General features: G+C 38.2%; 1 protein-coding gene, 1 long non-coding RNA gene and 1 other non-coding gene across 4 annotated transcripts; 2 read left to right on the forward strand and 1 right to left on the reverse strand.

Moving 5' to 3' along the window:
• On the reverse strand, nucleotides 97348-444109 carry PRKD1 (protein kinase D1). Of its 2 annotated transcripts, XM_018066224.1 has the most exons (19): nucleotides 443657-444109; nucleotides 251625-251763; nucleotides 183393-183524; nucleotides 179755-179915; nucleotides 169168-169191; nucleotides 154989-155199; nucleotides 153431-153508; nucleotides 151442-151646; nucleotides 147199-147322; nucleotides 145668-145745; nucleotides 144117-144396; nucleotides 142412-142464; nucleotides 140228-140300; nucleotides 137683-137789; nucleotides 122999-123160; nucleotides 122351-122449; nucleotides 120777-121044; nucleotides 99127-99212; nucleotides 97348-98339 (listed from the first exon to the last, which is right to left on the reverse strand). In XM_018066224.1, exons 1-19 carry the CDS (start codon nucleotides 443918-443920, stop codon nucleotides 98121-98123), a joined length of 2763 nt encoding a protein of 920 aa, XP_017921713.1. In that variant the 5' UTR covers nucleotides 443921-444109; the 3' UTR covers nucleotides 97348-98120. The 2 variants fall into 2 exon arrangements, with proteins under 2 accessions (XP_017921713.1, XP_017921714.1); XM_018066225.1 differs by lacking the exon at nucleotides 169168-169191 and having other exon boundaries at nucleotides 97355-98339; nucleotides 443657-444087.
• LOC108638487 lies at nucleotides 444318-447555 on the forward strand. The gene is made up of 3 exons (XR_001919835.1): nucleotides 444318-444748; nucleotides 445790-445901; nucleotides 447516-447555. It is a non-coding gene; the product is annotated as an uncharacterized LOC108638487 (long non-coding RNA).
• On the forward strand, nucleotides 479068-479139 carry TRNAS-GGA. Its single transcript has one exon. It is a non-coding gene; the product is annotated as a tRNA-Ser (tRNA).

Consider the following 576716-nt stretch of genomic DNA (forward strand, 5'->3'; position numbering starts at 1 on the left):
AATATCTTATTTTCAGCACCTGACAAGGTTTGAAATGTTTCTATTATTTCATTTGCGTTTTAGAGTAATGTGATCCCCATTTAAGGTATTGAGAAACTCAGATTCAGAGACTGTATCCCCTATGTAATAATAAAACTGCTTCCTAAGATTTCCTTAACCATTCTGAGCAAAAACCCCCAATGCGGCACAATACGTGGCAGAAAGGCTACAAAGCATGAGTGGGTATGAGGGTGTTACATCAACTTACCTCTGCCCTTTAAAGGCCGCTGGGAATACTTGGGCAAGGCTATCTTTGCACTAGCTGCTTCTTACATATGGCCCAAAGCATGCTTCCGGCACCAGTGTCTTTGGAAGAGGTGTGAAAAAACTTCTCTCTGAGTCCAGGAGAGTGGGCTGTTCAAATCCTCCTGGAGACAAAAGAAAGAATTGGTTCCAGTGCCTTTTTCAATCCTAACAGCTTTCAGATGACACATTGGGAGTCATTTATACAGACTTGAATATACCCAAAAGCATTCCTCGCCAAGCCTTCCCACAGTCTACATGAGCCAATGCAGATCACTTTATTTAAAAAGGTTATATGTTATGTAAAACCCACACAACTAGCTGTCTTAGATTTTTCTCTACCCCTACTTGGACTTCTGCGGGGTTTCCTCCATATTTTTCATCTTTAACTATAGACTGACTGATTTATAGTCACCTATAAAACAATGTTCATTTTAATAGCCCACTTTACAAAGGTCCTAACCATTGGAAGTTCAGCTCAGTTCATCAATAAACCTACTACTCAGCAGTCATTTCCCCGGCCAGTCAATCAGCAAATTGTAATTTAAAAGTGACACTCCTGGGGACCTTTTTTTATAGCCTAGTAAATCAAACCAATACACAGTGCAGTTTATTCCTTAAAAATGTTGCTTTTTTTTTTTTTTTTTTTCTGATAGGAAACCCTCAGGGTCATCTGTGAATCTCTGCCTTGACCTGTGAGTCAACTGTATTTAACCTCCTGCTACAGGTGGATGCTTCAGTAAGATGTTTTTTCCTACTAGTTCTTCTCAGCAACTAGAAATTCTGTCTTATATCTTTTTTAAAGGTAACGACTCTAAGGAGTATATTCTAGCACCAAAAGGTACTATTTGAAGTGACGTATTGGACTGGGGAGACATTGCTGGCCATGTCTAGAGCAAACAGCCTACCTCCGCTTAAAGTCCTTGGAGGGCACTCTTTCTTCCAACATATAAGTTGGAAAATAAAGTTTTATTCCTAATTATCTGTTATTATAGCTACTGTTTTAAGAGTGATACCTTTCATTCTGTTGTGGTAACAAATGGCTACTTTGTTTTTTGTTCATATATACAACAAGCAATTAGATAGGTAGCTTTAAAAGAGATTTGCATGGTTAAAATTTTAGAGATGATAGGTATTATAATTCCCTACCATGCTACAGATCTGACCAATCTCATAAACAAATTTCACTGAAATAGCAACAAGGGGAAACATGGACAAAATATTTGCCAGTGGGCATTGGTCACCCATGATGTTTAGCTTCGTTTATTTTATCTGCCTTATAACATCATTTTTATTCTGCCTTAATTAAGCCTATATGATTTTCATTAACATAAATTCTGGTTCAAATAATTCCAGGTTCAATTACTGTTATGTAATTTCTGGCTCTGCTTCTTGGTTGACCAGCAATTGAATGTTTCATATGCAAATACAGTTAAAATGCAATTCCCCTATTTTGAGAACATATAGCAAAACTAGGTCTTTATAAATATAAATATTTTAAACCATTAAAGAGAAATATATATTCATAATTTTATTCATAGCTTGAGTATAAATTTATATTTTAAGGAGTATAATTTAAATTTTATGAATATAAACCAAATTTTATTTATAAATTAAGAGATCAAGTTCATATATATGTGTGTGCATATTTTTTCTTAGATTTTTTAAATGCACACTTATGAAAATATGTATACGTACTCAATTTCTAGATTTCATGTTGGAGTCTGCTGGTAAGTGCAATAAGCAATTTTTTCAAATCAGTTTTTTATTATTTATTTGCTAGAAATGAAAACAACATGAAATTATACTTTAATAGTGGATTGCCAATGCAATTATAAGTTATTTTCCCCAACCATCTCTATTTTTGGTAGATGATTAGTGCCCCGTGGGATCCAGAGACTTCTCTGATCGAGAGCTGTTTGTTTTCTGCATGCTGCAATTATATGCTACACATACACCAATGATGAGTAGCCTCATGTGTTGGGATAAATATGTTATTATAAGTTCAAATGCTTAGATACTTTTTCGATGTTTATTTGAGCTGAGCAAAACATAGTGGTTTGAGTTCACAGGGGGCTTACATAAACCTTTTGGGGGAGAATTTCAGCTCACTGGGGTTTGTAAGCAGATGGCATATGCAAGCAATCACACTTCTCCTTGGTGGGAGGAATGGCATTCTCAGGGTAACAAAATAAGGGAGGGAGGTGCCATGACAAGTCTGTTCTCAGAGGCTCCACCTGGGCTTCCCCACAAGGCAAAAGCACTGTGCATAAGTTCGAGGGATAACATCAAATGGGAGCATAGTGAAGTGCTCCTCTCTCCACCTCCAGGCTGGCCCACCCCCACTCTCCCTCTGGGAGCCTTGGTAGCAAGCTGAACCATCCCACTGTTCAGAACTGAAGTGAAATTTTGCAGGCATTGATGAGATTATGTTTAGAAAGTTTAGACCCCAGAACTACCTGTTACTTGCTCTCACAGTGTGCCACGTGTGGTGCTACAAGCAAGAAAGTTGCAAAATGGGAATCAAAGGACATTTAAAATAGTTGGACCAGCACTCAGTTCTCCAGTGAACAGAACTCTGGAAAACTTGAGTGAGAATACATGTAAGAAAAGCTCCCCCACCACTTCCAACCAGCTCTATCCACTCTCCATCTAAATCTTGGAAAGATCATGTTGTCCTTGGTTTCTACATCTATAAACTCAAAGCAGTGACTAATAAACTAAGGTAAAGAATGAGACAGGAAAAAAATCTGGCCCCAAGTAAAGCCCTAAACCAGTTTATTGAATGCATAAAATTGGGGTGAATGGGGAGCAGAACAGGGGAAAGGGAAAGGGAAAAAGAGAAATAAGGGCAATAAAGGCAAGGGGGAATATTTCTTAACCCCCAGTACCCATACTCACTGGCAAATGCATCTCACTCAAAATCCTGCAACCTGGAAGAAACCATAGAGATGCTCCCCCTTAGGGGGGAACTGAAGAAAGAAATGGACACAGAAGACTTTTTTGTCCGCTCTTTCTCACCAGGACATTGTGCTTCAAAATAACCAGGGATGTCTGACCAGACCTCATCTCATTGTGGGACAGAACCTGGGAACTGGGTGCACTCTAGACAGGTCTACAACTTGACCACTGAATGCGCACAAACACACCAAAGCTGACTCCCTTAAATTTTGGTTAAACTGGAAATAAACTGTTTATTAAAGGCTAGGAGAGCAGAGAGATGACTGACAAGACTTCACGCTCTTACTAGCATGTCTACTTATAATAAATGTACATTTCAAAGGAATTCTTTTCCATCTAGATTAATATGGAGAGTCCCTTGGACTGCAAGGAGATCCAACCAGTGCATTCGGAAGGAGATCAGCCCTGGGATTTCTCTGGAAGGAATGATGCTAAAGCTGAAACTCCAGCACTTTGGCCACCTCATGAGAAGAGTTGACTCATTGGAAAAGACTGTGATGCTGGGAGGGATTGGGGGCAGGAGAAGGGGACGACAGAGGATGAGATGGCTGGATGACATCACTGACTCTATGGACGTGAGTCTGAGTGAACTCCAGGAGTTGGTGATGGACAGGGAGGCCTGGCGTGCTGCAATTTATGGGGTTGCAAAGAGTCGGACACGACTGAGCGACTGAACTGAACTGAACTGAACTCAGAATGACACAGAAGCCATATTGCTCCAAAGCAAAAACAAAAAGCACTACTATGTTCAAAGAATTTTACTCCAAGCTCACTTTATATATACTGAAACAATCCTGAAATACAACACCTAAATAGAAAGATCATTTCTCTGTGTCATACCATTTTCCTAGTGGCTGTTACTCTTGAATTATGACCTTAAACTTGTTCTAGTCTTTTGAATCTATTTCCTTCAAATCCACAAGTGTAACAACTGGCAATGCTGCTCATAGTTGAAGTTCCATCATTTCACTAGTATCTAGCTTATCTCACAATAATAAACACTGTAAATGTGTACAAGTTATTCTATAAATGAAGAAAATTCTATGCCAAATCCTGAAAATCTGGGAGGGGTCTTCAGTAAGTCAGTAGATTATATCTTGGAAGCTGCTAAAACAAACAAACAAAAAAGAAATACCAGTCCCAGTCATTTATGCCTACTGCTTATAACATGCCTAAATGATAATGCTGCTTAATAGTGAGCGTTGTTGCTGTTCAGTCACTAAGACATGTCTGACCCTGTGACCCCATGGACTGCAGCACACCAGACTCCTGTGTCCTTCTCTAGCTCCTGGAGTTGGCTCAAACTCATGTCCACTGACTCAGCGACACCATCCAACCATCTCATTCTCTGTCACCCCCTTCTCCTCCTGCCTTCAGTCTGTCCCAACATTAGGGTCTTTTCCAGAGTCAATTCATCGCATCAGGTAGCCAAAGTATTGGAGCTTCAGCATCAGTCCTTCCTATAAGTAGTTGGGGTTGATTTCCTTTAGGACTGCCTGCTTTGATCTTCAAACAAGTCAATCCTAAAAAAAATCAATCCTGAATAGTAAGCATGAAGTGAAGTGAAGTTAAGTGAAGTCACTCAGTCGTGTCCAACTCTTTGCAACCCCCCGGACTGTAGCACACCTCTAAATGTGAAAGTTGTATCTGATTAGAACACAAAACAGTATTCAGAAATATACAGACTCATAGTGAGTTCTTCACACAGCAGAAACACACTAAGCTTCAAAAGAAAGAAGATTGGTCTATTGTTACAATAGGATGGGGAAGAAAAAAAGGATAGGTAATTCCAAAGATGTTGCAAATGAAGAGTGAAAAAGATCTGGTGATCTGGAAAGTGGGCAGGTAAAAATATGAAGATCTTGAAAGTGTATTGAAGATCTGAAAATCATTTAATTTTTAAGTTTTATTATATTAATTTAACAGTTGTTTAACTCTTCATGGATACTAGGAAAAACAAGACATTTACAAGGAGAAGTTTTTAGGATTCTTTTATTACAAAGTAGGGCAGATGAGCTGGCTTCTACAATGAAAGATAAATCAGAACCTATAAGGCTACTGTGGAAGTCTTGGTCTGTGCTTTCAGAAGATAATGGGTCAGCTACAAAAGGGCTCATGATGAAGTGGTTTAGTGTGACAAGATGATAAATGTGTAGTATTTAAATTCCACTGGGATAACAAAAATATTAGGTGGGGAAATTGAATTTTAAAAATTGGGTTTCTAACAGTACATGTGTAGTTTATTGGACATTAGAGGAAAATATATTTTCCACATTTATTTTTTTCCATATGGAATATCTAGAACTGAAAAGGGGGTTTTAGAGAAAAACTAATGAATCCCAGTGGAGTTTATTTAATAGCAGTAATAATAACAATAAAATATGAAATTTAGATTGTAATAATGTATCAAAGTTGGTTCATTAGTTGTGACAAAGCTATCACAGTAAGGTAAGGTGTTAGCAATAGAGTAATAAACTGGAACTCTCTGTACTCCCTTTGAAAACTTTCTGTAAATCTAAAACTATTCTAAAATAAAATGTTTCCTTAAAGTAAAAAAAAAAGTAAAAACCAATTGCTAGTACATGCAAGTTTAATCTAAACACATGCAACTTTGGCCCATGTGTTTAGACTAGTTCTTACATGTAGTAAATCCTCAATAAATTATAATTATTTTATGAGTAAATATAAGTAAATGTACAGTGTACAAAAATTTAAGAGTTTAAGTAAGAGTTTTACATGATTAAAAATAAAGTTCTAGAAAACACTGATTTAGTGCCTTTTTGGTAGTTGGCTTGGATAAGGCAGGGAAAGTTATAGATATTGGGAGATTAATAAGAAAATTTTTACCTCTCTGTACCTTGGTTTCTACATCTGGAAAATGCTGAACTCAAGTTTGCCTTCCTCATAGGCTTTTTGTTAGGAGTGGGTTATTAAATGTAAAGTTCTTAGAACAGTGCTTGACATTTAGAAAGAATCCAATAAGTATTATTTATCACTACCATCATTTTTCTTATCATTGTGTTATTATATTGAGAGTTGCTGAAGAAAAGAATAATGATGGTACTGACAAAATAGTGGGGGGGGGGGACAGTAATTTTTAAGACCAAAAATATCAGCAAAGAAAGAAATATCTAGCAGAAATTGGGCAACATGAGATTAGAAAACTTTTTGTAGATACAATGATTTAAATATGAAAATAAATAAAATCTCTGGGACTGTGGAGAAAGGAGTGGGTCAAGATCTCAGATTTAGAAGAGTAATCACAGCTAAAGGGTAGGAAAATGTAGAGAACCTCATGAAGGAAAAGAAGAAGAAATAGAAATGAAGAATTGATCAGGCTATTGTAGTCTCAGAATGGAAGAGAAAAAAAAAAAGCGGAGGTCAGCCATATGGAAGACCTCAGAAGACATCAAAGATTTAAGAAAAGAAGGAAGATTCACTCAGAACCTGAAGCAAATGGTTCAAGCCAATGAATGGTCTTATTCATTATGCATACTGTTTTTGTCTTTCACCCCATGAATATTTTGTCAAAGTTATTCATTGATGTTTGCCACACAGGAGGTGTGTCAATACTATGTGGTGGATTAAGAAATAAATAATTCTCAAATCAGGTCAATAAATTTTAAAATAGTCTGTATTGTAATACAATTGGTGCATCAGTGAGAAGGTATCTACTGTCAAAACTTACTTGACAATACTATCTTTTACTGGATTCCCCAGGTGGTGCTGGTAGCAAAGAACCCACAGACATAAGAGATGCACGTTTGATCCCTGGGTCAGGAAGATCCCCCAGAGGAGGGCATGGCAACCCACTCCAGTATTCTTGCCTGGAGAATCCCATGGACAGAGGAGCCTGGCAGTCTACAGGCAACAATACTGGTGTGGGTTGCCATGCCCTCCTCCATAGGGTGGCACAGAGTCAGACACAATTGAAGCAACTTAGCATCACGTACGCACTGACTTTTACTAACAAAAAAATGGAACTTGGACTGTAGAATTTCAAATTGGCAATAACAGTGCAATTATTTCCAGGAAAAAATTCCAATAATAAATAACAGCAAGTAAGTCTAGCATTAATTACATTTAGCTTTTTATATAGAGAAATGAATATCTTTTCCAACACCTCCAAGACTATAATTATCCTGGACAGTCTTCTCACCTTTGGTGCTCATTGCAAAATAAACTTTAATGGCAATTTGGAAGTAAAATTTCTGATTTTTAGATAAATTTTGAGTCTGGAGTGGTAGACAATAAAAGAATGCCAAAGTCAGATCTTGTTTGAAGATTAGATTATCGATATTCCTTATGATAATAATTAAATATGAGGTCAAATATCTTACAGAAATAGAGGGGAAAAAGAAATAGGATGCAAAATTTTCCAAACCACTAGAGAAAGTCTAGTTTAAGCCTGTTTTAAGGCAAAGTCTACATGATCATATAAGTCAAAAATTAAATGGATGCAAATAACATTAAGAGAAAGCAAAATATAAGATGTTAGGAATAAGATATACAAGAGGTCATAATAAATATGAATGGACTATAAAAAGTCCCTTTTAAAAGACCAAACATTCAGTTTGAATAAACAAAAAGGAAAATCTATAAATGTTATTTTTAGAGACACACTTAAAATAACACAGGAAGATTAAAACAAGAAAAGTAAAAAGAGATCAGAAATGAAAATACAGCAAGTTTGAAAATTAATAATATATCAGTAAGTGTCCTGGCAAAAATTATTAATACAGTCAGTTTGGAGTTAAAATATAATAAAATTTGAAAAGAGAGTTTAATAAAAAGTAAGGATGGGCAGAGTTTAGGAAGACCAGTGCTATTTATAGCAAGAAATTCTTACAACCTCTAAGTCTGCATGGGTAAAGGGAAGGAGCTATTATGGGAACACACAGGCTATAAGGAGAGGGCAATCTGGCAGGTATGGTGACCTTTGGTCAAGACATAGAGTCACATGGCAACTCCACGAGGAAGGAGTCTGTGGAAGAGGTATCCCGGCTTCCCTCACCTCCCTCCCTGAGATGTCTTGCCAGCAGTCCCTGTCAGCCTAACACAATGGGAAACCAGGGGGCAGGATCGCTTCTTGATGTGAGTGGTCCATACAAGAAGCAGAGAAGAGAAAAGGGTAGCACATGGATCTAAGAGGAAGGTATATGATTTCCAGGAGAGAGAGTCATAAAAAATGAGTAGAAATCAACTTAAAATCATTAAATGAAGAGAAGTGGAGGTAGATATTTTATAAGTTTAAAATTTTCAAAAATACGTGGCCAGGAGCTTTTATGCACCAGTAAATATATCACTGAAATATATAAGGCAAAAAAAAACATCAACAGTGTAAGAATAATCTGATGAAACTTTGATTGTGGAGAGACATAGCTTAAAATTTAACATGACCAGAACTGAATCAATGATTGACGAATGTGCTTGATACGCATACACAAAGAGCTTTGTACCTAACTGCGAAACATTTTCTTTTTCTCAAGACACATAAAAAAATTAAACATTCACTAGGAAACAAAATAAGCCTCAGTAATTTCCAGAATGCATTTATAGAACACACTCTTACCACAATTCAATAATGACTGGAATTCACTAAGCACTAATTTTGCATTCTAATTTAATTCACATACTACTATAAGAGAGATGTTATTATCTTCATTTCAAAAATGAAGAAATTCTAAAACTGAAGGAAAAACCGTACTAAATTTCAGAGTGCTGTGGAGATAGTAAATGCATTTAAATATCAGCTATATATATTCTTACAGCAGAATGAAGTGACAAAGATAATGAGAAGAAGACAGCACCAGAAACCAGAAGATAATATATATAATATACACAGATTATATATGTATATGTGTGAAGATATATATATATATACACATATATATATCTTTCAAGAAAAATGAAATGGAACAGAAGGAAGCATCAAATAAAGAAAATTCTCTAAAGACTCGATTGTTCAAGATCAAAGAGCCCACTTAGTACCAAGCAAAATGAAAGAAGAAACATGACTAAACACATCTTGAGAACTTTTTTTCTATTTCAAAGGCTGCTAACCTTACTAATCATAAGCCTGAAACTTTGAAAACCTAGTAATCATAAATATGTTGAATATTTAAACATATGAGAAAGATCTCACCTGAAAAGAACACTTAAAAAGTTCCCTTCTACTTATTCTCTGGGTACTTTCTCTTCTAGGCAAACTCATCCATGAACTGAGATCATAGTTTTTTTGAGGTCCCCTTTCAAACAGTGCAGCTATTCACTTGAGGTCTATTACAACCCTCCTCTGCATTTTTATTAGATACCTTTCAAAACGCATTGAAATATGCAATTCATGACTTGAATATTATTTTGAAATTTTTTGTTTGGAAGCAAGTTACAGAACAATGACTCTGTTTATGTTGAAAAGAAACTTATGCTTGTGTGTTCATGTGTGTGTGTGTATGTAAGAAAACAGAATGAAACTGGAAGGACACAAACATAAAGAGTGGTTACATGAAGGATATTCAAAATTTTGTGAAATCTAAACTATTGAGCTAAAGAATAGTCCCAGTCTCATCCAGGATAGCAGGTATGGATCCCCCATCCTCAGCAATTAGCCAACATAATTAGGCTAAGTGAAAAAAATTCAAATATACAAGAACCTGTATTCAAGTCAGGGTAACTTTGTCTGAAGCTATTTCAACGCACAGACCAATTAAGTGGAAAATATTATTTAGAAAATCGCCATGATCTCTAGCCAAATTTCCCAGCTAAAGTTCACTGTAGTAGCTTTGGCGATACATAAATGCCTCTTTAAAAATTGAAGACTTTTGCTGCGACATTTTTGTCATGTCCATACATTTGTGGTTCAGTCAGCAGTAGCAATTGTGATTTCCTGTGGTTTCCTAAGATAGCCCACTGAGTTGAGAGAGTTGTTATTTCTGAGTTCCTGCAGGTCACATAGCTACCTAGAAAGTGATACATGTAAACACTCACAAACACTCACGTCTTATTCACTTCCAACCCATTCATTAAAACAAACAGCCTTTGCCTGCTACATAGCCTACTTCTACAATCTTGTTTTTCAGTTTTGCTATCAATGAATTTACTGTTTTTGAATGTCTCAGTCACTGTTCAATAAATTCCTTGAGGATAAAGATCAAAAGTTTTTCATTGTTCTGTCCTTAGTATATAACATTTATCTACCTATGACTGGCATAGAAAATAGAAATAGAAAATAAATATTCTATGGGTGGATTAAATGATGGGTGGATGAAATGGAGTATTGATGAATAGATGGATGGATGGATGGATGGCTATATTCACTTACAACTTTCAGTTCTATTTCATCAGAGAGAATTTAATATAAAGGATTTCTAGTCCTCTGGAGAAGAGCATGGCAACCCACTCCAGTATTCTTGCCTGGAGAATCCCACGGATAGAGGTGCCTAGCAGGCTACAGTCCATAGAGTCACAAAGAGTCGGACACGACTGAAGTGAATTAGCACAAAAAAATGAATGAATTAGTTAGTAAACAGCCCTTGCTAACATTTAGGCATTGTCCTGACTTTACTGTGTTGATATGTTATAATAAGAATACAGTTTTTAAATCTTACCCTCCAAAAAGGTTAATCCAAGTGATAAACAAGTAACCTCATTTATGAGAAACTGAATATTTTCCATCTTCTGGTCAACTATTTTCATTGGTTCTTTTAATTTCCCTTTTCTCATTTCTCTAAAAAATTATTTCTCAATTTCTAACAAGGGTCATCAAATAATGCTAAGATTTTATTTCCAAAGGTGTCCTAAAATATGTTTTTGAACTCCTCTAACCAACATTTCCATTAAGCCTGCCATAATTTGTCTGAATTCAAGATTGACAGTCTCCATAAAGTGACAAAGAAAATCCTCCTCTTGAGCCTGTCACTCTCAAGAAGGCTTTGCCAAAAACTGAAAATCATTTTTACTTTATTTCTGTATTATCAGCCCAGCTGTAGGTTAATCATCCTATGACAGCTGTTGCTCACTGAATTAAACCAAAATGACACTAGTGAACAAAATTGAACAAGCTAACCATATATAGAATGGGAGAATCAGAACCAGAATGGGAGAGAATATTTTCATTGTGTTCTCAGTCTTAGCAAAAGAGGCGAGAGAAGAGCAGTTAGATTAATACTTTTACATTAAAAAAAGATCCACCTCTGGCTGTTTTCCTGTTTTGTTTTAAATTACCATTGAAAATCAGCAAAGGAACAATAAGAAAGAAAATCAGAGTCTAAACTCAGATCTGTGAAATTAGGCTCACTGTCTATTGAATAAACCCTACACCTGTTACATTTTGCCACTGGAACAGGATAAGAATTGTAACTAAATGGATTATGCTGCATTTTACTAGAAACAAATTACCCAATACTACCATTTATGAGTTAAGATTTCCTGTAAGAAAATAGTGCAGGAAAAAAAGAGGGATTATTTCATATCTTTGAAGGGTGTTTTATCACACTGTGCAATTGCATGCAATTTAACACCTAAACTGCTTAAAGTGCAAATGATATCAACTAGTCCACCCTAAGGGCCTGGTAATAGTCCTGCGTTTGTGCAGCTAGAGCTGGTTTTTGTCAGCACTTCCATTATAAGTCTGGTCTTTCAGGATTTTTTTCCACTCAACCATGAAAATTTGCTGTAGTTTACAACTTGGCATAGCAGTTTCAGCTTAACAGCTCCTATTTTTCTTCCAGCTATTTTGTCCCAAAAGAAGTCAGCTGGCCATCTCTTTGGTTTGTAAAAGAAAGAAGCCAAGGAAGGATTTGTGCTATAAATTATAGGAAATAAATTCAAACTAGTAGTTAATTCATCAAAAATTTATCTAATCTCATTGGTGCTAAGAGAGTTTTACCCCTACAGTCCCATATCTTTGACAGCCTCCTAAAATATTCAAGGGAAAATAATTACTCCTTTCCAAAGTAACCACTTGGCTGGCAAGTTTTCCTCAGTTCATATATTGGGCCAGAAAGTTCATTTGGATGTTTTCATAGGATGTTACAGAAAACCCCAAAACTTTTTAGCCAACCCAATACACTGGTGCTACAATAGAAAAATAAGGAATGTTTCATAAATGGTCAGAGAAATCTCAGAAGGATGATTCCAGAGAAATAGAAGCAGAAAATGTTATAACTGCACTGGTTAATTGCTTCCTAACACCACACACCCCCACAGAAGAAACAGCTTAGAGCATTAGGTCATCGAAACCAGAGTGTCCAGATATAGATGTTCACACTTTTCTGACGTCTTTCTCTTCTCTTCTGGATAAAGACCATTCTCTTAAGTGCTTTTCTGGAAGAGTCTTCCTGTTTTTCAAAAGAAATAATTTTTCAGCCCTATCTTTAGTTTTCATGGTGGAAAATACACATTTAGCTCCTCTTTGTTTTATAGACAACAGAAAACACAACTTTACGTATGGTAGTCCAACACTGGCTGCAAATGAAGAATCATCCTTTCTCACATGCACATCAATGGTGTGATCAGTGTCACCATCCTTCATGCCTTCTCAGGGACTTTATTCCTTTCATCATTCTCTTACACGCCCATGGTCCAAACCTCTTTTTTCTGACTTCTTCCTATAAATTTATTAAATAAACCCACCTTGAAAAAATTTAAAATTTCCCCTTATGCCTCTATAATCTTAACGAAAAAGTTAATTATTTCAAATACTATAAGCAAACATATTTACACGTTTAATCGATCCAGAATTTTTATTCACCTATGCAGTGAGGCAGGGATCTATTTTAACTTTCTTCTCAATGGTTGTTAATTTTTCCCAAACCATTCACTGAAAAGCCTTATTTTCCCTATATAACTGAAGTCCTACTTACCTATTTAAGTAGACAGATTTATACATCTTTTAGTAAAGTTTTTGAGGTACACACATACACATGAATGTATTATGTGTATGCACACATATAAATCACTTTTACAAAACTAATTCCTATGTATTTTATAGTTATTAATGCAAATGTGATTGAAATCTTTCCTGACAACGTATTTTCTAGCTAGTTTTCATTGGTATAAATAAAAAATGTATTGAGTTTTGCATATTTATTTTGTATCCTTCAACTTTACAAAATTGTTTTTGTAAAGTCTGTCACATTCTCTAAGTAAATTTTGTAACTATAAACTGAAAAAATTAGTGTATTTTATTTTCTATTGTTAATTATTTCTGTTGGTAACTTTTTCCATTTTACTCACATTACATTAGTTGGAACTCCCAGTAATGTTAAATAATAGTGAATATCCTATGCAAGGAGATCCAACCAGTCTATTCTGAAGGGGATCAGCCCTGGGGTTTCTTTGGAAGGAATGATGCTAAAGCTGAAACTCCAGTACTTTGGCCACCTCATGCGAAGAGTTGACTCATTGGAAAAGACTCTGATGCTGGGAGGGATTGGGGGCAGGAGGAGAAGGGACAACAGAGGATGAGGTGGCTGGATGGCATCACTGACTTGATGAACGTGAATCTGAGTGAACTTCGGGAGCTGGTGATGGACAGGGAGGCCAGGTGTGCTGCAATTGATGGGTTCGCAAAGAGTCGCACACGACTGAGCGACTGAACTGAACTGAACTGAACTGAACTATCTTGATATAGATTTAAGATGGAGAGTATTGAATATTCCAGCATTTAATATGATTCCATATGTTTGATGTTTTGATTTTTTTTGTTTACTTATGTATTAAGTTGCTTCAATCATGTCTGACTCTTTGCGACCCTATGGACTGTAGGCCGCCAGGCTCCTCTGTCCATTGGGATTCTCCAGGCAAGAATACTGGAGTGGGTTGCTATTTCCTCTTCCAGGGGATCGTCCCAGGGATCAAACCCACATCTCGTTGTCTCCTGTGTTAGCAAGTGGGTTGGAGAAGGCAATGGCACCCCACTCCAGTACTCCTGCCTGGAAACTCTCATGGGCAGAGGAGCCTGGTAGGCTGCAGTCCATGGGGTCGTTGAGAGTTGGATGTGACTGAGTGACTTCACTTTCATGCATTGGAGAACGAAATGGCAACCCACTCCAGTGTTCTTGCCTGGAGAAACCCAGGGATGGGGGAGCCTAGTGGGCTGTCGTCTCTGGGGTCACACAGAGTTGGACACGGCTGACGTGACTTAGCAGCAGCAGCAGCAAATGGGTTCTTAATGTTTTTTATAATTTTTTTAAAACAATTAGTGTGTATCTATTATTCCTACTTTACCTATATGGAATTTATCAGAAATGATTGAATTTTGTCATGTACTCTTCAGAACCTTTATATATAATCATGTTTTTTGGGGCCATCATTTTATTAATAGCTACTGCTTTTGTAGTTTCACTACATGCCAGACATGAACATTTTGTTTGTATGAACTCACTGAGGTATGCAGGTCAGGAAGCAACAGTTAGAACTGGACATGGAACAACAGACTGGTTCCAAATAGGAAATAGGAGTATGTCAAGGCTGAATATTGTCTCCCTGCTTATTTAACGTATATGCAGAGTACATCATGAGAAACGCTGGGCTGGAAGAAACACAAGCTGGAATCAAGGGTGCCAGGAGAAATATCAATAACCTCAGATATGCTGATGATACCACCCTTATGGCAGAAAGTGAAGAGGAGCTAAAAAGCCTCTTGATGAAAGTGAAAGTGGAGAGTGAAAAAGTTGGCTTAAAGCTCAACATTCAGAAAACGAAGATCATGGCATCTGGTCCCATCACTTCATGGCAAATAGATAGGGAAACAGTGGAAACAGTGTCAGACTTTATTTTGGGGGGCTCCAAAATCACTGCAGATGGTGACTGCAGCCATGAAATTAAAAGACACTTACTCCTTCGAAGAAAAGTTATGATCAACCTAGATAGCATATTCAAAAGCAGAGACACTACTTTGCCAACTAAGGTCTGTCTAGTCAAGGCTATAGTTTTTCCTGTGGTCATGTATGGATGTGAGAGTTGGACTGTGAAGAAGGCTGAGCACCGAAGAATTGATGCTTTTGAACTGTGGTGTTGGAGAAGACTCTTGAGAGTCCCTTGGACTGCAAGGAGATATAACCAGTCCATTCTGAAGGAGATCAGCCCTGGGATTTCTTTGGAAGGACTGATGCTGAAGCTGAAACTCCAATACTTTGGCCACCTCATGCGAAGAGTTGACTCAATGGGAAAGACTCTGATGCTGGGAGGGATTGGGGGCAGGAGGAGAAGGGGACGACAGAGGATGAGATGGCTGGATGGCATCACTGACTCAATGGTCGTGAATCTGAGTGAACTCTGGGAGTTGGTGATGGACAGGGAGGCCTGGCGTGCTGCGATTCATGGGGTCACAAAGAGTCAGACACGACTGAGCAACTGAATTGAACTGAGGTATATCACCCCAACTTTAAAATGAAGAAGCTGATACATACAGCGGTCACACAGCTTCAAGCGGAACAATCAGGATTCATACTCAGAGTCTAGATTCATACCCAGAATGCACGCTCATAACCTCTATAAATTATTCTTTTCTCATGTTGATCTATTTCCCAGAATTTTGCAGTCTTTGCATTCCTGGGATAAATGATATTTTATCACTATGTATTGTTAACAAAAAAGAAAACAGTTAATGTAGCATAGACTATAACTGTGTAATTTATATTGTTAATTGTACATGAAAAAATGAGATTCATCTGTAGAGTTTTGTATGGAAAGTACATGTATGAGATTTTATTATTACTAATATCTTACTTTTTCTAAAATAAATTGGGAAGCTCTCTTTTTCTGTGCACAGAAATAGTTAAAACACCATGGGATCACTGCTTCTTAGGGATTAAATATAGTTACACACAAAATTATTTTGAACTGCAACTTTACCTAGTGTTACATCTTTGACCATATTTTTTATATCTTCCACAGTTACTGTTATAATTTATTGACATGTGCTTATATTTTCATATAATACTGGTAATATCCTATTTACATAATTATCTTTTTTCATTTATAATATAAATTTAAAATTATAAAATTATACATTTTTAGGTATGTCAGGCATTGTATACTTTATTCAACAGTTTGAGGTGAAAACTTGGGTTGATGTTTTTTTCCTATTTTACTGTTTAATTGTTTTCTATATAGAGGTGAGAACACTTAACATGAGATTAACCCTTCTGATATATTTTTAACTAAAAAATACAGTATTGCTAGACTATAGGTACAATACTGTACAGCAGATCTCTCAAACTTATTCATCTTTATTATACTCGTGCCTTGCTTTTTGTTGCTTTTCATCTTTTACTTTTTGTACAATGCTCATTTAACAAGAAACCATAAAAAGCCATAGAGGCTAACTGCAGCCTGCATTGTGTCATATGTTTTACTATATTCTTTTTATTTTACTCAACTTCGCATCATTTGCTTCACTTTCGATTGGTTTTTAAGTCCATATGTTATTTAGAATAACTCTTTTCTCTAAATTTTCTAATTCTTTGGTATATTTTTGTTTTTAATTTCTTAATCATGTAGAGCAAATATTTCATAAAATGAACATTTTAAGAATGATGATTCAGGCTTTATTTGTAACCTTTTTTCTTAAGGAAAGTTTCTTTTACTTTCACAAATATTTTGTGAAAATTAACCCTCTGTATCCTCCACAGGATACATACTCTCCCTTTTCCTCAGCCTGTGCGCATGGGCACGCATGTGTGTATTTAGGGGTACAATTAATATGTTTATGTTTGTTACTCAAACCTTTTATATTATTAGCATATTTTATCTAGTTCATCTGTTAAATTGTTCTAATGTAATATGTTAAAATCTTAGACTGTGATTACATTACTCTATGCTCTTTAATTTTAAGAAATTATAGATATTCTATTGTTAGATTCTTTGGAAGAGGAAGGTTAATGTTATTCTATTCTTCATTTAGTTTAATTTGTCCTTATGCATGTAAATTAGGTAAGTAATAAGCAAGGTATCTAAATGCATTTGTTAAAAATATATGAAGGTAACCACTAGAAAAATAGATGGCATAGCAGAACTTCCAAATATCCATTAAAAAGAAAGAATTCCAAACACATCCTTATCAATTTAGCAAAAGCAAGAAACTGGATGAGAGGAAAGTAGAAAGTGATACTAAGAGAGTAGCAGAGAATATCATAAAATAGCAACAAAATAGAAAAGAAAAAGATGGTAGGACTAAAGGAAATTTAATTACCCAGAATAATATGAACAGATTCAATTCCTATATTCAAAACCAAATATTGCTGAATTAACTCAACATTCAGAAAACTAAGATCAAGGTATCCAGGCCCATCACTTCATGGCAAAGAAACAGGGAAAAGATGGAAACAGTGATAGATTTTATTTTCTTGGGCTCTCAAATCACTGCAGACAGTGACTGCAGCCATGAAATTAAAAGACGCTTGCTCCTTAGAAGAAAAGCTATGACCAACCTAGACAGCATATTTAAAAGCAGAGATATCTCTTTGCGCACAAAGGTCTGTCTAGTCAAAGCTGTGGTTTTTCCAGTAGTCATGTATGGATGTGACAGTTGGACCATAAAGAAGACTGAGAGCTGAGAACTGATGCTTTTGAAGTATAGTGCAGACTCTTGAAAGTCCCTTGAACAGCAAGAAGATCAAACCAATCAATCCTAAAGGAAATCAACCCTGAATGCTGAAGCTAAAACTCCAATACTTTGGCCACCCATGCTAAAAGACAACTCATTGAAAAAGACCCTGACGCTGGGAAAGATTGAGGGCAAGAGAAGACGGCAACAGAGGATCACAGGGTTAGATAACATCACTGACTCAATGGACATGAGTTTGAGCAAACTCTGGGAGATAATGAAGGACAGGGAAGCCTGACATGCTGCAGTTCATGAGGCTACAAAGAGTCAGCCAAGACTTAGGGACCAAACAACAACTTACACAACGTGGAGCGTTTTCTGTACAAGAGCCACATCTGGAACAAAATGGCAAAAGGGGGTCTAGTTAGGCTGGTTATCAACCTTTACATTTGCAGTGTCCATCCTGTTCAGTCTTCCCCACGGAAATAGTCCACAATAGTCTTCCTCCATTCTGACTCTGACAACTATAATAGCTCCTTAAGTGGGCTCCATACCTCCAAATTTACCTCTCTAATCGATCTCTCCACATTATAGCTTGAATAATCTTTTTAAAGTTAGCTCTGAGTTTCTCCTATTTTTCCCAAGTTTCTCCTTAACTCTCCACCTTCATCCCCCAGTGCTGCCCTATGAATCTCTTCCCTTAGTCACACCAAACCATGCTCCCCAAAGTTCCCTAAATGAGCTGTACTTTATCAAGCCTCTGAGTTTCAGTACTCAGTAAAAGCTCATGAGAGCAGAGTCTGTGTCTGTGTAGACTCTCAATGGATAGCAAGATCAAACCAATCAATCTTAAAGGAAATCAACCCTGAATGCTCATTGGAAGGACTGAAGCTGAAGCTCCAGTGTTTTGGTCACTGATGCAAACAGCTGACTTATTGGAAAAGTCCCTGATTCTGGGAAAGATTGAGGGTAGAAGAAGAAGAGGGCATGAGAGGAGGAGATGGCTGGATGGCATCACCGATGCAATGGACATGAACTTGGGCAAACTCCAGGAGATGGTGAGGGACAGGGAGGCCAGGCATGCTGCAGTCCATGGGGTTGCAAAGAGTCAGACAGGACTGGGCAACTGGACAACAAAGGCTCTCGATAAATTTTTGTTCAGTGAGTGAATGAGTGTGTGGGTAAGTGAATGAATAAAAAATAAAGGAACTGGTAAATGGATGAATAAATTCCATTCCCTGTTTTTGGAGCTCCATCTTTATCAGATGGTCCAACTTCTACACTCGTTTATCAAGGCTTCTCTGAGAAGTTTATGACAATGTGATATAATGACCTATTTTGTGTGATTATTCAGATATAATAACTTCTTTTACAAAGAATTTCACATAAACTGGAAGTAACACTTGACATATTACCTAAAAATAGTGTCCTTCTATTAAATGACCTGGAATTCATGTTCATTTTTTTCCCTTGCCTTTATTCCCTTCCTATTATTCATCTAATGATCCCAGTCCTTTTCTTATTTTTCCATTCAATTTAGGAGTTTTCTTTTTCTCAGTGACAAGTATTCTTCCCATCTTCTAATAAAGAAGTCATGAGTTCATCTTTCCAAGGCCCTGGATAATGAGTTAGGATCCCAGAAGATGTGTCAAAAGAAAAAAGAGACCATCCTACTCATCTTCACCTACGTTTTCTCTGAACTGACTCATAACTAAGAGAGAATGGCACACAGAAAAAGATGGGCAGGGACAAACTCTCGTGGTCTATTTCTTCCAATGTAAAACGAGGGTCTCTGATACAATAATCCTGACAACGCTGATACATGACCCAGCCACTGCTTTGTACCAGTTCATCCCAGCTCTGTGCTAGATAAAGAAAAATGAACAGTTCTTCTCCCTGCATAACTCTTAAATCTCAAGAAAGGAGGAGCCTAGTTTTAAAGGAAACTGACCATGGCAATTAGGGTAATAAAGGAAGCTTTCAGTCTCATTCTAAATCCATTGACACCAAGACCTAATCCCTCTGTATGCACTTTCCTGGACAAACTAATTTTATGTTTCTCAGGCTGAAGGATTCTAATCTGGAGTCTAAAATCTGATCAGTTTCCATACATGTTAATTTGTTGTTCTCAGTCTTGAAATAGCTCAGTAACGTGGCATGCCTTGATGAATTGTGATGGACCTCAAGTAATTTGTTGCTAATAATAAACCACCACATTTTCCAAATAATTACTTTTTAAGCAAATTAGAGCAGACTCAAAGTTACTTCTATCTACATCATCACTCTTAGTCACAAAGGATCGGGCATGACTGGGCAACTGCCGCTCTGTGAACTACTGTTTTGAGAAGTACTCTTCACTATGCGACAAAAAGTACCAGATGATCACAACGCATTAGAAACCTATTAATAACACAGTTTTGAAGACTCATCTCCTGAAGATTTTGATTGAGGATATTTGGCATGGGATTGGAGAATTTTTATTTTAACAGTTATCCTCGGTGACTTCTCACCAGGCAAGCTTGAGGATCCCTACCAAGAAGAGAATCTCTGGCAGAAAGCAGAAAAGGACAATGATGGTGACGCCTCAGGTTTTTGCACAGGACTGCTTGCTGATCAGAGCCAGGTGGCAAGATACCATGCGGCATCAGGCTGTTTCCACACGGCAGGTGTCAGGACAGATCTTGTTCCACCATAATCTGCTCTTCCTGGACTCTCTCTCCATGACTTTCTAACTGTATTGGCCTCCCTTCTCTGTCTTGGCCCATCCTGCTTAGCTCAGCTGATTTCTCTACCATTTATTCTACTTTTCTTATTCCTTTTCCCATCACATCTCTCTAATGGATGTATTATATTATCATAACTACTGTTTTCTTACTATAGGCTCTCCATAGATGAAAGGAATCTGGCTTTCACCTACATTACTGTATGAAGCAAACTTTTGTACAGTTTTTCTTATATTTGAGATATGTACCTCATATAATAGAACCCTCTTCTAACATACTGGTGCTATTATTTGTATTTTTGTGCCACCTAAATGTGCACAAATGCGAATTCTATTTAAGCCTTAACTGTCATCAGTTATGATAATATAACCATAAAAATGTACATTAGATACAAACTGAAAAATCAATAAATTATAAATGTAAAACATAAATATAGTATATAGATGAAATATTTCATTTAGAACTTAAAAGTATTTTAAAGTCATATTTAATTTTTTTCAAAGTCAGTCAATGATTAGTCAGAGAAAAACATCTGGGTGAAGAACTTCTGGTTCCAAATATGTCTTAATGAATAGGATTTGAAACCTGGACCATAGCATAAAACACAAAATAATGATGATATTTGGAAAGAGATGAAGACCAAAACGAACAGAAAGTTTTTTCCCCAGAAGACTATTTGACTTGATCAGAAGGACTTTATATTGAATATGGGTGGAAACAAACAAACAAAAGATTAAAAAATCTTGAGATGTCAGTTTCAGTGGAGGAATTTATATCAAGTATATTTATATCAAGTATACAGAGGAACTTATTAAGGTGCTTTGTGATTCATAAGATATAACTTAAGAAAGGACACATGACAGCTATGTATTCACTTGCAGTCTAATCTTCTTGGCTGTTAAACAAACTGACTTCATTGGACTTTAATATCCTTGTTAATAAAATGAAGTGTTTGGATTAAATCAGATTATTAATTACACTGCAATTGATAATTTAACCCTAAATATCAGTGGTCAACACACAAATGTAAAATCTTTCTCAATGTCCAACATTGGTCTGCAAAGATTCTGCTACATTTAGTCACTCAGCAACCCAGCTGGCAGAGGTCTTTTTATGTTGAGACACCACCTGAATTGCAGGACAAGACTTCACAGGGCACCATGGTAAGGGAGGATGTTGATGGAGGGGGCACATAGCTTTGAATTATCTCAGCCAGAAAGTGATACATACAATTCCATCACAGCCAATTGCTCAGAACTATTCTTATGGTCTAAAGATGTTGGAGAAATACAAAGGATATTTTGTAGTCATTTCTATATCTGCCATCTCAAATTTTTCAACAGGGGTTCTAAAATCTTTGACCATGAAGGCTGGCATTTACTGACTACCTTCTATTTATTAGGCAATTTGTATACATTAAAACTTACTACCTGCAGTACTAAAATTTACAACTATATGCCTTAGGCAATATTATCCAGTATTGTAGGAAATATTATCTAATCTTATAGGTGAAAAAGTAGGCAATATTATCCAATCTTACAGATAAAAAGTAGACTCAAGGTAAATACTTTTTCTGATAACTACTGGAGTTGAGCTCTAAATCCAGGACTATTAACTCAAATAAACAGTGAGACTGTTTCTCTGTACCTCACTAGTCTCCCTGAGTATGGTATAATAAAAATGGCTTTTGAAATCTTGTGCTTTGGCATAAGTAGGAAAACAAATCTGAAATTTGTTTTAATTATGTCAAAATGCCTAAAGGAAATTGTATGTTTATCTTAATATGACTGCAGGTTATCTAAAATGTCACATTTCTTTACTTTTGATTGAAACTGTATAAAATCATATGATAACAAGGATTATATAATGCTTATTAAACATTCTTATAGCCCATTACAGGTCTTTGATGAATAAAAAGAAAACATTACAAAATATTTGATCAATGGGTAAAAATTATAGTGACTCTTCAGGATACAAACTGGGTAATATTGAGATATGTTAGATGATCATGAAGATATTTATAGCTCTAGGATTCCCAGAGCTTATTATATACATTGTTGCTCCTGTATTTGCAACTTCTTTGTTCTTCCCAATTGAATATACACCAATCATCACATTAGCTCTCCTGATGTTTTGTTTATATGGCACCAACTCTGCAGTTATTTGGAAACCCCAGGTGATTGGATGAAGTTTTCCCTTTGTATTTGAAGGTTTGACATCAATTAATGCAACAAGAAAGTCATTAATTTAATTAATAATCACTGAAAATTCTCCCTAGCCCTGCCACTTCTAAATTTATCCTCAATTAAAGACATTCTTTTATTTATGCATTTAGCTCTATTCATTGAGTACCTACTGTATGCTCAGCACGATGCTGGGCTGGGGTTACAAAGATGAAGATGTCAAAGAACTTGCTTTTAAAGAGGTTAAAATATCATGAGCAAAAATATTCTAACATTTGTTTCAGATTTTTTTTCCTTAACTGGGGCCCCAAACACTCTCTTTCCAGCAATTCAGTTTACGTATTTCCTAATGAAACCAAGCTTTTCATTATTTTATTAAGGCATTTGTGCTTGTACTGTCTAAATGGCACCTGTTTTCAAAATACTTGGGAATATTAATTAGCTTGTTTTTCAGCACAAAAGATAAAATCATGTTTTAAAAACATAATTATCTTTTATCAGTTGCAGTAATAGGATTTATTTTACATATTTGTTTTGTAATAGTATACAAACAAATGCTAGAAACAAAACATGCGTGGATTTTTTTTCCTTTTAGCTAATACAATGTTTTTAGGATCTCAATACTTTGGAGAAATGAATAACTAGCATCTAACACTTTGAAAGTATATATTGCATTTCATTTGATAGACACCTGAAAAAGAACAGCCAATTTCCTAGAGCGGAATTAATATAAAATAAAAATTTTAGAGCCTTTATTTTGCTTTATTAATTAATTATTCTTAGTTTGCTTTTGGGATTTAGAAATGCATCTCAGTGTTTTCAAATATAGAAAAATTTACTGAGTTAATCCATAAATGCCCTCTTGTGACAGTCTCCAAAAATGCAACTGCCTTTTTCCCTATTTACTTTACTTTGTTTTTTCCTACAGTAATTTAATATACCCAAGCTATAACTGTTATGACAAAAAGTAGTTTTATATTTTATTTGATCAGATTAACATATCTCTTTTTCAATAAGCTATGATTATGTGATGTTTTGAAATTGAGGCAGAAAACTTGTGACTATACTATTCCCTGTGTAAGATAATTATTGGAAAGACAGGAAAAATCTAATTCTACCATCATTATATTCTGCTTTGATGTGCATAGAAGAGAGCTCTAGATATTATGAAAAGATACTTTTTCAACCTTTTCTTGAGAACTTTTAGGGTCATAGTGCCATTCCCAATGTGATAGCTAAAAGATAATTAATACAGCAAATTAGTTAGAACCATTCTTTCATAAATTATTTTTCATTTTTAACCAATTGTCTTTTATATTCATTGGTCATCCTGAATATCCTAAAAGAAAATTTTACTATTCATATTTGGAAATGAAACAATTCACGATTAAAGCAGTTAAATGACTTGCTCAGAGACAAAAGTGAGTGCATCGCTCTACGCCCAGTGGGTCAACACGTGACTTCCATTGGCTTTACTTATACCTGTATTTGAAAGTCACATGTCAGCAAAAGCTTTTCAAATAGCAAGTGATGAGTACTTCTTAAAATTTATTTCTAAAACTTTGTTTTGGACCAAGAATACGTAACATGATTTCAAAACACAAAAAGAATGAAAAGTGTTTTCTTTCTCAGATTCATTCTACAAAGCTTTTCAATAAAGTTATAAACATGAAATTCCTTAAGAATATGACCTGACATAAAACCTTGAAATAAGACAGTCCTATGTCTGGGAAAATTACTTGATTTAAAAAAAAATTCAGTTTCTTATTCTGAAATAATGGACTAAGAATAGCCTACTTCATAGGGTTTTAGTAAGATTTACACGGGGTTAATTTCCTTGCCCTTTAGCTGAAGCTTAAAAATTATAGAGACTCTTGAGAATCCCTTGGACAGCAAGGAGATCAAATCAGTCAATCCTAAAGGAAATCAGCCCTGAATATTCATTGGAAGGACTGAAGCTGAAACGCCAATACTTTGGCCACCTGATGTGAAGAACCGACTCATTGGAAAAGATCCTGATGCTAGGAAAGTTGAGGGTGGGGGAGAAGGGGACAAGAGAAGATAAGATGGTTGGTTGGCATCACTGACTCGATGGACATGAGTTGGAACAACCTCCAGGAAATAGTGAAGGACAGGGAATACTGGCTTGCTGCAGTCCATAGGGTCACAAAGAGTCAGACTTGACTTAGTGAGTGAACAATAATTATTAGATAAAAAGCTTAAATGTGTGTTGTGGACTCAAAAGAAAACACATTTACCATTATTAAGTGGCTTTATTTAGATGGCCACATTTCAATACCTGCTAATCCCTTATCCTTTAAATTTAAAAACTGTATAATTTTATACGGCATGCTTAATGTTCATAACAAATGAGAATAAGAAAATTCAATAATGTGAATTCTGTTTATACTTTTGTCAGCTTAAATGCTTTAAATTATATTATCTTGATAGTAAAATTGGATAATAAGTAGCCAAGAGCCATTTTTTTTTCTTGAAGCTGATACAACCCTGAAATTACATAGAGTCTTACCATAACCAAATGGGGACCACTTGTAAAGAATAAAAGTCAATGATCTATGATGGAGTTTAGGGGCATCCTGAACAACAGAATGTAAGAGGACAAAGCAGGGAACAGGGATGCTTGTAATTCTCACCTTTAGGAAAGGAGCCTTAGGAGCAATAAAACACCTAGTCACTCAGAGTTCGGAGAAGGACACGACTGCAGAGCTACCAGCACAGTGTGATTTTCTATTCAGGGATCTCTTGCAAATAATCACATTTTTAAATTTTACAATCATGTATGAATTCCATACCAGAGTGTAAGATAATGTGAGAAAATAATTGTTAGTTATGGTATCTGAAAAGGTCCTTCATCCTCAAAGTAGCTTTTGACATTCCTTTTCTCCTCACTTCCCATACCCAATGTAATGTCATTCTTGTAAATTTTACTTAAGTGTATCTTGAATTTTGCCTTTCTTCTCCACCTTTACCATTATCACCCTACTTGAAGACACCATCGTCTTTCTTCTCAGTTACTGCAAGAGCCTCCAAAGTACTTTTCCTAATTACACTCTGTTCCCCCATTACCACCCCTTGTACCTCTCACCAAATGCAGGCTCCAAATTCTTTCTCCAGATCACATGGTGATTTTTTGAAACCACAAATATGATAAAAACAATGTATTAGTTTGGAACTTTCAACCATTTTTCCATGATACATAAAACCCTAAAATTGCATAAAACCTCTACTGATCCTCCTTGTCCACTTCTCCAATCTCATGTTTAACCACTCCTCTCAGCAAATTCTGGATCACACTGGCCTCTGTCTAGTACCCTAAACACACTAATTTCTTTCCTGTTTTAGGGTTCTCCTGAAATTTTTTCTTCTACCATCTTTTGCCTAATTTTGTTCATACCTCTTCTGCTTCCAGTTCAGCTCAAACATTCTTTCCATTGAGAAGTAACACCACCGCCAGGACAAGTATAGTATTTATATTATAAACACACTCCTAAGTCACTTCCTGCAAACAACTTACCACTCATTATTCTTAAATGCTTATTTGGTGATGTGTTGATAAGTACTGGTTATTGGGCTCATCAGACTATAAACTCCCATGAGGCCGTGTCTATCTGCTTACCAGTAAATTCCAAAGCCTGTAGCAATAGTTGTCATCTAGTTGGTGGTTCAATGATTATTTGTTAAATAAATTAAATTGCCTGCTTTTCTTTCAACTGGAGAAACCATTTTGTGTTTAATCGGTCTTCAGGACAAATATGTGTTCCTGCAATACTGTCAGTCTTCTGCTCTTCTTTCCAATTCCAACCTGATCAGCTACACTTGCCAAAACACACAACTGTCTAATCCATTGGTGCCACCTGTTGGCCCTAATCTGCCTCATGCATTTCTCTCCATCTCCTTCCTCCTTTAAAGGGAATGAAACCCTTAGGGTGTTCTTCTTGCCTCTCATCTTTCTCTCTGATTTTAAACTCATAACCTAACTTACCTTTAGTTAATCTCTTTCTCACACACACACACATCTTTTTAAATTTTCTTTTTTCTATTCCAACTTTTGTTTAGTAATTTAGAAAAATTTCCTGTAAGACTGTTTTCCCACATCTACTCTTTTTTCTCATTCTCCCTTTTCCTTCCTCCTCTATCAGCTTCTACCTCTTCCTTTTTAGTTATTATAATACTATACATGTAGAAAAAGATATTGAAATTCCAGAAATCTGCTTTCCAAATTTTAGCTTGTAATTATTTGTAAGATAGGACTCCCTAAAATACCTTTGACTTATAAAACCAAGATGGTAAGTATTTGCCCCATTAGCATCCTGATAAAGCCTAAAATTCTAAAAATTTTTATAGTAATACTGTACTTTAAGGGCAAACATATAAATACCTTTAGAAAATATATAATCTCAATGAATTACTGTGCTAGTAAGTCATGATTGACTTGTAACTATGTAGTGCTATATTCAGTGAAAATTTATTGTAGTCTTAATAACTGGAAGGGGCTTCCCTGATAGCTCAGTTCTTAAAGAATCTGCCTGCAACACAGGAGACCCTGGTTCGAGTTCTGGCTTGGAAAGATCAGTTTGAGAAGGGAACAGCAACCCACCTAGTATTCTGGCCTTAAGCATTAAGCAGACTGAGAGGGAAATCAGTCTGTTTTAAAATTTTCAGTGTAGATTTATTTACTTCTTAAAACGCCAACCCATATTGTACTTAATGTTACCAGTTTACAATTATAAATTTTTAATTCGCTGTATCTAGAAACAATCTAAACTGGCAAAAGTTTTGTGTTTCCAGTAGTATTTAAATTCTAATCATGAATAAATAATGCAATCTTTCTGGAATTACATATGAAACTCAAAAACTAGATGTTAAATTGAGTGGAAACTTCCCTATGTAATTGGATAGGTTATAAGTATAGTAAGCAACATTGATAACAAATATATATATATATAAGAATTCTTGAATGGCAAAGTTAATTGCATGAAAAATATTTGGTATGAGCATTGATTGCTTACCTACTCTAGCATGAGGTATTATGACATCTGTATTTCTTGAAAGTTTTCATATACAATCAACTGGATATTATTTACACTTTTACAGAGGCTGACAATTCACTAAAACAATTATGGCCAAAGTTACTCCTATATTTAGGACATGACAACCAAGAAGGGGAATTACATTTTGTCTAGGTCTAGGTTATGAAGTAGCTAGACTTCAAAATTCTCCAAGCCAGGCTTCAGCAATACATGAACCGTGAATTTCCAGATGTTCAAGCTGGTTTTAGAAAAGGCAGAGGAACCAGAGATCAAATTGCCAACATCTGCTGGATCATGGAAAAAGCAAGAGAGTTCCAGAAAAACATCTATTTCTACTTTATTGACTATGCCAAAGCCTTTGACTGTGTGGATCACAATAAACTGTGGAAAATTCTGAAAGATATGGGAATACCAGACCACCTGACCTGCCTCTTGAGAAACCTATATGCAGGTCAGGAAGCAACAATTAGAACTGGACATGGAACAACAGACTGGTTCCAAATAGGAAATAGGAGTACGTCAAGGCTGTATATTGTCACCCTGCTTATTTAACTTATATGCAGAATACATCATGAGAAACACTGGGCTGGAAAAAGCACAAGCTGGAATCAAGATTGCTGGGAGAAATATCAATAACCTCAGATATGTAGATGACACCACCCTTATGGCAGAAAGTGAAGAGGAACTAAAAGCCTCTTGATGAAAGTGAAAGAGGAGAGTGGAAAAGTTGGCTTAAAGCTCAACATTCAGAAAACGAAGATCATGGCATCTGGTCCCATCACTTCATGGGAAATAGATGGGGAAACAGGGGAAACTGTCAGACTTTATTTTTGGGGGCTCCAAAGTCACTGCAGATGGTGACTGCAGCCATGAAATTAAAAGACGCTTACTCCTTGGAAGGAAAGTTATGACCAACCTAGATAGCATATTCAAAAGCAGAGACATTATTTTGCCAACAAAGGTCTGTCTAGTCAAGGCTATGGTTTTTCCAGTGGTCATTTATGAATGTGAGAGTTGGACTGTGAAGAAAGCTGAGTGCCCAAGATTGATGCTTTTGAACTGTGGTGTTGGAGAAGACTCTTGAGAGTGCCCTGAACTGCAAGGAGATCCAACCAGTCCATCCTAAAGATCAGTCCTGCGTGTTCATTGGAAGGACTGATGCTGAAGCTGAAACTCCAATACTTTGACCACTTCATGCGAAGAGTTGATTCATTGGAAAAGACCCTGACGCTGAGAGGGATTGGGGGCAGAAGAAGAAGGGGACGACAGAGGATGAGATGGCTGGATGGCATCACTGACTCGATGGACACGAGTCTGAGTGAACTCCGGGAAGTGGTGATGGACAGGGAGGCCTGGCGTGCTGCGATTCATGGGGTCGCAAAGAGTCGGACACGACTGAGCGACTGAAGTGAACTGAGCTTATGAAGTTAATTATTTCTCTAAATTTAGTAAATATTTTACTACAAGGTGCAACATCATCTCTTTTAAGTAAAGACAAACTCACCTGTCACAGGGTTTCAGTTCATGTTGTCAAATGTTTAGTGAGCAGTGACTTAGTGCTATGAAGAATACAGAGATGAAGACAAAATTCCCACCCTCTTGGAGCATGAGTGAACTGAGCAAAAGAACTGGAAATCTGTTTTTCAAGCAAAAAGGAAATGAAGAAGAAGTTATTTACTTTATGACTATTAATCTTTCACAAATCAGAGAACCCGCCTTTCAAGTCTTTATGATTAACTCTTTAGTGAGGCCATGGGTCTAGCATTCTTCATACACCAAATCTAAAATAACTACATATTGCTTTGGGTGGCGTCATATTTGCAAAAAAGAAAAAAATCAGCATGAATGTTATAACCAAAGGTTTGTAAGTATGACCAATAAAGTAGCCTTCAGAGGACTTAGACTGGGATTTATAAAAAAAATTTATATTGCCCTTTGTTAACATAAGAATGGAAGGACTGATGCTGAAGCTGAAACTCCAATACACTGGCCACCTCGTGTGAAAAACTGACTCATTTGAAAAGATCCTGATACTGGGAAAGATTAGGGGCAGGAGGAGAAGGGGACAACAGAGGATGAGATGGTTGGATGGTATCACTGACTCAATGGACATGAGTTTGAGTAAGCTCCGGGAGTTGGTGATGGACAGGGAGGCCTGGTGTGCTGCAGTCCATGGGGTCGCAAACAGTCAGACATGACTGAGTGACTGAACTGAATATAAGAGAAAAATTTATCATGGTAAAAGTTCTGAAGTAGCATTTGTCTAATAAAGATGAAAATTCCAGTTCTGACATGAGTGTTTCAGTATACACTCTTTGTTTATGAAAATATTTTTAAATTTTATCAAAATAAGGTATACTTTATGGGCACATAGTTTTGATAAGTGGTTTTATATATAATTTCCTAAATTTTATTTTCTAGAGAATAGTTCAAATTTGATATTGTGTATTTTTCTTTGCTACAATTTTTCCTATAAGAATCTTCTTTAGACCTATGATTGTTTTATCTATATAAAAGAGGAAAAAACAAAACAATCAAGCAAAAGAAAAAATTTTGCTGGACTGGCTAGAACTTAAGATTCCAAGAGTCAAAAATCCTGTCTTCAGAGATGATTATGCTTCCATATTACACTGCTATGAAGCTGGGCGGCTTTATCAATTTGACCAAGAGTTAAATAGGAGACAAACTCAAAAAAATGTCAATGTTTAAACTGTCTTTACATCAACTTGGAAAAATTTCTATCTACAACATGTTCTTTTAAAGTCAACTTAACTAAATATATGAGATAACTATCTAGTATGCCAATAATTCTAAATAAAGCCTTTGGAAAGCCTTTCTATATGTTATATCAAAAAAGTGTGGGTCACACGTGCTATAATATATCCTCCTATACCATATACCTTAGAAAACAATATCTCAGGACTAGATTCTTTAAAACAGCCTAATCACTGGAATAGCTATAAGTTAATAGCCAGTAATTATTAGCACATTAATTAATGGAACAATACTACATATATCTACTAAAATATTACAGTGTATATATTAATTTTAATTCTCACTTTATTAGGAAATATTATTTATATAAGTAGATAATAAACCAGCCAAAACAGGGGTCTTGATTTTCCCAGCAAACAGCACAACCCAAATCTTGTCATTATCATTATGTTGACATATTTCTGTCACTATTCCCACAATGCATCAGACTAATTTTTTCCTATATTCAACTATTTAAAGTCTAATATTTATATCATATTACATATTTTGTGTTATGACAATAACAAATTATATCTCAGATTAAAATTCTTTATCTATTAAAATTTATATTCTTATTATTCCATTTTAATTTTATAATAGATTTGTAATGTGTACATTTCCACACTTTGTGTAAAATATCATATAAATGTGCTAATCTACTTAAATCAGGAATAATACATATTCTGACATTTATTTTAAATGATTTGTCTCTTGGGCAAATTGAGTTTTTACTACATTGTTAATCTGAGTTCATCTAAAACTACTGACCAACTAGTTTGTTGAACTATATGTCAAACAAAAGTGAAGATATTGTAAAGGAATAAATGTGCAGCTGATATTATTTAATCCTTTTCCAAATCCTGGCAAGGTTATCTGTTCAAACCTTAAAATTCTTAAGAATTTGAGAGGTCATTAATTATTTCCCCTTCTTCACTACATAGCAAAGTCACATTGAATGAAACTAGACTGAAATGTTATTCTGTAAAAGATTAAATCCAAAGGCTAGGCCTGATTAGTTACTGCTAAATTTTAAATACTTCAGTACTCTTATAATCAAAATGCTCCACCAATTAAGTTATATGATAAATTTATCATATATGTGACTAAGAGGGTTTATATAAATGCAAGTATATTTATATATTTTATGTTCATTCATTTATTGAACAAATATTAATGAAGCATTTATTACTTGACATGATTTTTTAAATATTTTAATGTTGGGATTTTTATATATATTTACTATTTAGTCTCCTGCTGCAGTCCATGGGGTCGCAAAGAGTCAGACACGACCAAGCGACTAAACTGAACAGTTTTTAAAGTACTCCAAAAAGCTGAAAAAAATCTACTTTTATTTGATATGTATTGATTGTATTTCATGTATATTTTAAAGTAGTGATTATAATACATATTATTTATAGATCAAATATTATATCATTTCATAATATTGTGAATAAGCAGTTATGAAGCAACATAATAATTTAATATTACCCAAATTGAACTCCTTAGAGTCAGATATATTAACAAAAGTATATATAAAACTGACCTTGAGCAAAATTGACTTAACAATTGTCATTCTGTATTATTCATATTTCTGTGTGGAAACAAAGTGAACAAAACTGATAGTTCCAGTGAGGAAAGGATAGTCAACATGATTACAGGTTATAATGTATGTAAACATAATAATTTTTTGGTGCATTTTTATCTTTGTTATGATCAGGCAGATACAGCAATAGCTTTACTTGCTCTTAATATTGTATGTGGATGTTGGAAATAATCATGAGAAAAATGATAAGAGAATTCACTAGGGTCATACAGATATAAAATATGTGATTTATCAAAAGAACATTATATAAGGAATAGTATAAAAATATGTGTGTATATATATATATACACTTGTATATTTTCTAGTTCATAACCTTAATCTCTATCTTTACATTAATTATCAAATTAATTAAAGAGGGGGATAAACAACAAACTGTTAAAAAATCAAAGGAATTTAAAACTTGAGGTGTTATCAACCACAAGATAATTTTTTTATTTAACCAAAATCATAGTAATATCTATCACATTATTTATAGTAAGTCTAATCAGTGAATCTTATTATAAAGCTACCCATAATTTAGTATACTTAGAGCATAAATGTGGTGGCATTTAACTGCTGACAATCCAGTTTTATTGACAGAAATAGCTTGAGTTGAAAGAAGGATCTTGAAAAGTTTTCAGCTTTATTTTTTCAAGCACCACAAACTAATAAGTAAAAACATATGAATTAGATAAAATACTTCATTAAGTTACTTTTATTGGGTGAGTCAATGTGATATGATTACATTTCAGAGATATTTAATTCCCCATCATATAAAATCACATTGATGTTTGGTTATATTTTCTCTTCTCATGATGTAGCCATTCAAAGTATTTTACTCATATCAAAGCAGAGATTATTATGAAGTTAAAGCTAAAGTCATTTTCATCAAAGCTAATCATAAATTTTATTTTCTAAAGTGTTTCCCAGAGTAATCACATTGCAGGTCTGTAAGGGAGACTCTCAAAAGTCCTCTTGGGTCTTGGGTTCTAGTTAGAAAGAATCCCATCAAGCTTGGAGAATTGCTGTGAATATAGTTGAGAGAACAAAATCAGAAACACCCACGTATGGTTCATGAAGCTTTGGATGAACCCCAACTGAACACCGATATTTTAGGAAGGTATTTCTTAACGTTGAAAGTATAATTGGCCATTCATTATGTAGATGGCCAGCTCTGCAGTGTTTTGCACCCATTTGTATGAGTTATGTAAATGTATAAATGCCTCCTTTGAAATGAGATAAAACTTGATCATTACATAAACTAGTAAATGATAGTTGCTCGCTATATTGGACCCAGGTTCCTTTTTATTGGTTAAAGAAGGTAGGTGAACATCACAGATGCAAACTGTTTGTTGTTAAGGATGTGTGTTTACAGGTGTGGAATACCCAAAGGATGGATAGAACTGATACCCTGCTGCAGGTGCAGACTTTAATAAACAGGAACTTGTCTTTCCTCTAATCACTTCTCTCCTTTATCATGCTTTTGGATGATCTCAATTCACATTAAGTATCACTTGTGCATAAAGCATATACAGTGTACTATATTTATTTAGATATACATGTGACTAGATTTTCTGTGAATAAAACCCAAAATGCATTCACATGAGAAAATGGAGTGGCTTAATTTAAATATTTTAGGAGTGCTAGAATACTAATAAACATCTGGAAGAACAGATAAAACTAGATAAATGTTTAGCCTTGTTATGAGTAACACACTAGCATACGATTAGGTTTATAATGGTTGTAATTTAACAAAACTGTTGTATGAAATATTTTGTTTAGCATTCATTAAAAACTGTTAATGCACTTGTGTTTTTCATGGACTAAATTTTTTTGCAGCAGACGCACATTATTAGTATAATACAAATATGCTAAAAAGCAAACAGTTTGGTGTTAAAATGCTTTAAGTAGAATTGTGAACGGAAATTTTACCCCAATCTTTTTTTTTTTTTCATTTTTACAGGGAAAATTTTACCACAAATTCCGTATTTTAATGATATTATACCAACTCTATTTTTTAAACTCATTTTGTCACTGTTTTGTAACAGAAACACTGTAAATATTATAGATGTGGTAAACTATTATACTTGTTTTCTTATAAATGAAATGATCTGTGCCAACACTGACAAAATGAATTAATGTGTTACTAAGGCAACAGCCACATTACATGCTTTCTCTTTCACAGTAGGCAGCAGAGCATATGGTTTTCTCTTAATGGAACGCTAGCTTCTCATTAACATACCAGTAGCAGTGTCAGAACTTACAAACCAGCATAACAGGGAGATGGAAAAACTTATAAATTAGACCCTTTCAGTACTATTGAGAAGGAAATGACTGATGTTCTAAGGTACAATATTTAGCTAATACTGTGCCCTTTTCTGCACCTTCTTTCCACCAAAAAAAAAAAAAAACCTTTTTTCTTATCATAAATAAAAATATAAATATTGAAGTGTAAGTAATTTTTACCCTGCTTCTAAGAGTGATTGGCACCCTGAGTATGATAACTCTTCTTAAAAATAATATTTCCTTTTTGCACACAGTATGTTTTAAACAGCTGTATTTTCACCACCTGTTTCAATACAGCAAAGCAGTTGAAATGTAAAGCAAATGTTCATGTCTCCCTAAAAGACTAAATCCGTCAGATAAAAAATGAGGATGAGAAGGAAACCCTTAATTTTTCTGGAGGCTAAAGATGACCATTCCCGTAATAGAAGTGGAGCCACCAAGAGGTTGTAATTGGTAGTGAAGGAAAAGAATTATTTTACAAGTCCCCACATCATAGTTTCATACTATGTATGTAGTATAAACCATATGTAGCAGGCTCACAGTAATTATGGTGATTCAAATTTTTCATCCAAATTTTTTTAATTTCAAAATCCTTCTCACAGAGAATTCAGCTATATTTGTAGATGAAATTTATCAATGCTGTGTCTTAAGAGACATTTCAAAATTTAAACCTATAAATATGGCATGGCAATTATACTTATATATGGATAACTATAATATGACCTCATATTGCAGGAATCCCATAAACTGAAGTTATTTTTGTCATTTATGCTTCAAAAATTTTCATAGCATTTACCTATAATTAAAAGATTGAGAATAATTAAAAAGTAAAATATTAATATAAAGCCCTGTGTAAATAGCCTACATGTTCTGAGCTGCTGTCGAGTAAAGTCCAGAAAGAAAGCAGATGTACTAATCCTCTGATAACTAAAACTCTAGAGAGAGAACAAAGTGGACTGATGGTTCTTTTCAAGACTTTAATGTCTACACTAGTTCAATTCGCTGAAAGGAAAATTTTGCTCCTCAGAGTCTACCCATTTACTAGGCTCTTTCTGCATGTTTGTATTAATAGCTGCATCCCTCAAATCTGCAGATCACCATAAATGACAAGAACCTCTTTTAAGGGATTTCCCTGATAGACCAATGGTTAAGAATCTGCCTGCCAATGTAGGGGACACAGGTTTTATCCCTGGTCCGGGAACTAAGATTCCACCTTCTGCAAGGCAACTAAGTCTGGGAACTACAACTACTGAGCCCACACACTCTGGAGGCCCTGCCACAAGGAAAAGCCCACCCACTCACACCTGCTGCGGGCACCCGGTGGTGGCTGGGACGACCCCCGCCCTGTGGGCCCCTGCTCACAGTGACAAGAGGCAGTCCAGGTGCAGCAGCAAACACCCGACGTAGCCAAAAACAATAAACAAATAAAATTATAAAAAAGAACTTTGCTTAAAAGAATGTCAAGAATATATCGATAATACCAAAATTATTTGAATCTTAACTATAAAAATCACAAGCTTTCTAAACATCATTATTCTGAATAAATAATCCATTGATATTCGTAGCTGTTTAAACTAATTGTTTTCTCTTTGGAGAAGTTCAAATTTTTACTGAATTTTGAGAACTACCTAAAGTTAGAATATATGTGACTTAAGTCATTTTCTACCAATATCTGAAGAATTGTCCAAAGGGCTAGGAATCAATAATATAGTTATCTGTATGAGAAAGTAGCCAAGTAACTTTGTTCCCAGATATATTAAAAGCCTGGTCATACAGAGAGTTAACTTCAGTATTTAAAACTTTAGAACTTATGTCTTTTCCTATTGCAAAATGAAACATACTAATTCTATTCACAGAAAGACCTTTCTGTCTCCCATCTATACTATAGGACTTCTTCCCCCTTGCCTCAAAGTTTGCCATTATCCCCAAACAAGATCGCAAATACTTTGAAAACTAAATTAATAAGTATTAATGATTCAAACTCAGTGTTATTAATGAAAACTATTCATTGAAGGGTGTTTGCATACTTTCTGAATAGGAAGCAACCAGATAACCATGGCCCATGTTGCAAATTAAATTTGTGAGTCAATGCATCTAGATTTTTCCATTTGGTAAGCAGACTTTTTTCATTTTACCAGTATCCAAGAGAGCCACAGGGAATAACTGGCTGCTTGGCGTAAACCCTCTCCTATCCTATAGACAATTTCCTTGTAATTCTAGAAAAAGTATGTGAAAAGTTGCTCCCTCTCAGTGTGTTTTTCAACACCACGGAATCAGGAACATCTCTGCATACAGGTGTTAAAAGAAGCTTCCACCTCATGTCTAGCATTAAAACTTAACCTGACGGTTGTTATTCAGCTGAAGACAGTATCAGTGTAAAGTGTCACTGATCTGGTCACTATCTCTGGGAGGCTGCCAGAGCTTCTGCACTGGCTTCACGGTGTCGTCTGTGAAGGAAGCCAATTAAGATCACAAGATAGTGGCTGGTAATAATAAACTTCTAATGATGTTCCTAACTAAAAAGAGGTAATTAAAATGTGTATATGGATGACCCCCGCTTCTGTCAGCTCAGTGTAGTTGTTACGCCGACAATGTCCATGTTTTGTTTAGGAAGAGGAATTTGTGTTTAACAAGAAGAGAAGCAATTTAATAATATGGAAAGGATTGCCTTGGAAATGCATACCGGTTTCAACGTTGTTGCATTCCTGATAGAATTCAATTGACTGCTATCTCCTGACTGGTCAATAGTTTTGTTGTTCTGGTTACTGACTCAGTTTAAGTCTCTCTCCTTCCCTCTTCATCCTCCCATCACCTGCCTCAAATTTCAATAAGAGTTTTGGGGTTGCTTGTTGTATTTCACTAGGACTAGGTCTTATCTCTTTCAGATGCTTCTCAAAATCAAAGACTGTGTTTTGAAAAAGAAAGACAGTTAATTAGATAGCAAAGGAAGCCTGTCCTCATCACTCGATCTGGTCATGGACATAAGTGTTTCACACTTTTCCAATCCCCTAACCCTGCAGCCCAAAGCTTTCTTGTACACCTGCTCAGCTCAGCTCATCAATTTTCTGTGAGCCAGTTAAGTTCCTTTAAGCCTGTCCACTGAGAGGTGGTGATAGCTCTCTGAGAAAAAGAAGAAAGGAGAAACAGAATGCTGCTGCAGGCCCTTATCTTGATCACACTGTTTGTTTTCGCATTGATGTCTGTAATGAAACAAAGAGGATTTAATCGTGTTAAACAAAAGCCTGTTGGTACCCAGAGGAAACTCATTTAACTCTACTCTGGAGTCTCAGAGTTTCAGGTTTCCCATCTTCCTTTTTGCCCATCCACCAGGCTGAGTTTCTTACCTGGGGCTTAAAATTGTGAGGTGTGAAACTCTTCTTTTGTTTTGACAGGTGCTCTTTGCTAAACATCAGCCTAGCCTTGATGGTGATAATACACAGAAGGAGGAAAAAAACTTCAGAGACGCTAATGACTGTAGTTACCCAACTTCTGTCTTTCACGGTTTTTATTTGCTTCCCTCATTGGAGTACTTGAGGATAAAGTGGGAAACAAGTTGGGCTGATGGGAGGTGAGTTGTGAAAGATAGTCGCTAAGAAGAAGACCCAGAAACCATCCCCATCTTGGCATCCCACGAAGGAAAGAAAAGTGAAGAAAATAGGCCTAAGATTGCTCTTTATTGATCAAGGAGTTACCTGGCAGGACTGGAAGCATTAAGTGTTATTTGGTGGAGGAATTGACTCACAAGTGACGCCGGTAACTTGATATTTGGCCAAGGAGTCCCCAGACATGATTCTCACTTTAGAATACTGGAAGAGTTGTCAAGAGATTTGACTGATAGCCCTTCTCTCTTATACCGAGGAAACAGCCTCTCTGTGTGGAGGGTGAAGCCCTCACTTCACTGACTTGTGTCCATCCTGGTGTGTTTCCTGACTGACCCTTCCTTTCCAGTGACTCCAAAATGGCATTCCTGCATTTGTTTTAAGCACCAGTTTCCTTAACTCAGTTTCCCACCTGCTGTCACATTCCTCTCTGTGCCTCCCACCGTCTCTCAGAGCACACTTACCTTGACATCACTCTTGAGGAGCAGAAACTTTCCCCTTCGGCAGATGCTGATGGCGGATCTGCTCTGCTGACCCTGACTCTGGGGCAGGGCCAGCTGAACCACACTTCCCAGTAGTGAAAACATCTAGACGTGTTGAGCTTTGTTATCAAACCAGAATGTTCCACCACCCCCCAAATTAAGAAGAAGCACCTTCTCTTTTGGTTTTATAAAACCCCCATCTTGGGGAGGGAGGTGGGAGGGGGGTTCATGTTTGGGAATGCAAGTACACCCGTGGTGGATTCATGTCAATGTATGGCAAAACCAATACAGTATTGTAAAGTAAAATAAAGTAAAAATAAAAATTTTTTTTAAAAAAACCAAATTTTCCATCTTTATTTAGACAGTGGTGATAGGAGTAGGTGATAGACTTCTTCCAGAATAAATTCAGTACTCACAAAAGATTCAGACAGTTATTGGACAGGTGGTAGGTATTAGTAATTAAAAGTAGACTCAGATGACCTGGGTGATTTTGGGTAAAGCTGTGCTGCAGATTCATTGACTTTAAAATATAAGTACAATGGCACCAAGAACATAGATTATCATAAGCATTTAATTAATCCATCAGTTAATCTAAAATATTTACTGAAAAGAATCCTGAAGTCATGGTTTGCATTCAATAAATGTCAACCATTATTATCTGCAGCTGAATGATCTTCTCAAGTAAGGTCGTTAATTCACTGAGCTTCCTTTTCTTCAAAGTGTATTTTATCTTCCAAGTGCTGGCTTCAAGTGTTTGCCAAGGTTTTGGTAGAAGTGAGCTTCTTCTTTCACTTAGAAGGGTTTTGCCTCCGGTAACCATTCCTTCTTGCAACAAGCAAATCCTGATTTCTTCCCACCCGCTCCTATCCCGAAAATAATTAATTGGGCTATCTAGCCTGTCTTCTCATTCAAGGTCTTGAAGAGGATGGAATTAAGTATTTAGTTTCAGTCCTTCTCTTGAGCAAGACCTTGAGGCAGAGAAGCAGCGAAGAATCTTCAGTTCTTCTTTCAGATCCTTGTTGATCTTCAGAAACGGATCGCATCTTCTTGTGTCAGCTCGGAAGTCAGCCCTACACAACCCTCCATGTCCTTCCTTCTTTGCAGCAGTGCACATGGAAGGTGGATGGTTCCTGTTTGTAGAATGCTGCCGCCTCAGACCTGGTGTTTTCGTCTTAGAGAGGGAGCTGCTGTTAGATCCAGTGAATTTTTTTATGCCAAAGTTTGCTTCCTTTGTTATCTTGCAAAGTTAATTATAAACTGATATCTTTATAGAGGAAAGAATTATTTGAGGGGAAACTTAGGCATGTGAGAAGGCTTAGTAAAAATGCTAGTAGCATATGTCATTACTCTTTTCAGAGACAAGTAAATGATAGGCAAGTTATAATAAATGTGGTTGATTTTTTAGCTCAAATACCTGGAATTAAGCAAAAGGATAAGTAGAGGAAGAAGGGAAGAGTAGTAAGCCTGACACCTTTCAAAACAAGAAGATACTCATTCCTGATACATGCTTTTATTGTGATCTTTACATAATATCACAATAAAGGCATCTTTACATAATATCCCTCCATTTGCTTTCAAAATAACAATTAACACATGAACAGCAAAGAGGGCTTTCAGACACCAGTTACCTAACTGGAACAATTCAAACTAAATAGGCCTGATGTTGAAATGGATATTGTGGTGAAATGTTTCTGTGTAGACTTCTGTTTAAATTCTTCTCATTTAAACTTCAAAGCCAAACAAAATTCTAGTGTCACCTTTGACAGTTGAAACAATCAAAAACAACATTTGGTTCTTCAAATTTGGGGGGGATGGGGCTGGAAAATAAATATATCAGTCCATTTTACTCCTTTCAGTGGAATCACAGTACCCAAGATAGTAGGTTTTTAATGCAAACTCATAGAGGCTTTCCTACAATAATGATTCAAACTAGCTAGGTAGTCACAAAATAAAGAATGATTAGAAAAATGTTCTTTCTGCTGTTTTCCTCTAACTAAACACAAAATAAGAGTTGTCTGACTTTAAAAGATCAAGTTTCGTCTTTGGTTTTCCTCTTTCTTACCCTCATGTCCAGATCCAGTGAACCTAGCATTTCTGTATAAGACTAAAAATTTCACCTATGGCACACAAATGATTTTGTTAGGGTGCCATCTGCTGGTGTCAAACAATCAAAGACTTTTTTTTTTTTTAAGATAAATGGTATGCATGAATTAAAACTAAAGGCTTAGAAGTTATTCAATTCAAATTATATACATATAATATAGACTATTTTCAAATGGCTGTCTGGTGCATAATTTTTAAACACTTTAATATGGCAAGATAAAAAGTGACTTTATTCTAAACTGAAGAAAGTGGAGGCATCAGACATTGCCTTGACTTCCTGGTTCCTGATCTGTTTGGATTCAAGCTTCATTTTTCAGTTTCCATGGCTCCCCTGACTTTAAAAAATTCTGTTAAATTTTCCCTTAGAAAAGCAATTTAATTGCTGTGTTTGTGATTACATCGGTTTCAACAGATAAAATCTTAATTTACCCATTCACTGGGCTTGTTCTCTAAGCCATGGTATAAAATGCAGGCACAATGTGTTGCCTCTCTCTAAAGCAAGCTTATCAGTGTAGCCCTTATTATGCATGTACAATATCCATGCCCAGCCTACCTTCATAAGACATAAGGAAAAGCAACTGCTTTACTCCCTCCCTTCTTAAAAATCTTTACCACTTATCTATGTGACATTGAACAAAACATTAACTTCTTCCTTATCCGTAAATTTCAGACATTATTAGTAATTATCTAGTTATTTTGATTGCGAAAAAAAATCACATATATAAGTTTCTTAAAATACTGCCTGTATCATAGTAAACACACAATAACTATTAGCACCTTTAACATAGTTGTTATTTAAATAAAGAATATGGGTTAGTATCAACTAGACAACCATTGCTTTACGTAATTTGGGGGATCCTTAATGTTCTTCCAATCGGGAGATATAAAATCTGTATTTGTATTCATACTTTGGAGAATATGGAAAGAATAATCATTTCCTTACCTTTTTTTTCTCCCTTTTCTATGAACACTTAACAGGTTTGAAGTCTCAGCTCCCTTAAATCTTATAAAGCCTTTCAACGTCTGACCTATGTACTTCTCCATCCCCACTTCTCAGTCTGTTCCAGCCATTATGAACCTCTTCCAGTTGCATGAGTGAGCCATGTTTTCACTCTCCACAGGTTTGTGCAGACTCCATGTGCCTGGAACAACTTCACTGGCTGCCCTGCACCTGTCATTTTACCTCTTAGCTCTCCTGTTAAGAAGCCTTTAAGGCAATGCAAAAGTAGGAAGTCAAGAAACACCTGGACTAACAGGCAAATTTGGCCTTGGAATGCAGAATGAAGCAGGGCAAAGACTAATAGAGTTTTGCCAAGAAAATGCACTGGTCATAGCAAACACCCTCTTCCAACAACACAAGAGAAGACTCTACACATGGACATCACCAGATGGTCAACACCAAAATCAGACTGATTATATTCTCTGCAGCAAAAGATGGAGAAGCTCTATACAGTCAACAAAAACAAGACCAGGAGCTGATTGTGGCTCAGATAATGAACTGCTTATTACCAAATTCAGACTTAAATTGAAGAAAGTAGGGAAAACCGCTAGACCATTCAGGTATGACCTAAATCAAATCCCTTATGATTATACAGTGGAAGTGAGAAATAGATTTAAGAGACTAGATCTGATAGGTAGAGTGCTTGATGAACTATGGAGTGAGGTTGGTGACATTGTACAGGAGACAGGGATCAAGACCATCCCCATGGAAAAGAAAGACAAAAAAGCAAAACGGCTGTTGGGGAGGCCTTACAAATAGCTGTGAAAAGTAGAGAAGTGAAAAGTTCCAAAGAATAGCAAGAGATAAGAAAGCCTTCTTCAGTGATCAATGCGAAGAAATAGAGGAAAAGAACAGAATGGGAAAGACTAGAGATCTCTTCAAGAAAATTAGAGATACCAAGGGAACATTTCATGCAAAGATGGGCTCGACAAAGGACAGAAATGGTCTGGACCTAACAGAAGCAGAAGATATTAAGAAGAGATGGCAAGAATACACAGAAGAACTGCAAAAAAAAGATCTTCATGACCCGGATACTCACAATGGTGTGATCACTCATCTAGAGCCAGACATCCTGGAATGTGAAGTAAAGTGGGCCTTAGAAAGCATCACTATGAACAAAGCTACTTGAGTGAGTGAGTGAGTGAGTGAGTGAGTCACTCAGTTGTGTCCAACTCTTTGTGACCGCGTGGACTGTAGCCTACCAGGCTTCTCCGTCCATGGGATTCTCCAGGCAAGAATACTGGAGTGGGTTGCCATTTCCGTATCCAGAGGACCTTCCCGACCCAGGGATTGAATCTAGGTCTCCTGCATTGAGGTGATGGAATTCCAGTTGAGCTATTTCAAATCCTGAAAGATGATGCTGTGAAAGTGCTGCACTCAGTATGCCAGCAAATTTGGAAAACTCATCAGTGGCCACAGGAAAATGTCAGTTTTCATTCCAATCCCAAAGAAAGGCAATGCCAAAGAATGCTCAAACTACCACACAATTGCACACATCTCACCTGCTAGTAAAGTAATACTCAAAATTCTCCAAGCCAGGCTTCAGCAATACATGAACCGAGAACTTCCTGATTGTCAAGTTGGTTTTAGAAAAGGCAGGGGAACCAGAGATCAAATTGCCAACATCTGCTGGATCATGGAAAAAGCAAGAGAGTTCCAGAAAAACATCTATTTCTGCTTTATTGACTATGCCAAAGCCTTTGACTGTGTGGATCACAATAAACTGTGGAAAATTCTGAAAGAGATGGAAATACCAGGCCACCTGACCTGCCTCTTGAGAAATCTATATGCAGGTCAGGAACAGTTAGAACTGGGCATGGAATAACAGACTGGTTCCAAATAGGAAAAGGAGTACATCAAGGCTGTATATTGTCACCCTGCTTATTTAACTTCTATGCAGAGTACATCATGAGAAACGCTGGACTGGAAGAAACATGAGCCAGAATCAAGATTGCCGGGAGAAATATCAATGACCTCAGATAGGCAGATGACACCACCCTTATGGCAGAAAGTCAAGAGGAACTAAAAAGTCTCTTGATGAAAGTGAAAGAGGAGAGTGGAAAAGTTGGCTTAAAGCTCAACATTCAGAAAACGAAGATCATGGCATCTGGTCCCATCACTTCATGGCAAATAGATGGGGAAACAGGGGAAACAGTGCCAGACTTTATTTTGGGGGCTCCAAAATCACTGCAGATGGTGACTGCAGCCATGAAATTAAAAGACACTTACTCCTTGGAAGAAAAGGTACGACCAACCTAGACAGCATATTCAAAATCAGAGACATTACTTTGCCAAATAAGGTCCATCTATTCAAGGCTATGGTTTTTCCAGTAGTCATGTACAGAAGTGAGAGTTGGACTGTGAAGAAGGCTGAGCGCCAAAGAATGGATGCCTTTGAACTGTGGTGCTGGAGAAGACTCTTGAGAGTCCCTTGGACTGCAAGGAGATACAACCAGTCCATTCTGAAGGAGATCAACCCTGGGATTTCTTTGGAAGGACTGATGCGAAAGCTGAAACTCCAGTACTTTGGCCACCTCAGGCGAAGAGCTGATTCATTGGAAAAGACTTTGATGCTGGGAGGCATTGGGGGCAGGAGGAGAAGGGATGAGATGGCTCAGTCCTGTCTGACTCTCTGCAACCACATGAATTGCAGCACGCCAGGCCTCCCTATCCATCACCAACTCCCAGAGTTCAGTGAAACTCACATCTATCGAGTCCATGATGCCATCCAGCCATCTCATCCTCGGTCGTCCCCTTCTCCTCTTGCCCCCAATCCCTCCCAGCATCAGAGTCTTTCCCAATGAGTCAACTCTTCACATGAGGTGGCCAATGTACTGGAGTTTCAGCTTTAGCATCATTTCTTCCAAAGAAATCCCTGGGCTGATATCCTTTAGAATGGACTGGTTGGATCTCCTTGCAGTCCCAGGGACACTTAAAAGTCTCTTCGAACACTACAGTTCAAAAGCATTAACTCTTCATAACTCAGCTTTCTTCACAGTCCAAATCTCACATCCATACATGAACACTGGAAAAACCATAGCCTTGAATAGATGGACCTTAGTCGGCAAAGTTAATGTATTAGCTTTTGAATATGCTATCTAGGTTGGTCATAACTTTCCTTCCAAGGAGTAAGCATGTTTTAATTTCATGGCTGCAGTCACCATCTGCAGTGATTTTGGTGCCCCCAAAATAAAGTCTGACACTGTTTCCCCTGTTTCCCTATCTATTTGCCATGAAGTGATGGGACCAGATGCCATGATCTTCGTTTTCTGAATGTTGAGCTTTAAGCCAACTTTTCCACTCTCCTCTTTCACTTTCATCAAGAGACTTTTTAGTTCCTCTTGACTTTCTGCCATAAGGGTGGTGTCATCTGCCTATCTGAGGTCATTGATATTTCTCCCGGCAATCTTGATTCTGGCTCATGTTTCTTCCAGTCCAGCGTTTCTCATGATGTACTCTGCATAGAAGTTAAATAAGCAGGGTGACAATATACAGCCTTGATGTACTCCTTTTCCTATTTGGAACCAGTCTGTTATTCCATGCCCAGTTCTAACTGTTCCTGACCTGCATATAGATTTCTCAAGAGGCAGGTCAGGTGGCCTGGTATTTCCATCTCTTTCAGAATTTTCCACAGTTTATTGTGATCCACACAGTCAAAGGCTTTGGCATAGTCAATAAAGCAGAAATAGATGTTTTTCTGGAACTCTCTTGCTTTTTCCATGATCCAGCAGATGTTGGCAATTTGATCTCTGGTTCCCCTGCCTTTTCTAAAACCAACTTGACAATCAGGAAGTTCTCGGTTCATGTATTGCTGAAGCCTGGCTTGGAGAATTTTGAGTATTACTTTACTAGCAGGTGAGATGTGTGCAATTGTGTGGTAGTTTGAGCATTCTTTGGCATTGCCTTTCTTTGGGATTGGAATGAAAACTGACATTTTCCTGTGGCCACTGATGAGTTTTCCAAATTTGCTGGCATACTGAGTGCAGCACTTTCACAGCATCATCTTTCAGGATTTGAAATAGCTCAACTGGAATTTCATCACTTCCACTAGCTTTGTTTGTAGTGATGCTTTCTAAGGCCCACTTGACCTCACATTCCAGGATGTCTGCCCTAGGTGAGTGATCACACCATTGTGATTATCTTGGTCTTGAAGATCTTTTTTGTACAGTTCTTCTGTATATTCTTGCCACCTCTTCTTAATATCTTCTGCTTCTGTTAGGTCCATACCATCTCTGTCCTTTATCTAGCCCATCTTTGTATGAAATGTTCCCTTGGTATCTCTAATTTTCTTGAAGAGATCTCTAGTCTTTCCTATTCTATTCTTTTCCTCTATTTCTTTGCATTGATCGCTGAGGAAGGCTTTCTTATCTCTCCTTGCTATTCTTTGGAACTCTGCATTCAGAGGCTTATATCTTTCCTTTTCTCCTTGGCTTTTCGCTTCTCTTCTTTTCACAGCTATTTGTAAGGCCTCCCCAACAGCCATTTTGCTTTTTTGCCTTTCTTTTCCATGGGGATGGTCTTGATCCCTGTCTCCTGTACAATGTCACCAACCTCACTCCATAGTTCATCAGGCACTCTATCTATCAGATCTAGTCTCTTAAATCTATTTCTCACTTCCACTGTATAATCATAAGGGATTTGATTTAGGTCATACCTGAATGGTCTAGCGGTTTTCCCTACTTTCTTCAATTTAAGTCTGAATTTCGTAATAAGGAGTTCATGATCTGAGCCACAGTCAGCTCCCGGTCTTGTTTTTGCTGACTGTATAGAACTTCGCCATCTTTTGCTGCAAAGAATATAATCAATCTGATTTCGATGTTCACCATCTGGTGATGTCCATGTGTAGAGTCTTCTCTTGTGTTGTTGGAAGAGGGTGTTTGCTATGACCAGTGCATTTTCTTGGCAAAACTCTATTAGTCTTTGCCCCTCCAAGGCCAAATTTGCCTGTTACTCCAGGTGTTTCTTGACTTCCTACTTTTGCATCCCAGTCCCCTATAATGAAAAGGACATCTTTTTCAGGTGTTAGTTCTAAACGGTCTTGTAGGTCTTCATAGAACCATTCAACTTCAGCTTCTTCAGCATTACTGGTTGGGGCATAGACTTGAATTACCATGATATTGAATGATTTGCCTTGGAAACGAACAGAGATCATTCCTTCGTTTTTGAGATTGTATCCAAGTACTGCATTTCGGACTCTTTTGTTGACCTTGATGGCTACTCCATTTCTTCTAAGGGATTCCTGCCCGCAGTAGTAGATGTAATGGTCATCTGAGTTAAATTCACCCATTCCAGTCCATTTTAGTTCACTGATTCTTAGAATGTTGACGTTCACTCTTGCTATCTCCTGTTTGACTACTTCCAGTTTGCCTTGATTCATGGACTTAACATTCCAGGTTCCTATGCAATAATGCTCTTACAGCATCAAACCTTGCTTCTATCACCAGTCACATCCACAGCTGGGTATTGTTTTTGCTTTGGCTCCATCCCTTCATCCTTTCTGGAGTTATTTCTCCACTGATCTCCAGTAGAATATTGGGCATCTACTGACCTGGGGAGTTCTTTCAGTATCCTATCATTTTGCCTTTTCATACTGTTCATGTGGTTCTCAAGGCAAGAATACTGAAGTGGTTTGCCATTCCCTTCTCCAGTGGACTGCATTCTGTCAGACCTCTCCACCATGACCCACCAGTCTTGGGTGGCCCCACAGGGCATGGCTTAGTTTCATTGAGTTAGACAAGGCTGTGGTCCTGGTGTGATTAGATTGAGTAGTTTTCTGTGAGTATGGTTTCAGTGTGTCTGCCCTCTGATGCCCTCTTGTAACACCTACCATCTTACTTGGGTTTCTTTTATCATGGACATGGGGTATCTCTTCACAGCTGCTCCAGCAAAGCACAGCCGCTGCTCCTTACCTTGGACAAGGCGTATCTCCTCACCACTGCCCCTCCTGATCTTGAACGTGGAATAGCTCCTCTAGGCCCTCCTGTGCCCATGTAGCCACTGCTCCTTGGATGTGGGGTACTCATCTATCCCACCATTATGCCATCAGATTTCCATAGGGTGAAGAGAGGTAGGGTCTACTTTATTCACCATTATACTCCCAGCCTCTATAGCGGTGCAGACACCCAGCTGGAACTAGATAAACATTTATTACATAAGAGGCTGTATGAGTGTGCAGTTTATTTTGGGCAGGAGAAATATCAACAACCTCAGATATGCAGATGACACCACCCTTATGGCAGAAAGTGAAGAAGAACTAAAGAGTCTCTTGATAAAAGTGATAGAAGAGAGTAAAAATGTTGGCTTAAAGTTCATTCAGAAAACTAAGATCATGGCACCTGGTCCCATCACTTAACGGCAAATAGATGGAGAAACAGTGGAAACAGTGAGAGACTTTATTTTCCTGGACTCGAAAATCACTGCGGATGGTGATTGCAGCCATGAAATTAAAAGACACTTGCTCCTTAGAAGTAAAGTTATGACCAACCTGCTGCTGCTGCTGCTAAGTCGCTTCAGTCATGTCTGACTCTGTGCAACCCCATAAATGGCAGCTCACCAGGCTCCTCCGTCCCTGGGATTCTCCCGACAAGAACACTGGAGTGGGTTGCCATGTCCTTCTCCTAGATAGCATATTAAAAAGCAGAGACATTACTTTGCCAACAAAGTCCGTCTAGTCAAGGCTACGGTTTTCCTGGTAGTCATGTATGGATGTGAGAGCTGGACTATAAAGAAAGCAGAGCGTAGAAGAATTGATGCTTTTGAACTGTGGTGTTGGAGAAGACTTAAGAGTCCTTTGGACTGCAAGGAGATCCAACCAGTCCATCCTAAAGGAGATTAGTCCTGGGTGTTCATTGGAGGGACGGATGCTGAAGCTGAAATTCCAATACTTTGGCCACCTGATGTGGAGAGCTGACTCATTTTAAAAGACCCTGATGCTGGGAAAGATTGAGGGCAGGAGGAGAAGGGGATGACAGAGGATGAGATGGTTGGATGGCATCACCGACACAATGGACATGGGTTTGGGTGGACTCTGGGAGTTGGTAATGGACAAGGAAGCCTGGTGTGCTGCGGTTCATGGGGTCGCAAAAAGTCGGACAAGACTGAGCAACTGAACTGAACTAAAAGAGGAAGCATAAACTCTCTCTTGCCCACAAGGTTAAAATCTGCCTTGAGCAGTGACCATCTTTCTCCAGTTATTTTCATTAGGGCATTGCCAGTGTCACTCTTATTGATGAATACCTTTTATTTATATATTTGTAGCAAAAACTCAAGAACATATGATAAAAATGGATGTGATTGGATTTTTTTCATATGCATGTAGGAATTTATTTTTAATTTCTATGTTGCCAAATCATAAATACTATCCTTATTTACTTAGCAATTGTAATTTTCATTAAAAAAATGTATGTATGTAACAATTTATTCAACAAGCATGTGCTGAATCACTACTATTTGCCTGGTACTTTTCTAGGCACTGAGCAAAGTGGACAGAAATTCCTAACCTCATTGAGCTGAATTAGCTCTGTGTCTTTGCTTAAGTTTTTCTATATCTGGCAAGAGAGGAAAGGAAACCCAAAAGATAATGCAGCTCCCTGGGACTCACAACACGGGGCACTGTTACCATCCCTGCCTCTTCAGGAAAAGGAAAGAAGCAGGTAGTTTACTGGAATTCTAGTTCCCTCTTTCATTCTTCTGCTGTTTCTTGCCACAGTATGAAGCCAACCAAAGCCCCAGAAAAGGAAGCTGAGGAGAAGCAGAGTGTCCCAGAGCATGGAGCAGAGGCCAGGAGCAGTAGAGTGGATCTGGAAGGACAGAGGGAAAATATCCAGCACTAACTCTGATCAAGAACTTTTAAATTATTATTATTATTGCCTGCAGTGCAGGAGATCTGGATTATATTCCTGAGTCAGAAAGACCCCTTGGAGAAGGAAATGGCAACCCACTCCAGTATTCTTGCCTGGAGAATCCCATGACAGAGGAGCCTGGCAGGAGTCCATGGTGGTCCATGGGGTCTGGAGTCCATGGGGAGTCCATGGAGCCTGGTAGGAATCCATGGGGTCAAAAAGAGTTGGACATGACTGAGAGACTTTCACTTTTCTATTATTATGTAGCCTCTAAATGTTTCCTAAACACAGAGTGTTCTTTCAAATAATTGGCAGTTTGTGTGTTACTCAGTCAATGACACCTGTTGGAAATCAGGGTCTTTTTTTAATAAGTCCATGTGCTGTTTAAACAAATATTAATGTGCTGTGTATTAGAGAGGTTTTTTTTTGGGGGGGTGTCAAAAAGTAATCTAGTATAAATGAATAATCTCATTCTAGATTGCATCTCTGGAACTCATGTCCGAAACTTTAAAAGAAAAAAAAAAAAAAAGAGGATTTGTAGTTCTGTGGACTAGCTCGTGATGTCACCAATTCTCTGCAGCCTTCCAGAGCTCCCCCTGGACCTGCTGTGGAAGTAGGCATGACTTTGTACCTCAATTCATGGCCTGAGGAAGAGGCTGGGGAGACTGACACACAAACAGAATAAGGGTTACTGAGGTCCCACAGTATCTTTGAGGAGACTAAGATTTCTCTGTTAATGCCTGGAGGTTAAATCTGAGTACTCCTGCAATCTGAAGGCAGAAAAAAATCAAGAACATTGTATTGATATTCACCTGTATCTCATACTACTCGTTTTCCTGTCCTTATTATACCATTTTTTCTTGCAAATCTACTATTAAAAAAAAAAAAAGAAATGAAATGTTAGCTGGTATCCTACTCTTTGAGACCCTGTGGACTGTCGCCTGCCAGGCTCCTGTGTCCATGGGATTATCTAGTCAAGAATACTGAAGTGGGTTGCCATGCCCTCCTCGAAATGTTCTTCCTACCAGGGAATCAAAATTGTGTCTCATATCTCCTGCATCAGCAGGCAGGTTCTTTACCATTAGTGCCACATGGGAAGCCCATACATAAGATTTAGGGTTTCATGCTGCTGCTGCTGCTGCTGCTGCTAAGTCGCTTCAGTCGTGTCTGACTCTGTGCGACCCCATAGATGGCAGCCCACCAGGCTCCCCCATCCCTAGGATTCTCCAGGCGAGAACACTGGAGTGGGTTGCCATTGCCATAGAAGGTGCTATTTTAGTTATTTATTACTTAGGTGGATACACTTGCCATGAGATAACCTTTCTTAGAACTTACTCAGTTACTTCTTTCTGAAACACCAGCTTTTCAGTGCCCTCTCCCCAGTTTAAGTATTAATTAATCTAACACCTTGGTGCTTAATACCAACCCTTTGTTCCATATTTTGAGGTTATTAGCTTGTGTGACATCCTCCCTTCTAGGAGTTAGAAATCAAACAATATGGGCCCCATTTAAGAATAACTTACAAATTGGTGCTGGAAGCATCACTATGAACAAAGCTAGTGGAGGTGATGGAATTCCATTTGAGCTATTTCAAATCCTAAAAGATGACACTGTGAAAGTGCTGCACTCAATATGCCAACAATTTGGAAAATTCAGCAGTGGCCACAGGACTGGAAAAGGTCAGTTGTCATTCCAATCCCAAAGAAAGGCAATGCCAAAGAATGCTCAAACTACTGCACAATTGCACTTATCTCACACACTAGTAAAGTAATGCTCAAAATTCTCCAAGGCAGGCTTCAACAGTACATGAACTATGATATTCCAGATTTCAGCTTGGTTTTAGAAAAGACAGAGGAACCGGAGATCAAATTGCCAGCATCTGCTGGATCATTGAAAAAGCAAGAGAATTTCAGAGAAACATCGATTTCTGCTTTACTGACTATGTCAAAGCCTTTGGCTGTGTGGATCACAACAAACTGTGGAAGATTATTCAAGGGATGGGAATACCAGACCACCTGACCTGCCTCTTGAGAAATCTGTATGCAGGTCAGGAAGCAACAGCTAGAACTGGACATGGAACAACAGACTGGTTCCAAATAGGGAAAAGAGCACATCAACGCTGTATATAGTCACCCTGCTTATTTAACTTATATGCAGAGTACATCATGAGAAACGTCAGACTGGATGAATCACAAGCTGGAATCAAGATTGCTGGGAGAAATATCAATAACCTCAGATATGCAGATGACACCATCCTTATGGCAGAAAGCGAAGAACTAAAGAGCCTCTTGATAAAAGTGAAAGAGGAGAGTCAAAAAGTTGGCTTAAAACTCAACATTCAGAAAACTAAGATCATGGCACCTGGTCCCATCACCTCATGACAAATAGATGGGGAAACAGTGGAAACAGTGAGAGACTTTATTTTGGGGGGCTCAGGACTCAAAATTACTACAGATGGTGACCGCAGCCATGAAATTAAAAGACGTTTACTCCTTGGAAGAAAAGTTATGACCAACCTAGACAGCATATTAAAAAGCAGAGACATTACTTTGCCAACAAAAGTCCATCTAGTTAAGGCTAAAGTTTTTCCAGTGGTCATGTATGGATGTGAGAGTTGGACTATAAAGAAAGCAGAGCACCGAAGAATTAATGCTTTTGAACTGTGGTGTTGGAGAAGACTCTTGAGAGTCCCTTGGACAGCAAGGCGATCCAACCAGTCCATCATAAATTAAATCAGTCCTGAATATTCATTGGAATGACTGATGTTGAAGCTGAAGCTCTAATACTTTGGCCACCTGATGGGAAGAACTGACTCATTTGAAAAGACCCTGATGCCAGGAACGATTGAAGGTGAGAAGAGAAGGGGACAACAGAGGATGAGATGGTTGGATGGCATCAGCAACTCAATGGATGTGAGTTTGAGTAAACTCTGGGAGTTGGTGATGGCCAGGGAGGTCTGGCCTGCTGCAGTCTATGGGGTTGCAAAGAGTTGGACATGACTGAACAAATGAACTGAACTGAACTGAACTGAAATTTTTCACATCAGTGGTTTGTGCATTTTTGAATCTGGATGATTATAATATCTTTTGTAGTTAGACGTTTACTCCTATAAAAATAAGAAAAACAAAAAATTTAAATGAGTTCCCCAAACAAATCAATATGCGTATTTATAATCTGTGTCATATATCCACTCTCTGACAAATCAACAATGCTCATGGGAAAATCAGAAGCCTTGGGTTTTAGACCCAGAGTGTCCCAAATGAGTGACTTTCTCTGAACTTCATCTTCATCTTCTGCAGAGTGGAGGGCTGGGCCAGATGCTTTGGCTCCTTTCCAGAATGATACGTCTATGGAATGCTACATACCATTGTTCTCTGAGACATCTGACTCTTTGGTGTTTTGATTTTCTGGAATAGATTCTATTTGAGGGCTGAGTCCTCACTATTTAGCTCTGGGCCTGTAAAATGCATAGAAAAAACATCAATAAATATGTGTAGGACTTAATATTTTGCTGAGCTATTTAAGCATAGCCAGGTCTCTAGAACATTTCAAAACATTTTGTAAATCTAGTGTTAGCACACTGTGATGTTACATTTTCGGTTGCTAACAATGTACAATGATGTAGGTCAACGGAGTGTTTTGAATGTTTTAGAAAACTTGGCCAGGGTGAGAACTCTCCATCTGATTAGATTTCTGGAAAGAGGATTCAAGTATATTTATCTCAATTGGGCAAAAGAACATGCTTACTTCTCATATTTTAGCTAAAATTTTACCTAGAAATCAGATATGTGGTTCATCTTTAACTAATACCCTTTTTAAAGGTGACCCGGCGCAAGTATTAATACTATGGGCTAAATGTTTGTGTTCTCCTACCCCCCGCCACATTCATATATTAAAACTCTAATCCCCAACGTGACAATATTTGGGAGTAATTAGGAAGTACCAGCAGTGGAGCCCTCATGGTGGGATCAGGTGTCCTTATAAAGGGATAGAGAGACCAGAGCTATCTCTCTCCACCATGGGAGGCTACAGCAAGAAGGTGACGGTCTGCAAACAAGAATAGGACTGTTGCTAGGAACCAAACCTACTGGTACAATCCCCAGCTTCTGGGACTGTGAGAAATAAAGTTATGTAGTTTAAGCCACCCAGTTTCTGGTATGTTTGTTATAGCAGCCTAAGTTGACTTAGACAGCAGGTAAATCAGGTCTGTTCACAAACAAAACAGAATTTCATGGTAAAGAACTTAGGCTGGAAACGGATCCTTTTACAAGCACAATTAAGGAGCAAGAAAGCTAACGATATCAAAATAAGGAGGGACCAGGATACTGACATCAATAGTAGAAATTACCAACTCTGACACCCCGCAGCCTTGACAGAGTGACTCAATGGCAGAGCTATTTCTAATCCAAAATGTTACACTTCAGGTTTTGCCAGACTGGGAACTTCCACTGCTGGACTCAAACTGCTCCAGGTTGGAGATTTCATCTTTTTATTGCTTTTCTATGAATTCCAAGGGAACGTTACCTCTCTATAAATGCTATTTTTTTATATTATGGAGAAATGCTATTTCTCTATAAATATATTTTCAAAGAATACATTAAAAAATAAATAGATTCTTTAGTATTATTTTGGTTGTATTACATCACATTGACTGATGCTGAAGCTGAAACTCCAATATTTTGGCCAACTGATGTGAAGAACTGATTCCTTGGAAAAGACCCTGATGCTGGGAAAGATTGAAGGCAGGAAGAGAAGGGAACAAGGCATCACCAACTCAATGGACATGAATTTGAACAAGCAGGGACTGTGAGAAACAAAGTTATGTAGTTTAAGCCACCCAGTTTCTGGGTTGAATGGCATCACCAACTCGATGGACATGAATTTGAACAAGCTCCAGGAGTTGGTGATGGATAGGGAAGCCTAGTATGCTGCAGTCCGTGGGGTCGCAAAGAATCGGATACAACTGAGCAACTGAACTGAACTCTTGTTTCATCTCACACTGATTACAGAGAATACACTAATTTGTTAAACACACAGTAGGTTTTCTTGAAACGCTATGAAATTTAATGTATGTATTAAGTTGTGTGTATGGGGGGAGCTGCAAAATGAGAAATCTAATTAAATTAGTTCAAGAAAAAATATTCTTCTTTTAATGATATAGTGAGCTCATCAAAATGAAGTACAGCCAAGTTATATGATATATAACAGCCAAGTTATATGAAGTACAACTAAGTTACATGTGACCTAGTATTGTAAATAGAGCTGCCATGAACTCTGAGGTACATGTGTCTTTTTCAGTTTTGGTGTGGGACTGGAAATTCTTAACCTTCAAATGTGGTATCTTGTCCTGTTCTTATAGAACCAAAAAAATTGAAATATTTTCATTAACAAAACAATCAAAACCATAACAGATCAAATAGGCACTGTTCTTCCAGCTACTCTCACATAGGTAGTTACAATCTAGGGGTTGTGGAGTGAGATAACACCTTACCTATTCCAGATAAACAACACTAAGTGTCTTTTTAGACGGGTACATGGTTGTCAGCATTCAAAAATTTCAAACATCTATCAGATTCCTAAGCGAAGGGTCCTCCCTCATGGAGTTATCAGAGATCCATCATCATGAATATTTTCAGATTAGATGCTGAGAGAGCCAATCAAGGTTACTAAAAAGGAAAAAACAAAAGTTGGGTATCAGTTCAGTTCAGTCACTCAGTCGTGCCCAACTCTTTGCGACCCCATGAATCACAGCACACCAAGCCTCCCTGTCCATCACCAACTCCGGAGTTCACTCAAACTCATGTCCATCGAGTCGGTGATGCCATCCAGCCATCTCATCCTCTGTCGTCCCCTTCTCCTCCTTCCCCCAATCCCTCCCAGCATCAAGCTATTTTCCAATGAGTCAACTCTTCACATGAGGTGGCCAAAGTATTGGAGTTTCAGCTTCAGCATCAGTCCTGCCAATGAACACCCAGGGCTGATCTCCTTTAGGATGGACTGGTTGGATCTCCTTGCAGTGCAAGGGACTCTCAAGAGTCTTCTCCAACACCACAGTTCAAAAGCATCAATTCTTCAGCACTCAGCTTTCTTCACAGTCCAACTCTTACATCCATACATGACCACTGGAAAAACCATAGCCTTGACTAGATGGACCTTAGTCAGCAAAGTAATGTCTCTGCTTTTTAATATGCTATCTAGGTTGGTCATAACTTTCCTTCCAAGAAGTAAGCATCTTTTAATTTCATGGCTGCAGTCACCATCTGCAGTGATTTTGGAGCCCCAAAAAATAAACTCTGACACTGTTTCCAGTGTTTCCCCATCTATTTCCCATGAAGTGATGGGACCAGATGCCATGACCTTCATTTTCTGAATGTTGAGCTTTAAGCCAACTTTTCCACTCTTTCACTAAAGTTGGTTACAGTAGAGTGTTAAAAAAGAAAAAGAAAAAAAAAAGAACTAGATAAGAGCATTCAAGAAACTAGATTGAGAATTGTTACACAGAGGAGTCTCATGGGAGGAACTGATCTGAAGCTACTCTCTTGTCTTTGAATGCGCACTGTCTCTCTCTAATAAGGAACATTCTATCTTTCCTGTTCTGTTTCCTTCTGAGACTGAGCATCTATTGCTATCACTACCCTAAATTAAATTCAATAAAGAATATTTAAATTAATTCTGATGAGTGTATTCATGAGACTTCCAACAATGTATTTTACCAGCTCTAAGAATATCACTCAGTTCAGTTCAGGTCAGTCGCTCAGTCGTGTCTGACTCTTTGCGACTCCATGAATCGCAGCACGCTAGGTCTCCCTGTCCATCACCAACTCCTGGAGTTCACTCAGACTCACGTCCATCGAGTCAGTGATGCCATCCAGCCATCTCACCCTGTCATCCCCTTCTCCTCCTGCCCTCAATCTCTCCCAGCATCAGAGTCTTTTCCAATGGTTCAACTCTTCGCATGAGGTGGCCAAAGTACTGGAGTTTTGGTACTCCAAAATCAGTGCAGATGGTGACTGCAGCCATGAAATTAAAGGACGCTTACTCCTTTGAAGAAAAGTTATGACCAACCTAGATAGCATATTCAAAAGCAGAGACATTACTTTGCCAACAAAGGTCCGTCTAGTCAAGGCTATGGTTTTTCCTGTGGTCATGTATGGATGCGAGAGTTGGACTGTGAAGAAAGCTGAGCATCGAAGAATTGATGCTTTTGAACTGTGGTGTTGGAGAAGACTCTTGAGAGTCCCTTGGACTGCAAGGAGATCCAACCAGTCCATTCTGAAGGAGATCAGCCCTGAGAATTCTTTGGAGGGAATGATGCTGAAGAATATCACTCAGGACTTAATTATTTTTTAATATAATAAAAATAATTAAGTTTAATATGATAAGGAACTTTTCAAAGTTCACTCATGTGTTGTTTCATTTTTTTATTAATTTTTTATTGAAGGATATTTGCTTTACAGGATTCTGTTGTTTTCTGTCAAACAACATGAATTGCCATAGGTATACATATATCTCCTCCCTTTTGAGCCTCCCTCCCATCTCCTGCCCCATCTCACCCCTGTAGATTGATACAGAGCCCCTGTATGAGTTTCCTGAGCCATACAACAAATTCCCATTGGCTATCTATTTTACATATGGTAGTGTAAGTTTCCATGTTACTCTTTCCCTCCCCTCTCCCCATGTCCATAAGTCTATTCTCTATGACTGTTTCTCCATTGATTCCCTGTAAATAAATTCTGCAGTACCATTTTTCTAGATTCCATTTATATGCATTAGAATATGGTATTTATCCTTCTTTTTCTGACTCATTCCACTCTGTATAATAGGTTCTAGGTTCATCCACCTCATCAGAACTGACTCAAATGCATTCCATTTTATGGCTGAGTAATATTCCATTGTGTATATGTATCACAACTTCTTTATCCTTTCATCTGTCGATGGACATCTAGGTTGCTTCTGTGTTCTAGCTATTGTAAATAGTGCTGCAATGGGATACATGTGTCTTTTTCAATTTGGTTTCCTCAGGATATACGCCTAAGAGGATTGCTGGATCATATGGTGGTTTTAATCCTAGTTTTTAAAGGAATCTCCATACCGTCTTCCATAGTGGTTGTATCAATTTACATTCCCACCAACAGTGCAAGAGTGTTCCCTTTTCTCGACACCCTCTCCAGCATTTATTGTTTGTCGACATTTTTAATGATGGCCTTTCTGACTGGTGTGAAGTGATATCTCACTATAGTTTTGATTTGCCTTTCTCTAATAATTAGCAATGTTGAGCATCATTTCATGTGTTTGTTAGCCATCTGTAATGTTTTCTTTGGAGAAATGTCTGTTTAGGTCTTTTCCCACCTTTTCGATTGGGTTGTTTGATTTTCTGGCATTGAGTTGCATGAGCTGCTTGTATATTTTGGATAGTCCTTTGTCAGTTGTTTCATTTGCTATTATTTTCTCCCATTCTGAGGGTTGTCTTTTCACCTTGTTTATAGTTTCCTTTGCTATGCAAAAGCTTTTAAGTTTAGTCAGGTCCCATTTGTTTACTTTTGTTTTTATTTCTGTTACTCTAGGAGGTGAGTCATAGAGGATCTTTCTTTGATTTATGCCGAGTGTTCTGCCTATGTTTTCCTCTAAGAGTTTTATAGTTTCTGGTCTTATATTTAGGTCTTTAATTCATTTTGAGTTTATCTTTGTGTATGGTGTTAGGAAGTGTTCTAATTTCATTCTTTAACATGGAGTTGTCCAGTTCCAGCACCATTTATTGAAGAGGCTTTCTTTGCCCCATTGCATATTCTTGCCTTCTTTGTCAAAAATAAGGTACCCATACGTGCATGGGTTTATTTCTGGTCTTTCTATCCTGTTCCATTGGTCTATATTTCTGTTTTTGTGCCAGTACCATACTGTCTTGATGACGGTAGCTTTGTAGTATAATCTGAAGTCAGGAAGGAAGGAACTTCAGTGTAATCTGAAGTTGATTCCTCCAGCTCCATTCTTCTTTCTCAAGACTGCTTTGGGTATTCAGGATCATATGAATTGTGAAAATTTTGGTTCTAGTTCTGTGAAAAATGCCATTGGTAATTTGATAGGGATTGCATTTAATCTGTAGATTGCATTTGGCAATATAGTAATTTTCACAATATTTCACAATCTTCCTACCCAGGAACATGGAATATCTCTCCATCTGTTTATGCCATCTTTGATTTCTTTCATTCAGTTCAGTTCAGTTCAGTTCAGTCACTCAGTCATGTCTGATTCTTTGCTACCCCATGAATCGCAGCATGCCAGGCCTCCCTGTCCATCACCAACTCCCGGAGTTCACTCAGACTCACGTCCATGGAGTTGGTGATCCCATCCAGCCATCTCATCCTCTGTCATCCCCTTTTCCTCCTGCCCCCAGTCCCTCCCAGCATCAGAGTCTTTTCCAATGAGTCAACTCTTTGCATGAGGTGGCCAAAGTACTGGAGTTTCAGCTTCAGCATCATTCCCTCCAAAGAAATTCCAGGGCTGATCTCCTTCAGAATGGACTGGTTGGATCTTCTTGCAGTCCAAGGGACTCTCAAGAGTCTTCTTCAACACCACAGTTCAAAAGCATCAATCCTTCAGCACTCAGCTTTCTTCACAGTCCAACTCTCACATCCATACATGACCACTGGAAAAACCATAGCCTTGACTAGATGGACCTTTGTTGGCAAAGTAATGTCTCTGCTTTTGAATATGCTATCTAGGTTGGTCATAAATTTTCTTCTAAAGAGTAAGCATCTTTTAATTTCATGGCTGCAATCACCAACTGCAGTGATTTTGGAGCCCCAAAATATGAAGTCTGACACTGTTTCCACTGTTTCCCATCTATTTCCCATGAAGTGATGGGACCAGATGCCATGATCTTTGTTTTCTGAATGTTGAACTTTAAGCCAACTTTTTTGCTCAATTTTCTGTGTATAGTGCTTTTGTCCCCTTAGGTAAGTTTATTCCTAGATATTTAATTCTTTTTGTTGCAATGGTGAATGGGATTGATTCTTTAATTTCTCTTTCTGATTTTTCATTATTAGTATATAGAAATGCACGAAGCCTGAACTTTTCTAAGAATGTCCATTTCTTCCAGGTTATCCACTTTTTGTCATATAGTCATTCATAATAGTCTCTTAATGATCATTTGTATTTCTGCATTGTCTGTTGTAACCTCTCCTTTTTCATTTCTAATTTTGTTGCTTTGATTCTTATTCTTGGTGAGTCTGGCTAAAGGTTTGTCAATTTTGTTTATCTTCTCAAAGAACCAGCTTTATTTTTATTAATCTTTGCTATTGTTTCTTTCATATCTTTTTCACTTATTTCTGCTTGGATCTTCAGGACTTGCTTCTTTCTACTAATTTTGGGATTTTTTGTTTTTCTTTTTCCAGTTGTTTTAGGTTTAAAGTTAGGTTGTCTATTCAATGTTTTTCTTATTTCTTGATGTAGGACTATATTTGGAGAAGGCAATGGCACCCTACTCCAGTACTCTTGCCTGGAAAATCCCGTGGACGGAGGAACCTGGTAGGCTGCAGTCTATGGGGTTGCTAAGAGTCGGACACGACTGAGCGACTTCATTTTCACTTTTCACTTTCATGCACTGGAGAAGGAAATGGCAACCCACTCCAGTGTTCTTGCCTGGAGAATCCCAGGGATGGGGGAGCCTGGTGAGCTGCTGTCTATGGGGTCGCACAGAGTCGGACACGACTGAAGTGACTTAGCAGCAGCAGCAGGACTGTATTGCTATAAACGTCCCTCTTAGAACTGTTTTTACTGCATCCCATAGGTTTTGAGTTGTCATGTTTTCACTGTCATTTGTTTCTAGAAATTTTTTGATTTCTCTTTTGATTTCTTCAGTAACCTGTTGGTTATTTAGAAACATGTTGTTTAATCTCAATGTGTTTGTATTTCTAACAGTTTTTTGTGTGTTTTTGTGTGTTTTTGTTTTTTTGTGTGTTTTTTTTTTGTAATTGATATCTAGTCTCATAGTGTTGTGGTCAGAGAAGATGCTTGATATGGTTTCAGTTTTCTTAAATTTACTGAGGTTTGATTTGTGACCCAGGATATGGTCTATCCAGGAGAATGTTCTATGTGCATTTGAGAAGAAGACTCTTTGTGACCCCATGGATTGCAGCACACCAGGCCTCCCTGGCCATCACCAACTCCCAGAGTTTACTCAAACTCATGTCCACTGATTTGGTGATGCCATCCAACCATTTCAGCCTCTGTTGTCCCCTTTTCCTCAAGTATTCAATCTTCCCCAGTATCAGGGTCTTATCAAATGAGTCACTCCTTTGCAACAGGTGGCCAAAGTATTGGAGCTTCAGCTTCAACATCAGTCCTTCCAATGAATATTCAGGACTGATTTCCTTTAGGATGGACTGGTTGGATCTCCTTGCAGTCCAAGGGACTCGCAAGAGTCTTCTCCAACACCACAGTTCAAAAGTATCGATTCTTCGGTGCTCAGCTTTCTTTATAGTCCAACTCTCACATCCATACATGACCACAGGGAAAACCATAGCTTTGACTAGACAGACCTTTGTTGGCAAAGTAATGTCTCTGCTTTTTAATATGCTGTCTAGGTTGGTCATAACTTTTCTTCCAAGGAGCAAGCGTCTTTTAGTTCCATGGCTGCATTAGCCATCTGCAGTGATTTTGGAGCCCAAGAAAATAAAGTCTGTCACAGTTTCCACTGTTTCCCTATATATTTGCCAAGAAGTGATGGGACCAGATGCCATGATCTTCATTTTCTGAATGCTGAGTTTTAAACCAACTTTTTCACTCTCCTCTTTCACTTTCATCAAGAGGCTTTTTAGTTCCTCTTCTCTTTCTGCCATAAGGGTGGTGTCATCTGCATATCTGAGGTTATTGATATTTCTCCCGGCAATCTTGATTCCAGCTTGTGCTTCATCCAGTCTGGCATTTCTCATGATACACTCTATATACAAGTTAAATAAGCAGGGTGACAATATACAGCCTTGACATACTCCTTTTCCGATTTGGAACCAGTCTGTTGTTCCATGTCCAGTTCTAACTTTTGCTTCTTGACCTGCATATAGATTTCTCAGGAGGCAGGTCAAGTGGTCTGGTATTCCCATCTTTCATAATTTTCCACAGTTTATTGTGATCCACACAGTCAAAGGCTTTGGCATAGTCAACAAAGCAGAAATAGATATTTTTGGGGACTCTTGCTTTTTTGATGATCCAACGAATGTAGGCAACTTGATCTCTGGTTCCTCTTCCTTTTCTAAAGTTCATGGTTCACATACTGGCTTGGAGAATTGAAGCCTGGCTTGGAGAATTCAGAGCATTACTTTGCTAGTGTGTGAGATGACTGTAACTTTGTGGTAGTTTGAGCATTCTTTGGCATTGCCTTTGGTGCATAGATATTTACAATTTTTATGTCTTCCTCTTGGATTGATCCCTTGATCATTCTGTAGTATCCTTCCTTATCTCTTGTAATATTCTTTATTTTAAGGTATATTTTGTTTGGTATGAGGATTGCTACTACAGCTTTCTTTTGCTTCCCATTTGCATTAAAAATATTTTTCCATCCTCTCACTGTGTCTTTGGGTCTGTAGTGGGTTTCTTGTAGACAGCATATATATGGCTCTTGTTTTTATATTCATTCAGCCAGTCTGTGCCTTTTGGTTGGAGCATTTAATCCAATTATATGTAAACTAATTATTGATATATATGTTCCTGTTTTCATTTTGCTAATTGTTTGGAGTTGATTTTGTAGATCTTTTTTCTTCTCTTGTATTTCTTGACTATATAAGTCCCATTAACATTTGTTGTAAAGCTGGTTTGGTGGTACTGAATTCTCTGAACTTTTGCTTATCTGAAAAGCTTTTTATTTCTCCATCAATTCTGAATGAGATCCTTGCCAGGTACAGTAAACTTGGTTGTAGATTTTTCCCTTTCAGTATCCTGCCATTCCCTTCTGGCCTGCAGAGTTTCTGCTGAAAGATCACTGTTAAGTAACATACAAGGGAAACCCCATACAAGCATTTTGTTATATGCTTCACCCTTGCTGCTTTTAATATTCTTTCTTTGTTTTTAGTCTTTTTTAGTTTGATTAGTATGTAGCTTGGTGGGTTTCTCCTTGGGTTTATCCTGTATGGGACTCTTTGTGCCTCTTAGACTTGACTGACCATTTCCTTTCCCATGTTGGGGAAATTTCCAACTGTAATCTCTTCAAAAATTTGATACTCAAGGTCCCATCCTGTCAAGGCTATGGTTTTTCCTGTGGTCATGTATGGATGTGAGAGTTGGACTGTGAAGAGAGCTGAACGCTGAAGAATTGATGCTTTTGAACTGTGGTGCTGAAGAAGACTCTTGAGAGTCCCTTGGACTGCATGGAGATCCAACCAGCCCATTCTAAAGGAGATCAGTCCTGAGTGTTCTTTGGAAGGACTGATGCTAAAGCTGAAACTCCAGTACTTTGGCCACCTCATGCAAAGAGTTGACTCACTGGGAAAGACTCTGATGCTGGGAGGGATTGGGGGAAGGAGGAGAAGGGGACAACAGAGGATGAGATGGCTGGATGGCATCACTGACTCAATGGACATGAGTTTGAGTGAACTCTGGGAATTGGTGATGGTCAGGGAGGCCTGGTGTGCTGCAATTCATGGGGTCACAAAGAGTCGGACACGACTGAGCAATTGAACTGAACTGAACTGAGGGTTAGCTCTCTGGTAGTCTAGGGTCTTGGAGTCATTGCTCCCACTGCAAAGGCTCAGGGCTTGATCTCTGGTTAGGAACAAAGATTCCACTAGTGGTTTGTTACGGCATTAAATGAGATTAAAACAAATATCTGAAAACAAGAAAACAAAGATGAACCCCAGACAAATGGCAGTTACAAAATCAGGCAAATAATTAAAATAATGTACTATACACACACACATATACACCCATGAGCAAATTCAAAACAGCCCAACAAAAACAAAGTATAGTAGATTGACCTGGCAAACCAAGGAAATCAAAAATTATAGTTACCAGTTAAAAACAAAACTAACTAAAGCACAAACTGGAAAACAAACCTAAAGCAAGGTGTTAAGTGGGGAATAAAGCAATGAAAATAAAACTAACAAAATGCTGAGAGGAAAGGAAAGGAAAAAAAGAAAAGAAAGAATAGATATGCAAAGTTAAATAGAGATAGATGAAGAAGATTTATATACATTAAAGATTAACTGAGAGGGGATTTATATATGTATAAATACATTATATGTAAATGTAGATTATATACATTATATGTATATAAATCCCCTTTCAGTTAATCTTTAATGTATATAAATATATACACACATATTTTATATATACACACATATATGTGTATATATATGCACACATATAGGAAACTAAAGCACAAACTGGAAAACCAAATTAAAGCAAGGTGCCAAGTGGGGAAGAAAGCAATGACAATAAAACTAACAAATATGTTGAGAGGAAAGGAAAGAAAATAAAGAAAGATAGAATAGATATGCAGAGTTAAATAGAGATAGATAAAGAAGATTTTGGATGGCATCACGACTCAGTGGACATGAGTTTGAGGAAACTCTGGAAATTGGTGATGGACAGGGAGGCCTAGCATCCTGCAGTCCATAGGGTCACAGAGTCAGACATGACTGAGTGACTGAACTGAACAGAAAGAAGATTTATATATATTTAAGATTAACCACAAGGTGAAAAGAACAATAGGAAAAGCAAACAAAGGAATAAATGTAGAAAAAGTAATAATACATTTAAAAAATTAAAATTAGAAGGAAAAAAAAAAGAGGAAAATTCCACAGAACTGCAAAAGCCCAACGTGGAGACAGAGGTTTATAACAACAATTTAAAAATGTGACTGAGGGGGAAAAAAGCTCAAAAGCTTAATTAGAATTTCAGAGTGCCAACAGAGGAGGGGCAGGGGGGAAGGAAAAAGAAAAAAAAATCCCAAAGAATCTACAGAACAAGTCAAAAGATAAGAATAATATATGTTTTTCTTCAGTCACTGCTGTCAGCGTCCTTTCCCTCACTGGGGGTCACAGTCCACCTCACCTCCCTAGGATGCCCTCCAACACTGTGCTGATCTTTGGAGCTGTTGTGGGGGCATCTCAGATTCTACTCTGGTCCTACTCTTATGTTTTCTTGCCTCCAGTGCCCACAGTTATCGGAACTAGTGAGGTTATTGTGTGGACGCTCTCAATGACCTTTTATATATTCCATTCACACAGAGTCTGCCTAGTTGATCATGTGGATTTAATCTGCAGCTTATACAGCTGGTGGGAAGGTTTGGGGTCTTCTTCCTTAGCCACACTGCCCCTGGGTTTCGATTGTGGGTTTATTTCCACCTCTGCATGTGGGTTGCCCACTGGGATTTCCTCCTGAGGCTGCCCTGGAGGACTTGGGTTTGCCCCTGAGGGCCACACATGGAGGTGATGCAGCTGCTTGGGTCGCAGGGGCAGCACCAGGTACTCAGGGGAGTTGGCGGCTAGGGCAACAGGAAATACAGTGCTCTAGAAGAGTATGGCAACCAGTATTGACCAATGCACTCCAGTACTCTTGCCTGGAGAAACCCCCTCCCTGACAGAGAAGCCTGGCAGGCCACAGTCTACAGGTTGCAAAGTGTCGGACACTACCGAAGCGACCCTGCATGCATAGACTCAAGACATTTTTTACCTGAGGCAGCTCTGCCCCAGTGGGAGCTGAGCATGAAGGTGGTGCAGCTGCTTGGCTTGTGGGGACCATGACGGTGCCAAGTGTGCAGGGACATGGACTGGTTCTGCCACAGGAGGTATGGCCCCATCAGTCTTTCTTTGAGCCTCTTGTAGCTAGCGATCAGAAGGCTTCTTTGGCCAGTCTTTCTCTGTAGCTCCACCCATTCAGGCACTTAGAGGGTTCCCTTGCCTGGGGTCCTTCTCTGTTGTTTGGGTTCGGCGCTTCAGGCATATAGAGGGGCCCCCCTGGCTGGGGTCCTACTCTATAGATTGGCACATCAGGCACTTAAAGGGGCATCCTGGGTGGGGTCCTGCTCTGCAGTTCAGTGTGTCAGGCGTTTGATGGGCCAGCCTCTCTATTGTTCAGCTGCCAATGCTGGTGTGTTGGGGGTGGGGGGGGGGGTGTGCTGGCTCCACCGACTACAGGTGACTCAGCAGTATCGCCTTGCCTCCATGGCTGCCTGGCTTTCCTCCACAGGCTTTTCCCCCACAGTCTCCTTCATCTCCCCTTGATCTGTCTCTCCACAGTCAACAGCAGCCCTCGCCCTGGGATTGCCCCACAATCCCTAAACTCCAACTCCTATGCTGTGCCTTCCAGGGGACCTGTATCCGGTGTATGTATGGCTGTGGCAAGGACTGTCTGATTCTCATTCCATTTAGGCTGCCACAGATCAGCTGTTTCACTGTCAGCCTTAGATGTTTCTCCTCTGACTCAGACAATGGCCCTGATGTGGGGATCAGGCCCTTGCTTCAGTTCCCCCACCTGCTGAGGGCAGGTCCAGTCCTACTCACTCCTGTTTTCCCCACTAGTTCCTTCGTCCTATCAAGTTTTGCATGGTTCTGTATATTCTTTTCCTCTCGTCAGGTACTCCTTTCTGCTCTCAGCTGGTGTTCTGCACGCACTCCTGTGTCTGAAGGTGTATTCCTGATGTATCCGTGGAGAGAGATGTATTCCACTTCCACCTACTCCTCCACTATCTTGTTCTCAGTGCTTAATTATTTTTTACAAAAAGTAGACTGCTATGACTGTTAACCGTTATTTTTACTGACCTGGTGGCAGAAATACATGCCCTGTCTTGTTTGTCTGTACATCTCTATAGCCATGCTTAATCTACAGTGAAACATCTACCTTAGCAGTAAAAATTGGCAAAGATGATTTTTAAAAAATCAATCTTATTTCTCCTGAGTCCTTTGGGTATTTATTCATAAGAGTTTTGATTTAGGGTTTCCAAGTAGCCACAGATTTCTGTAACATAATAAGAGGTGATGCTATTTTCTGTAATTTTCTAAAATAAAGTGTTTGTTTTGTACTATTTATAATAGCTACCTGATTTGAAGTGAGATCAGAGAAAGAAAACAAACTTGTGTGCAGTGTAATTTGTTTTGAACTGGAACATAGAATTTATTGAATGCTGCAGTTTGATTTACTGATTATACAAACATCATTAGGAAACAATGATAAACTGTATACACTACTTTGTCACCAAAAATTAAGGTATAACATGGGAAGCCATGGAGATATGTTCCAGATTTAATGACTCCTTCCATCACCACCTAACTCTTCTGGCAAGTTCTACAAGCAGGGGTTTTCACCCTCTGAATTAGAACACATTGTTTCATGGTCTTGGGATAAAGTTGGATCACAAGTAATCTGTTGCCAACAATTATGCATGCATCCATGCATGCAAAATCACTTCAGTTGTGTTCAACTCTGTGCAACCCAATGCACCGTAGCCCAGCAGGCTCCTTTGTCCATGGGATTTCCCACCCAAGAATACTGGAGTGGGTTGCCATGCCCTCCTCCAGGGCATCTTCCTGACCCAGGAATCAAACCTGCATCTCTTACGTCTCCTGCATTGGCAGACAGGTTCTTTACTACTAGTGCCATGGGAAGCCCTGTCAATGATTATAGAAATGTGTAATTGTTGTGCATTTTAAGGAAATTAGAGCAGATTTAAGTATATACCTATAGTGTCATTCTTGTGCCCAATTTGCATGCTTTTCTTGCATAGAAGGGAAATGGGTGGAGTCTTCAAAGGAGAAGGAAACTGTATTTATTGAAAATCTGTGCTCATTAAAAATTATATGAAAATGCATTTGTAGAAAAGTTCAACAAGATAATGAAATATTGAAAGGACAATGGCATTATATTTAATGCATTTTTTTCTTTATGTGCATCTGTACTCTCTAATTTTACAACAATAAAAATACAATACTTATGGTAGAGCTTGTCAGTTTTTGCAGTATATCCACCTTTATATGCAATTCTTAGCTCCCACACATTTACATAAGATCATGTGACTATCTCTCAGCAATCGAATAGAAGTGGTATGTCACTTTTCATCTTGGACAACAAAAATTGGTTGAGTTTCTATTATGTGCTCTCTCCTGTTTGCGCTGCTAGAAACTGCTTGAAAAGAAATCTCACCAGATTTGCATCAGACTGTAACATGAGTAGGAAATAAACTTTTTTTTGTTAAGTTACAGAGACTGGGGGTTTATTTCTTACCACAGCATAGTCTATGCTATCCTGACTCATATATTTGTGCAATTTTCAATATTTTTCTATTTAATGATTATGAGTTCACTTGAGGCAAATATAATCATTTTTATATTACATAGGAGAAAGCTGAGACTTGGAGACATCTAAGTACTTGCCTAAAAAGGAAATGGCTGAGCTGGAATATAAATCGAGCTTTCCTTTGAACTGATTTTTTTCACTTAAACTCTTCTTTATTATATTACATATAATGTGACTTACATGTGAATTGAGCTACTATTTTTGCATTCAAGCTCCTTGGTATGCGAACAAAAGCAATTCCTTTCATCCCTTATTATCCTTATGTTTTTCAGTGTATTCCTGCTTTGACTATCCTTACAGCATAAGCCTCCTACTCTGTGAGACAAGACCCAACCTCTCTAACTGAGTTAAAGAAGGTACCACAATTTGTTTCCAATCCACAGCAGAGAATAGTCTATCAGAAATCTCCCTCCTCATTCCAGTTAAAGCTGATGAGTAACTGAGGAAAACACACGCAGCAGAAGCCTGTGTGGCCTGGCTGCTGGCTGGAGGGCCTTGTCCCTGTTGGACCCGCAAGCCAAAGTTAGTCTTGAGAGCCCATCATGGAGAAGAACCACTGTGGACCTAACTCCAAGAGCATCTGTGATTTGGGTTGGTTTTCTAGTAACAGAATGACAGTCATTTCTCTCCATAATTTCTCTTGCAGTCAAGGCTGTGCGTTTTGTACAGGGTCCATACTACACGCATAATTTTGAGAAAGTCCCTTTTGTTAAATAACATGGCTAGATATGCAGCCTTATCAACTCTTATCACAAAAGCTTAAGTGAGCCAAAAGTGTATAGATGTTTCTTAAGGAAAAAAATTTTTTTTTAAATTTAGCCAAACCATTCAGCTTACTATATTTAAACAACACCTCCAGTATTCTGAAATAAAATACAGCTTAAGAATGACTATGTCTATGAAACTTGTTTAAAAGTCAGTTTATTGCCTCAAGATACAGAGAACTAGTGACTTGAAATAGAAAAAAATGTTTGTTTATGCCAAGGAAGGAACAATAAAACTATGATGATTCTCTGAGTTGCTTCCAAAACAAATGTTTGAATACTTTGTAGATTTACACACATAGGAAAATCAAATCTCATGTTAAAAGCAATAAGAAAGTTAAACAATATAATGAAATATACAGTAATTATTATCTTGCAAGTAACCCAAACCTCTTAAAAATGTCTCTGTACCACATCAGTTATCTGGCAATAGCTATTGAACCTTTAGAAACATCTTAAAATTTCATTTACTCAGCAAATTTATTTCTTACAGATTAAACTGGAAAATATATAGAGTTTGGCCTCAGGGTTCACGGATGCTTTGGTTTGAGTTTCATAGAAGGCTGTCATTTATTCACACGCTGGCTGTACGTATATAATGTCCTGAGTTTTCTTTTCTGTTTAAAACATCAGTGAAATACAAAAGAGAGAGATTATGCCAATATTCACACTGTCAAGCGTAATAACCCTTTTCTTATTTTTATTAATATTTGTTGTTTCAAAATAAAAACTGTAGCTACATGCAGAAAAATACATTGAAGAAAGGCCCAGAAAAGTTTATCAAGCAGCCATATCAGCCCATAATAAATTCATCTCATAGGTATTCATCTTGGATATAGTCCTCTTTTTTTTATCAAGGTCATTTAAGTTCATTCTAATAAATTTTTGCTGGTATTGTTATTGAATATATAAGAACATCTAGCCATTTTAACAGGAAAATCTTCAAGCCACAGTAGAGATGGAGTCATGTAAATAACTACAATGACCACAAGGTGGCAAAGTACACAAATCTACATCACTTAGCTGGGATCTTCCTGTAGAAAAAAATGTCTTTCAGCATGGGGGAGGGGTGAGTAGGGGAAGGCTTCTCTTATGATTGTCTGCTGGCTAAAGAATAGTAAAATCATACTAATTTCTCAAAATTTGGTAATTACTCCAAATTCCTGGTTCTTGAGATGAGTGTTGGTATCACATTACTATTCTAATTCATTATAAATTTTTCCTTTTTAGAGTAAAGTTGAATTTCTTAAATCTTAAATGTGTATTTTAAAGGGAAAACGATTGGATCTCTCTCAACATTTTAAACCCATTTGATATGTATACACGAGTTAGTCAGAATGTGGGTGCTATTGCTACACAAATTCAGAACCATGATGTGATTATACGATTAGTGCTAGTTATCACAAAATTATAGTTATTTATATGGAGGCCTGGCATGCTGCGATTCATGGGGTCACAGAGAGTCAGACACGACTGAGCGACTGAACTGAGCTGAACTGATAGTTCAAAAATTTGGGGTTTAGAAAAGCTAGATTATAAGACTTCTTAATAGTGTTGTTTCCAAAACGCCATGCTCTGGCTTATCTTTTCACTGTAACATACTTTAAGTGATCAACCAATTTTCAGTGACCTAATATATAATACAGACTCTCAAATCTACAGCAGAAGCTCTGGCTTCCCTGAGTCCTAAACCAGAAAATCTCAGATAGCCATTGGATAAGCCATACACAATTTATATTTACTATATTTAAACTGATCTTATTTTTTTCCTCCCAAAATACCTACTACTTTTATCTGGTTTCACTTCTGATAATCCCATGGATAGCGACATCCAAATCAGAAACCCAGGATGGTTTAACGTCTATTATTTGGTTTCCTTGAACCCTTCATAGTCTGGATCCTGCCCACTTCTTTGGTTTCAGCCTCTGCCACTATTCCATGCCCTTATCCTAAACTTGCCATGTTTCCTCACCCTTATTTGCCTTTGCTTATGCTATTTCGTTGTCATCTAGTTAGCATTCCTGAGGTTATATAGATCCAGATAAACTTTCTGGAAGCTTCTGGCATAAGGTATTAAGTGCTTTAAAAAAACTCGCAGTCTTATATTTTGTCAAATTCACTATTTTAGAAAGTAAATCATCTAAAAGCTGGTCTGACATTTGTATCAATATTATTTACAACAGCAAAAACAATCCCCGGAACACTAAGAATATATGGAAATAGCAAAATAAGTTACAGTAAAACTCTAAGAATGTTGTATAGCTATGTAAATAACATTTTCAAATAACATTTCATTTAAGTAAATACAAAGGTTAGGGGCCTATATTGGGAGGACTCTGGAGCTAGACTACCTGGTTCCTAGCTTCATTCTGTTACTTTCTCACTACAAAGTATTTATTATCTCTGCTCCTGTTTCCTCACTACAAAATAGAAATGACAATGATAGAGCTATTACAAGGATCACATGAACTAATGCATGTAAAGTGCTGACAGCGGATGACACAAAGTTAAGTGCTAAAGTCTGTTCAGGATTGGAGTTCTGAGATTCTGCTGGTGCCTATGAAACCACTGACATCCTATTCTGATGGCTGTTTGATCCATATCCTTTGATTAACTCTGAATGCTTATGTGTCTCAGGAAGATGTTGAGGCAAATTATTAAACCAAGTTAAAATTATTTACCTTCAGTTTAAATCGGGTACTCCCTATAAAAATTGTTTATAATTCAAACGAGCAAATTTGGTACATTTCAGTAACTGAACAGTTAAACCACAATAATCTCTTCAGAGAAACATCTTGAAAAGATAACTCTCAAACTCAATGTTCCAGACAAAAGAAGGGTTTAATATTCTAGCTTTTGTTCTTGAAATAGAAACTGATAAGCTTTTCCCAAATGAATATTAATGAACATAATTAAAGTCACATTATGATAGTCTACTGATTTACTCTGAAGGTGACTGAGAATTTTTTAGAACAAAATCTAACTTAGACAAGTAGATATGAAAGGCCTCATGTTTCTCCTGCTAATTATCTTCTTATGTAAAAAGTCAGGAATTTTAGTTTGCTTAGCCAGTTGGTTCAGTGACACTCTAATATACCTGTGATATTGTAGGTCAAGATTTAAGACTTTCATACTCTCTTATCCCCTTTTCTAGGAATCAACAAGATTGATTGTTGATCAATACAATATCACAGGTATACAAAAAAAAAAGAGTCCGAAATGCAGTACTTGGATGCAATCTCAAAAATGAAGGAATGATCTCTGTTCATTTCCAAGGCAAACCATTCAATATCATGGTAATCCAAGTCTATGGCCCAACCAGTAACACTGAAGAAGCTGAAGTTGAATGGTTCTATGAAGACCTACTAGACCTTTCAGAACTAACACACACACAAAAATGTCCCTTTAATTATAGGGGACTGGAATGCAAAAGTAGGAAGTCAAGAAACACCTGGAATAACAGGCAAGGGCCTTGGAATATGGAATGAAGCAGGGCAAAGGCTAATAGAATTTTGCCAAGAGAACGCACTGGTCATAGCAAACACCCTCTTCCAAAAACACAAGAGAAGACTCTACACATGGACATCACCAGATGATCAACACCGAAATCAGATTGATTATATTCTTTGCAGCCAAAGATGGAGAAGCTCTATACAGTCAGCAAAAACAAGACCAGGAGCTGACTGTGGCTCAGATCATGAGCTCCTTATTGCCAAATTCAGACTTAAATTGAAGAAAGTAGGGAAACTACTAGACCATTCAGGTATGACCTAAATCAAATCCCTTATGATTATACAGTGGAAGTGAGAAATAGATTTAAGAGACTAGATCTGATAGATAGAGTGCCTGATGAACTATGGAATGAGGTTCATGACATTGTACAGGAAACAGGGATCAAGACCTTCCGCATGGAAAAGAAATGCAAAAAAGCAAAATGGCTGTCTGGGGAGGCCTTACAAAGAGCTGTGAAAAGAAGAGAAGCAAAAAGCAAAGGAGAAAAGGAAAGATATAAGCATCTGAAGGCAGAGTTCCAAAGAATAGCAAGGAGAGATAAGAAAGCCTTCCCCAGCGATCAATGCAAAGAAATAGAGGAAAACAACAGAATGGGAAAGACTAGGCATCTCTTCAAGAAAATTAGAGATACCAAGGGAACATTTCATGCAAAGATGGGCTTGATAAAGGACAGAGATGGTATGGACTAACAGAAGCAGAAGATATTAAGAAGACATGGCAAGAATACACAGAAGAACTGTACAAAAAAGATCTTCAAGATGTGCAAGCTGGTTTTAGAAAAGGCAGAGGAACCAGAGATCAAATTGCCAACACCTGCTGGATCATGGAAAAGCAAGAGAGTTCCAGAAAAACATCTATTTCTGCTTTATTGACTATGCCAAAGTCTTTGACTGTGTGGATCACAATAAACTGTGGAAAATTCTGAAAGAGATGGGAATACCAGACCACCTGACCTTCCTCTTGAGAAACCTATATGCAGGTCAGGAAGCAACAGTTCAAACTGGACATGGAACAACAGACTGGAGCCAAATAGGAAAAGGAGTACATCAAGGCTGTATATTGTCACCCTGCTTATTTAACTTATATGCAGAATACATCGTGAGACATGCTGGGCTGGAAGAAGCACAAGCTGGAATCAAGATTGCTGGGAGAAATATCAATAACCTCAGATATGCAGATGACAGCACCCTTCTGGCAGAAAGTGAAGAGGAACTAAAAAGCCTCTTAATGAAAGTGAAAGAGGAGAGTGAAAAAGTTGGCTTAAAGCTCAACATTCAGAAAACAAAGATCATGGCATCTGGTCCCATCACTTCATGGGAAATAGATGGGGAAACAGTGTAAACAGTGTCAGACTTTATTTTTTGGGGCTCCAAAATCACTGCAGATGGTGATGGCAGCCATGAAATTAAAAGACACTTACTCCTTGGAAGGAAAGTTATGACCAACCTAGATAGCATATTCAAAAGCAGAGACATTACTTTGCCAACAAAGGTCTGAGTAGTCAAAGCTATGGTTTTTTCCTTTGGTCATGTATGGATGCAAGTGTTGGACTGTGAAGAAAGCTGAGCGCCATCAAAGAATGATGCTTTTGAACTGTGGTGTGGGAGAAGACTCTTGAGAGTCCCTTGGACTGCAAGGAGATATAACTAGTCCATTTTGACGGAGATCAACCCTGGTTGTTCATTGGAAGGACTGATGCTAAAGCTGAAACTCCAGTACTTTGGCCACCTCATGCGAAGAGTTGACTCATTGAAAAAGACTCTGATGCTGGGAGGGATTAGGGGCAGGGGGGACAACAGAGGAAGAGATGGCTGGATGGCATTACCAACTCCATGGACGTGAGTCTGAGTGAACTCTGGGAGATGGTGATGGACAGGGAAGCCTGGCGTGCTGCAATTCATGGGGTCGCAAAGAGTCAGACACGACTGAGCTACTGAACTGAACTGAACTGAACTGAACTATCCCCTTTTAAGCTCATCAAACTTGAACTTATTCCACAACATGGAATAAGATTAACCAAGAGAAATATGTATTGACATAAGCAAAATTTCCAAGTGAATAGATAATTTTTAATTCTTCCACTATGGAATTCTTCATTCAACTTTAAAAAATTATTAGTTGTATTTTATAAGTTAAAATTTAACTTTTTTTTCATTCAATAGAGCTCAAATTCATTTACCTTTGATGACGTTATCCGATAACAATATAAAAATTATACAGAATAATACAAAGGATAATCTCAAGGGAAAAAATGAACTTGCTTTCAAATTTGCAGGATACCATTTTAATTTCACTAGTACCATAATTTATTTAATATATTAATAGCTTTGCTAAAACTGTTATATATACTAAAATATATCAGGTGTTCAAGTATTTTTTATTCTTTCATACTTACCTTAATTCTACCCAATTAATGAACCTTTGCTAGAAAAACATTTTTTTCCACTCAGCGCATTACCCATCTTCTGAGCTGTAACTGGTTGACTTACAGTCTCAAAAAGATGTGTCTATATTCTAACTCCTCATATTTGTGGATGGCAACTTATTGGAGAAATGTTCTTTGCAGATGTAATAAAGCTAGAGGTATAAAGATGAGACCATTCTGGATTAAAATGTGCTCTAAACTCAATGAAATATATCCTTATAAGAGATATATTAGACACTTATTAGAAGATTAAATGTGGAAAGGTATTTGCCATTACTTTTCTAAGAATAATTTTCCATAGTATCAAACTCTCCTTGCTTCAATGATGAATTCGTTACTGGAAACAGTTTTGGGTAAAATCAAATGATAATTTGAGAGCTAGTTTAACTAATCACATAACTAATTGGTCTGGTTTTAGCTGTTGATGCAGTGGAACTAGTCCTCCTTGAAAGGTCACTTGAGTTTGGAAGATGGAAGGGTCTATCAAAAGATTCACGGTCCCATATCTGACCCAATCCTCTCTCCTCTCCACCATACCACAGGACAAGTGAGACAAGAGAGAGCAAGGGAATGAGAGAACACTAAGTTCCTCCACCTAAGGAAAGCAGCTGGAGCTGACATATGGACAGCTAGGCTGAAACAGTAATAAGCATGTTGTGGAAGCAAGTTTGAACTAGTGAGAAATCCCTGTGGTTGAACAGGCTATGTCAAAGAGAACAGAGATGTCTAATATTTCATTTCATTCTACCTACTGTGATGTAACTCCACACCATTATCCGTCAACAAATAATAACAGCCAACATTCATGAGATGCTTACTGTAAACCAGGCAGTTAACTTTCATAACTCCACTGTTTACAGTTCTATGAAGTAAGAACTACTGTGAACCCCAGTCTTCAGGGAAGGTTAACAACATGCAGGTGCATCATGGGAGTGACAATCTGGAGAAATTAAAGGCTATGTTCCATTCACATTTGGGTAAATGCAGACTAGAGAAAACACAGGGAGATCCAAAATACTGCAAGCAGGAAGAGATGTCACAGTAAGAGAAATATCTGACTAACCCAAGAATTTCCAGGAAACGTTGTACTTTCTACCTTACAAAGAACATTAAATTTTTACAAACCAGAGAAGCTCAAGTCAATTGAAATACTTGAATATATTGAGACAACTGATACCTGAAGGCTATAAACCAACATGGATGGACTAGTTCATAGAACATGGTATGTATATATACAACTAATATATATATACAAATATACAACTAATGACATTTTTCTTTTCTGTATTTTTGGTTAATTCTGATTAGTACTTTGGTTAGAACAAATGGAGACATTTATGCATCCCAATTTTCCACTTCTGCAAGTACTTTTTTTTTTTTTTAGAATACTAAGATTTGGATCAATTACAGTGGAAAAAGAAAAGAAGTCTTGCACAAATTTAGATAGAATTTGCATGGACAGAGAAGCCTGGTGGGCCACAGTCCATGGGAATGCACAGAGTTAGACACGACTGAGCAACTAACACACACAGTTTCTGACTAAATGCTGTGGTACAGCTTTCTCACAAGGAACACAATTGCCAAACCCTAACAGTTCTTCTGAGAACATATCCAGTGTGTGTCACAATGCATTATTTTACATGTGTGCATGCTCAGTCGCTCAATCTGACTCTTTGCAAATGTATGGACTGTAGCCTATCAGGCTCCTCTGTCCATGGGGTTTCCCAGGCAAGAATACTGGAGTGGGTTGCCATTGTCTTCCCCGGGAGAATCTTCTCAACCCAGAAATTGAACCCACGTCTCCCGAGTCCTCTGCATTGCAAGCAGATTCTTTACCGCTGCACCATCAGACAAGCCCACATTATCTTACATTAAGATCTAATTCTAGATACTTAAGGGAACTTCCAGAGAAGTTGACTGATTGCCATTTTTAACTAGACATGGATGTTTATGTAGCACACTTGTCAAAAAGTATTAGTAGGCTGTTAGTTGAGCAGATTAGATTCAAGGAGTAAGAGCTGTTTGCCTCTCACTGAGCTAATAAGAAAAATGGTGAATATGTGCTGGGATGCACTTGCTTCCACTACCCTCTCTTTTGTCTTCATCCCCTTTTATCTTGCAAGGGTTGAGACTACAGGGGTCCAAAGCGTCCTCCAACCACCTGAGAAGCACCAGGCTGGTACCTTGCCTGACTTCAGTGATCTTTCCTGATGCAGCATTTTTTTTCAGCTCTTCATTATGGGACTGTAGGGGCTTACCTTTCAATTCTAAAATTTGAAGGAAAAGAAATATATATAAACACCAGCTTTCAGACAGATTCAAAGTCAACTCCTGGGGTCTTTCTCTAGGTCTTTGTCTCTTAAAAACAAACATAACTTTATTTAAAATGCCAGACATACTTTTTAGAAATGTCAAGAATCACTGAAAAAAGAAAATTATGTCAGCAACCCTGTGTTCAAATTAATGTTGCCATTGTTTCATTTAAAATTAGAAGGCAGTCACTGTGCTTTAGTGCAGCATTTCTCAAAATGGTTATGGTAAAGAGTCAGCTTTTCATTGCTTTTAATTTTCAATCCACAGATACACTTGTGAAAAATGTAAATATGAATTACTATGATGAAATAAAAACAAGGACAATAAAATTTTAGTCAACTTTTTAATTATGTTCAACATAAAGTTGCTTTATCAAATTGCCATACAAATTCCTAAACTCTTAATCTCTGTACTCATCTTGAAGTGGCCCAAGATCAGCCTTAATTCACTTTTTACAGCACTAGATTATATATATACAGTGCTTTGGTTGAGGCTTCCCAGGTAGCACAGTGGTAAAGAATCCACCTGCCAAAGCAGGAGATGCAGGTATGATCCTTGGGTTGGGAAGGTCTCCTGGAGGAAGAAATGGCAACTCACTCCAGTATTCTTGCCTGGAAAATTCCATGAACAGAGAAGCCTGGGGAGCTATAGTCCACTGGGTTACAAAAGTTGGACACAACTGAGCATATATTCATATAGTTCTTTGGTTGGAGTTTTAGTTTTACGGATGATTGAAAGCTATTGATTGTTTTAATTTTAAAAAGGTGTTTTTTTTTCCAGTAGAAGCTGATTCTTATAGAACTCATCTACCCTTCATATAGTCTTCCATTTAAGATTAGAGTTTAAAAGTGTGAAAGGGAAGGAAGGACTATGTGAATAAATCAGTTGGGACTTTAAAACTACTTTGATCCCCCAAATTTTCCCTTAGTCTCTCTGAGAAGTAGTAATACCACTTGTTTGTCCACTAATCTTCACTCTTTTCTAAACTTAGAGTAAAATAAGCTATGCTTGTAGCCATGGCAATCATGCTTAAAGTTCTCCCCAAAATGTACAATATCATATGCACTAAAGCAAAACAAAAAAGAGAAAATATAAATAGTGAACTAAGCACACATGTATATGATTAGGAACTTCCTGTCTGGAGCCAGATGACCAGGATCCAAATCCTGACTCCTATTAGTTACTGTGTAACCTTGGGTAAGTTACTCAATATCCTTGTACCTCAGTCCCCTATCTGAAAAGTAAAAACAGATAAAACACCTATCATCGAACCCTCATACAGTTATTAAATGAAATTCTTGAGGTTTTGGCACATTTGTTGCTTAAATCTTACATGCTATTATTGTTTGGACATTTGTTTCAGCCTCCAGACTAAAGCATACTTTCAAGATTCATTTGATTACTAGGATTCAAGAAATCTAAACCGTGGTTTCTGGTTCTAATCATGCGGGAGTAAACACATACCAGCCTACTTCTTCCTCCAAATGCAACTAAAAACCCTGGATATAATACATAGAGCAGCTCTCTGAAGACTCTGAAAAGCAAATGGTAGCAGACAGATTGGGGAAGGTAATCAAAACTTGAAGTACTGTCATAATCAGTGATGAACCCCCACCAGCCCCCACTTTTTCAATTCTTTTCCAGGATTCGTTGGTAATGAAAACTCAAAGGCAGCCCGAAACCTGGGACTCTGCATTGAATGTTAACAGGAATAGTACCAAGAGAAGCTATTTGCAGGCTACTAAGCAGGAAAGCCACTCCTTAGGGTCAGAGAATGTGAAGAAAACCCGATGTTGTGGTTTTCTGTTGTCTTTTACCCTACCCCTAGACAATCCCAAAGCAGCAGTGACAACAAAAGCAGAGACTGTCAGGCAGGCACCTAAAACTCAAATGAAGTGACATTGAGTTTTGACCATAGGGACACTGGTCCCGAGACTGTAGCCCCATTGGCTCTTTTTCTTTGTATATCCTCTTGCTGTTTGGCCCTGCAGACAGACATAGAAACAGCAATTAGGCAGCGATGGGGATGTCTAAAGCCCTGGCTCACTAGCCCAAGGACCATGAAAGGTGTTCCTGTGGTATAGAGGTATTGAGACCACAGAAAGAAGGTAGCTCAGGAAAATAATTCCAGAAAGTTGTATTTGTACTCTTAGGTTACAAGTTGTGCATGTTTAAATCTGACTCTTACTAGCATATGAAAGACTTTGAGAACTAAATTGTGGGGGTAGAACCACTTTCAAGATGCTAGAATGTCACTGAGTAGAGGACAGAGAAGACAGGTTCAGATAGCACATTTTGTAAAGGCTTTAAAAACTGCACTGACTTTGAAATTATAGCCCATGGACAACAAGTAGAAATTTATAGCCTGAATCTATAGGATCAATAGCTATTAAAATAAAAAAAAGAATAATACAATCAATGTTCTTAATAGTCTTAAACAAAAGAAATCATAATATTAAATATGTTCAGGATAAAATCTTAAAATAACTTAGAAGAGAAAAATAAAATCTCCATATCACACAAGAAAAATGACAATCAACAGATGCCAAACCTGAGATGGCACAGATGTAAAAATTAACAGAGAAAAACTTTAAAGTAGGTATTTTAAATGTATTCCCAAAAGAAATGCCAAATATTCTTGAAATGAAGGGAAGGATAGAAAGTTTCAGCAAGATAATAGAAGACATAAAAGCAGAACCAAAGGCAAGCTTTAGATGTGAAAAACACAACAAAAACCGAAAACTCACTGGATAGATTAAAGAAAAGAATGGAGATGACAGGGGAAAGAGTCAATAAATTTGAACATAGACTGATAGGAAAAAAAAAAAGATTAAAAAAAATGAATAGAGTATTGGGGATCTGTGATATAATACCAAAAGGTTGAGCATTCACGTGACTTGAGTCTCAGAAGGATAATAGAAACAGTGTACTTTAAGAAAAGCTGCTTTAAGAAATGACTGAGATTGCTGGGTCATAAGGTAGTTCTATTTGCAATTTTTTAAGGAATCTCCACACTGTTCTCCATAGTGGCTGTACTAGTTTGCATTCCCACCAACAGTGTAGGAGGGTTCCCTTTTCTCCACACCCTCTCCAGCATTTATTGCTTGCAGATTTTTGGATCGCAGCCATTCTGACTGGTGTGAAGTGGTACCTCATTGTGGTTTTGATTTGCATTTCTCTAATAATGAGTGATGTTGAGCATCTTTTCATGTGTTTGTTAGCCATCCGTATGTCTTCTTTGGAGAAATGTCTATTTAGTTCTTTGGCCCATTTTTTGATTGGGTTGTTTATTTTTCTGGAATTGAGCTGCAGAAGTTGCTTGTATATTTTTGAGATTAGTTGTTTGTCTGTTGCTTCATTTGCTATTATTTTCTCCCATTCAGAAGGCTGTCTTTTCACCTTGCTTATATTTTCCTTTGTTGTGCAGAAGCTTTTAATTTTAATTAGATCCCATTTGTTTATTTTTGCTTTTATTTCCAGAATTTTGGGAGGTGGATCATAGAGGATCCTGCTGTGATTTATGTCGGAGAGTGTTTTGCCTATGTTCTCCTCTAGGAGTTTTATAGTTTCTGATCTTACATTTAGATCTGTAATCCATTTTGAGTTTATTTTTGTGTGCAGTGTTAGAAAGTGATCTAGTTTCATTCTTTTACAAGTGGTTGACCACTTGGGCATACACACCGAGGAAACCAGAATTGAAAGAGACACATGTACCCCAATGTTCATCGCAGCACTGTTTATAATAGCCAGGACATGGAAACAACCTAGATGTCCATCAGCAGATGAATGGATAAGAAAGCTGTGGTACATATACACAATGGAGTATTACTCAGCCGTTAAAAAGAATTCATTTGAATCAGTTCTGATGAGATGGATGAAACTGGAGCCAATTATACAGAGTGAAGTAAGCCAGAAAGAAAAACACCAATACAGTATACTAACACATATATATGGAATTTAGGAAGATGGCAATGACGACCCTGTATGCAAGACAGGAAAAAAGACACAGATGTGTATAACGGACTTTTGGACCCAGAGGGAGAGGGAGAGGGTGGGATGATTTGGGAGAATGGCATTCTAACATGTATACTATCATGTAAGAATTGAATCGCCAGTCTATGCCTGACGCAGGGTGCAGCATGCTTGGGGCTGGTGCATGGGGATGACCCAGAGAGATGTTGTGGGGAGGGAGGTAGGAGGGGGGTTCATGTTTGGAAACGCATGTAAGAATTAAAGATTTTAAAATTTAAAAAATAAAAAACTAAAAAAAAAAAAAAAAGAAATGACTGAATACTTTACAAATTTGACCAAAGACATAAACATAGAGAATTATGAAACTCAGTGATCTCTAAAGAGGGTAAATACAAAAACATCCACACCCAGAAACACCCTAATCAAACTCCTGAAAACAAATGATGAGCAAAAAATCATGAAAGCTCCCCCCGCAAATATAAAACATTACATGCATATATGGAGACAATTTGAATGACAGCAGATTTCTTATTAGACTCTAGAAAGCAGTGGTCTACTTTCAGACTACTTTTTTTTTTTAGAACCTACGAAAAAAATTTTAAAAATTTATTTATTTTATTTGGAGGCTACTTACTTTACAATATTGTAGTGTTTTTTGACATACATTGATATGAATTCCATGGGTTTACATGTTTAAGTACTGAAACAAAAGAACTGCCAACTGAGAATTCTATATCCAGTAAAACTATCCATCGGCGAGGCAAAATAAAGGTATTCTCAGAAGAAGGAAAACTAGAGAGTCTGTATCAGCAATAGTCCTCTTAAAGAAATGCAAAAGGGAGTTCTCCAGATTAAATAAAAATGGCACTGCAGGCCAACTTGGAATGTCAGCAATGAAGGACAAGGAACAGAAAGTAAACATCAGTGGAAATATAAGAATATCCACTTTCAGCTTTTAAAAATATGTTTGATGATTAAAAGCAGCAATTAGTAGCAGTCTGATAGGGTTTTCAATATATGTAGATGTAATACATATTACAACTACAACATAACATAAAAAGTGAAAGCTAAAGGGACCTCTAAGGTAGTAAAGTTTTTATATTCCACTTGAAGTGGTAAAATATTAATTCTAAGTGCAGTGTAAAAAGTTAAGTATGTATATTTTAACCCTTAGATCAACCACTAATGAAAGTTACAAAGAGATATAGTACAATACTGGGCTTCTCTGGTGGCTCTGTGGTCAAGAATCCATATGCAATGCCAGAGACACAGGAGATGCGGGTTGGATCCCTGGGTAGGGAAGATCCTCTGGAGAAGGGCACGACAAATCATTCCAGTGTTCTTGCCTGGAAAGTCTTATGGACAGAGAAGCCTGGAGGGCTACAGTCCATAGGGTTGCAAAGAATCAGACATAACAGAACCAACCGAGCACAAACACATAATAAAATACTCAATATACAAACCAAAAACTAATACTAAAACACAAATATTCTAATAATTCAACAGAAGGCAGGAAAGGGGAAAGAATGAAAAAACAGGAGGAATGAATAGGAAAACATGATGTCATAGTAAACCTAAATGCAAAATATCAATAATTATATTTAAGTTGTCTGAACACACCAATTAAAAGCCAAAGTTTTTCACAATGAATTTTTAAAATCCAAGACCTGACTACATGGTATACATAAGAAACTCTATGTATATCCTTTCCACAGGACAGAAAAACATGTACCATTAACCAGAAGGATACAACAATACTAAATAAAATCATCAATTAATTGGATTCAGTTGTCATTTGTAGGACATTCTACCCGACAACCCACTCCAGGAAATGGCAACCCACTCCTGTGTTCTTGCCTGGAGAATCCCAGGGACGGCAGAGCCTGGTGGGCTGCCGTCTATGGGGTCGCACAGAGTCGGACACGACTAAAGTGACTCAGCAGCAGCAGCAGCTACCCGATAACAGCAGAATACATATTCTGTTCAAGTACACATGGAACACTCTCAACACTGGCTATCATGTGGTCATAAAAAAATTAACAAATTCAAGAGAATTGAAATCATACAAAGTATATTTCCTGATCATTAGGGAATTAAACTAAGGATAACAGAAAGAATTGAAAAACTCCAAACATTTGGAAATTTAAAAACATACTTTTTTATTACAGTATAGTTAATTAACAATATTATATTAGTTTCAGATGAATAGCATAATGGTTCAGTATTTTTACAGATCATCTTCTTTATCCATTCTTGTTGATAGACACTTGGGTTGGTTCCATCCCTTTAGATGTTGTAAAGAGTACTGCTGTTACTATTAGAGTGCATACATCTTCAAATTAGGGGTTTTTTTTTTTCTTTTTTTTTTTCTGGATATACTCCCAAGAGTGGAGCCACTGGATCATACCATAGTTCTATTTCTAGTTTTACTTCCATAATAGCAGCACCAATTTACATTCCTACCAATGGTGTACAGGGTTCGCTTTTCCCACATTCTTGCCAATATTTGTTATCTGTATACTTTTTTTGATGAAAGCCATTCTGACAGCTGTGAGGTAGTATCTGTTTGTTGCATTTAATATCACATTTGCATTTTTCTAATAAATTAGTGATGATGAGCATCTTTTCATGTGCCTGTTAGCCATCTGAATATTTATTCAGGTCTTCTATCCATTTTTTGATTGGATTGTTTGCATTTTGTGATGGAGTTGTATGAGCTATTTATATATTTTGTATATTAATCCTTTGTTGATCACATTATTTGCAAATATTTTCTCACATTCTATATGTAGGTTGTTTTTTGTTTATTGATGGTATCTTTTGCTGTACAAAAGCTTTTAATTAGGTCTTATTTGTTTATCTTTGCTTTTATTTTGCCTTAGGTGACATATCCACAAGATTATTGCTACAATTTGTCAAAGAGTGTTCTGATTATGTCCTCTTCTGAGAGTTCTATGGTTTCAGGTCTTCCATTTAGGTCTTTGCTCATTTTCCATTTATTTTTGTATATGGTGTGAGGAAATGTCCTGATCTCATTATTTTACACGGAGCTGTCCAGTTTTCCTAGCACCACTTCTTGAGAGATTGTCTTTTCTCCGTTGTAATTTCTTACCTTCTTGTCATTAATTGACCATAGATGTGTGGGTTTATTTCTTGGTCTCTACTTAGTTCCACTGATATGTGTCTGTTTTTGTGCAAGTCATGTACAGATGTGAGAGTTGGACCATAAAGAGGGCTGAGCACTAAAGAATTGATGATTTCAAACTGGTGCTGGAGAAGAGTCTTGAGAGGTCCTTGGACAGCTAGGAGATGAAACCAGTTGATCCTAAAGGAAATCAAACCTGAATATTCATTGGAAGGACTGATGCTGAAGCTGAAGCTCTAACATTTTGCCTGATGCTCCAAATCTTTGCCTGATGTGGCAAAGACTCACTGGCAAAGACCCTGATGCTGGGAAAGATTGAGGGCAGGAGGAGAACGGGGTAAAAGAGGATGAGATGGTTGGATGGCATCACCAACTCAATGGACATGAGTTTGAGCAAACTCCAGGAGACAGTGAAAGGCAGGAAAGCCTGGCATGCTGCAGTCCATGGGGTCTCAAAGAGTCAGACACGACTGAGCCACTGAACAACTACCACCACCACCACCAGGCTGTTTTGATTACTGAAGTTTTGAAGAATAGTCTGAGTCTGGGATGATGATATCTCCTATTTTATTCTTTTTTCTCAAGATTGCTTTGGCAATTTGAGGTCTTTGTGTTTCCATATAAATTTTACTACTATTTGTCCTAGTTCTGTGAAAAATGTCATGGATACTTGAAAGGGATTACATTAAATCTTTAGATTTCTTTGGTAGTGTGGCCGTAATAAAAATATTAACTCTTTCAATCCAATAGTACAAGAAACCTTTCCATGTTTTGGTTCAGTTGAGTTCAATTGCTCAGTGGTGTCCGACTGTTTCTGACCCCATGGACTACAGCACAACAGGTCTCCCTGTTCATTACCAATTTCTGGAGCCTGCTCAAACTCATGTTCATCAAGTCAGTGATGCCATCCAAACATCTCATCCTCTGTCATTCCCTTCTCCTGCCTTCAATCTTTCCCAGCATCAGAGTCTTTTCTAATGAGTCAGTTCTTCACATCAGCTGGCCAAAGTATTTGGAGCTTCAGCTTCAGCATCAGTACTTCCAATGAATATTCAGGACTGATTTCCTTTAGAATTGACTGGTTTGATCTCCTTGCAGTCCATGAGACTCTCAAGAGTCCTCTCCAGCACCACAGTACTCTGCAGAGAAGTTAAATAAGCAGGGTGACAATATACAGCCTTGACGTACTCTTTTCCCAATTTTGAACCAGTCCATCTTTCCATTTCTTTGTAGCATTTCCAATTTCATTCATCAATGTTTTATAGTTTTTAGAGTCTAGGTCTTTTACCTCTATGGTTAAGTTTATTCCTAGGTATTTTGTCAGTTTTATTATAAAGTTAACAGCCACTCACCAGGAATCCCATTCAAAGATGTTTAACCTTACGAAAGGAACATTTTTACAAAAAAAAAAAAAGTATTACAGATATATATAGCAGCTCAATGAAAAACTAACTCACACTAGAAATAATGTAAATATCTTGCAATAGGTGATTGGATACACAAACTAGATATATCCATGCAATGGAATACTACTCAGCAATAAAAAATGAATTATTGATTCACATAACAACACAGATGGTGAGGGAAAGGAACTCGGGCTCAAAAGTTTACATACTCTGTTACATGTATATATACATACTCCAATTATATGTAATTCTGAAAAGGCAAGTCAAGAGAGAGGGAGAATAGATTAGTGTTTACCAGAAGTAAATGTGGAAAATAGTGTGACTATAGAAAAATATTACAAAGTAATTTTTTGGAGCAATAGAACTGTTTTTATATTCTGAATATAATAGTAGCTACATTAATCTGTATGTGTTAAAACTGACAGAAACCTAGAACAAAAAACATCTATTTTATTCTATGTAAATTTTAAAGTAATAATAAATGAATCTGAACATCTTACTTTATTTGTTCGTAATTCAATGTACTACACTGGAAACAAACTGTAACTATTTTAAGGAATCAATTTCCCCAGCTTGGAGTTTTAAAAATTATTTTGTATTTCTGTATTCATAGGATTAATGAGATAATATTTGTGAAATGTTTTGAGCTCCTTAAAAGGAAGTTGCTATGCAAATATAAAGTGTTGCTATCATTACTCAGGCAGTACTTTTTTCTTCTGCTTATATGATGAAGTTTATGATCATCTTCATTTTTCACATTATTTTTAATGAATTGTAACAATAAAATGTGGTAGCCAACATATAAAATGAAACACATGTGTTAATGAGGCTAAAACTTTGCAATTAGAATTTGAAGCATTAGTCTGTCTAAAAATAATTGGATCTAATGATTATTTCTCTACATACACAAGCTACAATTTTATGATGTCCAAGTTTGGCTTATTCTGCAGTTTTGCCTACAGAGCATACTTCAAGTCACTATCTCCTCTGAGACATTCTTAGTTTATCTGGGTGCCTGAATAAAGGGAACCAAAAATGAGGAAAAAGTTCACATCAGATAGTAAGAATACTCTTTCTTTAAAATGGAGTAATTAAAGTGTAGTCAGTTTAATTTTAGACTACTATTTTTTAAAAAGACTTTTAACCTCATTATGAACATAAGCATGACTTGATATTTAAATTCTTAGACTCCAAACAAACTTTTTATTACCCCTTTCTTAAGTGTAAAATAAGGACTTTCAGTTCCTCTTGACAAAATGACCTACAGCTTCCTATATATTTTGGGACAAAGTGTGAATTCTTTTTCCTGGTTTTTGAGGCCTTTGTTAATCTAGCTCTAGTTAACCTGAACCACGTTATTTCCTGAATCTACTTCTGTAATAATCCTCTGCTTTGTCAAGAGCTTTTCCCCTGTTCATTTCAAGTTCATACTCACTTCTTCCTTTTTACTCAAATGATTCCTCCTACTCCTATGCATATAGAAGGATGAAAGTATCTGCAAAGAATCCAGTTTTTTTTTTTTTTTTTGAGATTTTGGAGGAGACCTATATATAGGTCAAACTTGTGTCTCTATGGGGGGCTTCCCTGGTGGGCTCAGACAGTAAAGAATCTGCCGGCAATGTGGGAGACCTGGGTTCAATCTCTAGTCCAGGAAGATGCCCTGGAGAAGGGAATGGCTACCCACGCCAGTATTCTTGCCTAAAGAATTCCATGTACAGAGGAGCCTGGTGGGCTTCGGCCATGGGGTTTCAAAGAGTCAGACAGGACTGTGCAACTAACACCATGTTTCCATGGAGGGAAGCAGAATCCAGTAGTCAATCAATATTAGACAGTTAACTACCTTCAAGAGTGGAGATAACATTATGAGAGAAAAGACAATAATCTATTGAGAGAAAAGAAAAACAATTTATTTGAATCTCCTTGAAAACTGACATCACTAAGTGTCCAATACTCAAGTAAAGTATAACTTCAGTTCTCAGACCAAGTCAGACTAAATACTTAAAAAGGAAAAGATCCAAGGGGTTTGGGTATATAAAAGAAATATCAATAGCATAAAACATGAAAAAAAAATAAATCTTAATTCAAAATCTTACCATATCATTCAAGGTACAGAAAGAAGTTTTGAGGCAAATGTTCACACTTCGCAGCAGAAATTAGCTGGTAGCCCAGAATCACTTAAAGAAACCATCACTGTGGAAAGTTCCTAGATACAATCTATGACACAAAAGAGGTCCAGGGAAGAATGTGACTTTTCCTTTTTCAAAACAGAATTTGCCTCAGAGAATTAGACAATGTATGCATCATTGATACCCTGCTGACATTCAACTTAAACCATACTTCCATGAAATCTAAGAATAAGAAAATAAGTTAGAAGTCAGCTTGCCCAGCTCTTTGTCTTAGTGAGAAATAAGAAATGAACTTCAAAGACATGAAAACTGTTTTTGTCTAAGTCCTGATGTTCATATGACTCAGAAATCTGTGGAATAAATGGAATTCTTATTGAATAGTGCTTTTTAACTTTTGGACCACACACACAGCTTTTGTAACACTAAATAACTTGAATCCATCTTATAGATAACTGGCAGTAGAGTCTTTGAAGATTTCTGAACATGTGAGTACAATGATGAAAGCAACTTGGGGGAATGTAAATCTGGCAGAGGTGTGTAGAGCAATGACATGGAAAGGAGGCTGAAGGAGAAGATTTCACTTAGAAAATGCCTACGATGCAGTTGATTTGAAAGTAAATTGATAACACTGATTTTAGACATGTGGAATTTAAGTCATGGTGGACCTCTAGATAGATATAGATTATTGAGCTTATCTATAGATTTATGGAGAGATATAACTGCAATGTTGAGAGTGTGAAGCAGCCAATATAAATTTGGGAATATTAGCTAAAGTAACAGTTGAATTCATCCAAATAAATCATATCAGAAGAAAATATTAGAAAAGAAAAATGAGAAAACCTTGGGAAATGCGCATACAGATAGGAGAGAGGAAGAAGCTCACATGTGTTGAGCTGCAACACATGCCAGCAATTTGGCTAAGAAATTGAAATACTTACCTTAGTTATCCCAATTGCACTCTAAAACATATATGCCACTCTACTTCTGAGTAGACTTAGAGGCAGGCTCTAGAAATAACGTGTCTAAATTTACTCAATAACGCTTGGAGTTGGGATCTGGACCCATGTTTAAGCTCAGAATTCAGGCATTTCGTGTAGTCCATCAAAACAAATGTAGGCAGGACATCAGAGAAGGAAGTTACAGGGTATATGGGCAGTACTCATACCTGTTTTTTCATTTGCTATATTCCTAGCACATAGAAAGTTGTCAAAAATAGTTGTTGAATAACTAAAGAATAATACATATTACTTACTAATGGCTTTATTGATGTCTTAGGCCAAGGATACACTAAAGAGTTTTATAGGCATTATCCTACTTAACCTCTTACAATGCCCCTGGATACAGGAGAGATTAAAATGCTTTAATGGTCACCAAGAATTCAAGACAAAGTTGGTCTGTCTCTTCATTTCTAACCTCTATGCTATCTTAAGGAAATCCATCAGTTTTGAGTAAAAAGACAATGATGACTCATTGAGAGGAGATTCGATGACGATAACAAGACAGGTAAGAGATAGTAATGCGCAAAGAAGGGGCGGCTGTGACGATGCACAGAGCGCAGCTGAGAGGAGCTATCCCACGTCCGAGGTCAGGGGCAGAAGTCGGGAGGACCCTACGCCCGAGGGACAGTGGCCAAGAGGAGCTACACTGCGACCAAAGTCAGGGGCGGCAGCCAGGAGTGCCAGGCTGTGACAGCCCAGGAGCCAAGAGGAGCTACCCCCGCTGGAGGCCAGCGGTGGCGGCCGGGAGGAGTGACCCAATGTCCAAGGAGCGGTGGCTGTGTGGGCACCAGAGGGCCTAGAGGAGCTATTCCATGTTCAAGGTCGGGAGGGGCGGCAGTGAGGATATACCCCTTGTCCAAGGTAAGGAACAGCAGCCGCGCTTTGCTGGAGCAGCTGTGAAGAGATACCGCACGTCCAAGGTAAGAGAAACCCAAGTAAGACGGTAGGTGTTACAAGAGGGCAGACACACTAAAACCATAATCACAGAAAACTAGTAAATCTAATCACACCAGCACCACAGCCTTGTCTAACTCAATGAAACTAAGCCATGCCCTGTGGGGCCACCCAAGACGGGCGGGCATGGTGGAGAGGTCTGACAGAATGCGGTCCACTGGAGAAGGGAATGGCAAACCACTTCAGTATTCTTGCCTTGAGAACCTGATGAATAGTATGAAAAGGCAAAATGATGGGATACTGAAAGAGGAACTCCCCAGGTCAGTAGGTGCCCAATATGCTACTGAAGGTCAGTGGAGAAATAACTCCAGAAAGAATGATGGGATGGAGCCAAAGAGAAAACAATACCCAGTTGTGGATGTGACTGGTGATAGAAGCAAGGTCCGATGCTGTAAAGAGCAATATTGCATAGGAACGTGGAATGTCAGGTCCATGAATCAAGGCAAATTGGAAGTGGTCAAACAAGAGATGGCAAGAGTGAACGTCGACATTCTAGGAATCAGCGAACTAAAATGGACTGGAATGGGTGAATTTAACTCAGATGACCATTACATCTACTACTGCAGGCAGGAATCCCTTAGAAGAAATGGAGTAGCCATCATGGTCAACAAAGGAGTGTGAAATGCAGTACTTGGATGCAATCTCAAAAACGAAGGAATGATCTCTGTTCGTTTCCAAGGCAAACCATTCAATATCACAGTTATCCAAGTCTATGCCCCAACCAGTAACGCTGAAGAAGCTGAAGTTGAATGGTTCTATGAAGACCTACAAGACCTTTTAGAACTAACACCCCAAAAAGATGTCTTTTCATTATAGGGGACTGGAATGCAAAAGTAGGAAGTCAAGAAACACCTGGACTAACAGGCAAATTTGGCCTTGGAATGTGGAATGAAGCAGGGTTGCCAAGAAAATGCACTGGTCATAGCAAATACCCTCTTTCAACAACGCAAGAGAAGACTCTACACATGGACATCACCAGATGGTCAACAATGAAATCAGATTGATTATATTCTTTGCAGCCAAAGATGGAGAAGCTCTATACAGTCAGCAAAAACAAGACCAGGAACTGACTGTGGCTCAGATCAAAAACTCCTTATTGCCAAATTCAGACTTAAATTGAAGGAGTAGGGAAAACCACTAGAACATTCAGGTATGACCTAAATGAATTCCCTTATGATTATACAGTGGAAGTAAGAAATAGTTTTTAGGGACTAGATCTGTTAGATAGAGTCCCTGAACTATGGACTGAGGTTCGTGACATTGTACAGGAGACAGGGATCAAGACCATCCCCATGGAAAAGAAATGCAAAAAAGCAAAATGGCTGTCTGAGGAGGCCCTACAAATAGATGTGAAAAGAAGAGAAGTGAAAAGCAAAGGAGTAAAGGAAAGATATAAACATCTGAATGTAGAGTTCTAAAGAATAGCAAGGAGACATAACCTTCCTCAGCGATCAATGCAAAAAAATAGAGGAAAAGAACAGAATGGGAAAGACTAGAGATCTCTTCAAGAAAATTAGAGATACCAAGGGAACATTTCATGCAAAGATGAGCTCGATAAAGGACAGAAATGGTATGGACCTAACAGAAGCATAAGATGTTAAGAAGAGGTGGCAAGAATACGCAGAACTGTACAAAAAAGATCTTCATGGCCAAGATAATCACGAAGGTATGATCACTCACCTAGAGCCAGACATCCTGGAATGTGAAGTCAAGTGGGCCTTAGAAAGCATCACTACCAACAAAGCCAGTGATTCCAGTTGAGCTATTTCAAATCTTGAAAGATGATGCTGTGAAAGTGCTACACTCAGTATGCCAGCAAATTTGGAAAACTCAGCAGTGGCCACAGGACAGGACAAGGTCAGTTTTCATTCCAATCCCAAAGAAAGGCAATGCCAAAGAATGCTCAAATTACCACACAATTGCACTCATCATCACTAGTAAGGTAATGCTCAAAATTCTCCAAGCCAGGCTTCAGCAAAATGTGAACTGTGAACTTCCAAATGTTCAAGCTGGTTTTAGAAAAGGCAGAGGAACCAGAGATCAAATTGCCAACATCTGCTGGATCATCAAAAAAGCAAGAGAGTTCCAGAAAAACATCTATTTCTGCTTTATTGACTATGCCAAAGCCTTTGACTGTGTGGATAATCATAAACTGTGGAAAATTCTGAAAGAGATGGGAATACCAGACCACCTGACCTGCCCCTTGAGAAACCTGTAGGCAGGTCAGGAAGCAACAGTTTGAACTGGACATGGAACACAGACTGGTTCCAAATAGGAAAAGGAGTATATCAAGGCTGTATATTGTCACCCTGCTTATTTAACTTCTATGCAGAATACATCATGAGAAACGCTGGGCTGGAAGAAGCACAAGCTGGAATCAAGATTGCCAGGAGAAATATCAATAACCTCAGATATGCAGATGACAGCACCCTTCTGGCAGAAAGTGAAGAGGAACTAAAAAGCCTCTTGATGAAAGTGAAAATGGAGAGTGAAAAAGTTGGCTCCCAACATTCAGAAAACGAAGATCATGGCATCTGGTCCCATCACTTCATGGGAAATAGATAGGGAAACAGTGGAAACAGTGTCAGACTTTATTTTTTGGGCTCCAAAATTACTGCAGATGGTGATTGCAGCCATGAAATTAAAAGATGCTTACTCCTTGGAAGGAGAGTTGTGACCAACCTAGATAGCATATTCAAAAGCAGAGACATTACTTTGCCAACAAAGGTCTGTCTACTCAAGGCTATGGTTTTTCCAGTGGTCGTGTATGGATGTGAGAGTTGGACTGTGAAGAAAGCTGAGTGCTGAGGAATTGATGCTTTTGAACTGTGGTGTTGGAGAAGACTCTTGAGAGTCTTGGAGAAGACTCTGATGCTGGGAGGGATTGGGGGCAGGAGGAGAAGGGGACGACAGAGGGCGAGATTGCTGGATGGCATCACTGACTCGATGGACGTGAGTCTGAGTGAACTCCGGGAGTTGGTGATGGACAGGGAGGCCTGGCGTGTTGTGATTCATGGGGTCTTGTAGAGTCAGACACGGCTGAGCTACTGAATTGAACTGAGCTGAACTGAATTAGATGTTGGCTAGAATGAAAACAGTGTAACTTGATTTGTTTTAGGTTTTGCTGAAGGTGGGAAGGTGAACTTTTTTAAATACAAAGATATTTTGTGGTTATCAAAGCAAGTTTAATTGAGGGCAGCATTCTATCTGAAAAAAGGCAAAAAAATCAGAAGAGTCAGATATACGGGTTACTCAGCTTTTGAGCAGATTAAAAAACAAATTCTTTCTTTGAACCCACAAGAAAAGTTCAGAGTTGGGAGAAAATGAGACAAACAAGCCAAAGGAACAAAGGAGCAAAGAAGCTCAACATACTGAAGAAAACCCACAAAACAGCTATCACGATTGCCAAGTCTTTGTCTTTGGAAAAATTACATGGAACGTTGTCCTCAAGCAGCATGCTGCTGTTAGCTGAAGTTAGTATTAAGGGTTTGAAGGTTCATACAGAGGACACCCCCACCTACTTATCCCTTATTGGGGAGATAGGGAATGTTTTTATTCACTTGAGTACAGGGAGTACATGAGTACATGTTGTTCAGACACTCAGAGCCCAAATTAGGGAGAAATGGATTAAGTGAAAAATTTAAATGAGATGCTTCAATTTCACATATAATTGAAATTTAATTATGTGATGGTTTAGTGGTTCATCATACTCATCACTGACTACTAACCTATACTGTCCTAGATGTGGCATCTAGGAGGCCAGTCTTCAAAAAACAAAAGCAAAAAACAAACACAAAAAACAAGCAGACATAAGCAGCTGTGTACTTCAGGGAAGACAGTTTCCAGAGTATTAATCCTGGAAAGTTACTGAACAAACAAAAGCAACAACTATAACTATGACTGAGGGGGAAGGGTAGATGAATCATGATACCGAGCTGCTATGTTAGTTAAAAAAAAGTAATTTTGACATGTAAAGGAACAGAAACTGTGATGCATACAGAGGATAAAAAAACACTTGATGGAAACTGTCTCCGGTAGGGTAGAAGACGGTAGAGAGGGCCCAGAAATTGGACTAAACAATGGCTTCAAAGTAGCTATGATAAACATGTTCAAAGAACTTAGGGAAACCACATTTACAGAATTGAAAGTATAACAATAACTCACCTGATGGAAAATACTTTGTAGAAATATAAGCATAATAAAAACCAAAGAGAAAATTTACATTTGGAAAAAATGAAATAAAAAATTCACTGGAGACACCCGACATCATATCTGATTTGGCAGGAAAAAAAAAAAAAAAAAGAATAAGTTAACCTGAAGATAAATCAAAACAGATTACACAATCTGAAGAACAAAAAGAAAATGAAGAAACAAAACCAAAACAGAGTTTGAGAGACCTGTGAGACTCACTACCACATACCAAATTACATGTAAAAGGATACCCAGAGAGGAGAGAGATGAAGGACAGAGAAGTATTTGAAGAAACAATGATGAAAAACTTTTTCCAACTGTAGGAAAAAAAATTATCTACAGATCTAAGCTTAAACTCAAATAGGATGAAAACAAAGAAATCTACACCTAGTGCATCATCCGAAAGTGCCGAAAGACAAAGTCAGAATAACAAAAGCAGCAAGACAAAATGCATCACATACAAGGGAGCCACAATATGATTAAAGGTGAGTCTTCACTAGAAACAATCAAGGCTAAAAAGCAGTGGGATGAAAACAAAACAAACCAAAAACACCCTGTGAAGCAAGAATTCTATATCCACCAAAACTTTCCTTCAAAAATAAAGGTGAGATAAAGGCATCCCAAGATATGCAAAGACGGAGAGCACTTGCTGCTAGCAGACATGCCTTAAAAACACTCAAGAAAGTCAGTCATTCAGGCAGAAAGGAAACGGCACTAGATAGTACTCTGAATTCATATGAAGAAATAAAGAGCAATGGAAAAGGTAGTTAAATTAAAACAAAACTTTTTTTAAAACCTTTCTTCTCTCAATTGACTTAAAGGATAATTGTATGAAATGATGATTATAAAACAGTATTATTGAGTTGTAACATATAAGTATGTAACATATAGGATAGTAATGTCACAAATAAGGGTGGAGGGAATGGAGGTGTATGGGAACAGAGTTTGTATAGTTCACCAGAATTAAGTTAGTATTGATGTTAACAGGGAGAAGGCGATGGCACCCCACTCCAGTACTCTTGCCTGGAAAATCCCATGGACGGAGGAGCCTGATAGGCTGCAGTCCATGAGGTTGTGAAGAGTCGGACACGACTGAGCGACTTCCCATTCACTTTTCACTTTCATGCATTGGAGAAGGAAATGGCAACCCACTCCAGTGTTCTTGCCTGGAGAATCCCAGGGACGGGGGAGCCTGGTGGGCTGCTGTCTATGGGGTCGCACAGAGTTGGACACGACTGAAGTGACTTAGCAGCAGCAGTAGCAGATGTTAATAGACTGTGGTAAGTACAGATGCACATTAGCTCTAGAGTAATCACTAAAAGATAACTTAAGAAAAATGCAATGAAGGAATTACAATACTATACTAATAATATCTTGCTAACAAGAAAGAAGGTAATTAAAGAGGAGAAGAGGAACACAAGAAGACATGAACTACAAGTCAAATGCATAGTGAAAGGTTAAACAGGGGTTAACAAGGCAAGGGGATGGGGTGGAGAGAATAGTATTTCAAACAGAGTCAAAGACTGAAATAAAAGAGCTTGTTCCCTCTTGGCCAAAAAAGAAGTCAACCTTTCTCCATGGGCCTCAGTGTGACTTCAGATGAACCAGTATTTGGTTCTTCAAAGTCAGTCTAAATAGACAGTAAGTAAAATGCAATCACTTTAGAGGTAGTCAAACAACATTAACTGAATAAAGCAATGAGGATACAGATAACTTTATTATTCTCATTGCTATACTTATTCTACACATGCAATACAACGGCTGACCATGTTTTGTTTTTTTAATTTAAAGTCGCCATGAAAATGAGTATTCACTAAACTCAAAGATCCCTCAGGGCTAACAGACAAATCAACAGCATCACTGATCGAAACTTTTTTCTAGGCACAGTCCTTTTGCTCAGACCAAAAGCAGAAAGAGTGCGTGGTGGGGGTTATTCTAATGGTTCAGGATATATAGAGAAGACCAATTTTTATGGCATCCTGAGTGGACTGATAATGTCACTGTTTAAGGAATATTGCCTCCGTAATGACAAAGGACACATCCTCCCTGAATCACACTTTGGTTATTTCTCTTATTTTTATCAGAATCAGAAGATATTTTTGTACTAAAAATGTTGCTCTGCCTCTTAAACACAGTCTACTGCCCATGTCATTGAACACTATGATGTACCACTGATGTGAAGTCTGGACAACCACACTGATGATATTTAGCATAAAATGTGGTTGCTACTTCAGTGAAATTGGATGTTTGCAGCATCAGCTGATGGAAGAAAGTGGTGTCTTTTAGTGGCCTGCTATTTTTCTGAGCATTAGCAATTACTTACTCTTTCCTGTGCTTGATGTCACTGAAGAATAAGTTGTCTTGATAGCATGGCCACACAGATATCCTTTTGACATGCTACTCTGAACGTAACAGGAATAGTCATGTTTGTTACAAACTGCTGGAACAGTTGCTAAGGGTGTCCCCCAAAAGGCTGAAACCATTATTCCTCCATTAAGTATTTTCTACTGTTATCTACTTCACTCCTGAACTTCTTTTCTCAAGTTGCATATTACTCCATATCATTCTATTTTAAAACATTCCTTTTATTCTGACTGAAACATTCTACTGATATTTCTCAGGTTTATGTCCCTAAGATCATTCTTTCTCATCCTATCCTGAAGGACTTGAGTCATTCCAATCAATTTGTGGCTTTTGAATTTCAGATATATACCTTCAACTCCAGAATTCTTCCCTAAACTCTACACACATATTTAAATATCTTCAGGATATCTCAAAGTTGATGCTTAACATCAAGGAACTTTATATTCAACATATTCAAATGTGATCTCACCCTTCCTAAGGGTGTAAGTCCTTCTGATTAATAGTCCCATCAATCACCCAAGCCAAAAACGAGGATTCACTCTGGATTCCCCTAGATTTTATATTTGACCAGTAACTAAGTTTCATTGATTCCATCTATCAACATCTTTATACATACCTCTCCACCTGGCTCCCTATATATTACTCCATTTCTTCATGCCCTCATCATCCCGTGTGCGTCATTACAATGGTTTACCTGGTCTTTTGGCTCATCCCTACCCTGGCTTCAATCCAGACTGTCTTGCTGGCAGAGTGAGCTTGCTGAGGTTGCTTATCCTTCTGCTTAAGAAGTTTGGTGTCCTCTGACTTACACAGAATAAATTCTAAATTCCTTAAAATAATAACAAAATATATAGTGATTAACCATTGGAAGGATGAACTATTCTCCCATTCCTCCAAGTATATATAAAGCTTGTGTCTTAACATACTTTTTAAATACATTCAGCTGGCTCACTACACATAAAATTATTCCAAACATTACCATTTTTTCTGTGATATAGTTACAGTAATACATGCTAATTCACTGTCATCCTGCTGCAAAGGAAAACAGTCCACAAGTATCGACTTTACACACTTGAAGACTGCTAAAGTCTAATACTGGTTTTATTTTCCCCAGGGTACAGAACATTACTTAAGTTGGCTTTCACGTGAGGAATTTTCCAGTGTTGATGTGTTATTGCAGTTCACCTCCAAACCTACCTGTTTAAAAAGAAATTAGGGCCATTTTTCTAATCAATCAGGAAGTTACATCGAGATTGCTGTTTGTAATACTCTTATGTCTCCAAGTATTCTGTTTGGTTTTGGTAATTTTTCACTTTTCTATAGGAAACTAGATGACATGCAAGACAGAAAGGTTTCAGTTCATTTGGAATCATACTTTTGTGGCTGCAGTGTAGATAAAGCTAAGTTCTAGGCCATAAGATAACCGTGACTCCTACTTGGCCTGAAAACACTAGAGTCGATCACACGTGAAAATAATTCAGCCAGATGGACACATATTTTCATAAGAATATTTATTTGTTATTGTTGAAAAATACACAAAGGCAAAAGGTTGCTTAGCTGCTGATTCCCTAAAATACAGCAGGGTATTGTAAGAAAGGGGGAAATACACCTGTTCTATAAATGGCAGTTACATTTCTAAGGCATTTGGGCTTAAGAGTAGTAGGCGCACTCAGGCCCATTTACTTGAGTTTAAATATACTGAGGCACAGCAGGCAGGCAAAAGATTTGAAAATATACAGTAAAATTTTTCCATGCACTTGCGTCTTAGGATTGCATATTCATCCCCTGATCCCCCCAGCCTCCATCACTCGTTTTTTCTGCATGAGTTCTGGAGTTGTTCATAGAACACTGATAACAATCTACTCTTCAAGAGTTTGCTTATAGTGACAACAATGGGACACACAGAACAGAACTATTTCATGGGCAGGTTCTGTAGACTCTTACCAAATTGAGGCTCCAGTAAGAAAAACACCAATTTGCAAAGGCACAGTGGAGACAGGTTTAATGCATTAAATATAACATGAATCCTTCACAATAACAAGTTTAGTGTTTCAGGGAACTTTTGTTAATACAACACAGTTGGTCACACAAAATACAAATGCTTCTGTTGATTTGTCTTGGCAACTCAGATACATCAACAGTGCTAACAGTTTAACAGCTTTGTTCTCATCTGACAGAAAATAATGGCAGTTCTGCAAGGCAAATGTTAAACCTGACCGTATGTATTTATTAATTCCACAGTGTTTTGACAGATGATAGGGGATGGAACTCAGAGGATGCTGACACGCTCACTGAGGGCCTTCATTTCTGTTTCTTCGGCCTCAGGACTGTCACTGTGGCCTGCGTTTGGATTGATCAGGTGTGTGGGGTACTGTAGCCCCTGTTCGCCTGCGAACTGCTCCCACCTTGAGTCATCGCTCTCATGGGTGATGTAGCGCTCCCCGATTTTGCATTCCAGCTCTCGTAAATCTAACCAGGTCTGATAATCCTGAGGAAGACATTGCAAAGTGTTACCCCAGATACGACTGTAACTCATTAAAGCATTTTTTTCTTATGTTATTAGTTCCCACAATATACATGTTACCCTTTTCTCTTCCACTCCAACTGTGCTGTGCTTTCCCTAAGGCACCCTGAAGTAACAGCATCAGCACCAAAGCCATCCTATTTGCCTAAACTTTGCAAATGCATATTGTTTATAGGATATCATGCATCAGAAGGTGTGCAGTTGATATTTGCAGTTAAGCGATGCAGAATGTTGGTGTTCCTTTGGAATTCGACGCCCACAAATAATCCTTCAGTATTTCAGAGGGTTGTTTTTCTAAACTTTAATTTCAATGTGAAAATTTTTAAAAAAATTGAAGAGAACAAACACATGCATATGCTTTATATCTACCATAAATTTGTTTTACAAGTATTAACTAGGATTTAAATATATAGCTCCCGAACGAGTACAGTGCATGACCAGATGGGCATCTACTTGGATATTTATCAGGATTACACATACAGATGCTTCTGAAATCTGGTTCTCGAAGTTATGTTATGACCCTTCCTTCTTGCATTTTGTTTTTGGGGTGTGTGTGCTGTGGTGTGTTTCTCTTTTATTCAATTTTTCCTGATACAGTTAGAAACTATTAAATCCTAAGAAGTTGCATGCATTTTGGCAAACACACTGATATAATCATACTTTGAAAATATGATACAAGATTTTTTAACACATAGTATCCAGATCTTTAAATATTCAGAAGCTTATTCAACTGAGATGATTAATTTTTTACCTGTAGCCAAGGGTGACTCAATGTCTTATCCACACTATAGCGCTTTCTCATTTTCACTTGCAGCAAATTATTGATAAGATCAATGGCTGAAAAGAAATCATTGGTAAAAATAGATGATATATCTGAAACATATATATAATTTATTTATAGTTTATTTCACATCTGCTCTTTCACACAGTTAAATGCAACACAGTGATAACAGACACTAGAACTTGAAGAAAAATCCTCTTGAGAATTCTAAAACCTTGGCCTTAACTTTATTTTGGATCCTAAAAAATGAAACTGAAAATAACTGTAGAGGAAGGCGTATGAGTCTTTGTGAGTACGATGTTAATTCTTTTGGTTTGGTTTTCAATACGCTTTTCTGAAGTTGGAGTTTTGTTTAAACGTATACCATTTAAAGGTGTTGCACTAATGTCAGGATAAAACTAATATTCAAGAGACAGCATTTACTAATTTTCATATAAAATGTGTTTAAAGTTTGAATACACATGACTGGCTTTGTAGTGTTTGAATTAAGTGACAGATTATCTGCACATCACATTCAAAAGGAAGAAAATAAAGCACAACATAGACATGACTCATGATCAACTTAAAAAGCCAACGATCCAGGAGGTGAAACACTTATCTCTTTCAATTTGCTTTTAAAATTAAGCACTGAGTTACAATTTTATCAGCCTTCACTGTTTCACAGGGAAGACAGGGAAGCAACCTAACAGCAATTCTTCCAAGAAGTCACAATCACAAACCAGCCAGCCTTGTACTCAGCCTCTGATGGGGACTTTAACACAGTGTAATTTAGGAAAAAGGTGATTCTTCTAGTTATCTAGTCTACAAAGCATTTTGCCTAGACTATCATGTGTCAATCGCCTTTCCAAAAACTATATTTTCAGCCTATACCATTAACTACAGGGAATATGCTATGCACAGGCCTGTACTATAATTAACAGAGTCTCTTTGAAAAATAAGAATAAGTTTCTCATCACTCCCAGGCAAAGGGCTGGGAGCAGTAAAAAGTACATCCTGGAAAGACATCTTGAAAACAAGATCTTGAAGTACTGATGTGATTGATGGAAAACCATTAGTGACTGTTCCCCTAACCAGAGCCTTGAGGGAGTTGCTGAGAAAGGGCGTCACTAGCCGAAAGGCTAAACAAAGTCATGAAAGGCCTGAAGGTTTGACGTTGAGGCCTGTGCATTCTATATCTTTATCCCTGATCTAAGATGGTAGAGAACAGATACCTCTAGAGCACGAATGAGGAAGTAGAAGTTAACAATAAAGGCATGCAAGGATTAGGATCTGGGCTTTTGCCTGCGAATGGCATCAGCCCCCTGATCCCCACTTTATTTCTGAGTCTTCTTTTTCTTTATTCTGCTACAGCACTGCTCCCTTGGGGAGGTTCATTGTTGGGCTGGTCCCGACATTAACAGTTCACTATTTATTAAATTCATTAGCTTATGCTTCCCATTCATTCCGATAGTAACTTCTCATTTCTTTCTTTTTACTAGCATTTTCCTCCCCAAAAGAATTTAGTGAAATCTGCCAAACTAATGGAAACATTCACATTTTGCCAAAGAATACATTTCCTCCCTTAATCTATCCTGGTCATTAAGTTTCTTAAGAGATGGATCTCCCTACCAAATACCTTAAATAGGTATCTGACAAAGATGCAAATTCACTCCCCAACTTCCTCAAGTACCAAGTCCTGAATGAGGAGGCTTTGACCCAATTCCTTGGTCTACATCACTCACTCTGAATGGATCTGAAAACACTTCATTTACAGAAGTCCCTGTAAAATAAAAATAACTTTATTCTATCAGAATGAATCAGAATTCTGTCATCTGGCAAAGAGAAATGATTCTTACAGGCTTTTGGTAATCTAGAATTGTAGCTCTTGATACTAATATTCAAAGTATCTGCTTGCATGGAAGGACTGCAGAATGAAACTGCTAAGAATTTTTTCACTGGAGAAAGTAAATGTAACAACACACATTTAAATGCTGTCTATGCCCTTAGCCTGGAGAAGGAAATGGCAACCCACTCCACTATTCTTGCCTAGAGAATCCCATGGACAGAGAAGCCTGGCAGGCTACAGTCCATGGGGTCACAAGAGTTGGACATGACTTAGCGACTAAACCTTATGCTCTTACACCCTTGCCTTAGCTAGGATTCCTTAGGAAACACAGTATTTAGTACAATTTCAAATTCCAAGCATGTGTTCTCAGAGAGCTTTTGAAAGTATAGTTCTCTCAGTGACCTGTGTATCGGGCCTGGGCTTTAAAACATCCATTCACATGATTTACTCACTGGTGAGTAAAGTGCACCTTCCATTCTGGCTGCTGTGAAGTCACATAGCAAAAAATGGAGAATAAGGGGAGAAAGGAGAGTGCGTGTGCTCCGGCAAGCATGTCGCAACATTACACTACCCCGGACGCCACAGGGGATAAGGACATGTTATTAATTCACTCCTTCTGCTTTGAATTCTATAATTAGGAAGGTAGGAGTACAGTAACTTGACAGAAAGTCTGGTTTGTGCCCAAATGGGCCCCAACAGTGAACCACACTGCCTAATGGGGAGGGAAGTACTGCCAGAGGAGAAACTCGACGTGTGTGAAGGGAATGAAATATATGAAGATGAAAAAATCGCTCTGCTGAGTGAAGCATGTAATCACAAGTGCGACTACAGCTGTAGTACCCAGCTGACCTGAATAAGCACAGCAAGCCAGTGACAAATACCTCCAAGAGAAAAGACTTTAGGACACAAGGAGGGAATTAGACAGGACACGTGTCTATATACTTGCGTGTGTGTTTGTGCATTTACAAATACATTTTGTGGCTCTTGGCAGCAGGAAACAGAAATAAATATTAAATGATGGACATTAGTTAAATATTGGGAACTTGATGCTCAGAAAACAGGCCCATCATTAGTGTTTGAGAGCTCCATTCCACTGGCCACTATTTCTGGAACTCCTAAATCCTTTCCTTTACATTAATTAAGCTTCATATAACCCAACATTAAATGCACCCTCCAAAATACTTTCACTGAGCTCATTTTACAAAAAGACTCTAAAGTGTGTGTGTTTTTTAAACGTATTCTCTTTATTGACCACATCGATCACACGTGTGTATCATTTGTTTATCTGTTTATTCACCAAATCTTCCTTAAGGGATTACTGTTGGCAATGACACTGGCAATAAAAAAGTTAATGATAAAGCTCTGAAAAGCTCCCAAGTGCAAAGGCCATTCCAAAGGCAAAATATGCATACATACAAAATGACAGAATGCACCATTCTAAATCTTTGACTTTTTTCTATTAATACCCTCCTCAAAGAAAAAGTGCTTTCTTCAGCATTTCTGAAATGTAACTAGCTAGGGTCCTAGTGACTAACTCCAGCGGTCCAAACTATTTCACATGTCAATAATATTTCATGATACCAGTGACGAGAATTATTTTCTCCTATGTTGTGCCCAAAGTGGTCATTTTTACAACTTACCGATATTAATCCTATTTATGTTTTAGATGCAGTGGAGAACTTGACTATTCCACACGACAGCTCTTCAGGTCTTGGGGACTGTGATTCACTTTACCCTTGCTCTCTGCAGCTCTTTCAGCTGCCCTTCAGCCTCCCCAGTTTCTCTGTGCACCCTAACTTTTATGTCTACCAGCTGTTCTTGTTCACAGTAGACCAGAATTTTTCTCACAATTAGCTGCCAACTTGATATGAACATATAGGTATTATTCATAAGGCTTAGGATGAAAATTTTCTTTTTTTAAAAAATTTCACATTCATATTCTTAGGCAGTCTTCATAACAAGCATATAAAAGTAGTTATTATTTTACCTCTATTTTATACAAAAGGAAAAACTGGAACTTCAAAAGGTCACAAAATTTGGTCAGACAGTTTTCAGGTAACAGCTGAAGATGAAACCCAGGGGAATGGATCCCAAACCCACGCTCTTAAATACTGTGGCATGCACATCCACGTCATACCATTAACTCGTCATTATTAACTGACGATAATGTAAAAATCTAATTAAATTAAAATATTTCCAACAATAAACATTAAATTTTTCTTAGTTACGTTTCTACCACACTCCTGTGTACATAAATGCGCAGATATAGACAGATCTTTCTATCTCTCTAATCTAATCTATCTTTCTGACTTTAGTTCAACATTCTGGCTTTCAAAGACTATTCTGAATGTGATGTGATCCTCTGCCCTTGAAAGGACTAATCCTCTACCTTTCTACCATTTCCAAACTGAATAAGCCTATCTGCTATGTATTAACCAAATTACTAAGAATCTTTTTTCAGGATAAAGCTTAAACACAGAACTTGATGACTCTATGATAGATTAAACTCACAACTGCCATGCCTATAAATTATCTGAACACACTGATAAATGAGAAATGTTTCCTCCCAAGAGTATCTCATTCAGCCCATATGCAATCGTTTTCTCTAAAGGCTATCATGGGAGATTTTTTTTCCTAATGCTTTCTTATAGTTAAGAAACATCAGTCCTTGGTATTACTCACTCTACTAATCTGTCAAACTATTTAAAAAGAATGTAATTATTCTAAGGTAAGAGATTCTAAGTAAACTAATATTGACTAGTATTGGTTTTTAGTCATTTCCTTCTTAATACCAGAGTTTTCTAAATGTTTGCATACTATTCATCACTCATTCCAGGATTTAGACAAGAACAACTATTAAGCTTCTTCCTGAATGATTACAGAATCCATTCTTTCCCTCTTTTAGAAATTCAGAAAACTTTGGTCTGTTCCAAGTATCCTGGTATCTCTCCCAATTTATTCAGGATTTACTAATTATCCACAATAGCTCTAAGAACACCTCTGTCAGCTTCTTCAACATATAGTATGTCCTGCTCTGAACATCAGTCATAGTTTACAGTTGCTATTGAGTGTTCTCTTGTGACACCACTATCCCCCACCCGACTCCCCAAGTACCAGCTCCCAGCAGAGACTGTTAAGTGTAAGCCTCAAATGTAAAGATCTAAGCTAAGAGGAGAAGGAAGCCAATATTAAACTAGTAAAACTGGAGTAGCTATGGCAGTCCCTCCAAAGAGCCAACATCAGGGAAATAATTCCAAATGGGATCTCAACTCCAGTTCCAAAACTCAAGTCAAGGCTGGGAATTCTGATCCAGAGAGAATTCGATAGGACTTGCCTCTGAAACTGAAGAGGTGGGAGAAAGGAGAGACAATAGGAAAGACAGATATAAAACTGAGCCATTCTGAGAACTTCTTTAAAAAACAAAGCCAAGGAGGAAGGGACCATGGTTTGGCAGTGGGAAATAAGAAAAGACAAAGAGGACTGCAGCAGAATGGGAAGTCAGAAGGAAAAGTGACCGGCTGGCATGTCAGAAGAGGATACTAGCGCCCAAGGTGGAAGGTGAGAAGGATGCAGAAAACTCCAGGTTTCCTGGAGCTCCAGGAAGATACAGAGCCCCATGATAAAGAGATATTTGGGAAAGCAGAGAAAGTCTCAAATTCCTGATACCTATTACTTCCTTCCATAGATATAGCAAAAAGTACCTATTCCAATGTGCTTCCCTGGTGGCTCAGTGGTAAAAAAATCTGCCTCCTAAATGGAGGAGATGTGAGTTTGAACCTCGCGAGTAGGAAATGGCAAACCACTCCAGTCTTCTTGCTGGTGAATCCCATGGACAGAGCGCCTGGCAGGCTATAGTCCATAGTGTTGCAGAGTCAGGTGCAACTGAGCGCACACGCCACTACATATTGAAGTATCTGCTTTTCATGAGATAAAGTCTATTGCTACACAAGGCTGGATTCTCCACAGTTTGGGGCAATAAGCAGATGTAATTTGGAATAGCTGTTGTTGTGTCTGGGGCCAAATACGTGCAGGAAAATCCTCCATTCTCGTGAGTTATATTTTTTTCCTTTTACATCCTCTTTCCCTTATTTTCTCAATTTGAGGCCCTCCTCCCTATCAGTGGCTGGTTACTCCTTCTCTTGCAGTAAATACGTCATCAACTTTTTCAGAGAGTAGTAGAATTATTTTCTGATTGTACCTGCCCATTTACTCTGAGAGTTAGCCTTTCTACTCTTATTGAGAGCTCTGTTCTCTGATTCACCCTTGAACTCAATCTCTTCCTTCCATATTACTAATAAATAGTCTTAAGAGCAAGCTCTCTGAGCACCTCAAATAGTGACATTGGGACAATGTAAGAAGTCTTTTCCTTTCTCACAGGAAAATTTTAAACAACTGGATGGTTCATATTTTATTGTAAAGAATCTCCTCTCAAAAGTATAGCATTTTGTGTTTTCTAAAATGTCTCTAGCCATAGATTCATATTAATGTTTCCCATAAATTAAAATAAAAGCAAAGAAAATCTGTTTTATGATGCCTAATGTTTCTTTTTTGCTACAACAAATTCTTGGCTAACACAGTTATTTTTCTCCTAATGTCCTGTAAAATAATTTGAAAAATTTATCAAACATTCCTTTTTTTTTTTTTTTAACCAGAATGGACTTTTCAGCAGATGTGGGGCTAGCTGAAGTTCTGTGCAGCCTGTTTGGCAGGTGTACAAATATATCTGAACAAGAATAAAATTAAAAGGTATACACAGGTGCTGAAGGGCTTTATGCCTTAATATGAAAAGAAATGTTCCATCAGACTCTTAATTGTATGGATTCTATTTTCTTCAGGTGTCAAAATTCAGAATCATCTCTGAAATTGCGGGATCTATATTGCAGTCATTCTCCATTCCAAAGCAAATACCACATATATGGACACAACAGGCTCTGAGTGCGTAGAAGGCACAGTGGCATGTGTTACAGCTAAACTGAAAGGGCTCCAAAACTTGGAGAACAGGCCAGACAAAGAATGGAACTGCATATTTTTGAAGGCATAATAGGTCCCTCACATCACCCCTCTCAGTCACCTTACATTTTGCAAAAAAAAATTTTTTTTGAATGTGCTGTTTGGCCTGTGGGATTTTAGTCCCTGATCTGGGATGAAACCTGGGCCTCTGAGGTCAAAGGGCCAGGTCGGAACCCATGGACTGCCGCAGAAGTCCACCATCTCCCATCTTTTATCATTTTGGTACCTGCCTGTCTCCCCATTTTCCCTACTAGATTTCAGCTTCTTTAAGCTTGCCCAGATTGTATATTCATTTTTACACAATTTCATAAATATTTAAAATAAAATGCATCATTTAATATATTAGGAAAATGCTTGCTAAATAGCATTTGGTAGACTGAATACATTAATTAGACATTTAAATATGTATTTTCTCAGCTCTAAGTTTTAATATCCACATTATGTGCATATGGTTTGTATATTTTGGCTAAAAATACTCCTGGATGGTAGGACATCACATCTCTACAAACAGATCACAGGATCAGGGGCTTCCATCAGAAAATCAGAATAATGCTGAGAGTATCTGCAGTACAGATCATGCTTATTTTACAATGTTTATTTGACACAAGAGAAATTATCTGTGAAACTCTGGGGCTGACCTGTTTTGTACAGACAAGGCAGTTTAAAGAATTGCTTTTCCGTACTGTCTTCTGTCCAGCTGCAGATTAGTGAGGTACAGATTTTCAAATTAGAAGCCAGATCAAAACTATCACTCCTGGGTTGGAGTCATCATTGGGCGCCACCAAGCGCCTTGTTTTCTTTTCCCCCTTTCCATTCTGCTTCACCGCCTGTCATCCTGTAGGCTCAGTACTTCTCCCTTTGGCTTGCTTCATGCTGATGGTAAGTTGTGTGTTTATTTTAAAAATCGTTTTGCAACCCTTCACATTCCAGCTCTCAACCCAGCAAGCTGTTGCCCAGCAACACTAACTGGGACTCTCCTCTCAGGGGCTGAAACCAGAGGCTGCCAGCAGCAAACAAGGCCGCTGGAAATCATCATCTCACTCGTTACTGAGTCAATTATTGCAATCCAATGAAGTGCAAGACCTTTAGAGACTCAAGCCGGGTCTTTCCCAGTTCTCTCCTCTGTAGAAAGTTACTCCATCCTTGGGTACTCTCTCACTTCACGTTCAATTTAATTTCCTCCTAAAGACTAGAAAAACAATACTGGAAATATGAATTGTTTAAATGCAGCATACAGCGGCCCCCAGCTGATCCCAAACTGATACAAAAATTTTAAAATCTCAATTAAAATATACTTATATTATTCTAATGAAGTTTGAGGTTTTTTTTTTTTTTCTTTCTTTCATTTTCACTTCAAAGAGATTTTTGGCTTTTGGGTGTTTTTTAAATGCTGATACTCAAGTCAAAGGCAAACTAAAAAATCTTCAGAGGAGCAACTTCCAGGTATCAATAGTTTTGTAAGAACCTCGTTGTTCAGTTGCTCAGTCGTATCCAACTCTGCGACCCTATGGACTGCAGCATGCCAGGCTTCCCTGTCCTTCACTGTCTCCTGGAGTTTGTTCAAACTCATGTCCATTGAGTTGATGATCCCATCCAAAGATCTCATCCTCTGTCACCCCCTTCTCTTGCCCTCAATCTTTCCCAGCACCAAGATTTTCACTTCACTTGTCCAAAGTATTGGAGCTTCAGCATCAGTACTTACAATGAATATTCAGGGTTGATTTCCTTTAGGACTGACTGGTTCGATCTCCTTGCTGTCCAAGGAACTCTCAAGAGTGTTCTCCAGCACAACAGTTCAAAAGCAGGGATTCTTTGGCACTCAGCCTTCTTTATGGTTCAACTCTTACATCCATACATGACCACTGGAACAACCATAGCTGTGCCTATATAAACCTTTGTTGGCAAAGCGATATCTCTGCTTTTTAATTTGTTGTCTATGTTTGTCATAGCTTTTTTTCCAAAGAGCAAGCCTCTTTTAATTTCATGGCTGCAGTCACCATCCGCAGTGATTTGGAGCCAAAGAAAATAAAGTCTCTCACTGTTTTCATTGCTCCTCCATTGATTTGACAGGAAGTGATGGGATCAAATGCCATGATCTTAGTTTTCTGAATGTTGAGGTCTTAAGCCAGCTTTTTCACTCTTTTCTTTCTCCCTCGTCAAGAGGCTCTTTAGTTCCTCTTTGCTTTCTGCCATAAGGGTAGTATCATCTGCATTTCTGAGGTTATTGATATTTCTCCCAGCAATTTTGTTCTTGCTAAAACTTCTTCAGATCAGTTTCTCTCTACAAATTATCATTTGTTAGAGAAAAACCTCATTAATTATATTTTATTTGTTATCAAATGGTTCCTTTCCTGGTAGGACACCTTTTAAGATATTTATTTGGAATTTGAAATATGTTTATAAACTATATATATATATATACACACTATGTAAAATTACATTATATAAACAAACATATATTTTAAAATGCAGTCTACTAAGCAAATATTATTTAAACTATTGTATACCTTTGGATCAAAATTTTAAAGTTTCTTATTACTGAACAAAAAGCATGCTGTTTTCAAATAAAATTAAACATGAGTAATTCTAGAATATCTAATAGAGGTTGTTTAAAGTGGTAAACCCCAGTGGAAGTCCTGACCCACATCGTTTACTTTAGTTGATCAATCATGAATCTCGTCGTAGCCAGCCAAGCATTTTTAAGTAGTTCACTGCCTTGTCCCCTCGTATCTCCTCCATGCTGTTACGTCTGACAGTGGTGCTAATATGTTGACAAATCAATCTATTCATTAATATTCAGCAGGCTTGCTGGATCTGCAAGCCTCATAAACTGTTACAAACACAGTTTAATTTTTAAATGACAATTGTCTTTCTTTTGTTTCTCATACCATTGGATTTCTCAGTCTCATCTACCCGAGGCTTATTTTCAATGGGGTTATTTTTTGTTTTGAACAATATGTAGTGAAAGAGGGACCTACAGCTGGTTCCTTTTCATGGCAAAGTGCTACTTCCAACTTAAGTGCTTAGCGTTCTGGAACGCTGTTGGATTTTGAAAACATACCATGTGGTAATGGGGCTAGGCTTTTATTTAGCTTCGCTTTGTGTTTGTACTGGCTGTATTTTTCATCTCCAATTTCTGGGGGAAAAACACACTTGTGAACAATTTTATTTGAATTTACCACACTGAATGGCAAAAAAAAAATGCTTTTAAAATAAAATCTAGATGCTTGGATAAATTTAGTGGTATATTATTATAGCCATTCTATGCCTTGGGATGCCATGTATTCTGGACTGAACATAAATGTCAGCAGAGGACTGAGACCAAATGGAAGAATAAACTACAGCTGTGCTTATCAGGCAGAAGATGCAGAAGAAATATTACCATTGAGACTGTCAGATCACACAGTGGAAAAAACCTGTGTCACGGGTGCACCATCACAGGTTGATAATTTTGAACTAAAGACAAGTTATAGGATTAATGCAAGGGCATTTCCTTTTTTTTCCTTATCACATATGTCAAGGCTTTACGTCTGATCTTAATTCTTGATTACACCAACTAACCATGTGACTCTGAAGCTAAGCAGTGACAACACAGCAGGTGAGTTGAGAATAGGTGCTTCTTCAGGTTTCACCTGCAAGCACAGAAAATGATCCCTGTCTGCAGGGGTCGTGAGCTCGTTGTGAGACAATTTCCGAGGTTGCCTCTGTGTTGATTACTGCCTGCTTGCCTCCCTAATGGCATATAAAGGAATATCAAAACTCAGAAGGAAAAAATAGTAATTTATCTGGTGATCGTCATGGTCTATTACTAACCTTCCTCAAATTTACCGTGTGTCTCTAATTGAACACATCAATTCAATTTGATGATGGAAATGAATTTTTACTCTAACAGAGGCTCTCCTATCACTGCAGGTTTGTCATCATTCTCCTGGTAAGATGACTTGCACTGAAGCAAATTATATTTCACCTCATTAGCTATATAATCCACTTCACATGGTTACCAGTATCACCTCGCTTCTTATTCTAAGAATATACTCAGGGGTAAACAAAGCTGTATAATAAAGTCATTTATAAAACAGAATAATTTAAATTGCATGTGTTAGGATCTTGACCAGCTGAAGGAATGCAGAAAAGGAGAATTCATTTGCCCTTCACACTTGCCTGATAGCCCAGGTGGTAAAGAATCATCCTGCAATGCAGGAGACCCTGGTTCGATTCCTGGGTTGGGAAGATACGCTGGAGAAGGGATAGGCTACCCTAGCTTTACTTGTGGCTCAGCTGGTAAAGAATCTGACTGCAATGTGGGAGACCTAGGTTTGATCCCTGGGTTGGGAAAATCCCTTGGAGAAGGGGAAGGCTACCCACTCCAGTACTCTGGCCTGGAGAATTCCATGGACTATATAGTCCATGGGGTCGCAAAGAGTCAGACACAGGTAACTGAGCACACATATACACATCACATAAGTATCATGAAGTTAGACATGCATGGTCTAAAGGTTTTCTAAAATTTAAAGCTAATAAACAATATGTGGAACAATTTATATATCACCATTATGAATTATATGATTACATCTCATGCCTCCTATAACCTAAAAACCTACACTCTATAGCATCAAATTTCTATACCTATGTCCACTCACGGAGAAGGCAATGGCACCCCCACTCCAGTACTCTTGCCTGGAAAATGCCATGGACGGAGGAGCCTGGTGGGCTGCAGTCCATGGGATTGTGAAGATTTGGACACGACTGAGCGACTTCACTTTCACTTTTCACTTTCATGCATTAGAGAAGGAAATGGCAACCTACTCCAGTGTTCTTGCCTGGAGAATCCCAAGGACAGAGTAGCCTGGTGGGCTTCCATCTCTGGGGTTGCACAGAGTCGGACATGACTGAAGCGACTTAGCAGCAGCAGCATGTCCACTCAAACCAGTTTCTAAAGATCAGCCCTGGGTGTTCCTTGGAAGGAATGATGCTAAAGCTGAAACTCCAGTACTTTGGCCACCTCATGTGAAGAGCTGACTCATTGGAAAAGACTCCGATGCTGGGAGGGATTGGGGGCAGGAGGAAAAGGGGACGACAGAGGATGAGATGGCTGGATGGCATCACCGACTTGATGGACGTTGAGTCTGAGTGAACTCCGGGAGTTGGTGATGGACAGGGAGGCCTGCCGTGCTGCGATTCATGGGGTCGCAAAGAGTCGGACATGACTGAGCGACTGAACTGAACTGAACTGAACTGATGTCCTCTCAAGAGAAAATTTTCAAGTGTTAAAAGGATTCTCTTTCCCTGTATTTCTTTCATTGCTCAAAATCTTGACACACGTTAGTTTCTTCTTTATTACACATAACTATTTTACACTTTTTGCATTTTCTGGGGTGTTTTTTCTCCTTTAGGCTTGTAAGTGGAAGTTTATCAAGAAGCTTTTTCTTACTAATTTTTCTTACTATTATCATGGAAGTTTATGTTGAAATACATTCAACATTTGGAGCAAATCATATATCCTGATATTAAACATCTGATAAAGAAAATGACATGAATAGAAAAAATGTTACAAATGAGAGAAACTTTTAATTTATCTCAATCTGAACATTAGAAACCTACTAAACATTTTTTAGAGCACTGTCAGCCATCATGTCTTTTGGAGATCTGAGCAGTGTTTTAGAAAGTGTGTTTCATGGACTTCTTTCATTCTCAGAGCAAGATGGCAGTTTATGGGGGTGCAGTCTGGGAATCTTCCTTATTAACCAGCTCTTCTTGACATGCCAAACTTGAAATATGTCTGCTATAGACTCAGAACTAGACAATTACAGGTAGTTTAAAATGAGCCATAATCAAGGAGGTTCTTTGGCAAAATTATTAGTAAACCTCTACCTTGCCTACTTGTGAATATTCCTATTTTCTGACTATTAGCTAGTTTTTCCATTTCTTGATTCTAAGCTCTATATCCTTGGTCCCTATTTCTTAAGTTATACATTGAGTGTCGCTTGCAATTTTCTGGGTTTCTTTTCGGCAGTATCCACCCAAGTCACTCTTATTATGCACCAGATATGACAAACAGGGAGGATAGCCTGGCCTAACTCTTGCTCCTGTGGCAATGCTAAAAATGCAATGAACGAAATGGCATATAGGTACATGATCAAGTGAGGTGCTGCTGCTGCTAAGTCGCTTCAGTCATGTCCAACTGCATGATCCCATAGTAAGGTGCAATCCTCTAATGTCATCTGATTACTGATGCTGAAGCTCAAGCTCCAAAACTTTGGTCACCTGATGTGAATAGCCAACTCACTGACAAAGACCCTGATGCTGGGAATGACTGAAGGCAAAAGAAGAGGGAGGCAAAGGATGGAAAGCATCATCAATTCAATGGACATGAACTAGGACGAACTCCAGGAGACAGTGAGGGACAGGGAGGCCTGGTGTGTTACAGTCCATGGGGTCGCAAAGGGTTGGACATGACAACGAATGGACAACAATAACAATTTTAAAAATGTGTAAGTGATAATGGGCTGCCCTTTCCATAAGACAAAGTAAATGTGCTAACCAAGCAACTACTTTAAAATAGGTGCAGAGTCCTTTCAAGGGACTGAGAAAGGTCATAGCCTCTATGTGCTGAGGACTAAGCTTAACCTAGTATAAGATAAAAGCTGGAGGTGAGAAAGAGGCCATGTCTAGTTACTGACAGTGGTATTGGATAAGCTTCCCAACTGGTGCAGTGATAAAGAATCTGCCTGCAAATACAGGAGGTGCAAGAGACACGGGTTCTGTCCCTGGGTTGGGAAAATTCCCTGAGTAGGAAATGGCAACCCAGTCCAGTATTCTTGCCTGGAAAATCCCATGGAGAGAGGAGCCTGGCGTGCTACTGTCCATGGGGCTGCAAACAGTCAGGCACAACTGAGTGACTGAGCAGAGCACACAGTAAAGGTCAAATGGTCTCAACGATGAAAGTGTAACTCTCACTGCCCTAAAATGAACACAAATGTTCTTGAACTCCCCTCTTCCCATGATTACCTGAAGCCTCCTCTTATGCAATAATGTGTAACCATATAATTCATTCTGGAGTGTTTTACTGTATACATGCATTCTTTGGTTTATAAATTAATGTATTTATTTTAATTGGAAGCTAATTACTGTACAGTATTGTAGTGGTTTTTGCCATACATTGACATGAATCAGCCATGGGTGCACATGTGTTCCCCATCCTGAACCCCCCTCCCACCTTCCTCCCCATCCCATCCCTCAGGGTCATCCCAGTGCACCGGCCCTGATCCCTGTCTCAGGCATCGAACCTGGACTGGCGATCTATTCCACATACAGTAGTATACATGTTTCAATGCTATTCTCTCAAATCATCCCACCCTCGCCTTCTCCCAAGAGTCCAAAAGTCTGTTCTTTACATCTGTGTCTCTTTTGCTGTCTCACATATAGGGTTATTGTTATCATCTTTCTAAATTCCATATATATACATGTTCTTAGTTATATTTGTATAGAAGTGAAAGTGTTAAGTCACTCAGTTGTGCCTGACTCTGCGAGCCTGTGGACTGTAACCCACCAGGCTCCTCTGTCCATGAAATTCTCCAACCAAGAATACTAGAGTGGGTTGCCATTTCCTCTTTCAGGGGATCTTCCTGACCTAGAGACGGAACCCAGGTCTCTCACCATGCAGACAGATTCTTTACTATATGAGCCACAAGTTCAGTTCGGTTCAGTCGCTCAGCCGTGTCCGACTCTTTGCAACCCCATGAATCACAGCACGCCAGGCCTCCCTGTCCATCACCATCTCCTGGAGTTCACTCAGACTCACGTCCATCGAGTCCGTGATGCCATCCAGCCATCTCATCCTCGGTCGTCCCCTTCTCCTCCTGCCCCCAATCCCTCCCAGCATCAGAGTCTTTTCCAATGAGTCAACTCTTTGCATGAGGTGGCTAAAGTACTGGAGCTTCAGCTTTAGCATCATTCCTTCCAAAGAAATCCCAGGGCTGATCTCCTTCAGAATGGACTGGTTGGATCTCCTTGCAGTCCAAGGGACTCTCAAGAGTCTTCTCCAACACCACAGTTCAAAAGCATCAATTCTTCGGCACTCAGCCTTCTTCACAGTCCAACTCTCACATCCATACATGACCACAGGTAAAACCATAGCCTTGACTAGACGGACCTTAGTCGGCAAAGTAATGTCTCTGCTTTTGAATATACTATCTAAGTTGGTCATAACTTTTCTTCCAAGGAGTAAGCGTCTTTTAATTTCATGACTGCATTCACCATCTGCAGTGATTTTGGAGCCCAAGAAAATAAAGTCTGACACTGTTTCCACTGTTTCCCCATCTATTTCCCATGAAGTGATGGGACCAGATGCCATGATCTTTGTTTTCTGAATGTTGAGCTTTAAGCCAATTTTTTCGCTCTCCTCTTTCACTTTCATCAAGAGGCTTTTTAGCTCCTCTTCACTTTCTGCCATAAGGGTGGTGTCATCTGCATGTCTGAGGTTATTGATATTTCTCCTGGCAATCTTGATTCCAGCTTGTGTTTCTTCCAACCCCGCGTTTCTCATGATGTACTCTGCATAGAAGTTAAGTCAGCAGGGTGACAATATACAGCCTTGATGTACTCCTTTTCCTATTTGGAACCAGTCTGTTGTTCCATGTCCAGTTCTAACTGTTGCTTCCTGACCTGCATACAGATTTCTCAAGAGGCAGGTTAGGTGGTCTGGTATTCCCATCTCTTTCAGAATTTTCCACAGTTTGTGATCCACACAATCAAAGACAATCTGCAGACAGATTCTTTACTATATAAGCCACAAGTAGTTGACTACATTTGTTTAGCTATAGATAATTTATATAAGCATTTGATTATATATATAACTGTAATTAAATATATGTATTTAGTTACATGTGTAATTATATATGCATGTGCATAAACAAATACATATATATGTGCATATACACAGATCGATTGATCATGTAAAGTGATTGAAATAGAAAGTGCTCGATACATTTAAGGTAATCTAGCTGTGCCAATCACTCTACTAACTACTTGCCAGCGCAATTTCATTTAATAATTAACCTAGTGAGTTAGGAACTTGTATCACCGTATTTCAAACAGGAAAACTGAGACCTGAGACAGTAAGTAACTTGGATGAGGTCACCAAGATGCTGAGTGGGAGAGTTCTCAGTTCAGGCCTTTGTCACTACAGCATCGGGTTTCCCTGTCTTTTTAGACATTAGTAAAAATTGTGTTGCTATATTAGCTCTAAGCTAGGGAGAGCATATTAAGATTTTAATGTGAAGGCATGGCTAAATTTATTAGAAGGATAATCAAGGAGCAATAAATGCAGTGGGTAAGAGAATCTAGCTTGGAGCCGGCTGATAAGATTTGCAACCTAGCCCACTAAGGGAAGCCACTTAACCCTCTATGTCCACACTGCCTCATCTTTAAAATGAAAACAATTATAGTATCTACTTAAAGGTTTGGGACAACTAAGTTCATATATGTAAAGTGTGTTAAGCAGTGCTTGGCTACAAGGCAAATGTTACAGAAGATCAGTGATTCTTCTTTTGCTTTCAAAATTTAATTAATTTTACTATCACCACTTTACCTGTAATATTTGCTGTGTTAGGTTTTCCTCAAAATTTTTTTTCTTATCTTTCAAAGCACACTTTAATTTGCACAAAAAATCTATTTTTATAGTGGACGCCTGTTAATGCTTTTGTGTTTGTTTTCAGCCTTGTATCTTTTCACTGCAGGAACTACCTCTCTCCAACCTGGAGGGGCTCTCCATCATCCACAAGGCCAATCAGAGTGTGGCTCCTGCGGTGACAATGTGATTGTTCCCAGGGTATTACGGGATTAAGCACAGCCAATCAGTGCCCCTTTCAGAGAATCTACAGCTACTGAGATAATTATGCTTCCATTCTGAGTCATATACAATGGGTAGCATGTTAGCCTGGAGCTGCTGGGAGATCACTTTGCACCACATGAAAAGTCTACCTGAGAAGGAAGACACCGTAAGGTAAAGCAGAGTGAGAGATGGAGAAATGTGTCACTTGAACCACAGGTTCCAGATGAATGGGGCTCACCTTCTGGACCTACCCCATTGTGTGAGTCAATAAATTACCTAAGTTAGTGAGAGATAAGTTTATACTATTTGCACACAAATCCTGATTAATTCACTGATATATTATTGGTAAGAATATCTCTATAATGCTGGTACTCAGCTTATTATAATAGCATAAATAATTAATGAGTTTTAAATATTCCTTGAAATTGAAAGTGTTAGATGCTCAGTTGCATCTGGCTCTTTACAACTCCATGTACTTTATCCTGCTAAGCTCTTCTATCTACGGAATTCTCCAGACAGAATGCTGGAGTGAGTTGCCATTCCCTTCTCCAGGGGATCTTCCTGACCCAGGGATCGAACCTAGGTCTCTCACACTGCAGGCAGATTCTTTACTGTCTGAGCCACAAGGGAATCCCTATAGGTTCTTAAATATCAAGACATTAGAAATAAGCACCCTTTGGTGTGCAAAACTGTGAGCTATAAAGAATGGCAACAGGGACTTCTCTTGCAGTTCAGTGGTTAAGAATCTGCCTTCCAATACAGGGAATGCAGATCAATCCCTGCAGGTAACTAAGCCCGCCAGTGTCAAAGAGACCCAGTGCAGCCAAAATAAAACAGTAAATAAATAGAAACCAACTGTCTACGAAAAAAGAAAAAAAGACAAATCAATGACTTCAAGTCCAAGCCCTACCACTCTGTGACCTCAGGCAAGTCATTTACCCTTTTTATTTCTCACTAACACAGAGACTAAAACTGCTGTGAGGATCAAATAGCACAATGAGAGCTCAAACACACCAATACACAGTACTACATCGTATTGAGTCCATGTCTATATTAACAGAGAAAAAAGCATGATAAAGGAATTTTCTCATTCTGATACATCTATGTATGCTGCAAAGACCTTACAACTTTCTTCTATCTTTTGCTTTTTCATGCCAAGAAATAAAAAGTACAACTAACAGTATGACTGAAGAACACTTGAGAAATGTGCACAGAAGTCTGCATATAATTTCTAAAATTATACAATCAATTCTTGGTTACCCGCCAGAGCAACTGCGTAGCTAGCTTACTGTTCTGCTATCCTTTTCCTAGATCCAAGTCCTTGGCTCACCCCACACCTGCATTCTATAAATGCCTTTCACATCCTTTATCTCTTTCAGTCTCTATTACAACTTCATTACATGGGCAGGAATCATTACTCTGTTTTACAGATGAGAAACTGAAGCTCAAAGAGGTAAGTGATAGCTAATTAGAATGGCAGGAAGTACAACATCTCCAACCACTTCACTGCTGATCCTTACCTCTGATTTATTAGAGTCACTGAGGTGCCTAGATTTTTACTTCCTTGCTTCTGGATTTTTGCTGGTTCTGGTGTGGTTTACAGTATATTGTAATATCAGCTGTGAACACTCTTTGCCAGATCCTAGTTTTCTTGTGTACTCATCAGATACTACGTGCTTAATATTATTTGGTACTGGCCCTGTGATAATACCCAATCTGGAAAGTATTTGTTCCCAACAAGATAATGGAATAGAATCTAAGCCAATAATTAGTTTTGTAACACCTCAGTTAATATTACGACATAATTTGGCCAGGTTTTCTTTATATTCAATATTACTTCTTGTTTGTACACCAGCAGGTAGATAAATCATTTGCTGTCAGAGCTTCTGCTAGCAAATAGTACAACTCCTGTGCCTCAAATGCTGAAATGAGCTAGAAAAAGATGCTGAGAAGAAAGGACAATAAATGTGCAAACTGATACTTGAGTCATTTACAAGAACAAGAGTCTACATGAGCTGGTTACCACATCATTTTGAGTGGCAGAAAATTTTTTTAGTGCTTAGACATTTCTATAGCCAACTAAAATGTATTCTTTCTGGTCAAATACAAATGCCTCTTGAATTAGCCCATGTAATTCTCTTTTGTGAAATGCTGTATCTCTTCATTCTTTAGTGACTGGCCTAAGTTCCATCTCCCCTGAAAACTCAATACTGACTAGTCAAGTCCATAGTGACTCTTTCTCCTCTGAACTCGGAGACCCTGATTTTATACCAAGCTAACAATTCAAGAAAATACACGATCATTTTCCCAAGTTCATATAACTCATCTCCCCTATAAACTTTCACGTTGTTTGAAAGATATTTTGTTTTGTCTTCTACTTTCACATTACTTACACATGTATATTGCAGTTTCCCAGCAAAGGTCCTTGAGCTGTTGATAACCATTCTTCTGCTTTCTAATACAAGTGATAATTAAACATTCACAGCCTATAGCTAAGAAGATTACATCCACATAGAAGGCCAGCATATTTACATGATACCAGACCACTTCTTCAAGCAACGTACTCTACTACTCCAAGGAAAAAAACCACTTTAATGTGAAGGCTATTTTCCTAATTTTCCAAATACTCCTGCAGAACAGAAAAATGTCCGACTGGCTGTAGAGATATTTCACGTTTGCACTGTGGTTAACAACATCGAGTTATTTTTACTGGATTTCTAGATTACAGGTATCAAACATAATGCTAACTGAATTTAAAGGTACTGTTCCCCAGCAAGTTCAGGTCACAAGGTTATTTGACAATTCCCTCCTTTCTGCCTCCTGGATAGGAAAAAGAATTACATTCCCCTTTTTGCCTCTGTTGACTTATCCTAAATATATTTCATTAGTCTTTCAGCCACGTAGTAGTTCTTTTGAAGGTCAAAGATTCCATTAAGACATATCCACCTAGCTATAATTTGAGCTAATTAGACAATGTTAGTCAAAGCCAAAACTACAATGAGGGACCAGTCGGAATGGTCTTCATCAAAAAGTCTATAAATAATAAATGCTGGAGAGGATATGGAGAAAGGGGAACCCTCCTACGCTGTGGTGTGAATGTAAATTGGTGTAGCCACTGTGGAGAGTATTATGGAGGTTCCTCAAAAAACTAAAAAACAGAGTTTCCATATGATCCAGCAACCTATACTCCTGTGTATATACCCATACAAAACTATTATTCAAAAAGATATATGCACCCTTATGTTAATAGCAGCACTATTTACAATAGCCAAGACATGGAAGAAACCTAAATGTCCATCAACAGATAAATAAAGAATGTAAGTATATATACAATGGGATATTACTCAGCCACCAAAGGAATACAATAATGCCTCTTATTGAAACATGGACAGACACAGAAATTATCACAGTAAGTGAAGTCAGAGAAAGACAAATACCGTATGATAATCACTTATATGTGGAATCTAAAACATGATAGAAATCAACATATCTGTGAAACAAAAACAGACTCACAGATATAGAGAACAGAACTGTGGTTGCCAAGGTGGAGGGAAAGTAGGGGAAGGAATGGCAGTTTGACATTAGGAGAAGCAAACTATTATATATACGATGGATAAACAGGGTCCTACTGTGTAGCACAGAAAGCTATATTCAATATCCTGTGACAAATTATAATGCAAAATAATATGAAAATACATATATATAAAAGCTAGTCACTTTGCTACATAGAAGAAATTAACACAACATTGTAAATCAATTATATTTCAATAAAATTTAAAGAAAGTTGCAGCCAATAGTAACTCAAAGCTTAGATAATGGATGGATTGTGCCATTTACAATGAACAGTAGTTTAAGAACTAATTGTCCAGGCAGTTTATACATGCTCTTTTCCAATTTCTATACCACCATGTGTAATAACAGGTATCAAACAGATATTTAACTATAAATGTATTTGCCTTTTCAAGTGGTTAAAAAGTCTCAACAAACTTAGAACTAGATGTTGCCCGAAAACTAAAAAGGAAGCATGACTAAGGGTTAAAGAATGGATGCTCAGACCATCTGGGTATAAATTCTGGCTCTGCCATTTACCAGCTTTGTGATTTTGGTGGGGGTTCACTCCTTTTGCCTCAATGTCCTTGCTTGAAATCTAGATATAATAGTAAAATCTATCTTAAGGATTTTGGGGGCGGTGAGAATTTTAAGGAGGAACTCCTTCGTAAAGCATGCAGTGAGCCATTCTCTCTACCCTGACTGGCCCCTCCACTTCTTTTTAAACTATCTATCATTCTCCCTTTAAGAAGTAAATATTTATTAAGGAGAACTTAATTTTAAATAATGCAACACTGCCAATGTAATCTACCCTAAAAAATCATCAGGATATATATAAGAAACTATACATGAAAGTTACCTAACAATGAATAAACAGAAATAATCTAAAGTATAACACTAGGGAAATGACTAAATAAAATACTAGATACATGCTCTAAAGTCACATACAGGAAAACGGTATACAAAGAATTTGGTATACTAATATATGTAATGTGATAACTAAAATATCAGTATCATAAGGTTCTTGTGTCCACAGTAAGTTAAAAGTGCTTATAACATAAATAGGCATATAGTAAATCAAAGATTACCGTTAGTAAAGATCAAGTATTGCCACTATATCTATGTATAAATATTCATAAGTTCTTAGGACATAACCAATGGTAAACAGTTTCTCTTTATTTCATTTACTTCTTAATTTGTGTTTCTTAATTTTCTGTATGTAAGTTTCACCAGTAGATATTTTTGTCTCCATTTCCTTTACTTCTCAACCCACCTCAATCAATTTGTGCCCCTACTCTGGTGGGCAGTTTGCCATGAGCATTTATCAATTTAAATTACATGACTAAATTAATAATGTAACACTTAATGAGGAAATCATTATCACTTCTGAATAGGAAATATTACCTTCGTGAGAGATTTCCTTCCAAGGATTCGGTGGATACATGAAAGCTGCATTCTGGATTTGGTCGTGGATGTCCTCATCTTCATTAAATGGGAACGTGCCACTTAAGCTTACATAGATGATGACCCCAACAGACCACATGTCTAGAGAGCGATTATAGCCCTTGTTCCTTAGAACCTCAGGTGCCAAGTAAGCTGGGGTACCCACCACTGACCTCCGGAAAGACTTCTCTCCAATGATCCGGGCAAAACCAAAATCACAAAGTTTCACCTGTTGATAATAATGGTTTGAAGATACAGTCAGGTTACAAATTTGTTTGTCAGTCTGTGTCTTGGTCCACAACAGCTAAAAAAACAACTATAATACTTTATATATATTGTATGGATTTCTCATGGTAGAACTAACAGCTATTTTCCATTTTATGTACTCGAGGATAGCAATTTATGAAAAGACACAAAAGTATTTTTTTATTCATAAAAATATCATCTAAACATTTTTCCTTCCTCCTCCTAGAACTGAGGGACAAATATGAAAATATGTGTACATAAAAGTAGGTTATTCAGTTTTACAAGGCAGGGAAACATCATGCACAGTGATGGATTTAACTCAAGGACTTATTATAAATAAAGGCTGAAGGATAAGCACGTGCCATCATTCACCATATCCTAAAAATTAGCTCTGCATGGACAGGTAGCCAGGATCTGAGGGCATCATGGAAGCAACACAGAACAGCCACCTTGGTCAGGTCACTTCAGACACAAGGGTATCTAGAAAGAGATACGGTTGTTTTGCATTTTCTGAGTCAAGGAAAAGAAGAAACTTCTGTCTTCATCCCTGGGAACAACACTGAACTGCAATACCCTGCCTAACATTAGAGAGCTGGTAGCATCCCTGGGTGGAGAAGGCGATGGCACCCTACTCCAGTACTCTTGCCTGGAAAATCCCATGGACAGAGGAGCCTGGTAGGCTGCAGTACATGGGGTCGCGAAGACTTGTACATGACTGAGTGACTTCCTTTCACTTTTCATGCATTGGAGAAGGAAATGGCAACCCACTCCAGTGTTCTTGCCTGGAGAATCCCAGGGATGGGGGAGCCTGGTGGGCTGCAGTCCATGGGGTTGCGAAGAGTTGGACACAACTGAGCGAATTCCCTTTCACTTTTCATGCATTGCAGAAGGAAACGGCAACCCGCTCCAGTGTTCTTGCCTGGAGAATCCTGGGGACGGGGGAGCCTGGTGGGCTGCCGTCTATGGGGTCGCACAGAGTCAGACACGACTGAAGTGACTTAGCAGCAGCAGCAGCATCCCTGGGACTCTGAAGCTGTCTCCCTCTCCTGTTCCCCAGGATGTCCACACCACGGCAGCAGAAGCAGCAGGAGAGGCCTGGTGTGCATTATATTATAAAGGCAGGCTGAACTGAGATGCAGAATGACAGAGACAGTCCCCAAAACGCAAGAAGGTAACAAATGGATGAAAACGGACAGTGAAAGTTTTGAGGAGAAAGGGTGACAGAATGCAGCAAGAGAGCCAGTGATGCTGTCGGCTGCCTTTTTGCTGAGAGAGGCTTTCATACTTGCCTGAGGGAAAGGATCAGCTGATGCTAGCAACACGTTTTCTGGTTTGAGGTCACAATGAACAATATTTTTAAAGTGTAGATGCCGCAAAGCCACAAGTATCTATAAAGGAGAAAATCATCAACATCAGCTTATTTTAATCTAAAAGGTTGGTTCAAAATGTTCTCTACTAGGACATAAATTTAGAGGGTCAACAAAAGACTCAAAATGAACAGTGACATTTCTTTATGTTTCAGACCCTGAAATAAGCTAGCATGTTTCTAAGGAAACTTTATTGGAAAAAGTATTATGGAAACCAGATGGCAACCAAAACAGGTAAAGATAAAAGAATTCAATGATATCTAACAAGCTACACATTCCCGAATATTTTCAAAGATTCAGGACTCAGCCACTGTGCATTTTAAAATTTCATGAGAAGTTTTAATACCTGGGCCTGTATACATATTATTCATTTGGTGCTATCCTAAACCCTGACTACTACAGATATAAATGAGATAATACAATAAGCCGTTCCAACTTTTTTTTTTTAGTGTAGTTTAGACTCTGGAGGTAGGGACTAAACAACAGGGCTAGGAAGCTCTAGTTAAAGAGTGATAACATCTGATATTAAATATTACCTTTTTTATTTCCTGACTGTAATTGATTTCTTACCTGAGTAATTAAAAACTTCGTTACGTGCTCTGGCAACCTGCCCTTTTCACTTGACAAGATCATCTCCAGCATGTCTCCATGGAGTTTTTCCATAACAACAAACACTCTTTCAGGCGTCTCAAACATACACTCCAAATTTACAACACCAGGGTGATGAAGGTTCTATTAAAGATAAATAAAGCACTTGAAGAAAATGAGTTTTTGATACTGTTTGGCAAGCTCACTGATTATACAAAACTGTTCTAGCTTAAAGCTATGGAGAAACCCACACTTTAGATTTTTAACACCTCTAAATTCCACATGTGCTGCCTTATATTTTTGAAATTCTAATGTCTCCAAAAAATACATCTTGACTTTCTGTGCACAGTGAGTATTTTTTTCTATGCCATAAAACAAAATTCCAGCACAGTGAATTGCTAATTAGGTTTTAATTAGAATATCATATTGAAAAATCTGTAGTTTCTTAGGATTATCTCCAGTATTAAGCATACTGTCCTAAATTAGTTTACTAGGCCATCCGTACACAGTTAGTAGAAATTTAATGTAGATAAGATGAAATACGTTCATGGAGTACATCTGACTGCACTGATGAAGCACGTTAATCAAAACCTTTTGGAACTGCTGCTGTGCTCTCGGAGGCTGCTCTAGTTTGCTACAAAAGCTCTTACACAAGAGTAAAGATCCCCATGAAAACAGCAAATATTATTGAGCCTCTGTTTTGTTCAGGACATCATGCTATGTGGTAGTGCTTCATAGTTCTCAAGCACTCAATAAATATTTCCACAATAAACTAATGGCCAATAATGATAGGCTGCATTTGGCTTGACATGTTAATTGTCACACGTCAAGTAAAATTACTCTTAACATTAGATGGGCCCTTGTAATGATGCTTAACTCTGAATGTTGGTCTGGGGTCGTCAACAAAAGCCTTTGATCAATTGATCTTTATTTTTTTTTTCCTGCACACAACAAAATAATCCCCAAATTAAAAGAACTATTATATATTCCACTAATATTTCAATGAAAAATGGGGAAAAAACAATCATCTTGAATAAAAATTACTGAAAGAAAAATACACGGACTGACTTACATGTGTTAACAGCTCAACACAGGGAAGAAAATAAATCCTCTATTCCAAGAGAAAAAATCTTAGTCAGCCATAAAATTAAACACAAAATGAAATGTTCACAAATTATTGGAAACCTGAAATGGCGTGGTCTTGCGATCTCATGGACAGATGCTGGGGGGTGAGCAGTAGAGGGGACATGCGTGAACCTGCACTGTCACTGTCCTTCACGCTACTCCTCAGCGCAGAGAGCCTGGCACTGACTCAGCACGGACATACGCTATGGTTGGCAGGCGCTCCCATGATGAGAACCTGCCTCGCTGGATGAGAACTCCATCCACTACTCTGGCAATTCTGCTCTCTGCCTTAGACATCAGATGGGACTTTAATATGTGCTTATTTAATTTGTATTTTTCCAGAATGTTCTAGACCAAAAGTATAAGAGGAATTAATGAGATTGTTTTCTGTCAATGATGTCCCCATGGACTCTGAAGCACTGTATAAATGTCCTCTAATAGCTTCTTTATGTAAGAGATAAAGGAAAATTTGGCTATTTCTTGGTAAAGGACTTTGAATATACTTAGGTATATATTTTAGGAAAGAAAGTATATTCAATGAATTCATTGAATTAAAGGTCACCCGAACGCAACCGGTAAAAGAAATATGTCTTGGAAAAGTTTCAGCTCCTACATTCATTGCTCTTGGTCCTTGATCTTTCACCAAAACCTTTACGTTTTACAAGTCTGCTAAAGAATATACTGAATGGTAGCTGAAAAATCTTTCCAATAGCAAAATGACTTTATTTTCTCTGCATAGCTGGTATGTAATAAGTTGATACTTCTTGAGTTCATTATGTATGGTTGAGACAAAGCCATCACAGATGCCTTCTCAAAAGCTGGATGCTTTTGCACTCAAATGACCTAACTTGCTTTTACATTCAACAATAACAAAAGTAAGCAGAATATACAGAATCATGTCTTCATTAACAAAAATCTCTATCCTGATGAGAAGTTAATTTACTTAGCCTAGATATCTGAAGATATCTGAAGACTAAAGAGAGGGAAAAAAATTAAAGTTACCATTTTGTATCATTCATATTGCCTTTTTAATACCTTAAGATCAACTCTAAGATGAGCTTTCACCAAAGTAGCTGATGTCACTTGTTCACAATTTTAACTTTTTACAGAAACTATAAAATAGCTTTTCAAAATTTTCCTTTTAAAGCCTAAAGTAAATTAATTAACTTAAAATGGTTTGATGATTATAACATCAACTATGGCATAGTCGTGTTCAGAAAGAACTTTTGTTAACTTCTCAGGCCTAGCTCAGAGATTTGGATAATAAATTTCATGGCAGAGTAAGCTATTACAAGACTTTGTGGCCATCTGTTTGTTGCATTTAAGTAATCTAATTTTCAGGAAATGAAACATTTGGTCAAATATAGGAAAGAATAGTGTCCATTCACACATTACAGATTGATGACATATCCATGGGGTGAATATGAGTTGTTTTGAAGTCTGGGAGGAAATGCCATTTGGAGATCAAGACAAAAATTTTCTGACTCAAACTGCCTAGAGAGTTCTTATATAATTAATGGAAGCTAGTCATTAAAAGCAAAAGATTTTATAAAAGCAGTAATACTTTATAAATAATATTTAATTAAAATTTTTAGTTTATACATGTATTTATTTTATATTACACGTTTTAGATTTACATTGAGGATTATTTTACTTTACTTATAATCTTTAATTCTAATAGTGTTGCTTTATTGTAAACCTAACACTGTGAATTCATTCCAAACATCTAGCTGTGATAAATTAATGTCATGTTTTGCCCTTCTTCTACCTTCAGGATTATTATACTCAATTAGATTCAATGTATCTATTCAACAGATTATTTAGGAGTCAGCCTTAACGTGGGAACTTCTGACTACTTTCCTATCAAACAACGAAGTGATTTAGGTCATACTGAGACCGAAAGGAAGAAAATTAGAAGTGAAGAATCCAGGATCTAAGTTCTAAATAGCACACAGGGCAGGCAGAATACACCAGCACAGTGTGTACAGTGGCAAGGATGGGCAAGTGGGGAAGTGAGGTACAGCAACATGGCAATGACTGTTGATAGTCATTCCTGAACTGAAAGAACACACCATCTTATACATTTTCTAATTACAGTCTTTTAAAATTTATGCTTCACTTACTAACCCTAGAATTTACAATCACTTAATATGAAGGGGATACCTTGATAGTTGCTAAAAAAGTCAGTGTAGAGAGGAGATGATTATAAGAAGACATGTGAAAGATAATACCCAAATTAATGTGGTAAACTCAGCTATCTCGCCTAAATTCTCTCTTTAGTTTGATAACCAGAAATTTAAAGTGGAAGAAAAGAAAATTTCCTTTTGTCTTTCACCTAAAGGAAGTTACATTAAGTATGAAGCCCACACTTACGCCTCCTACTTTGTCCTATCGTTCTAGGTGGCTCTAATGGTAAAGAACCCGCCTGCCAATGCAGCAGATTGAAGAAATGCATGTTCAATCCCTGGGTCAGGAAGATCCCCTGGAGGAGGACACGGCAATTCACTCTAGTATTCTTGCCTGGAGAATCCCACGGACACAGGAGCCTGGTGGGTTATATAGTCCACAGGGTCACAGACAGTCAGACATGACCGAAGCAACTTAGCATGCAGTATGCACGCATCTTCCCTCATGGGCTTCCCTGTTGGCTCAATGGTAAAGAATCTGCCTGCCAATTTAGGAGACATGGGTTAGATCCCCGGGTCAGGAAGCTCCCCTGGAGAAGGAATGGCAACCCACTCCAGTATTCTTGCCTGGAGAAACACAGGGACAGAGGAGCCTGGTGGGCTACAGTCCATGGAGTTGCAAAAGAGCTGGGCATGACTTAGTGACTAAACAACAACAACATCTTCCCTCATTCTGTATTTTTAAACTTCAATGATGACAGAGGTGCTTCTACTCTGATGTCAACAGGTGAGGGCTGTGTTACATCACATGAGAGCCCTCCTGACTTAACATGGGGTGGGGATCATTTGGTTGTTGCATGCAAACGTGTCCTTATTTCATGTTTGGTTGACAAAAGCCTACAATTTATAAACAGTTCCATACTCTAGAAGTTATCTTTTAGGAGGTAACATTTTGGGAATGCACACTGATAATAACTCAGAACCAATAAACCTAACATATAATGTCAGAGGAATAGATACACCAGTATTACTTCAGTAAGACCAGATGTAACAATCCACCCTACTGTGAATCACTGGCTGATATTTAGATCAATGGAGTCACAACCAAATTTAACCTATTAGACTCTGTGAACTCAGAAATGATCCGATCACTCCTGGTAAAACTGCTTTCATATACCATCCATCAGAATTTGCAATGTAATATTATATTTTTGTGTGGCATTAATTAGCTCAGATTGACCCTGGTTTAAATAGCTCAAAATTCTGTGGAAGAAATAAGTTGAAGCATCTCCACTGGCTGTTAATACAATATATATATATATTGTGTCCAGATATCAAGAAGGGGAGTCAGCTTTTAGATGGCTAGCTTACAATGCACAATTTACCATTATTTTTTCCATCTTAAATTAGCTACAAGTTCTGTGCATCCTATTAAGTACAACTGGCCCAAGAAAAAAATTTTAAAGAATCAGTTCAATATTTGCATAGAAGAAAAAAAAAAATCAGGTCAGGTCTGATATATAATTACCGTATTCACATATATCCATAAACCTATCTACAACCCTCTCAAACATTCTGCACTTAATCTTTTCTGGAACTGCTTTAATCTAGCTTTAGATTTCAAGGCCATGCAGACACATGATAAATAGAATGAGTTCTCTCCTTTCCTTATAAAAGGAGAAGAGACTGAATGCAGAGAGAGAGGAGTATGCAAAAAACATACTTACAAAACCCTCCCATCACCTCTCATGTTTCCAGCCTTTTCACCAGGTAGAATTAGTATAAAAAGTATGTGCTATTTTCTACTTATCACCAGGAATCTTTTAGGGCCTATGAATGGGAAATCTGAAAAGCGAAATCTAGATTTCTCAACCCACCATGTAAACTCATACACTGAGCTTCCACTGGCACTGTTTGCATACAACTGAAGTTGTTACTATAATTTCGGAGAGTTGAGGGAGTGACTTCTACCAAATGAAAGGCCCTTACACAGCAAGAATACTGTACACATCCAGGTATCTACTCCCAAACCCCTGACCACGGGCAGAGTTTCAAGCTGAATTTAGGCAAAAGGATGGAATATTTGAGAATAAGAACAAAGGCTTAAGAGACAAAAAAAAAAAAATCAGTAACTGGTTGTTACTTTAAAAAAAAAAAAAAATCAGTGTTAGTAAATATTCCACCCATAAAGTGTGACCCTCTTTCCTCCATGCCATTACTTTAGTTTGTGTTTAGTGAAAAGGCATGAATTGAAAGAACGGCACGTTAAAATAAGGAAGTTGGAATTTGTAGATCAAGGTGTGTTTACTGTACATGAAAGTTAAAAATTGGATCAAATAGCTGAATTTTTTTTTCTATTTGCTACAAATGCATGGCAATAGACACACATCTGGAACACTTTTTTATTTCCTGCTAACCTACCTAGCTGGAACATGAACACATGAATCCAATCTCATCCCAATGTTAGATTTAAAGTGTAACTTTTAACAAAGTGTATCACTGTAACCCAATACTATATTTAGAGGTCACCACTCCAGAAAGCATAACATTCTATTATGAGGTTAAATGATCTGTACAGACACAAAATCTATCTGAAGTCTTAAGTACTGGATACTGGGATCTGGAGTGAGCATACCAGGTGTACTGGACAGAGTTAGAGGACAGAACATCATGTGCAAAAAAGTCAGATTGTGTTACCTTACATTGAATACAGATTTTGTGGCACTTAGATGGCATATTATCAGAACTGAACAGGTTCTTAATTATGGGGCATCTCAGAATCTTTAAGTGAAAGACTATTCACTTCCAAGATGTAGATGACCTGGATGTAGTATGCAGTACTTTTTAAGCTTTTGGAGCACATCTTAATCCTCACCTTCTTCCATGAAGGAACTCAGAAGACATGATCTTCCAATAATAAGTTGGGGAACACTGATTTTAAAAAACACTTTAGGGACTTCCCTGGTGGTCCAGAAACTAACTCTGCACTCTCAATGCAGGGGAACTAGATCCCACATGCCCAACTAAGAGAATGCACGCGGCAACTAAAGATCCTGCATGCCGTGATGAAGACCTAAGATCCTGTGTGCCAAAAATAAACCAAATAAGCAATAAATAAAATAGACCTGGTGTGGCCAAATAAATAAACAAAAATAAATATGAAAACATTAAAAACACTTTATATACCATTTAATTCAACCCCTGTAAAACATTCCTGTGAAGCAAGCACATTGAGTCAGATGAATTCTAATTCATAATTAAGGAAACCAAGATTAAAAGTAACTTATGAAAAAACTGAAAAGCTCTGACTGGAACCTGGCCATCTGACACTAAGTTTTCATTATGACTAAAGTGTTATGGAATACAATATCTAGCCAGAAAACTTTTCAAGTTTGTTTTCTTTTCATTATAATAGATTTTTAAAGTTTTTTCTTCTATTTTAGACACATATATACATAATTTACAGACTTTTTTTGGAGCATGCAGAAGATAACAAGATCACTTTAGAGGTGTAAAACATGTCTTCAAAAGAAACAATTTGATGAAAATTGTTCACGTAGTAATGTAAAAAAGAAAAAAATATTTGAAGAAATATGAACACATAAGGTGAAACAACAGAAGTATAAACTTTTTATTAAACATAAAAGATAAAGTACTCACTTTTTGAATATTTTTCTCCTGAGAAAGAAAAGTTGACTCCTTCATGCTTTAAATAAAATCACCAGTTTCTGCAAATTTTCATTTTCCCACTCATACTTAGCAATATTATTCTCTGGTTTCCTGTTATGATTCTCTCTTTCCACCTACTCTTGATCCTCTTTTTAGACTAAGAGAACAAAGCCAGGTATTTACAAGATATATATTTAATCTTGTTCTGTGAAGATAAATTACCATGTTTTGTAGTCAAAAAGGAATGAAGGTATCAAGTATACTTTATTATCTTACTGGCATGCTCTGCGATTCTGTACCACTCCGTTTCCTTCAGCTGTGGCAATATAATTTGCTCAACAAATATTTACTGAGTGTTTACTAGGGGCCAGGCATATGTTAATATATTTTCAGCTGTACCCCAGGTTTTGAGTCAATCGTGCTCTTTGTTAACACAAAATTATATGTCTCTATGTTCTCTATTTAAGAAATTCAATATCAAGTTATTTGAAATCATTCCTAGGAGCTAGACAAGTGGTTTCAATACGATTAATAGTAAGATAAGTATGGAATCTTTACTATATGCCAGGCACTAAGAATTTCAACAAATTATCATACTCAATTCTTATAACATCTGTACAAAGTTTTATGGATAAGGAAATTGAGACTCAGAGAACGTAAGTAACTTATCCAAGCTCCTAAGACTCTTGAGCCTGGTGTGAGAACCCTGGAAGTCTAAGCCCAGAATCTATGCTCTTAGTATTTTCCTTGGACTCAAATCCATTTAGAACCAGTGCTGCCTGTTCTAACTAATATGCATCAGGGGCTATGCTACTTAAGCCTCCTCATCTTACTCTCACCACCCATCTGAGCATGTTCTCTGGATTTCTGAATGCTACCTCATCAGTTTTCTCACCACAGTGTCCCCTATACCTGTTATGACATCCACAATGACAATTTGGATCCCTTGCCTTCCTGACTGATAAAATGTCTTCCCTATAGCTTAATCTGTTTTTAAGCTGGTGTACCACCCCCACCCCCACCCCAGTGTTGTTCTGCATTACCCATTCCACTCCTGATCTTGAAGTTTCATTGCCTTTAAAGGTATCACTCTGACAGAGTGTCTGGTTTCTTTCACACCCAATGCCCAATCTTCCTCCCCAGGGCTAAGCTTTAGAGGTAGCTGTAACATCTGGAACAATGAGCAGCCCATCTACACTCTTCCTTCTCATAAAATATCATAGTTTTCTAACTGGAGCCTAAAATTTAATTACTTATTTATACAGAATGGGGGCATTCTGACTGTTAAAACTAGCTTTGATTATTATAACTAGTAGAGCCTCCAAAACAGTTTTCTTGTATTTAAACTTTTTTCTCTATACCATCCCTCAATACTGATCTGATTGTAATAATGTTTTGAAAATATTTCAATAATTCACAATCACCCAAGCATAATAAAATCCAGTTGACTTGGCACGGTATCTACGGTTCTCCATGAACTCTCACTAAAGCCCTTTCCTAGTCTTACCTAAGTGTACTCTGCCCTTTCACAGTAGTCTCTAAACTAAGGGAGGCAAACTCTCGGGGAAATGGAAGATTAAGAGGTATGTGAGCAGAGGGATAATGTTAAGGAAAATTTGCTTTGTTTATATTTGTACCCTTACTACCTGGAACATGGGAAGTACTCAAGAATTATACTTTGAATGAATGAATCTTAACAATCCATAAATAATTTTCTAATGCAGATCTATTTAAGAAAATCTCCATACTCTTCAAATTCTCAATCCCCAAGCTGCCTTTCACAATATTTTTTCCCCACTTTTCAAAAGGAAGGTATGCTTCTTATACATTCCTAACACTACTAAGGTACCTTGCCATGGGGAAGAAAATTGTCTAGGAAAAAAATAAAGGGAAAGTTTGAAATATTGTGTTGGTATGAACGGAATAACTCTAATAACTTGGAACTCAATTCTTTGGCAACTTAGCTTCTTATGCATGCTTTCACCAAAATCAGAGAAGGATTTAATGGATCTATTAATAGAATTAAAAGAGGATGAATTTCTGAAGATAAATCACTTGGAATGTTTCAGTCTTATCTGGGGGGGTGGCACTTACAACTTGGCTTCTACAATTTAACAAAAGCAATAAAACTGCTGAACTGTTTAATGTAAACAAAAAATAATAATCACCTAAAAATTTATTAACTATATTAAAAGAATAAACCTCATTAAATGTGCTTTCAGTAACATTTCATTTTTTATGTTAACAAGCATAGATCAAACTCTACAGAATATTTATCTTGTTAGACAAAGGTTTTACTAATAACTGTAATGATAAATGAATCAGGAGAATGCTTTACACATTCAGTGTTATAATCAAGAAATTTAAAAATATACAATGATTTTTATTATAAATAAATATGAAAGGAGAACCAATAAAAGACTTTAAAGTATAAAAATGTATAACATTGGAATATATTTCTGTCGTACAAGTATAATGTAGTCAAAGAAAACAAAAATACTGCAAAACGTGCTATTGCTTAAAAAGCCTATGGATGTGTTTTTAAATGACTGTTTAAAGATATAAAATGTTTTTGATATTTAGATTGTAATGCATATATTTAAATGAGTCATACAACAGCTTTATTTTCAAAATACCAGGATTTTCACTATAGTACAAAATTAAAATTCTTTGGACTTCTGACAAAAATAGTTCTAGCTGTCAACTTAAAAATATACAGCAGATACAAAGATTTTTAGAATTCTTTCTGAGAATTCTTAAAGTGTTTAGAATTTGAAGAATTTTTAGAATTATTTTTTCAAACCACATGAAATGATTTGAAGCCACTCTTTCAAAATGATCTAGTTTTCTATTTATATTTCATAGTGCATTTATTTTACTAAGGTGGCCCCTCAGCCTACTAACCCTTTCCAACATTTCTTTGGTCACCAAGAATCATGACTCTTTTAAGATTTCACCAATGCTGTACTTCCCTTTGAAAATCTCCCTCATTCCAGTACCCTGACCTCTGCCGTAACTCATGACTTCTTTCCCTATGTTCTACGTTTCCACAGCTATCCTGACTTGCGGTTACTTGTATCTGTCTGTCCAAATATATGATAAATATTCTAAAAGGTTTCATTCACTGTTATACAACCTAATAAATTGCTTTGTATCAAAGAAGGAAGGGCTTCAAGAGTACTGTTGAATGACTTAATATTTTTATTAATTGAAGGAAATTAACTGAAGTTCCTTCGAAACTGGAGAAATAATAGCACAATGGACAAAATTAGAGAATAACGCGCAGGGAAAACATTAGGAGTAATTATTTGGTTTTTGGCTAGCTGGTTTGGGTAAGACTAGCACAGCAAAGTGGAGATGTCCTAACGTCAGAAATAGGAAACTGAAGTGTCTGTGAAAGAACAGAGTTCATGAAATAAATTAAGGAAATAACCTGAGAAATAATGACAGATGCGTCTCTTAAAGTGGATGAGCTCACTCTGGGAATGAGTCCCAGATTAGCATAAACCATTTGGATGAAGGGAAGAAGGCCAGTAAGAAGAACGGAGCTAGCAGGGCTAGCAGGGAAGGTGGAACGGGGCCTGATGAGTGCAGGGATGAAGTGAGGAGCGAGACCCAGAAAGGAGCAAATGATCAATGCTTTGAAGCACTGAGGCTAGCCAAGTAGGGTAAAGACTGAAAAACAGCCAAAGAGGGATAGCTGGGCAGAGGTAGAAGACAGGAGTATGGCAAAAGTTCCTCACACTGTAAAAAGGTGTGGAAACCCAAGACAGATATTTATGAGTAAGAATGGAAAGCAGCATGGAGCACAAATTGAAGTATGTCAATATAAAATGTGCTGCAGCCATGAGAGATGGCCTAGACAAATCAAGAACACAGTTTATTGTTGCTGTTCTTTTGTTTTAAAGTTAAGAGATACTTTAATGGAAAGAAGAGTGCCTCGCAACAGAGAGAGATAAGAATGATGGTGGAATTTAAGGAGATAAGTAAAAGGGGATATACTGAATCTACGGCCTGTAAAATTCTTACGTATCTTTTCCTACATTCTGTATTCAGCACCTTTAGTATTCCAAAATGCTCTAATATAATATATCATAAACAGAAGCTCTAGTATTCCTTAGAAAAAAATAACCTGATATTTAAGATAAAGACAAAATAGTATATCAGTTAGAATTATATACATTCATTAGCATTATCCTAAAGCTTTTGTGCATTGTGATATTATGTGAGAAAATGAAAATGAATTTAGACTAAACAAGCCTATGTTGATAACTTAAATTGTATTAAATATATCATGCCAGTATCACTTACTTTAGATTGTAAGTTTCTAAGCCTTCTGAGATTAATTGCATCTTCTTACAAAAGTCAGTTTTCTGTAATATCCCCAATAATCATAAACTATCTTCTTATCCCTATTTTGTTAACATTAATAGAAAAAAAACCAAAAATTTCAGATTTACCTTTTTTAAAAATCAAGATACAACTTACAAAATCATACTATAAATAAAATCTCTTGGGAGTTTTTGAATGAAGTTTAACATCTACATTTATTTATCATCCTTCTGAAATGTAATAATAATTACAAAGCATTTAGAGATAATGAAAACAGCTATTTGAAATGATGTAAATCAGGGATAACTAGGCCAAAACATTCACACTTGCCTTAATTTTTCAACTGTTCAAAGATATCTAAAGAGTATAGCTTTCTAATGACTAAATCAGCCTCTCGGAAGCCTTCGCCCACTAAAGAAGATGAACGAGAAAAAGAAAGGAGAAGCCTACTTTTTCACACATTCATTTTTACAACTTTGAAGTCCTCTACAAGCTAAGAAGGTTTTTTATTAAAAAAACAAACAAACAAAAAACAGAAACAGAAACAAATCAAAGTTCAACAACAACAAAACTAACAGAACTACGTGAGGAGAATGTTCTCCCATCAGCCATTTCCAGCCCACTTGGTCCTCTCCGGACAATCTCAGAAGGAAGAACAGGATGGGGCAGGACTAGTCAGACTCCAGGTATAAGCATAAACGAGGAAACTAGCTTTCATAAGCAGGAGACCACTGGCAGAGGATACCAAATGCTTCTGCGTATCACTTTTATATCCAGAGGGAGAGGATTCTGCTCCTCAAGATTAGGAAAAGAAAACCTTCTGCACCATTCAGCTGATGTCAATCACGGTACTTTTTCTGAACGTATCAGTTAGTGAGTCAGAATCTTCCCCTCGTCTCTCTACTTATTACCGTATTTTCTTTTCAGGTTTAAAAAATGAACTACTTATTTTTATAAGAAATATAAACCAGGGCAATGAGGGCTTTCAAAGAACAAACAATCTTTCTTAACTAACCAATTAACCATTAATAGCAAACAGAGTCCAGACATTTGCTTCCTGGTTGGATACTGTGACTTCTTACGTGACAGGATGTCTCTGTACAGTTTTAATTCAACAAGCATTCATCCAACAAATATTTGCTAAACATCTAATGTTTGTCAGGAACAATTATTGGTGTTTGGGATTTTGGGATATTTGGGATATTTGGGATATATATTTTGGGATATATATCAGTTATTTGATACTGTTAGCAAATAGCAGCATCTGCCCTTCTGAAACATATATTCTAGAGCAGGGATTGTGATTGGGGATGGGGAAAGAAACTCACAGCAAATATAATAAATAAAATTCTGTAATAGGCTAGAATATGGTAAGTGCTATGGAAAAAGAGAACACAGATCAGACTAATTTCTGGTGAACAAGTTTGAAACAAATGTCAACTTTTGGTAAAGTATGAACTCTCAAACCTCATACACATAAACCAAGCTTTAATAAGACTCCTTGTACAGGTTTTGTAATTAAAAATTAAACATTTAAGTATGTTGTAAACATCAGACTAAAAGTAAACCTGAAAATACAATTTACAGACAATTTAAATACAATTTAAAGACTCATGACAGGAAGGACTTGAGTGTCTTTGTCCCCACTGTATGCACTGAGCCAAGAACAGAGCTTAGCTCATGATATGTACTCAATAAATATGAGTTTGATGACAGAAATGAAGAACAATTGGGGACAATGGGGATGAATGATAACTGATGAGGATTTTTGAGATTTCAGGCCACAATATGTGAACTGTTCAAACTCTTTGTATGCTCAAGGGACAAAATCTGACTTTCAACCTAACCAAATTCTTTACCGAAAACCACATTATAGTGAAATTTTTGCCAAATGCATGTTTACTGCATCTAAGTTGCTGATTGCAGCTACTCTTTTGCAAAGGAGATGGAATCAGTTTATGGTGTATTTTATTTTTCTACCTTACTACAGAGTCAGCAGCTGATAATGTGTTGTCATGCTCAGGAAAGCCAATTAAAGGGCTATACAGAGAGAACTAGATGATCCTCTGCAGCTCCAATAAAAAGTAGAAAGGCACAACCATGTCAATTGAAACTCCTCTTATGTCCTGTAAAGAAAGAGAAATGTCTTATCCTTATGCCAACTGTGGCAAGGCTGCAAAGGAGTCGGCCTTCAGGACATCAGGTGAGAGTGGAGACCGGAAGAGGGGGGTCCAAGTATGGAAAGGTGTCACTAAGTTATCAGATGTGACAACTCAATGTTGTCAAGAATTTTTTGCAAAAGATTCTGAGTAGCAAGCACCAAGCTATGCATGAATTGTCAGCTTAAGATCTGTGGTTATCTTCTTACAAGAAGGCAGAGAACACTGTGGTAGTTCTTTGTGTTACAGAAGCACGAAAGTTGTCCAAAAGCACGAAAACACCATCTTTAGAACATATGAGTCTCAGAAAAGTCTATGTCATTTTTTAATATATAGCAACAATTATTTTGGTTGTCTGTACACATGAGATCTTTTAGGGCAGAAAATCATATCTTTTTCAACTTTTTTATTGTATAAACTCAATAAATGCCATTTATATGGAACAATAAATGAAGAAATTCAGTCTGTTTTGTTTTGCTAGCAATGCTCAGATGAAAATTATTTAATAAAACTATAAATCAGAAATTATGATCAGCTTGCATGTAGATAACTATGGAAGTTATATTAAAATGGGCATTTATCAAGGATTTAAACTGTCCAGACTGGACAGCTAGGTTGGCCACATTTAGTAAATAAACAACTGCTCTATTTCCTTTTGATCTGCATAAAAAGTTTCAATAATTTAAAAAATTATGTATATCACATAATACTTTTCATTAGCAAATTCTGGCTTTAAAAAGGGACTGCCTTAAAAAACAAGAAGAGTTAAGGAATAGTCTCAATATTCAATAAAAGGCTTACAGTGAGACACAAAGAGGACATTAATAAGATCAAGATCATCTGATTCTCAGGCATGTATTACTCTTTTACTTGATATGCTGACAGCTACATACTGACATATACTCAATTCATATAATTATCACAGCATAAAGGAGGAATGTTTATGAAGGCAAGGTCATTGATAATGTAAAACAAAATGGTCGCAGCATGTCCACTATGGGCAAATGCTGAACAGTATTCATTTAATGAGAATTAATAACACACTAAAACCTAGAATTAAGCACATTGAAAGCAAAAGCTGCTGCCTAGTCTCAGGGAGGATACCACCCAGGCAGTGGTTTGATGCTTGATCTGCCGTTTCACTTATTTAAACATATTCCTAAATATCTATGCCACAGATAATGGGTAACTTTCCTTTGTTTTGCAGAAGTTAATGGGATATATTATAGACCCCACATAAAAAAACAAAAAGTACCTGAAGAATTGCAACCTCATTACGAAGCTGGCTTTCTTGTTTTGTTGGAAACCTTAACTTGTCAATGATCTTAATAGCTACATCTCTTCCTGTTTTACGATGTTTTCCTTTAAAATAAAAAAGAAATAATAGCATAATCTTATTAAATATCATCTCTGTTAAAGAATACCAGAATTTATAAGGACATTTTAGAACTATAAAAATGGTTTACTGAAAAAATTAACATTTCTGGTGAGCACTGACTTTTGCCCATCAAGATTTCATTTCTTAGCTCATTATAGATCAAATATACACTATAAACTTAGCCAAATTCAAAACACAAAAGAATTAGGACATTAAAAGCTATTCATATGAACAATCTGATATTTTCTTACAAAACATATGTTTTAGAAACAGGATATTGAGCTACTTAATATGGAAAATATTCATACCACTGGCAAAAGTACTCTCCTTAAGAAAGGATGAAGTCCTGATAAACTAATGTATGCTGTAACAGAAAGAATAAAAATCTTGGCACTAATAGCGTCATGGTCTTGAGCAAACCACTAAAGCTTTCTGAGCTCCTCATCTTCAATGGTAGCACTGCTGTGAGAATTAGATGTCACGAGATATGTGCAGTACACAGAGTGCCCAGATAACTATACACACTCAAAAAACATGTTCTCATCATCATTATCACCATCGTCAACATCTGACAGGCCCTTTATATATATCCTATCCAATTTAATTCTCACAATAAACCTTCTAGGGTTTATAAGAATCAAAGGGTCCCCTCTAGCTGTTCACTTCTACACTACTTGATTATAGAAGATACGCATAAAGTAATGCTAATTGAATTTGAAAGTGAAACTAATTACTCACTATTTTTGGCCACATATAAACTAATTCAAAATTCTATTATTTTTGCATTTGAGGTAATTCTAGTGCCGCTTCTCCCTGAAACCACTTTCACTATTCCTTCCAACTCCTTCGAGAATGCTTCCCTTCACAACTGACAAAACTATTGTCTTGTTTTCACGTTCTTCACTTTCTCTGGCTGCAACCTCTGTTCCAACTCAGACTTTTACTGCAACTGCTGTCTGCAAGACTGTGGCGTTTTTTTGTCTCCATGTTTCTGTCTCTGTGGCACTTGACCTGTCTTCTGTGACTGTTCTCATCTGCTTCATCCGTATGTGTCCAGGTGTAACTTTCTAGTCTTCCCTGTGGAGGCCTCCTTCTAAACCCGCTCCTTCACTGTTCGATGTTACAAACTATCTGGCGCATGCTGGTTTCTCTAATCTCATTTCTTAGCCATTTCACCCCCACACTATATTCAGTTATGTATATTTATCACTCTTCTCGGGCTTCCCTGGTAGCTCAGTTGGTAAAGAATCCACCTGCAATGCAGGAGACCCTGGTTCAATTCCTGGGTCAGGAAGATGCCCTGGAGAAGGGATTGGCTACCCACTCCAGTATTCTTGTCTGGAGAATTCCCATGGACAGAGGAGCCTGCTGGGTTACAGTCCATGGGGTCTCAAGGAGATGGACATGACTGGGCAACTAAGCACAGCACCACGCTCTATGCACCACGATTGTCCTTTTTTGCATGCATGCAATTAGTACACTGCAGAACAATTCCTTGTGTTGTACTTCGTCTCCCCAATCACACTGTTAGGCTGACGGAAAATACAATGGTTGCTGACTCACTGACAGGTTTTCTGTCCAAAAAAATGATTTGTACATTTTATAAGAATCAAAATTACTTTGTAAAACAGAGTAGAATTTAATTAGTTTTTAAATAAAAAAGCATAATATTATACTATGATAAGTAATAGAATCAAACATTGTGATTATTTCAGAGCACCCCATCTCACAAAAAAGATAATCTGTTACTGTTTATAGTAAGTAATTGAAAGTTATGAGGCCATTTTACAGGGCAGGTAAAAAAAACTGGTATCTTTCCTAAGGATTTGAAAAATGTGATTGAACTGACTACAATCTAAGACAGAAGCTTTAACTAAATTCACCAAATAACCTGAGAATAAGAAAAATGTAAAAATTTAATATTTTACTTCATACATGTAAAAAATGCAAACCTTAACGAAATACATAATATTGCTAAAGATGTTAGAATAGAAGATGTTAGATTCTAACATCTAATAAAGACGTCAGAATAGACTAGTTTTTGCCTAGTTACAAGAATGGATTTCTATAGCATTCTGACAAAATATGCTAAGAGGGAAAAGAATGTTTCCAAATTACAGTTTCCTTGTTTCTCAATATTTTGCCTGTATAAACCAATATTTAACCATTATTGTGTATAGAGTTTATCAATATTTATGCAAAAGAAATTTTTTAGGAGTAGAAAAATTTCTCTTTCGAAACAGACATGTGCTAATTTTCCAGTTAGCGATAACCTCAAGAGAAATTTCTAAAAAAGGTAAGTCACAGAAAGACATAACATCTAAAACACATCTACACATAGGTTTTTATATTCTTCTTGGAGATATTAATTTTCTTAACACAAGTAGCTGAAACTATAAAAATAATTGGTGAATCAACATACCTCCATACACAATTCCAAACTGTCCAGAACCCAGTACTTCATCAGGAAAAATCTGATAAACTGTGCTGATGTCCTACAGGTACAAGTCCAGAGAAAAACAAACATGAAGTGAAACAACGTATTAGTCCTAACAAATTCTATAATTTTATTAAATATATCATTAATACTTGATGAATTTAAACATAAATTTAAATGCCAGATGAAACCTACAATATAATGATAATATTAAAAACTCACCCTTCAATTTAATGTTGTAATGTTTGAGAACTATTCTGCTCTTAACCAGCAGAAATTTTTCAGTGTTCAAGTAAATAGGTTTCATTAGGGAGAAAAAAAAGACTTAAAACTATATAATGTCATTTATATATATATATAATATCAAAAACATATGTAATGCCAGTATTAGAAACAGATTTGCTTATTGAGATGGTTATTTAGAAATTTCACATTAAATAATCATGATTCCCAATCACGTCTCTGTGAGTTCTGATTCCAACCCATTTCATTCTTTATGGCTAAAATGGTAAGGCTGCTTCTTATTCAATCATCTACATCAGATGATTTTAAACTGGAAGGAAAAGGGGCTCAATCACTGTGAATGAGCTAGAGACACAACAAACAGATAATGAAATTTTTCATTTATAAGGTGACCAGACTGTTTCACTTTTTCTACTCACAGAGGTTACAAGTTTCCAAGCGTCTATTCTTTCCTCTTTGAAGTAATAATTGCTAAGTAAAGCATTCTGTTTTAAATGACTGTGTGTACAACCTGTGATTTGATGATGACAATCATGATTGCTATGATATACCACGGAATTTTCTGCCTATCCTCCACCCTTTTACCGTTGTCCTTTTAAAACCAAAAGTCCCTTTACCTCACATCTTACCCTTTGCATATTCTATATATTCCTATCCTTTTCCTTTGTCCCTCCTCCAGAAAAAAAAAACTGTAAGTCTTTCTATCCTCTGATCCCTTCAGAGTATCTGTGGTTCAGAGTTCAAGGTTGTCTGAAGACAAGAAAAGAAATTAATACCACTCTAGTAGTCTGAGTCCAAGTACAACTTCATTTTTTTCTGATAGCTCAATGGCCATCTAGAATTTGTAGGTGGAAGAACCACAAAGGAATCTAGAATTTCACAAGAGATTCATAGGTAGATAAATATTTCTCAAAGTCTTCTCTGGCTAAGAGCAACAGAAATCTTTATCTATCTTTTGACTAATAGAAAAAGAGGTCTTTATCTATCTTGTGACTGACAGAATAAGAATACAGCTAATTTTTGTTATGAACTTTTCCTAATTCTCTCAATCATATTGGTTTTCAGTTTATTTTATGCCAATTTAGTAAAGGTTGCAAAGTTATGCTGGTGATAAATTAAGTTTCACAGAGTTTACTTTTTGAAAAGTAAACTCAGATTAGTGTAAGGCTACAAATATTTTCCTTTTGGTCACAGGCATAGCAGTCAAAATTGAGGGAAAATCTGAGTCACAGGATGAGGTAGGAAAGGCCTCGTTACTTTTGGGCTTCTAGCCACAGTCACAAAGTATAATAAAAAAAAGCAAACATATGACAGAGTGTAAATTACTTCATAATATGTATATGATCTACACAGAATTTTCAAAAACTGAGCTGATGGAATTAGGTGGTACAGTTGACTAGGGTGCTAGAATGTGGACCCATAAAATCTCATTTATGCAGTTTTATCAGGCCTCCTTGATAAGTACAAGTGATTGTAAGTGTATTTGCAACTCCTTGTCATATGATAGCACTCCTAGGCTGCAATCAAGGAAAGAGAATAAGGGCACGTTTAAGCTACTCATGAAATTCAAATAATTTATCTATTTTATCTGATATTACATAACATCAACCATTTAAAATTCCAGTATCAAGATGGGTCAAATATATAAAAAATCAGGCACTGCATTATAATTGCTTACCTGAAATGAAAAATAGTCATTTAACTCTCCACACTACAGAACAGATTATAGAAAATCACTAAAGAATTGATACAATGTAATGTTTCTAAAATTTTATAGATGAAAAACATCCAAAGGGACCCTATTTTATTTTCTAGAAAATACTAAAAAATTAAAATGTCAGATCAATAAAAATGTATTTTATGATGCTCTTATTTTCCAATAAAAGATCATAGTACCAAGTTTTATATTAGTAGGTACATACTCACCACATTTTCTTGAATCTGGCAGTTTGAAACTGAAATACTCACAGAAATATCTCCTAGAAATGCACATTAAAAAATACACAAAAGAAGTAAGAGAGGTAATCGCAAAATAGGTAAACACATGTTTATTAATCAAGCTGCAGGGATATTTTAAATCATAGCAATTATATTCTTCTAAGAAAATGCCTATTAGAATATTTGTTTGCTTTTACAGCTACAGATTTACTCTGTACTTTGCTTTGAAAAATAATAGTATTTTGTCAGTTTAGAGTTGGAAGTCATAAAGATTTGGGTTCAAATTCTGGTTTGCCATTTCTTAACTCTGGTACAAGCAGAAGCAGCTTAATGCCACTAGGGTCTGATTCCCTTACCCATAAAGCAGGCAAAATATTAACATCCACCTATTGGGGTTATTTTAAAAATAGAGATCTCACATAAAATGGTTAGCACTCCAATAGGCATATATATCCTATTAGTATGTACTGAGCTTCCCAGGTGGTGCCAGTGGTAAAGAAGCCGCCTGGTGAATCCCATGGATGGAGGAGCCTGGCAGGCTATACAGTGCATAGGGTGGCACAGAGTTGAACATGACTGAAGCTACTTGGCATGCATGCATGCAATGTGTACACTGGTTGTAGAGATCGACTAAAGAGTTGTGACAAATCAAATTTATCACAGATCATCAGATCACTGTGATGTGAAAACAGAGGGTTCTTTGCCACAGGCTTCATTATTAATAGCCATTGTGAGATTGTAAAGTTACATTTGTATACAGATACTCCTCTAACATATCTTTCAAAAATGCACCCTCCATTTTTGATCTTGATTGAATTCTGGTACAATTTATCTCATGCTACAATGAACAGAGAGATCTACCTGGGAAAAAATGATTTAAGAGTTTTCAAGTACTCTGAGCACAGAGAAGGCACTGGCACCCCACTCCAGTACTCTTGCCTGGAGAATCCCATGGCCAGAAGAGCCTGGTAGGCTGCAGTCCATGGGGTTGCTAAGAGTCAGACACGACTAAGTGACTTCACTTTCACTTTTCACTTTCATGCATTGGAGAAGGAAATGGCAACCCACTCCAGTGTTCTTGCCTGGAGAATCCCAGGGATGCCTGCCGTCTACAGGGTGGTACAGAGTTGGACACAACTGAAGTGACTTAGCAGCAGCAGCAGCAAGTACTCTGAACACTAAGTCTCCTGCAGAGAGTAGCACATTCGGTGGTTTGGGAGGACTTGTGTTAACTCAGATTTGCAGATGGCAAAACTGGCATTCCAGTCAAGCTTGAGCTGACAAGATTACTTCTTTAATCACCAATAGCCCAAGTTTCCACTATTATTGGATATATTGGGTTGACATGCATCTGCTCAAATTTTTAATATAAAACAAAACACCTTATCTGTAGAAGCTTTTATTTGGAGACCCCCCCCTTTTTTTGTTTGTTCAGTCACTAAGTCATGTCCAACTCTTTGTGTACCCATGGACTGTAGTATACCAAGCTTCCTTGTCCTTTACTATCTCCTAGAGTTTTCTCAAACACATGTCCATTGAGTTGGTGATGCTATCCAACCATATTATCCTCTGTCACCCGCTTCTCCTCCTGCCATCGATTTTTCCCGGTATCAGGGTCTTCCAACAAACTAAACATTCCTAAAGGGGTTCTCTTCACCTGTTCTAAAGACAGACAGAAAACCAGCAGACTCACTGTGCACGTTGGTTCCTGAACCCACAGAGGACCCCTTGGGTATGACGGGCATGAGGGCATGCTGGATGGCCACCTCCCACATCCTGGCCACATCAGCACCAACGCCACTGGTGAGTACGCTGCTGTTTGGTGGTGGGCTGGAGGGGTTGACCACATTTTCTCCCACATAATACACGATGTTTGCTGTAGTGATCTCAAAACAGTGAGGGTTGGCCCCACTAGGAATTAAAGCTGATGGTTTTGCTGGTTCCAGAGATAAAATTTCTGATAAAGGTATTTCCTATGGAAAAAAGTATGTACTAAATGGAGTTTATCAAAAGGATAAAACTTTCAAATAAAACTCATGTCAGGGACATGTAAGAAATGACATTACAATCAGCTATCATTTCTGTAAAACAGTTTTATAAGATACAGAATATAACTAAGAAAAACACAAAAATAAAATTATCATCTTCTTTTGCCAGAAAAGTTTAAGTGGCTTCTTAGTATATTCATGCAATAAGAATAATTATGAATAATTTTGAACCTGCATCAAAATCTAAGTCTTAGACTATAAATGATAATTTTAATAACTGTGAGGTAAAATCATAACCCTTTTGAAATGCATTTGGGTATGCACAGCTGTTTTTAAATTTCAACTATTCTTTAAAGCACTGAAAACGAATCATGTAATTTGACTTGATAGATGTTAATATAATAATATGGCCACATGAACAATTTTAGTGAGGAATACCACAGAGAGTGGTTTTAAAAGCAGCTGCCTTTAAGACAGTTTTGATATTTAAAAAATTAATCACCATATTGTCCTTTAGGATGGAGAAGAAATAATAACTTTTAAAAGAAATTTTTAATTTAAAAGTTAATGAGGTTTCCTTTTTCTGTTAGGTCTGTGTAAAGGGGCCATGGAGAACAACACCTACTATCGCTGAGCCTTCATTATTCTTGATGGAGCAAATATATACTTTTTCACTCTAAATTTCTTTTGGAACCGTGTTTCACTGGGTGATATGTTATGTGACATCTGTATTATTTCATGTAGAGAGACAGAACGAAAACAGCTGCCAAATTATTTTCCTAGCGGAAAGTGCTCCTTATGATATTGGCAATATAGGGAGGAATCATACAATGTTTCTTCACTCCTGGTGACATATTTGTAGGACTACCAGTGCAAAACAAAACAAAGAAAGTTGGCTAGAACAGACTTCAGGAATTTACTTTTCACTAATCTTCTGTGACCCTGAACTTGCTAGTTAAAACACATATCCCTGCTAAAATAGATAGTTAAGCTTCTTCTCTCCCACCTTCTCCCTCACCATCCCATGGGGCCAGAAGCATTCCACAATGAAATTTAAAATTCACAGATGACTAATCAGATCACAACCTGATTTTCCCCAAATCTAAAAACTACAGAGAAGAAAAAGGTTATCTCTCGGAGCAAGCTTCAGAAGAGTCACGTTTGTTGGGTGTAATTTTGTATTTCTGATACTCTACATTCCCATAAGCAAGCAAGAGGGGGCATGTGACCTCAGTCAAGGAAAGCGTCACCCTTACCTTGTAGTACCTGCTTCCTGTGTCATTTTGAAAGAGGGTAATACATTTGCTATCCAATCTCCAATAGTGCCGCTTCCGCTGAAACAGAAGTGTGATACAGTATACTTTAAAAACTTAAAAAAAAAATCCAAGACAGATAAAATCAAAACATTTTCCCACTGGGGCATAAGATTTGATGGGGGAAAGTGTGCGGCCTTTGGAAGAGGAAGACTAACAATTTCAAGACTCTAGAAGGTGTCTATTCAGCAAATGTGTAGTGAGTTTCTACACCTACATTTAAGAGTTATAAATATTAAAGAGATGATGTATTAGCACCCAGATCAGTGCCTGGCACTTAGTCCAAGTAGAATAAATAGAAAACACCATTTTAAAATTTATTTGATGGCTTGAAGAGCCAGAGGTGGATTAATAGCTGTAATAAAAGGGCTTAATGGGAGATATAATATTTATATTCTATTGTTTTAGAACATAAGGCATGCCATGCTGATCCAGCCAGGCCTTCTGGCTTCCATTAGAGATGGCACAGTAGAACTAAAGAATGTTGAGCAGGATGGCAAGGCTGACTCCATGGGATCAACCTAACATTAGAGGAATGCATCAATAGCTTGACTTTCTCTTAAGCTTACTGCAGAGCTAAACAACCATGATTTGGTGAGCAGGTCCTTGCGTATCTGTATGAATGCATGTATTTCTCCTTTTCAGACTAAAATGTCCTAATACTGTTCTTGGTCTCTTCTACAACCTACCTTACACCAGTCAAATACACTAAATATGCTTCAAATATTTTACCACATCTAGGAAAGACTGGATGAAATTCAGTTGAGTCCTACATTAAGCTCTCTCTGGAAGAGAAGGTTGAGATTATAGACACAGCTGTTAGGTTATAGGTGTCAATTAACCTAAAGAAATGATAGGAATTCTACGGCTAGGAGGTGATGAGTAAAACATTACCAATAGCTGAGAAAGAAGCTTATTACTAATTGAAACATACATCAATACATGCACAACCTCATGCATCAACTATCAGGAAAATAAGAAGTAGTGAGAAACTCAGAGTGTAATAAAAATTTTAAATGTGCTGTCTTTTATCTAATATAAGATTACTATGTTTCTGAATAGGTCAATTTTTAAGTGAACACTTAAGGATTTAAGAAGTATGTAACAGTTATCATTTTTTTTCTCCCTAAAATGCAGGGCTCAGAAATTTTTTTGAAGCACAGATGAGCATTCTGAAAGTTTTCCCGGCTGCTATAAAAAGCTGGTAGACACTCAAGTGGTTTGGGAATCATCTCAAGTAATACAGGGAAAGGACTCTGTTTCCCTGAGGTTGCTGTCTACTCTTTTCTAACTCAGTTGTTTGCTCAACTGCATGGAACCCTCAGAGACTGTGAACACTCTCCCCTGATCCTGGACCCTGCCTGCCCCAGGGTTTGTTCCTGCTAACCCAGATATCCCACAGTCTTGACAGAGCACCAGAAGCTCCTCTAGTTAAAGCTCATAAGGCAAGCCAAGAGCTTGGTGTGGGTCTTACCAGCGGATCCTTGCTGGTGTAGTGGACCATCCATCCCTCCTTCATCACGGTGCTGCTTTTCCTCTTCGTGTGTTTCACAGACTGTACGACTCTCATGAGTGGGATGTTGTTGCTTGTTGATGGACTGGAGAAGTCAAAATAGTTTAAGAAAGAAATGTTCTGAGATACAGATCTTCTTTTCCTGCCTAAAGCCTTATTTCAGCTCTCTCAAAGTGAAAGGCAGAAGAAAATTTCAAACCCCATTTTTAGTGAAAGGTATTCTTCCCTGGTGGCTCAGACAGTTAAGCGTCTGTCTACAATGCGGGAGACCTGGGTTCGATCCCTGGGTCGGGAAGATCCCCTGGAGAAGGAAATGGCAATCTACTCCAGTACTATTGCCTGGAAAATTCCATGGACAGAGGAGCCTGGTAGGCTACAGTCCATGGGGTCGCAAAGAGTCGGTTCACATACATACACACATTGTCAGAGTACCATGGTTCAGACTCTGGATTGCTCTGAAGGGTGAGAGGTGCTTTGTATGTACATCTTAATAATCCCTGAGCAGAACAGTAAGCACCTAGGTTTTCAGGTGAACTAAACACTTGGTGCTCAGTATTGGGGTAAACATTGGGTAGATTACTATCACAGTATATGGAGGCCACAGTTCAGAGTCACACGTGAATGATCATTTGCTTAATAAATATTATAGCCACAATATTAATCATTTAGATGTAATATGTTAACGTGAATTTCAGTTTCTCTCTACATAATTTCACAAAAATTAGAATCTGCTGTTCAAACTGTCTTTTAAATAACTATTGCTCATGGAATTATGCCCTTCCTTCATCTCCTTCTTTTCTGTCTCTGTGTCTCCACTGACCCACCACTTACATGCCACCAATATTTTGACACTAAAGAAATGTTCATCTTCAAAAGAAAGTGGGGGCATAGGCATTTTCCAGTATTTGAAAAATATTTCTCATGTTATTAAATGAAATAAAATCCAATTATTTTATTGCTCTCCTCTCATAAACAATTTTAGTTATGAATTTTAGTTATGAAGTACCAATGAATGAGGCACTTATAAAATGGACATAAAAGTTTGAATACACTTTATAAATCAGAGGTTTGGGAGCTATTTTTGTACAGTCAGGTAATACACATTTCAGGCTCTGCAGAATACTTAACTCTGCCACTGTAGTGCAAAAGTAGCCACAGCCATAGCTATGGATGGGCATGGCTATGTTCCAATAAAACTTTATACACAACAGGCAACAGACTGATTTGGCTATAGTATGCTGACCACTAGTATAAAAAATGGGGATCATCTACAAATCAAAAGTACAGACAATCAAATCACAAATATGAAACTCCACACACTTCTGAAACAAAATAAAGAACAGTAAGGTCCAGACATACTGTGATTCTTATAATAAAGTGTTAGTGGCTCAGTTGTGTCTGACTCTTACTGACCCCATGGACTGTGGCCCACCAGGTTCCACTGTCCATGGAATTCTCCAGGCAAGAATACTGGAGTGGGTTGCCATTTTCTCCTCCAGGGGATCTTCTCCATCCAAGGATCAAACCTATGTTATCTACATTGCAGGCCAACTATAAAATAGATGGTTCCTGCTAAGGTTGATCCCTGATCCATGTATTTGCACACAACAAGCTTTGAATAAATATTAACTTAGTAGTAAATTTTCTGTTTGCAAGTATGTGTAACCCTCACATGCAAACGAAAATGGGTCAAAAAATGAGGCAATACCAGGAAAGGATGCAAGCTACACTTCTCCAAGGGAATCCTGATCGCTTAGCTCCAAACTTAGGAGGTTCTTCTACAGTACATAGCTCATTTATAAACAAACTATAGGAAAAGTCTGGATATGTTTCAGCTTGGTTCCAGACCACAGAGATAAAACAAACATGGCAAAAAAGCAAGTCACATGAATTTTTTGGTTTCCCAGTGTATATATGTTACGTTTACACTATACTGTGGTCTATTAAATGTGTTATATAGCACTATGCCTAAAAAAAAAAAAAATCAATGTATATTCTTTAATTAAAGATTAGCTTATTGCTAAAAACTGCTAACCAGCATCTCAGCCTTCGGGCAAGATGTAGTCTTTTTGCTGGTGGAAAGTCTTGCCTTATTGTTGATGGCTGCTGACCCATGCGGATGGTGTTTGTTGAAAGCTGGTGTGACTGTGGCGATGTTCAAAAACAGGACAACAGCAAAGTCTGCCACATCAATTGATGCTTCCTTTCACAAATGATTTCCCTGTAGCACACAATGCTGTTTTATAGCATTTTACCCACAGAACTACTTTCAAAATGGGACTCAAACTCTGTACTGCATTATAAATTAAATGGATTTACTAGTATTACTCTAAATCCTTTGCTGTCATTTCAACAGTCTTCACAGCATCTTCATCAGGAGTAGATTCCATCTCAAGAAACCACTTCCTCTGCTCAACTCTTAAAGCTTTATCATGACACCGCAGTCAGTTTCAGGCTCCATTTCTAATTCTAGTTCTCATGTTATTTGCATCACATCAGCAGCTACTTCCTCCACTCAAACTCATCCATGAGGTTTGGAAACAACTTCTTCCAAACTCCTGTTAATGTTGATATTCTGACCTCTTCTCATTAATCATGAATATTCTTAACGGTATCTGAAGAGTAAATCTTTTTCAGGTTTTCAGTTGACTTTGTCTAGATCTATCAGAAGAATCACTATCTATATGGCAATATTACAAAATGTATCTCTAAAAATAATAAAAGTTAAAATTAGTCCTTGATCCATGGGCTGTAGAACAGATGCTGTGTCAGAAAGCATGAAAACAAGGAGAATCTTACCATCCATCTTCAGCAGAGGTCTTGGGTGACCAGGTGCATCGTAAATGAGCAGCAGCGTTTTGAAAGGCATTTTTTCTTTTCCTGAGCAATAAGTTGCAACAATGGACTTAAAACATTCAGTAAATTATGCTCTAAACAGATGCATTGTCATCCAGGCTTTGTTGTTCCACTTATAGAACATAAGCAGAGTGGATTTGGTATAATCATTAAGGGTTGTAAGATTCCTCAGAATGGTAAATGAGCACTGGCTTCAACTTAAAGTTACCAGCTTCAGAGTCAGCCTGTCCTTTGAAGCTTTCATCTTCTAGCTGTGAAAGTCTTAGATGACACTGGCTTCAAATACACAGCTGTTTTGTCTATATTGAAAATGTATGTGTAGCTATAGTCATTAACTTAGCTCGATTTTTTGGTAACTTGCTGCAGTTTGCACATCAGCACTTGACGCTTCACTCCATACTTTTATGCTATGGCAATGGCTTATCCAGTCTTTAATAGCTTCACACTCTTCTTCTGCATCTTCCACACTGCTCAGTCTTCACAGACTTGAAAAGAGTTAGGACCTTGATCTGGATTAGGTTTTGCTGTAAGGGAATGCTGCTGTTGGTTTGAACTTCTATCAGGGTTAAACTATCTCCATCAGCAAGGTGCTGTTTTGCTGTCTTATCATTCATGTGCTTACTGGAGTAGCACTTTTAATTCCATCAAGAACTTTTACTTCGCATCGACAACCTGGCTGATGGTTTACCTCAAGAGGCTGAGCTTCTGACCCATCTCGGCTTTCAACATGCCTTCCTCACTAAGTTTAATTATTTCCAGCTTTTGACTTAAAGTGAGAGACACATGAATGTTTCATTTGAACACTTAAAAGCAATTGCAGGGTTATTAACTAGCTTAATTTCAATACTGTTGTGTCTCAGGAAATAGGGGGGCCTGAGGAGATGGAGAGAGACAGGAAAATGGCTGGCTTGCAGAGATGTCATAACACATAACGTTTATTGATTAAGCTTACTGTCTTATACAGGCTTGGTTTGTCGTGCCCCCAAACAATTATAATAGTAACCTCAAAGTTTACTAAACATAGATCACCCTCACAAACATAATAATAGTGAACATGTGTGAAATATCGAGAGAATTACCAAAATGTGAAACAGAAATGCAAAGTGAGTAAAAGCTGTTGGGAAAATGGTACTGATAGTTGTGCCTTACCCAAGGTTGCCACAGAGGTTCAATTTGTTTAAAAAAAAAAATGGAATACCTGTGGAGTGTAATAAAATAATAAAACCAGGTATGCCTGTAAACACAACTTTAGGTTTTCTCTATAATAGATTAAAATATCAAAGAGCTTTAAGAAGTAAACACCACTTGGGGCTCGCCTGTCTGACCACGCCTGGGAGTGCACCCTCACCTGATGGTTCTGTTGGAGTCCTCGTGGTCCGGGTCTGGATCCTGCATTTCCCCACTGTCATTCTGGCACTCGGCCATCACCATCTCAGCATCCTGGACCATTGCCTCTTCCAATTCATCCATGAGCCCACTGTTTCTTTCACTGTCATTGTCATCGCTCCCTTCTTCCATGACTACGTCAGACTCTGCCCCAGGGCTAAGCAAATCTACAAAATTGTTTTGCACCCATGAAGATAAGGCTAGTATCCTAGAGCCAAGACTTAAGAGACAGTTAGGCAATCCTAAAACAAATCAATTGGAAGCCCTAAAAATATAGTCATGTGAATAATTCTTCTTTCACTTTCCTTTTAAACTTTAGCTCATAAGTATCTGAATTTATGAGAGGATAAATATATAATTTTACAAGTAGATGCTCATTTTTTAGGCCCCTAAGCCTAGAAGCATAAACACGTCATGGGGAGCCTTGGAAGGACGCCAAGGGTGATACAGAAACAAAGTGCTAGGAAGCAAAGTGATACCAGTGAAGAGGAAACTAATCTTATTTCAGTAGCACAGCACCCTGGTGGGAAAAAGAAATATGTGGGAGGATGTGGGAAACTTTCACATGCAAGAACACAGAATGTCACTGACTCCTGATATCCCAGTAACTGTTAAAATCATGAATTTCAATGTATTAAATTGGTCACATAAGCAGCAGTGTTTAAATAACTATCAAACAAACATTTGATATTTGAAATAATACTGAATCCTGCCATTATACAGTTGATGCTAATGTAATTACTTACTAATATAAAGTTCTTACTTTAAAATTAGAAAATAGACTGATTAGAGCCTATTTAAGGCTGATGGTTTAAACAGCCTGCCAAGTTTGGAAAATGCACACTTTCCCAGATTTTTCAGACTGTATGGAAAAATGCAATTTCAAATTCATCAATATAACAAAAGCTATACTGTTTCCCCTTGCTTCCAGTTATCTAGTACAGGTTGACATTTCCTGGGCCTGAATAAAATCAATACCACATGCCACTTAAACTGGGAAGACTGCCAAGTTTTTATCTTTGGCAGCACTGCAAAGCCAGAAACTACTATGGGAATGTTTTCTTAGAGAGCTTTCTCTTCTTATAGAGAAGAAAGTGGAGAACACAGATAATCACTTGTTCTTCAGGAACTCAGAGATACTCAACCAGTTTCTCCGATCTTTTACCACCAGTTTTCTTCTCAGAGGAATCAACAATCTGGTAACAGGCTGAAAGTCTAATGTAGTCTACTATCTATGGGAAAAGTCGGTTGGGGACTCTGCGCCAAACGTTTTGTTCAGAATCCATAAGGAATTCTACCAGGGAAGAAAATGAGAGCTGTTCCTTTAGAACACAGCATTTTTCTTAGGATTCCTTCCAACTTAATCTATGCAATTGAAGTCTTCCCAAAAGAATATTCCTCAATATAGAAAAGGATATGGAGCTTTTAATTGGCTGAATTAAATTTCCTTTAATTATTATTATTAAAGATGCATGTTAACAAGCACATACACAATGAAAACAGTAACTGGATGGATGAAGAAAGTAGGTAACTGTTTCCGGTCAGTCAATTTCTGTGATTCTTCCCTTGACCAACAGGGAATAAAAGTTAACTTCTGTCTCAATGCTTGGAATAAAAAGGATGGAGGAAAAGACCGATAGGTATAACTTGCAGACATTACAACAATTTCTAAATTTCCGAATGAACTAGGATAGGTATAGAAAATAAGAGAGTTGGGGAAGAAATCCTGGATATCCATGTTTTCAGTATGAGGTGGTTCATCATGTAAAAATCTAGAAAATCTCTGGCTCATAACACAATGATGGGTACTTTTCTACAGTAAAGTAGGACAGAGGCTGTAACTTACTGGGTCACAAGTATCTGAATGGAAACAAAAGTAAAAAAAAAAAATCCCACTAAGTCCTATACAACACATGCCCTAAGAGGGAGAGGAGGCTGACCTTTTACCTACCTCCGTTAATGGTCACTTCACCAAGGCAGTTGTTGGGCACTTTTGGTGCACAGCGTTTATGACAGTTGAATCTGCAATCTAATCACAATGATTTTATTTTTGGTGGCTTAAACAACAAATGCAGGAGACCCGGGTTGGATCCCTGGGGCCGGAATATCCCCTGGAGAAGGGAACAGCTACCCACTCCAGTATTCTTGCCTGGTGAATTCCATGGTCAAAGGAGCCTGGTGGGCTACAGTCCATGGGGTTGCAGAGAGTCAGATACAACTGAGCAACTAACACTTTCACTTTCAAAACAACAGAAATTTATTCTCACACGGGTCTGAAGACAGAAATCCAAAATCTTCCTGCAGAAGCTCCAGGGGAGAGTCCTGATGACTGGATTCTGACGGTGGCTGGCATTCCTTGGCTTGTGGGCACATCACTCTAATGTTTGCGTCTGTGGTCATGTCACCTTGTCTTCCTCTGTGTCAAATATCCCTGTCTCTGTCTGGTAAAGATGCTGTGATTGCATCGAACTCTCCCGGATAATCCAGGCTAAACTTCCCATCTCAAAACCCTTAAGTTAATCACATCCACAGAGACCCATTTTCTACATAAGGTACCATTACAGGTTCTGGGGATTAGTACTAGGACACCTTTAAAAGCCATTATCAGCCACCACAAGTATGGACACAGGGGAAAGGTTAGATGATGATCAGAAGGGAGACTAGGGTCAGAGCCAGAGGAGCAAGGCGGAGAGCTATGTGTACATGGTGAGAGGAGGAGGGAATGTTCACAGGAATCAACCTGGGATCAGCATCCAAAGGAACAAGGGTGCTCAGGAAGCCTGCCTGAGATGAGGCTAACCATGCAAGTTCCGGCTGGTCCCTCCAGGCCAGAGGAGGAAACAGAGGACAAATGACAGAACCCTGCCATTAGGGGAGTGTGGGGTTGAGCCAGGGAAGGCCACTGAGGCAGTGGGGGAAGGAAAGGTGAGCCATTCATCTATACTGACCTGTGAGTGAAGCAGAAAACACGCCCCTTTCTCTAGACGCTTCACTATCAGCCTTGGAAAAGTATTATTAGCATACTGCTATTGTAAGAGCCAGCACACTTTCAGGGAGAGTGCTGTAGTTAACACAAATCTAATGAGGCCCCTTAGGTCTACACAGCGCTTGCACCATCACAGATGTTGGAATAAGCATGTCCAGTAGGGTGCAAGAACCAGGGCAAGTGAGGTTGAGGAGCTCCCTGGTCCAAATGGGAGGCTGAAGGAGGCTTAGGTAAGATCCAGCACGGGCTTCACTGCTCCCCGGGGGTAGCTTTTTATAGCCATCCATCCGTCACATATTACCTCAGTGGGCTAGCTCCACTGAAACGGTCAGGAGGAGGTGGACAGAGGATCAGGAGGTGAAGGCCTTGAAGGCTGTTTTATTTGGTGCTGATGTTGTAATCACAATGATTTTAGAAGAAAATATTAAAACCAAGCATTCACCTAGAAAGAAAAGTGATGAGGAAAACAATGATTTCAAATGGATGAGGATCAAGTGCTGGCTGGTGGCAAAGTCATCCTTACCTTTGCACTGCAGGCCCTGCCTGAAGAGCCCCTTGAGAAGCTTCTTGCAATACTGGCACACAGTGGGCCGGGTATACGAGTGGATGACAAATGTGTGCGGCACTTTAACTTTGGACAGCAAGATCTTGTCGAGCTGGATGGGTCGCCCAATGTACGACTGGGAATTTGATCTCTTCTCTCGACCAATGAAGGACTCAGATGGTGACTTTTGCTATATGTTTGAAAGACAACAGAGGACAATAAGTTGTAAAAGACTGATTTATATGTTTATGTATTTTTATTTTCATTTTGATTTAATTTTTCGACAAAAGGGTTCACATTATTACTGAGCCAAGGTACTAGTGTAGTAAAACTGACACAAAGAGAGAAATCATTTTCCCAATAAAACACATCCAGCTGTTCAGGTAGTAGTGATGTTGCCAGAGTGATACGGTAAGATGCAAGTGACCTTGACACAGCATAATATATTTATGTATTTTTAAATTGCTTTTTGTTTTACTATTGTATTTAGTGGACTGATTGTTAAGAATGTCAGAGGAATAAACTAAAACTATGTTCCTGTTTATTAATGTAATTTATTTCCCCTTTACTATCTTACTTGAATACTTTGCTTTTACATCTGAAAACAGAACTGGAGATCCGAATATTTGAACCTGATTTCTGGGACTTTAAAATAATTTTCAGCTTTTTAGTTTCATTAGTTTTAATGGAGAAATATAAAGTTGAAAGCAAACCAAAATATGGTTCTAAATCTCACTGCATATACTACTTCACTGACATTTACTAAAGAGTTACATGTATAAAATGTAAGAAATTCAGGAGGATAATAAGTGAAAAGCAAATCCCCCCAGTCTGTCCCATACAGTCCCATCTGAAAAGGGCCGATAGTTTCCTTGGATTTTCTCCAAGAAAAAAAAAATATATATATATATAATTTAAAATTATTCTTTAACTATATAAAAGTAGAGTTAAACTTATACTATCATTATATAATTGAGAAACAGTGACTACTAGATTATGTAAGACTCACAAATATTAATGTTTTGGTTACAATTATACCTCTGTACACTCCTGTTTCTCATTTTGTAATTATGTCATCAGCTCAGTATACAGATTTAAAAAAAATAAATGAATTAAAATGAACTGTGTTTCCAGTATTTTTGAACAATTTCATGGTATCTCTTGATATCATGGAAATATACTTGGGAATCATCAGAAATAATAATCATTGGAATAAAAGAACTGAATTACTTTTTAATAGTCATTATAATTATATAATTCATTTATTGAGCTCTTAACTTAGTATTAACTCTGAATAATCACTGTTTTAGGTACCTTATAAGACAGGCCTTGTTATCTATAGTTGAGGTATCTAATTTTGGGGTCAAATGCTAGTACATAGTACAGTCAAAACATGAATCTACATTTGTCTGCTTCTAGAGCCCTTGTATTATCGCCTTACTTAGTTAATTTCTATTTTGGGTAATTACTGAAAAGATGAGAAACAAATCATATATACATATAATTTCTATCCCTTTCAATGTCTATCTGCATCAAATGGGAAAGTTTTGATTTACAGATTCACTAGCTGCAATAAAAAGAAATTTGAAATGGGATTCTACTTAGGGATATTATGTCTACAGTTACATTTATAACTTCAATTCCATAAAAAACTATGAAGCAGAATTATTCTGGAAGGGTTCAACTCTTGCAGAGACATCACGTGAGCTTTTAAAACTGAGTCTAAGGTTTGCCAAATCAGAATCATAACTATATTGAATAAATACCTTCAATGGAATTTAATTTTACTGGAAAATAAATTCATTGGGTTAGGTCCCGTTTTAACAATCCAATGGGCCAGTTTTAAGTACACTAAAATGAGAAGTGGTATTTTTCCACAGCTGGAAAGTTTCACCACTCAAAATAAAAGTTGATCTGTTGTCATACTTTCTCAGCAGACTTACAATGTTCTCCAATTTGGAAAATCATATGAAAAGTTGACCAAATTACTTTTCAGTTATTATTTTTAACTTAAGAGACTTAATTTTAAGCTGTGTAGACAAAGCCAGTTTGATGTTGGATTATTCTGTATTCCATGGAGCAAATTCACTTAGATGAGCAAGAGGCAATCAGATAAAGCTGAATGTTTTCTTCTCACCCAACATGGAAACGTTCACATAAACACTACCACAAACTACAAGAACCAAATTATTCCTGAGAAGTCATTTCATTTATTACCGTCAAGGCAGGATTACGTAAGAAATTTTAAAACCTTACATGATTTTAGGGAAAAGAAATTGGCTGTTATTTTGTGGCCGAGTCTGTACTACACATTCAGGCAAAGATGAGATTCACACAGCCACATGTGTCCTTGGCATTGAATAACAATAAACTGCAGATTTATAGTGTCAAAATGAAGACTAGCATTTAAGATACAATAGCAATGTAAGATTTTAACAACATTATCAAAGGGTCCTCTTGTCATTTATAGCATGTTAAAATCAACTGGCAACACAACCATTCTCATGATTCCCTTTTCTTACAGTTCTAAATATAATCAGTCATTTTCAATGTGGCCTCTATTTCTAAATGAAAAAGTGAAGTTTTAAAATCATGAGATGGGGTGCATGCATGCGGTAACTGATGTACTGGAGACTGAACTGTATTCTATGTTTCTGAGAGTTTATACATATACATTTATACCTGCTTTTCCCTGTTATGCAGCAAAATTAGGAGCTAAGACAAAAAAAGAAGACTGGGTTACTATCTGATGACTTTGTAAATGCTTTTTATCCATTCTTCAAATTGTGGAAAAAAAGCTTTACTGATATATAAGAGATTGTAAAACAAACATTAAAAATAAGATCCTATGAAATAAGGCCATTGACCTGTAATATAAATTTATATTTATAATATTTACCTATATATCATTGGTTACATAAATGTTTAACAACCATCATTTCTGGAATCCTGCCAATCATCCTTTCTAATAATATAAAAGCAAATAAAATGCTTCTAAGGATTTTCAGAATCAGTGATACATTTTGATTAATAATTCACATTCAGTTACCATTTTAAGAAAGTTACTAGTTGTAATTTCTATTTTTATGTGAAATTTTACTTGAAGGTATATATGCCCAAAATCCACATTACCATATTTTTTTGTTTGAAGCATCAAGCTACAGAGTAGGCAAAAATTCAGAAGTTAGTAATTTTAAAAGAAATAGAGGATGGTTTTAAAAATCTCATTGATCTGAATTAAACTAGCTTGGACTTTAAGATAATTTCAATAGGAAAGCAGACTTACAATTCAAAGGGTAATGCTGATTTAAATACCTAGTTTTTATGGAAGAATCTGCCTGCAATGCAGAAGCCCTGGGTTTGATCCCTGGGTTGGGAAGATCTCCTGGAGGAGGGCATGGCAACCCACTCCAGTATTCTTAACCTGGAGAAGCCCATGGACAGAGAAGCCTGGCGGGCTACAGTCCATGCGGTCTCAACGAGTCAGACACGACAGAGTGACTAAGCACAGTTCATGGACGTTATGCATTATTATACAAAGAAAAGAGATATGGTATCATTGCATTTCTTCATTAACTTACTCATGTTAATATTTTTTACGTACTTGTATATTTGTATTAGGTGAACTGAAAGTGTTAGTTGCTTAACAGTGTCTGACTCTTTGTAACCCCATGGACTGTAGCCCACCAGGCTCCTCCATCCATGGAATTCTACAGGCAAGAATATGGCAGTGGGTAGACATTCCCTTCTTCTGGGGATCTTCTCGACCCAGGGATCGAACCTGGGACTCCTGCATTACAGGCAGATTCTTTACTGTCTGAGCCACCCAGGAAGTATATTTGTATACTTAATCATTATAAGTACATTACATTTTTAAAGTAAGATCTTTATGGTAGAGAAAATTCTTGCTTACCTATCAACACTAGTGAAGTTTTTACTAGGTTTACTAGTTTAACTAAATGGTGTTTAAATTAATCTCCACTGTTACTTGCTGTTCCAGTGTGGCACTGTGTATTTGGTAAACCTGGGCAATCTGCAGAATGAGTGTTGTGTTTTCTTTTTTTTCTCTCTGGAAATAGAGAGGAAAGTTGAAATGTGTTGGAAAGGAAGAAGCAAACAGCAACATTTTGTTTCATTCTGCTTCATTATTATGTGTAGAGCAATGACTGGCTCAAAACTCTGAACAGATATAACATTCTCTTCTCTATAATTATGGTAAGCACATGCAAGAGGATGCGCTTCTAAAAGTTCACATTTTTACAGTAGCCATTAGTCTTATGTATTGTTCTTTTCCTGAGTGGAGGAGTTTGGATCAAATTGTAGGCGTGAAACTTTTCTGAGAGCTGACATCACTGTATGACATGGTATTTGTATGGACATGTCAATGATCTGATCTGGCAAATTACAGATGATGAAAAGTATAAAGATCTCTCTTATTCTCCTTGTTTAAGAAGGATCACAGTCATGAATGGGAGAGAATATGAGAACAGAAAAATGATGAAAGCTGAATTTTAAAGCCAAGATTAGACATTAAAGATTCTAGAGATTAAAATGTTTTTAAAGACTGTGGTTTCCTGAAGTGTCTGTAACATCCACATGTTAACAGTGCTTCACGTGAAATGACTGCTAAAGTTAAAACTGTATGCACTGAACACCTACTTATAGAGACAATGCATCTTGCTTCTCTAGACAAGGAATCTGTTTTTTAACCTGGTATATTAAATAATGACTCAGCAAGTTTGGAACCCTCCCAGGAAATGACTGCTTAGATTACATTATGGAAACTCCAACTGCCAGCACATCTTTAAACATTCAACAGGACTCTGAAACAATTTCCCAACAAGGTATATTCCACTTCACAGTTCAAAATGAATTCTCTTTATTAGTAAATCTAAAAAATAGAGGGTGAAAAACTGCCTTTACTTGTGATTTCTTGTCATTTATGTAAAAATTAAAAATAAGATTTCCTGAGAGATAAAAGTCACTTTATAAAAAGCAGCATTCAAATGAAACTTTATCCAGTATTAAAATATTTATGTTTATTAAATTAAGTCCACTTCATAGACCCATAATGGCAACTGAATTTGGAGTGACATAAATTTCTACTGAGTTAAAAAGAAACGGAAAAGTGTGTACACTTTGAAGTCTATTTCTGGATTTATCATTTTCAGGACTCCTTTTGGTCTTAATCATTAACACAATGGGGCTTCCCTGGTGGCTCAGACAGTAATAAATCCGCCTGCAATGCAGGAGACCCAGGTTCAACTACAGGGTCAGGAAGATGGAGAAGGGAATGACTACCCACTGCAGTATTCTTGCCTGGAGAATTCCATGGACAGAGGAGCCCTACAGTCCATGGGGTCGGAAAGAGTGGGACACAACTGAGTGAGTAACACTTTCACATTTGCACTTTTCACTACACAGTAAGCTCCTAAGGGAAGGACAGTGTCTTAATCACATTTGTCTTCTGTTAATAGAAAGAAGAACCTGGTACAATGTAAGTAATAAGCAATGCATGAACAATAATGAATGTTTTCAAGAAATAAATGTATGCAAATAATGGATGAGACATTTCAATAGAGATGTTCAAAATACAGGCTGTTGATACAAGCATTAAAAAAAAAAATAGTATTACATGCACTGTAACACCGACACACTTGCTCTACAGAATTTCAATTTTGAGAGAGTACAATTGACTAAGCAATGTTTTTCACTGGAACTGTTCTCTGTACTTGTCTGCCTGCTCCTCATCCCTACTTAGCATATACAACACGTATACAATGTCTATCACAACTCTTCTGCTGTAAAAAGAGGACAGGCGGAAAGCTCAGATATGCACCTGTAGGCTGTTAATATTAGTGGGTGTCAGGAATGCAACAGAGAATGTTGGAGCTTACGGAAAACTGGAGAGGACAGGTTCAGTTTAAAACGGATGGCTGTGGCTCAAACACTTCTAATGGCTGCCATGTGATTGCAAAAGCCTTATGTTTTCAGCTTTTTTAGTTTTACAAAAGAAGCAGAAAATCTAGGTGCTTTATGAAATAACTCTATTTCTAAATATCGGTGACTCTGAAAACAATTCTGAAACATTCAGTCAACTGAACTGGGGAATAAATCTGGTAATGGGGAGGAGTTTGAGACCTCCGGATTAGATAAAGACATAAATCACTTTCTATAACTTTTGTATGTGCCAGATTCTTTTCATGGCACTTCATGTAAATTCATCAACTCATTTCAATCCCATGATCACCAGGTTTTTTAAAGATAAGGAAACTGAACCATAGAAAGATTACATCATCTGCCCAAGATCATACAGCCTGTAAAATGCAGAACCATGAACTCAGGTAGTCTTGTTCTGGGCTTGCTTCCTCTTTTCTTAGTCTCTCCCAGCTCTCATATCCCCTGATTTTATACTAATATAAAAATAGAAAATATTTTCTGCCCTTCATTTAAGTCATGAAAGAAGAGTTCATAGAAATGAGAATAACAAAGCAACAGTATGTTCTAGATGTCAAGTGCATTGTGAAAATATTGTGAACCATTTACCCTTAAACCACAGAAGAGATTTTCAAGCAGTTTACCTGTGCTCAGAGGACAGCATCAGAGTCAAACACGTGTCCAGAACATTATGACTAGCAGAATATATAGCTTCTATTGTTTAAGTATCACTCAGTTGCCTGCCTATTTTCCTATCCAGCTGCTGTTATGCTTAAAAGAGACAAGTACCACTGTGTGACACAAAGCCAAGCAAACATTAACCTTTTATTACTGAAGTGTTAAGATCTAGCCTTTTTGATTATCAAAGAACTGGGCAGAATAGTGCCTTGTAACAATTTGCCCCTACAACTATCAAGATGGATCTACCTAATTTAACAAGTGATTCCTAGGACAAATTCTACCCAAAGGCTCAAGTCAGATGCTATAGGACATACAAAGATTAGTCAGTACCAGTCTCTGTGCCCAGTAAGCTTACTACCCAACAGAATTCTGGACACAACATAACTGTTTTTATTAAATTGTGCCCTTTTCTTCTTTAGGACACAACATAACTGTTGTTATTAACTTGTGCCCTTTTCTTCTTTAGGTTCTGCCTTACTCTTCAGATTCCAGGTAATATATCACCTTCTTCAAAAGGCCTCCAGACTACCTCATTTCCTGCCCATATCCCTTCCACACTCTTTTACTCTCTGGCACATGGTACTTTCTCATCCAGGGCATTTACTGCAGCCTACAACTTGTCTTACTTACCTGTTTATTAGGTAAACATAACCATCTCCCTTCAGCAGAATATAAGTTCCATGAGTATGGGAACTTGACAATTTTGTTCATCACTGTATCATCAACTTCTGGAAAACTGCCTCACACAGAATAAGTGCCCATGTGCATCCAGGTTCAAAGAAAAAATAAACCACTTCCATGGTGGAGATGAAGGGGTCATTCAGAAAAGGAGTTTCCTGAAGAAGAGGTACTGGGTATGGACCCTGAAGGGAGTCTTGCCATGCAATGGCTATGTTAACTATTATTAGCAGCCAAAATTCTGTTTGGGACAATTTAGCCCTCCTCGTCTTTGGACTGACTGGTGCTACTGCTGCTAAGTCGTTTCAGTCGTGTCTGAGTCTGTGCGACCCCATAGACAGCAGCACACCAGGCTCCTCCATCCCTGGGATTCTCCAGGCAAGAACACTGGAGTAGGTTGCCATTTCCTTCTCCAATGCATGAAAGTGAAAAGTGAAAGTGAAGTCGCTCAGTCATGTCCAACTTCGCGACCCCGTGGACTGCAGCCTACCAGGCTCCTCCATCCATGGGATTTTCCAGGCAAGAGTACTAGAGTGAGTTGCTGTTGCCTTCTCCTTGGACTGACTAGAGGCTTCTTTTATATACTCTGAAGCCTGTTTATCCCACTTGGAAATGATCATCTAACCTCACCCATCATCACTACTAGTGAAACACGACAGTGAATGCTTAGTCTCAGGCTATTTTATGAAGGGAAAAGAAACGATTGACGTCTTTCCACAACACTTAGATGAGTATTTCATCTCAAAAATGGGGAATCTGGGATTTTCCAGAGCAGTTCCTGGGCAACAGGCAAGTCTCAACACCCCTGTGAAATGGAGTTCAGATATGAACACTCTGGTGCCATGCCCTGTAATTCCCTGAGTGGAGGGTACAGTGTTTGGTGAATTTTAAATTGTTTGGTGCTATTCTGCTACAATTTTGACTCTATAGGGCTGGAACTACCTGCCAAGTATGCAGATAAATGAGTTTGGCTACTCAGTTGGATACCCTAAATATACAGCATAAATAAAATCTAATCAACACCTTTTCAAAACATTGAAAAGGACTGCTACAGGGCAGAAAAAAAGTGTACCCCCTGCTCAGAGGTGATGGATGCTGTTTCACAGTAGAGAATCCACTTTTAATGTTTGAAGCAATTTGTGAAAGCTTTCACACTAATAAAATATATAATCTCTTAAAAATACAAGGTGATCTGGATTTGCTGAGTGCTAAAGCAGTCTTGGAAGTTACATTAACTTTTATATTGCCTCACTCTTTTTAAGTCAACAGAAATGAAGGATAAAGGAATCTAACTATTTTCTTAAGCAATCCACCCTTTCCAGGGAAAGCGCTAGACCTGTTGGAGAGTTGTTACAAATTGCATGCACTCTTCTTCCAAAATGTCAGTTAGTTACAGTCTATACATCTGTGGGTTCATGGAGGAAAGGGGAAACATAAGATCACCTCTCCATAAGGATAAACTTGAGGGCAGTGTAACCTTAACGTCACATGCTATACATCCACAAAATAAAAATGGAGCATTTCCACTGAGAAAGGAAGTAACTTTGCATGTCAACAAGTGGAGGGCTTTGACTGTCAGACTTCATCTACATATAGAATGTGAACTGGAAGGTAAGCAGATCATGTGGAAAATTCAAGAATAGCAATTTTAGGGATATGTATTCTCATAGTGGGCTTCCGTAGTGGCTCAGAATGTAAAGAATCTGCCTGCAATGCAGGAGAAAGTGAAAGTGAAGTTGCTCAGTCGTGTCTAATTCTTTTCGACCCCATGAACTGTAGCCTATGAGGCTCCTCCATCCATGGGATTTTCCAGGCAAGAATACTGGAGTGGGTTGTCATTTTCTTCTCCAGGGATCGAACCTGGGTCTCCTGCACTGCGTTGCAAGCAACTGCTTTTACTTAGTCTGAGCCACCAGGGAAGTGCAGGAGACTCAGGTTCAATCCCTGGGTTGGAAAGATCCCCTAGAGAAGGATATTTGACCCTGATTGAATTGACAGTGGGCTTGGCCTCAGTTTATGAGTTCATGGGAAAGCTGAATGAAACAATCTGGAAAGATGCTTTCCTATGGATTACTGCCTTGGACACACCAAGGAGAAGCTGGAAAAAGCATGACATAAGCACAGTGCAAAGCTGCAAAGTTGCCTCTCCCTTCAAAAACGGCCCACAAGGATAACTCTACAGTATCTTAATAGAAGCTTAGCCTATAACAATCAATGATGACTATATAGCATGTGTGTATATATATGTGCATATGTGCTTTTGCAAGAATCAAAGAGTAGATTTTAATGCAACTTAAAACACAGAAAGAAAAGTATGAGACTTTTTTCTTTACTTACAAAATAAAAAAAAAAAAAAGCTGACTTTTAAAAGTATAGGAAAGAATTAACTCAGTGAAAATATGTCAGTGTACATAGCTACACAGAAACAGACACTTCCAAAAACTGGGCTATTTGGGGAAAAGTCCATTTGTTCATAACTTCTGGACTCTGTTGTACCTTGCATCCCACTATATTTATTACCAAAATTGCAATACTCTTATTACTCTTCTTGAGAAGGGAGTGATGACTTCATCTCACCAGACAGAACCAATCTAATGGTTAGAACCAGGTCTTGTGGACCAAGTAAAATGATGTATCTAAATATTTGTGAACACACTGATAAAACATTTTAGAAACTGAATTATTTCTAAAGTTTCTAGAAGTTTAATTTATAGTACCAATTTCAATCTTCCATTCTCTTCACTGCTCCTTATTATTTCTTCTATACAAACCTTTATTTTTTTCTTGAGTCAGAACATTTATGAAGATACAGAAACTCTCCAAGCAAAAACGAGCAACATTTTTTCATAGCACTCAGCTAGGAGCACTGTGGTCACAACTGACGACTATGGCAGGCTGGATGTGACACTAGACGGGCACAGACAGCCACTGAGCAAATGCTTGTCACTGGTAACAGGGTGGGTGTGGGGCGGTTTTGTATATTAAAGCAGAGAACAATGCTTTGTGTCTTAAGGCAGCGCTGTGGAGGAGTGTTAAAGAGGCCAAGGTATCTTTGCAATATGACTGCACGAGTCTTCACCTAAGATTCATCCGTTTAAAAGATCAGTCAGTAAATGTGGACAAGTGGTAATATGATGTTCCCTTCCTCAGTGGAGTTCATGAAGAACTCTCCAGCTGTGTTCACATTTAGAATTCTATATCTGGAAGTCTATGTGCAGCTGCTACTGCTGCTAAGTCACTTCAGTCGTGTCCGACTCTGTGCGACTCCATAGACGGCAGCCCACTAGGCTCGCCCGTCCCTGGGATTCTCCAGGCAAGAACACTGGAGTGGGTTGCCATTTCCTTCTCCAGTGCATGAAAGTGAAAAGTGAAAGTGAAGTCGCTCAGTCGTGTCCAACCCCTAGCGACCCCATGGACTGCAGCCTACCAGGCTCCTCCATCCATGGGATTTTCCATGCAAGAGTACTGGAGTGGGGTGGCCATTGCCTTCTCCATCTATGTGCAGAGTACGAAATAATAATGTACATATGGTAAGCTAGACACATTGGATGAAATCAGGCAACAGCTGATTAACAGCACATCAAAGTAGGCCTCACACTCTTAACTTTGCTGATGGGCTCCTTCCTGACAAACCCACCACTACACATACTCTTCTGACTCTCAGGAGAAGGGCTGTTTAAAGAATTCTTGGATGTCTTTTCCTCACTGGAAGTATACACTGGAGAACTAGTTTACACAATCATCAAAAGAAATCTCGAAATATCTGGCTAATGTACTACGTAGACGTCATGGCACATATTGAAATGGAAAAACGACTTATTCATTCAGATTAATTACCAGGATTCCTGGAACTCCAGAACACAAGTGTAACAAGTAAAGTCTCTACCTCTAGATAGACTTTTGCTTCTTTGGAAAATATCCTGGAAAATATTTGACCAGAAATTTCACCATAGTTACATTCAGGATTAGAAATAACTTTCCCCCCATTATTTGCTCATTTGAAAGGAATCTATCTTGACTATTATAAAGCATATCAGGATCATGTCCAATTACAGGTAGATAATGTAATACTGGTATGCTTTTTTTTTTTTAATTTATTAATGAACAGAAACAGTAACTGAATGAGTCATCTTGTGGGCAGAATTTCTAGGAAGTATGCAGCAAAGAGTTCTTTTTGGTACAATGCTTGTCTTAATTAAATGGGAGTCAGTAAACTTTATTAAAAATAATAGCAGTTTACAGCAAATTATTATTTAGAAAATATGTATCCTCTCATAAAAAGTTAAACTGACTATTTTCCAAATTTTATGTAAAAAAAACCCTAATGTATGTGAAGTGTAAATAGTCAAACATAGGAAAAGCTTTTTAAATAAGCAATTTATATTCTAATAATATCTGTAAGGCAGTCTGAATGTTGAGAATTACCAAAAGACCTGTCTAAAAGCATTTAATTTCACACACACATAACACTTCTAGAGCCTCTTAACTTCAAAGCTGTAACAGTAAATGTTTCCTTAAAGACACTTTAAAACATTTAAAATAACTTCAGCAAAGTTCTTAAATTTTTAAAAAATTCCATAAGGCCTACCTAACTTAAAAAAAATAAAACAAAAACAATCATGCCATGACTGTATCCTGTCATTACAAAGGGCACCGGTGCTTTAAGTTCTGTTCCATTTTCTAACTTGACTTCAGCTCACTCATGTAAAGAGAAAACTATTCTTCTGAATCATTTGAAAAGAATATAATATTTAATCTGCCTACAATGATTTATTTTCAATAGTATTCCACTTACAGTAAGATAAGGAGTGAAAATATGTTTTCTCTGTTTTAAAGTATCAGTATGTGAAAAAGCCATCAAAAACACATGTAAAATTGAAGACATACTTCCACCATTGATTAACAGACAGAATGTACATATTCTAAATAACAACCAACAAGCAAAATTAAAAGAGACGGGGAATTCACCACAGGTAAAATACAAATGGCCAATAAATATATGAAAAGCTGTTTCTCTTCTCTAGTAAAGAAATGATATTTATTAATAGAAATTATTTTACCTATCCAATTAGTGGATAATTAGATAATTTAAAAGTACTGATAAAATTGACTGTTGGGAAGAGTATGAGGAAACAGACTCTCATACACTGTAGTCAGTGAAGTTACAAATTTAAACTTTTACAACGTTTTGAAGAACTAGTTGGCCACAAAATGCACATATTGTTTAGTCTACTTGGCTTCGAAGGATATAACCTTCTGGAGTCAGTCAACAAATACCTACTGATAAACCTATAATTAAACCTATAAGTTTACAAATGTGAAAAGAATACAGACAAGGACACTTACTTCAGTATTGTTTTTTAAAGAGGAACCAATCTAACAGATAGAGATTAATTAATATGCATCATTGCAATGTAATACCAGGAGCTTCTACAAAAACTTTCTGTTTGCATTTTGTTTCCCTTGGCAGCTAATCCATGAAGGCCTGGCTGCCTGTAAGCTGCACAACTTGCATAGAAAAGCCAGCTACTCTTCAGTCTTCTTTTACACAATCTGCTCTGAGTTCAGTACAGGAGGGTGAAGTGGAAAATGCTTCCTATCCTTGTTTGGCTTTATTCCCAAAGGATAATTTGAAGGGAAAGATACTACTCCACATTTAAAATTATGTCTGGAAGGCACTGTAAATTACAAAATTTTAATTTATAAGAATATCACTGACCTAGCATTTACTCTGGACTTTTCTAAGTAGGGCACATTTTGAACTAGGTTGATTCTTCAAACATGGGAATTTACTATTATTGAAGAAGATCTCTTCATTTTACATCCTATGAATCAAGATATCTTGACTTCTCAATTTTATTTAACCCAGAACATGCTCTGGTTGTGTTTTCATTAGCGTCCTTTGTTAGAGTTACCTTAACAAGACCATTTTAGAATGGACACTGATAACGGTATTTGACATTTATAGTCTCATGAAGGAAAATAACAATATGTCAACCCTCAATTCACGAGAAGTACAGAAAAGAAAAATGAAACATTAACAAGTCAACTGGTCAAAACAAGTTATCACAATAAGAGCACTGCTGTATATCCTGCTTTAAGACTTGACTTCTCCCCAGTGTTTAGGTCGTTAATTGCCTAAGATGGATAAACAGTCAATTTTTTGAGGGAGTATTTCTCAAAACCTTTATGAAAGAAATGAGCTTCTTCTCCATATATAATTTCTTCTTGGATTGAGACCTTAATACATACAGTTGCATACCATCCTTTTTAAATAGACTGTGATTAGACTATAAATTAAATAGACTGTGATGATACATTAGGAAAAAGCTCCTTTCCTAGAAAGTTGTAGTCATTTTCAGACGGTGGCTGCTCTGTGCCTTACTGTGCCGGCCACCACTGGGGGCTATCAGGACCGTGACCTCGCTTGGCATGGAGCCGTGCACCAGCACCAGCATACAGCTCTAACGTGCGCGTTTCAGTAAACGCGCTACCAGTGTTCTGTTCCCGTCTGCGTTCTCTACTCCTCTCAGCTGGTCTGCTCAGTTTCGTAGAAAAGGCACCAGTGTTATGGAATCAAGGAATCTAAGGGCAAAATTTAATCTAATGAACCCTCTACTAGTCTAAAGCCTGCGTTGCTCTTTGTCTTACCAAAGACTGTGAAAACTTGAACAATAACATCAGGAAAAGAAAACAACCACCAACACCACCCGTGGGCTTTCTGCAGTTCAACAGGCTGGATTCTGAGCTAAAATTCTGACCCAAGTATCAAAACAGATAACTGCCTGATGTTAATTTAATATTATAATGCTGGCTTACAAAACGATAGTGAAGCACATTTCTAAGTAGAGCTAGTACCTACCTCAAAGCCAGGACTCACAGGAGACTGACACATGAAGCGGTAAAGAGCAAAAAGCAGACAACGGTGCACAGCAAAGGAAGGAAAAAGATAAGAGAACCATGTTATTAGAATAAAGCAATGCATGCTGCTCAGCAATATTATAAGCGAATAATCTGTCTTCAACAAAAAGCAAAATGGGATACTAATCAGTTTTTGTGGAACAGAAACATCTGGGTTAGAAATTACTTTTCAATATTTAAATGGGACTAGAGACTTGAAGATTGCAAAAACAGAGTCTATAGTTCTGAGCTGGTAGAGGGGAAAAAAATACCTACTTATCAGTGTCAGTGATGAGAGACAGTTCATTCACCTTGTTGAAAATAAATCAGAGACAGAACGAAGCATTTTGACCTTTAACTGAAAGATGAGATTTTCTTCACAATAATTCATCCTCTCCATGGGAAAAGAAAGGAAAAGGTCATCAAAGTAATCAAATGTGACATAGTTGTTATCTGTCTTCAGGCATGAATAAGCCAATGAATAATCAGTATCAGTCAGGGCTGTACAAACCGGGAAAGTCCAATATAGGCTTAGAGTTTTAATGAGAGAAATATGTCTGGTGTATTCTTTGCTCATTTTAGAGTCTTTGATACATAGCATTGCTTTCCTGTCTGATTTCATCCAAGTTTGAAATATAATTCAAAAGTTGAAAGGTTATTAAAAATTTTTTAAGAGGAGGAATATCAACGAAAAAACCATTTTAGTTAAGTACACAAGTATTTTAATTTATGTTGAATACGTTTTTTTTCATCTGTTTCCTCAAGCTTTGGGGGTCACCTCTATTTGATAACTAGAAATCAAATCTAAACTAAAAATAGTTGACTTTCTTAAACAAAAAAATGCATGACTGTGTTTTGAAATCAGGAATATTTCCAGTATTGAATAAATCATTACACTTTGAGAAAAATCCCAGTATTTCTTCTCTCAATCCCTAAGTATCCTACCTAAGTTGCAATCTACCACTAAACCATTTTGTCAGAGACTTTGGGAAGTGATGTACATTCACAATGAGGTTCTGCTAAGATTAACTGTTACTCAGTAATACCTGTGTTAGATGACTGGATTATCATGAAGCATGAGCAGAACTCAGGGACAACAATGGCTCATTTGGCCAGATCCAAACATGATTTTCGGAGAAGGCAATGGCACTCCATTCCAGTACCCTTGCCTGAAAAATCCCATGGACAGAGGAGCCTGGTAGGCTGCTGTCCATGGGGTCGCGAAGAGTCGGACACGGCTGAGCGACTTCACTTTCATTTTTCACTTTCATGCACTGGAGAAGGAAATGGCAACCCACTCCAGTGTTCTTGCCTGAAGAATCCCAGTGACGGGGGAGCCTGGTGGCTGCCATCTATGGGGTGGCACAGAGTCGGACACGACTGAAGCGACTTAGCAACGGCAAACATGATTTTGGAGGAGAAATTATATAACTGTTTCAATGTACTTTTACGAAAATTTTCACACAGAGGCAAAACTTTCTCTTTGGGAGAAGTCAATCAAATTTCCTCAGTTTCTAAAATAAGATATGATCCTTGTCATCAACATATCTCATATCCAAAGCACAGGATTTTCTTCCAGTGTAGCTCTGAAATGTCTTTATTCTGGGCTATCATCAGAATTCATTTCTAGCTTAGTGCTGGTTCAGTGCTCGATACTTGAAGATGGCCTAGGCAACATGCATTGACTTATTCCTTTAAGCTACCATTTTTAAAAGAATATTTTTTCCCATTGGGTATTTCTGGGTTTTGTGAGAAAAGGGGATTCCATGTTTGAGTCAGTTTAGGAGCACTGATTTCATTATTGTAAGACTTTTGTGAACCATAACTATGCTCAATGAATACTGTAATGTCCAGTACTTGGATGGACAAAGAAGCATTTCCTAATCTTATCTGACTAGGAGAATGAATCTTCGGATAATATTTTATAGCACCATTATCTTAAAGAAAAAATTTTGGGAATCACACACCTCTGTATTTTTCCCTTGCTATCAAACTAGAATCACCAGAAATGTCCATAAGTCACCAAGAAAAAGAGAACCACCTGTTCTTTTGGGAGGTGGTTGGAATATTTTACTAGAGCTTTGTTTTTATTTTTGTTTCCTCCTTGAAGGAAGATCATATGAATAACAGTTTTATATCTGTGGTGAAGACTACTATAGAAAATGTTTACTATGTAAATGAATATTATAGGATGTTGTGGCATATTACTTTCATTTAGCACTCAGAGAATTTATGTTTCCTGTGACTGAATAATGCAATTTCTATAACTTTAAATTGATTAACAGGAGTCTGAGAGTTAAATTTAATTATTAATTATTCTGATACAATATTTCATTCTTTTCTCACATGACTTGGGATGAAGAATCGTAATGACTTTGTAACTTTCTATTAGGATACGTACTTGCTATTGTCATTTAAAAATATCTTTACTGAGGTACAATTTTTATGGCATAAAGTAGAGAAAATTCTAGGTATACCTCTTGATTAACATAAAAGCATGGACCTCTCCCCAGATCAAGATACAGAATATTTCCAGCATCCATGGTTCTCTCCTGTTCCCTCTTAGTTTTTATTGATCAGAACTTCAGACACTGGATTCTTAAGCATATAAACTTTATGTCCATTTTTTCCCCTAAATATTATTTTGGAAGATTTATTTATGGTGCTGAAAGAATCAAGAGTTCCTCAATTCTATTGCTGCTGCTGCTGCTGCCGCTAAGTCGCTTCAGTTGTGTCCGACTCTGTGCAACCCCATAGACGGCAGCCCATCAGGCTCCCCCGTCCCAGGGATTCTCCAGGCAAGAATACTGGAGTGGGTTGCCATTTCCTTCTCCAATGCATGAAAGTGAAAAGTGCCAGGAGCCAGCATGAGGAAAGGGGTCAGACAGAAAAGTAAAAGTGAAGTCGCTCAGTCGCGTCCGACTCTTCGCGACCCCATGGACTGCAGCCTACCAGGCTCCTCCATCCATGGGATTTTGCTATATACTACTATTCCATTGTATGACTCTCATTATTTACGTGTTTCTAGCTTTTAGCTATGATCAATAAAATTGCTAAAAACATGCTTGTAACAGTAGGATTCACATCGACACCACTCTCCCGCCCCACAATATGAAATCATTAGGCATCCATGTAAAAAAATATGAATAAGATTTATAAGAGGAAAAATACAAAACTTTGATGAGTGACATCAAAGAGCTAAATAATAGAGATATCCCATATTCACATTTAGGAAGACTCAATACTGTCAATTTCTCAGTTATTCTCAACTTCACCAATAAATTCAATGCAACCCCAATCAAAACTGCAGCATATTATTTTATGGATATTAAAAAAGTGATTCTACATTTTATATGGAAAGACAAATGACAGAGTATATCCAACGCCATACTGAAGAGAAGAACAAAGTTAAAGGACCGATACTATTTAACTTCAAGAGTTACTATAAAGTTATAATAATCAAAACAGTGTGGTATAAGAATGACAAGTAGATCAATGAATCAGAATAGTGAGTCCCTGAAAAGGCCCCCATAAATACAGTCAATTCACCTTTGACAAAGGATCAAAGGGAATAAAATGGAGAAAAGATGGTCTCTTAATAAATGGTACTGATGACTCACATATAAACAAACGAACTTAGACACAAACATTATATGAATTAAATTAATTAAATTAAGAAGTGAATTAATTTGCCTATGCCCATACCACCCAGACTATGTCCAGCCTTGTCTGATCTCACAAGCTAAGCAGGGTTGGGCCTGGTTAGTACTTGGATGTGAGAAGTGAATTAATTTAAGTCATTTTAACTCTATATGAATCATAGACCTAAATGTAAAACACAACACTATAAAAATCACAGAAGATAGCAAGATAGCATAAAAGAAAACCTAGGTGACCTTGGATATGGTGATGCCTTTTAAAACACATAACCAGAGACAATCCATAAAAGATAAGCCCAACTTCATTAAAATGAAAAACTTCTGCTCTGCAAAAGACAATGTCAAGAGAATCAGAAGACAAGTCACAGACTAGGATAAAACATTTGCAAAATATTAGGAAAAAACACATCTAATGAAGACAGTTATCCAAAATATACAAAGGATACTTAAAATTCTACAATAAGAAAATAAACAACCCAATTTAAAAATAGGCCAAAGACCTTAATAAACACTTTACCAAAGAAGATATACAGATGGCAAGTAAGCATATGAAAAGAAGTTTCATATTATAATATGTCATCAAGAAAATGCCAGTTAAAACAATGAGAAACCACTACAACACACCTCTCAGAATGCGAAATCCAGAACAATGACACCAAATGCTGGCAAAGATGTACAGCAATAGGAATTCTCATTTTTTGCTGGTGGGAATGCAAAATGGTGCAACTACCTAGAAGATTGGCAGTTTCTGATAAAACTTACCATATGATCTGGCAAATACACTCTGTGATATTTACCTAGAAGAGCTGAGAAGTTATGTTTACACAAAAACCTATACACGATGCTTATAGTATCCTTACTCATAACTGCCAAAATGTTGAAGCAACCAAGATGTCCTTTGTTAGGTGAATGGATAAATAGAGACAACTGTGGACAGCACAACAATGGAATAATAACTTATTCCACATTAAAATTAAATGAGCTGTCAAGGCATGAAAAGACACAAAGAATACTTAAATATGTCCTACTAAGTGAAAGAAGCCAAACTGGAAAGGGTACATACTGTATGATTTCAACTATATGACGTTTTGAAAGAGCCAAAACCACAAAGCCAGTGGAAAAAAAAATCATTAATTGTAGGGGTTAGGTGGAGGGGATGAAGGAAGAATAGACAGAGCTAAGAGGACTTTTTAGGGCAGTGAAAATATTCTGTATGATACCATGATGATGAATAAATGTCATTATACATTTGTCCAGATCCACAGAATGTATAACACCATGAATGAACTAAAGCAAACTATGGACTTTGTGTGATTATGATGTATCAATGTATGTTCATCAGTATTAGCAAAAATACCACTCTGTTGAGTGATGGTGATAATGTGTGGGAGCTTTGCATGTGTGGGGGCTATGATAACATGTGGGGGTGTATGGGAACTCTCTATGTCATCCTTTTGATTTTGCCATGAACCTAAAGCTGCTTTAAAAAAGTGAAGTCTAAAAAAAATTTTAAATGCTTGCATATATCTTTCCATGTATGTCTATACACATTTCTGGTAAATATATACCTAGGAGTAAAACTGCTGAGTCACATGATATGTATACATTCAGCTTTAGAAGATAATCACCAACCAGAATGCCAAAGTTGTTAAACGAAATAATATCTCCACTAGTAGTATATGTGAGTTCCAGTTGTTCAATATCGTCAACAATACTTGTTACTATCAGTTGTTTTCTCCCAATGTTAGGTATTCTGTGCTGCGCTTAGTCAGCTGTGTCTGACTCTTTACAACCCCTTGGATTGTAGACTGCCAGGCTGCTCTGTCCACAGGGATTCTCCAGGATTCTCTGGAGAGGGCTGCTGTACCCTCCTTCAGAGGATCTTCTCAACTCAGGAACTGAGCCCAGGTCTCCCGCATTGCAGGCGGATTCTTTACAGATTCTTTACCAGCTGAGGCACCAGGGAAGCCCTTGAATACTGGAGTGGGTAGCCTATTCCTTCTCCAGGGGATCTTCCCAATTCAGGAATCAGACCAGTGTCTCCTGCATTGCAGGTAGATTCTTTATCAGCTGAGCTACCAGAGAACCCCTGGTGTAGAGATATTTCATTGTAGATTAACTTTAGACTTTGATATTGAATGATGCAAAATATAATTTCAATGCTTATCAGCTGTCTTCTTTTGTAAAGTGCTGTTCAAGTACTTTGCTTATATCTTAAATAAGGTTGTCTGTCTTTTAAAGTTTCACAGATGTTCTTCATACATTTAGATACGAGTCTTTTATAAGATATATATATATATATACACACACATATTATATATATTGAAAATGTCTTCTTTTATGATTTGCTTTTCCACATTTTTAATGGCATATTTCACTGAAAACAATTTGTTACTTTCAATGGTGCCTTTATCAGTTTTTTCCCTTTGTCTGTGTTTGAGTCCTATTTTTAAAAGTTTCTCATGACTCAAATTATTGTAGATATTCTTCTATGTTATTTCCTAGAAGCTTCTAATCTGCCTATAAGTTATTTTCGTTTGGTATAAGGTAAGGCCACGATTCATATTTTCCACATACATATACAGAAATACTTGTTGGAAAAAATCGTTTTCTCACAGCGGTGGTATAATTGTCAAAAATTCGTTGGTCTGTACATGCACATAGCTTCTGGACTCCTCCTGTTCTGTTTCATTGGTTTATTAATATTTTTCTGTTCCTGTGTAATACCACATTGTCTTTATGCTTAATCTTGTGTAACACCACATTGTTTCAACTATGACTTTATGCCGGTATGTTTGGGAATTCTCCAGCTTTGTTCTACATCAGGGGTTCTCAAACTTCACACTACTGACATTCTGAGCCAGGTACTTCTTTGCTTGGCGGGGGGGGGGCTGTCTGGTGCATTGGCCCCTCAAATCCTAACTGTCTTGGTTGTTCCTGGGTGCCTTTAAGTATTGTTTTGTTATGTTCTGTTATATTTTATTCAGCTTTTATAATTGTCCCTTATAGGAGAGTTGGTTGATACAAGCTTCTTCATAGCTAGGAACAAAACTTTTGGAGTAAATTATTAACTTTTTGCCTAAGTCTAAGCCTTGCAAAACATGATTTCAAATAAATGACTTTCTTTAACTTTTCTGTAATACCACACAAACATCTGTAACTTAAAAAAAAAATGATGTGCAAGTCACAAATACACTAATTGGATCATTTACGCTGGAATCAAGATTGCTAGGAGAAATAGCAATAACCTCAGATATGCAAATGACACCACCCTTATGGCAGAAAGCGAAGAACTAAAGAGCCTCTTGATGAATGTGAAAGAGGAGAGTGAAAAAGTTGGCTTAAAACTAAACATTCAGAAAACTAAGATCATGGCATCCAGTCTCATCGCTTCATGGCAAATAGATGGGGCAACAATAGAAACAGTGAGAGACTGTTTCGAGGGGCTCCAAAATCATTGCAGATGGTGACTGAGCCATGAAATTCAAAGACTCTCGCTCCTTGGAAGAAAAGCTATGACCAACCTACACAGCATATTAAAAAGCAGAGACATTAGTTTGTCAGCAAAGGTCCGTCTAGTCAAAGCTATGTTTTCTCCAGTGGTCATGTATGGATGTGAGAGTTGGACTATAAACAAAGCTGACTGCCGAAGAATTGATGCTTTTGAACTATGGTGTTGGCGAAGACTCTTGAGAATCCCTTGGACTGCAAGGAGATCCAACCAGTCCTTCCTAAAGGAAATCAGTCCTGAATATTCATTGGAAAGACTGATGCTCAAGCTGAAACTCCAATACTTTGGCCACCTGATGTGAACAGCTGACTCTGAAAAGACCCTGATGCTGGGAAAGACTGAAGGCAGGAGGAAAAGGGGAAAACAGAGGACAGCTGGTTGGATGGCATCACCAATGCAATGCACATGAGTTTGAGTAGGCTCCAGGAGTTGGTGATGGACAGGGAAGCGTGGCATGCTGCAGTGTATGGGGTTGCAAAGAGTCGCACATGACTGAGCAACTGAACTGACTGAATCTTGACTTCCCCTCTGCAACTGTCTAAAAGTTTATAAAACTGATTTAGTCTTAGTAAGTTTACTTATACATAATGAAAAACATATTAGTGTGCCCTCCTTAAGTACCTACTGAGTTTTTCTTGTTTCCTTCTAACACAAGTGATGATGTACAAAAAGATATACACTCTTGCAGAGATATTAAGCCATTAATTATCTAGATTTTGGATTTTCTTAAAAATGGACTACATCATAGCTGGAATAATGGATACAGTTTACTGTCAAAGTTGATGACAGATTAAGCTTGTCATAAGATCTATGTTGTTATACTTTTCTTTCTATTTTAGCAGCACTATAGAAATCCAAGTTCAACATACTTGCCAGAAATGGGTAAATTAATAGGATTAGCAATATTTTAATTTGTATGTGAAGTGATGATTTTTAAGTTAAAAACAAGGAATCTAGTGTGGAAGAGAAAGTCATTTTCTTACATTTGGGAGAAAATCTATACTGATGACAGATATACAACATGGGTGGTCTAGTGGCATGAGTTAGCAATGCCACCTTTAAATAGGCCATTATTCTTTTCAGAAGTGGAAAATATTCTTTACTGTATATGGGACTGAAATATTTTAAATCATTACCATAACATTATCTTTGTCTAGGCATTCACTGTAACTTTTAAACTATAGTTACTGGTCTTATGTGTTTTGTCCAGGGATGAAAAGAGACATATTTGCTGTACTCCAGTAAGCAAAGAGAGACACACGGGCACCCGTCAGGGACACCAAGGGCTATGATGAATGTAAAGCACACGTTTGAGAGCTGGTATGTTACAAACACTATTTCCAAAGGCATTTTTCATTTAAAGATTACCTGAAAAGCATTTTACACAAGGTTATGAAAGTTTATATAATACTTTTCAAAGTATCTTGTGGCTCCAAATTTTCCCACCTCATAAATATCTTATTAGATCAAACTTTTATAAGCATTCTTGGCAAATATAGTTGAAAATCTTATTTTTAAAATGCATTTTTCAAACATATTTTTAAGCATTTATTATGAAATTTTCATTCAGTAATAAATCACTAATGAATTTGACACCTGGTGTACAATATAGTTTATAATCAAGTAATTTGAACAATTAAATAATTAAGTAATTTGATTAAATAAAGCAATTAAAGCAATTAAATGATCTGGGTGAAAAACACAAAACCCGCTTAAAGACTTTGGTAATCTAAATTAAATTTGTATATAAATTATACATATGCAAGCATGTAATAATTTAATTCATATTTATAAACTCTAAATGATATACATATGATGTTTGGATGTATATATACACATATGTATATGTGCATATATGTATATATTATTAAAAACTGAGATAGCTTTAAAGGAAAATATTCAGCATTAATTATCTAGATTCTAGTCTATTCTAATGATGAATAACTTTAGAGTTTAACCTTATGAAATGTTAACTAATTTTTAAAAATCTTTTCCTGGTAAAACTCAAAACAATACAAACTGATTTACAATTCTGTTTCTTAAACTTGTTTAAATGTGTCTATCCTGTAAATAGTATGATTTTCATATTTAAAAGCAAGAATAACTGTTAACTTATAAAATCAATACTTACAAAACTTCAAATGAAATCAAGAAACTTCAGAGTTGGAAAGATAACATGAGAATTATTTGAAAAAGTAAATAGAATTTGACTTAAGCACCTTTCAGTTAGAGTATCACTAGTTCTAATACAACTTTCTAGAATAATATATAATCATACACATGTATTCTGAATAGTCACCAAAATATAATCTACTAGCTACTGATGGGATTTACTGCCTGCCTTACCCTAACAGGTTCACTTCATGAAAATACAAGAAACTCCACCCAAAAAAGTCACAGTAACAGAGTATGGACTTTTCCTATTTATCGAAATAAGCATCCATTTGACTTAGATCTAGTTTATGCTGTAACAAAATTTAAGTGATATAAAGATCACAATAAAATAGTTTCCAAACAATAAATTAATTAATATGACCTTTATAGAGATGGCTTCAAAATGTATTACTCCTCTCCACTCCATGGATTTATTTAACCTAAATGGTTCATAATTTTTATTTTTTCTCTTTAATTGATACTTACAATAATTAGATTATAAAATGTTTTTTTGCAATATCTACTGTCAGAGCAAGTAAATGCAGGATTTCTCAGCTCACAACATTACCTTATTTCAGAAAAAAAAGTTCTTATTTTAAACGCACATAATTTTCACAATTTTTGCTTTGCTTTGAGTGTCTGGAAAATCAAAATTTAACTTTCTTGAAGAAAATATTTAATTCATATCCACAGATATATATGGGAATATTTAAAGTACTATGTGCTGTTTTTCTCATGACATTTGTCAATCAGTGTCACTGGGACAATACATCAGCACATATGCCATTAATGGCAAACAAGTAAATACTTTCATCTTTTCATAAGAGAAAATTGCAGATTTTCTCCCATAATAAATAGTCAGCTATACCACAAAGTACTCTAATAATCTTCAGAGAAGAACATCTTTTATCTCTGGTTTCCAAATTTTGACAAACTATGTTTTGCAACATTCACACATTAGCTTGTGCTGCTCTGGCTCCACGACCATGATGAAACCTCACAGATTTTAAAACTGCTCTAAGCTCACAGATAAGAGCAAACTTAAAGCTGTTGGATATTTGCTGAGCCACTGACCAATCGACAGCACAGGCCCTGAAGAAACGTAGTCCTCAACACCCTGGCTGTGTTCTTCCTGCCAGGGCACTGTCGTGGATTGACACTGTTACCACATCGTCCTTCAGATTTCCCATGTAAACTGGGAAACAGATAAACAAAGAGGCCATACCAGAAGGGGCTCATCAGGAGCACTGGTGGAGAGCTCGGCAGATGCTGTGCGGACAGTGCTGAGCCCAGTAAGGGAGACATTCGAGAGCCTTCTCCGCCTCACGCCACTGCAGTTGTTGGGGATTTTAAATGCACATCTCTTGTGGTAATTCAGCCCACATCCTAGAAGAAGAAAGCAAAAATGACTTTTGTTCAATGATAAATTAAAAGCTACTCTAGTATATGGTATAAATTTTGAATTTTGAGAAATAGTACTGCTTCCATTTTTCTTCATGCTGTTTGAAATTTTAAATTTTCTCTTAAGCTTTTTCTGAGCTTTATCATCCCAATACGTCAATAAGCGGGGTTCTGAAATCTGATGTTATTGGATGAGCTCAGCAATCAGTCTGGTTACCAGTTTTAAAAATGTTTTCTAACATAAAGGACTTGGTCTTTGAGGGGTCCAGCAACAAAACTCCAAAGAGATGACCAATTTTTAGCTGCTATAAGTTCTATTGTGAGGGAAAACTAATCATAATGTTTCATAACTTCTGAACTATATTGATTTGAGTCAAGACTCCACAAAACTTGTTTGTCTACCAGGCCTTGGACAATTTACTTCATCTCAGTCTTTCTGTTGGTAAAATGAGGATAACGACTACCTTGTAGAATCATTAAGAAAACATGTAAAATATTTCACAAGCTAGTTTCCACAGGTAAATAATTAGGAAAGCACTGTTTTTCTCTCAACATTTCTACTGTTCATAGTTTTCACATTGTCGTCTTACCTCAAAATTCTCCCATGTGTCACATAGTAGACAAATTTTCATACAACTACCCTTTAGGGAGACTTTCTTCTACCTTTTCACAAACAAAAATTCAGAAATTACAGTTACCTTATTTATAGGATTCATCATGAAAGCTTGGGTTTTTTGGTCAACATTCAAACAGCTCTATCTCTCCCTACTCCACCTCTTAAATAGTAAGATCAGGGTATAATTTGTTTTTTTAATTTTCATTTTTACTTTATTTTACTTTACAATACTGTATTGGTTTTGCCATACATTGACACGAAACCACCATGGGTGTACATGTGTTCCCAAACATGAACCCCCCTCCCACCTCCCTCCCCACAACATCTCTCTGGGTCATCCCAGCGCACCAGCCCCAAGCATGCTGTATCCTGCATCGGACATAGACTGGCGATTCGTCTCTTACATGATAGTATACATGTTTCAATGCCTTTCTCCCAAATCATCCCACCCTCTCCCTCTCCCTCTGAGTCCAAAAGTCCGCTCTACACATCTGTGTCTCTTTTGCTGTCTTGCATACAGGGTCATCATTGCCATCTTTCTAAATTCTATATATATGTGTTAGTATACTGTATTGGTGTTGTTCTTTCTGGCTTACTTCACTCTGTATAATCGGCTCCAGTTTCATCCATCTCATCAGAACTGATTCAAATGTATTCTTTTTAACGGCTGAGTAATATTCCATTGTGTATATGTACCACAGCTTTCCTATCCATTCATCTGCTCATGGACATCTAGGTTGTTTCCATGTCCCAGCTATTATAAACAGTGCTGCGATGAACATTGGGGTACATGTGTCTCTTTCAATTCTGGTTTCCTCGGTGTGTATGCCCAGCGGTGGGATTGCTGGGTCATATGGCAGTTCTATTTGCAATTTTTTAAGGAATTGCCACACTGTTCTCCATAGTGGCTATACTAGTTTGCATTCCCACCAACAGTGTAGGAGGGTTCCCTTTTCTCCACACCCTCTCCAGCATTTATTGCTTGCAGATTTTTGGATAGCAGACATTCTGACTGGTGTGAAGTGGTACCTCATTGTGGTTTTGATTTGCATTTCTCTAATAATGAGTGATGTTGAGCATCTTTTCATGTGTTTGTTAGCCATCCGTATGTCTTCTTTGGAGAAATGTCTGTTTAGTTCTTTGGCCCACTTTTTGATTGGGTCATTTATTTTTCTGGAATTGAGCTGCATAAGTTGCTTGTATATTTTTGAGATTAGTTGTTTGTCAGTCGCTTCATTTGCTATTATTTTCTCCCATTCAGAAGACTGTCTTTTCACCTTGCTTATATTTTCCTTTGTTGTGCAGAAGCTTTTAATTTTAATTAGATCCCATTTGTTTATTTTTGCTTTTATTTCCAGTATTCTGGGGGGTGGATCATAGAGGATCCTGCTGTGATTTATGTCGGAGAGTGTTTTGCCTATGTTCTCCTCTAGGAATTTTATAGTTTCTGGTCTTACATTTAGATCTTTAATCCATTTTGAGTTTATTTTTGTGTGTGGTGTTAGTAAGTGATCTAGTTTCATTCTTTTACAAGTGGTTGACCAGTTTTCCCAGCACCACTTGTTAAAGAGATTGTCTTTACTTCATTGTATATTCTTGCCTCCTTTGTCAAAGATAAGGTGTCCACAGGTGTGTGGATTTATCTCTGGGCTTTCTATTTTGTTCCATTGATCTATATTTCTGTCTTTGTGCCAGTACCGTACTGTCTTGATGACTGTGGCTTTGTAGTAGAGCCTTAAGTCAGGCAAGTTGATTCCTCCAGTTCCATTCTTCTTTCTCAAGATTGCTTTGGCTATTTGAGGTTTTTTGTATTTCCATACAAATCTTGAAATTATTTGTTCTAGTTCTGTGAAAAATATCGCTGGCAGCTTGATAGGGATTGCACTGAACTTGTAGATTGCTTTGGGTAGTACACTCATTTTCACTATATTGATTCTTCCGATCCACGAACATGGTATATTTCTCCATCTACTAGTGTCCTCTTCGATTTCTTTCATCAGTGTTTTATAGTTTTCGATATATAGGTCTTCAGTTTCTTTAGGTAGATATATTCCTAAGTATTTTATCCTTTTCATTGCAATGGTGAATGGAATTGTTTCCTTAATTTCTTTTTCTACTTTCTCATTATTAGTATATAGGAATGCAAGGGATTTCTGTGTGTTGATTTTATATCCTGCAACTTTACTATATTCATTGATTAGCTCTAGTAATTTTCTGGTGGAGTCTTATTAAAACCAACAGATTACAAGCCCAACAGTAACTCCCCCAGTGGAAAAGCAGCACAGATGCCTGCATCTGCCACTAACAAGTGGGGGCAGGGCAGGGAGGCACGGAGGTGTGGGCTGCAGTGGTTTGTTTTTAAGAATACATTATGGTGTTCTAGAAATGGGATTGAGCAGTTCAAGGAGTTCTGTCCATAGAAGATGATACAACTATGATCTTGGTGTGGAAAGCCTGGTACGTTCCAGTTGGTCACTTGACAGCTGAGTGATCTTGGATGGTTTGATTAAACTTCTGAATCTTAGCTCATTTCAACATTTATTGAACGCTTATTATTCCACGTTCTAGCTAAAGACATAAATTGTAACGTTTAGTCTGTTAGCAAAATAATCAACACCTATGTAATGGAGAAACATATCCATACAATACAGGGGAAAAGATAGGAAAATCTGGTTTCCCAGATCACAGCTAATATTTGAAGACAGGAAATGAACAGAACAGAATCCACACACTCCCCAGATCCACGGAAGATATCTGAGGGAAAGAAGAAATTGCAGAAAAGGTCACAACACAAGCAGGTAACCCCAGCACATATTCCATTGGGCCAGGAAGGGAAATAACTTTACCTTCACATTTAAGGCCTTGACGCACCAGCCCCCACAACATTTCTCCACAGTGATCACAGAAAGCTGGAGCTCTGTATGAATGAACAAAGAGAGTGTGGGGGCGAATTTGAAAGTCTTCAAAGGTGGCAGAAGCTGTAAAAATAAAAAAACATTGAAAAATAAGTTGAATGAACACCCTGATCTGTAGATAATTTGTGTGCATGATAACTACTATGCAAGTATGTATATAACTCTCGGCAAAGTTAGGAAAGATGCAAAATGCAACATTGCTTGACTCTTAGCCATCCCACTCCATTCTTCCCAACCACAGCTTTACAAGTGGTGGCACAGGAACCTCTTTCTTGTCTTCCTGCTTCTTAAGGTCTCAGATCACTTCAAAAATAGCCAAATCGATAACTGTATATGTATGGCTGAGTCTGTTTGCTTTTCACCTGAAACTATCACAACATTGTTATTCAGCTTCCCGACCTAGGGATCGAACCCGGGTTTCCCACATCGGAGGCAGACGCTTAAACCTCTGAGCCACCAGGGAAGCCCACTAATCAGCTATACTCTAACATAAAACCAAAAGTTTAAAAAAATAGCCAAATCACTAGAAGAATGAATGAAAGGATAAGTCAACTTGGTTTACAGATAGGGAATGTTACTTGAAAATACTTTGCTTCTTCTCTTACTTGAAATGAACCCACGGTATTCAGAAATATTAAAGGAAAAGAAACTCTTGATGAATTGTTTAGACAGATCAGAAGAAAGTATACTTGAATATGACCTTGAAGAGAGGTACAGTAGAAGGGTGGGGTCCAACTGGACACAAGAAATCTAAGCAGCCTCTTTTGGAGAGATAAAGTTGTTTGAACTCTTATGCAGTATAACCAAGCATTTAAATCCTGACCTAAAAACAACAAGCAGCCTCTTCACCAATATGCCAAACAGAGGGATTTAATATACACACTGCTGAACTTCAGTTCACTTTGAAAAATATACTTTAGTAAATCACATTCATGCTAACAGTTCAGTTCAGTAGGGTATTTTTATTATAGCTTATTGTTATTTATTCTATGATATTCATACAGAGGATTGAAATTCATTATTTTTAATTATACTTTTCCAGAGGATTTTTAAAATTATGTTATAAAAATAGTTTATGTTTCTTTTGGTGTTGCTTAAATCAAGAAATAGAAAGGTACAGCGAATTCAAAGTGAAAGGCGACCCCTTTCTCCCAAATTCTAATGCTGCTGCTGCTGCTGCTAAGTCACTTTAGTTGTGTCTGACTCTGTGCGACCCCATAGACGGCAGTCCACCAGGCTCCCCCATCCCTGGAATTCTCCAGGAAGAACACTGAAGTGGGTTGCCATTTCCTTCTCCAATGCATGAAAGTAAAAAGTAAAAGTGAAGTCACTCAGTCGTGTCTGGCTCTTCGCAACCCCATTAACTGCAGCCTACCAGGCTCCTCTGTCCATGGGATTTTCCAGGCAAGAGTATTGGAGTGGAGTGCCATCGCTTTCTCCAAAATTCTAATGAGTGGGGCTGTATTTTCTAGACCTGTTTGCACACATAGTCTGATCTTGACACTGTCGAGTACAGCCCAGGAAGAGCTGGCCATAGACTGAGAAGAGCTAGGAGAGGCTTTGCCATTACCTGAGTGACACCTCACTTAATTGTCATGAGCCTCAGTTTCCCACACATAAAAAGAAAGGTCTGACTGATGATGACTTCTCTTAACCCCTGAAGTGTAAACTTTCGTTAATCTTAGAAGAGGACCAGGTGCACTTAATTTCATAAGGTTTTATGCAAAGAGAATTTTGTGGGAAACTTAGGTCTTACAAAGATGATTCTATTCTGCCTTCCCTTCTCTGCCTCCTGTTTGTCTTCTTGCCTCGCTTTTTCAATACTTATTAAATGCCTTTTCCATGTTATCTGTCAAAGGCACCAATCCAGTTTAAAAATGTAAAGATAAGTAGGACATATTTACAGAGCCTACCAGACCAGCAGGAGACAGATAAAAACAAATTTTTAAAACTCCATAATAACTTTTAAATACCTTAAAATAACTTTTTAAGGTTCAAAGAAGCTACAAAGTTTGGCCTAAGTTACTAAATAGGAATAAGACTACTATCCATAAGTGTTTTGTCTCCAATCCAGGCTCCTTTTCATCATTCCTGTGTTACATCTTATCTTTCCTAACTCTGCCCCAAGAGTTATATCCAACAGCCCCACTGTGTGAGAAATAAACATCTGTAGTTTTCCTGCTGGTGCCTTGGAGAGCAGGTATGGGCCAAGGAATCGCCTGTGGAGAATACTTATGAAGTGCTTACCTTGCTAAGTATGCAAAGTGTGGCAGAGTGAATGTTGAAGCTGTAGGCAATTCACCCCTGCTAGACAGGTGTCCCGGAGAAGGCAATGGCACCCCACTGCAGTACTCTTGCCTGGAAAATCCCATGCATGGAGGAGCCTGGTGGGCTGCAGTTCATGGGGTCGCTAAGAGTTGGACACAACTGAGCGACTTCAGTTTCACTTTTCACTTTCACGCATTGGAGAAGGAAATGGCAACCCACTCCAGTGTACTTGCCTGGAGAATCCCAGGGATGGGGGGTGCCTGGTGGGCTGCCGTCTATGGGGTCGCACAGAGCTGGACACGACTGAAGTGACTTAGCAGCAGATAGGTGTTCAAAACTAGGAGGACAACTTTGAGAGTATCATCCCTCAGGGCAAATGAAAATAGAACATGTAGGAAAGTGAAACACTTCAATCAAAAAGAATATTATTGATGGTTCACAGAACATATAATTGGACCATAAAAGGAGATGAAAAATTTTAATGGGTTGGTTTCCCCTTGAATCTTGAATAAAAGTACTTTATTCCAAATTAAGGTGCTTTATTATTGGAAATAAACTATCAACTTATTAAAGGTACAATTTTTACTCAATGGCAAGATAATGAGAATGATAATACGGTTAAGGTTTATTGTACTCTTACTGTATACTGGACAGTACACTAGAGATTAAAGTGTGGGAAGAAGGAGCTAATCAAAGAACTGTAGCCAAGTAACCTGCTCTAGAATTACCTACAAGGAGTTCTGATTAATGTTAATATTTCTTACAAAAAGAATTTCAATTGAAATAAGATTGAGAAATTGCATTATTATGTTTCTCACTTCAAGTTTCACAATATTACAGTCAATGCTTATTCTAAGTAAATCAGTAAAAGGTATGGTTTGAGTACCAATCAATTTGCTTTTATAATCTGGTCAAAATGTGTCTAATTTTGAAAATGCTAAATCCTCCTTAAAATTGGTCTCTCACCATCATGGACAAAAATCGTTTTTAAAATATCAAAGAAAATAGCTAAAGAAAATATTTTGTCCCAACCATTAACTCGTAACTTCTCCCCTGCCTCTCCCTCCACCCCCTACTCCCACTGAATGACACCCAAACAACTGTGGCAACACCATGATAGCAATTAGTTAAATAATTACGGTAGTTTTCAAAATAAGGAATCTTAGGACCTGACAATACTAATACCTAGCTGCATTCAGATTTTTTGAATTAATCAGAATGAATATAAATAATTAAAAAGATTTTCAAAGACACCCCTAACCCAATTTATGTCAGGTACATTTGTTTTTTCACTTTTTGAAGGGGATTAACATTCATAAGCAGTTAGCACCCTTGACTTATGTTTAAATGCCATTTTCTAAAGTTCAATTTTAATTTTAGAATAATTAAATACATTTTTAAAATAAAACTACTAAGTATGGTGAGGTTTCACATGCATTTGAAATCAAAGCACAACATCAATTCATTATGAATTTACCTGTTTCTGCACCCTGGGGGAAATCAGCATTAGCTGAGTGTATGCATGCCATCTTGCCTAATCACAAAATTGCACTGCAGAGATAATCACTTAGCACAGGAAAACAAAGTGCATGCTGTAATTCCATTTCACTTAAGGTTTGGAAGCAAAATGGACAGAGAAGAACAGGAATATTAAAGTGTTTAGAGATTCCAAGAGAGGACAATGTGCTATCTGTCTGGATGTCACAAGCAATCAGGTGACCTAAATTAAAACCATATGACAAGGCTACACACGAAACACAATGGGCCCCTTATACTGGTATTTGTATCTCTGATTTGCTCTATTCACAGTCTATTGTTATACTCCATGGTGCAGGAGAGGAGAAAATGACATGCTTTCCTTAGTCACTGAGCATTTTAAACAGGTAATTGAGCCAAAAACTCTAAGATAATCAGTACTTCTTTTAAGGCTCATTATAAATTGTTGTACAAAATGGAATAAACTGTTTGGTTAGCAGTACAGAAGAAATTAGGCTTCTGAAGCAAAATAAATAATCTCTGGAGGTCAAATTTATTTGTATAATAAAATAAAATAATGTCCCATCTTGCAAGATTTTCAGTTAATTTCTCTTACTGGTAATTTTGGCAACTGGGGAGAAGCATTAACTCTTTCTGGCACTGACAGGTTGGAACAAGGGATAAGAAGAAGAAAAGCTTAACACATTTCAAGTATCATCTCATTCAATTTTCACAAGGACTTTATGAAGTACATATTATTATCCCCAATTTACAGATGAGAAAATTGAGTCCCAGAAAAATTAAGGAGATGTCCTAGGTGACATAGGATCTTGATTCAGACAATCTGACACCTGAACCATACGAACTCTGAATAAAATAATCATATTCTCTGACCATTAAACTTCTGTGGTTATAAATTACCTGCATATTTAATGAATCAATAGGAAAAGATTAAAAAAAAAAAAAAGAAACACTGCAAGAAAATATAACACACCACTAAAGGCTTCCCTGGGGGCTCAGACGGTAAAGAATTTGCCTGCATTGGAAGGGACCTGGGTAGTCTCTAGTTTAGAAGATCTGCTGGAGGAAGGCATGACAACCCACTCTAGTATTCTTGCCTGGAGAATCCCCATAGACAGAGGAGCCTGGCGGGAGCTGCAGTCCATGGGGTCACACAACTTGGACACAACTGAGCAATAAGCACATTGCAAGGTGCATCCTTACCTCAGAGTTGAAAAAAAACAAAAACTGAGTAAAAATGTCCATAAAATAACACATAGACTGAAATTAATTCAGCTTATGATCAACATTCAGAAAACTAAGATCATGGCATCTGGTCCCATCACTTTATGGCAAAGAGATGGGGAAACAGTGGAAACAGTGGCTGATTTTATTTTTGGGGGCTCCAAAATCACTGTAGATGGTGACTGCAGCCATGAAATTAAAAGACACTTGCTCCTTGGAAGGAAAATTATGACCAACCTAGACAGCATATTAAGGCTTCCCTGGTGGCTCAGAGGTTAAAGTGTCTGCCTGCAATGTGGGAGACCCGGGTTCAATCCCTGGGTCAGGAAGATCCTCTGGAGAAGGAAATGGAAGCCCACTCCAGTATTCTTGCCTGGAGAATCCCATGGATGGAGGAGCCTGGTGGGCTACAGTCCATGGGGTCGCGAAGAGTCCGACACGACTGAGCGACTTCACTTTCACTTTCAGACAGCATATTAAAAAACAAAGATATTACTTTGTCAACAAAGGTCCATCTAGTCAAGGCTATGGTTTTTCCACTAGTCATGTACAGATGTGAGAGTTGGACTATAAAGAAAGCTGAGCACCGAAGAGTTGATGATTTTGAACTGTGGTGTTGGAGAAGACTCTTGAGAGTCCCTTGGACTGCAAGGAGATCCAACCAGTCCATCCTAAAGGAGATTAGTCCTGGGTCTGGACGGACTGATGGAAGAAGTGATGTTGAAGCTGAAACTCCAATACTTTGGCCACCTGATGCGAAGAGCTGACTCATTTGAAAAGACCCTGATGCTGGGAAAGACTGAGGGTAGGAGGAGCAGGGGATGACAGAGGATTAGATGGTTGTATGGCATCACCGACTCAATGGACATGAGTTTGGGTAACCTCCGGGAGTTGGTGATGACCAGGGAGGCCTGGTGTGCTGCGGTTCATGGGGTCACAAAGAGTTGGATACGATTGAGCAACTGAACTGAAATGATGATCAAAAATTATTTTAATATGCTTTCTGCATACTCTTCATTTTTTGAAACCCTCCTCCCTCTAAAGAAACTGGAGTTAGTAACAATAACTGGATTTAAAATTTTTACAAAATCAAAGGTGATGCTTAATTAACAGCCAACTAGAGTTTTGTTTCTACGTGATAACCAGTGTCATTCAATTGATAAGTCTGACCCAAAGCAAAACGTTATAAAGCTTTAAAAACTGTTAAGATTTGTTGTAGATAAATTTGTTTTTTCTTAACTTCTAGAATATTGAAAATAGCTTCAAAATACCACACCCCCAAGTTAAATATACATACTCATCAGTTTTAAGGTATCCAAAGGATAAGAAATCATATCCACTTTAACATCCTATCATTCATCCATACACACACATAATAGATATACATAAGTAATCCTCTGCCATCTGAGAGTTTTCATTCATGTGAGAACTATTGACAAATAAGTTTACTGCATTGTAAACATCTCAAATCTTAAAAAAAAATTTTTTTAATACTGAGCCCAAATACTACTTTGTAACTTCTATTTGGTGGTGACAGTTTAAAAGCAACCACTTAAAATTAAGACATTTTTGTGTCTTAAGTCATGTAGGTCAAGCAGGCCGAATACCTTTAAGCATATAACTGATTAACATTATGTTTTACTAATGCATCTAGAAACTACTATATAGTAATGTGTATATATTTATACACATATATTGTCACATAGTATATATTGGAAATAGAAAAATAACAAGAAATGGTATCTGCTGTTGAGGGTTCAAAGTCAAACTGAGGATGAGAGACCCATAAATAATCATAATACAAGATGCAGAAACACAAAGGAAAACACAAAGGAGAGGGTAGCTGAGACCACCTGGGTCTATCAGGTAAAGCTCCATCATGAGGGAATCACTGAAGAGAAATCTCAAGAGTGAGGAATATTTTGAAAAGCAGAAAAGAGGATAAAGGAAAAGAGGAAACATTTTATATAGCTTGATTTTATTTAAAATTATCTACGTATTTCTCCATAAATATAATTTTGTGGGTTCTTGACACTTCATCATCCTTGGTGTAGTATCAAGACAGTCAGCAAGGGTGACTCCAACACTGTCCATGGTATAGGTCACTGAGAGCTTGCAACAGATCATTTGCATGTTACTGTGGCCCGGATATCTGCCTACACTGGTAAAATTCAGCCTGGGCATGTGTACTTCCCCTCCCCTCCCCTACTCCACTTACCTAATACACACACATACAAACACCCTGAGACTGGTCATTTCTCTGTGCTTCTCCACTGGTCCCAGTCTCTCCAAGATCCTGCTGTACCAGATATTCTTTTCCTCCATCCACTGTTCAAGCTAATCTCATGGGTCATGTTTCTGTTATACCTGGAGACACCTAGAGTTGGGAAAGTCCCTTACCTCTCCAGAAACAAGAGCATTCAACAAATTCTTGTTGAGATACTTGCAATAGTATCTTTTAGATGACTGGAGGGGAAAAAAAAAATGAACATTTCAAATTTTCACTCACATATGACCAGAAAAACTATTAGTGAGGAGCAATGACGGGAACTTGGGAGGCTGGGAATATATCATTCCAAAGATTATAGCAGCCAAGGGAAGAAATATAAAATTTATTTTGCTATGCTGATCAGGCAGTTCAGAGAGTTCTGGGAAAATATTTTATAAGTCTGTGGCCAGAGACTCTTAAAAAAACATATATGTTTCCAAGAGGAATAAAAGGGTCTCACAAGCTAGAGTGACAACACAGTAACAAGTTACCCTCATTAGGGAGAAGAGGGGGGTAGTACCGAGAGAAACTGATGTAACTTCGCAGGGAACTCTGATGGGCTCAAACTAAGCAAGAGACGGCATTAACTACTGAAGGAGCAGCAGCCTCAGGATGACAGCAAACAGTGGCCAGGCCCGTGAGAACCCTCTAAGAACGCCAACAGGAGGAGAAAGCGGAATCTTTTAAAAAGCTGAAACAGAAAGAAAGGTCTTTCAGTTGTGTGTTGTATGTGGAAAGAATGAAGCAGAGACAGGCCCACACTATGGAAAAATAGTTTTAATGCTAATAAAGTAGGAAAAGCCAAATTATTCAACTATAGTTTTCTAGAAATGGACTGGGTATATTCAAACTAAACAAAGGGAAGAAGAAACAATCAAATATACTCAAGAAGGAAACAAAAGTCTAGGGTAGAGAACAAAGATTATCTAAAGGCTTTAGATGGACTGCTTTCAATTGACCCCAGCAAGCTATATAAATTTATAATCTTATGAAAATATCTGCCATAATATTCTTAGAGAATCTTGTTGGGCTTGTAGAATTATGCTAAGAAAAACAGAAGATGCCCTAGTAAGAATGGAGAAGTTTTAAAGGAGAGTTAATGAAGAAATTTAGCCCTAGTTTACATCAAAAAACTTTATAAAACTATGACCTTTAAAATAAGTGGTGGTTGTATAAGAAAAATAAGATAAATATGATAGAGCTGATAACACAGAAATCCAATCTTTGTGAGTGAGTGAGCGAAGTTGCTCAGTCGTATCTGATTGTTTGCAATCCCATGAACTGTAGCCTACCAGGCTCCTCTGTCCATAGGATTTTCCAGGCAAGAGTACTGCAGTGGGGTGCCATTTCCTTCTCCATTCTGTGTATGAACTTAAAATATGATAGAAGAGATATCATAAATCAACACAGCAGGGAAACATAATTTAACAAATGATTTAACAATTACTTGGGGGAAAACAATTTAGATACTTATCTTCTATGTTATACAAATAGATAAATATACATATATAATATATATATATATATATATATATATATATAAAATACCTGATGAGTAAAAAGTTAAAATAACAAACCATGGAAAAACTAGAAGGAAATAAAAGTGTTTATCAATCTCTTGAAGGAAAAAAGACTTTAGAAAGTAAGAGACATTTATAAATCTTCAAAGTAATGGAAGAAATCAAATGGAAAGGTTTATTATTAGCAGGATAATGTAGCTGGCACTACTGACTGACTTGACCTAAAAGTTATGCAATAGTCTCTTTTATTTAGCATAGGTTTATTTATAATAATTATATAATCTAGGTCAAATAATTATATTTAATACTTCTAAGTATCTAGAATATAATCATCAACATTCAAGGAAAGATCTCTACACTTCTTAGATGTCAGGCAGGGAGGTGACAAGGCCTATGTTCTAGCATGAAAATTAGGAAAATTCCCAATATTCAGTCATTCCTGCTCAGAAAGAAACAGATCCTTCTTCTTTGTCTTCTTTCATTTTTCTTTTCAACTAGAAACAATCAGCAGGAGTTTTAAGGGCTAAAATTCTGCTCAAGAAACAAGACGTATCGGTGAACTTAGAGAGTTACAGTTAACATTTGAGCAATCCATCCTTTGTTTTCCTCCCAGGCAACTGAGCTCTGTGGCTGATGGGGAGCATCTGCCACAGAACTAGCAATGTCTCCTGCCAGGAAGATGCTACCAGAACAAAAGAGATACAAAAGGGTGCTCTGTGTAACTTAAGCAAGAGAGTTATAAGAACAAGTTACTATGTTCATCCCCTTCCACATTAAGAAGGCATCAAAGACATTCACATTAACACTCCCTCCAGCACACCTTTTGATCCAGTCTTTACTGATACATGCCTCCCTGCCTTTCACACAAACCTTCCCTTCTGCTTCCCATCCCACAGCTCAGCTCACATCACCTGCTCTGGGATGCCTTCAGTGATAAGACCACCCCGTGGTAAAGAATTCGCCTGCCAAGGCCAAAGATGTGGGTTCAATCCCTGAGTTGGGAAGATCCCCTGGACATGGAAATGGCAACCCACTCTAGCACTCCTGCCTGGAGAATCCCATGGACAGAAGAGCCTGGAGGGCTACAGTCCATAGTGGTCTCAAAGACTCAAACATGACTGAGCACGCACACACACACCTGACATAAACTGCTCTCTTCTTTGTTTGGATAAGTTCCTGAGTACACTTGTATCATAAAATGTATCAGGCTATACTGAAATCTCCTATCCCTTTATCCATTCACACCTTAAGATGAGCAGATTGCTGAAGGATAGATAATTTACCTTATGAGTCTATATGCATCTATTAAATGAGCAATTAAAGCCCATGTTTGAGTAAATGGAGCAATGCTTTTAAAACTCATAGTGCTAGCCTACAGTTCTAAGGTTCTACATTTTATTAAGTTCTAATAACCTGTAGAGGGACTTCCCTGGTGGCTCAGATGGTAAAGCGTCTGTCTACGATGTGGGAGACCCAGGTTCGATCCCTGGGTTGGGAAGATCCCTTGGAGAAGGAAATGGCAATCCACTCCAGTACTCTTGCCTGGAAAATCCCACGGACAGAGGAGCCTGGTAGGCTACAGTCCATGGGGTTGTAAAGTGAAGAGTTGAACACGACTGGTTGACTTCACTTTCACTTTTCACTTTCATGCATTGGAGAAGGAAATGGCAACCCACTCCAGTATTCTTGCCTGGAGAATCCCAGGGACAGAGGAGCCTGGTAGGCTACAGTCCATGGGGTTGCTAAGAGTCGGACACGACTGAGCGACTTCACGTTCACGTTCACGTTCACGTTCACGTTCAACCTGTAGAGTATTCCAAGTCCAGAAACAAAGTCCATCAGAATCGTAGCGTGGATCATAATTTACACATTTTTTAAAGTGTCTAACAACGTCCTTGACACTTCGATGGATGTCTTTGTTGCTGCTGCTGCTGCTGCTAAGTTGCTTCAGTCGTGTCTGACTCTGTGCGACCACATAGACGGCAGCCCACTCAGCTCCTCTGTCCCTGGGATTCTCCAGGCAAGGATACTGGAGTGGGTTGCCATTTCCTTTTCCAATGCATGAAAGTGAAAAGTAAAAGTGAAGTCGCTCAGTTGTGCCCGACTCTTAGTGACTCCATGGACTGCAGCCCACCAGGCTCCTCTGCCCATGGGATTTTCCAGGCAAGAGTACTGCAGTGGGTTGCCATTGCCTTCTCCGGGATGTCTTTGTTAGTGCCTTATTATTCTACAGGCAGTGTGGCGCAGGCAGTGGTGAGAAGCATAGACTGAGTATCAGAGCGCACTGGAGCTCTGGTCCTTGTCATGGCAAAGGGGTGACCTTGAGCAAGTTACTTCCTCTCTCCGAAATCTGTGTCCCTCTCTCTTCAAATTGGCTTACTGAAGCTCACCTAGTTAGGCTCTGAGGACACAAGGTGGTCAGCACAGTTTTTGGCAGATTGATGGTAGATATCACAGTAATTTCTTAGCATAGTGATTTACAGTATGGGCTTTCTAATAAAAAAAGATCTGAATTTGAATTACAATTATTTATGCTTTTTACAATTATTGTCATCATCAACACCAATAGAGGGAAATAATGCCTTTCAACTTATCGTCCACAGCACTTAAAACATTAAAACCTTTAAAAAATATTATTATTTGTTTCCTCTACTACCATATAAAGAATATGTTTCCACTCCAGAGGAAATTGCTTTCCTTACCACTGTTCTGGCTAATGCAAATTAAATGGTGCTAAGTCCATAGAACTGTGTCTAGTTCCTTCTCTAAAATGAATCAATTAACAGTTGGGAATTGCAGTGGGGAAAGAAGGGTCACCACATCCTGATGTGAGTGAATGACAAATGCCGCAGCTGGAAAGAGATTAGAGAGCATCTCAGGTCAAGAAAGAACATAAATGGTTGCCCCATGTGTCCAACACAGAGGGAAAAGAAAATTAAGTAAAAATGTCATGGAGTCAAATTCTAGCTAATGAGTGCAGGCTCTGCAGGCATCCGGAATAGGGGAAAGAAAGGTCAAGTCTGTTTCTTAGAAAGCTCCATCACATACAGGAGACTTCATACCTTTAAAAGGATAATGACCTCATTTACATGAGGAACACCAGCATACAAACTGCCCATTAAGGCTACTTACAAAAGGCTGGTAGACAAAAGCTAGGTATGGTAATATATTGAAAACTTCTAATAGGCAGCAGAGTTTCTGGCAACAAAGAGCATCACTGTTGTCAAATATCTCTGCACATAGAGACACCAGGCCGAGATCCTATATGCTTTGCTTCAAGTTTCTTTAAGTCTTACCGAACTTTTCTTAAAAGCAGATGCTTGCTTTTGATTCATAAACAAAACAAAACTTAAAAGCTGTGAAATTTCCTGGGTATTCCCACTCCCAAAGAAGCAACAGCTGAATCCTGGCTGAAGTCAAATCAATGCCCATTGACCAGGCACTTGCTGTGAGCAGGAATAGATCTGGCTGCTGCTCAGGGGAGCCCAGAGGATTTTCATTGCTGAGTGACTTCTCATATTCTTTTAGAATAATCAGGCTGATTAACTCAGTCGGTCCATTCTGGTTTATCAGAATAAAATAGTTCTATTAATTGAAAATCTGCATTTATGCCTTTTAGTCATGTCTATTGAGTAAACTTTTTACATAAAGTAAAATCTAAACTTTATTGAGAACAGTTCCGACTCTTTGCAACCCCACAGACTGTAGCCACCAGGCTCCTCAGTCTATGGAGATTCTCCAGGCAAGAATACTGGAGTGGGTTGCCATGCCCTCCTTCAGGGGATCTTCCCAACCTAGGGACTGAACCCAGGTCTCCTGCACTGCAGGCCACCAGGGAAACCCTACAATTGTCTAGACAACACCCTAATGGAAACATGAAACAAATTTTTTTCAGCTACTCCCAAATTTCCTTGGGCTCCTTTGGAGACAATCTTTTCTGCACCTCCATTCCCTGGCAACCACTGATTTATTTTCTGTGCCTTTTCTAAGGCCTTCCCTGGTAGCTCAGCTGGTAAAGAATCTGCCTGCAATGCAGAAGACCCTGGTTTGATCTTGGGTCAGGAAGATCCCCTGGAGAAAGGGTAGGCTTCCCACTCCAGTATTTGTGGGCTTCCCTGGTGCTCAGATAGTGAAGAATTCCCCTGCAATGCGGGAGACCTGGGTTCAACCCCTGAGCTGGGAAGATCCCCTCTCCCTTTGGAGAAGGGAAAGGTTACCTACTCTAGTATTCTGGCCTGGAGAATTCCATGGACAAAGCAGCCCGGCAGGCTACAGTCCATGGGGTCGCACAGAGTTGGACACAACTGAGTGACTTTCAAAAATGTCATATAAATGTAGCCTTTTGACTGTAGCTTCTATCAGCATAATGCATTTGAAATTCATCTCTGTTGTGTGCTCAGTCAAATTCCATTTGGCTGATATGCTAGAGTTTGCTTATCCATATACCAGCTGAATCCTTTCAACAGGGCTTCAGTTTATCCATTCACCTGGGCATTAGGGCCAAGGGTCAAGCTGGGTTTGAGGGCAGTAGGGATCGAGGGTTCAGAATCCAGGATGTCCAGGCTCCAATGGGGAGGCAGAGGTGGAAAGGAATGTTTATTTGTGATCTGTACAGGTTATTCACAGCATGGGAAATTTATTGCTGAAAACAATTTTCTTTTTACAACTCTGGACAGTGTATGACTTTCAGAGTGAGGTAAGGTGGCTTCGTTGCTGTTTGCACCCATCTCTTTTAAGCTGCATGATCTCTCTGTATCTCATTTCCCTCATCTTCAAAATAGGTATAACTATTAAAGAACAGCTGCATAATTATTTCATTGAGAAAACATTGTGAAATAATAGCATTGCACTTGGCACTATACTGTGGTAGTCCCTGAAATACAGTAAAACACAGTACACATTTTCTCAAAGATGCATATGCAGATTTATGATAATCTTACTTTTTGCATTATTTGCAAAAAATAACTCAAAATAGAGTACAGACCTAAATATAAAGCCTGAAAGCCTCAGAGAAAATGTTTATAAGTTTGGTTTAAGCAAAGATTTCTTAAATACAAAGCCAAAAATATAACTCATTAAAAAAAATTTGATAGGCTATTGCTTTATTTTTTTTTCAAAGGATTAGTCTCCAAATTTTAAAAAAAGCTCTTCCAGTAATTTTCTGGAAGAGTTTGACTAACATAGGTGTTAGCTCTTCTCTAAATTTTTGGTAGAATTCAGCTGTGAAGCCGTCTGGTCCTGGGCTTTTGTTTCTTGGAAGATTTCTGATTATAGTTTCGATTTCTGTGCTTGTGATGGGTCTGTTAAGATTTTCTATTTCTTCTTGGTTCCATTTTGGAAAGTTGTACTTTTCTAAGAATTTGTCCATTTCTTCCAAGTTGTCCATTTTATTGGCATTTAGCTGCTGATAGTAGTCTCTTATGATCTTCTGTATTTCTGTGTTGTCTGCTGTGATCTATTTTCATTTCTAATTTTGTTGATTTGATTTTTCTACCTTTGTTTCTTGATGAGTCTGGCTAATGGTTTGTCAATTTTATTTATCTTCTCAAAGAACCAGCTTTTGGTTTTGCTGATTTTTGCTGTGGTCTCTTTTGTTCTTTTGCATTTATTTCTGCTCTAATTTTTAAGATTTCTTTCCTTCTACTAACCCTGGGGTTCTTCATTTCTTCCTTTTCTAGTTGCTTTAGGTGTAGAGTTAGCTAATTTATTTGGCTTTTTTTTCTTGTTCTTGAGGTAAGCCTGTATTGCTATGAACCTTCCCCTTAGCACTGCTTTTACAGTGTCCCATAGATTTTGGGTTGTTGTGTTTTCAATTTCATTTGTTTCTATGCATATTTTAATTTCTTTTTCTATCTCTTCTGTGATTTGTTGGTTATTCAGCAGTGTGTTGTTCAGCCTCCATATGTTGCAATTTTTAATATTTTTTCTCCTGTAATTGAGATCTAATCTTACTGCACTGTGGTCAGAAAAGATGCTTGGAATGATTTCAATTTTTCTGAATTTACCAAGGCTGGATTTATGGCCCAGGATGTGATCTATCACATATAAGAAGATTCTTCTTATGGCCCAGGAGAAGGTTCCATGTGTGCTTGAGAAAAAGGTGAAATTCATTGTTTTGGGGTGAAATATCCTATAGATATCAATTAGGTCTTACAGGTCTACTGTATCATTTAAAGTTTGTGTTCCTTGTTAATTTTCTTTTTAGTTGATCTATCCATCTTGGGTGCATATATATTTATAACTGTTATATCTTCTTCTTGGACTGATCTTTTGATCATTATGTATTGTCCACCTTTGTCTCTTTTCACAGCCTTTGTTTTAAAGTCTATTTTGTCTGAAATGAGTATCGCTACTCCTGCTTTCAGAGGAACATAAACTTCCTAACTCATTCTATGAGGCCACCATCACCCTAATACCAAAACCTGACAAAGATGCCACAAAAAAAAGAAAACTACGGGCCACTATCACTGATGAACATAGATGAAAAAATCCTTAACAAAATTCTAGCAAACAGAATCAAACAACATATTAAGAAAATCATACATCAAGACCAAATGGGCTTTATCCCAAGGATTTAAGGATTCTTCAATATCCGCAAATCAATCCACGTAACAAACCACATTAACAAATCGAAAGATAAAAACCGTATGATTATCTCAATAGAGGCAGAGAAAGCCTTTGACAAAACTCAACATCCATTTATGATAAAAAAAAAAAACCTCCAGAAAGCAGGAATAGAAGGAAATATGTCAACATAATAAAAGCTATATATGACAAACCCACAGCAAACATAATCCTCAATGGTGAAAAATTGAAAGCAATTCACTAAAGTCAGGAATAAGACAAGGGTGCCCACTCTCACCACTACTATTCAACATAGTTTTGGAAGTTTTGGCCACAGCAATCAGAGCAGAAAAAGAAATAAAAGGAATCCAGATTGGAAAAGAAGAAGTAAAACTCTCTTTGCAGATGACATGATCCTCTACATAGAAAACCCTAAACACTCCACCAGAAAATTACTAGAGCTAATCAATGAATATAGTAAAGTTGCAGGATATGAAATCAACACACAGAAATCCCTTGCATTCCTATACACTAACAATGAGAAAACAGAAGGAGAAATTAAGGAAACAATTTTACTCACCATTGCAACAAAAAGAATAAAATACTTAGGAATATATCTACCTAAAGAAACAAAAGACCTATATATAGAAAACTATAAAACACTGGTGAAAGAGATCAAAGAGGACACAAATAGATGGAGAATATATCATGTTCATGGATCGGAAGAATCAATATAGTGAAAATGAGTATACTATCCAAAACAATCTACAGATTCACTGCAATCCCTATCAAGCTACCAACGGTATTTTTCCCAGAAGTAGAACAAATATTTTCACAATTTGTGTGGAAATACAAAAACTTTGAATAGCCAAAGCAATCTTGAGAAAGAAGAATGGAACTGGAGGAATCAACCTGCCTGACTTCAGGCTCTACTACAAAGCCACAGTCATCAAGACAGTATAGTACAGTACTGGCACAAAGACAGAAATATAGGTCAATGGAACAAAATAGAAACCCCAGAGATAAATCCATGCACCTATGGACACCTTATCTTTGACAAAGGAGGCAAGAATATACAATGGAGTAAAGACAATCTCTTTAACAAGTGGTGCTGGGAAAACTGGTCAACCATTTGTAAAAGAATCAAACCAGACCATTTTCTAACACCACACACAAAAATAAACTCAAAATGGATTAAAGATCTAAATGTAAGACCAGAAACTATAAAACTCCTAGGGGAAAACATAGGCAAAACACTCTCTGACATAAACCACAGCAGGATCCTCTATGACCCACCTCCCAGAATATTGGAAATAAAAGCAAAAATAAACAAATGGGACCTAATTAAAATTAAAAGCTTCTGCACAACAAAGGAAAATATAAGCAAGGTGAAAAGACAGCCTTCTGAATGGGAGAAAATAGCAAACAAAGCAATGGACAAAAAATTAATCTCAAAAATATACAAGCAACTTATGCAGCTCAATTCCAGAAAAATAAATGACCCAATCAAAAAGTAGGCCAAAGAACTAAACAGACATTTCTCAAAGAAGACATACAGATGGCTAACAAACACATGAAAAGATGCTCAACGTTACTCATTGTCCGAGAAATGCAAATCAAAACCACAACAAGGTACCATTTCACACCAGTCAGAATGGCTGCGATCCAAAAGTCTATAAGCAATAAATGCTGAAGAGGGTGTGGAAAAAAGGGAACCCTTCTACACTGTTGGTGTGAATGCAAACTAGTACAGCCACTATGGAGAACAGTGTGGAGATTCCTTAAAAAACTGGAAACAGAACTGCCATATGACCCAGCAATCCCACTGCTGGGCATACACACCGAGGAAACCAGAATTGAAAGAGACACATGTACCCCAATGTTCATCGCAGCACTGTTTATAATAGCCAGGACATGGAAACAACCTAGATGTCCATCAGCAGACGAATGGATAAGAAAGCTGTGGTACATATACACAATGGAGTATTACTCAGCCATTAAACAGAATACATTTGAATCAGTTCTAATGAAGTGGATGAAACTGGAGCTGATTTACACAGAGTGAAGTAAGCCAGAAAGAAAAGCACCAATACAGTATACTAACACATATATATGGAATTTAGAAAGATGGCAACAATAACCCTGTATGCAAGACAGCGAAAGAGACACAGATGTGTAGAGCGGACTTTTGGACTCTGTGGGACAGGGTGAGGGTGGGATGATATGGGAGAATGGCATTGAAACATGTAAATTATCACATGTGAAACGAATCGCCAGTCCTGGTTTGATGCATGATACAGGGTGCTCAGGGCTGGTGTACTGGGATGACCCAGAGGGATGGGATGGGAAGGGAGGTGGGAGGGGGGTTCAGGATAGGGAACACATGTACACCCATGGTGGATTCATGTCAATGTATGGCAAAACCAATATAATATTGTAAAGTAAAAAAATAAATAAACTGAAAAAAATAAAAATAAAAACAGCTCATGTGGCTCAATATCATAAAAACAAAAAACCAATCAAAAAATGGGCCGAAGACCTAAACAGATACTCCTCCAAAGAAGAAATACAGATGGCTATGAGGCACGTGAAAGACGCTTAACATCACTAATTATTAGAGAAATGCAAAAGGAAACTAAAATTAGATATTACCTCACACAAGTCAGAATGGCCATCATCAAAAAATCTACAAACAATAAATATTGGAGAAGGGGTGGAAAAAAGAGAACCCTCTTACACTGTTTGTGGGACTGTAAACTGGTACAATCACTATGAAGAACAGTATGGAGGTTCCTCAAAAAAATAAAAATAGAGCTACCATGTTAAGTCGCTTCAGTCGTGTCCGACTCTGTGCGGCCCCAGAGACAGCAGCCCACCAGGCTCCCCCGTCCCTGGGATTCTCCAGGCAAGAACACTGGAGTGGGTTGCCATTTCCTTCTCCAATGCATGAAAGTGAAAAGTGAAAGTGAAGTCGCTCAGTCGTGTCCGACTCTTAGCGATCCCATGGCCCATGATCCAGCAATTCCACTTTTTGGCACATGTCTGGAGAAAAACGTGGTTTGAATGGATACATACACACCATTGTTGACTGCAGCCTTTTTTATAAAAGCCTCGACATGGAAGCAACCTAAATGTCTATCAACAGAGGAATGGATAAGGAAGATGTGAGATATATATATATATATACACACACACACACATACACACACAACGGAATATTGTTGTTGTTTAGCTGCTAAGTTGTGTCCAACTCTTGTGACCCCGTGGACTGTAGCCTACCAGGATTCTCTGTCCATGGGATTTCCCAGGCAAGAATGCTGGAGTGGGTTGCCATTTCCTTCTCCAGAGGATCCTCCCTACCCAAGGATCAAACCTGTATCTCCTGCTTATTAGCAAGTGAATTCTTTTATCACTGAGCCACCTGGGAAGCCCACACGTAGCCATTAAAAAGAATGAAATAACGCCATTTGCAGCAACATGGAGGGACCTAGAGATTATCATACTCAGTGAAAGTCAGATAGAGAAGGACAATTATACGATATTGCTTAGATGTGGAATCGTTAAAAAATGATACAAATGAGCTTATTTCCAATACAGAAACAGCTTCACAGACTTAGAGTAGGAATATATGATTATTGGAGAGAAGAGGGGAAAGGGTAGGTTGGGAGTTTGGGACTGATATGCATACATTGCTATATTTAAAATAGAAAATTAACAAGGACCTACTATACAGCACAGTGAATTCTCTCAATATTCTGTAATGACTTAAATTGGAAAAAAAATTGAAAAAGAACAGAAACATGTATTTGTACAACTGAATCACTCTGTTGTATACCTAAACATTGCTAATTATCATTGCTAATCAAGTATGACACACACAGAAATTTTCAAGTAAAAACAAAGCAGAAAATAAAATAAAAATTGATAAGATTTTAGCAAGGTTAAAAACTTCTTGTCCTTGAAAACCCTAATTTAAAAATATAGAGAAAAGCTACAATCTGGGAAAAAATATTTGCAAAATACATTTCTGATAAAGGACTTGTTAAAAACTGTCAGCAATGTTGAGAAAAGAACATATTCAAAAATAAGTAAAAGGTCTAAAAAGACAAGTTGACCAGAGAAGGTACCTGGATGGCCTAGTTCACTGCAGTACACTGGGGCTCGGTGGTCTTCAGTAAACTAGTTGGGGATCATTATTACCATTTATGATACTCTTCAATCACAAAATCATTCGTGTTCTAAACATTTACCTTACAAATTAATACATTTGGGGATATAACTCACAAATACACAGGCCTGTATATATCTGTCTTAGAATATTACATTACTTCTTTGTAACTGAAATCACAATCTATGATCCTACTTAAGAGAATATTTTGGAAGATTAGGGGCCTCCCAAGTAGCTCAACTGGTAAAGGATCTGCCTGCAATACTGGAGACATGGGTTCAATCCTTGTGTCAGGAAGATCCCCTGGAGAAGGGCATGGCAACCCACTCCAATACTCTTACCTGGAGAATCCCATTGACAGAGGAGCCTGGCAGGCAACAGTCCATGGGGTCGCAAAGAGTTGGACACAACTGAGCGACTAACACTTGGAAGATAAAGTCATCACCGCCAAACAATTTTTTAGAAAACATCATAAAGAATTGGAGACTATATGATTTTTAATCTAAAATTTTAACTATGTTTAGACAGCCTTTAATTAATTTCGTATGACAACATTCATTTTTGATTATCAAAACGCTCTGCATGTGTACGGTAAATGAATTATTCCACTTTGTTCATTTACTCACTTAATATACATTTTATTCTCAGGTAGTTCTATTACAATTATACCTGATTTTAGTATTTTATTTAATACCACCCCCTCTCCCTTTTAAAGTCACAAATCACAATGTCATTATTATTGTAGGTGATAATTTCACTGTCAAATTCTCTACCAGAGTTCTGAATCTAGTGGTTTCTGGACAATACAAGATAAATAGTGTATGATAAAAGTTTTAAAGGAGATAGGTATAAATTTTAATCTAAATTTGAAGTTTCCTGTTATGTTTGCTCAGGTTAAGTGATGCTAACACAGTAGTAATATTTTCCTAGTGATATTCTAGAACTGGAAGGGAAGGGAACAAAGTAATCTTCAAATTACATATGAATCCTTGACATTACGGTAATAGGTCCTTTTCTTGTCTAGAGGAACATTCTCGTGTGACTGGCTATTATGTCATGTAATGGCAGAGTTTATTTTACGCTAAGCAGGTAGACAACATAGAAGCAGAAAGGACTGGGTTGTTTGATTTTATGTCATGGGTTAAGAATGCCAATTCTGGCGCATGAATGCCTCAGTTTTGAAACCCAGCTTCATTACTTAGTGAGTGTCAGCCTGGCCATATTCCTTAACTCTGTAGGTCTTAGCTACCACATCTGTAAAATGAGAGTGATAAATACAAAAGGAATTCCCTTAGGAATGCTTTAGTATTAAATATGTATATAAGCATTTATACCAGTGCCTGGCATACAATAACCATAACATTAAGAAGTTTGCTAAGAATTTGAAAATTTTTTTGTTTTTCTAAGCTCACTGTATTGTTAACAAACTACGATATTTGCAAAGTGAGCTTGTCCTGTCTAGCTCTGTCTGTATTATTTCATAATTCATTTAAGTTATGTGAAAATTACAAAAGTGGAACAGTGTAAAAGTTTTTCATTTAGCTTTCATAAATAACTTTTAAAATGATGTTTCTACATTGAAAAGTCTATCCAAGGTAACACTCTGGTCAACACTTTCAAATCATCAATGAAAAGAATTATCCTTAGGTCAGTTCAGTTCAGTCGCTCAGTTGTGTCCGACTCTTCGCAACCCCATGAATTGCAGCACACCAGGCCTCCCTGTCCATCACCATGTCCCAGAGTTCACTCAAACTCACGTCCATCGAGTGGGCGATGCCATCCAGCCATCTCATCCTCTGTCGTCCCCTTCTCCTCCTGCCCCCAATCCCTCCCACCATCAGAGTCTTTGCCAATGAGTCAACTCTTCGCATGAGGTGGCCAAAGTACTGAAGTTTCAGCTTTAGCATCATTCCTTCCAAAGAAACCCCAGGGCTGATCTCCAATACTTAGGTACTAGATCTTAATTTCCTGTTTTTGTTTTGTTTGCCTTTGTTTTTTCTTGTTTTGGGTTTATTCTTAATATAGCATATTGCCTGGCATTTCAGCTACTCAGTACATATATGCTGAATGAATGCATCATCTCTTTCTTAAAGGAACATTCATTCATTCAATGGGCATTTACTGTTCTGACATAAACAAAAATTTATTTAGCACTTATTGTGTTTTCAGGTTAGATGTCAATCAAACATTAACATGATGATCATTATTAACATTGTTTTGTATGACTGTCCATTTATTCAATTTTTAAAGTCCTTAATGTTTTCATAATGGTGGCTCTGTACTCATCCTAGGTTGGGATTAGGTTCACTGTTTATTTCATAGGAACCTGAAATAACAGCGGCATAAACAACATGGAATGTTACATGCTCACACAAAGAGGAAGGAAGCTCCATGCTGCTATGGCTATTCGGGAACCTGTGCTCCTTTCAGCTCGCCACCTGGCTGTCTCCTCAGTCTGTTCTTTCTGTAGCTCTAACATGGCCACTAGCTCTAGACAGCAGGATACAGAAATAGGAGAGCATACCTCGCTTTACTCACATTTGCTGGAAGCCATGAACTGCAGGAAATCCTACAGAAACAGTACCCAAACATTTAAAAAAATAGGGGTTCATATGAAGGAGAGATGGATTCTCAAGAGACAACTCGTCTCTTTCACAGTGGATTTTTTTTTTTAAATATTTTAAGAGGACGAGAAGGGGACAACAGAGGATGAGATGGTTGGATGGCATCACCGACTCAGTGGACATGAGTTTGAGTAAGTCCGGGAGTTGGTGATGGAGAGGGAGGCCTGGCGTGTTGCAGTCCATGGGGTTGCATACAGTCAGACGTGACTGAGTGGCTAACTGAACTGAACCATGATAATCCTCATCGTAAGTCGGAAGATACTATTTGAAATGATAATAAGTAAGTAATAAAATAAACATTAAAAAGGGCAATTTGTACATCAACTTTCAGCTTTCGGTAAGTTAAAAGCTTCAGCTATTATTAAAAGCTGCCTGTTAGTCAGAAGACCACTTGTCAGGAGGGAATGCAATCATTTTCCTGGAGACTTTTTACTAATTTTGCTAGATTAAAATGATAAAGAAAAAATTGCAAAATTCAGAAACCAAGTCATGTGCCATGTTTATCAAAGAAGCTGATGAAAATGAACCTAAAAATGGAAATTTAAAATGGAATAAAACTGATTTGATGATAGGCAGAGAATAGATTAAACATGTACCATATGGCAATTTTAGTCCATCTTCCTAAAGTGTGCTATAAACATAACATTAGCACAAGTGATTCTGAGCAAAACGTTCCAAAAGGTGATTTTGCCTGCAGGATTATTACATTTGGTAGAGCTTTGAAGTCATTTTTCAAAGGTCACTGTTCTCAACACTCAAAGATTGTATCTGGCCTTCAACATTTCTGGCTCACTCCACATTTACTGCAACATTCTCCAAATTACTTTGACATACATGATTAAACCAAACCAAAAAAAGTAATCTCCAGCATATATAGAACAAAGTAGTATAAGATTTACAGTTAATCTTCTAGTATTTTATATCCTAACTCTAGCAAAATGATAAACTAAAAAAAAACAAACTAGGTCAAGTAGACCATAACACAGCATGAGACCAAACGTGGATTTGGAGATTTGAAGATAAACAAGAGTTCCAGGCAAGGAGAGGGAAGAGTGTGCAGAAAGATTTGCTATAAAAGATGAAGGAAGATAGAAATCTTAGAAAGAAGAAGCAATTGAATTTCTCAGATAGAAACACAGTAGGAATACAGTTCAGAAGAGGAAACAAACATGGAAAACGAGGGTTATTGAAGGAATTAATGCAACTAGGAGCTTCCCCGGTGGCTCAGTGGCAAAGAATCTGCCTGCTGGTGCAAACCCTCCACTCCAGTATTCTCACTTGGAAAATTCCATGGGCAGAGGAACCTGGCTGGCTACAGTCCATGGGGTCGCAAAGAGTCAGACACAACTTAGCCACTAAACAGCAGCAGCAGCAGCAACAATGTGACTGGGAGGTAAGGTTTCTATTGTCAAGCAGTGGGAAAGACAGGGAATAGTTTATTTGAGAGTAGCTGATGGCCAACTCTGGTATATCAAGCTTAGGCTCAAGAACATATGTAACATATGTATAGTTTAAATAATAATAATAAACAGCCATTGTACTTTCCATTGAACTGAAGAGAAAGAAAAATCATCATTACTTCTGAAGTTGCCTTATGATTCCCTTCCCAGCTAGGTAATTAAACGAGAAGTCTCCATGTTTTGGTTAAAGTAGTCGAGTATGTTCAGAAACATTTCCAGGGAGATGCAAAAAAATAAACTTCAGAGGGCAACATGAATCCTACCTTTTGTATACTGGTTATGTGGTTCTCGCAGCAAGAATATTTAGAGTTCACGGGGTCACAAAGAGTCTGACACAACTTAGCGACTGAACAACAACAATGATGACAACATGAATCCTGTGGGCCTTAGACTAAGAAAGAAGCAGTGGGATAATAGAAGAGAGGAAAAACCTTCAGTATACTGTGATGAAACAATCAGAAGCCAAGTATGACTCAAGCTGTTGTTTATTTTGCTTGTTTATTTTTGAAGCAGTTTTAATTTGACTTGTTCTGGCAAGAATGAAACAAAATATTGGTACCCCTAATAAAAACAGGAAAAGAAAGGAAGGTTTGAAGGGAAAGCCCACGTTTTAGATCCAGCATTGAGGCATTTAAATGTGAAAATTACATCAGTAGAAGAAAATGCACAACGAAGCCAAGGTGAAGGGTAAGGATTCAAGAAATAATTTTCCGAAAATGCTTGTGGAAGAATTTGAGACTACATGAGTCCTCTGAGGAGTAAGAAGCAAACAGTTAAGATTTGAGGTCAGAGAGCTAAGAAAGAGCCAGACGGAGGGATTGTCAGAAGTAGAAATATAGGGCAGAGTGGCACTAGAAGCTCCCTGTGTCACTAGCAAGGAAAGAAAAGAGTCATGGGAGAAAGGCAAGCTGTGTGGTCTGAGAACACACCTGCATACTTTTTCATGTGAGGTCAGTTAGAGACTTTCACGAGATAGAGTGAAGGGGCAGAGTCCAGCCTGATGGACACTGACAAAGAAAAGGATGAAAAAAGAGAAAGTGATTGTGCAGGGACTTCTTCCCTCACTTAGAATGCCACAGGATTCTCATATGTTTAAGCTTCTCTTATCCACAGCAATTGGCATTAAAGGGCAACAGAAGTCCACAGTGATTCCTTGGACTACAAGGAGATCAAACCAGTCCATTCGAAAGGAAATCAGTCCTGAATGTTCATTGGAAGGACTGATGCTGAGGTTGAACTCCCAATACTTTGGCCATCTGATGCTAAGAACTGACTCCTTGGAAAAGACCCTGATGCTGGGAAAGACTGAAGGCGAGAGGAGAAGGGGATGACAAGAGGATGAGATGGTTGGATGGCATCACCAACTTGATGGACATGAGTTTGAGCAAGCTCTGGGAGTTGGTGATGGACAGAGAAGCCTGGTGTACTATAGTCCATGGGGTCGCAAAGAGGTGGACACGACTGAGCGATTGAACTGAACTAAGGACAACTAAGTTTCCTCTCTGGATTCTAACAAACATATGTGAGTAATTCTTTGCTCTTGGCCAGAACAGCACTTAGAGGAATAAAGTCTGTTGTGGGTAGAAGTGTGGTCTCTTCTCTCTAGTCTTCTTTGTAGCCTACCTTGCATGTGAGAGGTGAAGACAGCCATCTATCGTATTCTCTCTAGTCTCTTGTGGCAGCCTACGGCTTAAACTACCACCCTCATCAATTTGACCTTATTTTAAGCTAGCATATTCACTGCATGGAGAAGGAAATGGCAACCCACTCCAGTGTTCTTGCCTGGAGAATCCCAGGGACAGGGGAGCCTGGTGGGCTGCCATCTATGGGGTCGCACAGAGTCGGACACGACTGAAGTGACTCAGCATATTCACTGCACTATAGCAAAGATGGGAATAGAGTAAATATGAGAGTTTAAGACACAGCCAAAGAGCGCATGCCCTGGGGTTGGAACCTTGGGCACAACCCTTCGGTCCCTCCATCACTCATCTGCTACATGACTTTAGGTGAGTTCTCTGTGCATCAGTTTCCTCATGTGACAAAGGAGTTAAGAATAAAAATAAGACCTAGTTGGTTTTGAAGTTTGAATGAGCTCTTTGAATAGTGCCTGGCAAATAGTAAACATGCAAAAAGTATAAACCATTTTTTGTTGTTGTTTATAATAGTTTTTTTCTTTACTTTTGTCTTTCCTCTCTTCCTTCCTTACTTTGAGTGTGTGTGTGTGTATTGGGGGACAACATAGCATTAATGTTTGTCAAAGACCTGCTCCATGTATTCAATCTAAAAGTCCAAATCCAAATTTCAGGAACAGTTTTCTAAGAATACCCATTAAAGATTTTGGAAAAGAAGTTTAATTCTTGTTATTTTAAAAATGGTCCATGAAGTCTATAGCATCAATATAACATCACCTGGAAGCTTATCAGAGATGCAGAACCATAGTCATCCATACCCTTCACGCCTATCCCTGCCCTGCCAGACACACTGAATCAGTACCTAAGATTTAACAAGATAAGCACAAGGTTCAAATGCATATAATTAGATTTGGGGCTTTTGAGGGAGCTGATGAGGCTTTGGAATTTGAGTTGATTCTATAATGACTTTTGTGGATTCTAGGATATGGGATGGATGTGATTGATTCATTCTGAGTCAGAGGAAAGACTGTGAAAAGGGAAACTATCACCGCTTCCCCAAAGATGTTCACATCTAAATCTCTTAAACATGTGAAGTGTGAATGGCACAGAGAAGTTAAGGTAGTAGATGGAATTAATTTTACTAATCAGCAGATCTTAGATAGCAAGATTATTTTAGATTACCTAATCAACAATGTAATTACAATTGTCCTTAAATATGGAGAAGCAAGAGTCAAAAGACAATGATGCAAGATGAGAAGGATTCAATTGTCCATTGCTGGCTTTAAAGATGGTGAGGTGGCTGTGGGACGAGTGCTGTGGGCCAGAAGCCTCTAGAAACTGGAAAAGGTAAGGAAGCATGCATGTGCATGCCAGCTAAGTTGCTTCAGTCGTGTGTGACTCTTTGTGACCCTATGGACTGTAGCCTGCCAGGCTCCTCTGTCCATGGGATTCTCCAGGCAATAGCACTGGAGTGGGTTGTCATGCTCTCCTCCAGGGGATTTTCCTGACCCAGGGATCGAACCCACATCTTTTATGCCTCCTGCATTGGAAGACAGGTTCTTTACTATTAGTGCCATGTGGGAAGCCCAAAGAAGCATATTCTCCCCTAAAGCCCCCCAAAAGAAATGCAGTCTTGCCAACACCTTGATTTTAGCCCAGTTGAGACCCACCTGGACTATCTATGATCTCCAGAACTGCAAGATAAATTTGTGCTGTTTTAAGCCAATAATTTCATGGCAATTTGTTAGGAAATCCCATGGACCTAGGAGCCTGGTGGGCAACAGGATATGGATTTGCAAAGAGTCAGACACAACTTAGCAACTAAACAACAACAGCAATTTGATCGAGCAGAGAAAGAAAATTAATACAGAGAAGCATTATTTCATGTATTTCAGTTTAGCTCTATAGGGTCCTATGCTGGTATTTTGGAACAAATTTCCTGCTGCAAATAAAGTACTACCTCTTACCTGCTTGCTCACTTTCATATTAGGTTGGTCAAAAGTTCATTCTGATAGGAAAACACAAATGAACTTCCTGCCTATTCAGTATTTTCTTGCTTTCAAAAATGGGAGACTAAAGCATTAAAAAAAAAAAAAAAGATCTTATTTAGATACTACCCTCAATTTTTTCCCAGAGTAAAAGTTAAAGAGTTTTCTGTGTCACTTGCAAGTCTCTGACCCTTCATTTTTTATGAAAATGAGTATATGTTATGAATTTTAAAAGTTCAAGAATAAAAGGTAAAAATAGAGAAGAACCTAGTATCCTGGAAAATGTATTATGTTTCTGAGTAATCATATATTATGTTTATATGCGTCCATAACAGAGATGGTAATACTGACACATTGGGGGAAAAGACAAGATGAATAAGTGTCTGTATCACTGTTATAAGTTGCACAAGGACCAACCCTACCCTATGTCTCCAGTCAATGTGCATTTGAAAAGTCATTCAGTTCAGTTCAGTCCAGTTCAGTCACTCAGTCGTGTCCGATTCTTTGCGATCCCATGAATCGCAGCACCCCAGGCCTCCCTGTCCATCACCAACTCCCGGAGTTCACTCAGACTCACGTCCATCGAGTCAGTGATGCCATCCACCATCTCATCCTCTGTCGTCCCCTTCTCCTCCTGCCCACAATCCCTCCCAGCATCAGAGTCTTTTCCATTGAGTCAACTCTTCGCATGAGGTGGCCAAAGTACTGGAGTTTCAGCTTTAGCATCAGTCCTTCCAAAGAACATCCAGGACTGATCTCCTTTAGAATGGACTGGTTGGATCTCCTTGCAGTTCAAGAGACTTTCAAGAGTCTTCTCCAACACCACAGTTCAAAAGCATCAATTCTTCCACGCTCAGTTTTCTTCACAGTCCAATTCTCACATCCATACGTGACTACTGGAAAAACCATAGCCTTGACTAGATGGACCTTTGTTGGCAAAGTAAAAGGCATTATTCTCCACCACATTGAATAAGGTGAACCAAGTATAGAAGGATCTGAACCATGCTTTCAGAGTATTTGAAACTTAAAAAGGGAAATAAACTTATTTTATGGAGACCCTGAACCAAATTTATCCTTTCAGACATAGAAAGGGTCTAAAAAAAGCCTTTGAGATAGGTGTTAAAGGAAATTTCTCTAATTTGTACCCTTTATCCTACCAATATATAATTCAGCATCCCCACTTTAACCAGTGCTAAACAAATTAAGCACATAGTATCTGTCAAACCTTGTTGATATTCTCAGATACAACATTCACATTAGATCACCTCGTATGATAGAGAAATTACTGGGAGGGCACTTAGACATGTCGAGTAATCATATACTTGACTATCTTTAACTAAACTGAGAAAAAAAAAAAAAAGTATTTCTGAGAGACACTTCCCTTTTGCCACAGTTACAGTGTCCTTTGTGTAAAACCAACCTGCCCTCATGGATCATAGTATTGATTCTGTGATTTTGATTATAAGCCTGCACTGTGGCACAAATTGTACTCACAAATTCACATACTTAATGCTGAAATGCTTTCAGAAGGATTAGAACAAGCCAATAACACTAACAGGATGCTGAGAAAATGAGCAGTTAAGCTTTCAAAATTGCTGAGTATAGATGTAATTCTCAATTACACTACCAATGACATTTTCCATGGTAAACACTACACTGAACCTAAAGATAACTAACAAATGGAAAGTGAAAACCAGCAAAATGGTCATGGATCATTGTGCGTAATTTGATATCCACTGATCATAAGGTGTGTATGTCTGTGTTTGAGTATTCATGTAATTAAGTATTTAGGAACGTAGTGTGACTTATGGTTCTCTATCATATTAGGGAATCTAAAATGTGAAAGTTACATCTGAGAGTATCAACAAGGTTTGGCAAACATTATGCACTTATTTATTTAGCACTAGCTAAAGTGACAATGCTGAATTATGTACATCGATAGGAGAAAAGTACAAATTAGAGAAATTTCCTTTAACCTCTATCTCAAAGGCTTTTTCTAGATGTTCCCTATGCCTAAAAGGATAAATTAGGTTCAGGATGCCAATAAAACAATTTTACTTCCCTTTTTAACTTTCAAATGTTCTGAAAACATACTCAGATCCGTCATGTAATTAGTATCAGATTAATCTTTCTGCAGAACCGTTTTCATCAATACTCCTCCCCTGCTTAAAATTCAATGGCTCTATGTTTCTCACTTCATTATTGACTCAAGAAACATCTGCTGAACAGCAACTATACAGAATACATAGTGCTAGGAAGTGGGCAGGGAAGGGGTGGTGGGGATATTAAGAGGGAGAAGTAAACCATGGTTCAGGTGCTTACAGTCCAGGAGAAGGTATAACATGTCCATATACTCTACCATAAATAGACTGACAAATACTGTAGAAGAGGAGGGAGAAGTTCATGCAGAGTCTGGGATCTCAGGCGGGTCTTGAAGGGTAAATATGAAACGTGAGAGGCAAAGTGAGGACAGGACAGGTATTCCAGGCAGAGAGAAATGGCCAGAATCAGAAAAGCAAAGGGCAATTCAGAGCACAGCCAGGTTGACTGGATCGTGGATTACCCAAAGGGGATCTACAGAAGTGTGCCAGGGAAAAGGTGGGAGGTTAGTTAGGGCCTGTGTGGATTGGATACTTGCTTAGGGAAGCTATATTCAGCAGGCAGTGAACAGGAAGGAACCAGAGGCCTGGGAGGAGAGGTGATGTCAGATTGTGGCCAGGCTTCAGAAGCTAAGTATGTCGATGGTCTGCAGAGGAAATGGACTGCACAGGCACCAGCTAGAAAGATTTACAAGTGTTCTAACGTGGAAACAAAAGGGAGAAAAACAAATGTCTACATATAGATATAAATGCTATAAGTGTTACATATATATATATATGATATAAATGCTATAAATGCTACAGACTTGACAACTTATGTGATGAGGAGTTACTGAGAAAACAGTCAATGGTGACACTGAGCCCTTACATCTGACTGGTATCCTGTCGGTACCATCAAGGATAGCTATGGCCAGTAGGTGTGAGCTGAGTTGGAGGAAGAATGGATTCTTCTGTTCTGGATATACTGCACCAAGAGTGCCAGTGGGATATCAAAGCAGAAATAACAGCAAGTGGTTAGAAATGTTTTTCAGGACTGGAGAAGTCACCCACCATGCAGGCGGTTCTTAAAGGCATGGGAGTGAAAAGGTCCCCAACAGAGACAGTAAAGAGGCCAACTGGAGGTCTTCTGAAGGATGGAAGAGTCACGATCAAAGAGGAGACAGCAGTTCAGTGGAAGCTAAGGAGAAAGTGGTGTCCAAATGGAGCGATTTTTAAACCACTATCAGATACTGCAAAGATGACTGTGAAGTTACATGGACTGAGAAATAATAACCAACATTTATCACACACAACTGAGGTTATCTGAGGTTATTCGTATTTCTCCTGGCAATCTTGATTCCAGCTTGTGTTTCTTCCAGTCCAGCATTTCTCATGATGTACTCTGCATAGAAGTTAAATAAGCAGGGTGACAATATACAGCCTTGACATACTCCTTTACCTATCTGGAACCAGTCTGTTGTTCCATGTCCACTTCTAACTGTTGCTTCCTGGCCTCCACACAGATATCTCAAGAGGCAGGTCAGGCGGTCTGGTATTCCCATCTCCTTCAGAATTTTCCACAGTTTATTGTGATCCACACAGTCAAAGGCTTTGTCATAGTCAATAAATCAGAAATAGATGTTTTTCTGGAACTCTCTTGCTTTTTCCATGATCCAGCAGATGTTGGCAATTTGATCTCTGGTTCCTCTGCCTTTTCTAAAACCAGCTTGAACATCAGAAGTTCACGGTTCACATTTTGCTGAAGCCTGGCTTGGAGAATTTTGAGCATTACTTTATTAGCATGTGAGATGAGTGCAATTGTGCGGTAGTTTGAGCATTCTTTGGCATTGCCTTTCTTTGGGATTGGAATGAAAACTGACCTTTTCCAGTCCTGTGGCCACTGCTGAGTTTTCCAAATTTGCTGGCATACTGAGTGCAGCACTTTCACAGCATCATCTTTCAGGATTTGAAATAGCTCAACTGGAATTCCATCACCTCCACTAGCTTTGTTCGTAGTGATGCTTTCTAAGGCCCACTTGACTTCACATTCCAGGATGTCTGGCTCTAGATGAGTGATCACACCATCATGATTATCCGGGTCGTGATATGCAGATATGCAGATGATACCACCCTTATGGCAGAAAGTGAAGAGGAACTAAAAAGCCTCTTGATGAAAGTAAAAGAGGAGACTGAAAAAGTTGGCTTAAAGCTCAACATTCAGAAAACGAAGATCATGGCATCTGGTCTCATCACTCTATGGGAAATAGATGGGAAACAGTGTCAGACTTTATTTTTTGGGGCTCCAAAATCACTGCAGATGGTGACTGCAGCCATGAAATTAAAAGACGCTTACTCCTTGGAAGAAAAGTTATGACCAACCTAGATAGCATATTCAAAAGCAGAGACATCACTTTGCTGACTAAGGTTCGTCTAGTCAAGGCTATGGTCTTTCCACTAGTCATGTATGGATGTGAGAGTTGGACTGTGAAGAAGGCTGAGCACCGAAGAATTGATGCTTTTGAACTGTGGTGTTGGAGAAGACTCATGAGAGTCCCTTGGACTGCAAGGAGATCCAACCAGTCCATTCTAAAGGAGATCAACCCAGGGATGTCTTTGGAAGGAATGATGCTAAAGCTGAAACTCCAGTACTTTGGCTACCTCATGCAAAGAGTTGGCTCATTGGAGAAGACTTTGATGCTGGGAGGGATTGGGGGCAGGAGGCGAAGGGGACGACCGAGGATGAGATGGCTAGATGGCATCACTGACTCAATGGACGCCAGTCTGAGTGAACTCCGGGAGTTGGTGATGGACAGGGAGGCCTGGCATGCTGCGATTCCTGGGGTCACAGAGTCGGACACGACTGAGCAACTGAACTGAACTGAACACACACATAGCACAATGTCTGATACTATGTCAATTTATGTGTACAATCTCTTTTATTCTCGACACCAAACCACAAGTAGATTCTACTGTCATCGTACAGATGAAAAAAACTAAGGCTTTCAGAATTTAAAGGAACTGTCCAAGGACATGGTGCCAGTTGTTACTGGCATCAGGGCGGTTGGACACCAATGATCATTTTCTCACAGTTAACCAATTCTTTGGGCTCATATGCTCGATTGCTGTGATTTCTTTGGCTAAAATGTTCTTCACATCCCTCAAAACCTGCCCTCAGAGCTCAGTTCCAGAACCATCATTCCCAGAAAGTCTTCTCTAATATTCTTTACAACATTCATAGCATCTACTCTTTAAGATGCAGAAGACCAGAAAGTTTTAGGTAACATCCCATGTTACGCACCAACAATTTAAGTCCATTGTTCTCTCCTCAACTAAGTAACTGATGCCTTCAGACAGAGATTTATCACTTTATATACTTTCACTGTATCCTACAAAGCAACTTGTGACAGATGCAGTAATTTCAGTGAGGAAATATTTGCTGTGAATTAACCCATGACTCCAGACTCTAAAAGAAATCAGAATTGGGTTGAGAGTCAAGGGAGCAGAAACATTTTCAGTTACATGGATTTACTAGTGTGGTTCTAAGAGAGCAGTAAGATATTCTCAGCCCACCAAAAAGCCAGAATGGACAGTGACTAAGAAGGAAAGACCCTGCTCATTGGGTAGGGCTGAAGGGGACTGCTCTGAGCTAGAAGTTCTAAAAATATACCTGGCTTCTCAGCTATCACACCACTGAGCCTGTTAGCAAATTAAGGCAGACAATCTTTCCAACTGATGAGACATTTAAGCTTACTTTAGAAGATTTTCTTGCCTTTTGTTCTTTGATTTCCAAAATATGAAAGAATTTTTTCCCCTTTCTATAGAGTATTCTACGAAAAAATGTCTCTCAAACAAAAGCATTATTTATTCATTTATTTTTTGTTAAAAAAAGAAAGGTGGAGTCCTTTTATAAGGAAGCTTTAGGCCAACTCCAAAATATAAACCGCTCCCATTCCTTGGCTCATATCCATCTGGCAGCACTTCTCAAGCACAGATTCAGCGTGGCTCCTTTCTCACTCCAAGTGCAAAGGAGCAGTCCACTAGGCAGAAGTCTGACTGCTACCTTGGGTCTGCCTGTGTCCGCAGTCGCTCAGTCGTGTCTGACTCTTTGTGACCTCATGGACTGTAGCCCACCAGGCTCCTCTGCCCATGGGACTTCCCAGGCAGGAATACTGGAGTGGGTTGCCATGCCCTCCTCCAGGGAATCTTCCCAAGCCAGGGACTGAATCCACGTCTCCAGTGTCTCCTGTACTGGCAGGTAATTCTTTACCACTGAGCCACCTGAAGCCCCTTGGGATGCCTTATCTGTATCCAGAATATCCAACTTGATGACTGCTAAAAGTATATCTTTTTCCTGCTTTGAGAGCTTGTTTTCAGCTTGTCTAAATATGCTCCATCTACAATGTTATTCCAAACGTACTTGAGAAAGCAAATGCCAAAGTAAATGCATTTAAAAACACTGTTCCTTTCATCATCTGCAATGGAACTTCAGCTTGATAGAATTGACAGGATACCACACAGAAATATTGAAAAGTTTTATTTGGTTAAGAAAAAAAGACTATAGCAATGAAGCTTTATACCACTGAACTTTCCTTATACACCGTTAAGTTTTATCTTAAATTTTTCTGTAAATCATCAGTATTCATCTCTCTGAAATATTAAACAGAATAATGTTCTTACAAAAAATACAGTTTATATCCTCTTCAAGGGAAAAAGTCAAGTGATCCTTTAATTGCATGGAAACGAATCTGGTATTACAAACTATTATGACAAGGGGACCACCTCACTTAGGTTTAGCTCCATTTTATTCAAATGAACAAAAATGTGGGTGGTTAAAATTTCCAATTCTGTGGTCAACATTCTGACATATTTTTCAAGAAAGGTGATAAAGCTTTGGAAGCAAACAGCATTCTTTGTGGATCTTTAATTTAATACTTTAGAAAGATGGATAGCTATAATTCAGAGAATGAACAAAGATGTATCTTTATGCTCACTCTGTGTGTGTGCTAACAGTCTTTTCTATGCAATACTGGACCAGCTAACTATAACTCAAACTTCAGATGTTTATTCTTAGGGGAAAAATGTTTCTATTTTGGACTGTATAGCTCTCATCAGCATTTAGTTTTAGAAATAGAAACTTTTTAAACTCAGAATTTCTAACAGTAAGACAGATTCTCATTTTGATGATGACAGCTGATTTGGGGAAAATTTTTATTTCCATTTTAAAGTCTTCAAAGACACACATATAATAACTTTCTACAGTAACAATATTAATGGTGGGGGGAGACATGATGCAGTTTTGGAGATGGTTTGTACGATTATTCAAGGGGCTTCCTACTTTCTTTATCAATTTTGTGAAATGGGATACAGAGCTCCTGTCCCACTGGTGGCTTGAAACTTCCTTTACTTTAATTTGAATCCTGTGGGATTCTTTCTTGAGTAGAGAGTTGCTTCCCAATTTAACTGGTGACATTTTTGCTTGATGTGCCTGACTCTGATTAAGTAGACTGGCAAACACCAGGATTCTCACAAGGTTTCTTGACGAGGCACTTAGGGGAATGACTCCAGGAAGTATGGTCAGCTGGGAGAGGGTTGGGGCACTTTAAGCTGGTACTTCACAATCCAACATGATCTCCAGCTATCTTCATTAGTCAACTGTGACAAACATGCTTTTGCAGTCTTCTTGACACTCAGGGTGCTCTAAGCATCCAGTTCTCATGGCTGGATCTTTTTCCCACCTTCTGTACTAGGACACAGACAATCCCCTCTAAATCTGTTGCCTAATGTTGTTTGTACCAGGTTTCCCTTCATTGGTTAAACCACGAACTCTAATCAGGGGCTGGGGCCCTGCTATTATCTGACAAGATGGTCTGGATTCCCAGTCAAGGGCTTTGTCAATACACTATGCAACTCTACTAGCCAATTACCAGCTGTGTGACCTTGGTTGGATTCATAAACATCTCTGTGCCTCAGTCTTTTCATCTGTAAAAATGGGAATGATCATCACTTACCTAACAGAGTATCTTGAGGATTCTCAGGTGATTAAGCCAATACTTAGTACTCAAGCAAACATTCAAGAAGCAAATCCATTATCATTAGTATTCTTTCTACCTGAGGTTCAACAGGGCTGATGCTGACCACGACACAGAACTTACCACCAGTGGATTGTTAAGAATATGCCACAGTATTGGCTTCCATGGTAGCTAACTGGTGAAGAATCTGCCTGTAATGAGGGAGACCTGGGTTCGATCCCTGGCTTGGAAAGATCCCCTGGAGAAGGGAATGGCAACCACCCTAGTATTCTTGCCTGGAGAATTCCATGGACAGAGGAGCTTGGCAGGCTAGAGTCCACGGGGTCACAAAGAGTCGGACAGGACTGAGCAACTTTCACTTTCACTCTCATTGTTCTCAGCGCCTATTCCCCAGTTCCTAAAGCTCAGACTCCTTTACTTCATTCTCCATAGCATGACCTTCGCCACTCCCTGCCTGCCCCTGCTAGCCTGAGCCCTGCTGAGGCATTCAGCCACTCATACTCTTTGGGCATTTCATCATCTACAACATATTTCTTTTCATAATAAGGGCTTAAAATTTTTTATCAGAATAGAAAACTTCTTGTGTATTCTTAGAAAATTTACCTTAGTCTCTCACGATGTATGAGAAGTAAAGTACTCAAATCTATTTTACCAGCTGTGTTAAAAGTCCAGTTAAAACTAGGTTGTCTTCATATTTTTGGTGGGAAGAAAAACTGTTTGAGATTAGTAGTGGAGAGGAGAGAAAAAGGGAATAGGTGTTAAGTATATACTTATCTCTTCACAACAGAGTCACAGGCTAATAAACACCAGAGGCTAAAAATATTTTGCTATTTCTTTAAGGTCAACAGTGTGAGGTCCAAGTCCACCTAAAACTCCAGCACAATTTGCTGCAGGAGGAAAGGGGGTCCTGAAAGTGGACACTCCTGGCTTGGGGAGGAGAAGCCGTCTTCAGTTATTACAACCACCGTGACACACTATTTGCCACTTTGTGCTGTTGTGCTTAGTTGATTCAGTTGTGTCTGACTCAGCAACCCCATGGACTGCAGCCCACCAGGCTCCTCTGTCCATGGGATTCTCCAGGCAAGAATACTATAATGGGTTGCCATGCCCTCCTCCAGGGGATCTTCCCCACCCATGGATCAAAAAGGAGTCTCTTGCATATTCTGCATTACAGATGGATTCTGTACTGCTGAGCCAGCAGGGAAGCCCACTTGCCACTTTACAGATACCTTAATACCAGAATTATCATCACTGATTGTATATTCATGTGACATTTGTCTCCTGATCATTTTCCCGGTTACTTACTAACTACTTAAGAGTCTAATGTTAAAATCAATCACATTAGCACAATTCACCCTAAGCTAGTGCTCAATATCTATTACTGAAATCAGCAGAGGAAAACATAAACATGCTCTCATAAGCACACCCACTTGTATATCCATTTGCTGTCCTTAAAACTATTTCATATCCATAATTTCATATCATCCGCCCAACATTTATATTAGTTCCCTATTGCTGTTGTGCCACAAACTTAGTGGCTTAGAAAAACACTCATTTATTATCTTATAGTTTAATGAATCAGAAATCCAAAATAAGTCTCAGTGGGCAAAATCAAGATGTCAGCAAGCAGTTTTCCTCCTTGAGTCCTCAGGGGAGAATCTGTTTTCTTGCCATTCCAGCCTCTAGTGGTGGCAGGCATTCCTCAGCTCATGGTCTCAACTTCCTCTAATTCAGGACACCCTGAATGCTACTTCACAAGCACTAACTTCTAGAATGTAATTAGATCATCTAGCTGCTATACTGTGAGCTGACTGTACAGGATCAAGGGCAGAAGCAGGTAAGAGAGACGATGTTGGCTTGCACCAGTGAAAACAGTAGAGAAAGGGGAATGTGATCAGCACCTGGATATATGCTGAAAGCAGAATAGACATGACGGACGAGCAGATGGAAGGTATGAAAGAGAAAAGGCAAGTAGGACTCCAAATTCATAGGCTGAGCACAGAGTTGCCATTCACCTAGAAGAGAAGGGTATGAGCCGCAGGTCTAGAGAAAGCTAAGAGGAGTCCAGTTGTAGACGTGTTACCTTTGCAAAGCTTATTAGACATTCCAGATGGACATGATGAGGAGGCAGCTGGATAACAAGAGTCTGGAGTTCATGGGGGACATCTTCAAACTGGAAAAAGTTTAGAGCGAATCTTTAGGAAAATATCAGAGAAGAGGGAGACTGCCAGGCCAGGAAAACTGGCACATATTATCCCAGATTTTAAAAGGGGGTGACAAAGTGGGGAAAATGGTAGACCAGTAAACTTACAATATAAATTTCTCATTGGATTATTAAATAAGCTAAGAGCACTGAGGAAAACAAAAATAGGGGTCAGTTCATAGATTTAACGGGGAAGGCAATGGCACCCCACTCCAGTACTCTTGCCTGGCAAATCCCGGACGGAGGAGCCTGGTAGGCTGCAGTCCATGGGGTCACTAGGAGTCAGACACGACTGAGCGACTTCACTTTCACTTTTCACTTTCATGCACTGGAGAAGGAAATGGCAACCCACTCCAGTGTTCTTGCCAGGGACGTAGGAGCCTGGTGGGCTGCTGTCTATGGGGTCGCACAGAGTCAGACACAACTGAAGTGACTTAGCCAGCAGCAGCAGCATGGATTTAAGCCAGATATATTCACTTTGTCTTAAAAGTAAGTCTTCTGTAAATGTTCTTTTCAGTATATACGGGAACTCGAGGGCATAAAGCATCTTGTTTTTTTGCAAAGCATAGAAAAACGTGGCTTGGGTTAGCCAAATAAATTTATAAACAAAAGAAAACCCCAAGGGTTGAACATTAAGCTTATATATACTGCTGACTAATACATAATGAATTCACATATATCAACAGTAAAGCATTCAGTCATACTCCATAAAACCATGTACTTGTCTGTATTTGCACATATGTACATGGTTTTTTGGTTTCGCTTTTTTTTCAAATCATTATTTTGGATGGAGAGATGAAATCTGAAGTATATACAAAGTTAGGAAATGCCAGGTGTTTATGAAACATGAAAATTAAGTTTCCCAAATTATGAAATAAAACTTAGATTACAGATTAAAGCTGATTCCTTTGTTTCAAACCTTCTATCAGATTCATACTTTTAGATGTCTATAAAGATTGCTAACGGTCACATGGTTTGGAGGTGATGAAAATTTCTAAAATAAGATAGTGATGGCCACAAAATTTTGTGGCTATACCACTGAATTATACATTTTAAATGACTGAAATTTATGGTATATGAATTATATGTCAATAAAGGTATTTTACATGTCTCTAAGACCTATTGGAAAGTAAAAATAAATGAGGTGAATAACTTAAATTATCCTAACAGATTCTGCTTGAAACATTCAGTTGTTTCAGTTTTTTTGTTTTCTGTCATTTGCCATAGACATAGCTGCCACTAAGTATTTCTGAATTATGAGGTATGATTTGCAGTTGCAAAGGTGAGTGTTAACTGACACTCAGCCTCAGTGTGGGGAAGACAGTAGAAAGTGGCGGTGGCCGCACAGGGGAAGATCCATCTGGAGAGTGGCCACCTGCTCTGGGTGGTGGCTGCTTGGGATGCTGGGGCCGGGCCCCAGGCCCTCTGGATTTTCAAGAACACCCTGAAATCCAGATTTTACAGGAAATCTCTACATTTTGAAACATTCGCTCTAATTTTCTGGAAAGGACATTTTGCTGGATTAATAACGCACGTCTACAGGCTGCATTCAGCCCATGCACTGCTGGTTTGTTGCCACATTTTGATATATAATCAACGAACATAAAAAATCATGTGCCCATATTTAAGGTGACTCCTACTCTGACCAGATAATTTAAAACCTCAGTGTCAGGGGCTAAATCATGGGGGGCTGCATTTTTTGAAAACTATTCTTACATTGTGCTCCTAGAGAGACAGCCACTTTTACTCAGATGACACCAACACAGCTCAGTGTTACTACCGCATAAGCGAATACATGTACACAAAACTAAACATTCAATAAAGTTAAAATGTCATCTGAATTACTATTTTCTAAAATAAGGATGGTCTGTATCATGTATGCAGAAATGCTTTTAGTAACATTTTAAATTTCATGAAGCAAAATGTTTTAGGGTAGCCCCTGATTAACAGTATTTTCTTCTACTGCAAACATCTAATCTATTAAAATCTATGTGCAAAATGACTTCAGGGAGAAAGCAATAAGGCTGTAATACAAAATTCTGTTTCATGAATTGGACTAAAGAAATTTTAGGTAATCAGACTTCAGTTCTTTTCCACTTTTTTTTTTTTTTGACATGATTGTGCTTGAATTTCTCCAGAAATTTCAGCAAATGTATTTTTAACTTTAACAAACAGTAAGCTTTAATGTATTCCTGTTTGACATAATGTAATTGTAGAACTCCTACAGCTTTCTACTTTTTTGATATTATATAAGAACCCTGTAATTTTATATGCCAGAGAAGACAGAGCACCTGAGAATAAATGCCTACCTATTCAAACCTGTACAGCAATATGTGAAGATGTACTATGCATTTCTACTTTAGAAATGTCTACTTTAACCTGAGGTCAAAATCCACAAGAAAATAAGAGATGCTCAAAAAAACTTTATTGAAATATGCCCTTCTGATTATACCTTATATTTAAAAATTTCCTAAAACCTATCATTAGTGACATGGGATCTGTCAAGCGTTGATATTTGGAGCAATAGCCTAATGTTTTCTCACATCAAAGATTTGGATATATCAAACTAAATTTTAGAAAAATTGAAAAAATGACATTCAAAACATAAATAAATGTTTCTGATTACTATTATCTGGATCATGAGATACTATATAAAACCTTTTAAATTACTAAAAGTAAGTATTGTTCCCTAGGTTGTAATTTTTTAATGAAGACAGCAAAGTAACAAGCTTAACAATTTTATTTACAAGGAAAGCTTTTTACAGTTTTGAAATTTCATAAAGCAAGCTTTATCAAGCTCTATCAAGTATGACAGGGAAGAAACGAAATAATAAAAAATGATCTATTAAAAGAAATTCTAGACCGTAGATAGTTTGGCCTTCTGAATCAATTTTTGCCTTTCTTGGGTGTCAATGAAGTTTCAACGCTAGAAAGAAACCTTGGCTTTTCCAATTCCTTTCTAGCTTTCTAACCATGAAAGACTACTGTGAAAACTGGGAGAGGGTCTGCCCTGCTTACTTGAGGAACTTCATCCTAACCCTCTGCATAAAAGTATGTAGAGCCACCTGACAATGCAAAAGACTTCCAGACACAACTCCATCCACTATCCTTAACTGCTGACTAGTTTGTGAGCTGACTGCTGGTTTGTGAGTCCTGACAGTCGACTATATCATGATCCACTTGCCCTAAAGTCAAAGACAAAATCAGCAGCAGCTAGGACTCTATAAATAAATCACAAAACACAAAGTTCAGCCTGCAACGTCCTCACGAAGTAAAAGACATTTTGTATGGGACGCGTGAGGAAGGTCTTTCCCTGTTAGATGCTCAAGTTCGACCATATATTTATGTGGTCAGGTACAGCCTTTGACAAAGTGCATAACCAAGGGTTTGCTTACTTTTTTTCACTTAATTTAATGTTAATACTTCCATGTCTCTAAAAACAGATCTCTTCCATTCTACCTTCTATTAAACAATATTTCCTGGTAATGAAGTACAAAAAATTTATTCGGTGACTGAGCATTTATTATAGTGGATTTCTAATTGGTTGTGAAAAACCTTGAAAGAGTATTTCTACATGCAAAAGTATTACTAAAGGATGTATTGCTAGATGCAGAATAGTTTGGTCAGTGAGTTTACTTTGTAAGGATGTTAAAAGGAACTACCAAGTTACCACCAAAATAAGTTTACCATTTTGTTTTCCAAACAACAATACATGAGGCTGTATATTTCTCTCAAGCATTACCTGTGCTGGACATTGGGAGCTTCTAAGTTTTGAGAATCTGCTAGGTGAAGACTATAATATATTAATCTGGATTTCTTTGATTAAAAATGCAAAAGAAATCTGTTGCATTTCTATCCACTAACAACAAAAGGTCAGAAAGAGAAATTCAAGAAGCAATTCCCTTTACCATTGCATCAAAAAGCATAAAATACCTAGGAATAAACCTACCTAGGGAGACAAAAGACCTATACTCCAAAACTGTAAGATGCTGATGAAAGAAATTGAAGAAGATATAAACAGATGAAAAGATATGCCATGTTCATGGGCTAGAGGAATTAATATTGTCAAAATGGCTATACTACCAAAGGAAATCTACAGATACAATGCAACCCCTATCAAATTATCAATAGCATTTTTCACTGAACTAGAACAAAAAAAGAAATCTCAAAATTTGTATGGAGACACAAAAGACCCTGAAAAGCCAAAGCAATATTGAAAAAGAAAAACAGAGTTGGAGGAATCAGGAATCAGAGTTGGAGGGATATTCTGACTTCAGACTACACTACAAAGCTACAGCCATCAAAACAGTATGGTACTGGCACAAAAATAGAAATACAGATCAATGGAACAGAATAGAAAACCCAGACATTAGCCCATGCACCTATGGTCAATTAATCTATGAGAAAAGAGACAAGAATACACAATGTTGGAAAGACAGCCTATTCAACAAATGGTGCTGGGAAAACTGGACAGACTCATGTAAAAAGTGAAATTAGATCATTCTTTAACTCCATACACAAAAATAAGCTCAAACTGAATTAAATACCTAAATGTGAGACTGGATACAATAAAATTCCTAGAGGAAAACGTAGACAGAACACTCTCTGACATAAATTACAGCAATATCTTTATTGATTCATCTCCCAGAAAAATGGAAATAAAAACAAAAGTAAACAAATATGACCTACTTAAATTCAAAAGCTTTGGCAGAGCAAAGAAAACAATAAACAAAATGAAAAGACAACCCACAGACTGGGAGAAAATAATTATAAATGATGTGACCAGTAAGGGATTAGTTCCCAAAATTCACAAGCAGCTTATGATGCTCAACAGTATCAAAACGCATAGCTCATTCAAAAACATGGGCAGAAGACCTGAATAGAGATTTCTCCAAAGAGAACATAACAGATGTCCAATAGGCACATGAAAAGATGTTCAACATCACTAGTTATTAGAGAAATGCAAATCAAAACTACAATATCACCTCACATCAGTCAGAATGGCTATCATCAAAAAAATCACAAATAACAAATGCTGGACAGGGTGTGGAGAGAAAAGAATCCTCCCACACTGTTTGTGGGAATGTAAATTGGTACAGCCACGATGGAGAACAGTATGGAAATTCCTTTAAAAATTAAAACTAGAGCTACCATACGACCCTGCAATCCCACTCCTGGGCATATATCGCGAGGAAAGCATGATCTGAAAGGATACATGCACCCCAGTGTTCACTACAGCACTGTTTACAATAGTCAAGACATGGAAGCAACTTTATCCAATCAACAGATGAATAGAAAGAAAATATGTGCTACATATATATGATGGAATATTACCCAACCATTAAAAAGAATGAAATAAGGCCATTTGCAGCAACAGAGATGGACCTGGAGAGTGTCACACTCTGTGAAATAAATCAGACATAGGATGAGAAATATCATATGACATCCTTTATGTATGGAATCTAAAAAGAAATGATACAAATGAACTTACTTGCAAAACAGAAAGAAACTCACAGACTTGGAAAACAAACTTATGGTTGTAGGGAGGGAGAGAGGGCGGCAAAAGGGATAGTTAGGGAATTTGGAACTTTCACGTACACTCTGTCTTATTCAAAATGGATGACCAATAAGGATCTGTTGTATAGCACATGAAACTCTACACAATGCTATGTGGCAGCCTGCATGGGAGGGGCATTTTGGGGTGAATAGATACATGATTGCGTGGCTGAGTCCCTTCACTGCTCACCTGAAATTACCATAACACTGTAAATCGGCTATACTCCAATACAAAATAAAATGTTTAAAGTCTGAAAACAAAAATGAGCGTGGTCACCATTTCAAATGTTTATTAAGTATCCCACTTGTATTCATGTATTTTAGTTCTTCTTTTCTGACTTGTCTAGGTCTTCCCATACTTTTCCCTTGATTAATTTCCCTTGTGATTTCTGAAGGAGCTCTACAAAAATATAAACTCTCAATCCTTTGTCTATTATGGCAGAACATTCGCTGATTCTTGTATTAGTGTTTTATATTTATGGCTTTTTAAATTGTTCAGAAGTTAAATATTTTAATAAGTTTGAATTTGATACCCTTATGGATTTAGAGTGCCATGTCACACTTTAGAAGGCTTTACCTACAATTTTTAGATTTGCTTCTTTGCTTTTGACTAGTTTAGAATTTATTTTCTAAGTGGATATCCAATTGTTCCAACATCACCTATTGTATAATCCACTTTTTTCCTATTTAATCAAAATTATATTAATTTTTTCTATACAAATACATTTCTTCTTGATTATAATTTTCTACTTATTTCCCTATCTACAAGTTAAAATCACAACATTTAAATTATTTAGATGTATAGAATGTTTTGATACCTGGAAAAGTAAGTGCCCTGCCCCTCTATTATAATTTCCTTTTACAAGGCATTTTATAATTTTATTATGAAAACTTTTAAGCCTGAAGAAAGAAAAATACAGGAAACTTCCATTCCCAACACCAGATTCAAAAAGTATCAGGATTTTGTAACATTTGCTTCACAATTACTCCTTTCAATTCTTTTTTTTTTAACCTCTGCTGCAGTATTTTAGCACAGAGAAGGCAATGGCACCCCACTCCAATACTCTTGCCTGGAAAATCCCATGGATGGAGGAGCATGGTAGGCTGCAGTCCATGGGGTTGTAGAGAGTTGGACACAACTGAGCGACTTGCAGATTCCACACATTTCATAATTACAGTTGAAGTATTCTTGAGAATATTTCTTAAAATAAAAAATGACATTTTCATACATAAGAGGAGAAGGAAATGGCAACCCACTCCAGTATTCTTGCCTAGACAATCCTATGGACAGAGGATCCTGGTGGGCTGCTGTCTGTGGGGTCACACAGACTCGGACACGACTGAAGAGACTTAGCAGCAGCAGCAGCATAAGTAAGAAGAAATGCTATAACAACGTCTAAATGAAACTAACAACAGCTACATTTCTTCCTTATTTTCATTCCACAAACATCTTCAATAGTTTCAAAACTGCTTTTTAAAATGGGTTAATCTAAAGAGGTCCTGACAAGTTCAATACATCACACGTGGTTGAAAAATTCTCCTGTTGAGGGCAGATCCCACTCCTCTTTCTTTCCTTCCTTCTTCTCTTTCTCCCTTTTTCCACACCACTGATAGGCTGAAGAAGCCTAAGTGCTTCTACATCTTGTTTCCTCATTTAATTTACTCTTCTTTATCGCATGTTGCTTATTAAGAAAAGTTAGCTCCGGAGGCTTGGTTGGATTCAGGTTCAACTTTGTTGGCAAGAACACTTTATGTTCATGTCATAGTTAATTTTATTAATTTATTTTTTTAATTGAAGGATAATTGCTTTACAGAATTTTGTTGTTTTCTGTCAAATCAGCAAGCCCACTCCTAGGCATACACCCTGAGGAAACCATGTCATAGTTAATTTTTATATGGCAGATTGGCTAGGCCATAGTACCCAGATAGTTGAGCAAACATTTATTTTAAATGTTTCTATAAGGGCAATTTAAAGGTGAAACTAACATTAACATCAGTAGACTTTGAGTAGAGCAGATTACTCTCCCTAACAACAGATTGGTTCCAAATAGGAAAAGGAGTATGTCAAGGCTGTATATTGTCACCCTGCTTATTTAACTTATATGCAGAGTACATCATGAGAAACGCTGGGCTGGAAGAAGCACAAGCTGGAATCAAGATTGCCAGGAGAACTATCAATAACCTCAGATATGCAGATGACACCACCCTTATGGCAGAAAGTGAAGAGGAACTAAAAAGCCTCTTGATGAAAGTAAAAGAGGAGACTGAAAAAGCTGGCTTAAAGCTCAACATTCAGAAAACGAAGATCATGGCATTTGGTCCCATCACTCCATGGGAAACAGATGCAGAAACAGTGGAAACAGTGTCAGACTTTGTTTTCTTGGGCTCCAAAATCACTGCAGATGGTGATTGCAGCCATGAAATTAAAAGATGCTTACTCCTTGGAAGAAAAGTTATGACCAACCTAGACAGCATGTTCAAAAGCAGAGACATTACTTTGCCGACTAAGGTCCATCTAGTCAAGGCCATGGTTCTTCCAGTAGTCATGTATGGATGTGAGAGTTGGACTGTGAAGAAGGCTGAGCACCGAAGAATTGATGCTTTTGAACTGTGGTGTTGGAGAAGACTCTTGAGAGTCCCTTGCACTGCAAGGAGATCCAACCAGTCCATTCTGAAGGAGATCAGCCCTGGGATTTCTTTGGAGGGAATGATGCTGAAGCTGAAACTCCAGTACTTTGGCCACCTCATGCGAAGAGCTGACTCATTGGAAAAGACTCTGATGCTGGGAGGGATTGGGGGCAGGAGGAGAAGGGGACGACCGAGGATGAGATTGCTGGATGGCATCACCAACTTGATGGACGTGAACTCCAGGAGTTGGTGATGGACAGAGAGGCCTGGCGTGCTGTGATTCCTGGGGTCGCAAAGAGTCGGACACAACTGAGTAACTGAACTGAACGGAACTGAATGTAAGTGGGCCTCATCCAATCACCTGAAGGCCTTAAAGGAAAATAAAGACCTCTGAGGAAGAGATTCTGCCCACAGACTGCCTTCAGACTTAAGCTGAAACGTCTACTCTCTGTGGGTCTCCAGCCTGCTGGCCTAGCTTGAAGATTTTAGACTTCTCAATCACATGAACCAATTCCTTAAAATAAATCAATCTCTTTCCATCTCTCTTTTTATATCTCTCTATTGGTTATGTTTCCCTAGAGAACCCGGTCTATATAGTTCAGTACAATGTATTTCAGTTTGCATAACATCTGGAGACTCACAATATCTGGTTGCCCTACTTGAGTTTTGCTAATTGATAAACAGATTCAAGCAATGACAGCCTGGTTTTTCCCGGTTTTGGTTCCCCACAAAAATTTCATTAATGCAGAGGCTCTCAACAATGTGGTCCTCAGACCAGCAGCAGTAGCATCACCTGGAAACTTGTTAGAAATGTATGTTCTTGGCCATATCTTAAACATACTAAATCAGAGATACTGGGGGTGAAGCCCAGGAATCTTTTTTAACAAGTTCCCTGGAAGATTTTGAAGCACACTAAAATTTTTAGAACCAATGCTGTTAATGGTTTCATCCATTGGTGAACATTGCCTGAATCAATTATCTCATTAGAGGCTGCAAAATATTGATTTTAATTCTATCATTCATTCTATCCTGTTAGTTGGAAAATTTATATAAAGAGTATCTTTTTCTCATAAAGTGGTGCTATTTGGCTATTTTGCAATGCAGTTTGTATAGGGAAGGCAAAATATTCTTAACTTTTTCCTTTTACTTGCTATAATTTTCAATAATTAGTACTCTATTTCCAGTAGTGTTCAATAAGTATCTGCTTTTCTTTTTCACTCTTTGTTTTAAATATCATGAGCTCACCGATTTTTATTATTCAATGTTTCCATCAATTTGACTTACTTCTTTTTGATGCTTAAATTGTGCCACCTTTACTCAATGGGAGACTCTTCATGTTGGCTCCTGTATCTTTTTGACAAGACTCACTAGGTTTTGATGACTTCTTTACTTCCTGGCACAACAAAATATCACAGGCTCATCTTGTATATTTCCTGTCTTAAACATAAATTCTCCAACCTTCCAAGAATCACATAAGAAGGCCATAATCTGAATAGGTTTATTCTTGCACATTTTCCCTTCCAATTCAGCTTTTTCAGATTAAATAAGTCTTTTAAACATTACAAATAATTAGACTGCAATGAACACATGGTTACTCTAGGAAGAATGGAAATATTTATTTTATTGATACTTCCTATCTAGGAATATGAAACTGTCTCTTTTGCTCTTCTTTTAATGTCTTCTAGCAAGGTATAATAGTTTTCTTTTAGAGGCATTAACCTAAGATGCAATTCTATGTACCTTATGGATTTTTCTCATGATTTATGATTTATTATCTCACCTTATTTTAAACACTAATCACTCAAAGAATTTTTCAGCTAAATTCCTTAGACTTAACTACTAGAGAATGAATTGTTTTAAAGATTACTAGTTTTGTTTTTTGGAGAAGGAAATGGCAACCCACTCCAGTGTTCTTGCCTGGAGAATCCCAGGGATGGGGGAACCTGGTGGGCTGCAGTCCAATGGGTCACAAAGAGTCGGACACGACTGAAGCGACTTAGCAGAAGCAGCAGCAGCAGTTTTGTTTTTAATATTTATTTACAAATTGTTTTATATATGTCATTAGCTAAGACCTCTTGTGCAATACTTAATAATGATGCATTCGATTAGCCTACTGTGTTTCATTCCAGACTTTTATGCAAATGATTCCTTTTTATTCCACTGTTACATGGGATGCTTGATACAGGTTCCTTAAAATGTGGTTTATAAAGTTAAGGAAGTTTATCTTTATTTCTAACTTGCTAGATTTATTGCGGAAAAAAGGATGCAAAGCTTTGCTAGTACCTGTTGAGCTGATCATATCATTTTTCTCTTTCAAACTATTAACATAAGAAATTACATTAATAAATCTTTAGAAAGCATATACAATCCTTCACTCCTAAAACAAAAATGATGTAGAGTATCCTCTTTAATCTTTGGCAATTCCCTTATTGTACTGTGCCTTTTACATGCTTTTGAGTGGAATTATAAACTCATTATTTCCAAACATTCTTGTATTCTAATAAATGAATTTTAAAATATATATTTTCTTCTTGAGACTGCACTGACAATATCCTGAAAGTACATGATATACAGTGCTCTCTATCATTCGTTTTCAAATAGTCTATCATTTCCTTCCTTTTTTTCTTTAACTTTTATTTCTAGTGTAATATTCTAAAATTTCCAAGTTGACAAATTTTGTTTGCCCTTTAGATTTTTATTTTCCCTTACTGCACTGAGGTTATATTGGAACATAGCCTGGCTGGTTTCTACTTGGAGAAATTTATTAAGATTTTCTTTGCTACGTGGTCAGTCCCTGATTTTTCCCCCGTAGGTTTTTGATCCTCCTTTGCCTGTGCTTTCTCTTAAGCTACTTCATCTCCATTTACTGATTCTCAGCTCATAAAGCTATCATTTAAATCCAGAAGTCTGCCATCACCTTCCATGCAAAAACGATGATAATGTTTATGACTGCATCTTCAAGACTGTGGACTATAGTTAAGGTCTCCTTTTCATTTTCTGCCTTTTCATCTGTCAAGAAATCTACTTCACCTCTGTGAAGCCCCCTACTATATCAAGTATGCTAATTAAGTTTTGTCACCACTGCTTTGGTATGCAGATGATGCAGAGTGCTACATGTGAATCATCATACTCCACTGGATTTGAGGGAGCTTCCAGTGCTCTTAACTGAAATTAGTATATAAATATCTATGAGCTCTAATGCATAAAACAAAGATAGAGTGAAAACGAAAGAATAAATACCTTTTAAACACCACTGGAAATAATTAGAGCATCAACTGATTATTGTACACACACATGTACATAAACGTGCAGGCACAGACTCACACACAATTCAGTCCATTCAATTTTTGTCCTGTCGAAGCTAAAGACGCAATATTATTCCATCAAGAATATCATATCACTGCATAAACGTGTAAGTTAAGAAGAAAAGAAGGCTTTGCATTGGCAAGAATGGCAAATCCTTGCTGCAGAAGGATCAAAGCACATTGTACTTCAGAACTACAAGGTGCTACAGCCAAATCCTCTGAATTTTATTAACACGTTATTCTCAGAAAAGAATAATTTCAATAATGCAATTTCAATACATACTTAAGTATTTCCCAGAATAAAGCTTATTTTCAACTTCTTGCCTCTTTAATCCTTATATTCTAAAGATCATAAGAAATTAAAAGTTCTTAGAGCAACTGAAATTGTTTATGAAAGACCCCCATGGTATTTCCTTATACACTAATACTTTCCTTAATCCTCTCTTCAACAAACCTTTATCCTCTAGGTGAACACAAAAGTCAACTCTCTTATCTTTATTTCTTCTTTTATATTTCACCTACTTTCTGTCTCTAAAACTGTGCCTATTTTGGACATTTCATATAAATGAAATTTCATATAAATCATGCAATATGCCACACTCACATCTAGTTTCTTTCATTTAGGATAATGCTTCGAAGTTCATTTAAGATATAGCATATATAGCAAGCACTTCATTCATTTTTATGACTATGTATAGTATCCTATGAATGGATATACCACTTTTTGTTTATCTATTCATCATTTAATGAAATTTTTGTTTTCTACTTTTTGGCTTCGGTGAATAATGCTGCTATGAATAACTGTGTATAAGGCTTTGCAGGAACTGGTTTTGTCTTGGGTTTATGCCTAGGAGCAGAATTGCTGCGAAATTCTGAGAAACTGCTAAATTATTTTCCAATGCAGCTGCACCATTTTACATTTTCATTAGCAAAACATGAAGGTTCCAATTTTTCTACATCTTTGTAGAAAATGTGTTACTGCCTGTTTGATTATGGCCATTCTAGTGGGCATGAAGTGTTACCTCACAGGGATTGGTTTGCATTTCCCTAAAGACATGATGTTGAGCATCTTTTCATGTGCTTATTGGTCATTTATGTAACCTCTCTGAAGAAACTTCTATTCAAATTTTTGCCCATTTAAAAAATTTGGTTCCCCCATGTCCTTTTAAGCCTTTTAACTTCAACTGAGGCTCATTTGAGCCTATTGACATTAATGAAAACTTATTCTACTTGTTCACTAACAAGTGCTTTTTAGGAACACTGTTGTTAGACGGTATTCAAGTTACGAATTAAAAAAACTCACACAAACACTCATTTGAAAAGTTTCATTTTGGGTTGACAAGTAATAATGCTAATGTCCTAAATTGGATATCATCTGTACCATATTTAAGTCCAAATCTGACCCAAGTGCCTATGATGATAATCAGTGCAGAAGTTTACTATATTCAACAATTATTTTGTGAACACTTATTGCCATATGGTACACAAGGTTCTGAAGATAATAAAACAAAAGAAACAAGTTAAAACATGTTAAGAAGTTGACACCAGTCTCATATAATCGTTACCAACAGTTCTATAATGTTACTACATTTAAAATTCGATAACCATGGCCCCCTTACTCACAGAGTATCATTTACTTTAAACCAATAAACACGTTCTAAACAGAGTGTTAGTGAAGGGAGCTTCTGAGAGGAAGAGTTGCTTGACCCAAATCTGGTGTTTCAGTTATGATTTCCAGGAGGAAGATGCATATACCAAGTCATAAAAGATGAACAGAAGTTGGCCAGGCAAGTCAAAAGAGAATGGAGATGCATATGAAAAGCACAGGTTGTAAGGCTATTAGATATGATGGGGCACTGGAAGTAAGACAAGATATTATAAACATGGAAAGAAATGAAAGAAGTCCCGTATGTCTATACTCTAGAGTGGGTAAGGAGTGCAATAGGGGGCTATGTGGCTGGAAAAATTAGCAGAAGGCAAATCACAGTTTTCTAAGACATGTAGGAGGATTTATCCTTGTACTACTGAACGGAATTATAGAGAAGAATGGCATGATCCAGTTCAGGCTTTAGAATTTATGAGGGTTGTGTGATGGAAGAGAATGAATGAGAGGGGACAAGATCAGAGGCAAGGAAACCAATTAGGAAACTATTCTGATGATACAGGTGGGCAACTATTGTGACCTGAACTAGAAAATAGTAAGTGATGCAGATATTTAGTAAAAGGTAATATCCACAGAACTTGCCGATTTATTGTATTCATTCATTCATTTTTTCAATTTATATGTATTGTGCTTACTAGGTGTCAGGCTCTGCTATAGGCAGTGGGGAAAAAACAAAGAAAGAAACTGTACCTGTAAAGTGAAAAAATAAAACAAACCTAGAATAGAGGAGACTTTAGGGGATCAAATATTTAAAGGATAACATTAAAAAGCGTAATTAGGATTGTTTTGCATGTCTTCAGTAGGAAAATTTAAATAATTTAGAGAGTGGAGGGAACTACTAGGGTTTGATCCAGCAAGTCTTGGTTTTGATGACTATCGCTATGTGAAAGTGAAAGTGTTAGTCACTCAGTCATGTCTGACTCTTTGAGACCTCACAGGCCTTAGCCTCTCAAGCTCTTCTGTCCATGGAGTTCTCCAGGCAATAATACTGCAGTGGGTAGCCATTCCCTTCTCCAGTGGATCTTCCAGATCCAGGGATCGAACCCAGGTCTCTTGCACTGCAGGAAGATTCTTTACCGTCTGAGCCACCAGAGAAGCCAGACTATTGTTGTAAATACATAAATATTTGAATTTTTTTAAGTATTTAAAAATTTATATGGTGGTCATGACGTCAAATATATTTTAGCTTTCTGTCTTTATTAGTTTCAATAAGATAAAGATATAAAGTATATTTATATATTATAATTTTTACTTTACAAAAACTGTAGGTCTTTAAAGTGAGGTAAAGCTACAATAACTTCTTTTACAGAAAGGTAATATACACTTACATATTTATTCCAAGATATATGTTTACACAACTTAACCTTTCCTGTAGTATTAATGTGTCAAGTTTCTTCAGTTTGCACTACAATACTTGAAAAAAAAAATGCTATTAAGCAAAGTTTCTTTTTATGGTAAATTTAGATCTAAAGATGACAGGATCCTTACCCACTGATTAGCACCTGCTACAGAAGCAGACTGTAATAGAATAAAATAACTCCATGAAAGTTATTCAGTAGACAGTGTTTGATTTATCGTTTTTACTACTAAGGAATTTAAGGAAGAGATGTATTTTATTTTCCAAAATTAAGGGGGAAAAAATCTCATAAGTGTAAAAAAATATTTTACAGTTTTCCCTGGCTAAGAACCATACCTACTTAACCATCCCAGAAGAATTCCAATTTAAAAGTTATAAAATATGACTATATAAAACAATAAATGCAAGGAGATGATTAACTTAAATTCAGGATCAAAGAAAGGGAGCCAGTCAGGGAAAAGGCATCCGAAGGTTTTCATGTTTATGGTATTTCTCTAACTCTTCGGTGAGACGGTTTGTATAGTAGATACAGTTCTCTTCAGAGAAAAAGAATCAACAGAATATAGATAATCTATATCTGTATTTATAACTGTTACCATATCCACGCGTGCATGCTCAGTCATGTCCGACTCTTTGCGATCCTGTGGACTGCAGCCTGCTGGGCTCCTCTGTCTGTGAGATTATCCCAGCAAGAATACTGGAGTGGCTTGCCATTTCCTCCTCAGGGGATCTTCTTGATTCAAGGATCGAATCCATACCTTCTGCACTGCGGGCGCATTCTTCACAACTGAGCCACCAGGGAAGCCCCATGTATATCCATCTCTATCATCTATATATACAAACAGAGTACTGGCTCACACAATTATAGGGGCTAACAAGTCCCAGGATTAGCAATAAACAAACTGGAGCACCAATGATGTAGTTCCAGTCCAGTCTAAAGGCCGGAGAAGACCAATGTCCCAGCTCAAACATAATTGGATAGACTGTCCTCTCCTGCCCTGCATTTTTGCTCAAATCAGGACTACAGGGATTAGATGAGGCCAACTCACCCCAGGGAGAGCAATAAACTTTACTCAGTCTATTGACTTAAATTTTAATCTCATCCAGAAAATCTCACCCTCATAGACACACCCACTATAATGTTTAACCAAATATATGGGCACCCATGGCCCATTCAAATTGACATATAAAATTAATCATCATGGTTCACTATACTGGTATTCAGAATTACCTTTTTAAAGTATAAATAGTTATATGTACGTGTATGCTCTTTATATGTTTAATAGGAAAAGCTGAACTCAAAGATACTATTATGACAGGTGACATTAGAACACGTGTTATCTAATGTATTAACAGTAAAACAAAAATAGATAAAAACCTAAAACTGGGTTTTGAATAAAAGGAAGAAGAAACAAATCTCACAATCACCAAGGTCATAAAAAACAAGGGACGTCTGAGACACCGGAACAGACCATATGAGACTGGAAGAAATGTAACAACTGACACAGTGTGATGCTATGGATTCGGTCCTGTAGCAGAAACAGGACATTACTGGGAAAATGCTGCTAAGTTCAAACCACTAACCAATGTTGATTTCTCAGTTTTGATAAATGTACTAGGACAATGTAAGATGATAACATTAGAGGAAAGTAAATATGGGTGAGGTGAACTTTCTGTACTGTCTTTGCAACTTTTCTGTATTTCTATTCAAAAAATAAAAAATTTAGGCAAAAACCTATCAGGCTTGACAACTGAGTCAGTTGCTAGGGTGGTATCATTTCAGGAGGTCAGTCTGATTTCCAAGCAGGAATGAGGCACTGATGCTTGTCTCACTAGTTCTGAGTGTTAAGTACTCCAGGAGACCAAAAATAGATTGCAGACATTAGCGACAGCAAACCAAGACCTCTGCTCAGCACTAAATATCTTAAAAGCATAAAATCAGCAAGAGTGGAGATTTACACATGAGATAATCCGGAGGTTGCTGTTAAGCTTGTAGGACAACAAGATGAATCTATTTGGCTGGATATGTAAACATTACACTTTCGTTCTCAGGGAAAAGGCTGTATATTAAGGATAGAGAATTAAACATTTTTCATTAAAATTGTCACAATAATTGTAATAACAACATGTCATATGGTCTAGTGTGCCTTTCAATTTTGGAATTTTCCAAGCATTTGAAGTCCTTAAAACCAAAATTAAATTTTTCCTTTCAAATTGAGATCCATTTATGAAGGCTTAAGTTGCCAAGCAAAGCGTATCAATCATGAACAAGCAGTTGCAGAGTGAACACTATACGTCTGGATCTGAGCTTACTGCTGTATGTATTTCTGAAGAACTATAACATATTGTCCCTGTGGTTTAATATCACTAATCTTGTTGGATACATAAGATAAATGATTATCAAGTACACTCATGTTAGCAAACTTGTGACTTGCTCTATCATTGCTTTTCATGCCCCAATCCACAGAAGATAATTTTTTATAGGTTAATTCTCAGAATTGTAAGTAATTTTTTTAACTGCTCAAAATTCACATGGTGAGAGGTCTCACATGAGGGCAACATAACATATAACCAAATGAATTCGACTTAGACCTTTACTGATATGAATGTCAAGTGCAAAGGCTGGGGCAAATCAATTTCAAACTATCCAACTTGAGTTTCATAATGATTACGTCTAGTCACTGTGAAGAAAGGGGCTTTCAGATGGAATGCTCCATACCAGAGTTTTTTTATTTCCTCATGTACATTATTCCTAAATAATCTGACTGTGGACAAATAGGGATACAGGAGTAGTTTTTTCTTTACATTTTTTCAGCATCACAGGATAAAAAATCTTTTTCTCATCTTTATTTTTCAAGAGGACCAACTGCTTGTTCTCATCAAGAATTCTCCACACAGCTCCATGTTATCACATTCTAAGGATTAACAAGTTATAATGATCAGAACCTCAAAAAAAATTCCTGGGGAAAATAAAATTAGAATAAGATGAGACCCAGAGTTAGCCAGAAATTCTTCATTTTCTAGGAATCAAAATGCTGAAATTGCTTCATAAAATGAAAAAACAGAAATTTAGAGTTTGACTCAAGTCCCAATTCTTGTATTAAAGTATATGTAAGAAAAGCGATACTTGGTATATTTGTGTGTTGACTTCTTTTTGAAATCAACACTGCTAAGAGGCTATAGACGTCTTTAAAATACTTAGAAAAGTGGAGGTACAAATACATTCTGGTGTAGTACTGCTCTTTTCTTTCTATTTTATTCCTCTATACTGGCATAATGAATAGTCTATTGCTGTTTAAGACTTAAAACAGCTGCATTTCTAATTCTGGCAGATTATGAGGGATTTTTATATGGGTTGCATGTTAAAAGCAAATAAATGACATGCCAACCAGCAAAATGAGAGTGCTGGGCAGATGGTAGCACGGCTGAGTTACTGAATTGAAGTGCTATGTGCTACCAATCATGGAACATCAAAAAGAGATATTTGGCAGCTTTTCAAGTGAAGCCCAATCCTTTACCTCAAGCGAAAATAATTTATGTGTCCACAAGATCTTCAGATAGTCAGTACGAACCAAAGATCTTCAGGAGCCATTCTCCAGTTGCCCTTTGTGAACACAGGCAGCCTTCAATGACTTTATTTCACAGATTTTGATGGTATATACAATTCTTCCTTCCTTCTTTCCTTTCCTCCTCTAGGTTCTCCTGTGACTCTGTGTGTGTGTGTGTGTGTGTGTGTGTGTGTGTGTGTGTGTGTTGAGAGACACAAAGAGAAGGAATACGGAAACAGTGTATATTACAATTTCTCCTACTTCTAAGGGGATTATCTTGGAAGAAGTCAAGGCTTTTCAATATATTATCATAGTGAAAAAGAAACTACCCATATCAGATCATGAGATAATACTGATCAATATTAATCTCCATAGGTCCATCTTGATCAATATATTTTAAAACTGCATTTAGAATGTTACCATGTAAATTCTTGCAAATCCAGAGATGACTTTCCAGAGAACAAACGGATGGGCACTATATCAAAGAACGGTTTAGCCTTCAAAATCAGGACTTTCTCTATTAAAGGCATCTTATAAAGTATGAGATCAAAGCTATATAACTTTTAAAATAAATATTTTAGAATTTACATTCTTAAATAAATGCTGTCCTTTTTACCTTGAATAAGATCCATTGTTAACCTCTGATATTTTACTATATTTTGTGTGTTTTTATAAACCACTATAAATAAACATTGAGAAAATGTGAAATAAAGAAATGAAGTTATTAAAATACTATACAAATAGTCTATATACTATACCATGATGCTTCCTTCCTGATGTATTTCTTTTCTACTATCTACTTTTCGCATGTCCTTCCTTACTAAGATGACTTTACAAGATCTGGATGTCTTAGATAATGTGTTAGTTACTGTACATTATTATCATTGTCAAGCCTTAGTCTGAAGGCACACAAACTCTAAATAGCTTTTCCAATGCCACAGCTATTAAATGGGCTGATGGGAACTGGATTCAGACAGTTTGGTGCCATAATCTGTGCTTTTAACCGGAGTTAATACTAGGATATTCTGTGTAGCACAAAATGAAATAAGATAAAGAGATCAAGAAGCCCTGAGGAAAGTGAATATTGTGCCAAATAAAATAATTCACACAGTGGAAGTAATGTACTACTTATCAGTACCATAAATGTGGCCCTTGAACTCAGACTTGAGAGGCCAACGCTAAAGCAAGAAGGAAAATTAGAGTCCTAAGAGCAATATTATCCACAAAATAGAGCTGCTTTCAATATTGAAGTCTGAGGAGTTTATCCAATAAAGAAGTCACAGGATGATACAGTAGAACATTTCTCTCATGACATTTTGGTAAAAATATGCTACCAGAATTTTCCGTTGTCTTATATATAACATCTCCCAATATGCCATATCAAATAACATTTCAGTTGAAAGTGTTTTGCATTGTGTGTGTGTGTGTGTGTGTGTGTGTGTGTGTCTGTGTACACAAAGTGTTTCAGAGTCTTAGTGAAATTTCATTTATCTATCTGGCTGCTCTGTCCAAGAGAACTTTTTTTGATTGTCAAAATCTTCTAAATCACTATAACAGTTATTAGCCAACATGCCTATTAAACACTTGAAATAGTCAGTGTGACCAAGGAATTAAATTTTAATTTTAGTTTAGTTGTATTCAACTGAAATTAGCCACACATAGTTAGTGGCTACAGCATTGGACAGGGCACAGTCAGACCCTGGTGGAATACATATCTCTCAGCCGATTCTCATGACTACAATTTCATGTTTTTATAACAGATGGACAAAACAAAAACTTAAATGCTTCTATTTTCTAGTTTGAGCCCAAGCACAAGAGTTTTGTGCTATTTACCTCAGCAGGAAACTAACCATTTTTTCAGCATTTCTGGCTCAAAAAGAATCCGTACCATCTCTGTTCAGAACTGATCCAAGAACATATGTGGGCTTCACTAGTAGCTCAGCTGGTAAAGAATCTGCCTGCAATGAAGGAGACGCCGGTTTGATTTCTGGCTCAGGAAGATCCCCTGAAGAAGGGATTGGCCACTCCAGTATTCCTGGGCTTCCCCAGTGGCTCAGATGGTAAAGAATCGGCCTGCAATACAGGAGACCTGAGTTTGATTCCTGGTTTGGGAAAATCCCCTGAAGGGGGGCATGGCAACCCAATCTAGTATTCTTGCCTGGAGAATCCCCATGGACAGAGGAGCCTGGCAGGCTACAGTCCATGGGGTCGCAAAGAGTCAGACACGACTGAGTGACTAAGCACACATATGCACAAGAACATACTTATTTACAAGATACTATTACCGCCTAAGTTATTTTTTGTATTATGGTCATATCCTGGAACGCATCTATTTTAGTATCTTTGATGCGTCAAAGTTTTTGTTTTTGGGTTGAAATGTGATTTTTGGAGATAAGCTCCAAATAATTCTAAGTTAAATCTGGTAAATAAGAAATTAATAAGATATTTTATATGCTTTATAAACCAATTATAAAGACAAAATTAACGTAAAAAGACAAAAAGAACAAGAACATCTCATGTCTTCTACAACAGAAGGATTCTAAATACGCAAGGTGCTAACATGGTAAGATTTATATACAACAGATCAATCTCCACCCCAAGAAGCAATTATAAGGAATTTTTGGTTACATAGAGGCCAGGAAATATAGAGTTTAAAAAACTCCTTTGTGTGGTTTTCACTATCCATGTGTTCTTTTCCTGTTTATCTGGATGACTTACAATACTGTCCTCAGTTACAGACGTGGTAGATGAGAAGAGAAGGAAAAAGCATGATTTCTGGCTGGATACTCACTTGCCAAGTGGTAAAGAACTATGCCTTATGCTAATTTTGTGTAAACAGAGGGGCTCGATATGTCCTGCTCTGAGAACCACAATATGTATAGGGATAGAGAGCTCTACAGAGATTGAGACTCCAGTCTTGGAGTGCATGAGTCAGCTTTTTTATGGATCTCACAAGCTGACCCTTAGGCACAAACAGCTGTTCTGCTGGATGGATAAAGCCATAGAGCTTCAGTGTGAGGAGAGGAAGGAGTGGGAGCAGCAGACAAGGTCAGGCAGCACCTCAGGATATCACTCTTTATTCCTTCCACACTCTGCAACAGAAAGCAGAGCCCAAGGCCAGCTCCAGGGTCACCTCTCTGAGCTCTAATGCCACGTATGGAGCACTGAGGCACCAGAGGAAGAAATGACAGTAAACTGATGAAGGAAAGTGAGATTAATATGGAGGGGGAGTGCATTAAAAAGAAGTGACTACGAAACAGGTTTTAGATAGAAAGCAAGGATATCTGTAAGAAAAGAGCAATGTGTGGGAAAGCTGATTCAAGCAAGAATGAATGGCCTTTGATAGTAAATGAGCTTACTTGGTCACAGAGGTGTGCATAATACAGGAGCTGCAAAAATTAGATAAGAAAACAATTTGTATTTTATGAATTAGGTTTCATTTTACATGAGAAATGTTGTAAAAGACACTGCAATGCTTTGAAGGAAGAACTGAATTTCTAAAATAACTTCCAAAACGTAATTAGCTTTTAAGAACATATAGAAGATAGCAAGAAATCAGAAAAAAAGGATTAGTCATATGACAATATAGATCTTACTAACAGATTAGGCCAAGAGTCAGCAGGTAAGCACTGAAATTCAATTTCAACACAATAACAATTTTGGATATCTTACATGGAGCAACTATTTAAACATTCATCTGTTTGCTGGTCTGTTCATTTTGTTATTTTAAGTTTGTATTTACTGACTGAACAAATAGACATTGATTGTACGTCATATGTTAGATCATGAGGATTCAGTATCAAAATAAACGATTCCTGTTTCAAACAATGTGTAGCCCAGTGGGATGGAGAGGGGCACAAAGAAAGAAAACTTCATATGTGCCAGGCATCTTGTGAATGTTTTCTATTTATTCTCATGAAATCTAGAACCCAACCCTATATTGGAGACACTGCTATTGCTATTTGACAGGTGATAAAACGTGGGTTTGATCCCAGGTTGGGAAGATCCCCTGGAGGAGGACATGGCAACCCATTCCAGTTCACTTGCCTGGAGAATCCCCATGGAAAGAGAAGCCTGGCAGGCGACAGTCCATGGGGTCGCAAAGAGCCAGACATGACCAAGCGACTAAGCACAGCACACAAAAGACTCAGAGGAATGAGGTGACTTGCCAAACACTAAGTAAGAAATAAATGGCAGCTCTAGGGCTTAAACTACAATCTTTGATTAGAAGTCCACTATTTACCAAAGTTATGTGGATGCTACAAAAGAAATATCCATATTTCTGAAAGAATATATATAAAGCACTTAGAACAGTGCCAAACACATCATAAACGCTGTATGTCCTGATATCACTGCTGCTGCTGCTGCTAAGTCGCTTGTCTTGTCCAACTCTGTGCGACCCCAGAGACGGCAGCCCATGAGGCTTCCCCGTCCCTGGGATTCTCCAGGCAAGAACACTGGAGTGGGCTGCCATTTCCTTCTCCAATGCATGAAAGTGAAAAGTGAAAGTGAAGTCATTCAGTGACTCTTCGTGACCCCATGACTGCAGCCTTCCAGGCTCCTCCATCCATGGGACTCTCCAGGCAAGAGTACTGGAGTGAGGTGCCATCACCTTCTCCGCCTTATATCACTATCATTAATCTATTTCTTAAAGAACAACATGGGGAAGAAACATTATTTATTCAAAATTGTGTTAACCTAAGAGTTTGGGATTAATGTATGCACATTACTATATATAAAACTGAAAACCGACAAGGACCTACTTTATAGCTATGGAACTATACTCAATATTTGTAGTAACCTATAAGGGAAAAGGGGCTTCCCTGGTGGCTCAGAGGTTAAAGCATCTGCCTGCAATGTGGGAGATCTGCGTTCAATCCCTGGGTCAGGAAGATCCCCTGGAGAAGAAAATGGCAACCCTCTCCAGTATTCTTGCCTGGAGAATCCCATGGACGGAGGAGCCTGGTGGGCTACAGTCCATGGGGTTGCAAAGAGTTGGACACGACTGAGCGATTTCATTTTCATAAGGGAAAAGAATCTGAAAAAAATGTATGTATGTATAACTGAATCGCTTTGCTGTATACTTGAAGCATAACATTGTAAATCAACAATACTTCATTAAAAAATTAGAGAGAAATATAATGTAGGAAAAATGCAACACATGTATGAAATTTTCAAATGAAGATTCTTCAAAAAATGCTTTGTCTTATGCCCCATGTGACCTGGGGCATAAGTCTTCTCTTTGACTTGAAATTAAGGACAGTTAGGTTTAAAAAGGATAGAGAAGCAATGTACTCTTATACTGTATCTCCTTGGAGAACCCACTGCAGTAAAGAGCAAATAATCGAGAAAACTACCAAAGTAAGGGAGGAGTGCTCGGAGGCCTCATCTCCCCACAAGGTCACAAGTAAGAAAGGGTGGGAAATCCAACAGCCTGCTCTTTGCATTCGCTTTTCAGTGAGAATGGTTAAGGGTGTCACAATGAGACCCAAACCAGGTTTATTTGAAAGGTAAGAATGGAAGAGAATTAATAATACTAATAATCAGAAATGCTGAAGACACAGTTAACATAAACCATACTTAGAAGGAAAGAGTAATGACCTATAATCTTATATTTCAGGGTTTCCATTGTTACAAAACCACCTGCACAGATAACTGCAACTAAACTTGGACAGGAATTGAGACCACTTAGCCAGGCAGAGCTTGATACTCCAGAACAACTACAAAGAAGTAGAAACTGAGTAGTAAAGGCCAGGACTTTTACAATCTAATTACCGAAGCAGTATTAGGGTTGAGGAGGTGCTTCCTATGATTAATTCTGCTTTATTAAAAGCAAACAAACAAGCCTATGTCTATATAACATACTCCTGGATAAATAATAATGCAGCAACCTAATACATCACTCTCAAGGTTTATTCCTTCCATCCCTATTTCAGAGGGGGAACACACTACTAAGGAATGTACTATATCTGAGAGAAATAGATATTACTTGCACAGCACCATTAAATCAATAATTTACACTTACTATAAAATAAAGAAGGACTAGCTGGAATTTTTTTTTTCTGGCTTATGGTTTAGGCAATGAATCTTACTAACAGAAAAACATAGTTATAAGGATACCATAAATATACTGATTCTAAGACACTATTCAATTTTGATCAGAACTAAGAAATTATATGAATGGATCCTATTTAAACAAGGGCACAGTTACTTTTTATTTCATATATTGTATCATAACTCTACAGAGAAGAGCCTCCAGAACTTTCTTAACCTGATCACAATTTGTACGTTTATTAAGTATCTATTTTTATGAGGAAGAGGGAAAATACTGGCCCTGTGATAAAGATCACGTCAATAGAACTTGTAGCTAGTTCGTTGCTGGTTTTGTTGTTAAAATATCAGTGTTTCCCCGAAATATAAACTGTCTTACTATAGTAGGAACTCACTGAACAGATTCTCAAGAAATCCTATTTACTGGTCCAACTTCAAAGGGCTAACTTGAAGCAGTATGAAGAGTTTAGTCACTTAGATTCAAGCTCTGGTTGATACTACCCCTACTGACCGCAGGATATGGGCAAGTTAAAATTTATATTCCATAGCTTTTAAGGTATCTGATTTCACTATGTCACAAAGTCATTGCAAAGGAAACAGCAGTACTTATGTAAACTGCTTCAAAAGCCTACGCTACTGTGTAAACACAAATGTGCTGCTTCTTAACTCCTGATTTCCCATGGTTCAAACATTGCTCTCTGTGAGAGCAGTGGCCTGTATACAGAAAATGAATATACCCTATCACATCACTGGTCCATGGGCATGCCCCAGAGGAGTACTTCCCATGTGAACTGCTGAACCCAAGACTCACCAGATAGAGTGGGGAGGGGTGGGGCGGGTACTATTCTGTGATACAATGAACTTGAGAAGTGATCTTGGAGAATTATCTTTCCTATTAGCATTCACCAAAGTTCTGAAGAGTCCTGCAGTAAATAATTCTTTAAACATTGCTTAAAACAACATTTCTCAAAGTAATGAAAGAACAGGATTTCCTTCTGTGGTATGTTTAACAACCACGAACATCATGGGAAAAGATCACTTAAGAGTCTGAGGAGAGCAATCAAAACAGCTAATATCAACTCTGCTGCTTCTAAGCACAGAAATTCTATAAAATGCTTTACACAGATTAATTTATCTTAATTTTTATAATAACCATACAATGTAGGTACTACTGTTTTCCCCATTTTATAGATGAGGAAACTGGACCACAGAATTATTTAATGTCTTAGCAAAGATGTTAAGGTGAGTACCATACATACACACTATATATAAACCCAGATAATCTGGCCCTGGAAACTGTACCCAATGCTTAGGGATACTGCTTTACTTGCAAACTGAATAAAACATGGAATCTATGTTTTATCATCACTGTATGATACTTTCCTCTAGTATAAGCTCCTTTTTAGATAAAAACAAAAACAAACAAAACAGAATTTCTGAATCCCAGAGGTTGATTTCTCTGGTGGTTCAGATGGTAAAGAATCTGCCTGCAATGCAGGAGAACCAGGTTCAATCCTTTGGTTGGGAAGACTCTTAGGAAAAAGGAATGGCTACTCACTCCAGTATTCTTGGGCTTCCCTGGTGGCTCAGACAGCAGAATCTGCAGTGTGGAAGACCCGGATTTGATTCCTAGGTCAGGAAGATCTCCTGGAGAAGGAAATGGCAACCCACTCCAGTATTCTTGCCTGTAAAATCCCATGGACTGGGAGCCTGGCAGGCCACAGTCCATGGAGTTGCAAAGAGTCAGACACGACTGAATGACTTCACCTTGCCTGCAGAATTCCATGGACAGAGGATCCTGGAGGGCCCCAGTTCACGGGGTCGCAAAGAGTCAGACAGGGCTGAGCCACTAACATACACACACATGCAACAATCACGAAGGAAGTCAATGGCACTATACGGCCACAAAATCAGTTCTTCAGCCCCTCAGGGGAATCCGCAAACCATTTGGCAGATGCGCTGAACAACGCATGAGGACAAGACTTAGGAAGATGAAAAGGAAATGAGATGGTGCTAAGGCAGCTGTAGCGCTCCTTGGTGTCCCCTTCTTTTCTCATCCCCTTCATGAACTATACCCATATGGTTACTGTATCTATTTTACTTTTAAACTATATCTTGATCTCTACCTCATTTCCAGCTCTTTGCCACTGTCCAAGAATAGGTCCAAATCCTTCTAACTGGGCTACAGCACTAGCTTTCCAAGGAAGCTCCCATCCCTAAACAGTTGGGGACAAATAACCAGATGTATAAACAACACTGTGCAAAGGTATAAATAATACAGGATACTCTACTGTGAAGGGTAATGAAACTTTCCCAGAAAAAATATGGATTTTTACTGTTAATAAAAGAAAGAAAGACAATATTTAGCTCTAAGACTTAAAACTGTGGTTTTATTTGGTAAGTTCTTATGGTCCTTGTCTATTTTCTATTTAATCACCTATAAGATAGATACATACACACAAATACACAATTATTAGAGATCAAGTCCAAACAAAACAAAGCAAAAAGAGTTGAGTCATATGAACACAGTCCTGTTATTAATATGCTTGACTATGGCTGAATTACCAGGCTTCAATAGAGATTCATCATGAAGAAGACTTCAGATAAATTCCATTAACTTTCACAGCTCAGTACCATATACTTGAACTTGACTTTGCCTTTAGTAAAAGATATTTCCATTTGCAGTGTTTTCAGACTTCATAACAATAACAATAGACAAAGTTTTGCCAGCTGTGGGAGTGTATATGGTGGGGTACTTCCATGGAGTTGTTTTTTTTTTTTTTTTTTCCCTCTATAACCTACTCCCATCCACCCATGAGCAATCTTTTCCTGGCTTACTGGGTATAAAAGCACTAGCTCAACCAAGCCATGTTTTCCAAAATTAAAAAAAAAAGAGGGGGGAGCCAGTGAATTAGCCAGGAGCAGTCCAGTTAGTACTTACAGATGAGGAAAGGTCTCAGCAGAAAATGACATAAGCACAAGAAAATTTTTGATGTCGTCTGAAGAGACAAGAGGATTTAACTTTACTGAAAATTAATACTTTCCATATTTTCTGACATTTTATTACCATACTATGTCAGTAAACGTTCCTGTTGGTGGAATGTTGATCAAACATGAAAAGAATCAGATTATGTTTATGTCACTACAGAGTAAAATTTAATTTTTCATGAGGAAAAACAGAAAGCTTGGATAAATGAATTTTAACAGTAAAATTATAGTCTCCAGGAGGGAAATTTCCACAGCAAGTTTATGTTCTGGAACTGGTCAAAAGGCCACAGAAGGGATGGCCAGTGTTTGGCTCCTCTGCTCCGCCTACCCACTGCACTTTGAATGAAGCTGATCCTTAACCACACCTCCAGGAAATGGCAGATTTCTCTGGCCAATCATAGCATCCATTCTCTTCAAGGACTGGTTCAGGAATGAGTATGTTTATGAGCTTCCTTGCACCATGACCTGAAGTGTCTTAGTAGCTATCATTTGTCTTGCCTCAAATTATAATGTAATACAATCCTGCCCACATCACAGGCACTAATTTCATGTCAGGGCTGGGTAAAGGCATAGCAAGGAGACTTGAAGTTCAATTTACTCTTGAGGATATATCTAGAAACAATATTTTTACAACAAATAAGTATTTTTACAAAATTGTGTGTATGTGATAACTTCTGATGTGATAGCCAATAGCCAATCAAGCAACCCATACATGTTTACTGAGAACCTCATGCCTATGGTAACAGAAGGACAGGGAGAGAGGCCTGCAACATGACAGTAAGGCCAGGTGAAGGACAGGTCCACCCTGAGCCATGTTGGCAAGGGATGGTGTCTGGCAGTTGTGTGTGGTTCAGGAACAGGGATGGCAAAAAAGACTGTTAAAGCAACTCAGATCACAGACAGCTATGGCAGGAACTGCTACGAAGTAAGAGAATATCAAGTAGTCAGTATTGCATCTAAGTGATTAAGACATGAGTACAGAGGGCCATGAGCTGTGGGGAAAGAAGGACAAAGGGGGACATCTAGTCCAAAAATGGTAGAGTTAATGATTAAAACCTACAGTGAAAAAGACAGGAACTGTGTATTTATTTGGTGGCAACTGACAAGTTGGAGGAGGAGTGCTGCCAAGTGGTGATCTCCGAGTTGGGGCTGCGCCTTATCGGTGAGGTCAGAGTTGAGGCTATGCTGTGGGTGACTGACAACAATGGGCAAGGTAAGCAGTGTAGGGGAAAACAGGGCTATAAAATGGAGGGGTGGGAGGTTTTAGGTAAAAACTATTCTTAATATGTACTGAGAAAAGCAAAATACTGAGCATTAGAGAGGGAGAGGAGGTAGAAGAACATAGCTGCCAAAGATGTTTACAGGTAAATGCTGGAGATCTAAACATAACTGAATGTGTAGGCACATGCCGTGTATATGCACTATATGCACACACGTGTGTAACATATGCGTATGTATGTAAATAACGTAAGGGTTAAAGGTATCAGGAAAGTGGAATTACATGAAATGTGAAAAGGGTTCAAAGGTTACGGTTCAGGAGAAGAATCAGATCAGGTTGTTATAAAATGGCTTCTTTTAAATACCAACCAGACAGCTGCTGAGAGGGTGGAAGAGGCTTTCCTGAGCCAGGTGATCGGACAGCAAGTGAGGAAAAGGGGCACCTTTAAACACCCCTCAGCACTATGGCCAGGGAGACAGGAGAGGTGCAACAGAGAACATCCAGGGTGGATGACAAAAGAGGCGATGTGTAGGCATAGCGAGGTTCTGGGTTTGCACAGACGGAGAGGAAAAGCAGAACACCGTTAGGTCAGGTCAGCATGGGGCACAGCAAGTCTGCCTCACGGAGGGCATGGGGATAAGTGCAAATGGGCAGCAGCTCTCCCCGTAAGAACACACACATAGAGCTTGCATTCAGTCTGTAGGGTGTTACTCTGAGGACTTGACAACAAAAGTAAAATGGGAAGAAAAAGAAATAATTTAGAAATCCAGTTCTGAAAATCTTCATGTATTTCTGGGCACAGCCACAGGAAAAGGGCTCAAAAACATATTCTTTGCAAGGCCGACTGGCTTTGAGTCTAATATGAATTATGGTGACAATAGATCCAGTGCATGCTGTCTCTGAATAATTTATTTCAGGCTGCCTCCAGTGTTCCAGAAACAGGAAACTCACAGGACAACATGGCGAGGCGCTCGTGCTGTGAGGCCAGGCGCAGTGAGCCAACGTCAAGAGTCAAAGAAAAGTAAAAGGGAGAGCACAGGCGAGTGATTCCCCCTCAAATTTAAAAAAGTGGAAACCTTTTCTTTTTTGGGTTGTTTAGCAACTGGCAAAAGTATAAGCCACAGGAAAACTATTATTTTCATCTAGTGAAACCAGCTGTTTTACAGGATCTATCTACCCAACGAAAGTGTGGCAATCCCAAGACCTCTCACGGTCTCCTATCAAGGAGATCAATACAGACAATGTGAACTGGACTTCATCAAACCAAAGGCCAAGTGAATTATAATCAGTGCATCCAAGTACTGGGCTCTGGAACTTGAGGAAATAAAGCCTAGAAACATTTTTAAAGTGAACAGATTTCCTTTAAGAAGGCCAGAAGGGGAAAAGGAGCAGTACAATCTGCATTTCTCAATAATGACTCAATTTTAACAAAGATAAACAATAAAAATCTAGACCTCTTTAGAATACTGGACTGATCACTGTTGTTAAGATCCCTGCTACATGTGTTCTCTGGCATTTTTTTAAAAAGTTAAATTTTTGTGACAGGCACAGTACAATCCTAAATAAGAAGTATAAATCCTAAACAAGAAATAAAAATCTGGGCAGAGGAAATGCAGCTGTTTCTCAGGGAGTGAGTTAGCAAAGTCACACAACATGGCCTGACCTGCTGTAACTCCTGAGCTCTGGTTTCCAACTTGGTCTTGGCTAGTAGCTACTGGAGTTTTGACTTGACTAAACAACGGTTTCCAGCCCTTGGCTTTCAGACACTCAGTACATTTGGGGCCCTGACATCTGTCTTAACTTCAATGTTGGTGAGTGTGTTTCCATTTGCTTTTGCTGTTTCAAGTGATTTACATAATGAATGAACGTATTCATGTGTGTTTTCGGGGATCTAGGGAGAGTGCAAAGTTGGTAAAAGTGACCGGGACAGAACTGGGTAGGGAAACAGCCAATTCAAGAGAAACCTTTTGCTCTTTTTCAAAATAATGTTGAAAGTTCATATAGACAAAGCCCTTAAATTTCCTCTTGAGGTTGGGTTTGACCCAATTTTTTTTTTTTTTTAATGCTGCCTTAAAAATTTATGGCCAAGCCTGAATGGGAGGGAAGTTTAGGGGAATAGGATACATGTATATGTATGGCTGGGTCCCTTTGCTGTTCACCTGAAACTAACCCAACATTGTTTATCGACTATACCCAATACAAAATCAAGTGTTTAATATAAATTAATGAAATCAAAACCAAAAAAAAAAAAAAAAAGTAAAACTTATGGCCAAGAATTCTCCAGATGCAAAGTAGTAATCTATGAATAAAGAAAAAGTATACTACCTGACAAGACAACTTCAATGAGATCGCCTTCCTGGATATCGCTAGCTGTTTTCACCAGCTGAAGGATGTTTTCAGAGGTAGGGTCATGGCGAAAAAGCAGGATCTTATCATACATTCCATAGAAACCACATTCAGGGAACTGTAAATACAAATACCACAACAAGTTAAGCATCAAAATCTTCCTAAATTTAAAATAAAAATCAAATGAATGAAATGAATGTCAGAGCACAAACACAAGCTAATTACCTAGAACATTAACAAATAAAAATGAATGGCCACGTAGATACTGAAATGACTCCAAAGCAGGAGGAAAGAAATCACAGTTCATAAAAGCAATAACAAAATGATCTTCTAATTACAGAGCAAAAGAACAAGAGAATCTGAGATAAGATTCAAAGAAATTTGTGGCAGTAGAGTGGTTAAGAATTATAGTAAGTTCTAAGAACTGAGTCTTTTCACATGACTTATAGCAATTCAATAACATTAAAATGGGAGTGTGTTACAATTCCATTACAAATGTTGTTGCAATTTGTCTGCAAAAAAAAAAAGAGGCCAATCCATTTTGGCATATTCAAAAATAAGAGATGACTCAATAAATCTAAATATGTTCTGTGTGTGGGCAAAGGTGTTATCTAGATCCTTTGATTCAGGGAAGCACCAGAGGAAACAATCCAGCTCTCCCTGTTGTTGCTGCTCATACAGCACAGTTAGTTACCATGCAATCTAGATGAAATAGGTAAGTATTAACACAACAGCTAAAAGTCAATTCAAGTATACATAGTTAATATTCTCCTCACAAGGATAAATCCAAGTGTATTACTGAAGATTATCTCCCAGTAGCAGGCATATAATGAAAGCTAATTGAATGACATTTTATACTGAGCAAATCTACAAAAATTCTGACATTAACAATTACTATCAGAATATTAACAATCATTATTATTCCTTACATTTCTTCTCTTCCTTCTAATGCGAGAAAGAGCATTAAATTCAAACCACCGTCCTGACTGATCAATTTTGTTTTAAAAGTAGAATTATTTGATCAAAGGATAGAAATGTCCTTAAGAATCACCCCAGCATTCACTGCAGCACTGTTTAAAACAGCCAAGACATGGAAGCAACTTAAATGTCCATAGACAGAGGAAAGGATAAAGAAGATATAGTAAATATACACCATGGAACATTCCTAAGCCACTAAAAAAGACGTAATAATGCCAATGGCAGCAACATGGATGGACCTAGAGACTGGCATACTTACTGAAGAAAGCCAGAGAGAGAAGGAAAAATACCGTACGATATCCCTTGCATGTGGAATCTAAGAAGAAATGACACAAATGAACTTACTTACAAAACAGAAAGAGGCTCACAGACTTAGGAAACGAACTTATAGTTGCTGGAGGAGGGGGAGAATGTGAGGAAGAGATAGTTAAGGAGTTGGGGTGGACATGTACACACTGCTGTATTTAAAATGGATAACCAGCAAGGATCTACTTATAGCACGTGGAATGCTGCTCAACATTATGTGCAGCCTAGAGGGGAGAGGAATCTGGGGATACATGTATGCCTGAGTCCTTTTGCTGTTCACCCGAAATGATATCACAACATTGTTAACTGGCTCTACTGAAATATGAAATAATTAAAAAAAATAAAAATCAATATAAAGATATTAAAAAGAGAAAAAGTCAATTTTAAGTTTATTGCAAAGAGCATTCTGTATTAGTATTGGAAGATTTTTATTAAAACAAACAACCTAGGCTAATGTTGCATGTGAAAATGGCTCTTTTCTTGTATGTGATATTTTCACATAATCAGCAACTGCTATTTGCTTTATAAATCTATATTTGTCTTGTGTGGAAAAAGGTCATAGGTCAAAGAGAGAAACTGTCTTGTTCCTGAAACTTGTGATGTGTCTGACGTATATGTCAATAAAGGCTGATTTTAAGGAGGTACTGTCATGAAGAAATGTCCAGAATATGGTATCTTCTAAAAATAAATATATTATGCATTCTTCTTTCTTTCTCCATGTTAATAAAATAGGGGCTAAAATCATTTTAAGACATTTTGTGTGAACTGAAAATAAGTATATACAGAACATCCTCTTGCTCTTAAGAATTTGCTGACAAGCAGGATTTATCTGTATATCTGTATACACACTTAGTATATATACAGGTATATATGTGTATACAACTTAGTAAAGTTGGCTTCCTTAAAATAAACACAAGAGCTGAAATGATGTCACTGCTTCCACTGTGCTAATTAAAACTAATACTTCCTTTTTTTGTAATCTCTCCAATATTAATACAGTGAAAAGAAAGAACTAAAACACCATTTTCTAAACTAAAACAATGAACAGGTCATGTACTATTTTAAAAATCAACTTCCTTTGATGGGCAATTTATAGTAAATGAAATGGATATAAGTGTAAAAGTCTTAAGTTCTGAGTCTTCATCAACACCAATGCAACAAAAATCATAACCAATAGGAAATATTTTCATCAACCTCCCAAGTTTTATAGTACTCCCTTCTAGTTGATGCTACACACCACTTTGACTCAACATAAATTTACCCTGTCACCAAAGATTAGCTCACCAGCTACAGAATTTCATACAAATGAAATCATACAACATGTACACTGTGCTCTTTCTTTAACTGGCTTGTTTTGTTCATTACCATCTTTTTGAGACTCGTTTATACATTCTATATTTGAGATTCATCTCTTTTTACTATTAATTATTAGCATTTCATTACATGGCTCAAGGATATTTGCTTCTCTGTGCTCCCACAGACAGACATTAGTATTTTTCCCCTCAGGTTGTGGATATTATAAATAATAATACTATGAAAACTTTTATACAAATGTTTCAGTGGGTATGTATTTTCATTTTCTATAACTAAAAATCTAGGAAGAGAATTTCTGGGTCACATAAGTGTATGTTTGACTATATAAATATCATTATGTCAATAATACATTATACTTATTATTGAAACTTTATACTAGACTGAATATAGTTAGTGTTTGTTAAGTGTTCCATGTTCTTCCTTTCTGAGACTGCTTTGAATATTATACATCTTCTGAATTTCCATACTCATTTTAGAATCACTTTGTCAATTTGTACAAAATAGATCTGTGGTGATTTTTCAATGATATTACAGCAAAACATAGCTCAACCAACTTCAGTAAATGTATATTCTAAGACTGTGGGATACTTTTGTTATGAATAATAAGGTGGTATACTGCTTAATATATTAGCTTCTTTAAAATGTCTCTCAAAATATTTTTGTAGTTTTCAGTACATATGTCTTAGAAATATTTGCTAAATTTATCTCAAAGTTTTCATATTTTACGCTATCATAAATGGCTAAATAGGAAAAGGAGTACGTCAAGGCTGTATATTGTCACCCTGCTTATTCAACTTATATGCAGAGTATTTCATAAGAAACCATGGGCTGGAAGAAACACAAGCTGGAATCAAGATTGCCAGGAGAAATATCAATAACCTCAGATATGCAGATGACACCACCCTTATGGCAGAAAGTGAAGAGGAACTAAAAAGCCTCTTGATGAAAGTGAAAGAGGAGAGTGAAAAACTTGGCTTGAAGCTCAACATTCAAAAAACTAAGATCATGGATTCCGGTCCCATCACTTCATGGCAAATAGATGAGGAAACAGTGGAAACAGTGTCAGACTTTATTTTGGGGGGCTCCAAAATCACTACAGATGGTGACTGCAGCCATGAAATTAACAGATGCTTACTCCTTGGAAGGAACGTATGACCAACCTAGATAGCATATTAAAAGGCAGAGATATTAATTTGCCAACAAAGGTCCGTCTAGTCAAGGCTATGGTTTTTCAAGTGATCATGTATGGATACGAGAGTTGGACTGTGAAGAAAGCTGAGTGCCGAAGAATTGATGCTTTTGAACTGTGGTGTTGGAGTCTGAGTCCCTTGGACTGCAAGGAGATCCAACCAGTCCATTCTGAAGGAGATTGGTCCTGGGTGTTCATTGGGAGGACTGATGCTGAGGCTGAAACTCCAATACTTTGGCCACCTCATGCGAAGAGTTGACTCATTGGAAAAGACCCTGATGCTGGGAGGGATTGGGGGCAGGAGGAGAAGGGGTCGACAGAGGATGAGATGGCTGGGTGGCATCACTGACAATGCACATGAAGTTGGGTGAACTCCGGGAGTTGGTGATGGACAGGGAGGCCTGACGTCCTGCAATTTATGGGGTTGGAAAGAGTCAGACATGACTGAGCACCTGAACTGAACTGAACATACAGTAAAATCTCTCCTTTTTTGGTGTGAATTTCTGGAAGTTTTGAAAACTGTATACCATAACCACTTGATATATATGTACTATACACATCACAACCAAAATAGAAAACAGTTCCTATTACTATAATTGAGTCTTTTCAAGAATGTCATATAAATGGTATCATACAATAAATAACTTTTAATCTGACTTTTATTTAGTACAATGAAGTTAAAATGCCTTTAATGTCTGCAGGGTCTGAAGTGATTTCTCTCTACTGTTTTCTCATATCTGTTATTTGTGTCCTCTTTCTTTTTTGATTAGTCTAGCCATTGGTTTATATATCTTTTTTATGTCATATTGTTTTGATTACTACAATATAGTTTGAGTCAGGAAGTGTCATGTCTTCAGGTTTATTCTTCTGGCTCATAATTGTTTCTCATTGGAGAAGGCAATGGCACCCCACTCCAGTACTCTTGCCTGGAAAATCCCACGGACAGAGGAGCCTGATAGGCTGCAGTCCATGGGGTCGCTAACAGTCGGACACGACTGAGCAACTTCACTTTCACTTTTCACTTTCATGCATTGGAGAAGGAAATGACAACCCACTCCATTGTTCTTGCCTGGAGAATTCCAGGGACGGGAGGAGCCTGATGGGCTGCCATTTATGGGGTCACGTAGAGTTGGACACGACTGAAGCGACTTAGCACAGCAGCAGCCTAATTGCTTGGGCTTTTCAGGGGTCTTCTGTGATTCTATATGAATTTTACGGTTGTTTTTCTACCTCTGTAAAAAAAAAAAAAAAAAAAAAAAAAAACTCCTAGGAATTTTGATAGGGATTGCGTTGAATCCATAGATTGCTTATGGTAGTTTGACATGTTAACAATGTTAATTCTCCCAATGCATGATTATGCAATGTTTTTCTATTTATTTGCCTTTGTTTTTGTTCAGAGGTATTTGTTTTCAGCATACAAGTATTTCACTTCATATTTCTCATGTAACCATGGAAGTTCTTTTCATCAAAGTCCATCACCTCTACCATTTCTGATCTGTTTCAATTAGCTCTTTTAATCCCAGTTATGGGTCACATTTTCCTGCTTTTTTGTGTTTGTACTTTTTAAATTCAAGCTAGGTTTCAGCAGTATCTGAACTGAGAAATTCCAGATGAACAAGCTGGGTTTTGCAGTGGCAGAGGAGCCAGAGATCAAATTGCCAAAATTCGTTGGATTATGGAAAAAGTAAGGGGGTTCCACAAGTACACACCTACTTCTGCTACTGACTACACTAAACTTTTAACTGTGCGGATCACAGCAAACTGTGGAAAATTCTGAAAGAGATGGGAATACCAGACCACTTTACCTGTCTCCTGAGAAACCTGTTTGCACATCAAGAACCAACAGAATCAGACATGGAACAAATGACTGGTTCAACACTGTGAAAGGAGTATAACAAAGCTGTATATTGTCACCCGGCTTATTTAACTTATATGCACAGTACATCATGCAAAATGCTGGGCTGGATGAACCACAAACCGGAATCAAGATTTCCAGGAGAAATACCAACAACCTCAGATATGTAGATGATACCACTCAAACGGCAAAAAGTGAAAAGGAACTAAAGAGTTTTTGTTGAAGGTGAAAGAGGAGAGTGAAAAAAGCTGGCTTGCAACTCAACATTAAAAAACTTAAGATCACTGCATCTGGTCCCATCACTTCATGGCAAACAGAAGAGGAAAAAGTGGAAGCAGACAGATTTTATTTTCTTGGGTTCCAAAATAACTATGGATGGTGACCGTACCCATGAAATCAAAAGATGCTTGCTCCTTGGAAGGAAAGCTATGCCAAACCTAGATAGCGTATTAAAAAGCAGAGACATCACTTTGCTGACAAAGGTCTGTCTAGTCAGAGCTATGGTTTTGCCACTAGTCAAAGCTCTAGTTTTGCCAGTAGTCATGTATGGCAAAGTTGGATCATGTAAGTGAAAGTTGGATCATAAAGAAGGCTGAGCACCAAAGAATTGATGCTTTCTGCTTGTGGTGCTGGATAAGACTTCTCAGAATCCCCTGGACTGCAAGGATATCAAACTGGTTAATCTTCAAGGAAATCAACCTTGCATATTCACTGTAAGGACTGATGCTGAAGCTGAAGCTCCAATACTTTGGCCACCTGATGAAAACAGCCAACTCACTGGAAAATACCCTGATGTTGGAAATGCATAAGGCAAAAGAAGAAGGTGGCAAGTGATGGTTAGATAGCATCATGGACTCAGTGGACTCGAGTTTGAGCAAACTCCAGGAGACAGGAGAGGACAGAGGAGCCTGGCATGCTACACTCCATGAGATTACAGAGTCGGACACAACTTAGCAACTGAACAGTAACTTTTAAAATCTGATACCAGGTTTTATGAATTAACGTGAACAGCTGGCCTTTGTTGTCTTCCTTTAAAGAACACTGATATTTGTTTTGGCAAAACGTTAAAGTACTTGCAGATTGGTTTTATCTTTTTAAGGTGTACTTTTAAGATTTGTTACAGGAGCTTTAGAACAGTACTTGGTCTAGGGATAATTTAGTCCTACTACTAATGATGAAACTCCAATAGTTTGGCCACCTGATGTGAAGAGCTGACTCACTGAAAAGACCCTGATGCTGGGAAAGATTGAAGACGAGAGGAGAAGAGGACGACAGAGGATGAGATGGTTGGGTGGCATCACCAACTCAATGGACATGAGTTTGAGTAAACTCCGGGAGTTGGTGATGGATAGGGAGGGCTGGCGTGCCGCGGTCCATGGGGTCACAAAGAGTCCGACACAACTGAGCGACTGGACTGAACTGAACGACTAATAATGCATGTCAACATCAGTTTGCCAACAAAGGTCCGTCTAGTCAAAACTATGGTTTTTCCAGTAGTCACACACAGATGTGAAAGTTGGAACATAAAGAAGGCTAAGAGCTGGAGAATTGATGCTTTCGAACTGTGATGCTGGCAAAGATGGATATCAAACCAGTCAATCTTAAAGGATATCAACCCTGAACATTCATTGGAAAGACTGATGCTGAAGCTCCAATCCATTGGGCACCAGATGCAAAGAGCCAACTCACTGGAAAAAACCCTGATGCTAAGTCTGAGGTCAGGAGAAGAAGGAGGCAACAGAGGACGAGATGGTTGGATGGCATCATCAACTTAATAGACATGAATTTGAGCAAACTCAGGGAGATAGTGAAGGACAGGGAAGCCTAGCGTGCTGCAGTCCATGGGGTCAAAAAGAGTCACACACAGCAGAGCAACTGAACAACTAATGCATGACTCTCTCTCTATGGAACACCTCAAATGTTCAGTGAAATTTCTGTCTGTCTGGAGAAACTTGCGTGTCTCTCAGTCTTATATGGGCTCTGGAGAGTTCATTTTATAGGTTCCCACTGTTGCTCTTTCTTCTGCCTTATAGACTTTTACTCTATGGACTTGTATTCATTTTACTATTCAACTGGGCCTTTAAGCAGTTTTCTGGAGCTCTTCCTTTGTATAGGTCCTACCTTGCCAGTATTCTTCCCATAAAAATTCTTTTGACTTGGTCCCCTTGAGCTCTATTACCTGTTTTCCTCCATGAAACAGGTAACTAGGCTCTTGGTTCTTTCTCCCTATACCACACTCTGGATCAGGGTTCCAGGCAGAAACCTCACGACTGTACTTGTTTCAACCACCTTGTTTGTTTCCTTTTCTCAGGGATCACCCTGCACTGCCTATTGGCCAGTGTCTATAACAGGCATTTTACATATTCTGCATTATTTTCTATTTGTTTATGGCAGGTAAGCATGCCCCATACCAGATAATCCTTGTGAATGAAAGCCAAATTCTCATGTGCTTTTTAAATACAGAATACCGATATTTTCTACCCAAACTTTTTGCTATTTAATTCTATGTAAATAGTATTTGTAAGAAAAGTAAATTAAAGAAAAATAAAATACCTACAGGTAGTAAGAATACAAATTAAATGTTACATTGAAATAAATATGCAAAGTATATTTAATGAAATAAGAATCAATAAATTTAGTAATTATCACATAACCCTCAACACACAGTTTGACCTGAGTTAAACTGTAACTGTTAAAGGATTGGCCTTGATTAGAATGTAAATGTTTCCCAAATATAATACATAAACTAATTCCCCTTACCACATTCTTTGAAAAACTATGGGTGGCTGATTCTGACTCAAGAAAGAAGAGGAAATTCAAGGGATTCAGTGCTTGAGCTGGGGTGAATAGAAAGTAACAGCTGGAAAGGAAGAAAAGAAACAGCAACTGTTTTCCTTAAGAAAATCTAAACTTTACCATCTTCTAAGCAAATGCATTGTCAATGTGCTCCTGTGATGGGAGGATAGGTAGGAATACTAAAGAGGGGCTTAGGAGACAAGGATTCTACTGGCTCATTACAATTTCGGTGCAGCCCAACCTTATCCACACGCCTCTTAGTCACCTCTATATACCATCCTTGTGGTTCAGTACTGCTGACATATGGACCTCACGCTCTGTGACATGCCTCCTCATAAAACCACGGATGTAATGTAATGTAATCAAAGATTTAGTATTCAAGTAAGGCTTGAAAGCCTCATATCTTAATTATTAGAGGTTTTCCAAGGGTGACTCAGAAAACATTTAGAAAAATCAGAATAAGTAGAAAAATACCAATATATGCCACACATTAAAACCATTATTTTAAAAGACTAAATTTCAAAAATGAAGGTAGGGTTCTAAATGTTTTTGAAGGTGGTTTCTCCAACATATAAATGACTGAGGTGGGGAGATCCACTCTCCCACTTTTCTTCTTACTGGGTCACAGACATGGCTTTTCTCTCTTCACTAACAAGACATTCAGAAACAAGTTGCCGAGCCTTGTGAAACAGGGCACAGGGGTGAACATGGAGATCTAGCCTCTCGGGACAGTTGTCATGGCAGCAGGAGCTAAGGTTTTGATTTTTTTTTTTAGATTGTACCTTCTTTTCTTATTGGCCAGAATAAAACAGATGCATATTTGCCTATTCCTATTACGAGAAAACCTTTCCTTTTTTGTAATGTAATGTTCTGCTTGAATAGAAACTATATACAATATGACTTTCAAAAATTATATTTAAAAATGATGTCTGCAAGGTGAAAAGTGTAATGGAACAATGCCTGACAACTGAGAAGAGAACATATTGGGGAAAACACTCAGGGAACAACATTCCCTAATTTGGTCATAATCATCTGTTTTTATGTGAAGGTGTATGAGCTTTGAAATCTGAAAACCCTCATTAAACTAAACAGGCTTTCAGAAAGGCTCAGAGGCTTGTAAACTCAGCTGGAGCTTATTACAAGATCAGTTCTATGTTTCTCAGGGGCTTTGTGGTTGTGAGCGCAAACATCTGAGATAAGTGATTTCAAGCTCTCTCCAAGTTCGACTCTAACAACACTGGCCACTGTGAAAATATGGCCAACAATCCCGGCATTGGTCGTAAGCTCTTTAATTCTACCCTATGCTGGAAACCTCTGTGCTGCTGTGTGTATCATTTGGCATTTTTTGACCACAGAGCACAATTTACTGTTACATTTCACTATAAATTCAAGGCTGGCCAGATAATGTGCTCCAGAGTAGAATAAATACATGTTTTAATAAGTAGCTGAAATGCGACCTGGCCAACGGGAACTCTAAGGAACAAAGGGTGCTTTTCCATAGTTGAGGCCAATCACAAAGGGCAAGGAACAAGCAATACCAGAAACAAATTAATCCATGACTCAGTCAAGGAGAAAAAAAAAAAAAAAAATTGGAGAGAAAGAGAGAGAAATGGCCTGATTAGGAAATGAAAATGCACTGCAGTTCACTTTCGCTAAAAGGTGATGAAAGTCCTGGAATTAAGGTTTTCTGCTCAATAAGAGAACACATCAGGCAGCTGAAGATGGCACTCTCCTCATCAAAGATGATTCTCAAATCATTTTCCAAGAACTCTCTTGTTTACAACAAGCAGTGCCATGACTGGTCACCCTTAATCAGCAAAGAAATTAAAAAGGTACTACCACTTCCTAGCCAAACTCCTCCCTAAGTTTTGTTCCAAGAGTACAGGGACAATGAGGACACATTGCAAGCAAATATTTTAACGAGAACTAGGACCTCCCTCAGAGGAGTTGCACCTGAATGATGCTGCTGTGGAACTATAAAAAGCAGAAAGGTCAGGCATTTAGATGGTTCTGAAAATTTTAGACACTTAGGCCAATAGGATCTTTCCAAGAGGTATCTTCAGTGAGAACGAAGACATCAGCTCATGAAAGTGAAAGTGTTAGTTGCTCAGTCATATCTGACTCTTTGCAACCCCATGGACTGTAGTCTTCCAGGCTCCTCTGTCCATGGAATTCTCCAGGCAAGAGGACTGGAGTGGGTTGCCATTCCCTTCTCCAGGGATCAAACCTGCATTGCAGGCAGATTCTTTACGATATGAGACACCAGGGAAGCCCCCATCAGTCATAAACTTGTCTTATTAACTGTGCCTAGGGAATTAAACAATCCCCCTTTTAAAAAAATCACCTAATAACAGATTGAAAAATGAAGTATAAAAAAGATTAAGTCAATAAAAAAACAACAAACACTTAGTGAATAACCACTGGGTGATTATCACATACATAGCACTATAGGTATAATGACAAAAAATTATGAGATGGCTGAAGCCTACTAAAGCATGAACACTAAATTTTCACTTAGAAACACAAGTTTAAGTAAGTCAATGAAAGCAAAAATGAAAAAGTGAATAATCTATATTATCTGCAGGCATAGTTCTGAAATGTGTTCAGATTTGGGTACAGGCTCTTTTATTTGGTGATTTCATATCCTCAAAAGGAGGCACTTGAAAAGAATTCCACACTATGACCACATAACTATGTGACTAGTTTCTGAATGTAATCTTAGGAAACAGAAACAGGAAAAAAATTTTTAACTTTTCTTTTTTCTTCGCTCCCTCCCACCTCCACCCAATGCTACTCTGATCCAAGTTAGGCAGAAAAGAATACTGTTCCATCAAAATAAGCAAGAACTACTCTTAAAGGTGGGCTTCCCAGGTGGCTTAGCAGTAAAGAATCTGTCTGCCAAGCAGGAGACATATGTTTGATCCCTGGGTCAAGAAGATCCCCTGGAGAAGGAAATGGCAATCCACTCCAGTATTCTTGCCTGGGAAATCTCATAGACAGAGGAATCTGGCAGGCTATGGTCCATGGGGTGGCAAAGGAGTCAGATACGACTCAGTGACTAAAACAAACAAACCAGGATAGTACTTTACTATCTCTCCTACTGGCAACCTATTTCCCTAGAGATTCTTGGTCCAATCAATCAACTCTTAAAGATGTGATTCGTGTAAATAAACTTGCAATGCCTATTTTCATACAATATTTTTTAAAAGTATAAGAAAATTTTCAGTTTCCAAAACAATAAAGACTAAACGATAATTACAGTGCTGATTCTAAGAAGATTCATTATACATTTCCCAGCTATGAAAAAAGCACCACTGTCCACTGCAGAGCCAGTGACATATCACTCTCCATTTGACTTTGCTATTTTTCTGGGCCACTGACATGCTATCCAAATGCAGATCACCCTGGCCAATAATCACAATCCTTGCCTTGCTCCCTTGGTAGTTTCTTCTCTCACATGAGTACCTATTCCACAAACTTAATGCTTCCTTTGAAACGGGATGCTATCAATGTCAGAAATCTTCCTGGTCCAAACTTAGAAACAAGTCACTTTAGTTAGTCCTCCTTTCTCCACTCTACTGCCAAAAATTTCCTTTTCTCATTCAAGAAAGAACTTTAATTTATCCATTCTTACTTTCCTACAGGCAGATTAGAATTTGACTCATGGACTGTCTTCTACTTAGATTATTTTTTTAAGCCTCTCTCCTTTTCATTTAAGTCAAAACCCATCGTTTAAACAATCATTTTCATTCATAATTTTAAATCTGGACTTAGCCTTACCCTCTATTATGTTGTACAGCATAAAAGAAAAAAAGATACCTGAGAAAAGAAAGAATATACTTTATCAACGAAAGGTACTTAAAATCTTCTGAAATTAAAGTTTAGATTAAAAGTGAAATGGTAGATTTTGATTATGAACTTTGAAATTCAGCCATACTACAAGACACAGAAACATGCATAAAACCTGAACTGGCAATACCTTTGGAGAATAAAGCTAAACTTTAATTCTTCTTCCCTGGGCATATAAATATACTCATGTTCTGTACATTGTCACCCTGCTTATTTAACTTATATGCAGAGTACATCATGAGAAATGCTGGACTGCAAGAAACACAAGCTGGAATCAAGATTGCTGGGAGAAATATCAATAACCTCAGATATGCAGATGACACCACCTTTATAGCAGAAAGTGAAGAGGCGCTAAAAAGCCTCTTGATGACAGTGAAAGAGGAGAGTGAAAAAGATGGCTTAAAGCTCCACATTCAGAAAACGAAGATCATGGATTCCGGTCCCATCAATTCATGGGAAATAGATGGGGAAACAGTGGAAACAGTGTCAGACTTTATTTTTGGGGGGGCTCCAAAATCACTGCAGATGGTGATTGCAGCCATGAAATTAAAAGACGCTTACTCCTTGGAAGAAAAGTTATGACCAACCTAGATAGCATATTCAAAAGCAAAGACATTACTTTGCCGACTAAGGTTCGTCTAGTCAAGGCTATGGTTCTTCCAGTAGTCATGTATGGATGTGAGAGTTGCACTGTGAAGAAGGCTAAGCGCTGAAGAATTGATGCTTTTGAACTGTGGTGTTGGAGAAGACTCTTGAGAGTCCCTTGGACTGCAAGGAGATCCAACCAGTCCATTCTGAAGGAGATCAGCCCTGGGATTCCTTTGGAAGGAATGATGCTAAAGCTGAAGCTCCAGTACTTTGGCCACCTCATGCGAAGAGTTGAGTCGTTGGAAAAGACTCTGATGCTGGGAAGGATTGGGGGCAGGAGGAGAAGGGGACGACCGAGGATGAGATGGCTGGATGGCATCACGGACTCAATGGACGTGAGTCTGAGTGAACTCCGGGAGATGGTGATGAACCAGTGAGGCCTGGCGTGCTGCGATTCATGGGGTCGCAAAGAGTCGGACACAACTGAGCGATTGAACTGAACTGAACTGTATCAGATATTGCTCAAGAAGTCTGTCTAATAAATTATATGCTTATCTTTAAGGCAGCAGGTGTGACTCAGTGTGATGCTTAATTGTTGGCAGAGACTTTTCTTCTATTTTAATTTCAATAATATGCCACCTATTAAAGAGACAAAAGCAATAAGAAATTACTTAATACATCATTAACTCTAATGCAGCAACTTCTGTGTAGACTTCCTAGAAGTATTTTAAATCATTATTTTGTTGTACATAATTTTTAAGTTTTAGAATAAATGTTCATATCAAGCAATTATAGGTGGTAATAATTAATGAGATCCTCACCATTGTTGTGTAAAAACATATTATCCTACATTATGCCCTGACAGATTACTAGTTAGTGATAGCTATTAGAAGTCTTAGTAGGTACTCTGAAATTATTCACACAACAGTAATTATGTGTGTGGATGTGCAGATTGGAAATGGGAAAAATATATATACTTCACACTCTTTGTCTCACTCTGAATAAAACTGTCATTATAGCATACTGTGGATTTTTTACATTGTATAATAAAGCTACATGTTTGCTTATTAATGAACTAATGAAAATTGATATATATATATTGGATAAAATGAAGAATGTGACAGCAACTAAAAAGGTTTAAGGATCAGAAACTTTGGGAAAGATAAACTCCCAGAGATTATTTATCTTCTCATTTAGAGATAAGCAGATCGATGTCCAGAATGTATTACCAAGGTGGCAATACTAGGTGATGGGAGAACAAGGGTGAGTAGCCAAGTCTCTTAAAATAGACTCCTTGATCTTTTCTCTCAGTTCTGTTTCTCTTAGAAAAAAATAATACAGTAAGAGTAGTCAAATGTCCAGCAAACAGTGAGTCAGAGTTGAAAACCTGAGCACTTTTCTGGGCCAGAGGGTACAAATCTAGGCCTACAGACTATAGATTTTGAACAAACTAAGGTAAAGGGCTTAATGAGCTTTATAGCAGCTGTTCCTTGGCAATCTCCAGTTCTTACTAGACAGACAAGTCATTTAAACAGTAGAGTGAAGTAGCCTGTTGAAGACTGGCTGACAGCGGAGTGGTCAGCTTACAGCAGTGAAAAAACTGGTTGGGATCATTGAGACGATGGGCTGTCAGCCTTTCCACATCCCACCCTCAAAGGAATATTGCATTACATGGAATTGCAACTAATATTTACAGAGCAATTGATCTTTTAGATAAAAAGAAACACATATATAGTACTGATTAATACATTGGAAAAGATTTATATTTTGTAAAATAAAATTGAAAAATAAAATGTACTTGGAAAATCTGTACATCTGACAACTGTCTTCATTAATGATAATAAACAAAGGTTAACTCTATTAGTATATACAATTAGTTAATTCTATTAGTATATACAAAGGTTAACTCTATTAGTATTTACTTTAGATGAAGTATAATTTTCCATTATATTAAAACTAAATTTTAACAATAAACATGCATAGACCATTCACCAGGTTTAATAGCAGGTTTAATTTAATAGCACACATTTGCACTAAGTATTTATGTAATCCTTAAAGATGATACTAACCCTCAAATAATTAAAGGATCTCATACACAGTTTGTCAATTTATGAAACTTAATTTTAAAAAAATCAGTCTTCAGTAAAATAACTAAGTAAACCATCTCCTTTTTAACTGTTTACTCTCATGTTCTAAAATGTTTAAATTTTATTAATTTTATTCTAGGTAATTTTCATTAAAAAGAATAATGGTATAGATCTAAGTATGCGTAATAATCAGGGATTATAACAACACTGGAGATAGGTGTGAGAGAGAGGACAACTGCCTGAGTTACACCCTAGATCACAAATTCAGAAAAGAAGTTTGGAGATACAATATTGGGTTGGTCAAAAAGATGTTATGGAAAAGAAAGACCCGAACGAACTTTCTGACCAACTCAACACTTTTCTTACCAACGCTATCTAAATGATATACCATAGAGGAAGGAGGAATGAGTATAGACACTGACTTTCTCAACGAAGTTGGAAAGCTTAATGCCATGAATTCAAAGATCATGATGAGTGCTCACCTAGATCACCATGCACACAGAACACCTCTCACAAAAGGCAGGTGCAGACAGGGGCGCGCCGCAAGGGCTCACGGTCCCTCAAAATATACTGAGCACGCACGCTCAGGCACTGCATCTCCAACTAGAGGCACGATGATGAGTCGCACCAGAGGTGGCCCTGCTGTCATGGGGTAAGCCAAGAGAGGTTGTTTCAGCAGGAGAGCACAGCGAGGGGAGACCGACGGGCCAACATCGCACGGATGACAGTGTAACAGCACAGTAAACTCACTGTTATGAAGAAGTGGAGCACCATCCTAAGAGAGCATTATAATCAAGGACTATGACAAAGGACTGGACAGGGAACTAGGCAAAGACCTCCCTGCAGAGACAGTGTTTTAGCTCAGAGCCAGTGCTCAAAAGCAATAACTTCAGATGGAAGGAGGCAGGAGGCTGGAGTTCCAAGCAGAGCAAGCCTTTGTGTAGAAATCTTTCACGTTCTTTATTATTCTTAAAAATAATGGTTCTAAGTCTCCTTTGATTAAGGGTGGAAGAACTATTGCTGGTTCCCACATCAACACATCTGCAGATAACACATCATACACACTGGGCCCAATGCCTGCAACTTTGTCGCTCTGATACCATGTAAGACCCAACAAAACACTCATTCATTTAAGAATCCCCTGGACTTAGACACAGACCTGAGTTCAACAACTAAATTAGTGTATCTTAAATCATATACACTTACTCTATGAGAAGCTCTATGACAATAAGGTTTGAAATCAATTTAGAAAATGTGGCATCCACTATGCCCTTCTTGAAAACCCATCATGCATATTATCATAATTAATGTTTATAAAGAAACTTGTTTCCCAATCACATTTGTATATATGTGTGTACATATGTGATATATATCATATATGTGTGTGATATATATGTGTGTACGTATGAGATATATACCGTATTTGTATATGCAAATTTTAATATATACACACACAGACATAGACTTATTTATTGATTGACTGATTGCCTCCAGGAGCCACTGTAGAGATTAAATGAATTAACACATGTAACAGAGAAGGAAATGGCAACCCACTCCAGTATTCTTGCCTAGAGAATTCCGTGGACAGAGGAGCCTGGTGGGCTGCTATCTATGGGGTCACACAGAGTCAGACACAACTGAAGCGATTTAGCATGCATGCATTGGGGAAGGAAATGGCAACCCACTCCAGTATTCTTGCCTGGAGAATCCCAGGGGCGGGGGAGCCTGGTGGGCTGCCGTCTATGGGGCAGCACAGAGTCAGACACAACTGACGTGACTTAGCAGCAGCAGCAGCACATGTAAAGTATTTCTAATAGGGCCAGACCCACGGTAAATGGCAAAAGTTTATTGTTGTTATCAGAGATGATACTTACAGCACTTAGGTAAAAGTTAGTTGTAAGTAAGTAACTAAGAAAACCAACATTTCCAAGCCACTCCAGAGGAGGGCCAATTCAGCCACATCCATTAGGCATGCTCAAAATTCTACTATTTCTGCCTGGTTTCTATAGCTCCAATGCAGCTCACGTGATTTCCAATTGACTCTGGCCAGATCCTGAAACTAACCTATTTTTGGTGAAAATAATTTAATTAAATGATTTTTAATCAACTCCCTTCCTTGTATTTATTTATACTCTAACGTTACTGCATTAATTTCAAGTACTGTACTAGAACCAAGCAAGGGCCATAGATTTGTATGTTGGCATCAATACTGTGGAATTCCATTGTTATGATTGTGCTAATGATCTTTTGGCTCCATGGATAAAATGCTCATTTCCTGAAAGCCAAATCCCCAAGGAGCTGGTGTTTTGGTTTTTTTTTTTACGTTCTTTGTACTAAGCAGGCAGTGCATCTGATTTATAGGATCAAAATGAAAACAATTTCTCTCATTTACTTTGATGTTCCCCAAGATAGGCAAGAATTTTTTTCTCCTCTTGTAAAATGCTATACAGCTTCTGGAAAGAATGCTGTAAGTTGGGGAAGAGTCAGGAGTGGCCAATGATAATAAAATCACCTGCCACTCTACCAAAAGTAACCATTTAGTAAACTGGCCTTTCAGTTTATTTCAAAGTGGCCAGATATCCTCAGCTGAGCTCTTTATCAGGAAAAGGTTTTGGCCCCACCCACTAAGCTTGTATTACGAGGATACCTGCAGAGGCTCTTACAGATACCTGCGATGCCTTGGATTCAGGTTACCGAGTCACAGAGAAATGTATTATATTTCCGGCAAAACTGACCGGTCTTCTGTTGCTGTCACTCATAAAGGCAAATATAGATAATCTGCAAAGACTAAATATCAAATATGGTGAGAGAGAACAAGCACAGTTGATCCCAAGAGAGGTGGAATTAAAGGAGGAACCATTGAGAAAAAAAATTATATATGTCTGTGTTCTTTGATTTAGAGTACAATACAGATGAATATAAAGGTGAAACACTATGAGTTGGCATTATGTTAATTTTTTATTTTTCATACATATCAAAATGTTAGTGGCTCAAATGTTAGTGGTAGTCATGTCCTGTTCTTTGCAGCCCCATGAACTGCAGCCTTCAAGGCTCCTCTGTTCATGAAATTCTCCAGACAAAAACACTGGAATGAGTTGCCATTTCCTTCTCCAGGGGATCATCCCAATCCAGGGATCGAACCCAGGTACTCTGCATTGCAGGAAGTTTCTTTACTGTCTGAGCCACCAGGGTACTCATGTATAACAAAGGTTGCCTATAAATCTTTATGTATGCTAATATAAGATAAAGTGAATGTTTTAGTAAGAAAAACAGTGATAGCTAATCTACCAATAATTACACTAAAGTTTTTCCAGTACAAGCCTCTATTTTTATTTTATTAGGTGTCTGGAGACACAGTGGTAAACAACAGATGAACAGTCCCCACCTTCATGTAAATCTAAGATACTCCATTTTCCCTGCCTAAAATTCATGAGTTTATCATAGTTACCATAGACAATCCTCCAAAAGCTAATTTCTTGACATTCTTCATCTTGTTCTCTTGGTATTTTATAATCTTATTTGCTTATAGTAATCACAGAACAGGAAACATGGCAGTCAGTGTGGGTAATGTTTTAAGTGACATATTTTGAGAGAAGTTTCTATTTACCTTTAAAAGAGGGGAGAACAAAATCTTCCTGAAAGGAGTCTGGTTTACAGTGTGACAGCAGAGAAATCCAGGCCATCTGAATACCCCAGTTACTGGGAGTTGTCGAAACTCTATTGTATTCTCAAAACAACTGGAAGTTATGAGTGCAAAAAGTGACACACCATTTGATCTAGATCCAGTCCGTGCCCTAGTTCATATTTCTTTTCACTGATAAATGCATATAAAATTAAAACATCTGAATCGAACAGGATATTTTAAAGTTCACCATAATATGTGTGCTATACTGATTATATTAGCACTGAATATTAACTGATTTGTTGAACACAGAGAACCAAGAAAATGAGGAGTAAAAGAAATTTGATATCTCAATTAATTGAAAAGAAAACTCTTTAGCTGAGACTAGAATATGTGTAAAATCAGACCACCATGTTTTATGAAACTCCAAACTCAACAATCAAATTTAGATTGCCCACAAAACACTCAAGATATATTGTACTCCAAAGTCCATCCCAGTTCCCTCATCCCATTTATAGACATTTTCCTCACAAGAAAAGACCCTGATGATGGGAAAGACCGAAGGCAGGAAGAGAAGGGGATGACAAAGGACAGATGGTTGGATGGCATCACCAACTCCATGGACATGGGTTTGAGCAAGCTCCAGGAGATGGTGAAGGGCAGAGAAGCCTGGCATGGGGCAGTCCATGCGTTCGCAAAAGTCAGACACAACTGAGCGACTGAACAGCAACAATCTCACAAGAAGTACTAGTGCTCAATACATACACTCTCACATGAATTGACTGCAGGTGAGCTGTCTGCCCAACCTCGGCTCTCAAGCCAGTCTTATAAGACTGGCAATGACCTTCACATGGCCAGATTCTATGTGTGACTTTCAGTCCCCAGAAGCACTGTCTCAGCAGCATTTGACTCAGTGGGTCATTCCCTCCTCTCAGCAAAACACCTTGCCTTGATTCTGCCAATGGCACATTCTCTTGCTTTTCCAATTACTTGCTATGCTATACATTTTTACTGAAACCTTGTCTTCTTTCCAACCGCTTAGATGCTGGAATGCTCAGGGCTCATTTTTCAGAAAGTTTACTTTCTCTGTTTATAATAATTTCCCTAGAGGACCTCATCCAGTCTTCTCGCCTTAATGACGATCGACATTGGTATCATCTCTACCAATTCGTTTATCTTTATCAATGAGCTCTTCCCTGAAACACAGATCCACCTATCTAATGATACACAACATCACTGCATTGATACGTCTATGAGGTATTCATATTAGCATGTTCAGAACAGAACTTCTGATTATTCTCCCCACTGCTCACCACCTGAAGAAACGGCACCAACATCCAGTTGTCAAGTCAAAAACTTCAGAATAATTAAATTTCCTCTCTCTCTCACTTCAGATGTACTCCATTAACAAATTCTGTTAGCTCCACAAAAAAGTACATCATATTCCAAATTAAAAATGTTTCACCGTCTCCACTGCCATCTTCCTAGTCAAAGCCACCATCTCACAGAAACCCCAATAACTGCTCAAGCCACCTGCTCCTCCTCTTGATCCCACAACCTACTCTACACACAGGACATGGAATCATCCTTTTGCAACTTACATCAGATCAAAGCCCTCCAAAGGCTTCCCTTCATACTTACATTCACCTCACAGTGGTACTCATTGCCTACAATGCTCTGACCCCAGCTATCACCTCTCTGAGCTCATCTTCTGCTGCTCTTCGCCCCATTATTATCCTTCAAATAAACCATAAACAGTTCTACCTCTGAGCTCTTGTACCTGTTCTTCTCCTCCTGCTTGAAATACTACTTTTCCTGATGTTTGTTCACGTGACCAATTCCTTTATGTTGCTCAAGTGTCTCCTCCTCAGCGAAGCTTTCCCTGACTAAGTAAAATAACAGTTCCTCTCATATATCTTTTATCCTGCCCTTCGCTGCTTCAGAGAAGTCATCACTATGCGAATTTATATAATATATCTGTCTTCATTTTTTAAAAATTATGTTTCCCAACTAGAACAAAAGTTCCATTAAATCAGGGACTTTTCCCATCCTATTGATTATTATAACTCAAGAACCTAGAATGGTGTCAATAGTATCTAATGCCCAGTTTGTGTTCAATATGTAATACTGAATGCAAAAAAAAAAAAAAAAGTCACCAAAAAGTGAGCTATTTTATCTCACAAAAGTATGACAGGAATGTGTTAACCATTCTAAAGTGATGATCTCTCTTTATATGCTAATTCCACAATTAAGACTTGTCAATGACCTGTATTTACTGGGACAGTCCGTTCCCCTTTGACTCTTAAAATAAAACGGAATTTATTTTTAGAAATCAGGATTTCCTTTCCCTGCAGAGGTTACAGCCCAGACACATCTGAATACTCAAATGTTTACAATGACTTTGGCAGACAGCTCACTCTGGAGAAGCATGCTTCCCCAATATAGAAACTCCAGACTTCCAGAGACTAATTCTTATATTTTGGGCCACTGTCAGTATTTCGTCCATTGATTTATCAGAGAATTTTGACCTTATCATCCCTATAAAACTTTAGATTAAGCAATGAGTACTGACTATGCTGCTTTACAAAATCAACAGCTAACTACATGATCTTGGCTCAGTTCACCTCTGTCTCTTATCAACTACCACACTCCCCTCACTCTTCTCAGGAAGCTTCAACCACCAGGCACGGCTGCAGTCATGGTCTTCATTCTTGCTGTTCCCTTTGCCTGGAACACTCTTCCAACTAACAGTCCACTGGCACACACCATCTGAATCCGGTAAATATCACATAAATATCTTTATATTATCTACATCACTGTGCGCCTGTATTGTATCTCTCCAATCGCTAAAATGTGACCTCATTTGAATACAAACTATGTGTTTGGTTGACTGCTCTATTCCAGCACCCAGGGCAAGGCCAGGCTAAGAGCAAACAGTCAATAAATGGTTGTTAAATGAATGCTCCGTAAACAGCATATATTCACATCAATCCCTCTCAGTATTCACTAAGAACATGTTTCATTTATTTCAAAACTATTAAGAACAGTCTATACTGAAACCTACTTGAGAATCTAATTTTCTTTCTCAGTTACAAAATGACTCACTTTACTGATCTGGAGAACATTACTGAAAAGTAAATAAATATGACTCATAGCTAACAATTATTAATATATTTCATTTTCTGTGAATTGATGTGATTTTATCTATGATTCTTTTCCATTACTTCTCTGAAATAATTTCTCCACTCTATTAAGTTCCTACAGTCAATATACTTTAAATATTTAAATGTAAGTAAGCTTTAAAGAACTGTACTTTAATAATACATTTCTTCTTAAATATACATATCAAAACCACTCCAAATACTTCAGGGAACATGTCTATGGGCACTGTGTAATCTGGTGACAGATTACTATTTGAACTATTTCCCAACAGAAAATATCAGAGAAAATATTCTGAATCTAATAACAATCAGAGCCACATCTATAACTTTAATGAATACATAAAACATGCTCTAACTTTGGATTACAAAACACTGGGGGAAAATGAAATCTATACAACCAGCCAAAACACATGCTAAAGGAATTAAATATAAAATAAATAGTGAAAAAATAAATCAGAAAGAACTATAAGAGTATATTTATCTGATTATGAAATACCTTCCTAATCATTTATGACAAGCAGATTTCTGGTTCAAGATGACAGATGAAACATAAACATTAATGTTTGTTTCCATGAATCCCACTGAAAGAACAGTAAAATAGAAAGTGAATTTAATTCATATCACTACTGCACATGGAAGTGGAAAGAGCCATCAATGAACCAAAACTTTTGACAAGTATCAAAGAGATAGAAATCTGATGGAAACAAATCTCATATAGGCCCTTGCATTTCTGGTGCATTTATTTACAGAGACTGACTACTGTTTCCCTCAGGGTAAGCTTCCAAGGAGCAAGGATCTTATCTCCATCATCCATCACTCTATCCTCAGCATCCAGCACAGGGCAGGTAGCTAATAGGTGTTCAATATATATTTATCTCTTCAATGAATTAATAGCCATTTAACAGAAAACTAAAGAAATACAATGAGTGATTTTAACATACCACTGAGGCTTCCCAGGTGGTGCTGGTGGTAAAGAAGCCACCTGCCAATGCAGGAGACTTAAGAGACGTGGGTGTGAACCCTGAGTCTGGAAGATCCCCTGGAGGAAGAAATGACAACCCACACCAGTATTCTTCCTGGAGAATCCCACGGACAGGGCTGGCGGGCTACAGTCCACAGGGTCACAAAGCGTCAGACATGACTGAAGTGACTTTGCATGTAGGTACAATGTACCACTATGCCACCTTTAAAATCAAATGCCAATCATATATGAAGTTCTCAATAAATATGTCCTGAATGAATGAATAAATAAATGGATAATGGGAAGTGAAATCTTCAGTGCTGTAAGAAATCTGTCATGAGGCTCTGGTAAGCAAAAAAAGATGATTATAAAACAGTACAGACAATGAAGCCCCTATTTTGTTAAAAAAAAATGGGTTTATATAAAAAGGATTTGAAGAGAACAAACAAACAAACAAACAAAAAAACCCATTAACCATAGATATATCTAGGAATGGGATTGTGAAAAGCTGCATTATCTTTTATGCTTTCATTTTTGCATTTTTTAAAATTTACACTATGTATATGTAATCCCTTCATAATCAAGAAGAGGAAAAAGCTATTGTACAACAGAAGGACTTAGTTCTGCTCTTCTCCAAAAAGTACTTTGCTTGCTATCTCTTCTCCCACTCTCGAGCCAGCCCACTCATACTACATTATGTGCCAGACTGCAGCCCCATTCTTCAAACACACAGGAATGGAGGAGAGAAAAACAGAGGCATGGCGAGCAGGCTGTTATTACAGAGACACACAAGGGCCAGGCAACAGACTATAGCCTGCCTTCCAGCACATAATTTTACAGCCTCTTCAGGTTGGAACATGTACCAGATATATCTGTATGTGTGTATACATGTCCATGTTGGAACAGTATATAGAGGTAACTCCTCCAGGGACTTCTTTACCACAGTACAGTCCCCAGCACCAAGCTAGAACCATAGGTCACAAATATAGCTGAGGTCAGGAAGAACAGGTCAGGCCCAATTAACTCAATTATTCAACGGTCATTACCAACCCATGCTTGGTGTCAGCTTCCTTACCTATACAAATAAATCATGTGGCTGTCTTTAAAATTCTGAAACAGGGCCTGGAATGTAGTAAAGTGTAATCAATAATTGACATTATTATAATTACTTATTAATAAATAAGATAAGAAAATCCTATAAAAAGTGACTGAAAGATGAAACCCTGTATCTCTAAACTCTTATTTAATCACAAATCCAATATTTATTTTCCTCCTGCATCTACAAGACTACTTTAGGGAAAATATAACTAGCTGGCAGAATTTGTTGGGGGCTGTATACTACACAAATATGAAAAATGACACAGCAAAAATATTAGAAAAATGTATTCCAGAAAATATTAGAAAATGTATTCCGGATCACATAAAAGAGGTATTATAAGGCACCGGTCTGAAGAACTGCCAAGAGAATTATTACCTTGTCCTTGCACTGTCTGGAACAAGGGCCACTGCATCGCAGTTCATTACAGGTCTCCCTCAGAGGTGTGATCAATATTCTAACAAATGTGAACAAAGGGATGCCCAGAAGAGAATCAGTTCATTCTAGCAAACAAAATCTGTGAACAATCATCCATGGATTTCAACATTTATTTAGCTTCATAAGTTCATATCATCTACATCTGTGCCAGGAGAGTATGTGAGCAGAGAAAATATTTGTAGTTAGTCAGTCTGAAAAGTGTATTTCCCAATCAAAAGATCTATATCCCCCATCACGGAGAATATGTGCTGGGGTGGTGGTATGATGCTTTTTGTCATTCTTTATCCATTCCTCTCTTGGAGAAACAGCAGCATTTCACTTTTTGGTAGAGGGAATTACTATTACATCTTTGGTCTACTGGATGAACAAAATAAGGAACATTTCTTTCCTCCTCTGGTAAAGGGGTGATGACATTATCCAAGTTATGCAGACTGAAGTCTGCTGTGTGTCCAATATTTAAACTAAGTGATACAAGGACATGAGAGGAGACACTGACATAGCTCTTAATTAAGACATCCTAGGATATTAGTGGATTCTGCTCAGTCACAGTTGCCTATCACGGGTATTCCCATCACTTTATGACAAAAGTCTGAAAATCAGTATTCCCCTCATCGTCAAGCTAAGGGAGATCATGTGACTTAATTCTGGCCTGTATCTACCGGCTGCTTCTGGGAACACTTTTTCCTTCCTCATGAAAGAATGAGGCATGCAAAGTAAGCTCTCTCACCGACATGATCTCTCAGATACTTTATGGCTTTATTCAGAGTTTTTTAAGTCCAGTATGTCTAGAATGCAGGCAGCTCTCTTTTTTTCTTCTTAAATTATGAAAGTATGATAACATTCACAGGACACTTGGAAAACAATATATATTATGATTATTTTAAGTAGACAAATTAAGATTTGTAGTTGCAGTTTTAATATCAAATTCTTAAAAAATAATAGAATGGACAGAAAAGGAGAAAGATATAATAGACCTGAAAAGCACTATGAACCAATTCAACATCAGTAATATTTATACAATTTTCACACAACATCAGAATACAAAATCAACTCAAGTTCCCATAGACTATAAACCAGGAGACACAGGAACATATTCAGTGACATAAAACAAGGTACAAAAATTTCATGGTCTAAAGGTATTGAAATCACAGAGTCTGTTCTCTTATCACAGTGGAATTATGTTAGATATCAATATCAAAAGATATCTGAAAATAGCCCACATATTTTTCAAGTGCAATGTGACATTTACCAAGAGAGATACTTGACTTAAGACTTTGAAAGCCTTAATAAAGTTAGAGTGAAAAAACACAGAGGGTGATTGCAGAGAAGAAAACATTTAAATGAGAAATTAATATCAAACTGAGAAATTAATAAAGGATACTTTAAAAACCCCATATTTGGAAATTCAATGTCCACTTTTAAATGATGGGTATATCTAAGAAGCCATAACAAGGAAAATTTTAAAAATATTTGTAACAATAAAAATGGAAAGAGAATTTATCAGAATTTGTTGCGCACAACTTAAGCTGCTCAGTGCAACTAAATACAATATGGAATCTTGAATAAGACTGAATGAAAACAAATAATAGACACTAGCATAGAATTTTGTGAAATTTGAACAAAATCTACAGTTTCGTTAATAATACTGTATCACATGTTAATTACCTGATGATTTTTTTACAACATAGAATTTTTTTATAGTCTCAGAATTGGATTAGACATAAAGCCTCATTTAAAAAAATTTTAAATCACTAACATAATTAGCTTTCTAGACTTTTAGCAGTAATACTAGATGCCAGAATAAACTGAACTATATCAAAGTTCTGAGTGAATATAAACTAGAAATACAGCATTCTCTTCACACTTAGTCAAACAAGTGGAACCAAAATGTCATAAATTTTTAGCTAAGCAAAAATTCACAAGTTTTCTAAAATATATTACATTGTACATACTATATATATACTATACACAGACACACACAAGCTTTTCTACTACACTTGATAAAGACTTGAGAAAGAACAACAAAGAAGAGACAGAGAATTGGAAAACATAAACTAAATGAATGGGAGCACTGAATATATGAAGTAGAAAAAGTGACACAAACTAGGTAAAACTAGACCATCATATAGCTCAGTTGTTCTTAAATGTGGCTGCTCATTAGAATCATATCAGGAGCTCTGGAAAAAAAAAGACAATACCTGGGGCATTTGTATTTTTCAAAAAACTCCAAGATAAATCTAACGTGCATTTGGATTTAAACAACTGATTACAAGTTTTTCTATTAAATGGTAGTTTTAGTGTTATAGAATTCCATTATTTTCTGTTGACCAATCACGATACAGTGTTATTAAAATGAATAAACAGGTACATAGTCATAATAGTAAAAGATGTTTATCAGTTTTCATAATCAATAGCCAGACAAAAAATAAAATTGCAATTGCAAGCCAAAATAGAAACATGATTAACCTAACAATATAAAATAATGACATACAATGGACGAGGGGGGTTGTTGAATAGTGGAAATGCATACATGCATATGTTTTCATCCACCCAGTCAGTCTGTTTTTTGCTTGGTGCATTTAAATCATTTACATTTAAGGTAATTATTAGTATGTATGATCCTATTACCATCTTCTTAATTGTTTTGGGTTCTTTTTTGTAGGTCTTTTCCTTCTCTTGTGTTTGCTGCCTAGAGAAGTTCCTTAGTGTTGTAAAGCTGTTTCGATGGTGCTGAACTCTCTTAACTTTTGCTTCTATGCAAACCTTTTGGTTTCTTCATCAAATCTGAATGAGAGTCTTTCTGGGTAGAGTATTCTTGGGTTGCAGGTTCTTCCCTTTCATCACTTAAAACATATATATCACGCCATTCCCTTCTGACTTGGAGAATTTCTGTTGAGAAACAGCCAATAGCCTTATGGGAATTTCCTTGTATTTGTCATTTTCCCTTGTAGCTTTTAACATTTCATCTTTGTCTTAAATTGTTGTCAGTTTGATTATTATGTGTTTCAGTATGTTCCTCCTTGGGTTTATCTTGCCTGGGACTCTGCACTTCCTGGATTTGGTTGACTCTTTCCTTTCCCACGTTAGGGATATTTTCAGTTATTATCTCTCTGAATATTTTCTTGGGTCCGTTCTCTCTCCCTTCTCCTTCTGGGAACCCTATAATGCAAATGTTGGTGTGTTTAACATTGTCCCCAGTGTCTCTTGGGCTGTATTCATTTTTTTTTTTCATCCTTTTTTCTATATTCTGCTTTACAACAGTAATTTACACCATTCTGTCTTCCAAGTCACTTATCTGTTTTTCTGCCTCAGTTATTCTGCTATTGGTTCCTTCTAGTGTATTGTTCATTTCTTGTTTGTTTGTTTTTAGTTCTTTTAGGTCTTTAGTAAATATTTATTGCATTTTCTCCATTCTTTTTCCAAGGTCGTGGATCATCTTCACTATCATTATTCAGAATTCTTTTTTCTGGAAGGTTGCCTACCTCCACTTCATTCCATTGTTTTTCCAGAATTTTATCTTGTCTCTTCATCTGGGACATAATCTCTGCCTTTTCATATTGATTAACTTTCTGTGATGTGGTTTTCAGTCTGGCAGCCACAGGATTATAGCTCTTGTTTCTTTTGTCTGCCCACCAGCAGATGAGGCTTAGAGGTTTGTGTAAGCTTCATGATAGGAGAAAATGCTAGTGGGAAAACTGGGTCTTGCTCTGGTGGGGAGGACTATGCTCAGTAAAACTTTAATCTGATTGTCTGCTGATGGGTGGGGCTGTGGTCCCTCTCTGTTAGCTGTTTCACCTGAAGCAACCCAGCCCAGGAGTCTACAGGCTCCCTATGGTAGGATTAATAGCAACCTTCCTCCAAGAGGGCTGACACCAAGGGACACCTCCCAAGACTGCTGTTGTCAGTGTCCCCATCTCTGCAGTGAGCCACTGCAGATCCACACCTCCATAGGAAACCCTCCAATATTAGCAGGTAGCGTTGGTTCAGTCTCCTGTGGGGTCACTGATCTTTTTCCCTGGGTCTTGGTACACACAAGATTTTGTTTGTGGGCAGCTATCTTAGGACCAAGAGGATAAAGAGAATCAGAGAGATACCAGCCCTCAACCTGATACTGTGGAGCAGTAGGAGAAACCTTAGAAACTGCTACTGACGAACTCCATACTAAATACATTTCCATGTCATTATAGTTTAATGGGGCTTCCCTTGTGGCTCAGATGGTAAAGAATCTGCCTGCAACGTCAGAGAGCAGAGTTTGATCCCTGGGCTGGGAAGATTCCCTGGAGAAGGGAATGGCAACCCACTCCAGCATTCTTGCCTGGAGAATTCCATGGACAGAGGAGCCTGGTGGGCTACAGCCCATGGGTCGTAAAGAGTTGGACATGACTGAGCAACTAACACTTTCACTTTTCACTTTCATAGTTTATTACTGTTCTGTGGATTTTTCATGATGGAGCTGAGGACACCTACAGAATGAGTACATAAAAATGACTAGCAACTACTGCCCTTCTTGTATCCATGTCCATTCAGTTACCCAGTAATTTTTAGGCATTCTTCCTCTGACTCTGAGATTGACTATGTAACTTGCTTTAGCCAACAGGATGTAAGCAAACATGATTCAAGATCTGGAGATAAGAATTTGCCCTCCTTTGCTACACCTGTCACTGCCATGTGAACATCACATACATGCATATACATACACACCTACAAAGAGGATAATTTTTTCCACTATTCAAAACCACTATTCAACTCAGCAAAAAATTCATTCAAGTCACTGATGAACATGTGAAGTTCTGACCTCCTTCCTTTGTTGTTTCATTTTCATCTTACTTGTTCATATAAAAAATTATAAACCAACAGTCATGTCACAACTATACTTATTCATCATTTGCAACCATAGTTGCATTTCAGGATGTAAGAGTTTAAGGGGAAAAAAAGACAAAATTATTCTCTGAAATACAATTGGCTATGTGAATTTATAATAAAAGGTATTTTACATTTTATTATTTGTAAATTATATACCACACCTTTTATATCATAAAATTGACACTACTTTTTTTCCAAAGAGTTGGGTGTTAAACATTTACCAATACACTACTGAATAGGACATAACATGCCTCCTTGTCCTCTGAACTCCAAAAGGCTGAGACAGAAAAGAGACTTTTCTATTCTTCCATCATAAAAAATGATAATAAATTATTTTCCCCAAGAAAATGCTGCTCACCTCTACAGGAAAAGTATGACATCATCAGTGAGAGTAGGTTTCAACTTCCTTAGAAACATGCAGGTAAAGCTAGAATAATGGTGGGAGGTAGGGTGAGGAGGGGGATTTACAAACATACGGACTTTTTATTTTCATTCATCCCCCAGGAGTGGGTATTTTTTAAAATTTATTATTATAACCACATTTATTGAAATGTTTGCATCAATTAGAAATAGGAACCAGTTAACTATTTCTTACATGAGCCTCATTTTTGAAGATCCATGAGGGTGTCAACAACTTAGGTCAACAGCTAAAAAATGATATTAGCTGGTACAGTGATTAAATTCTTTTCATTTCTATGAAATCATCAAAGAACAACCTACGGTACTAAAAAAAGTTAAAGATAAATATATTAAGAAACAAATGTTTCTGATTTCCTGAGTTTTTTCATAACCTTTACTTTCTATTGCTAAAATATGTGCATGAAAATAAGATTAAGGAACCTAGCAGTTTATTCCCTCCTACCATTTTCCTCTCAAAGTCATGTTAAGAACAGAGTGTGGGAGGTGTGCAGGATAGATCTGCAGGCTGAGGAAAAACCATCTCCTATTAGGAAAAAAAAGGGGACAGAGGAACAACTGTTTGGAAGAGGAAAAGACATAGAAAAAGAAACAACAAGACAGTCATTTCTTAACACAGAGATAAAGGGGAAAAGCAAACGGATATTATGAAGAAAGATTGTGAAAGGACAGAGCCAAGGAATGTGAATGACAATATACAAAAACCAGGAGGCATATAAAAGCAGCAGAAAGAAAAAGAAGGAAACAATCACAATGAAACCAATTTTAACAGAGCTACGGAGAAACTTTTACATATGACATCATTCATTTCTAGCTTACTGTGCTTGCCAAACCTTCTCCTTCAATTTAAATAGCCAGCCATCTTCTCCACGTCTGGGGCACTCAGGTCTTTGGGTGGCTAATTTGATTGTAACTATAAATGAAGTCAACACTCTGTGCCTTAGGTTGGTGTTCACATGGTACTCTCTCATACTCTATTAGAGTCTACTTTTGGTGTCCTGATCTCTTGAACATTATTGAGCTGGTAGACACTTGCCTTTTTTGGCCAGACAAGATTCATTCTTTGGTCTTTCAGTATACCTACATTTCCTGCTTCCCTTGGGATATGTCTTTTTTCCCCTTCTCTTTTATACCAACAACTTCCTTTTCTCTCTTCACCCCAGGTAAAGCCACCATAATGTGGTTCATGGGTATCTTTAGTTTGTATGTATATGCACATGTTTTGATTTACATAAATAGGACTATACAGAATACTTTATTATTATTTTGCTTTTGAGATGTATCCACGTTGCACATCAAATCTACAGTATCCACTTGCTGCAAATGTTCCCTGATGTCCACTAAAATCTATTTATCCACTTTTCTGGTGATGACACCCGTCCATCTACAAACTCACTGCCTCTACAAACAATGCAGTAATAAATATGCTGATTCAGCCCTCCTCATTTACCAGTGCATGTGTGTATCCAAAATGCTGAGTTATGATACTTGTTATTTTGACTGAACAGTAGCAGACTGCTCTCTGGGATGGAGAAGGTGATGGCACCCCACTCCAGTACTCTTGCCTGGAAAATCCCATGGACAGAGGAGCCTGGTAGGCTGCAGTCCACGGGGTTGCTGAGAGTCAGAGATGACTGAGCAACTTCACTTTCACTTTTCACTTTCATGCACTGGAGAAGGAAATGGCAACCCACTCCAGTGTTCTTGCCTGGAGAATCCCAGGGAAGGGTGAGCCTGGTGGGCTGCTGTCTCTGGGGCCGCACAGAGTCGGACACGACTGAAGCGACTTAGCAGCAGCAGCAGCTGCTCTCTAGGATAGTTGTACCAGCCTACTTTTTCACCAGCAGTATCTGAGGCTTCCTCACTATACAAATCTTCAGGACCTGGCATTATCCAACTTCAATGGTTTTGCACTTTAGTAGTGAAGGATGACATCTCATAGTTCCTTTAACTTGTATTCATCTAATTACAAAATAATTTGAAGTTGTGGGCATTAGGGTATCTTCCTCTATAAATTAGCTGTTCGTATATTCTTTGCCTGTTTTTCTATCGGTGTCTCTTTAGTCGATTTTTTGAAACTCCTTGTATTCTATACATTGGTCCCTTGTTGGGTTTTAGATATTTTAAATAACTTCACCCATTTAGTTACATGTTTATTAATGCTGTCCATGGTAACTTTTGATGAGCAGAAATCCTATAACTGATGATAAAAATTAATCAGTTTATAATTTTATGGTTTTGTTTTTGAAATTTTGTTTAAGAGGGCCCTCTTCCCTCCCTAAAATCTCTTAAATTGTGTTCAATTCAATTGATAATTTTAGCTTTCATACTTAGGTCTTTCACCTACTTGGAAAAGGTACATCTTTTGTATGTGGTATTAAAAAGCGTTAGGTTTCTTTTTATAATGTTGTGAGCCAGTTTTCCCAAGGTCATCTATTAAACAATCCATCTGTTCCCTAATGATTTACAATGTTTTACCACATAAAAAACTTTCCCATATATATCAGTTTATTTCTGAGCTCTCCATTCAGTCCCTTCAGTCTATTTGTCTATTCTTGAATCAAAAAAAAAAAAAAACCTTCAAAAAATTCAACTATGACTTTCTACTATGTCTTAATATTTGATGGCCAAATCGCTCTTCTATCCTCTTCTTAAGGTTAATTCAGTTATTTCTGGAATTCTATTCTCCCTAAATATTTTTAATAAAATTAATATTTTTAATCCAATTGAAATTGAGATAAAGATTAATTTTGGCAGATTTGACAAGTTTATAGTATTAAATTATATCATCCCAAGAGTATGGACAATCTCTTTTCATACACATCACCTACTATGTTTTCTATTTAACATTTCTCATGAAAGTCTTGTATAAACTCAGTCATTAATCCCCAGATATTGACTACTTTGTATTGCTGTTTTTACATTTTAATTTTTAGTGATTATTCTTCACAGAGTAAAGTAGTGATTTCTAAAAGTTAATCTTGCATCTAGGACCTTGGTTAACTCTTTTAATACATCCAATAGTTTGCCTGTTAATTTTTTTTTAAGTAGATGGCTATCTCATCTGCAAATAACTCTCATTTCAATACTTCAATTTCTTTAAGTGTTGTTCTTTACCATTAACCTTTATACAATCTAAAATATATACTAAATTTTTCCATGAAATATAAACATTTCTATAGTTTTTGACATATAACATTTACCAAACTAAGAAAGTACCCTTCTAAGCCTTTAGTCCCAAGATATATTTTTCATAAACAGGTAGTGAACCTTATCAAATGCTTTCTTGGGATCAATAAAGATGATCATTTGATTTTATTTCTCCTTTGATCTAACAGTATGATGAACTGTTCTCACATTTTTTAATATCAAGTATCAAGTCTTACTTGATCATGATGCATTATTTGTATTGTACCACAGGATATGGTTAGCCAAAGTTTTACTTTGTGCAGACTGTGGTATCTATAGTCATATGAGAAACAGGCCTATACTGATTTTTTTTCCTGTTATGCTCATCGGGCTTTAGGTTTAAAATTATACTAGAGTTACTTAAATTAGCTGGTAACTTTTTCTCATTTTCAATTTCTAGAGCAACTTTCAAGAATAGGAATTAGTGTTCTTTAAAAGTTGGGTCCAATTAACATAAACTCATCCATCCTAGGTTATGCGTTCTTAATAGTTAACAGATCAATTTCAACCCTTTAGTGTATCTTGTACTAATTTGAGCATTTTATACCTTTCCAGACAGAGGATGAGATGGTTGTATGGCATTATCAACTTAATGGACATGAGTTTGAGCAAACTCTGGGAGATAGCAAAGGACAGAGAAGCCTGATGTGCTTCAGTCCATGGGGTTGCAAAGAGTCAGACACGACTGAGCAACTGAACAACAACTCTATCTTTCTAGAAATAGATTAACTTCATCTTAGTTTACAAATCAGACATTGTTCCTTGGAGAATTAACTCTTCCCCTGCTCTAAAGGCAGACCATGTATTTTAAAGCTACCAGTCAGCAAAAATGTTACCTTTGCCAGAGTGAGTAGTCAAGATTAGCTGTATTACCTTAACTGGCCCAGAGAGAAAACTCAGAACTTTTCTGTGAAGAGAAATAAACAAAGCTCTTCATTGCCTGGCTTCACAGCATAACATGAGGTATGGAATCATACTGGGAGAGGATGGGTTTTAGAGACTCGCTGCATAGGTTGGACCCAAAGGTGAGCCAACAAAGACAAGAGATAAGCCCTGGTAAGGCTGAGTTCTGGATAAAAGCAAATCTATCCCCAGTCAGTGTAGTTTAGTGTGTCAAGAGACCCTCAAGAAAACATTTCTCAGTTTCTGACATTTGCAGTCATACAATTCCTAAACTTTTGGTTCTAATACTTTGGCCTGTAAACTCCTGCCCCTGAAAATGCTGCCTAAGGGCAACTGTTGACTCCGTAGCCTCTAGCGTGATATTCTGAGAACACAGTCTCTGCTTGCTCTCGGCTGTGCCCAACAGAGCCCTCTGAAGTAGAAGCCTTGATCTCACTTTCAGAACTCAGCTTTCTTTTACACTCTGAACAACCAAGCTCTCTTTCTAGCTTTCCACCCGACCACCACAGCCCCAGTGCCCAGGTCACAGAGTCAGATAAAATAGAGATTTACCAATTATCACACACATTTATCACTCAGTTTTCCTAGATAGTCCCCAATTGTGACTTTACAGTTTCATAAGCCTAATGAGAAAGAAAGAAAAAGATATTCATATATAGTCATATCTATATCTATAGTGGTTATACATATGTATTTTTTTCCTCTAGTAAGTTCTGGCACTCTCAATATCCCTATTGAGTTTCCAGAACATATGATATCATTTCAAAGACATATGACAGAGAAACAATGTTTAGATTTCTAAAAGTGACACAAACTGAATTTTAACTGTAACAAACTGTTGTACCAAGCTATGTTTAAAAACTTTACATTTAGAAACAATGACACATGCTGCCAAAGTCTGTTTGAAGTGTTCTTTCCCTGTAATATGTATAAAGACTTTCTGTTTTTAAATCAAAATTTACTCAGTAACAAAGGTATACCAAATATTTTGATGATTTGGGGAGGGGGGTAAAGAAGAATTTGAAAATATGCACACAGCAGTTCCTCTCTTACCAATCATGCTTTCAAGAATAAAAAGTAAGGTTAAATTAAAAAAAAAAAAACCCTCTAGTACTAATAGTATAGATAGTTCTTTAGAACATTACTTTAAAGCAAGACAAAATTTCCACCAAAACTGCCTAGTGTTTGTCCTTTATTCTGACCTTGATGGAAATGAATACTCATTTCAGGAACTACACTATTGGTCTCTCCTTCACTGCAGACTGAAGTCACCATCATGTAATCAGGAAGTCTGAGGTTCTGCAGACAAAGCTGTGAGCCTGAGCAGTGGCAAAACCACGACAGACAGGAGACAAAGTACTTCAGAAACTACCCGAGAGACTCAGGAGCCATTAGCAGGAACTGCCCTTCGGGTTGGCTGTTCGTGCGTTTCACATAAAGGGCAGAGTGGCTGAACCCAATTTCAATGCTTCTTTTAACTTGAATGCTCTCTGGTAAAACAGATGAGTTGATTTCCTAGTCTATTAAGGTCCTGTGGTTTAAGAACAATAGAGATTTATTTCATACAGTTCTAAAGGCTGACGGTTCGAGATCAGGATGCCAGCATGATGGGGGGCAGGTGACAGCTCTCTTCTATGTCACAGACTTCTCAGTTTCCTCACATGATAGAAGAGGTTAGGGAGCTCTGTGAGGTCTCCTTTATAAGAGCTACTACTCTAACTCATGAGAGTTCCACCCTTATGACTTAGGCACCTCCCAAAGGCCTTGTCTCCTAACACTGTCATATTGGGCATTAGGATTTTAGCACATGGATTTTGGAGGGACACATTCAGACCATACTATCCTTATGTCATATAAACTTCGTGATTTTAATTTTAGATTTGTTTATCTTAGTAGTTAAAAGACTATAAGCAATTATAACTCTGAGTTTAAATAGTAAAAAAAAAATAAAAAGATAGAGGCTAAATTAACGTATGAAGAAAGCTGAGCGCCAAAGAACTGATGCTTTTGAACTGTGGTGTTGAAGACTCCTGAGAGTCCCTTGAACTGCAAGGAGATCCAACCAGTCCATCCTAAAGGAGATCAGTCCTAAATGTTCACGTTTAGGACTGAGGTTGAAGCTGAAACTCCAATACTTTGGCCACCTGATGCGAAGAGCTGACTCATTTGAAAAGACCCTGATGCTGGGAAAGACTGAGGGCAGGAGGAGAAGGGGATGACAGAGGATAAGATGGTTGGATGGCATCACTGACTCAATGGGCATGAGTGCGGGTAAACTCCGGGAGCTGGTGATGGAGACAGAGGCCTGGCATGCTGGGGTTCATGGTATCGCAAAGAGTTGGACATGACTGAGTGACTGAACTGAACTGAAATTAACCTACTGTGCATGAGTCTTAATAAAGATCCTCAGAGCTAACATGTCCAATTGCTAGTAAACTGCAACAACTCCACACCCTTAGAGACTGAATAACTGAAGTCTGTTAGCTATTTCACCATTCTTAAGTTGTAATGCAGTGCCTGGGCATACAGACAAGCATCACACTAGAACCTAAGCATTCCGGGATGAAAGATATTTCCTGCTTCCAAGGAGCTCACAGTCTAGTGAGAGAGTTGGCAAACCAAGCAGTAGCTACACAATGATAAAGCTAAATGGCAGAGACGCAGAGCCAGCCCACCGAAAGGCTACAACGCAGAGGCGTCATCTCAGCTCAGTTTTGAGGTATGAGGCATCATTGGGCAAAGAGAGAGGGGCATGTGAAAATACACAGTGTTCCTGGAGAATGATGTATGGCTGTAACAAATCATACTTCAGGAAGATGGCAGGAAAGGCAAGCAGGGAGAAGTCCTTGGTTATTACAATAAGGACGTTTTGTTTCAGTGTGAGTGCAAAAGAGTCTAGTTTTTTCCCAACAGAAACATATGTCATCCTACGTAAGGTATTCCATGGACTGCTATAGAAGAGTGAGTGCTGCCGCGGCTGTGATCCAAACTGCAATTGCTCACAGCCATCCAAGGGCAGAGCAATGAAAACACAGTGAAGGGCGGCAGCTCTGACCAGGAGGGTGCAGTGTGCCTAGGGAAAAGGCAGGGACAGGACCACCGTGACATCTGAGGGTTGACCCACCAGGTAGATCACGTTGATTGTCTCTGAAATTGTGAACACAGGAGGAAGAATTAAGGGACAAGACGAAAAACTGTTCTTGGAAGTAGGAAAAGCCAGGAGGCAAGCTTTGCTTCCTGGGTGTGCCTCTCTTTCTGACTGCACTGCTCAGAAGCTAGTAATTTTCAGCCAAAATTATAGTTTCCTGCGGGATAAATAAAAATCTCTTCTTACCAAAGTGGGGTGGGGGTCGGGAAGAAAGCATGGAAAGGATAAAGAGAAAAAAGAAGATACTTCGATGAGCAGAATGAACAATGTGGAAGAAGAGGGAAATGATATCCACAGAAGGTGGAAAGAAAATCATTAGCATCAGCGAGAGTAAACCAAACCTTTGCAGCTGTGCAAGGTTGGACTTCAGGGTGGCTACAGTGAGACCAGCAAGGGGACTTCCCTACCGGTCCAGTGGTTAAGACACGGTGCTTCCACCGCAGGGGGCACAGGATAGGTCCCTGGTTGCGGATACTAAGATCCTACAGGCCTTGCAGAGGTGGCAAAAACATAAACTAATAATAATAAAAAATACAGTGAGACCAGCAAGGGGACTTCCTGGTGGTGCAGTGGTTAAAACAAACAGTATCCACTTAAGGGGGCAGGGATCGATCCCTGGTCAGGGATTCTAAGATCCTGCAGTACACGCAAAAGTGGCCAAAATATAAAACAGTAATAAAATACAGTGAGACCAGAAAGCCAGGAAAGTAAAACTTTCAGAGAAGGCTGGCAGTTCAGCAGGAGGTCGCAGACCTCAGGCACTTCAGCAGGAGGTCACAGACCTCAGGCACGTTTGTTAACAAAAGCCTGTTCTCTCCCCGAGGGAACCGAGGCAACCAAGGGTCAGCAGGACTTACTTAACTCCTTTTTCCACAGATGGCTGATAGTTCGCAAATGCTGATATATAACTGGAGAAGCTTAATTGCAATATCACTACTCACTTATATCATATCTGCAAAGAAATTCCTCAACTGAACTTTAGAGCACAAGACGTCAATTCCACCAAGGTGTTGGGTGTAGTCCACACTTTTCTTTTTTTGACCAATATTTAAAAATTGGGAGATTTTGCATCATTTCTGATTTCAAAAATTAGAAGATCTTGATATGAGGCCCACCCTCCCCTATGACATCCAGAGTTGGGACTAAGTAAAAGCCTCCCTCTTCAGATGGAAAACTTGCTAATTTTGGAAACTTGGTCTATTGCTCTTGAAGAAATGGATCTTCTTTTATTTTCCATACTGTAATCATATTCCTTTGATTAAAGCACATTCACTTCCAGTAGAAATACATTTTAAATACTACTCTTACAAACTGTCAACTTATAAACTTTCATATATAAGAATAAAGCTGGGTTCCAGAGAAAAAACATCCCAAAATTTTACAGATGGTGTTCATTAGTATTATGTGGTCTTCTGGTCTTAATCATCACAGGGTTCTCTAGTCTAAGGAGACTGATGTAAACGTGCTGGGTTTTGTGGGCTCCATGGGCTGGGTTTTGTGAGCATGCAATATCGAGATTATATGCAAAGGCAGTGAGTGTGGAAGATGCTAGTGAGATGATTGCATGCTATCAGGAAGCAAGCAGAAGAGGAGGAAAAAAAATGAAACACGAGAGTAGTAGCTGGGACTATGCAAGTGCACGTGGAATTCAGCGGGGAGAACACGTGAATCACTTGCTGTGTGAAAAGCACCGGGCCCTGGAAAGGACGCTAAGTAAAAAATAGCTAACTTTCTATGATTATACAGGCAAGCTCAATCATTAAACAGGTCACATTGCTAAAATGTGTTAAGCATTGTCACACTTTAGGTAACTTTAAACACTGGCCTGACACAAATTTAAAAATATCAACATTCCAGAAGCCACTTCACACAAGGAAGAAACTGCAATCCTAGCCCTCTGCGTTTTGGCAGCAGTCTGAAGGTTACGCAATTTAGTGATACTCAGAATAAGCACAAAAGAGAGGGCTTCTATTAAAATGTATAACATTGTACTTTGATGCAAGAAATATGAGAACCACCAAGGACACAGAGAACATCATAAGAGCCACAGGCACAGTGTTAGAAACTGGTATTGTCTGCAGTTAGGTGCCAACCTTGTGTAAATGAAAAGCTGAAACATTATGGCAAAACTCACAAAGTGAAAACTCTTACAGAGGCACTCATGCAGACAAGTTCTGTACATATATTTTCTCTATGACGAAGACACTACCTATTAGTCACTGGCAAAACATTTTCTATTTATAAAAATTAATTTCAGCTTTTTCAAATTCAGGGTAACGGTCAAAAGTTAAAATAATCTGGCTGAACAGACCCTTGACTAAACACATGCAAAGGCTTTAGAAATACAGACCTCCCCAATGTTATTCAATAAGAGACTACTGTGTCCAGTTAATGGTCAAGAATAATTGTTTACTATTTTTGTATGATAGTGGTTTTCAATAGCTCTCTTATTTTCCTTTTAATAGGCATCATTCCACTCAGACAACCCCCAATGCCCTCTTTCTTCATAGCGGAGAAACTGTTCTGTATTCCACTTTGCAGAGTTGCCAATAAAAGAGCACACACCACTGACTCCTGCTCACAACAGTGGTGCATTAGAACAGCTTCTGGATCCCAAAATCACTACAAAGGTGCACTTAAGTCTCACAATCTGGAATCTTCTCACCTTAACCAACACTAAGCATGCTAGTTGATATGCATACAAGTGAATTATTTGTTGATTACCACCTTGTATCTCCATTCCCGGCCTTACAGTGTAAGTCATTCCACTTTGTTCTTCAGCCTTTCTAGATTCTTTGTAACACAGATATCTACCCTAACAATTGGTAGCTTGTATTTATTCAGTTACACAATAAAAGTTCATCCTAACAAAGTGCATGTAGACTTGGTGGTCCTAGGCATACCTTGGTTGGCTAGATTTCCTAAAGTTCTACTTTTAATTTCAAGGAACCAGTATTGAAATATTTCTAACATACAGAGCATGCTTTCTCACCTCCAAAGGATATTTTGTTGAATGTAACTTAAATTTTGAACATTACTTGAAACCATCATAATAAACATCAGTCATTGATGGAAGCGACACAGTTCAGTTCAGTTACTCAGGTGTGTCTGACTCTCTGTGACCCCAAAGACTGCAAAATGGACTGCAGCACGCCAGGCTTCCTGGTCCATCACCAACTCCCGGAGATTACTCAGACTCATGTCCATCAAGTCAGTGATGCCATCCAACCATCTCCTCCTCTGTCATCCCCTTCTCCTGCCTTCAATCATTCCTAGCATCAGGGTCTTAGTCAGTTCTTCTTATTAGGTGGCGAAAGTACTAGAGCTTCAGCTTCAGCATCAGTCCTTCCAATGAATATTCAGGACCGATTTCCTTTAGGATGGACTGGTTGGATCTCCTTCCTGTCCAAGGGACACTCAAGAGGCTTCCACAATACCACAGTTCAAAAGCATCAATTATTCGGTGCTCAGCTTTGGTTCTACTCCAACTCTACATCCACACATGCTGCTGCTGCTGCTAAGTCGCTTCAGTCGTGCCCGACTCTGTGTGACCCCAAAGATGGCAGCCCACCAGGCTCCCCCATCCCTGGGATTCTCGAGGCAAGCACACTGGAGTGGGCTGCCATTTCCTTCTCCAGTGCATGAAAGTGAAAAGTGAAAGTGAAGTCACTCAGTTGTGTCTGACTCTTCATGACCCCAGGGACTGCAGGCTACCAGGCTCCTCCATCCATGGGATTTCCAGGCAAGAGTACTGAAGTGGATTGCCATTGCCTTCTCCGCATCCATACATGACTACTGGAAAAACCATAGTTTTGACTAGATGAGCCTTTGTTGGCAAAGTAATGTCTCTGCTTTACAATATGCTGTCAAGGTTGGTCATAGCTTTTCTTCCAAGAAGCAACCGTCTTTTAATTTCATGGCTGCAGTCACCTTCTGCAGTGATTTTGGAGCCCCCCAAAATAAAGTTTCTCACTGTTTCCATTGTTTCCCCATCTATTCGCCATGAAGTGATGGGACTAGATGCCATGATCTTAGTTTTCTGAATGTTGAGTTTTAACCCAACTTATTCACTCTCCTCTTTCACTTTCATCAAGAGGCTCTTTAGTTCTTCACTTTCTGTCATAAAGGTGCTGTCATCTGCATACCTAAGGTTATTGATATTTCTCTCGGCAATCTTGATTCCAGCTTGCGCTTCATCCTGCCCAACATTTCCCATGATGTACTCTGCAAATAAGTTAAATGAGCAGAGTGACAATATACAGCCTTGACACACTCCTTTCCCAATCTGAAACTAGTCTGCTGTTCCATGTCCAATTCTAACTGTTGCTTCTTGATGTGCACACAGATTTCTCAGGAGATGCTAAGGTGGTCTGGTATTACCAGCTCTTTAAGAATTTTCCAGTTTGCTGTGATCCACACAGTCAAAGACTCTGGTGTAGTCAATAAAGCAGAAGTAGATGTTTTTCTGGAAGTCTTTTGCTTTTTTGATGATCCAACGGATGTTGGCAATTTGATCTCTTGTTCCTCTGCCTTTTCTAAAACCAGCTTGAACATCTGGACGTTCACAGTTCACATACTGTTGAAGCCTGGCTTGGAGAATTTTGAGCATTACTTTGCTAGTGTTTGAGATGAGTGCAATTGGGTAATAGTTTGAGCATTCTTTGGCAATACCATTCTTTGGGATTGAAATGAAAACTGACCTTTTCCAGTCCTGTGGCCACTGCTGAGTTTCCCAAAATTGCTGGCATATTGAGTGCAGCACTTTCACAGCATCATCTTTTAGGATTTGAAATAGCTCAACTGGAATTTCATCACCTCCACTAGATTTTTTTTTTTTCCAGTAACGCTTCCTAAGGCCACTTGACTTTGCATTCCAGGGTGTCTGGCTCTAGATGAGTGATCACACCATCGTGATTATCTTGGTTGTGAAGATCATTTTTGTACAGTTCTTCTGTGTATTCTTGCCACCTCTTCTTAATATCTTCTGCTTCCATTAGGTCCATATTGCTTCTGTCCTTTCTTGTGCCCATCATTGCATGTAATGTTCCCTTGGTGTCTCTAATTTTCTTGGAGTAATCTCTAGTCTTTCCCATTGTATGTTTTCCTTTATTTCTTTGCATTGATCACTGAGGAAGGCTTTCTTACCTCTCCTTGCTATTCTTTGGAACTCTGCATTCAGATGGGTATATCTTTCCTTTTCTCCTTTGCCTTTAGCTTCTCTTCTTTTCTCAGCATTTTGTAAGCCCTCCTCAGACAGCCATTTTGCCTTTTTGCATTTCTTTTTTTGGGGGATGATGGTCTTGATCACTGCCTCCTGTACAATGCCACCAACCTCCATCCATAGTTCTTCAGGCACTCTATCAGATCTAATCTCTTGAATCTATTTGTCACTTCCACTGTATAATTGTAAGGGATTTGATATAGGTCATACCTGAATGGTCTAGTGGTTTCCCCTACTTTCTTCAATTTAAGTCTGAATTTGGCAATAAGGAGTTCATGATCTGAGCCACACAGTCAGCTCCTGGTCTTGTTTTTGTTGACTGTATAGAGCTTCTCCGTCTATGGCTGCAAAGTCTAACTTTGGTATTGATCATCTGGTGATGTCCATGTGTAGAGTCTTCTCTTGTGTTGTTGGAAGAGGGTGTTTGCTATGACTAATGCATTCTCTAGGCAAAACTCTGTTAGCCTTTGCCCTGCTTCCTTCTGTGCTCCAAGGCCAAATTTGCCTGTTAGTCCAGGTTTCTCTGGACTTCCTACTTTTGCATTCAAGTCCCCTATAATGAAATAGACATCTTTTTGGGGTGTTAGTTCTAGAAGCTCTTGTAGCTCTTCATAGAATCATTCAACTTCAGCTTCTTCAGCATCATTGGTTGGGGCATAGACTTAGATTACTGTGATAACTGAATGGTTTGCCTTGGAAATGAACAGAGATCATTCTGTTGTTTTCGAGATTGCACCAAGTACTGCATTTTGGACTCTTTTGTTGACTATGAGGGTTACTCTATTTCTTCTAAGGGATTCTTGCCCACAGTAGTAGATATAATGGTCATCTGAGTTAAATTCACCCATTCCAGTCCATTTTAGTTCATTGATTCCTAAAATGTTGATGTTCACTCTTTCCATCTCCTGTTGGACCACTTCCAATTTACCTTGATTCATGGACCTAACTGGAGAAGGAAATGGCAACCCACTCCAGTATCCTTGCCTAGAGAATCCTGTGGACAGAGGAGCCTGGTGGGCTGCTGCCCATAGGGTTGCACAGAGTCAGGCATGACTGAAGCGACTTAGCATGCATGTATGCATTGGAGAGGGAAAGACAATCCACTCCATTATTCTTGCCTGGAGATTCCTGGGAACAGAGGAGCCTGATGGGCTGCCGTCTATGGGGTCGCACAGAGTCAGACACGACTGAAGCGACTTAGCAGCAGCAGCAGCATGGACCCAACATTCCAGGTTCCTAGGCAATACTATTCTTTACAGCATTGGATTTAACTTCCATCAACAGTCACATCCACAACAGGGTGCTGTTTTTGCTTTGGCTCCATCTCTTCATTCTTTCTGGAGTCATTCCTCCACTCTTCTCTAGTAGCATATTGGGCACCTACTGACCTGGGAAGTTCATCTTTCAGTGTCCTATCCTTTTGCCTTTTCATAGTGTTCATGGGGTTCTCAAGGCAAGAATGCGGAAGTCATTTGCCATTCCCTTCTCCAGTGGACCACATTCTGTCAGAACTCTCCACCATGACTGATGACATTTAACATCGTGGAGTAGGACATGCGCTCATCCTCTCCCGTGAGAACTCCAAAATTACAACTCGCTGCTGGACAACTGTCGACAGGAGAATGTTGGAACCCACCAAAAAATATACCCCACGTCCAAAGGCAAAAGAGAAGCCCCAGCAAGACGGTAGGAGGGGCGAAATCGCGATTAGAATCAAACCCCATACCCAGCTGAGATGCTCGGAGGGCTCAAACAAAACCTTGTGCACACCAGGAGACTCCACAGAGACTAAGCCAGACCTGCCTTTGAGTGTGGAAGCAACACAATAGAGCATCAAAGTCAGAAGCATTTTAAAGTCTTGGGCTCACTGCTCAAATTTATCAGGTTACTGAGGACTGCCTGACCATTGGATTCCTTATGCACAAAATGGGAATGGAAATAAGAACACATTTCTCATACTATTGTAGGGATGACTGAATAGATAATTAAGAGTACTCATAAACCACACGTCTGCATCATTCCTCTAGAAACAGGAATGCTCCCAAAATCTGCTGAGACAGGTGAAACTTCTGCCTCTAGTCTCATAGTTCCAGACCAGGACAGGGAGTTCTCATGCTTGACTTATCATTACTGTCTATTTGCCTGTGCTATGTAGGCTGATTAGTTTTCTGTGATTGTGGTTTTCATTCTGTCTGCCCTCTGATGGATAAGGATAAGAGGTTTATGGAAGCTTCCTGATGGGAGAGACTGACTGAAGGGGAAACTGGGGCTTGTTCTGATGAGCAGGGCCATGCTCAGTAAATCTCTAATCCAATTTTCTGTTGATGGGCGGGCTGTGTTCTCTCCCTGCTGTCTAACCTGAGGATAAAGATCCCTCTAGTCAAAGCTATGGTTTTTCCAGTAGTCATGTATGGATGTGAGAGTTGGAGTATAAAGCAAGCTGAATGCCAAAGAATTGATGCTTTTGAACTGTGGTGTTGTGGAAGACTCTTGAGAGTCCCTTGGACTGCAAGGAGATCCAACCAGTCCATCTTAAAGGAAATCAGTCCTAAATATTCATTGGAAGGACTGATGCTGAAGCTGAAACTCAATACTTTGGTCACCTGATGCGAAGAGCTGACTTGTTGGAAAAGACCCTGATGCTGGGAAAGATTGAGGGCAAGAGGAGAAGGAGACAACAGAGGATGAGATGGCTGGATGGCATCACCGACTCAATGGACATGAGTCTGAGGAAGCTCCAAAAGTTGGTGATGGACAGGGAAGGCTGGCGTGCTGTAGTCCATGGGGTTGCAGAGAGTCAGACACAACTGAGCGACTGAACTGACATAGGCTGAAGCTGTCACTGCTATCATTATGTTAGCCAGTGATCTAACAAATGAAAAAAAAGGGATACAGGATACAACAAATAAAAGGAACCTTCCAATATAAAACAGAAAGGAGTTCTGCTCCTTTCTCTTGTAAGCAGAAAAATGGGTTTCCCACAATAAAGAGCTTCCTACATGGAGATGGGGGGAAGAACCGGTGCTACAATCTGATTTATACCACCTGGGCCCATCACACAACTGTCCAGTTCTTTTGATAAACGTTAGATGTATCCCGGAATAATCAGCAAGACGTTTTTGCAATGAACCTGGCTGCAAGTTCAAACAAGCATTAGCAGACAGACATAACACCACCATGTCACCTGCTGCTTTGACTCTTAAACTCCACCCTGTGACTTTGTAGGCACTCCAACCACCACTCTGCATGAAAGACTCACCATTCCTGGAGGATCGACTAATCTAGTCAAATCAGGAGGCAGAATGCTCCTCTGAGTGAAAACACTGAATTCTCAATTCAGGGGTTTATTCTGCAGATGTTAGCTGTTTCACTTGCAAGATTCTTATACTCTCTCCAAGCAAAAGATGGAGATATCTGTATAACTCCTAACAAACCACATTCATCTCACTAATGGAGAATTACTTCTAACATTCATTTCATTCATTAATTTTGTGGTTCATACTTATCAAGCAGTATCTGAAGTGTTCTTCGTGATCACTTTAGATGGCAGACTCCCCCTAGGGTTCATCTTACATAACCAACCATGTCTACAGGGGAAGATAATTTGAGCACACACATGTATTACTGACTATACTGAAATACATCAACAGTAAATTATGATTAGTAACAAGAAGAATGAAGGGGTTTGACTGTTGTTAAGTTTGTGTTCCTAGTGGAAGAAGGATTGGAGAATAAAGGGCAGAAGATTCAAAGACAGAAAACATAGATCCTATAGCTGTGGGTGGTGCACCAGGAGCCTCTATAGATGTTTAAGGGACTGGTGATTTGGTTTGTACCTCATGAGAGGAGCCACACACACAAAAAATCAATGGACTGGGAACCAAGCAGCAAAAACTTCCCTTTTCCCTGTTATTCTTCCTGCTAAAGAGTATGTACACAGTAGAGAACTGACTGCAGCAGCTCCTGCTCTAGTTAGAACATACTGTCTGCTGGGTTTTGGCTCACTCTGGATCCCAAAGCAATCCAGGAAACCTGAAGTACCCTTGCCCTCCAATAATATTGTTGATTTCAATCTCCTTTAAATGTATAAATTAGGATAGCCTGTATAGTTTCTTTGTCAACAGGTAGACAGATAAACTGATTTTGTTTTACAATGATACTTCAATCATGCTACAGAAAAGAATCACCCAGGAACTTTCAAAATTAGGCTTGCCATCCCACAGACATACTGAATCGGAATCTCTGTGGTGGGACCCAAGCATGGGTATGTTGGGGGTTAAAGAAAGTTACTATTTGGATCAGGGCTTCCCTGGTGGCTCAGTGGTAAAGAACCTGCCTACAATGTTGAACATGCAGGAGATACAGGTTCAACTGTTGAGTCAGGAAGATGGTCTGGAGGAGGAAATGGCAACACACTCCAGTATTTTTGCCTGGAAAGAGTCCCAGGGACAGAGGAGCCTGGTGGGCTACAGTCCAGGGTTGCAAAGAGTCAGACACAACTGAATGACTAAGAATGCATGCTATTTGAGGCAGGTATACACCCTTGATAAAGAACCACTAGAGAAGTGCCAGTGCGCAATAATGATGAACTAGGTTTTCAAACCAATCTCCCTCCACCAGCAAAAACAGAAAAAAAAATTCTTTAAAATGCTGGTCATTTTTGTTTAATAAATCACTTTAAAATCATCAAACAGGTGACAAGATAATAAGGAATTATCAGAACAATCTGATAATTATTGAAGGAAAAACAAGAACCCAGAGAGATAGGCTAGCATGGGAACACAACTTTCCTTGAATGCAAACTTCAAAATTCCTATAGCTCTGAATTTTCTCTTAATGGGTTCACTAGTAGGTGAAGTCCCAAGGTGACACAGGGTGAGGCTTCCAATAGAAGACCACCCTGGAAGAAGAAAAAATGGATTCCCTATGGAACCCCAACTGAAGGGTACAGGTGAAATAGAATAGATTTGCAGCCGTGATCAGCATTAGGAGGGCCATCCAAAGAAGCTCAAGCCTTGAACTTGGTGTTGCCAGACTCAAAGTGCCTCCAGAAGGTAGAAGCAAATACAGATTCTCTCTGGAGGAAGATGTCACAAGGAAACATGACCATATTCAAATAAAGTACTTCTGCTGATCAAAAGATGTCAAGAAAAAGAAAAGACAAGCCACTGAATGGAAGGAAAAACTGTAATATACATAATAGACAAAGGACTAGAATCTGGAATATAGACAGTCCTATACAAGATCTATATAGAACTCCACAAAAGAGGAAATCCAAATAGTGAATAAACACATGAAAAGGTGCTCAACCTCATCAATAACCATAGACTATTATAGTAAATAAAAAAAGCACAAATCACTAAAGTTCCTATAGTATGATTATACTTACATAAAAGTCAAAACCAAGTATGACCAAATAATATTGTTTAGATATGCACGCATAGTGAGTGGCAAAATTCTAAAGAGAAAGGAAAAGCACTGGGGAGCAGGAGGGGATTAGAACTGGGATGGGATATACAGGAGAGCTGGTAATGTTCCTTTTCCTGACCTGGTGATAACTGCCAGGATTTATGTTTAGAATAATCCTTTAAACCATATTTCCAGCCTTATATACTCTCTTGATCACATGTCTTATTTCATAATGAAGCTATTTAAAAAGAAGAGGAAAGAGGAGTAATAACAAGAGGGAAGAAGAGAAGCACAAACAAGGAGGAAGAAGCAGAATTGGAGGTGGTAGAGAAGCAGAGGGAGAAGGGGGTGAAGAGGAAGAAGGTTTACCACCAACTTAAATCCCAGGTTCTGTAAAACCAGTGACCATGTATTTTCCTTTGAGTGCCCAAGTGTCAGATCAGTTCTTACCATACAGCCCCTTTCTGCAAACACTCTCTGCTGCCTCACTGTTCACCGTGCTCTGAATTCAGCTATTGTCCTGATTTTTGGTTCTCTTTGATAGCCTTCTCAATCAGCCAAAAACTATGACACAATACATCCAACAAGGAGTATACAAGGAGCAAAACTATGGGCAGGATATCACAGGATGAGACTTACTCAATATAATTTCAGCTTCATTTAATCTTACAGATATCATTCTCACAGGTATGATAAATACCTCCTCAGCTGTGTCTTTGCTTTCATGGATACTGTCCATGAGTTTCACCGATGCTGAACAGTCCTGATAGAATATATGATCATCAACGCCATGTTCTCCAGATATACTATGACAGCAGGTCTGAATTTTCTCTCCTCAACCTCAGCAGGAGTATTCCCACAGATTTTTTTTAATAACTTTAAAAAATGCAGTTGGGAAAAATGTAGTCAGTAAACATAACTCATGGCTTCTAACAGATTTTTAGATAACATTTTAGGGGCCAAACAATGTGATTCTTTTAAATGAGGAATTTAGCTCAAAATTTAAGATCATAGATTTTGGGGGAAAGGAAGAAATATGTCCAAGTATTTATTCAACATACTCCTTATTCTTAGGGGACACTTTGGTATCACTCAATGCACTGGGCTTAAAAATTAACTAATCATTCTGTGTCTGTTTTGAGGGAGAAATTCTACTTAAGGTTAGGAATTTGTTCCTTCTTCCAACTGAATCAGGTTTTACTTAAAATACACTGTCCAAAAAGGAATGGTTTGTATTCCATGTCATGATTAAGTTTTTAAAAGTTACTTGTAGATAATTTTATATTATTCCTAATAATAGTCCCCAACTCTTACCCCTAAATCCTGATCTTCATGTTATAAGACTCTCCTCAATCTTTTCTGCCTTCCACAGAAAACCTGCCCAGATTTCCTGCTGCTCTTGAGCAACCTGTTCACTTTCTCCAACTCCAAGAGCATCCTCAAACCTATACAATAACGCTACCAAATTCATCTCTATGGAATGCTCATCCAGCTTGAAAACCTTCAGCAACAGTGAACCCAAACTTCAATGAGACAAAATCCATAATCTGAGTAATACTAAGGATACTGTAATTATTTTTTGTAAGTAGTTCCACCATCTGGCCCATGTGCATTTTTGAGCCATGCAAAGTATCTTCAAGCTCTCAACCTCATGCAGACTGAGACAGATACACACACACACACACACACACACACACACACACGTATGTGTATATATACACACGTATGTGTGTATATATACACATATACATATGCGTATATACATACACACATATACACACATACATACATACATATATATGAGAGAGAGGATTCTATCTTCTTATCTTCAGGTTAAACATACTCCATTTTTTCAGCTGTTTTTCAAGCAACATGGTTTCAAGATCCATCACTGGACTGAAATCAATTTTGTCAATGTTATTTCCAAAATAAAGTGAGCAAGCTCAACATGGTATGTCATACCTCCACCATGTTACTATACGCAGACTGGAATCAACCCTATCTTTGTCAGCATTATTATACTGTTATCTGAAGCTAAGCAAACCCTCTGAATATCTTTTTCTCTTTCATACACACATTTGTATTTGTATAAGTGATCAATTTCAATAGTTATATCTATTTTATATTTATACATAATACAACCCCATAGTTATTATATAATTAGTTATTATTAATAATAGTTATTATTAAACAACTTTTGAGTAGCTTGAAATAGGTACATTTATTCTTTTAAGCAAGAGGTAAATTAGCATTTGATGAGTGCCTACGGTCTGTAACACAAAAACTGTTTGTTATTTTAAAGATAAGGAAACAGAGGTACAAAATCACAAAAGTAACATGCCTTGGAATCAGCATTCAAACTTCATCTGACTCCTGACTGTGCTCTTACCTCCCTCTCTTTACTACTCATTCCAGGACTTTAGATAAACAGCCAAGTCACTGATAACCTTGTGAATGGGCAAAACCAAGAAGGAGTCTTGCAACAAGCTAGGAACCTCCCACAGGAAGACACACTGATCCATTCAGCAACAGTCCTTGATGGGTTAATTTCACAACGAAGAACTAAGCTAACCACTTCCAGGAAGTCCACACTTTCCCACCTACTTTATAAGAATATCAAAAGAAATTCTGTAAGAACAATCCAGACTCACCACATACACAAATCCCTGCATCCCCAATCAAATAACTGTTTGAAAAGAGGTGTCAACTGTTGAAAGATAAAGAAACCGAAGTAAAAATCCATTGAAACAGGACAATGTAAATCAAGAAGTGGTGAGGAGATGTTCACTGACAGGAGCTAGGGGCAAGATTTTTATAGGGAAGACAAGACTTTTACAGTGGAATTACGCTATTGGCTATAAACTGCTGCCTTATTTGGGAAAGTCCTGTTTGCTCTTTATGATCGGTTGTCTTTAGGTTTTGATTTCTTAACCTTGAAGCATTACAGGCTTAAGTTTGGGTTTGTTTATGTAGGCGACTAAGGCACTTGAACCACTTCAGTCTAATGGACGCCTTGTCTAATTAATTTGGTATGGCGTGATTTCCTCTTGGATTCTGGACACTGCACCACCTTCTATTAATCACTGCTACTTTCCTAAGTGCTCACAGGTTCACAAGTTGTTTTTGAAATTCTGCTAAAAATTGAGATAACAATAATTAATTGGTAATTTATAAGTCCTTCTAGTATCCCTCTGGAAAATTATCTTTAATCACTTAGAACTCTTTACATTTTTATAAAGATGATTACTGATTTTCCAAGATCCCTTGTGTGGTAAATCTTGGACTCAAGACAAAACATCTTTGTTACCAAAGGGCTAACTATTTCCACATCATTTAAGACAGCAAATTCCTGTTAGCCAGTTTTGTTCTACCTCAGGAATTTGAAGCTCTTTCTTCTTGATTTAAAAAAAAAATCCAAGTAAAATAATTATTAAGTACCTCTGCTTTCTCTTTATCATCAAGGAACACCATACAACAGTCATTCAAACAGCCTACCTCTTCTATGATCTCATTATGAAACTAGATTCAAATACCTTGTTTCTTGGCAGGATGTTCTGTATTTTGGATTATGCTTAAACTTTCTGAAACCAGTTTTTAAAAGATGCTCTCACTCTATTATAATCATCCTTAATTTACCTATATCTCAAGGCCAGCATGATACGCAACATTCTGAATGTGGGAGACCAAGTTACTTGTAATCCCCGACCTGTACATTTCCTTCTGCCCCCCACACTTCAAAATGCTGAACTTGGGCCAAATGTTAGCTGATAAGAAGGAAACTAAAAGCATTACAGTAACTTGTACAAATACCAGGAAATAACAGAAGCGGCAAATAGATAAGAGTCTAGAAAAAAAAAGACAGAAATGCAGGTTATGGGAGCTCTCACACATCACCAACTGGGGAAGCCAAGACCCACTGCAGGATCTATCCGACAGGGATATATCCAGAAGGACTCCATATGGTGCTCTTTTTTTCTCATATTTTTTAAAATATGGAACATCTAAGGTCCCTTGGAAATTATATAAACATTTCTTGAGGAAGAGTCCATATTTTACTTAATGAGAAAAAAAGCAGCAGTTTACTATCTCAACTCCCAACTCACTGGTTTATTAAGGAAACTAACAAAGAAGCTATATACCATATACACATACCTATATACAAGTATATAGGAAGACAGTGGTATGGACTACTATATAAGGAAATTTCATTACCTATATGAACATAAACAAAAAGTCCTATTAATACAGTATTAAATACTATTATATTATAGAAAATAATTCTCAATAAATGAGGTATATTATGTATTATATGTCACATTATAAATCATATTTCATGTATTATACCTTACATATATACATTTCATAATTATATGTTTGAGTATACATTTTTCTTCCATTATCATCTGAAATGTGCCTAACATCTACTTAATACCAATCCTGTCTTTACTGACATTTCATAATTGCCCATATGTTGCAAAGCTCTACCCAAGATAAAATGTTATGTGATTATATGCATTACATCAACAAAAAATTAAAGAATACTTCTCTGCATTCGAAGACCACAGGATTTGGTTTCTCAAAAACCAAATCCTTTCACCTTTTCTGCAAAAATAGTGTCCATTTCTCTGTTACCCCTTGCCTGTTACCCACACACTTTTCAGTCCTCTACAATTCCTTAGGAAGTACAACTGATAAGAATATTCCTCATAAGATTTTATCTTAGAGAAACCTTAGTGATTGCATTCTTTTTAAAAAAATTTTATTGGAGCACAGTTGCTTTACAATGTTGTGTTAGTTTCAGGGGCACAACAAAGTGAATCAGTTATACATATACATATATCCACTCTTTTTTAGATTATTTTCTCATATAGGTCACTGAGTAGAATTCCTCATACTACACAGTAGGTCCTTAGTAGTTATCTGTTTTATATATTATGTAATGATGGCCTATTCTTTACCTTCACTTGATAGTGACTTCTTGTTTGGGGTCATCTTTTGTTTTAATTCAATTTTTTTGGTGCTTAGTGGCTTTAAATTTGCTAAATGTTAAAATGTCCTTATAAAATCTTAATGTTTTTGGACTGCTTAAAATAGTTTTTAAATAAAGGTTGGAAAACCGATTAAAATACTTTTTGACAAATCTTTCTGCCAATGCTTTAGATAGTCCTTTTAGAAATAATTAACTTTTCAAAAAAAGAGACAACTCTTTGAGTAGTAAAGACAACTCAAGAACATTATATTACACAGGTATATACATGTGTTTCTATGTGATACATAAATTATGATCAGATCTATCTTTCTGATAAGTAGTTATACTCATCACAGCCATTTATACTGTTTGTTACTTCTTTTAAAAATATAAATATACACTTCTATAATTCAACCACATTTGATACGTTATTTCTACAGAAAGAAACATAATAAATTACTCCAAGTTTTCACTAGTTTCAAACATTGATTTTCCTATTTTGAGAAAAGTAAATTGATAAGGGACCACAAGCTAGCCATGAGATGATGAGACAGATTCCTACAATCCAGAAATTATTCCAAACTGACTAATTCAAGACTATATGCTTAATGAAAACTAACCATTATGACCAATGAGCCACTAAGGCCTTCGCCCCCAAGACCTCATACTTCAAGCCAGAAATCCACAAACTAATATACATTCATAAGGAACAGTAGAGAACTGAAGTATTAAGTTTTAAGTACCATAAATATTACATCAGAGAAAGAAAAGATCAGTTGAGCTGGATTATGTGAGAAAGGCTTCCTAGAAAAGGTAAAATATGAACAAAGTCTAAAAAAAATTATAATGTGAATAACAAGCTCATGGGAGAACCAATCACAAAATCAAATACCTTCTCTATTTGTACTGAAAGTAGGACTGAGCATGAAAATGACAAGGGGATGGTAACGACTGTGGCACATGCCGGAGCACAGGCCGTGAATGCGCAGGAAGAATGGGCACGTTGTAGGGGGAGATGGAGTAAGGTCATGATGGGCTTAAAGTGCTTGGCTAAAGTTGGGGTTTTTTTTAAGGCTCACTGTATATGTTGTACATTCAGAGATTTTAGTTTCTAGGAACACTTTCATAACATAATCATAGAACACACTTTTACTGAATAACCTGACAAAGGAAAGAAGATCAGTCAGCATATTCTTTCTGAAAAGCACTGAAATGGAGACAACTGTATCATCTGTGAATATTCTTGGAAAATGCACTGAGGTATCTGATTCACTTTTGCAGCCACTTCTATAAAGTGACCATTTTATAGTCCTCATTTTTTAATCGCCATTTTCTTTTGTCTTATCAAGAATACCCAGAGGGTTTATGTATCCAGAAATATACCTACTATGCATTCTTAACGCCCTTATATTCCTTGAATACCTAAAAACATTTGCTTTCCTAAGACTATTATCATGAAGCTCGGTTCTGTTGAAGAAGAAAATTTTAAAAAAATGAAAAACTGCTTGTTTTGAGAAGGTTCTGGACAATGGAGAAGAGATATCATCAAAGATGCTCTAAAGTACAAGTGAACATTTCTGGCCACTCTCAGTGCTTCTCTGTGTCTTAGCCAAGTGTTCTGCTTTTGCATTAGAATGTTCCGGCCTGATTCATAAATGCATTTTGGGTCATCTGCTTTATCTTAAAGACTATTTTACTTTAATGATTTCCTCCTGAGTTTTGAGTATTACTAACAACAAAGAAAACAGTCCTGAAGCAAAATACAAAATTTGATTTTATATCATGTAAAGTATAAATTATACATTTTAGATGAATTATAACTATGAACCTCTCCTCTGAACAATTTTAATATTTAAATTATCTTCTGCTGTATTTGGTCTGGGAACTCTTCACTATTTAATAGTCAGGATGAAAACTGGTTAGAAGCATCATCAAGTATTGTTGTATCTAAAGATTTTGCTGTTGTTGTTTAGTGACAAAGTCATGTTTGACTCTTTTGAGACCCCATGGACTGCAGCCTAACAGGTTCCTCTGTCCATGGGATCTCCCAGGCAAGAATACTGAAGTGAGTTGCTGTTTCCTTCTCCAGGGGATCTTCCTGACCCAGGGATCGAACTTTAGTTTCCTGCATTATAGCTTTAGATATATATCATTAGATACATAACATCTACTTGCTAATGATGTATGCTTGGCTGAAAGGGCACATTACAACAAAAAGAAAGATGTCTATTATGTATACAGTATAATTATTATTTACTTTGCCAGTTGAAATTTAACAGAAGACTTGTAATTTATTCAAACAATATGCTGATCATATGCCATAATACCATTAAGTTTTTACTTCTGCTTTTTGAACAAAATACTTGATGCCTCTCAGTGATAAAGGGATTCAACAACTGACTGGAGTTTAACAATCCCTGGAACTAGTGAGACCCAGAGGATTTCTCAGATTTAACCTATTTACAACATACCGATTTCTCAATCTCTATTCTTGTTTTCCAACTCACAGCTCATATTTCTGTTCGGTTATTTCATTGATTAAAATTAAAATTATCTATAGATTAAACAACTTTAAACAGAACAAGGAATCACTGTATTACAGGGTCTTTATTCCCATATTATATAACTTAGTATTATGATATTTTATTCATTTACTCACTCTACAAAGAATCTTAAGCTTTAAGTGTGTACAAGACGCTGTGGACAAGATATATCTAGCTCCACATTCTATAGGAGATATGAATATTAATCAAGTAATCCATTTTATGACTGTAACAGTCATAAGTATTACAGAGGTGTACATGATGCTATGAAACCATATAAAACAAAGTTCCAACTTAATTTGGGGAAGAGAGACTGGAGAAAAGGACTTTCCAGGAAGTCTTCTCTGAGGGCTACTGTGAAAATTAAATATTTGAGAAGTATTAGGCCTGGGTCCCAGAACATAGAAGCCATGCAGTGAAATGATGGTGATAATGATGATGGTATCACACAGTTAAAGTCATTCAGCTCTAGATCATTCTAGTCCTCCAGACCAGGCAAGTTTAGAATATATTATGAATAGAACAAGATGTGCTAGTATGCTACCTATTGCATGAAGAATAACAACAAAGGGCCTTAGAGTCTGCTACTGCCCATTCATTGTCTTTATCATTATTATAGATTCTCATCAGAGGCTTAACAGTGTGTGTCTTCCCAGAACAGCTCTAGTTCTCCTACTCCAAAATGTTGTTCGAGATTCAAATGGGAATCTACTACTAACCTACTCAGTCAAGAGAAGAGCTCGGGCTATGGTCAAGACGTGCCAATCATATTAGGTCCCTCATTCCTTCAGTTCGCATCAAGCCATTGAGAAACTTAGCGTCCTTGACCTGTTCACTTCTGCCCTCGCATCCCTCCATCATGCAGCTCCCCTTTCAAGGGCCATTTCAGTGAACTCATCTTCAGCAGTACAGCCCAGGGCCCTCTAGTGTATGCATTCACGTGTGCGGACAACCAAATCACTAAAATAGGCTGAGGGTGGCTTCCATGAACGCAAACACAGAAATAAATAAGAATCGGCATATACAACAAGCCTGAAATACACAGCAATCTTCTCACCACAAGAGAAACTACTGTTTAACCATTTCCTTTTTGTAGTAAAAGTGAAACTGATTTTTTCTCATTTCATCATTTTATCCTTTTCATTTAATGCCATGCATTGTGAGATTGCCATCTCTCAGGCAACATGGTAGATGATTTCATATGTGTTATCCTTTTAAATTTTTTTAACAGCTTAACTAAGGAGTAGTTGACATAATACATGACACTCATAGGAAGCTCACAGCCTGATAAGTTTTGGCATATGAATACCTCACTGGAATCACCACCAAAAATCAAGATAATGAACATATGCTTTATCCCAAAGGAACTGCTATAGACTAAATGTTTGTGCCACACTCCAGTTCATATATTTAAGCCCTAATCCCCAATTTAACAGTACAAGAAGGTGAGAACTATGGGAAGTAGTTAGATTATGAGGATGAAGTCCTCATAAACGGGCTTAGTGACCGTGATAAGAAGACACATGAAAGAGATGATCTTTCACTCCACCATTTGAGGACACAGCAAGGAATCCTCTGTGCAAGCCAGGGAGAGAGGCCTCACCAGAACCTGGTCATCCTAGCACCATGATTTCAGACTTCCCAGCCTCCAGAGCTGTGAGAAATTAATTTCTGTTGTTCAAGCCACTTGGTCAGCCGTATTGTATTACAGAAGCCCACACCAGCCAAGACAAGAACACGTGCACCACATCTCACGCTCCTTCCCCATTCCGCCCTTAGCTCCTCCCCACCCTCTCATTCCACGAAACCAGTGATCTACAGTTCTGCACTATGGATTAGCTTGCATTTTCTGAGATTTTCTACAAACAGAATCACTCATCATATACGTTATATGTGGGGCATCTTTCACTTAGTATAATTATTTTGGGCTTCATCCATGTTGTTCAGTGGCTAAATCCATATTATACCGTATTGTCAATACTCCATTCCTTCTCACTGCCAAGTATTATTCCATTGTGTGGGCATACCATAGTTTGTTTATACATTCACCTACTGAAATGGACATCTAAGGTTACTGCAAACAAACTTTTGTAGGTATTTGTATATAATAATTTGTATGGTCATACCATACCAAGATGTAACAGATTTCTCATGGGTAAATACCCAGGAATGGAGTAGCTGGTATATATGACTTTTAAAGAAACTGCCAAACTGTTTTCCAAAGTGAATGTACCATTTTATATTCTCAACCAGCAGTGTATGAGTTTTATTCCTTTATGTTCTCACCAACTCTAAGTATGGTAAATTATTTTAATTTTAGCCATTCTAAAAGTAAACCTTGTTTAATTCTCCCATGAAAAAGACTCTTCATGAACATTTTTAATTTCCATAGTCAAGTGTATCCGAGAACATTTAATGTCATATATCCTAACAATGAAGCTCTGCTGATGTTTTCCTCCCAAGGAGATAAATTACAAAAAGTTCCTTCAGAGTACCCCGAATTCTATTCTAATACAAAAACATACAACAAAAAAAAAAGTCAAAATTCTTATGCCATTTGATTTTATAACTGAACTTTCATACTGTAGACTTGAATCACAGTAAAACTGGTAAGCAAATAAGTTTTAATCCCAAACACAGACCACATCATGAAAATACTAGAACAAAATACCTTCTACAAACTCAGAAGGTCCAAATTTTGTACTGTAACCCTACAGAGTTGGGTAGGATGAGATCCTTTGTTACCACAATTATCAAATATTAGTAATAGTTCAAATGTTTCACATATCAATTTATCTCAAATGTTATTATGAGTAATTCTTTTGTAGAAAAAAAAATTATTCAATCTTTAAAGTTTCCAAGGCCAATACTTGGCACAGTATGAGCTTGTGAAATTTTGACCAGGATGCTGAAATTTGATGACCATGATAACTAGGGGAAAAAAAAAAAATGTGAGGAAATAATTTGCCATCTTAGACATAGCAGCAGCCAGGAAAATTGCTAAAACATTTTAAGCGCCAGAACATGACATTGTTGAAGAACTCAGGAAAAAGAAAAGTTTATAATCTTATATGGAAACTTTCAACCAACTCCCAAATACCTGGACACAGCAATACTTGCAAAGAAAGCAATGACATGATGGAAAGCAGACAGGAAAACTAATTCAAAATCACTTTGCAAAGTTTTAGTAAAACAGCCAACATTAAAGTGCTGCCAATTTGAAGCCACTGCTTTAGAAAAGGCAAACATCCTTCTAACATTCACTGGATCAAAAGTGACCTAATCACAAAATAAAATGCCTTCAAAAACAAGAGAGAATGAAATATCAATAAAGAAACAGCTACAAATCAGTCTTTTTTAACTTCCCACTAGCATCATGAACAACATGACAATCTGCAGATTATTAGTGCTGCCAGAACTGGAGAAACTTCTTGTGGTTAATATAAAAACTAAATATGCATAAATACACAAGGATAACAAAAGACTATTTTTTGCTTGTAGGAGCACTGTAATTTTATTTAAATGGTAGGTGTTTTTTGCAGAATAGGAAATGGAACTGCACTTAAAAAGGTATCAAATTCTATACCCATTATACAGTAGCCATCTTTAAATTCTGGCAAGAAAAAAAATTGTCCACACAATTGTCCACAAGAAATAAAAGAAGCAAACTATTTAAAAATCATCCAAACTAAAATAACCAATGAAACTGCTTATTTCCCCCTTTCAGGTAAATTTGAGATCTGCTCTCCTTAAAGAAAACAATAGCCACTATCAAGAATCTGTATTGATCTAAGATACTTGTGTACCTAAATCCCACATCCCATCCTGTTAAAAAAAAAAAAATCAAAGCTACCTTTACGATGTGTGTTCTGTGGAAAGTTGGGAAGGTAAAAACACCATTTTCTTTGAACAATTAAGTTTCTTACACTTAAATAGGTACAATGTTTAAAATAATCATATCCATGAACAGTGGATATTTCTGATTCAAACAAAAAAGAATACAAGTTTGGTCTTTTGGTTTGTTTTTGGTTGGGGTTGGGGGGGGGGGTTGTTTCATTTGTTTTCAGTCACCCTGCTTATTGGACTTCTATGCAGAGTACATCATGAGAACCGCTGGACTGGAAGAAACACAAGCTGGAATCAAGATTGCCGGGAGAAATATCAATAACCTCAGATATGCAGATGACACCACCCTTATGGCAGAAAGTGAAGAGGAACTACAAAGCCTCTGGATGAAAGTGAAAGAGGAGAGCGAAACAGTTGACTTAAAGCTCAACATTCAGAAAACAAAGATCATGGCATCTGGTCCCATCACTCCATGGGAAATAGATGGAGAAACGGTGGAAACAGTGTCAGACTTTATTTTGGGGGGCTCCAAAATCACTGCAGATGGTGACTGCAGCCATGAAATTAAAAGACGCTTACTCCTTGGAAGAAAAGTTATGACCAACCTAGACAGCATATTCAAAAGCAGAGGCATTACTTTGCCGACTAAGGTCCATCTAGTCAAGGCTATGGTTTTTCCAGTGGTCATGTATGGATGTGAGAGTTGGACTGTGAAGAAAGCTGAGCGCCAAAGAATTGATGGTTTTGAACTGTGGTGTTGGAGAAGACTCTTGAGAGTCCCTTGCATTGCAAGGAGATCCAACCAGTCCATTCTGCAGGAGATCAACCCTGGGATGTCTTTGGAAGGAATGATGCTAAAGCTGAAACTCCAGTACTTTGGCCACCTCATGTGAAGAGTTGACTCACTGGAAAAGACTTTGATGCTGGGAGGGATTGGGGGCAGAAGAAGGGGATGACTGAGGATGAGATGGCTGGATGGCATTACTGACTCAATGGACACAAGTCTGAGTGAACTCCGGGAGTTGGTGATGGACAGGGAGGCCTGGCATGCTGCAATTCATGGGGTAGCAAAGAGTCAGACACGACTGAGCGACTGAACTGAACTGAAGCTTTGAAAAATGAACCTGGTCTCCAGCACTCTGTGTAAGTCACCTGAAGGAGTTGAAAGGAAGGAGTTTAAGGAGGAGAGTGAAAAAGTTGGCTTAAAACTCAACATTCAGAAAACCAAGATCATGGCATCTGGTCCCATCACTTTATGGCAAATAGATGGGGAAACAGTGACAGACTTTCTTTTTTGGGGCTCCAAAATCACTGCAGATGGTGACTGCAGCCATGAAATTAAAAGACGCTTACTCCTTGGAAGAAAAGCTATGAAAAACCTAGACAGCATATTAAAAAAGCAGAGACATTACCTTACCAACAAAGGTCCATCTAGTCAAAGCTATGGTTTTTCCAGTAGTCATGTATGGATGTGAGAGTTGGACTATAAAGAAAGCTGAGTGCTGAAGAATTGATGCTTTTGAACTGTTGGCGAAGACTCTTGATAGTCCCTTGGACTGCAAGGAGATCCAACCACTCCATCCTAAAGGAAATCAGTCCTGAATATTCATTGGATGGACTAATACTGAAGCTGGAACTGCAATACTTTGGCCACCTGATGCGAAGAACTGACTCATTTGAAAAGACCCTGATGCTGGGAAAGATTGAAGACAGGAAGGAGGAGCAGGAGACGACAGAAGGTGTGTTGGTTGGATGGCATCACTGACTCTACAGACATGAGTTTGAGTAGACTCCTGGAGTTGGTGATGGACAAAGAAGCCTGGGGTTTTGCAGTCCATGGGGTGGCAGAGTAGGACATGACCAAGAGACGGAACTGAACTGAACAGAACATGAGATGGAGAATTTATAAGGTTTTTTTTTTTTTCTTAAACACATAATATTATTTTTATTCCTCTAATGGGTTTCTTTTGCATTCATGGGAATGCTAAAGAGAGACAGGAAACAAGCAATCTAGAGGAGTACCTTCTCTAATCATGGCAATTCACAGGTCATGCTGTGAGTTTACTATCAAATGTTCCTTCCAACACAGATTTTTGCTGTGGCCATTATAAGTCAGGCTGTTAGCAGTTTGCAAATTTCTGCTGTGCAAAAGTGGTTAAGCTTTTTCTGTTGCCATAAAAGGCAGTTATATTAACAGATATTTGGGGTTCAAATCAAACTTGCAATTTACTGTTCACATTCAAAAAGGGGACTTCGAATTTTAAAAAATTACTTTAAATTATTTTCAAATTTTAATTGTATTCATACAAAATAGGGCCATAGTTTATATCATATATTACAGTATATGGTAGAATATACTTAAGTATATAAAAGTAAGTATATTTCTTTTTAATATATGAATTCTTTTTAATGTATACAACAATTATTATAGGCACAATCTTAAATTAATGAAGAAATAAACAAAGCTAAATTATACTAAATACCCTTGTGGCTCAGTTGGTAAAGAACCTGCCTGCAATGCAGGAGACCTGGGTGTGATCCCTGGGCTGGGAAGATGCCCTGGAGAAGGGAAAGGCTACCCACTCCAGTATTTTGGCCTGGAGAATTCCTTGGACAGTCCATGGGATCACAAAGAGTCGGACATGACTGAGTGACTTTCATACTCACATCATCCGTAAATTATTAGGGTTTTTCTTTTTTTCTTAGCCTATTCCTTTCACTACCTTTCTACATAGAGACTCTTAGATATTTATAATTATTGTGCAGACAAAATGCTTCATGCTGAAAAATTTATTTGAAATATGGCTATTCATCAATTTATAGTACATCTTCATAATAAATTTAAAAATTTATACACATTGCTATATTTAAAACAGATATTCAAGAAGGACCTACTGTGTATAGCACAGGATACTCCGCCTAATATTCTATAATAACCTAAGCAGGAAAATGACTTGAAAAAGAATATATATGTATATGTATAACTGAATTATTTTCTGTACACCTGAAACTAAAATAATATTGTTAATCAACTATACTCCATTATAAAGAAAAAATTTTAATTTACTGAAATAAAAGCAGTATAAATATAAGAAATAAAAAAAAATTAGTTACTCTCCCTCTCCCCCTCTCTTTCTGCAACTATATTTAATTTGGGGGTTAGTTTCTTGAGTAAAAGTCTTAGAAGCAGAAGTTAAATGGTAATCAAAGGTATGATCACAGTTGCAACCTTCCCAATATACTGATAAACTCTTCCAATTTATAATACTAGCAGCAATGTGTGAGTTCACATGTATCCCTACAGCTTCATCTAAAATGGACTTATAATTTTTAGTTATTTAATAATTTCAGACTGTAGCATACACCCCACACTTATTTTAATTTTTTAATATTACTAAGATGAATAGTTTTCTTTTCAACTTTGATGTTTCTGTTCTCACTTACATGAAAATTCATTTTCATCTATATTTCCTCTGAATATCATTCATAATTTGTATGAATTCTCAAAAATGACATATCAATTTCCTAGTTACCAACTCCATCAATAGTTCTTCATGTTATTAAATTGACTACAATTTTGAATACAGAGAAAGCAGAAAATTTCACCCCAAATCATTTTGCTTTTATCGATTTTTATATTTTTATATTTTTATATATATCTATATAAATATATAACTTTTAATGTTTTCTACATTACATATGTCTTTCTTTTTTGAATCACATGAGATATAGGGAAAATGTATTTACTTCTATATTCTTATCTCAGTTTTGTAAATGGTGCATTAAATAACTCATGTTCTCATGATATTCTCACCTAATTTTCATCTTAAATTCTAACAAACATTTTCTGAAATCTTCAGTTTAACTTGTCTTTTCTTCAAAATACGTAGTACATGTGTAACTTAGTGAATGAATAACATTTTGGTGACTAACATTGAAATGAAGTTATCTGGAATTGCTTTCAAATTAGAGTTATTTTCCAGTGAGAAATTATAACAAAACTGACCAAGCAGTTAACAATGATAAACACAATATTTTGGAATACTCCCAAATTCTAGGTATTAAAATAATCATTTAAGACACGTGATACAAAATGTTCTAGGATGCCCATCATTATAACTGAAAATAAAAGAAGTATACTGTTGACTGTATATCTCAACTTGGTTAAAACAGCAAGCTACTTTTGTATTGGTAGGTAAGCAAGAGTGAACAATGCTTACTACAGAGGCAAAAAAAAAACAAATAAGGTACTAAGATCATTTTAAATGTGTTAACTGTTCATAATTAGTACATATGTTTCTTCTTTAATTATAAATGTTATATTCCTTAATTTACCTATTGATATATAAGTTAACAGTGCTATGCATATTTGTAACACTCTTTTACATGAGCAAATGATTTCTCTGGCTAAATGATATCTCCCAATAGGATTACATGGTGTATTATGTTGGTATGAATTAGTTTGTTAGATAAATAACTTTAAACATGAAATAGCAATCAACAAGTATGCATAAAAGTCATTTAAATGTGTATGATGTTTTTCTGAATTGAGTGATTCCAGTTTGTCTATCTGAAGTTAAATTTTCCAATTCCTGAATACAGAAATTAGAATGAATGTTTAATTATAATGATACCAATGTTTTAGAATTTTGTTCTTTATTTATCATCTTATAGATGGCTTTTCCTTTTTGAGGGAAGATGCAAAACTGGTCTGTTGAAATTTTAGGGTGCAGAACCAGAAATACCAATGACTTCTGAAATAGGAAAATTGAATGTTTGGGAAAGAGTTCTGCATTAATGACACATATTTGGCAGTTTTCAGCCTATAAATGATATTTAATGTCATGAGACTGAGTGATGTCCCCAATGATAAGTGCAAATGAAAGAGAGAAGAGGACCAAGTACTGATCCTTCAGGCACTCCCACGTGAAGAGGTCTGGCAAAAGAAACAAGAGGGAGAAATGAGTCACAGGCATCCATGATGACCCACTGTTTCTGATGCTCTGGGGCAGGTCAAGGAAGACGACCAAAATACTGACCGATGCAAGGCACAGGGCCCAGGAGGTCACGATGAACCTGATCCGATTTCTGGTGGAGCAGTGGGAACCTTAGTCTGATTAAAGAACGTTTAGGAGACAATTAAAGGAAAACTAGAGACAAGAAGTATAGACTTGTTGTGAGTTTCACTGCCAAGGGAAACAAAAAACAGCTAGTGGGGCCGAGAGAAGAGAAAGCAAGACGGTTTTGTGTGGGGTTTTTTTGTTTTGTTTTCAACACAATGGAAATTTTTTAACAATTATAAAGTCCCCAGACAACATATTTTCCTAATCCAATATAAAGTTCTAATGAGGAAGGGCATTACAAAATGATGACCTGGGCTAATAAGAAGAAAATAATTTTATCCAGAAAACTTTTATTAATAACTCTCAATTAGGCCAGCCCTATTTTCAAAGTAGTTAAAACTTACAGGAATCTAACTATATATCAAAAGCAAGAGTCAAGTGCTCCTCTCCCTTTCATAAATGATATAGGAGTAATGGGAAATCTCCTGAGGGACACTTAATCCCAGAACAAGTAAAAAAGCAAAGCTGTATCAGGTGGTCTTTTAGGGAGAATATTAGTATACCACGTATATCAACTATCTGTATGTAAATGACAGATTAAAATCTTGATTGATTGGTCAAACATAATAAGCTTAATTCAATAAAATACAGCTCTAGGATGATGCTATTAACACGAGTTCAATTTGATATTTAAAACATCTTCTGGAAGGAATGGTTATTTAAATGTCTGTCTGAAGTATCAGAATTGTACCAATAGAACATATAAAACATGTAACTATGATGTGATTATACGGTTAGCCACACCCTTACACCAATTGGGGGCTTCCCTGGTAGCTCAGATGGCAAAAAAATCTGCCTGCAATGCAGGAAACCTGGGTTCAATTCCTGGGTTGGGAAGATCCCCAGAAGAAGGGAATGGCAAACCACTCCAGTATTCCTGCCTGGAGAATTCCATGGACAGCCAATGGGGTCACAAATAGTCAGACATGACTGAGTACCTAACACACACTTTGACTTTATACCAACTTTTCACTAAGTAACAAGGTTTCTCAGAACATCTAAAACTTCTACGAAAGAGGCTACCTTTGCATTGACTGTAATGGGTAATTAATTCAAACTACACACTGGGGCCTCAATCAACTGGTGGAGATCCTGTGTCCCACTGAACTCAGGAAATCTCAAGGCACATCCACCACTGCAGAAATACACATCACTGGAGGAGCAGCTGTTCATCCCAGGTCTCCTGTCCTTTCTCCCCAGTCTGTCCAGGCATCAGGATCAAGGTGGGAGACCATAAAACAGACAGTGTATAACTACACTACCGTTTACTTTCTTTTTCTTTCTCCAAAGCAAAGAATTTTGAGATTATCACTAGTTAATACCAAAACCCAGATGACATACAGAAACAAACCTTCACACTAAAATTTAAACTGAACCCAACTCATGAATTCCAGTAATGGAGACATTCAATCAGGTACAACTGTAACTGCAGAGCTAAATGTCATCCAAATCTCACTGCATATTAATACTTAAGGCATTCTAGAAACCATCATGAAGATGTATGCACACTTAAATACAAAGAATTGTCCTCAGATCATTTCCAAGTTGTTATGAAACTGTCAACAGAAATTTTAACAATTAAAATGGACAAATATCAGCTTTCCTCTTTTGGAAAATTTGATGTCTTTCAAGACATGTCTGAAATGAAATTTTGCCCCTATAATTTTTTTTCTTTGAGAATTGCACTTTTCTGACAGCAATATGCAGTTCCACGCAAATCCACCCACTTCCCACTGCTTTTCAGACTTATGTAGCAGAAGCGCCACCAATACACATACATATTCATAAGCTGTCTGAAGCATTAATTCCACACATGGCAATGTATACTTGCATCTGTGGTTGGAGCTTCTAATTTGCAAAAGCAAATATAATGTGTCTAAAAATCTTGATGAGTGAGTCTTTCAAATTCAAGCCCAGAACATTAGGGATCCACGTATACATAATTTCAAGCAGCAATAGATTTAAGTTTTCTGACTACCTAATATAATTCTCTCCCAAGTCAGAGTGTCACTATATGAATCTGATTATTGTCAATGCTAATTTCTCTAATTTACTTCATATATGTATTTCAGGTTATAAATATTCATAACCAAAGTCCTCTGATAGTATCCCCTTCCACTAGTCTAAACTAAATTCTACTTTCTATAACACAAATCTATTTTCTCCCACTCTAATTTATCGAACGGCTAAAAAAAGTAGTTGGCAGTATCTATTCCAAACAAAGAAACAACAATCTAACCTTTCATTTCAGTGTATAATGGGCTAGTTGAAATACAGACAATGAAATATTAAAAGCATCTTATGTATTACTGATTCCTCATTTTTCTTTTTCCCTTTTTTTTTTTTTTGGTAATAATCTTACCAGTGGTTGAGCTGATCTACTTCTGTCCTTGAGTTCTAATTCTACTCTAGTAACTATAAATGTTCATGGGGTTCTCAAGGCAAGAATATTGAAGTGGTTTGTAATTCCCTTCTCCAGTCTTGATGAAAGTCTTCTCTCGATGAGCGTGAAAGAGGAGAGTGAAAAGGCTGGCTTAAAACTCAACATTCATAAAACGAAGATCATGGCATCTGGTCCCATCACTTCATGGCAAATAGATGGGGAAACAATGGAAACAGTGACAGATTTTATTTTAGGGGGGTCCAGAATCACTGCAGATGGTGACTGCAGCCATGAAATTAAAAGACGCTTGCTCCTTGGAAGAAAAGCTATGACCAACCTAGACAGCATTTTAAAAAGCAGAGACATTACTTTGCCAACAAAGGTCCGTCTAATCAAAGCTATGGTTTTTCCAGTAGTCATGTATGGATGTGAGAGTTTGGACCCTAAAGAAAGCTGAGCACCAAAGAATTGATGCTTTTCAACTGTGGTGTTGTGGAAGACCCTTAAGAGTCCCTTGGACTGTAAGGAGATCCAACCAGTCCATCCTAAAGGAAATTGGTCCTGAAAATTCATTGGAAGGACTGATGCTGAAGCTGAAACTCCAATACTTTGGCCACCTGATGCGAAGAACCGATTTATTTGTAAAGACCCTGATGCTGGGAAAGATTAAAGGCAGGAGGAGAAGGGGATGACAGAGGAAGAGATGGTTGGATGGCATCACCAACTCTATGGACATGAGTTTGAGTAAACTCTGGGAGTTGATGATAGACAGGGAGGCCTGGTGTGCTGCAGTCCATGGGGTTGCAAAGAGTTGGACACAACTGAGCAACTGAACTGAACTCTAAATGAGCAGATTTCCCTTTTACTCCTCTATCTTGGGTGCGCAGCCGGGTAGGGGGTGGGGGGTACCTCCATGAGGTGGCACTACTTAAACCAAGAATACCCCTAGTTTGCTAACTCAGGACTTTAAAGCACAGAAATTTGTACATAAGTGCTTGAAAAATAAATAAAGGACTGGCATAAATCTAAAAGTACATAAACAGTTTGCAAGCGTCAAAATTGTAGACTTGCTAATTTCTTGGCAAATTTCAATATGACAAAAAACATTACAAGGTGAAAACCTCAATTAAACAAGTAAATTGTCTTAACGTAGTCAAACACGCGACATGTTAATGAATTAACTTTGTAAATCAGTGGGGGAAAAAATTGCTTCTCTGCTAATATTTCGGAAAAGATAACACATTACTTTGCTCAGATTTTCACTGTTTATTTCTGTTGATTTTATTAACCATGCCAGTGGTTCAAAACAGACACCTGAAATTGTTAGGGTTTCCTGAGGAAAGCCTATCGCTATATTTGGAGTTGTGTTATTTATAGCACTTATTTCCGCTTTCTAAAAGGTTGCAGGAGCAAGGTTTAAAAATGTTTACTATTAAAAAATGTTTATTAAAGTATCTTGCAAATGAACATAGAATGTTTAGAAGTTCAACAACTTGCTTGGGCAGCCCTGTACTCTCTTACCGAGTGGCTTTGCAACAAATATATGGATCTTCCAGAAAGTCCCAAACTATTTACAGATAGTAGTGGTAGATCCTCATCATTGGCAGAGTCTGTATTTGTAAATTCACTTACTGGCTAACATGTATTTGTAACCCCCAGCCAGTATTCATGATGCTTCTGGGCATTCGCAAACACTTCTCGGTGTTTCATACAGCAGCAAATTTCTGAGTCACCCGACATGCACATCCCCAGTTGAAGCTCTGCCTTCACATCCTGTGTTTCTTTCAATGATTTCACTGTTTAAAATGTCCCCCAAGCATAATGCAGAAGTGCTGTCCAGTGTGCCTGAGTGTAAGAAAGGAAGTTGCAATGGGTCTTAAGGAGAAAAATATGTGAGTCAAATTAGCTTCATTCAGGCATGAGTCATACTGATGGCCAACCCCACTCGAGGACTCTTGCCTGGAAAACCCCATGGATGGAGGAGCCTGGTGGGCTGCAGTCCATGGGGTCACTAGGAGTCGGACACGACTGAGCGACTTCCCTTTCACTTTTCACTTTCATGCATTGAAGAAGGAAATGGCAATCCACTCCAGTGTCCTCGCCTGGAGAATCCCAGGGACGGGGGAGCCTGGCAGGCTGCCGTCTATGGGGTCACAAAGAGTCGGACACGACTGAAGTGGCTTAGCAGCAGCAGCAGCAGCAGCAATGAGTATATTAAGCTCCATTAAACAAGGTATCTTTAAACAAAAACACACATAAATAAGATTATGTATTGATTGACAAATGTGGCCAGAGGCTTACAGGATCCAATCCAGCATTTCCCGCATGAACAATGGTTCGGGATTTGCTAAGTTAGTGTTCAAAGTAACTTTGTAGAATATAACTACTATAAACTGTGTTATTTCTAACCAATTTGACTGTGCTATACCACCCTGGGCTTTCCAGGTGGCACTAGTGGTAAAGAGCCCACATGCCAATGCAGATAGATTGTTAAGAGGTGAGGGTTTGGATCCCCAGCTCAGGAAGCTCCATTGGAGGAGGGCATGACAAGCCACTCCAGTATTTCTGCCTAGAGAATCCCATGGACAGAGGAGCCTGGCGGGCTGCGGTCAAAAGGTTGCACAGAGTTGGACACAACTGAAGTGACTTCACACGCACGCACCCATACCATCCCAAGGACAGGCAGCACTGGGAGTAAAGCAGAATGCTTACATCTGTTGGTTTATTAAGAGTGTTATCTCTAATCTACAGTAACCAAACAAACAAAAAACTTGACTTCTATGGATTGACCACGGTAATTTTGGGTCTAGTAATGATATTACTTTTCTAGTGAAATTCAGATTCCTAAATTCATCACTCTTCTTCCTTTCTAATGTCTTCTTATTTGCAAAGATCATGTTTCAGGAAAATAGCTAACATGTTCTACCTTATAAAACCCACGAGTAAAATTGTGAACACTGTAAATTCTGCATATGGCTAGATGCCAACATCAGAAAGGAGGGGGAAAAATACCTATTTCTGAAAAAAATACTTTGTTTCTATTGTTGTTGCTGGATTTCCTTGAAAGAAAAAGACTTTAGCAATTTTATACATCTGTCCCTGGAGGGCTATCACATGAATATCATTAGGCTGTTTCAGCCTCTATTTCATTCATCCTTCGTACCCTTTTCCTTCTCTCTCCACACATCCACTAAGAACACTGTCTCCAATTCTTATTTTAAAAATTACTATATGCCATATTAATTAAGTTTAGAATTTTTTTTAATTGGGAATTTAAGATAAGGCAATAAACACTTCTGTGTAATACCTTTGCCTACTTAATTGTCAGGACCTGTACGAGGTTAAGCAACCAATCTTTGTCTCCAGAGAAACAGAGCCCAATAGAGTTGTGTGTGGTGTGTGTGTGTGTATATATTCTCTGTGTGTGTATTATGTGGTTGCTGAGGCTGGCAAATCCAAAAATTATCAATCAGACAGGAAAGCTGGAAACTCACGCAGGAGCTGATGCTATAATCTTGAGGCAAAATTTCTTCTCAGTATTTTCTCTTTAGGCCTTCAACTGAATTGATGAGGTTCATCCACAATATTATTTAAGTCAACTGATTGTGGATGTAAACCACAACTACAAAATACCTCTTCACAGCAAGACTCATATTAATGTTTAACCAACTGGACACCATTGGAAAAGACTCTGATGCTGGGAGGGATTGGGGGCAGGAGGAAAAGAGGACGACAGAGGATGAGATGGCTGGATGGCATCACTGACTTGACGGACGTGAGTCTGGGTGAACTCCAGGAGTTGGTGATGGACAGGGAGGCCTGGTGTGCTGCGATTCATGGGGTCGCAAAGAGTCAGACACGACTGAGCGACTGAACTGAACTGTACTGAACTGGACACCACAGTTACATCAAGGTAACACACATAAATAACCATCACAGTACTCTACCCCATAAAGTTGCCTCCAATAAATACCAATAAGCAACAGGGAAACAGAATGAACTGAGGCAAGAGTCCTGGGATGAAATCTCAGCTCTTTCACTAACTGTACGGTTTTAATAAAATCCCTTTATTTTCCTGAACCATGGTATGCTTATTTGCAAAACAAAAACCAAACACTGGTGTGGTGGTATTTTACAGATTTGATAAAGAGCTTAAGGCAACCAAGGAGTGGCAGTACAGTGTTATTAGTGTCTATGTCTTTTATCACTGTATTAAATATATATCACTAGTATATTCCCAACACATAGTAAACGTTTCATAAATGTGTGTGTAAGAAAGAAAGGAAGAAACAAGGGGGAAAAGAGGGGAGGGAGGGAAGAAAGAAGGAAGAAAGAAAAAATGAATGAAGAAATAAACATCAAAGTTCACTTCTGGAAAAAACCTAAAATCACAGTTCTTGACTATAGGAAAAACACAAAAATTTAAAAAAAAAAAAAAAAAAAAAAGTCCCTTATTTCCAAAAATTTAGACCTGAAGTGGTAAAGAAGGCCAGTTGGCAAATACATTTATAAACATAAGGCAAACATTAAGAAAGAGAGACAGAAGTGAACACATCTAATGCATAAAGAATTCTGGTTTAAGACAAATAAAAGGCACACTCTGAGGCTATGAAGGGTCAAAAACCAAACACAATGTATGAGATAGCCACCTAAAGACATCACAGTAGAGGGATCTAATTGTGGCTTTGTAAACCTGGCTTACCTTACAAATTAATTGATAAGGATAGAGTGTTGCTAAATTTAAAACAAGGTTAAAAAGCAACATCTTGAGAATGACACTACTGGAACGGAAAGTGTAAAGGAGAACTGTAATCCAGTCAGTTGGAGTGACAGATAAGAGATTAGAACCTGAAGATCCATTAATGTTTATATCAAATTATCCAAGGAAAAGAACCTTATCAGGTGACCCAGTAAGGCAATGAGGTTTTCCCATAGCCTAGATGGAATATCCTTCAAGACTAATCAATTCCTTATGTTTCAATTCTGAGCCAGTTTAGCAACTTTCTGGCTACTGATTCTGCTTCACATTTATCTTGCTATGGTGAAGCAATGCTATGGAAAGCATATCACTCATCATAAACTGGTAAACAGGCATTCTGGTTCATAAAAATAACTTTTGAGGAGTTTTATCAGCATGGGGTTTGTTTTCTAGGAGATATAGTAACTCTGGCTAGAAGGGAAACAAAATTTCTGGAGTTTAAAATTTGAGAACCAGAAACTGCATCTCATTGAGCCAGTCTTGGGGTAGGCCAGCCTGACAGGCCATGCATGGAAGCCCTTTCTATATTCCTCCCTAATATAGATCTTTGAATCATTCCTGTATGTTGAAGGCTGAAAAGACCCAGAGACTTCAGGGAAAAAAAAAAAAAAAAAAAAGATAGAGGATAAGAAGTATTTCAATGGGCAGAAATTTGGAGTAGACCATTCCAGATGGAAAGAAAAGCAGAGCTAAGGTTCAAAGATGAGGAAACAAAATGTACATACTGATTAGAACAAACAGTCTAACTTTGATGTCCATACCCAGGAAGACTGAACAAGAAAACTGGACAGGTTGACTGGCCACTTAGACCACTGTAAGTGACCAGGTTAGATAATGGTTTTTATTTTATTGGCAATGGGAAGCCTCCAAGTTTTCTTTTGAGGTGGTGAATATCAAAATTTTAAGTGCAATTACATAATTAAGAGGATAATAGATTTCTTGGAGGAGAGAGTGACTGGTCCATGAAGCTTATTGCAACAGTCTACATAGTAGGTAGTAAGAATGTAGGTAGTAGGTAGTTGGAAAGTTGGTTGTCAAAACCAAAGAAAGTAAAGGCAAGACCCTAAAGAAAGGAAAATCATTGGGATTCACTGAGCACCTGATTGAATGTGAAAGATGAGGGACCCAGTAAGGTTGATACGTACACCAAGGTCAGGAGTGTAACAGTATACTAGTGCCACCAAGGGAAACGCACATGCCAGGGGAAAAAGCAGGCAGACGGTAGCAGGAAAGACAAAAAGGCTGGGTTTAGACAATCCAATATTCGGTCTTAAGTAATGAACCCAGCTGCACATGCCATGCTAAATATTGATATTAAGAGAGTCAAACCATTAATGTAAAATGATGTCTGAAATGTATTAAATAGCATATCAATGATTAAAAAAAACATATATATACATGTACCAAGGAGAGGAAAGGAAAATTAAAATATACCAATTAATCCTGGAAGTTTTCACAAGACAAAGGTGTTCTGAGCTATAGTTTCAAAAATTTACATTACAAAGACAGGGTGAAAATACAGGGATTGCCTTTTTAGCACTGACACAACACGGTAAAAAGCTGACAATAAATATTTACTAAACAATGGTACTTATCAGTGAAAATAAAGGTAGCATATATTGATAAGTAAGATGATACAGATACCTAAATTTTAAAACCAGCTGAATCTTAAATTTACACAGATCTTTTTCTTTCATTTTTATACCCATATAGTGCAAGTTTAATAATTTAAAAAAGTATGTCTATGTATGTGCCTCTAAAATATTGTTAATAAATATACTGTTTCTGTTGTTCCCCTTCAATTAAAAACATTAGCAAGGTATTAATGGATAACTTTATTATAAATTATGGGCAAACTGACTCAACTTTTTAAGGATTATACATTTAAATGGAAGAACTGTCCTGCTTTTTATTTCACAATTTGAATCATTTATAAAATAATATTTTAATTATTTAAAGGTATTCTGGTTTATGACTGAGAAAATTCATAACCCTAAGGTGAAAACATAGGTACATACTTATACGATGACACATGTGGTGGATATTTTTACATGTCACCCTGGCTAGGCTCCAGTACCCAGTTATTTAATCAAACACGAATACAAATGTTGCTGTAAAGGTGTTCTGTAGATATGATTCATATCTACAGTCCTTTGACTTTCAGTAAGAAAATCACCCTCAATCATCTGGATGAACTTTATCCAAAGAGTCTAAAAGCCAAAATGGAGGTTTCCCTGCCTGATGAGATTATATATTTCAGACTTGCCAGACTTACTCCTACAATCAAGTAAGCCAATTCTTTGAGATACTTCTTCGCACGACACAGACGCGCATGCAAACGGACGCGCACACGCGCACGCACATGCACACACACACACCTTATTGATCTGTTTCTCTAGAGAACCCTGACTAATTCGACATGACGAATGCTTTAGCAGAGGGATGAGCACCCTAGCTGAACAATCTGCGGGGGTAGTGAAGGTTCCCCTGAGGGGGGTTCATCTGGCTGAATCTTAAAGCTATGGCACCAGGCAGGGAAGGAAGGTAGCCAGGTTAGGGGGTGTAGCGTAATCTACATAGAAGGACCAAGATAGTCAGAGGTCCAGAGGTTTGAGAGAGTATCACTGTATGCAGGCAAAGGCTAACTATGTATCCAAAGCAGAAACTGAAGGCACAAGAGGGACACAAGATCTGTCTGAACGAGTCATGCTCTGGCCAGGGGCAACTGGAAGCACAGGTGAATTTTAAGTGAGGGTGAGACATGATCTGAATTATATTTTAGAAAGACCGCTTTTGTAAGGCAAAGTATAGGAGACAGGTGATATTAGTGTTATACTTCTGCTGTCTCTCTTTACAGTAAGTGATATTAAAAACCTGAGTAAACTTATTTATTAATAATCATGCCTGCAATTATAAAGAATGCATGGTAGCTGAAGAAGTTAATATACCCTTTAGTGGTACATATGTGAAAATTCAATCTAGCAAGCTGAGTCTTTACTCTTCACAGCCGCAGCAAGCTGGAGATTTTCCAAATGTTCCACCCACCCATAAAGACAGGCATATGTAAAGGGCAAGGCAACAATCTAACAACACTACTCTGCATGGTTGACAAGACTAAACTGTTTAAAAGCACTTTTCCAGCTAACAGTCTAGTACTTTTGGTCCTTTCTTGACAGCTGACAGAGATACCAAGAACTGTAATACCTGCCGGACTCTCCTGTATGCTGTCTACCCCATAAATGTGTCCACTGTCTTCCCTTTTAAGAAACTTGTTTCAAGGAAGCACTAACTCGAAAACACCAAGAAGCACTGAACTCTCTGCGAGTACCAACCCAGTAGACGACGCCCGAATGTGCTAGAGTATGCCCCCAGCCCTGTGCATAAGCCTAACTAAGAAAACACATCCTAATTTTTAAAACTGAGTTACCACAGCAACAAAGTGAACAGTTAAAAAACTATGAACTTAATCAATGCCAAGTCATTGTTGAAAAGATTATCCCCTGAGACAAATCTCTCACTGCTAAGATTATCACTATTTATCTGAAGTGTTTTCTGAAAAGCTAAGAATGACCGACTGAGGACTTCAGATCAATGAGGTGTTTGTGTTTTTTTTTTTCCAATGAGCTAAAGCTCACAGTAGACCTAAGCTACACTTTTAATCATGACATTAATCAATAACAATTGCACCCAAGAGAATGACAGCAAAGGTTATTCAAGAAGTCTCGTAGGGCTTAAACTGCTATACTTGTGGAACTAGTCAATATTTCATGTTTTAAAATATAATTCAGGTTGATTTTCTTCCTATTTCCCCAGAGCAGAATTTGGGTGCTGAAAACCCACAACATTAGCCTGGTGCATTATGAACATTAATGTGTTTAAGAATCTCCTGTGTTCTTGTTAAAACGCAGATTTTGAGTCAGTTGATTTGGGTGAGGCCTGAGATCTGCATCTTTGCAAGTCCTCAGGTGATGTCAGCAGACCATCCCTAAAGCGGCAAGAAGACAGAATCCATTACTGACTGGTCAACAGGAAAGAGCCAAAGGCAGCGTACTGGCAGAGGGATGCTTACAAAAGAAGGACTTGACTGCAAAAGAGATTCTACTTCTAGATCTTCCACCCCAAACTGCCCTCTATGAAAATGAGAAAATGGCGATACTAACCTTACCTTGAAGAGTAGCATTTTCCAAACGTATCCAAAAGAGCCCGAGTTATTTGGGATATTAATAGGTGTTGTCAGAAAAATAAGATGCTAATAAGAGGCTCAGTGATCATTTTGTTTAACTGAGTTAAACAAAATTGCTAACATTCATTAAACACTGTATGTCAGGCATTGTTCTAAATGCTTAATATGGAATAAGTTATTTAATCTTCATAGCAACACTATGAGGTAGAAAGTATATTATCATCCCCATTTTACACACATGGAAAAGAAGCAAGGAGAGGTTAAGTAAGTAGCCCAAAGTAACAACCCTGGTGAGCTGCAGAGCCAGGATGCCACCTCTGGCAGGCTGCCTCCAGAGCAGAGACTCCGATCTCTGGAACATAAGCACATTTCAGTGCTGCTGGGAAGTGTGAATCACTGCAAGGTGACAGAAGTACTTGTAAGCTGCCAATGAAGGGGAACTGAGGATGGAGAGGAAAGAGGAAAACTGAAAAGTTGGGGTAAGACAGGAAAAGAGAACACGCGGGAGAAGCAAAAATTTAGAAAATGGAAGTAATATTTGGAGAAAAATAGATTGAGAAAAGTGCAATATCATTCATCCAGACACTGACGTGTGGAATAAAGACTGATCTGCTTGGCAAATAAACGTCCAAGAGAGGAAGGCAAGTCAAGTTGTAGATCTCACCAACCACAGGAGGACAGGAACAGTTTACTTCTACCAAGTATACTGAGAAGCCCTCACAGATAAGAGTCATGCTTATCCTTACACTAATTACCTAATTTACAGATTCTCTGGCCCCCCTGCTAGGCCTCTTTCTTCTTCCTATAAGATTGTCTGGATATTTTGCTTCTAATTAGCAACTTTGTGAGAGTGAGCGGGGAGAAGATTAAATCAGGGTTTGGGGTTTTTTTGGTTTGTTTTTGCTTTTTTTGTTCTCATCTAAGGATCTAGCAATAGGTTAGGAGTTGGGAGATTAGGATGCGAAACTAATGATGAAAATACACCCTCATTAAGCCTAGATTTCAATGCACCCGCTTTGCTTGGCCTTCACAGTGCCGGAGAAGAAATGCGCTGAATGTACCCAGCCTGAAGTATGTGGTCAGACCACAGCCAGCACATTATGCAGAGTATACTCCAGGTCAGGCAGAACCATAAACAAAGCAGTTGTTTGGTTAGATGAGTCCTAGGAAACAGCTCAGATTGTTCAGACAAGCATTAAAACAAAAACTGACCTCGGAAACTTCTGACATTCACTGATCCCTAATGCAATATATATGCAGAGATACTCAGGAAAATGCTAGCACTAGCTTAAGGAAAAGCAAAAGCTTAACTGGAGATAAGGAACTGCCTTTCAGAGTCCTGAAAGGATCTGATATGTAAGTGTATTTACAAGTACTAAAATGAAGGGGATTTTTGTTTTTGTTTTTTTCAAATGGAACAAGAGAGGGCCTTTGCTTCTGTACTGAGATGTAGCCTAACAACTGTACTTATTCTTCATCATCGCCTCCCCCAGGAGCACTGATGCCTGGTATTTGTGAGGGACCTCTATTAGTAGGGCTCTGAGATGAAGCAGTATAATTCTGTTATGCCAGGACTTCAACCCACATTTACAAACTTCTCACATATTTTAATTATATCTGAATGTTTGCCATCAGCATGTTCCTTTTTTAAAAAAACAAGAATCCTTCATTGTTCCAAGATACAAATCGTATCCCTTTGAATTCCAGATGAAAACATGTTAGGCCTATTTATGATTGTATTTCAATAGACAAGTATACACATGTAAAGTAGTTTCAGTGTTATTTAAAAATACACTTCAATAGGTCTCATTGTGTTGATATTAGCAGAGCTCTCAAGAAAATGCTTCCAGGTGGCAGGCACCTGCTCTGGCTTTGAAACACCAACCTCAAAACCTATAGTCAAGCACTGAAACGGGGAAGAGCAACAAACTATGTATTTCAGCACCTAGCCATGTTGGCAGCTCATTTGGAACTGGTTATTGCCAGCTGGGCATTTTGCCATTTCCTTGAGGCAAAATTAAAGTGGAAGATGCAAGGGTTTTATTGTAATTTTCCACCACATATTTATATCATTATGGGTTTTGTGCTGCTCTAGTCCCCCATACAGTCTCACTGAATATCTTCTTATTATGTCAACAGAATCTGAAGCAAATATAGGAGGATACAGTAGAAACAAGTGGGCACTGTGTACACTACATGACTGCTGAAGTTAACACTATGCCTATCCATATGGACTCCATAATTTGCAGGGCCCCACGCAGGAGGAAAAAGTGAGGCCCTCCCCTGCTCAAACGACAGAGGGAAAGTTCCAGTGAAGGTACTACAGAATGAAGGTTTTCCCTTTGTCCTACAGTTTCTCTCTCAACATGCCACAGTGTTATTTGCTACTTAGTGTTACAATCCCTCCGGAAACAGGAATACCTGCAGAGTGAGCACTCTGTGCAGCAACTGGGGAGGGTCAGGCATCTCCCCTCCCACAGGCGCAGCAAGCTCCACACAGATCCCAGGAGCACTGCAACCTCTACACAAGGAGGGACCTGGACTGGGTTCCTAGACTGGGCTGGGTGAGAGGTCTCACCCTACTGACCTACCGGAGTGACACTCCAGGATGCAGACAACTGTATCAGTGTCCTGTCCTGAGACACAGAAGTCTTGTTCCAGACCCCGAGCCTCCCCTTCCAGGGGCTAAAGGCAGCATCCATTGCGGGGGCAGGACCACAGAGGAAGAGCACAGGTCTTTGGGGTCCGACAAGGTGGGGGTGTGAGCAGTGGAGAACAGAAGAGAACCCATCCTGAGGAGGCAGTCACCCACACCAAGGCTTCCAGTTCCGGGAGGCAGCTCCATTGTCTTGTCAGACTTCACTTACAAAACACAAATTCAAACAAAAAACTAAGGACTTCAAGTCAAGAAAGTCAGGATATTGAACCCCAACTGAAAACTCTGGTCACAAGCCCTTGAAGCCAGCACTGAGTCATGTAAAAACCCAAGGTCTGTGCTCACATCTGCAGGATGCGCACTAAAACTGGACAAAAGAGACATCAGCATGCCTCCTGCACAAGGGCGACACACAAATTCATCATGTGCTCCTTAAACACACACGCACACGCACGCACACCAATGAGTACACACGAAACTAAGACAATGTGAGTAACCCCAGGTAAAGGCGGACATTACCAACGTCAGTATCTTACTTGTGACACTATAATACCACTCTGCAAAATGTTACCTTTGGGAGAAACCATGTAAACTGTACAAGAGATTCTCTGCGTTATTTCTTACAACTGAATACTGCAATTATCCCAAATTTGAAAAAGGATCCAAGGCCTATTAAATGGACAAAATATAGCATACAAGCAAATCATCACTACACCTACCTATACCTGGATATATTCAGAACATTAAATTGTATATAATTTGACTTGACATGATGTAAAAGAGCGATCCTTGAAATAACTATCTCAAATACAAATCTGCAATCAGCATGTTAACCACACAGTGTACTATCAGGAGGAATGTGTTCAGCTTTACCTCTTATTGAAACTTCTCTTATCTACTTGAGATAAAATGAAAACACAAATTGAGAAACTACAGAAATACTCTGGAAACTGAAGTGGCCTACTCAAAAGCATGCCTTTATGCACAAAAGGGGGAGAAGTGTGTGTGGAAAAACACAAATTCAACTTTTAAGTTCAAAAGCAAATTTAACTTCTTGCATCCAGAGGTAGGCCTGTCTACCATTTACAATGGAAAGGATGTGTTTGCTGCTGGTACAGTAACTTAATTTTTACATTAAAAGATAAAACATCTTGCCTGTTAGATGCAGAAACATCACAAATATAATGAGAAACCTTTGAATTCCCCAGGCTGAGTTCCCATGGAACTGAGCCAGGTGAGAGTTCCATGCTGCTCTTTAGAACTGTGTATGTGCGCAAATGGGCTTCTCAGGTGGCTCTGGCGGTAAAGAATCTGCCTGCCTATGCAAGAGACAAAAGAGACACGGTTCAATCCCTGGGTGAGGAAGATCCCCTGGAGCAGGGCATGGCCACTCCAGTGTTCTTGCCTGGAGAATCCCAAGGATAGAAGAATCTGGCGGGCTCTGGTCCAGGGGGTCACAAAGAGTCGGACAGGACTGAAGCGACTTAGCATGCATGTACACGTGTGCAAATACCCAAAAGGGAGTGTTGCAGCGAGGAGGCCAATTCTGTCTCCATGTTGGAACTGTTTCTTTGACTTGCCTTTCGTTGCTTTTGTTATTATAATCATACAGAATTATTTGCCTCAGAGAATCCTGTCCCTCTGCCTGACTGTTAAACTAAAGTGCCTTTGTTCAGAACCCTGTCCACCTGTGGATGGCAGGAAGGAAGGAATTAACACATCCCCTGCCTGAGGCTTGCCATTCTAGGAAATGTTTAGAAGATTAATGGTCTTATTTTGCTTGCTCACCTCCCTTCATCTCTAATCTACAAAGAACCTGGCATCCAGACCCCAATAAGATGGTTATTTTGAGGCACTAGCCTGCCATCTTCTCGGTCTGCCGGCTCCCCAATTACAGTCTCTTCCGTGCCTCAACACCTCTCTCTCAGCTTCACTGGCCTACTGCGCAGCGAGCAGAGCGATCCTGGCCTCGGTAACAAGAGGGGAAGGGCAAGGCCACTTCTGTAGAGCCTCAGAGACAGACACTGCCCACTGGGCATCTAATTCTACCCTGACTTCCCTAAATAAGGTAACAGAAGAGATGTTATATCTCTTAATACAGATCTTAATATCACAGAGCCCAACACATTGGAAATACCAGACTCTACCAGTTTATATCAATCATTGCAGCCTGTTCCCACTGTGACCTCTCAAATGCCCAGCACCAATTCTGTATGAATTATGCATCTAATTACTATTTCGTGCTCTGCCAGACAGTGCTCAGGGTCAAGATAAACCCACTTTTGGTTCAAGCCAGAATTTGCAGAGACATGAAGAACTGATTAAGCAACGAAAGAAGTTTGAGATTCAAATTCATTTTGCCACTGCTAACTCTGCACCTCTGGGTAAAACACTGGGCTGTTCATTAGTTAAATGGAATTTGAATTTCAAAGATAGATGAATATTCATTCACTTTGGCTAATTACATACTAAGGCATTCAAAAAGTATTTGTTGAATGAAAGACTGAATTAATGAATGGATCTGTACAGACATTTCTCCAACCTGTTTTTTTTTTTCCCTCTTTACTTGCTAAATTCCCTTTCAGCTTCATTTTGGAGTTAACATATCAAAGTAGAGGGGGAAGAACCACAAATAAAACAGCACTTTGCTCACGACCTCACTTGACTGTATCGTGCAGGCTCAGCTACATAATTAATCATTGTCAGCGCCAGTCGGACGTGGATCTGCCAACAACTCCCTGTCAGGCTTTGCCAGGTGTGGCAAATTACTGAGACTTCGTCTAGCCAAGCTTTGAGCCTGGGAGTCTTTAACAAAAAGCACTTAAGAACCTCCCCAGGCAGAGAGCAGCGCTGGCTGGCTATCAATGTCTCCTTCTCGTGGTGCCCTAGTTTGTTCTGGCAGTCTCCAAGTCCTATGGATCCTTGGCTTCTTACTGTGCCAGGGCACTAAAGAACCAGGCTTTTCTCTGTCTCATCTAGGGTTTTCAAGTTCAGGACAGCTCACCTCTTACGTCTGCCTGTGCCCTAGCCACAGCCCGCACACCTGACCTCCATACACTTTTGCAAAGGTATATTAAGAACCGTCTCCACTTGGCGTTAGGCTCGGATCCCAGGCTGGCAGTGTGCCCGTCTCAGTGATTCCCTGCTGCCTCCAGGGCTGGCACAGACACAAATGCGCTCTGTATCTGCTTACCACAAAAACCTTGACTCTGTTCTATTCTATCACTGGTTCCCCAGCACTTGAAATGAAGCTAATTTTATTTCATGAAATTTAATTAACTACATGCAGAAATTTTAATGACTATCAAAACAGAGGTAAGCACCAACTTGAATTGTTTCACTATATAAACAGTGTAAAGAATGGTTTAATATTTAAATAAATATCAGTCTAAAAGATGACAGAACGTGTGGCTTAACATAGATAAACAATGCAAAGTACTCTGCGTTGATTCTTAAAAAAATAGTTTTCTAAAATTTCCCATTGAAATAATTTGCTGCTCCAACCTTCCTGCTTTTCTTCCAAGCTCTATTTCAGAGGTATCTCTCTGCCTTGAAAACTTAAAAAGCTACTACTTTAAAAAGTGCAACAAATGACCTTTTAGTCATCAAAGAAAAATTACCAGTTGAGTGAACATTACTATACCATTAAATAATTAATCGTGACATGGCAAAACTACCATTATAAATACTTAAATTATTTAAGATAAATCAAACATATGGTAATTAGCTATTTCTTTCTGACCCACTAGTACATTATAGTTGACATTAATGCCATGAAGAGTCTCATGACTTATGTGTCCCCAGCATATCATCACCTCTCCATTTCAGAAATTCAGTTTCAAAGTGTCGTTAGAGGGAAACTGTTCAGAGCAAGATGTTAAACAAGACCATGAGAAGAAACGTGAAGAACAAAATACAAGTCTTTGGCACAAACTGAGGTCCAAATACGAACGTACAAAATGAGGGGACATTTACTGATAACATTCTAGCCATTAATCCAAGTGGTACTTAATTAGAGAGGCTGGAACAATTTACAGACTCTGCAATGGTACAGTCACTGAGAACTCAGCCTTATACATCTTGTAGTATCCATGTCTCTGGAGAGTGGGACATGCCTACTCATCACAGGGCACTTCCTAGACTGTAAACAATATGTCTTTCCAAGTCTACATACTCACAATCCACTAATACTTCCAACTATGAGTCAGAATAGCACAAGTTCAGACTCCCTTTTTCTCCCAGGTAAACTACTGAAATTATAATAGCTCCTATGCCTATCAGTTTAAAGGTAGTGCCAGTTTTCTACATACTAATAATATTCATGTCTTCATTAAGTTAAAAAAATTAATTCTACCCTCAGTGGAGGTATTTTAAAGAAAGGGAACACTTTAATGAATGAAACATAGCCATGTTAGTAATTAATCAATACTCCTCTTAGAAGCCTTTTATCAGCAATTTATAGAAATCAGCACAGAGAGAAAGCCATGCTCCCTGAGCTACTACCATCACTACCTAACAAAAGAAATAAATAGCCATGCTCCACAAACTCAGGAATGACAACAGAACCAAGTAGTATGGAGTTGATTTTCATTCTGTTTTAAAAGATATTTTATTGTTACTTAAATTTATTGCTATGAAACCTATATAGTAACAGAAAAAGTATTACCCATGAATACAACATTTAAATAATCTGGAAAGTTACTTCCTTTTTAAAGTCTCAGTATTTCTGTCCAACATTTGAACATCTTTTCGTTAACTATTGTCCTTATTTTCTCAGGTAATTTTTCAAATAATATATAAATACACACACACACACACACACACACACTCAGTCACATAATTAATAATCTTCAGAAGTTTAATTTATTCTGACTCTGCCCTTTATGAAGATGTTGGTTTAGGCTTCTTTAGTTTTGCTGACAGTCTTATATTTCAATGGAGTGTAAAAGTCGTTGCTTTGGACTGAATGCATGTGTCCCCCCACAAAAATTTGTATCTTCAAACTCTAAATCCCCAATGTGATGGTATTAGGAGATAGAGCCTTTGGAAGGTAACTGGTCATGAGGGTGGTGCCCTCATGATGGGATTAGTCTCCTTACATGAAGAGACACAAGAGAGCTTGTTCTTCCTTACTCTTTCCCTGCAACGAAGGACACAGCAAAGAGAAGGCCATTGGCAAACCAAGAAATGGGCTCTCATAAGACAACAGATGTGCTGGCACTTTGATCATCCACTTCCCAGTCTCCAAAACTGTGAGAAATAAATGTTTCTTGTTTAAGCCACTCAGTCTATGGTCGTTTGGCAACCAGAACTAAGACAGTTGCCATCTACGATATTATGTCCTCAATAAGGTAAATAACCTATTCCGTGTAACTCTGTGACTACTCAAAGTGGTTTCCACACATTGAAATGCCCCAACATTCCATGCTTTCTCTGTTGTTACCTTCAGTATAAAATAAACTACTGTTGATCCACTAGGTTTCAAAAATGACTCATTTTAACTACATTCCCTGGTGGCTCAGACAGTAAAGAATCTGCCTGCAATGCAGGAGACTCGGGTTTGATCCCTGGGTCAGGAAGATCCCCTGGAGAAGGGGATGGCAAACCACTCCAGTATTCTTGCTTGGAAAATTCCATGGACAGAGGAGCCTGGGGTGGCGGGGGGCTACAGTCCATGATTCACAAAGAGTCAGGCACAACTGAGCGACTTTCAATCACTCACTGCACTCAAACAAAAGAAACATCTTAAGGCCTGAGGGTTAATACACATTTATATACTCTCATGCTAGCTGGGTTTCTTATTTTGTTTTTTCAAAGAATGAAGTTATATCTCTGAAGTGTTAGTCACTCAGTCATGTCAGACTCTTGCCAGGCCCCTCTCTGTCCATGGAATTCTCCAGGCAAGAATACTGGAGTGGGTAGCCATTTCCTTCTTCAGGGGATCTTCCCGACCCAGGAATCGAACTTTTATCTCCTGTATTGCAGGCAGATTCTTTACCATCTGAGCCATCAGGAAAGCTAGGATCACCTTTAAAAATGTGTGGTTTTTTATTTTTCTTTCAAGCTTACATATCTAACATCTGTGAAATTTTAAACTAAATTCTTCACAAAAATACAGAGTGTGACTTCTTCTAAATAAAAATGAAGACACATATGAGCAAGTACAAGTGAATGGGTAAATAAATAGGGTTAACCTTATAACAACGCCTTCTGTCAACCAAAGCACAGGTATGAAAGGCACATTGACACATTTCAACTTTTAAGAAGGTTAAACTTCAAAAACGACCTACCGTTCTTTAATTTAGGGGGACATATGCAAGTCCTCCTACTTCTCTGAGGGGGACTCTCTACAGAGCTGTGCATTCTGGTTTTTACTAAGTCAAACCATGAAAAAAGAATAAGTGTAATAAAACTGGGAGAGGAGGAGACATTTGTTTTTATTTAAATAACAAACTCATATCATTCACTATATTCTAGGCACTATTTTTAAGTATTTTACAAATATTAACTCAATAAATCTTCACAAGTCTATGAGTTGGTACTGTCAAACGTAATTCCCATTTTACAGATGAGAATGTAGAAGAACAGAGAGATGTAGCAACTTGCCCAAGGTCACCTGGCTAGTAAACTGCTTGGGCCAATATCTGAACCCAAGTACTAAGGCCTCAGAGACTGTGCTCTTAATAATTGCCTTCTTCGAGCCACTGTTTCCCTTCTTCTCATAAACTCCATCAAAAAATCCAATCCCCTAAGAAACCAAGACATCTTTACTACAGAAGAAAATGAAAGTGTATAGAGCTTTGGAGTTTTCCTTCTCACTTAAAGGCAATGTAACAATTTTTCACTTAAAAAAAAAAAAAGACTTCCAAACACAAATGACAAAAACAGCAGGGAAGAAAAAAGCTATTTTCAAGTTTCTAGGAGGTTATCATAAACAACGAAGAGAGAAAAACAAATTAAAGTTTTTTAAGAAATGGCATTTGACACTATCCTTTCTACCTGGCTGCCCATGACCATTTGAAGGCACTGTACCTAGAGGCTGTGCAGGGCGCTCTACGGTGTGAAAATAAGAGATGACCGCGCTTGGAAAGAAAAGAGAAGCATATTGTAAGAAAATGTAAAAGCACAGTAAGGTCTGAATGTTGTGGAAATAAGCCCAGGCTGCTTCTCAATTCATGAGTTTAGCGGAAATGGCAGAACAGATGACAACCAACAACAAACAGAAATATGACTGCACAACTCTCTCCAATCGCGGGAACAAGTACCCAGAGCTGCTTACTTAACTGATGCTAATTTACCTTATTGTTTAAACATTCTAAATATTTGTTACCTATGAAATATTCATGTATTGTGTTTTAATACCTTGAGGGTTTTATTCTTCAAGGAATTAATTTAGAAATACCTGTAGTTAAAAATAGCAGACCCTTCTCAAAATAACAGCAAAAGTTTTTATTTAAAGACAATATTAATTAATTGGACATCATATGGAACTGGAGGTGAATTCAATCCTCCTGACAGGTAAAATTTCAAATTTCATAATGAACAGTACTCTTGAAATACATACTTCATTTTATTTTAAAATAAAACAAAAATTTTACCTCTTTTTCAATAAAATTATTTTTGTTCCATTTTGCAATACTTCTGTTTCATTTTAAGGAAACCCAATAGATGGCAATTTTTCTTTGCAGTACCACAAAAAACATTATTTAAACACCAAAAATTGGTTTCTTCAATCTACATCTTTAGGTATAATTTTTGTTTTTACTTTTTAATTTAAATTTTTATTTTATATTGGAGTACAGCCAATTAACAGGGCTTCCCAGGTGGTGCTAGTGGCAAAGAACCTGCCTGCCAATGCAGGAGACATAAGAGATATGGGTTCGATTCCTGGGTCAGGAAGATCCCTGGAGGAGGGCATGGAAACCCATTCCAGGGTTCTCCATGGACAGATGGACAGAGGAGCCTGACGGGCTATAGTCCATAGGGTCACAAAGAGTTGGACACAACTGAAGTGACTTAGCAAGCAAGCACACAGCCAGTTAACAATGTTGTGACAGTTTCAGGTGGACAGCAAAGGGACTCAGCCTTACATATGCAAGTACCCATTCTCCCCCGGCCACCTGGATTGTATGTGTGTGCGCTCAGTAGCTCAGCCGTGTCTGAATCTTTTGTAACCCCATGGACCGTAGCCCACCAGGCTCCTGTGTCCATGGGATTTTCCTAGCAAGAATACTGGAGTGACTGCCGTTCCCTCCTTCAGGCGATCTTCCTGACCCAGGGATCGAACTGCTACCTTCTGTGTCTCCTGTTGGTTACTACAGAGCTACCTGGGAATCCCAATGGGATTACCTCAATGGGCACTACCTCAATGGGTAAGTACACATATTTTTACAAGACTTGCTTTATTTTTTGTGTAAAGTTTAACAAATATTGTCAACTTAATCAAAGATAATTAAATTATAAATAGTTTTAATGTAGTTATTACTTATATTAGATGTGATAATAACTTAGCTCAAATCACTCACGGTTAGGTTAAGGGAAAAAAAATGATTACACAAAATCTACAGATATATCAAAGCTCCAAATAAGAAATGTTCTACTAAAAAAAGAGGCTGAAACAGTCTATTCTTCAAAAGTCAATGTTGTAACATACAAAAGAAGGTTGTGGAAATATTCACATTAAAGAAAGTAAAGGGCTTCCCAAGTGGCACTAATGGTAACAGAACTCGCCTGCCAATTCAGGAGGCCTAAAGTTATGACCAACCTAGATAGCATATTCAAAAGCAGAGACATTACTTTGCCAACAAAGGTCCATCTAGTCAAGGCTATGGTTTTTCCTGTGGTCATGTATGGATGTGAGAGTTGGACTGTGAAGAAGGCTGAGCGCCGAAGAATTGATGCTTTGGAACTGTGGTGTTGGAGAAGACTCTTGAGAGTCCTTTGGACTGCCAGGAGATCCAACCAGTCCATTCTGAAGGAGATTAGCCCTGGGATTTCTTTGGAAGGACTGATGCTAAAGCTGAAACTCCAGTACTTTGGCCACCTCATGCAAAGAGGTGACTCATTGGAAAAGACTCTGATGCTGGGAGGGATTGGGGGCAGAAGGAGAAGGGGACAACAGAGGATGAGATGGCTGGATGGCATCACGGACTCGATGGACGTGAGTCTGAGTGAACTCCGGGAGTTGGTGATGGACAGGGAGGCCTGGCGTGCTGCGATTCATGGGGTCGCAAAGAGTCGGACACGACTGAGCGACTGAACTGAACTGAAGAGACACAGATTTTGATCCCTGGGTCAGGAAGATCCCCTGGAGGAGGGCATGGCAACCCACTCCAGTTTTCTTGCCTGGAAAATTCCTTGGACAGAAAAGTCTGGCAGGCTACCATTCACAGGGTCACAAAGAGTCAGACACGACTGAAGCAACTTGGCACTCACACACACACACACACACACACACAAAGGAGGTAGACAATCACTAAACGCAATCCCTGACCCCAGGCCAGATCCTGTACAAGAGGGAAAAATGCTCAAAAGAAAGTTATTGACTCAGTGGATAAAACTGCAATATGAAAGACAGAATATATTTTTTCTTGGTAATAAATTTGTTGAAGTTGATCACTATACTCTGGTTGTATAAAAGAATACCCTATCCTTAGGAAATGCAACCTGCGTAAGATGGAAAGACCCATCTCCTGAAGATGTCTGCAACATCCTCAGACGGTTCAGAGGGGGAAAAAAAGTGTGAGACTTTGTGAGATAAAATGTGTAGGTCACTCTGGGTAAAAGGTAGAGAAGTATTCTTTGTATTACTTTTATTGTTTGCAAATTTTATATGAGGCTGAAATTATTTCCAAGTTAAAATTAAAAAAAAAAAAACAACAATGAAAAACTATTGACCTGAACCAGAAGCATGAATTAAAATCCCACAGATTGAGCTCACTCTTTACAGGACACAAAGTGGAGTCCTTGAAGCCTGCCCTCAAGGTATTGATTTTATGTCATAGACTAACAGAGACATTTGAGTCTCAGAAGACGATGGTCCATATGGAGCGCCAGTTATTTCTAACCATGAAGGTCTCTCCAAACAGTTACTCCTGGATACGTTTCAGTTCCTTGGCCACTATGAGCTTATAGTCTCCATAATGAGACGGCAAGGACCTTAGAAACAATGGTTGCAGGATCACAAATCCACACCTTATCAGACCTGGAAATAAGGTTCACCCACATCACCAGTCCAGAAGCCACACCTCAGGGCGACAACTCCAGTGGTCTAAGTGAATGCTTACTTAATGCCTACCATGTGTAGGCACTGGGCTACATGCTAGGAATAAAAAGATGAATAAGCTTTGCTACTAATCTTAAGGAACTCATAACCTAAGGTGAAAAGGACCCAATTCTGTAATTTTAGTATAATATATAAAATACTCCTGTAATACAAGTATATATCAAGTGTTCTGAGAAGGACTCAGCGAACAGGTGAGAGCTTCATTCAAACATTTAGTTTGTGGCAGAGAAAGGAACCTTGAAGTTGGAATGACAACCTCCAGTTAACAGGAAAAAAAAAGTGAGAAGGGAATTTCTGGCAAAAGCAACTAATAAAATGAGACAATGGCATAGAGGCATGAAAATGTAAGCTGTTTTCAATGACTATAGGAAGGGAATCACCACGGCTGGAGCATAGCATCTCCTGTGACTGTGGTTAATGAGGAAGATAAAGCCAGTTAGAAACAGTTCCTGAATGGCCTGGCATAGCATACTAAGGAACTACAAGATAACATTTACACAAATGGAATGGCAGAATTTTTAAAATTTTATTTATCTACTTGTTTTACATTTTGGCTGTGCAGTATGTGGGATATTTCCCTGACCAGGGACTGAACCCATGCCCTCTGCAGTGGAAGCACAGTCTTAACCACTGGACCATCAGGGAAGTCCCCCAGATATTTTAGAAAGACATTTCTGATGGAAATGTTAGCATTTACTGTCAAAAAATGATGGAGTCAGGGAGAAGAGTTCACAAGCAATTGCCTCAGCCTTCAAGAGTTATGTAGGACCAGGGCTGGAACTGAGACAATGGCAAGGAAAGAGATATTAAAGGAAGCGGAATTAGTAGAGCTCAGCAACCAACTGATTGTGTGTGGTGAGATATGACAGGGATGAGAGTGAAGACGCAACTTGCTTCCTTAAACTTTGAGAATTACTAACAGTGACTGAGTCTGAAATTTCAGTGTAGTAAGCTTCACGACGTTCATTATAGAATACAGGGTTCTGGGAAGTGCTCTGAAATTCAGGAGAGAAGTTAGGGTAAATGTAAAGATGCTGGAATCATATTGACAATGATAGCTTTCTTGTATTCTTTAAGGAGAACTGTGCAGATCGAGAAGATAAAGATACATATTCATCCAAAGATGATCAGGAGAAAAACAAGCCAAGAGAGGGAAAAGGAATGAGAGGACAGAATTATACGGTAACCGGTATTACATGGTAGAATCAGATGCTCAGTCAACAGGGTTTAAACAGCACTCAACACACAATCACTGAGGCCAATTAGGCACCAGATGCTCGCTGCATCCTGATTATGAAAGTTGAAAAAAGCTGAAAGTAAAAGTCACTCAAGTCCTGCCTTACTCTTTGCGATGACACCATGGACGGTAGCCCCCCTGGCTCCTCTGTCCATGGGGATTCTCCAGGCAAGAATACTACAGCAGAATACTACTCTAGTATTATAGCCTCCAGTGGATCTTCCCAACCCAGGGATCAAACCCAGGGATCAAACCCAGGTCTCCCGCGTTGCCGGCGGATTCTTTACCATCTGAGCCATGAGGGAAGCCCAAAAATACTGGAGTGGGTAGCCTATCCCTTCTCCAGGGGATCTTTCTGACCCAGGATTCGAACCAGGGAAGCCCACATCCTGATTATTACACTATCTTAATTTCCTACTACATCTGAATAGGACAGTCACTTTCAAATTCGGATACAGTTCAAGTGACACTCTCGTACTCTTCACTCTCTCCTTACACACTGAGCTACAAAATTAAACAAAAGACTTTATATTAAAAGGAACTATAACCCTGGACGCACTAGAGCCTTTGTGGACATTCAGGACCATAAAGATAAAAAAGCTCACAAACTTATTCTTGAACACATTCACCTTTCTTTTAAGAATTATTATATTTATGGGGAAAATATAACAAACCGTGATTAAAATAATGTAAACTTCTGATTTCAACACAGCACTGTCAGGTGACTCTGGGTTAAATGACAAGCATCCTCCACAGGGAGGATGGGACAGCATCCTCCACAGATGCACATGGGACAGCATACATGTGCACACACCCACACACAACCTCCTCATTCACACAGCCTTCATCGTCAAAATGACCTTTTAAGCACTCTGCCTTCGTCACCCACAGTGACCACCGGTCTGGTGCAATCACCTATCCTCTCACAGAAACAGTGATATCTGTAATCAGTAACTTAGCATAGCAACCAGGTTTTACAACTACCTCCCTGAGCCAATTTGCTTTCTGTATAATTTTTTTCTTTCTAAATTTCATGACTAATGTACTGCCTGAATCTGCAATGTTCTTAGCCTCCCAGGTCACTACAGAAAGCAATCTGTTTTTCTTGTACAATCATTTGAATAAGTTATACCCAGTCATCTGACTACAAGTATTCATTACACATGAGCTATAGAAAATAATCAGTCATGGATCAAGTTTAGCAGCTTCAAAACAAATGACGTAGCTAGGATTTATACAGAAGCCTTCCAGGAGTTTCTTTCGTCCCGAAATGATCTGAAATTTATCCTATGTGCATTACACAACCTTCTTGTGCATTTTATGAATATTTCTCTTGGGTCAGTATTCACTTCATGCCTTTCTAACTCAGCAAATAAAGGCTCAGATTAAAAATGGCTTTGCTGTTGGTCTAGCATGTTAATAGAGCAGTGATTATTTCAACATGGACAGTCAAAAAGACGACTTTATTATGAACCTCCTGTAAGGCAAACAGTATTGTTTATAAATAAAATCTCATACTAAGAGGTCCTTAGCTTCCAAAGGAAGAAAGCAATCACTATGTTTGCAGGCAGTTAATGTTCTGCCCTTTACTTTAGGTACATAATATCTAGATATTCATCAACATTTTTCAAATGTTGCTCTAAGTACAGAATCCTGGGTTTTGTTCATGCATATCCGGAAACTATTCTGTTCAGGGAATATCCCACGAGCAATGAGGATGCAGAACATTTCTTTACTGTGTACTGCTGCTAAGAAAATACTCCCACAGTTCTTGGTTCAGTACTGCCACATTCTGAAAGGTTATTCTGACTACAGAAGAGCTGGGCATTTCTGTGAAGAATCAAGATACCAAAAAAATTTTTTCCATAGAAATTTTAAAGTTATGCCAATAATAAATTATACCAAAGACTAATTCAAGATAGGAAACAGTGCAGGCAGGTTTGAAAGTCACATTTGAATGGTTTACAGGCTAGACGGCTTTAGACAAGTTATTTGAGTATGCCGAGCATCCAGACGGAAATAACTGAATATAATGTGTGAATAAACTAAATCTAGCATAGGCTCTCAATAAATATTACCTTCCATCTTGACTCTCCATTTTGATACTGTAAATAACAAAACTGTTAGGGAATTCTATAATTTTTCATTATACATGTGTGTGGCTTATGTTTCAAGGATTACTTGCCAGTCTGTAGAAAGAGAACATCACAAATATCCCACTGTGATACATGGTAAATAACTAGCAAAAGTGGATTCATAAGTTATGTTTAATATTAGTTACTTCCATTGCCTATGTACTCACAGAATAATAACAAAGGAAAGCTATTCAAATATACACATATTGCAGTATGTATATAATTAATAAGTAAAAAAAGGCTTATAATTTTAAAAATTTCTGGGCTCCCAGTGCCATCAGATCAATTGACACATATGACAAAAATGATTAAGTGAAAACCACATTATCACCTCCTTTGTACTATCTAGTAAACTGGATCAAATATAACACACTATTTAGTGGGACATCGTCTCCATTACATAACCCAAGAGCTGACATGAAAAGGAAGGTCAACTCCACTTTTTCAAAGCTCTTAGGTAATCAGAGGACAGAAATATCAGGATGAGATCTTCATAAGTTGTTGATGGAAGGGGAAAAAAAATGGTTTTGAGTCTTTGATTCTCAATTGTAACCATTTCAAAATATATCACATTAATAAACATTTTTCCATCTTAATGATGAATAGCCACCTGCTGAAGTCAAAGAAAAAGAAGCCCACTCTTAATTGGAAACAGTAAGATTGTGTGTATTTTCCATTGTGTATTTTGGCTTTCCAAATGTTCCATTTGAAAACTCTGAGGGTGAGCCTTAGGAACCCCCGAGTTTTCCATAAGCCAGCACACTCTCGGACACACTGCACATGTTCAGCTTAATCAGAAGACACACAGTTGGAAAACACTGCTGGAGGTTCATGCATATTTTAATCAGTTTGTGTAAATTTTAAATGAGTTATCAGTTATGGTCAGGGCACACAATTCTGTATTTGGAAAGTTCTTAAATGGAAGGAATGGGATCCGAATGTCCTAACGCTCCTTTATTCATTTTAGAGAAACAGCCTCTGTCATACTTGCTACCTTCTGCCAAAGGCTACAAAGATCAAACTTAGTGGTAGCAAACTAAGCTAAATAACGTTTTGTCCAAGTTTCCAAAACAGGCGCTCACAATTTCCACTCAGAAAAAAATAAAGGTGGGAACTATATCTTAGCATTCTGAACCACCAATATGATGTCATAAGTAAACTTGATTTTCCCACCCCCACTTCAAAAACCATGATTTTTTTAAGAGGCAGCAACACTTTGTGGCACCTTCTTTTCCCTACTAAATGAGATCGATCCACAGGAACTCAATTTAGAGTCAGTATCATTTTCTGTTTAGGGCCGTATACCAATAATCAGGCACAGTTAAGTCTCTCTGATTGTAACTGATGTATCAAATGACCTGTCAAAATGTTACTTGAAAAACAAACAACTTGACTGACATCAATGGAGTATATTAATGTGCAAGAAATATATTCGTCATACCAATGAAATTCTGCCAGGAACTCTGTTCCGTATATTCTTTACCTGGTTGTCATTCTAAATGACTTGGAGACAGTTTATATAAGTGGGCATAAGAAATCCCTATGTAGATAACTGAGGATGTGTCTGGTTCAGGTTTGTTTTTAATTAAGAGAAACTTGTGGTTACAAATAGGCCAGTACTTGTCAGTAATGATGACAACATATTTTTTACTTCAACTGGACATAAACTCAGTAGTCATCCACTTGTTGGAACATACTGAAAAAGCCAAAGAATTAATCACTTCAACAAGGGATCCTATGGGAGGACCAGAACATCCATATTTTAAAATTTCACTGTATATAAGACTTTTCCAAAGAGAGATAATACTTTTGGTTCCAAAATCTAGTGGGTCTCTAGTTTTCCTCAGTGAGGAATCCCAAGGTAAAGTATTTTTTTCTGAGTTTCAGAAGAGAGATTTTCTCAGATGTGTCAGGAAATGTAACGGATGCTTCCTGATGAAATAAGAATAAAGACGTATTTAGAAAAATATGGAAAAATAGTGTATAAAAACACTGTTTCTTTGTAATGCCATGATTACTACAACAAAAGCATGTATAGAAAGCAGGATGTGTGGCAGGTACAAGGTCTGAAAAAGTGACACTGTAACTGATACTTGACAAACAATAAGAAGCACCTGGTTAGGCTAAGAGCCATATCTTTAAATGTGTGTGAGTGTGCATGTATGATTTGTATGCATGTATGTGTGTGAGAGAAAAGTCACGTCCGTGAGGCAGTGAAAAAACCCTCTAGTAGAAGTAGCATCAATTTCAATGGGATAAAGAATGAGAAAAACATATTTTCCAGATCATAAAGACTTTTAAAGCAACTTTATACAAAGGTATGGGCCTAATTTCTAAAGGGGGCATTATATAAAGATTATAAAAGGAATGATGACATGGCTTGATTTATACTTCAGTTGTATTGAATCAAGTGGGGTTTTAAAGACTGGACTGTGGATCAATGGTAACTTTCTGAAAAGGACCACCAATATTTCGGCAACACTCCCATCAAGAAGTGGAGTCTCCTAGATGTCCATTGCCATACAAAAGGATAAGGAAATTTTGGTACATATATATATAATGGAGTATTACTCAGCTATAAAAAAGAACACATTTGAGTTAAGTTCTAATGAGGTGGATGAAACTGGATCCTGTTATACAGAGTGAAGTAACTCAGAAGGAGAAACACCAATACGGTATATTAATGCATATATATGGAATTTAGAAAGACAATAACGATGATCCTACATACAAGGCAGCAAAAGAGACACAGATGTAAAGAACAGACTTTTGGATTATGTGGGAGAAGGCAAGCATGGGATGATTTGAGAGAACAGCATTGAAACATGTATATTACCTTATGTAAAATAGATGACCACTGCAAGTTTGGTGGATGAAGCAGGGCACTCAAAGCTGGTGACCTGGGACAACCCAGAGGGATAGGGTGGGGAGGGAGGTGGGAGGGGATCAGGATGCGGAGACACATGTACACACATGGGTGATTCACGTCAATGTATGGCAAAAAGCACCACAACACTGTAAAGAAATTATCCTCCGATTAAAACATATTAATTTAAAAAAAAAAAAAAAGAAGTGGAGTCTGCAACTCTTTCCCTGAAATCTAGACAGGCTTGTTATTGCTTCAATCAATACAGTGCAGTTAAGCAATGATATATAATTTGCTATGCTTCTCCTTAAGAGACAAAGGACCTCCCTTTCCTTTGGGCATCACCGTTCTTAGGAGACCTCTCTTAGAAGCCAGCTGCCATGTAGTGAGAAGCCTAAACCACATGGCATGGACATAGAGAGTCAACTATTCAGTTATCTTGCCAGGGAGTCAGACATAATACTAAAAAAGCCTCCAAATGCCGCTAGACCCCAGCCACTTGATTTTTCCTAGCTGAGACCACAAACATCATGGAACAGAGACCAAAAAAAACTCCCTGTGCCCTTTCTTAACCCTGAGCTACAGAATTTATTAACATTATTTTTTAAAACCTGTTTAATGTCATTAAATTTGGGGATGATTGTTACACAGAAATAGATGAGTGGAATAAGGTCCACATTTAAAACAAGATCCATTACATTATTTTTCAGGTAGTTCACTATCAGATTTTTCTTAAGTAGAATCCAAAATACACTGCCTTATACAAATGCAATAGGGAAGAGTGTCATGTATGCTTTTAGATTTCACTTTTCTTAAAGATAAAGACTCTACTTTTTTAAGATCACTTCCTCAGCAGAAGTGAGGAAGGTACAGAGAGATTTACACAAACTCCCTGCCCCATATGTGCACAATCTCCTCTATTAGCAACATCCCCCACCAACGTGTACATTGATTGCAACTGATAAACCTACACTAACAAATCATTATCACCTGAAGTCCACAGTTTACCTTAGGATACATTCTTGGTGTTACATTCTATGGGTTATATTCATGGGCAATGACAGGTATCAACCATTTCAGTATCATTCAGAGTATTTTTTACTCCCTTCTTAAAAAAAGAAAAAACTTCTCGATTATGTAGTTTTTTAACCTAAGTATTTTAAAATTTCTAATTTGGAGAGAGAGGGAAGATGGTTTGTTTGTTGTAGGTTTGTTTCTATCCATTCTTGATATAACAAGAAATCTTCTTTTACAGAATTACCCTTAGGCATGAAGCCCATCATGGTGTAATATTTCTCCACTAACACAGAACCCTCACATTTAAGAAAAACAGAACCTCCTTTAAGTTCAGACAGCTTCCCCACTTGAATTCTAGCATTATGCATACTTTGAAACAGATGTTGTTCTAGTCACGTGTACTCTTTCTTTATTTTACTAAGTTCATATTTACTGCTAAAATGTTTCTTTTAAACTTGCCTTTGTGTATCAGGGAAAATAAACAAAACACAAAAATGAAAGACAACTGATTCACTTATTTCCTTTAGGCTGACAGATTTCATAGAAAGTGCTTTTGTAATAAAAAAATATTAATGAAGTAGCAATGTTTTGTGCAGACATTTGCTCCTCTGTCTACTTCATTTATAAATACATTTTAATGAGGTAATAGAGACTACACAGCTCTGCAAGTGTTCCTTTCTCTAACATTTGTTCTGAATTCAAAGATTAGAAACAGCTAATCTGCTGCATTTTGGGGGCTGGTTTATGAATACAGCATTTAAAGCACATTGTTCGAGCATCTGGAAAGCTAACATCTCATAAATAGCCCATCCTCCCAAACATATGATTAGACAATAAGGGTAATCTGAAATTTGTTTAAAATCAGTAGCCATAAAGTAGATACAGTGTACTACAAATTGTCCCTCCCCTCTCCCTACCCTCCACCCCAGCGTGTGTATTGAAACATGCCTTAATGGGCCTTCATTTGCCAAGAAGACACTCAGAGTAGAGTTTGTCTTTGTACAATTAAATTATGCACATTGTCAAATCTTCTCATTTAAGAAATCTATATTTTACTGAATCATATCTAAGAATTAAGTCAGGTCTGCCCTGGAGGTACTTCATGTGTCTCCATTCTCCTGTTAAGAGGATTAAAGGCCAACTCTCAATTTTTTTTCTCAATAGATTTTTTTTTTTTCCCATTATTACTCAAGCCTGTGAATATTTAACCATAACAATCAGCAGACTTTAATAAAGGACATTGTTCAAGTAGACAGTCAACCTCCTAATCAACACACAGAAAAAAAAATCACATGTAACACAAGGTTCAAATTTTTTCCTTATTTCAGATATATAATATATATTCCTTTCTAAATTAAAAACTATGATGTAATCAAAATTTAGACAAAAATATGATCAGCTTACATGATATAAGATGCAAGTCCCTGGGGGTCATATATATCAAGTTTATTGTAATATCCTAGAAAAACTTGTTACCTAAAAGTAGTTTCCAAAGAGGAAAATATTTATGACTGAAGTATCTCAGAGTCAGTTTATTTCATAAAATTTATGACTGAAGTAGCTAACATTTATAGAGTTCAGTCTTACTCAAGTATGTATATATTTAAGCATACATACTAGGCATAGCAAGAAGTACTCCACATGGACTATTTCATATACTCTTCAGAACAATCCTGTTAAGTAGGTACTACTAACAGTTTCCATTTTACAGATGAGGAAACTGAGACAAAGTTTACAAAACAGACCTAGAGTCATACAATTACAAAGCTCATTAAATTTTCAAGTTTATAAGAAGTATTTATCACTGTCTTGGTTTGTAGGCAAGGAAAGCGAGGCTAGACAGTTTAAGGTCACAAACACATTAGTAGCAGAACATGATCCAATCATGCTCTTCTCAATCACAGTCAATAAAATGCTTTTTATTTCACATTCTGTGTAGGGGTCTTTCATTTTTAAGTCCCGTTTGTTCTCATTTGTAGCCATCTCTTCCTAAATATGCTGTGTTCTTCCAGCCAATGTATTAATCATCCAATGATTATTCAGTCATCACTTGTTGTAGGTGTTCACAACTGACATTCATAGAATTACCTTTTATTTACGTACATGTTATGTTCTGTAAGTATGTTGCTTTGCCACTCAAAATTATGCTTAGGGGATTTGTGCATGTAATATATGTATGTATATGGGCCATTACTTTTCATTTCTAGCTATATCTATCCTATAAACATACTGTATTATTTGTTTCTCTTTTTCATCATAAAAAAAAATGCTATATCAACATACCTGTACATATCTCTTTGAGCTTATTTACAGAAGCTTCTGGTTCAACGCACGTGTGTATTTTTCAACCTATGCTTTTCCAAAGCAGTTGTACACAAATTCACACTTCCACCCACTACACAGTTATCCCTACCACATGCCTCATCAAATTTTCCCTAATGCATATTGTCCAAGCCTTCAAATTTTGTTTGAGGCTGTGTTTGTGTGAAAGTCACTCCAACTCTTTGCAACCCCATGACAGTAGCCTGCCAGGCTCCTCTGTCCATGGAATTTTCCAGGAAAGAATACTGGAGTGGGTAGCCATTCTCTCCTCCAGGAGATCTTCCTGACCCAGGGATCAGACCTGGGTCTGCTGCACTACAGGCAGATTCTTCACCACCTGAGCCAGTAGGGAAGACCTTGTTCAAGGCTATGAAGTGGTATTCTTACTCTTTTTATGCATTTCCTTGATTACCAGTTTCTTAACTGTTCAGACTTCTTCTTCCTTAATTCATTTACCATTCTCCAGTTCCTCCACTGGCTAGGTTATATTCTCACTGATCTAAAAAACTTTTTCTATTTGTCTGTCATATACGTTGTTCTTTCTCAGACAAAGTTGGCTTTAGCTTTATTCACAGTATCCTTTATTACAGAAGGACTTTAATTTAAAGATAGTAAAGCTTATCTATTTTTTCTTATTGACTAGCACAATAAATTCAAATTCTTATATACCGATATATTTTTCACCCAAAATTTTTTGAAATGGCCCCCTTATTTGTAACTATCTCAAAGAAAATTAAGAGAAAAATAAGACTGGACTAATTCCTTCTTTGCACTGAACCAAGTGCTCCTCAAAGTAACTGTTTACATCCCTGATTATTATCAATAAAATTTAGAATTCATCACTTCATCTTCAGTGGCACTTTTTTATTTTGTACTATTTTAAGTAAAAATATTTATCACTTTTATTAAGGTAACAGCATCCATCATCATTAGGACCACCATAACTTATATGATTATATATTTTATCAACTGACCCATCTGTAGTATTTTATTTTATCCTATTTGTACCTGGGTATCACAGTTAGGTATATATATATCACATATATATGCCTCCTTCTTTATTCGGAGTCAGTTTTTCTTATTACTGAGGTATCTTACATTTTTAAGCTTTCAGAGAAGGTGGAAATATTAATTGCATGTACAACTGAAAAATGTCATATAAGTAAAGATATTATAAGGACAAAATATATTTCCCTATAATTCATGATCTGTAAAATATTTTTTAAATATAATGTATCTCAAAAATATAGAAGTTGGAAACAATCCGATTTTGAAAAATATAGAAGTTGGAAACAATCCGATTTTGAAAGCACCTAATGAGTCTTTCTCTAGCCTGTATTATTCTTTTGGAAATTATGTGGAAGACTTAATAGTTCCTTATATAGTTCTACACGTCAAACATCCTGCCGTTACCTATGTAACTACAATAAGACACTAAACCTCATTTTCCATTTATGTGTAACAAAATAGTACATTAGACAAAATAATCTTCAAAATTCTATTCTTTTATAAGTTTGTTAACCTATACACAAACACACACACACACACACACACACACAAATTCTAAAGGGTTTCAACAGCAGCAATGAAACTAAAATTTCATTTTGACATTCAGCTGCCCAGAATGGGATAGGCAACTTCCTTTCTTCAATGTATCTACTGAAATAAAAACCATTACTCACAACCCAAAGGCAGAGTGCCTGAGAAGAAATGGATTCTGATGATGTCAGATATTTATTGTTGCTTCCAGAACAGAAGGAATTGAAGAGTCTTTCCTTCCCCATAAAGTAGGAAGCATTTCAGTATAAGAATATGTATAACACAGGACTCTGTACAAGTGACCCTATTTATCCATTTTCTGTATTATCTCTGAGAAAACTTTATTTATTTCCTATACATTGAAATCGCTATTTGTGGAATTCAACCAATTTCAATTTCATATATAAAAATCTATGCCTTTTACTCTTCCATTTTCTATCCATCAGACCCATTACTGAATAGATAGTAGTGGGTTTGAAAGAAAAAGAAAATGAAAAACTCTCAGGAGAGTAGCTATTCAAACCTCTCAAGATAAAATACAGAGCAAGGAAGACAGCTCTCTTCTGAACGAGCAAGTCCTCTATCTTTCCAACGGAGATACTCTCTACAGATTTCCTACTGCAATAGACCTATTCTTCCTTTTAAAAGTAATTACATGGGTTTTAATATTAAATTATATGGATTCCTAAACCTTTAATTTGGCTTAAACTACTGAAATCTTTTAAAGCAGATTTTCTCAGGGAAAAAAATTATTAATAAGTTTCATGAAAATGGCTCTAATGGAGACAGAAGGTGACAGCCATTCATTGTCTTGGCGGGAAAACTCATAAATCCAAGTTGTGATTTGGGCAAAATATAGCTGTACCATTTATTTAGTTTGCTTGTGTTAACATACTACTGTCTCACTTTTCTTGTTTTATTTGAAATAGAGGCTTGATTTTTTTCATTTTTTTTTCACTGTTAAGATAATTCTGTCTAGCTTTTTCAGCCAGTGCAAACATCACTAATATTTCAATAAGATCTTCTTCATTAGTCCTCACATGTAACTAAGTTCCAGGTTTAGCCTGCCCTAAATCTTAGGACAAAGCAATTTAACCAAGCACATTCTTAATAATTTAATCTTTGGTCTTCTAGTTTATAGACAATTTACATATAAATGATTCTTCTCCCAACACTATTGTTTTCTATTTAACTAAATATTAGTGGCACTATTGTATAAAATATTCAAAAAGCAATTAACAGGGTTTCCCTGGTGTCTCAGTCGTAAAGACTGTCTGCTAATACGAGAGACATGAGTTTGATCCCTGATTCAAGATCCCACATGCTCCACAGCAACTAGGCCCGAGCACCACAACTATTGAGGCTATGCTCCAGAGCCCAAGAACCGCAACTCACAAGAGAAGCCACCACAATGAGAAACTCATGCACCGCAACTAGAGTAGCCCCTGCTCCCAGGAACTAGAGACAAGCCCGCGGAGCAACGAAAACCCAGCAAAGCCAAAAGTAAATAAATAAAAATAAATTTAAAAAAAAAAAAAAACATGAAAAGCAGTAACAATAAGTTACTAACATCACATGCCAATCATTATGTGTCCTACCTAGCACTTCACTAAACATTTTTCAAAGGATTATTTCATGAATCCTGTTGCATCCTAAGAAGTAAATATTATCCCCATTGTAGGAAGAAGGAAACTGACTCATATCTGCTAAGTCATTAGCCAAAGGTCATACAGCTAAAGATGGTACAGCTAAGAGTCACAGCCAGGCAATGGGTTCCAGAGTCAATGCTTTTAAATGCTATGAATTACTACCTTCTAGTCCATAAATGCTATAGAGAGACCTACTTTTTTTCTTGAACTTATCCTTTTCCACTGGTGACTTTACAATTTGATTAATATTAACACACAAAAATATAAACAAATGTATGAACAAGTACACTTAATTAAAAATGTACTCATGCTGTGAATGCTGTTCGAATGCAATAAAAAATAAATTTATTTTGTATAACTACTGGAGCAGTTAAAAAATGAAAACATCAAAACTCTTAATTGCTTTTACTTAGCAACTTGTGCTGATGAACACTAATAACATTTTCCAGCTCACATTTTATTTCTTGCCTTTACTGGCTTAAATAATTGAAAACTGGATGACAGGTTTGGCTTTGCCTTTTTATTGGGTAAAAAATCTTGTAATTACATAGTACAGTTTACCTCAACAGGCATAACAGCACAGATTTAAAGCAACTGATTGTTATTTTAGACCAACTTTAATTAAAAATCTGTTGTTTCTTGTTCAAAGACTCCTTTCCTCAATCTGTGCTAACTGACCAGACTCAAAGTTTGTCACCTCTGGGCTTGCCTTTTGGAGAAAGTATTTTAAAATTCAGGCATAACCAATAATATATTCTTCCTGAGGTCCAAGACATGTTTTCATATTTCATGCCATCACAAAACCCAATAAAACTCTCTAGAAATAAAAAGGTATAATAAACATCACTTTTTGTTGCTGTTGTTCAGTCACTAAGTTATGTCCAACTCTTTGCAACCCACAAACTGCAGCACTCCAGGCTCCTCTGTCCTCCACTGTCTCCTAGTATTTGCTCAGATTCATGTCCACTGAGTCACTTATCCAACCATCTCATCCTCTGTTGTCCCTTTCTTCTCCTGCCCTCAATCTTTCCCAGCATCAGGGTCTTTTCCAATCAGTCAGCTCTTCACATCAGGTGGCCAAAGTATTAGAGCTTCAGCATCAGTCCTTCCAATGAATATTGAGGGCTGATTTCCTTCAGAATTGACTGGTTTGATCTTCCAGCTGCCCAAAGGACTCAAGGGTGTTCTCCAACACAACAGTTCAAAAGTATCAATTCTTTGGTGCTCAGCCTTCTTTATGGTCCAACTCTCACACCCATACATAACTACTGGAAAAAAAAAAACGTAACTTTGACTATACAGACCTTTACCTTTGTCGACAAAGTGATGCCTCTGCTTTTCAACACACTAAGATTGTCATAGCTTCCCTTCCAGGGAGCAAGCGTCTTTTAATTTTGTGGCTGCAGTCACTGCCCTCAGTGATTTTGGAGCCCGAGAAAAGAAAATCTGTCACTGTTTCCACTTTTCCCCCTTCTATTTGCCATGAAGTGATGGGACCGTATGCCATGATCTTGGTTTTGAATGCTGAAGCTGTAAGCTAGCTTTTTCACTCCCTTCTTTTACCCTCATCAAGAAGCTCTTTAGCTCCTCTTCACTCTCTGCCATTAGAGTGGTATCATCTGCATATCTGAGGCTGTTGATATTTCTCCCAGCACTTAAAAAGATATGAACTAAATACCACAGGGCTTCCCCCATAGCTCAGTTGGTAAATCATCTGCCTGCAATGCAGGAGACCTGGGTTTGATTCCTGGGTCGGAAAGATCCTCTGGAGAAGGAAATGGCAACCCACTCCAGTATTCTTGCCTGGAGAATCCCATGGACAGAGGAGCCTGGCAGGCTACAATCCACGAGATCGCAAGAGTCAGACACAACTTAGTGACTAAACCACCACCACCAAAGCCCACAGGAGACTGGAAGACAGGACTCTCCAGATGAGGCAATCAAGAGAGGCTTCGCCGAGAAGGTGGTGTTTATGGCAGGTTTTCACTGGAGCATGACTAAATTCTAACAGACTGGAGGGAAGGGGATATTTCAAACAAATGGACTGTGCCTGGAAACATACTCCAGCCAGCTGGAAAGAAAAGGTGTTTAGAAAGTAAATCTGAGATGAATGGGGGAGAGGGCATTCTGAACCTGGACTGTCAAACTGAGGTTTTGATATTCTATTTGGTAAATCTTAAGGAGTCACAAAATATTCTGAACCATTCAGTCTTAAACCAGACAGTGAACAGTAATCAAGAGTAGAATGGAATCCAGGGATGTTTACTATAAAATTACTGCCTGGAAAAGTGGTCACTGGTATTGAGGATCTTGAAGATACGTTGTAGACATATAGCTTATGTCCTTACAGCCTTGGGAGTTACAACAATGCCTTAAGAGGTCACCAGACTGCACTAATGAAGGTGAACAGCAGCAGCTGGCATCAGTAAACAGTCAAAATGCAGAGGAACTGCTGAAAAATCACATATCCAGGACTCAGCCCTTGGGAGCAAAGGTTTGTCAACATCTCCCCATCTTAAGTCAGAGGCAGCAAGGAAACCTACCTCCTTGAAGAGGGCTCAGGGAGGAAGACCAGTGTCATCAGAGGGTTCACTTTCAATAGGGGAGCAAGTGGGAATAATGACGCCCAGATGGGCTAAGCAATGAAACAAGCATCCTTGGGACCAGTAAAAAGACCAGTAGGTGGGAAGGCCATATATGAGTGACCTAGACAGGGTTAGGATGAAGTTTAGTAGCAAGTAAGTTAGAGGAAGAAATGGCAGGCCATATGATTCCACAAAATACTTTTTAAAAATATAATAAAGTCACAGTTCAGCTTCACTCAGTCGTGTCCGACTCCTCATGGCTCCATGGACTGCAGCATGCCAGGCTTCCCTGTCCTTCACCAACTCCCAGAGCTTGCTAAAACTCATGTCCATCAAGTGGATGATGTCATCCAACCATCTCATCCTCTGTTGTCCCCTTCTCGTCCTGCCTTCAATCTTTCCCAGTACCAGGGTCTTTTCCAAGGAGTCAGTTCTTTGCATCAGGTGGCCAAAGTATTGCAGTTTCAGCTTCAGCATCAGTCCTTCCAATGAATATTCAGGACTGATTTCTTTCAGGATGGACTGGTTGGATCTCCTTGCAGTTCAAGGACTTTCAGGAGTCTTCCACAACACCACAATTTCAAAGCATCGATTCTTTGGTGCTCATCTTTCTTTATAGTCCAACTCTCACATCCATACATGACCACTGGAAAACCCATAGCTTTGACTAGACAGACCTTTGTTAGCAAAGTAATGTCTCTGCTTTTTAATATGCTGTCTAGGTTGGTCATAGCTTTTCTTCCAAGGAGCAGGCATCTTTTAATTTCATGGCTGCAGTCACCATCTGCAGTGATTTTGGAGCTCAGAAAAATAAAGGCCAAAAAAATAAAGTCACAATCATAGCCCTATCACCAGGATGGTTAGCTAAGCTTCTGGCGGTGAGTATAAAATGATTCCATCTAGTTCCTTGCACAATAAAAGATCTTTGGTTGAATTTAGACTTTAAATGGTCCTAAGAACTGAATAAAGGGATCATGCACCTCCACATCCTAAGTAATTCCAAAACACATTGACTATACAGAAAAGAAGAAAAGAAAGGCAATTAAGTACCCTTTTTTCTCATGATGACCAAAGTCATCAAAATCATATTATTTCCAAAACTAAGAGAAAAATAAAAAGAAGCAAACAAACAAAAACACGACTTTTAGATCAGCTTGTTTTGCTGCAGCCTGAAGTACATGGCTGGTCTGCTTTTAAAAAATGGAATTTTGTTCATAATGCATAAGCCATTGTACTTTCAATCAACTGTTTTCTGATAAATATTAGTCATTAGTGCTTTTATTCACCTTTCTTCTTTGTATTCAGAGAAGCTTAATATTTAATGCTGTAAAAGCAGAAACTTAATCAAATTCATTTGTATAGACCCTTGGGTAACTAACACCTATTTTCACGGAAGACAATTTACAATGAAATATAGTAGCATTAAAGATTTTTTTTTAAGATTTCTTTTAAATGGGCACTTATAATCTAGGATATAAATTTAATACAAGGCCTACATTTTGTACCTAAAGCTTATGTAAGTAAAATCAAATGTAAAGTATTATCATTAATTACAATAATAGTGTAATAGTATTTTATATGAATAAAATATTCTCAATCAATAAAATGATTAATTTAGCTTTGATCACAGTACTTATCGTGACACACGTACAAAATATTGTAGACCTGTATTTTTATAGAATTTCAAGCACTGCAATAAAAAGCTTTACTGACTCATTTTGGGAATGCCAGATTTACTTTATCAGCATACCTAGTTTTCACACATTAGTCAGTGTTGTACTCCATTAGCCGTTACTCCATGGCCGCTGCCTTTTATTCTCAGTAGATCACAAAAGTGCAAGGCACGAAACTCCCTGCTTGCATTCACATTCTAGTTTTCATAGGTGAAGATCTAAGGATATTTAGCAAAGTGAAATGGATTCTGAGTTTTCTGATTTTATAATTCTTTCAAACAGGTTCCTTTGGTGGTTAATGTTCTGGGCCCATAAGTCTAGGAAAATGTCTCTGTTTGGCCCTCCCACAGAGAGTTCATGTATATAGGTATAGGCTTATAAGCCACTTATTTTTAAAATTAGAAACACTTAAACAAAAGCTGCAGAGTAACATAACACAAACACTAATGAAACCACCATCCCTGTCTGTCCATTCTTAACACTGTGTCATATGTGCTTCAGATCTCTTGCTCATTAAGTTACAGACAGAATTCAGGCCCTCTACATAAAACTATCAAGAAATTACTTAGAAGTAGAGAATTCTGTAAAAATACTTTTCAGATACATGAGGTTTTTAAGTTATTTATCAATGTTTTTTTTTTTTCTTTTTCAAACTCTTGTGTCAAGGGTTGGCTTTCAATAGATTGCTGCAAGAAAGCTGCTCTGCTATGTATGAAACTCTGACCTAGAAGCAGGTTGTCAACATCAATATATGATCCACTTTGTAAATAGTCACTGTATGATTGAAAATATGGTTTATTTTCTAATTGCTGGGTTCAGGACTCTAATATGTCCGTTAGATCAGGTCTGGTAACTGCTGTCAAGGTCTTCTACATTTTTATTAATTTTTCATTTTTAATTGTTTGATCCAGTGACTCTAAAAGTGTGATCCCCAGTCCAGCAGCATCAGTTTCCTGGGATTGTTGGAAAGGTAAATGCTCAGGTCACCCCAGATCTACTGAACCAGAAACCCAGTGGGGGCAGGGAGTAAGGCAAAGCAATCTGTTTTAACCTGCAAGTTATCGTGGTGTATGATACAGCAGAAAAACTACTGGCTTGAACTACATACCTCTGAATAAAAATGATGCAGTATTTGCATATAAACTATATGTCCTCCCATACATTTTAAGTCATCTCTACATTATCTATAATACCTAATACAATGTAAATGATACGTAGACAGTTGTAAATACAAATACAAATGCTAAGTTTTGCTTTTTAGAACTCTCTTCAAATTTCCTTTCCCAAATATTTTCGAGTCACAATGGTTGAATTTGAGGATGAAATCATGGATACAGGCTAACTACATATTTATATGCATCAATTCCGACTGTGGATTTATCATTTTTTTCCTTGTAAGTCTGTTTTTCTTTAGCTATTTAATGGCTATGTTATTTGGGAGTATACAGTGTCAGACTTTATTTTTTGGGGCTCCAAAATCACTGCAGATGGTGACTGCAGCCATGAAATTAAAAGACACTCCTTGGAAGAAAAGTTATGACCAACCTAGATAGCATATTCAAAAGCAGAGACATCACTTTGCCGACTAAGGTTCGTCTAGTCAAGGCTATGGTTTTTCCTGTGATCATGTATGGATGTGAGAGTTGGACTGTGAAGAAGGCTGAGCGCCGAAGAATTGACACTTTTCAACTGTGGTGTTGGAGAAGACTCTTGAGAGTCCCTTGGACTGCAAGGAGATCCAACCAGTCCATTCTGAAGGAGATCAACCCTGGGATTCCTTTGGAAGGAATGATGCTGAAGCTGAAACTCCAGTACTTTGGCCATCTCATGCGAAGAGCTGACTCATTGGAAAAGACTCTGATGCTGGGAGGGATTGGGGGCAGGAGGAGAAGCGGACGACTGAGGATGAGATGGCTGGATGGCATCACTGACTCGATGGAGGTGAGTTTGAGTGAACTCCGGGAGTTGGTGATGGACAGGGAGGCCTGGCGTGCTGTGACTGATGGGGTCGCAAAGAGTCGGACACGACTGAGCGACTGAGCTGAACTGAATATCCAAATTAATCTACTGTCCTGGCAAACATGTAACAGGATAATCCTTTCTGTATACTTATTGTCCATCTTTGACCCATGACCCTCTAAAACTAAACCAAACTGTTATATCCACAGGACTGTGAGTAAATCAGGCATGAACACTATCTTTCCTTTGAACCTCATTTTCTGAAAGACTTCAGGAAATACAGACTGGGCCCAGGGTTGGATATTAGGAGAAAACTGGCCAACTAAAGGCTTTAAGGAAAAGGTCAGCAAAAAGACAAGAGTCCAAAAGTGAAATGAAACAAGAAAATTCAGATAGATTGTCCCATCATGCAACTTACAGAAAGGGCTAGTCAGAGAAAGAGAAGGTGTTGTGAACTGAATTGTCCTGGCTCCATGCCCAAATGTCAAATTTCCTAAGTTTAAGTCCTAATCTCCTAGCACAAAATGTGATTATATTTGGAGATAAGGGCTTTAAAGAGGCAACTAAAGAAAAAAAGAGGTCATGTGGGTGATCCCTAATTCAATTATGACTGGTGTCCTTATTGGAAGAGGAGATTAGGATGGAGGACATGAAGACACACAGGGAAGATGGCTATCTACAGACCAAGGAGAAGCCCTCAGAAGATTATCAACCCTGATGACATCTTGATCTTGGACTTCTAGCCTCCAGAATCCTCAGAAAATAGACTTCTGTTGTTTAACCTATCAAGTCTATGGTGCTTTGTAATGGCATCCTTAGAAAACTAATAAAGGAGATAAGCGCAGGATGGAAAACAAAGACTCCATACCAAAACAATAGCAGATAATGACCAAGGACAGGATACTGACCCTGAAAAATAATCTCTGGAGCCTGGAAAAGTTATAAATGCTTTTTACAGAGTCTCTGAAACCACAAATAAACAGAACATCACAAAATGCTCCTCAAACATGTTCATTCAAAACATCTTAAATGTACTAATATCACTACTTTTCAACAAATATTTATTGAGCATGTACTGTGTGCCAAGCACTGTTGGTCTTGGGATACCGCAGTAAACAAAAAGGTTAACATTCCAGCCTTCTCTGAAATATCCACTCTGGTGGGAAGCAACAACAGTGAACAACAGAGCTATTAAATACATGAATGATCATATTGAGTATTGGAAATGATGAATGCTATAGAGCAAACACAGTTAAGGGGGATTAAGGGTTGTTTACAAGTTAAATATAGCTCCAGGACAGGCTTCATTGAAGAGAAGAAATCTGAGCAGAGACATAAAGGCAGTATTGACCTTGGGTCTGTTATGGTATTAAGCCATATACAGGGATTATCTAACTTATCCTCAAGATACTTAGAGTGGAAAAATATACTATACCTATTTTACAGATAAAGAAACTCAAGCTTAGGAAAACATGGAGTTATTGCCTGGACGGACCAGGATAACTGAGTAAACCAAATATTTAGTGAATAACCAAACCCAGCTCCCGACCCTTCCTCAAGGGCAAACGAGGAAAGCATGGAAGAAAATAAATAAATATGATAGGAATGCCAAGTGCAAAATGAGAGAGAAGGGTAAGAGATTACAGGAGAACGAAGGTGTAGCAAAGCTAGAGCATCTTTTTCAAAGGGAAGAACCCCTAGAGAAGTGAAAGTGAATTTCATGTGCTGTGTTTAAAGTGTTTTTAGCACAACATATACTCAGCAAGTTAAAATGCAGATCAAAATACTCCTAAGATAGATCAAGAGACTGCTAAACAGTTAAAGAAAATAACTGTCAAAGATAATGGGCCAATTAAACAAACTATAGTATATAGTCATGTTAAGTAGATATTAAAATGTCTAAAAATAATTTTGATATGAGAAAATGAGGATATGCTGTTGCTATTGAGATGAAAACATATAAAAACACTATCAACAGGTTTTTTTTTTAGCTCTGTATAAGTCTGTACACGTGGTATATGCATGGGTGTGTATCAAATAAACAGACACAGGGAAAGACCAGAAGAAAGGAAGCAGTTTTTATATCAGTATAGCAGGATAAAAGATGATCATCTACAAAGAACAATGGTTTAAACAAAAGTTTTTTGTTGTTTTTTTTTCTTCTTACACCCTTAAAAGAAGTCTAGAGTCTGGCAGCCCAGAGTTGGTATGAAGATTTCATGAAGCTATCAACGACCCAGACTCCTAGTTTATCACTCTGCCACCCTTACAGTATGACCCTCATCAAGTCCAGTGAGACTGAGAAGCACTATCCTATCCAACAGATATCTATTCTAGTTGGCAACATGGAGGAAAAGGGTGAAGAGGAAGAGTACCCTCCTGCTTTAAGATGATTTCTCATCAAGACCACACAACACTTCTGCCCAGAACACAGATAGCCATCTACAGCACGGCAGGATACATCAACTTCCAGTCTAACTGTTGTTGCTCTTTTTCCCAAGAAAAACAGGGGCAAGAAAGCACCTAGTAGTTCCTGTCATAGACTTTTCTATATTCTCTCCAGTTCAGAGAAACCATGGGTAATATTTATAATTTTGAAAGTTTTCAAAGGTTTCTGAACTTGGATACTCAAGTTGTTAAGTGATACCAAAACATAAGCGATCTGTAAAGAAAGGGCTTAAAGTTAAAGAGAAAAAACTAAATTATTGACAGGCTAATGTTTACTCATCATGAATATTAAGGAACTATATACTACCTTAGGTAACAAAACCCAGGCATGTTTAATGTGTTTACTGTCTATAAGCATACCACAAAAATAATTATTTCAAGAAAGGCCTATTAGGTTATAAAATATACTTTTAAAAGAGTTGCAAAATTACATACTTTAGCATCCTAAAGTTCATTAGCACTTTTAGAACATTTGGAAACAGTTGGTGGTGGTTTAGTTGCTAAGTCGTGTCCAACTCTTGCAACCCCATGGACTGTAGCCCGCCAGGTTCCTCTGTCCTTAGGATTTTCCAGGCAAGAATACTGGCAAGAATACCAGTATTCTTGCCTGGAAAGCTCAGTCAGTAAAGAACCTGCCCTCAGTGCAGGAGACTCGGGTTCAATACCTGGGTTGGGAAGATCCCCTGAAGAAGGAAATGGCTACCCACTCCAGTATTCTTGGAAATATTTAGATAAATTCTGAACACAAGACAATGGGATCAAGATTAATATATTAATAAAATTGCCAAAATAAGAGCAAATTTAAGACAGCATAAGATTTTAACAGTACATGACTTAGAAAATAAGTCACACTTTGCATAGCAGCATATTTTGCTAAATTGATAAAGCTAGTACAATGGTAAAAACAAAAAGATTAAAAACAAAAAGAATCAAAATCACTGTCTACATGGTATTTGTAGTATGATCTACAGTATACAGTACAATGGAAATCATGTATAAGAGACATTTAGTAATATCTGCAGAATAACAAAGAATAATTAGCAAAAGAAAAAAACTCTACCCAGTTGAGAAAAAAATATTTCCCAACAACAAACTATGCATTTACTGTTATTAAATATTTGAAGAGGACTAGAAGTATACTGTTTACCCTCACCAACCACAGACCCCATACAGTGCTTAAAATTCATAATCTAGGGTGAGAAGTTGATGAATTAATTTAATATCAGCTCAGGATGTTACAGCTACTATATTAAATACACATATCAATTATAAGATGCAACTTGATATCAAATAATAAAATGTGAAAAGAAACAAATGTAAGGAAATATACTTTTGCATATATTTTGCAAATATACTTTTGCAAAATATCAGTATTTTGCATCTAACCAAGTATAAGATGCAACTTGATTTCAAATAATAAAATGTGAAAAAAAAACTCTTAAATTCAAGGAAATATACTTTTGCATATAGTATTTTGCATCTAAGTTGTGTTTCCTTCAACATCTAACAGGTGATAGTTGCTGCTATTATTTATTCATTCATTATCAAACTAAAATAAAAATTTATCAGTGTCAGGCATTCTCCCAAGCCCTGGGGATACAGGTATAAACAAGACAAATCCCTGGCTTGTGGAGCTTACATTTTACTGTGGAGACAATTAACAAATAAAGCACAACTGCAGGCAGCAATAAGTGCTACAAGGAAAAATAAAACTGAAGAAGAAAATAATCAAGCATGACGAGAAGGAAGGGGTATTTTGAATTTGGGCAAGGCAATCCTCTCCAGGGAAATAACGCTTGGGTAAAGTTCAGCTGAAAGGAGCTTGGGTGCCACACTAATACCCAAGGAAAGGACAGTCCAGATAGAGGAGTCCACAAGTACAAACGCCCTGAGGCATACATGCTTAAACAGTAAGGAGAGGGGCTGGGAGGAGAGGAGAGGGAGGACAGAGGCGATGAGTGAGAAGGGCAGCCAGTGGCCAGATCAAGCAAGGCCCCATGAGCCACGCTAAGGGTGTTCAGGTATTATTTACTCAGTGTGGAAGCAGAAGCCAGAGGGCAAGTTTACGGTAGAGCAGTGAGGTGACGGGACGCACTGAAGTATCCTTCTGGTCACTAAGAAGAAAAGGGACCACAGACAGAGAAGGGCACAAGCAGAGAAACCGACAAGTGACAGGCAGGCAACTGAGAGGCGGTGGCGAAGACAGGAGGTGGCAGAGAAGAGCAGTCAGAGGAATACAGGACAGACCCGACAGCACTCTCTGGACAGGATGTGGGGTGACAGTGAAAGCGGACGGTCAAGCATGACACCAGTGTGGCAACCCAAGCAACCGGATAAACACTGATGCCATCCATGACGATCAAGAAGACACTGGAAGAAATCAAGAGCTCAGTTTTGGACACATGAGGTTGAGATGCCTAACAGGTATTCAAGAGGACATACTGATTATACACTTGGATGTACAGGTCTGGAGCTCCGGGAGGAGGCTGAGCCAAAAATTAAAATTGGGTATCATCACTATACAGATAATAATTAATTAGCACGTAATACCATCAAACGACATGAAATAACTAGGAATAAGTGTAGAAAAAGAGAAGGTCAACTGAGTCCTGTAGGAGCTCAACACTGAATCCAGTAAGAGACTGAAAAAGAATCAGCATTGTTGTAGGAAGAAAAGCAGAAGAGTGCAATATAATGGACACCAGTGAGAATTTATCTTAAGAAAGACAAGGACAATTAAAACCACATCAAATGCCACTGACAGCATTGAAAAAGATGCGACTAGCTCAAGCGGCAACCTTGAAAATAGCTTTTTTTCCTTTTGATTACGAAAGCCTAATGTACTGCAGTTCATGGGGTTGCAAAGAGTCTGACACGACTTGGTGACTGAACACCACCACCACCATAGAAACTAATCTGAGCAAATTTAAACAAAATCTTTTATTTATTTTATGGTGTTCATTAGGCAGACACAAAAGTCTCTCCTGCAGCTGAGGCAGAAATGGAGAAAGAAGGCCATCCCATGGCTTCTGAATTTCAGCATGCTCTACACTGCCAGCTGCACATAAAGACCAACTGCAGTTTCTGTGCCTCCTACAGCGGGGGGATGTCTAACGTCACTGGCTTCGTCCAGGACCTGATCAAGCAAGAATGTGTTGGACAAATCCTAATGGTAACAAATGCCTGCTGGCATTCTGACCATTGTTCCGAGAGCTGTTCTAAGGACAGTGTGTATATTATCCCAATAACCACAATCACCAGTTAAGGTAATATATAGATGAGACTAAGTGCTAAATAACTCATTTCACACCGGATTAAGTGGCAAAGCTGAGATTTTCAGAATCTTGTATGAAAACTTACCCAAGCCAATTTGGCCATGCACAATATGAAGCTCTTTTTGACTGTTACTATCAATAGTTAGAAGTAACTGAAAGGTTTGGATTTTTGTCTCTGGACATCACAAGTAGGTATGAAAGCAAGCCTTAGAATAAATTGTGACCCACTTAGAACATTAAGTAGCTATAAGAAATATAAAAGCAAGCAAACAAAATAAGTTCTTTAAGCCTGTTTATGAGTTCAATGAGGTCCCAGGTTTCTAATTTTTTAGGATCATAGATCATACATCCCATGCAGCAATCTAGACTGAGGATTTTGTTATCCTCACACAAGCAGTAAGCAACTAACTGCTGCTGCTGCTAAGTCACTTCAGTCGTGTCCGACTCTGTGTGACCGCATAGACGGCAGCCCACTAGGCTTCCCTATCCCTGGGATTCTCCAGGCAAGAACACTGGAGTGGGTTGCCATTTCCTTCTCCAATGCAGGAAAGTGAAAGGTGAAAGTGAAGTTGCTCAGTCATGTCCAACTCTTAGCAACCTCATGGACTGCAGCGTACCAGGCTCCTCCGTCCATAGGATTTTCCAGGCAAGAGTACTGGAGTGGGGTGCCATTGCCTTCTCCAAAGCAACTAACTACATCTGATTATCTGCGGTCCAAGTTTGGGATTCATGCTTCCATCTCTCCTGAAATCCACCCTGATTTCTATGCCATGATATGGCATGGGCAGGATGTATGTCTAAGAATACTGCAGCCAACCCACGAATCTTGAATACCACTAATTATGTAGGAAATAAACTAATTCTAAAATCTATTATGCTAACTAACAAGCTAAGAATTTCACCAATAAAAATCCAATTCGGGCACTTGTTACTGAAATGCAAGTTCGTGTGGCCGGCGCACAAAGAGGGCAAACAATACCAAAATATCAAGAGTTTGGAACAGAGAAACCTTTATTGAGGGCCCTGCAAGGAGACAGTGGCTCATGCATGAAAAACTCCAAACTCTCCAAAAGCTTTCAGCAAACCCTTTTTCTACAAAAACGGAGGCAGAGGCATGGTCAGTTGTTGCAAAATTCTCAGTGTCAAAGCCTTTGTTCTTGAGGTCAGGTCATGGTCAGGAAAGGATGTTCCTGTAAATCTCTACCAGTTCAGTCCAACTGGGTCACTCAGCCATGTCTACTCTTTGCAATGTCATGGACTGCAGCACGTCAGGCTTCCCTGTCCTTCACCAACTACCGGAGCTTGCTCAAACTCATGTCCATTGTGTCGGTGATGCCATCCAACCAACTAATCCACTGTTGACCCCTTCTCCTCCTGCCTTTAATCTTTCCCAGCATCACAGTCTTTTCCAATGAGTCGGTTCTCATCATGTGGCGAAAGTACTGGAGTTTCAGTTTCAACATCAGTCCTTCCAATGAGTATTCAGGACTGATTTCCTTTAGGATGGACAGGTTTGATCTCCTCGCAGTCCAAGGGACTCTCAAGAGTCTTCTCCAACACCACAGTTCAAAAGCATCAATTCTTCAGCACTCAGCTTTCTTTATAGTCCAACTCTCACATCCATATATGACTACTGGAAAAACCATAGCTTTGACTAGATAGACCTTTGTTGACAAAGTAATGTCTCTGCTTTTTAATATGCTGTCTAGGTTAGTCATAGCTTCTCTTCCAAGGGGCAAGCATCTTCTAATTTGATTGCTACAGTCACCATCTGCATTGATTTTAGAGCACCCAAAAATGAAGTTTCTCACTGTTTCAACTGTTTGCCCATTTATTTGCCATGAAGTGATGAGACCAGATGCCATGATCTTAGTTTTCTGAATGCTGAGTTTTAAGCCAATCTTTTTCATTCTCCTCTTTCACTTTCATCAAGAGGCCTTTAGCTCTTCTTCACTTTCTGCCATAAGGGTGGTATCATCTGCATATCTGAGGTTATTGATATTTCTCCCAGCAATCTTGATTCCAGCTTGTGCTTCATCCAGCCCAGCATTTTGCATGATGTACTCTGTATGTAAGTTAAATAAGCAGGGTGACAATATACAGCCTTGATGTACTCCCTTCCCGATTTGGAACCAGTCTGCTGTTCCATGTCAAGTTCTAATTGTTGCTTCTTGACTTGTACACAGACTTCTCAGGAGGCAGGTAGTATGGTCTGGTTTTCCCATCTCTTGAAGAATTTTCCAGAGTTTGTTGTGATGCACACAGTCAAAGGCTTTGGCATACTCAATAAAGCAAAAGTAGATGTTTTCCTGGAACTCTCTTGCATTTTCTATGATCCAACGCATGTTGACAATTTGATCTCTGGTTCCTCTGCCTCTTCTAAATCCAGCTTGAACATCTGGAATTTCTCAGTTCACATACTGTTGAAGCCTGGCTTGGAGAATTTTGAGCATTACTTTGATAGCATGTGAGATGAGTGCAATTGAGTGATATTTTGAACATTCTTTGGCATTGTCTTTCTTTGGGATTGGAATGAAAACTAACCTTTTCCAGTCTTGTGGCCACTGCTGTTTTCCAATTTGCTGGCATATTGAGTGCAGCGCTTTCACAGCACCATCTTTTAGGATTTGAAATAGCTCAACTGGAATTCCATTACCTCCACTAGCGTTGCTCGTGGTGATGCTTCCTAAGGCCCACTTGACTTTGCATTCCAGGGTGTCTGGCTCTAGGTGAGTGATCACACCATCATGGTTATCTGGGTCATGAGGATCTTTTTTAAATAGCTCTTCTTTGTCTTGTTGTCACCTCTTCTTAATATCTTCTGCTTCTGTTAGGTCCATACCATTTCTGTCCTTTACTGTGCCCATCTTTGCATGGCAAGTTCCCTTGGCATCTCTAATCTTTTTGAAGAGATCTCTAGTCTTTACCATTCTATTGTTTTCCTCTATTTCTTTGCACTGATCACTGAGGAAGGCTTTCTTATCTCTCCTTGCTATTCTCTGGAACTCTGCATTCAAATGGGTATATCTTTCCTTTTCTCCTTTGCCTTTAGGTTCTCTTCTTTTCTCTATAGGAGGCCTCTATTTGTAAGGCCTCCTCAGACAACCATTTTGCCTTTTTGCATTTCTTTTTCTTAGGGATGTTCTTGATCCCTGTCTCCCGTACAATGTCACGAACCTCTGTCCATAGTTCTTCCGGCACTCTTACCACATCTAGTCCCTTGAATATATTTGTCACTTCCACTGTATCATCAAAAGGGATTTGATTTAGGTCAAACCTGAATGGTCTAGTGGTTTTCCCTCCTTTTTCAATTTAAGTCTGAATTTTGCAATAAGGAGTTCATGATGTGAGCCACAATCAGCTCCCAGGCTTGATTTTTCTAACTGTATAGAGATTCTCCATCTCTGGCTGCAAAGAATATAATAAATCTGATTTTGGTATTGACCATCTGGTAATATCCATGTGTACAGTCTTCTCTCATGTTGTGGAAGAGGGTGTTGTTATGACCAGTGTGTTCTCCTGACAAAACTGTTAGCCTTTGCCCTGCTTCATTTTGTATTCCAAGGCCAAATTTGCCTGTTACTCCAGGCATCTCTTTTCTTTCCTACTTTTGCATTCCAGTCCCCTGTGAAGAAAAGGATGTCTTTTTAGGGTGTTAGTTCTAGAAGGTCTTGTAGGTCTGCATAGCACCATTCAACTTCAGCTTCTTCAGCCTTACTGGTCAAGACACAGACTTGGATTACTGATATTGAATGGTTTGCCTTGGAAATGAACTGAGATCATTCTTTCATTTCTGAGATTGCATCCAAGTACTGCATTTCAGACTCTTTTGTTGACTACGATAGCTATTCCATTTCTTCTAAGGGATTCTTTCCCACAGTACTAGATATAATGGTCATCTGAGTTAAAAGTCCATTTTAGTGTCCTGATTCCTAAAATGTTGATATTCACTCTTGCCATCTCCTGTTTGACCACTTTAAACTTACCTTGATTCATGGACCTAACATTCCAGGTTCCTATGCAGTATTTTCTTTACAGCATGAGATTTTACTTCCACCACCAGTTATTCACAATTGGGTGTTGTTTTTGCTTTGGTTCTGTCTCTTCATTCTTTCTGGAGTTATTCCTCCACTCTTCTCCAGTAGCATACTGGGCAGCTACCAACCTGGGGAGATTTCAGTGTCCTATGTTTTTGCCTTGTCATACTCTTCATGGAAGTTCTTTAAGCCTCCATACCTAAACAGTATGATAACTCTCACTTATCTCTTCTTTAATTTGTGGTGTAAACAGAAGAGCTATTTTAATGATGGGACTGCAAGGATATCATTTCAGTGGCTGATTTGTTGTTTTGTCAACATCTTCATCTAAAGCAGAGATGGTAAACATTGCTTATTTTTGAAAGTATCTGAGAACTTCAACTGTTTATGTTAAATCCATAAGAAATTGTTCTATAGAATCAATGTCTTTGGCTCCAATCACACATTTGTATATATACCCTTGAATCAACTTAAGGGTGGCATGACTGTCAATGTCTATGGTGTTGTGATGTTCTTTAAACCTCCATACCTAAGCAGAGGAACTGGTGGGTATTAAAATGGGTGAAGATTTTACTGGATCTGCTTGGTTTCAACACAGCTACTACGGTACTCTAAGTCTTACAAGCTCAATCTCTACCAAACCAATGTTATTTCCTGGTCTGACAGAAAGGATAAGGTCAAGTCACAACCTTCCCCCTTCAGGGTTCAATTCTGGCTAAGAGGAGGCAGATCTCAGTTGGCAGCCCCCTTAGAGAGAAGTTCCCAGACCCTGCCCCACTGTCATCACTGAGACAACCAGGCGCCCAGGACCCAACAGACCCGCAGGCTCCTCAAGCTGCCCAAACGATGGGGCCAGGTCTCACAGACTGCAGCCCAGGCAGACTGCAGCCCAGGCAGACTGCCGCTCCTCCTAGTTCACTGAGGCGGGCATGGAGGAGAGGTTCACTGCTGCCTCAAGGCCTGGGCCAAGGCCAGAGGGCAGCTTTGGTGACAGCTCTGGAGCCCTGCAGGACACAGCCCCCAGCCTGCTCCCTGGGCCCCTCAGCGCACCTGCTGGCCTCTAGGTGAGCTGGAGGGTCCCAGGAAGAAGGCCGGGATCCGCCTCTCACCTCACTCTCTGCCTGGTGACCACAACTTCACAGACCTTTTGCAGAATGAGGGACTAATGACTAACGGTGGCTCATTGGCAGCTGGTTTCTTGTGGGAGGGGCCTGGTGCCAGCCAATGGCTGAGCAGGAACACTAAGGGTCCCCTAGCCACCACTGCCTGGTAACAGGGTGAGGTGAAGGATAATGGCACACAGCAATAGCTGTACCTTGAACTAAAATTGGAGTTGGGATGGCCTGTAGAGGGAGCTCTCATGCCCTTCCACTCTTTATCAAATACCCCACAAAGAAGGACACTGATTACCCCAAAAAGAAGTTACTTTACTGATCCCCAACAGAAAGAGATGTACCTTGCATTCCCAAACAGGAAGTGAAAGTACTTCACTACCTCAGCAAGAGGAAGATGTCCTTTTTGCCCAGTAACAAGCCCAGCCAATGGAAAAATGCCACAGTTCAGCCAACGAGAAGCCGTCTGCATCTGGACTTTTATTTTCCTCCAATGAATTTTCAACTTTTCCTTACTGGTGACATCTTCTCCTTGTCCTTCCATCCTCACTATAAAAGCCTTCCGTGTTGCATAGATCTGCAGAGTATCTGTTTGCCAGATGAGATGCCCCAAATTCATGAATCACTTAATAAAGCCAATAAGGTCTTCAAATGTACTCAACCAAATTTTGTTTTTTAACATCAGTAAAACTTCTCCTGTTGACTAGAGATTAAGACATGGGATAATATGTGTCTCCTCAGTTCAGTCTTTTAATTAAATCCTTAGATATTGGTGATGTGTGTTCCTAATTAGGGCATAGACCACCTTATGATACAGCTTAAAGTAAAACAAATATAACACTGTTGTAATGAAGTATTTTAAATCCAGATCTTTCTACCACATCTCAACATTATCTGCATTCTACAGGTGTGATTTTTTTTTCTCTTGTTTTCTTGTTTTCTTGATCCATTTTAAACTATTCAGTCTTTTTTTCTTCATTCCTAGAATATATCCTATTTTACTTCTGCCATGGATTACAGAATATGAGACCCAAAGGCCATCTTAATAACCTCTTTAATTTATAGTGAGGAAACTAAGACCCAGAAAATAAAGGAATTTATCAACAGTTACATTTCTAGTTAGTGGTGCAAATGGGACCATATACAGGTCACCTGGATTTCTGTTCTTTCCACTATGTTCCACTGCCTTCATTGGTGATGAAGTTTCTGACGCAAAACTACACCTGTGGAAGGATTATCTTTGATATCAGAGAATACATCATAAACTGTATGCAGACCCATCATAATGGGATTGTTCTATTCCTTCAGCTGCGGGCTTCACTAAAACGTGTATCTGGATGACGAGTCATACACTGTAAAGAATGCTGCATCGTAAACCTCACATCACAGAGGGAATAAAAGGAAGTTGAAATTGGCCAACTGGGAAAAAAAATAGAAAACCAAAAAGCAGCTGCCGGCCTATACAGTAAAAGAAAAAATCCTTCTGCCAAGGCTACAAGAAGACATTTTTTCATCTGATCCAAGCAGATAACTTTACATCCCCAATACAGAACCTTAAGCATCATTGCCCACCCTCAATCCCCTCAAAAACAAAACAAAAAAATTAATTCAGCCAATTGCTGAAATACTTGAATAACCGGTAGCACAACCACAACCAAAGATCGATCAGGTGTCCTAAGCACAACAACAAAGACACTAAAAGCAGAGTTCTCATTAGGTGTTTTGGGGGAATAAAAGTGAACAATCAGCAAAAGTGTCCCCCGGGAATAAAGAATACAAACAGCCAGAGGGCGTGAATACTAGAACTACATCTAACATCTGCAGCAGGAAGCCCTATCAATAGTGAGCTAGAGATGGAACAACAGGGTTGTCAGCCCCATACTCTCATCACTGTTCCATTTTAGTGCTGTTTCTATTGTAATACTTAAAAGAGGGAAGATGCGAGCTCAGGTCAGAGCGCAAGCACAGGGGCCCAGAGCTGACGGGAGTCTGGCCAAGGTTGGCACGACCCGTCTGCACACAGCCCTGAGCCTCTGGTCAGCTGACAGGAGACCAAGCAAACGGAGCTCAAGCTGCCAGGCTTTCCTTTCCCGATCCTAGCTCATCTGCCTTCATATGCAGGGCACAAGAAGCCCCTTATTAATCCTCAGTGAACAGAGCCTGTGTCTAACTAGCAGGGACTAGTTTCCCTGGAATCATCACTTGCTTATTTCTGGGATAACAGGGATGAGGAGAAAGGAGGCTTGAAGATCAACTCTACTCCTAAATATGTGACTTTGGGCAGGTTACTCCACCTCTTAGTCATCTTTACATGTAAACTATTTTATTATATACACTCTTCAGGACTGTGGTAAAGACTGAATGGAATCATGAATGCATTGAAATACCCAGTATATCAGACAGTCAGGAAACACAGTCTCTAAAATAAACACTGCCGTCGCTGTTACCAGCTCCCTACTCACATGTGGTGGTGGCAGGCTAGACAACTTACCTTGACAGAACCAACGCTCCCCACATCCCCTGACCCTTGATTTACAAGTGTCCAACTTACAAAAGGCAGGGACTTCCCTGGTGGTCCAGTGGCTAAGACCCACACTCCCCAATGCAAGGGGCCCAGGCTCAATCCCTAGTCAGAGAACTAGATTCCACATGCTACAACTAAGAGTTTGCATGTGACAACTGAGACTCTCCACAGCAAAGCAAATAAATAAATATATTTTAAAAACAGCTTACTAAAAAATATACCTTCTGTCCCTCCTCTGTCTCTCTGTTGTCATTAGAGAAGAAAACTCCAATCTTTTCACAGAAGAGGAAAAGGTGAAAAGTAAGGCTCCATCCATACCTTACCCTGTGGTGGAAGGAAGTGTTGGCCTCTGAAACCCAGTGGCCCCTGGCCCACAGTAGCTCCTCTAATGCTCCCTGAGTGTTTTCATTTAGGTTTGAAACCATAAAGTCCCAGCAATTAGTGATTCAAGTATCCTCAGAAAAAACACAAATTCCTGAATTCAGTTTACAGTTATGCTCATATTACGCCTCATCTATACACTTATGAGAAGTCGTTCAGTTAAACTGCTCTCCTCACAGGGTACCTGAGGGAGAACCAAAGCCAAAATGCTGGAATGCAGAGCAGGCTGAGTGCAGCGGAAAAGGGCAGTGTGGCAAGTGAGGGTAACCTAGGGTGCTGGAAGTCTGCGAGAAGCACGGAAAACCACAACTAGCCAGTTTAAAAATGTGCCCACAGGTAGCTGCCAGGGATCTGGGGAAGAAGAGGAAGTCCTCTTCTTTTCCCTCCTATGACTTGGTTTCCTCCTTCTCTCAAGAATTAGAAGGCATTCTTCTATCAGTACCACAGTGAAGCTTTAGTAACAGGTTACAGGGGATTTCTGTGAGACAGCTAAGAATCTTAACTTCATTTAACTTTTTTTCATGGGAGTAAATTGAGTTCTAAGTTCCACAGAACTCACTCACATGACTCCCTGAAAAGAGAACCTACAGTCTGTCTTAATTTATTTCATTAATTTCATTAAGCTGGGCTTCCCATGTGGCATTAGTGATAAAGAATCCACTTGTCAATGCAGGAGATGGAAGAGACATGGTTCAATCTCTGGATTGGGAAGATCCCCAGGAGAAGGAAATGGCAACCCACTTCAGTATTCTTGCCTGGAAAATTCCATGGACAGAGGAGTCTGGCAGGTTACAGTCCATGGGCCACCAAGAGCTGGACATGACTGAGTGATTGAGCACACACACATATTTCACTAAACTAACAGATGAGCAGATGTATGGAAGAATGAATACATGAAGGGAAAGCCTTCATGACAAGCCAGCATGAGGAGCAGTCTGACCAATCTCCTTCTCTCCCCGATCTCAGTCTGGTATTCTTCTATGTATCATTATCTGACCTTATAACACACATTTGTCAGTTCACTGTCTGTCTTCTCTACTATAGCATAACCTCTTATGAGGGTACACTACTGTTTTTTGGTTTGCTAAAGTCCCCACCTAAAACCAAGTCTGGCAATCGCAGCTGCTCAGTAAACACTTGCTGAATGAGTGGCTGGCTGATCTGAAAAGGCAATGTCTTCATAAGACACCGTGAGATTGAACACTGGGCCTTGAGGAGCAACACTCTGGGCCCCTCGCTCACTCAGTCTCCACTTCTTGTTTCACACAAGTACAGGACTGCTGTATGGCATGATCGTTTCCTTTTAAATAATGTTCCACTGACCACTTGGAAGCACTGGAGATCACCTGTGATGATATGAGTGATTGTCCTTGGCACCAAATCTCCCCCGGACATTTTTTTTTTTTTTAAGAAAAATAGCAAGCCTTCAAAAAGAGGTTCCACCTGCACCATAAGTAGACAATTCCACGTATATAATGGATCTCTCTGGGTTTTTTTTGTTTTTGTTTTTCTTTTCCAGTGTCATAAAGCCCCTATCTTCTATCTTTGAAAAGACTTCTGAAGCCAAATCCCATAAATGGAACTGTAAGACCTTCCCATTACTTTTTCTAAGAAAAAAGCTACTGATATCTAGAAAAATGAGGGAGGGCACACCTATTTCATACGGAGTGTCTGAAATCACTGCTAACCATCTCCTTCTGATATTAGAGAAGTCTCTTCTATCCAAATAATGGCCAGTACCCTTTATTTCTAATTAGTTATTGTCTTTTTGGTTTCAAAAAGGCCATGACTATTAAACCAATGCAAAAGTCTGGTCAAATCTCTATTTCCAGACCAATGTATTCATTGCTTATACTGACTGTTATGAAGTAGTAAATCATTTCCCCACTTGAAGACTCTCACATGAAGCCTGTGATAATTCTCAAAATAAATCAGGCTATCAATAGTCAAAGCCCAGCTTCTTCATAAACCATATTTATAAGCCTGGCAGTAATGATTTCCTTATATTCAGTCACCCAGCTTCCTCATGTAGATAAGTGGGTAAAATAAAATAAGCTTCATTTTATAACCTTGATCTCATTATAAAAATTCAAAGATGGAAAGAGGAATTTAGTAAGTAATCAATTACTAATACTCAAAAAGTGACATCATTTGGTAGAAAACATGCAAGGCCTAGAAAGAGATCTGCAATTCTTCAGCTGGAGATGAGGCTAAGGAAATAATGTATTTTTTTTTAATAATTAACTCTAATAACTTAGTCTAAGATATTTCTTTAAAACAATATATAAGTAATATTTTTCATAATCTGGATGAATAAGGTATTCTTCTGGGTTTTTAGACTATTTTATGAATTCTATGTAATTCAGTCCTAGTCAAATTAGCTCTATTTCTAGAAAATTAAATGCAAGATAGGAGGAGTAGGAAGTGGCTTTGTAAAATAAACACTTCACTCAAAATATACATAAATTGATATACCATGTCTACAATCTCCAAAATAAGTACACTTCTTTCTCCTCAGTGTTATTCCTGAAAAAAGAAAAAAAAAAAATTACATGCCAGGGAATTTTGTTTTCAACATGATTAGCTGCATTGCACCGAAAGTCTGGAAGAGTAGAGGTCTACTGAAGAAAATATGTGGCTACACTTTTCTGGAAGAATGAAATCCAAAGTAAACTGCATAGGCAGTGTATTGCTCAGAAGGGGCCATGCAGATACTCTTCTTAACATAAGGCAAGACAGATGATAACAGCATTGCTAACAGTGGAAACTGCAAGGCAGAAGTCAAACCAGATTGCAGACTAGCTGCAACCAAGCCAAGAAGCAGTGCATGGAGATTTCAGGGGAGTTCAAACTTGTGTCTTTAACTCAAATCTCATCTGAGATGTTGCCCACAGTTGGCAGAGAGATACTGCTATAGCTGTAACTCTAGAAAGAAGACCATATTCTAGCTACTGCTTCTGCTTGGATCTTCCTGGGTCAGGAAATGGCAACCCACTCCAGTATTACTGCCTGGAGAATCCCATGGACAGAGGAGCCTGCAGTCCATGGGGTCTCAAAGAGTCGAAAGCGACCGAGCATGAGCTCAAGACACACCTTACATACCTTACAGTTAGTGTTTTAACCATCTGTAATTTAGAGAGTACGCTTATAAATAGTACCTTCTATGTTCTGAAGTTGGAGAAGGCAATGGCACCCCACTCCAGTACTCTTGCCTGGAAAATCCTATGGACGGAGGAGCCTGGTAGGCTGCAGTCCATGAGGTCGCTAAGAGTTGGACACGACTGAGCAACTTCACTCTCACCTTTCACTTTCCTGCATTGGAGAAGGAAATGGCAACTCACTCCAGTGTTCTTGCCTGGAGAATCCCAGGGACGGGGGAGCCTGGTGGGCTGCCGTCTATGGGGTCACACAGAGTCGGACACGACTGAAGTGACTTAGCAGCAGCAGCAGCAGCATGCTCTAAAGTAGGTGTTTTTATTCTCTCTTTAAAAATAAGGCAACTGAGGCTTAAATAACTTAAATGTCATTCCTGAGATCACTTAATAAAACGTGAACTTAAATTTCTGTCGTTTGACTCCAGGGCCAATAAACTTTCCACCAAATCAGCATCTCAGTTTTCCAAGATCTTTATCTCACCCAATTATATGTTAAGTCTGTAATCAGACAGGTTACATTTTCCACATTCACTAAAAAAACAGACCAGCCTGATTTCAAGCCTACATGAAACAGACCCTCCCTTTACTTTTTAATATAGTGATAATACACTAAGCAAGCCAAATGAAACTCATTTTTCAGCCAGAATAAATTATAAAAGTCGTCCAAATAAACTATAACTGGTACCACCCAAACCAACTATAACTTTTACTGAGTGATAGCTGGCGGCGGCGGGGGGGGGGGGGCGGAATGGCGGCAGGGAAGAGAGTTCTCAGTTTGATTGGTGCCACTTCTCAGGCAATGAGTTGTTTTTAGCTTGTTTTCCTCTACTAAGATGTGCCCTGACTCACAATCCTGGCACACCAATTCTAGAAGTTTTTATACCATATATAATTTCTATCCTACCTATTCACCAAGAGTTTTTTTCTTTGGCAGCTCCATAGAGCAAAATCAACTTTGGCTTTGATAAAGACAGCAACATCTTACTAGCTAGATTAAGCTGCCGGTCTCCACTGAGAATCTGACTGAAGAGCAGTCACTCTGGTTCAAGGTTTCCTTTCACTGACCTCTCAAGTGGGAAGACACACATAATGAGTAAATCTGGCAGAAAAGTGTTCCTTTAGGAGTCAAAAATCAAAGTATTTACTTTATTTCCAACTCTGGATATGTAGGTAGGTCCCCTTAGTATCTTTTCAATATTGTTCTTTTTGTGTTTTAATCCATAAAGTGAGCATAAATTTCTACTCATATCTTCTTACAGCAGAGTAAGGTAAGAACAAGATCTCAGACAGGAAAGTATTTTGAAAACAAAGGAATCAAAAACAAAGGGTTCTTAACCAAATGCTTCATCAGTATGAAGAAAATACACCACTCCCCTGGAGAGCTGAAAGCAGGCCATCTTAGTTTTCATTTCAATTGTTACCGGTTGTCCATTGGGAACCGTAACAGAAGTTGTTACTCCTTTGTTCTTACATGATAATGTGCATACAATTTACCCTTCATTGTACTATTTTCTCTGTCCAACTTTTAAATTTTGTTTTATTTTTAATTCACTGATCCCATATGCTACATTCCATGATGCTTATTGGAATATCCATGAGAAAAAGGATAATGGGGAGAGACAGTCATTAAACAGTTTACATTTACTAATGCAATAGCTGCCATGAAGGAAAACGTACATAGTACTATGGGCAAGTAGAAGAGTCGTGCTTGACCAAGTCTAAGAGGATGGGGAAGGTTTCCATAAGGAAATAGTATTTAAACATACGAACTCCTTTTTTCAGTTTTTGCTTGCAAGTATAAGATCCATAGTTTCTATTCATTAGTGTTCTAGAAATGCTCTTGCTTTTCTCTCTTCCAATCCTAACTTGATACTATTGAAATAAATTTCATTTTTTTTTAATTTTCGATTCATGTTTTGCCTCTTTCTCTAAATCTCTCACTCTATTTCCTTTAGAACAAACAAACAAAAAAAGAACATAAAGACTTTAGGTTCCAGGAATGAGGAGCTTTTAGAACTAACTGTTCAAAGCTGTGTGCCGTGCTATGCTTAGTCCCTTAGTCTGTCCAACTCTTTGTGACCCCCATGAACTGTAGCTCTCCATGCTCCTCTGTCCATTGGGATTCTCCAGGCAAAAAGACTAGAGTGGGTTGCCATGCCCTCCTCCAGGGGATCTTCCCAACCAAGGGATCATACCCAGTTCTCCTGCCCTGCAGGCGATTCTTTACCATCGGAGCTACCAGGGACGCCCATGAATATGGGAGTGGGTAGCCTGTCCCTTCTCCAGGGGATATTCCTGACCCAGGAATTGAACCAGGGTCTCATGCATTACACGCAGATTCTTTACCACCTGAGCTACCAGGGAAGCCCACTGAAAGCTAAACAAGCCTAAGACTATTCCTATCTGCTCTGGTCACAAAGTGACTTCTTACAACTGAGAGAAAAAGGAGAAATATAAATACGTTAATATACAGTGAAACATCAAGCAAAATATATGACAAAGAAAATCTGACCACCATTCTCTTGTCCTTTGTTTTCAAGGCTCCTTGGAGCATTCTACATTGTTATTTTTCATATTCAGATAATATGTCCATTACCCTAGAGAACTATATCCTCAAATGTACTTTTTCCCCAACAAAAATCAGTAAAGCATACGGAGTTTTTCACAGACTCTAAGGTAAAATCATATGATCTCGAAACCCAGAAAAGAACAGCAGTTTTAGCTATTCCTAGGAAACAGAGGGGATGCAAGAACAGCCAAAATAATTTTAAGGTAATCCTAAAATGGTATAATACTGTTTTGAAACTTAAAAACAAAAGTTTGTTTATACAGATGTATGGTATTAAGTTAAAGCAATGACTCTAACTCTAAAGCAAAATACTAAGGAGAATATATATTTTATTAATTAAAAAGCAGAACTAGGGCTTTCCTGGCGGCGAGACAAGGAAAGAGACATAGATTCCATTTCTGGTCCCAGAAGATCCCACATGCCTCGGGGCAACTGGGCCCTATCCCACAACTACTGCACCCATGCTCCAGAGCCCCACTAGCTGCAACTACTGAAGTCCGCACGTCTAGGGTCTGCGCTCCACAAGAGAAGCCCCTGCACGAGAAACCCACACACCACAACTGCAGAGTGGCCTGTGCAAGCGACAGTGAAGACCCAGTGGCACCATAAATAAATCAATCAATCTTTAAAAAAGAAACAAATACAGAACCAAATCATATTCGGGACATTTTTGTCACTACTAGGCAATGACTATATGTGAATTCAACTGGTCACATATTAATATTCCTGGAAATTGTAACTGAGTCAGAAAACATCCCTATAAGTCTACAGAAGGAACCAAAGAAAACACGTATGGGAAGTTTCACTCTACATTCAATGAGTAGAGCTTGCATTTAAAAGTCTCTAAGGGGTCCTGAATATGGAATCTCGGTTCTTCTTGTTCTGTAACTTAGTTACATCTCACTCTACAACCCCATGGACTGCAACATGCCAGGCTTCCCTGTCCTTCACCAGTTCCCAGAGTTTGCTCAAACTCATGTCCAATGAGTCGGTGATGCCATCCAACCATCTCATCCTCTGTCACCCCTTCTCCTCCTGCTCTTCATCTTTTCCAGCATCAGGGTCTTTTCCAATGAGTCAGATCTTCGCATCAGGTGGCCAAAATAATGGATCTGCAGCATAAATCCTTCCAATGAATATCCAGGGTTGATTTCCTTTAGGATTCACTGGTTTGATCTCCCTGCTGTCCAGTTCAGTTCAGTCGCTCAGTCCTGTCTGACTCTTTGCGACCCCATGAATCAAAGCATGCCAGGCCTCCCTGTCCTTCACCAACTCCCAGAGTTCACTCAGACTCGCCTCCATCGAGTCAGTGATGCCATCCAGCCATCTCATCCTCAGTCATCCCCTTCTCCTCCTGCCCCCAATCCCTCCTAGCATCAGAGTCTTCTCCAATGAGTCAACTCTTTGCATGAGGTGGCCAAAATACTGGAGCTTCAGCTTTAGCATCATTCCTTCCAAAGAAATCCCAGGGCTGATCTCCTTCAGAATGGACTGGTTGGATCTCCTTGCAGTCCAAGGGACTCTCAAGAGTTTTCTCCGACACCACAGTTCAAAAGCATCAATTCTTCGGCACTTAGCCTTCTTCACAGCACAACTCTCACATCCATACATGACCACTGGAAAAACCATAGCCTTGACTAGACGGACCTTAGTCGGCAAAGTAATGTCTCTGCTTTTGAATATGCTATCTAGGTTGGTCATAACTTTTCTTCCAGTCTTCTCCAGCACCACAATTCAAACGCATCAATTCTTCAGCTCTCAGCCTTCTTTATGGTCCAACTCTCATATTCGTACATGATTACTGGAAAAATCACAGCTTTGACTATATGGATCTTTGTCAGCAAGTCATGTCTCTGCTTTTTAATATGTTGTCTAGGTTTATAAAAGTGGAAACAGTGGCAGATTTTATTTTCTTGGGCTCCAAAATCACTGCGGACTAGAGCCATGAAATTAAAAGACGCTTGCTCCTTAAAAGAAAAGCTATGACAATTTATCTACCAATTAATCCAATTCTCTTTTTTTAAATGCAGACTCTGATCTTAAAAAGACACATTCTATCTGACTTTGAAGTATATCCACAGGACACCCTATAGCTCAAAGTTCAGAGTTCAATGCTTATTGTTTCCCATAGATCTTCAGTACTGACAGCATGAAGAAAAGAGAAAATTAAGCATAGCTACTTTTTCTCTAACAATGTCACTTCTTATCAACAACTACTGTTACTTTTGCATTTCAAAGGCTCAGAACACACATTTAGAATGTCCCCTATCACACAAGCAAGCCAAAAGGAGTAGGCTTACAAGTATGGGTGTATAAATAAATTGAGTGACAGTTTGGCCCCCAAAACGAATCATTTTGAAGATGACTCTAAAAAGGTGCAATTTAGTTAATATCCCAAGAGCCAGGGATTAAGGTATTAAAAAGGACAAGGGAAATAAAGGAACTAGCGGAGGACAGTTAGCCTATGTGAATAAACAGCACAGATCTATTGGATTTCTCTCTCTGAAGCCTGTTTGCAGGTAGATGCTCTTGAATTCTCTCTAGGTTTGATCTTTGAGTCACACACTCAAACTAGTTCATCAGGTTTTCCTCAAATAGCTGCATCTTTATTGAACTGGATATTGAGGTAGACTTTTCAGATCTTCAACTATTTTCTGTATTTTCCTGGGGCATAAGTCACATGTGCAAGCAACATCTAATTTTAAAAAATATACACAAAACTGCTGCCAATGTATATGTATGATAGTATCAATCAGTCAGGAAGTACTCAGTGATCATATGAAATTAATATGTAAAATGCAAGGGAGGTACAGATGCAAAAAAATGTCATGCTCAAGGTAATGCACACTGAAGATAAAGTGCACATTATGAGGGGGAATGACCGTGCTTGTCTTATTCCTTTTGTCATTATCTCTAGCCTCCAGCACAACAGAACAGGCACTGAATAAACATTTGCTGAGTAAATAAGTCTTAAAAAATGCAGCAAACAAGGAAATTAAAATGGGCATGATTGTTTCCCTCATCTGTGTGTCTTTCATTTGCCATATCTCTCTGCTGCTTTCTGGTAAGGACAGGAAATCTCAAATCCCACTCACCTGGCTTACTCTTCAGATTACTTACTACAACAAACCTTCCATGAATCCTGTGTTTGAGCAGAATAATCCATTAACTCCCATATGTCTGGGATGCAATAATAATTATTGGCTTGCTAGACCTTAAACTACTTTTTAAACAACAAAGGTTGCCTTGTGCTTTAAATGTATTTAATTTTCTTTGAGTCCGAAACTTTATATTACCCTAAACTAAAATGTGAGAAGGCAATGGCACCCCACTCTAGTACTCTTGCTGGAAAATCCCATGGATGGAGGAGTCTGGTAAGCTGCAGTCCATGGGGTCACTACGAGTTGGACATGACTGAGCGACTTCACTTTCACTTTTCACTTTCATGCACTGGAGAAGGAAATGGCAACCCACTCCAGTATTCTTGCCTGGAGAATCCCAGGGACAGGGGAGCCTGGTGGGCTGCTGTCTATGGGGCCGCAGAGTTGGACACGACTGCAGTGACTTAGCAGCAGTAGCAGCAAACTACAATGAACAAAAAGTACCATTATTCAACCATGTTTGAATGATAATGTACATTATACATTAGTCAATGTGAAAATTCACATGGTAAGATACAGTAATGGACAGAAAATAAGACATGGAAATTTAGAAATTATACTGGTATTATTTCAGACCAAAAAAAAAAAGGATTAGCAATTATGTCATTTAGGGGTCTCACATATCTCTCCAACATTTTCTTACTGAAACAACAGACAGTACACCTGGGTGCTTCCCAGGTGGCACAGTGGTAAAGAACCCGCCTGCCAATGCAGGAGACACAAGAGAGGCAGGTTCAATCCCTGAGTCAGGAAGATCCCCTGCAGTAGGAAAAGGAAACCCCTCCAGTATTCTTGCCTGAAAAATTCCATGGACAAAGAGGCCTGGCGGGCCTCTGAGCACTCCTGCAAGAGCGTGCACGCACAGGGCAATGGTGGCGTAAGAGGTCTAGCGTCTCTCTCTCCATCAGTTTCTTACTGAAATAGCAGACAATACAAGGATTTTACAAACAATGTAGTCAAGTAGCTAATTTCTTAGTCAGCTATGTATCAGCACCATATAACACTTTGGCAGTTACATACATGGGAAAAAATTCTCACTTAATTTACCATTATCGAAAACTTTCCCTATGTCTTTTCTAGCATGCTTCATTGAGGCATATTACAAAGATACAGGATAAATTGTTATGTACTCTCGATGCTTATGCCTACTTGGAAAAATGAAATCTGTTAGAGAAAGGATAAAATACAATGGCAGCACAAAGAGAAGTACAATTCTCTACACGCCTAGGGAAAAAACAGATGATGTACGCCAGCATGGGGATGGGGCAGCTGGGAAAGAGATAACTGGAAAGGGCATTTAAGAGTTGAGGCCTATGTTGTGCAGAAGCTTTTAATTTTAATTAGATCCCATTTGTTTATTTTTGCTTTTATTTCCAGAATTCTGGGAGGTGGATCATAGAGGATCCTGCTGTGATTTATGTCGGAAAGTGTTTTGCCTATGTTCTCCTCTAGGAGTTTTATAGTTTCTGGTCTTACATTTAGATCTTTAATCCATCTTGAGTTTATTTTTGTGTGCGGTGTTAGAAAGTGATCTAGTTTCATTCTTTTACAAGTGGTTGACCAGTTTTCCCAGCACCACTTGTTAAAGAGATTGTCTTTATAAGCAAGGTGAAAAGACAGCCTTCTGAATGGGAGAAAATAATAGCAAATGAAGCAACTGACAAACAACTAATCTCAAAAATATACAAGCAACTTATGCAGCTCAATTCCAGAAAAATAAACGACCCAATCAAAAAATGGGCCAAAGAACTGAATTTCTCCAAAGAAGACATACGGATGGCTAACAAACACATGAAAAGATGCTCAACATCACTCATTATTAGAGAAATGCAAATCAAAACCACAATGAGGTACCACTTCACACCAGTCAGAATGGCTGCGATCCAAAAATCTGCAAGCAATAAATGCTGGAGAGGGTGTGGAGAAAAGGGAACCCTCCTACACTGTTGGTGGGAATGCAAACTAGTACAGCCACTATGGAGAACAGTGTGGAGATTCCTCAAAAAATTGCAAACAGAACTACCTTATGACCCAGCGATCCCACTGCTGGGCATACACACCGAGGAAACCAGAATTGAAAGAGACACATGTACCCCAATGTTCATTGCAGCACTGTTTATAATAGCCAGGACATGGAAACAACCTAGATGTCCATCAGCAGATGAATGGATAAGAAAGCTGTGGTACATATACACAATGGAGTATTACTCAGCCGTTAAAAAGAATTCATTTGAATCAGTTCTGATGAGATGGATGAAACTGGAGCCGATTATACAGAGTGAAGTAAGCCAGAAAGAAAAACACCAATACAGTATACTAACACATATATATGGAATTTAGGAAGATGGCAATGACGACCCTGTATGCAAGACAGGAAAAAAGACACAGATGTGTATAACGGACTTTTGGACCCAGAGGGAGAGGGAGAGGGTGGGATGATTTGGGAGAATGGCATTCTAACATGTATACTATCATGTAAGAATTGAATCGCCAGTCTATGTCTGACGCAGGGTGCAGCATGCTTGGGGCTGGTGCATGGGGATGACCCAGAGAGATGTTGTGGGGAGGGAGGTGGGAGGGGGGTTCATGTTTGGGAACGCATGTAAGAATTAAAGATTTTAAAATTTAAAAAATAAAAAACTTTAAAAAAAAAAAAAAAGAGTTGAGGCCTACAGGTTGGACTAAATTAAGAAAGGACATAGGCAAAGAATGTGGCAGAGGAAAGGCATTAATAAATACCACTGGGGAATGACGTTAGAAACAGTAAGAAACTGTAGCAGGCTTGAGCTTCAGAGTTTGTTTCAAGGCTTATGTACCTAGTGAAGCCTGGCTCATAGCAGACTCTCAACTCTAGCAGCCTTCACTTCCTCCCCATCTGACACTGGATTCCTACATTCCTACCCTAAAAGTTTTCCTGAGAACCACTACACATTTAAAATCTTAGAAGCCAATCTGGCCACAATCTTCCATCTTTCTGGACCTCTAACACCTCCAATTCCCACTACACCTTTACTCAGTAGGAATCTTATTTTCACAGTCTGCAAACTCCTATTTTCCTACTGGAGGAGGAAGAAAATAATAAAGCAAACAAATATAAACTCAGAACTTTGAATGCGCTATAACGAAAACTGAGGGTAACCAGAAGCGAGTTATAGGAGACCAATTCACACAGTTTGGTCAGAGGAAAACGTTCCGAGGAGTGACATTTAAGATGAGACTCAGGAAGAGAGGAAGCCAACTCTGGGAAGGACACAGAATAGGATGTTCTAGCCAGAGGGAACGGTACATACAAAGGCTTCTAAATGAGAAAGATCATGGCTTCATCTAGGTACAGAAAGGCAGCCAGTGTGGCTGAACACAGTGGTCCAAGGATGGAACAGACAGAAAAGGAGGTCAGAAAAGGTGACAGGGACCATGTGAAAACAGACTGTAAGCTGTGATATGGAGTTTGGAACTTAAGATTTCATCGAATTTGAAGCAGGAGGATAACATGGTCAAATTTGTTGGTAAAAGATGACCACGACTGTGGCAGGCAGAAGTGGTGTTGGATGCAGGATGGGCCTGCAAGGGAGTTTCTGACACTCCAGCTAGTATAAAACCTGGCATATGATGAATGTCCCAAAAACTGATGACAATTAACAAATAAATGAGCCAACAACTTTAAAGCAGGGAAGTGGTAGTCACGAATTAGTTTTAGAACGATTAGTCCAGCACTGTGTTTTAGACTACAGAGAATCTGTGCTGGGACAGTGTTAGTCATACACCCTGAATATGTGGAATTTTACAGAATATTCTGCAGTTGACCATGCCTTCTGAAAATTCAGTCAAGCTTTATATGATTTCCAAAATCAATGGGACAGAACAGGGGTCTTAATTTATGCAGAAAAGATTAAATCATTCCATGTAACTCAGTCCTCAAGTTTAATAGAAGTCTTATTTATTCTGTGTCTGGCCAACTGTGTGTGTATATATAATATAATGTGTTTAGAGATGCTGATGACTGATGGGCAATCAAGAAAAACTCAAGCTGAAACTGTTGAGAGCTGGGACAAGAAGCAGTTTGCAATCACCATAGGAACTGCTTGAACTGAGTGCCCTGTAGCCGTTCTGGCCAGAAGCACTCCTCAAAGGCCACCACTGCTTTGCATAGTTTAGTCCTCTCTGATGCAAGAGCTATCACTTCTGAAATCAGGCTCAGTTGTGTTAAAAAGGAATGTCAATAAAGTTAAGCTCAACCTATTTGACTGATTAAAAGATAAAATAAATAGGAAAAGAAGTATGTCAAGGCTGTATATTGTCACCCTGCTTATTTAACTTATATGCAGAGTACATCATGAGAAACCCTGGGCTGGAAGAAGCACAAGCTGGAATCAAGATTGCCGGGACAAATATCAATAACCTCAGATATGCAGATGACATCATCCTTGTGGCAGAAAGTGAAGAAGAACTAAACAGTCTCTTAATGAAAGTGAAAGAGGAGAGAGAAAAAGTTGGCTTAAAGCGCAACATTCAGAAAATGAAGATCATGGCATCCAGTCCCATCACTTCATGGCAAATAGATGGTGAAAGAGCGGAAACAGTGGCTGATTTTAGTTTTGGGGGCTCCAAAATCACTGCAGATGGTGACTGCAGCCATGAAATTAAAACACGCTTACTCCTTGGAAGGAAAGTTATGACCAACCTAGACAGCATGCTGGAGAAGGCAATGGCACCCCACTCCAGCACTCCTGCCTGGAAAGTTCCATGGACGGAGGAGCCTGGAAGGCTGCAGTCCATGGGGTCGCTGAGGGTTGGACACAACTGAGCGACTTCACTTTTACTTTTCACTTTCATGCACTGGAGAGGGAAATGGCACCCCACTCCAGTGTTCTTGCCTGGATAATCCCAGGGACGGGGGAGCCTGGTGGGCTGCCATCTATGGGGTCGCACAGAGTCAGACACGACTGAAGTGACTTAGCAGACAGCATGCTAAAAAGCAGAGACATTATTTTGTCAACAAAGGTCCGTCTAGTCAAGGCTATGGTTTTTCCTGTGGTCATGTATGGATGTGAGAGTTGGACTATAAAGAAAGCTGAGCAACAAAGAATTGATGCTTTTGAACTGTAGTGTTGGAGAAGACTCTTGAGAGTCCCTTGGACTGCAAGGAGATCCAACCAGTCTATCCTAAAGGAGATCAGTCCTGGGTGTTCACTGGAATGACTGATGTTGAAGCTGAAACTCCAATACTTTGGCCACCTGATGCGAAGAGCTGACTCATTTGAAAAGACCCTAATGCTGGGAAAGATTGAGGGCAGGAGGAGAAGGGGATGACAGAGGATGAGATGGTTGGATGGCATCACCAACTCAATGGACATGGGTTTGGGTGAACTCCAGGAGTTAGTGATGGACAAGGAGGCCTGGTGTGCTGCAGTTCATGGGGTCACAAAGAGTCAGACACAACTGAGCGACTGAACTGAACTGAAGAACAATAAAAACTATGGTGGCCCTTATTCTGTAAAACTAGTCTATCAGAAATATTAATACATGGAGGTACACTTTGAGAGATCTAGCTCTGAATCTGATCTTCACTGCATTTTTTTTCCTTTTGTTTTTTCATGGAATCATAGAAAAGGGGGAAAAGAAGATGAAACATCATCAGTTCTTAGAACAATTTTTTTTCCTCTAAAGTAATAATGAAAAAGACATCTTCTTGGAGTGCAGTTGAGCTTTTCAAAAATATGCATCATTTTAAAAAGTAAAACAGATAGCTTACTTAGCACATAGATTCACATTCTCTTGTTTTGCAAAGGTTTTCATGGAACAATGAAACTCAGCATAGTAATACCAATGTATTATTTCTAGTTCCTATGGAAACATGCATTCAACTTATGGAAGCCAATTGATATGGACACAAGTGCCAAGCAAATACATTAACAAGGAATCATATAATTTATTACTCTAGTAAAACAAGTTATGAGATAAAATAGCCAAAAAGGACCGACAAGTCACCCACAAGCTCTCTGAAGTTACGAGCCATCAGTACCAATATGAAAACAAAAGCAAAAACATAACCCTACATTTTAGAATCCCAAATTTGGAATTTGCCATGTGCAAATAAGCATCACACATAGAAAGATTAAGGCCAAACTCAAAGCAAGGAAGAACGGAAAGAAAGAAGGAAATATCTAAAAAGCAATGTGCGTGCATTCTCAGTCATGTCTGACTCTTTGCAACCCCATCTACTATAGCCCACCAGGCTCCTCTGTCCATGGCATTTTCCAGCAAGAATACTGGAGTGGGTTCCCATTTCCTTCTCCAGGGGATCTTCCTGACCCAGGGATCTAACCTGTGTCTCCTACATTTCCTGCATCATTTACCATGGAGCCACCTGGAAGCCCCTAAAAAGGAATACTAATCTCTAAAATAAGGTCACATAAATAAGAGTACATACTTTTATTACAAATCTGTTAGTTATTCAGGACTCGTAATCTCAAGACAGAGAATTAGATAAAAGCACAAATATGTTAAAATCAATCAGCAAATATTTGTTGGTGTTCTACTATGCGCTAAGCAATATGCTAAGATCTGTAAGGGAACAAAACTAAATTTTAATTCATTTTGACAAGAATTTATTGTGCACTTCTGTTGTGCCATGTACTAAGATAATCATCAGAGGATACAAAATAGATAAGATACCAAGATACCACTCTAGCAAAACAAGACATTATTTGCAATATAATTTATGGGCAACACATGCTACTAAACAGGCATTATTGGCTAAGATGAAAAATGGGCCAAATAAACAGTACAGATATGTGTGCCAAGAGCTTTCATAAGAGAGAGATGATTTAATAAGCTTAGTCGATCTGAGAAGTTTTCACAAAGGAGACGACAACTGACTTGGGCTTGAAAAAAATGAAGAGAAATGGAAAAGTGAATGCAGCTAACAAAGGTGATAGGGTAGGAATTTCCAACTCTGGTTTGGGTCCCGGTAAGACCTGAGTTTAATTTTGAGGGGACTGGAAACAACGATGGGAAGGGAGGCGGGGGCTGACAGAAAAATACCTTTTACTGGGTAAGGGGTCTTACTTTGAAATGATGACAATACTTTGAAACTAGAGAGAGGTAATGGGTGCCAAAACCAAGTGTTATGTTATGTGAATTTTATACTGCGTTAATGTTGATGATGACAAAAATTATAATTACAAAAACACTGGAAATATCTAAACACCCAACCACTTAGACACTAGATGTTGAAAATCCATATGATAATGTTGGAAAGTCTGTATGATTAAAAAAACTATATATTTTCCATGGGCTTTCCAGGTGGCACTATCTAACAGAATTCAATGTAGTTCATGGTGTCCCTCCTTTTCTTTTGGCCTGATACCTGTTTTTCTTTGAAGGTATTACCAACCAAGAGTGTTCTTCTCAAAATATGAAGTTCATCATTGTTGCTCACTTCATTTCCTCACGCTTAACTTTCTTTGAATATGAGGAACTACTGTCATTACAGTCATCAACACTGAAATATTTTAACTTTGCATTATTTCCAAGGTGAAACAAAATAAAGGCAATCAGGTAAAACCCTTTAGATTTCCTCCATATTTCATAAAATCCATTAAACAACTGTCAAGATTATCTTTCACAGATAGATGAGCAAAAAGCACACCTCCTCTTCAGGTGCAGCCCCTTTCCTCATACATTCATTGCTGCCAAAATCAGAACCTAGAGTTCGGGAGCTGTACACAGTTGCATCTTGTTTTGAGTTTTTGTTTGCAAACTGTCAGTAAGATCAGAATAAATTGCATGATATGCAGTCCAATATGTATATTCTTGAGTACATCTCAATGTATCCACCAAAAAATATTCATAGCTGCAGGTGTACAAAAAAAAAAAAGGCAGAATTATGGCTTGATTTGCCTTGATAGCATGGTAATTTTCTGTACACTTTTCATAAAGTGCTAATCAATTTCAGCTCAAAATAGATTGAAACACCCAACAGATTGCTGCCATAGTCCACAAATGTTTGTCATTCGTAGACTGTGGCAATAATGTGAATTCTGAAGAGGAAAACTGCATCTGAACTATACACCGTATAAAAAATCCCTTTCATTTGCCTTAATATTCCCTGAAGAAATGATAAAAATTATTTTGAAATCATTTACATTGGAAATTTCCAGTTTTTTTAATTACATCTAAGTCATTGCTTGCCACATAGTAGTATCTGTTGTTTAAATATGGTTATAGATAGATTATATTTAGAATTCAGTGTAGTGATGATATTTAAGAATCAGATATCACATCCATATTACTTAATATTCCTGTAAAATATAATTACAGACATCACATACAACTTGGAATTGAATCATCACAGACTTCTGTAATATATTACTCTTTGTCTATGTCTTTAACCAGTAAATGAAGTGTGATTTTTTAAGAATGTTTTGTCAATATTCTAGTACTTCCATTAAGGTTACGTCACAAACACTTCAAGGTGCTAATATTCATATTAATGCACCTTTTCGAGTACCAGTACTCCTGCCATATGATCCACTCATCTGCCCAGGATGTTTTGCCAAACACAAGTGCCAAAACTTTGCTGAGGACTGTCGCACTTCTACAAGGGAGCCTCTGCTCAAAACTGAGCATATACTTTCCCTTCCGTTAAGTGTGAGAAACAATCGGTAATGACATTTAGATCTGAGTATGGTATGCTCTCCGTGGAAAGTAAGAAATTATATGAGAATAGATAACATTTCGAATTTTCACACCTTCCTCTTCAAAGCTACAAAAGTGATAATATAATTTGGGGGGAATAAAAGCTACAAAATTTGGCTTTAGAAAAAAAAAAAAAAGAGTCCTTAAAAGTTGTGACTTTAAGCAACTTCTGTGATTACCATCTGCCAAAAATGTTTTGCCAGAATCATAGGAAACAAAGTGTAGTTGACTCAGGCTCTGCAGTCAGAAAGCCCAAGTTCTCATGTTGATTCTGCTGTTAAATAGGTGACCTTGAACAAGTGACCTGTCCTCACCACGTCTCAGCTTCCTCATCTATAAAAGAAGGTTATGAGAGTATCTAGCTCAGGGTGAAGTGAGATCATTAACATATGCAAAATTCTAAGGACTAAATGAGATAATACATGCAAAGTTCTTAGCAAAGCAAGTTCCAGTCAATCCTTAATAAATGTTAGCTACCCTTATCAGCATCATCGGTATCATCATTTCAAAGAGTCATGGACACTCTTACCTGACTTGTTTGCCAAATGTTTGTTTCTAGGTCTGGGTCCTTATGCATAACATAAATTAACCTATTTTCCGTAAGAGATGATAACAAGGCAGTATGCATGAGACAGTAAAGCTCTTGGTCCAAATTACCATCTACTAATCTTGGTAAAACAAGGTTGAAAAAGGCACATAAAATATAGGAAACACACTTACAAAGTGCGATCTTCACTCTTCTGTACAAATAGAAAACTGCTGTCTTTTGCTTATCCCAGACCTAATATAAGAGTAGTTTTATTCACTGATGGGTTTCCCTGGGTTTACTAATGAAGAATTCGCCTGCCAGTGCAGGAGATGTGGGCTCGATCCCTGAGTCAGAAAGACCTTCTGGAGAAAGAAATGGCAGCCCACTCCAGTACGCTTGCCTGGGAAATCCCATGGGCAGAGGAGCCTGGCGGGCTACAGCTGATGGTGTCACATCATCAAGTAGGGCACGACTTGGCTTCTAAATAACACCAATATTCACTGATAAACTGTTCCCATGATGTTTTTATTCTCACTCATCAGTCTCAGGAATTTAGCTATTCAGTCACCTCTACTTAGCTATTAGATTTTCAGGAGCTGCTGGAGGGAAAAAGTTGACATTGAAAATTTGATTCTGACACTGTTTCAGGCGAGGAAATTCAAACAAAGAAATAAAAACACACTATTCAGGAAAAACTTTAAAATATACTTAAAATGTAAACACAAAAACACATTTCAAATCTTCTTAAATAATTACTATAACCATAAGGAAAACATCTGACTGACCTGACTCAAAAATACTAACTATCTCCACACCAAGTATCTTCCTTTTCTTTGGTTCCTTTTGGAATATTTCTATTGGATAGCTGCCTTGGAGCAAATCAATATACGAAAGCAGTCAAAACGAAAGCACAGTCAAGTAAATTTAGGCTATGAAAAACAATATATGTATTTAGATGTTGTTTCCCTGCGATAACAAAGAGCCACTTGCTAGTTACCCTTAGCATTTTATTAGATTTTCTGTATTTGTGTTTTTCTTCAAAATGTCAAAGCATCAGCACAAATGACTTCATGATTTAAATTATCACTTGGTCACAATTCCAAAAATAATTTATATACAAGTTAAAACAAAGGCTGCAAATATTGCTTCACAAGTAAATTTGATGTTGCTTATATTATTTTTCTCTTATAATTAGAGGCATTTCCTCAAGGACAAGCTTTTGGAACTTTAGTTATGTATTAAATCAAAATTAGATTTTATAAGAGGTTACTGATTCAGAAAAACAGCCTTCATTGCTTTTACTGAATATTTTGAGATAGCAAAGCAGACCATGACATTTTTAAGACTATTTTGTACATAACTCATAACCAATATGCATTTGTCAATTGGTCTAAGTAATATCCTTCCCATACAAGAGACTTTTAAATGTTTGTTTTTAAAAGTGCCTGAATATATCATACAAAGTAGCTGTTCAGTTCAGTTCAGTCACTCAGTCGTGTCCAACTCTTTGCGACCCCATCAATCGCACCACACCAGGCCTCCCTGTCCATCACCATGTCCCAGAGTTCACTCAAACTCATGTCCATCGAGTGGGTGATGCCATCCAGCCATCTCATCTTCTGTCGTTCCCTTCTCCTCCTGCCCCCAATCCCTCTCATCATCAGAGTCTTTTCCAATGAGTCAACTCTTCACATGAGGTGGCCAAAGTACTGGAGTTTCAGCTTCAGTATCATTCCTTCCAATAAACACCCAGGGCTGATCTTTAGAATGGACTGGTTGGATCTCCTTGCAGTCCAAGGGACTCTCGAGTCTTCTCCAACACCACAGTTCAAAAGCATCAATTCTTTGGCACTCAGCTTTCTTCACAGTCCAACTCTCACATCCATACATGACCACTGGAAAAACCATAGCCTTGACTACATGGACCTTTGTTGGCAAAGTAATGTCTCTGCTTTTCAATATGCTATCTAGGTTGGTCATAACATTTCTTCCAAGGAGTAAGCGTTTTTTAATTTCATGGCTGCAGTCACCATCTGCAGTGATTTTGGAGCCCCCAAAAATATAGCCTGACACTGTTTCCACTGTTTCCCAATCTATTTCCTATGAAGTGATAATAGCCATTTTTTAATCAGTAATGCACACATGTAAGGGAGAACCTTATGTATAACCCAGAAATATGCAAGAAAAACCACTGTAGAGAATGTAGTAAAGAATATGTTATTAAATAATTTCATATTAACTTTATTCCTATCTTTATAAAATATGTATAGTTTTTAATTTATAATATATGCATTTATTAATATAGCTATGTGGAATATGTGATTCAAATTTTTTTCACGAATGGTATGCTGTTCAAGAGAGTTTGAAGACTACACAAAGTGGAAGCTCTTCATTCACCAATTGAGTTCATGAAGTTATTTTATATATTATCAAGATTTATTTGCTACAGGTCTAATAGTTTCATCAAACTTGGCTGCCATGTATATTAATATATATTTCATTGCTTGGTAATATATACAATAAAAGCTTCATGTATCTTGCACAGATGAACTGCTTTGTAATCACACACATTTCAGCTTCAAGTTATAGCTGATGTTCATGGAGAGGAAAAATAAAAAACAGTGATGAATATAATATGTATATTGTCCTTATAGCTGTAAAGATTTTTACTCTGATAGAAGTAATGCAAATATCTTAGGCAAACTTGTAAACTTTCTGAAATCTAAGTTTTCACATGTATAACATGGAGATAATGCTTCGCAGATTTTCTTTTTTTTTTTTTTTTGCAGGAGAGGGTTCACAAAGCCAGGGTGATAGGATGAATTATCATTATTAATTTCCAGGAGTCACATGCAAAATAGAAAGTTACAAGTGCTTGCAATACGGTGGAGAAACTGGAACCTTGACACATTGCTGGTGAAAATGTAAAATGCTGCAGTCACTGTAAAACACTGTTAGGCAGCTCTTCATAAAGTTAAACACAGAATTACCATATGACCCAGCAACTCCACTAGGCATATACCCAAAAGAACAAGAACTCAGATACCTGTACATCCATGTTCAGTTCAGTCGCTCAGTTATATCTGACTCTTCACGACCCCATGAATCGCAGCACGCCAGGCCTCCCTGTCCATCACCATCTCCCGGAGTTCACCCAAACTCTTGTCCATCAAGTCGGTGATGCCATCCAGCCATCTCATCCTCTGTCGTCCCATTCTCCTCCTGCCCCAATCCCTCTCAGCATCAGAGTCTTTTCCAATGAGTCAACTCTTCGCATGAGGTGGCCAAAGTACTGGAGTTTCAACTTTAGCACCAGTCCTTCCAAAGAACACCCAGGACTGATTCCCTTTAGAATAGACTGGTTGGAACTCCTTGCAGTCCAAGGGACTCTCAAGAGTTTTCTCCAACACCACAATTCAAAAGCATCAATTCTTCAGCACTCAGCTTTCTTCACAGTCCAACTCTCACATCCATACATGACCACTGGAAAAACCATAGCCTTGACTAGATGGACCTTTGTTGGCAAAGTAATGTCTCTGCTTTGGAATATGCTATCTAGGTTTTTCATAACTTTCCTTCCAAGGAGGAAGCATCTTTTAATTTCATGGCTGCAATCACCATCTGCAGTGATTTTGGAGCCCAAAAAATGAAGTCTGACAGTTTCCACTGTTTCCCCATCTATTTCCCATGAAGTGATGGGACCAGATGCCATGATCTTCATTTTCTGAATGTTGAGCTTTAAGCCAACTGTTTCACTCTCCTCTTTCACTCTCATCAAGAGGCTTTTTAGTTCCTCTTCACTTTCTGCCATAAGGGTGGTGTCATCTGCATATCTAAGGTTATTGATATTTCTCCCAGCAGTCTTGATTCCAGCTTGTGCTTCTTCCAGTCCAGCGTTTCTCATGATGTACTCTGCATGTAAGTTACATAAGCAGGGTGACAATATATAGCCTTGATGTACTCCTTTTCCTATTTGGAAAGTCTGTTGTTCCATGTCCATGTTCACAGGAGTATTATTCATAACAGCCACAAGGGAGAAACAACCCAAGTGTCCACTGACAAATGTATAACCAAACTGGCATATATGTGTGGGTGTATATATTTATATAATAGTGGGGTATCATTCAACTATAAAATGGAATGAAGTTCTGATACATGGGAAAACCTAGATAAGCCTTTAAAACATATATGCTAAGTGAAATAAACCAGACATTCAAGAACATCTTATGTTTCCACTGTTATGAAATACCTAGAATAGGTAAATTCACAGAGACAGAAGCATTAGAAATAGAGAGGTGGGAACAGAGAGTTACTGCTTAATTAACGGGTGGAGATTCTGTTTAGGGTGATGAAAAAATTCTGGAATTAGTAGTACATTCAACATCATGAATGTACTTAATAACACTAAATTCTATGCTTGAAAATTATTTAAGTGGTAAATTTATGTTCATTTTACCACAATAAAGCATTTAATAAATATAAAATTGCATTATTACATCCTCTCCAGTATAATTCTTCCTATGCTATTCTCCTCCTCTTTTAGTGAAAATCACTAAAATGGTTGTCTTCACTCACAGCCTCAATTTCTTCTTTTTTAGCCTCCACTTCTGATCTATCTCCGCAACTCCTTTCAGTCTGGTCTGGGCCCCACAGGGCTCCTGAAATGCCTTCACAAAGAACTCCGTCCAGAACCATCAGTTCAGTTCAGTTCAGTTCAGTCGGTCAGTCGTGTCCGACTCTTTGCGACCCCATGAATCGCACCACGCCAGGCCTCCCTGTCCATCACCAACTCCCGGAGTTCACTCAGACTCACCTCCATCGAGTCAGTGATGCCATCCAGCCATCTCATCCTCGGTCGTCCCCTTCTCCTCCTGCCCCCAATCCCTCCTAGCATCAGAGTCTTTTCCAATGAGTCAACTCTTCGCATGAGGTGGCCAAAGTATTGGAGCTTCAGCTTTAGCATCATTCCTTCCAAAGACATCCCAGGGCTGATCTCCTTCAGAATGGACTGGTTGGATCTCCTTGCAGTCCAAGGGACTCTCAAGAGTCTTCTCCAACACCACAGTTCAAAAGCATCAATTCTTTGGCACTCAGCCTTCTTCACAGTGCAACTCTCACATCCATACATGACCACAGGAAAAACCATAGCCTTGACTAGACGGACATCACCCCCTTCCAAATCCTTCCCTGACATGCCCACTGACCTAGCCTCATTTGAAAAACACCTTGCTCCTGGGTATCTTCAAATGGTATGCTAGGTTTTTCTCCTTGCTCTCTGACCCACTCCTGACAGTTAGCCTTTTGTTTGTTTCGAGGGTTTTCATTATTGCTGTTGTTGTTTGGTTGGTTAGGTTTGGTTCTGGGCTGTTCATCCTTCATTAATTTTTTTAATTTTGTCCTCTAGTTCCAAAGTTTAGACTTCTCTAGTCCAATCTATGGACTTTCACTAGGCTTATTCATCCCCTTCACGACCACAGTGAAAACGCATGTGGTTTCCCAAAACTTCCCCTTCCTTTTATGTCCTTACTATGGTGAACTGTCCCATCACTCAGTAGTCCAAGACATTATGCCATTTTTGCTTTTCCCTACCCACCCTGCCATATGACACACACACACACACACACACACACAAGCACACAAAATCACATGCAATGTTCTTAACTCTTGTGGAAGCCAGCTTTTGAATAGCTCTGGAATTCATTCACTCTTTTCTATGCCCATGCCCACCACCAATGTCAGTTACTACCCCATGGTACCGTACTTAGTAAGGGATGGCAGTGCCTCTTGTTCCATTCCGATCTCCTCTCATCAGCGCAGCCAGACTTAAGTTTCTAAAGTAAATACATCTCTTTTTATATTCTTCTCCTCTATGAAAATCTTGTGTGGTTCCTCAATGCCATGAGAATCATGTACAAGGTGACATATATCTTCATTACACAACTTCTAAGGTGTCTCTTCTATCCCCACCACCAAACTTAATGTTCCAAGCAAAGTAAACTCCTCCCAGTTAGGAAGCCGGGTTCCCTAAGACCTGCAGGCAGACCGCTGAAACTGTACTTGGGAGAGTGAAAAGGAACGATCCAAATAGGACTCCAAGACAAAAGACTATCGCAGGAAGGCAGGAAGATGCTTTCTCAGCCCACAAGGCCTCTGCTCTTACTGTGCACTCCAATTTCCCCTCCAACCATTTCACCTAATTAATTTCCAGTTCTCACTGAACTGAACTATTGGTTCTTCCATAAGGTTTCCCCTGAAGCCCCAGAACAGAAACTCTGGAATCCCCTACCTTTTCCCACTTCACTCTTTATTTCCTCCTTTCATAGTCTTCATGGTCCTTTACTGCAAGTTTCTGTTTATTTGTAGACTCTTCCTCTACTCCACTGCAAGTGACTTCACACTCCTTGAGGACCAAGCTTACTAACACTGTATATCTGAGTCCAGCTTAGTCTCTGGCATTATAATAAACACTCAATAAATATTTAAATAAATACATGTTTTAAAATTATGAATTGCTAACTATAAAACCAAGGAATCTCTTTTAAATACATATTTGGACATGTGATTTCAGTACTTTAGTCAGCTTTAAATTATTCTACAAATAATAATTTACTATATCTATTGTTTTGGGTTTTTTTACTTTTTAGTTTTACTTTATTTTACTTTACAATACCGTATTGGTTTTTTACTTCTATTTGATCTGTAATCATGTAGCATATCATAATCCTGTTAGGGGCTCAAAGACCAATCCTAGCCATTTATTCTGTAGAAACAATTAGAATTAAAAATAAATAAGCTTTGGTCTAAAATTGTATTTTCTACCTAGTTTCTCTTTTTATTATGGCAATATACATAATATAAAATTTATCATCCCATTTTTAAGATGGTACCATTAACTATTTTACTGTATAGATTAGCAGGGTTAGGTATATTCACCAGCCTAAACTTTTTCATCATGCAAATCTGAAACTCTGTATCTATTACACAATTCCCTGTTTCCCATTTCCGCAGCCTCTGGAAACCACTGAATGATTGTTATGAGCTTAACAAATCTCAGTATCTCATATAATGTAGTATTTATTTTTCTGTGACTCACATATTTAAACCTAGCAAAGCAGTTCATTCATTTTATAATACATGTCATAATTTCCTTCTTATGCTTCAATAACATATTATTGAATGTATACTTCATGTTTTATTTACTCATTAATGGACATCATTACTCATTAATCCATATTACTCATTAATCCATCAATGGACACTTGTGTTGCTTCCACCTCTTGGCTATTGTGAGACACACTACTATGAACATGGTCACCAGTTTCTTTTAATAGCAGGAAATAAACAATATTACAATCATTAAAAACAGAGACGGAAAGGCTTACATAAAAGAGAAGTATTTTAAAGTGTGTATATTTATTGCATTTTCTAGATATTATTTTTAGATAAAATTTTATCCTTGTGATTTACACTTTCACTAACAGATATATGTTTAACACAATCCAAACATAATATCTGTTCTGAAAATGAGTATTCATTCACTTTAATGACAAAGTAGCTCTTTTTTGTTACATTTAGAAGGAACTTACTTTAGGAAAAACACTTGTTTTCTGATTTGGTAGTATATTTGATTGACATATCATAGGATACTTTATTTCATGCATGAATATGTAACAAACTACTGGCCTTTGGGGCTGCATCTGAGATTTGCACAGTTCAGAGAAACCAAGACTGGAAACAAAGATAAGCAGAATTAAATAGATTGAGAACACAATTCACAATTATGAAACTTCTGCAATCTGTCTTTACTCACTGTTCTCAGATGCATCATTGTCAGCATCTGACCCCGTTAGGTGGCTGATAAGAGGATTTTGAAGGCCAGCAGATTTTATTTTTAACCTCTCCATATGGTTGACCTTCTAGTTTCAATGTGAGCATCATCTGCAGAGATGATCATCAAATGGCAACTTCTACCCTCAAATGTTTTGGGTAATTTGGTCAACTCAAAAGTGATGCTCAGTTAAAGAACAATATGTGATCTTCTTTGTACTTTAAAGTCTGTACACAAATACGTTTTAAAAGGTCTGTCTACCACAAATACATTTTAAAAGTTTTGCAGGGCTATAGACAAAAGTGTCAGAATAATTTACTGACATTAGGATTAAAAGTAGTTTTTCAAACTATATGCAATGTTCTGCTTGTATAATGTAAAAAAGTGTAGCAGTAGCTTTTGCTGGTAAGATTTTTCAATCAGCAAAGTTCTTTTTTAATATGAAGCAATATCTCAAGTTTAAAAGAACTAAAAAACAAAGTTAATAAGGTTTTATAAAAAAACTTTCAAATGTGTACCAATGTATTAATATTTCAAGTCTAATATTAGCAATATCAATGAACAACACATTAGGCTATAACATTTTTCAAAATTAAAAGAGAGAATTTTATTGCAATTCATGGTCCACAGTTTTATACCCTCTTGAACTCTGAAGATGAAGATGGCAGATATGGTTTTCCACATATGAAAGTTTTGCATATAAGAATAATATAACATCCTTAATGCCAAAGGGCACATTAAAAGATGATCAACATGACTAATTTGCTAGAGAAAGGCACATCAAAACTACAAAGAGAGATCACCTCATACCAGTCAGAATGGTTATCACCAAAAACGGTACAAATAATAAATACTGGAAAGGGTGTGGAGAAAAAGGAACCCTTCTACACTGTTGGTGGGAACGTAAACTGGTAGAGCCACTATGGAGAACAGTGTGGATGCTCCTTAAAAAACTAAAAATAGAGTTACCATGTGACCCGGTAATCCCACTCTAGAACATATATCTGGAGAAAACTATAATTCAAAAAGATACATGCACCCAAATGTTCATTACAGCTCTATTTACAATAGCCAAGACACAGAAGCAACCTAAATATACATGGACAGATGAATGGATAAAGAAGATGGAGTGTACTTATACACTGGAATATTACTCAGCCATAAAAAAAAAAATGAAAAACTGCCATTTGCAGCCATACGGATGGACCTAGAGATTATCATACTAAGTCAAGTATGCCAGATAAAGAAAGACAAATATCACATGCTATCACTTATGTATGAAATCTAAAATGTGTGTGTGTGTGTGTGTGTATATATATATATATATATATATATGAACTTAAACACAAAATTGGAGTATACTCACAGACATAGAAAACAAACTTATGGTGTAACTTATGGTGTAAGTTTGTTTTCTTACAAAGGAGAAAGAGAAGGGAGTTAAATTAGAAGTTTGGGATTAACATGTACACACTACTATATATAAAACGGGCTTCCTTAGCAGCTCAGCTGATAAAGAATCCACCTGCAATGCAGGAGACCCTCGTTCAAGTACTGGCTTAGGAAGATCCACTGGATAAGGGAGAGGCTACCCACCCCAGTACTCTTAGGCTTCCCTGGTGGTTCAGATGGTAAAGAATCCACCTGCAATGCTGGAGACCCGGGTTCGATCCCTGGGTTGCAAAGATCTCTTGAAGAAGTGAACATCCCCTGGAGAAGGGAACGGCTACCCATAACCAAACAAGGACCTACTACATAGCATAGAGAACCATACCCAATATTTTGCAATAACCTATAAGGGAAAATAATCTGAAAAAGAACAGATATATTTATGTATACATAACTGAATCACTTTGCCATACAACTGAAATACATTATTAACCAGCTATATTTCAATAAATATAAAATTATTCATCCATCCATTTATTCAACAAACATAGACATCCATTATGTGCCAAAGACAGATTCAAAGATACATGTAACAAAAAAAAAAAAAAAACCAGAAGAAATTCTCAACACATCAAGGACTTTAGTCAGGTGGTAAAGACAGAAGTTAGGATACTATTAGAGCATGTAAGTGGTTCACTGAGAGAGGAAGGGAAGGAAGGAGACTGGGAGTACAGAATAGAACAAGCACAGAATTCCTTCCTGAGAAGTCAACAAAAAGCATTCTACAAAGACTAGTACATAATTCACTGGTTAGTTCAACAGGGGCTGAACCCAGGGTTTGGTGGGTAAAGCGACAAGTCTCTCAGCAGAAGAAACAAGAAAGACACAAAGTCCAGTCAAAATGCTTGAAGCATTTTTTTGTAGGCTCTATTCATCATTGCTGAGACCATAAAATGTAGAATTCATCTGAGATGAGATTTCAATGGGCACTATTAATCCAAAAAGAAAACAGTGTAATACTGTTAACACTAGTCATCTCCTGCTCATCCCCAGGGACCTCGTATTTTTTGGGATTCATTTGGCTCCTCTTTCCTTGTCTTTTATAAATCCACATTTGCTCAACACTTAGGAACAACATCATATACCAATTATAGGACCAAACAGTGACTAGATATTTATTCAAGACAGTTTGTAGAAATAATTATAACTTAAAAAAATGTTTCAGTACTTACTGTTAGTCACTCAGTCATGTCCGACTCAGTGCGACCCCATGGACTGTAGCCCGCCAGAGTCCTCTGTCCATGGGATTCTCCAGGCAAGAATACTGGAGTGGGTTGTCATTTCCTTCTCCAGGGCATCTTCCCAACCCAGGGATAGAACCCAGATCTCCCGCACTGCAGGCAGAGTCTTAAAAATATGTCTCCTTTCCTGGCAAAACCTGAATAAGAACAGCACTGAGGCGGGCTAAGGGGGGATTTCCCTAAGGGAAGAAAATTTAAATCAAAGCATACATTTTTCTGATGCAATGGCTGGAACATGTTTATAAAATACCTGAACTATGAGGAACACTATCTGATCTCCAGACAAAATCCCTACAAAGTCCCTTCAGGTGACAGTGCAGTGTGGCTGCAGGAACTTTAAAACAAGGACAAGAGAAAGGAGAGAGTGAGGCTTGCTCCCACACAATCTCTACACAAGGAAAAGTGAAAGCTGAAAGTGAAAGTCACTCACTCAGTCGTGTCTGACTCTTTGTGACCCCGTGGACTATGCAGTCCATGGAATTCTCCAGGCCAGAATACTGGAGTGGGTAGCCATCCCCTTCTTTAGGGAATCTTCCCAGCCTAGGGATCGAACCGAGGTCTCCTGCATGGCAGGCAGATTCTTTACCAGCTGAGCCACCAGGGAAGCCCCTACACAAAGAAAGCTTACAGTAAGTTCTAGCTGCCAGCAAATAATGCTACTCATTAATACCCTAGAAATCAAAGGAATTTTAGTGTACCTGACATGTTCAACAGTTCAAACCAAACTGTGCCCTGACATGCTTTTAATATTTAGCAGTAGCTGCCAAAAATTGAAAAGATATGAAAAGAGAACATAAATAATTTTACTACCACTAAATGTAGATATATCCAGACCCAGGCGATTGTTATTGCTTCTTACTCTCTCTGCCTCTTTCCCGAAAACAAAAGACACAAAATCATAGTTTCACTAAATTGATGGCAGCATCTTTTAAGACATAATATTATGAATGAAGAACCTATTACTGTTTTTAAATGAACAAGCTTCTTTTCAAGAATCATATTTCGGGGAGGATTCCAGAAGCATATGCAACTACGCAATGACAAAACTTAACTCTGTGCCTCGCACCATCTGATACCCTTCCAGGCAACTCTTTTAATATAATAAACCACATAAGCCAAGACATGTAAGGTAGTGAGCAACATGTAACCACACCCACTGTACATGTGTACTCAATGAGACAGTCTTCAACAGATTCTGTAGCTATTTCGCAAAGGAACAAAAGATGGACTGAGCAATTGCATTTGTTACATTTCCCCTGCTGGCCACAGTGAATTTATCACAGCATTAAATATCATCCAGATTGGTATGTGATGGTAAAGAAAAAACACAAATTGTAGTTATTCTCCCTCCTCTGATGATAGGTGCTGTCATTTTAACATGAATGATTGACATTCGACATCAAGCAGCTTTCTGGAAAGGAACTTGTGCACCTCTCAATGGCACATCTGGTATCTGCAGATGGTGTGGATTAGCATAACTTTTCCAGCAACGATGCGCCAAGAGCATAACACAAAATAAGACTTATGCCTGATGTCAATTGTTTGTTTCTTGCCAATGTTAATATAAAATCTTCGAGAGATGGTTCTAATGCTTACTATCAGCTTAAACTAGAGGGAAAAAGCTCAGGAAGCAATCTTGACTGTCCGCGGGGTGGGGTGGGTAGTGGATGTGAACTAATTAATTTTTATGACAGCCCGCTGCTACTACTGCTCTTCCTTCTTGCAAAAAGGTGGTCAAGTCTCCCTCTAGGGGTACGATAGGTACATAATGGGGAGTTAACATAAGGCATGCCTCTCCTATAAAGAAGATTTGATCTGTGTCATGTACGTGTCAAGTATGTGTGTCAAGTATGCGTGTGTACTTAATATGTCCGTACTGCAGTAGGAGCTAATATTTGTTTCAAATAAGCATTAAATAAGCTATATGTTCTGTGAGGATAATACTAAGGAAAAACGGCATCCAATTAATTACAGGAACAACATTAGGCTCCTTGAGAGATATTAAAGAATACAAGAGCCTTTCCTCAAAGCTTTTAAAATCAAGAAGAAAAGCTCGATTTATTAATATATGGTGTCATACATCATAAGTGACATGAGTCCTATTCCATATGACTTGAGGCAATGTATAAATGCCTCATAAAACACTGACAATGAAGAAGATCTATAAAAGGATGTATCCGTTTTCTCTTTGAAAAGGCCTCATGAAGGGAGACACCACACTCAAGTCCTGGAAATTAGGCTGTATTTTAGCAAGCATTATATTCAAGAGAAGAAGAAAAAATTTAGCCCTAAATGGCTTAATGCAAGGTTAACAGGACAGCAAAACTCAAGTGTCATTTGAGGAAATTTGCTGCATTCATAGCGACCAACAGGGTTGACACAGGTGAGTAATGGGAATAAAACTCCACATAGTGATGAAATAGAAGAAGACAAGAGGAGTGATGAAAATAACAGGTATACCACATGCATCAGAAATTCAGTTTCTAGGTAATGCATAATTTATACAACATTAAGTTATTTATAGCTCATCTAGTTCCAAAATCCCCAGTATTTACTGATACCTACTGAACCCTTTTTCTAAAATGATCTTAAAAGAATTCACACACAAAAAAGCATACAATGTATAAGGTGAAAATAATTTGGTGAGTAAAGCTGAGCAAAATCAGTCCTTGATTACCTAAATAGTGATAGTGACCTAAACTTTGAAACATGTCTTCCCCCATCCCCCGAGTTGCGGTGTTCCTAACGTGTACAAACACCACCCCCACTGCAAGCATTCTGACTTTGGGTTCTCCTCAGAGGATTACTACAAAATTAGCAGCATTAACCCTTTAGCCTGTGAACCCTGATACTATTTCTTCAACTCACTTTAACTTTAATGCAATTTAAAATTATAGATTCTGTTGGCCTAATATGATCAAAATTATGATTTTTAAAGGAAATTATGTCTCATATCCATATTAGAAAGACTATTCTCAAATCAAGATTCTGATTAAGATTTGCAGTTCCATCTGGAACTATATTCAATATCTTATAATAAATTATAATGAAAGTGTGAAAAAGAATACATATATATTATGTATATATACATAAGAAAGCTGAATACACATATATACACAAATATAACTGAACCATTTGCCATATATCAGAAACTAATACAACACTGTAAATCAACTATATTTTAATAAAAAATAAATTTAAAAAATAATTTGTAGTTGCAATGAGTTCTACCAATGCTTCTTCAAGTAATATACTAACAACTATTGTATATGGGATAAAAAGTTTCCATTTATCAATACATGAAAATATATAGAAAACAACAGCTACATCATTACTTAATAATGACACACTAGGAGTTTTCTTCTGTAAAACCTTATTCACATTTTAAACTTTTCTCCTGAAGTTTGACTAATGTCCTGCACATTTGAAAAAACAAATAAACGAGTATATGTATTGAAAATGAAATGACAGTATAACTATTTGAGTATACTGCACATCTGAATAGAGAACCAATGAAAAAAACTACTACATGTAGTTTTCTTCTTCTACATGTTATTTTCTTCTTTGCAACAGCAACAACGACAAAGAAAAAGAATACAATTGTAACTTCCTATTAATTATTAGCAAGTGATCATAAAAAATCACTTCACCTCAATTTCTTCATCTGCAAATACAGACGAAAGTGTCTAATGTGTTATTTTCTTCAAGGAAAACAAGCCATTGGGAAATCAGACAAGAAGTCAACATATCTAAGTGGTGGTAATTATAAATAAATTCAAGTAAATCAAAGGTTTTCAAAACAGAAGTTTCAAAATTTAAAAACTATCCTTATGGTGTTCTAATAGTCCATTAAAAACTAGAGATGTCTGGAACAATATCTCCAGACACAGGTATATTTTTGGAATTTCGTAACAGCATATCAATTTATAAGCAATACATAATGCATATGATTAAATGGCCCATGTAGTCCAAGTATCATTTTACAATAATATGAATCTGAAACAGACTTACAGATGTAGAAAATAAACTTATGGTGACCAAGGGGTACCGAGGGGAAGGATAAATAGGAAGACTGGGGTTGACATATACACTGTACTATAAATAAAACAGATAACTAGCAAGCTCCCACTTTATAGCACAGGGAACTCTACTCAATACTCTGTAACGGTCTGTAAGAGACAGGAATCTAAAAAAAAGAGTGGATATGTGTATTTGTATAACTGACTTACTCTGTTATACACCTGAAACTAACACAACTTTGTAAATCAAGTATACGTCAAAGTTTGTAAAAATAATATAAGTCTCTAGGCATGTGTACTCAATCATGCCTGACTCTCTTCAACCCCATGGAGTGCAGCCCACCAGGCTCTCCTGTCCATGGAATTTTCCAGGCAAGAGGACTGGAGTGGGTTGCCATTTTCTACTCAAGAGAGTCTTTCTGACCCAAGGGTTGAACCCACACTGCTTGTGTCTCCTGCAAGTAGTAGGCGGATTCTTTAACACTGTGCCACTTGGGAAGCCCCATGAAACTCTACACTTTCAATGTAACTTTTTGTGAACCTAAAAGTTTTCTAAAAAATAAAGTCTATTAAAAAATAAAATAAATAAGGTATTTTTGATGAGAAATGTAACCATTTTGAATATAAGAAATTACTTTGTACAATTAGTTATAATTTTAAAAGATAAAAAATAAAAGCTACAGACTGTTGAATTAAAATTCCATCCCTTACAAATGTTTTTTGAGCATTTACAAAATAATGCAGTCAGTAATGCTGAAAAATGGATTATTATCTAGCCTACTCTAAAAAAATACTTCAAAGGTTCCTTTCATGCATCCAACAAGAATTTACAGAGCATATACTGTATGCCAGACACTCGTCTAGGCTCTGCAGATACAGAAGGAAGCAGAAAAGTATCCTTGAGTACAGAGTCCAATAGAAAAGACAGACATCAATGAGAGAATCATACAATTAAGTGTGAAATTACACCTCTTAATTCTCAGTGGTAAGACAATAATGTGATAAATGCTACTTTAAAAAGGAGACACACAGAAAAAAGTAAAAAAAAAGTCTACACTATTCTACCATAAAATAACCAAGACCATTTTACTGTTATAAATTTTCTCTTTGCAGATGAATAATATGACACAGGCATACCCTCTCCCCCAAGTTACCAGAAGAACAAAGTGTACCTCGGACTGCAAACTGAGAAAACTGCAGAAATGGCTGGCAATGGTTCAGATACTTAGGGAATTCTAATCTGAAGACGTCAGCCACTAAGGTGCTCACAGATACACTTCAATCCTGCCCATCCTCCCCAACTCTTCAAAGGGAAACTTTTGGAAAACTTTTGGCCCTGTAAAATACAGGAAATCACTTAAACTAAACCCCCTTTCTTGGTAATTCTCTAACAAGCTTCTCCAATAATTTGTGTCATTTTTATAATATGTCTGAGCTTTTTAAATCCCAATTATATTATTTATCTTACCATAGTAAGTATTTTACAATTTTTGCCGATTTTTACCAAATGTTGTTCTCTCCTGACACCATTCTGTTCTCCAAAGAGCTGCTAGTTTCTGATATGCTCAGATATTTCAATGTTTTTTTTTCTTCTCACTATTGAGAACTTTTATTAATTCTCCCAATCTGTTATAAGTACAAGAATAAATCACTTAAAGGCAACTGTGAAAGTGAGAAAACCTCATCAAATAATCTCAGAGTCAATCCCTGCCCATAACTCACTGTTTTACATTTGTACAAGAAAGCCAAGCCTCTTAATTCTCAGTTCTTGATTTCTAAGGCTCATAGGCTGGGAAGAATAACAAATGCAGCCCAGCACCTGAAATGATAAATGTTGTCCTAAAATAAATACGTGTGTGTGAGTGTGTGGGGTGGAAGGCGGGTAGGTATATGATAACAAACTCATGACAATGTGAAGAGTGAGAGTGAGTTTGACAATAACCTTAGAAAATTCAGATATACTTTAAGGACTATCAAAGGACTGAAACAAGCCCCTTGACTTGTCTTTTTCCCTTAAATAAAATGGTTAAAGATAACATATTCTAAGTATCTTCCAAGGAAAGGCAGTATTCTAATATAATAACTCTTCCAAGAAAAGACATTGCCTAGATAGCATATGGATGGATGAGAATGCAAACCTGAAACCAATTATCAAAGAAACCTGACAGCTATTTGACACTACATGCTCTGACAATAAAAGATGCATAATTTTTTATGAAATTCATCCACTGCTGTAAAGCTTCATGTTAGATGTTTCACAGGATTAAAAACTATATCTATTACCAAGGTCACAGGTCATAATTTCTTCTGATGAGCTTAACCTACATATCAGTATTAAAAAAAATGAAAGTAGCTCAGCTGTATCTCACTTTTTGCGATCCCATGGACTGTAGCTCATGTAGGCTCCTCTGTCCATGGGATTCTCCAGGCAAGAATACTGGAGTGTGCTGCTATTTCCTTCTCCAGGGGGATCTTCCCCATCCAGGGATCAAACTCGAGTCTCCTGCACTGTGGGCAGATTCTTTACTATCTGACCAACACCTGATACTAAAAGTAAGAAAGAATATCAAGAACATTAACCAAATATTTAACAAGTGACTGTATGAAGCATAAGCATAAGCTAGAATCAAGATTGCTGGGAAAAATATCAATAACCTCAGATATACAGATGACACAACCCTTATGGCAGAAAGCAAAAAAGTACTAAAGACCCTCTTGAAGAAAGTGAAAGAGGAGAGTCAAAAAGTTGGCTTAAAACTCAACATTCAGAAAACTAAGATCATGGCATCCAGTCCCATCACTTTATGGCAAAAAGATGGGGAACCAATGGAAACAGTGAGAAACTTTATTTTCCTGGACTCCAAAATCACTGCAGATGGTGACTGAAGCCATGAAATTCAAAGACCTTGCTCCTTAAAAGAAAAGCTATGACCAACCTAGACAGCATTTTAAAAAGCAGAGACATTACTTTGCCAACAAAGGTCCATCTAGTCAAAGCTATGGTTTTTCCAGTAGTCATGTATGCATGTGAAAGGTGGACCATAAAGAAAGCTGAGCACCAAAGAATTGATGCTTTTGAACTGTGGTGTTGGAGAAGACTCTTGAGAGTCCCTTGGACTGCAAGGAGATCCAACTAGTCCATCCTAAAGGAGATCAATCCTGAGTGTTCACTGGAAGGACTGATGTTGAAGCTGAAACTCCAATACTTTGGCCACCTGATGTGAAGAGCTGACTCATTGGAAAAGACCCTGATGCTGGGAAAGACTGAAGGCAGGAGGGGAAGGGGATGACTGAGGATAAGATGGTTGGATGGCATCATCGACTCAATGGACATGAGTTTGGGTAAACTCTGGAAGTTTGTGATGGACAGGGAGGCCTGGCATGCTGCAGTCCATGGGGTTTCAGAGTCAGACATGACCTAACGACTGAACTGAACTGTTCTATCCCAGGAACTGTGTTCTAGACACTGGAGACTTACCAAGGAAGAAGCACCAGTGCACACCTCCCATCACAAATGGTCAAGGGATGCTGGCAGGATGCCCAACCCACAGCTATGCATTAAGTAGCAAAAACAAAATGAGCGAACACAAAAACGCCTTTGAAAGGGATAAATATCATTGTTGCAGCAAAGATACTGGTTGCTCAGAAATGGAGCAACCTTTCCCCATATAAAACAGCCACCATGGATGGCAACATTCTCTGACCAATTCAGCAGCAAAACCAAAAGCCACAAGTGAAATATTTGGTTAGATACCAGTTTCCCTTCTTCCTCTCGCCCATGCACTATTACAGTCCATTATCTAAAGTCACCATGTCTCTTCCTCCTCCATCTTCATATATACAAAGAAGGCTCTTTCTTCAAGGTCTATGCCAGTGCTTACCTATTCCAAGAGGTAAGCTTTCCTGATCCCTCTAATTAGTAGGATCTTGTCCTTGTTTGTCTCTGCCAAGGCACAGCCTCTCCCAAACTGCCTTTCCTACTAGATGGTACATTTCTAGTGTTTTTTTACAAATCTCCTTCTATATTATTGTTTGCCACATATGCAGTAAATTTCTAAAAAAAAAAAAAAATGTGTGTACCTTACCCCTATTTAGTCCTTACAGAAAATATACAGTCTGAAAAATAGAAGATACTTGAGAGATACTTGCAGAATTAAATTCCGAAACAGAGTTTACATATAGCTAGCTATTTATAAACATACACATGTATATATAATACCAAAATAATCTAAATTTATGTTTTATAAAACCTTCTAAAGGATTTCCCTAGCTACTTCTCAAAATTTCCTAAATGTTTTTATCGAAAGTTTTAAGGCCCACTGATGCTGACAAATGAAATCACTTAAATCATCACATTGGTATTAACAGTAATGACTTAATTTTGGCATAAATTAAGATTTAAGTTCACAAAACCACCTGTCCTCTTAATATATGGGGGATGTAACACCACACACTTCTTACAGATCCTACATTCTCCAGATGTTTTTTTTACACACAGCTCTTCAGCACCTTTCTTTCATCTCATCATCCATGTCTATACATACAACCATTCTTTCTTTCATTTAAAATATACCATTGTACTCAGTATAGCACCCTTGATAAGTATATGTTAGATCCTAGATAAACAATTAACTGGGCTTTCTCTTTTCATCTAAAGATTCAAATTTCCCAAATACCTTCACCAAATTATTGAAGAAATTTATCTACGTATCAAAATCAAATTTCTGTGCCTTTTCCACTAAATTTGGAATTGTTACTGGCCGATATCAAAATAAACAAATAAATAAAGGACAAAAGAGTACCGACATTGGACATCATCTCTTTCAGAAGTTTGTTCTGTAGTTTCTACCTTACAGTAAAAGTTTTAACCAAATTAACTTTCTTTGCAGTGCCAAAAATGACTTAATGCTATGAGGTCTATTACATACATGTCCTGACCTCCCATTATATATTAACTCAAAGCTGTATCATCTCCTGGTGTGCACCGGCTTTAGTGTGCTGAACTGTGGAACTTTAGAAGTGGACCCGTTAGACTGAGAGCACATCAATGTTACCCAGTGCCCAGTTGGCACTTTAAAATGTTAGAACTGATAATAATAAATATGAATAGCCATTCACTAAAAGGGAGGTCACTAAAATTCTAGGTGGCTTCATTCATTACTTACAAATAAGAATCTGTCAACATTTCCATCTAACACATCTATTTATAGATTGTTACAGCCACAAAAGTTATTTTGGAATAGAAGCACCATTAAGAATGTCCATCAAAGACTATTTCTTCATAATGTTAAAAATAAGTTCCATTCAGCTCTATGAATCTGAAATACATAGAATACCATTTTTTGTTTTGTCACTAAGTTGCGTGCAACTCTTTCATGACCCCATGGACTGCAGCCCACCAAGCTCCTCTGTCCATGGAATTTCCCAAGCAACAATACTGGAGTGGGTTGCCATTTCCTTCTGCAGGAGATCTTCCCCACTCGAGGGTCGAACCCAGGTCTTCAGCATTGCAGACAGATTCTTTTACCACTGAGCCACTGTGGAAACCCTTAAAATACCATTTATATTTCAATAACCTATCTGTTTTTACTTCCAGAATGGCAACTGATGCAGTATCTCAGGGTACAATTCAAACTTTTAAAAATGCATCAATGATATAAAACTAAGTTACAATAATGATATTAGTAGATTTTCATTTCCTAGTAGAAAACACATTTCATAATAACAAAAATGAAAAAGATAAGACTGCAAAATGGATTCAACAGAGCAGTTAATTACTGGCAAAACCAAATTTTCTTATTTTAAGGTTATATTTTATTGTGGGTGTTAATGACCAAAGTTAATGGTTTTAAAAATTACTGGAATTTAAATTTTAAAAAATTATAGTATAGCTTTATAGGTTTGTTTTTCAAATATTAATGTCATACTTTTCATCTTCACCCACATATATGGTGCCAAAGTTTTCCCTCCCTCATTTACATTTGTTAAATATAACTTGTCTTAAAGTTAGAAAAAAATATCAATAATTCCAGTCACAAAATGTATAAGCACATGTAATGAAAAAATATTTTATAATCTTTCAATTTCAAAACTGAAAGAGGAGAAATGTCTGTTGCCATTATTTTCTTTAGCATATGGTTCTTAGTGTCTTACTTACCCCTGGATTCATGGCTATCAATTTCAGTGCAGGAAAGAGTGCATGTGCTTGGATTCTAGTCCGAGGTCACCTTGTAATTCTGAATCCGAGTCCTGCCCTTAGGTCTCTCCCTACACTAACATGTTAAAATTTCTTTGATAATTACTAGAAACTACCTGTGAAGCTATCTTCACTTCCTGAATTCATTCACCAGGCAGTGAGTGTTCTTTATTTACCAAATACACCATCTGAGGCCAAGATTCAAAAGATAAACAAAAACTTTCGTATCTTGGACCTCATGAAGCCTGGAATCTAGCAGAGAAAATAAATATTATACAAATAATGACATGAATATTTATATACAGTCATGCCACCTGCTTCAAAGGGAAAATTGAGTGAGAAATGGAGTTGTATAACCAAGGAGGCTTTTTCTGAGGAAGTGACATTAAAAACTGAGACAATCCGGATGAGCAAGGGTGACACCGGCGAAGGGAAAGGGAGGTCCAGTCAAGAGGGATGAGATATATGAATGCAAGGAGGTAGGAGGGGCTTGGGGTCTTTAAGGAACTAAAGAAAACCATCAGAGCCAAAAACAAGGAAAGAGGCAAGAAGGATGTCCTGGATGGATCAGTCAGATGGTGCAGGGCCTTCCTGGCAGATTACTGTGTCATGGACTGTGGACTTCATCCTAGGTGCAAGGAGAAGCAGACCATCTTCACTGGGAAGTCAGAGCCAGGAGTTCCAGTGATGTAGTCTGTGCCTTCTGAGAAACAGAAGGCAAAAAAGGGACAGGGGTCTGTGGAGCATGAGCCACAGGAGACGTCACTGGAGGGTTTACAAAGAGCTGTGCTTTAATGAGACTTGTGTTTGTACAAAAGTCTCTTCTTGCTCAGAGAAGAGGTGAGAATACCTGCAGTACAGGCAAAACTGATGTTGCGCAGGACTGCCAAGGTAACAGTGGAGATGGACAGAAGTGAACAGATAAGGGACTACATTTGAAAACGCAATAAATTATACTTGGTGATTATAAAGTAGAGAGGGAAGAGAGAGGGTGGTGTTGAGTACTTCTCAATTTTTGAAATAAGCATGGGCAACACTGAATCACCCTGAATCAAGTGCCATCTCTACTGTCAAAGGAAGAACAAAGGCAATCTTTATTGAGCTGGAAATGTTATTTCTTCCCCAGGGCTTTAGTACAGTCAGTCTAAAATTAAGATATCCTACTTAATTTCTAGCCATATGACATTAAGATGTGAACATTCAAATAACAGTACATATTTAAATTCAAAGCCCTGAAGAAAAGCTTTGAAAAGTGGATACCCTCTAGCTCAATACCACGTTTATAAGAATAAATACACCTTTATGTGTATTATGCTTCTCAGATTACTCTCACTACCTGGATTGCTCACTCTCATCCAAGCCACTGTCATCTCTCATTGGCATTCATATAATTCACTATTTATTATGCTTATTTTTCATTCCATTTCTACCCACTAGAATGTAAGTTAAAAAGGAGCAGGGATTCTATCCATTTTGTTTACTAACACATCCATGTTCTAGATTAGTGCTCCATCTAATGTAGGTGCTCAATATATATTTATAGAACAAATGAATGGAGGAAGGACAAAGTATTATCTCACTGAATCATGTCCCAAGCCTCGGTGGTAATAAGGGAAGAGGATCTCCATTTTGTTTATGAGAAAACAAAAGTTATAAGAATTTAAATGATTTTCCTATATAGCAAATACACTAGGCCAGAACTTAAATCCAGACTTCCTGACTCTCAAGTCAGGTAGATCAATTTTTTATTTATGCTTCCTAGTCATCATGTTTTAACATGGGCACCCAAACACATTCTCTCAGACACTCCCCACCAAAACTGTTAGCCTACACAGAGATATGTTCTTCCCTTCTATAATATTCACTTAGATGACAGGAACGGAAGTGGATTCCATGGTTTTCTCTCCCTGACAATTAGTAAGCCATCAGGAAAATGAAAAAAGATAACATATTTCTCCATCAGCAAAACCTTTCCATAGGATTATAATGCTGGGCAAACACAATACAAAATAAACAAGGCATGTGACAACAAAGTTAAAGTAAGTTACATCATGGTGGCTAAGCCTTAGTTACATAACATGATACAAAAATGCTGGTGCTGCAATTTATTGTGAGAATTAAATTAAAAAAAATAAGAGAAAGAGGCAGGAAAGACATTGGCTTCTGCAACTACAACTCACACAAAAATGAGTCTTCTTTTAAGAGCCTAAGAAGAAAACAAATCAACTATCATGTTTAGCAAAAAAATGGGCAGTGGAAGGGACTATAGATACAAGGTATGAGATAAAGTAATGATACTAATATGTAAGCCTCCTAAATGTTTTTTTTTTCTTTTAAAAGCATGCTCTCTTTTAGCTCTGATTATAATTTTTTTTAATTTGTCATATACTGTTAAAAATTAAATACAATAAAAATAAAAACACAATCTCATCAGCCAAGAAAGGCCATTTATTCATATTTTAGATGATCAGATTATCTTTTCAGACTTCTATGTATATATACAAATTGGCTCATTTTATACCTGTTTTATAAACCTTTTTTCACTTTACCATGTAACACAGATTCCTTTCTATGAATAAAAACATAGTTCTACATCCACATTTTAATGCCTATATAATTCTTGATATTGTGAATATAACCAAATTCATTTACCTATCCTTGTTGTGACATATTTCAGTTGTCTAGTGTATATATTCTTGGATAAACAACTATGCTGGATATCCCTGCACATATGGTTGGATATTCCTGCACATATGATTGTGTATATGTGAGATTTTCATCTTTAAAAAATCTAAGAAATGGAACTGCTAGAGCAAAGAGCAAGAATATTTCTACGTATTTTAATTTATATTCTCTAGACAGGTGATTCCAAGCTTATATTCGCATCAGTGAAACACAAGAGCAGTTCTTTTCCATCACCAAGTATTACTGTTTTCATCTTTATCAATGTAAAAGGTGAAAACCAGTCTCTTGAAGATGTTTCATGTGCATTTTTGTTACAAAATTTCACAAGCTACTGGCAAGATCTTTTTTTTTTCAAATGACCTATTTTTAATCTTCAAATCCACAGTAGAATCACTGGGAGTGGGCCCCAGGACTGCATTTTTAACACACTTGAGAAATAATCCTCATGAACACTCAAATCTGAGAATCACTAGCCTGTAAGTTAGTGCTGAAGAGTTTACAAAATGTTTGGCTTACTTTGTCTCAATAGATATACCCAACGAGCAGGAAGAAGAGGAAGATCAGGAGATACTTTCAAAAACTGAAAAAATAAATAAATAATAATAAGGCTCAGAGAGGCTTAATAACTTATCCAAAGTCCCACAGCTAACAAAAGAAAGAAGTTTTCATAATGCTATAAAACAGAGATAAATCTTCCAATTTCACAAATCTTAAAATTATGCATCTTAAGTTGGAGAATAAATTTGGAAATAAAATTGTGTTACTCAGCCAATTCAGATTTAACCTTAAGATTAAAAGTCATCATGTAGGGAGGAAGCATTATATAATGTTTTTTATGTTTCAAACTGATATTTTTAGACAGGAATTAAAAAGAAACACTCTAATAGAGAAAGCAAAGATGAAGCATGTGTTAGGAGGAAGGTGTGGGCCAAAACCCTCACTAACTTTCTACGCTGCTGTAACCCCATAAAAGGCTACAATAGATTCAATTCATTTTGAAAAGGAGAGTATTTTCTATAATGAGAGGATGAATGCCACATTAAAGTAATCCTGTGCATTCCAGTCCAATGATCTCTGATGTGTAACCATGATTCAGTGGGAAAACAAATGTTTTGAAGCAAAAAGGCCTTTGCCATTTATTAATTATTCAGACTTGTTATCAAATTCTTTTTGTCACAACTTCCTAACTTATAAGATAAAAACAGTTCCAATCTCGGAGCATTTTTATGGAGATAAAAAGAAAAAAGGAAAGAAAATAAGAAAGATGATCTGTATCTGGTAAGTGCCTAGTTATTCTAAATTTTTCTAAATATATGATTAAAAATTAGAGTTGCATTATTGAAAGACTGACTTACTAACCTGGCAGAAACTGACTGCTTCCATATGATCTCTTAGTATTTTGACAGCTTAACTAACTGTTCAGTGCACAATAGCTGTAGTAGGCAACCAAGCAAAACAGGAACCACTAATAAATCTATTAAACCTTCAAAGAAAAGTTCAGTTAATGCTGAAGAGAGTGTCATGTCTAGTTACTTGAAGAAAATACTTTTGCAATTTTCAAAATATCATCTGCATAGGAAGTTTAATTTGGATAGTGTGTGTGCTGGTCGCTCAGTTGTGTCTGACTCTGCAACCCCATGGCAGGTAGCCCTCCAGGCTCCTCTGTCCATGGGATTTTCCAGGCAAGAATACCGGAGTGGGTTGCCACGCCCTTCTCCAGAGGATCTTTCCAACACAGGAATAGAACCTGGGTCTCCCATATTGCAGGCAGATTCTTTACCATCTGAGCTATCAGGAGTCTTTTTCACAGGAAAAAAAAAAAAGTTAACACTTTACTTTCATGAAGATATGAATAAGCTTAAGTGTCAAGTATAGAACAGATATTAGTCATGTATGCTGTATCACTAAAGACAGACATATAATACTTTAATGTGTGAGGGAAAATAGAGTTTAAAAAAATAATTTGGTAAGTTCTTTTCTCCAGGATAAATTATTTTTCTCAGCAATTTTTGATAAAAGATAAATTCTGAGTACTAATGTTCAAGAAATAGTAGTTAGCATTTTCTTATATATTGAAGTGCTTTCTCAAAAACAATCTAGTATGCTAATATAGAGCTACTTATGTTCATTGAAATGTAAAGGAATATATGATATACTCATACGTTCTGTGTCCCTTTAAATTTAAAACAGGTTACAACTGAAATAAATCTATCCTAAAAAAACTACTAATTGCTTACTTTCACAAATTAAAAAAATTACGTTTTTATTATTCATCATGGTTCCAAAACAGTATATCTAACTTTTCAACTCTGGATTTTGCAGTTCTACATTTATTTGTATTTTTCTACATTAAGACAAGAATGTCAGAGACTCACTGTATAATGTTTATTCAGGTCATTAAATGTAATAATCATCTCAGTTTGAAACAGCCACAGAGGCTACTTCATTTTTTAAAGGATTCAAAAATTTTAACTACATTTTCGCTAATGTGCCTAAGGAAGCCATGATGTGGTCTGTGAACTCCTTGAGGCGAGGCATGGTCTTTTTCTCTTTTTACATCTTTTTGCCTAGGGCAATAAAGATGCATTACAAAATCTTTACTGAATAAATGAATCCAACATTACTCAAATACTGATGCTTTTGATGGATAAGATATACTATATGTCACTTGATTATTAGACTTTTTAAAACAAAACACTCATTATATCTTCAAACATAATTAGATTGATAATTCAAGATACTGTTATCACTACTCATGTTGCTTTTGTTTTTAATTGAGCTGGCTTAAAACCGGACTAAATAGGCTACTACAATTCACTCCAAATGATTGAGTGTGTCCCCAGTACAAATTGCTTGAGCCTTCCTTTAAATATTCCTTTTAAAATAAAGTGAGATATATTTTAAAGAATGAATCAACATTAAGGCTCTTATCTTTTTTAGAGGAGAGAAGGCAGAGAATATCTCAGTGGGCTGAAAAATTTGAAGACTCATCCAGAAGGCTGATTTACAATATCTTGATCACTGGAGTGTTCTGAAGTTTAATTGATTAATATTTATGAAATGCTCAAAGTGCAAATTCTCATACTTATGATGCAAATATGAAAATATTTATATCAAGGTTAGCACTTATTTTGAATTCAAACCACAATTCACTAAGAATCAATACAAGCATACACCAGTAGAAGGCAGTTTACATCAAACAAACACAGTGTTTTCACAACACTGAATTTAGACACATTTGTAAATAAAAATCAAACATCTCCTTATGAGACTTTCTATGATATTAATCAATTTACCAATTCTCAAATCTTGTCAAAAAGTTTTAGGATCAGGGAACAGGGTCCTGAGATGACAGCATAGGAAGGCCTCTGAATTCAGGTCCTTCCACAGACACACAGAACGTCACCTACAGAGAGAACAATTCAACCTGAAGACCTGAGGGTTGCTTGATTTTTTACAAACAGTTTCTGCAAATAAAAGAACCAGATATAAATGGGTAGGAAAGACAGAGACACAGTATCCCCTGGAACCCAAATCCTCATGCTATGAACTACAATAGGGAGGGATATTGCTAAGGGGCCTGAGTGCGGACTCACCTGCCCTGGGACACAATGATAAAGTAACATTTTAAAAAACAATAGGTTAAAAATAAAAAAAATAAAAAACAATAGGTTAAAAAGCTGGACTATACAGGAAGCAAATCCATTTACTAGCACTAGAGGTTCTGCCAAATAGGCAGGAAATTACCAGAGTCAGCTCCGAGGTTGGAAGTACCAGCAAGTACCACAGTTTGAGGCCCCTTAGGACTCCCGCTAGCCCCAGCCTTCCTGTCAAGGTGGACACAGGCAAAGTAATCCTCAGGGACTGCCAGGCTGCTCCATCTCCAGTTGCCCTGGGGTGCATTCACCCAAGGACCACACCTGGCCAGGACCTGTTCCAGCTCCAGCCGGCCAGTCAAAGCCACCAAGCACAAGTAATCTGCATAGGGGACATTCCCATATAAGGCCAATTCTTCAAGACCAGCAGAGGCAGCTGTTTTGCCTAATTCATAGAAACAAAAATCTAAAGTCAAACAAAATGAGGAGACCAAGGAGTATGTTTCATATAAAAGGAAAAATAAAACTCCCAGAAAACACCCTAATGATATACAGATAAGTAATTTATCTGATAAAGAGTTCAAACAAGTAGTCCTAAGAATGCTCATGCTTTCTGAGGAGAATGGAGAAATTCAATGAGAACTTTAGGCTTCCCTGGTGGCTCAGAGGTTAAGCATTTGCCTGGAATGTGGGAGATCCAGGTTCAATCCCTGGGTCAGGAAGATCCCCTAGAGAAGGAAATGGCAACCCACTCCAGTACTCTTGCCTGGAAAATCCCATGGAGGGAGAATCCCTTGGAGGGAGGAGCCTGGTAGGCTACAGTCCCTGGGGTCGCAAAGAGTCGGACACAACTGAGCGAGTTCACTTCACTTCAATGAGAACTTTAAAAAAGAAATTAGAAAATATAAGACAGACCAGATTAGAACTGAAAAATACTGTAATTTAAAAAATGCACCAGAAGGGCTCAACAGCATACTAGATGATACATAAGAAGTATAAGCAATGTGGAAGATAGAATGGTGCAGACAACCCAATCAGAACAGCAAAAGAAAAAAAAAATATTTAGAAATGAGGAGAGTTTAAGGGACAACATCAAGTACACTAACATTTGCATTACAGAGTTCCCAGGAGACAAGAGAGAGAAAGGGGCAGAAATCATTTTTGAAAAAATAATGGCTGAAAACTTCTTTAGTGCAGGTCCAGAAAGCACCAAAACTCCCAAGCAAGATGAATCTAAAGAGATCTACACCAAGACATATTCTAATTCAAACAGCAAAAGCTTAAAATATTGGGTTAGCCAAAACGTTCCTTCAGGTAGTATGAGAAAACCTGAATGAACTTTGTGGCCAACCCAATAAAAACGGAATTTAAAAGTAGCAAAAGAAAAACAGCTAACTAAATATAACAGAAATCTCATAAGACTATCAGCTGATTTTTCAGCAGAAATTTACAGGCCAGCCAAAGGAAGTGGCAAGATGTATCTGAAATACTGAAAGAAAAAAAACTGTAACCTAGAATACTCCATCTGGTAAAGTTATCATTCAGAAATGAAGGAGAAACAGTTTCTCAGATGTAAAAACTAAAAGAGCCAACACAACCAAAACAGATTTACAAGAAATAGTAAGGGTCTTCTTTAAGGAGAAAAGAAAAGGCCACAACTATAAACTAGAAAATACAGGAAAAATCTCACTTATATATAGTAAAGTCAGTGGATCAGCCACTTAAAAAGCTAACATGAAGGTGAAAAGAAAAAAGTACTATCATTAACTATAACTTCAATAACTAGTTAGACCAAGTGAAGTCTCTCAGCCGTGTCCAACTCTTTGCGACCCCATGGACTATAGCCTACCACGCTCCTCCCTCCATGGGATTTTCCAGACAAGAGTACTGGAGTGGATTGCCATTTCCTTCTCCAGAGGACCTTCCCAACCCAGGGATCAAACTCGGGTCTCCTGCGTCGTAGGCAGACGCTTTACCGTCTGAGCCACAAGAAGTCCAATAAGTAGTTAAGGGATACCCAAAACAAAAAGGTGTAAAATATGAAATCAAAAACAGAAAATGTAGAGGAAAAGGATACTAAAAAGGTGCTGCTTTTGGAATGCCTTCAAATTGAGCCTATAAAACAAAGACTATTAAAAAAGATAAGTATATTACCTAATGAAAAAGGGGTCAATATAATAAGAGGATATAATATTCGTAAATATTTACTCACTCAACATAGGAGTACCTAAACGTATAAAACAAATAATAAATAAATAAAGGAAGAAATAGTAATATAATAATAATACGGGACTTGAATATCTCACTTAGGTCAAGGGACACATCACTGAGACAGAAAATCAATAAGGAAACACTGGCCTAAAATAACACATTAGATGAAATAAACGATATATAGAGAGAACCACACAGCCAAAAGAAGCAAAATACACTTCCTTTTCAAGTGCACATGGAACATTCTTCAGGACAGATTATATTTTAGGTCACAAAACAAATCTCAATATATTCAAGAAGACCAAAATCATATCAAGAATCTTTTAGACCACAATGGTAAGAATTGAAGTCAACCACAAGAAAACTAGAAAAGGAAGCAATAATATGGAGAATAAACAACATGCTACTCTACAACCAATGGGTCACCACAGAAAACAGAAAGAAAATTTTAAAACCCTTCAGACAAATGAAAATGGAAACACAATTGCCCAGTATATATGGTAGGCAGCAAAAGCAGTTCCAAGGGGAAAATTCACAGTGAGATAGAGCTATCTGCACAAACAGGAAAAATCTGAAATAAGTAACTTTAAATATACAGTTAAAGGAACTAGAAGAAGAACAAGCAAAGCCCAAAGTTAGTAGAAGAAAGAAAATAATATTAGAGTGGAATTAAATGAAATAGTCTTAAAAAGCCATAGGAGAGCTCAATGAAAACAAGTTTGTTCTTTGAAAAGATGAATGAAATCAACAAATCTTTAGCCAGGCTCATCAAGAAAAAAAGAGAGAACCTAAATAAATCAAATAAAAAATGAAAGAGAAGAAATTAAGCCAACACCACAGAAATACAAAAGAAGGTTAAGAGAATACTATGAACAGTGAGATGCCCACAAATTAGATAACATAGAAGAAATGGACAGACTCCTAAAAGCATAACAAACTTCCAAGATTAAATAATGAAGAAATAGAAAATCTGAATAAATCAACTACTAGAAATGAAATTAAATCAGTAATCAAAAGACTCCTGCAAAACCAAACTCTAGGTCCAGATGGTTTCACAGGTGAATTCTATCAAACACTTTAAGAAGAGTTCACACGTATCATTTTCAAATTATTCCAAACCTGAAGAGGAAGGATCACTGTTAAACTCAATTTATGTAGCTAGCATTTCTCTGATACAAAAACCAAACAAAGACAGTACACAAAGAAGAAAATTATGGGCCAATATCCTTGATAAGTTCAGTTCAGTTCAGTCGCTCAAACCTGTCCAACTCTTTGCGACCCCATGAATCACAGCACGCCAGGCCTCCCTGTCCATCACCAACTCCTGGAGTTCACTCACTCACCTCCATCAAGTTAGTGATGCCATCCAGCCATCTCATCCTCGGTCGTCCCCTTCTCCTCCTGCTACCAATCCCTCCTAGCATCAGAGTCTTTTCCAATGAGTCAACTCTTCACATGAGGTGGCCAAAGTACTGGAGTTTCAGCTTTAGTATCATTCCTTCCAAAGAAATCCCAGGGCTGATCTCCTTCAGAATGGACTGGTTGGATCTCCTTGCAGTGCAAGGGACTCTCAAGAGTCTTCTCCAACACCACAGTTCAAAAGCATCAATTCTTTGGTGCTCAGCTTTCTTCACACTCCAACTCTCACATCCATACACGACCACTGGAAAAACCATAGCCTTGACTAGATGGACCTTTGTTGGCAAAGTAATGTCTCTGCTTTTCAATATGCTATTGGACTCTGTGGGAGAGGAAGAGGGTGGGATGATTTGGGAGGATGGCATTGAAACATGTATAATATCATATAAGAAACGAATTGCCAATCTAGGTTCGATACAGGACACAGGATGCTTGGGGCTGGTGCACTGGGATGACCCAGAAAGCTGGGATGGGGAGGGAGGGGGGAGGAAGGTTCAGGATTGGGAACATGTGTACACCCGTGGTGGATTCATGTTGTTGTATGGCAAAACCAATACAGTATTGTAAAGTAAAATAAAATAACCAAAGAACACTGCTAAAAAAAAAAAAAAAGAAAAGAAAAATGTTATCTAGGTTGGTCATAACTTTTCTTCCAAGGAGTAAGCATCTTTTAATTTCATGACTGCAGTCACCATCTGCAGTGATTTTGGAGCCCCCCAAAATAAAGTCTGACACTGTTTCCACTGTTTTCCCATCTATTTGCCATGAAGTGATGGGACCAGATGCCATGATCTTCGTTTTCTGAATGTTGAGCTTTAAGCCAAGTTTCTCACTCTCCTCTTTCATTTTCATCAAGAAGCTTTTTAGTTCCTCTTCACTTTCTGCCATAAGGGTGGTGTCATCTGCATATCTGAGGTTATTGATATTTCTCCCGGCGATCTTGATTCCAGCTTGTGCTTCTTCCAGCCCAGCGTTTCTCATGATGTACTCTGCATAGAAGTTAAATAAGCAGGATGACAGTATACAGCCTTGACGTACTCCTTTTCCTATTTGGAACCAGTCTGTTGTTCCATGTCCAGTTCGAACTGTTGCTTCCTGACCTGCATTTAGGAGCCCCCCGAAAGAAAATCTGTCACTGTTTCCATTTTTCCCCCATGTATATCCCATGAAGTGATGGGACCAGATGCCATAATCTTAGTTTTCTGAATGTTGAGTTTTAAGCCAATCTTTTCACTCTCCTCTTTCATCAAGAGACTCTTTAGCTCTTCTTTGATTTCTGCCCTAAGTGTGGCGTTATCTGCATATCTGAGGTTATTGATATTTCTCCCCCAGCAATCTTGATTCCAGCTTGTGCTTCAACCAGTCCAGCATTTCTCATGATGCACTCTGCATATAAGTTAAATAAGCAGGGTTACAATATACAGCCTTGATGTACTCCCTTTCCCAATTTGGAACTTGTTGTCTTGATCCATGTCCAGTTCTAACCGTTGCTTCTTGACCTGCACACAGATTTCTCAGGAGGCAGATCAGGTGGTCTGGTATACCCATCTCTTTAATGTTATATATAATTTTACCTTTTTAACAAATACGTATGTTTTACAGGTACAAATACACATGCATATATATATATATATATGTTTCTTTTAAGTTAATTATAAGCTTGAAAGTGAAAGTGAGTCGTGTCCAACTCTTTGTGACCCCATGGACTGTAGCCTACCAAGCTCCTCTGTCCATAGGATTCTCCAGGCAAGAATACTGGAGTGGGTTGCCATTTCCTTCTCCAAGGGATCTTCCTGACCCAGGGGTCGAACTCGGGTTTCCCGCATTGGAGGCAGACGCTTTAACCTCTGAGCCACCAAGCTTGGAAACATAATAAGTCTAATTTAGAAAAGTTTGGGGGCACCTATCTTTATGGCAATAATTAATTAAAAGGATCAGTCCCTAGTCTGGGTCCCCCATTTCAAATAGTAACTCTTATCTATTTAGAAAAAACATTTTCTTTGTATTTTTTTGTAACAGGCATCTAGCTAATTCAAAAGTATTATCAAATGATTATGAAACAACCATAAGAGATGAGGTGTAACTCACTGCTTTCCCTGGCCTGGAAATGTTAAAGATGTTCTATAGATATAGTCTGGGTATTAAAAGGACATGAACTTTGCCTAAATTTAAATCCCAACTCTGTCAAGTGCCTATGTAATGCTGGATAATTTTTCCAGTGACAGTTTCCTCACCTGAAAAATGAGGGTAAAAGTTGTTATCTACTTCCAGGGTAAACAAATAAGCTAATCCTTTAAAAGAGTGGTACAGTAATGGCTGACAAATGTTAGCTGTATCAGGGATAAAATTCACAATAATAGCAACAATTGCTAACATTATTTTAACCGTTCTATCAGAAGTTGATTCCTACTGATGTTTATCCCAGTAGTGCCTTACTGAGCAGGTTTTGACAGAGCTTAAATGATTAGGGGTACAAGCTGAGTTCAAAAGAATCAAATCATAACTGATTCTTATTCATGGATTCAAACCTTAAGGTAAGATTAATAAAAACTAAAAGTAATTTTATATTATTCCCAGTTAAAAGAGGGGGTATGAAAATAGGATCTAACTCCTGACTGCCCCTGGTATAAAATCAGTTCAGTTTAGTCGCTCAGTTGTGTCCAACTCTTTGCGACCCCATGAATCGCAGCACGCCAGGCCTCCCTGTCCATCACCAACTCCCGGAGTTCACTCAAACTCATGTCCATCGAGTCGGTGATGCCATCCAGCCATCTCATCCTCTGTCATCCCCTTTTCCTCCTGCCCCCAATCCTTCCCAGCATCAGAGTCTTTTCCAATGAGTCAACTCTTCACATGAGGTCGCCAAAGTACTGGAATTTCAGCGTTGGCATCAGTCCTTCCAAAGAAATCCCAGGGCTAATCTCCTTTAGGATGCACTGGTTGGATCTCCTTGCAGTCCAAGGGACCCTCAAGAGTCTTCTCCAGCACCACAGTTCAAAAGCATCAATTCTTCGGCACTCAGCTTTCTTCACAGTCCAACTCTCACACCCATACATAACCACTGGAAAAACCATAGTCTTGACTAGATGGACCTTTGTTGGCAAAGCAATGTCTCTGCTTTTTAATATGCTGTCTAGGTTGGTCACAACTTTTCTTACAAGGAGCAAATAACCAGAATTAGATTTTTTATTAAATTATTTTAATTAGCGGTTAATTACTTTACAATATTGTGGTAGTTTTTGCCATACATCAACATGCATCAGCCATGGGTGTACATGCGTCCCACCCATCCTGAACTCTCCTCCCACCTCCCTTCCCACCCCATCCGTCTGGGTTGTCTCAGAGCACTGGCTTTGAGCGCCCTGCTTCAAACTTGCACTGGTCATCTATTTTACATATGGTAATATACATGTTTCAATGCTATTCTCTCAAATCATCCCATCCTTGCCTTCTCTCACTGAGTCCAAAAGTCTGTTCTTTACATCTGTGTCTCTTTTGCTGTCTTGCATGTAGGGTCATCATTACCGTCTTTCTAAATTCCATATATATGCGTTAAGACACTGTATTGGTGTTGCTCTTTCTAACTTACTTCACTCTGTACTATAGGCTCCAGTTTTATCCACCTCATTATAACTGACTCAAATGTGTTCTTTTCATAGTTGAGTAACATTCCATTGTGTATATGTACAACTTTCTTATCCATTCATCTGCCAATGTACACTGGTTGCTTCCATGTCCTAGCTATTGTAAATAGTGCTGCAATGAACACTAGGGTACATGTGTCTCTTTCAATTCTGGTTTCCTCAGTGTGTATGCCCAGTAGTGGGATTGCTGGGTCATATGGCAGTTCTAGTTCCTGTTTTTTAGGGAATCTCCACACTGTTCTCCAAAGTGGCTGTACAAGTTTGCATTCCCACCAACAGTATAGAGGGTTCCCTTTTCCCCACACCCTCTCCAGCATTTATTGTTTGTAGACTTTTTGATGGCAGCCATTCTGACTGGCGTAAGATGGTACCTCATTGTGGTTTTGATTTGCATTTCTCTGATAATGAGTGATGTTGAGCATTTTTTCATGTGTTTGTTAGCCATCTGTATGTCTTCTTTGGAGAAATGCTGTTCTGTTTTTTTGGCCCACTTTTTGAGTGGGTCATTTATTTTTCTGGTATTGAGCTGCATGAGCTGCTTGTATATTTTGGAGATTAATTCTTTGCCAGTTGCTTCAGTTGCTATTATTTTCTCCCATTCTGAAGGCAGAATTAGATTTTTAAATGGAAACCAGTTTAGACAAAAGGGAAATAAATCAATAGTTTGTGGAGAACACAAGATACTTTTTCTGAGGACAGTTTAATCATACTCCAGGACTGCCAGATGAGTGATGTTGCCTCTTAAGTTCATTTTCAATTGCACAACACACTGGCTTTGTGAGATAAACCCTATCAAGGTGAAAGAGCACACCTTCAAGGGAGTCAGAAAGAAAATTCTTGGAGGAGAAAAGCAGGAAGATCACACCACACTATCAAGAGTGTTGAAACTTGGTCTAATTTATGAAATTTAACCACGTTTCCCTCCAGGAACTCTAGTCTTCCATATTCTTGAACCACAAGGAATGAAGGGTGCAAGAGGAGGGTGACAGGTCACTAATCCAAAAATAAATAGGAAGGAAGGGTTTTTTTGTATATAAAGAGCTTGACACTTAAAATTCTGGATAAAAGATATACTTGATGACTTTAAATAACTATTTGCCAGTGGAAGAAAATTTCACTGTGAAAAATCCAAGTTCAGATAACTCCTGTACTCATCAATTATTCTGTTTTCTGTAAAATCTTGTCGGTAAAGGTGAGAACCATCTTTGCATAAGTAACCTAGAAGCATGATCATTTTAAACAGAAACACAGGTACACAATCACCACTGTTTTATCATTAATGATAGATATAGGCATATCATCTCTCCTAGCTTGGCACCAAGGGCTGAAAGAAGCCCTCCCCAGGAGTGACTGTTGAGGTTATACAAACTTTTGGCTCACAGCATGCAACTCTTTTGCCCAAATATGGTTGTTACATATAATACTTGGGTGATCACACATTCCACATCCAAGGACTGGATGTTATGTTAAAAAGCAACAGGATTCCAGAAAATCAAATATGATACCCACACAGAGGTGTTTAAGACTGTGGGGAAAATCAACTCAGATATTTAAGAATGTCCAAGAAGGCTTAAAACTGCATGAAAAAGTAAATTATGAAGGAAAAAGGATGCAAACAGCAGGGCAGAAAATTTAAACCATATGAAGAATAAATTTGGGCTGTCAAGAGCTAAAATTATGAAGAGAAAATAAAAAGAACTAAGAAAAGACAACCCCCCCATGAGAAAAGAACCAAACATACACACACAGAGATGGATAGATATAGATATGTAATTTAACACTCGCCTCTAAGATACAACAAACAGGTAACAAAGTATGAATAAAAATTATTTTCAAAAACAAGCATAACTTTAAATCATTTTAAAAGTTAAAATCTGACTTAAGAAATCTAAAACATAATTGTCACATAAATGTGACATAAAAATATTTTTTAAAAATGAAAGTAGCTAAGGTTAAGAATTGGCAGGAAACAAAGAAAAGGTAAATGTTTTTCAGCTGTAATTCTACTGACTTACATCAAAGCAGACAAACTAGTGACTATTAACTATTTAAAAAGTTCCTTGCTGGAGATCACTCTTGAGTGTTCCCTGTCAGCCCATCTGAGTTTCTCAAGTTCACTCCATAAACCAGTGAGAAGCAAGAAAAAAGCAAAGGAACATTCAGCTAACATTGGTTGAATTTGTGTTATTTTTTGCTTCACACCCACCCCCTACCCACCTCCCCCACCACACTGCGACACACTCCCCATCCTGGGCAAACACATTATACTTTCCTCTCCGTCACCATCTCTCCTACAGCTATCTTTTGTATGGCTTTTTATTATTTCCACAATTATGTTCTTAAAATCTCCAGGTAAATGAGGCTGAGATATGACAAGTAAAACACTGTCTTTCATAACACTTCAACTAGGCATCCACTAACAACCACAAAAGACTCCTCTCTGTTCTCAATTCAACTCAACAAACATTTATTCAGGCCCTATCATAAAATGTTTTCAGGAAGGAAGGCTTTCACTGGCTTCAAGTCCTTGGCCCAGTCAGTTAGATGAGAGGAATACCAACTCCTCAGAAAAGATTCAGATCCCAGAGTGTTGTGTTTGTTTGCTTGTCTCCTCAAATACCAGTCCAACTTTCTTCGGAAGTACATCTTATATTCCAAAACACTTCTAATTCAGTTAAAAAAACAATTATTTGAATAGTAATTATGGAACAAAGGAAGAAATGAGGATTTCCTAGAAAGCAAATAGCCTGCTGCTGCTGCTGCTGCTAAGTCGCTTCAGTCGTGCTTGACTCTGTGTGACCCCATAGACGGCAGCCCACCAGGCTCCCCCGTCCCTGGGATTCTCCAGGCAAGAATACTGGAGTGGGTTGCCATTTCCTTCTCCAATGCATGAAAGTGGAAAGTGAAAGTGAAGTCTCTCAGTCGAGTCTGACTTAGCGACCCCATGGACTGCCGCCCACCAGGCTCCTCCATCCATGGGATTTTCCAGGCAAGAGTACTGGAGTGGTTTGCCACTGCCTTCTCCGAAGCAAACAGCCTAGATAGAACTAAAGACTTAATCTGCATAAAGCCTGACCACACAGGATTCTGCTTCTGGAAACTTTACCATGATGGGCTAAATCATTAGTTTAAATCATTCAGTGCCATACACTGTTCTAGATTTCTGGGATATAACAGAAGAAAAACAGGTAAAGATGGTTGCCTGTTACACTCTCACGTGATTTTCTTAATCTTATTCAATTTACTAAATAAAGATTTCCCTGAGCCTTTGTGTGTAAATCAAAGTTTTATCAATCAAAAGATATTTTAAATTATCAAAGACAGTTCTACAGTATTGAACAAACAATGCAAATGTTTCTTTTGCAAAAGAAAGGACTTTTGGAGAAAATGGACATGTCAAAGATGACTTCACATTTATGTCTTCAAGAATCTCTTTTTGTATTTCAGGTATCTAAAGAACATTACAGAGAACGGTAATAGCAAGCAAGGGTGAAATTTTAAGAAATTATCTTATGGAATTTTCCTAAATATTCATAGGAATGTATATTTTTCAAACAACTTTTTAAAAGATTAAAATGAACTTAGATATAGAGAAAATAACAGGCCACTTGTTACAAAAGAAAGCTGGAAAATGGAAAGTGTTGTTTCCTTTTCAATTTTATTATTTGCTCATTGTGAATTTGCTAGATATATTCCATACACAGTCTACCCACTGATGGATTTAAGCACTGCCTATTAAATGTAACAGTTTATTCTGAATCCTTCTCTTCTAAAACAGAGCAAAAGCCCCAAACCATATGTGTTTGTAATTTTCAAGTGGAAGAAAGCAAAAGAACCACTATAATTCTAAAATAAAAACTATAAATATTAATGTTAGCAATATTAACAGACAATACTAAAATATTAAAGACTATTAATCTTAGGAATTTTAACAGACAAGTTCAAACATAAATGTTATATATGTAACTGGGGAGAAGTCTGCCATACTATATGCATAAAGACATTTAAAAAAATGATAGAATCTTAAATATCAAAGAACAGTTGACAAGTTGAACATATTGTGTTAAATCCATATACAAACTGTATTCAGATATTCAGATATTAGATATTGGTGCCCTAAGTGTTTTTTTATTTATAAGGAAAGATACCAAGTTAGAAGAATCTTCTTATGAGTTGTGACTAGGTGGTCAGGAAAAGCCCTGAGAGAGGGCCAATGTTCAATCACACATTTAATATCCCTAAGAAGTATTTTCTTAAGAACCTTAAGTTTAAGTATGAAAAAGCAGTTATCATATCAGGTTCAAAATTCTTTAGTGTAGATAGAAAAGGGTTTCATTTATCTTAGAAGCTAAAGTAATTAAAAATCCAATCAAATGATTGATCTGGGTAGGAACTAGAGACTTTTCAGCACACAGAAGTAATATATAAATTGGATTCAGGGATGTGGGGGACACGATTACCTCCTGAAGTAATGGAATTGAAACAAGATTCCATGGAACTGACCTAAATTCCAACAAGAATCCACTTTCTGTCTCAGCTAAAAGCACTGGCGTTTATGCAAACTTAACTAAGAGGAGAAGACAACTATAGAATTTACATGGAGAGGGAACTCCACAAACTGTGTGAAATCACATAATTATTTCACAGGTGGAAAAAGACCTTTCAAAACGTGAATATTTGTAATTAAATAGAGGAAAGTTTAAGAGAGTCAGAAACATCATAATGCTTTTATTAACACTTTTTCTTATATATTATGTAAATATAATTAGGCAATTAATTTTAATTTTGGCTTATGTATATGGCAATGGAATACTTGAGAACTTAAATTTTACCATATTTGCATATTTATGTTTCATTTATCAAATGTATAAAAATTACTTAAGAAGATACAAAGGTTTATCAAGCAGGTGATTGCATTATTTAAAGGAAATCAAATACATTAAAATGTTTGAAAATATCTAAATAATTGGATTTGCAAAGGATATTAATTCTTCAAAGATTCTTATATGTGACTGTCTCCTAGAGTAAAAATTTTAAATATAAGCTGCACTAGAAAGATTAAGACTAACATCTGAATCTATAACTTTAAAAACTTGAAAACTAAATTCTAAAACGAATGTAAATATCTGAATAGCCTTCACACAAAAATTACCCCCAAGGCCCTGAATATTTTATATTTAAAACTTGACATAGAAAGTACCATATGAAAAGAGAAAAGAACAATATGTGAGTTATGATGAGCATATTCATTTATAGAATGAACACTTTCATTTTGTAATTTATCTGAATTTCTCACCTTTTCGGCTGTTAATGTGGCATATTAGTATCCTGTTACTTCTGTAATAAACTACCACAAACTTAGCAACTTTGAAAAACACAAATTTATCCTCTCAGAGTTCTGGAGTCCAAAGTCAATTTCACAGAGTTAAAGTCAATGTGTGGTTCTTCTAGAGGTTCTAGGGGAGAATCATTTTTCTTGTCTTTTTCAGCTTCTAGCTTCAACTGTAAGGCTTGGCTCAAGGTTTTCCAAATAGCCCCCAGCCCAGTTTCTGCTGTCACATCTCTCCCTATTATTATACTCTGCGTCCTCCTGTTTTCCCCTCATAATGACCCCAGCATTCCTTGCTTCCCAGCCCATTTCCTCCAACTTCAAAGTCAGCAACAGGAATCCAGTCCTTCTTAGGTTTGTAATCTTTCCTGCTTCTCAGTCTCATCCGTCTGACCTATCCTAGAAGATTCACCACTTTTAAGGGTTTACACGATGGGACTGGCCACCCATATAAAATTCTTAATATTACTTCAGAGAATCCAGGATACTCTCCTGACCTCAAAATACTCAGCCAACATCTATAAAGTCCCTCCGACGTATCATTCGCAGGTTCCAGGAATTAAGATGTGGACATCTTTGAGGATCACTATTCATCCATTATATGTGGCAATTCTATAATTTTCAAAATAAAAGAAAAACATAGGTTGCAAAATAAAAGAAAAACAATTATTTAACTGAAGTATAAAATTATAATAGTTCGTGCGTGGAAAATTCCAAACAGAAATGATCATACAAAATCAAATTTCTGTTCAAATGGCTTTAGACCCCATTTACTTGCATCATTTTCAACACTGTAATTTCTGAACCTAAAATTCTTACTATTACTTCAACAGTATAATCATCAATAGAAGTCAAGCATAGAGGACTAGGTATACCTCATATATTTGCTTCCTCCAGGCTCTACCTGTGAATAGCTTAAGAAAATACGAGATATAATCCACACATTATTATCATGGGACAACACGATTTCCAAAAAGTTATCTCCCTTATTTGCCTACTTGTTTTTTAAATATAAGACAAGTTTTCTAAGTAATCAAGGATATTGATGTGCAATTTCTCTCCTTTCTGCTAACCACATTATACTTTCTGCAGACGAGAGAATAAAAGAGAGTACAACGTGAAACTATGATAATGTTATCCCTCTGCATGTAAGTCAGAGTATTCTGCCTTTGTGATGGTTGCCAAGGGTACTGGAGCTTCAAGGCAGGCCTTTCTGTTTACTTACTTGAATTAACAAGGGTAGCATGAATCACCAAAATAAGTAAAATTATTTGCTGTTTGAAACAAAAACACATACATAAGTATCACGGCACCTTGATTTACACTGACTGGCTGGAAAAATAGAGTGCAAATTATTTTAGATACTATATTCAAACTCAGATCTAATTAACTGGTTTATGAAATCAATTCTAAATATTGGCTATATCTTAAAGTTATACAGAAACTTTTCATCAAAGAGGATAGTAGTAGTCTAATCAAAGTAAGGTTTTTGTTTTTAGCCCAAGAATCCACTTAGAATAGTTACTTAAAGTGACATAGTTAATACATATAATCTGAAGACTCCATGAAATAGATTTGACATGTAAGTTTTGCTTTTATTTTTAAATATACAAAGACATTTGGCCAAAAGGCAACACAATGTCTGTCCTAAGTAAGGTTTTCTTTCTGTTTTTGTTTGTTGCTTGTTTTTAACTTAAAACTCTACCGTTTTTATCAGTAAACATACAATTTAAAGGATTTCCAGGACAACAGACACAACTGGGACTGTCCCAGGTAAGTGGGCATCTGCTCACTCTATGTAACTCCACTCAATTAAATTAGTCCATTCTTATTGTATGTTCACTTTTGCTCCATATTCCTCCCAGAGAATTGAATAAAAGCTAAGATCATGCAAGATCTTTCATTCTTTGCAAATCTATGCAAGCTGTTGGATTTCTTTAAATACTCTAAAAATCTACATCCCAGGTGACAACAGGTGCCACAGTAGCAGATGGAATTAGCATGTGTCAAAGGGAAGGCCATAGAACCTTCCTGTCAAGAAACTACTCTGAACCTAAGTAATTTTTTCTCAGTACTGATCACTGGTAGAGAAGAGTCAGGCACGAGCAATTCACTTTACTACTTACTCCTTGAACAGCAACTGCTGCTGTTGCTGCTGCGAAGTCGCATCAGTAGTGTCCGACTCTGCGCGACCCCACAGACAGCAGCCCAACAGGCTCCTCTGTCCCTGGGATTCTCCAGGCAAGAACACTGGAGTGGGTTGCCATTTCCTTCTCCAAAGCATGGAAGTGAAAAGTGAAAGTGAAGTCCCTCAGTCGTGTCCGACTCCTAGCGACCCCATGGACTATAGCCTACCAGGCTCCTCCATCCATGGGATTCTCGAGGCAAGAGTACTGGAGTGGGTTGCCATTGCCTTCTCCGCAACTGATGCTATGTTCTCCTAATTCAAGATGGTTTATCTCAAGATAAGGCTTACAGGCATAGTGCTATACTAGGAAACATCTAGTAAATTCAGATTTCTACTACAGCCAGATAGGTCTTTGCCTTCTTGTCAGCCAAGAGATCACCAGTGAGTAATGTCAAAAGAGAATTCCCTAGGAACTTGCCCGTTATACTAAAGCTGCAAAGTTCCAAATATATCAAAGACAGGCAATATTTCAGGTACATTTCCAATCCATGAGGGCTGAATATAACTACTTTCCTATATGCTTCCCAACAGTCATTCAGGGCAGGAACCCTTAGGATAAAACTGAGTTATATCATACTTTAAATCAAATCATGTCCACTTATACAAGCAATTACATTGCTGTAAAGCCTAAAGACTGGAGAAAGCGATGGCACCCCACTCCAGTACTCTTGCCTGGAAAATCCCATGGATGGAGGAGCCTGGTGGGCTGCAGTCCATGGGGTCGCAAATAGTCGGACACGACTGAGCGACTTCCCTTTCACTTTTCACTTTCCTGCATTGGAGAAGGATATGGCAACCCACTCCAGTGTTCTTCCCTGGAGAATCTCAGGGACGGGGGAGCCTGGTGGGCTGCCGTCTATGGGGTCACACAGAGTCGGACACAACTGAAGCGACTTAGCAGCAGCAGCAAAGCGTAAAGACAGTACAATTAGTCTACACAGGAAGTGCTGGCCTTAGCCCTGTACACAGACAATGCAAAGGAGCAATTCACAATCCAGATTGGTTAGCACTACTAAAGTGGAAAGGAAAACTTCCATGTGGTCTGCAATTGATTATATATAAGTGAGAGTTTACCTTATGGTAGGCTAATTCATAAGTGACCAAAAACAGACAAATACATTAAATTTATAGAAAAGAGGGAATATACTTGCACACCATAATCCTTAGCATATGCACACAGTCAATCCACATACTTCTCAAATGAAAAGCAACCACTGACAGGCACTCTTCTTAAGACCCTTAACTATTTTCTCAGAATCTTCTCATAATCAATGTCTTATTTAAGAAGAAAGAAACGATTCATTGATTTTCATAAGTGGCTAAGATTCTTTACATCCACTAGTCCTGAGCCACACTTGACCAATACATAATCTTACCATAATCGCTTCTTCCAAAACACCTCCATGTCCACATTTCCTAGGAAGGAAGTGCTGTGAACCAACCCAGGAAATTTAATCACACCGGATAATTAACTTCTCTGAATAAACAACAGTTGGTGTCTGGAAATTTATAAAGATGGGTGAGGACTGGCTATCATTACATCTTATCGGAGTACAATGAAAGCAAATACCAAACCAGATTCTGCTACATAGATATTTATTTAAATAAATAAATATATAAATAACAAGTAGATACACTACAGTTTATATGACTCCTCAAGGGTAATCCATGTTTCTAAAATATCACTACTTCAGGCAATCACGTATCTCTAAAGGCTCTAATATCCCCAGTGAGAGTCCATATTTCATGTCCCTTATGAGTATCTTGCCACTGATAAAATGGGGGACATGCCGTGGTATCCCCCAAAGTGGTTAGAATCTCAGCTGACCTGACCACTAACTGGGATGTGAACCAAAATAAGAAGTCTTCTAGACTAAGAAATAATTTAAACTAACAGAAATAATATCATACTGTCAAAGCTGAAGTGTTTTTAAGTAGGGAGTTTAATGTAAGGGAGTTTAACATTCCCCTCCCTCTCAATTTGGTAATTTCAGACTCTGTACAGACCTATGGCCATTCCAGCTCTCCCTGTTCTTAGGATTACCTACAGTGATGGGAAAAAAGAATTGAGTGCTTTTGCTTTTTACCTAATAGTTACATGATTAGAGTAGTAAATGATTTAACCTTTCTGACCCTTATTCAGCTCCTTCAACCTTAAAACGGAGAGAAAATGACTATCACAAAGAGCTACTGTGAAAATCAGACACGACAAACGCCAAGAAGCTAAGATACAGACAGGCACACAAGAGTCCACGCCAGGAAGGTGTGGCTCCCGGAGGCTCCCTTTCGCGGGCCTCGTTACCACGAGCAGAACCCTTCCTGAAACTCTCCCAGTCAAGTCCTCTCAGAGCTGCTATCTGAACCCCTCATCTGTGACATTGTGAAAACTTCCCAAGCGGACTATCTGCTTGTAAAAAGCCACTTCCAGACCTCTCCCAATGCCTTCCCTGATGGGACCGTTCCTGCTGATTGAATCCATAAGAGGTCAGGGCTGCCACTCTCCTTCGCTGCCCTCAGGTGCCACGAGTCTCAAAATCCCACAGGCCTCACTGTTGGTAACCTACTCGAATCTGCTCAGTCACCCTGGATTCAATGCCATCACCACAGCTTCAATGCCACCCCTTCTGTACCCAACCATTCCCGCAATTCCTCCCTGCTTTTAACAATGGTGAAAACCACAGCGGCTTGTGGCTCGTATTTTCATGATCATATTCATATTTTTCATTCATTTCATGACATGTATGTAAAAAAAAAAGAAAAAGATTGCTGACAATTATGGAGCAAGGAATTCAGACATTTTTGAAATTGTGCCTAAATACAAGCCGCAAATTCAACAAATTCCTCAACAATTAGTGACCTAGAGAGAATAAAAGCCAATGAACCAGTGAAGCAATGAAAAGTACGTAACTTTTTTCCCTTTTCATTAAAATAAGTTGAACAAAATCTGTGCATGATTGCCTATTTAAAACTCTAATCTTCATATTTGCCAACATTGCTTAGTTGCTGTATCAACTGTCTAGCTTTAGTCTAATAAAGCCTTTTTGAAACTTTAGAAGAAATTTCTATACAGGAAATTATAAATTTGGACAGGCATAACTGTGTCTCAATATGTAGTATTCTTATATCAATTCTCACCGTTTTAAGTATATAAATCGTAAAATATTGGCCAAATGGCCACAGTGGCCATGTAATTAAAGGCTTTATTTATTTAATTATCTGTTTTCTGTGAGACTAGAAAGACAAACAAGAAACAGCATAATGTGGGTTTCTCTGTTGCCAAATAACTTCAAGTGGTGCTGTCATTATTGGTTTTTAATGGGAAAAAAATATTTGGTTGACAGTATCAGAGGAATTCCTGGGGGAAATTTCACATATTCTTGTAGAGGAAAAAAACTTTTAATATCTGTGAGCAAAACAACCATTTTCTCTGCATCTAAGTTCTATGAAAAGAAAGAAAAAATTGATACACTTTTTCTTTTTGTTGTATGTTCTTCTAACATATTTCGGCCTCAAGGAAAGACTTATGAAACTTAAATCTTATTTTCAAAACCTCTCTAGAATAGAGACATTGGGGACATTAAAAGATGAGCACTATCTTTAAAAGCATCCTATAAATAAATAGTTTATACAGAAAAAAAAAAAAAAGCATCCTATATTTTTAACCTGTATTTCCACATCCAGGCTTAGATCTTACAGATGAACTGAGGTGACTATCCGAAGTCAAAAGCATTAGCTATTTTCAGTACACAAAAACAATGCAAGCAAATATATTTTTAAAAAGAACCTTTATGTTATGATCAACTCCAATGGAACTGAATTTTATTCACTTCTAATCCAATCTGAGTCCAGCCCTGCTATCTTGATGATTACATTAGTCTTTCACTACAACTTGAGAACTTATTAGGAAAAGGAGTATGTCAAGGCTGTATATTGTCACCCTGCTTATTTAACTTCTATGCAGAGTACATTATGAGAAATGCTGGGCTGGAAGAAGCACAAGCTGAAATCAAGATTGACGGGTGAAATATCAATAACCTCACTTACACATATGACACCACCCTTATGGCAGAAAGTGAAGAGGAACTAAAGAGCCTCTTGATGAAAGTGAAAGAGGAGAGTGGAAAAGCTGGTTTAAAGCTCAACATTCAGAAAACTAAGATCATGGCATCTGGTCCCATAACTTCATGGAATATAGATGGGGAAACAGTAGAAACAGTGTCAGACTTTATTTTGGGGGGCTCCAAAATCACTGCAGATGGTGACTGCAGCCATGAAATTAAAAGATGCTTACTCCTTGGAAGGAAAGTTATGACCAACCTAGACAGCATATTAAAAAGCAGAGACCTTTGTCAACAAAGGTCTGTCTAGTCAAGGCTATGGTTTTTCTAGTAGTCACGTATGTATGTGAGAGTTGGACTATACAGAAAGCTGAGCACCAAAGAATTGATGCTTTTGAACTGTGGTGTTGGAGGAGACTCTTGAGGGTCCCTTGGACTGCAAGGAGATCCAACCAGTCCATCCTAAAGGAGTACAGTCCTGAGTTTTCACTGGAAGGACTGATGTTGAAGCTGAAACTCCAATACTTTGGCCACCTGATGCAAAGAGCTGACTCATCTGCAAAGACCCTAATGCTGTGAAAGATTGAGGTCAGGAGGAGAAGGGGACGACAGAGGATAAGATGGTTGGATGGCATCACCAACTCAATGGACATGAGTTTGGGTGAACTCGGGGAGGCCTGGCGTGCTACGGTTCATGGTGCAGCAAAGAGTCGGACACGACTGAGCAACTGAACTGAACTGAGAACTTATTCAATAATTCCAGTGTAATACACACAAATATATAGTTTTCATATAATTATGCATTCCACTTTTTTTCTTCAAAGGATGAGCAATTACTGATTATTGTTGTCTGAAAGTTTTATAATGGAGCATGAACTTCCATGAGTGGTAAGCAGTAGCTGGGAAAATATCTGGAGAAAGACTTGTGACTGGCTTAGCCAAACTTCTATCTTAACTGTTCCCCAGTAAAATCGCCTCTAGCCCCAGTCTAACACTTCTGCATGTGCAAAACTATGTTATTATCAGCTATTCATCAGATGTAACAGTTTAGCAAACTAGCTCTAGATGCTAGCATGACAGCAAAATGTGATCTCTATAAGCCATTTCCAAGTGTGTTCCTCCTCATATCAATGGTTAATTTGCAAAATAACTTTTTATTTATCTTGAGGACCAGGTCTGAGAATCATTATACTGTTAAATGGGATACCATTACCTGTTTTATTTTGCTTTTTATCAAACGAGATATCATTGGAATTCCACTTGCATTTGAAAAGGAATTAAATCAACTTGGCAAAAATAATAAAAAGCAATATAATGATCTTTATCAACCTTTGTGTTTTTCATTTGATAATAATCAAATTGCTCCTTGACACATCTTAAGAGGTTGAAAATTGAGAGGCAGTACCAAAATGCAACTACTCATAACATTTGCCCTATTGTAGAGGGCAAGGGAAAAAAATGTTACCTTGGCCTTATGGCCATATTGCTAATACAATTTTAATTTTATATTGAGATAAGAATGAGACAATAGAGTATATATTTCTTTTGTTAATAAAACAGTATGCTAGTCTATAAAGCCTCACATATCTGTAACACTATTTATTAGTCACCTATATACCGGCAGTATATTTAATCCTCTACACATATTATCTTTACTCTTCAGAGTAATCTTAGATAAGTGACAACCATACATTTATCGGATTTTGATTTGTCTAGTAAGGTCATTAAAAGGCATCCTGGAGAAGGCAATGACACCCCACTCTAGTACTCCTGCCTGGAAGTACTCCTCCATGGATGGAGGAGCCTGGAAGGCTGCAGTCCATGGGGTCGCTGAGGGTAGGACACGACTGAGCGACTTCACTTTGACTTTTCACTTTCATGCATTGGAGAAGGAAATGGCAACCCACTCCAGTGTTCTTGCCTGGAGAATCCCAGGGACAGGGGAGCCAGGTGGGCTGCCGTCTATGGGGTCGCGCAGAGTCGGACACAACTGAAGTGACTTAGCAGCAGCACCAGCATGAATAAATAGTGAAGACCTACATACAACCATCTCACAGAAGAGTAAAAATAATTGGCAAAATAAAGTTTCAAATCTCTCTTAATGGTTATGACAGGAGTTTGGTGATACAGAGCAACACATTCATAAAATACTAATAGTTTTCCAGCTCCACCTCTAACCTCCTCTCTCACATACACACAGACTATAGCTGTCACAGAAAAGTCTTTCCAATTTATTTTAATCCTGTATCTAAAGATCTAAAGTAATTCATATATTTGTCAAAATAGCCAATTGTCCAATTCTCCCAGCCCAAAGTTTGGAAGGCTTACTCAAATATTTCCTTGGGAGAAGTGTTCAACAACATTCACTGATATGAAAAGGTTTTTAGTTCTGTGTATTGATAGAAAAAACATAAAGCAGAGTTTCTCTTTTGCATTATAAGATATGTAATGAGGCCTCAATTTTGCAGCCTATAATGCAAATTATTAAACAATACTTTACCATATGGTGGCTATACACAGATAATTGCTGCTGCTACTGCTGCTAAGTCACTTCAGTCATGTCCGACTCTGTGTGACCCCATAGACGTCAGCCCACCAGGCTCCCCCATCCCTGGGATTTAGGCTTGCAAATTATGTTTCAAAACACACTTAGATACTTAGACAATATACTACATATGTATATATTAGACATATATTACACAGGCATTACATATATATCAAAATATACTCTTATTGTAAACTAAACTTGAAAATTTTAAATATACCATATTAAAGCATTATATTACTTTAAGAATCACTTAATGAACTAACACATTCTATACTCCATCATTAAATCAGAAATAACAGAAATGATGACAACTGTAAATTGTCAATGATGACCATGATGACAGTGTAAATGATGACAATACAGTGATGATAAATGAAAATTCTGAATAAAAATATACAAACCTACAACCCAAACATCTATTTGCTTAAAAGGATTTTGTTGGTCTAAGTGTGCTGACCTGGTCAAACAGCCAGTCACTCCCAGTTTCTTCAATCTGTGTAGAAGTAGCATAGCTAAAATTAACAATAAAAATTAAAGTGACACTACCAGTGTTAAGAAAACAATTTATAATTAAGAAAGCAAAACCACTATAAACAGAGCACAGCTGCTCTCAAACTAAGGCACTATCCTTTGTTTTACCTTTAATGAGCTATCTTCCCTAAAATTTCACTTCTTAATTTCCTTGGTCAGAAAAATGACTATGCAAAGTGAAAATACGCCAGGAGCCTTAGAGATGCTATTACTTCATTTAAGTAAATTCTAAAGGGAAATATGAGTTGTCTATCTAGTAAGATAACAGGCAAAATGAATGCATAGTCCTATTAACTGCATTCCACATCCCTAATACTGCTTTATTTTAGAAAGAGTGTGTGTGTGCACATAGATGCTCATATTCAAGGTTCTTTTGATAGTAGAAAGTAACAATGTTTCAAAATGAAGACAATTACTGTAACTGTTTTCTTACCCTCCTGAAAATAATAGCCATGAATACTAACATGATACATATCTTCATATACAACCAGCCTTCAAGGTTACATGCTTGCAAAGTAAAGAAATAAGCATAATATAGAGAAAACATTAAACTAATATTTCCCCAAATATACTGTCTCTATATTCATAAAGTGTTACATACCAAGATGTATGCGACTTTAGATTTTTCACCTAAACTAAAATATTTTTTAAAAAATCAACTGAATCACTTTGTTGTATACCTGAAACACACTGTAAATTAATTATGCTCCAATATAATATAAAAACTATATTAAATGTTAAAAAAAATTTTTTTAATTCTTTAGCTATATAATTCAGTACATACTTAGGGTACATTTATCTTAAAATCAGAATATTTTTGCTCAATTACCATCAAAAATTTTCAAGCATAATCACATATCTGCCACTTAGCAAACCTACATGATTAACAAAAAACCATAAATTCTAAGTAATAGCAACAATAACTTAAAATACTATTTCTCAGAGATAGACCTCTCTTATTTAGCTCATTCCACAGTCGTTCATCCCACGGAAAATGTCCCATGAATGTTGCTGATAGAAACTTAACTGTCAGCTAATATTTCCAAAAATTTAAGATAGTCTGATCTCTGTTCGTATTTAGGAAACTCTCAAAGCTATCACATGAAAACCTTCTTAACATGTTACAACGCAATGAATGTGGAGGGCTCAGAAAATCTAGAGAAATCTGCTGAGAACTCTACAGGACTCCATTCTACACAGTAAATTGTAAATGACTTCTAAATCCAAGCACTGTCCTAAAACATTCATTTCTCTCCCTTCCTCCCTTTCTTTTTCTCTCCTGTCATCCTATCTCTGAGTTAGTATCTTGAGAAAGTAATTCAAGAGAATCTAAAGTAAGGGACAAAGAAATTGTTCCCATTTCCTTGACTCCACACTGACCCCCTCCTCCATTTCTGCTGTCTCTGCTATCCTGTGATGGATACTCAGCCCTCTTAATCTTGAGGTATAATTGTATCTCAAGATAGATGACAGAAAACAGATAGGTGAAAATTTTTCCTATCGAGTAAATACCTAATTACAGTATCCTGTATATAAATAACTCTCAAATCCACACACCTCTCCAAATCTCTCTCTTTGCCACAACATTCCCCCCTGCAAAAAAAAATTGTGTGAGATCTTTATTCAGCTATCCCAAACAAACTCTCAAACTCTTAGAGACAGAACTACTAGAATAAATAGAAAACGAAGGGGTTCCCCTTGTAAATCAGTCACCAGGACTGGTGATTTCCCTTTGCCAGTGTTTCTCCAGGTCTCTCCTCCAGAGCTTTGGCTCAGGATTCTATTAGCTCATGAGCTTCAGTTTTCCTTCTGCCATAACATTTTTGGCCTTCTAAAACATATTCCACAAAGCAAATCCATCTTTCAGCTGTCCTTGATTTCTCTATGTAGAAGATACAGAGATTCCTAGTAATTTGAGTTCATCTTAATTGACAAGCCTTTTCATAATTTTACTTTCTCTAAATATTCTAGTCACTATCCTCAGGTCCTCTGTATTCCACAGGTGCTTTCTGCTGCTCTGCTGAACACATATCATCCCCTCCACAAGGCATTCCTCTTGGTAGTTACAGAGATAAGAATTCACTCTTCATTCAATTTCTAGTCTCAAACCTCTTGAAACATGCATATTTCTCCTTATTCTAAATTCCATCAAGGTGTGGCTATATGCATGTGTGTATGTGTGTGTGTGTGTGTGTGTGTGCGTGCACAGGCATGCCCTTTAAAACTGTTCAAAGATAGTCTCTCCATATTAATTTGACCCAATGAATATTATCTGTATCTCACTTACTTTCAGCTAAAATTCTATACAATCACATTAGCTCTTTAAGAAACTTTATCTTAGGTTCTTTATGTGCTTATTCAGTATTGTCCTTTAATTAACTGGCTTGCACTCCAATGGAAATTGTTGTAGACTGCAACTTCCATTAAGGGAAGGCTTTCAGTGCCCAGGAGAACGCTCCTGTTAACCTGCAACAGACACTTCACAGTACTGATGATGCTGCTGCTGCTGCTGCCAAGTTGCTCCAGTTGTGTCCGACTCTGTGCGACCCCATAGAGGGCAGCCCACCAGGCTCCGCAGTCCCTGGGATTCTCCAGGCAAGAGTACTGGAAGGGCTGCCATTGCCTTCTCCAACAGTATTGATGAGGAGAGGGCATATGATATGACTTAAAACAGAATTAGACAGTATCTGCCGTTTACTTGGAAGATGCAAAAAACTAAGAGTCACACGTATTATAAAATGTCACTCCGTTCAATAAACAAAAATCCTGACACTCACTGTTAACTTAGTCTGGCCTCCAGAACTTTTACAACTTTTAGACTAGTGATTTCTCCCTAGGGATTTTTCCTAATACTTCTGTGCTCAGTGCTACAATTCACCGCACAGGTTTAGCAAATTCTGTTCCAAACAGTTTAAAGAAAGCTTTCATGATTATTCAAGGGATCTTTATAAAGCAAGTACCAGTCAGTTAATCCTTCAGGGTTGAAATTCAGCACCTTTAGAGACCTCTGTCTCCACCCAGAAATCTTTGCTGTTTACACTAAGAAGACTGGCGCCACGGCCCCCCTTCCTTTACACTCTTATCACCCCCTTCCATGCAACTCCCCTCTGGACCGCCACCGAAACAACCTGAAATTCAAAATCGCACTATAAACAGCGACAGGCGGGCCAGGTCTCCTCCCTGGGCGGCATGGTCCAGGATAATGGCCCCTTTTCCACCCTGCCTTTGGTGGCCGCTGTCCAAAGTCCCACAGCCTCAAACTTAGGGGCACAGCCAGCCTGGGGTGCTCCTGGACAGGACCCCTCCCATTCACATGCCTGTGTCCTGGCTTCAAAGCTCCACTATCAGTGCCCTGGAAATCAAAATCCAGAAGGCTGCAACTTTCAGATTTATCATTGAAAAAATTGCGCCCATGTTCACAGAGTTGGGAATAGAAGAACACAAGGAGGTGGGGAGCTGTGGTCTGGTCATTTGTTTTCACAGCTGGCCGAGTCAATCATTCTCTCTTAAAAGCTTTTTTGACAGGTGAGAAATTCCTCCTCTCTAGATCATTCCAGGAACTCCTCAGCATCAATCTGAGCTGGGAGAGGGGCCTGAAGGGGAAGGGAGTGGTGCTGAAATCGTGCTGAGCGTGTCCCCAGGGAAACTCTAGTGCAGGAAGGAGGATTTCGGCGCCAGGAATGTGCTGGTCCAGGGTCCAGAGCGAAGAGAGGGGAGAGCCGAGAAGTCTTTACTGAGAGGGAGAGAGGTGCGACCAGAAAACAGAAGATACCTGGAAATGTCCTGAAAGGGATGGAATTGGGGCAGAAGGATGCAGACTGGAGAGAAATCGGGAATAGGAAGAGGTTGGGGCAAGGGGGGAACAGAACAACACGAAGTGCAGAGCCTCGGATGCGGGCGTCCAACCTCGGCCGGTGTCGGACCCTTCCAGAGCGCCGGCTAGGCTGGCTGCCGGCCGAGCCCCCGGAGCCGGAAAGTTGGCGCAGCGAGGGGCGGCCGGAGGGCAGTGCCCCCAGCGCGGCCGGGAGGCGCCGGGCTCAGAGTCGCGCGGCGCCTTACCTTCTGGTCGACGATAGAGCAAGCCATCTCGCGGACGTGCGCCAGGCTGTAGTCCCCGGACGAGTCCTGCAGCAGCAGCACCGGCTCGCGGCTCAAGCCGATCTGCAGATGGAAGGAGATGCCCCCGGCCGGGGCCGCGACGGGATTCAGGAACGGCGCGGGCCCCGGCCCGGACCCCGGGACCAGCGCGGCCGCCGCCGCGGCTGCTGCCGCCGCCACGGGCAGCAGCGGGCTGGGCGGCCGCAGGACCGGAGGGGCGCTCATCGCTCGGCCCGGCGCACCGAGGGCCGCGGGGCCCGGCGGCTGAAAAGTTTTGCTGCCGCCGAGCCGGGAGCTTCTTTCTTCAAGAGTCGAAGCGGAAAATAAAAACTTTCCGGAAAAGTCCCCGCGCGGGGGGAAGGGCGAGGGGATGAGGATCGGGAGGGGAGGGGGTGGAGAGAAAATGGCCGAGGCGGGAGGGCTGCGCCGCCGGCAGCGCGGGCGGCGCGCGGGGGAGGCGCCGCCGCGCGGAGGAGCAGCAGCTGCGGCGCGCGCGGAGGGACGGGGCGGCGGGTCTGCGAGGCCGGGGCGCCGGGCGGGGGCGGGGAAGGGGGCGCGAGGGGCGGGGTAGGGGAGCGAGGGGCGGGCACTGCGGAGCCACCACCCGGCGGGCGCCGGAGCCGCAAGAGCCGCGGCCGCGCGGCCGCACTGGCCGCAGTGTGCCCGGTGGCCGCCCCCTGCGCCCGAGGCTCCCTGGGCCTGAGCCTCCCCTGGCCCGGGCAGGATAAGCGGCAGGGCGTGGGGCCGTCTCCGCGAGCATGGTTCGACCCTTCCCTCCCTCCCTCCAGGACCCCGCTCTCTTCGCTGTCCCGGCTGTCCGACTGCGGACGGACGGGACTGGGCGCCCTTCCTACAACCCGCTGCCCGGGACCAGGAGCTTCACGGCCCCCACAGTCCTCGCCACATCATCCAAGTGTCCGAGGACGACGCACTTTTACCCGTGAGGTGGCCTGTGCTAAACTCACGAATGCCAAGCCCTGCGTTTCTCCGTGGGTCTTACTTTCGGAGGGAAGATGAAAACAGAGGGTCCTTGGAAACCCACTTACATCCCAGGTCCTTCCAGGAACCCTTGGGTTCGTCGCCAAAGAGGGTGGGAACCCAATCCACGGAAATATATTTAACCTGTCTTTACTTTTTTTGACACTGACACACCCTGATACCAAAGCCCACGCATTTCACCGCAGCTCCCAAGGCACCAGACATAAGTTGCTAAACTCAGACTAAGTTCTCTTTTGAAAGAGAAGGCATTCATTGTCTACATTTTTTAAAAAGAGGAAGGTCTGATGCAGTCTCTGTCCCTTACCCTTATTCTTGGTGTCTGAAGCTTTACCCCGCAGTCCTCAAAATCCGTTCCTACACTGTAAAGTCAGCTTTATATAAAAGCAGTGATGCTCCCAGCGCCGCTGCCATCTAGGTTGGGCACCATCGGCTTTAGTTTTGATAGTTGTTCCCTGTTGTTGCCTTTGTTGTAGTTTTGGCGGGGTGGGGAGGTGGGAAGGGTGCTTGGGGATGAATTCTGCTCTTCTCCTCCCACCAGGGTATGCTTCGCACATTGCGCAGGGTGGGTAACGGTGGGGCCTCGACCTTTGAAAGGCCCTGCCACAGTGATGTGCTGACTGTCACCATCTTGGAATACTTAATTGTTTTTTGTTTGTTTGTTTGTTTTTTCATTTTGCAGTATGTTAGTTGCTCAGTCGTGTCCGAATCTTTGCAACCCCATGGACTGTAGCCTGCCAGTCTCCTCTATCCTTGGAATTCTCTAGGCAAGAATACTGGAGTGGGTAGTCATTTCCTTCTCCGGGGCATCTTCCCCACCCAGGATCAAACCCAAGTCTCCTGCATTGCAGGCAGATTCTTTACCACTGCGCCACCAGGGAAGCCTGGGAGACAGACAAATTATGTAGCCCGCTTTTCCACTTCCTAGTCCTTCCCCTTATATGGCACAAGCACCCATGCCTGCGCAAACACACACACACACACACACACACACGCAAACTAATAATGCATGTTTTATTTTGTACTGTTACATTGTTTATGTCTTGACCTCTGTTTCTGACCCAAGACATGACATTTCAAGGTGATTTTCTCTTCAAGCCTCTTTCCCAGGGTCGGTAATGGAGACCTGAATGTCCTCAAAGGCATTGTCACTCACTGCTCTAGAAGAGACCTGAGTTTCTTTTGTCTCTGGATTTGATGGTGTGAGAAGGTCTGCATGTGTGTCGGCAGTTTCCGTTTACTTACTTAAAAAGTGGTTCACTTCATCTATCCATCCATCCCTCCATCCCTCCTTCCATCCATCACATGTTCCTGTGGAGTCCGACTCTTTGTGACCCCAAGGATTTAGCCTGCCAGGCTCCTCTGTCCACTGGTTCTCCAGGCAGGAATACTGGAGTGAGTAGCCATTTCCTCATCCAGGGGATCTTCCTGATCCAGGGATTAAACCCACCCACATCTCCTGCATTGCAGGTGGATTCTTTACCACTTGAGCCATTGTGGAAGCAATTTCCCTAATATACCAGATTCAGCTAAGCTAGGAGAAGCATGGGCTTTCCCAGTGGCTCAACAGTAAAGAATCTGCCTGTCAATGCAGGAGATTCACTTTCTATCCCCAGGTCAGGAAGATCCCCTGCAGAAGGAAATGGCAATTCACTCCACCATTCTTGCCTGGGAAATCCCATGGACAGAAGAGCCTGGTGGGCTACAGTCCATGGGGTCTCAAACATAATTTAGTGACGGAACAACAAGGAGAAGACTGGAATTATTCTTAATGCTATGCCTTTTGGTTCTCTGTTGTTTTTTAATGTCAGAAAATGTATTTCATTTTCTTTTAAAGTCTGAATAAAGTCAATATTCCCACAATTTCCTATTACCAGACAAAAAAGTCTGCTGGTCAGTTTACAAGGCCTTACAAAAAGCTAGTTTTGCTTGACTTTGAGCCAAAACCTGAATGACAGAAAAGGCCCTTAAGAAGATCAGGGGGAATTACGAACTAGGCATAGGAAACAGCTGGTGTAAAGGAACTAACAAGAACTTACTTAGCAGTTTCAAGGCACAGGAAAAGAGGGGCAAGTAGCTGAGATGAGGTCAGAGACGTGGTTGAAGCCAGATCACAAAATGTCTTGAAATCCCACTGTAAAGAGTTTTCATTCTATTCTCAGTGCACTGTCCAACCACTGGAAGATTTCAAAGCAGGGAATGATAAGATTTAATTAGCATTAAAAAAAAATCACTCTCTGGCTCTGTGTATAAGAGAAAAGAGTCAAAGCAAAGACACCAGGTTGGATATTAGCAGTTGTCCAGTCTAAAGACAAATATGGCTTGGATGACTCTGGTTGTTAAGTTCAGATACTAAAAAATATAAAGTTGCAGGATCTAATTTGGAGTCAGAACTGAAGGTCTTGATGAATCAGAGGTTTACGGGAAGTAAGAGAACAGTAGAGTTGTGAAAGACTCCTAGATTTCTGAGCAGTTAGCCTAATGGTGGTGCTGATAATTGATACAGAGAAGACAGGGAGGAAGCAAGTTTGGGGAGAAATAAGATTTCTGCTTTGTGTTGAATGTGAGATGCCACTAGGTATTCAACTTAGGAATAACAGCTACAGTTGAGTATTTGAGTCTAGAGTTCAGGAAAGAGAGGATGGTCAGAAATACACTTGAAAATCCTAAGTGTGAAGATGTTTCAAAGTGAGATTAGAAGAAATCACTAGAAAGAGAGGGGTTGAGGCAGTCATCAGTTATATGAGACAGGAACTTAGATCTCCTACATAGGAAGAAAGCTGTGGAACAATAACTTGTTTCCTATACTCTGATTTCTCAATAGTTTGAAGGATGTTGGAAGTAATTGAGAAGAAAAACCGGAGCAGGAGAGAGAATTCTAAGGAACTGTAATTCTGGAGAATTAGAATCACTTTCAAGAAGCTGGTAAATTACTGAATGCAAGAGAGTGAATAAAGAGAAACAAGAAGAAAAAGAGTCTCAGAACCATTGGAGGTCCCACATAACAGGCAGAAAATTCCCATGGAGTTGGTCATTGCAATTTCTATAGTAGGCACCTGAGATCTGACAGTTTGCCAGCAGCTCCCCATTTTTGCTGATTGACAAGAGGATGAACAATAGCTAATATCTGAAAGAAACCTGATGTGCATCTCTGGTGACTGTGAAATTACATACAGGCATCTCTGGTGATTGTGAAATTATATACAGAAAACTTAAAGAGTCTGAAAAAATTCAGTGGCTTTAATCTCTTCTGGGTATTTGAACTTTGGGAAAGTAAAAAAGTATGTAGAGCGTGAATAGCTATTTATACAAAATATATTCACGAATTTTAGGTTTTATTTTTTGAATCATGGCTAACATTCCTGGAATAACAGACTTCTGGCAATGACAGGGAATACCATTTTACAAAGTAGGTTCACTACCCATCTTAAAAAGCAGGTTCAAGACTCGTAAACTGACTTAAGTGTGCAGAAGTATGTGGAGGTACTTACAAGGAATTCCAAAAATGAATGTTTTTCCTTTACAGTGGTCTTCAAAAGAGGGCTGGATGTTGAAATAATTTGAGAAATAAATACATTTTATTTTTCTTTCTAGCTTATAAATTAACAGTGTTTAAATCCTCAATATAAATTAGCCTTTGAAGGCACTGGGAAGTCCTACAAAAGCTTTTTTTTTTTTTTTTTGACTACACTAAGCTACTTTATTGTCGTGTGAAAACTTCATATCACCAGCTATCCCAGCAGTTATTCCAGAATCCTGCTTTCCCACACAGTTCTTCTGCAGTCAATAAGGCATGACTGTTCTTCCATTGCATAAAGCATGGTCAGAAGCACTGTGGAAAGAAGCGGTGAGAGGCACACTATCTTTCCTTAAAAGTAACTATGATTCTCTCAAGTTTTATTTCATTTAATGCACTACTTTCTCAACAATTTTTATCTCAGAACCCTGATCATGTATTGTTGTTGATGATGATGTTTTTATCACACTATATATCTTAACATTTCACATAGTGAGGGTCCCATAGAACACACTTTGGGAAATGGAGTACTATTCAACAAATGTAAAAGAATTTCAGTTAAATTTTGAAGGTAAAGAAAATTGCTCAGGATTAAAAGCAGATACTTTAAAGAACACCACAAATGGCCAAAACAGATGCATACTGAGTGTCCAGGAGTTCACAATCTGTAATCAGAAAGAGAATTCAGAATAACCTGATTAGAACAGTTGTCCGTTTGGAAGCACAATATACCTTGTCCAGATGAAACAGACGGTGGAGAAAGAAAAATGAGTAAGAAACATAATGTAATTCTATGGCTGAAAGGATCCTATCTATTCCCAAGTACAATCATTTTACAGCCTAAAAAACTGAAGAGCAGAGAAATTATATACTAATGTGGAAAATGGACATTTGAAAGAGAAAGTATGGTCCCAGAATGGCCTCCTTTTTACACAGCTGATCATTGGAAGCTATGAGCCTGAAGATAACAGATGATGAATGGATGATAGATGATTAATGTATACAACAACTATTTTATATTGTTTGTCTCCTTACAAGAGTTCATAAATGATAGTGTGCAAATCAGGTTAAATAAAGTTAATGATACAAAGCTGGCACAACAGAAAAATAATGTCCTAATGAAGATATCAACCATAAAATTATCTGCCAAAGTATTGTTCTGCTAAAGCCTGAGCTTGTGACAAAATGTTACCTTGTCGTATTGATAATTTTGTGGCAAATGAAAACAGAAAAGAAGTGAAGTTCATTATTACCAAGAAGTAAAACTAATTTATTATTTAAGAAAGCAAATTTCAAAACTTCAAAGAAAAAACAAATATGATCCTAGAGTCAATGACTGCAGAAGGACAAGAAGCCTTCAAAGACAAGCACTTAACTATAAAATCACAAATGATCCAGGTGAGGAATAAATTCAGACAGCAGTATAACTACACTTTAAGTTTTGAATGAGTACATATCTGCAAAGAGAATGAATGACTAGACATAAGCTGTATGAGAAAGAGTAAATTAAAATAAAGGTTATTCGTGAACCATGAACTTCTAGATGTTCAAGCTGGTTTTAGAAAAGGCAGAGGAACCAGAGATCAAATTGCCAACATCCGCTGGATCATGGAAAAAGCAAGAGAGTTCCAGAAAAACATCTATTTCTGCTTTATTGACTATGCCAAAGCCTTTGACTGTGTGGATCACAATAAACTGTGGAAAATTCTGAAAGAGATGGGTATACCAGACTACCTGACCTGCCTCTTGAGAAACCTGAATGCAGGTCAGGAAGCAACAGTTAGAACTGGACATGGAAAAACAGACTGGTTCCAAATAGGAAAAGGAGTATGTCAAGGCTGTATACTGTCATCCTGCTTATTTAACTTCTATGCAGAGTACATCATGAGAAATTCTGGGCTGGAAGAAGCACAAGCTGGAATCAAGATTGCCGGGAGAAATATCAGTAACCTCAGATATGCAGATGACACCACCCTTATGGCAGAAAATGAAGAGGGACTAAAGAGCCTCTTGATGAAAGTGAAAGAGGAGAGTGAAAAGTTGGCTTAAAGCTCAACATTCAGAAAACTAAGATCATGGCATCCAGTCCCATCACTTCATGGCAGATAGATGGGGAAACAGTGGAAACAGTGGCTGACTTTATTTTTCTGGGCTACAAAATCACTGCAGATGGTGATTGCAGCCATGAAATTAAAAGACACTTACTCCTTGGAAGGAAAGTTATGACCAACCACGACAGCATATTGAAAAGCAGAGACATTATTTTGTCAACAAAGGTCCATCTAGTCAAGGCTGTGGTTTTTCCAGTGGTCATGTATAGATGTGAGAATTGGACTATAAAGAAAGCTGAGCACCAAAGAATTGATGCTTTTGAACTGTGGTGTTGGAGGAGACTCTTGAGGAACCCTTGGACTTCAAGGAGATCCAACCAGTCCATCCTAAATGAGATCAGTCCTGGGTTTTCACTGGAAGGACTGATGTTGAAGCTGAAACTCCAATACTTTGGCCACCCGATGCAGAGAGCTGACTCATTGGAAAAGACCCTGATTTTGGGAAAGATCACTGACTCAATGGACATGGGTTTGGGTGGACTCTGGGAGTTGGTGATGGACAGGGAGGCCTGGTGTGCTGCAGTTCATGGGGCTGCAAAGAGTCGGACACGACTGAGCAACTAAACTGAACCAAGCTAAAAACAACATGTACTAGCAATATTTGAGATTGCTGAGTTTTTTTAAACATTCTCTCCCCCAAAGAATTAACTTGTAGGCAATAACTGAATTTTTCTATTTAATTTTTGTTTACATGAGGTTACACATTTTACTGTGTTCATAGATCACATGTATATCTTCTTTTTAAATATTATATTCTAAGTTCCTCATACATTTTTATACTGGAATATTTCCTGCTATTAATGAATAAGAGATTGTCATGTATAAGGAATGCCATTCCTTTGTTATACACGCTAAGTCGATTTAGTCATGTCTGACTCTTTGCGACCCTGTGGGTTGTAGCCCACCAGGCTCCTCTGTCCATCAGATTCTCCAGGCAAGAGCACTGGAATGGATTGCCATGCCCTCCTCCTGGGCAGCTTTCTGACCCAGGGATCTGATCAGATCAAACTCATGTCTCTTCCATCTCTTGTGCTGGCAGGCTGGTTCTTTACCACTAGTGCCACCTGGGCAGATAGCTTGCTTTGTTATACACAGAGGCAAATGCTTTTTGTCACTCATCTTTTAATTTTTTAAAGGGTTGTATCTTTCAAGCTGTTTTATAGATTTTTTTTCTTTTTCTGCCTTTGTGTATATTGGTTAGAAAGGCTCTCCCTAATCTGAGATCAGAAAAAAATATTCATCTGTAGTTTTTATTTTCCATTATTACTCTATAATTTTGCTCTATAAGAAATTTAATCAATCTGGGAGCTATCTGAGTACATGTACTGATTTCTAGACCTATTTTTTCTAAAATATCAATTGTCTCAGCTATTGGAGGACATTTTTATTTGTTTTTATATTCATCAGTGGGCTAGAAAAAAATAGATCCAGCTTCCAGGATTTAGCTTGAAGTTTTTTTGTTTTTTTACCTATATCCCTCTGTTTAAAGTCATGAGTGAACTTAAAAATTTTTTTGCCCAAAATGTTGAATGTTTTATATCTTGCACACGTGCAAAATACCTGCATTTCCAAATATTTCTATTTAAATCTATGTTCTTTTGCTAGACTTGATTCCCTAAACATCATTCCTTCCTGGACAGTAATAACTTTGACTCTGCTGTTCTAATGAGAACTAAAATCTACTGGCTCCAAGGTATTACAAAATTTGCTCAAGTCTCCTGTAGAAAACAGAATGAAACACTTTTTCCTTGGACTTCAGTATACTCAGAAGGCTATTGCTTACAGTTGCCAACTCTAATTGTGCACATCAGCTTTCATCATGTTGATCCAACATTCAAACTCAGAAACCATTAGCAGCAGCATTTTTTAAAAAATATATAAAGATGCAATTCTTCTAATCCTATTTTTCAAGACCCATTGGTTCTAGGGATACAAACTCTTCCTCCATTCTTAATGGATCTTACAAGTTTTCATAGCCAAATAGTTTATAACTATGAATATCAAATACATCTCATCAGTTGATACTATTCCATAACTTACTCTGTTTAGTACATGTTATTTTGTGAGACTTTACATGCTGTTATTCAGTATTTTTTATAAAGCATTGACTAAATCCTGAAAAACTAATAGGAAAGAGTAAAGGAGGTACAATTAATTCAAAGTTGCTGTTTGGGTTCCTTCCTGGAAAAAAATATTTTTTGAGCTGAAATTTCTTGTGTGTGGTTTCTAATGCTGTATTTGGAAAATAACCTTTTTAAGAGAAAGAATTTGGCAGATTTTTTTCTTCGTGACATAACCAGGAAAAATAGTTTTAATAGTTTGGGAAAAAAAATAATTTGCTTTTCTTGGCTTAGAAAAATTTTAAATGACTTTATTTCTAAAATTCACTAATTACTACAAAATTCATATTCCACTAGGATAAAAGCCTGCATAATTTAAATTAAGTCATTTATATGCAATTAAAGCTATATTTTATTATTTCTTTTCCTCAAACATAGCATTGTAAAAAATCATATTATTGCAACCACAGTAAACTTCTTACCCATGCTTTACTATTTTTAAACTGAATTTATACATTTGATCTCATATATAATCGAAGTAAAAATCTCTACCTCACACTGCTCAAACTAGAATATTCACTTCTTTAATTATATATTTTGTATTTATTTTAAATATATAAATTCTTTATATGATTTTGTATATTTTTATAAGTATATTTTGTTCAATAAGTTTGTCATCCAGACTAAAGAAAATTGAAGTCCTCATAAACAGAAAAAAATCACTGTGTTTTCGACCTGTTTCAGAATGTATTCAAGAATTATGTACTTACTCTTTTAGATAAATGAAGAGCATTCTAGAATGTCTTAAGTTTTACACTTTGCTGCCCTGGTTGAATGCCAAAGTCAACAATTATAGACAATGAGATGTGAATGCTGGTTGGTTTGCCCATGTCACGGCAGTCCTATCACTGCCCAGCATATCTTTCTCTTCTCTTTAATTTGTTAGTACATATTCAACTATATCTTGGAGAAGGCAATGGCACCCCAGTCCAGTACTCCTGCCTAGAAAATCCTATGGATGGAGGAGTCTGGAAGGCTGCAGTCCATACGCTGAGGGTCAGACATGACCTGAGTGACTTCACTTTCACTTTTCACTTTCATGCATTGGAGAAGGAAATAGCAACCCACTCCAGTGTTCTTGTCTGGAGAATCCCAGGGACGGGGGAGCCTGGTGGGCTGCTGTCTATGGGGTCAGACAGAGTCGGACACGACTGAAGTGACTTAGCAGCAGCATTCAACTATATCTAACCGTGCAAGTTGAACTTTTTTGAAAAATTAGTTACTGAAATAAATTTTGCTTGCTTAGGAGCTTCCCTGGTGGTTCAGGCAGTAAAGAATCCACTTCAGTGCAGGAGACCCAGGTTTCATCGCTGGGTCAGGAAGATCTCCTGGAGGAGGAGATGGCAATCCACTCCAGTATTCTTGCCTGGAGAATTCCATGGACAGAGAAGCCTGGTGGGCTACAGTCCATTGGGTCGCAAAGAGTCAGAAACAACTGAGTGACCAACACTTTCACTTTTTTTGGAGAAATAGAATGATTTAAGTCACCTATGAGGAAGATTCATTTTAACATTTATTTCTTTAACCAATATTTTCTTTGTTTTTATATACAATTTTAAATACCTCATAATGGAATGAAAAATGAATTTACATGGTGTTAACTTGTGACATATCACCTGCATCTTTAAAAAAAAAGCCATTTTAATCATTAGAAACATTTATATTAAAATAAAGCAGTGCAAATATGGGGTTTCCCTGGTTAGCTCACCAGTAAAGAATCTGCTTGCAATGCAGGAGACACAAGAGACACAGGTCCTCTCTCTGGATAGGGAAGATCCCCTGGAGGAGAAAATGGCAACCCACTACAGTATTCTTGCCAGGAAAATCCCATGGACAGAGGAGCCCTGTGGGCTACAGTCCACAGAATCACAAAGAGTTGGACACGACTGAGCAACTGAGCACTCAGTGCAAAAACCTCAACTAATATCCGTGATTCTGTTGAAGCATTTAGCCCTCACCCTCCTCACAGTCACTACATAGAAAGAAAGTAATGTAATTTTCTAATTCTTACTGTCTGATTTTAAACAAAAATTTTATCATGTGTTCATATTACATAGGACAGAAAAACACTTGGTTTAGAATCTGAGCTTCAAGGGCAAGACTCTTGTTTTACCTACCCTTCTATCCCTTAGCACCCAAACATAGCAAATGTTTGTTATTGTGCTTTTTTTGAATAAAACTGTTCAACTACAATCAGAAGATTATAAATTCTGCAAATTTTTTTCAAGATAACACTCTGCTCAAAAGCTCAAATCACAGAAACCAACTCTACATCAAACAGACATTTCCTCACAGCACTCAGTTAATGAGATTCAGATAAGTTCTATTCTTATGACCTAGTCTGACATAGTTAGCTCCCCTGGCCTGATATGCTCATAGCATTTTCTCAGGGCTATTTCTCTAGCATCTATCACATTATACGGATTTTAACTTACATCTTATACTTGTGGGTATTTCCAGAACCAATTATTAAAACTGATGCTGATACTCGGTAACAGTTTAATAATTGTTTATTGAAGGAATCAGTGACTTGAGTTTGAAATGGCTCAAAATAAATAAAATGAATTGAACAATCTAATGGCCTAGCTTCTCCCAAAATCAACTACTTCAGCTGTGCTTCTAACGTGGAATAACATGCATTGTTTTTTGGAGATTATAAAAGCGGTATTTGCTAATTTAGAACGTTTGGAAAGAAGAAAAATCTAAATAAAAATAATCTATCAGCTACTAACTCAGTTAATACTAATCTTCTATTTCTCCTATGTGAGTATGTATATAAAGTAATATTAAAAGTAGTTGTTTACTAATCTGATTTCAAATTTAATACGCCAAAATATTTTTCTGAAGTCATTAAATATTCTTCAGAAACATCATTTGGGATAGCTGCAGAGTATTCTAGAATAAGTTTTGTGACTTGCTGTTGTGACATTTATTTTATTTTTGTTTTTCCTAGGAAATTTTTAAAATGTGAATAATAGCACTATTACTTGGGCAATAAAGATATTCACAAATTGAATATCTGCAGGAAAATGTATAAATAAGATTAATAAATTGTGGGAGGTATTGACTCTGCTAACAAGGATTATATCTAGAGGCTTTTAAAATAGAATCATTTAAAAATGCACAAAATTTCGAAGAATTCATAATGGTGACATATATTAAGCTGACATAAAATCTGAAAAACCATTTCTTTAAAATTAGCAAGACACTTGGTAGGTTTTTAAATTGAATATTCAAATCAAATTTGACACCTCAGGAGAACATCAGTTCTGCTGTCAGAAATCAAAACAGTGATGTATGCTATATTTAGAAAGTAAGTAATAGAATATATATTTTTTACTGTATTTTATTATGACAGAATTTAATTAACTTCATGAAATATCATTGACAAGTGAAATTATAAAGTATTTGCTTTGCTACTTTCTAACCATACTTTTTGTTAATTGGCTAGAAATGTAAGTGCCAATCTAATTTTCTTAATGCTAAAGTATAGTGCTTTTAAAATTATAAGCACATGATTCAAAGCTGATGGAATAAAGGATGTTTAAAATTGATTTTTTAAACCTGGTAAAACTTTTTTAAAAATTTCTATTTTAACAAACCAATCCCATTTTCAAGATAACAAAATCATGGATCATTGGGTAATGATAAAATTGGTTAAATAATCTAGTTTTTAGTTAAAACAATAATTAAGCAACATTATTCTATTGGACCTATAAAATTTGCTTCCTCATTCCCAAATTATGTCAGTACCATATCTCTAACTGACCTACGTTCTTCAGTTCAGTTCAGTTCAGTCACTCAGTCGTGTCCGACTGTGTGCAGCCCCATGAATTGCAGCACGCCAGGCCTTCCTGTCCATCACCAAATCCCAGAGTTCATCCAAACTCATGTCCATCAAGTCGGTGATGCCATCCAGCCATCTCATCCTCTGTCGTCCCCTTCTCCTCCTGCCCCCAATCCCTCCCAGCATCAGAGTCTTTTACAATGAGCCACCTCTTTGCATGAGGTGGCCAAAGTACTGGAGTTTCAGCTTTAGCATCATTCCTTCCAAAGAAATCCCAGGGCTGATCTCCTTCAGAATGGACTGGTTGGATCTCCTTGCAGTCCAAGGGACTCTCAAGAGTCTTCTCCAACACCACAGTTTAAAAGCATCAATTCTTCAACACACAGCCTTCTTCACTGTCCAACTCTCGCATCCATACATGACCACTGGAAAAACCATAGCCTTGACTAGACAGACCTTTGTTGGCAAATTAATGTCTCTGGTCTTTAATACGCTATCTAGGTTGGTCGTGACTCTCCTTCCAAGGAGTAACCGTCTTTTAATTTTGTGGCTGCAGTCACCATCTGCAGTGATTTTGGAGCCCCCAAAAATAAAGTTTGACACTGTTTCCACTGTTTCCCCATCTATTTCCCATGAAGTGATGGGACCAGATGCCATGATCTTAGTTTTCTGAATGTTGACCTATGTTCTTAGTCACTGCTAAACTGCATGTTTGTGGAGCACTTTGACAGTCCATAGCCTTGAAACAATCTGAGGAAAGCTAACTTCTTTGGAATAAATATGTCACAGACACAGACACAGACACATACACATACATTCCACAGTATTGTATTAGCAAAACTAAAACTATGGTCATTACAAAATAGTCCTTCTGGGCATAATCTCAAAATCTTAAAGAATTTACTTTTTAATGGCAAAATGGTGAATGTAGTTGTTATGGGGTGAATTGTGTCCCGTTAAAATCCCTATATTGAAGCCCTAACCCCCAGGACCTCAGGATGTGGTAGCATTTAGAGGAAGGGCCTTCCAGTTAAAAATTAAGCCTTTAGGGAAGCCTCTGATCCAATCAGACTGGAGTCCTAACAAAGAGTCCTAAATAGAAAGATCTACAGAGCATTCATGCCCAGAGGTACCACCCTGTGAAGTGGAGAGAACAGCCATCTAGCTCCATAAGTGTGAGAAAATAAATTTATATTGCTTAAGCAATCCAGTCTACAGTATTATGCTATGCTAGCCCTAGCAAACTAACACAATCACATATAATACGTTAGGATAGAATGAATATATTTCATGTATACATACAGAGCCAAAAAACAAAGGTCTCTTTTCTTGGACCACTAAACATACAGTACAATAGCCTCTCTTTCTGATGTTTGACCTTTTTTATTTCATCAGAAAAGTGTGGGAGGGGAGCATGTTACTGAAAAATGTCAAGGAAAAATATGAAATTACTTAATAAGATAATATAACCTTGAACTTAACAATTCACAGATAATTAGGATAATAGACTCTTTATTTTTTTCTTTTTTTTTAGTTGAATGAGAGACTCTTTAAATTCTACAGTGCTTAACAATTTTCAAAGCTTTCACACACATGATTTAATGTAATCCCATAATAACTCTGTTTTCCCTACCTCCATATTGCCCCTCTTCTATTTCTCTCCCCATTGGTAATTCCAGATTGTTCTCTGTATCTGTGAGTCTGCTTCTTTTTTTTTTTCTTATTCACTAGCTTGTTGTATTTTTTAGATACCACATATAAGCGATATCATAACATAGCTCTCTTCCTCCAAGTCCATCCATGGTGCTGCAAATGGCAGAATTTCATTCTTTTTATCACTGAGTACTCCATACCACATCTTCTTTATCCATTCATCTGTCAGTGAGTACTTAGGTTGATTTCACACCAAGGCAATTGTAAATAATGCTGCTAGGAACTCTGGGGTGCATGGATCCTTTTGAATTAGTGGGGTTTTTCTCCCCTTGGTGTGTACCAAGGGGTGGAATTACTGGGTCATATGGTAGTTCCATTTTTAGGTTTTTGAGACCTCTCCATACTGCTTTCTACAGTGGCTGCACCAATTTATACTTCTGCCAATAGTGTATGGGACTTCCCAGGTGGTGCTACTTGTAAATAACCTGTCTGCCAGTGCAGAAGACATAAGAGATGCAGGTTTGATCCCTGGCTTGGGAAGATCCGCTGGAGGAGAGCATGGCAACTCACGCCAGTATTCTTGCCTGGAAAATCCCATGGACAGAGGAGCTTGGCGGGCTACAGTTGATGGGGCTGTGAAGAGTTGGATACAACTGAAGCTACTGAGCACACATGCACAATGGTGTACCAGAGGGTTCCCTTTGCTTTACATCCTTGCCAACGTTTGTTATTTGTGTTTTTTTGGTGACTGCCATTTTGACCAGTGTGAGGTTTTGATTTGCATTTCCCTGATGATTAGCGATGCTGAGTTTTTGATCTGTTCATGTGGCTGTTGGCTACCATAATTTCCTCTTTGGAAAAATGTCTATTCAGTTCTTTTGTCCACTGTAAATCAGCTTGTTTAGTTTTTTGATGTTGAGTTGTACGAGCTGTCTATATATGTAGGATATTAATCCCTTATCAATCATATCATTTGCAAATATCAGAAACTGGAGGAATCATGCTCCCTGTCTTCAGATTGTACTACAAAGCTAGGGTCACCAAACTGTGTGATACTTGTGGTTAATTTATCTATAATAAAGGAGGCAAGAATATACAATGGAGAAAAGATAGTCCCTTTAATAAGTGGTGCTGGGAAAACTGGATAGCTATATACAAAAGAATGAAATTAGAACATTCTCTAATAAAAATACACAAAAATAAACTCAAAGTGGATTAAAGATCTAAAGGTAAGACTGGATATTATAAAATTAGAAAAATATTAGGCAGGACAGTCCTTGACATAAATCAAAGCAATTTTTTTTTTTGGATCTCTTCTCCAAAAGCAAAGGAAATGAAAGCAAAAATAAACAAATGGGACCTAATTAAACCTAAAAGCTTTCACACAGCAAAGTCAACCACTGATGCAACAAGACAACCTACTGAATAGAATGAGAGACTCTTTTTAAGAAAATTAATTTTGCTGGTTTTGATATCAATCTTAATTATTACTGTAATTACAAATTGGATAAAAGCTTATCCTTGAGGGAATGAATACTTTTCAGGATTTAAAAAGTGCTTTAAATAAACTATGAAAAAAAGAAACAATTTTCATGTGGTATTTTACATCTTTTAGAATTGATAGTGGCTGGTCTTATTTGAAGAATGTAGAAGGCAACATGATCTGAGCCACAGTCAGCTCCCGGTCTTGTTTTTGCTGACTGTATGGAGCTTCTCCATCTTTGGCTGCAAAGAATATAATCAATCTGATTTCAATGTTGATCCTTTGGTGATGTCCATGTGTAGAGTCTTCTCTTGTGTTGTTGGAAGAGGGTGTTTGCTATGACCAGTGCATTCTCATGGCAAAAATCTATTAGCCTTTGCCCTGCTTCATTCTGTATTCCAAGGCCAAATTTGCCTGTTACTCCAGGTGTTTCTTGACTTCCTACTTTTGCATTGCAGTCCCCTATAATGAAAAGGACATCTTTTTTCAGTGTTAGTTCTAAAAGGTCTTGTAGGTTTTCATAGAACTGTTCAACTTCAGCTTCTTCAGCATTACTGGTTGGGGCATAGACTTGGATTACTGCAACATTGACTGTTTTGCCTTAGAAATGAACAGATGCTGGTCTGGAAGAAGCACAAGCTGGAGTCAAGATTGCCAAGAGAAATATCAATAACCTCAGATATGCAGATGACACCACCCTTATGGCAGAAACTGAAGAGGAGCCAAAAAGCCTCTTGATGAAAGTGAAAGAGGAGAGCGAAAAAGTTGGCTTAAAGCTCAACATTCAGAAAATGAAGATCATGGCATCTGGTCCCATCACTTCATGGGAAATAGATGGGGAAACTGTGGAAACAGTGTCAGACTTTATTTTTGGGGGCTCCAAAATCACTGCAGATGGTGATTGCAGCCACAAAATTAAAAGACGCTTACTCCTTGGAAGGAAAGTTGTGACCAACCTAGATAGTGTATTAAAGAGCAGAGACGTTAATTTGCCAACAAAGGTCTGTCTAGTCAAGGCTATGGTTTTTCCAGTGGTCATGTATGGATGTGAGAGTTGGACAGTGAAGAAGGCTATGCACCGAAGAATTGATGCTTTTGAACTGTGGTGTTGGAGAAGACTCTTGAGAGTCCCTTGGTTTGCAAGGAGATCCAACCAGTCCATTCTAAAGAAGACCAGTCCTGGGTGTTCTTTGGAAGGACTGATGCTAAAGCTGAAGCTCCAGTACTTTGGCCACCTCATGTGAAGAGTTGACTCATTAGAAAGGACTCTGATGCTGGGAGGGACTGGGGGCAGGAGGAGAAGGGGACGACAGAGGATGAGACAGCTGGATGGCATCACCTACTCAATGGATGTGAGTTTGAGTCAACTCCGGGAGTTGGTGATGGACACGGAGGCCTGGCGTGCTGCAGTTCATGGGGTTGCACACAGTCGGACACGACTGAGTGACTGAACTGAACTGAACTGAACTGAGAGCTAGAAATGTTATTATAGACCATCTCACCTAATTGGGCTTCCTTTATGGCTCAACTGGTAAAGAATCCGCCTGCAATGTGGGAGACCTGGGTTCAGTCCCTAGGTTGGGAAGATCCCCTGGAGAAGGGAATGGCTATCCACTCCGGTATTCTGGCCTGGGGAATTCCACCGATTGTATAGTCCATGGTGTCGCAAAGAGTCAGACACGACTGAGCAACTTCAATACCCAACTGGTTCATTTAAGAGGTTAAAAAAGGAATACTCTAGTTCATATAAGTTAGTAGAAGGGCCAAGGAAAGGGTGCTTTCATGCCACAGTGCTTTCACTCCACCAGTGGTCTGCAATCTGAATTTGGCTATGTACTCCATTAGTAAAACCTGAGCATGTACCTTCTATATGTGTGGTTGCATACTTACTTGTAACTTAATATATGTATACTTTTATTAATGTTATATGATTAGTGTAAAATGTATACAAAAATAAAAATTCAAAAGAGCATTTACAAATAGGACTTCCATGTCTGGATAACAGTTAGTCTATGGTTTTCTTGTTACAACAAAACCCCTGAACATCATATGTTAATGAAACAAAGGGGAACTCTGCAAAGCAGGGAGAAGCAAACAGGCCAACTAGGTATTTTGACAGCCAAGAAATAACACAAAATTCACTGTGTTTTATTGACTCATACATCTGGACTGGGTGCTAGAGAGGCCTCCAGCCTGGAAATAACAATAGATATAAACAAAACAGCCCTAAGGAAAGCCTGCTTTCTGTTGCCAAAAGACCAGGAAAGTAGAAGCGCAATGAGACAGCAAATTCTGAGATAATAACTGCCTTATTCTAGTCTAACACCAAGGGAAAACCTGTGGTCCACACCCATCATTAAAGGTTGAGCAGAAAGCCTAGACTTCAACTCTCATCACCCCACTGTAACAAGAAACACTCCCAGTACACATAAAACATCCTCCATTTTACCCCTGGAATGATATCAGAGAAAGCCAGTGCAGAGCTTGGATTTTCACTTCTCCAGCTCTCAACAATCTCCTATCAGTAGAGAGCACATGGTGAGCCTAGACTTCCATACCATCTGAATGGTAATGAGACATCGTTTTCCCTACTGCTACAGTGGTGCCAGCAGAAGCCTAGTGAAGAGTGAAATTCCATACCCATCCAGCAATGAGGTAAGCCTCCTCACTGTAGTCACAATGAAGACTGACCAGGGAATTGAACTTCCACCTCTACCTAACAGTAATTACACTGCCTCTCCGTCTTCTCACACAGTGCCAGAGGAGGTCTGCTAAAATAGAAGATTTAAATGAGATCTAGAGTATCCTAACACAATACTCAAAATGTCCAGGATACAACTAAAAATCACTGTCTCAGCTAGAATCAGGAAATCCTAACATGAACGAGAAAAGAAAAGAAACAGATGATGCCACCAAGATGTCAAAGATACTGGAATTATCTGGCGGCTGCTGCTGCTGCTAAGTCACTTCAGTCATGCCCAACTCACAATGATTTTTAAATGAGACACTATAAAAAGGCTTCAGTGAGCAATTAAAAACATGTTTGAAACAAGAAAAAAAAATAGAAAGATTCAAAAAGAAACAGAAAGCTTTAACAATAAAAGAAGAACAATGAGGAGGAAGAAGAGGAGAAAGAGAAATCAAATGAAAATTTTACAACTGAAAGAAACATTAACAGAATATCCAGTAAACTTTCACTGAATGAACTTAGCAGAATGAAAAGGTCAGGGGAAAGAACTGGTGCGCTTGAAGACAGAATAGAAATTACTCAGTCTAAACCAGAGGAAATACAGACTGAAACAAACAATGAACAGAGCCTAAGCTATCTATGAAGAGATGAAGATCTAACATTTTTGTCACTGGAGTCACATATGGAGAGAAGAAGGTAGATCTTGAAAAGTATTCAAAGAAATAATGGCTGAATGTTTCCCAAATTTGGCAAAAGACATAAGCCTACAAATGTAAGAAACTAAGCAAATGCCTAAAAGTATAAGCCCAAGGAATTTCATACCAAGACACATTATAATCAAACCTCTGAAAACTTAAGGCAAAATATCTTGAAAGCAGACAGAGAAAAATGATACCTCACCTCTAGAAGAAAAATGATGCAATTGACAGTGGGTTCTCATTTGGAGCCATGGAAGCTAGAAGAAAGAAGCACAATACTGTTTAAGTACTAAAGGAAGGGCTTCCCAAGTGACTCAAAGGTAAAGAATCCACCTGCCAATGCAGGAGACACAAGTTTGATCCCTGGGTTGATTCCATAGAGAAATAAATGTCAAGCCACTCGAGAGTATCCCATGGACAGAGGAGCCTGGCAGTCTACAGTCCATGGGGTCACAAAGGGTTGGACACGACTGAGAAACTGAGCACGTGCGTGTGTGCGTGCACACACACGCATGCACGCACACACACATACACACACACACACACTGAAGGAAGAGATCTGTTAACCCAGGATTCTTTGTCCAGTGATAATACCCTTTAGGAAAAGAAGGGAAATCAAGACATTCTAAGATGAAGGGAAACTAAAGAATTTTTTTCCAGCAGACCTACCCAAAAACAATGACTAAGGGAAGTTGTTGCAATAAAAATGAAATGATAAAAGAAGAAAGCCTGGGACATAGCAAGGAAGAAAGAACAATGGAAAAATAAATACGCAGACAAATTCAATAGACTTTTCTCTTCCCCTTGAGTTTTTACAATTAGATTCGATAGTTCAAATTAAAATTATAATAATTGCATGACGTGGTTTTCCTTCTGTATAGAGGAAATAGTTAAGGCAATTTTAAATGGTGGAAGGCAAGGGGAGTTAAAGGAAGATAAAGTTATGACCAACCTAGATAGTATATTCAAAAGCAGAGACATTACTTTGCTGACTAAGGTCCATCTAGTCAAGGCTATGGTTTTTCCTGTGGTCATGTATAAATGTGAGAGTTGGACTGTGAAGAAGGCTGAGCACCGAAGAACTGATGCTTTTCAAATGTGGTGTTGGAGAAGACTCTTGAGAGTCCCTTGGTCTGCAAGGAGATCCAACCTGTCCATTCTGAAGGAGATCAACCCTGGGATGTCTTTGGAAGGAATGATGCTAAAGCTGAAGCTCCAGTACTTTGGCCACCTCATGTGAAGAGTTGACTCATTGGAAAAGACTCTGATGCCAGGAGGGATTAGGGGCAGGAGGAGAAGGGGACAACCGAGGATGAGATGGCTGGATGGCATCACAGACTGAATGGACGTGAGTCTGGGTGAACTCCGGGAGATGGTGATGAACAGGCAGGCCTGGCGTGCTGCAATTCATGGGGTCGCAAAGAGTCGGACACGACTGAGTGACTGAACTGAACTGAACCGAACTGAAGATTACTTCCCTGGTGACTCAGACACTAAAAGAATATGCCTGCAATGCAGGTGACCTGGATTCAATCCCTAGGTTGGGAAGATCCCCTAGAGAACGGAGTGGCTACCCACCCTTGTGTGGAGAACTCCATGGGCAGAGGAGCCTGGTGGGCTACAGTCCATGGGGTTGCAAAAAGTTGAACACAACCGAGCAACTAACACTTTGCTTCACTTTAAGGTTGCTACACTTCACTCAAATGAATAAAATGCTGATACCATTATACTGTATAAGTTTTGCATGTATAGTATAAAACATAATGCAACCACTAAAATTACAAACATATACACTTAAAAACACTTTATTCAGATAAATCAAAATAAAGTTATTTTTTTAAGTTTAGGTAACACACAGGACAGCAGGAATAAAATGGAAAAGAAAAATGGAAAACGAGAAATAAAATGGAAAATGTAAACCATAATATATCAATAATTACATTAAATGTAGATTGTCTAAATATACCAATTAAAAGACAGAGATTGGCAGGGTGGATTAAAAATCATGACTCAATATAGGCTATCTACAAAACTGACTTCAATTATAATACTATAGAAAATCTATAAAGTAAAAGGATGCAAAAGATATCTTATTCAAACATTAATGAAAAGAAAGAGTGACTATACTGATATCAGATAACTTAGACTTAAAAGTGAAAAAAATTTCCAGGGGCAGAGAGGGACATTACATAATAATAAAAAGGTCAATCCACTAAGAAGACATAACAATCCTAAAGGTAGAGGCTCCAAACATCAGAACTGCAAAATGAGTAGGGTGAGAGGACTGATAAAAATGAAAGGAGAAATAGACAAATTCACACGTAGAGAGCTGGAGATGTCATTATCCCACTCTTAAGAAATGATAGAACATCTAGGCAGAAAATCAGCAAGTATATAAAAGAAATAAATAATACTATCAACCAATAACATTCAATTCACAATTGTAAAACACTCTACCCAACAAGAACAGAGTACACATTCTTTTAATATATTAATAGGGCATTTATCGAGCTCCACCATATCCTAGGCCATAGACACAGCTCAACAAACTTCAGTTCAGTTCAGTTCAGTCGCTCAGTCGTGTTTCACTCTATGCGACCCCATGAATTGCAGCACGCCAGGCCTGCCTGTTCATCACCATCTCCCGGAGTTCACTCAGACTCACGTCCATCGAGCCGGTGATGCCATCCAGCCATCTCATCCTCTGTCGTCCCCTTTTCCTCCTGTCCCCAATCCCTCCCAGCATCAGAGTCTTTTACAATGAGTCAACTCTTCGCATGAGGTGGCCAAAGTACTGGAGCTTCAGCTTTAGCATCATTCCTTCTAAAGACATCCCAGGGTTGATCTCCTTCAGAATGGACAGGTTGGATCTCCTTGCAGACCAAGGGACTCTCAAGAGTCTTCTCCAACTCCACAGTTCAAAAGCATCAATTCTTCGGCACTCAGCTTTCTTCACAGTCCAACTCTCACATCCATACATGACCACAGGAAAAACCATAGCCTTGACTAGACGGACCTTAGTCAGCAAAATAATGTCTCTGCTTTTGAATATACTATCTAGGTTGGTCATAACTTTTCTTCCAAGGAGTAAGCGTCTTTCAATTTCATGGCTGCATTCACCATCTGCAGTGATTTTGGAGCCCCCAAAAATAAAGTCTGACACTGTTTCCACTGTTTCCCCGTCTATTTCCCATGAAGTGATGGGACCAGATGCCATGATCTTCGTTCTCTAAATGTTGATCTTTAAGCCAACTGTTTCACTCTCCTCTTTCACTTTCATCAAGAGGCTTTTTAGTTCCTCTTCATTTTCTGCCATAAGGGTGGTGTCATCTGCATATCTGAGGTTATTGATATTTCTCCCAGCAATCTCAATTCCAGCTTGTGTTTCTTCCAGTCCAGCATTTCTCATGATGTACTCTGCATAGAAGTTAAATAAGCAGGGTGACAATATACAGCCTTGACGTACTCCTTTTCCTATTTGGAACCAGTCTGTTGTTCCATGTCCAGTTCTAACTGTTGCTTCCTGACCTGCATATAGGTTTCTCAAGAGGCGGGTCAGGTGGTCTGGTATTACCATCTCTTTCAGAATTTTCCAGTTTACTGTGATCCACACAGTCAAAGGCTTTGGCATAGTCAATAAAGCAGAAATAGATGTTTTTCTGGAACTCTGTTGCTTTTTCCATGATCCAGTGGATGTTGGCAATTTGATCTCTGGTTCCTCTGCCTTTTCTAAAACCAGCTTGAACATTAGGGAGTTCACGGTTCACGTATTGCTGAAGCCTGGCTTGGAGAATTTTGAGCATTACTTTACTAGCCTGTGAGATGAGTGCAATTGTGCAGTAGTTTGAGCATTCTTTGGCATTGCCTTTCTTTGGGATTGGAATGAAAACTGACCTTTCCACTCCTGTGACCACTGCTGAGTTTTCCTAATTTGCTGGCATATTGAGTGCAACACTTTCACAGCATCATCTTTCAGGATTTGAAATAGCTCAACTGGAATTCCATCACCTCCACTAGCTTTGTTCATAGTGATGCTTTCTAAGGCCCACTTGACTTCACATTCCAAGATGTCTGGCTCTAGATTAGTGATCACATCATCATGATTATCTGGGTCGTGAAGATCTTTTTTGTACAGTTCTTCCGTGTATTCTTGCCATCTCTTCTTAATATCTTCTGCTTCTGTTAGGTCCATAGCATTTCTGTCCTTTATCGAGCCCATCTTTGCATGAACTGTTCCCTTGGTAGCTCTAATTTTCTTAAAGAGATCTCTAGTCTTTCCCATTCTGTTCTTTTCCTCTATTTCTTTGCATTGATCACTGAAGAAGGCTTTCTTATCTCTTCTTGCCTTTCTTTGGAACTCTGCATTCAGATGCTTATATCTTTCCTTTTCTCCTTTGCTTTTCGCCTCTCTTCTTTTCACAGCTATTTGTAAGGCCTCCCCAGACAGCCATTTTGCTTTTTTGCATTTCTTTTCCATGGGGATGGTCTTGATCCCTGTCTCCTGTACAATGTCACGAACCTCATTCCATAGTTCATCAGGCACTCTATCTATCAGATCTAGGCCCTTAAATCTATTTCTCACTTCCACTGTATAATCATAAGGGATTTGATTTAGGTCATATCTGAATGGTCTAGCAGTTTTCCCTATTTTCAATTTGAGTCTGAATTTGGTAATAAGGAGTTCATGATCTGAGCCACAGTCAGCTCCTGGTCTCGTTTTTGTTGACTGTATAGAGCTTCTCCATCTTTGGCTGCAAAGAATATAATCAATCTGATTTTGGTGATGTCCATGTGTAGAGTCTTCTCGTGTGTTGTTGGAAGAGGGTGTTTGCTATGACCAGTGCATTTTCTTGGCAAAACTCTATTAGTCTTTGCCCTGCTTCATTCCATATTCCAAGGCCAAATTTGCCTGTTACTCCAGGTGTTTCTTGACTTCCTACTTTTGCATTCCAGTCCCCTATAATGAAAAGGACATCTTTTTTGGGTGTTAGTTCCAAAAGGTCTTGTAGGTCTTCATAAAACCGTTCAACTTCAATTTCTTCAGTGTTACTGGTTGGGGCATAGACTTGGATAACTGTGATATTGAATGGTTTGCCTTGGAAATGAACAGAGATCATTCTGTTGTTTTTGAGATTGCATCCAAATACTGCATTTTGAACTCTTTTGTTGACCATGATGGCTACTCCATTTCTTCTGAGGGATTCCTGCCCGCAGTAGTAGATATAATGGTCATCTGAGTTAAATTCACCCATTCCAGTCCATTTTAGTTTGCTGATTCCTAGAATGGCAATGTTCACCCTTGCCATCTCTTGTTTGACCACTTCCAATTTGCCTTGATTCATAGACCTGACATTCCAGGTTCCTATTTAATATTGCTCTTTACAGCATCGGACCTTGCTTCTATCACCAGTCACATCCACAACTGGTATTGTTTTTGCTTTGGCTCCATCCCTTCATTCCTTCTGGAGTTATTTCTCCACTGATCTCCAGTAGCATATTGGGCACCTAATGACCTGGGGAGTTCCTCTTTTGGTATCCTATCATTTTGCCTTTTCATACTGTTCATGGGGTTCTCAAGGCAAGAATACTGAAGTGCATTGCCATTCCCTTCTCCAGTGGACCACATTTTGTCTACAAACTTAAAAAGAATCAAAATCACACAGATGGCATTCTCTGATATAATGGAATCAAACTAGAAATCAATTATAGAACAATACCATGAAAAGTTCACAACACTTGGAAATCAAACAACAAATGAGGGAGATCAAGAAGCATACTGATCTAAATTTTTAAAAAATTTATATATCTAACAATTTGTTGGATACAGCTAAAGCATTGCTGAGAGAGAGATTTATAGCACTAAAGGTATATATTAGAAAAGAGGAAAATCTCAAAGCAATGATCTAAACCCCCAGCTCAGGGACCTAGAAAAACAAGAAAATAAATCCAAACCAAGCAGAAGAAAGGAAATAATAAAAAGCGGAAAACAGAAAACTAAAAAAAAAAAAAATCTACAAAATCAGCTTCTTAAAGAGCTGAATTTTCTTTCTCAATAAAATTCATCTATATTAAAGAGTGATAAATAGAATGTGTTTGTCACATTTTGCCAACTTCACATCTAAGATGTAAAAGTTTATCTCAGCTCTGGAGACCTCAGGAAGTTCTCCATAAGTTTTTATGTGCCTTTAATGGAGGTTTAAAAACTTATGGAAAAGAACTTACGTGCCTCTAATGGAGGTTTTGGCTTCTCTTGTGGCTCAGATGGTAAAGAATCTGTCTGCAATGCTGGAGACCCAGGTTCGATCCCTGGGTCAGGAAGATCCCCTGGAGAAGGGAATGGCAATCCACTCGAGTATTCTTGCCTAGAGAATCCCATGGACAGAGAAGCCTGGCGGGCTACAGTCCACTGGGTCGCAAAAAGTTGGACACAACTGAGCGACTACACTACACTAATGGAGGTTTCCTCCCAAGGGATTTAATAGAGCTCACTGTTAGTCATGTTTTCTTTTGTCCTAGAAGGTACTCTATTCAATGTTTTAAAATTTATGACTGTGAGCTCATGGATTTTCTTATTTCTTTATAGTATTGAAACCTTTTCTTTATTATTGTTTATTATGATGCTCAAATTTTCTTGTACTCAGCCAGTGAACACTTTCCAGTTGATGCCTGCGTCCTTCTGGTGCATCCTGTTCATTGATTAGTCTCCTGGCACAAAAACATAATCCAGGCTCACTTTCTCCTCCATTTTCAGCCCTGGAATTAGTTATTTCTCCAAGAAGTTCTGGTTTCATTAGTGGAGAATAAGTTACTAGAAATCAAGATTAGGGCCCTGTCTGGTAGTGTCCATTGGGTCATTTCCTCTAGTCTTTCTTAGCAAACAGAGCTAGGAAATACATTATGTATATATTTATATATACATTATTTGTATACATTATATATATTTATACATGAGTATAAATACATTCATACTTCTATAACTACTTTATACTCATTTGTATATATTATAAAACAATGAATTCACATTAGTCAGTTCAGTTCAGTTGCTCAGTCTTGTCCGACTCTTTGTGACCCCAAGAACCGCAGCACGCCAGGCCTCCCTGGCCATCAACAACTCCCAGAGTTCACCCAAACCCATGTCCATTAGAGTCGGTGATGCCATCCAACCATCTCATCCTCTGTCGTTCCCTTCTCCTCCTGCCCTCAATCTTTCCCAAAATCAGGGTCTTTTCCAATGAGTCAGTTCTTTGCATCAGATGGCCAAAGTATTGGAGTTTCAGCTTCAACATCAGTCCTTCCAATGAATATTCAGGACTGATCTCCTTTAGGATGGACTGATTGGATCTCCTTGCAGTCCAAGGGACTCTCAAGAGTCTTCTCCAACACCACAGTTCAAAAGCACCAATTCTTTGTTGCTCAGCTTTTTTTATAGTCCAACTCTCACATCCATACATGATCACTGGAAAAACCACAGCCTTAACTAGACAGACCTTTGGTGACAAAGTAATGTCTCTACTTTTCAATATGCTGTCGAGGTTGGTCATAACTTTCCTTTCAAGGAGTAAGCGTCTTTTAATTTCATGGCTGCAATCACCATCTCCAGTGATTTTGGAGCCCAGAAAAATAAAGTCAGCCACTGTTTCCACCATTTCCCCATTTACTTTCCATGAAGTGATAAGACAGATGCCATGATCTTCATTTTCTGAATGTTGAGTTTTAATCTAACTTTTTCACTCTCCTCTTTCACTTTCATCAAGAGGCTCTTTAGCTCTTCTTCACTTTCTGCCATAAGGGTGGTGTCATCTGCATATCTGAGATTATTGATATTTCTCTGGGCAATCTCGATTCCAGCCTGTGCTTCCTCTAGCCCAGCGTTTCTCATGATGTACTCTGCATATAAGTTAAATAAGCAGGGTGACAATATATAGCTTAATGTACTCCTTTTCCTATTTGGAACCAGTCTGTTGTTCCATGTCCAGTTCTAACTGTTGCTTCCTGACCTGCATACAGGTTTCTCAAGAGGCAGGTCAGGTGGTCTGGTATTCCTATCTCTTTCAGAATTTTCCACAGTTTATTGTGATATTTTCAACTATAATCCACTTTTCTGGCTTTCATGGTTTTCTAATTTTCTCCTTTTCTGAGTTTGTTAATACAGGTTTCAACATGAAAAACTTGGTTCCCATTATTCTCAATATCTTTATTAATTTGCTCAAGTGATTTACTTATTTTTCCCAATATAACCAGTCTCTCTACTATGTTGGCTCACCCTCCACCTCCACACAGTGCCACCGACCCCATTGTGTCCTTGGCCAGAAAGCCTGCTGGTCTTTATCTCTGTGTACCCTCCCAACCTTCTTCATTACCTGCATTCTTACCTGCAAAGCCTGCTGGCTCATGCCCTCATCCTATCTCCCTAAGTTTCATATTCTTATTACTGGCCTGCACTTCGTGTGGCTCCACTGTCTCTTATTGCCCCCACAACCCCAGCTTCTGTGTAACCCCTTCCATGGACTTAATTGCTCTTCCTTCTTTCCAAATGTTTAACATTTCCTTCTGGAATCATTTCCCTTCTGTCTGAAGAGCTTCCTTCAGCAATTCTTTTAGAAGAAGTCCATTGACTACTCCCATTTTCTCTTAGTCTTCCCTCACTGGAGACTATTTTTATTCACCTTAATTCCTAGAAGACATTTTCACTGGATACAGAATTCTGGCATGCTGATGAGGCAGTGTGAGTCAGTGCTCCTCTTTTTGTCTGGGTGGTGTCAGTGAAGCCCAGCAGGAAGGTGAATGTACACATTCAGCCAACACTTGGGTTATATCTCACCAGGAGATTAGTTTCTAATAGAAGATTAAGCAGTACCCAGCATAGCCCAGATATGATAGAATATCACTCATCATACCAGGAAAATCACATGAATGAGAAACAATGATCAATAGATTCCAATACTAAAAATAATCAGATATTGGAATTATCTGACCAGAATTTTAAAGCAACCATTATAAAATGCTTCAACAAGCTATTACAAATTTTGTTGGAACAAATGAAAAGACAGAAAATCTCAGCAAAAAAAAAATTAATTACTTTAAAAAAGCAAATGAAAAGTATAGAACTGAAGAATGTAATATCAGAAATAAAAACTTACTTAATGGGCTCAGTTACAGAGTGGAGATCAAAGAGGCTAGAGTCATTGTACCTGAGGGTAGATCAAGACAATTTATTTATGTTGAACAACAAAAAGAAGAAAGACTAAACAAAAAATAAATTTTCAGACTGCTGGGACAATTCAAAAGAGCTACTACTTGGATCACACAGTTTTTAGAAAGAGGAAATGAAACTTAAGTATTCAAAGAAATAATGGCTGAAAACCTCTAAAACTTGGTGAAATACAGAAACGGATAGATTCAAGAAGTTGAATGAGTCCCAGGTAAAATAAAACCAAAGAATTTCATACCAAAACATATCATAATTCAACTTCTGTGAAGTAAATACAAAGAACATATTTTGAAAGCATCCAGAGAGAAATGACACTTTACCTTTGGAGAAAAGCAATTCAAATGACAGTAGATTTTTCATCAAAAACCATGGAGGCCAGAGGAAGCAGTACAACATTTTTAAAGTACTGAAAGGTTCTTTCCAATTGAGAATTGCAACTCAATTGTGGGAATTTTTCACAACGTATACATCCATCAAATCATACATTGTTCGCTTTAAATATTTTACAATGTTATCACTATACTTCACTAAAGCTGAAAAAGGGCTTCCCTGGTGGCTCAGAGGTTAAAGCGTCTGCCTGCAATGGGGGAGAAGTGGGTTCAATTCCTGGATTGGGAAGATCCCCTGGAGAAGGAAATGGCAACCCACTCCAGTATTCTTGCTTGGAGAACCCCATGGATGGAGGAGCCTGGTGGGCTACAGTCCATGGGGTTGCAAAGAGTCGGACTCGACTGAGCGACTTCACTTTCACTTTCACTTTCAAAGCTGAAAAAAGGCTAGCTACAAAAAGGTGAATGAAGGGGGTATGGGGACCCTAATAAATTAAAAACAACAACAACAACAACAGAATTTGTTTCCAAGAAACTCACCTGTAAAAAATGGCTATAAGGAGTTCTCTGAAAAGAAAGGACATTGTAACTGTGAGTGAGTGAAAGTGAAGCCGCCCAGTCATGTCTGACTCTTTGTGACCCCATGGACTAGTAGCCTACCAGGCTCCTCCCTCCATGGGATTCTCCAGGCAAGAGTACTAGCCATTTCCTTCTCCAGGGGATCTTCCCAACCCAGGGATCAAACCTGGGTCTCCCGCATTCCAGGCAGACATTTTAACCTCTGAGCCACCAGGGAAGCTGAAGACTCAAAATTTCAGAACAGAAAGAACACTGGAATGGGTAAAAGGAAGGGTTGATATAATAGACTATATTACTTGAGTCTTGAGTCATGAGTTTTTAAAATCATACTTGATTGAAGTAAAAACTATAACAGTATATGATATGGTGCCCAATGAATATAGAGGGAATACTTGAGACAATCATATTTTAAAAGTTGGGAGAATGTAGGAACCTATGTGGAAGTAAGTCTCATACACTCCCCTCAGAGGAGTAACATGTTAGTAGGTTATGGCTAGTTATGTGTGTACACACTATCAAGGGCAATGACTTAAAAAATTATACAAAATCCTATATTAATAACAACTAAAGTAACTCATCTCACACGATAGTAAAGTAATTCTCAAAATTCTCGAAGCCAGGCTTCAGCAATACATGAACCGTGAATTTCCAGATGTTCAAGCTCGTTTTAGAAAAGGCAGAGGAACCAGAGATCAAATTGCCAACATCCTCTGAATCATCGAAAAAGCAAGAGAGTTCCAGAAAAACATCTATTTCTGCTTTATTCACTATGCCAAAGCCTCTGACTGTGTGGATCACAATAAACTGGAAGATTCTGAAAGAGATGGGAATACCAGACCACCTGACCTGCCTCTTGAGAAACTTATATGCAGGTCAGGAAGCAACAGTTAGAACTGGACATGGAACAACAGATAGATTCCAGATAGGAAAAGGAGTACGTCAAGGCTGTATATTGTCACCCTGCTTATTTAACTTCTATGCAGAGTACATCATGAGAAACGCTTGGTTAGAAGAAACACAAGCTGGAATCAAGATTGCCGGGAGAAATATCAGTAACCTCAGATATGCAGATGACACCACCCTTTTGGCAGAAAGTGAAGAGGAACTAAAAAGCCACTTGATGAAAGTGAAAGAGGAGAGTGCAAAAGTTGGCTTAGAGCTCAACATTCAGAAAACAAAGATCATGGCATCTGGTCCCATCACTTCATCGGAAATAGATGGGGAAACAGGGGAAACAGTGTCAGACTTTATTTTTGGGGGCTCCAAAATCACTGCAGATGGTGATTGCAGCCATGAAATTAAAAGACACTTACTCCTTGGAAGGAAAGTTATGACCAACCTAGATAGCATATTGAAAAGCAGAGACATTACGCCAACAAAGGTCCATCTAGCCAAGGCTATGGTTTTTCCTGTAGTCATGTATGGATGCGAAAGTTGGACTGTGAAGAAAGCTGAGCACCGAAGAATTAATGCTTTTGAACCGTGGTACTGGAGAAGACTCTTCAGAGTCCCTTGGACTGCAAGGAGATCCAACCAGTCCATTCTGAAGGAGATCAACCCTGGGATCTCTTTGGAAGGAATGATGCTAAAGCTGAAACTCCAGTACTTTGGCCACCTCATGCGAAGAGTTGACTCATTGGAAAAGACTCTGATGCTGGGAGGGATTGGGAGCAGGAGAAGGGGACGACAGAGGATGAGATGGCTGGATGGCATCACCGACTCAATGGACATGAGTTTGAGTGAACTTCCGGAGATGGTGATGGACAGGGAGGCCTGGCATGCTGCAATTCATGGGGTCACAAAGAGTCGGACACAACTGAGCAACAGAACTGAACTGAACTGAACTGTACTGAAAGTACATCCAGATGGAATCTTCAAAAATCTTCAGATAACTCACAGGAAGATAATGAAAGAAAGAAGGATAAAAAAAGACAGCAAATAATAAAACTTGAAAAAAATCCTTAACATACCCAAAGTTACATTAAATATAAAGTCTAAGCACAGGATACCAATTAAAAACCAGACACTGGCAATCATTTGCATCCACATGAGTCTCCAGTTTGGAAGTGATTAAGTTAAGGACAGGCCCTGAAGAGCAGTATTTTTTTTTTCATTCTTTTTTTCTAGTGATTGTGGAATTGGCAGTGCCATAAGCAGTTTTTCCCTTGTGCCTGTTTTTAAAGGAGTTCAGAAGTTGGTAATCGACTATGGGTAACATTCTGGTGAGGTTAGCCCGTTTCTTCTTCTAGCTCTCTTAATGAATGTAAAAGCTATCTAGTATCCTTAATAAATAAATAAAGCCTTTTCTGCTTAAATTAAGCAGAATGAATGTTGCTTGAAACTTAGATTCTTAACAATAGAATACTTTGTATTAGAAGTGCAAGGAACCCTCAAGGAAATGGATATTTGGGATTCATTATCTGGCAGATTGAGTGTAAAAGTTTGGAGGATCCAGTTAACCTTAGCGAGAAAAGCACTGGTACCTGGTGCATAGTGTAATGAAACAATTCCTTATTTTATCATCTGTGCCATTGAGCACCTGGAATACAGTGACTATTAAAGGCAAGGAATGGGAAGAATGAATGGTTGCTGCTTTAGAACAGTACAATGGGCCTAAAGAATGCAACAGTTTTAGCATGAGTCAACCAACTACTTCTAAAAGTGCTGAGCTTTGAAAGAAAGGAAATGACAAATTTACGCTTATAAGTATTTAGGCTTAGAGAGTCAAAAAGTCAGGGTGACAAAATGATTACCCTAAAATTAGCTCTCGTCTCTACAGAGCTGATGAAACTGAAAATTAGATATACAGTCTAATCCTGTGGCTTTTGAATTACGTCTATTGAATTCAGTCAGTACCACGTCGCTCGTTGAAAGTTAAGACACTGAAATTTCAGTTGTAATTGGGACAAATGGGAAAACCCTGAAAACTCAGAGCATCTTGAATACTTTAAGTCACTAAATATCCCTTACTGAAAGAAAAAGCTTTCCCACCAGTGTTTAATGAGCTTTTCCTGTCCTCCTAGAATTGTGTGAGCATGTTGCCTGGGGGCAGTTACCTTGTAAGGCAGTATAAATTTTCTTACAACCTATTCCCAATACCATCAATGCCTTAGGCTCATAACCAGTGTCAGAGGATCGAGTTCCAAGATACTATTGTGAAATTAAACCCATGAATAAAAAGTTTATACACCAAAAAATGTAGTATATTGCCAAAGACCCGCAGGAGTATACGTGGGGATGGATTCTGAGGTTCTGAATCAGAAAAAAAAAAAATGGAATAGAATCATTTTTTTGAGACAAAATTTTAGATATGGGTTTAGAAAAAAGAAAACACGTGATTTTTTTTTTTTAAAAAGCAGAAAAATAGACAAAGCCATCTTTGAAAGTAAGTGGTGTCTATTCTCTGCAAGCTGAAAACAATAGTGAGAGATGCTGCCATCAATATGAACCCCATTAGCAGCACTTAATCCACACAGTGATAATCAGTCATTTGATGCCCGTCACTTTGCCTTGCTGATTGATTAGGAGGTGATTGGCTCTGAAAAAAAGTTAGGTACTCATAAAGTACCCCATTATCTGTATAAGCAAAAAAAAATAAACAACACCACCTCCATATAGAAAACAGTCCAGAATTGAGCCTCCATGCCATGGCTCCGTCAGTCAATGCACAGCACAGAATTTCTTGAATGCAGAGGAGGCTCGGAATTCTTGAGAAGGAACTCGATGATGGCATTGTCTGAGATTGATTTCCTTCAGAGGCACACTCGAAGTGAAGATTCCTACACAAGTGGTATATTTAAAAAGTGCTTCCAAGAGAAGCCAAGAAGGGGGTGGGGAAGCTGGACCTGGAAGAGGAACAGCCTCAGTTTCACCCTGAAGGATCTCTGGAACATAAACTGAACCGCAGAGTTTTCCCACCTCAGGGAAAGGGAGCGAGAGAGATGGCATCAGTATTTTTATATCCACAGACATTGGCTAAAGCCCACCTGGGATCCAGCTGTATACTTCCAGATATTTTGGTTGTTTGCATCTGCAGGCTAAGTGGCTCCATTAGCTGAAAAGTCAGCTTCTAGAAAAGGAATTACAGAGGCAAGCCATTCACAGAAACGGTAATAGATCTGAGTAGACCTCTTTGAAGCACTGACAATGCCCATTACAAACATTGTTGTTGTTCAGTCGCTCAGTAATGTCTGGCTCTTTGTAACCCTATAGACTGCAGCACACCAGGCTTCCCTGTCTTTCACTATCTCCCAGAGCTTGCTCAAACTCCTGTGCATTAAGTCGGTGATGCCATCTAATCATCTCAACCTCTGTTGTTCCCTTCTCCTCCTGCCTTTAATATTTCTCAGCATCAGGGGATTTTCTAATGAGTCAGCTTGTCGCATCAGGTGGCCAAAATATTGGAGGTTCAACTTCAGCATCAGTCCTTCCAATGAATATTTAGGACTGATTTCCTTTAGGATGGACTGGTTGGATCTCTTTGCAGTCCAAGGGACTCTCAAGAGTCTTCTCCAACACCACAGTTCAAAACCATCAATTCTTTGGCCCTCAGCTTTCTTTATAGTCCAACTCTCACATTCATACATGAATACTGGAAAAACCATAGCTTTGACTAGACAGACCCTTGTCAGCAAAGTAATGTCTCTGCTTTTTAATATGCTATCTAGGCTGGTCATAGCTTTTCTTCCAAGGAGCAAGCATCTTTTAATTTCATGGCTGCAATCACCATCTGCAGTGATTTTGGAGCCCCCCAAAATAGTCTCTCACTGTTTCCATTGTTTTCCCATCTATTTGCCATGAAGTGATGGGACCAGATGCTATGATCTTAGTTTTCTAAATGTTGAGCTTTAAGCCAACTTTTTCACTCTCCTCTTTCACTTTCATCTAGGGGCTCCTTAGTTCTTTGCTTTCTGCCATAAGGGTGGTGCCATCTGCATATTTGAGGTTATTGATATTTCTCCCAGGAACCTTGATTTCAGCTCGTGCTTCATCTAGCCTGGCATTTCACATGATGTCCTCTACATATAAGTTAAATAAGCAAGGTAAAAGTATACAGCCCTGACATACTCCTTTCTGAGTTTGGAACCAGTTCACTGTTGCATGTCCGGTTCTAACTGTTGCTTCTTGACCTGCATACAGATTTCGCAGGAGTGGTAAGGTGATCTGGTATTCCCATCTCTTGAAGAGTTTTCCACAGTTTGTTGTAATCCACACAGTCAAAGGCTTTTGCGTAGTCAATAAAGCAGAAGTAGATGGTTTTCTGGAACTCTCTTACTTTTTCTATGATCCAATGGATGTTGGCAATTTGATCTCTAGTTCCTTTGCCTTTTTAAAATCCAGCTTGAATATCTGGAAATTCTCAGTTCATGTACTGTTGAAGCCTAGCTTGGAGAATTTTGAGCATTACTTTGCTAGCATGTGAAATGAGTGCAATGAGTGAAGTTTGAACATTCTTTGGCATTGCCTCTCTTTGACACTGGAATGAAAACTGAACTTTTCCAGTCCTGTGGCCACTGCTGAGTTCCCCAAATTTGCTGGCATACTGAGTGCAGCACTTTAACAACATTATCTTTTAGGATTTAAAATAGCTAAGCTGGAATTCCATCACCTCCATTAGCTTTTTTCGTATTGATGCTTCCTAAGGCCCACTTGACTTCACATTCCAGGATGTCTGGCTCTAGGTGAGTGACCTCACCATCATGGTTATTTGGGTCATTAACATCTTTTTGCATAGTTCTGTGTATTCTTGCCACCTCTTCTTCATATGTTCTGTTTCTGTTAGGTCCACACCATTTCTGTCCTTTATTGTGCTCATCTTTGCATGAAATATTCCCTTGGAATCTCTAATTTTCTTCAAGAGATCTCTAGTTTTTCCCATTCTATTCTTTTCATCTATTTCTTTGCATTGTTCACTTTAGGAAGGCTTTCTTTTCTCTCCTTGCTATTCTTTGGAACTCTGCATTCAGATGAGTCTATCTTTCCTTCTCTCCTTTGCCTTTAGCTTCTCTTCTTTTCTCGGCTATTTGTAAAGCCTCCTCAGCAACCATTTTGCCTTTTTGCATTTCTTTTTCTTGGGGATGGTTTAGCTCACTGCCTCCTCTACAATGTTATGAGCCTCTGTCTATATATATATATATATATATACATAAATATATATATATATAATCTTTATATTACATATAAAGATTCCCTGGTGGCTTCCCTGGTGGCTTAGAGGTTAAAGCGTCTGCCTGGAATGCGGGAGACCCAGGTTCGATCCCTGGGTCGGGAAGATCCCCTGGAGAAGGAAATGGCAACCCACTCCAGTACTCTTGCCTGGAGAATCCCATGGAGCGAGGAGCCTGGTAGGCTGCAGTCCATGGGGTCGTAAAGAGTCTGACATGACTGAGCAACTTCACTTTCACTTTCATATTACATAGCTTCTTTTGCAATATTCATTTTTGATATTTGTTTTTATGTTATTTATTTTATTCATTTTGGGCTGTTCTGGGTCTTTGCTGCCGTGCAAGCTTTTCTGTAGCTGCAGTGAGCAGGGGCTACTTTCTAGTTGTGATGCTGGGGCTTCTCATTGCAGGGGCTTCTCTTGCTGTGGAGCTCAGGCTCCAGGGCACGGGCTTCAGTAGTTCCTGCTCCGAGGTTCTAGAGCACAGGCTCAATAGTTGTGGCACATGGACTTAGTTGCTCCTTGGTATGTGGGGTCTTAGTTCCCTGACCAGGGATTGAACATGTGTGTCCTACACTGGCAGGTGGATTCTTTACCACTGAGCCACCAGGGAAGCCCTTGATATTAGTTTTGTAATTAAATTTTAAATCTTTAGACTTAGTTCTATTTTTTCCTTGTTTTATTACTTGACATATTATATAAATTATTACAAATCCCTTATTCTTAAGAGCTGTTAATTTTCTTTCATTTCTAAGTTGAAATTATGTACCTTTGGGATAATATTTTTTTCCTTAAAATATGCGAAACTTCTATTTTCAGATTCCTTATTTATTTCAAATTGTTTCTCTGCCACCTTAACTTGACTGGGTAACACTCTTGAAATTTAACCTCTCTTTGAGTCAGGGGATATAACATTTCAGAAAGTTAAAAGTGTCTTCTTAACTTTGTGGGGAGTGGGCGGTACAGATTGTTTCATGACCCCTAAACAAGCCCCAGTGAAAAGCTAGGTTGTCTTTCTTTTAATTGCCCCATTTGAGGTCTAGATTCAATTACCATCCTATCTGAGGTTTGAAGGTGACCTCTTGAAGGGTAACCTCTTCTTGGTGACCCTATGGAGAGCAGTTTTCAGTAAAGCGGTAGAAGCAGAGCCAAGATTGAAAGGGGATAAAGAGAATAAATTCTGAGGAAATGAAGCAACCAATATAGACATTCTTTCAAGAAGGATGGTTAATGAAGGGAACAGGAGAGCAGCAGAAGTATCTAGAGAGAAGACTGGTTGAGGAAAGACATTTTCGAGTTGAGGGAGACTTATATAGCACATTCCTGAAGGGAAAGAGAAGAGAGCTCCTGGGGCTAAAATGCCCACAAACAGGGACTGATGTGTGAGGCAATATTCCAGAGAAGATCAAAGGGGTTAAGGTCAGTATACAATTACCAAATGTATGCTTTAAGATCCCAAGGATGTGATTTTTCGCAAGTCTTTTTTTTTTTTTAATAAATCTCTAAATTGGCAAGCCCCACTCCTCAGAATTTCTAAATTTGGAACAGGGTTTACTTTTCTTAGTCAGACTTTCCCAAAGGAATTAAAAAAAAAAAAAAAAGCACCTAAAATTTTGTGATGAGAATAAATAATGCCAAATTAGTTTTGGTCATCTACTGATTTCTGGTGTATTTTGACAACTTCATTCTCATCTCTGATTTTTAACCATGAGCATGAGAGCCTTGACTCCAGAAATGATCATGGTATATGCCATTTAGCTTGCTAACTATTGTATTGAGAGCAACTAAATGAATTTGTTTTTATTCATAGTTGTCCATTACTTTCTATTTAAAAAATTTCATTGAACAACAGTGCAACTGGTAATCAGTAGAACACTCTTCTATTAACGCATCCTCTTTACCTCAGTGCTGTTACTAAAGGATTTTTTGGTCTCTATTTTAGTTGGTTTAAAATCATTTCCCTTCACTGCTAGTGAATGTGCATGTGTTTATGTAGACAGACGCATCTCTTCTCCTATGATGAGAGTAATGGTGTAATGAAAAAACATTTATTGGCTGAGTATTGGCATAGCACCTGTTGTTTATACACATCAACACTGAAAATGGAAATGCCTAGACTGATGAGCTAGATATTAATCAAGTTAGAATTAGCACTAGACTTTACATGCATTACTCTCCAAATGTTGGAGTAAATGGCTTATTCCATACACCACATATTCGAATTTGCATATGCTAATATTTGAACAAGTATGCATGCTTTAATAATTGATTGGAGAGCTAAGTTAAAAGAAACTATTTTAAAAATTCTTTTAAATAAATATTAATATTCTAGTGTATTTGGAAAAAAATGGAATTGAAGGCATATGATCTTCTGGGGAATTGTTCTTAATTACTTTCAGACATATGATAATTATGGGGTTTTCAATTTAAGCAGACATACTGTTGTTAGAAACAAATTTTCTGACTATATCAGGTGGACTTTTTCATTTGTCCTTAAGAGGCTATCTGGCATGAAGTAGTAACTGAGAGAGTCTTTCTCGAAGTCTGGAAACTCATTTGTATTGCTTATGCTAAGTTTAATAATGTGATTTAATTAATTCATTTAATATATGTACTTTAAATCAGGATTGACAGATAAAGAGATTTATTTAAAAGTATACATAATTTATATTGCTCAAATGGAAATAATCAATAACTTAAACTATTCTAATTATTTGACTTGGACACAGGGAAATAAAAAATATTTGAGCTGTCAACAAATATTTTGTCAACAAATTCAAGAATGAAAATTAAATTCCCATTTAATATTTGGTTTTTAGCCCCTAAATATCCCAAAAGATCCTTTGCAAGCTAAATGAGATGAGCAGAGACTATAATGGAGATAAAATAATCACAAGCTTATTATAAAAAAATTTAGACTAGAAATCATAGGCTTTACTCCATCAGAAAAATAAACAAAGACAAAGACAATGAACAAAACAAAAGCATGAATCGGGTGCAGTTTTCCAACAACTAGAGCAGATTAAACAAAACATGTTTATTTTTGTAAGCACTTTCACAGCTCAAACAACCTACATTTAAAAAGAATCATAGGACCTTCTCACAAAGTAAAAATGCAGACTCTAAATGATGACTAGCTTGTGGAAACCTAAATAAGGAGACTGAAACTGAAGATGCTGCTGCTGCTGCTAAGTCACTTCAGTCGTGTCCGACTCTGTGTGACCCCATAGACGGCAGCCCACCAGGCTCCCCCGTCCTTAGGATTCTCCAGGCAAGAACACTGCGACCAATAAATAAAGGCTCAAGGAGAGGAAACTGGCCTGAGGTTTCTGATGCTGAATTTTAAAAATACATATACAGATGGATAGAAATTTTTCTTCTGCTTTTGCTAGATTATAAGACTTTGAATTTTAACAAAAAGATTAAAGATAAAGTTATGCAAGCCTAGCATCACTATATCGGAGAAGGCAATGGCAACCCACTCCAGTACTCTTGCCTGAAAAATCCCATGGGTGGAAGAGCCTGGTAGGTTGCAGTCCATGGGGTTGCTAAGAGTCAGACACTACTGAGTGACTTCACTTTCACTTTTCACTTTCAGGCATCGGAGAAGGAGATGGCAACCCACTCCAGTGTTCTTGCCTGGAGAATCCCAGGGACAGGGGAGCCTGGTGAGCTGCCGTCTATGGGGTCGCACAGAGCTGGACACGACTGAAGCGACTTAACAGCAGCAGCAACAGCATCACTATATATCTTGAACTCAAAAGACAAAAGTGACAGTGACTGCTTAACACCCCCCACACCTGCTGTCAAGCTCTAATTTTCTAATTTCCTGGCAAACAAATGAATGCACTGTACCCATCTATCAGTGGATTTCATGGACAGTTCTGTTCATGTGAGAAGCACTGAATTCTGAAGGGGCAGAATTGCTAGCGGGCAATACATCAGACATTAACATTCGCAGGCATTTACGCTCAGAGAAAGGAGAAAGTTAACTCTGATGTGTTCAGTGACTATGTGAACCTGGATCCTCACATCGCTAATAAAGACCTGGCACTTTCTCTTCATTATTAATTTTTTGTTGACTAGTTGGATTTGTTGGTTTGTTCATAAAAATTGAGGAGTATGCTCCAGAGGAGCCAGCCAAACATCCCTGCCTGTGTTACCCTGAGTAGCCTGGAGACAGAAGAGTGGGGCTAAACCCTAACTCTCAAATCTATGTGACCTTCATCAAATCAGCGGTATCTGACTGAGATCCAGGTTCTTTAGCTGTAAATGAAACCCATCATCTAGATTAATTCCACACTGGTGTTTCCCAATCTCAAGTTTTCTTTGGAATACAATACAGGCATTCTAATTGACACAAAGGCAGGGTCAGAACAGGGGCTTCAGAATGCTAAGTGGGATATTTGGAGCACCTTCAAGGTTCACATCAGCAGAAAGATTTACTCTTCAACTTGCTGGATTTTTCAGATATTTATAGCAGCAAGTTAAATAAATTTTAAAAATGATGACTCACCAAAGAGTTGTCATTTTCATTAAAACAGCTTTCTTCTAAAAAGACTTGAATTCTTATCTTCTATGAATGAAATGAGTTGAACTGAGTAGAAAATAGATCCCCTATCATTATAATTTAACACTTTAAGGACCTGGCAGGGAGCAGGATAAGGTTCTGGGCACACTTTAAAGTGGGTAACGTCTGTCTTTCAAGCACCACTCTTTCTGTTGCTTCAGATTGTGGGAGGGAGGCCTTTCTCCCAGGGATGAATGAGATTCAGCGATGAAATGAGAGACTGTGTGGGGTGTATAGGATTAGAGTATCTGGTGTTCAGCATAAGGGAGGGAACATCCACATTGAGAATTCCAGGTAAGGCCTCTATCCCTGCCCCCTTGGCACTTTGTTCATGGGCTCATTCAACAAGCATTAAGAGTGGTTCAGATTAAAAACTGATATTCATGAATCAGGTCATCTTACTCATTGATTTATTAAAAGCTTTACTTACTAACTCGTGAAGAACTCATCCATATGTCTCTCCCCATTCCTCTTCATTACCATTCTTCCAATGTTGTTCTTTCCAGGTCCCTTGCCAACTGATATGATAAACTTGCGAGCTGTTCTTATGACTCAACATAGATCTTCATCTCAGGCCACCACTCCTTCCCTGCCAACTAGACAACTAGATGTTCTCTTCTTTTGAAGGATTTTCCTCAGCCACTGTCTTTCAGGGCCACCTGAGTGGAACCATAATGCAGTGCCTGTCAAGTTTCAGATATTTGTTAACACATAGTGCTGAGCCAGACATGCAAGTTAACAAAGAAGTGACAAGGTGGTAGAAATGGATACCATGGGATTCTGAGCTACCCACTCATTCATTTTTGCAGAGCCTTCTGGATCTGCTGAAACTCTCTCATTCAGACCATTTTGATTTAACATTGGGATGTGCTGTACATACACAAGTTTATGACTCAGTGGACTTCGACATGGGCGATTAGGAATGCATAGTTGCTCAGTGTCTCATGGTCAGATCTTCAGTCTCTACTAAAGCCAGTCAGGAACTGGTTTTCAAATGGAAAATGGTTAATGGCAGAAGAGGACATGACCTTACTCCAAAATCCTAGAGCTCTCCTATCAGGGCTAACCAAATACTCCATAGATCCTCTCCATCTGCCACAAACTCTCTGAATACAAATTGGTCTGCTGAGTCCTAAGGCTTAGGTGGCGAGACCGTTTACACCATACTTGTAACTAGAATATTACAAGTATTAGAATATTTTTAGGCTCTAATTGCAATATCATTCAACATTGCCTGATAGATTATTCAGTAATTAAACTGGAGTGACATGCCCAAATGTGTTATAGGTAGCCCATGATAATCCAAAGAGACTCACTAAATTGTGCCTTTTTCTTTGTGGTGGGCGATGTGCCTCTCATTTTAGAAAGGCTCTCGCCACATGCTTCAGATAACACAGAGGCCTGGAAACTTCACTTCTGTGAAGAAACCAGCATTTTCACGGGGTTCACCTCCTACCCTGTGGCATGTCTATGTTTCAGTAAGGCACTTAGGATGCTTGCCAGTTCCTACTCACTAGATCAAATGGGCCTAAAAGATCTAATAAGACTGCGTATTTAATCGGCACCACGACTTGGCAACTCTTAGAGTCAGGCCATGGGGTTTATCCTCTGCTGTGTCTGCTCTGCAGCAGTAGGTGACAGACATTCCTTTAACCATACAGGCTTTGTGGTTTTCCTTTCTGCAATGACGCCAGCCTTCAAGCCTTTCCATTTGTCCTCTACACTTTACACACTGGGCTTCCCAGGTGGCGCTAGTGGTAAAGAACCCACCAGCCAAAGCAGGAGAAGTAAGATCCCTGGGTCAGGAAGATCCCCTGGAGGAGGAAATGGCAACCCACTCCAGTACTCTTGCCTGGGAAATCCCATGGACAGAGGAGCCTGGCAGGCTACAGTCCAAAGGGTGGCAAAGAGTCAGACACGACTGCAGCAACTTAGTACATATGTACATACTTTAAACACCAGAGAACAGTGAGAAATAACCAGCTCAAGCCACAATTTTGTAATCCCCATTGTCCCCAAAGTGATCAAGTGTCACAGTCACCTGATCTTCAAATATTTTGCCTTGGACATACTCTCTCTTCTGTGCCACCAAGGGTGATAATTTGAGTAATAGTGATGTCACGACATGCCACAATTACTTGTCACATTTCCCTATAGTAGGGAGGTTATCTGCACCCTTCACAAACGTGTTAACAGCTCAGTTACAGAATCCCATTTTAAAGATTTATTTCCTGTGATCACTCCTGATGCCAGTCATTTTTTTTAGAATCTTAGAAGGAAAAATAACATCAAATTCAAATCAAGAGACTAGGAACTTCCCTGGCAGTCCAGTGGTTTCAATTGGGTGTGGGTTTGATCCCTGGTTTTGGGAGCTAAGATTCCACATGCCTCAGGACCAAAAAACCAAAACATATAAAAAACAGAAATAATAAGGTAATAAATTCAATAATGACATTAAAATGGGCCACATCAAAAAAGTCTTTTAAAAGCATGAGAGACTAAAGAGAAATTACTGCAGGGACTATTTAAAATTTGTGGGCAAGGTTAAAGGAAACCAATGAGAGATGGCAATGTTTCCTTGGGTTACAAACAGCAGGAAGCTGATAACACTCATTGATAGATGGATAGACAGACAGATAGATATATATTTGTATAACTATACATATATAGCTTTTAGACAGATAACTGACTTGTCTTTGGAAAGTATATGAATAAAACATGCTTACTTTGAGAGATAAGATTATATTTAAAAGTCTGTAATAGAATCACTTATTTGCATTTTAGTGATATCATAGAATGGCCGTAACTTTAGCGTCAATAAAAATCCTTTAATGCCAATGTCAACATTAGCCTGAGATTTAAGCAGCATGAGTACATATTAGTATTATTCAGATCGTGTGGTCTCTTTGTATGTGGTCACTTTAAGATCTACCTTTACGTTTTATTGATTTCACACCCTTAAAACTATTTGTGGGGACAGTGTATATGCTAGAAAGTAATTTAATGGGTTGAATGGTGGCCCTCAAAAAGATATGTCCACATTCCAGAACCTGTGAATGTAATCTTATTTGGAAAAGGGATTTTTGCAGATGTAATTAAACTAAGAACTTCAAAATGAAATTGTCTCAAAAAGAGATACTTAGAGGAGTATCTAAAAAAAAAAAGACAACATGGCCAGTGAAGATGGAGCCTAAGAAACATCTGGAACCACCAGGAACTCTAAGAGAAGAAGGATTCTCCCCTAGATCCTTTGAAAGGAGCACAGCCCTGCCAACAACTCGATTTCAGATTTCTGGCGTCCAGAACTGTGAGAGAATAAATTTCTGTTGTTTTAAGTCACCAAATTTGTGTGATTTGTTATGGCAGCCCTAGGAAACAAATATAGACATCCATAAACATTTCACTTCAGCATATTTTTCTGGTGGAAATGATGCTAGGCATTCAGGGCATAAAAAATGACTATAGCATAATTCCTTCATTTTCTAAAAGGGCAAGCAGACACATTCAATTAACTCAGGGAAATAATGTTGAATTTGCAATATGAGGGGAGCACAGAGGCAGAAGTTATGAATTTTGGCAAGACTATTCAAGTACTGTCAAGTGGTGTGATGGATGAAGCTGGAGTACAAGGATGCATGATGGAGAGAGACAAAAGATGAAACTGTAAAAATACAGAGGAACAGACTTTGAATGACCTTAATTATTATTTTTAAAGAGTTTAGTACTTCATTCTGAAGGTTAGGCTTTGTTAACTTTAAGCACCAATTTCAAGAGACAGATAGTTGCTACCTGGAGTTTGCTGTTTAGATGAATTATGAAGCATACTTGACTTACTTATTCATTCACCAAAAATTTATTGAGATCATATTGTATGCTAGTGGTATGCTAAGGATATGGAATTTAGTGGTTGGCAAGGTAGAAACAACAATCCTTACTGAGTATATAAACTAAAGGAGAGGGGGGAAAAAAACCTTGATTGATTAGCCATGGACACTGGGAAGAATATATGCTTTCACAGAACACTCATTAACTATGCTTTAGGACATGGGGAGCTGTTGAGGGTTTGCAACCTGATACTGGGAAAGATTGAAGGCAAAATGAGAAGAGGGTGGCAGAGGATAAGATGGTTGGATAGCATCACAGATTCACTGGATATGAACTTGGGCAAACTCCGGGAGACAGTGAAGGACAGGGAAGCCTGGCATGCTGCAGTCCATGCGGTCACAAAGAGCTAGACACGACTTAGTGACTGAACAACAACAACAACTTGAGCAGTGACCTGAACAGAACTGTATTTCATGGGGATTGCTCAGATGTTGGGAAGAACGAACTGGGCTGGGAAGAGACCAGAGACAAAAGGATCTGTGAAACACTATTAACAATCTTGGAAGAAACTATGATCATCTTAATTAGGTAAGAAACAGTGGAAATGGGGGAGGATGGCTGGATTAAAATCATATTCCACAAATAAAGTTGATAAAGCTTATAATGAATTAGATCTAGGGAGTGAAAATGTTGTGGAAGCCTCTGATTGTCTTTAGCTTAGACTATTACGTCTCTGTCCAGTCTGGTTGTAGAATGCACCATTATTTGATTTGTCACTAAGGAAGAAAAAAAAACCCTCATTAAACTATGACAGAATGCTTTCTAATCTCTTAGAATTTTTTATTTGAAGCAACTGAAAAAGTTACTTTAGATTTATTTAGACCAAAGACTTAAAAACCATCATTACTCTTCTGAAAAGGAAAACATAAGCAAAATAGATTGCTTAAAGCATTCCTAAAACTATTTTCCCAATCAGAATTATAACTCTCATAAATCATTTTTTCTACTCAAAATTGTCAAAAATCATTTTTTTCATACGGTATTGTCTTCTGGGCCAATAAGAGTCCTCTACTATTGTTTTTAAAATTTTCTTTGAAGTTGTAAGCTTTGAAGCTGGCATTTTGTTGATCTTACAAGAGCATGTCAAAGGGAGGCTTTTAGACAATGTCTAGGATTTATATGCCTTCAAGTGATCCTTAAAATTTTTCTTGACTAAAAGGTCAGGGAATTGCCATTGTCCAGCTTTACTGAGAGGAATAATTAAGATGTTCATGCGGGGACCAGCAATGAAAATTATATTACAACTGTGTCCTGGGCCAACAATTAGAAGTCATTAATTATGAGAAGCATCCTGATTTCAGAGATGTTACAATGAGTGGGAGTGTGCTTTAGAACTGATGAAATGTGGGCACGATGACATTAAATGAGACAGGCAGCAGAGGGATATTAAAGATTCAAATTAAATTGTTTCATTGTTATTTCACTAGAAACACAAATAGTACGTATAGCTCTCAGAATATTTTAGAGGAATAAGTGATAATAGATGTTTTGAACATATGCTTCCTTAAACTATGCGATATAATGTTTTAGTAAGATACTTGGGGTAAATCTGTTAATGATGAAGTGTGTATACATTTGATTGGAAAGTGCATAGCGGCTCTCTGTAGTTCCTTCCCTAGGCACTTTTACAGGAACTGTGATGTATACTTTCTCTGACAGATCACACTTGGGCCAGACAGTACAAGCCTAGAAGCATCCCTGGCTGCTTCTATGAAGTACTGAACCTTAAGAAAAGAGTAAACCTCAAAGAGGCATTCACCTGGCTACCCTCAACATCTAGGGGGTTTTTGTTTTTTAAAACCACTAAGTGCATCAGAATCTATACTGAAAAGTACTTCGAAAAAGGGGATTATTTAGGCTGGTCTCTATTACTTGTCATTTGAAAGTTTTAACCACAGTCAGAGGAAACCAAGGAGAAAAGTGGAAATTTAAACTGTTCTCACTTTCTGTTACATTTTAGTTAGGTTAGATACGTTTTCCAACTATTCATTTCACTTTGAACTCATATTTCAACTACTGCTTGTTTGTTTTCCTGTTAACATTTACAGCAATGAATGAGAAGACATTATTTTTAACTTCAAGTTGACACCTTGAAAACACAATAAAACAGATTGTCTTTCAGAAAAAACTGAAAAATAATGGCAAACTTAATGTAGGAGGAGGAACTGTGATACGCATGTTTTAGGCAAAACTAAATCATCACCACTACAACCTCCTTGCTAGTGTGAACTGGTAAAATATTTAACTTCTTTGAGCTTTACTGGCAAAATGGATATGCCAATGTTTTGAATATGATAAAAATGAAAACTATTAAATGTAAAAAGGTAAAGATTTAATATGATAAAAAAAGAAAAGATTTCTTGCATATAGTAGCACTTGATAAGTGATAAGTGATAGCCGGGCTTCTTCCCAGGTGGCGGAGTGGCCTGGGAATCTGTCTGCCCATGCAGGTGATACAAGAGACTCAGGTTTGATCCCTGGATGGGGAAGATCCTCTGGAGTAGGAAATGGCAAACTGTTCTAGAATTCTTGCCTGGAAAATTCCATGAACAGAGGAGCCTGGGAGGCTACAGTCATCGGGTTGCAAAGAGTTGGATGTGACTAAGCACGTGTGTGTGCGTGTGCACACACACACAGTGGTAGCTACCATTATCCTTGTTACCACGGTTCTGCATTACAGAGCTTTAGCAATTACAGGAAGTCTCTCAGAATTCCTTCATTTACACATGGAATCTTCATCTTTGGGATCTGGAAGGGCAGCAACAAGTTGGTTTAGACAAGGGTTGTGTGCTTTGTTATTAGAGCAAGTCCTATGAAACAGATATTTTTGCATGTTGAGTTTCTTGTGGCCATATAATTTTGTGGGACTTACTCAATGTGTCAGCTCATTACATCCCACTTTGATTTTTTTCCACTCTAAACCTGTCAATTAAAAAAATCTATCAATGCTTGGATAAGTAGTCAATTTGGATATTAATGATCTGTTTAGTGTTTTGTCTCTCCAGTCATAGTTTATTTCTTGACTATGAAATAATTGAGTAGCTGCCATAATAAGTTATAAAAACTAGCAGACAAATCAAAGAAAAGCACAAAAAATGATGATTGATAAGTAAGATGTGTAACACCTTTCCATCTTTCCACCACTAGATCACGCCTTGTATATGTTTATGGTGTGACTGAGAAGCAGTGGGAAGGTGGTCCCATGCCTGAAATCCTGTGCTTTCCTGCGTGTTGAATACATCTCAAATTATTAAGATGACTCAGACGCTGAGACCATCTGAAGGGACAGAGGTGCTTTAAAGGAGAGAGGTTGCCCTAAGATAAGATATGATACTTGCCAATCTTCTCTACACTGCGCTGTACACTCTTCCATCTTATTCTCTGATATTTTCACCTGAAAATCAGAGGTGAGCATGTACAATGTGTATGTTATGGTCAGTTTACCATTCTTGGCAATTGTTTGGTTCACCATTTTTCAAAGTTACATGTCACTCACTGATAAAAACTAATCGACTTTGAGTACCAGAAGACTTGTCCTTCCAGCAATAACTCTTTTCCTTGGGAAGAGTTTTGTGTGTTTTGATGGGAACAAAAAGTAAAGTGCACATGATTGGAAACTGTGCTGTACATACAGAATTTCACCTCCACTGAATCTCAGAAGTTTGGGAAATGAGAACAAATTAACGGTTGCAGCTTCACTTCATGTCTTTTCAACAAAGGTGTATGTAACAACAGATTAGGTAGAAGGCTTTACACTGATGAACTCTTCCCTCTCAGGAATCCAATAATTAATAAGTGGTCACTTTTAACTACATGTTTGTCCAGGCTAGAATGCTAGCAAACGCAACTGATTCTTATTAAGAAAGGATGTGATGGTAAAAAATGACCTTATATGGATTTTTAGAGAGAGAGAGAGATAAGTGTGTGGGTATGTTTGTGTGTGTAAGTATGTTGGGGAGGGACGTCCCGCGGGGTCCAGTTATTAAGACTTTACCTTCCGATGCAGGAAGTGCGGGTTCAATCCCTGGTCGGGGAACTAAGATCCTGCATGTCTCATGACCCAGAAACAAAACACAAAACAAAAACAATCTTGTAACAAATTCAATAAAGACAAAAAATGCTTCACATTTTTAAAAAATGTTAAAAATAGAAGTATGTTGGGGAATAATTGACTATGCAAAATATTTTAATCTTAAAAAAAGTGTTTCACAGTAAGGTAGAAGAGCCAATGGGAAGTAAATGTGAATACATTTGTAAAACTGAAGCTTGGAATACAATTAGACATTCTTTATAACAAATACACTTGTTTTTTAATGTGCTGACTTCTTGAAATAAAAGTTACCTTTTATCTCTGTCAAGAAACCTGTTTATCTTGTTCTACAGCACCCAAAGGCTCATAAAGAAATATTTCTCCAGAATGTTTTGTTCTGGAAAACAGGGTCATTTAAACACTTGATAACCTGCGGAAGACCTAAAATATTTGTAGACTATACGCAGATGAAAAGACTTTCAACCTTTTGAAACTTACTACCATTTCAGCTGTGAAGAGAAAAATACTTGCCTTATTACTTTTTAATCAGGTTTAGCATGAACTTGGATATTTCCTTTGTATTTTGCAAAACAACACACCTCCTCAACCCTACTGCTCACTGTGTATAAATAACATTTCTCAAAAGGTGTTTAGCAGTTCACTAGACCTTTATGCTGCTGCTGCTGCTGCTGCTAAGTTGCTTCAGTCGTGTCCGACTCTGTGCGACCCCAGAGACGGCAGCCCACCAGGCTCCCCCATCCCTGGGATTTTCCAGGCAAGAACACTGGAGTGGGTTGCCTTTTCCTTCTCCAATGTGTGAAAGTGAAAAGTGAAAGGGAAGTCGCTCAGTCGTGTCCAACTCTTCACGACCCCATGGACTGCAGGCTACCAGGCTCCCCCGTCCCTGGGATTTTCCAGGCAAGAGTACTGAAGTGGGGTGCCATCGCCTTCTCCCTAGACCTTTATGCCAGGCATGAAAAAAGAATTAGGTGGCTAAATGAGTTTGATTCATTGTGCATAACATTACCTTCCTCAGGATGTCTTTCATGTGATTAATTGCTTCCAGAAGCAATGCAATAAAGAAACTTCAGTTTGCTTAATATGATGTCTCCCATACGTTTTTTGGGCTCTCGGTGGCTCAGTGGTAAAGAATCTGCCTGCAAATGCAGGACACTCAGGAGACGTGGGTTCAAGCCCTGGGTTGGAAGATCCTCTGGAGAAGGAAATGGCAACCCACTCCAGTATTCTTTCCTGGAGCATCCCATGGACTGAGCAGCCTGGCAGGCAATAGTCCTTGGGGTCACAAACAGTTGTACATGACTGAGTGAGCATGCGTGCACCCAAATGTCTTTGACCATGAAATTATTTTTTAAGAAACACAATCTGTCTTCACACCACTTTCTACCTTCCTTCCTCAAAAAGAGAAGGTGCCTAATACATTGCCTTGGCAAGTGGTTGTAACTTCTGTTCCAGCTTATCTTCATCATCTCTATTTTTCTTTCTTTTTTTGGTCATACTGTGCAGCACGCCAGACCTTAGCTCCTCAACCAAGTAGGGAATCCAGTCCCGCTGCAGTGGAAGCTCAGCGTCTTAATGGCTAGACTGCTGGGGAAGTTCCCACTTATTCTCAACCCCCGTTGAGGGACTCACTCCCATCAGCTTCTGGCTTTGGCAGTCCGTGAGACTCAGCTATGTCTTTGTGTTGACTGGTGGTTCGCAACATCATATTGTCTTCCTCTGAAGCATGTGTTTGTCTGTGCTATGTTGTGATGGTCCCCTGGGAGGCTAGAGCTCCAATCTCATCCACATATTGTGGCCAACTCTTGAGCTTCAGTCTTCCAGGGGAACTGACAGCTTGGAGAAGGGGAAGTCCTGGCCGGCTTCCTTGGGTTCCATTGAGAACCACTTCTCAGTATGCCTTTGGAGAGATGGCTGGCTCTGATAGCCAGCCTTCTCTGAATTCAGACTGTGAACTTTCAGTGCCTTTGTTTGTCTGCAACGGACCCGAGCCAATTCCAGTACGAATCTTTTAACAACTACCTGCTCATGAACAACAGAAATAACCACTGAACAGTTTGAACAATATTCCACAGAACTGTTTAATCGGGGAACCCCCATTTTTACCCTAAAGACACATTATAGGAAATATTAGTCTTTTTAGGTATGGTAGAATAGAACATAATTTAATGTGCCACAGACCACAAACTCAGAGGTCCAAGAAATACAACAGAACTTTCTAAACTCTGTTACACTGAGTTCTGTTTAGAAATTCTAGCATCTGTCTCAATAATCCTCTCCAGGGATATGTTATGTCCCAGGAACAGGTTATGTTCCAAGTGATGTGGCAATAAGGCAGAGGGAGAGGGATACATAAGTTGCTTGTAAGAAACTCATCAATCCAGTCAAGCAAGGCCTTAGAGTCCAGAAAACCCCTTTAGCTTCTGTGCCACTCTGGGAACCCTATGTGAGGCTATCTGGGGTCCTGTCTGTCTTTAGACATGCTTTCAAAAAGATGTAACCTCCTTTTCTCCTCCCATCTACTTTTTATAGTCTCTGGGCATTTTTTCTCTCATGTTTCTGTTTTAGCTATTTAATATGTGCCCTAAAACCTCTCCTATCCCTTCCCTGAGGCTATAAAGACTATCTTTTTTTCTGTCTCAATGGGGGCAACAGAGGGAGGAAATACTTGAACAGGATATATAAGTAAATATCAGAATAAAATTTCATCTTGACAGATTTTTCTAGGAAATTTTCTGTTTTCTGCAAATAAATTTAATCTTTCATCCAGATATCACCCCAAACCTCCATCTCTGGAGTATAGAACTGTGTCTTTATCACCAGCAGGTTCTGAGGACTATAACTCACACTCTCTTAAGCACTGGCTGGCTGTGTGGCAATCTTTCCCTAATGGTGGAGTAGGGGAGCCTCATTTAGGATAGATCTCTTTTTTCCTTTGTTTATGGGTCACTACAGTCCTTTGGAGGGTCTCAGTCTTGCCTTCCAGGAAGCTAAGCTAGAGGTGCAGATGGAATGTTCTTTGTTTGGGATAAGCCTGCAGTAGTTTTCACATAATTGGTGAGAGAGTGAAGCAGAGAACTGGAGAAGACCAATGAGAAGTCCTCCAACCTGACATCACCCATTACTTAGTCTTTCTCAGAGATCAGACATCTGGTACAAGAAGCAAACAGATTTGGTTCAGCCTGGCTCTTGTGGGGCCCCTGGGGCCCCTGGGGCTCTGTTCCAGCTCTGGTTTCTTCAGACCCCCCACAACCACTGTATCAACACATCAGAAATTGCAACATCTAGAGTCTGTTCACCAACCAACAAACCCATGCTGCAACCCTGCAGTCTATTGAAGAGGGCTGCTGACCATAAAAATTACTCATCTTCTCCATAATCAATGCAAAAAGAGGAGTATTCACACTTCCCTAAATCTTAGAAACATTATCCCATCAGGATGAGCAGTGTTCCCAGTAAGAATTCTCCCCTTGGTCTTAGTTTTTGCATTTGTGCCCCAGGCCACCCCATGGAAAGCAAGTTTAGTATTTGTACATTGAAGAAACCCATGAGTCCCTTTGCCCTCTACCAGCCTTGAAAGCTCTGTGGTTGCTCCACTAGGCTTCCCATTAAGCCAGAAAAATGCCACACAGAACTTTTAACTGAGTAAGAATCCATCTCAGTATTAGAGCCTGAGCTGGTACTACTGAGTTGGTACTACTCCACCTCGCATTAAAAAAAGAAAAGAAAAAAAAAAAACCTTAGAGTTGAAAATAAGGCTTTAAAAATAACTTTTAATTCTTCTTTTTTAAGCTATTTTCTTGGGAATCTGAGAATTTAATTTTGTCAGCAAATTGATAAGGCTGCATTTCCTTTTCTTCTTTTCTGTGCCTGCCATCTTACATATGCCCAGAGTTACAGGGCATTTTGTAGCACTCTCTATGGCCAGTCTCATCATAGTCCACTGGTATTTCTGAAATAAGCAGACTGATGAGACCTTACAAGGTGGTCTTTAAGGAGACCTCAAGGGTATAAGCTCCACAGTCAAATTGCTTGAATTTAAATCCCAACTCAACCAATTATTAGAAGTATGACCTTGCATAAGATAATCAGCCTCCTTAATTTGTTGTTGTTTTCAGCTCTTTTCTTGATCTAAAGTAGCTGTACCCACCACATGGGGTAAAAATATGGAAAATATGACATTGAACATTTAAGTGACTAATGATACATTTATAATAACATAAAAAAATTAAATACCTAAGAATAATTCTAGTGATATATAAGACTTCCAGATACATGCCAGCACTACTGAGAGAAATAAGAGCCAAATACAATGATAAAATATGATTAATGTAATTTCAACCCAGGCGACAGAAGCATATATATATAAAAAATTTACATGGAAATGTAAGGGATTAAGGATAGCAAGACCATTTTTAAGGAAAAAAAAAAAACCACTTTGTGGAATTGTCACAAGGGTAGATTAATAGCCTAGTAGAACAGCATAGCAAATCCAGAAATAGACCCATGCATATAATGACAAAGGAAGCTTGAAAGGCAGTGGGAATAGAGTAGTATATACAATAAATTGTGTTGGATCAATTAGATATTAATTTGAAAAATGATACCTCTACTTCAAACCACATACAAGAATCAAGGGAGTGCAAATTAAATAATAAAGGCAAAGTTTTAAAAAAGCCTAGAAAATAATAATGGAACATATCTTAATAACAGAAAAAAAATCTTAACTAGGATACAAAAAATAGTGATGGTAAAGGAAATGATTATCAAACTCTTAGGTTGGCCTGAAAGTTCATTCAGGTTTTTTGTAAGATCTTACAGCAAAATTCAAACAAACTTTTTGGCCAATCCAATATACTATTAATACACTAAAATTAAGCACTTCTCTTCTACAAAAGATACCATTAAGAGAGGGATATGGCAGGTCACAGGGAAAAAATTATTTCTAACACCTTTAAATGGTAAAGAGTTGTTGCCAGAATGTACAAGGAACTCCTATCAATCAGTAACCGAAGACTGAAACTGCAATAAAAAAAAAAATATTTAAGAAGGTCCTTAAACCCTACTCTTCAAGAAAATATATATTAAGACACCAGTGAGATAAATCTTACTTGGTTATTGTATGTAATCCTTTATATATATTGTTAGCTTTTATTTGCTAACACTACAGTAAGAAATTTTTTGTCCATATTCATGAGGGATATTGGTTTGTAGTTTTTGTATTGTCTTTTTCTGGTTTCAATATGATGGTAATACTTTTCATTCAATAACTTGTAAATTGTTTCTTCCCTTTCTATTTTCTGGAAGAGACTGTGTAGAATTTGTGTTAATTATTTAAGAGTTTGCAGAATTCACCATATGGGTCTGGATATTTCTGGTAGTTTTAAAATCATTCATTCATTTTCTTTAATAGTTATGGGTCTATGCAAATTATCTATCTCATATTAGGTGAGTGGTGGTAATTTCTATTTTTCATCGAAATAATCCATGTCAGTTAAGTTGCCAAATTTATCTGTAGAGAGTTGCTCCATAATATTGTTGTTGCTTTATTATTCTTTTGATGTCTGCAGGGTATGTACTGATAGCCTGTTTCGTTCCTGATATTGGCATTTGTGACTTCTCTCTTTTTCCTTTGTTAGTCTTTCTAGAAATTTGTCACATTTACTGATATTTCAAGGAATCAGATCTTGGTTTCATTGACTCAGTCTATGTTTTCAATGTTACTGATTTTGGTTCTAATCTTAACTATTTCCTTCTTTCTGATTACTTTGGGTTTACTTTGCTTTTCTTTTTCTAGATTCTTGAGGTGGAAGCTCTAAAATTCTCTCAACTTAGTTGTATATTTGAAAATTTCCATAATAAAACATTGGGAGGGGAAGTCAACTAAAGCATGGGCCTTTTCACATATCCTTCTTGGCCTTCACATCTATCTCCACTCTAGTATAAACACTACCATTTGCCATTTCCTTGAGTTCCTGTAATGCCTTACACATTTTCATCACTGTATTTTAGTTGTCTGTTTGTATTTATTTCCTCCATTAAAATCTGAGTTCCTTGAGAATGCAAATTATGCAATTTACCTTCGTATCCTAAATAGTGGTCTAGGTACAACTTCAACTTGATAAAGAGCACCAAAAATACCATACAGAAAATGCTATTTAATAGAAAAAGGTTGAAACACTGAATGCTTTCCTCCCATGATTGGGAAAAAGAATGTATGTTTCATTACTCTTATTTAAACAGTACTAGACGTTTTACCCATGTATAAGACAAGGAAATAAAATGCATACAGATTAGAAAAAAAGAGATAGAACTTTCCTTTTTGCAGATGACGTAACTCTCTATACACACAAAAAAAGTCCCAAGAAATCTACAAAAACATTACCGCGGCTAATAAGTGAGATCATCAAGGTTAGGGGATTACAAAATTATCATACAAAAACCATTTGTATTTCTATATAGTACAAAGGATATATGGACACTGAAATTAAAAATACAATACCATTTATAATCATTAAAATGAAATACTTAGATGTAAACATTAAAATATAGAGGGCTTATATACTAAAATCCACATAAAACTGATGAAAGAAATCAAAGACAATCTAAATTAATGAAGAGAAATATAATTTTCATGAATTAGGAGACTCAACATAATGAAGATGTTAATTTTCTCCAAATTTATACATAGGTTTAACACAATTGCTATCAAAATCCCCCAAAATATTTTATATCCAAAATTAAATATATATAATACAGACAAAATTATTATTAAAAAAACATATTTGGAAAGGCAAAGGTACTAGACTAGCAGAAACAATTATGAAACCAAAAATGAAATAGAAGGAATCAGTCTATCTCATTCCAAGACTTATTAGGACCTTCCAGGTGGTATTATTGATAAAGAACCTGCCAAACAATGCTGAAGACACAAGAGACTCATGTTCAGTCTATGGGTTGGGAATATCCTTTGGTGGAGGGCATGGCAACCCACTCCAGCATTCTTGCCTGGAGAATCCCAAGAACAGAGGAGTCTGGTGGGCTAGAGTCCATAGGGCTGCAAAGAGTCAGACATGACTGAAGCAACTTAACATGCACACATAATAATCAAAACTGTGTGCTATTGGCAGAGATAGACACATAGATTAATGGAACAAAATGGAGAAACCAGAAATAAACCCATACCAATTTGCCCAACTGATTCTTGACAAAGGTGAAAAAAACATTCAATGAAGGAAAGGGAACCTTTTCAACAAATAGTGCTAGAGCAGTTGCAATCCATAGACCAAATAAAAAGAAAAATCTCAACCTAAATATCATAACATATAAACAAGTAATTTGTAATTGAATGAATTTAAATATAAGGTATAAAACTATAAAAACTTCTACCAAGAAAAAAAATAGGAGAAAATCTATGATCTAGGGCCAAGCAAACAGTTCTTAAACTTGACATCAAATGTACAGTCTGTAGAAGGGAGAATTGATAAGTTTGACTCCATCAAATTTGAACACTTTTTCTCTGCAAAAGATCCTATTAAAGGATAAGATGACAAACTACAGACTGGGGGAAAACATTCGCAAATCACATATCTAATAAAGGACTATATAAAGAACTCTCAAAATCCAACCATAAAAACTAAAAATCAAATTTAAAAATGAGTAAAAGACTTGAAGAGATATTTTACTGAAGAAGATGAACAGGTGGCAAATAAGCACATAAAAATGTTCAACATCATTAATCACTAAGGTTAATACATTAAAATCACAATATATCCTTACACACAAATAAGTATGATTGAAAAATAATAATGACAGAAACCAAGGCAAGGGAGTGAAGAAACTGGATCACTCATATATTATTGGGAATGTAAAATGGTATAGTCACTCCAAGAAACAGTTCGTTTTCTTAAAAGGATCTAAACAAGCAACTATCACATGAGTCAACCGTTGCTGTCCTGGATGTTTTACCTAGAGAACTGAAAACTTAAATCCATATGAAAAATTACACATGAATGTTTACAGCAGCTTTATTTGTAATAGCCAAAAATTGCAAACAGATGTCCTTCAACGGGTGAATGGTTAAACAAATGGTGGTACATATGTACTATGAACTATTATTCCCCCCCCTCCCAAAGGAATGAGCAAGAATCTGGGCAAAAATGCCAATCTCTGAAGATTATATACTGAATGATTTTATTTATATAGCTTTCTTGAAGTGATAAATTATAGAAATGGAGAACAGATTAGTAGCTGTAAGGGGTTAAAGAGGAGGTGGGGTGGAAAGGAATCAGATATGGCTACAGAAGTACAGAATGAGTAGTGATGGGAATTTCCTTATAGTGACGGAAATGCTCTTCATCTTGACCACATCAGTGTTAATACCTGCACTGTGATACAATATTATAGTTTTGGAAGATGTTACCATTGGGGGAATCAGGACAAAGAGAATACAAGCTCTCTCTAAGTTCTTACAACTACATATAAATCTACAATTATCTCAAAATGAAAAGTATAATAAAAATGAGAGAATAATACATAATACTAGAATGGCTAAGACTAGAAAGGCTGAAAATATCAAGTGTCTCTAAGGATATAAAACAATGTAAACTTTCATTACACTGCAGGTAGGATTGTAGATTTGTGTAACTACTTTGGGAAACTACTTGGCATTATCCACTGAAGTTGAACATATCTATGCCATATGACCAGCAGTTTCACTCTAGATATACACATATCCAGCAGAAGTGTTTAGAAATGTGTTCCAAAGAACAAACATTTTTGTTAGTTTTCTCAAACTAGAAACAATCTAAATGCTCATCAACGGTAGAAGGAATATATTATAGCATATTCATATAAGGAAATGTTACACCATGGTGAAAATTTTATTTTTCATGGTGAAAATTTTTTAAAATTAAGCTCCATGTAATAGCATTTGTGAACCTCAGAAACATAAGTTTCATTTAAAATATCAGCATATAAAACAGATTTCATTTGCATGAATCTCAAAGATGGACAGAACTTACTTGTGATATTATAAGCTTGGATAGTGTTTTGAAAAAGAAGATGGGCTACTGATAAGGAGGAGCCTAAGGGGGACTTCTGAGGTTCTTAACCTGGGTGTATTCTCTTTGTCAAAGTTCATGAGGTTGAACACTACAGCTTGATATGAGTAACGGGTGCACTTTCTTCTATGTGCATTATATATATTATATGAAAAGGTGATTTTTTAAATGATAAGAACTTAAAGAGAAATTGGCAAATTCATTTTCTATGATCTCCTCACACCAAGTGGTGGTGAAGAACTGACTCATTGTAAAAGACTGTGATGCTGGGAAAGATTGAAGGCAGGAAGAGAAGGGGATGACAAAGGATGAGATGGTGGGATGGCATCACCGACTCTATGGACATGAGTTTGAGTAAGATCCAGGGGTTGGTGATGGACAAGGAAGCCTGGCGTGCTGCAGTCCATGGGGTCACAAAGAGTCAGACGTGGCTAAGTAACTGAACTGAACTGAACTGATTTTCTATGATGAAGACTTTAAGACACCTCTACCAATAACTGATAAATCAAACAAAAAAAAAAGCTGAGGCAACAGGAAATTTGAACAACACAATTAACAACTGTAACCAATAATTTAAGCATACAGAAATGTTTACAAAATTTATCCAGATAGAATATATTAACATTTGCTCTGCACTCTAAATCCTTTCCCCTCTCTGGAGCTCAAGTTTTTTGTTTACAAAAACCAGACACATGCATTTATATCTTTTTTCTACCTTATAGCATATGCTTTGAACCAATGAACTCAAAGTCAATTACCTGAACTGTGGAATAGAAAATGGGAACTCCAGGTGGAAAATCATTCTAAATTAACATCTCAACATATTTATTAAGCGATATCTTGTACTAAGCACCGTATTAGCTTAATAGGTTACATAGCAACATAATACAGGCTTTCTGGATTTGAGAAATTCATAATCTGGTAGAGGAGACTATGTAAAACAATGATGCACTGGTGTGCTGGAGTGGGCTGATACAGACTCATGAGTGCCAACTGTTAAACATTTGGGACTTTTTGCCAGCCAGTTGTTGAACCATTGATACCTTCAAATTGGCCATGGTGGGAGAATTTACACCATGGAAATCAACAACTACTACTAATCAGGGCTTCTCCACACCCTACAGGGAGCTTATTTGTTAGCATACTACTGACTATGCCATAAAACAACCTGAGGAGTATTTTGCAATACAAAATGAACTAGTGTTGAGGAAATATACACAATGCTTAACCAACCAGGAAAAGAGAGTTCCAGAATATCCTCCTAGATCAGTTCAGTTTGATTTGGCCAGAAGATAAAAAAAAGTTTGTATCAGAATTATGAAGGTTGTCATAGCATTCCAAGAGAGGGTGTTGCATGTGAAACTGCTGAGACAGAAAGAGTCATGTGTCAGACAGGTCTGTGGCAAACACTTGTTCAGGTTGTGTACTGCACAGAAGCACCATATCAATGGGTCATAATTCACATTTTTAATATTTCTCACTTTTTGCATGTTTTCATTATAATTATTTAACCTACAGATGGGCAATTTGTATATTTATGGCAATTTTCTGGCTTTCATCATAGTAAGTAAGTGAAATGATTAGGCTTATTCCTATAGAGTTGGTCTTGATTTCTCCATTTTGACTTACAAGGGTTATATGAAATCCAGAAAACTCCTATTGATCTGACAACATTTTTACAATCTGTGCTTCCAAAAGAGGAGCTTCTTTTGGGACAGATGTACTAGTTAGGGGGCATATTTCTATATTTTTTAAAAATTGCCTGATGGTTTAATCTAGATAATTTGAATGTTTCATTTTGCAGTTAATATCATCTATATTTACCCCACCAGAATGTATGCTAAGTTTCCACTTTAAATCTGTAAGTGCTTTCGCTTTGACATGATTCAGATGTAATTATATTTCATAACTAATACTTAATAACAACAATCTATTTATAACAAGTCCAATTGGGTAATGATTCAATATCTCATAAGTCTGCTATTGATAAATGAGAAAATATATGACATACCTATTTTTTTCCTTGAGGAAGAAGTATGATTTCTTTTAATTACCACAAAGGTGCTATGTGGGTGGTAGAGCCTGGTCAAGGGGAATCACAGCATAGGGGGTGGCAATGCAGGAGCACAAATACTTTCACCTTATGCGCCAGTTTCTTGACAGTTAGGATATAATGTTTTCCATTCAATCATTCATTCATCTTTTCTTAGTTGCCTACTACTTATAAGCTAAATTCTGTAGAAACTATATGAAGCACATAGTAGGGAATTAGGTAATGTATAATTTAATTAATTAATAAGCAAGCAAAAATTTATCAAAGAAATATCTAATTCTTAAAATCACCAGGACTCTGGAGAAAGACCTTATGATCAGGACACACTAAATCTCCAATAAACCCAGCAACACAAAATAATGTGAACTTGTGTGTCCAGAGGGCCTAAATGAAATGAGGGTGCTAAAATAACATTTACAAACAATTTTTGGTATGTACCTCTTTTAATTGGCATTTTTATTTACGGCAGAACCACTGTTCCTCATTTTAAAAGCAAGAAATCATAGTTTCAAAGAAATATATCCAAGGTTGCACAGCTTGTGACAGTGGAAATATAGCTAGATTCCTTTGATGACTGCTATCCTTGCAGTGATTCCTGCAGACTTGAGCATTATCCTCTTCCTGATGATAGAGTGAATCTCTCTAGGGCAATCTTGGCTGCTGGGCTGTATTGTAAAAGATGACTGACTAGTTAGAGGGTGAAGGGAATCTTACCACCAGGTTGGAGGCTTAGAATCATTAACTGAATGGAAAGGAGAATTTTCCCAAATTACCTAGATATCATGCTCATGATTTTGAAGATTAAAGACAGGCAATACATTTGCAAACAATGATAATGGGAACAAATATAACAGATTACTTAAATGCTTAAAAAACAACATATATGTGATCTTTCTGTCCATATTTTACCTTTAAATTCATACAATTGAAATTAAAATTAGTTTTACAGTTACTTAGAACAACTATACAAGAGAAGACTCTACACATGGACGTCACCAGATGGCCAACACTAAAATCAGATTGATTATATTCTTTGCAGCCAAAGATGGAGAAGCTCTATACAGTCAGCAAAAAAAAAAAAAGACCAGGAGCTGACTGTGGCTCAGATCATGAACTTCTTATTGCCAAATTCAGACCTAAATTGAAGAAAGTAGGGAAAACCACTAGCCCATTCAAATCCCTTATGATTATACAGGGGAAGTGAGAAATAGATTTAAGGGACTAGATCTGATAGACACAGTGCCGGATGAACTATGGATGGAGGTTCCTGACATTGTAGAGGAGACAGGGATCAAGACCATCCTCATGGAAAAGAAATGCAAAAAAGCAAAATGGCTGTCTGGGGAGGCCTTACAAATAGCTGTGAAAAGAAGAGAAGCGAAAAGCCAAGGAGAAAAGGAAAGATATAAGCATCTGAATGCAGAGTTCCAAAGAATAGCAAGGAGAGATAAGAAAGCCTTCCTCAGCGATCAATGCAAAGAAATAGAGGAAAACAACAGAATGGGAAAGACTAGAGATCTCTTCAAGAAAATTACAGATATCAAGGGAACATTTCATGCAAAGATGGGCTCGATAAAGGACAGAAATGCTATGGACCTAACAGAAGCAGAAGATATTAAGAAGAGATGGCAAGAATACACAGAAGAACTGTACAAAAAAGATCTTCATGACCAAGGTAATCACGATAGTGTGATCACTCACCTAGAGCCAGACATCCTGGAATGTGAAGTCAAGTGGGCCTTAGAAAGTATCACTACGAACAAAGCTAGTGGAGATGATAGCATTCCAGTTGAGCTGTTTCAAATCCTGAAAGATGATGCTGTGAAAGTGTTGCACTCAATATGCCAGCAAATTTGGAAAACTCAGCAGTGGCCACAGGACTGGAAAAGGTCAGTTTTCATTCCAGTCCCAAAGAAAGGCAATGCCAAAGAATGCTCAAACTACCACACAATTGCACTCATCTCACATGCTAGTAAAGTAATGCTCAAAATTCTCCAAGCCAGGCTTCAACAATATGTGAACCGTGAACTTCCAGATGTTTAATCTGGTTTTAGAAAAGGCATAGGAACCAGAGATCAAATTGCCAACATCCTCTGGATCATGGAAAAAGCAAGAGAGTTCTAGAAAAACATCTATTTCTGCTTTATTGACTATGCCAAAGCCTTTGACTGTGTGGATCACAATAAACTGTGGAAAATTCTTAAAGAGATGGGAATACCAGACCACCTGACCTGCCTCTTGAGAAACCTGTATGCAGATCAGGAACCAACAGTTAGAACCGGTCATGGAACAACAGACTGGTTCCAAATAGGAAAAGGAGTACGTCAAGGCTGTATATTGTCACCCTGCTTATTTAACTTATATGCAGAATACATCATGAGAAACACTGGGCTGGAAGAAGCACAAGCTGGAATCAAGATTGCTGTGAGAAATATCAACAACCTCAGATATGCAGATGACACCACCCTTATGGCAGAAAGTGAAGAGGAACTAAAAAGCCTCTTGATGAAAGTGAAAGTGGAGAGTGAAAAAGTTGGCTTAAAGCTCAACATTCAGAAAACGAAGATCATGGCATCCAGTCCCATCACTTCATGGGAAATAGATGGGGAAACAGTGGAAAAAATGTCAGACTTTTTTTGGGCTCCAAAATCACTGCAGATGGTGAATGCAGCCATGAAATTAAAAGACGCTTACTCCTTGAAAGGAAAGTTATGACCAACCTAGACAGCATATTCAATAGCAGAGACATTACTTTGCCGACTAAGGTCCATCTAGTCAAGGCTATGGTTTTTCCAGTGATCATGTATGGATGTGAGAGTTGGACTGTGAAGAAGGCTGAGTGCCGAAGAATTGATGCTTTTGAACTGTGGTTTCGGAGAAGACTCTTAAGAGTCCCTTGGACTGCAAGGAGATCCAACCAGTCCATCCTAAAGGAAGTCCTGGGTGTATATTGGAAGGACTGATGCTAAAGCTGAAGCTCCAGTACTTTGGCCACCTCATGAGGAGAGCTGACTCATTGTAAAAGACTCTGATGCTGGGAGGGATTGGGGGCAGGATGAGAAGGGGACGACAGAGGATGAGATGGCTGGATGGCATCACGGACTCGATGGACATGAGTCTGAGTGAACTCTGGGAGTTGGTGATGGACAGGGAAGCCTGGCATGCTGTGGTTCATGGGATCACAAAGAATCGGACATGGCTGAGTGACTGAACTGAACTGAGAACAACTATATGTATTTGTACTATAGTAAAGTAATCATTTATTCCAAATTTTGGGGGATATTTATTTTAATTCTGCCGAAGTTCTTAGAAGTAGTGTTTTATGACCATCTTTACCAAAGGATAAAATGTCTGATTAGTCAGTCACCTTGGATAGCTAGGAATCCTAAGCTCTTTTAGCTGATTAAGGGATTTCCTCATGTGGTAACATTTCTATTATCTGGGATTTTATGCTTTCAACTAACAGTGCTTAAAGGCAAGAAGTTTTGGTTGTGCTTTCACACCTAAAGGTATAGAAGGATACAGAGTCATGGGATTGGAAACCAGGAGCATGATACATATTTTCATGTTATCTGATTGTAAATGTCTCCTCTGATTAACTGTGAACTTCTTGAGATTAGAAAGTGAAAGTGAAGTCAGTTAGTCATGTCCGACTCTTTGTGACCCCATGGACTGTAGCCTACCAGGCTTCTCCGTCCGTGGGATTTTTCCAGGCAAGAGTATTGGAGTGGGCTGCCATTTCCTTCTCCAGGGATCTTCCCGACCCAGGGATTGAACCCGGGTCTCCTGCATTGCAGGCAGATACCTCTGAGCTTAGGGGTAAGTTATTTTCCCTTTGTTTCCCAAGCACTGGTTTAGGCATGTGGTAAGACAAATAGCATATTATCCCTCTTATATGTGGATCTAAAACAAACCAACCAAGCTCACAGATACCCAGAATGATTGGTAGATGCCAGAGGAGGCCAGGGGTGGGGGTGGGGGGGAAGGTGGAGGTAAAAGTTAAGAGAAACAAGTGAACGGGGTCAAAGGTTTAAGAAAGGAAATTTAAATTTAATACTAAAAAGCTATTTAAAAAATGGGCCAAAGAATTAAACCGACATTTTTCCAAAGAAGACATACAGATGGCTAACAAACAAGTGAAAGGATGCTCAATATCACTCATTATTAGAGAAATGCAAATCAAAACCACAATGAGGTACCATCTCACGCCGGTCAGAATGGCTGTTATCAAAAAGTCTACAAACAATAAATGCTGGAGAGGGTGCAGAGAAAAAGGAACTCTCTTACACTGTTGGTAGGAATGTAAACTAGCACAGCCACTATGGAGAACAGTGTGGAGATTCCTAAAAAACTGGAAATAGAACTGCCATAAGACCCAGCAATCCTACTGCTGGGCATACACACCAAGGAAACCAGAATTGAAAGAGACATGTGTATCCCAATGTTCATCGCAGCACTGTTTACACTAGCCAGGACATGGAAGCAACCTAGACGTCCATTGGCAGATGAATGGATAAGAAAGCTGTGGTACATATACACAATGGAATATTACTCAGCTATTAAAAAGAACACATTTGAATCAGTTCTAATGAGGTGGATGAAACTGGTGCCTATTATACAGAGTGAAGTAAGTCAGAAAGAAAAACACCAATACGGTATATTAACTCATATATATGGAATTTAGAAAGATGATAACAATGACCCTATATGTGAGACAGCAAAAGAGACACAGATGTAAAGAACAGACTTTGGATTCTGTGGGAGAAGGCGAGGGTGGGATGATTTGAGAGAATAACATTGAAACATGTATGTTATCGTATGTGAAATTGATCGCCAGTCCAGGTTCAATGCACGAGACAGGGTGCTCAGGGCTGGTGCACTGGGATGACCGTGAGGGATGCGATGGGGAGGAAGGTGGGGGGAGGATCAGGATGGGGAACACATGTACACCCATGGCTGATTCATGTGAATGTATGGCAAAAACCACCACAATATTATAAAATAATCAGCTTCCAATTAAATAAATTAAAAAAATAAAAAAGAAATAAATAAAAAGCTATCTTAAACCACATCTTTGTGGACCATCTTGATGAATATAAAATAATGTTTTTATTATTTGTATGAAATAATATTAAAGAAAAAGAGTGGGGAGAAAGAAATATAATACACATGAAGTATACAATATTAAGTAAAGTGTACAGCTCAATGAGTTTTACAAAGAGATACACCAGTGAAACCAATACCGACATCAAGAAATAGAATATTAGAATAACAACCCAGAAACACCCCTTATGTCTGTTTGCCCTTGTTACCCAGTGGAGAAAGAGTACACTTATTTTACTTTTATCTTCATAGCTTAGTTTTGCCTCTTTTAAGACTTGATATAAATGGAATAATTATTTCACTTAATATTATGCCTGTGCATTTAATGATCTTGTGTGTGAAAAGCATACCTTTTTTTCACTGCTGTATGGTATCGTACTCTATGACTATACCACAATTTATTTATCTGTTTTTGTTTTTGCTCTAGTTTTACACAAAAATAAAATATACAATAACAATATTTCAATAAGTACAGTATTCGAATAAACTTTTACAGGGCATCACATGTTTCTCTGATCATACATGAATTTGGGTGTTTTAGTCATTGGGGGTAGAGCATTGGCTATTGAAGGAATAAATAAGAACAGATAGCATGGTCCATAGACACTGATGAAGTAGACAGGTAAATACAGGCTATGGCATACAAGTAAATATGGCTTGCCCTATGAAGTGATAGAAGAAGAAAGAAAAATGTAGCGGCACCTGTGAGGAGCAGTAGTCAATGACAATTATGGGTTATATTATCAGAAGAAACAGGAAATCACTAAACCCAGGATTATCTCTGGTGAACAATGAGAAAATAGAAAATCAGTGTATAGAACTGAAGAGCATGGCATAAGAACAAGGTACCACTATACTGTAGAGCAGAAAACACTTTGTAAAATAGTGAGGGACATTTTTTTTTTCTTTTACATTTGTCTGCAAGATTTTTCATTTGCCTACACTGATAACTGGAATTAAAGGTTGTATGATCTGTTTAATGATCCAGAGAGAGACCCAGTGTAACAGCCTTGTTAGAGCTTCACTGAAGCATTAAGTAAGTGCCAATGTTAAGACCTTTTTCACTTAGTCTATGAGCACTGATTGCTGGAACAAAGTTGAGACTATGTGAGCAAAGTGAAATGAAAAACTGAATAATCAATCAACCAAATTCAAAGTAGCTGGTCATCCAGGATAATTCATACACAAAACACCTACATATAATTCTTCTTGAAGAGCTTGTTTCTATGATTAGCTCAGTGCTCCCTGATATTCAACCTTTGTGTATCCAGATAGTAAGAGCCTGCTGCTCCTAAACCTTTTACTTAGCTTCATTCATATATCACTTTAATGAAAACTACAAGTCATCTGTTACAAATGAATTGTTTCATTTATACCACCCATTACAATGGCACAGCTATAATTTTCCTGTACCTCTAGTCTTTATTTAATAATTCACCTTATTCAAATATTCAACAACCTAAAAGCAAGTCAACAATTTTGCTTGTAATTCTACATTATCAAAATGATGAGTCATACATACTAAGTGACATTTCAGTGTACAAAGAGTGATCTAAACAACTTTGTACCTGCAATTTTCAGGTTTCTTTAAATTTGATTTTTAATCTTATTCAATGCATTTTAATAACTTTACTGAGCTCACCCTTCAAAGCATGTAATCCAGTATCATTTGATATATTTACAGAGTTATGTAACCATCACCATAATCTAATTTTAGAACATTTTCATCATCCCAATATATTTCTTTTGACTACAGCTTCAAATCATAAATACATTTTTTAGTTAATAAAGAAACCCACACGTTAGGGTTAACCCCTGCTTTTGTTTTTTTCCCCACTCAATGACCTCAGTCTCTCTGTTTGTGTGTTTGTACATGCACGTGTGTGTGTAAGTCACAACAGAGTTCACCTACTTCAAAGTTCTAAGTATTATAAAAATCTTCCTGCAACACATTTTTTTATGAATAAAACTATTTCTGTCACCTTTGTTTTTTAAGTAGCAGAAGAGTATATTTAAGGTTATTGGAATTGTACCATAGATTCTTAACTGAAGCTGAAAGATTTTCAACCCTAGAGAGCTTTTTGAAAATGCAGTTTTTCCCAAATGAAAGCAGGATGGCATGGTAACTCCTGGAACTTTTTCCCTATGGCCCTGATGAAATAGAGAATAAAACATATACATTACTGATGAACTGACTAATCAAAAGTTATCATGGAAGATTTTGAGAAAAGAGAAGTCTACAAAATTGAATTAATTATATTTTCTGTACTAACTGGGGGGGAAAAAAAAAAAGCTTTCTTCTCTTCTTACCTAAATAGAAATAGGCTATAACTCTATTTTCAGTTCAGTTCAGTTCAGTCGCTCAGTCGTGTCCGACTCTTTGCGACCCCATGAATCGCAGCACGCCAGGCCTCCCTGTCCATCACCATCTCCCGGAGTTCACTCAGACTCACGTCCATCGAGTCCGTGATGCCATCCAGCCATCTCATTATTTTAGCAGGTTATAATGCATGTACTTGAAACAACTTCCTAAGTTCTGATTCCTCTCTATCACAAAAACACTGAAGCTCTGGAAGGAACCATTTCTCTTTCTGACACTGACTGACCGGATAGGTCTAAGCTGAGACAATCAGGAATTTGAGACTGGGGTGACAGGAGCCTGACTCAATTTCTCTGAGTCTTGAAATACATAGGCTCAAAGACCAAGCTACCTGTGAGTGTGATGGCCTTCCACAGAGATCAGAAAAGCAGAGACCGCAAATACACAGGGAGAAAGAGAAAAGAGTGAAGCAAGTATATGCAAATTAACAGATCAGGCAGAAAGAAAAGGGATCTGAGCGGAGAAGGAACTCTGCACAGCTTTGCACGCTGTAGTTCCTATACCTTTCAGGCTCTACTGAACTTCTGTCCTTTGGTTCTGTGAGATACTTCCTTGTGCTTAAGCTGATTAACTTTGCTTTGTGTTTCTGGAAACCCAGAGTCCTGTAAGTTGACTAGTTTAAAGTGGAACCTAAGCATTTACTTAAGTATCTAAATCATTCATGAGTGACACCAAAGAAATCAAGACACAAAATTTCTGCTTTTGATTAACGTAAAATCTTATTAGGGAAACAGACTAACAAAACTCTCTAAAACAATGCAGCCTATTACATAATGAACATTAGGTGGCATAATTATGTGCCGTAAACAACAGAGAAATCCATGTGGGCTCCAGCAAAGAGGGAAGATCTTGGAGTTGCAGTGTTTTGTGTTAAACATTGAACAATGAGTAGAGTCTGGTTAGAGTAAAACATTGGTTAAATAAAAATGTGTTCTAGATTAGGATATAAAGAATGAGCCAAGAATGATAGGAGCTGCCTGGACTTCCCGTAACCAGATAAAAGGAAGGGGTTGTATGTAGATCCTTAAGCAAAGGTCTGTTGTGACCAAATGTTTGTATACGAAGTCAAATCTGGTTGTGGTATGCTGTACAGTTCAGAGGCAAGTGAACTAACTAACTTGGAAGATGTTTTCTCTCTGAGTGTGATTAGAGAGAGGGGAAAAATCTAGGCATGTGGAAGAAGAAACACAGACTCAGATCAGTGCTTCTCAAATATCGTATGCACTAATTGCCTTAGAATCTTCTTAAGTGAAGTCACTCAGTCATGTCCGACTCTTTGTGACCCCACGGACTATAGCCCACTAGGCTCCTCCATCCATGGAATTTTCTAGGCAAGAGTACTGGAGTGGGTTGCCATTTCCTTCTCTAGGGGATCTTCCCAACCCAGGGATCGAACCTGGGTCTCCCGCATTGTGGGCAGATGCTTTACCATCTGAGCCACCAGGGAATCCTTAACTTAACAATTTAAGGGGAAGGACAGAAAATAAACTAAGTAAACATATAGTATTGAAGTTGGAAAAATCAAGTAAACAGCCCAAAGTCTATTTTGGCTAAGTTTCATTCAAACAAGTCACATTGAACATCTTCTGTGTTACACAGATATGATAAATTTATAAGGAATCAAGTTATATGGTAAAATTAAAAACTACTTTTAAAGCCTTTGAAAGGAATTTACTGAGTTCATAAAAAATACTTCTGAAAGTCCTGGGAATCTTAGATGTGTCACACCTGGATATATTTTTAACGAAAGTCTGCATCTGAATTTGTAATGGAATATTTTGAAGCTTTCACAGTCATCCATCTCAGAACAAACAACTGTCATACTAATCAGGAGATATATGATCTGCCTGAGTACTCATTTCCCATCTATACGGGGCCAGTTTAAGCATTCTCTGTTTTTTTTTTTTATCATAGATAGTAGAGAGGAATATCTTTCCAAAGATATTCCTGTAGAATTAATTTCTATAGTAAACTGAAGGAAACACTATGGGATTAGTTAGTCAAAGGAAACAAAAAACAGATTGAGCAACCTGTCTTTGTACGTATGTGTATACATACATATGCATTTACATATGTATGTATTTAACTAGCTATATCTATACTTCTGCCACCTACGAATATGTAAAAGAAAAAACCTGAATAAATAAAGTGTAAATGGAAGCTTATTAAACTATAATTGCTATAAAACAATAGTTTCTCATCCTCTAAAATTTATATTTAAAAATTGCTAAATGTATCTTTGTTCACTAAGCACTTTAATTAACAGCTATAACATGGTGATTATATTATTCAACATTTAAATGCTTAATTTGCAATCTGGAATTGCAGGCATTCCTTGATAAAGACATATTTTCATTTGTTGCACTTGTATTTTTAGTAGAAGACAAAAATAAAAAGATACTTATATGGTAATATGATACTAGACTCATAAACAAAAGTTTTACTCATTTTTTTCGTTGCTCTTGAGATTTAAAACACAGTAACAATCTATATTTACACGTTGCGCTGTTTGGATATTTCTCATGCTCTGTGAGGTTTGGAGTACTGTACCTGCCATCTACTGGATGTCTATGGGAGGTACATTTTGCCACTAGCAACTCAAGGCCTCCAGAGAGCAGTCTAGAAAATGCTCCCAGTTCTATTTGTGGAAATCATGACAGGCTTTAAGGTCCTTTAAAGAAAATTAAACGTAAAATAACCTCATTAATCACTGGTGAAAATACAGAAGGAACCATATAAATTTGAGTAGGCAAGCTAGAGATTCACTTCTGAAATGTCAAAAGTACTAAAAAGGCCATGAACAAAAAGATCTACAAATTTCCTTCCCAGTGTTTGTATTAAAGGAAGTGTTCTGGCCATAGGAATATGTGTATATAATTCCTAACTATTACAAGTAGCTTTCAAGATCAAGGGAGTCAGGATTCTGAAGCTTTCTCTAGTGACTTTTGTCTATTTCTGGGCTTCGGTGAATGATGTGAATACAGATAAGGGTAATGGGGAAGACAGGATAAACTGAGTCTGCAGCTGAAATGTCAAATGACTGCAAAGAACGAAACACCACAGTCAGTTGTTTAATTACATTCTTTTTTTTAAAATTTTTTTTAAAATTTTATTTTTAGTTTATTTTACTTTACAATACTGTATTGGTTTTGCCATACATTGACATGAAACTGCCACAGGTATATACGAGCTCCCAATCCTGAATCCCCCTCCCACCTCCCACCCCATATCATCTCTTTGGATCATCCCTGTGCATTCTTTTCGACTCTATTTAATTCCTTCAGCTATGCTCTGGATCAGAATGGTTAGCTCCAGCCCTACAAGGGCTTACTTACATGTTCAGATGCCTAGATTTTCCTATTCAAATCATGGCAGTCTATTTTCTCACCCTAAATAATTTTGATATAATATATCCAATGATCACTTTCTCCTGATTTATAGGAAAGCCCCAGACACTGAGTTACCCTTTAATTAAGTTTTTATTGAACTCCTTTAAAAATTATAATTTAAAAAACTTAAAAACATAAAACCTCCCAGCTTTTAATCACTGTACATTTCTGGTGGCTAGAAGTAATTCTTAGAAGTAATAAGCTCTAGAATTACATGATCATAGACAGAGCGGCAGGGTTTCAATACAGATTAACAGTGGCACTAAGAGGTAGAATAATTTAATTCAAGGACGTACAATTTAGTGGTAGAATTTAAACTGTAATTCAGGTTGTTTCGCTCTAGTCACTATTATTTCTACTACTTTGCACTGCCTCAGATGTAATTATAAAATAAATGTTGGACTTGAAATTGAAACAGGGAGCTTGAGCTATTGTCATGTGAAAAAAGGGAAGACAAGTAGGGAATAATAAAGATATTTGCCAGGTATGTTCTTATTACTGTACATTAAGCATATTCACTTTTACTTTGAAATTCAAACAAGGCGATCACTAACCCATGTCAAAGTTTTAGACTTAAATTAACCCTCCTCTTCTTAAACATATCAATGAGAACATATAGAGACAAGGGATGTTCACAGTTAGTTTCAGAGACAAGCAGCACCCAGACATTTCTAAGCTTAAGTGATGAAACAGTAGGACTTTGTGTCTAACAACATTACAGATTAGAGACCCTGAAAGTCTTCAACTGCAAACACTTATAAGTATGAGATAATAACTTAACAAATGCTGTTGAAAATGCATAGTCAAATTCATAGAGAAGTTGTAAAATCCCCAGGGGCTAAAATAAAAGTAAAGAGAAAATTGGAAACCAGATTAGTGAATTGATGCTGATAGTTTAGCAGCTTGAGGGGGTGAGGTACATTAGTCACTTATGTTATTGAAGTAATTTAATGAACATTAGGTACCAAAACATTGGAAATGCTTGAGTTGGGGGAGTTGGACCAGCAAACCTTGCCCTCACAGATGCGTACAGAAGTCCAGGACACATGAAGGGTTATGTTCTCAGGGCAAGGGTCGCTAAGAAAAATTTGTGTGCTGGCAAAGTGAAATGAGAGAAATTTTGTTGAGTTGACCTGGGATCTAGGTAGGAAAAAAAAGTCTATAGAAAATTTGCATCCACAGAAAAAGCAAATTGCAGAATATGACTCTGGGCGCTTTAGACAATAAGATTGAAAAACACTAAAAAATAAGTATACTTAAACAGATTACAATAAATAGAGGAGGGTGGGGAAGGAGGCTCAAGAGGGAGGTGATACATGTATAATTATGGCTGTTGTATGGTAGAAACCCTGGAGGAGGGCATGGGAATCCATTCCAGTATTCTTGCCTGGAGAATCCCCATTACAGTTCATGGGGTCACAAAGAGTCAGACAGGACTGAGCAACTAAGCACAGCACAGCATGGGAGAAACCAACACAACATCATAAAGCAATTTTCTTTCAATTATAAAATAAATTTTTAAAAGTAAATAAATAGAAGGACTAAAATATCTAAGAAATTAATAAAAACACTATCAATAATGCATATAATAGATTACTTTGCAGCAATAAAAAAAGATTAGGTAGATCTATATATGCTTATAAAGATCTCCAACATTTCTTGTAAAACTGCTAGTTACAAAGGCATCATGTAGTATAAATCCATTGTTGTTTAAAAGAATTAAAAAGGCACTTATTTGTTTGCTTTAAGGATATTCATTCTCTTTTTTATTTGAAAATTTTTTATTGAAATATAATTAATAAACAAAGAGACATTACTTTGCTGACAAAGGTCCATCCGGTCAAAGCTATGGTTTTTCCAGTAGTCATGTATGGATGTGAGAGTTGGACCATAAAGAAAGTTGAGCACTGAAGAATTGATGCTTTTGAACTGTGGTGCTGGAGAAGACTCTTGAGAGTCCCTTGGACTGCAAGGAGATCAAGCCAATCAATCCTAAAGAAGATCAGTCCTGAATACTCATTGGAAGGACTGATGCTGAAGCTGAAGCTCCAATACTTTGGCCACTTGATGAGAAGAACTGACTCATTGGAAAAGACCCTGATGCTGGGAAAGATTGAAGGCAGGAGGAGAAAGGGACGACAGAGGATGAGATATTTGGATGGCATCACCAACTGGATGGACATGAGTTTGAACCAGCTCCAGGAGTTGGTGATGGACTTGGAGGCTGCAAAGAGTCAGACATGACTGAGCAACTGAACTGAACTAATTAATGAACAATATTATGTCAGTTTCAGGTATTCTACAGGATGACTTGATATTTGCCTACCTGATGAAATGATTACCACAAAATAAGTCTAATAACCATCTGTCCCTATACAAAGTTATTATAATATTATTAACCATATTCCTTATGCTGTATACTACATCTTTGTGCCTTATTTATTTAATAATTGGATGTTTATACCTCTTAATTTCCTTCCCCTATTTTTCCCCAACCAACCCTTCTCCCCTCTAAACAACCCATTTTTTCTCTGTATCTGTGAGTCTCTTTTCATATTGTTTTACTTGTTTAGTGTTTTAGATTTCACATAAAATTGAGATCATATTGGATTTGTCTTTCTCTGTCTAAATGATTTCACTTAGCATAATAGCCTCTGGATCCATCCATGTTGTTCCAAATGGCAAGATATCATTTTGTATGGTTGAGTAATATTTATACATATATAAATTACATCTTCTTTATCCTTCCTTCTATTGATGAACTTTCAGGTTGTTTCTGTGTCTTGCCTATCGTAAATAATGTTGCAGTGAACATTGGTGTGCATGTTATCTTTTGAATTAGTGTTTTTGTTTTCTGCAGATAGATACCTGGAAGTGAAATTGCTGAATGATATAGCAGTCTTATTTTTAATTTTCTGAGGAACCTCCGTACTTTTTCCACAGTGGCTACACCAATTTACAGTACCATCAAATGTTCATAAGAGTTCATTTTTCTCCACCAAGGACGTTCAGTTTCCTTATATTTGGCTCCAGTCAATTGTTTTACTCCCTACAATTTTAAAATATAATGCAAGATGATTTATAATGAAAAAAATTGGGCCAGGCAAATTTGAAAAAAAAAATGAAAAATAACTTTTACAAATAAAAATTATAGGAAAAAAATAAATTAAAATTTTAGTCTCTGAAATTTTTTTAAAAAGGGATTAGGTATGGCTAAGGATTGAGCTAGTGAATAGAAAGATTAATTTGAAGAAATACAGAGAGACCAGGAGATGGAAAAATATTTTTAAAAGATTAAGAGGTGTGAGGTAAAATGAGAAAGTCACAGATACATGCAAGAGAAATTTCAGGGGGAATAGAGAGAAAATGGTGAAAAATTTATCTATTAAAAGAATGGCTGAGAATTTTCCAGAAGTTATAAAACACTTCAGTCCTCAGATTCAAGAAGAAAATCCCAAGCAGTGTCTAAAGCAGCAAATGCAAATAAATGATTTTTAAACCAAGAGAATAGACGGACCAGAGCAGCAATTAATAAATAATGAGAACAGGCAAGACAGTAAATTACCTCTTTCAATGAGCTGAGAAAAATTTAAATTCTCACAAAAATGGATATTTTGTGCTCACTTAACATCATTTAGGAATGATATCAAAATGGATTGTGTTTACTAACAATAGCTATCACTAAAGTGTTAGCCACTCAGTCATGTCTGACAATTTGTGACCCCATGGATTGTAGCCCACCAGGCTCCTCTGTCCATGGATATTCCAGGCAAGAATACTGGAGTGGGTAGCCATTCCTTTCACCAGGAGATCTTCCTAACCCAGGGACCAAACCTGGGTCTCCTGCATTTCAAGCAGATTCTTTACCATCTGAGCCACCAGGAAAGCTCATAACTATCACTAAAGGAATTGCTAATGACTATTCTTCATGAAGAAAAGAATATCGAATTTATAAAGAAGGATTGAGATCAAAAAAAGGAAGGTGAGCAAATAAATTGGTAAAAAGTAGTGCAAGCGAAGTCACTTAGTTGTGTCCACCTCTTTGCCACCCCATGGACTATAACCTATCAGGCTCCTCTGACCATGGGATTTTCCAGGCAAGAACACTGGAGTGGGTTGCCATTTCCTTCTCCAGGGGATCTTCCCAACCTAGGGATCGAACTCAGGTCTCCTGCATTGCAGGAGAGCCACCAGGTAAAAAGTAGATAAATCTAAGACTACTGACTTCATTAAATATAAAGATAATAATGATTAATTTGGCGAGGAGGAAAAGAGCAAATGAGCTTAAATACCCAACAAATAACATAAGTTGGAGTGGCATTAAAGATTAAGGCCTTTGGGGGAAACTCTGATGTCATGATGAATTTTATGTGCTAACTTGACTGGACCACAGAGTAGTCAAATATGTAGTCAACGTTGTTCTGGATATTCCCATGAAAGTATTTCTGGATGAGATTAGCATTTAGTAGACTGGATGAAGCAGACTGCTCTCTCTAAAGTGAATGAGCCTTATTCAATCATTTTAAGCCTGTCTGGAACAAAAAGGCTGACCTTCCAATGAGTAAAAGAGTTTTTAAAAGTTTGAGCTCTGGGATATTGGCTTTTTTTCCTGCCTTTGTACTCAAATTGAAACATCAGCTCTTTTGGGGTCTCAAATCCACTGGGCTTTGGACTAAAACTATACCATCAGTATTTCAGGCTCTCAGACCTTCAGATTGAGACTGAAGCTGAACAGTTGCTTTCCTGAACCTCCATTTGTCTGATTAACCCTGCATATATGAGATTTACCAACCTCCATTATCATACGAGTTGATTCCTTATAATAAATCTCTTTCATTCTCAATCTCTCTCTCTCGATTTCTCTCTCACTCTAGTTCTAGCTGAATCTCTAATTCCATCTTTATCTCCCTCTGTATCTCTATCCTACCAATTTTGTTTCTCTAGGGAACTCTGACTAAAACAGATTTTACCAACAGTGGTTCTAGAGGAATAGAATTATAAATTGAATTGGTTCTGGGGTTTCTTGAATTGGCTTTCTAATCTGATTAGATTTGGGGGTTCCCTGGTAGCTCAGCTTGTAAAGTATCTGCCTGTAATGCAGGAGACCCTGGTTTGATTCCTGGGTCAGGAAGATCCCCTGGAGAAGGGGTAGCCTACCCACTCCAGTATTCTTAGACTTCCCTGGTGGCTCAGATGGTAAAGAATCCACCTGCAATGCAGGAGACCTGGGTTTGATCTCTGGGTTGGAAAGATCCCCTGGAGGAGGGCATGGAAACACACTCCAGTATTCTTGCCTGGAGAATCCCAATGGACAGAGGAGCCTGGTGGGCTGCAGTCCATGGGGTTACAGAATCGAGGACACGACTGAATAGAACTATAAATTGAATTGGTTCTGGGGTTTCTGAAATTGACTTTCTAATCTGATTAGATTTAAAGATGCTAATGTCCATTTCTATTAGTAAAGACAGCACTGATAGTTCATGATCAGGCATGATCTGGCAACAAAGATAAGCAAAGTATCACCACTGGAGACTCCTAAACAGTCACTTACAAGAAGCAAGGATCTAAGTGTCTGTGTATATGACACTTTTTTTGTTGTTTGTTTTCTTTTTAATTTAAATTTATTTATTTTAATTGGAGGCTAATTACTTTACAATATTGTATTGGTTTTGCCATACATCAACATGAATCCGCCATGGGTGTACAAATGTTCCCCATCCTGAACCCCCCTCCCACCTCCTTCCTCATCCCATCCCACTGGGTCATCCCAGTGCACCAGCCCCAAGCATCCTGTATCCTGCATCAAACCTGGACTGGCGATTCGTTTCTTATATGATATTATACATGTTTCAATGCCATTCTCCCAAATCATCCCACCCTCTCCCTCTGCCACAGAGTCCAAAAGTCTGTTCTATACATCTGTGTCTCTTTTGCTGTCTCGCATACAGGGTCATCATTACCATCTTTCTAAACTCCATATATATGCGTTAGTATACTCTATTGGTGTTTTCTTTCTGGCTTACTTCAGTCTGTATAATTGGCTCCAGTTTCATCCACCTCATTAGAACTGATTCAAATGTATTCTTTTTAATGGCTGAGTAATACTCCATTGTGTATATGTACCAAAGCTTTCTTATCCATTCATCTGCTGATGGACATCTAGGTTGCTTCCATGTCCTGGCTATTGTAAACAGTGCTGCAATGAACATTGGGGTACACATGTCTCTTTCAATTCCGGTTTCCTCTGTGTGTATGCCCAGCAGTGGGATTGCTGGGTCATAAGGCAATTCTATTTCCAGTTTTTTAAGGAATCTCCACACTGTTCTCCATAGTGGCTGTACTAGTTTGCATTCCCACCAACAGTGTAAGAGGGTTCCTTTTTCTCTGCACCCTCCCCGGCATTTATTGCTTGTAGACTTTTTGATAGCAGCCATTCTGACTGGCTTGAAATGGTACCTCATTGACACTTTTGAACATTTTTGTCAAACTAACAAATATAAGGAGACGGACTCATTGCTTCTACTGTTGGTGGACAAGATGGGAAAAGAAAAGAATGAGCTCAGAGCTTCAAATTCCTCACTCAAGAGCCGCAGATATGACCTGAAAGGTCTATGTGTGCTCCTTTAGCTGTAGGGCTGAAAATCTAAGGCAGAATCTCAACCTGCAGCTGGCTGCATTAAACTCCCAGCCTGGGAGGGTGTCTACTATGAAAGGGCATTGATTGGAAGGGATCTGGCTACTGAAAGGTGGAATGGGGACACATGAAAATATCTCGATGAAGCTAGAGACACTGAGTCCCTAATTCTGATGGATTATTTTGCCAAAGGAAGCAGCCTCTCTACTCACAATGGAAGAGGCCCTTTCAACCCCAGTAGAAGCAGCCTCTCCATCCCTACTTGAGGGGATTAACCCTGCAATGCCTGATGAAACAGTAAAGGCCTACCCTGAGGCTGCTGCGCACGTGACAGTACAGATTTCTCTCTACGCCTTCATGCTTCCAGACCTACACCTAGACTCAAGTCCCAAGGCCCCTAAAGCCGAAGTACAAAGTGTGACCCATGAGGATGTGCACTTCATTCCAAAAGCAAACAAACTCAGTTTTCCAATTTGTACAGACAGAAATTTGGATAACATGTGTAGGAATGGATAAGGATGTGGGGTAATGGTGTCAGAAATACAAAGTTGAATCAAGCCAACTTCATCGATATGGGCTGACTAAGTAGAGATTCTGCATTTAATTACACATCTTAGGGAGTTAGATAGGGATCTAACAATCTGGTTGGTTGGTTGGTTGGCTAAAACATAGATCAAAAGGTGGCCCACAGTAAGCAAGTTAGAAATGCTGGACTAACTGTGGTTTAATGTAGGTGAAGGGAACCAAATGCTTAGGGAGACTGGACTGCTAGAGTGGATTTGTCACTTAAGAGCTATTCATTCACCTTGGAAACGTTCAGAAGACACACTTTTCAACAGAGCTACAAGGAATAAATCTGTGAGGTGAGCCCAATAGCCCTGGAGAGCGCTGTTGTGTGCTCATCTTTCTAAACCAGACCCTGGGATCTGCTGTCAGTTTGAACCCTAAATACAGCAGAGTGAATCCGGTTCAGTTCAGTTCCATCACTAGGCTCTGCGGCCCCACGGACTGCAGCAGGTGCCAGGCTACCTTGTCCATCACCAACTCCTGGAGCTTGAGGATGAACAGAATGAATCCCAGTGGCAGGGGCCAAATGACACCACTCAGCTGCCAAAGAAAGTAACTGGCTACTGCAGTGAACAGCAGAGTCAAAGCAGCAATTAGAATAGTACGAATCAAGAGGCTGACCATGGTATCCCTAGATGTGAACTAAATAGCAGCCTACTAAATTCTTGATCTGTTTAAGCAGAAATAGTCTATATTAAGTGATTAAAAGTTTAACTTGAATATAAAAAGAGAGAGTCACAGCCCTTCAATCAGTTCCCAGACTTTAGCCATTTTACAGACATAGAGCATTTTAAATGCAAGGGTCTTAAGAAAGACCCTGGTACACTGCTAGAAATTTATACTGCTAATCTTTATCTCAGTCCTCCCCTCAAGGGATCTATAGCCTTTTACCAGGATAGCTGTGCACTGGGGGAAAAGAAATAATCAAAACTTTCCAGGCTCTGAACTGACACTCATTCCAGGAGAAAAGCATCACTGTGGTCCACAAGTTAGAGTAGGGCCTTATGGAGGTCAGGTGATCAATTTTAGTTCAGGTGTGACTCACAGTGAAGACAGATAGGGATGTGGGTCCCCATGTCTATACTGTGGCTATTTCAACATAATAATTGAAATTAACATACTCTGCAGCTGAGAGACTGCTCAGATTGGCCCTCTGATCCGTGGTAAGGAGGCTATCCTGGTGGGAAAGGTCAACTGGAAGCCAGCAGAACTGCCTCTACCTAGGAAAATAGTTAACCAAAAGCAATTCTACATTCCTGGAGAGAATGCAGAGATTAGCACCACTATCAGTGGCTTGAAAGATGCAGATATTACCACCGAATTCCCATTCAAGTTTCCTACTTGATCTGTGAAGAAGTCAGAGGGATCGTGGGAAAGATAGTGGATTATTGTAAGTTTAACTGAGTAATAACTCCAGTTGCAGGTGGGGTTTCATTGTTTTACCAATACACTCTGGTATCTAGTAACCAGGTATACAGCTTTGATCTGGCAAACGTTTTTTTCCGCATAGCTGTCAATAAAGATCACCAGAAGCAGTCTGCTTTCAGTTGGCAAGGCCAACAATGCAATTTCACTTTCTTACCTTAGGGGTGCATCAACTCTCCAATCCTATGTCATAATTTAGTTTGCAAGAATCTTGGCTGCCTTTCCTTTCCACAAGAAATCACTCTGATTTACTACGTTGATAACATTAAGCTGATTAGACCTAGTCAGCAAAAAATAACAACTACTCTAGACTTATGGGTAAGACTAGTGTCAGAGGGTGAAAATAAATCCTACAGGAATTCAGGGACCTTCTACATCAGTGAAATTTCTAGGGCTTCATTACTGTAGGCCATGTTGAAATATGCCTTCTAAGAAAACTGAGTGCTGAAGAACTGATGCTTTTGAACTGTGGTGTTGAGAAGACTCTTGAGAGTCCCTTGGAACGCAAGGAGATCAAGCCAGTCCATCCTAAAGGAAATCAGGCCTGAATATTCATTGGAAGGACTGATGCTGAAGCTGAAACTCCAATACTTTGGCCACCTGATGTGAAGAACTGACTCATTTGAAAAGATCCTAATGCTGGAAGATTGAAAGCAGGAGAAGGGGATGATAGAGGATGAGATGGTTGGATGGCATCACCGGTTCTATGGACATGAATTTGAGGAAGCTCTGGGAGTTGGTGACGGACAGGGAAGCCTAGCTAATTTTTCTTACAGGCTTATGTGTTTTAGATTTCCCCAGTGTTATTAATCTGTGAATATTAATCTGTGTTATTAATCTGTTAATTGAACTCTGGTGTTAGAAAAGACTCTTGAGAGTTCCTTGGACTGCAAGGAGATCAAACCAGTCAATCCTTAAGGAAATCAGTCCTGAATATTCATTGGAAGGACTGATGCTGAAGCTGAAGCTCCAATACTTTGGCCATCTGATGGGAAGAAATGACTCACTGGAAAAGATCCTGATGCTGGGAAGGAGGGTGGGAGGAGAAGGGGACAACAGAGGATGAGATGGTTGGATGGCACCACTGACTCAATGGACATGAGTTTGAATAAGCTCTAGGAGTTGGGGATGGACAGGGAAGCCTAGTGTGCTGCAGTCCACGGGGTTGCAAAGAGTTGGACACGACTGAGCGACTGAACTGAATTGAACTGAAGATGAAGGGTAAGTTATGCAACAACTGAAACAGAGACACAATGCCTCGTGGACTTCTTTGGAATTTTGAAGAAACATATTCCACACTTGGGTGTGTTATTCTGGCCCATTTACTGAGTGACCTGAAAAGTTGCTAGTAATCGTGGATTAGGGAATGAAGTGCTTGAGGAATTTCATAGGTGCACTTGCCTTCAGCCTCCACAAAATAACTGGGAAGCACTGCAACTGGATAGCTCCAAATAAAACGGAGGGAATAATTTTCAAAAGAAAAATCAATGGCGGGCTTCCCTGGTAGCTCAGTGGTACAGAATCTGTCTGCCAGTGAAGAAGACACACACTTGATCCCTGATTCTAGGAAGATGCCACGTATCTCAGATCAACTAAGCTTAAGCATCACAACTATTGAGCCCGTGTTCTAGAGCCTGGGAGCTGCAATTACTGAGCCCACATGTCACAACGACTGAAGCCCGCTCACCCCAGAGCCAGTGCTTGGCAACAAGAGAGTGGTACCTGTTCCCTGCAACTAGAGAAAAGTCCATGCAGCAACAGAGACCCAGCATAGTCATAAATAAATACATAGAATTATTTTAAACATGAATGAATATAATCTATCCTACGACAGATGAATGAAAGAAATCTGATACTCTTCTGTCTCCGAGTGTTCAAGCTAGAAGTTCCTTTCAGTAGCCCCTTAAAATAACAGGCACAGGTGCTTGGCAGCTAAATATTATTAGGGATCCTTCATTTATTTGACTCATAACCAGAATTTTTCACAGATAACACATTTCTAAGTCAGATATAAAACACAGAAACCACTAAAGAAAATAAAAAGAAGGATTCATGTACTGTTTGAAAAGACTGAAAGATAAACAGAAAACTAGGCATAATTTGTATATATGTAAGACACTCAATTAATAATCCCAAAATAAAAACAACTTATGAATCATTAAAACTAAATATTCCAAGGGAATAAGATCATGAACAGATTATCAATAAAATATACATATCTAAAAAAGATGTGGAAAATATGTATCCTCATGAATGATTTAAGAAAAAAATTTATATCATTGATGCAGTCCAAACAGGTCAGACTCCTAGGTCACAGAGAAGGGTGGGAAAATGAAGAAATAATCTGAGGGAGCAAACAGAAAATATCTCACACAGTAAGCTTTGCTAAATGAAGTCTCTGAGATTTTCCAATAAGATATATACACATTTGCAAAAAGGAAATATGGAGAAAATTTGCAAACCTTTGCTTGGTACCATTTGCTCCTTTTGATAGGTATGCCTAAACTATTTTGGAAGAGGCAGGAACCATTGTTTCCTTAATAAATCAAAATAAAAGCTAGTGGGATTCCCCCATTGGAAAAAGCCTAGTGGGATTTTACCATCAGCAGAAATTGTAAAAAAAAAACAATTTACTTACCCTAGAGGATTTCCTCTATGCTGCAGGAGTATGCTATAGTCCTCCCATCACAGAGTGAGAAATTTGTAGCTCCTGAAACTAGTACAATTTGATCAGTTGAATTTCACCACCTCCAGGTATACAGCTAAAAATGAAGAAGAAACATGCCTTATTATTACTTGGAAATTACATCCAATTGAGAGTAACATACATTGAAACTATTGATCAGTCACAGTGAGTATTAATATCCTGAATTCTTTTTCCAATTAAGACATAAAGATTCAAAGCATAGTCTAGCTCAGATTTGGCCAAATCCTACAACAATGATTATTTACTCACTTGTTCAGTTGTTTGGTCAGTTCATTCACTGTACTTTTATGTAGTCTATGTCAAGAATTATTTGAGATAATAGATGCTGCTGCTGCTAAGTCACTTTAGTCCTGCCCGACTCTGTGCGACCCCATAGACTGCAGCCCACTAGGCTCCCCAGTCCCTGGGATTCTCCAGGCAAGAACACTGGAGTGGGTTGCCATTTCCTTCTCCAATACATGAAAGTGAAAAGTGAAAGTGAAGTCACTCAGTCGTGTCCGACTCTCAGTGACCCCATGGACTGCAGCCTTCTAGGCTTCTCCATCCATGGGATTTTCCAGGCAAGAGTACTGGAGTGGGGTGCCATTGCCTTCTCCGGAGATAATAGATACCCAGAGGCAAATTCCTTCTGGAACTCATAGTAAATAATGAAGACAAACACAAAGTATTACACAATATGATAGGAGGCATTTGATACAAAGTGAAAGGGGCTGCTGCTGCTGCTGCTAAGTCGCTTCAGTCGTGTCCGACTCTGTGCGACCCCATAGACGGCAGCCCACCAGGCTCCACCTTCCCTGGGATTCTCCAGGCAAGAACACTGGAGTGGGTTGCCATTTCCTTCTCCAAAGTGTGAAAGTGAAAAGTGAAAGTGAAGTCGCTCAGTCAAGTCTGACTCTTTGCGACCCCATGGACTGCAGCCCACCAGGCTCCTCCATCCATGGGATTCTCCAGGCAAGAGAGATGGAAAGGGGCTATGAGAACACAAAAGAGAATTTCTGAGGGTGGATTTCTTAAAACAGAGCCTAAGAGACAAGGATTCTTGTGCAAGTGATTTATTGAGGGAGTATGTTCAAGTGAAGCATAATGTACAGTGAGGGCAGCAAGAATCTAGGCAAAGAGGTAAGTAGTTTCGCTTTGGTCTGATTCTTCAAGAAGTCCTGGGTCGTGAGCAGTGTGATAAAGTTATCCCACCGTCAAATAAAGGCCCAGACCGTGCATCAGTAAGGCCCAGTTTCTAGGATGGCCCTGGGGACAGGGCATAAGCACCCAGGCATTTTCAATTGTGGAGGCTTCTATTGACCAGGGGCAACTCAGGCATAACCCTGTAGTCCACTAGCTGCCATCACTCACAGCAGATGGCGGGTGAGTGCACTGGCCCAGGAAATAGAATCTGTGTCTACTGCATTCCACTGTTTACACCATTCAGACCCACTAGGTTCTCACATTACATTCATATCATGATGGCACAACTTCTCCAGGATTTGGGTTGTTTTAAAGTCCTGGAGAAACTTCCAGAAGGAGGGTTAGTGAGACAAACTACAGTCCCCACTGCACTAGTACTGGCCAGTTGCCTTCTCTACTCACCCATTCTATTCTAGAGTCCTTTCTGCCTTGGATAATATTTTTGTTGATTTAGGTAGCTTGTCAGTAAGGTGACCAACACTGTCAGCCCTGGCAGATCTGAATCCCTGGTTACCTTGACCATTCTAGGTCATGGTTGCTGTATTAACCCACTTACCGTTACACATGGACTATTAAAGTGGAGCATGGGAATACCAAGAGATGACTCATCGGGTCACTTGTGTACCGAAAATATTCCTCCCTACCCCACAATACAATATGTCTTACTTCCTGCTTATCAGGGTTGTTATCCCTTCCAGTATGGTAATTTCCCTTTTTCTCCTGCTGGTCTATTGGTATAAGGAGCCCAGAATAACCAGTGGCAGCTGCAGTTTTAATTTCAGTGGAAAACTTAAAAAGCAATCCTCTTCTTGAGGCCTCTAGACACACAAAGCCTAAATATGCAGGATCAGAAAGCACAAATTCGTCATGTGGGTTACTGTCAGTTACAGGTGTAGGCTGACTCCCACTTAACCTCCATGCCTTGATGACCAGATCCATATATCCCACCTGTTGGGGACACAGCACCATGTCACAGGGTGTCATCTTCAAGCCTCAGCTCACCTTCAAGAGGCCATTCCAGCTCTCTGTCCAGCTGGCAGCTTCTGAATGGTAGTACATAGTAGGAACAATACACTTCATTTGTCATATATGGGTCTTGGTTCACAGCAATATCATACTGGATTTCACGCTGGTAGATCAGATCTTTGAATTGTGGGTACTGGTTGAAGCACGGTGAATAGGAGATGCAATCTTATTGCATCAGAATGTGAATTAATCACCATCGGATTAAATGGTTTCTCTTTCTTGGGTGAAAGGGGTCCACTTTTATCAGCTTGCTTAAATTGACTGGGGGCTCAGTGCTGGTCTTTGGGGCTGACAGGTTAGATAGCCAGCCGTGGTAGTAGCCAGATGAACTCTACTGAGATGGAGCCTGTTTTAATGGGCCCATCCCTATCAGGGCTCTGACTCGTACCACAGGCTTGTTGAGGCTATGAAATTAGCCTCCTTTAAATGTCTGCCACTCTTAACAGTTAAATCCTATGTCTGGTTGTCAGTTCAGCCTGCACTTTGGCAACAAGAGGCATAGGTCTCTAACTGGAGTCAAGGAAGTATGTTTTACTTTAAATTGGAGATGGAGTCTAAGCCAGTCATTTCTCTCTTTAAGGCATTAATGGCACTTAGCATTAGTTCCCAATATCTCAATCTTCGTAGTTATTACTGACCTGAAATTCTTAAGCCTCAGAACATTACACAAGCTTTGATTGCCTGTACCCCATCCAAGATCACCAGAAGTGAAAGTCTCAGCAGTTGTATTCCCACAGAAGGTCAGACTTTGTGGCCATCTGGGTAGTGAATGATCTGACCTCAGCCTCCCATCCTTAGAGACTGCTTTCTAAGATCATTCCTGGTACCGACTATCTTAAGTTGGCTTTTCTGAAAGCAGAGCCAGAGATAGGGATTCTTGTGCAAATGATTTGGTGAGGGAATTCTCTCAGAAGAAACCTTTAGTGAGGAAAGCAGAATAAGGCCGAGAATGAAGCTAGGCAGAGAGATAGCAGAGGTCTAGCCTTAGCAATAACCTGGTAAATGCTACAGCATGAGGGGCACGCTGAGTAGTCTCACCTTGAGGCAAGAGGGTAGCCTTTCATCTCCCCATGTCATCAGTTCTGGGACAGAGGACATTTCAGATATTTTTGAGTGAGGAGGATCCTGTGGGTGGGATGCAATCTCCTGGTATTAATGAAAGGGATCTGGTCTGGGTATCAGCATCTCTCCTATAGGAGGAATGAGAAGCTCTTTGCTAAGGAATTAGAAAAGATTTTGTCATGAAGATGACACTTGGCTTGTTAGGAAGAGAAAAGAGGTAATGTAATTAGGCTAAAAGTGGAGTAGCCAAAGTAGGGGGTGAAGAGTAATTCAGGCACAGATCACTGACTTCAAATCTGAAGGAGATTTGTGCTCAGAATCATATGTACTTGATTTCAACATTCTTCTGAACTCAGTGGAAGCTCGTCTACTAGGTGATAATTTTTATTTTTATTTGGTTTCTTTTCTTTGTTTCTTTTTCTTTTCCATTTTTTCCTTTTTGGATTATTTTCTTTAAGCTATAGGCTGCCAATTCTTCCTGGCAGTAGTATTACTGAATACAGCTAGTTAATGAGGTATGCTGGGGTTAGTTTACAACAGTTACACTAATTGAGGTATTTAAACATCGCACTAGAATAATAATAGACACCTTATAGAAAGGCTGTATACTTTGGCAGATGTTAAAAAGGAAAAACTGTGTATGGGGGGTAATCTTGCCAGGGGCTCCAGAATTTCTGAAACAGTGTAGTATATAAAGGTTTATATTTAAAGTAAAACTGTAGCAAAATGGCCAAACTGGGTTAGAAAAAGAGGAGACTGTATGCTTTTGGATTATCCCAATTTATTACTTGTAAGATATAACACATAAGAAAAAACACAAAACTGACATTTGACCAATAGCATTACATTTTGAAATCTCTACATTTGGGACTGACAATTTGAGTAAAAATGCTGTCCTTCATATAGATGTTCGGATAATCACCATCATTCAGTTGAGTTACAACCTTCTGGGGAAAGGTGCAGGGAAGGAAAGACTCAGGGCTAGGTATTTGCAGGTGCATTTGGGTGAGCGCACATATTTGTATGCCTGTCTGTGAAGTGAGAGAGACTTTTTGTATCTGTGCCATTTCAAAACCAAATACAAATCATCTCCATTTTGAACCATGCATACCTGTGTATCTCTGGTGTAGCGTGTAGATAATTAAGATTTACCACCACAATAAGGCCAGCATCTGAAATTAGAAGAGGAGAAAAGACTTTCTTTAGAATCTACCAACCTGGAACTAGTGCTGTGCAGTCAGAAGCTTTGGTTATTAAATGAAATCAAAAGCATATCAGGCCGATCAACATCTTAAAAACCATTAGTGCTTCATTTAGAGAGAGTGTCTTGTTTCTGAAATATTCATAGCTGGAGTCCACCACCACTGCTGAGATTTACATCTCCTCTCTTCCCATTATGCTTGCTGAATCTCTTTACTTGCTATTGTAGGAAAAATATTCAAAGATTTATAGGCAGCAAAGAGAAGGCAGCAAATTATGACATCCATTATTGGCATCTGCTCTTGTCTGTATCCCCAGGAAATGCAAATACAAACGAATTCCAATTTTCTGCTACAACTGAGTTGCAAAGGGAACTGTTATATGCAGATGAGGCAACTTCTATTTGGACAGAGATAAAATGGAAGAAATTTCAGTCTACTACACTTGGCATACCATTTGCATAACTCTGAGAAAACTGTCACAAAGGGATAATAAAAAATCATAAGGCTCTTAAAGAATCACATAAAATGCCTGTAGCTATGCTGCTTATAAGAGAAACAGACACAGCTTTAAGTTGTATGGGTGGGTACAAGATCCAAAAACAAAAGGGTGATTAAATATAGATGCTTCTATATTCATTGGTAAAAGTGGTCCCTCTTCTCATGTTTGGCAAAGGGATTATTACACTAGGTTTGAAAATAACATAATCCAGTATTCAGTAAAGACAGACCTGGCATAAGCCATTGTTTCTCCTGAAGGAATGACAATGACAACATTTTCCATTATGTTATCTTGGCTCTTTGAAAGCCAAGAACTCTTGTATCCACTGATGTTCTATATCCTCAGTGTCTAAAGTAGTTTTGAACGTGATAGCATCTCCAAATAAAATGTTCAATGATTGGAATTGAAGGAGTCAAAGTAGGACAGAAGTGGGACTCAGGAGATTAATGTTCTAAGTCCTCTGTCTAGACTTTGAGAATTTGGCCAGGTTTCCCTATTTCTATGAGCCTCACTCCCACCTCTGAAAAGAAGGAGGCAATCATATCCATCTTAATTGGTTTGGGAAAGAATTAAGTGAAGTATCTGTGTTCAGTATAACATCTGGCATAGATCTGTCTCTTAAGACCCGAGTCCTTTTTTCCTACCTCCTACAACTCTGCTGTATGTCTCAGCTGAGGATTAAGAAGGTCAGCAGTTTCTGACAATCTTAGACCCCAGGCACATGGCTCATGTTACTTGTTATCTGCCTGCTCTCATCTCAATGCTCCATTTGCCTCAAAATTCCTTTCCAACATTTACTAAAACTTTGGCCTCTGACTCTCAATTTCCCTCCTACTCAAGTCCTGATGTCATATCACACATGCTTCTCTTGTCTATCTGGCTTTTCCCACCAGAGTCATGATTTGCCTCAACTTTTCAGGGCTCCACTCTCTCCACTCTCTCTCCCATGCACCAGCTGACTCTTTCCTCCTCTCTGTCCATATAAACTTGACAGCTTTCATCTGTTTATCATCTCCAGGTAACACAATTAAAATGTGAATGATCATGGTGAGCTATGTAACTTTACATCTTTCAAAGTTTGATATACAAAGCTTTCTCAATTTCTGCCCCAAGATTAATCATTCCTCTGGATGACTGACAATGGGAACATTCATTTCCTTCAGAAAAGCACCGCTTCCATTCACTGGGTATCATCTTGTCCAGGTGAACCATGCAACCAACTGTTTTAATTACTTTGTATTCAGAACCCTGTTGATGAGGGAGGGACTCCCACCATAGAGTTAATTGTAAGGATGGTCCCAAAGAACATATGATACTCCTGGTCCTCACAGTTCAGGAAAGCAGGACGCTATCTGCCAGGCCGGGCCACATGGGCTTGTGTTTGGGAGCAGAGTGAACTTCCAGGGACAGCAGGAGGCAGCCATGATAGTAGCTAGAGGTTTAGTACCCCCTGGTTCCTAGGAGAGGGTGATTGACTTGCTGGAATAATTCTATGGGATGACAGGGAACTGAAATCTGCTACTCAGGGATAAGCAGGAACTGCATCTGGTCTTCCTGATAAGGAGAGCTGTTTGGCTAGGGGCTCTTGGCTCTGAGAGCAGAGTGCAGGTGGGAGGAGTTTGTGATTAGGGTATTTGAGGCCCTTCTTATTTTACCAGATGTCAAGGCAGCACATCATATTCAGCCTTAATTTTAGGCTGTATTTCCCACCAACTCAAAATTCCTTTTACTCCTAAATCCAAGGACTTCCACTTCTGCTCTGCTTACATTTCCAGTCTAAAGCTCAGAATAATAATTCCCAACCTCCCACTTATTTTTTTAATTGGAGTATAATTGCTTTACAATGTTGTGTTACTTTCTGCTATACAACAAAGTGAATCAGCTTTATGTATAAAACCTGCCACTTTATTATTATCTTTAGAGTTCTATCTTATTGCTCTGCCATTTCCTCCCTGGAAAAAAAAACTCAGCTCTGAATCTACTGCATATTCTTCTGAGAACTATGGGATAAAAACCACATGGAAGATGAGATTTCTGCTGTTATATTTTCATAGTCTTTAACTGTCAGTGGGTTATTAATATTGCCTAGAATCTCACAGCCTTGTTCTCTCAGTTCACAGAGAAGCTGCTCCACATTTCACTGCTATTTTCAAGGTTCTACCTAACCTTTCCCCAGCCATGCTTATCAAAGCATCTGAGATAAGAATTCTATCTACACAGCCATGCACCTTAAGCCTCAGAAGAAGGGCCCTTTGCTGCTGCTGCTACTGCTGCTAAGTCGCTTCAGTCGTGTCCGACTCTGTGCGACCCCATAGATGGCAGCCAACCAGGCTCCCCCGTCCCTGGGATTCTCCAGGCAAGAACACTGGAGAGTGGGTTGCCATTTTCTTCTTCAATGCGTAAAAGTGAAAAGTGAAAGTGAAGTCAGTGAGTCATGTCCAACTCTCAGCGACCCCATGGACTGCAGCCTACCAGGCTCCTCCGTCCATGGGATTTTCCAGGCAAGAGTACTGGAGTGGGGTGTCATTGCCTTCTCCGTTTCTCTTGCTACCTATGCTCAAAGGCATAACTGTGCTCTGAATCCCTTCCTCCCTCATCTCCTTGACAATCACATTCCATCAATTTTTCTCTTCCCGTTATCCTCAATCTTTCCCTCTTGATTTTTTTTCCCTTAGCATATAAACATGCTCAAGTCTCTTCTACCAAAAAAATTCAACCTGTTAACTATACAATATCTCTTTTCTTCCTCTTACAACCAAGCTGCTTTAAAGAGCACAATAGAATTTAAATATTCTCCAGCCCCCTAAAAGGAACCCTCCTACACCATTGTGGGAATGTAAACTGGTGTACCCACTATAGAAAACAGTATGAAGGTCCTTTAAAAACTAAAAATAGAGTTACCTACCATGTGATCCAGTAATCCAAGTCTGGGGCATATGTCCAGAGAAAACTATAATTTAACTGTTGGTGGGAATGCAAACTAGTATAGTCACTATGGAGAACAGTGTGGAGATTCCTTAAAAAACTGGAAATAGAACTGCCTTATGACCCAGCAATCCCGCTGCTGGGCATACACACCGAGGAAACCAGAATTGAAAGAGACGTGTACCCCAATGTTCATTACAGCACTGTTTATAATAGCCAGGACATGGAAGCAACCTAGATGTCCATCAGCAGATGAATGAATAAGAAAGCTTTGGTACATATACGCAATGGAATATTACTCAGCCATTAAAAAGAATACATTTAAATCAGTTCTAATGAGGTGGATGAAACTGGAGCCAATTATACAGTCTGCAGTAAGCCAGAAAGAAAAATACCAATACAGTATACTAACACATATATATGGAATTTAGAAAGATGGTAACAATAACCCTGTATGTGAGACAGCAAAAGAGACACAGATATATAGAACAGACTTTTGGACTCTGTGGGAGAGGGAGAGGGTGGGATGATTTGGCAGAATGGCATTGAAACATGTATAATATCATGTAAGAAATGAATCGCCAGTCCAGGTTTGATGCAGGATACAGGATGCTTGGGGCTGGTGCACTGGGATGACCCAGAGCGATGGTATGGGGAGGGAGGTGGGAGGGGGATTCAGGATTGGGAACTCATGTACATCCGTGGTGGATTCATGTCAATGTATGGCAAAACCAATACAATATTGTAGAGTAAAATAAAGTAAAATTAAAAAAAAATAATAAAATGAAAGTGATTAGCAAACAAAAAATAAATAAAATAAAAGCCAAGTTCCACTAAAAATAAATAAATAAATAAATAAATACATGTACCCTAATGTTCACTGCAGCACAACTTACAATAGCCAAGACATGAAAGCAATGTGAATTTCCACTGACAGATGAAAGGATAAAGAAGATGTGAGATATATATATATATGTGTGTGTGTGTGTGTGTGTGTGTATAATATTACTCAGCCATAAAAAAAGAATGAAATAATGCCATTTGCAGCAACATGAATGGCCCTAGAGATTATCATACTAAGTAAGCCAGACAAAGATAAATATCATATGATATTGCTTATATGTGGAATCTTAAAAAGTAATACAAATGAACTAATTAAAAAATAGAAATAGACTCACAGACATAGAAAACAAACTTATGGTTAGCAAAGGGGATAGTGAATGATGGGGGCTAAACTAGAAGTTTGTGATTAACATATACACACTACCATATATAAAATAGATAATCAGCAAGGACCAATTGTATAGCATAGGAAACTAATCTCAGTATTTTGTAATAACGTATAAGGAAAAAGAATCTGAAAAAAAAGATACATATGTATATAAATCTGAATCACTTTCTGTACACCTGAACCTAATACAATACTGTAAATCAAATATTCTTCAATAAAAATAAATAAATAAATTTTCAAAAAAGAAAACAAACATGGCACAGGAATGGAAAAAGGAAGTATGGGATCAACATATACATACTACTATATATAAAATAATACGTGAGCCGTGAACTTCCAGATCTTCAAGTTGGTTTTAGAAAAGACAGAGGAACCAGAGATCAAATTACCACCATCTGCTGGATCATCGAAAAAGCAAGAGAGTTCTAGAAAAACATCTATTTCTGCTTTATTGACTATGCCAAAGCCTTTGACTGTGTGGATCACAATAAACTGTGGAAAATTCTGAGAGAGATGGGAATACCACACCATCTGACTTGCCTCTTGAGAAACCTGTATGCAGGTCAGGAAGCAACAGTTAGAACTGGACATGGAACAACAGACTGGTTTCAAATAGGAAAAGGAGTATGTCAAGGCTGTATACTGTCACCCTGCTTATTTAACTTCTATGCAGAGTACATCATGAAAAACGCTGGGCTGGAAGAAGCACAAGCTGGAATCAAGATTGCCGGGAGAAATATCAATAACCTCAGATATGCAGATGACACCACCCTTATGGCAGAAAGGGAAGAGGAACTAAAAAGCCTCTTGATGAAAGTGAAAGAGGAGAGTGGAAAAGTTGGCTTAAAGCTCAACATTCAGAAAACAAAGATCATGGCATCTGGTCCCATCACTTCATGGGAAATAGATGGGGAAACAGTGGAAACAGTGTCAGACTTTATTTTTTTGGGCTCCAAAATCACTGCAGATGGTGATTGCTGCCATGAAATTAAAAGATGCTTCCTCCTTGGAAGGAAAGTTATGACCAACCTAGATAGCATATTAAAAAGCAGAGACATTACTTTGCCAACAAAGGTCCATCTAGTCAAGGCTATGGTTTTTCCAGTGATCATGTATGGATGTGAGCGTTGGACTATGAAGAAGGCTGAGCTCTGAAGAATTGATGCTTTTGAACTGTGGTGTTGGAGAAGACTCTTGAGAGTCCCTTGGACTGCAAGAAGATCCAACCAGTCCATCCTAAAGGAGATCAGTACTTTGGCCACCTCATGTGAAGAGTTGACTCATTGGAAAAGACTCTGATGCTGGGAGGGACTGGGGGCAGGAGGAGAAGGGGATGACAGAGGATGAGATGGCTGGATGACTTGATGGACATGAGTTTGGGTGAACTCCAGGAGTTGGTGATGGACAGGGAGGCCTGGCAAGCTGCAATTCATGGGGTCGCAAAGAGTCAGACACAACTGAGTGACTGAACTGACTGACTGACTGATATATAAAATACATATAAACAGACAATCAACAAGGCCATACTTTGTAGTGCAGGGAAACGTATGAGTATTTTGTAATAACCTATAAGAAAAAAGAATCTGAAAAAGAACATATATATATATATACACACATATAATATATATGTATATACATATAAGTATGTGTATATATTAACATATACATATCTATATATATACATATATATGGGTTTCTCTAGTGGCTCAGATGGTAAAGAATCTGCCTGCAATGTAGGAGACCTGGATTCAACCCCTGGGTCAGTAAGATCACCTGGATAAGGGCATGGCTACCCACTCCAGTATGCTTGTTTGGAGAATTCCATGGACAGAGGAGCCTGGCTGGCTATAGTTCATAGGGTCAGAAAGAGTCAAACACGACTGAGCAATTAACATACAGATATACATAAACTGAAAAAGAATACACACACACACATACACATATATATATACACGGGCTTCCCAGGTGGTGCTAACAGTAAAGAACCTGCCTGCCAATACAGGAGCCTTAAGAGGTAAGGGTTCAGTCCTTGGGTCTGGAAGATCTCCTGGAGCAGGGCATGGCAACCCATTCCAGTATTCTTTACTGGAGAATACCACGGACAGAGGAGCCCGGTGGGCTGCAAGTCCATAAGGTAGCAAAGAGTCGGACACAATTGAAGCAATTTAGCATGCACATATGCGCACACACACACATATATAAAACTCAATCACTTTGCTCTACACATGATAAACAACGTTGTAAATCAACTATACTTTAGTAAAGACAAATACATGAATAATTAAATATCCTCCAGTACCATTCACTCTCAGTGAAATGCAGCAACAATCAGTCAACATACATCAATAAATTGGCTCTCATCAAACCTAGTGTAGGCCTTTCAGTCTATCCTGGGGCCCTCTAGAACATGGGATGTTGTCAACTCCACACCCCTACATGCAAGCTTCTGGGACACTTCTAACTCTCCAACCACTTGTTTTCAGTCATGTCTTCCTCTGCTCACTATCCTCTACCTGCCCTGAATGTTGGAGCTGCTCGGGGTTCAATTCTCAGCTATGTTCCTTAGGTCCTCTTATCCATACTCCATGAATGCTGACTCTTAAAGCATATGTCTTAGCCAGAGCTTTTCCCTGAGCTCCAGATCTCTCACTCTAATGGGCTACTAATTATCACCAATTGCTTCAGATTCTGCACACGTTAAACTCACCACTGTTCCCATACATTTGCTTTCTACTTCATCCTTCAAAGATGTCTCTACTTCACTTTACATCCCTGCTCTGTTTTTTATTCTCCTATCCCTTAATCCAAAATCCTGAGTAATACCCAGATCTCCTCCTAGCTTTGTCCTCTATTTTTACATCTTTATTCTTCTACTTTAGAGTGGACTCTTACAATAGTTTCCTAGTATCCTCCATTAACGGGTCTTTAATCCTCCAAAGAGTTTGGGATATATACTGTAGTCAGTGGGTTCCAAATCTGATTTACCCAGAGAACCTGAGGAAGATTATTTAAAAATACAGGTTTGTTATTTGTACACCTATCTGTCTCCCACCTTAAACATATTGAGGCAGAAATGGGATAGAAATATTCTGCATTTTATTTATTTATTTTTTTAAATTTTATTTATTTTTTTATTTTTTAAATTTTAAAATCTTTAATTCTTACATGCGTTCCCAAACATGAACCCCCCTCCCACCTCCCTCCCCATAACATCTCTCTGGGTCATCCCCATGCACCAGCTCCAAGCATGCTGTATCCTGCATCAGACATAGACTGGCTATTCAATTCTTACATGATAGTATACATGCATTTTAAAAATTTCCCAGCTGATTATCATGTAAACTTCTGTCTGATAAATACTGTCCCTTGGTGAAGTATTAAACAATGATGTTGCATATAACGTCGTGCTTTGAAAAGTTCAGGAAGCAGTCTGCAGTCTGGACTAGAGGCTGACTAAATGTTGCCCACGTGTTTTCTTGAAGATAAAAATGTTAAAGGTACAACTGCATACACAGATAGTGGTCCTTGTCAATAGTAAATCTACCTGTATTCCTCTCATTATCAGCTATCAATCTCTTCTAACTATAAAACAGATTATTAACATCTGTGCTGACTGCCCACAGTGAGTAAGAAACTCAGAAATATTAATTAACTTTTGTGAAATCACACAGTAACTCAGTAATATAAACAAAGATCAGATTTTTATGATTTTCTGACTCCTTGTCTTTTGCAGTCTTCCCTTAGCCAGTAAACTGTCTAGAGATGGTTTATCATTATATCTTCTTTAAATAAATCTTTACAGTGGCTTTTGGAATTAACCAACACCTCATTTCCCCATTATGAAAGTGTTCAGGCAATCATACCCACTCTGAAGCCCGGGCCTTCCAAATCCTGTGAAGAAGGTTCAAATCCGAGAAGTGAATACATTTTATCTAAGCAGAGCCTATCAGAACATTTTTAATAAAAACCTGGCCCAATTTCAGAGCTTTCTTTTCATTAGAGCAGGTCTGAAAGCAAAGGCCTTGAAAGTGGTTAGAAAAACATAGTGTAATCACTATGGTACCATTATCCTGTCCCTGGGTAATCATTAGGCATCGGCTTGCCAAGGCGAAGGGCGGCAAATTACTCATTTATTGTTACCTGAGCTGTGCAGAAGATTGAGATCTGGACTACTAATGATTTTTTTTCACCTTGTTTGGGAGATTCTGTAGAAAAGTTCACATGTAGCACAGATGCAAGCTGGATGGCGAAGGTGCTTTCAGACAAATATGAAAGGGAAGCAAAGCATCACCTTTCTTCAAAAGTAAAGCTGAAAAGCTCCATATCCTTTCATAAAAGCAGCTCTAAGGGGAAAATACTAAAAAGTCATCAAGATCTATAATGGGAGAAGAAACTAGTCAGCTGACTTTCAGGAGATTTGGAACTGCTCTGAAAGATATTAGACACTCAGAGTACAAGTTGGATTTAACACAAATAAAGTTTAAGGTAAATATTTACCAACAGTTTGTAGGGAAAAAAAAATCTTACTTAGTGAGATCATCTAATGGATTAGATTTGTGTGTGTTTGTGTGTGTGTGTGAAACTTGCTTTAGCAAGTTTCAAATTTAATCAAGGCTCCAAGTTTAGGTGTGGTAAAAGAGAACCAAACCAGTCCTAATCTTGTTAAAGTTGAAGCATCTACAAGATCTAGTACGGGCATGTATGACTGGGAACATGAAAGACAGCCATTACAATATCTGTGTCCACACCTAAAACAGACACCTAGAGTGAACTTCCAAGCTGTTCCTGATGCTAGGGATGATGGATGTAGGCCAGGAAGAGAGTTCAAGATAGTTTTAGACAGTTTTGTGAACATGAAATGTTACATTCAAGAGTAAAGATCGATTTGCTTCTATAGGAAAAAGTCCAGTGTCTGGAATGGGGACGTGAGAATCAAAAAGCATTGATTTCTACTGCTGGCTCAGCTGGTGACTGCTTCTGTAGTCAGAGGCAATTTTCCTAGCCGATTTGTGACTAAATCTCAGCATCTACAAAATGAGGTTAGGAATCTTTTCTGTTTGAGACCCAGCTAGGATTATTAGGACTTTTGTTCATGTTATTAATGTTTATGATGCCTTCGGGGATTTTCAGATAAAAAGCATTAGATAAGTCCAAAGTGCTATTAATATTACTTTTTATGTTATTCTAAAAGGGTATTGTGGAGGCTGATGAAATAACACTTGCAATATTCTACTGAAAAGGTTGGAATAAACAGTGTTGGTATTATTTAATGCATAAATTATCCCTTAAAGAACATGCAGAAAACCTACAAGTGATATCTTCCTTATCAACCTGGTATTAGGCTTATACCAGACTCTCAGTCACCCAAAGCATTTGCCAAAAGATTATACATATATATCTATTTTGCCATCTAAACTCAGGATGCCAGTCTGCCCATTCCATCTAGAAAGGTGAAGTAATGTGCCATGAAGTTTCATTTGTTCAGAATTTTGAAATAAGCTACTAATTTGAGTCATAATTTATCCTTTGTTTCACTGTTGATTTCTTAACTGTTCTTGATGCCTTGCTATTCAGCTTTCTCACAGATGGGGTTTTAGCACGATGGCATCCTTTGGGGCTTTGGATTTTTGTCAGAGGTTTGCTTCATGTTTAATGTCTTATATAGAACACTGGGCATATTTTTATGATGCCTGGCTTTGAATGGCTATTAAAGTGTATATTACAGGCATAAGGCACCTTCAATTCACAGTATTTTACCTACTTATACCATTTCCAGGGCTCTCTATTGTAACATTATCATTAGGGTTGCTGGCCCTTTGCTGCCAACAACATGATTAAATCCTATTACAATTACTCTTGTTATAAAATCTTCTCATGCTTCTTGGCACTAAAGGTGCACAGAGCCATGCAGGTGGTCACATAAAAAGGAGCAATGTACTCTGAACCGAAATGTGAGGAGAGCTCTAGCCTAGAGAAGGCAAATAGATCCCCAAAGTAAGATATTACTGTATTACTGTACTCTCTGGGGATGGATTTTCTTCTGAAGTTTAGTTTATAATACCAAAGAGGGTTTTGCTCTTATTTTGTTTTTCTCCCTAGGGGAGTTAAAGAGGGGGATGTAATCTGGAGGAATTCCTCCCAAAGAAAGGCTCAGAAAAAGGCCCAGTGATGACTAGAAAAATGACAGGCTGTTTTAAGACAAAGAGGAGAGAATCTAGTCCAGGAAATAATGCCTCCTATTTCATACACAATAATGGTGCTTCTTACACCTGGGAATAATCAAACGTGCGTTGGGATTTCTTTCCCTTCTTGTGGTGAAGCATTCTGCAGTGCTTTTCACAACCAGAAGCAGCAACTTGTAAGCTGGAGAGGCACTCACTTTATGGAACTGACCTGTCTTCAGAACTGTTTAACCTGACCTTATTAGTCTCTCTGTCTAAGCATCCACATTCTGAGGAAACAGACAGGTCCCTGCACAATGGGATCTCTGCAGGACTGAGTGAGGCGGGGCAGGGGGCTGGTTGGGGCAGGGGGCTGGTTGAGCCAGTCGCCTGTGCTTACTTCCGGCCTCTGTCACGTGTTAGCACGCCTCCCAGCAAAATGCCTGTGCCTACATTTCAGTTTCCTCATCCGTTTCCTCATCCTCATAAGGTGGTTGGGAAGACTGAAGTAGTCGATAAAACACTTAGAAAAATGCATGACCGGGGAAAATGTGCTCCTCTCCGAGCAGCAGTGGCGCACGGTGGCCCTGAAGTAGCCCCGGGCGTGGGCCTGTTCACACACACATAAGGTCTTTTGGCACAAAGGAATGCTTCAGCTTTTCCTTCCTCTGCCTGATGAATATGCACTATGAGGAAATTTGGCAAGAGAAAAATGGAGCATATAAAAACATACCCAATTCACTGTAATACAGAGCTATATAATATAAGAATAATAGTTAATGATTATTGGACATGGACTTCTGCTGGAGTGGGCGCTTCATGTGTATCATTTCACTGAGTTCTCTAATAATTCTATGAGCCGGCATGACTGTTATCAGCAGTTTACCACTGAGGAAAATGAGGCACTGAGATGTGAAAATGATACAACTTATACATGAAGAGCTGGGACTGGTTTATCTGACTGCTGGCTTTCTAATGATCTCCCTCCTCTTCCTAGACAGATAGATAGGAATAAGAATTATTTATTATTTAAATTATTTATTATTCAAAGCTTGACTTTGAATGTCTGTATAGTTACAAATATAAGATATATATGTGTCCATACGTTACATATTTTCTCAGAAGCAGAACCAGAGGTTACAATCAAAGAGTTCATTTATAGACATGTAGCTCTAGACTCTACTAAAACAACTGTCTTTTCATGTTTAAAGCATATTCATTTGTAGAAAGGGGCATATGAAGTGTCTACTCTCTTGGGACTTTATATGCGTGTCTTGTCTATTCTCCTTAACGCAGCAGAGTAAGGTGAGGGTGGGGTAGGAGTATGGTCTGCCCCAGGTATGGATTGTAAGGGGGCACACTGTCTATAGGGAATTGAAAAATCATAATAAAACCAACTAAAAATCTGCTTACTTTTTTTTCCACCATGCATTTCTAAATCACATAGGTGATAGAATACTGCTCCTTACCAGGGCAGGCCTCTAATCCTCTCCCAACTCCCTCCTTTTTGGTTTGCCACTGCATATCTGCCTTAGGGAAGCAAATTACAGAGGGATGCAAAGAAAGGGTATATCTTCAATAGTAAAAATACCTATTAGCTATCTATTAGACATTTGTTTAGCACATGGATATTTATTGCTAATGACTGCTGTTAGGACACTTCCACAGAACAGAGAAGAAAAGAAACAAAGGCAAATAATTGCCAGAAAAACATCTTTGCTCAATCCATCCCTTTTAACATCCAGAAAGGCCTGATGTCACATATCCACTTTGTTTTGTTCCTGTTGCTAGTCAGGAAGGTGTGTAGTTCTTTGATGATGAGATGAGAATAGAAGAAGTAGTTAAGGATAAACCCTCTCCTACTTAATGGCTCCATTCTTTCTTCTCCCCAAGGTGACGGATGATGTACGGAAAGGAATAAGAATTCAGAACAGTGTGACTAAATCACACTTGTTAAAGTTAGAAAAGCCCTGAATAGGTCAATTTTACTGACTTCATAGAGGGAAAAAAGCACAAGAACCTATTCACGAGGGGTAAAAGGTGTTGCAGCTCCCTACCTGAGCTTACAATTACTGTTTACTCACCTGCCTACTACCATTATTGTCATCAAACTTTATTGATAAGGTCATCCCAAGGCAAAACTAGAAAATATAAAGAGTTTTTCCTTGGCTATCCCTACTTTTAGAAGACTTCTACAGGTTTTGAGAGCTCCCATCTTGTTACCTGTGGCTGCTCCCCTAGCCTTCAGTACCACCACCATCATCACCATCTCCCCCACCTCTATGACCACACATAAGATTCTGAGGGCTTTGGCACTAACTCACGTTCCCAATCTTCTTCATGTGTTTTCTTCCATCAACATTTTCCCCTCCTGCGTACCATTCCCTCAGATCCCTGCCATGAGAAGACAGCTGGTGATAAATCAGACAGTGCACTTCCTGAAGCTGGAATACAGTCGTCCTTGGTATCTGTGTGGAATTGGTTTCAGGACTCCTGCAGATACTAAAATCTGAGACTGCTCAAGTCCCTTAAATAAAGCGGTCTATTATTGTGTATAACTTAAGTATATCCTCCCGTATATGTCAAATCATCTCTAGATTACTTTTAATATCTAATATTAATACAATGTGAATGCTATGTAAATAGTTGCAACTACAGTGTGTTATGTAAATAGTTGCCAAAAATGCAAGTTTTGTTTCTTGGAACTTTCTGTAATTTTTTTCTGGAATATTTTCAGTTTTTGGTTGTTTGAGGATGTCGAACCCATGGAAACAGAAGGCCAACCATACAAAACAATTATGTTGCTGTTGTTGAATTGCTAAGTCTGACTCTTCTGCAATCCCCATGGACTGCAGCCACCAGTAAAATACCTGTTAGCTATCCTAATAGGTATTTAGAGATTTAGTACTGTCCATTTAAATCTCCTCTGTCCATGGGATTTCCCAGGCAAGAGTATTGGAGTGGGTTGCCATTTTGTTCTCCAGGGGATCTTTCCGACCCAGGGATTGAACCCATGTCTCCTGCATTGCAGACGATTTTTTACCACTGAGCCACCAGGGTAGGCCAAAACAATTAAATATACATCAAATAGGTGTTCAGTTCAGTTCAGTCGCTCAGTCGTGTCTGACTCTTTGCGACTCCATGAATCGCAGCATGCGATTCCTGTCCATCACCAACTCCCAGAGTTCTCTCAGACTCACATCCATCGAGTCAGTGATGCCATCCAGCCATCTCATCCTCTGTTGTCCCCTTCTCATCCTGCCCCCAATCCCTCCCAGCATCAGAGTCTTTTCCAATGAGTCAACTCTTCACATGAGGTAGCCAAAGTACTGGAGTTTCAGCTTTAGCATCATTCCTTCCAAAGAAATCCCAGGGTTGATCTCCTTCAGAATGGACTGGTTGGATCTCCTTGCAGTCCAAGGGACTCTCAAGAGTCTTCTCCAACACCACAGTTCAAAAGCATCAATTCTTCGGCGCTCAGCCTTCTTCACAGTCCAACACTCACATCCATACATGATCACTGGAAAAACCATAGCCTTGACTAGACGGACCTTAGTCGGCAAAGTAATGTCTCTGCTTTTCAAGATGTTATCTAGGTTGGTCATAACTTTTCTTCCAAGGAGGAAGCGTCTTTCAATTTCATGGCTGCAATCACCATCTGCAGTGATTTTGGAGCCCCCAAAATAAAGTCTGACACTGTTTCCACTGTTTCCCCATCTATTTCCCATGAAGTGATGGGACCGGATGCCATGATCTTCGTTTTCTGAATGTTGAGCTTTAAGCCAACTTTTTCACTCTCCTCTCTCACTTTCATCAAGAGGCTTTTTAGTTCCTCTTCACTTTCTGCCATAAGGGTGGTGTCATCTGCATATCTGAGGTTATTGATATTTCTCCCGGCAATCTTGATTCCAGCTTGTGTTTCTTCCAGCCCAGCGCTTCTCATGATGTACTCTGCATAGAAGTTAAATAAGCAGGGTGACAATATACAGCCTTGACGTACTCCTTTTCCTATTTGGAACCAGTCTGTTGTTCCATGTCCAGTTCTAACTGTTGCTTCCTGACCTGCATACAGATTTCTCAAGAGGCAGGTCAGGTGGTCCGGTATTTCCATCTCTCTCAGAATTTTCCACAGTTTATTGTGATCCACACAGTCAAAGGCTTTGGCATAGTCAATAAAGCAGAAATAGATGTTTTTCTGGAACTCTCTTGCTTTTTCCATGATCCAGCGGATGTTGGCAATTTGATCTCTGGTTCCTCTGCCTTTTCTAAAACCAGCTTGAACATCAAGAACTTCATGGTTCATGTATTGCTGAAGCCTGGCTTGGAGAATTTTGAGCATTACTTTACTAGCATGTGAGATGAGTGCAATTGTGTGGTAGTTTGAGCATTCTTTGGCATTGCCTTTCTTTGGGATTGGAATGAAAACTGACCTTTTCCAGTCCTGTGACCACTGCTGAGTTTTCCAAATTGGCTGGCATATTGAGTGTAGCACTTTCACAGCATCATCTTTTAGGATTTGAAATAGCTCAACTGGAATGCCATCACCTCCACTAGCTTTGTTCGTAGTGATACTTTCTAAGGCCCACTTGACTTCACATTCCAGGATGTCTGGCTCTAGATGAGTGATCACACCATCGTGATTATCTGAGTCATGAAGATCCTTTTTGTACAGTTCTTCTGTGTATTCTTGCCATCTCTTCTTAATATCTTCTGCTTCTGTTAGGTCCATATGATTTCTGTCCTTTATCAAGCCCATCTTTGCATGACATGTTCCCTTGGTATCTCTAATTTTCTTGAAGAGATCTCCAGCCTTTCCCATTCTGTTCTTTTCCTCTATTTCTTTGCATTGATCGCTGAAGAAGGCTTTCTTATCTCTTCATGCTATTTTTCAGAATTCTGCATTCAGATGCTTATATCTTTCCTTTTCTCCTTTGCTTTTCATTTCTCTTCTTTTCACAGCTATTTGTAAGGCCTCCCCAGGCAGCCATTTTGCTTTCTTGCATTTCTTTTCCATGGGGATGGTCTTTATGCCTGTCTCCTGTACAATGTCATGAACCTCATTCCATAGTTCATCAGGCACTCTATCTATCAGATCTAGGCCCTTAAATCTATTTCTCACTTCCACTGTATAATCATAAGGGATTTGATTTAGGTCATACCTGAATGGTCTAGCGCTTTTCCATACTTTCTTCAATTTAAGTCTGAATTTGGCAATAAGGAGTTCATGATTTGAGGCACAGTCAGCTCCTGGTCTTGTTTTTGTTGACTGTATAGAGCTTCTCCATCTTTGGCTGCAAAGAATATAATCAATCTGGTTTCGGTGTATTCATAAACATTTATAGTATGTTTTCATTTTCTCAGTTGTTTTCTCTGAGTTAATGAGCACTTTTAAGGCAAACTATCATGTAAGCTTTCAGGCAGTGGGCATAGCATATTCTGTTTCCACTGCTTTCAATGAAAGCTCTATTGTACCCTTTTAAACTGAGTGCACTTGACATCATTCATTCTTGTTTTATATATAATCTTATGTCTTTCAAAAAACTGAAGAAATAAGAAGAAAATGTTTGCACAGTCCTGTATTTACCCACATATTTACCATTTCTGATGCTATTTACTTCTTCTTGTGGATTCATGTTACTCTCTGGTGTCAGTTGCTTTCATCCCGAAGATCTAGCTTTAGTATTTCTTGTCAGGAAGATCTGCTAGTAATGAATTCTTCCAGTCTTCGTTGTTGAGTAAATATCTTTGCTTTGCCTTCATTTTTGTAGGATAATTTTGCTGTATATAGAAATTTGTGTGTCTGTTTTTAACAGATTTATTGTGATATAATTTATATATAATTTATCCACTTAAAGTATATATGTTAATGGCTTTTAGTATATTCAGAGAGTTGTGTGACTGTCACCACAGTCAATTTTAGAACATTTCTGGATGTAGAATTATATGTTGATAGTAGCTTTCCATTTCTTTCAGTACTTTGATAATACCATTCCATTATCTTCTGGCCTCTATTGTTTCTGATGAGAAATTAGTTATTCATCATATTGTTTCCCCTGTATGTAATGAGTCATTTTTCTCTTCTTTCAAAAAAACTTATTTGGTTTCTCTACTGATTGTCTTCATATTCTCTGATTATTTCTCCTATTATCTGAAATCTGTTGTTAAATCCTTTTAGTGAGCTTTCTTCTTTTTAAAAAAACATAGTTATTTATTTAATCTATTGGCTGTGCTGGGTCTTCACTGATGTGTGGACTTTTCAATAGTTGTGGCAACCGGGGGCTACTCTCTAGCTGTGGCGCATGGGGTTCTTACTGAGGTGGCTTCTCTTGATGCGGAGCAGAGGCGCTAGCCTGGGCGGGCTTTAGTACTTGCAGTTCCTGGGCTCTAGCGAGCAGGTTCAGTAGCTGTGCACAAGCTTAGTTGCTCCACAGGCATTTGGGATCTTCCCGAAGTGAAAGTCACTCAGTGGAGTTCAGTTCGTGGTGACTCCTGAGACTGCAGCCCACCAGGCAATCAAACTCATGGCAGCGTCTTTAGCACTGCGCCGCCAGGGAAGCCTTAGTGAGTTTCCTAGTTTGCTTATTTTGCTTTTTGTCTCTAGACCTTCCACGTGTTCCTTTGTTATGGTTCCTGTTTCTTTACGGAGATTCATGGTGTGGTCACGGTCATCATATTTTCTTTTAGCCACTTATATTTGTATTACCTGATCTTTCAGCATTTATAACGGCGGCTTTGAAGTCTGTATCTGGTAAATCCAAAATACTGTATAAGCCCACTCAAAGACAGTCTCTACTTCTTGTTCACCATCCCCTGTGTACATGTGGCACTTGCGTGGTTTTTTGCACGTCCTATTTATTTGTTGTTGCTGTTAGGTACTGGATAGCCTATCTTACTTTTTTAAGATTTTATCCCAGCTGTGTTGGATCTTCATTGTTGTGTGCTGGCTTTCTCTAGTTGCGTCAAGTGGGGGCTTCTCTTGTTAAGGAGCAGAGGCTTCTCTTGTTGAGGAGCACGGGCTGAATAGCACTGGGCTTCAGTAGCTGTGCATTGTGGCCTCTAGGATGCAGTCTCAGTAGTTGTAGCTCATGGACTTAGTTGCTCTGAAGCATGTGGGACCGTCTTGGACCACGGATAGAAGATCAAACCCATGTCCCCTGCATTGGCAGGCAGATTCTTAACCGTTAGACCACCAAGGAAGCCCAAACATTCTAGATAGCATATTATAGCAACTCTCAATTCTGGTTTTCCTGATTTTCCCCGTTGAGTTGTTCTGTCTCTTTCAGCCCTCTCTCCCTTCCCTTTCTCTCTCCTTCCTTTCCTTTCTCTCTTTTTATATGTAACTTCATTGAATTTATTCTGTAGTAGCTATCTCTTCTGTAATGTGCCATCACTAATGTTTCTGCTAAGATTTTTAAATTCTTATTTCTATTTGTGAGCCTGGCTTCCTAGGGATCACCCTGAATAGCTTAGTAGCCAGTCAATAAGCTACAGCTTAGTGGTCAGATATTGTTCTCAAGTACTTTAAGCCCATAAAACTTTTCTTCTGCCAATGGATCTCTGTGTGATTTGAAGAAGATAGGAAATCAGTCCTGAATATTCTTTGGAAGGACTGATGCTGAAGCTGACACTTCAATACTTTGGCCACCTAATGCGAAGAACTGACTCAGTAGAAAAGACCCTGATGCTGGGAAAGATCGAAGGCAGGAGAAGGAGATGACAGAGGATGAGATGGTTGGATGGCATCACCGACTCTATGAACATGAGTTTGCGCAAGCTCCGGGAGTTGATGTACCGGGAAGCCTGGAGTGCTGTAGCCCATGGATCACAGAGTCGGACACGAATGAACAACTGAACTGAACTGAACTGATTCAAAGTTCAGACAGTTTTCATGTCTGTCCCAGATTTTATTTTCCTCTCAGCTCTCTGGAGTCCCTCTGCGTTTTCACACAGATGTCAGCTGGGGATGTGTGGAGAACATATATAGCCTTGCTACATTTCTCTCAATTCGAAGATCTCCCTGTTAAATTTCTGACTGGTCTGTGGGCCTGCCACCCATCACAGTCAGGAAGGACCTCAATCTCTGGCTAGCAAAGCTAGAAGCTTGTTTCATTCGTTTCTTATCAAGTTTGCTGCTTTTACTGAAAACACCTCTCAGTCATGGGATTTTGTGTTCAGTTACAGACCAATTTCACTCCTTCTGGCAGGGAAGTTGCTGGTTTCACAGAAAATCTTATCCTTGTCTAAACAGGGTGCAAGAGAGATACAAGTAGCCACAGGCAAGAAGGCCACTGTCTCCCACTGTTTTTACCTAAACTCCAGCGGCTTTTCATAAATAAATGGATCTCTCTTTATTGTTTGCCTTTGGTTGATTTCTAAAGCCCAGAAATGCTTGGGGGATTTGCTTTGACAACTTGGTAGTTTTACAGTCGGCTTTTGAGAATAGGATTTGCTGACTTCCTCCTTCCCCCACGGTTCAGAGTTCTACCTTCAGATCACGCATTTCCTTACTCTACAGTGGACCCCTTTTTCACCATGTAGTTTCTGCCCTGGGGGCCAATTTTGACACATATGCCTGACTACAGTGGTGCAAGAGACAGGGCTGAGCCTGTCCCAAATAAACAAAGCAAGAGAATCGTGATGGATTTCAAAATGCAAATTTTATAGGTAAGTTCCCTTATCAGTGGTTTGGGACTACTAAATGATCTATAAAGGATGGTAAAGGCTAGAAAATCAGAGTATTATTAATGGGGATTCACAATATCCTTGTTATTATGAAAGGCACCATGACATGATGGCATGCTAAGAGCATAGCAACCTAGAAGCACTGACCAGTAATTGTGTGAAATGGTGGCTAAAAAAAAGACATAAAATATCATGATTTCTGAGAATTTTAAGAGAAAGGGTTATTGCTGCTGTTCAAGGTTGGAGTTACCGATCTCTGTCCCCTAGTAGTCCTAATTCTGCTCCATGTCTGCTTCCAGAAACACATATTCCTCATGAAACAGAGCATGTCAGCCTATTCTCTGCAAAAATGTGTAGGCTTTTGTTCTGAAAGGGGATCAATAGAGGAGTTTGGCTTACGGATGAACAGACAGGCTCACAGGAATTCAAGAATGGGAAACAATAACATCAGGATTTATGGGATGAGATACAAAAGGTCAGGACAAAGCTGTTCACCCTGGCTTTAATGTAGGTTCGTGCTAGTGGGTCTCTGCTTCTCCCCTTATCTTATTTGTCCACCTACTTTCCTCTATAAACCAGTTTTCTTTGTTAGCTCATGGTCTCTCTGCTTGGCCACAGGACTTTGGCTTGGCAAGAACTGACTTTTATCCATCTTTACAGATGTTACAGCTCTTCTTCAAAAACTGACTTAGTCATTTAGTGTTCACTTTACAATTCTCAAAAGAAAAAAATCTGATTCATCCACTTTGGGTCAATAATCTCTGGCCAGTGGGTCGAGGCTATTTATGTAATTATGCCTTTCTATGGCCACCCTTTCATCAGAGGCCATGCAGTAGAGATCTCGTTAGGAAGGTGCAGAGACCAGCAATGAAGGCAATGACTGACATCTATAATATGTTTCTTCCTAAGTGAGTTTCTCTATTCCTCAAGTGCTAAAAACTTTGCTGGACTTTTTCTAAGGCATATACACTCAGAAATTGCTTGCAGTGAGCTCTTAGAATGACTTTGATAACAAATACTATACACTGCTTTAATTTCAACTCGCCAGAGCTTACTTTCCATCTCACCTTTGTTGTTGTTCTGTCACTAAGTCATGTCTGACTCTTTGTGACCCCATGGACTGCAGAGCGCCAGACTTCCCTGTCCTCCACTATCTCCTGGAGTTTGCTGAAACTCACGTCCAGTCGGTGATGCCATCCAAACATCTCATCCTCTGTCTTCCCCTTCTGCACCTGCCTTCAATCTTTTCCAGCATCAGGGTCTTTTCCAATGAGTCAACTCTTCACATCAGGCGGCCAAAGTATTGGAGCTTCAGCATCAGTCCTTCCAATGAATATTCAGGGTTGATTCCCTTTAGGATTGACTGATTTGAACTCCTTGCTCTTGCTGTCCAAGGGACTCTCAAGAGTCTTCTCCAACACCATAGTTCAAAGGCATCAATTCTTCAGCACTCAGCTTTCTTTATAGTCCAACTCTCACATCCATACTGGAAAAACCATAGCTTTGACTAGATGGACATTTGTTGGCAAAGTAATGTCTCTGGTTTTTAATATGCTGTCTTGGTTAGTCACAATTTTCTTCCAAGGAACAAGCATCTTTTAATTTCATGGCTGCAGTCACCATCTGCAGTGATTTTGGAGCCCCCCAAAATACAGCCTGTCACTGTTTCCATTGTTTCCCCATCTATTTGCCATGAAGTGATGGCACCAGATGCCATGATCTTGGTTTTCTGAATGTTGAGTTTTAAGCCAACTTTTTCACTCTCCTCTTTCACTTTCATCAAGAGGCTTTTTAGTTCCTCTTCACTTTCTGCCATAAGGGTGGTGTCATCTGCATATCTGAGGTTACTGATATTTTTCTGGGCAATCTTAATTCCAGCTTGTGCTTCTCCCAGCCCAGTGTTTCTCATGATATACTCCGCATATAAGTTAAATAAGCAGGGTGACAATATATAGCCTTGACGTACTCCTTTTCCTATTTGGAACCAGTCTGTTGTTCCATGTCCAGTTCTAACTGTTGCTTCCTGACCTGCATGAACAGTATGAAAGGGCAAAATGGACTGGAATGGGTGAATTTAACTCAGATGACCATTATATCTACTACTGTGGGCAGGAATCCCTTAGAAGAAATGGAGTAGCCATCATGGTAAACAAAAGAGTCTGAAATGCAGTACTTGGATGCAATCTCAAAAATGACAGAATGATCTCTGTTCATTTCCAAGGCAAACTATTCAATATCACGGTAATCCAAGCCTATGCCCCAACCAGTATTGCTGAAGAAGCTGAAGTTGAATGGTTCTATGAAGACCTACAAGACCGTTTAGAACTAACACCCAAAAAAGATGTCCTTTTCATTATAGGGGACTGGAATTCATAAGTAGGAAGTCAAGAAACACCTGGAGTAACAGGCAAATTTGGCCTTGGAGTATGGAATGAAGCAGGGCAAAGGCTAATAGAGTTTTTCCAAGATAACTAACTCAGTATAACCTCATATAAACATCCACAAAGATACCATTTCCACACATGATCATATTCACAGGTACCAGTTGTTAAGTGAAAGTGAAGTCATTCAGTCGTGTCCGACTCTTTGCGAACTGATGAACTGTAGCCTACCAGGGTCCTCTGTCCATGGGATTTTTCAGGCAAGAATACTGGAGTGGGTTGCCATTTCCTTCTCCAGGGGATCTTCCCAACCTAGGGATCGAACCCAGGTCTCCCGCGTTGCAGGCAGGTGCTTTACCATCTGATCTACCAGGGAAGCCCCTAACCAGGGGTTAGGACTTCAACAAATCTTTCTGGGAGACACAATTCAACCCACACCAATCCAGTTAGGAAACTAGCCTGAATGAAATGGAGGACATGTACTATGGAAAAAATGATGATAATCAGGAAAATGGAAATCATGAGACCTGGGTCATAAATATTCATTGTGCAGATGCAACACCATATTAATCAATTCCAAAGGTGTCTTTCCCAAAATAGCCTACATAAATTTGAAGTATTAGAAATATTTCCTCTAGAACTCTTCAACAGTTTTGAGTTTTGTTTGATTATTCTTTGATGCTTTTGTTTCTTCTTTCTACTTCGCTGGGCATTTCCAAAGATTTTCCCAGATTTTCCCCAATATTTCCTATTCTTGAATGTTACCACAGATATACTGTCTAGTCTCTTTATCTAAAGCCTGTCTGTAACTCTCTACCCTAAATCCTGTAATTCAGCCAATATCCCCCCTGGCATTCCTATTTTTGCTCTCAACTGGATCATTGCCATCAACACAAATAAAGATACTTTTATTCTGCACATCTCAAAAGAACTGTTGAACCCACTTTTTCTGCTAGATGCTGCATAAAAGATTTTATTCCCTTCATAACAAAATTCCTTGAAACATATCTATATTCCCTTCACCAAGTCCTCTCCTCTCACTCCACCATTCCACTCAAAATGTTCTAGTCATAGTTATCAAATAGCTTCCACATTGCTAACTCCAATAGTTAATTCTCAAGCTTCATCTTTCCTGACCATTCAACAGCATTTGACACAGTTGACTACTCTTGTCTTGTAGATACACATGCCTTCTGGGACAGCACACTCTTCTCAACTTCACTTCACTTCACTAGTTACTCCTAGTTTTCTTTTCTGGTGATTCTTCAGCTTCTTAATATTTGAACATACTAGAGTATCCTTGAATCTCTTTTCATACATGCACACACACACACACACAAACACACTCACACACTTTTGGTATCTCATCCAATTTCTTGGCCTTAACATCTGTATGCTAATAACTCCAAAATTTATATCATCAGTCCAGACCCCTCTCCTGTACTTTAGACTTACATGTCTAACTGCTAATTCAATATGCTTGGATGTGAAATAGACACTTCAAACTCACTATGTCCAAAGCTGAAGTCATCCTGCTACCAAACCTGCTCTGCTTTTAGCATCTCCATCTCTGATGATGGCAATTCCATTCTTTCAGTCATTTTTGTGCCCCAATCACAGTCTTATCTTAGCTTCTTCTTTTTTCTCACATCCCATAAAAAATCCACACAGATTTGTTGTTCAAAATATAGATTCATGATGCAATCAGAATCCAACCACTTCCTCTATCTCCACTGATTTATCCTCATAAATCCACTATCATCTCTCACTTAAATTATTACTTTAATGTTCCTCTGACTGGCCCTTTTCTACCCCCATCCTTCTACAGTGTATTAATACCATGGCAGCCAGAGTAAAGTTGTTAGAACTTAATGTAACATCTCTCTTCTTAAAATCTTCCCAGGCCCTCACCGCATGTAGAATAAAATCTAATTTCTTTACAGCGGCCCGGTCACTAACTTCACACCAGCCATAATGTCCTCTTAACATTTATCAAATGTGTCAGGTTTACCCTTGCCTTAGGGCCTTTGCAACCACTTTCCTTTCTGCCTAAAATGCCTCTTCTCCAGATACTTGCAATTTCTAGCTCCTCATCCTTCCAGTCTGAGTAATTATTCACTTTTCAATGAGCCTTATCCCAACGTATATCAACACCTCCTCTAAATATTCATTATTTTGTACTACCATCTTATTTATACAATATAATGTATGTATTCCCTTTGTTTATTGTCTATTATCTTCCTCCAGGATATAAGTTTCATGAGGACAGGAAATTTTGTCTGGTCACTGATGCATTTCAAGCACCAAGAACAATGAATGCTTGTTGACTGAATGAATGCTTTGTCTAACTTTTAAGGCTAGACTAATAGCTTCTGAAGGCAAAAATAACTTTTCTTTTTCCTCTAGTGATATCGCAAATTGATGTATAATTAAGACTAGTATAACACCAAAAATTGGCTTCAAAACTAGACCTCATCACTGATACTAGCAGAAAACAGCTTCAGAGTATGCTGAGGGGCACAGCAATTAATGGGTCTTGGAAAGGTTACTGTTAAGTGGTTGTAAGCTGCAGTGATTAATGGTCCTTTGCCTTACTGTGCTTTGCAGCATGGCAGGGGTGACACTGGATCCTTGGTGTACAGCTGGACTCCACTTCTTAGCCTTGGCAGTCTTAAGTAGGTCATGAGAGTAGTTCTGTACAGTAGAATAGAGTAGACATTCAGTAGAATAGAATTGCACTTTTCAAGCTGAGTCCTGAAACTTCCCTTTTGATTTCTCCTTCTGTTCCCTGGTCAGAAGGAGAGGACGCAGTGGAGGATTCAGAGGATCTAGAAGCTGATGGAATTACCGCATGAAAGGAGGCTGAGTCTCTAAATCACAGGGTAGAAGATGTCTCACCAAACTATTGGACAATGAAATGAATGATGGCTAAAATCTTTATGCTTTTAATGTACTGATAATTGGGGTTGATTTTTAGGTCTAGTCCACATGGCTAATGGAGTCAGTTCCTCACATCATCTCGGAAAGGTAGTATGAAACTTGGTTATCTAAAGCTATGAAAATGGCATGTGTTAGCATCAAGGAAACTTGAAATTTTTTGGCAAAAATATTTGCTTTTAACTAAAATGCTCCAATATATTAGCATTTCTTCTTGAAATAAATAGGTTGCTGCTTTCTGGACCTGAGATGTGAATCTCTGGCCTAAGTTAGGATTCCTCTTTGAATTCAATGGCAGTGTCAATGGGAGAGCAGGTTGGCTGTTTGTGCTTGGCACCACCTGGCTGCAGTTACATCGCTCAGCACTAAACACACTGGCTGTGTCAGAGCTGAGTACTGTCATTCTGATGAAGTGGGGAGTGTGTTGGCCTGGTGGGAAGCCTTTTAAATTGAATGACAAGGTTTTTCTTATTTGTTACATCCCCAGGCCATTGTCAAATCATATAATGCCAGCCCAGGAAAGTAATTACAGAACTGTTGTGAGGCTGTTAGCAGCTGCTTTTCATTTTTCCCCATTGTGACTGGGATGTGGTGGAGAAAAATTGGGATGACTAAGAACCACAACATAAACGCCACCCAATCTGTTGGCCAGTCACATGTAGCACTTACATTCAGTCAAGGGAAAAGAGCAGGTTCCTGAAATGTTATTAGATATAGATGCCAAATATAATGAAGAATCTACAGACAACTATCAGAGACCAAGTCATGCGGACAGGTGAATTTCATTTATTAAATCATTACTAAAATCATCAGGTCACAAAGTCTAACTGTTAAAAATAAAATCATGTGTTGACCTCATAGAACTACCCCTTTCCTCTTAGCTGTTTCTTCTCTCTCTTGTTTTCTTTTTTTTAAGTTATTTTTGTAAGGACCACAATGAACCTTCAGCTAATGATATGTAATTCAAAGTTGCCAACAATAAATGCAGATTCTCATAAAAAGCAACTACCAGGATATATGAAGGGGAAATGGACAATACTAGATGTATTTTCATCTTACCACCTTATTTTAATTTGGTCCTTTTGAACAGGAACTTTATAAGCTGGCTAGTGCTTATTTCCAAGGTTAATTTATTTCCTAAATTCTACTGAGTGAAGAACGGTACCACTTTTGATAGGCTACTGATGTAAAGTAAAATATGTATTGTTTTAAAGTTATAACTGTTTAAAGTTAATGGAAACTGCTTAAGATTCTTAACACAACTGAGTGTTGTGTTTCCAATCAGGTGACAATCTAATCAAGATGAACCCTAAGTGATTATTCATTATTCATTTTCTTTGAATGAAATGGTTTAAATAGCATGGAGCTATGCTAGCAAGTTATTATGTTCACATGTAACCCTTTCTTGTTCTGAAAGTCATTTCTTTCCTCTCTGAGGTTATGGAAATATAATAAATACATTTATATGTCTCTGTAGGTTGCAGAAGGCAGTTGCTTCCCTATACTCTACACAAACTTCCTTCTACTAACAATGTGTTACTAACTTTCATGAAATAATTTGTTTCTAAATGATGAAAGTGGTCAAAGGCTTAGGATCCAACAGTATTCCGAATGAAAATAATTAGATTTGTGGTAAAGATAGGAGTGAGGTTTGAAACCTGTCGGTACATATCACTAGGTAGAAATAAATTATGGCTTGTCAAAAATGACACATTTCAACAAGGTGCTTCCTTTTCACTCTGAGTAAGACCTTTTTCCACCCAGCAATTAACTTTATTCCTATTAATATTCAGTAGCATTGACAAGGCTGACAGAGTAAACCTGGGTTTTATAAAACTAAAGACAGATTGATAGAGACTCATTACGTTGTCTAATAATTTCATCATTGTTTGGTAGATCTTAATAAATAAAGAACAAAGCTGTTGACTATAGCATTGATTTGTTGTGCCAGGTAAAAGACTCAGATTTTCTGTGTATATTTTCTTTTTGTGACTCATAAATTTATTTTTGAAAATAAACAGTAATTTTGCCTAAAGGGATGCAGAGGTGACACAGTAATACATTTATACCATACCATAATATGCTTAGCACTGGCATAGTTTTCTTTAGGTATTTCTTCACAGTCTATAAATAATAATTATGCTACACAGTTAAATTAAATAAAATGAGTAACTGCACTCAAACGACCCTTTGATTATAGATTGAGAAAGCTTAAGCGCAAGTGGTGTGGTAGAAAAAGAGCAAAGAATTAACTAACAGCCCATGGGAACGGGAAAACCAAACATTTCCGTCTTCCTCCATTTATGACATAAAGAGTAGGAAATAAAATAAAGCAGGTTTCACAAAGCTTCAAGATGTGTCAAAGATGATGTTGCTTAGAGACATAACATCTGTTCTGTTTTTGTAGTTGTCATATTTTCTAAAAAAAAAAATTGAAAATTAAACACTGTGTTTTTCCAAGCTTATGGACACAGTTTTTCATTGTTGTTGTTGCTTTTCGTACAGGACACTTTGGCTGGGTTCAGCTTTCTCTTCTAGAACTGTGAGAAAAAAAAATTCTCACTGTTGGTGAGAAAAATGTGATCTATGCCTAACAAAATCAGCTTGCATTTTTTTTTCTGGACGTTTTCAGGTTGTTCTTTCCCTCTGCCATGACAGGTGACTTCTCACAGGTGAAAGTCTGTCATTTTTCCTCAAGAGTTCTTTTTCCTTTAACATTATACAGCTCAGCAAATTTTTTGCCAGGGGCAATATTAGTGAGTTCTGGATGTATTACTGACATGGAATTTTGCCACTTGTATTTATTTTCTGTGCTATGACAACCTACTGTTTTGTGGTAGAAATGACACGATTTTAGTTCTCACCAAATTCATAGTTTCTGCAAAAGTCTGATTTTTCATAAGTGAAAATTCATGTAGTGAAAATGGAATCATTTCACACAGTTCTTACTTTGGCCCCAAGCACATGCACTGACTAACTCCACTCTTCATTCCCCCCGTTTTTGTCAGAATCAAAGTCTGCAGATGGGCAAGTCACACCTGAATACCCTAAGTAAGTAGTTTGTAATCAGGCTGTAACAATAAAAAGTTGAGATTTAATTTTCTTATGTGTTGATTTTTGTCTTTTGGATTCCTCTCTGACATTTCACATCCCTTAGATTTTTATCTTCCATTAGCTCTTATCTCTCCTCTTCACAGCAGTCTACTCTGATTTCAGCTTTATTCAGCTCCCTTGCTCCCTCTCAAACTCTGCCTTAAATGATCAATTCTAATGTTTTCCTTCAGTTATTGTTTTATTTTCCTTTTCATTATTCTATTCAATAAACCATTCATGAACTTGCTCCTGCTCTTCATTAATGGAGACTTTTTAGAGAGGACAGCCGAAGAAGAGCTGCGTTTATTCGTTAATCATATATTTAATGAGAATTTACTATGTGCACAACACTGCGGGAGAACACAGAGTGCTGAATACACCACCACTTCTCTTCACAGCAGCTGATGCTCAAATATCACCAACTGTGGGTCCAACATTGATCTATGTGATTTACAAACATCAACTCACTTGGTCCTCCCAACAATCCCTACCTTTTAATAAGCAGGTTTTATTATTCAGGTATAGTGAGGCCAACAAATCAGCAGATGACTGCCACTGAAAGGACAGTTTGTTACTCATAGTTCCCAATAGAGGGGAACTCATCCCACTGTGGAGGGAGCACCAGGATCAACCAGAAGATAGAAAGAGTAGAAGGAGAATGTGGGGCAGAGCCTTCACTGTGGTTTCTATTGTGGGAAACAAGCAAGGCACGGTAAACAGGCTTAAGATTGCCTTTGATTAGTTTGAATGATTTCAGGGAGCTCTTGGGTGTAGGGGCTATCCCAAGCTGCCCGATGCCTGGCCTTGATTTGACTGAGGCATGGAAATTGGCCTGCACTGTAAGAGCCTGACAGAGGTAGGAGAGGGTACAGGCTTTAGATTGGAGACACACTCATAGACCAGTCATTTACATTACATTAATTACATTAATGCTCTGAAGGCTAGCTCTGGGATGGGCAGGTAGGTCTCCAGTGCCAATAGGGTCCCACATATCATTTCAGAATAAAAATAAGTATGCAATACACCCTAGAGGCATAGTACTAGTATTAGCAAAGCCACATATCTGGTAAGTGATTGAGTCCAGATTTGGGCCCAGTAGGTCTGGCTCCAGAATTCACATTCTTAATTCTATGCCATGCTGCTTCACCAAGGAACTTGGATTTTTGTAAAGGAAATAAAAATATATACATGATGTCACTTAAGTACTGTAAAAGTTAAAAGAGGCTTCAGAACTCAGTGGACAGGAATGGCATCAGATTGGCAATCAAATTCAAAATTTCAGGAGAAACACCAGTTGAATGTGCATTTGAAGGGTAGCAAAGATGCCCACAGATATGAGAAGACCATTCCAGGCAAATGGAATTGCCAGAACAAAAGTGTGAAGATATGAAGCCCATGAATGGATTCAAGGAGTTGCAAACTCTCTGCATGGCAGAAGCAGTCTGTGCATGGGAGATTGATGGAAATGATACTGGGAAAGTTATTTGTAATCAGCATTAGGTCATGAGTGAAATAATAAAGGATCTGGACTTAATTCAGGGGGAAAATGAGAAATAGAGGTGTAATATAGCATTTTTATATATGTACTTATATGTTACATACAGTATATACACTATATCTATACATATGCATATACATTCAAAATATATATATATAGGAGGTCTTTAAGTAGGAAAGTTATGTGATCACACCTGTGTTTCAGAGGTTAACCTGGCTTCTATGGAAGCAGAATTGAAAGTGGAGAAATAAGTGAAAACATGGATTAGGATGTTACTGAAATAACTCACGTGAAACTTAAGAATAAATCAGAGAGCATTAGGGGACTGACTCAAAAATCATTGTAGAGGTAGAGTTGAAAGCACCTCGTTACTGATATTTCATCAGTTGAAACTACATCACACAAGGAGTGTCTAACGAAATCGGGAATTTTACCATGAAGAGAAAACCCAAGGATAGAATCTTTTCATTGCTGTACTGGGCCAGACTTCAGAGGCTGCTTTGGGCTGCAAGGTGGGAGAGAATAAATAAAGATATGAACAGAGCTCAGGAATACTTGTATTTTGGTTCAGTTCAGAAGCCAATAATATTAATAAGTAGCATGAAGAAGCCTCAGTTCCACTATGGCTCAGCACAGAACTGTTAGTGGAATAAAAACATTATTTATAATAAAATAGTATATATTTCAATATGCAGATACTCAGGCAAGATTAACCCAGAAGACCTGATGATGTAGTTAGATGCTTGAATTTACTGATAATGAACACACTCAGGATTTAAGGAAGTTAAAATCAGAAATCTATCATCAAAATAAATTCGGAAGATGATATCAGATATTGATGGTCACTAAACTAAAAATAAGTTCTAATAGACCAGACTTATTTGTCTATTAGAAAAAGAAGGAAATAATCTTAACTGAAATAAGGATAACATGCCAAGACAAATTACAGACTTTGGAAACAGAGAAAACGATGAAGTACGATATTAGCACAAATGAGCCGGGCCTTATTTATAAGCACAATGTCAAAATAATTCCCAATGTTATGACGGGATAGTGACAAAGTATCTCTGAAAACATATCTCCTGCCTTGAATTCCTCCACATGTTGAGGCTCACAATCAATCTCTGGCTCTTAGAGAGTCCCAGGAGATCATATACTTTGGTAGCTATGGGGCATGGAGGGTACACTGTATAAAGAGCAGAAACACAAGATACCATAGAACAACTATGACAGAGAATCTATGTACACTGGCAAAAACAGACAACCCTCAGAATAAATAACTGAAACATGTAATTTATAATCTTGATTTCTTATCATTGTTAGTCACAAAAATTTTTAAATCTATGTGATGGCAATAACATGAAATATAAGAACAATGTTTATTAATAAAATTCAGTGAGATCCTTACATTTTGTGTGTCTTCACTAATTTAAAAATCATTAATTCTAAGTCTGTTAAAATGAGTCTCAGATTTCCTTTGTTTTCTATTTGCATGTGGCAGCTAAATATGCCGACTGATGCTGGTATGTTATATTGGTGACTCAATTATAATGAGTGGCATTGCTTTGTTGATGTGATTTTCTGAAATGGCAAACTGCACTCAGAAAACAGAGGGTAATATTCCCGTGATATAAACAGCATCACATTCCTGGAAATTTGAGTTTATAAATGTAAGGAAGAAATTTTGCTGTGATGTATAAAATTATTTTCCAGTCTCTCAAATAATTGTTAACCATTTTCCCCTACACAAATATTAATTTCAAATTCCTAAAATTTGAAAGTCATATACCATAACTCTCTATTGTTTAAAACTGACACATGCATAGAGGGACAGCTACCATTTCTGTCTACTCACACCCTATAAAAACCAACATCATCCTCCACTTGCTATGAAAAATTAAAACAATCATATCATTTAAAAATTGTGCCTGTAAAGAACTACTGGTTTAAGTGATGGAGCTCAATGTAAGGGAGATTCCTACCATAAGACATACTCAAGAATATGCTAGAACCTCTGCACAAAAATGGTAGGCAGAATTCAAGCACTGGGTTAATGGCTGGATTTGATCAAGGTTGAAAAATCAAATGCTTACAGACACAAAGCAGGTATGAGAAATGTGTAAACTGGGCCAAGAGAAAGATAATAGAAACCAACATGGTCTGTGTGAACTGTTGTCCCAGCACCATTTGTTGAATGAATATTCTTTCCTTATTGAATTGTCTTGGCATTCTGTCAAAAATTAGTTGGTTACAAATACAAGGGCTTATTTCTGGACTATCAATTCTATTCCACTGATCTATATGTGTCAGTACCACACAGCACTGATTACCATAGCTTTGTAATACTTTTGAAATCTGTAAATGTGAATCCTTCAACTTTATTCTCCTTTTATCAAGATTTGTTTTGGGTGGGTTTTTTTTTTTTTTTTTTTTGGCTTATTCTAGATTCCTTGAATTTCCAAATGAATTTTAGAAGCAGCCTGTCAATTTCTGCAATAATCCCAGATAGATTTTGGCAGGGACTACACTGAATTTGTAGGTCAATTCCAGGGATATTGCTATTATAATATTGTCTTCTGATCCATGAATATGGGATGTCTTTCCATTAATTTAGGTATTCTTAAATTTCTTTCAAGTATGTTTTATAGTTTCCAGAGTACAGCTTTTGTACGTCTTTTGTTAAATTTATTCCTATTTTATTTTCTGTTGTTGTTTTTGTTTGTTTGTTTTTAATTTATTTATTTTTAATTGAAGGATAATTGCTTTACAATATTGTGTTGGTTTCTGCCATACATCAACATGAACCATAGGCTGAGTTTTATAAGCTGCTGCTGCTGCTAAGTCACTTCAGTCATGTCCAATTCTGTGCCACCCCATAGATGGCAGCCCACCAGGCTCCTCTGTCCCTGGGATTCTCCAGGCAAGAACACTGGAGTGGGTTGCCATTTCCTTCTCGGCCTCCTATTCTAAAGGAACACAAGGGGTGGTTGCTAGAATTATTATTATTCCCTTAGTCTACTGTGACTTTCCATACCTGGAGTTTCTCCCAGAAAATGTTTCTGTCCTCCACTGTAGACTGCGAGAAACCATTTGCTTTGGACAGGAAGGTTTGTTGTCAGAGCTGGAGACCACCACACACCCTCGAGCACAGACTCTGGCTTCCCTTCTCCTTTGTCACCTGCAGCAAGGAGAAGCTGCCCTGTCAGTGGCTGCCTGCAGCAACCACAGCAGCCTGGTGGACATGATCATAAAAGACGATCACTTCTACAGATGGGAGAAGGTGCTGAGACCCTGTGCTTGGTCTCTCTGTGTTGGAAAGGGAGTACCCCTGGCTTCAGGTGGAGCACCATTTGTTGAATGAATATTCTTTCCTGACCAATTCAGGAATGCCTTGGTTTCCAAGGGAATGATAATTGCTGCCTTACCTAATGCTAGGGTTCTTTGGGATTATAAAGAGATGGGTGAGCACCCAGACCACCTGAAATAAGGCTGACTGAGGTCCATACCAGTGTGGAGATACTGGTAGACACTGCTTTAGCTCCTCATTGATGGATGAATGCATACACGCATGAATAAAGAAATGACAGTTTGGTTCCAGCTCACTGTCAGCTATAGGTGATGGGAACTGTGGGTTGGGGTGTTCTATTCAAGCAACTTTCTGAGCCCAGAGGTCAAGTGTGCTGGGACTGATTAGGGATATCTACTCTGAAGTTGGGAAAGAGTAGTATCAAATGTAAGGTCAGACATTTGTAGTTCCAGCATCAACAAACAGGGGTGGGTGGAGAGTTTTTTGTTTACCTTTGGCGGTTGTCTTTATATACAGAAACAAAAGTTTGCATTTATTTCAGTTTTGAAATTAATACTATTTTCTCTTACAAAATTTAAATCTTAGTTTTCCTTAAACTTTTAAATTTATTTTTACATTCTTATTATTGTATTTATACAGCTAGTAAATCTTAAAAGCCACTTTTGAGAAAGGCGTTTTTTTAAATGGCTGCATCACACAGCATGTGGGATCTAGTTCCCTGACCAGGGATCAAGCCCACACTCCCTGCATTGGAAGTATGGGGTCTTAACTACTGGACAGCTAGGGAAGTCCCTCAAGGAAGCCTTTTGTTTAAAGTTCGGTCCTGTGTTTAAACTCAATTAAACTACCTTAAATGTATTAAACTGAATTAATACATTTAATATAATAGGTTCTCTTTTTAAGCACTTCAAATGCTTCCTAAATTCTTAAATTATTTCATTAAAACCAGTAAATTAAACCTATAAAGTGAATCTTAAATGTCGTAGACATTCTGATATTGTATCTTTGCTGTTGTTTAGTCAATAAGCCATGTTCTCTTTTTTGTGACCCCATGGACTGTGGTCTGCCAGGCTCCTCTGTCCATGGGATTTCCCAGGCAAGAATACTGGAGTGGGCTGCCATTTCCTTCTCCATATTCCTATTTTATTGTTTTCAATCTGGATGTTTTTATGTCATCTTCTTACCTAATTGCCCTGGTAAGGTCTGCTTAGTACTCAAAATTTATCTATTCTGTATTCCATTTCTCTTTTTTGCAGTATTTTACTAACTCGGTTTGATCAAACCAATCCCCTAACTCTCTTTTAGTACTTTGCATCTTCTGTTATCTTTAGAGTCTTTCATAATTTACTCCTTCAAAGAAAACATCCCTGATTAATATGACCCTACTATCCAGAGATTATTTTTTTAATCCACACTACTCTGACACACTCATGGTCATAGTCTGGATTACCATTTATCCTAATATCGTTTGTGACTTGGGACACTTTATTACTCAAATTAAATTGTAAGCTTTGTTAAATACGGTCAATATTTTCAACTTTAAAGTTTTCAAAAAATCCTAATGGAATCTTATGTGTAAATAAATGGTTCAAAAAATGCTTTCCATTTGCTTTCATCCTTCCACAGGGAAGTAATTCAGTGAAATGAAAGGAGTACTACATGGTCCTGAATCCTGGCTTTGCCACCTAAATTCTGTATGTTAAGTGATTAATAATTTATATCTAGTCTCAGCTTTCCCATCTGTAAAATGAGAGTAAAAATATCCAACATTACTAATAAAGGTCAGAAATAGGCAAGTAAAACATACAGCCCATGGCAGGCATTGACCCATGGCGTGTGCTTTCATTATTGTAAGAGCGATGTGGCAATTAAAAAACTAGGCTTAGAGTTTTTGATTTAGAAATAAATAAAAAGGGAGAATGGAAGCAATTTAAATAGTTAAAAATGTTATTTCAGATTCTTATTGTTTTTATCACACTTTCGTATCTGAGTCCTCCTCATCAGTGCCATCTTTTCCTTGGAACTCTCATCATTTATTTCAAGGGGAATATATAGCAACAAACAGGGAGCGTGACACACAGGCGTGCACATACAAACACACATACGTGCCCAATATTAATCCTTATTTTATACAAATTTCTGGCATCTCACACTATAAAACAGGAATAACGTCACGATGCAATTTACTGAAAGTCAGTATTTACAATTAAATAATACATATTTCCATACATAGCTTTGAAAGGGCTCTACTCTAAGTCATTGTTTCAGTTTCAAATTAAGTGGGAAAACTTGGAAACTACTTTCATTGTTACTGGGTTCATATTTTGTACCAGTTAATCAGAAAAAAGTAATGCAAAATGTTATATGCTGATTTTTGCTTCTCCACAAACTCCTGAAATAATTCTCTTTGTAAAACTTTATTTTACAACTTCTTGAACTTTATTAAAGTGAAAACTCCTTTATTACATCATCTTTAATGAAAAATACTTCAATAAATATATTCTAAATAGAGCAAGTCAGCAGATATATCAAAGTAAATTAAAAAGTTGCACATTCCTGGGCTTCCCCAGTGACAGTTATATTTTTGGATTTGCCCTCTGTGGGTGACTGAATAATTTTTCAGTCTTTATAGAGAATTTTTTTTAAGCCTAAAAGGTTATTTCATATGTACTGGGGAAATTATGTGTATCATCAAAGTCTAGCCAGGAAACAGAAACCACCTGAGTAGTTAAAGAGACTTTAATGCAGAAAATTGATTCTGTGGGTGATGAAAGAGCTGAGATACTAAACAAGGGACACTGGGGCAATCCAAAGATTAACAACAGCAGGAAGCCACCCTCGCCCACAACTGATGGGATAAAAGGCAAAGGCAGTGTTTCCAGCACTAGTGGAAGCTGGAACTATCGTTTGGCCCGCCTGCCAAGAGTTGGATTCATGAAGCTGCTGGCAGGGAAGGAAGAAGAGAGATACGATGGCTTATTCCTCCCTACCGCCTCCTCCACAATCCAGTCTGAAGACAGCAAAGCATGGGAACCAGTGTTACCTCTTAATATAGAGCAGACCAGGGGAAGAGCAAGGAAAGGATATGAAAGCAAACAGAGCCAGGATACACACATCATAAAATTACCTACTTGTTGGAGCTGGTGAAAGGGAGCGAGTGGAATAGGGTTGCAGTTAAGAAAAGAGCACGGCAGAAGTGTATTCATTTACATTTTGGTAGAGGATATAAAATGGACCCTGAAGTTTTTATTCTTTCACAAGAGAATAATCAATGTGTTTGGGTTTCCCTGGCAGCTCAGCTGGTAAAGAATCCACCTACAATACAGGAGACCCCAGTTTGATTCCTGGGTTGGGGAGATCCCTGGAGAAGGGATAGGTTACCCGCTCCAATATTCTTGGGTTTCCCTGGTGGGTCAGACAGTAAAGAATCTGCCTGAAATTCAGGAGACCTGGGTTCCATCCCTGGGTTGGGAAGATCCCCTGGAGGAGGGCATGGCAACCCACTCCAGTAATTCTTGCCTGGAGAACCCCCATGGACAGAGGAGCCTGGCAGGCTACAGTCCATGGGGTCATGAAGAGTTGGACACGACTGAGTGACTAGCCACAGCACAGAAATCAATGTGTTTGGGACTGAGATTAGCTAATCTCCCTCTAGATTTTGCATTACACACTAGGCTTGTTAATGCCAGTATAATCTCACTTCTGGGTGGACACCTAGGAGCAGGGGCCACATTACTCTGTCTCACCACAAACTTATGGTATCTCAGTATGGCATTACAATATTCTAGTGATTTGCATATGCACCCATTTTAATTGACAGAAATATGATAGAACATGAAATGGCTACAGGAATCAGCTCTGTAAATTAATTGTGAAACATAAGTTGTGATCCTAATGTTCTGTGAGAATGTAAAATTCATCAAGACAATTTTAATATAATGAAAACTTTTATGGCTCAGGGGAAGAATTATCACAAAAATGAGGCCGTACTTTGTTTCCCTAGTTATTTGATCAAGAGACCACACATTCCAGCTACTGCTGGATTTGCTGAAGCCAACAGAAATGGGTTGGGCAGGAGAGGAGAGTGTGAAGATTTTAGACCACGGCTAGGAGCAGAAAAGGGCCCATTAGGACCTCCAGCTGGTTCCTATTCACTGAAGTTAGGGACTGACTCCTGTCTAGTGTGCAAAACCATTAAGGGGATATTATTACCCTTCATCTGATCTTGACAAGAGAATTTTTTTGTAATTAAAAAAAAAAAAAAGACAAACTGATTAAGCTGCATCTGGGTTAACTTTCCTAAATAACAAATTGGCAGACAGCCTGGAAACAATGTAAATTCTGCTTCATTAAAATTATAATCACAGTTGATTTTTTTTCTTCTACCTAACTGGCTACAGAAAAATAAAATTTTGATGATTATATGGCTCAAGTAGAAAGGCAACACACAGTACATTTGCACAGAAATTCCCATAGATAGGACTGGAGGTAACCACATAGAAAAATGGGTAGTCTGGAGAGAGAGCTACATCTTTTTGGATGTAGGGCTATCTCCAGAGCACCCTCATATTCACAAAAATGTTCTATTAAAAGGTCAAGAAAGCCCCAGTTTGAGTTCCCTGAGTCATACAGCTCTGTAACAACCTAGAGGGATAGGATGGAGAGAGAGGTAGGACAGAGGAAGGGAGGGGATATATGTATACCTATGGCTGATTCATGCTGATGTGTGGCAGAAACCAACACAGTTCTATAAAGTCTTCAATTAAGGAATAAATAATTTTTTTAATTATGAAAAAATCTCAAAACAACAAAAAGTATTTGTTTAAATATAGGTTTTGGATTTCTAAATGTTTTTCTAATTTGAAAATATTTCCAAATAAATTGAAAAATAAAATAAACAGAATTCAAAAAAAGAGACAAGTACAAAAAAGGTCACGGAAGGAGGCTTGCAGAGACCCCTTTAATTTGGAAACACAAATAAGGGAGTTTATCTGCATATTAAATAATCATAGAAACATTTTATAATATGGCCAAAAACTGGTACATAATAGTTTACTTGACTAAACATTTTTCTGCTCCAACTGAACAAGAAAAACAACAATAAAATATTTTCTCAATCAACTCTGAAAAATGCCAAAGGAGTAAGATCATGATGTGTCTGTTTGGCATCAAATATGTTTTGACTTGTTGTTTAGAAAGGACCTAAAGGTTAAAGAAAAGGAAAGAAAAGCAAAAATTGACTTTGTTTCAAGTTATTACCCTACAGCAGTTTGGGACCATGCAAGGCAGAAAAGTTGGGGAAAAAGAGCTCTTAAGAGAAAAGTAAGATGAGTTCATTTTACATATGAAATGGAAGATGTCCAAAACATACTTAGAAATATAAGACTGGCTCTTTCACAAGGCTGAGCAACTCACACTTTCACTTGCTTTGGGGGCTTCCCTGATAGCTCAGATGGTAAAGAATCTGCCCGCAATGCCGGAGACCAGGAATCAGTCCCTGGGTGGGGAAGATCCCTTGGAGAAGGGCATGGCAACACACTCTAGTATTCTTGCCTGGAGAATCTCATGGACAGAGGACCCTGGCAAGATATAGTCCATGGGGTCACAAAGAGTCGGACACGACTGAGCGACTAACACTTTTCACAAGGCATCTCAGGAAAAACAGCTGCTTCAGGATACTAGCTGCCAGAAACTCATTAAAATAGACAATGAAAAAAAAAAAAAGCCACACCTTTGTTAAGAAGCCTGGCTCAAACGGTAAAGAATCTGTCTGCAATTTGGGAGACCTGGGTTCCATCCCTGGGTTGGGAAGATCCCTGGAGGAAGGCATGGCAACCCACTCCAGTATTCTTGCCTGGGAATCCCCATGGACAGAGGAGCCTGACGGGCTGCAGTCCACGGGGCCGCAGAGTCAGACACGGCTGACTGACTAAGCACACGACACAGCATACACGTGGACACAGATGCTGTGAATGAAAAGTGGAGGAATTATGTGGTTTCAATCAGCGGTGGGAATGACAAAAAGGTTTCCGTATGTCCCGGGGTGCCTTACTCCATGTCATGTTCATCTGCTACTGAGAAGGGAGTTTTCCCATGGTAGATGGAGGAGAATAGGAAACGGAAGGAACACATCTGTTCAGGTTGTGTTGTGGATGGTAAACCTGTTTTTCAATGGTTCAACTTGGTTACTTTTTAAAACAGAGAGAAGGAAATTCCTTGAATGATTGATACTGCTGCACCTCATTGCTGCACCTCATTGCTGCACCTCATTGACATTTAGCTCAAAAAAGCTAATAGCATCTGCAATGTTTTCAATCTCTCTAAAAAGATGATGTCCGACATGATGCTGTGAGAAAGGCACTGTACAAAGAAAGAAACCCAGAACCAGAGTGCCCAAATTCTATGTCCCATTACTCCATGGATTCTATAACACAAAACATCAAGGACTGCTCTGAAGAAATAGCTTACTAAAAAAAAAAAAAAAAAAAAGAGGAAGAGGTTGAAGAATGTGCTAAACTTTCAGCCTAGCGAATGGGAGACCAACGAGGAATGCCAGGAACAATTCCAAGAGACAGAGGCTACTCTCTCTAAGAGCTTCTATGCTAGTCTGAGTCCAGTCAAAAATAAGATTTTCTGAGAGTAACAAATAAGATCCTACGTTTTAAAAGAAAGAAAATATAGTATCAAAGCTTGGATAAAATTCAGGAGTGAAAATGTAAATTCTTTGTGAACACCAATACTATAAATAAAGTTAGAAAAGAAACAATGTGCAAAAAGGTTTGCATCACATATAAGAAACAGAAGGTTGGCTTTCAGTAAATTTCAACCAATTAATAAGAAAAATGGCAAAAACTGTGAACAAGAATATCACAGACGAAGAAACAAAAATGATCAATAAACATATGGAAAGATGCTCAGTCCATTAATGGCAAAAAAAAAAAAAGGATATTAAAAACACTTGATATACCATTTTATATACCCTTTGTGTTAGCAACAAAATTTTTTTCATTTGATGTACTCAAAGTATTATGTAAACAAAGTCAAATGGCCACGCATCTCAAATGCCAAGCTTGCTTAAGCAGCATTTCCTGGGAAATAGGGAAGGGACAGGAACAGGGGCCCTGGAGCACCTCACAACAGTCTGCTGCTGCTGCTGCTGCTAAGTTGCTTTAGTCGTATTCAACTCTGCGACCCCAGAGATGAATAGATGGCAGCCCACCAGGCTCCACCGTCCTGGGATTCTCCAGGCAAGAACACTGGAGTGGGGTGCCATTTCCTTCTCCAACGCATGAAAGTGAAAAGTGAAAGGGAAGTTGCTCAGTCATGTCTGACTCTTTGCGACCCCATGGACTGCAGCCCACCAGGCTCCTCCGTCCATGGGACTTTCCAGGCAAGAGTACTGGAGTGGGGTGCCACTGTCTTCTCCAGATGCTTTTATGTAGCAGGACTGAAAGGGGCCAATCCCTTCACAGAGGGGATTAAAAACCAAGATTAGATAACAGTGTAATAAGTAGGACCTTTGCTATGGTTCTAAGTTGCCAGGTTGGTGTTCACAGTTGGAAAGAATGCCAGTCCCTTTCTTAGGAGTCAGGTAGGTGCATATTGTGGCTAATTAGCAAAGAATCTGCCCCTGTGCCTTCATAGTTGTGGAAGTGGTAGCCCTTTGCCTGGCATAATGGAGTGAGGAACTGGGGTCTGAGCCTTGAGACTGCCAAGTATTGGTGGCCTTAAATATGGGTCACAAGCAGTTTCCATGGAGCTTTGCAGCAGTCCAGCTCTCTTTGGGAAGCCAACCTATAGGAGATCGGTTGTGGACAATTTAACTCTTCCTTACTTTTCACAAGGGTTTAGGGGAAATGGTGGTTTTCATATAACACCAAGAGAGATTTTACAGCTGTTTTGATGGGAAGTGGGTGTGCAATTGATCTAGTTCCTATTTTCTGACAATACCCCAAGGAGATTACAAGACCCCAAGGAGGAATGGATACAAGTTTCCAGTTTCTGCAAAGACCCCTATGTCTAAAATATAATCAAAATGGCTGCAGAGTTACCCAGACCTGAATGGAATGTATGGCTTGGACAACGGACATTTTAGTACCAACCAATATGCAAGGGATATCCAGAACCCCTTGAAACTTGTTTATAATATTGAACCCCTGGTGCAGCCTTTCAGAGAAAGAGCTTCAGGAATGATCAGTGAGTTGCCCCCCAGCACAATCGGAAGAGGAATAGCTAGACATTGAGTTAACTTAAAGAAAGTAAAGAATTGCTTTGTTTCTCACAAAAACATTTAATTTACAAAGTTCTAGCCCAGGAAAGTTTTATTTTACTTTATCTTTTAACATATCATATCATATTTAGGGGGAATAAATATTGTTTTAAAAGTTCTGTAATTCCCTAATGTTTCATAGTGGTTGTGAGTATTTGAGATAAAACCAACCAGGTTTCAAATTACTTCATGATAAGTGCTTGAGGTATGATTTTTAATCTTTTAAGCTGTACCTTCTACAAGTGTAAAATAAGGATTGTTATTAATCATTAAAATTAATGAGACAATGTTTATAAAGCACTTAGCATAGTGATCTCAATCAGTGGTACTTTAAGGATAATATTCACATTATAGAAAACTGAGAAAATAAAACAGAGAAAAAGATCACCCATACACTGATCATCCTAACACAAGTACCATCATTTTGGATACTTTCCTTTTGAGGTAGATTTTTAACTTTAGTGATTGTTTTGTTATAGTTGTCATGACAGTCTCATAAGGGAAAAACATTAACACCTTTCATACTTAATGATAAAAAAAAAATTACTAAATTTTTGGGAATTGCCTAGTGGTCCAGTGGTTGGGACTCCCCGCTGTCACTGCCGAGAGCTGAGGTCCAGTCCCTGGACGGGGAACTAGGATTACCACAAGCTGTGCAGTGTGACAACAATAACAGCAACAACAACAGAAATTATGGAATTTTAAAATTAGTTGTCTTTTTTTCATATTTGATCTGGTAATAAAATGCAAGAAGCTTTCAAGTAGGCAGGATTGTTCTTTTTAAAACATTTTTGATATTGCTTTTACAAAAAAATGAATTTTTAAGTTGCCTATATCATTTCAAAATATTTCAGAAGTATGATTGCTGTTGTTTAATCACTAAGTTGTGTTGGACTCTTTTGCAGTCTTATGGACTGCAGCCCACCAGGCTCCTCTGTCCATAGAATTTTCCAAGCAAGAATACTGGAATGGGTTGCATTTCTATCTCTAGGAGATCTTCCCAACTTAGGGATCTAACCCGCGTCTCCTGCACCGGGAGGTGGATTCTTTACCAATGAGCCACTAGGCAGAAGTCTGATTAGGCAGCCTCAAATGTGTGAAGAATATTCCCTAAATCATTTTTAAGCACTCCACTTTCAAAATTTTCTTTATTGTTCCTAATACATGTAAATAAAGATACTTGTTAAAAGTAATATTGTACATGAAGAATCCAATTGCTTTATACATTTGAAAGGGCAGTTCCTCTTTTTTTGCCTCTGTAAAAACAAAATGGCAATATGAATGTGGAATTGCTGAGTTACTTAAGATTATTGAAATGTGTTTATTTCCCAAGGACTTCCTCATATTCTTTTCAATACCAGGGAAGTTACTGCTTTAGCAAAAGGCATATTGCCGCTTGCCATTAGGCTCACTTTGTGCTTTCTTAGGTAGTGTTCATTTCCTTCCTGTCATGGGTTAAGAGATGACTCACAAGCAGCTTAGGTAACCTATCCTCTGGCTGAGGACTCTTAGAATTTCTGTGATGTGGACAAGAGGAAGCCAGTTTTAAAACACTTAACTGAATCTGGGGGAGTCAGGGCAATATCTAGAAGACATTCTAGGCCTCAGATGGGAATCCAGGCTTGCTGATGCCCCATCTCTTATCACTTTCCCGCATCCTCCCACATACACCCTGACTAAATCTTTCAGCAAAGACAGGCCAGGCCTCCTCCTTCGTTCGCTGGTTTAATAACTTTGCATCTCAGCAAGATTCATTTCCCTATGTTGGTGAGTCTCAATAATATCATAGACAAAACCAACATATACAATCATCCTCTATCCATGGATTACTCCTCTTCAATCTTCATTTGTTAATATGTTTGACTCTTTTACTAATAATTGGCAGCTTTAACAACAGATTCTTGGGGGAAAATACAAATTAAATTTTGGTTTTAGCTTTCATCATTGAATCCTGATTGAATAAAAATTCTGTTTCATGTACTTAGAAAAAGCACTACTAGAATTTCATTTTGCAGAATATATCCAAGTAATAGCTTAATTGAGTGCATAAAAACTGACTCATTTCATAAATATCAGAAAAACAAAAAGACATAGAAAAAAATTAAATCAGTAAGTAGAAGCTGTTTTCAAGTGATATATATATAATAAACAATAACTACTCATAATTTGAAAAATAATATCAGAAACTAAAAGTAAGCAACTCATCTACAGAATATTTCTTTATTTAAGATAAGGCATTTAACAAGCTTCCAGTGCTTTTCACCTACCCCTCATCCCCACCCTTCATCATTTGTTAACATACTGTGAATGTTCAGTTTCACCTATTGAAAGTAAAACACTATTTTGAACATTTGGTTTTTTCTCTTCAGAATCATTTTGAAATTTGTGTTGTGCATTATAATTATAGCTACAATAATTTTATTGACCTCTGTTTAGCTGAAGAGAAATGTTTAACTGAAAATGATGCTAGTTTCACTGAAACAGTAGCGTTGCTACCCTATGACTACTTCATTCTTCAATTCTTAGTTCTTATTTTCTCAGTTTTCATGTTCAGGCATACCCTGTTTTATCAGGTTTCATAGATACTATGTTTTCACAAATTCAAGGTTTACAGCAACCCTATGTAGAGTAAGTCTCTAGGCACTATATTCCAACAGCATTTTCTCATTTTGTGACCCTGTGCCACATTTTGATAATTCTGGCAATATTCCAAATTTTCATTATTGTGTGTTTGTTGTGGAGATCTGTGGTCAGTGATCTTTGATATTTACTACTGCAATTGCTTTGGGGAACAACAAAGTGTGCTCATATGAGACAGACAGTGAACTTAACTGATGCATGTTGTTTGTGTTTGGACTGCCTACTCATCGGCCATTTTCCAGTCTCTTTTCCTCTGCTCTTGCCTCTCTATTCCCTGAGACATAACAATATTGACATTAGGTCAGTAAATAATCCTACAATGTCCTCGTAAGTGTTCAAGTGACAGGGAGAGGGGCAAGTCTCTCACTTTAAATCAAAAGCTGGAAATGATTAAGCTTGGTGAGGGAGGCACGAATACCAGGATAGGCCAAAAGCTAGGTCTCCAGTGCTAAACAGTTAGCCAAGTTGTGAATGCAAAAGAGAAGTTCTTGAAAGCAATTAAAAGTGCTGTTCCAGTGAACACACAAATAAATGTAAGAAAGACTGCTGATATGGAGAAAGTTGTAGTGGTCTGGACAGAAGATCAAATCAGCCACAACATCCCCTTAAGTCAAAGCCTAAGCTACAGCAAGGCTCTGACTCTCTTCAGTCCTGGGAAGGCTGAGAGAGGTGAGGAAGCTGCAGAAGAAGAGTCTGAATGAAGCTAGCAGCAACTGGTTCACGAGTTTTAAAGAAAGAAGCCATCTCCATGACACAGAAAAGCAAAGTAAAGCAGCAAGTGCTGATGTAGAAACTGCAGCAAGTCGTTCAGAAGATCTAGCTAAGATAATGTGTCGATAAAGGTGGCTATGCTAAACAATAGATTTTCAGTGATATGAGACAGCCTTATACTGGAAGAAGATGCCATCTAGGACTTTCCTAGTTAGAGAGGAGAAATCAATGCCTGGCTTCAAACTTCAAAAGACTAGCTGACTCTCTTGCTAGGGGCTAATGCAGCTGGTGACTTTAAGTTGAAGCCAATATTCATTTCCATTCTGAAAATCTTAGGGTCCTTAACAATTATGCCCAATATACTCTGCTTATGCCCTCTAAATGGAACAACAACGCCTGGATGACAGCACATCTGTTTACAACATAGTTTACTGAATATTTTAAGCCCACTGGTGAGACCTACAGCTCAGACAAAAGATTCCTTTCAAAACACTACTGCTCATTGACAATTCACCTGGTCATACAAGAGCTCTGATGGAGATAGATCATAAGATTCATGTTGTTTTGATGCCTGCTAACATAATATCTATTCTTCAGCCCATTCATCAAGGAATAATTTCAATTTCAAGACTTATTATTTAAGAAATATATTTTTAAGGCTATTAGCTGTCATAGTGATTCCTCAATGAATCTGGGTGATGTAAATTAGAAAACTTCTCTAAAATTTCACAATTTTAGATACCATTAACAACATTCACAATTCATGGGAAGAGGTGAAAATATCAGCGTTTAAAAAGAATTTGAAAGAAGTTGACTCTAGCCTGCATAGATGACTTTGAGGAGTTCAGTGGAGGAAGTCACTGCAAATGTGGGGGAAATCGCAAGAAAACCAGAATTTGAAGTGGAGCCTGAAGAAGTGAATTGCTAAAATTTTGTTATAAAACTTTAAGGGAAAAGGAGTTCCTTCTTACAAATGAACAGAGTAATTTCACGGATGGAATCTACTCTTGGTGAAGATGCTGTGAAGACTGTTGAAACGACAGCAAAAGCTATAGAATATTACATAAACTTAGTTGATAAAACAGTAGCAGAATTTGATGGGACTGACTCCAATTTCAAAAGAAGTTCTTCTGTGGGTAAAATGCTATCAAATAGCATTGCATGCTACAGAGAAATAATTCATAAAAGAGTCAATTGATAAGGCACACTTCACCACCATCTTATTTGAAGAAATTGCCACAGTCACCCTAATCTTCAGCAACCATCACCCTTATCAATCATCAGCCATCAACATCAAGGCAAGACCCACCACTAGCAAAAAGATTACATCTTGCTGAAGGCTTCACATGATGGTTAACAGGTTTTTTTTTTTAGCAATAAAGTAGCTTTGACTTAAGATACGAACATTGTTTTAGACATATTGCACACTTATTAGACTACAGACTATAACTTTTATATGCAATCGGGAACCAAAAAATTCATGTGACATTCATACTATTGTGATATTCACTTTATTGTGGTGGTCTGGAACTGAACCCACAAGATCTCTGAGGCACACCTTTGGAAGTTTTTTTTTAGTAAGATTATATGAATTAGTAGATTTTCCTTCATGTATCTCTGGTATACATCTTACTTTTGTGCACAGGAGAATAGTACACATAGTCAGTGGTGTTACACTGCACAGGTATCTTATTGTAATTAAAAGCCCTTGGAAGATGCCAATGATATACAGGTTACATGAATTTCAGGAAAAAGTAAAGCTAAATACTCTTATACTCAATTAACTTGGCAGTTATTTAAAAGACTAATTTGTGTAGGACTTTCTAGGATTTTGAGAGATAATAGCTGAATGGACAAGTATATAACAAATGTGTGAAAAATGAATTAGAAAATAGATTAGAAGGAGAATCAGTTATGTGATGATCCCTAAATGCTTATGCAAAAAATGGAAATGTAGACCTTGATCCATTTTTAATAAGTCTATAAAATCTTTGCATCAAAACATAATTTATTCTATCAAAAACTTAGGAAAGAACAGAAATAGAGTTACAGATGTAGAAAACAAACTTACAGTTACCAAGGGAAGTGGGGAGGCCAGGAGGGATAAACTGAGAGATTGGGGTTGACATATACACACTACTATATATATAAAATAGATGACTAATAAGAACCTACTGTATAACACATGGAACTCTACTCAGTTTTCTGTAATGACCTATATGGGAACAGAATCTAAAAAAAAGTGGACATATGTGTATATATATATATATATGAATATATAAATATAAAACTGATTCACTTTGCTGTACAGCAAAAACTGATATAATACTGTAAATCAACTATACTCCAATAAAAATTAATTAAAACAAAACAAAAAAATGAATACAAACTTAGAAATATGGAATACACTGAATAATAATGGGAGCAAATAGATTTAGCTGCCTCACATGACCATATGAGGAGATCTCACATATATGGAGATTGTTTGTATAGATTTTCTAAGTTATGTGAGTTGATCTGACTGTTAGCTAGGAACACATTATTATTTTAATATAATCAACTAAGGGTAAAATTTCCTTATGATGAGATTTGCTGCTGTCCTGAATTTCCTGGGAAATGAAAGTGACTGTGTCATCTTTCTAATTAAAAATGTCAGGGAATGCCCTGGTAGTCCAATGGTTGTAACCCTGCACTTTCACTGTCAGGGAGGGTGGCTGGCTTTGATCCCACAAACTGTGTGGTGTGGCCAAAAAAAAAAAAAATTTGAGAAGCCTTATCTAGTAATCTAAACAACACTGCCAGTACAGACAGTTCAGTCAGGTATTTTAAGCCTGAGAGTAGATTCCATATCCAAATGATACAATTATTTAGTCAGCATATCTATACCAAACAGGTTAATGGCAATTTTTTTCTTTGTAAATATAATCATGGATAACAGGCATATAGAAAAATTAAGCTTTTAAATATAGATGAAGAAAAAGAATTCCTGAGAAGTCCATTTTTGCCCAACCATTTGAGTCAATAAATTTTCAGGAAGACAAAAGCATAATTATGAT

The sequence above is a fragment of the Capra hircus genome, chromosome 21 (genome assembly GCF_001704415.2).
Source record: "Capra hircus breed San Clemente chromosome 21, ASM170441v1, whole genome shotgun sequence".
NCBI lineage: Eukaryota > Metazoa > Chordata > Mammalia > Artiodactyla > Bovidae > Capra > Capra hircus.

Bases quoted from the DNA above. Each gene is read 5' to 3' on its own strand.
- PRKD1 (XM_018066224.1), bottom strand. From the start codon at position 443,920: ATGAGCGCCCCTCCGGTCCTGCGGCCGCCCAGCCCGCTGCTGCCCGTG. The intron at 179,916-183,392 runs GTAAAGTTATTT...TTCTTCTTCTAG, and splicing joins TCAAGGCCTTAAATGTGAAG to GATGTGGGCTGAATTACCAC. The intron at 137,790-140,227 runs GTATGTTGATTC...TTTATTTTAAAG, and splicing joins GTTTGGAATTGTGTATGGAG to GAAAACATCGTAAAACAGGA.